The sequence below is a fragment of the Prinia subflava genome, chromosome 16, assembly GCF_021018805.1.
Source record: "Prinia subflava isolate CZ2003 ecotype Zambia chromosome 16, Cam_Psub_1.2, whole genome shotgun sequence".
NCBI classification, from domain to species: domain Eukaryota; kingdom Metazoa; phylum Chordata; class Aves; order Passeriformes; family Cisticolidae; genus Prinia; species Prinia subflava.
In genome coordinates this window covers 4,498,513-5,075,228 of record NC_086262.1, presented here as the reverse complement: position 1 = coordinate 5,075,228, position 576,716 = coordinate 4,498,513, and the positions used below count along the sequence as shown (strand labels likewise).

The 576,716-nt window shown below is 41.0% G+C and overlaps 2 protein-coding genes and 1 long non-coding RNA gene across 3 annotated transcripts; 2 read left to right on the top strand and 1 right to left on the bottom strand.

Annotated features, from left to right (window-relative positions):
* Nucleotides 1-153,090: 153,090 nt before the first annotated feature.
* Nucleotides 153,091-220,072, top strand: LOC134559275 (basic proline-rich protein-like; the record flags this gene model as incomplete). Its single annotated transcript, XM_063413882.1, has 3 exons — nucleotides 153,091-153,822; nucleotides 219,002-219,533; nucleotides 219,921-220,072. Coding segments are annotated over 3 exons (1,416 nt in total), but the record flags the coding sequence as incomplete, so codon positions are not given.
* A 56,596-nt stretch (nucleotides 220,073-276,668) lies between these two features.
* On the top strand, nucleotides 276,669-571,703 carry TENM2 (teneurin transmembrane protein 2). Its single transcript, XM_063413915.1, has 27 exons — nucleotides 276,669-276,748; nucleotides 345,750-345,959; nucleotides 394,494-394,728; nucleotides 406,894-407,132; nucleotides 445,559-445,669; nucleotides 456,785-456,990; nucleotides 464,088-464,283; nucleotides 467,061-467,162; nucleotides 486,204-486,398; nucleotides 491,735-491,935; nucleotides 494,422-494,607; nucleotides 517,708-517,854; nucleotides 529,351-529,561; nucleotides 533,479-533,598; nucleotides 535,532-535,793; nucleotides 536,469-536,736; nucleotides 537,847-537,990; nucleotides 539,483-539,732; nucleotides 546,488-546,720; nucleotides 548,177-548,331; nucleotides 548,825-549,699; nucleotides 555,942-556,117; nucleotides 557,672-557,907; nucleotides 562,888-563,184; nucleotides 564,056-565,670; nucleotides 568,332-568,462; nucleotides 569,805-571,703. Exons 2-27 carry the CDS (start codon nucleotides 345,839-345,841, stop codon nucleotides 570,564-570,566), a joined length of 7,674 nt encoding a protein of 2,557 aa, XP_063269985.1. The 5' UTR covers nucleotides 276,669-276,748; nucleotides 345,750-345,838; the 3' UTR covers nucleotides 570,567-571,703.
* A 90-nt stretch (nucleotides 571,704-571,793) lies between these two features.
* Nucleotides 571,794-574,842, bottom strand: LOC134559289 (uncharacterized). The gene is made up of 3 exons (XR_010082494.1): nucleotides 574,698-574,842; nucleotides 573,896-573,953; nucleotides 571,794-571,874 (listed from the first exon to the last, which is right to left on the bottom strand). It is a non-coding gene; the product is annotated as an uncharacterized LOC134559289 (long non-coding RNA).
* Nucleotides 574,843-576,716: the final 1,874 nt, after the last annotated feature.

The following is a 576,716-nucleotide window of genomic DNA, read 5'->3' as shown; positions in this document are numbered from 1 at the left end:
TGTCTTTTCCTCAGAAGCCTTGGTGCCAAGCTTTGGTCAGGTGCATCCTCAGGACAGATCAGTCCAGAGTAGCCACGCAGGGTGTGGTGTTTGTGAGATCAGTGCTGTGCATTGGGTTTGGGTGTTTTTTCCTGCTGGGGTGAGGTCTGTGACAGGTTGTTCAGGAGGGGGATACACTGTACTGCAAATGGTTTGTGTTGTCTTACACTGGAGCAGTACCACCAGCTGTGAGCCCCTGATCAGGACATCCCTGGGTGTGTCCCCTTCTCTCCCGTGGCAGTACCGAGCCAGAGCCGGGAGCTGATGCAGGAGCTGTGGCAGGAGCAGACCAAGGAGACAGGAGTGTTTGGGTGAGGTGCCCGGCAGCCCCTGAGTACCCCGTGCTGCTGTGCTGGCTCGGAGCAGCCTGGTGGAGCAGGGCTGCCCCTCCAGCCCGGACACAAAGCTGGAGACAGCAGCCTCGAGGAGAGAGGGAACTGCAACTGCTGTGTCCCACCGCTGCCTGCGTGGGGACAGATTTCTGCATTGGCATGGCCAGTAAGTGTGCGCTTGGCCCTTGTTACTGGGTGTGTAAAAATGCTTATCCCTCTGAGCTTACAGACCTGCCCTGCAGCATGCAGAGCGCTGTGTAATGCCACATGCAGGGAAAATTCAGACACTTCTTCCATCCTCTCGAGCCAAGGTCTGAGCCAGTTAAAGCGGAGCAGAGTCCTTTGGGGAACAGTGAGCAGGGAGGGCTGGTGCTGAGCAGCAGCAGGGTGAGTCAGGGAGGCTGCCTGGCCTGGGGCCAGCAGGGTCAAAAATGAGCAGGAAATCGACTTAATGACGCTCTGACTGCTAAATGATCTACTGACAGAAAAAAAAAAAAAAGAAATTAAAATTTAAAAATACTAATAAAACACAATGTAGAGTATGTACCAACCAGGAAAAATTGTCTGTGTTATGTAGATTTTGCCGTTCCCTGGCTTTTAGATGCTTGCAGCTGTGATACTTCATTTCTATCATTACTGTGTGTGTAATCTATAACCTTCATCTAAGAAACACGACTCATTAATTAATCATTACCAAGGGCAAGACATGCAGCAGCATCAAGTGTGCCAAATCCTCTCTCAAAGTTTTTAAGTGTCTGACTGCTCGTAGATAGCATCTTGGCCATCCTGGCAGATTACTCAAAAGGACCAGATCTTGCAGCACGTACTAAATTTATGGGTTTTTATATCAGTTCTTCCAGTGGCACTCCAAGTAATTTTGAACTCTGCCTTCCATGTATTTAACCCTCTTCACACTGCTGCTCTGAGCCCTGCTGCTGTGGTTCCTGGCACTGCTGGGATAGCTGGGATGGGGGTGGCACCAGGGACCTGGGGGTGGCACCAGGGACCCGGGGGTGGCAGTGGTGCAGATGGGCAGCCCTGGAGTTTTTAATGCTCACATGTGCCTCACTGGCATTGGTGTGGAGAGGCATTATGGAGGTGACAAACTCTGCTGCAGTGGGGTGGCCACTGTGACTTCTCTGCTGAGAAACAGTGTACTCCATTTTTATGCTGATTGTGTGGTACTGCCAAATTATTTTTAAATAATCTAGTATTATTCTGAGTTGTCTGAAAGGAACAACTTCATTCCCGTTGGTTTTGCGTCTTTTCTTGCTTGATTTGGTTTGTTTGTAAATACTCATACATGTTTGCAAACACTTCTCCCCTGCTCTCTTACAGAAAGATACTTCAAGGCAAAAAAGTATTAGAACTTGTCAGATTGTATTTTTAGTCTTAGTAACAAGTACTTTATTGACAACTCTGTTATGAAACATGAAACCTGTTTTGGTTTTTATTAATTACTACATGGATTTATTTTCTTTGGCTTGTTTGGGTTGTGGTTTTGTTTGTTGGTGGTTTTGGTTTTATTATTATTATTTTTAATTCTGTTACAGCTAGACAATTTCATCTTTCTTTGGACCTTCCACATGTGAAGAGGACAAAAAAAAACCTGAGAATTGGAATTGTAGCACTGGTAGTGTAGCACTGCACTTTTTCACAGTGTCATGTGCTTTTACATCACCTGTGACTTTGAAAAGCTCGGTACTTACTGTGGCCTGATTTTGAAAGTCATTTTTGCACGGTCTTGTCTCTTCGTTCCGTGTTGCTCCATGAGAAGAGGTGACTGCAGGTGCCCAGTGAGGGCTGGCACGGTGTGGGTGGCAGGCTGGCAGTGCCTGGGCAGGCTGGGCTGGAGCTGGCACGGTGTGGGTGGCAGGCTGGCAGTGCCTGGGCAGGCTGGGCTGGAGCTGGCACGGTGTGGGTGGCAGGCTGGCAGTGCCTGGGCAGGCTGGGCTGGCGCTGTCCCCTCCTGGTGAGCAGGGGCTGTGCCCCAGCGTGGCCTCCAAAGCCAAAAACTTCTCAGCCGTAGCTGCAGAGTGGCCACGTGTCCTCCTGTCACCAGCAGCTCCCCGTGGGCAGCTTGAAAAGCCTGGGTGAGGTGGGCTTTGCTGAGGTGTAAAGATGCTTCCTGATGAGGCAGATTTTAGCTCTCATAAATGACTTTTTCATGGTAGTTTATCAGTGTCTGGATCTCTGTAACCCAACACTGCTCTTATGGATCTTGCTGTTCCAAATCCAGCAGCTCCTGGAATAGTGATACACAAACAGGGAAGGTATAAAAGAATTAACAGTTGTAAGCAAATATTGTAAATGGCACAGAATTACCAACGCAGGAGGTAGGTATTAGAAGTGTAATTTGCACTTAGGCATAGGTTGATAGGATTGCACAAAAGAAAGTAAGCATAATAGTGAAAATAAGGAGATTATGAAAGTAAAGACTGCATCCCAAACCCTAATTAGTGAGGTTATCTGCATTTCAGCTTTTACATTTGCTCATTAAAAGCACTGGGTTTTTTTTTTCACCTTGATTCATAGTCTTAGAAAATCTTATGCCAGGATTCTGGCCATAAGGATTTTTACATGATACCAATCTACAATGTGTATCCAATTCTTTGTGTCCCAGGACACTTATCTAAAAAATTGATGCTTTATGGAAAGCTGTTGACCTGAAATAAATTATGCCTATTCATTTCCAGGGAGATAAACCTCAGCAGCTAAGCAATGCTAGTACATCAAGCTTCTTTTTTAACCAAAAATAAGTACCATTAATTTAAATTCAGTGAAAGCCATGGATAAAGCAGTGTTAAATGCTCTCAGTGTTAAAATAAAGTAGCCTAAAAGTTTCTTGTATAACAGTAAAAAGCATTAACTTGTCTTTATAGGTTTTTGTACATACTTATGATTAAACATTTGGCTCTAATATTGATGTTTAACATGTCTGTTCCTCCCTCCAGCCTGTGAGGATTTTGTATTTTTTTTGAGTGAGCTCCCATCAACTATTTGAATTTCCTTGGCAGAATGACCAATCACTTCTTCACCATTATTTCTTATTGTTCAGTTTCATAATACAAGATGAAACACATGTTTCTTTCAAAGTCATCTTACACATGGTTTTGGCTCTGCCTGGTTCCTTTCATTGAGCAGGTGGAAATTGCTGAGGCTATGGACATATTAGGTAATACTTGTTTTTCCAAAAATACTTTTGTGGATAATAGAAATTCTGAAGAAAATATGGGAATCAACAGGTATTAAAAGGTATTGCATACTGAGAAAGAAAATAATAAATTGACAGAGAAAATAACAAATGGTCTTTGAAGTGGTATCATCTGAGACTGAATTTAAACTTTTTTATAATAAAAATGCCCAGTGGAAAAAGTGTCATGATGCTAAAATTTTGAGAAATGCTGCTTAAGAGCATCCTCTCTTTTTGTTCTTTTGAACCAAGTAGGGAAGATGTAGTCCCTACTTATTTACTAGTTTGGCAGAGTAAAAATTAAATTGCTAAGCAATCTCTGTGCTTGACTGTCTGCATTTGGGACAGGAAGGAGGGAAAATAGGAAGCATGTGGAAAGAGGAATCTAGAGGAATCTAGAAGGTTTATTTCTTACATCTGGTGTGGCTAGATTGTGGGGTCCATTTGGTGGTTAAAAACTGTAATCAAAACATACCAAAACACTGTTATAGCCTTTCTTACAGTTAGAATTTTACAAGTTAGTGGTTTTTTTGTTTGTTTGTTTTTTCTGAAAGTGACACTTCTTTCTTTCTGACAGCTCCATCTCGCTTTTCCCTGCCCACGGCATAAGAATTCCTCTCACCTGATGAGCTAAAGACTCGACCCCCGAGGCCTGTGAGACCGAGCGCTGCCGACCTCCCGGTCAGTGAGTACTCACAGCCTGAGCTCTGCGTGCTGTTTGCTCACAGATGGGTTTATATTGTTGGCCAAAGTGGTTCCATCTATCCCTGAAAAGTGCCTGGGAAGATCTCTGCAGGAAAGTGTTTTTGTAGAGGAAAGCAATTTGTCTCAGCACTTTCCTTTAAAGAATCTACTTCAGTCTTTTCCAGCCCAACTGAATTACTGCAGAAGGCTCCACTAAAAGAAATATGCCTTTTTCCTATCTACCTGCATGTTCATTTGTGGGCATTGCTCGGCCTGACAAATTCAGGATCAAATGATTGGGAATTTATTGCTCCTGGCATCAAAATAATTTTTTCTTCACTCAAATGAGCCTTTTGTTCAGATTCTGAACACAACAAAAATTACTTAGTCTGTATGACTGGCTGCATACAGTTCTATATCTGTGTATGGACAATATATGTCATGCAGAGAAAAGTCAGAGAAGAAACATTTATCTGTTCCTTCATGGTTTCTCTAACTTCTGGTCAGAATGCTCACAAGACACCTTACAATTTAATTACTGTTGTACACATGCTCTGGGAATTCAGGTAATTATATAAAGTACCACACTTATCCCAGTGTGTCCAGCAGTGGAAATGGGCTGTCCTGCATAGGAGTAGCTGAAGAGTAAAGGGAACGTAGCCTTCAGTTGATAGATTCCCATCAGAAAAAAAACCAAAACCAACTTATGTTCAAAAAAAAAAAAAAAAAAAATCTGGTGGGATTGTGGCAGTGTTTTAATTTATTTTTATTATTTTACAAGTCTAAGTTTCATGGCAGTTTTCTGCCAGTTCTGTGTAGTTAGAAATATGAAATGGGATTCCTGAAGTCTGTTTTGACTATTATAAATGTGTCTATCTAGTCTATGGATAAGTTACTTGTATGTGCACACATATACAATGTATGTGTGGCTGTATTTAAAGGATCTTCATAGCCCATCTTTAAGTAAAGAACAGATTGACAAGTACTTCCCACACCAAATTCCAGGAGAACAATCATGAAGTGGTACAAGATACTGGTCCAGAAGCTCATTTCTGCTCTGTATCACAACAGCAGTTTGTCAGGGAGGGGCTGCAGAAGGAGGTCCTTGGTGAAAATTTCAAAACACCTTATAGCTCAATCTCCAAATCCCCTGCTGTAGTCTTGGTTTGTTTGTATATGCTGTCTGTTGTTAAAAGAACACCAAGTGATCCCCCAGGGTCAGACAGCAAGTCAGTAGCAAAGCTGAACGTGAAACCAAATTCATAATATCCTGCAGTAACTGAGGTTGAGAATGTGCCTGCTTAAACTTTGAAAATGGTGGCTGGATCCTGTGCATTACTTACTGTCATTGCTCTGGAAAATAGTGAGGCTAGGAAGGATTTTCAGGGGCTGAAGAAAAACTTTTCTTGTTGGTCTCCATCATATGTCTGGGGCAGTTTGCTGTAGGCTGGGTTTGAGTCGAGACACAGGCTGGGACAAGGAGCTCAGTGGTGTTTGTGAGGAGCAGAGCTTCCCCTCCCTGGCAATGGAATATTTACTGAGAGACGGCTCCTCACAGAGCCCCAGGACAGGGGAAGAACACCAGCACCACCAGATCACACGCAGCAAGGTACATCAGCTGATCTAGGGTTTCATTTTGGGGCTTTAGGGTTTGGGGAGATGTTGTGTCTTTACGTGCCATGGGAGTTTTCCTTAGCTGCAGGTTTGGGGTTGGGAATTTGCCCTGGGTTCTGTCCCAGTGCTGGTGACATCACTTGTTTTCAGCCTGCCGTAGGTTCTGTTGTCAGCTTTGCAGATTTGAGCTGGTACTGTTTGTTCTTTATTTCACTCCTAAACCTGTGTTCCTGTGGATTTCCTGGTGATGAGGAAGTGCTGGTAATTTACCAGTTAATTCCCTTTTGTGTGGTTTGCCCAGCCTTTCAGCACTGCCTGTTTCTGCCTTTTGTTCTCTATGCATCTGTCAAAAAGTCAGTCAGTTCCCAAACAACTGTGGGGACTCATTTCCCTCCATTGTGCCCTTCTCCAGCAGCCTCTGTTCTTCAGAGGCCATGGCTGTGACATCAATATTTCAGCATATTTGTTAGGTTAGCTTTGTTTGAAAATTTGCTTTCTTTTCAAAGGCTGCTATCATCCCATCATGGTGGATCAAAGCCTTTAGAAAGTAGCTACCTCAGAGGGAAAAAGAAGTTTAACTTCTTCAACAAAACCCTTCTGGACTTATCCTCAAGGGAGGACTCAGTTTCTTAGCTTTATGCATCTTGACAGGAAATTTGCGTCTTCTGAGGGAGTTGGAAGAGAACAGCCTCTTCATCACTGCCAACTTCTGTGCTCGTCTTAGTTCCAGGTCTAGAAGATGCAAATTTTTTGGCATTTTTAGTGCTGCCATTCTGAAAAAAAAGAGCGTATTCTGTGTGGTTTGAAACCCTTCTGTAAACTCCCTTTGGTATGAATAGTCAAAACTACTTGAGCAAATTGCTGAAGAAGCCTTCTTTTTACTGCCAGACTTGGATGCCTCCACTGTGTTAGGTTTATTGGTTTGCAAAGATTTTGAAAGGGAACAAAAGTTAACAAATAATGTGTTCTTAAGTATTGTATATTTTATTTCTTAGCCAGCAAACTCCTAATCAGAGCTTGATAAGTTGAATATTAGCATTCAGAAATGGAGCCACAAAACCAATGCAACTTGTGCTATTGAGCTATTGATTTTTCTCCAGAGTAACTCTTTTGGCAGCAAAGGCAGATTACCATCCTGTGTAAGCATCAAACTTACTTAGAGTAAATTACTCTCACTTGTACACTAACCAATAAATCAGCACTGCTACAGTGTTGTCCTCCCGTTCCTCACCCCATACCTGAAGTGTGTATCCCAAATAAAAAAACAATGCATCAGAAAATTTTTATTTTTAAGTAAATACAGAAAAATGGATGCTCTCCTGGAATTACCAGCAATAAGTAAGCCTGAGGAAAGAGCAGGGCCATATATGCAATTAAAATAGGTCATTTAATGAGGTAATTAAAGAAGTAGAATTAAGGTGTTGCCCATGCTTTTGTAAATTATGCCATATCACCAAGTGCCAGGTTTTTTTACATTTTTATCTTTGCTATGAGGTTCAGCAAGATATTAATGGGGCTAACCCCTTTTAGGAGGGATTTAAAATTTATCAGGACATAAGCCCACACATTGGCCTTAGCACTGCAAGCGTATTTGTTGGGAGAGAAATTTATTTGGCAGCATTCTTTAAGACAAAAGATTTGATATGAGGAGATGCAGCACTGCCATTTCTCAATGAGCATGAGCAGATGAGAATTTGAATATTATTTTGGATAAATGCAGGCCTCTGTCCGTTGTATGGAAGATGGGAATAATTCAAGCAGAGCAGTAGGTCTAGGATAATTGAAAAAATAAATTACTGTATCTTAAAACATTTCAGTGGACTCTAGATATGAGTGTTGAGACTGAGAAGGATGTAGTGAGGAAAACCAACTATATAAAAATACCAAATTATCACTAAAGGTCAAGTAAAAATGTACTGGAAAAGATAACTGGATCTTTGAAGTCCTGTTGTTTGGTTTGTTTTTGGGTTGGTGGGGTTTTTTTGTTTGTTTTTGGGTTTTTTGGGTTATTTTTGGTTGGTTGGTTGGTTTTTGTTTGTTTGTTTGTTTGGGTTTTTGGTTTGTTTGTTTGTTTGTTTTGTTTTGTTGGGTTTTTTTTTGACTGACTACTATGTAGCATCCAAAGTTGAGAGTTGATAAATACATGCTGATAATATTTGTTATTTTATGGGAATTCCCTTGGAGCCAGGTACAAATTTTATTAACAATGATCTATATTCTGTGCCATGATGTTGTATAAGTCATATATTCTTCCAGTACTTCAGTGGGATATGAGATTTTGTGTGAAAAAGGACATTGTATAATTTCTATCTTATTCATAAACTTGACTGGGATATGAACCTCTGTGTGAAAAAGGCTTTGTGGAGAAAAATATTTCAGCTTTGACCTTTGATTTTTCTAACTAAGGGTAAGTTTTGCTATATGTCATAGTTTTAAAGAGAAAACTCATCTTTTGCCTTCTGTGGGATTATGGGACGGTGGGTGAAAGGGTGGGGAAAATGGTGCAGATATTCAGGCTGGCCTGGAGTGGCAGCTTGAGGGAATGGAAGGATAAGAAACATTTATATTAGGTATGCATATATATCTGAATGCTTCTGAAAGTGAGACTGAAGGGAACAGGTCTTGCCTAGGAACTCCAGAAATGACATTCTGTGCATTCTGGGGCTGTCCTTGGAGAGCCCAAAGAAAACAGTTCCAGCTCATGGCAGAGTGTTGTCTATGAAACAGTCTGTGTAACCTGCTCCAAGCACTGAATAGGGAAACCTGACGTGAAGGAAAATGTAAAATCCTGTCTGTGCTGCAGTAATCTGCCCTTTAGTTATGGTTTTATCCCTTCCTTCCTGTACTAAAAACTCAGCACTGGCAATTCTAGATTTTTGTGCAGCTGATTCTGAAGGCTTCCTGGAAACTTGGTGGGGTTTCTAAGAAGTTCTGCGTGTTTGAGAATGATGTAGCCCTTCCTGTTTGATGATGAATCCTGGGCTGAACTATTGCAGAGCTGCCTTGTGAAAAGGGAAAGGTTCTCAGTCAGCATCTGCCCTGGAAGAAACCCTCTGTCTGTAATTGCTTCGTGACTGGAGTTTGAGGTGGTGTGACTGTGTAGGTGTTTGATAAATGTTTGGGGTGGAATAGAGCACACATAGGAAGAATGAGTGGATAAAGCTGATTTCAGTTCCATTCATTCCACACCAGGATGGTGCCTTTGCCTCGTGAACAGCTTATTTTTGTGTATTTAGCAAAAAAGAAAGAAAAATCTTTATGTGAAGGGTATATTGGTAAAAGAAAAGGCAAAACCTTTTCTTTCAGGTTTTCCTTTGCTTTTTATTGCAGTTTGTGTTTTTAGAAGTAGCAGGTACAAATAAAAAATATAGTTACAAAATACAGTGTGATTGTGAATCAGCCCGAAATTTAATCACAAATTAACTTCGAGTCAGCAACCTGTATCTGCTTGGATAGGAGCTTCAAAAATCAGATGTGATAGGAAACAAAAGAAGCAGATAAGAACTAAACTGCCCCCATGGTGAGAATGAGAATGTTCAGCGTTCCCAGACATCGCTGTATGGGGAAGCAGCACCCCATCAGCACTGACAGCTGCTTGTGCTGGGGGCTGTGAATCAGGGACAGTGAGCTGGGCTGTGGCTCTGGTGTCACCCTGGAGGTGGCTGCTGTGGCTGCAGAGAGGGGGGACAGGGGAGCAGGACACCTGCCAGAGGAAATCGTAGGGAGGTGCCAAAGGTGCACCAGGGGAACAGGGCTTGGGAGAGCCACAGGGCTGTGCTGCCCTGTGCCATTCCAGGAGCTCTGAGAGCCAGGATCATCCTCAACACAAACAGGTTTTGTTCTGCACTCTTATTCTGCCTTTGAACCTGAAGCTGTGTGCAGGGAGGGTTGTGGGTTGCTACAACCTATTGTTGTCTTCAATAAACAACAACCTATTGTTGTCTTCAATAAACAACAACCTATTGTTGTCCTCAAGCTATTATTTACACTGGACCTTCTGCACATTTGCATTTACATAAATATGTCTCACAATATTGGCACCTTTACTGTGACCTGAAATGAGAAAGCAGCATGATTACTATTGTTTTACGTGGTCTACCATAGAAAACCAAACCATACCTAAGAATGAGTTTCATCAAATTAATTTAGAATTATAAACTCAATATAACTGGGTTTTTATTTGATTTTACCTTGCACCTGCCCACCTGTTTTAGTGGCAGATGGGTCTAACCTTACCTTTCTGAGCATGTACAGCAGAAGCAGCTTTGCTTCGTGCAGATCCTTACTGACCCAGCTTTTTATACCCCCTGGCAATCTGCTGTGTGCTTGTACAACACCAGGTTAATCACAGCCCTGTGAACACGTGCATTAGATGTGAACATGTGCATTAAAACAATCTGCCTACTGGTACAGAGATATTTTGTTCTTTTGCTTTACAAGACTGCATCTTCTTATTTTTAATATTAGCTTTGTCATAACTGTCATGTGGCACATTTCACGGACAGTTGAAGTTTCCCTCACTTTAGCAGAAATCCAGCTTATTATGCAGATACCCAATTTGAGGATGAGCATCTGCAGCTACTCCAGACACAGAGATGCTGGTGAGTGTGTCTAGGCATCTTCATTTGTTGTGCTGCGTTGTCCCTGAATAAATATGCAGAATATCTGGCAGTTGAGCAGCCACAATACAAAAAGAAAAACACACTGGTGTTTTGTTATGTGATAGCTGGCTGTGCCACTGATAATAAAGCATGTAGTTGAACCCAAGTGGAAGGAATTTTTCTTTTTAAAAGAATATTCTAAATATTTGTCTTATCTCTTTTTTTTTTGTAGATCTCCTTAGCAACAGAAACAGATGTTTCTTTTCTCTTAGTCATTACATTCAAAGAAAGTAGCTGCTTCAAAAATAAGGAAAGCAATTTCTATGAATTGGGTAGCTATTAATTATTGCCAAGATGTTTTAGGATGATAATAAGACATGCAACAATTGGCTTTTTTCTTTAATTGAAATATGGCTATCTAGTTAACCTGTGCTGGTTAGGTGAGCTATAATCTATCTGCTCTTATAGTGTGGTTGTGTGATAAAGACAAGAGTGAGCTTGAATATTTCTGGTTTATTGAGGAGATACATAGTATCAGTGTGCACCTAATGTTTTATTAATTTACGACTTCAAAGTAAGTCAGTGAGGAGTTTGCCTTGAAGACAAAAAACTAAATATGCATGGCCTTACAAATATATATTTTTGTATGTCTTTTTTCAATATTAAATGGTATTAACTTTAATTGTGGACTTTGTTTTACAGTGATGCTGTTTTTCAAATTACAAGCATTATCTATTTTTCTCTGGATTTCGATTTTACTATTTGAAGCTCTTACTTCGTTTTCAAAAGGGTTACTGATCTGTGAGCTTTGTCTGTATGGGCACAAGTGCATTCCTGATTCTCAAGAAATTGGCACATGTAGATGAGATTTAGAGAGAAATGAGTTAGGAATTCAGGACATGGACTGGTCTCTGTAAGCCCAGGGGAAGAGTTACCTCTGCAATTTGGAGAGAGGGACTTTGCTGCTCCTCTAATCCTCATTGTCCTTTAAGATAACTGCATGTGCATGGACCCACATATGTGCTTGCAAAGCAGTGCAAAAAATGAACCTTCATTCCTGATAGAGTTCATCTATTTGGTTCATCACATGGAGATTTAGTAGCACTGTTGAGGGGAAAAAACAGTGGTTGAGATGGGTGAAACTGGGAAGCCTTAACCTCAACTGGAGCTAAACTGGCTGCTCTTTTTTTTACAAGCACATTCTCCTGCAGCATGCACATGCCCAGCAAGAAAAAGAAAACAAAGCCTTTGGCATGAATTTACTCCAAGAACCAGCAAAAGTCAGAGAGGGAAAAGCTGAAGATGATTAGTGTTATGCCACAACCTTTATTCACATTTGTGCTCTCCCTGATGCTTTCCCTTTTCTTTGTCTCCCTCCAACCCTGAAAATAATAATTCTGATTGGGACTCCTTTTGCCAAATGTCATTGGCAAAAATGGTTTTGAAAATATTCACCAAAGAACCGTCTGGAGCCTGTGTGAGGGCCAAGAACCCTGAGAAGTTCCTCCATGGCAGAGCTGATGAGCTGGGAGGAGGAGTGAGCAGTAACCCTGCTGTAATCCTTTTAGCTGGCCCTCACCTCAGACAGATGGGCAGGCTGCCCAAATGCTATTTCCTTGGGGGTTCTAGGGAGCAGCCCATACTGCCCCTCAGGTTTTGCTAAAGCAGTTCTGGAATTGTCTGCATTCCAGTTAGATGTGCAGGGTAATCAAAAATACAGATATGAAACCGTCCCCGATTCCTCAGGAGGTGGAGTCTGTGTCTGCTGGATGCTGGACTGATGGGAGTGCTGCAGAAAGCAAAGCAGTGACTGGGGCAGGGCTGAGGCTCAGGGAGGATGGGCACTGCTGTCTGTTCACCCCAGTGGAACTTGTGTGCATGGGGGAGGAGTAAAGGTGTCTTCTGGGAGAACCTCAGAAGGGAAGGCTTTCATTATGGCCAGGGACAGGGTTCCAAAAATGACAGTAATTTTTGTCGCAGGAAAGAGTCCTAGAAAAGAGCAAAACCTTGGTGTGTGGGCAGTGAGCAGCCTGCAGTGGGTGTCTGCTTGCCTGTGGGCAGTCCCTGCCTGGTGCTGGCTGCTGAAGTAAGTTAGGTGTAAACTCAGAGTTACGTTTACTCAGTTTATTGTAGATGGAACAAATACTGGCACTATAAAATAAGAGTAGCTAAATGAAATCTTACTGCCAGTGTCATCTTCTGTAAGTGAAATTCAGACCGGTATATGAACTCTTCAGTCACACAGTCCATGCCAGCCTTTGGTTCACTGGGTTACTGCTGACTCTCTCCTAGCTGAATTCTTGGAGCAGGAGATCTTTTCTGGGGAGCAGGAGATGGTGCAAGTTCCTTCATGATAGCTGCAGATAAGAGGAAGCCCTTTGCCACTTGGAGAAATAATCATCAGTTTGGCTCTGGGCAAGATGCCCTGTTGGTGACTACAACCTGGCAAAGGACTGAGCTGGTTTGTGATAAGAGCAGAAATTTCACTCCCTGGTGTCTCCTTAGCTGACCATCCAGCCATTGGAAATATTTCCCTTGGCACCAGTTGTCTTGGTGTTTCCTGGATTTGGGAAAATCATTGCTTTGAATAAGTGTGGCTCATTCGTACAGGGTATTTTACAGGAAACTGCAGATTTTCTTTTGTCCTCTCGGTCTGTTTCATATGTAAGCTGTCTGTTACTGCCCACAGATTTGCTTACTTGCATAAGAGAGAATTTAGAAGAAAATTACTTATTCTTTCATCACTGAAGTGGACTGAAAAATAGCACTGGCTAAAATAGGAAGTGCTCTCAATGCCTACACAGTTCATGGACACAGCTCCTCAAATGCCCCCATAGCAAATGGAGGCCTTTTTAACCTTCCTGGTAAATCACCCCTTAAGGTAGAATAGCTGATGGTTCTGCAGCTCTGAGTGATGTCTGCCCACAATTATTTTGAAAGACAGACTTGTCATGAAGTCTGACTTCTTTGATATTAAAAGAATGAATTCCACTCAGTTTAATGCTAATGAGAGTGATTCATGTAAAGTCAGTATTTTGAATTATATGTGAGAATATAGGGGTTAAATATACATTTTAACTGGGCTGAATATTCATAATATCTGGAGGTTGTTTTCTGCATGAAAAATATGTGAAGGTACTTTGTTGAATCAATATTCTTGACAGGACTCTTTCATCTGTGGTTCATGTGTGGTTTGTCAGGGGCTGTGAGAGGATTGTTTTGGTTAGTTGTTTGTTCTTAGTCTGATTTTAACAAACAATCTGAATTAATTGCTTTAGGTTGGCTCTGTCACAAAGTTAGAACAGGCTCTTTGTCTGATGGCACTGTATGCAGAGTGGTGATACTACTCCTGGAATAAAAGAAAATATGTCAGGAAGAACAAAGAGTAATTGTCTTCAAACGTTTGGCAACAACCACTTTAAGACTTTGTGGTTACTCTAAGTTGAGGGTAAATTTTCAGTAAAAATATTGCATACATTGGAATCACAGAATCCAAAATTAGACACTGATTTTAATTTTTTAGTTTTCCTGTCAAGATTATTAATTATAGTGACACACCCTAATCATGCATGTCAACACTGAAGACCAGTTTTCATTATATATTCTAGATATACTCATAAAAATATTACTGTTTTAAATAAACTTGTAATATAAACATCTTCATAGAACCTACTGCTGTATGGAATTCATTGTGCTCTCTAGAGAAATGCAGAATGTGTGGAAAAATGCTTTTCATCCACCAAAGCAAATAGGAAATTTGACAACATGCATTTGTCTACAAAATGCGAAGCAATATCTGATGAAATATGCTTTGTCAATAAAATAAATAGCCAAAAAAAATGTAATCCTTCCTCAAAATACGTTTAGCCTACACAGTGAAATAAGCCACTTCCACAAAGTGCGTTTGGTTGCTTGAATTATTTTGATTTGCTGTCTATCAGAATCTGTAGATAGTGTCTTGGCTTTTCTTTTTGTCAGACACTGTGTATCAACCTTTTTTTATTTCTTATAGATAAAATACATTTAATTTGAAGGCAGACATTAGATAGAACAGCTATATGTATGTACATGTATGTACACATACATGTATGGAGTTAGTCATAAATTTAAAGGAAGCTTGGGGTCTGTTAAAAATAAATGTATTTGGCCAAACAGAAATTTATTGCTAAGCTTTTGCATCTCATGGAAACAAAAATGCACAGTGCTACAATTGGAAAAGACATTGCAGGTCTGGCTCCTTCCCCTGAAGTACAAATATTTTCCCAGTTGTGTCAGGAAGAAACATAGATAGAAATGTGTTTATTTGTATCATATGTAACAAAGTAGAAATTACGTTTAAAATGTTTTTTCATATGCAGTGAATTAGCAGCTCTATAAGTGTACAAAGCATGTTTATATAGAAATGGGTGAGGTGGATCTCTGATATCACCTGGACATCGTGCAGTGTTCCAGGAAGTGTTTCCTTCTTCTTCCAACCAGGATAACTTTATTTGAATGGGGTGTGACTGCCTGAATGAAATAATAATGTAGTAATTGTTGAGATATTTTTACATTAATTTAGAGGGTATTATTATTATTATTATTGCTGTCCCTTCGACTCCATGTTTCTGAGCTCGCACAATGATAATTTATTATAAAATCCACACGAGCACGAGACATCAGAAAGATTTGACAGGAAGCTCACTGGGCAAGAGCAGACTAATCTATAGGACATATAGGAGCTGTTTTTCTCTGAACAACTCAATCACTGAAATGAGAGACGAGCCCAAGTACCTGAGGATAACTTGAGTGCTTGGGTAAATGTCAGAGCTGTTGCATTTTCCTCTATTTTAGTGTAAATCAGGATTGCTCACTCTTTCCTCATGTGATTTAACGCAGTAAATCTTCATGGGAGCTCTCTGAAAATTAATGGCTGTCGTAGAAGAAACTACGTAATAGAGCTTTAAATTATGGTTTTGATTTATGTATCATTTAATATTTTATTACATAATTGTATATTGCACAAGTAATGAAATAGCAATTTAAAAAGTGGTAGGTTTTTTTTAAATGTAGCTATTGAACATCAATCGGTTCATTTTGCTTCAGCTCGTTAGTGCACCAGTGATTAAATTACAATTACTCTTCCCCTAATATATTTCACAGTTTAAATACCCTGAATAACATTGTTTTATGAGAGTTTGGGAGACAGGGGTCCTGGCAGAGATTAGGACTGCAAAGTTGGTCTTGAGGCATTTTTAGCTTCTGTGTATGAGATAGCAAGGTGTATGAATTGGCATTTTCTGCATCTCTTCAACCTGGATGTTGAACTTTTCCCCATGTCTGCTGACTTTGATGAAAGGCTAAGAGATCTCAGAGACAGCTAATTCCCTGCAAGATGGCAGAGAATTTTAAATGCTTGTATTATGGGGAAAAGAGATTTCAAAGTGCCTCGGCTCTAGGAAGTGTCCATTGGTGAATGCAGCTGGGAGGGCACCAAAGCCAAACAAGCAAAGATAAACACGTTCTGTATCTGATCAGCAACTGAATTTCATCACTTCCACTGCTCACACCATTAATAGCTTCTGTTGAGAAATTAGCAGTGCATGGGCTCATAACAGAGCGTTTAAAAATATATATAATGTTTTTGTTTCGTGGGGGTTTTTTTGTAGTTTGCGCATCTTGCTTTTTACTAAATTTTCTAACTATATCTCACTTTAAATGACTATTTGGAGTCTTCATGAAAAGTTAATATAAATAGTGGGGAAAATTAAGTGAAAATGTGTATGGACCTGATAAAATTTGGTGAGGTTGTAGTGTAACTATAGATAATTCCATATCCAGTCTCTGAGGTAGTCTCTTGCAGACCCTGCTGTGTATTTGCCCTTGGATGAAGAAATAAAGTATCAAGTTCTTTCCCATTATGTTGAAATTGATTAGAGATAAACAATATTGAGTTTAATTAGTTTTAAGGAAGCCTAATAATTGGATGGCAAAAATGACTGCTATTTCAATCCCAGTGTTCAAAGTGTCTAGGAAATGCTGCAATTTTTTCCAGGTTAACATTGTATTTAAGCATTCTAGTTGTTTCACAGAGAGAAAGGAAATGTGCCTGTTCATTTGGGTTTATTCATAAGGTGGTATTACAGGCAGAAAAATGGATGCACTTCAGGAATAAAATGTCCTGCATAAATTTTTAAAGTACATTTCTAAAATCTTGAAATGTCGAATATTAAAGCAGCTTTATACACACCATGTTAGTGTTTTGCAGCAGCTGGCTAAAGAGATAGCAACCAATATTTTTATACCTAATTTTTCTGGCCCTGTGTCATTGTGTGTTATGTGCTGTCCCAAGGCTTTGAGTGTCACCCGATTCCCTCTTGCTGCAGTTCCTTACACTTAGGTTATGTTCTTTGGAGGAAATGAGTGATTCCTCAGTGATACCCAGTGATATCATCTGTTGATCACTGATAATCTCTGCATGAGCAGCAGCATTTAGAGCTGCTGCAGAGCACAGAAAGGCAGTGAGTGCATGGTGGTGTTCAGCCTTGGCCCCTCCTGTCACCTGCTCTCTTCATCCATCACCAGCACCAAACCAAATAAGTTTGACTTGTAATAATTGTGATAATCATTGTGCTTGAGTTACTGAGAACCCATGTCCCCTCTCGCCAGCAGCAGGATAAGCTGACTTACAGACATTGGTTACCAAGTGAACCAGGGTCTTACTTGCTATTAACAATTCGTAAATTAATGGCTTTGTTTATATTACTATAAAAAGACTAATATTTCTAGAGGGACTTGTATAAAACTCTGCAGGTAACTTACTGAAGACCTGTTCTCAAAGACTTGGATAGGATCCTGCAAGGATTTTGGCATTCCAAGGTACTCTGTGCTTACTTCTGTTGGGTTTTTAGTGCATTTTTTATTATTTGACAAGCCAAAGTTATTTCTGTCAATTTTGGTTTTCAGTGCAGTCTCCCTGTGCTTTATGACACAGCCTAAAGCTGGTAGCCAACTCTTTTAATCCGAGCTTTTGTCAGTGGTGGCTCTGCAGCTTCTTCAGCCGTGAGCTGCTGACATGGACCAGCTGCTTTTGTGGAAAAAGCCTGTGTTTGCTCCTCAGGAGTGAGCAAATTATTGCCTTACATGGAAAGTGCCTTAAACTGTAGTTTTTGGTGGGCACTTGAAATTTTCTTCCTTCCTTCGACTGTGACATTTTTTTGTCACAAAATTTGTCAGGGACCGGTGGTCCCCGATGTGATGAAGCTTTGTGCTTTGGTTTGCTTTGTGTTATCTCTGAACAGTCTCCCATTATCTATTGAGGCTACAGAATGATATCCCATCACACTGGCACAGTGATGACACACACCTTTGGAATTTCTGCCTTTCTGTAGTGTGTGTGCCATGCTGCTGCAGGTTTGGGTTTGGTTTTTTTAATGCTGGGGTGTTCTTTCATGCCTGTGTTTTCAAATTTCCTGGCTGTTTTTAAATTTCCCTTCTGTGTGACTGTGCTGTGTGGAAGGGGGCTCAGGGAGCAGTGCCTCATTGCATTATTCCCCTGACTTCTCTTGTTTCTCAGCATTAATTGTCAGCATTGATTTGGACAGAGTTACCAAAACCAGGAATTACAGACATCACAGTTGAGAGAGTTCATTTTCAATCTTTCCTTTCAGTCATGGGGGCTCTTGCTACACTGCAGTAAAATTTTGTGATAGTTTTCTTAATATAAACCTTACAATGTCTGTTGAAGACAGAATGTTAGAACTAGAATTTTGAGACAATTTGGTTTATTTCTTTTTATATCGATAACATTTATGAAAAATGTTTGCTTAAAAGTTGAGGAAAATGTATAATATTTGTGAAAATCAAATGATTCTTGATAGCACAGGGAAGATTCATTTCTTGGGAACGGTAACTGCAGTCTTAATCCATAACTCAGAAAGATGAATCATTTGGAAAAGAAAGTCATAATAAACGTTCATTTAATTAGTTTTGCAGAGGAAAAATATAGCAAGAAACATTGACATTAAAAGAAGTATAATTTTAAATTAAGCTCTAAATGAGAATTGCTGTATTGACAAGTTCAACAAAAGCAACTGTCTAAGGAGGCTTCAAAAAGCAATGTGTACAATTTATCAGAGTGAAATAGCTTTGTGCAAACATGTATTTTGGCAAATTATTGAAGTGAGCATTATGAATGCTTCTTTGAATGGAGTGATATGCAAGCCTTCAGCTAGGAGTTAATATATCACCTGGAAAAAGGACCAGTTATCTCTGCAGTTTTCAACAGTGTGAGTATAATTGCAGAAAGACCAAAATGCAGCCTTCAAATTAAGGCAGGGAGCTTACAAGAAAAATTAAGCAACCAGAATATAAATGGATTAGCAGAAGAGATGAACTTTAATATATAGGATGGAAAATTACCTCACATGAGGCTGCTTATTAGATGAGTTTTTTATTAATATATTATTATGTACTGATTGGTACATGAATATATTTATTTTTTAAAAAATAAATTTGATCTGAAGCAGTTCCACTGACCTTTTGTACTGAGATGTTGCAGCTTGTATTCTTTTAAATGTGAGATTGTAGGAACAGTACAATGCAAGCCTGCAGCTGAATCCTTGAGAAAGCAATCTGTGAAACTAAGCAAGAATTCTATCTTTTAAATGTTTTATTATCAAAACCTACCAAAGAACATAAATTGTACCAATGCTTCCTGTTCTGATCCATGTTTTAAAGACGTTTGGTTTGTGTAGAGAGAGTCCAGCTGATGCCACATTCAGGTGCAACACCTCAGCTTGAATTCCTCGTTCAAAAAGAAGGATTTCCAACTCAAAATAAAATTCCTTCTAGTGTGGGTGATTGAGTTCATGGGTGTGAATGACAGATGCTCCACCAGACCAAGAGGTTTTGTGTCTGAGCTATTGCCACAGCAAAGGGAAGCACTGGAGGAACATCTGCCCTGTGCCATAGAAGGGAGGGTGGTTTGAAATCTTGAAAGCAGCAGAGATGTGAAATACTTAGTGAAATACTTATTGACGTGAACAGTAATTGATTGATCAGGTAATAACTATCCTAATTGAAACCTGACAAGGAAATGGATAGTTGATGTTGTTAAATATCCTCTAATGAGGCAGAAAGGAGAGGGAAGAAAGGCAGAGTGCTGTGAGTTTGGTGTGAGGGTGGCTGTGATAAACAAATGCAATGTGGAATGACTGGGAAACAATGGCACACGATTAAAGGTACAATTTTCCAGTCGTTTTTTAGACTGTAGGCATTATGTCCAGCATATACAATGGAGGAAAATGAGGGAAATTACTGAAACTAGGAAAACATGGCATTATGCTGTATTTGCAGAGAGTCTGCATGTGCCCTACATTGTTATTACATCCTAATTATTTTAAATGAGCTCTATAAAAGCATTATGTCATTCCTACATTCTTGGTGAGTTTAAGCATCTGGGTTCTGATTTTCTTTGTTTTGTATGTTTTTGTTTGTTTTTTCTCACATCAGATACATAGGATTTGCAACTAATTAATAGATTTACTACTTTAAAAATTAGTGTATAATTTCCACTTCTAGGTAAGTTCTTGCACAGAACTGCGTACATGAAAGAGAGCATAAAAACAACAATCTGAATTCACAGATTATTTCTTTTTGCTTAAATTATTGCTGGTGAACTGTCAAAACACCACAGAAAGGAAGGTAAAAGTTACTGCTTCATTCTGTTGTCCAATATACGCTTGTAATTTGGTAACCTGCTTTCCAGGGTAATTAAAGATGTAATTTATTCCCAGAATTCTGAGGGAAAAGATCAGAAACATTTCACTGAAGGACCAGACTTATGTGAATTAGCCCCTAAGTATAGGGAAATAAGTTTGACTTGTAATAATTGTGATAATCATTGTGCGTGAGTTACTGAGAACCCTTTATTGATCATGTTAATTATTAACAGCTATTGAAGGTGCATTCTAAAAATGTTCACAAAATTAATCTACTGTACCAAGTTTTTATTTTCTAGATTTCTTAATTAATATAATTTAAAGCAATATTCAAGTTCAAATCAAATATAATTTGAATTATTATATAAAAACAGAAGCACTCGATTGCATAACTTTAAGACTAAAGAGCCTGTGCTACATCAGCATTTGTGCATAGATAGCAAAAAGAAGAGGAGTAGCAGTCATAATTAGGATAATCTTGTATCCCATGCGGTTAGAAGATTTTTTTGACCCCAATGTAAATTCTAATTTCTTGAAACTGAAGGTTTGTGTGTTTCTAAAATTAACCAAAGCTAAACTGTGTTTTTCCAAGATAGAGTATTCAACATGTTATCACACTGCATTTTTTGGTAACTATTGCTTTGGAAAAATGAGGATTTTGAGTGGTTTTTATAGGGTGCTCCCTGGGGCTTAATGCAATTAAGAAACATCACTGTGATACAGATCACACTCGATTACAATAGGGGCCATTATGGAGGCAGAGAACGCTAAAAAATGAAGTAGTTAGGCACCAATCTTACATTCACAGTGGAAAGCACAAATACCATAAAGTTAGTAGGTATCAATACTATATTGAAAAATTATTTGATAATCATGGAAATATGCTCTGATGGCGAAGTTACTCAAGATCTTCGTGTGCCACAGAACTTAATAATTTGGACTTCAGGTGTCTTACTATTTTGGGGGAGTTTCAGATAGAAATTTGTGTTCAAGAGGTCTTGGGCTTTCTATTGCTTCTTTAACTGAGTGCAATTGTAGAACAAGGAGTATCAGTGTGAACTTTAATAGAAATCCTCTTGCAAGAGAAAAGAGGATGTTCTAATGAAAATGAACCAACTCAAGTGAGGAGGCACATGCTCAAATACACGTATTATTGGGAATTACATGAAGGAGGACAAAATTACGGTGATATATGAGTTGCTTCCGTCATCTCCTGGTCTGAAATGATTTTCTTTTATCAATGCATTTTTTCCAAGATAATGACATCTCCTGAACCAATCAGTTCCTATTGCCAGTGGCACTTAGCTCCTGTTAGCAGCCTGTGGAACCCTCAGATCAGATGAAGTGAATTAATCTGTGACCTGCCCGCTGAAGGACAGCAGCATTTATCATCTCTGGGCTCATCCCTCCCAGCAGCGCTGCCAGGGCTGCAGTCCCTGCTCAGCAAAGCACTTTTCACCCAGGGAATGATCTTGATGGCCCGTGTCTGCATCCTTCGTTGTCATGTTTGGCTTTTAGAGCATGTGATAATGAGAGCTGCACAGAAGTGGCACAGCAAAACAGACTGGTTTGGTTTTTGCATTTGGAACGTCCTGTTGGAACACAATCTCAGATCTAGAGGTGAGAAAATTCAGGCTGTAAATAAAAAGACATCTTGCAAGATTGCAAGAGCAGGAAGAAAATACAAAACATGTACCCCAACAAACTACAAAATTTTCTGAATATGATTAAAACACCATAAGCAAGTTACTTAAGGGGGCAGACTTGACATGGACTTAAAAAGACCATGACTTTTCCAGTTAGGAGAATGTAATATTTGTTCTGTTAACCTTGTAGCTGGAGCTCTTTTAAGAGCAGAGGGTAAGGGATGTTTATTTAAGGATGCTTGTCCTTGGGTGTTAATGTGTGAAGCTCTTGGTCTATGCTGCTTTTCCTTGCTTCTGCCTCACCCTTCCTCTCCTCACTTCTAAATTTTAGACTGGCTTCCTCTACATTTGATAAAATCCTAAAGACAGATAAAATCTGCCAGTCTTTAGGACAGACACGCTTTAACCTTGAGGGAGGGCTGGCATTATTTTCCCCAGTGGTGCAAAATGGAAAATTTACTGGAAATTGGTGCACATTCTGTGTTTCCTCACGTGACCTTTCTTTGGGTGGCTCTCAGGGCTCCTGTCTGTGGCAGATTCCGGACGTGTGGCAGTGCTGAGCTGGTGATTGAGCATCCTGCAGTGTGCAGGCAGGCACAGCCCCTTCAGGACTCCCTCAAGAGCCTTGCAGACCAGGAGCAAGTCTGAGCTGTTGGAAGTGTGTGTCCCAACAGTTAAAACAAAAACAAAAAAGATCCTTTGACTTAACCACGTCCTATCCGTGCAGTGTGTATTTCTTTTGAATGATTCTGTGGTAGAAAGGCTCCACCCCCCATCTACAGGATCCCTGGAATGAAGCTTGCTTTCCTAAATTATAAGCTCTTTCTTTATTTCATTTTATTTTATTTTTTCTCCTTTTTCTTTTTTTTCTCGTGGCTGAAGCATTTATTAATTTTCCCTAAAGGAAATGCCTGACTTTTCACAACTGGAGAAGAAGAATCAAGTCTAATGTGATTATCATCACAGGAAGATCTCTGATTGTAAAAGTCTTAAGTACCATTTGTCCTTTAATGGTCTGCTTCTCTTAGGGATTTTCTTAAAAAAACCCAAACCAAAACATTAAAAAAAAAAAAAGCCTTCATGAGTGTGCATAAGTGTCAAAGAAATCAAACTATACTTTAATTTGTCTCGTATAGCAGAGAATTCAGCTATAATATAACTAGCTTGTTAAAACTACACTTTTTGATAGAAATTTTAACATTTGAAATACAATGTCAGAAGATAAAAGATGAGAAAAACCTGAGATAAAGTTACTTGGTTTTGAGTGAGCGTTTTTTTGTTTGTTTTGGTTTGGTTTTTTTGTTAAGCTTTTGGCTTGTTCCAGCTGGGCTGTGGAACAGTGAGAGAGAGGATGGATTTCCTCAGTGTCTGTTACACCTTTTATGTGCTTTTTCCTTTTACAGACCTCCTTTAGTGCCAGTATCTGCCTTTGATTGTATATATTTTTTAATCACATGATTTGTTTCAGTCTGGTGGCTAGTTTAGTCTGGATTTAGTCCTTCCTCAGGAGCAGTTTGATTGTCTGTGTGGTTGCTGTGTCTATGAGGGATGGGTGCAGTCTGCAGGGCGCTCTGGTATCTCATTGATTAATGCCCATCTGTGATATAGGTGACTCAGCACTGGCATCTCTCTTGACCACTAATGAGATCTCACGGGGTTGTTTTTGTAGCAATACCTATCTATATAATGATTCAATTATGTTTTTTGTCAGGGTCTGTCTGTCAAGTGATTTGCTGCTGTAATATCAATCATTTGAATACTGGTTCAGTACCTTCTAAATAGATAATGTCAAAGGATCAGACTTGTAATCAAGCTGAATTGAACAAATTATTAAATTATGAAGTAACTCTATCAAGGGGCACGTGCAATTCAGTTGAAAAAACCCTGAATTTTCATGGCATAGCCTTTAAACAATTTACTCAATATGCTTTCTGCGTTTGTGTGTGGTTGTGGGTTTTTAAGACAAATATTCTCTGACATTTTTAAGCTTTTTATCAGGGCTCTTAGCAGGTTGATGATCATGTGGCTTCCCATTTCCAGGGGTACGTTTTCACCCTCAGTTGCCAAGTGCACAGAGATGAGAAATAAAAGAAATGGTTCTTTAATTTGCAGTTATCTCTTGCTATCATATTTCAGTGATCCATGAAACGCTGTGGTCTTTGGCGTAGCTGTAGCCAGAATTTAATACTTGAACTTTAGTATGCAAGAAAGTGCTTCAAAACCTGGTGGAGATGCCTGTATTCTAGAAAACCCTGGAACATGGTCCTAAGCTTGCTTTCTGCAGGATGCTGCTCTGTTCATCAGTTAACTGTTGTTCAGATGCTGAATAGAATTTGATATCAAGACTGGCAGTAATTGTGGTTGTAATGAATGGCTCAATGATTTTCAGTGGGCTGGTGCTGTATGGGAAAATAATAATGCAAACAAATTGAGAAAAAATACTGCCTCAACTTCAACGGAGGCAGTTACTGTCATAGTTAAAAGAACCAAATGGAGCTCATTTATTTTGTGAGAACTTGAGAAAGGACATTCCTGGCAAAGCACTACCTTTCCCTATGCTGGTAATGGCCATTGAAAAACCTTGCATTGAGACACACATCCGAGTCCTTTATTGGCCAAAATACAAACAGGGCAGGTAATTCAGTGAAACCAAAATGAACTTTTCCCTTTTGTTCGTGATTTTCTTACACCTTGATTATAAATAATTATTTCTTCAGTAGTATACACAGCTTGAATTAAGCTCCATGCCATGGTTGAGAGGGATTCATTTTGTGTGTATTGTTTTGCAGTTTGGTAGTAGTTCATGGTCGTGTGCTACAACAAAACAGATAATCTTAAATAGTGTAGATTTGGCTTAAAGTTAAATATCTTTGAGCTTTGATTCATGGCATTAATACTTCCTTAATTTTTCTAAGCCTTCTTGCTGCAGCTAAGCAGACAGAGAATGAAGGCTGCAAATATCAATTCTGTATTCACAGCAGGATTTGCTTGTCCCTAGCACAGGGTTTAAAGAAACCTATATACATCAAAGAATTTGCATGTGTAAAGGCAACTCTCAACTTGTTTAAAAATGTATTTTGCACTGTAAATGATATTCTAGTTCTTAGTTTGACATTTCAACCCTACAATCCGTGTCTTGGGCAATGGCAGAAATCACTCAGTGCAAGCTGAATGGAAGGATGGGGTTGTGCCTGAAGAAGTCTGTGTTCTCCTGTTCACCACACACTGGGTGTTGGTGGGTGGTGGCTCCTGTGATTGTGTGTTCCTCTCTATCCAGTTTGGCATCACTTCTGGGCATGGATGCAGTGCTCAGCCTTTTGCAGACAGATGTTTGCAGTGGTTTTGGTTAAATGTTAAATGTCACCAAGTGTGACACATCCGAGGGGCAGTGTTCAGAACCTGCTGTTGAATCCAGCCACATCATCAATCCTTTCTTTATTAGTACATATGCAAAGTAACAATAAACTGAATTAATTGATGTATTGTCCAATACTGTTGTTTAAATACCGTATTATTGACCTACTTAATAAGTCTTGTGACTATAATTATGTGCTTGATTTTGCTTTGATATGACTGGGTTCATTTGTAGGGCCGTGACATGACACAAACAATGCATAGGTTTGGACATGTGAACCTCAGTCTTTCATATGTGTATTCTCAGAGCTGGTCAGTTGGCTTTTAAGTAGTCCTTGCTTGTCTTCTCCCAGTTAATGAGTAGTAATTTCAAGTTTCCTGGCTCTGTGTATCTTTATGAAAATAAGATCAGCAGAATCCATTGTTTGGATCACCTCTACCATTGCTGAGCTGCTGTAGCCTGTCCTGACACCATTGATTAATCCAGAATTGACTTCTGTCTCCTTTCTGCTACTTGGTGAGTTTGAATTAGAATACGCTCATATAACCTTGTTACGGATTTCTTATTAATGGAGTTCTGCCACAAAGAAGACACCAAGTGCATGGTCAAATGGAAGGAATGATTAAATAAAGGAGAAGGCATTTGGTAGCAGGCCTGAATCAAGTAGGAGCTGCTGATTTTTTTAAAGGGTCTGATCAGTGGAGTCTGATTTTTGATGCATCTTTGTTGAGGAAGTCAAACAAATCCTCGTGCTGCAAGAATCCAGCACTGGTGACATTGAAACTGAAAACGATCTGTAAAACTGACACTCTTGCTATGACGAGAGATTGGTATGTGAGTTAAGTGAGCGAAATCTTCATTATTTCTGTTACATTTTATGAACTGACCAATCCATATATCTTGCTAAACTTAAACAACATGTTGAGACAAATGAACTTGCCCAAAAAGGTTCAAGAAGGAAGTAAAGAAGATACATGAAATAAAATAGCTTCTCTATTTGAGCAGCATATAGAATGAATTCACTCTCATCTTCTTATTTCTGCCATTTACAAATGCAAAATGACTGTGAGAATTGCTAAACAAAATGGAATGAAGTCCTGCATTTGAAATAATATTTCTTTTAAATTTTTCTTATGGAAATATTCTTGTACTTTAGAGGAACATATTAATTTCCTGGTTTCCAGTGCTGGGTGTATGTGGCCATGGACTCCCAGGAACTCAGGAGTGCCAGATTCCTGCTCTGTCCTCTGAAAGCAGAACAGATATTCTGCTCTGCTGTTGTACAGCAGTGGGCACAAAAACCAGACATTCTATTGTGGCCAGGGAAGCACAAAGTCTTCCCTGACCATGTGGCCCTCTGGGGACCCGACTGATCTCCTCTGGATTCTGTACCCTACGCAGTGCTCATCACTCCATAAATTAACCTACCTTTTCTAAAACTCTGCCAACTGTATTTGTTCCGAGATGGGAGAGGAATTCTGATAAGGATGTGTATTTTGTGAGGCCTGCTTCCTTCCACGATTCAGAGCTTGTTGGCACCTCTTTAAAAGAAGGATCAAGTGGAAGCCCTCCGGCACATCCTGCCAACCCTTTGATGCCGGTGTCTGTCACAGTCCGGGAGCACACTGACATCCCTTTAAAGTGGGCCAGGAACAGGATCCCACACCTGCTCCCTCCCGGTGCTAGTCACTCTCACACAGTGACACGCTTCTTCCCTGGCAACAGGGGCTCCTGCTAGCATTAAAAATTTACCTGGGGCAGTTGCTCTGGATGTCTCTGGCTGTTTGAACATGACTTCTGAAGCTCCTTTTGCCTCATGACTCAGGAACTGGAGAGCATTTCTGATATCCTGAGAGGAAGTGAAGGGTGCTTTCTTTGCCTGCTGTTTAGCTTGAGTGTGAAGTTAGTGATTGTATAGGTTCTTCTGCTGGATATTTTTATTAATGAAATCTTGTTGCATCTCTTCCAGTCTTGAAGACTTTTGAGAGATTGACGTTTTGCCAGTTCACTTACCAGCAAACAGAATATTGTTGTAATATTACTTTGAGGGCTACTCTTGCTGTTTTCTGTAATAAAACAGAGTTTAAGAGCCTGGCAATGGCTGGATGGCAAGAGGGACCAAAGTCATTGGGGTTTGCTCAACACAGTGTATTGGTGGCGTCCTTTAGTCTGGATTGGGGGATATCTTGTGCCTCAGTGCCTGTATTGCGGCTCATCTCTCACTTGGATGAAAAAATAAGTTTTTATCGTGTGACTAGATTTCAGAATGGCCTGAATTACTCTGTGCTTTTGAAATATGAAGCTGTACCAAAGCATCCAAACATTATTGGTGATTTAGTCTCTGAGTTGCCAATCCTCCTTTATGACTGTCTTTTTCTTTGCGTTCCCTGACACCGATCGTCACTGTCACATCTGTGAGGTGTTGGTGTCCCAGCTCAGGCACTGCCACCTGGGCTCTGAGCCCCTCCGGGGGCTGCCCAGGCTGTGCTGGGGCAGAGGCAGGACAGCTCTTTGCCCTGCCTGCCCTTCACCAGTACCAAACACTGTCAGCTGTCCTCGGAATCCGCCAGCAGGGATGGCACAGGCTGCTGTGTATGGCAGAGCCAAACTCAAATGAGCACCATTCCTAAAGCACCAGTGACTAGGAGCTCTCTAGAACACTGCTCATGCAGTTGCTGTGTTTAAAACATGTTTTCTCTCTTTACCTTTGCTTCCTTTCATGGGTGAACCCAAAGAGGGTGGAAGTTAAGGTACTGATGATTGCCCATGCTCTGGGGAAATGTTAGATTTGAAAACTAAGGATAGTTCTCTTCCCTAAACTGCCATTGGGATAGATCTGCTTACCTTCACCAAGCACTTTAATGAGATATGCATTGTATTTTATTTTTTGTTAATGCAAGAAATCTCTGTGGCATAATTAGAAACACAGTTACACTTCCTGCTGTGACTTTGGAAGAAGTTGTAAGCATTGCTCACCCAATGGAAATTGGCAGCCCTTTTGTTGCTGTATTTTCAGGCTGTTTTACTTTAAGTCTAACCAAAAATAAAATTGAGGTATTTTCAGGCTGTTTTACTTTGAGTCAAACTGAAAGTAAAATTGAGGTATTTTCCTAAAAACATTTGAACTTTCTACTAATTAAAAGATGAAACTTCTGCTGAATTTCAATGGCCTCACATTTATATGAGTAGGCTTTTTCTTTTAAAAGGAGGGTTAGATCCATTCTTTCTGATAAAAAAATTAGTTAAAAAAAGAAAAAGGAAAAAAACCAAAGCTTGCTTTAAAGAATTGTGTTTCTGGGAGGAGCATAGGCTAACATTATGTATTCAAATACTCATTTTACAAGGGTCATGAGTTTTCTCATTAAAAAATAAATTTATCACCTTTATTTCATCATTCACCACTGTTGTGTCTAAAGCTTTCTCATTTTATTGAAGAAATGTCTGTATGTAAGTGAAGGTTTGTATGCAGAGTTTGCATGTGTAGGTACATCGTTCTGTTAGAAACAACTTCACATGGAAATGTTCCAGAGCAATTTTTTAATTCTTTCTGGAGTGTTGCAATCAAATGTGTTCAAGTTAGCATAGGTGTGTGTGTCATGCATTCTCTCATAACTACAAAGGTTATATCTGCATCTTTTCTTTTTTCTTTTCCCTGAAAACAGATTTTGGGAAGCTAGGTTTTCTTGGTAGACACAATGACCCAATTTGGAGCCTTAATAAAAAATAAATAAATAAATAAACAAAACAAAAAAAAATACAATATATATATATAAATATACTATATATATATATATATATATATATATATATATATATATAAGAAAAGAGTGGGTATCCCTGCAGCCACAACATGAACTAATTTTCAGTCCTGGAAAGTTCCTGTGCATGCTGAATGAAGATGGAGCTGTGTGTCTCTTTAAGGTTATTGTGAGGAGTAAGGGCGTATGAAAATGATTCACCAGGGCTGCCGCTTGTCTCCAGGTTCCTGTAGCAGGGAGATGATCTCAATCTGCCTTCACGCTGTTAAAATGATTCATAAGCCTCCCAGCAATCTCAAATGATGGAGTATTATTGCACCCTCTTACAGTTGGGCACTGAGATAATTTGGCTGATGCTGGAGAAGGAATGCACCATCACCCCTGTGGCTCAACTTTCATTGAATAAATACGGCACGCTGCTGCTCCTGTTCTCCTTGTGTATGGAAGAACAATTAACGTGTCAGAAAAGAGGAATCACAGAATGTTCTGGCTCCTTCCTGGAAAAGTGCAATTCCACACTGAGCTGCATTTTTGAGGTTACTGAGCAAGAGTCAAGGTTTTATCTCTAGAATATCAGAGGAAGTCAGACTTATACTTCATATGGAAAGACATTACTGAAGTTGGAAGAACTTTATCACTGTATTCTTTTAGCACTATCATATGTCTTAACAGGACACGTTTTTATTGCTAGAGGTAAACAGGATCTGCAATATGATTACAGCAGTAGAGTTGTAAAGAAAAAGGGCTTTTGTGTAGATGTAGATAGCTATGACCATGATTGCTTTTTCTTTTTTAGTTAAACAAAAAAATGTACTAACTGTCCACAATAACTCAGGGAGAACTATTTATGAGCTGAAGGCTTCCCTTCTTTTGCTTGTATAAGAGAGATTGAAAACTTGATTACAGATTGGCATACTTCTGGTCTTCTTACATTTATGACCTTAACTGAGATGATACCTTCTTTCTGTGTTTTCTCCTTGTTTGTTTTGTTAACCCCCCCTGCCCTCACTTGTTGAGGGGACTTTGCTGGTGTGTCCTGCAATATAAAAAGGTGATGGTAAAACACAGTTATTTCAAGTTTCTAGCCCATAGTCTGAAATTTGCATGAGAGGAGCTGTGAACAGACTCATTAGGTGTTTCTATTGAAAAACTGTTGCTAATTTTTGAGCAGATGTTTCTGACTGGTGAATACATTTCTAACAGCAATGTGGAAATTTAGATTTGGTGTAACATGAAATCGGTAGAAAGCAACTGTTAAAATTTCTTATGCTCCAAGTGAGAATGAGCAGAGAGGGACTGGTTCTTTTTAGGGTTGTTTGGATTTCATTCTAATGTAGATACAGTTTGCCAAAGTCAAAATAATGATTGGAAGTTAAGTGGTAGTGGGTGAGAAGCAAGAGTAGGTTCATGTTAGTAAATGTTTTGCAAAAGGCAAGTGGATTAGCCTAGTTTTCATAAATGAAATCTATTTGCTAATAAAATGGTTGTGTTACTATTTTGTAAAAAAAAAAACAAAAATGAAAAATCTTAGAATTTGAAAGAAGGCAATCATAGGCCACAGGCTGCAGCTAATAACTCTGAAATATTGAAATAATTGTGCAAAATACTAACAATATCTTACGTAGCAGAGCAGCAGCCTTGTCAGCCAGCATTTCAGGTGGAGTTTGTGGAACTGTGGCATACTCTTATCTTTGATAACACCATTCTCTTGAAGCATACTTTCTGAGCCATCCAGTTCAAAGCCAGTTCTCTTCTGAAATACATTCCAGGATGTCTTTTACCTTCACTTGTGTTTAACCCAGAGGACCCTGAGAATCATAATTCCTATAAATCAGAGCATACATTTCAGCAGTAAGATGATTTCATCTATCTTGAGAAATATTTATTATTTCTTAAGGGCTTCCTTGGTGCAAGTTCAGCTGTAAGTTGCCCCTGTTTGGGGCTGGATGTTGTACCCTGCTCCTGATGCAGCTGAAGTGCTCAGTGCCACGGGGACAGGAGAGGTAGACGTGCCCTTAGTTTATATTGTGCTGTCATTGAAAAAACCGAGATAAATGTTGCCTTTGTACTGATAAGGAGGTGTCCATAGCGTGTACTCAATCTTTTAACTTGACTGCTGGGATGTACCCTGCTTAATAGGTCTAACCCTTCCTCCGGCCTGAGTGCAGTTCTGAAATCCAGTAGTTTTGCCTAAGACAAATCAGGTAATTCCGAACTCCTGTGGCACTACCATACCCTCTGTTTTGTGAGAAATATTGCCTGTTGTACCCTGTTTCAGTCTCAGGAAGAACATAAGATTATACAAACACACTGGATGAAAAATTGCTTCATCTTCTTTCAGTAGCATCCCTTTCTGCATCACGTGCATGGTAAAATGTATGTTCTGGAGCCTTCAAAATACAAAGTGTCTGGAGTCTCTTCACTTCAATCATAGTGACCATGTACTTCTTTTTATCTGATTAGCAGTTTTTGACAGTCCTGTCTTTCTGAAATTTAGCCTGAAAACTCCCAGCCCCAGAACTGTGCCTGAAAATGCCGTGCTTTGAAGGAGTCAAGGTTTTGCCTCTCAATTTCTAGATGAATGTAGTTTCCTAAGAGCTTCCTTTCAAGTCTCATCAGAAATTTCTGCATCACTGGATTTTTGACTTGCGTGTTTCCCACCCTTGATTGCTTGGAGGGCAATTCTTGCAGCTGCTGGCACTGATTGGTTTCTAAATATAGGGAAATCTTGCTGCAGGAAATTTTGAGACAGATATGATGAAAGAAAAGGTGAGAAACTGTGTTATCAGAAAGTGGTGGTTGAAGGTCAATTTTATGTGGGCTTCTGTAATTTATCTAGCTGCTACAACTTGAACGAAAGATTAAATTTACCCATTTCTGGGCAGATCTCAAGTAATCAGTCTTTGGGTGAGGAATTAGACCAGATATGTAGAATTAGTATTTATCTTTTCATTTTGATTAAGGTGGACTGCTAAGTAGCATTGGAATTCCTCTGGATTTCACATGGTGAGTAAAGGCAGGGATGTGGTTTTTCCCTTTCCCCCATAGGACCTTGCAGGGTTGTTTGTCACCTCACACTGAGTGGACCCTGTATCACCTGTTCTCATTCTCCACAGAAATTTAGTAAAATTCAATAATTAAGTAAAATTAAATAATTGTAAACTTTTTCCTCAGAGTGCTTCCCCTCTCTGCCAGTCCAAGTCACTGCCCTTGCAGCAAATGTCTGTGGGGGCTCCAGTGCTGAGCTTTTTAGTTAAATAAAGAATCATTACTTCCAAGTGATAATTTTACAAACTTTAGTGCAGGAGAAAATCATCTGCTCTAGCCCCAGTGGCTATGGCACCTCGTGTGAAACAGTGGCTGCTTCTCCCTCTTCCACAGGTCTTGTTTTGCAGAGGAAGCAGACATCATTTATTATCAAAGAATAGATCAGAATTAAATTGAGATGGTTTATATATAGAAAACCGCAACAGTCAGGAGTTATTTTATCCATGTCACAGCTTGGGAGCTTGATTACAATTACTCTGTACTTAACCATGAAGCATCATCACATTATTTGTCTTGTACCATAGAAATACAAAAATAAATATTTGATTGTCTAAACATAGGAGGACAGAAAAAATGTTCAAGAGTAAGCCTATTGCATGAGGACTAGAACCTTCTCACTCCTGGGCACAGAACTGTGAAAGCAGCATTTTCTTCTGTTCCCTGCTCTGAGGGACTTGGAACAGTTCACATCCGGATTTTCAAACACAGACACTTCGAGTGAGGAGCCTTGAGTCAGCTTCCTGTAGTGGATCAGTGTAATTAACCACTTCTGGAAACATTACATAAAGATCATTTTAAGGGCTTGGAATGTAGTGCAGAGTGGATTGGTGCTCAGGACAATCGTGATAAAAGATTGCCTTAATCAGAAAGGGGTGTCCACCCTCTGGAAGATGACTGGAAACAGAACTAGAAATGAGTATTACCCTAAGCACTGAGTAGCTGCTACTGCTATAAAAGCAAAAAACCCAGGCACAGGGCTGGGTTTGGGTTTGAATGGTAAAGTCTGAAATTTGCTGTCATTTGATTAGAAATGAACTTTAAGAATTTTGATACCTGTGATCTGTTTGTTGCTACTAAGGAAGAGCAAAGCCAGGTTTTATGAAATTATTGCAATGTTTTATGAGACTGTTGTAGTATATTCAAATGTCATCCTTCACTAACTTGTTTGTTTCCTGGCTTTAAATATAATTTTCTCTTTGAAGGATATTGCAGTCTATTTCGCATTGTAACTTAAATGTTAATTCTTTATTTTATAGTTTTCTTTATTGTCAGTTATATGCATTCTTTCAAAAATCTATTTCAGTCCCTAATGCAGTTTCATTTGTTGGACAGTAAGGTACATGCTGTCTTAAAAAAAAAATGTAATATTCTCATAATTAAATTATACTGACTAGAGGAGCAAGATTCATGGAAATGTTGTTCTCCAGCATGTTTTCTGCCCCAAATTTCTGTCTTTGTCAATTCATACTGCTGTCTAGAGCAATAAAAGGGTTCTCACATTTGCAGGGACAGGGATGAAAAAGGTGTGTCAATGTGTCCATAAATACACATGTGTATCTCACTCAGATAAGCTAGTGACAAGCCTTGTGAATAAACTTCTAAGTAAAATCTAAAATCAAACAGCTGTAAGTACTACCATTATTCCCTTTACTTTGCCTTTTATCTTCCTTTTCTCATCATGTGCTAGAAATGTTTCGTATCCAGTACCAGATCTTAATCATTTATTATTAGATAGAACTCTTTAATGTTCTCAGCGTTTCTCGGGACTGCAAAAGGAATGCAACAATCTCTGATTAGTCACAATTTTGGTCAGCTTCCCTTTCTGTAAATTTTTCCTAAAGCACCATGCAGTCCTTTCTGTGTGTTTTTCCACCCCCAGGGCGGTGTTCCCTTTTCTGCTGCAAAGATCAATGCCAGAAGCCTGATGCTCACAAGCAATCCTATTACAGCAAACCAGTATTCACACACACTGCGAGGAAACACTTCAGTAAAGAAACAGATTTAAGTTTAAAGCTTGCAAAGGATTACTGCATACAGCACAGAAAAATCTTTTTTTTTTTTTTTTGAAAATAATTACAAGTATCATAAAATTATCCCTTTAATGTGATTTAAGCACGTCTTTGTGTCTGTAATAAGTATACATTTAATTTTGATGAGCTACTTGCAAATGAATTTACGACTGCTAGAAATGAGGATGCTTTTTTCAGTCACTTGTGTCAATTGCAGGGTAATTGGCTGGTTCTTCAGAGGACTTGTGGGAAAAGCATTGAGTACTGTCAGCATTTGACTATGCTGTTTTATTTCCTTACTGTAAAGTACCCATAATTCAGCACAAGTTGCAGGCTCTAACCACAAAGATTATTTTATGCTAAAGAGCCTCTAAAAGCAAGGTCAAAATGCTGCCATGTGGACTGGGTGGAAATGTCAGCTACAACCTGAGTAAAAGCTGGAGAAGGGAGTGAAATGAAATGCCTGCTAAATAGACCCTGTGAGTGCATGTCGTGTGCTCATGTCGATAGAATGAATGCATTAATCAATGGAATGTACATATGAACTAAAATGGAGCTCTATTTTTGCTGGCTCTTGTGCTGCTGTGTGGAAGTGATGGTTGATACAGCTGAAAAGGCAAAGTTGTGCATCTCATCTTTAACTCCAGATGAGCTGCTTCAGGACAGGCAGCTATGGAAAAGCTTGAGGTGGTCACAGTTTGTGTCCGTGCAGTGCAGCAGGAGCATTTTGGGGGGAGCTGGACAGACACTCCTGTTTTCGTCCAAGCTGTTGTGTTGGTGGAGGCAGGGGACGTGTATGCAGAGCAGTAGAAGACAATAATAAAGTGTCACCATGAATTTTTGTCCCTACTTGTATCTGTTTAGGACAGACCATTAATGCTATTTTAATACAGCGCTCTGTGTTCTGTTACAAATGCAAGTTGAAATATGCTGTGATGCAGCGTGCTCTGGAAGAATAGGAAATGGTTGGATAAATTGGGTACTTGGAAATAATCTTTCTTCTATTCTGATTTTGAGATGAATACTGTTAAATAAGGCTTTCATTAGCTGTGAGTTAATTTGGGGCAAACTACTGCACTTAATATTTAGTAAATGGAAATGAAGGTGTCTCATGCTGATTGATTTTATTTTCTCATATATTTTGGCCATTGCTCAAGCTGTGGCATTTTTGATACCAGCTAATTAGGTTCATTCTGGGTAGATGGACAGCCCAAGTGACTCAGCAGGGCAGAGTTAAATTACTTCTGTCCATCCTGCTAGGCTTGTTAGCAAGTCATGAATATCTTGATTATTTCCCCCTTTTATTATTTGCTATATTTCAGTATTTTCTTCTTGTGAGTAATGGGCTAAAAATTAGCCTACGAGACAGTTTTAGATATGTTGAGGGTGATTATCTTTCTGCTTTGAAATATCCCATAAACTAGCCCTGAAGGTTAGAGGAAAGGTGGGTTAGTGAGCTGAACTACGGCAGCTCTGTGCTGAAAAGTCTTTGCAAAACTTTCCCATGTGAAGACCAGTGATATAATTAATGTGCCTCAGAATAAATTCTGTATTTCATAACTGGTTTAAAAAAAATGAAATGTTAGAGAGTTGTTAACCTTGTGAGATCTTTGAGAATTAGAATCCTTTGGAAGCAGGAAAAGGTGCAAAAGGCAGAGGGTTTCACAGGATGACACTGTGTTGTCTGTGTTAGTCATTGCAGGAGCAGAGCTGCTGTTACTGGGAGCACAGAGAAATAGATGCATCTCAGGGACAAAATGTTTTTCTATTAAACACAGCCACAGTTTACATAGACAAACTGATCTGACAAACCAAACAGTAAAAGCCATGCTCCTAATTTCTTTCTCAGGAGAGGCTTTTATGATTTTGCATTGTATTTTTCTTTAGCATTCATCTGAGGTACTTCCAACACCTGGGGCACTAATTGTTCAATAAGCAGCACCCGTTCCAAGTGAATAGCACTCCAAGAGTATTTGCTTTTATTTACCATTTCTTCCTGGATCTTGATAACTAGCTGGTCACGCTGTTTGCTAAGCAATCTCTGACTCTCCCACGTTAAATATCAGGGTAAGAAAAGCTGCAGGGGTGGCCCAGGGGTTTGCTGAGGTATCTCAGATCTCAGCTTCGTGGTGGGCCATGGTAACAGTGGCAGAGGCTTCTGACTCTGGATTTCCTCTTCACATTAATTAGGCAGAGATGTGAGTTGAGCTGGAGCAAAATGAGTCAGTGCTGGTCCTCAGCACACAGCTCCCTGTGAAAAATCTCATTCTGCTGCTGGGCTCTTAGCATACCAAAGAATTTTTTCTTTTGAGTTGAAATTGTTCTGGTTTTTCAAGTATGACTCAGTAAATTTCCAAAGCAGATGTGCCTGGTACTCACCCATACCGGCCTATCTGTAACCAGCATTTGCATAACGTCTGCACGTTCAAGGCCTGCTTGATGATCTTTTAAGATGATGAAGGATTTTATTTTAAACTAAATATAAAGCCACTTTGAACTATGAGCATAAAATATTTAATCAAACTGAAATGCCTGGTGTGATAGATTCTGCAGGCATAAGACACATTTGCATGGATGCTGGTTTATGTTCACAGGTGGAAATTTATTTAAACTTAATGTTGTTTGCTTGAAAAGATGGCTGGGTTTTTTTTCAGGGAAGTTTTTTTAAAAATGTATTTTTTGACAGTTTCTCTCTGTGAATGTTAACTATTTCCAGATTCCCAACTTTAAGAAATCCTAACTTAAAGAATCTTCAGTGAAAGTACTTTTTAAACATTCCTAGCACACAGGCAGGTACTGTGGGTGCACATCTGCTCTGGACCCCCCTGGTTATATGGAACAATTTCATACAAACTGTTCAACTAATGGATTTAATATTATTAATCCTCCAACCCTACACTTCTTGCATGCTCAGGAGTAGATCTTTCTCCTGTTTTTAAGAAGAGACTGTGAAGAGAGAAAGATATGCAGACCAAATTGCAATGCAAATAAAGATTTGGACAGCATAAATCACAAAACTGAATACAGAAATCAAAATGGCCACTCTGCTACCCACATTGCAGTGGGAATGTTGTCTTTATTATATCTGGAGCAATGTGTTTGGGAAACAATAACAGATAACTGCAATCATTGCTTTATTTTTCTTCAGTTTATTTATCTCAACTAACACTGAATGGGTTGTTATCCCCCACAATTTTCTTTGTTCTAGCAGGATTGATTAATTCTGATGAAATATTACTCAGCCTAATTTCAGTAGTCAGCTTCTGGTAATTGCTTTGGTTACTAAATACCTGACATGAACTTTTTGTTTCCCAAATGGATTAGATTATCTAAGCACTGGATTCCCCGTGGGCATTGAATTTTTCAGCTCATTTCCATCTGGATTTTAATGCTTTTGTAACAATGAAAAAAGTTGCTGGAACTGAAAATGATTGATATGACTAAAAAGATGTCTGAACCTTGGAGGGTTTTTTAGTGTTATTTTTTAATTTTTTTTCCTAACTTCTTACATTACTGTATGAGAAATGCCTTCCAGACTTAATGAAGGAAAAGTGAAGCTCTACTTCTTATCATATTAATACAGTTTGGGGTTTCCCAAGAGAGAATTTCTCATTTGTCTCAAGGTGATTTTTTGTGTTGTACTTAAGTTGTCTGAATGATAAATAGTGCCCTACGAAAGTTGCTGGCTGTACATGTAACAACGAGTAATACTGTATTTGAAAGTTTTCTGATAAAGTGCAATCCAATTTTGCATGGAAAAGCGAAGATGAATTTTAACCACTTTTCGCTGAAATTTCATCAGTCAATCTGGACTTATTAGGAAAGGAGAAATTATTCATTTAAACCTTCAGTGATTAGAGACTGACAAGATTACTTTATCAGAATCACTATTTTCAAGCAAAGGTACAAATTATCTAATTTATTTACCTTATTTTTAAAAAAATCTCTATAAATATCTGTTACATACAGATGCATTTGTATGCATATAGGTACATACACAGCAGTATATATATGGTTTTATACAAAATTCTGCATTGTTTAGCATTGTAAGATCCTGAGATTAATTCTGAATTGCTTGCTAACTAACATTAGTATGCAGTTATTTCTGTCAAAATGTTTTTAGATAATTTTGCTATTTTAATTGGTTCCACTTAAGAAGATGGTGGATAGAATTTTACTGCTCGTGCCACCTGCACTGACTTGGATGGGCAATTTAATAATTTGCTCATAAACAGGGAGTTCTGCATATGAGTAAATGATAAAATATTCTGTAAAGCTCTGAAAGCACGGATAGGAATCATAGGGCAGGTTAAACAGGACAGAACTGTTTCATGTGTGCAATATCAAAATACATTTCCCAGAGCTAAATCCAGGAAGAGAAGGAACACGGTGGCTGTGGCTGTTTTATGCAACACTTAGCCAAAGAGCTGGCATGAAAAATAACTTCTGCTTTGTTTCCCATTGTGTTGCAATGGGGTCTCTGTCCTGAAAATAAGTAAAAGTGATGTATGTATTAAAAATACTGGCTAGGAGCATGAAAAAAACCATCTGAGCCTATTCTTTAGTACCCCATGCAATAATTATATCATTACCATTTTGCAGTATTTTTACATGTAGTTGCACTTAGTTCTCCGGATTACTTCACTCACCAATTGCCCTGAGTAACTAGAAAAGAAATTGTACTAGTAAGACTAAATTCTGAATATGTTGAGGGCACACACACCTGATGATGAAGATGTCTCACAGGATTGTTGAGTGTCAAACAAGGCGTTTGTTTCTTTACCTCACAGAAAGCTTTGCTGATGGCCTGACAGTGGTTGGCAGGAGCTCTGGTGCTTTGGGGAAAGCCTGGGAAAGCCTTCAGTGGGGAACCATTCAGCTCTGTGCCCTGGCTGCTGCACCTGGGCCCTGGAGCAGCTCCTGCTCCTCCAGCCAAGCCCTGCAGGCTGGCTCACAGCCTGGCTGTGCCGAGGGCAGGCTCCTGCAGGCTCTGCACCAGGCAGGGTGGCGGGGCAGGGGGACAGGGATGTGCTCAGACATCCCCCATGCCCAGGAGCAGCGGGGCCCTCGGCCCTCGAGCATTTGAGGAGCTCACCATCTGTTCTGTCTGCAGACAGGAGTGTGTCTGTTCCTCGCCACGGACAGGGGAAAAACCTGAAACCCCTTGCAGCCCCAGAGCCAGCTTCCAGGGTGAAAAACCTGAAACCCATTGCAGCCCCAGAGCCAGCTCCAAGGGTAAAAAACCTGAAACCCATTGCAGCCCCAGAGCCAGCTCCAAGGGTAAAAAACCTGAAACCCACTGCAGCCCCAGAGCCAGCTTCAAGGGTGAAAAACCTGAAACCCACTGCATGCCCAGAGCCAGCTTCAAGGGTAAAAAACCTGAAACCCACTGCATGCCCAGAGCCAGCTTCAAGGGTAAAAAACCTGAAACCCACTGCAGCCCCACGGCCAGCTTCAAGGGTGACCTCAGGGAATTTAGGTGTGCTTGCAGGCAAAATTGGAAAAGGGAAGGGGGACGAGATGCAGATTATGGATTTGGTGATGTGGGAGGAAAGAAGAAGATTCAAAGGGGAAATGACAGCTCTTGTAAGTGGTGAGAGCAGAGATGCAAATTTACAGGATACCTTTCCAACCAAATTGGCTAGTTTTAGGGCCTCTGGAGTTAATTGGTGTTATTTCCATGCCTCCTTTTATGTAAACTGCTTTGGCATTTGTCTGTTTCAGTCTCCAAATGAATCATTTACTTTTTCCACCTGCTGCTATCACCTGTTTAACTCTTCTGCTTCTGATTTCATGCTTACATCACCTCCACTTTTAATTCTTTATTAGCTTGCACCATTTTGGAGAAACTCAAGTTTCTGATTTCAGACCCCAAATAGTCTGTGAGAATATAAAACACACATTGTGTCACTTTTCAAGGACACACTGTACAAGTGGCTTGCTGTAATCTGTTCTAGGATGCTTAAATTTTAAAAGGCACAAGATTTTGATGGCTGATTTTGTTTCTGTGTGTGACTATTTATATTTTTAGCGCATTTGATAAAGTACCATTACACAACCGCCTCTTGGCTCTGGTGTAAGGCTTTGTACCCATGTTTTTTAATGCTTTGCAATGTGATTATGGAGCAATCTCTAGGTGTGCTGAAAGCAGGTTCCCTTTCTACTGTGATAGCTAAGTCATCTCCACCTTTGCATCCTCTACCTGACAGGCCCTTCGTGGTCTCATGTCTGACTCAACTTTAAAACACTTGTCCTAATTTCTGAAACTTTTCTTCTAAACTGTATTTAAAACTTTCTGTTTTTAACATCCTCCTCTTTTCTTCTTTGCTGACTTTGTTCCAGTCTTCATCTTATGTCTGACCCACTTAAGTGCCTGTGACTTTCCCATTCTACTGCCTATAATTGAAGCTGTTTACTTTGCTTTGTGCCCAAAATACCCCTGTCTCTTCAGATCTGTTTTCAGACAGCAAGAACCCTCTTTACTTGTAAGTCAGATTCTCCCACAGAGAACTTGTCATTGCCACAGCCCAGTGGCCGTGCTGAAATCACCCACACGTGATTTCAGCAGCCCAGTTTGTGCTGAATCAGAAATCCTTTCATGTTTTCTGCCTCAAATGACCAAATCTGTCATTTGGTGACAGTTTTTTTTTGTCTTAATAAACAAACCCTGTAATTTAACAGATTGTTTTGTTTTGCTTTATGACATTTACGGCAAGGTAGCAACTGTAGGGCAGGAATAGGAGGGGGATTTTTACAGAGCTCTCCTCGCCTTCTGAGTCCATCCCTGTGTTTTAGCCTATTCTCCCAGTGGGAAAGGGTGAAGTGTAAGTGCAGGCAGCAGAGTTAAGCTGGAGTGTCCTGCAGAGATTCACTATCTCAAAGGGTAATACTGCTTTATCGATCCTTTCCATACCGACTCCCACAGCTGTGCTAAGCCTGTAGCTAGTGCAACCTTTACAAAACAAGATCAAGAGATAGGCCTTACCATTTAAGTTGAATACTGGCTTTAAAATAGGATAAAAGGATGTTTCTTAGGTGTGACATATTGTTGGCATTTTAGTGTATACGTGATAAAAAATCCTCAGAGTGGAAATTTGCATTTATTGGAATAATTCTTTTTATTTGAGCCCTACATCTGTGAATGCAAGTGATAGCGCCAACACAAGTTTATATAAAGTGTAACTTAGAAAAGGAAAACTATTTTTAACTTTGACCAGACAGCTTTCTTAGAGAACTCAAATTCCCATTTCTTCTTGTATTCTGCAATATATCACAGTCATAATTTCGTTACTTATACTCTAGGAATGAAAAAATACTGTCTAAAATTTAACAAAGACCATCACACATTTTTTTTGTAAATATTTTTGTGTAATTGCCTCTTCTCTGCTGTACTCAATTCCATTGCTGCAGCAGTTGCCAAAGATGTTGGTAATATTTTTCACTAGAGCTTGGTTGGAGCTTAGTTCTAACCCCAGGCTTTCAAAAGAGTGCTAGAGGGCTTTCAGTTGTGCAGTGCAGATTCCTGCTTCCAGTGTTAGCCTGTACTTATACAGAAAGATACTCATGTGATAGACCTTAATTTCTATTTTGAGTTTCACCAGTAAAACATGGGGTGCTGTAGATCTGCCTTTACTCTGTGTCTTACTGGACTGCATTTTATCTCCAGGCAGAGCTGGGGCCATTAGAAAAGGCAAATGAAGTAGGGAGGTTGTTGTGTTGAGGCTCTAGGGTGGAGTTTTGCTGTCCCCAGCCCAGGCTGGGTGCCTGTCCCTGGAACCAAAGGCCCTTTGTCCCTGAGGGCAGTGCCCAGAGCTCTGCAGAGCTTTGCAGCTGTGGCAGGAGCTCTTCTACAGCCTGGCCTTGAGGGAAACTCCAGCACCTTCTGCTGAACTTTTCCTCTAAAAGTATTGCAGTGACTGACTTAGAGAGTGCTCTCATCCATCAATACCAACAATAGCAATGTTAAAAAAGAAAACAGGAAAAAAAATCTAAAACATCCTCAACAAAACCAGAAAACCCCAACACCACAACAACAAAACCCTCCCAAACACCAAAACAAAACACCCAAACAAACAAAACCCTCCACAAAAAAAAACCCTCACCAAACCTGGATACCAACACTTTAATTCTTCACTTTCCTCACTACAGTTACATTACCATTTGTGCTCTCTAGCAAGGTGCAAACAGGCAATATGTGACCTGTATGAAAAGAAAGTTGTGGATTTTCTGTATTCATGTTACGGAAGTAAAATTACAAAGGCTGCTGGGAAATTCAAAGGTTGGAATAAGGCTCTGGTGGTCTCAGTCAGTTCTGTCTGTTGTGATTAATACTGCTTCTCACACATAGGATTTATCCAGATGGAGGAACTCAGCAATGAATTAGGAAGAATTTGGAAGCAAACTTCAGTCAGGAATAAGAGCAAATACCTGTCAGGAAACCCTGTCTCACCCCCTCCCACTCCCTCAGCATGGTTCCATCTTAGAACCTTCTGCCTGAAAGTTGTTCTAATGCATACACAAATAAACGTTAAAATTCCTCATATTCAATTTTAGATATAATGAAAATAGTGAGGTGCATTGATTGCAGTGCAGTGATCCTCTGACCACATTGTCTACACAGGTTGCTATTTGTGAAATGAAGCAATAAAATGCAAACAGGTGATTGACTGTCACTGAAGTCAGGCTTAGCACCACACTGTTCCTTTTGTTTCATATGGTACAGATATACTTTTAGAAAAAAAAAATCTAGATTAAATGAGTTGTTAAAAAAATCAATTTTGAGGGCAAAACCCGCAGGTAATAGTATTTGATTCTATTATTTTACTGTGAATAGATTAAAAAAAAATCTGTTATGTACATGCCACATGAATGGAATGCACAGAGCTTAGAAAATACAGTGCTGTGAAGTAACTGATAAATAAGAGCAGAATTCCTTATTTTCTTAAATTATTTTAACATAATCCTGAAGCAATTGAGAGGTGTTGCATTGTTTTAAACCTTTTGATCCGCCAATGCTAATGACACATTAAATCAGTACTGTAGTATCTAATTATCATAATATTGTTGTATACTATGAGTATGATAGCATTAAAATATTTTGTTTCTGCATTTAAGTAAAGGGAAAAGTACACCTTAATAAAGCTCAACCTTTTGTTTATGATCCAGATTGCATGTCTGATAAGTTCCAGCAGAATTAATTAAAGTCTGAGGATGAACTCAGACCTGGAAGGGTGGACTGGAGAGATACTGTCTGAAAATGCAACATGTAGCTGACAGATAAGTTCCTTGTTAATTTAATTAGTTGGAACTTTTTAAAGGGTGGTTGATAGCAAACATCAAACCTGCCTTCAAACAGGCAGCTGTCAAGTATGGGGACTTAGGTGAGAAATGTTCCTGAGAATGTTCTCATTTTTACCAGTGCTTATAAACCATGCATGGCTGTTGTCTCTTTTCAGGTTTGTTTATCTTACTCTGCAGTGTAATCAAGAATATTTCCAGACAGGGGAGAAAAGGGGATAAGATGTTTGGATTGGCAGATTGCAGCCAGGACAGTTGTTGTTGCTACTGTTTCATTAAAAAGTTGTGGGTAAGCCAGTGAAAAGGACTGTGCTGGAAAAGTAAAACTAAATAAATGAAAACCCCCAATGCTGTTCAAAGTTACTAAACTGTATTGAAACTTTGGATAAAAACACATTATGTGGTAATTTCAACAAAAATCATTAAATTGATGCCCCCACATTAAAATCAGTCATTCAGTACGGCATAGTCAAAATATGGTACAATTGCTAAAATACAGGAATTCAGGCTTTAGGAAAAAAATGTGCTGCATTATTATGCCTGCATTTGGTAATGCACAGTAATGTGCAGTACTTTCCTGATCCCCCAGAACCTTTCACCAAGCCATTAGTTTTTCATATTGTTAGAGGAAAGCCACACACGAGCAGTTTTCACAATCCATGGCTGGAAATTATTCCCCCTTCCAGTACTTGGTACATTGTCCATGTGCTGCAGAGTCACATCTTGTGCCCTTGGGCTGCTCTGTGACAGCTGGGGCTAAGGAGGTGACACCGGGAATTTCATCCATCCTATTCCCAGGCACGTTGTGTCCCACACTGTCCCCTCCCAGGTTCGCAAGGGGGATCCTGCAGTGAGCAGTGCCACTGAGTGGGCAGGTGCTGGTGCCAGTGCAGGAGTCTGTACTTCTGACCTTCTTGTCCTGGAAGAAAGCTGTCCAAGCTGAGATGAGAAATTCCAGCAGCCTGGAGGCAACTCGTGTCCTACAGGTTAAACACTTCTGTGGGACAGTGGCTCCAAAGCCACTGACAAGGCTTCAGCTGTGTATTTAAGAAAGGTTGCACTTCCCATGGAACTGTTCAGGGTTTGGTGATTTATTTTAATTAATACTCATTGCATGGAAAAGTATGAATGATTTTCTAATAAATGCAGGGGTGGTAATCACTGGATCAACGGCATACTTGTGTTTCAGGGAAGCCTTCTGAATGATTATTCTATTCTGATATTCTGGTGAATTCAAGCTGGGATTTTTCTGTCTGGATTATTTATAGGTAGCACAAGGCACATCCTTTTGAGACATTCCAGTCTATAGTGTATGTATTCTGCTTTTATGTAGGAGTATAGTAATAATCTTTTAAATTTGAGTAGTAATATTCTAGAGTCACGATACATTGAGGAAATGCTTTGGGTTTTCTGATGTGGCTTTCAGAGAGGTGCCTGCATGTGTTTGCATGTCAAGGATTGCAAAATACAGATAAGGTAAAAGAACAGATTTATGCCTAGACTTAAAGCTTGCCCTGACCCTGAGTCAAATGGCTTTTGAGATTTGGTGAGGGGAAAAAAGTTCCATATTATAATTTTTGCACAGCTTTGCTATTCAGTTCCATTAGGGACTGGAAATGTGGAAATACTATGGAGTAGTGGCTGTCAGTCTGAGGAAAATTGAAATCTCATTAGTGTCTCTATCAGGTGAGATCTAAAGCCAAGGTCCTGGCCACTTGTGGTCATTAAAGAACTTGCTCACTGCTCACAGGAGTAAAGGTGTTAAATACAGTGTCTTGGACAAATTCCAGCTTGTGAAATTAGGTTTGGCCTAAATTCCCTACTGGTTTAGTTCTTTCCTTCTTGTTCTTAACTAAAGTGTAATAATGTTTTGAGTTATTAAATGGATCCTCACATGTGTCCTAAGCGTGTCTGCTTTTCAGTGACAGGAAAACTTTGGTGATACTGTATGTTAGACCTTAACTGAGTAATATAAACCAAAAAGTTACAGCAATCTTTAGTGGAAACCACAGTGTCAAAGCTTTACTATGCACCAGTTTGGTCACATATTGCCAAAAATGTATGTGCTGTGTTAGGGGAATCAAAGTACCTTGATTTCAGCTTCCTTTTTTCTGTAGCTCAGTTGGATCTGTAGGAAAAAAGCAGCAGAAACATGTAATGAAACAGGTTTAAAAGGGGGAGAGCAGAGTGTCTGCAGTCAGGACCACAGCAGGGGTGTAACTGTGCCCCTGATGAGCACAAGGGAAGGGTTCCTCATTTCAGGGATTTAGAGCTGGACCAAACCTGTGTGCCTGAGCATCTCCTGCACCAGGGTACTGCAGAGCAAGTCAGGCTGTTCCACAGTCACCTGCTCTGCCGTGCCTGACTAATCATGTTCTTAGATTAGGTCTTATTTTTTGTAATTTATGGACAAACTACTGTGTATCCTCATGGAATACAAGTAATAGCAAAGTAATATCAGACTTTTGATGCAGCATATTTACATCAGAATTTACTTTCCTTAGTTTGAATGTCCCTTTCAATTAGTTATATGAGATGTTTCTCTTTATTTTTCACCTTTTACTTTTTTTTTCTTTTGAGTAATATCCTGATTTTTCATATGCTGCCTGTTTTCTACATCCATCCAAGTACTTTTTAGTTCAGGCTCTTTTAGCCTTTGAATTATGTATACTCAGCTTGTCAGTCAGGGCAGCTCTTGCAACATTTCTGTAGAAATTACTTCTCTAAGTCTTTTCCTCAAAGACATATTTCTGCTGCATTAGAATCTGCTTTGAAATCCAGTGAGACTATGCTATAGAACCAGACAGCAAACACACAGATAAGTAAAGAAATATATATGAGCAGCTGTTGTTAATAGTAGTCATTTTGTAATGCTCCCAGGAATCCATTGTTCCTCACGTGTTTACAAAATTTCATGCATTTCCTTCAATCTTTCTTTAATGTTGAAATATATGTTTCCAAACATACCTTATGGAGTACATACAGTTTCTTCAATATGTTAGTGTTCTCCCCATCTCTTTTTACATAATACCTTTTAAAGCAAGTGAAAAGTAAGCCAACATTATTGTGAGAGCTGTAAAGATACAGGGTGTCGAGTATTTTATGATTTTTAAGTTGATTTGAAAGTATTCAAATATACAATTATAATTGTTCAATTTACCATTAAATTTAATGTTTGAAAAAGCAGGGGAGACTGAAGTGGTTGGGGGTTTGAAGCACAGGAAGGAGAAAAGTCAGTATCTGCTTTTTTGCTTGGCATGGGTGAACACTGCGTGTCATGACAGGTCCTGAGCTGCTTCTCCAGCAGAAGTGAGAAGTAATTGCTGCTCTTTTATTGTGCAGGCACTTAGGTACTTGGCATGCATCCCAAAGAGACATAACCAGGGAAAGCAGCAGTCAGCTCTCCCTAAATACTGTGAGGATTTCACTTGTTTGAGGGGTGACAGATAAAGCCCTGAACCTCTGCCTCGTTAGGAGCTCATTGGGGTGGATCTCCAGGAGAGCTGCATTCCCCTCTCGCAGGATAAGTTGGACATTATGCCCAAATCTTGATAAATACAAAACTGCTCTTGTTCTAACTGGTTTTAGAAAAAAATATTTTTTTAGTCATTTGCTTTCCTATTTGATAAGAAAAATAGCAAATACAGTGTAAGATTTAGGAAGTTGTGTGATGTGTAAAGCAGCCAAAATGTGTCTTGCTCAGCTTTCTGTTCATTCACAACAGCCATGACAGACTGTGCTGGGCTTCAGTCTGCAGCTCAAAAAGCTTAAATTTTACTAGAGAAGGTTTGGCTCTGTGCCTCCAGGAACTGTTGTGCTGCCATTGATCTAAATCATGGCATCTAAGCCAGGCAAAGGAAAATACAGGTATTTTTTCAGGTACTCCATGAGAAACTAGACCTTTTACACACACACACATGCACACCTATGTGTGTATATATACATATATTAGTGATTAATTGATCAATTTTTAATAACTGTTTTCTGATATATTTTTGCACAGTTCTCTGCTGCAAGAAGAAATCTGTCTTTTCATTTAAAATTCGAAATGATTTCCAGCAATTTCTTTGTTGAGCAAAGCAATATTATTTATGCTACAATCCCGCTAATCTAGCTCTAAGTTGAAATCATATTGCCTTTTCTCATTTTCTCAAATCCTCATAACCTTAAATCCTTCTTTAGACAGATTTTCACATAGGGATGTCCAGCACCTCTAAAAGCAGTGGCTTATGTTGGATGTTTAAAGTAAGGTGGGTATAAAGTGAAAATACCCTCCAGTGTGTTAAATATTTACTCTTTTGTCATCACGTAAACGCATGAAGATAATAAATGGTAGTGTTACAATGTAGGAATAATATTTCCAGTGCATATAGATGTAAATGCATTTTTAAAATTAAATTTTAATAAATTTAATGTCCAGTGTTCAGTAAATAATTTGCCCTATTCTTGAGAGTAGTTAATAGTCCTGCTAGCTAAATTAGGATTATTAACGGATTTAGATTTCAAGAAACAGTTAAATGTGTACATGATGGCACCACTGGTAAAATAATTTGGCAATAAATTGTACACAATGAAGCAAACATTCAATACCTGATGTAGGTATTGGATAACGAAACATATTTCTGAAAATCTAGGACTAAGTCACGAGGAGAAGTGAGAGCAGAGACCAGCCTTCCTGGGGATATTCATATGGGGCAAAGCCAGCAAAAGTGCTGGGCTAGAAAGCAAAATAGAGGAGAAATTTTGTAGGCACGGGGAAAAGTGAGTGCCGTGAAACGAAGCTGTGAAAGTGTTCTGCCTTTGATCCTGGTTGAGTGGCCAGGTACAAGGGGTAGGGTTGGTGTAGGAGTTGTACTGGCTCTGCTGCTCAAGCTTGCTGGTTAAAGATTTGTATTTGGCTGTACGGTTGTGCAGCCTCAAATCTACTGAAATGAGGGCAACTCTTAGCTTTCCGTGGAGAAAAAATCTCCTTGAGGCAGAGATCCCAAAGTTCAAATAACTAAAGTTAACTAGAAAGTTCCTCTAGACACCAACACCCACACTCCACCCTACCCTCAATTTTCTGTGTTTGCATACTGATTGACAAAGGTGTTACTTTATTTCACTCTTAAAAATAGTGGAAGCTGAAGAATAAAGGTTATGTCTTGGTTCAGTTACAACATCTGCTGACTAGGATGCCTCTTTTCCATGGTTAGTCATTGAAATGCCTTGACTGATCTGGGAAATATGGCTCAAAGATTCTGTGAAATAGCTTGTCAGCATCAGAGTAGCAAGTCCCAAGTCTTCATTTCTTGATTGCATGTATTAGACATGGGTGCAGCAGGCTGACAATGATTTTACTGCAGAAGTGGCAATAATGATAGCTTAATTTTAAACACATTTAAGTCATCATTAAAAACTGGAATTTTCATTGTTCTCACAATCAATGTTTTCTCATCAAAATCTGAAAATGGAAGTTACATGAGATAGAGTGGTGGTGTTCTTGATAGCCAGTCTGTAGGAGAGTAGAGATTTGTGGACTGTGAATGGATGGACCAAGAAGGGCTTGAACATGGCTGAGCTGCAAAACCCCAGGCAACTGACATAAAATTTCTAGGAAGTCTTAAATGCAAAGTATGTCTGTTAATATGAGGTCTTCACAATGTGTGTGTTGTCTCTTACAAGGTTTCACAACACACAACTTGCTTTCACTACTGTGGCAATTCAGAAGGAAACAGAGTAAGGATCCAGAGTTCCTGAAAGTTTTGCAGGAGCTACTGGAGTGTCATGATTTCCATCAGATGCAGCATTTATCTTCATCTTGTTTTCATGAGGGATTTTGTTGGTTTGTCCTTCTAGTGTGAATTTGGGTGGGGTTTTTTTGGTGTGTAGAGCTGCTGGTGCATCATTTATATGCCTGTAATACCTGAGTGGTCCATGCTGTTTTATCTTCCTTTCCTGCTAATTTCTACTGACTTACATTTGAACATTGACAAAATTTCCCATATTGCTGGATCAGAGTTTTTGAGATGTATCAGTTATTTTGGGATTAGAAAGTCAGTCATAGCTGGTGCCTTGCTGCCAGCCTGTGGGGCTTTGTGTCTTTTCATTAATATGCTTATGAAATAAAACCAAATGTGTAGAAACTTGCAATTAGTCTTTCTCCTCTATGTTAAATAAGTGTTGCTGTTGCCTTTTAAGGGAGTGCAGTTCATTGTTGCCCTGGGGGCACAGGGGGACGATGGAAGGAGTCAGTACTGGGTCAGGCCAAGGCTGGTGGTCATTGACACCACAGGTCACAGGGAAAGACCTTTGGAGGACTGAGACTGGTGAACTGCTCCAAAAAGGCCTAAAAGTGGCAGACACTGGAAGCTGTAAGCTATGTGCTTACAATGAGGTGCATAAAACATAAAGCAATATTAGTTTGTATTGTCACTGCTTTACAAACTACTCTGTCATAGCCACCCCGAGCTCCAGGAGAGAGCCCGTGGTCCCAGCTGTCTCATTGATCATATGCCACTAGTTGTTGCAGCACACACAATTGAATTGCCTTTCCCTCAGGGAAACAGTGTCTCCAGGTGTGCTAATAATAAAATTAATAGCTTAGAGAAACCGCTTGCCACAGCAGCTGTGGCTTTACAATGAGAGGATCGATTCCAGTGTTTAACTGTCCTAATTCCATAGTGGATACCCGACTCAGCCACCGCTGAGATACGTTCAGGCTCACAGTTAATCAATACATCCCTGATTTAGAACAAAGAGCCAAGATTCAGGATTAGAAGCCTTTCTGAATAAAAAGATGTAGGTTAAAACTGTCAACACCCTTCAACTATTATCTTAACATGAAAGTTGGGAGTGCTTCAGCTAGTGCCTCCACAGGAAGGGGATGTGATTCTACTGGCTATATCCCACTCATTTTGTGAAGCATTAGCTTGTAAATATTAGGATGTAAAATGGCACTTAAATCGTCTTGACCTGCCATTTTGTAGAGCTTCATGAATTCTGATTGTAATTGATAATATTACTTTAGTGTGAATAATGTATGTAGTCATACACCGCAGTTATTACTGTCACAGAGCACTGCTGTCAGTAGCCACAGATTTGACTGCCAGCAGTGTGTCTTGAGGGGCACAAATGCTTTTCATATTGGATTTTGAGAAGATCCTGATTCTGAGTGCTTATAAATGTCAAGGTTTAGCCTGTGTATGAAAGAAAATATGCATTTTTATAAGTTGATAGTGGAAAGTGAAAGAGCATTAAATATTATTGGACGTGGGGCTGAAATTTCAGTGACAGCTTCTTAGTTGCAAGAGAAATGAGAAAGACATTGAAAATCACAGCTTGTTTGCCAAAGTTGGATAGGATTTGTTTGTTTGTATTACTTAACTTGCAATTTGGGCTGTTCATAGCCTTTATTTTCCTTGTCTTGTTCGTGTCCTTCGATGACAACAGTTCCACCACAGCTACCTGCCACAATTTAGCACAGCAAGGGAGGGAGCTCTGAGACATTTCTGTCAGCCATTAAACACTGCAGTTCCCTGCAGAGGCAAAGTAAATTCTCCTTTCCTCTCCCTTGGAGTTCAGTGAAAGGAATCAAAATAACCCCTCCCTATTGCATTCAATACCACCAGAGGAGTGTGGCTTCATTTGATTCTTGCAAATTTAGGAAATCTAAAGTTAACCATAAGAAGAAGTTTGAGAGTGCTGCCCTAATCTAGTGGAGGCTTTGTAGGCAATGGGCAATTGGGGATGGTACCAGACCTAAAAAAAATAAAAATAAAGCTGTTAGAGAAGAAAAGACTTCTAAAGAAATACAAGTGTTAACATGCTATTCATATCCTAGCACAACCAGACCAAAACCAAACCTCTGTGGTTTGTTTCTGAGGCAGATAACTTTAGATGGTTGCTGAGAGATATTGCTAGGAATGGAGGCAGACCTTTGTTTGAATAAATAAGTTTGTTAGGAATGATGTTCTTTGAATTATTTAAATACACTGCTGGACACAGGCTTCCAATGGGGAAGCTCTTAAAGGTGCAAAAATTGGTTAAGCAGCAACTAAGTTTTCCCTAAAAGGGGAGCATGGCCTGTTGAAGAAGGCAGGCAGGCTGAGCCTGTGTGGTGTTTCTCTGAAGCCCCAGCTTTGGGGGGTTGCTCAGAGATATTGGTGTCCTGTGGCATCATCTCCCAAAAGGTCTCACCAGCGCTCTCCAAGTTCAGCTGCAGTCCTTGGCAGTAAGGAGACTTGGCAGGGAAAGGTGACAGGGTGAGAAGACCCAATAAAAAGCACATTTAAAAGGGGCTTCAGCCATCTCCAGATTACACCAGTGGTAAAGCATTGCTTGTATGGATATAGGGAACATCAACACCAAAGAAGTGCTGGTGGGTTTTGCAGGCCTGAGATGTGCACAGTGCTCTTTGTCTCAGACATGTTGCTTTTTGTCTTTATTTGCATTGCTTGTTCTGACAGATGTGGGAGAGGTCTACACTTCTATTTTTATCAAGTGTGTTTGGGTGACTTTGCTTTATAATAAATTGCTTTAATTCTTTCAGCCTCTTAATGAATTAAACAACGTCCAGAAGTTAAATGTCTCAGGATAAATAGTTTCAAGAGACTATCCAGGGCCATGTCTAGATCACTAATTAGTTGTTTTTTCTTTTCTTCTCTGTGTCCCAGTGCCACACACACTTTGTACACAAAGGCTGAGGGCAAGAAATAAAGATAAATGTCAAGCAGCAACCAACTTTTCCCTAAATAGGGAGCGTGGCCTAATTGGGAGGGCGGGCAGGCTGAGAACGAGCCTGTGTGGTGTGTCTGAGGAGGAACTGGAGAAGAGTTCTGGGATATATTGGTGGGAATGAAGGCAGACCCTTGTGGTTTTGATTGTTTGAATAAATAAATTTGTGAGGAAAAATGTGCTTTGAGTTCCTTGGATACGCTGCTGGACACAGGCTTCCAATGGGGAAGCTCTTAAGGGTGCAAATTAGAGTTTGCTCTGTTGCTTCAGTGCGTTTGCAAGTAGTGGGGCTGAGAGTCTGAGAAGCGTTAGGAGATCTGTAGGATTGTGTTCTGGAAGAAATCCAAGAAATTGGTTTCATCTGAAGAACAGAGTTCAGATGGGAGATTAAAGAAATCACGTCTCTACTGCTGCATGAGGCTGTCCATCTGAACGAGAAGCCTGCATGAGGGAGAAGCTTAGAGGACTCACAGAGATTTTTTAATTTTTTTTTCCAGTTGGTGTCATTGCAGGTGAAGTTTTCCACTGATCTGTGGGAAATTTGGACTGCATTTCCAGTCTTTTCTTAACAGCTGCAAGCATTCAGCTCTTTATTTATTAAAAACTTTAATTTTCAAGAGACGAGAGTATGCTGCAGAGAATTTTTTTCTAAAGCTGTTTCAGGTAAAGCATATCCTTCCAACATACAAGTTGCTTCCTCATACCAAGTTATATGTTTTTTTATTGAACAGTAATATTATTGTTAAACCTCTTAAGCTATTATTAAATCTGTTACACCTTTTAATTGTGTGAGAATCAGTTTTGCATAAGAAAATGTGGTAGTGGTGTGTCGGTCACATTGCAGCAGTGCCAATCCATGGCATTGGCCTAACTGGTTGTTGTTCCATTAGCAAATGTCATTGAGTTTTTTTATGGTGCTTTAGAATATATTCGGCTTGAAGAGAACGAGTTTTATAAGCTGCAGAGAAGCATCAGTAACTGACTAATAAAGAGACATAATTTAGTTTTCATTAATATTACACTTACTAGATTAAAACAATGAATTTTTATTAAATAGACTTGTGTAAGAAGTCATTTTGATTCAGACACTCTCTTCATATAATGGATGTTGGTTCTATGCAGAGTAATGGATGAAAATTGCCTCTCAAAAAAAAAAGAAAAGAAAAAAATGTATAGAAAGAGATGAAGGGGAAGGTTTTCCTCTATGGCTTGCCAATACTCACAAACTTGATTTAACAATTCTTTCATCTGCTTTTCATTTTATGGAATTAATAGTTGGCTTATAGTAATGAAGTATATTTAATTTTTAAAAAACTTCTTTAGATGTTTTGCCTTAGACCTAGTAATATTTCTTATTTTTTGAAAAAAAATTTCAGCTAATTGGAGAGTTTTAATGTTATGGTGCAGTCTTGAAGGATGCTAACAATCGGTTTAGAACCACCAAAATATCCTGAGGAGTTTCAGTGGTACATCAGGATTATGTTTGTGGTAAATAAGAACCAATTTGTGGATGTGTTTGTAAGCGGGTTCCAAGGAGAGTGCCCCAAACACAGCTCAGTGTAAGGCACACATTTGTAATAAACCCTGTCAGAGCTCTGTGTGCATCAGACCCGTGGATGTCTGTGTGGCAGAGCTGCTGTGGGGCTGCTGGGGTGGGCTGGGGGGCAGGGGCAGTTCGGGGGTGTCTGCAGGGTGCCCTGGGTGCTGTGTGGAGAGGAGGAGGAGGAGGGACTGCTGCCCCAGCTGCCCCAGCAGCTCCAGCTGCCCCAGCAGCTCCAGCAGCTCCAGCTGCCCCAGCAGCTCCAGCTGCCCCAGCTGCTCCACTCCAGCAGCTCCACTCCAGCTGCCCCAGCAGCTCCAGCTGCCCCAGCAGCTCCAGCAGCTCCAGCTGCCCCAGCTGCCCCAGCAGCTCCAGCAGCTCCAGCTGCCCCAGCAGCTCCAGCAGCTCCAGCTGCCCCAGCTCCTCCAGCTGCCCCAGCAGCTCCAGCTGCCCCAGCTGCCCCAGCTGCCCCAGCTGCCCCAGCTGCCCCAGCAGCCCCAGCAGCCCCAGCAGCTCCAGCAGCTCCAGCTGCCCCAGCTGCCCCAGCAGCTCCAGCTGCCCCAGCTGCCCCAGCAGCCCCAGCAGCTCCAGCAGCTCCAGCTGCCCCAGCAGCTCCAGCTGCCCCAGCTGCTCCACTCCAGCAGCTCCAGCTGCCCCAGCAGCTCCAGCAGCTCCAGCTGCCCCAGCAGCTCCAGCAGCTCCAGCAGCCCCAGCAGCTCCAGCTGCCCCAGCAGCCTCGGCTGCCCTGGCTGCTCCAGCTGCCCCAGCTGCTCCAGCAGCTCCAGCAGCTCCAGCAGCTCCAGCTGCCCCAGCTGCCCCAGCAGCTCCAGCTGCTCCAGCAGCCTCGGCTGCCCTGGCTGCTCCAGCAGCTCCAGCAGCTCCAGCTGCCCCAGCTGCCCCAGCAGCTCCAGCTGCTCCAGCAGCTCCAGCAGCTCCAGCTGCCCCAGCAGCTCCAGCAGCTCCAGCTGCCCCAGCTGCCCCAGCAGCTCCAGCAGCTCCAGCAGCTCCAGCAGCTCCAGCAGCTCCAGCTGCCCCAGCTGCCCCAGCAGCTCCAGCAGCTCCAGCAGCTCCAGCTGCCCCAGCAGCTCCAGCAGCTCCAGCAGCTCCAGCAGCTCCAGCAGCTCCAGCTGCAGGGCTCAGTCTCACACCTGCACTGAGGAGAGGCAGCAGCTCTGCGGGCAGGGCTCTCCTGCTGCTCCTTCTGTGCCTCTCTGCATTCCCGGGCCTGGCCGGGGCAGCGGGGGGACCTGTCTGGAGGAAACTCATTTTAAATGCCATTATTGCATTTTAAGTGCCATTATTGCATTTTAAATGCCATCATTGCTGCTGTGCTGACATCAACGTGCGAGCCCAGGCACACGGCTGCAAGGGGAGGCAGAATCCTGTGCTACAGCCCTGCTGAAACCAAATAAACTCTTGTAAGGGCCTAAGGCATGTTTTCTTTAACCCTTGGGCTATCCTTGAGAAATTTCAAAAAAAACAGAGCTGTTAGTACTTCCTAAGTATCTTGTAAAATAGGGAACTAAGCCTTGAATTAAGTTGTTAAGCTTTGTACAAGTCATCTTATCAATCCCTCCTGTAGCATCCCAATATAACTTCCCAAAATGGAAAGTTTTGGGTTGTGATGGCATTAAGAAGATAGTGCCACACAAGAGCAAATCCCTGTCTTTGATTTTTATTTTGATAATTTATTTAGCAATAACCTTAGTGCTATTTTGGTGTGGAAGAACAACTGTGTTGTTTAAAAGCAGAATATTTTCTTTCATTTATAGGTTTGGGCTCTAGGAAGAAGGTGTTGCCAGGGATTAAGTGTAATCAAATTCCAACTCTCATCTCTTAAAAAGTAATTCAACAAATGAATGAAGGACAGAAAATATTTTCAGTCCTTTCTACAATATGTAGCTTTGTGTTGCATTGAAAATGCCAATAAGCTACAGTTCCAGAACAAAAGCGTGGAAAAGAAATGTAAGTTCACAATAATTCAAAGGCCATGGTCTTTATTATCCTTTTAATGAATAGATGAATTACACTGCAATTTTATAAACCTTCTGTGAATATTTTTTTTTTCTTACACAATGACTGTTTATTCTCACTTGACTTCACTGAAATTATATGAGAGGTAAATGTAATTGTTAGTTACAGTCTGAAACACTTTTTGATCAGTATTGTCACTTTACTTTTCCTGTTGTTCAAACCCATCTTGCCAGAGAATATAAAGCTATAATACTTTTATTGGGTTTTTTACTATTTTTTTCCTATTACATTTTTCATCTTCCACTGGAGAGCCAGAACTTAGAGAAGGAGGATCTTCTCAGATCTTCTCAGATCTTCTCTCCATCCCTGGTTTCTTTGCCAACTGTCTTAGGTATTTTCTGGCACATACAAACCCTATTGCTTGATTGCACATCAGAGCTTTTGTCCATCAGAATTAAAGGATGTGCAATCCTTTCTCTGCTGGGATGCAGGAGAAGCAGCACTGCCAGCACGGATGCTCAAAAGGCAGAGATCAGAACTACCAAGTGTTGCTGCACTAAGGGACTTGGAAGAGCCTTTCTTAGGCAGTTACAGGAAGTCTGTAAAATAATTTTGAAAGAATAGTGTTATTTGTTAGATAATGTACAAAAGATAGGGCTGGCATCTCATTTCATACATGTATTCCCTGGACTCATGTGGGACACGAGCATCTTAGCAAATGAAAACAATTAATGTAGAAGCTTTAGGTCATAAATGTGAAATAAGCCCTCTATCATTAATACCAGGTGATGTCAATCACTTTTCTCTTGCAAATAATCTCTATAAATAGAGCAATTACTACATAAGCAGTCAATTATAAACTATTGCATTGTGAAAAAAAAATCACAGCACGTTGGCTTGCTGTCATTTCCTGAAAGGCTTTAACCTTTTACTAAAAAATAAATAAGTGATTATGATTCAGTGGGAAGGATCTAGAAGAGCTGTTATAAGAGAAGAGGAAAGTGGTGCTGCATAGACTCCATTCCACAGGATTTAGGAACTCCAGTGTTCCTGAGCTGAGTTGTGTTTCTGATGATTTGGATTGAGATGCTGGATGGAAATGCAGAGCCGTGGTCTTTGCAGGGCCACAGGGGCCACAATTCCTGTTTGAGCAGTGAGAGGAAAGGAGGTTTTTGAGAAAAATGTTCAGCTGCAGTCGAGTTGCTCAAGCCTTTGTTCAGCAGGTGGCACAAGACCAGGCATTACAGGACTGACACAGCTCTACAGCAGACGTGGATTGCTTGCAAACCTCGTGGGTGTTCCTGAGTGACTTTCCTCACGAGCCTTGGAAGAATTCAGGCAGTCACCTTACTGAGTGATGGACCACTGTTTCTGAAATGTGCACTCTTGTGTGCAAATGTTTATAAGAAAATAGTAATAAAATAGAACTACCCTCTTATTTAACATTTCTGTAGATGGAATTGTTATTTTGGGTAAGTAGCTCTTCCTTGTTCCAGTGACACGATTGGTTTCTGTGTTGTAGAATTAGGTGCAACCAATGTGTGTATTGGAAACACTCAGACTGGCATTGTTGGGAATTCTGTAGATACAGTTGGACACCACCGTGTCCCTGTTCTGCACTAGAAATGCCCAGAACAAATAGAATGTTTAAATATTAATATGTGGAGTGATGTCTCTGTGACCTGGAAAGAAGCAGCAGTGATACACATCGTAGAACATCAGCTCACCCTCCTAGAAAGGAAGGGTAAGGTCAGTTAGATACAAACACTGGTTCTGAGGGCCCCCACTGATACCAGATGAGTTTGCAGCCAGACTCAAGAAGTTTTGGACAAATTTATTCATTATAGTGAGGGAATAGCCACATGTTCCTACTGTCATGTACAAGTTACTTTGCTGTCATTTTGTGGCTTCCCAATCTAGTGCTCTGCGTTTTTACTGAGTTGGGACTCTGCACATCTCAGGCAGTACTCTGTAATGAATAAATGTGTGTGCACCATGAGTAAAACCTGGGAAGAGAGATCTGGTACCTCTTCATACATCAGCAGTGATTCTTGGGTCCTTAAGTGTCTGTTTCACCGTAAAAAGAAATATGTTGTTCATGTATAAAGTAATTAAAATAAGTAATTGTGTTACAGTGAGATCTCTTCTGCCTCCCTGTTTGGGGATGTGTGTAAATATGAAAGAAACCTCACTGTAGTGTGTACATACACAGTATAATATATAAGTAGTGCTCCCTGTGGAATAAGTTGTCTACAACTGACAAGGTTTGTTCTTGTATTTATTTAGTGATCACTGTGCTGAAACTTTCCCTGCCAGCTCTGTGTCACCGGTGCTTTTGCAGGAGGCTCACTTGCCTCACCTGGGAAAACTTGGAATTGCAGTTCAAGTGACTGTGGGAATCAAACAGGTTTTCCTTCTAGAAATAAACATTGTACAAAGTGAGCCACATTCCCCAAATTCTGCCTAGGAAAATAACTGTAACCTTTGTTTATCTGTGGTAGCTACAAATAATTGTAACTACTCCGTGGTGAACGTGTAGCTTGTTGAAAGCACTAGCGTTTAAAGGGATCAAATGATTAAAGTGAGCTCTTCAGTCAAACACATCTGGAGACTAAAACAGGCTTTGGAAGTACATCCCTCAAACACGAGGTAATTCTGTTTCTGAGATGCAGAGAAAAGCGAGGTCAGAGCCTCCACAGAAGTTAGAAATTGTGCAATACCAGAGCAGGGGGTGTAGTCCTGCATTCTGTCTCCTGTTTTGGGAGCTGTTTCACATAACACTGCTGTGTTAGAACACAGCTTTATGAATAGGAAATTTAATTTGGAGACCTTTTGTGTATAAGGAATGAAGCTCTGAAGAGGTGAAAGTAAAGGGGAAAAGAGATGTGTTTGTTGTTTAAATTATTATTCAAAATGTTGGAGTTGGTTGTTTTGAAAAACGCCTGGAGTGAAGGAGATGCAGAAAGTGGTTGGTGTTTAATTACACAGGACTGCCACCTAGCATCGGCTCCCAGCCCTGAGCAGCGTCACACACAGCAGCAGCACTCCCGGCCTGCCACTGAAATTCCTTTATTCTTTCCAACCTTGTTATTGGAGTATAAATGTCTGTGCTAAAAAAAGACAGCTCTTACATGCTAAGGCTCTGATATTAACATTAAAAGCTTTTTAATTCAGACAAATGGAAACAGGACTAGTAAAAGCTTTTTTGTTAAATAGATATAATTATATTATAGCTAATATTAATGGTTTCCAAGTTGGTCTAGGTAGGTGCCATGTTAATAAATGTTACTATTTCAGCTGCTCTTAAAAAATCAATTTTTGTGTTAGTATTGTTACTGTTCTTTCAAATTCAAGCATGAACTGGAAAATTAAGAGATCTCTTCATGGCATTAGTGTACACACCCCAGATTTAAATATTCCTAAAAGGAGCAATATCTGTGGGATCATGATAAAGAGGGCCACAGTAATCAAGACAAGACTGATTCTGTATGTGGCAGTAATTAGATATTTTAGGTTTGGAAATCTGGGAGATTTGTGAAGACATTTGATGCTGACAGATAAGGGAATGCCAGCTCTCAGTCATAGATCCTCTCAGTCTGAGTTCATATTTCTCTGAAGTGCAGTGTGGAGCCAGGACACCAATCAAAAAGCTGCTTTACCTGAATGATCTGTTAGTGCTTAGTTTTATTTTCTTACATTTTATAGTAAGTAAAAATATATATATAAAAACAAAATCTAAGAAATACCAAAAATATTGCATTTAGATTGATTTAGTATTTAATGAGTCCTTTATAGAATGTAATACCAAGTGTTAATCAATAGACATGCCAGAATAGCTTCCAATACAACCCTGTAGAGTTTTTAAAATTAATTCTTATTAAAATTATTGACTTGTTGTGACTTACTAGGGTTGCAAGTGGAGCAGTTTTTCATCCTAATTAGGAGGTTAGGTTCCACTACTCAAGCTGCAGATAATAGTGTAATGATTGTCATCTGGAAACATAAAAATCAATGTGAGATACTATCAAAATCTGCCGGCTGTCACAAATTATGGAAATTGCTCACGGTTTTAAAAACACTGCTAAACGGTGTTTCCTTTTATTCCCTATAACACATTCAAGCACAGCTACTCAAGAGAGTGTCTATTAACATAAAGCAAGTATCAAGTGGTGCTCACATAGTTAGGGCCACCTCTTAATCTGTGATGTAATATACAAATATTTTAGGAGAGATATGGAATAGTCTTCCTTTTATCATATTAAAAAATCAAATATCTTATTACAAATTGTGTGGCAGGATTGCATTGTAGTTGACACTGCTCTGTTTTCTGGTCAATTATATCTGTTGATGCAGTAAAGAAAGTGGAATGTGAAGATAATGGCCACACACATGGTTGTGCATTTCCCTCATTGGTAATACCAAGAGAATTGGAAAATCTTAGGTCATTCTATAGATATATATTCCATCTTTTCTTTTACAGTCTTCACACTGCAATGTCAAGGGGCAGAAATGAGAAAAAAAGAATGTTAGTTGTCACTGGGGCTGTGCTTCAGTTAGAGGTTATTTATAGTGATTTTGTTTTTAATATTTGATGTACACAGATCTTTCCTTCTCAGTCAGGTGTAACTCTGAAAGCTCCTCTGCTGTAATTGCCTTTGCAGGTCTATGGGAGGTTATAAAAGCATGATACATGCTGTTTGATTAGTCCTTTATAAATGGCTGTATATTTTCCCATTCTGTCTGCCCTGTCTGCAGAATTTATTCTCCCATTTTCTTATGTTTGTAATGGAAAAAATAGTGTTCTTCATTTGGATGTTAGTATATGTCACGTGTTAGGGGGAATGAGGAACAAAACCTTTGCATTCAAATGGAAACTGAGCTGATGCTTGCATGCAAATATTCACCAACCTGCCAGGGTGTCGGTCCTTGTCTCTTTGGAGGTACCTTAAAGCAGCTCATTTCAGGTTGTGTGAGGAAGCTCTACAAGTTCTGGGTCCAAATCTTAGATCTTATTTTGCCTTTCTACTTCATCATATGTGTGCAGATGGAATTGCTGACAATCCTTTATAAAAGTATTTTGAAAGAATGTAGAGATTTAGAGTCAAAAAACCAGAATTTCAAGTACTGAGGGATGGTGGCATTTGTGTTCAGGGACATGGAGATTTTATTATTCACCATTGCTCAGAAATTTAGAATCAACTGATTCGTAATGTGTACTCTGATGAGTTGACTGAAATTTTAAGTGGTGTGTTTAAATTTTAATGCAAACAAATTTTTGACAAAACCAAGACTTTTACCAGTGTGCAGCTTTGTGTTTTCACTGAAAAAGAGCTTTGAAAATCATGATTTTGCCCCTGCTTGGGGCAGAACCTGGCAGAATCCCCAGCTGATGCAAGTCAACATCTCTCCATCAACTCGGTGGAGGTGAAGAGATTTATGGGAACTGCAGAGATAATCATCATTATCTTTCTGTGAAGAAGATAAAACTGCTTCTAAAGATCTACACAGTAGATTATGACATTATTTGAAAAGTGTTTATTAACCTTGCACTGTTCAACAGAAAATAGCTTCTGGTATCTGATAGAAGAGGAGGTAAGATTTAAAACACTTGAGAGGGAAACAATAAACAGCTGTGGCCATGGTGGGCTTGGGAGAACATTCATTTCTGTCCACACCCGGATTCACCCTGCTTGGGTGAATTCATGGTCAGGAACTCTTTGAGTTGCTCGGATGGTGAACCAGAATTTGTTGGAAGAAAATCTCTTCTACAGCAGCAGTGCTATATTTCAAAATGTAAGTCTCATTAAATTCTTTCTGATATAAAACAAAGAAAATTGTAGAGTACAATAATTAGAAGCATGGTAACCAGCACAAGCTGCTTTTCTCCATTAAAGTGTCAAATTCAACCCTCAGTGTGAAAACAAAGCAAAATATAATTTTAGTGAAATGTTTGGGGGGAAAAAAGAGAAATATTTTTGTTTGCAGACTCCTTAGAAGCAATTAAGCATTAGCTCTGTCAAATACTGAATTATAGGTGAATTCAGTTTCAATTATATGAACTATACATTCTTTGAAATTTGCCTAAAAAGAAAGTGACTGCACATGTTTTGAAAGCATTCTAGGAATGCCTAACACCTTCCAAAGCACCTTTCAAGCACTGAAATTCGTATTCAGCACATCTGTGTTCCTACAAGGCTTGCAGTAATAATCAGATTGGTTAACTATACTTCGTTGTTTTTTTTTTTTTAAGATTGATTTTAATGTTTTAATCGATTTGAGGCAGATGAACTCAGTTGTGTGTAAAATCTTATTTATTTGGGAACAAAAGGGAATTGAGTTTTCATAGGAAAAAAAACTACCTTTGAGAGAAGAAAAGTCCTTAGACTCCACATTTTAAGGCATGTTCAGCATAGTTAGAAATTCATCATTTTGGTCAGCATTACTTGTTGGATACAGAATTTACTATATTTTAGTGCATTTTGGATCCGGAATCGCAGTTACAAATGCTGAAAAGTATTGTAGGTACAGGGATAGTGTATTAGTTATTTTTCTTCCATCAATCCAATTCTTCAATTGACTTTTCCTAGCTAGTAATGATTACTTCAAAGAGCTGCATATAAATGCACACAGTAGAAACTCATTAATTTTCAGTAATTTTGGAAATGCACATGAGGAGTAGATGAATTCTAAAAATCTGTGCTATTGTCCCACACTGCATTTGTTTATAAGGAGAATTGTAGGTCCTTGCAAATGCTCTGCACCAAGAATTTGTGAAATCAAGAGAAAAAGGAGAACAGTTTCTAGAAGTGCAGATGGCTTTGGAGAACACTCAAAATTAAGAAGCTATAAAAGCTCAGGCACAAAAATGGGTCTAAATCAAGTAGCTGAACCCCCCAAAAAGTTAATGAAGTTCTGATGAAAAACAGGGAAAAGGAAAGTCTTGTAATCTTGTCAGTTCACTGCTCTGAAATGTGTGCATCATACTCTGACCTTTATTTGTTGTGGATTTTTAAAATCAATTATTTTATTTATTTTAAATCTTTTGGTTTTACCAGCTGCACTACAGATTTTGTATCTATCTGCCCATGGGATCTGTTTTGGGCACCTCCTGTGCCACTGGTTTTGTTACACACACCCTGACCTGGAGCAAAACTCTGCTGCCCCGAATACTTGTCCTTTGTTGTTATTTATTTTTACTGTACCAGGTTCTCCTGCGAATCACAGAGGCTTGGTTTGACTGTGCAGCTTGAGCACAGCCTTTGTAATCTCGTGTGTGTAGGTTTTAGAAGACATTTTAGGAGCTTTCCATGATATGATACTTTTCCTAGTTAAATTCCTGGTGGGAATGATAAGGAAATCTGGTTTTGGTCCCTCTGATAAATGATGTTATTTAGCAAAGTGAGGATTAGCCTGGTTCTACATAGATAAGTAGACTTATCCCTAGACTTATCTAATTTCTGGAATTCTTAGGAAATATGGACAAATCTCTCTATAGAAAGAAATAACTTTTAAAAGCATTCTGATTCTTCATTAAACAAAATCTAATTAACTGATATGTCACAATTTCATGTTGAATTACAATTTTTAAGTCACATGTATTTGAAGCCCTGCTCTTACCATCTGTCTGGTGATGCACTTGCACTGTATCAGAACCAACATTAGAGAGTCTAAATGGAGGCATGGCACTATGGACCAGTTTGTATTTCCTTCTTATCACTCAAAACTCAATTTCCAAATGGGACATTTCCTCATTCTGTAGTCTTGATTATTGGAAAATATTCCAGCAACCTCATGTAAGTTTTTATACTGACTATAAAAAACCATTTCAGATGGATAAATGACTTAAAGCCACATATCTGTGATTTTTCACCTGTGCAAAAGAGAGGAGAAACGTTGCTTGTTCAGGCTAGAATTTCTAAACTGCTTTCAAAATTTAAGCCAGCCCACCTGGAAAACTGAGGATTCGAGATATTATGGAAGTAATAGACTTCCTTGAAAATATTTCTAGGAAGCAAGATATAACTAGTTTATTTTATGCTTAAGAATTTTTTCAGTTAAAGGTTATTCCACTTCCATAAATTCAGTTGCAGATGAGGTTGTTACAGGTCTTTCTCTTCAGGAGCCACCCCCAGCATTGAGATCTGTGTATTGTAGAATCTCTCCTTTGCACATCTTCTAATATAAAATTTTGCCATCAATTCAAAATTGCAGAGGTAACCCCCATCTGCAAGCTGCTCTTAAGAAATTTATTTCTTTTTCCTTTTGTCTTTTTTTTCATTTTACTATTTTAGTTCAGGACTATGCTATCAGGCTACTTAAAAAATAATGAAAATTGAAGCTGAAAGTTGACCAGAAGTTGAAAACTAAATCTAAATAATTCAAAAAATATATATTACATGAACAAGGGTTCATGCAAACTACTTTGTCCTTGACAATATTTTTATAAGAATTACAAAAGGGATCTAATGCCAAACTAAATAAATAGCATATTTATTTATTTAAGAGAATACCCACTGCAGAAGTTCAAGCAAAGGAATTTGCCAGTTATGTATGTGTAATAGATCTTGACTAAGACTTACTTTTCATTTAAAATTGTGAAGCTGGACATTCTTGTTAAATTACTGAAGGTTGATTCCTGTTCCCAGGAGTTAACTCTTTGTGTATTTGCTCAGTCTGGTGGGGGTTTTTTATCTTTTTATCTTTTTTTTTTTTTTTATCTCAAGAAATGGGAATGAAACTGGACAGCTCAGTGATGTAAATGGAAATCCTTTGCTCTTATGGTAGCTGAAATAAAAAATAATGAATCATGTATCTTTCATGCTGTTAGAATTGAAACCAGTATTAGTGGTTTAAACACACACTCACTTTGGTGTTGGTTGTTTCCTTTTGCTTTTTTTCCCACTCTAATTGAGCAAACACTTGTTTTGTTTTTCTGGTTTCTATTCCAGCTGCCTCTCAAAGCACAGAACTCTTGTCTGCAGGAAGCTGTCAGGTTCAGGGAGTGCTTTTTCCTGGAGAAGCAGGAATTCCTGATGGAGGGAGGTTGGCTCCTGCTGCCCGATGCTCTGCACTCCTGGTGATACAAACATCCCCTGTTCCTCTGTGTCAGTGCAGAGGAAAAAAAAATCAGCTGGCATTTTGTCTCAGCTAGGCTGGTGGGTACAGCTGATATTTCCTTTCTGCTGTTTTGAAGTCAAAGCAGGGGTGTGGAGAACATGAGCTACTAGGCCTGGGACTAGAGAGAGAGAGAGAGAGCAGTGGGCCAGCAGAAACTGTGAAGGAAAGAATCCTTCACTGAAATCCAGTATGGGAATTAGTGCTGGTAGTTGTTGAGATGTGCAGAGTCAAGAAAGTGTCCTAATTAACCATCTTGTTTGTAACTTCCCCATTTGTGGCCCTGGTGAGTTCCCATCCCTGCTGGGCTGTCCAGAATTCCACACTGTATTTCCAAGCTCATCAGCTCACCCTCACACACCCCTGGGATGGAATCTCCATGGGAGTGCTGGGAGAGATGCACTTCCAGTGCCTTTGGCTGTGCCACTGACCCAACACCCAAACACACACTTACAGTCCTGCTCTTTTGGGATAGGAGACTCTTTTTGGGCATTTTGAGGGACCAGCTCCCCCTGCCACAGTCTGAGCTCACAGACCCACCCCTCTGGCAGCTGCCAGTCACAGCCTCCCCCACTGTTTGTAGAGCAACATCTGCATGTCAGTGGTAATGGCATCAAGGAAGAGGTTTCTTTTCTCTCCTTCACCTTTTGTTTTTTAATTTTAATAATTCATGGAAGTTTTCATGCAAGTTAGAACTCACTGAGGTAATTTGGGCAACTAAGTAAATTGGTAATGGTATATAGATCATTTTACTCTGGGTCATTGTGTGTCTTGATATTGACCAAAAATTACAATCTGATGGCCCTTAATGTATATGAAAAGCTTTATCAGATCTCTTTTCAATTCTGTCTGCTAGTAAATTAGATTACAACTGTTCATAGTTTATTGATTTCAGTTCAGGATAATAAAGCATTTATAGTATTTGTTTCCAGTTTCCTTCCTGCTCTCAGAGGCACAGACATAGGGGCCTCTTCTTCCACTGCCTGTGTGGGAGAATGACCTATTGCCCCAAGGGAGGCCTCGGACAGCAGGGCTGCTGCACTTTGCTCTCCTCTGCCTCAGTAACTTTTGTGTTAAAATGGGAATTGCAGTGCTTGTCCTGGGGAAGAGAAGCAATCCTTTAAAGGGTGGAGCATTAGTAAAACCACTGGTGGAAGGTGCAGTAGGCTGTTCCTTAGAGCACACTTTGTCCAGGGGACTGTGGGGCAGCTGTCACTGCTGCCAGAGCCAGGGGTGTGTGGCTTGGAAATACCGTGTGGAATTCTGGACAGCCCAGCAGGGATGGGAACTCACCCGGGCCACAAATGGGGAAGTTACAAACAAGATGGTTAATTAGGACACTTTCTTGACTCTGCACATCTCAACAACTACCAACACTAATTCCCATAATGGATTTCAGTGAAGGATTCTTTCCTTCACAGTTTCTGCTGGCCCACTGCTCTCTCTCTCTCTAGTCCCAGGCCTAGTAGCTCATGTTCTCCACACCCCTGCTTTGACTTCAAAACAGCAGGAAGGAAACATTAGCTGTACCCACCAGCCTAGCTGAGACAAAATGCCAGCTGATTTTAGCCTGTATTGGCTAAAATCTGTGAGCATTTTGAAGTTTGGCAGACAAGATTATACAGGAAGAGAAAACACCAGTGACTTCTGTGAGGTTGTGGGTTCACACCTACTGTCTGTGCCATACTCAGCAATGAAAGTAGAAATGGAAGGATTTTGTTGGTAAATCACTATAACAATTTAAGTTTTGATTTATTTTTTTTAAATTCTGTTTTACAACAGTCTTTAGATTTCCAGACAGAATAATGTACCATATGCCTGTGTATCACACACAGATCTCGAGTTGGTCATTGGCCATATAGCCATGGGATAGGCCCAGATGAATGCCATGCTTCCTGGGCTCCAAACAAAAGACAAAATCTTCAGTGAACACAGAATAGGCCTTGTATTGATTTACACGGCAGAGGAATGTGGCTCTGACTGCTGGAGAGGTGAGTGTTAGAGGTTACAATTCCTTCTCATGCGTTGTTTTCTTTAGATTTATGGTAGTGTCATCACAACATATGGCAGAGTTGTTTTCTTTGGGGCTTGTTTTCACATTTTTAAGGGACTGTTTCAAAGTCAACACTGTCAAATGACATGTTTGGAAACGTATGAGCTTGCAGTGGTGTCTTGGGAATTGAGAAAGAGCTTGTGCTTGTTGCTTTTGTTAAATGGTGCTTTTAGTTCCTGTGTGTTTTCTTCGCTCTAGAGCTGCATTCCCTCAGAGGTGAGCACTGTGAAACTGAAGGAGGAGCAGAGCCCATTCTCTTTTCCCTGACACACCACACACGCTCTGGTGTGTCACCTGTGTGTCTGCAGCAGGATCCCACTGCAGTGCTGCCTGCTCCTCTGCAGGCTGCACGTGTGTGCAGCCTCTGCCTTAGTGTGCTCTTCAAGCTCGGAATTCAGCTTTAAACCTGCAAGCTTAGGTGATTTTTTACTTTAAAAACCTCTGACTCTTTAAGCCTGCCTGCTCAGCTTATTGTGTTTTCCTTTACAGGCTTGCTTCCAAAATAAATAGTTCTTTTGATTCTTCCTCCTTTTTAATGGTTATGGAACTTTTCCTAAATTAAGAACATCATAGTCACAGACCACTGAGGCTGGAAAGGGCCTCTGGAGCTCACCTAATCCAGGTGTCAGTGTTGAACTGAGGCTGGGTTGCTACAGGCTTTGTGTAGTTGAGTCTTGAAAATGAGCAAAATTCCCCAGCCCCTGCAGCAACTCTCCAGTGCATGTTTGTCCCCAGAGTGATTTTTACTCACTTCATTTCAGTTCAGAACTCCCTGTACCTCAGTTTGCACTGGTGGTTTCTCATTCCTCTTTGGTTGCCCCCATCTCCCTCTTCCTCATGGCCTCACAGGAGCAGCAAGGCCACTGCTGGCCATTTCTGCAATTAAACAAGTCCAGTTCCTTCCTCTCTCCATGCAGATCCCAGGTTCCAGGCCCTTGAGACACTGGCACCCTTCCCTGGACTTGCTCCAGTTTGTGAACATCTTCCTTCTTTTGTGGGAAGAGAACTCACTGCAGTATTATTGCCATCTGTAAAGCACTGCTAAAAATAATGGTACTAAGAAATCTTTTACCTTGGTAGGTAATACAGAATTGGAACAAAGAGAGCGTTTCTAGGCTTGTTGTTAACTTACAACAAGTTGGTTATGACATAGAGAATTCTGGCTTCACAAGGTAAATTTTGTTAAACTGTGTTATTAATTTTGTTCTCTGTATTTAAAGTCTAATCCTTACAAAAACCAAGCAAGCTTTGGGCCTCTAGTTAATTTTCTGTTTTGAGAAACAAAGCTATAAACTTGTTCAAACTGTCCAATATCTTTGGAGAATAGGCAGTTTTAAAACACTATCAATTTCATATACTGTGGATGGAGATCAGGATGTCTGTAGCTGTACAGATACAATAAATACTTAGTTTAAATCAAGTGTCTTCATTGAAGTGATACATTTTATTCTGCAAGAGTCAATGATACAACTGAATGTGGTAGGTGGAGCAGAATTTGCTTTAAATTGGCTTCAAATGCTTCCTGCCAACTTCCCTTGGGTTTGGTCTCTGTCCTTGTCACAGAGTGCTGGTGCTTTTTCCTGGGAGGTTCAGCCGTGGCCATGGAGGAATGTGGGGATCTCAGTGCTGGATGCACGGCAATCCAGGCAGCAGATGGCAAAATTGTGGGGGCTGGCTTTAATGCAAGGAGCTTAGACTTGTGAAGAAATTAGACATTGCAGCTCGGTTATTGTTCAATCTGTGAAAGGGCAGCGGAAAGAAAGGACCAAATGGATTTTGCAAAGGCTCCATGCACTTCTAAGAGCACTTTTTAACTTGTTTCTCCTTTCTGACTTTTCTTGCTTGGTGAAGCTCTGGCACAGATGGTGACTGGGAGATGGTGCTTGCATTTCCCACGTGAGCCCCCCTGTTCTGGGCTGGTGCAGCCTCAGCCCGTGCTGTCCCCAGCTGCCCCCAGGCACCCCTGAGGGGTGTTGGATGGGATCTCACACAGGGCTGGGGAGCCAGGGTGGGCTCCTCTGCCACAGCTCAGCCCCCTGGGCAGTGGCTGCTGGCAGAGTGACACGGAGGAAACCCCTCATCCACAGCAAATGCCAGGCTTTCCTTGGGGACACCCACAGCTAGGAGACAGCAAACACAGCCATGGTCCTGTGTGAGAAATCTGCAGGAGGAAGCTGCAGTGTGAGAGTGAATATCAGAGCACATGTGCTGTCCTGAATGATTAGGTAGATAACAGAAGATAATGTCTGCTGAGGCATGTGGCCTTTTCTCCAGAGAGATTTTCCTCCAGAGGGACTGGGGCATTTTTCTTCATGATTTGAGATGGAACGGAGGATGTAGTGATGTCTGCACAGTGACTGTACAATATTATGTGGTATTTGCTGCTTTTTGTGATCTTGGATTTGTTGATTTTCTAGAAGTGTTTTTTTCTTGACTGGGATTATTTTAAAAATTCCATTGATCAAGATAGCCCTCAGTGTGCTCTTCTGCTAGGATAATATGTGAGCAAACCTTGCACTGCAGATTGGGATGGAGCAGCTTTCAGGGCAGCAAGGTCTCAGCTCCATCCCTGATGACCCCTTGATGTGTGGGCTCTGGAAATTCACTTCAGACCTGTTGAGTTACAGCTGGTCATTTTTTATAATGGTTGTGTTCACTGTATCCTTCACTGCAAGGTTTAATTAATTTCTATAAGCAATTAATTTTCTTTTATTGAAAGATGGAACAACACTTGTTAGCTGAGAATCTTCCAGTGTAGCTTTCTTACTCCATTATGCAAAGTTTCATTGCTGGCTGAGGTGATCTAGAATTTAAAATGTTTCAGCAAATACTTGTATGGAGGCTGCTGAGATAAAATGCCATCCATTTTGTGCACCTTATCATCATGTTCTGTTGTTTTCCATTCCTATTTCTTTTTTCTTTTAACTTTTTCTTGGCTTACCTTGAACCTTTTAAAACAAAGAATCACTTCAGGAAGCTGTTATTTCTGATAAAATCTGTGTGTTTACAAAGGTGGAGAATTCACAAGGAATAAGGCTACCAGTTTACACAAACAGAAACACTCTCACTTTTTTCCTCTTTTTTTTTTTTCGTTTTTCCTTTCCCTTTGTTTTTTTCTCCCTCTGTTTTTCCCTAATAGAGTGTCAGAGCTTAGCTGAGTGGACTATTCACATGTGTAATTTGGAATAGCTTTATTGAAATGCTACTAAATACTATTAGGCATTTTAAAATATTGTTGATATTTCTTACCATACACGTTTATACAGCCTTAACGGTGGTCTCTAGTAAAGCCTTCTACAAAAAATGTTTTTACAGGCTGACACTGCTAGCAGGGAGAAAGTGTGTTAAAGCCTCCTGTTCATAAGCAAATGAAAATTTTTAGTATCAAATTGAGGCAAGAGAGGTTCTGTGAAAGCTTTAAAGAAAGAAAGGGACTGTTTCTTAGACAGAATGAGAGAAAATTATGTAAGTGTAAAGTGAAAAGCAGGTGGTGTTCTTGACTGAAATGATAAAAAAAAGTACCTAAACCTATAAGTGTTTGCATGATTTCTACATTTGCTGAGTTTTAAGAATATTCTTGTAGAGGTTTGAAAATAGCTAAGAAACCTCTTGAGCAACGTGATCATGTCCCCGTAGGCTGAGGTGTGCACAGGAGCTCTGCTGAGCTCAGGTCCTGGCAGAGTTCCCTGCACAGTGTATTCATCTGTAAACAAGGAAGGAAAGGCACATTCCTGGTGTTTCTCTCTTGCCTCATCTCGTACCCAGTGGTGCAGGCTGTGCTGCTGCCAGCAGGAGCGGAGGAGCCCAGTGGATGTAGAATTACAGAGTATCTTAGCATAAGGAAGTGAAAAATAATTAGGAAGGAACCGTCTTAAAATTCTTGGCTTTGGACCTGCTTGGGTGCAAGAGGAGAACAAGTCCTTGATATTACATTTCTCCCACAGATAGCACAGTCATACATTGGAAATCCAAATCCTTGAGTGTGATACAGCAGCAGCGTGCCCAGGAGCTCCCAGAGACAGCTGATGGGTTAGCGTGGGTGTGAAGGAGAAGGCTTGAGGATATGGACAGCATTCAAATCCACAACACAAACTCTGGGCAGAAAAAAGAAACTTAAAGGAGCCTGACAAGGGGACAGAACACTGGGAAATGCTGGTGAATAATTAAATGAGCTGATGACTGAGTGTTGGTGAAAGCAAAACAGAGGGAGAATGGCTGGAGCACAACTTATGCTCCAACCAGCTTGATGTCTTGGCTCCATTGCTGGTAAGGTTGAAAATCCCATGAAGTTAATTAAAGACAGCATTTTACCTAGGATAGAATGAAAACAGTGCATCACCCGTGCACAATTAAATAAAGCAAGTTGTCACTCCTTGTATGGGCATTTAGATCTGTCTCACTTCTCTAAATGTAGATCAGTTGAATCAAGGACTTAATCAAAAATTATTTAGACAATTACTCCCTGTTTCGAAAGTGTTCTCTAGTGATAGGTAGCTATTATACAGAATCGTTAAAGCATGCTTAACAGCATTGTCTTAATTATACAATGATAAATTATTCTACCTTTCTTCATTAATAGCAGTTTAGCAGTAGATAATATTATTGTTTATTCTTCCTAGACACTAAAAGAGTAACAGTGTTCTTTAGACGATTCCTTCTAGCACACTTTCTAGACTAAAACACTTCTAGTTTTTTGAAGTGGCCGGTTTGTATTTGATCTTTAAATTGTCTTTGTGAACTTGTTCAGCTGTACTAATTTTAAGTCATCATATTAATTGGGACCTTGGCTTTTTGTGCTGTTTTATGGTGCCTTGATTTTATTGATTTATTTAATTATTTTAAATCTGACTGCAAAGAGTGGTGGAAGTATGTAAGTAACAATTATACTGAGAATTATACAGGAAACTGAGCGCTGGAATTTGGGGTTTCAAATGTGCAGCAAATTCACTTTGTGACCTCGGGTGGGATTCTGATCTTCATGGTGTTTAACCTTTGCTTTAAAATAATACAGATTTAGCTCTTGTGGTTGTTCAAAAGCCTAATAAGTATCTGTAAACAGCTTTGAGTTAGGAGTGGAAATCCTTTGGCAAAATATCTTTTTCTGGAATGGGGGATAGTTAAGGCCTCACCCAGAAAAGAAGGAAGAACATTCTCCAGTAGGAAGAACTTCAAAACTGTGCATGGTTTTGCTTCTGTATCTGGGAACAAAATATGTGATTTCAGGCTCCTTTGTATAACTAGCAATGTTCTGCTTAGTCCCACTTTGGGGGATTTATAGACCTTTCACTGAGAATGAGCTTTTCTCACTCTGAGTGGCTGTGGCACGATCTCCTCACGGCTGCTGTAGCTTCTGGGGTGGGAATCGACAGGATAGCTGATGATGTCTCTTGATGATCAGCTACTATAGAATGTGTACTATCCCAGTAATATTTTAGTGAATTTCAAATAATTTCCAAGAAAAATCAACTAAATATTCTCTGTGGGCTATTGAGGCACTAAGTGAATATTGTTTGTGAAGTTTGCTGTTTCTCGTGCTCTCAGAGAGGGAAAAGCACTTGGTTTACAGCAGCTGAACACAAAGACTTGGATGGTTTCTGTGTGCCACACTCTGCCCCAGACCTGGGGCACTGCAGATGCTTTGCTGATAATTTTAGTGAAAAAAAATTTTGCTAATTTTACTGAAAATTTTGCTGAAATTTTACTGGTGTGGTTTCCAAATCCATGGTGTTCCCCAACTTGTGCATAAAGCAGAAGCCACGTTTAAGAACATGTATGACTTCGTATCTGACTTTGTCTAGCAGCTAGATGGGACACTGTTGGAAAACTGTCTTGTAGCTCTGGGCTCTTCACCAGTTCTCAGTGGCATGTTATTTTCCTAATGGAAAATGCTATTTTCATAATAGATTTACCAGTTCTGGGATTTATAAGAAGTTTCTGGAGTACAGAAATCTCTGAAGATAGTATAGAAATAAAAACACGTATATTTAAACAGATAAAAAATACATATATGGGATAACTATTTGTCTCAGTGCTTGACTTTGTTGTTGTGTATACCATTTTGACTACTCTTAGCCTGAAAATACCTCCTAGAGCTTTTCTTTATTGAAAGGAAAAAATAAAACAGGTTTTGTTTGCAGTAAAGCAGCATCGTGTGTCTTACATTACTTAACTTGAATCATTCATCATAACTGTTCTGACATAGCTGTTTAGCATGTCATACTAAATATATCTAATTTTCAACTTAATATATAGTGACTCACTAAATCAAAAATTCACCATTTGGACAGGCAAAAAAGAATTTAAAAAATTCAGAAGAACAATTTATCAATGAAAAATGAGGCTACACCAAACAGACTGTCCAAATATACTTTCATTTTTGGTGCAAATCAAAACCAGCATACTTGTCATCAATATTACTTCATCTAACTGAGTGCACACGTTGTGGTGTACTTAGCTGTAGTGTTTAAATTTTCATTTTCTTTATTGCCTCTTATTTTTTTAATAGACAGAGGGGATCCAGAAGTAGAGGTGTTCTTTTTCACTACTATTAAAATCAGAAATAAGTACACCAGTTAAATAACCATTTTAGGGTTTTTTTGCCTGAAAATTTGTACAGCACGAAAGCTGAATAGTTGCATTTTCTCATTTCAGAAATAGTCTTTGCATAAAATAATGAACAGCATTTGAATCTCTGAATCACAAGCTTATTTCCAATTGCTGTTCCTGAAAAGGAGTCCAGGCTTTTAAGAGACTTTTTTTTTTTTTAATGAACAGATTGGTACATGGTGTGCTGCTTCTTTTAAATAAAAAAAAAAATAAAAAAAGGAAAAAAAAAGCAAAAAGGCCATTTCCAACACTGTCTGCACTCTTGCAGTGATTTGATTTAGTTATGCCAGGTGATTTGGGGGCACAATATAAATGTGAAGTTCTTTGTCTCCCCTGAATTTCCAAGTGATCCCTGGGCCCTGTGTGGTGTGAGTGGCAGTTCTAATGGCCCTGTACACTGTAATCATGTCAGGATCATTACAACATGCAGCAAACAAGCCCGTGACTTGAGTTAGAGAAATGTATGAATCAACTTTACATTTGCAGAGAGTTTTAGCAAAAGCTTTGCTAAGGCATTACAGTTCATTTGGAGCCCTCCCTCCGTGCCCCCTATTGTGCTAACACAAAAAGGAGTGCTCAGATTTTTAAACCCCCAAAACGAAAACTTATTTTTCTTGTCTCTCCTCCTCAGCTTTTTCTTCTTTGGTCCTCTCTTCTTTCCCCCTGGTCTGTGCTGTCCCTGCAGGACGTGCAGTGCTCTGAAGCCCCTGCCCTGCCCACAGCTCCACTCAGGCTCTCAGTCCCTCTGCCAGGGTCCTGTTCTCACCTCCCAGACTGCAGTAAATCCTGTGTTGGGTGAGCAGTGACTCAGAGGTGTGTTACACACACGTGTACCCTGGGGCACACTGTGCACACCAGCAGCAAATACAGCCTGAGCTGTTTATTGCTTTGGATTGACTGCTGTGGGAGGGCCAGATCAGCTGAGGCTGTGTTCCTGTGAAACCTGACCAGCCCTTTAGCAGGACATTATAAATAATAAATATTTTCTGAATAAACACCTTTCTCAGAAAGTTAGACAGAGGTTCTGTGTTTCTGAAATAATTAAAGCAAAACTAGATGAGAAAAGCAGTTGAAGTCACTTGTTAGTGGTTGTACTGCTCTGTAGTGTAAGTGGGTCAGAACGAGCTGTATTAGTTAAATCCTTTGAAACAAAAGAAATTATTAAATCAGTTATGATTTAGGTCAATTACTCAAAATAAACCATTCACAGAGTGCCCTTGAGACAGGCAAGTCAGAGAGTATCGGGAGCTCTGAACTCAAATTGCATCTCCCCCCTCAAATTGCATTATTCTCTAAGCAAAGCTATCTCACCTTCCCTTTCCTGGAGTACAGTACGTAAAGATTTCTCTGTCTAACAGGAAAGGGGTTCAGCCCTGAATCTAATCAGTATTTCATCTGTTTAACATAAGCATGAAAAAAAAAGTGAAACCTTTTCTAGGAGTGTTTCACACCTTAATTCACTGTGTTTTAAACCATGTATGGTGATGTCTAAATTTTGAGAATGGTTTGAGCATGATGCTCTGGAGCTGGTTTTTGCCCAGCTGCTTCAAGTTCAGAGAAATCCCCAAAGCACAGGTGAGGAGGAGAGAAGTGTCTCTGAGAATGTTTTGTTGTGTTCACTTAGATGTGTTTAGTCTCAGATGCTTGGGTTTTGTCCTCAAGTAATGGAAAAATAAAGAAAACAAAAATTAAAACTACCCTAATAAATATGAAAATGACATTGAACAATTATTCCAGTAAAAATGTTATCATTTTATTGATAGCATTTGAAGGGCCTACTAAAATTAGTAAAGTTCAAGAAACTTTTAATAGTGTGGTATCATAAAATTCAAGTTATTCACCAAACTATTCTGATGTCTGATTCTTGTAACAAGATTTTCCTTATGAAAGGTCAAAGTAAAGATCTTGGGGCATTTCTACATTTATTTTCTTGTGTTAGCCAGTTGGAGTTACTGTCGTGCAGACGTTGTGCCTCACGTTCTGCATGTGCAGATGACTCGGGAATATTTCCAGGCATGATCAGGAGTGGAATGCTGCCTTACCATTTCCTTTTATTTTTGTATGTGTAGGGGAATTGCACAAAACCCTACAAAAGAATGGTTATTGAGGGAACAATTTGAAAAACTCTTGTCTGCCTGAGAAGATGCTTTAATAAGTTAATGTCCTGGAAATACTCAGAAGTTTTATCTCAGGCACAGTAAAACCTTCCTTTAACTACAGTAACAAGGAATTAAATGTTCTTTCAGGAACGATAGAAATCAGGCCAGACAGCTTTAAGTTTAGCAGTCATAAAAACAAAAAGCTGTTTGTTTGTCTGAACTGACAGACAATATAGAATTCATATGCAATGACAGGATTTTGTGTTGAATAGCAGCACGAGGACTCCCAGAGAGTAACTGGCAGATTTGCTCAATGCTGTAGTGTCTATGTCTGTTTCTATGTTTATAATTGTGATATATTCATATCTGGATTTGATGAGAGAGTATTAAAATGGGATCAAAGAGCCAGGCATTGTTAATCTAAATGATCATATAGCTCCTGAAACTTCAGAAACTGTTTGTGCCTCCAGTGTTAGTGTGCTTTACAGTTAACGTGCTTTCCAGTTTAATCAATAATACAGTACCGAAGAATTGAACTAAAAAATTCAGATATGGAGGAGTCAGCTTAACTATATGTTCAGAGAGCTGAGAAACAGGAATGTGGATTGACTCTTTCTTCCTCTTTAATCTGAAGTTATAAAATGAACCTTGACGGTTTCAAGTGCCAAATGTCTCTGCTTTTGTTTTGGCTTTTCTGTATGTGTTGTTTTGTGGCTTTTTTCCCCTTCTGAAATGTTAAAAATAAATGAAAAAGAAGAAAAAAAGAAGCATATTTACAGTTCTTATTCTTCACAGATTGCAGAATACCTGTGGGTGGCTTAAAGCAGCTGTTTCATGTGGTTACCTAACTTTCTTCTTTAAAATACAGAAAGAAAAAAAAAAAAAACAAAACCCAAAAACCACAAGAAGGCTAAATGTCAAATCTAAATGAAGGCAAGAAACCTTTTCCCTCGGCCACCAGCTCCTCTGGCCAAGTACATTTATACTCTCTTAGGGCCATAATCTGCTTTAAAAAGCAATGATTTAGCCACTACCTGTGCCAGTGCTGTGACCTCTTCCCCTGCAGGTGCAAACAATACCACAGTGAAGGCTTGGCTGCCTCCTGCATGTCTGATCATCCTCTGCTGCCGTTTGCTCCTTTGGTGCAGAGGTGGCACAAGGAATCTCTGCTGAAATGCTCTGCTGGTTTAAGCAAAGCTCCTGGCCAGGGCACATCCTGCAGGGTGGGCTTGGCAGAGGGACCTGGATGAGGAGGGGACAGGGGCAAGGAAAGCTCTTCCACTGTCCCAGCTAAATTCACCCGAACCGTTCCTCCGCCTCCTTAGCCGTGTAGAGAAAAGCAAGATGTTTTGTTCCAATTTTTGCTTATTAGAAAATCTGAGTATTTTTTATGCGGGAAGATTTAATTTCCAGCCAAAAAAACTTGTCATGAGATTTCTCAGGACTAGCACAGACCTGAGCGTAGTATGCCATGAGAGAAAGACATACATACTAATACCAACCGAAAATAATTAGTACCCCAGTGGGTAGGGTGTTTGTGCTTTTGCTGTATTTCTTCCTTTCTACAGAAGCTTTCATTTTGCTGTTTTTGTATGCTAACGATGCATATATTAAAGTCTATATGCCACAGTAAGGGTGTCCTAATTAAGCACACTGCAAGAAACTCTATGGTTCATTGAACAAGAAGAAATTTAGACAGTTTTCAAGAGCTCCAAGTGCTGAGTTGGATAAACTGGTCATCCTGAGGGGTGGTGAAGTCATCCAGTCGTGTTCTGGGGTGCACAAGAGCAGCCAGTCCCCAAAGCGGACTGACACTCACAGCCATGCAGGAAGGTCAGGGTTGGGATGGACCTCTGGAGAGACCCTGTCCACCTTCAGAGCAGGATTTATGGGTTTATGGATTTATGTTAACCGGGGGCAATAAAATCAGTTGCTGCTGCTTGTGAACACGTGGTTAGAGGATAATGTACAGCTCTGTAAGGCATTGACACTGCATAGGAATAATCTCCTCTTTGGAACTCTCTTGCATGCTTCAGTCTTAATTGCAAGCCATCCTGCAGGAAGAATGGAAATAATTAAAGCTGGTTTGAGTCTACTTTTCTTCTGTTGCATAACAGAAACAAATACTGTTCTGTCAGTTCCGTGTTGTTACCAGAGTTCATTCAAAAATCAAAAGATGGCAGTGTTTTTGTTTTATCATAATTTTTCAACTCTTTGATGGTGGGATAATTTAGATAGAACGCAATTATCTTACAGCATTTAATTTTTTTTTCTCCCCACCCATTCGGGTCAATTATTTCAGTTTCTAGAGGATGCATCATGTGGGCCTTCCCTCTCTTCCCGCTCAGTGCCGCATTGTTCTTCAAGGACGAGTCAGGGAACGCAGAATAACACCAAGCACAGTGGCAGCATTTCTTACTCTTTTGTCCTCCTTTGGTGTTGTCAGGTGACAGTGAGTGCCCGCAGACAGAAGAGTGGCTCCCCTGGAGGCCGCGTGCCTGGAACATGGACATCAAGGACCGGCGGCACCGCTCGCTGACGCGGGGCCGCTGCGGGAAGCAGTGCCGCTACACCAGCTCCTCGCTGGACAGCGACGACTGCAGGGTGCCCACGCAGAAGTCCTACAGCTCCAGCGAGACGCTCAAGGCCTACGACCACGACACCAGGATGCACTACGGGAACAGAGTCTCGGACCTGGTGCACAGGGAGTCGGATGAGTTCCCAAGACAAGGTAGGTTTGGAGCCAGAGCTGGCTTCTTTTGCGGTAATCCTCGGCGGACGGTCTGTTCCTTGTTAGAGCATCTCAGCGCTACAAGGGGTTCTAATGAAAGAGCTCTAGGAGAACGGGTGTTATCTTACCATTATTTCCACTGCTCTGTGCTAAAGCAGAAAGTTCTTTCTTTTCTCAAACTTCTGTTACTTTGGAAATCCACAGTTTGTAAATGAGGCAAGCCGAGATTCACTGATCAAACCATCTGATAGACACAAATGCCATGACCCTCAACCAGAGGATGTCTTCTGCACAGGTCTGGGGGTTAGCCAGTGTGCTAACTTGGTATCCTCTTTCCTAGGTTAATTTTGGAAATGATAACGGCACTTTCACCTAAACGTGTCTCTCTTTAACACAGAATCCATACTGAAAACACAACTAGAACACAGTTATGATAAAAACCCCCATGGCAGCATACACTCATTATTCATCAGGTGCCTTGGAATTCCTTTCCTGTTCTTGAGCGCTGTGTAACTGAAATGTGGGAAGGGGAGTGCTGGTTCCTCTGACTTCATTTTGTCACTGCTCACCCGTATTGCTCCCCCCTGACCTCATAAAAACTGGAAGGAGGAAACCCATCTAATTCCTTTTGTAATTGGCTGTAATTGAGCATTGCAGCCTACAAGTAATACTCGAAATAACCTGCCTGTGTGAACTTGTAAGCTAGGGGAATTAATCTCTTTATTTTTTAAAATGCTCCTTGCTATGTCCAATGGATTAATGAATTAAAAATATAAATGTTTTTACTTGAAAAACCTGTAAATGTGCACTGTACACGTGTAGTTTTATTCTCACCTGGGTATTTGCTTGTGTCAAGGACTTGTAAGCCTCTGTGCTGAAACCATTAGTGAACATTGTTTCATAGGAACTGTGTTTAATCATCTGGTTTACTTGTCCAAATAGCCAGGTTAAATTGGCATTCAGCCAACAATTAGATATGGCATTTGAATTAAAAGCCTTGGTTCAGTGTCAGTTGAAGAATCAAATGTGGTTCATACCAGCTAAGGTGCAGACAGGCTTGATGGATAAATGTACAGGTTTTGTGCCCCTCTCCAGGGAAGGTAAATCATCTGGTACATAATTCAAATGTACCATAATTCAAATGTGAAACTCTTCTCTTTGTAGATGTGCTTGTTTAACAGCCTGTGATAGTTCTCTGCTACACATTTCTAATGTTGTGGCTCAGGGAATGGGAAGTTATCACACTTGTTGTGGAAATCCTTCAGCGGAAGGTCATTTCTTATACCTGATATCATGTTACACATCTTGTTTAAAACATCCTGACAGCAGTCAGTGTCTGTCTTCACCTCTAATTCAAACTAATAATTAGTGTAGTGTCGATTATTAAGCCCTTGTCTAATCCCTTGTTTCTCTCACATTTGTCTCCAGACGCGTGGGAGTGTTTGCTCTGTGCTTGGTCTGTCAAACACCCGGTTCTGTTTCCTGGGGTAATCTCTGTTCTTGGAGGGTCTTTCTTTGCTTAGAGGTGTTTACCTAAGATAAAGCATCACCGTGCACCTCAAACTGAGCTGCTGGAGCCATTTTCTCTGCAGCTTGTTCTACTTTCCTGTACAGGAGTCATCTAAATATTGCTTTTCCCTATCAGGATGATTGATGCTTCAGCTCAAGTGCCTCGTTTTAGTTTGCAGGTCATTATTCAGCATTCCATAATGGTCTTTTTCTCTTGATTACTGATTTGAAAACTGTTCATCCTCCCCCTGCTCTTAATGTGTTCTTCCCTGCCCTCTTTACAAAGGGGAATGCCAGTTGTTGGTAACTGAATTGAAACACTCAGATTTTCTTTTTCTTATTGTTATTTTTTTCCCCCAGTAGTCTATGTTGTTGTGTCTAAACAAATAGGGTTTATTTTAAAAAGTCAAAGTAATTTTTTTGTTAGATAATGAGCAGCAACTCCTTATTTTATTGCTTTTGTTAAGTTTAGAAAGCAATTTTTTTAGAAAATAAGTCTGTATGATGATTCTTTGCATTTGAAAGCTGGATATCTTTCTGATTGAATGGTTTTACTGACATGGAATTTGAGATAATGTGACAGGTAGATGTAGATTAAGATTTGCTAGCCGTTCTCACTTTCTGTATTAACATTAGATAGATAAAAATGTGGTTCATATAGTAGGAAGTTCTGTTCATTACATCTTGAGCGTGCAGTTTCCAGCTGCAGACATCTAGGAATTTATACATTTAAATTTATTCCAACTTTGAGTAGGTGTTATGATGGGATTAAATTCTGTAGGAAAAAAACATGTTTAAAATAAATAGTCTTTGGAGATTTTTTTGTTCTTCTAGTAGAAAACAGCTTGACATTTTTTAAGGAATTGCAGATATTTTCCTCAGTATTTTGTTTCTTGTGTTAAAAAGCTAAATACTTTTGACTTACTGCAAAATATTTGGTTTGACCATGGCACTGGAACTGCTCACAGCTGTTTTGATCTGCTGCCTGTTGTACATTACTGGATTTGCAAGATCTGTTAAGACAAAGTTGCACTCATTCTGGTTTGTTTATCATGGCTTGTCAGTGAAATGCTAATTACAAAAACCATATTCAGAGCTCAGAAGTCTGGAACAGTTCTTGCTGGGTTGCTTTAGTATTTTCCTGAGTGGGATGAAGGTTGTTCTGACTTAGATTTTAGGTTTTAAGTGCTCACAGTGACTGATGAGCTGCTCCTTAGAGGGCACAGCTGCTCTTACAGGTGCTGGGGCTGACCAGACTTTCTCTCCCTGCTCATATTCCCAATAACACCAAGATGAGATCTTTGATCATCTCGTCATCAAACCTGAGTCATCCCCAACTCCTCTGTTAAAATGAACATATCCCTTCCAAATCCAACTGAGTTTTGGCAATTACAGTTTTAATACTTCTCTGCAGGACCTGTGGTCTTTTGAAATGCAATGTTTTGATACATAGATTTGGGTTAAAGACATTAAATAAAACCTTTTTCATGTATTCTGCCTAGAAAGAGAGCACATTCTTAGTTTTCCTTTGTCGTGCAAGGTTCTTGAGTGGCTTTCTGCAATCTATTGGTTTTTCATTGAATCTATGTGGTTACATAATCAAAGGAAATTTGAGGTAGAGGCAAGAGGGCAGTTTGTTTAAGGTGGAATCAGATGTAGGCTTGTGTGGGAAAAGGCCTCAAGGCAAATTTCCTCTTCTAGCCAGTACATATCCACTTCTCCTGAATCAAAGCTTACTTTGGTTTTAATGGTGACCTGAGAGAAACACGATCCCAGTGTAAAACATTTATTAGTGTGAAAGCCTTCAATTTCTCCTGTGTAGAAAGTATGATCTTATTGAGAAATAAAAAATTATCATTTGTGTGGCTTATTTAATAAAGGAATGATGCTGAATAAAACCTCCCTCCCTTACCGTCTCCCTCCTCAGACCATAAAAGATGATAAGGTTTTTATTAAGTGATTTAAAAACATGAAAGCACTTTTCATCTGTGCTTTCATCTGTGTTGAAGTTGTTTATAACGGAGCAATGTAGCAGCATTACTAGACTAGCAAATAAATAAAAGTACAAACCTTTAGAGCAGCCTTCTGTCAGTATGCTTTTAAGGAAGGAAAAGGTAAGAAAGTCAAACCCAAACCTAACATTTCTCCTCTGATTTATACTCTTATATCAGTCAAGTGCCCTTTTGAGCTGTAATAGCAACCTGATCTGATAAACAGGAATTAAACCAAAACTTTGTGTGTGTTAGATCTGAGTCCCAATAAAAAGCAGAAGAAAATATATTTAGAAGTGGATTTTCAGGGAGGCATCATGGGATTGACTTTCAGTCTTTGGAGTACATTCTTTTAAATATGCACAAATTGTTTTCTCTTGGTATTTTGTGGATTTTGTTATTTGTTTTGGTTTGTAATGTTTGGGGGTTTAGTTTTGTTTGCATGTCTTTTAATTTTTTTCCTTCTGAGCAGAAAGCTCTCTGGTAGTTTAAATCAGTTGTGATGATCTCTTCCTTCTCCCTTCCCTTACGTTCCCCTTCCATCCTGTTTTCTTGGCATTTCACCATTTCACGTGGCTGTGGTTGGGTGCTCAGAGCTCCTGGACTGAGAGTCAGACCTGGGCTCATCCTCACCTCCTCTCACCTGTGATGCTCATGAGAACCCCACTGATAATTCATAACACCAGGGCTGCCAAACACAGCACTGCTGTAATATTAATAGGTGTTTGTAGAATAAACAACAGCTAGACAGAACATGAGAATTCTCTTTACACGCTGTTGCTCTCAGAGAACAACTTCTTGTTCTTGGCTGTTTCCCACAAGTGGTCATTATTAAAAATCAGCATTTGTTTACAGTTTAAATTAGACATTCAGAATGCAGGGATTTCTGGTGCAAATATATAAGTATATATAGACTTACGCTCCTTTTTTTCCCCCTTTTTTCCTGCTTTATTTAGCTTTCAAAAAGAGCTTCTATTTTTACTGCTTCTCTACTGGACTCCTCATTAGTTGGGGTTAAGTTAAACTAGGTTCTATTTTTTTAAACCATTTGCAAAGTTACATGCACATTGTGTAAACCACATATAAAAGGGTAACTTTTAAAAACTAGATGTTATCAACACGTAGTAAGCACACACTGAATAAAAGAAAAAAAATTAAAACCTCAGGTCTACCCTAAAATAGGCTTAGGAACCATTTTCATGCAAATACCTTTTCAGAAGGACTTCAAAATTAATAGGAAATATGCTTAGTACTTCATAGTTTCAAATTTCTATCAAGCCAAAAGATCTTGTGCTTCAACGAAAGCTGTGTTTGCTCGTCTTGTAGTGCTGGGGTCTGACTGAGTGTTGAAGAAAACCTTTCCTTTGTGTATTTTTTTCCATTTATCCCTTTACTCTGCTATGTAATAGAATTCTAAGACTTTGGATACTGGAAATAATAATTTTTGATCCTATAAACCCTTCTCCATTTTCTCATACACATGTGAGCACACTTCTAAGAAGTTTGTTTACACACACATCTGTGAATGCTCTTTCTCATCTTAAAATCTACTGTAAAGGGGAATAATGTACTTTATGGAGATGAAATAATAGTTTTATTTTTTAAGAAATATACTTTAGAGGAAAATATTTTTGAGTAATTCAAATAATAAAAATGGCTGACATTGATCAGGTCTTGCAAATTTGTTCCACCTTCTATGTCTTGTTGTCTTCCAAAGGATCTCAGTTCAACTGATATTTTTTAGGATCTGGTTTTCAGTACGAAGTATTTGGGAGGGAGGCTGATTACTTGTGAGTGTTCTCAAACTGATGGAGATACTTAGATTCTTTTCTAATGCACATATTAACACTGAAATGTCAGATTTAAAAAGCTTCTGCATTTGATCTGGATTTCAGTTGGGCATCTCTGTCCCTGCATCCGAGGCGTGTTCCAGAAAATGAGGTTTTTTACATGTAATCCTGAATTTGCTTTAGTGAATATCATTTTGTCTCTGTGAACTTGGGAACCTGTCTAAAGCTTTTTCCTCGTAAAGAGCATTTAGGCCATTTTCCTTCTCCTCCTCTTTTCTCATAATACAGGAAGAATTTAAATAAAGCGGATTTCAGAAAATATTTAAAATACAACAGCATTTATTTTAGATTATACGTTGTTGAACTCTCCAACGCCACATGTTTTAAGGTCTGCATCTTCAGAAAAAATAAGGAAAGGATTAGATATTTGTATTTTAGTGGAGTGTGTGGAAGATGGGTTAAGCACCAGAGGGTATTCACTGCTCCAATGCACGAGTCAGTTTTCAGCTCAAATGCACTGGGACCAGGTTTTAAGTGAGTTTTTGTTTTCTCTGTAATTGTCTTTTCTGCTTTATTTTCTTTCTCCCCTGTTCTTTTGAAAACTCTTACTGCTGTGGACTAAATTCCAGACTCAGAGGACAGCTGGTTGATCCATGGTGATGATTGCTCTGTTTGTATTTCCTCTGTCCTCCCTGTTTGTTCTCCTAATGCCTCCAATGTATTAGGTGATTTCTGGAAGCTTTTAAAATATTGTGGCTGGATCCAAATGCACACACTTCACACAGTAAGAAAAACATGAGGAAAGTTTCAAACAAATAAAAACACCACCCAAAGCTCATTGTCTTCCTTAGAGAACCATGAGGGTTTTGGAGTTGAGTCCAAGTGCTGATGACTAATTCATTTAAAGCCTATAAATCAATAGAAAAAGCAACGATAAGCAGTCTAATTGGGTAAGCAGGGCCCAGCATTTGTTCTGTTTGTTTTATATTTTGTGTCTCTGGATTCGGAGTGCCAGGTGAGAGGATCTGCAGTTACCTTCCTTGGCCTGCTATTGGGTTGCTCATTAACTTCCATCAGATTATTTCTACACTGAGCCCAGGAATCTTTCCTTGAATTAAGCACATTCCCAAGTTCTGGAAACATCAGCAGACAGAAAATCCATGATTTCCACTGATGGGCAGTGACTGTGGGAACTCAGCCTCCCTGTTAAAAGCAGCTTCTCTCTTGGTTTTGGAAACTGGCTTCAGTTTTAGCCACTAGGTCTGGCGATGCTCTTTTCTGTTATTGGAACACCCATAGCACCCAGGGTTTTTCTGTACAGATTTAATTCGATGCTGCAGTTAAGTCAGTTGTCTGTTCTGTGAACTGTCTGTCAATCTAAGCACAGCTCTTCAAGCATCTGCCTGTATAATGTCATCTTCTGTCATGAATTTCCTCTTGGTGATGATTTCTAAACCCTTTCCTACCTTTTAGATTGTCTCTAATGGAAGTGAAATATGCCATGGCAATGCCCTGCATGCCCCAGTGATGTGGATAAAGACAGGTTGAAGAGACTGTGACTTGTATAAACGTGGTTCTTTGACACCATTTCATGTTTGTAAATCCAACTTCAAATTAGCTTTTGCTGGTAGCAGTCAGTTCCTGTTGAGCTGCTGATCCTTTAAGGTTCCAAAATGGTTTCAGAGACTGGATAGCTGATTAGACAAAATAGCATGCAGATATCTTTATATATTGCCTTTTTTTTTTTTTTTTTTCATTTGAGTGCTTAGCTGGAAGTGACTGCAGTGAATGCAGAAGTACATGTCTGTGAATGTAGACCATATTGGAAACAGAGATTTACTGTCCCAAAGTGTAATGCTTACTCAGCCATCTGATGAGATTTGAGCACTAAACAGTTTGAGAGGGATGCATAAAGCTGTTTTATTACAAGATGCTGTTATGAATTGTAGCAGCTTTCCTTATGCTATGCTGCTGTTGCCAAACAAGTTGCATGAATGTAAGCAGTTTTATTTGTAATTACTTCCTTACATTTCCTTAGAATAGTTGGGTTATAGCTGTTTGTGATTCCTGCTCCTCCACTGGTGGCAATCTCTACATCCTGTTTAATTCAGAATGAAAAGGTATCTTTTTAAAACTGTGTTGAGAAAAGCCTCTCTGAGGAATGCTGCTGCTAATATGGGAGGTGGAGTGGGGCTCAGATGTTTGTGTGTGTAAGAACCTTATTAAAATGGATGCAGAAAGCTCAAAAAAACAGTTGCTGTTTGTTCATAAAGCAGTGAAAAGTAGAGATCTCATTTTAGCTGAATTTAAGCAAGTCCAGAAAATGGAGAAATAAATCACTTACCTAAAGATACAGTAGTTAAGACCTATACTTCTTCCTAAACTTTAGTCAAAACCTGGATTTTACAAACTGAATTTAACCTTTGAAACTGTTCTTGACAGAGCAGTGAAGGCAGTTACTGTTTCCTTGCTTACGTGTAGCTACGATTGCTTTTGATGCTGCTGCTGGACTCTGTTTTCCTTAAGACTCTCAAGTGTGCTCTTTATGACAACCACCACTTTCCCAAAGTGAGGCAGTTGTTTGAAGAAGATTGCAAGAGAAGAACAGTTTGATATTAGTGCTGAAATGTCTCTTCAGTGTAGTTTGTCCAGTGTAATTTGGAATGTCGAGTCTTGCTTTGCTCTTCTGTTGATTGCCATGCAAGATTCTTCCACAGCTTAAAAAACCAATTTGCTTGGAAGAACTCAGCAGTATTTATCTGTGTTATTGCTGGCCCTGCTCCTTCTGTCCATGCCATGAGTCCAGGCATGCCTTGCCAATCCCAGTATTGTTAGACATCTTTCAGCTCCCTATCCACCACTCTCACATTCCTTCTTTCCTTACTGCCTCGCTCATCCACCCTGGAGTTTGGAATCCTGGTGGCTGCTGTTTGCCTTGTTTCTTCTCTTGGCAAGTTTTCCAAAGTATTCATGTGTCACCTAAACCTTATAGAGATTTTCTTGTGCAAGGGGATGGCGCTGAGCACTGCAGCTGAGGGGTTTTGTTTTGCAGTTCCACCAACACTTGTAGAATATAAAGAAATGTCTAAAGCTAAGGAAATTTGAGCAGCTGGCTAACATCAAGAGTATTTTTGCACTGTTCCATGTGAAAGCCACAGAATAACCTGTGGTCAGTTTTTACCTAGAAGTGAGCAAGTTGTCTGCTGTCTGTGGAAAGAAGGGGAAATTTTGATTATGAAATTGATATTAATAATCATATTTGATTTTATGAAATGGTAAAGGCTGAGTTGCAGATGACTCAGCTCAGTACAACTTTGTCTTCTCAAATACATTAATCAACTCCATTTGTTTAAATACTGAAGCAAAAATTATCAGTTTTTAGGTTTTGCTACTTAGGCCAGAAGCAATGTTAGTCAGATAACAAAAAAACCAAGAACCATCATGTAGAACAAATTGCATAAATGTAATTCCTTCAAGCAAACAGCCACTCTGTGGTAGCTGGTCTAGAACTGTATATTCACTTTTTAAAATGACTTCCAATGGAGTACTGTGTTTTAAGGATGACAGTTTATAAAGATATATTAAACATTATAAACATAATAATAATTTTTCATATTATATAGTTAGAGTAGTGAAAAAATATTTTATAGATGGTAGTCAATTTGACTTCCTAGCAATATCAGATTTTCTTTTGTAGTTTTTCTGTCCCTGAGATAGGCATTTGAATGACACTGAAGAAAAGCTAAAATGGTATTTAGTCTCTGTGGGGAAAGTGTTACCTTTGACTAAAATTATTTACAATATGCTAAAACTTTACTACACAAAAAGTGATAATCTGGACTTTATTCTTGCTTAAGTAATCCTACCAAAGAGTTAGAGAGCTGGAAAGAGTAGTATTAGTCATAGTTTCTCTTTCTGAGGGGCTGGGGTTTAGTTTCTAGTGTGTCTGCTAAACTTGTTGCAAATATATTTTGACACTAATAATAAAGTCATTACAGCAAATAAAATTTTGTGTATGACTAGACAACTAAGTGTGTGTGCTCCTATTAAGTTTGTTTCTAAATTCTTACAAAAATAAAACTCGTAAGGAATTATTACCAGTATGTGCTTCAAGCACTGAGTTTAAAAAGTAGGTTGTTAATAATCTGAGGAATGATATATCACAGCTGTAATGCCATGTCTTCCAAAGTTAATGAATACTTACAGTTTTCATAATGAAAAATTAAAATAAGGTTAAAGTGGTTTATAAGACTGCCTACAGATCCAGCAGAAGTCTAATTAGAAGAAAGAACATTAAATTTGAGGGACTTGGAAATATATATCACTTAGTTATATATGGACTAAAATCCTGCACTTGTATTTAGGACTGCTCAAATGTGGGCAATTCAACCCGAACACAGCACAGAAAAATGAAATGCTATTTGCTCTCTGAAATCGCTGTGTACACAACAGATTGCGGGTTTAGATGTCTTCAGCACTCCAGCTTCGTGAGCCTCTCCTGTTGACTCAGTGCCGCGGTCTCTCATGGGTGTTTGCCCGTTTCTTCACCATTCCTGCAGAAGATGATCCTCTGTGCTTGTTTTTCCATCACCCCAGCCGATGGAGCCCCGTTACCGCGCCGGCCCTGGGGCGGCTGCACCGCGAACGCGCCGCTGGGTCAGCACGCCAAGGGCTGCCTGGAGAGCCTCTGCCCACAGAGGCTGGAGGGATGGGGCAGCAGCTGGGGCTCGGCTGGGCTTGTGGAATCCACCTCAGAGAAAACCTGGAGCCTCCCAGGGAGGATCAGAGCTCAAGGAGCCGCTGCGCCGTGTCCCTGTGCCAGGCAGCTGGGATGTGTGCAGCACGAGCAAGAGCTGCCTTCTCTTCCCACAGGTGTGAAAACTGAGATGATGCTGCAGTACTGCACTCCCCTGAACTTGTTTTTGTATTTTGTGTAATGCAGAATGACTGTAATTGAGAGTACCACTGGAATAAGTTGCTTTTGTGGTTATCAAATATGTCAGCTTTGCTTTTTACATGTCGGGTTTGTAACTCTTATAAGCTGGTATTGCATGACAGACTCCTCCCTCTTAATTTCAGTCTCTTAAATTCATCTCCTTCCTTCATTTTTTTGACAGCATAGCAGTATTATACCTTGATCCCAGTGTGTTTATCCCACATGGGGTTTTCTGTGTGTTGTTTTTCGTGGCCATCACTACATGAGCAGAACAGTCCTTGTCAACAAAATTCCTCTGAAGTATTGTTTTAGAGTGAATTTTTTGTTGATCTCTCTCTTTTCTCATTATGTCTACAACTTGCAAGAGCATAATGGAATAGAATTTACCTAGTTTTTCTCCTAGTTTTCTCCTGGTATCTCTTTTACTTCTTAGAATCTTAGCATCCAGTTTAAGAAAATGTATCTCAAAAACTATTTCAGAAGTGTGGCAACTTATCCTCCTAACCATACAGGTGTGATATTTATAAAACAGAAACTTTGGCATTTTAAGATGTGATGATGATCTGTAGAATAAGAAGGCAAAGGAAGAATTTGGAATAAATAGAATGACTTGACAGAATAAAGAAACCTGAAATTGTGAGATAATTTTTTACAGATGTAACATTGCATTTTAAAATATAAAAATATATACATTTTTATTGTTTAATAGTACTGATTCACTTACTGAATTTAACGTATTCATCTGCTCAGCTGTGGAGTAGCAGAGAACAGGAATTTAATTTAGATTCAATTTTTCCCTGAAAATTATGATTTTTCTTATTATAGCATGATTTTCAATTCTAATTTAATTTAAATTTAATATAAATTATGTTAATTACCCCAGCATCTTTTTTGTTTATCCTCATTGTGTGGAAAATCAAGGCACAGAGGATTCTCAGAACCTCATGCATGCAGGCCCAAATACTGCAGAGAATACAGGGTTCAACCTGAGACCTTGGAAAAGGCTTCCAAATTTAGAGAGCATTAAGTAAGAATGTAGATTTGTAGCTTAAGCAGAGATATATTAAGCTAGGTAGTAGAAAGTTTAAAGGTTTTAAAGTTAAGCTATAGAAGGAGTTACAAAGGCAATAAGAAGTTTTAAGGCGTAGCAGGTGGTCTTGTGTGTCATGTATGGCTGGATAAATTGTCCGCATTGCGGCAGAACGTGTGACACGGTTTAATGAGCCATTGGTGGGAGAGGTTAAACCATCTGTGTGCCAGTAGAGTATTGGATAATAATAATAATAATAATAATAATAATAATAATAATAATAATAATAATAATAGGCTTCAAACCCCTGTACCCTGCGGTCTGGTGACCACTGGCGATGAACTCCTGGTGCACGCGGTGAGGATGTTCCCACTCCTTGAGGCCGAGGCAATAAATCATGCTTTGAGATGTCTTCCAGTGATCCTGTCTCTCATAATATCCTGAAATCATGGTTTAAGCTATGGTTGGAGCAGGTGAAGGTGATAATCCTTCTCATACAGTGGTTGGGGTTGGAGGGGACATCAAACCATCAAAGCCATCCCGTTCCCAGCCCCCTGCCATGGGCAGGGACGCCTTCCACCAGACCGGGCCACTCAGACTCCATCCAGCCTGGCCTTGGAAATTCCATGGAAGGGAACCACAGCTTCTCTGGGCAACCTTTCCGCTGAGATGGAAAGAGAGGGAGTGACCATTTCAGACAGCAGAGAAAATACAGTTCTTAGTCTGTTTGTCAGGCATGGGGAAGGCTTGTTTACTTGTGTTTGCACCAAGGATCTGCAAACAAATAAATGGGTCAAACTGATAGAGATTTACCTTAGATCCTCCTCAGGTGATGGGAATAATGTGCTGCAAGAGAGGAGTTACAGTCATATAAAAAATGCTGTTACAGAAATGCACAGTAAATTTCCACAAACGATTAAATAAATTAAGCTCCTGGACACGTTTATGGTGCTGTTTTCAAAACAGGAATTAAAATCTATGTCTCTGGAGGTCGTATGACTACTTAGCAAGGAAACAGACTCAAAGTTATTGGTAGCATCAGTGAATAGCAAATATGCTTTTTTTAAAACAAGATGTATTGTACCTCATATGTTTACTACTTTTAGTCCAGCAGCATAATTTACTTAATGCTCTGCAATATTCTGGGGGGCAGGGGGGGAAAGCCAAATTGTTTGGCTTAAATGCATCTTGTTCATATGTAAGAAAATGACTAAAGTACTTCATTTATTGTTTGTCCTTGTAAGAGAATGTCTTGCAGAGATGATGGCTCTCAAAGGCCTTTATCACTTCAGATTTCCAGACAGAGGGTGAAGTTGGGCTAAATCTCTGCACAAGCTTTACCTTTCTGCAGCCTTTTTATTCAAAGGTGTTTTTCTGTTGTCAGCAGCTCCAAGAAAGGAGTTCAGTGGTTTGGTTCTGCACTTGGTCTTTGCACAAACCTCCCTGTGAAAGAACCAAAGAAAATCTTTTAGCAGAGTGAGCAGCTAAAGGACAAAGTAAACCCTGTTGCATAAGAGGGCAAATTGTGATTTCTTATCATTTAACTCCCTCCTGTTCCACTTAAAAACCTTTTCGTACAGACTGTCTTAAATTTCTTATGACTCCAGGTTGTAAATTAACATATGGCATAATCTGAAATGCAGATGAGGGGAGAGAGGGCACTTGTGGAAAGTGGCTTCTTGTCTTACTGTCAAGGAGACTGTTATGCTTGAAGTTTTATATTTCTGCTGAACTGCATAGATATTTTTGGATATGCAGGTGGTAGAGTGTGTCTGACAAATTTTCTATTTTTTTTTTCTCTCAATGAATTCTATGCAAGAATCTTGGGAAAATATTTTGAATGCATTTGTGATTTTTTCCTTTTTTTCTCTGTATTCACTATTCAATTACATCATTTTTTCTGATTTTTTTTATCTCAGTGGTCCTTTCTTAAAGACTTCTAATCTGTGCAGAATGACACTGGTAAATAAAGACTTGTAAAATCAGAGAATAAAAATAAGTCTAGTTAGTTTAATAGAAGTGACAGTCTCTTCCATGTTAAAGTGAATTTTCAGATATGAGGATTGATGTGGAAGAGAGTTACCAAGATGAAGAGAAGATGAACAAGGCTGGTCAGGAGCACTGCAGAAAGAGGGAAAAGAAAATAAAAAGGTGTCAGTGAGGACTTTGGGTGCCAACTCTGGGCAGAAGCAGCAAGAAGAGAAAGCTTTAGCAGAGCCTCTGGAACGAGCTCTTATCCAAATTAACACTGAGATATAAAATAAGGGTACTGAGGTATCTGAATTTACTGTAGGCAGAGTGTGTGGGCTTTGTCCACTGCTCCTCTCAGGCTCAGCTTGCACAGCCCTGGGTGCATTTGGAATTGTGCTTGTGGTGTCATCTTTCCCCACCCACATTTTCTTTTTCCCCACAGTCTGTGTTTGTCATGAGTGTGGCTGAACTCCCAGAGCCTGGAGCGTGAAGTGCTGTGCTGATACAGGTCCCAGTGCCTATTTTAATTGTTTTTCCTTCTAATAATTAACCCTAAATAATTAATTGCCACGGTATAGCTGAGTTCTCAGTATAAAGCTGTCATTTTATTTTTTTGCATTTACATTAAGCCATCATTAATGCTTGATTACAATGATTTGGGGTCTGTTTGGCCACCAGTACTTCCCATGGATTTGAATTCTCACTTTACAGTTGTCCTGTGTTGGGGCTGTGTCACAGCAAATATCATTTTCCTAATGGGAAGAGAAATTCCCCGTCAGCAGCACAAGCATGTGCTGAGCTGAGCTTTATTTCTTCCATAAGAATGTAATATTTTATTCTTCTAGGTAGTGTCATCTATGTACATATCATAGTTTTATGTATATAATTTCATTTTCTATTTATTTTGTATAGACATCGTTCTTACCTTCAGAAAACAAATGTTATTGAAATTTCTGACAAGGAGCATTTATTAACTAAGGAAATAAATTTTCAATTTTCAGTTGGATAGGAAGAAAAGAAAACTGATTATTATGAACTATAAAATTTTTCAGTACTGAATACCAGTAGCTAATCCAGGGCACTTTTTTGTTCCTCTATTTAACAGGCCTGTAAGTGGTAATGAACTTGTCTTGATGTGCATGTTAATTTGTGGTGAAAGGTGGTAAATGAGAAGTTACCCAGGATTTAAAGTCTAAGAAAAACAACTTGAAATGCCTCTATTTCATCTTTTATGTAGCTAAAAATGATATAAAATGGAAGGAGACAGAGGTGAAATGCTTAAGAATGAAAAATGTATGGATTTTAAGTAATTCATAGGGGTTTTTTTTCTGGAGAGAACAAAAGCAAAGATTATATATGTCATTCTGATGTACCAAATCCTATTTAAATAATTGAGATGTTTGGATTTTGTTATTTTTTTGTCTTATTCTAACTCACATATTACGCCAGTGGGATAAATGATTTTGGTTCATTCCCATTTTACAGACAAAGTGCATGAGAAAAAAGATTAAGTGAGTAGCTCAGGGGCATGAATAACATTGTGAGCTGAAAAAGGCAAAAAAATCTTTGCACTTAGATTAGTAATTCATTTTTATTTATATTTGCTAATATTTCCACTGTTGGTTTTTCCCTTCCCTTTCTATTGTCTGTGTAGTACGTATTTTTAACTAATCAGAAATTATTCTGCAAACTTCTCTGATTAGTGAAACTTCAAGCCATGCATCAGAAGGGAGAGCTCCACTTCAGTTAATTCCATGTGTCTTGTTTTCATCTAATTTTTGGTGTTTCTGGAAAATGCATATTGCTTTTATCCATCACAAAAACTGTAATAATAATTTAGAAAAATAAAGATTCGAGTGCTTTATTTGTTGTTACAAAATAGAATTTAAAAATACGAAGGTGAAGTCAGACATGCTTTTACTGGGTTTTATTAATGTAGGAATTACTCCTGTTCAAGCAGCTTTATTAATATAATTTATTTAATAAAGATGTCTGAAACTGGTGGGTTGAGGAGAACAAAAGTCAAAGAAATAGGAAAGGTGGGCATCAAGAGAGGCAATGGGGAGGCTCAGTGAGGGCTGTCCCACCTTAGATACGAGCTGTGAAATAAATGGGAGAAGGGCAGAAGAGGAGAAATGAACAGAATTTGCACAATTTTAGGAGTAAATCATCTAACTCTGAATTTAAATGTGAATAACATCTCAGAAGTCAGTGATAACCACGTCTTTCATTGAGAAACCAGGTTCATTATCTCCCTAGGGTGACTGCTAGAAAAATGTCAGCAGTGTTTGACTGAGCATGTTTGGAGGCTTTGCCTTGTTGGCCAAACCCAGGATTCTCTATGGAGGATCTTTTCCAGAGACAGAGTTTTTTATTGGTCCTTGGAGTGTTTCTCTGAGAACTGACCACAGGCCTCATGGCAGTGGCACTGTCTTACTTGGGGCGTCCTTTGGTGCCAGGAGATCTGATTATAAATCAGTTTTCCATTGGGAAAAGGCCACGGGTGAAGTGCAGCCCCATGGATCTCCTGGTTCCACCAGGAAAGAGAAGAGCCCACGTTCCCCATGGCCTGGGTATGGCTCCCTTTCACTGGGAAGGTCCAGCACAGGGTTTGCAGCCTCTCCTGGCCTGTGGCAGAGGAATTTTTGTTGTAAGAGTCAATGAGTTCCTTCATGGTTCAAGTGCACGAGAAAAATGTGTTTGGAGTGTGCTGTTGTGGTCACTTGATTCTTTTGAAAACTGTTATTGATAACAATTTAGATTGCTTGTACCAGTGTAATTTGCAGTCCCATGAGCAATTTTTATAGTTTCTAGCAAAAAAAAAGAAGTAGCTAAGTCTTCTAGATAGGTTTATTCAGATTATAATATCCTTCTAAGGACCGTAAATCTTTCATTGCATTAATTAAAAAACCTGTAACAAGATCAGTTTCTGGTTTTCTGAAATTCAAGGTACATCTCCCTGTCAAAAATAAACACTCCTTTTAGAAAATTATGGAGCCAGCCTTGATTTGAAGCATAAAGTGAAATTACAGGATTTGAGTTTGTTGTTGTCCTTTGGTCAATAATCTTTCTCTCTTCTGATCTGTAACACAGAGGGGAACAGTAGGAGTCTTTTCTCTGTGTGATACTTCAGTATGTTCACAAAGCATGATTTAGTTTAAAATGGGCTCAATATGCATGTATGGATTCTATGTGTGGTGGCCAGCCTGATCTGTTTGGGGAGAGGAGTTTCCTTATCCATCCATTTATATTGAGAATGCAAGAAAAGATGAGTTCTCCTCAGGTAACTGCAGCACAGGATAGTCTTTAGAATTCATAAAACTTCAGAAAAAATGCATGCAAGAAGTATTTTAAAATCCAGGTAATTTCAAGTGTTCATAGTTAAACTAAATAACCCCATTCATACGTAATCTGATTAATTTAAAAATATGTTTGTGAAAGTTGAAACATTTTATATGGGGACAGTGCTTATAATTGTCAGTGCCACAAAGAAAATTGAAGTATAGGTGTATCTAAATGAAGACACTGAGGGAAAAAACTCATATGGGTTTAAAATAGTAGTTGAACTGCATTAATTCATTCTTATTCATTCTTTTAGTGACCTTACTTCAGTTTCATTAGTTGATTTTTGGAAGTTGTTACATCAAAGTAAAAGCTATAACATTCCTGAAAATCATTACTTGTGTAGGTGTACATAGTAGTTTAATCTTCACTTTTTAGACTTTCTGGGGTTTGTGCAGTTAAATTCTAACCCAGACAGGATAATTCAGGTTACAGAGATCCCAGCTGTGGGGCAGTGACTCCATGCACAAATCCCAGCAGGATCAGGCTCCCGTTAAACAGCCGTGGCTGCAGTGATGGTCAGCCTCAGAGCACTGGGGCCACAGGATGGGGGCAAGAATTTGTTCAGGTGCTTGCAAATAATGATGAAATATCTTCTGAGTAAGTAAATGTCCAATGTATAATCACCTTACTGGCAGTGCTCTATGAAGGGTATATGTTCTGACACATTTCATGTGACATTTGATGATTTTTTTTTTCTATTCAGAACATATGTAACAAACCCAAGAAATCTAACCAACTTCTTTGTCATACCCATTATGTTGTAACTTCTCTCCATTCATTTCTCTTCTAGCCTGGGAAAAAAGCTTGTTACTCATTCAGTTTGGAGGTGCCATTAACAAATTTAGGTCCAGGGGTCGCTGCCTCTTTTCAGTTCTGTACATGAAGCAGAAGGAATCCAGGTACATCTGATGCAGTCCTGCGTCACCCAGGACTGTGTGTGATGCACTTGTAGTTCACAGCAGCCACTGGCTCGTTCTTCCCCAGCCAGGAATCCGTGTCCAGGGAGGGTCAGGCTGTGCTGGGATGGTGCAAAATCAGGTTTATGGTTTAATACTGACCTCCCTCCCTTTTCTATCTTGAACCATCCCCTTCATGATATGTGATATCATATAAGTGCTATGTTGTGGCTCATTTTTTATGTCCTGCTGAACCAAGAGACTGGAATTACACAGCTGCTTTTTTCCAGTATTTCTTTTGTTGGAATTGTGTTTTCCTTGTGTTTCCAGTTTTCTGATGCACAAGGGCTGTTTCAGTCCTGATAAATGTGGTGTAGCTGTTCACAAAGGGACTGTTTCTACACCATGCTGCCTTTAAAACAGAAGCATAATGTGCTGCTGGTTTGGAACTCAGCCTAAACGTGACCTTTGACTAAATGGTTAATCTGAGGAAAAATTAACCTAATGAATATTTTTCATACCAGTGTTTCTTTTAATTTTAAAGAAGGAGGGAAGGTTTGCACAGTGTTGGTAACTTCCTCCCCCACTTGAGAGGATTGCAGGTTCAGTGGGAAGGAAGCCAACTCCCAGTTTCATGTCCTTGCAATTTCAGCTGGACTGTTCCTGTCAGGTTATAGCAGATATTGTCATACGTAAATGGATTCAAATCAAATAGAAATTACTTTAGGGTTTTTTTTGTATGAGTGTAATTCACAAAGCTGAGTCCCTATAAAATCCTATTAAATTGCGAAGTCTTTTTTTTATGTCTACTGATACATAGAGCATTGCAAACCGCTTTTTTTTTTAATATATAATGGGAAAATGTTTGGGGAGATAAAACCATAAGCTGTAACTCATCAAATGCTTGCAGATGAGGATTTTGTTTCCTAGTTGATTCACCTTCCTGTCCTTTTTTAAGCTTGAGAAATCACTTAGAGGTGGCTTGAGAGTAGAATATGGCTCATTGATAGGGAGGATTTCATGGAATTTATGGTGGGAAACTGAAAATGTGCTTCAATGAGTGAGGAAAAACAGGAGGAGTAAGGAGAGGAGGCCGAGGTGTGGGAGCAGATGTGTTTTTACTTGGGTCCATCCAGCCGTTAATAAGCTCAGATTTGAGTCCTACTGGACTTTAATTAATAGCCCTCTGCTGGGAAACACAGACTCATAAACCAGTGGTGAGGAATTCCAAAGAAAAAGAGCTGATCTGACAAGTATGATCTCTACAGGCATACAGAGAAATAAATGCTTTGTTGTAAGAAATACACCGTAACTGATCTGTGACCCTCCTGGCTAAAGCGACAGCCTAGGGAGGTCATTTTTGAGTCTCAAAATGAGTGCTGTACTTCATTGCTGCTTACTGTGCTGCTGCTCACAAGGCTTGGTTCCTAATGTCATTTTACCTATAAAAAAAAATGGATTAAGTTATTCTTGAAGTTAGCTTCATAGAATGAAACAGATACCATGATCTGGAATTTCATAGTGTTACCAGGGGTTACCTATACTGGGAAAAAATCAGAATATTTGGAAATTTCATCTTGATGAAACCTCTGCCACTGAGGCTTGACTAGTAAACACATAATACTTTATTTTTTGTAACTGAAGATGATGTTCTGGTTGCCTGGCTTTACAGCTAAAGCAAGGCAGGGCTCTGGGTAGGCTATATTGACTATTAACTGTGTCATCCAAATGAGCTGACAGAAATTTACCCCTATATGCTTATTCTTTTACAATACCTTTACAATTCTTTTAAGAGGAGCAAAGTTTGAATTTATTCTATTAAGAAATTGCGTGGTGTATTTTCTCTTTGTGCTTTCTTTTTGCAGAATATTTTCCCTGTGCTTTTTTGTATTTAGAACCTGTCTGAGTTGGAAATGGAAGCCTAAAGGTTTTTCTGACAAATTGCTGAGGTCTATTAATTTGTATGGTTCGTTTGTGCTCTCCATAGTCAAGCTGAATTTTCTGGTGCATGCTTTGGTTGTGTAGGAAATGCAGTTCTATTTTAAAATGATATCTAGTCCCTGTAATATTTTTTGCTATCAGTGTCAGTGTATTTGGAAGACTGAGTCCCTGTGAGGTTGAAAAGAGTCACTTCAGGAAATAAAACTAAATTGTATGTGAGGAGTTTGTGAAGAGAAGCTTCAGTGGCTGCTGAAGGCTCTTGCAGGAGCTGTTTAATGCCAGCTCTTCCTGTAGCCTGTCAATTTATTCATGCACTGGACCTTGCAAGCCCAATCCACAGATGCTATTTTCTGCTCCTTACTGAATAAAACTCAGTGCTGGGTCCTGAGTGTAAAGATTAATTAGTCAGTGAGTGTTAAAGGTCTGTTAAAGCCATTATGGCGTGTGTCCACAGAGACAAATAGGGGCTATAAAACACTGTGTTCGAAACCTAATTTTACATGTGTATTTTTCATTAATAATAATGATGGTAGTAATAATTATGGTCTTTTCATTCTGAAAGCTCTCCAAGGACTAAATGCATAGTGCAGTGCATACTGTGTAGGCAGGATCATGCTTTCCATCACTGAAATGCAGGCTGTCACAAGGCAGCTTCCACTGATGGGGAGCTCAGGGTGGAGCTTCTTCTGTCCACAGCTAATTGTTTCCTGAGCTGAGGGTGCTAGAAAAATGTGTGTTACTGTTGAAAATGGCAGTCAAAGAAATATATGTAGTTATCTATGTTTTTCTTGCCTTTTGGTTTTTTTTTTTTTTTACTTCAAAAGCATATCCTTCCATTTGGTTTCCAGCTTTCAAATACGCTTGGATTTACGACATTGTTGAGTGTTTGACTTCTTATCAGGAATTTTTAGCTAAGTTAATAATTTTTAGCAATTGGCATAAATGGGAAGAATTTGTAAATATAAGCATATGCATGAGTTGAAAATGCTCTTGCTCATTTCTTAGGACTAAACTGCAACTTTTCTGTGTGCACTGAAAATGCATGTCAGCATTACCAGCACCTTCAAAAGTGAAACACCCCCTTTGCATATTTTTCAGAGTTCTGTTGGGTTTAGTGGCATTTTTGTGTGTATTTTTGGTATTTGGAACCAAAACTGAAGGGAGCTGAGAAAAGTGCACCAGCAGACAGGGCCTATCTCTTACACTTACAGCTGTTCCTGCATGCAAAGCTAGGATTGATTATAACACTTGTAAAGGGATTCCTTCTTTTCTCAGAATGAGACTCAAGCAAGGAAGGAAGGAAGCCTTTATTCTAAAACAGAGGTTCCCAAATTTGGGGTTGTTTACCCCATCATGTCCAGCTATGGGGTCCTTGTTTGATTAACACGACCCTAATTTACAAAACTGACCATCTATATTTTCTGTTTGGTTACAAATACAGAAAATTGTCAGCGTGATTGGAAGGGAACTTCTGGCTCTAGTTTGGACACTTGCTTTGTACTGTGTTTTCATCACAGTGCCATGTGTGAAAGATTTTAAGATGTAATAGATCAGAAATAGAGAAGAAAAAAAGATGGCATTTTTCATGTAAAAGCAATGCACTGTCAGGTCAGATTCCCATTGTTCTTCTCAGAATGCTTCCAGATTTCTTGTTATACACTGACATTTTAGACAATTTAAAAAATCTGTCGGTTCTGTCCAGCAATGGAGGGGAGAATCCAGCAGTGTGTGCAAAAGTGTTTGGGGGTTTGTTCCTCTCCTCGAGGTTGTCTGACTCCCGCAGTGTTTAAGGGAAGTTGTTCCTTCAGGAGAACAGTGAGCTGCTGTTTCAGCTGTTGTGTTGATGTCAAACCTGAGAAGCACAGAAAAGAAACAGAAGGATGTTAATTTGTTGAACAGGCTTCCAGCACAAAGATGACTGAATAAAAATGGATAGACATGATGATTGGTTTAGTGTCTGTGGTACATGAAACTGTGGTGCAGCAAGAAAAGGTTATTCTTGGAGAAAAGTTGAAGAGGGAGAAAGGAACAGAAACAACTTAGTAGCTCCTGCCAGATTTCTAACTACAAATGATAGATAACAGTTATGTTTTGGAACTTCCATGGATAGTCATTCCAGAGGCTTCAAGAATTTAGCACTCTCCCCAAGAAATGGAATTAATCACCCACTTTGGCACTGTATTTATATTAGCCAGTGCATGAAAGAAGTCAAAGGGCTGATAGATCCAGTGATTCAGCAATTGCAGGTCTCTGAGGAGCTCCTTTGCCAGGTTTGTGTGAGTGACTGGCAGAGCCCACCTGTGCCTGTTCACCTCACCCAATGCCTGCTGCTGCCTGGAGCCCTACCCAAACATCTCACATCTCGTAAGGAAAGCTCACTAACTGTGGTGTCATCTCATAAAGTACAGAAACATGCTTATTCTAAGATAGTTATCAGCAAAAAAAGTATTTTAGCCTGTAATTAATTTTTGAAGTAATTTTATTGGTGTGTGTAATACTGATTGTGTAGGTATTGTGAGGGCTGCAGAAGGTCTTGTGAAGACTGAGTAATTCAGAATATTTTAGATGCCTTATTTGCCTCTCCTTTGGCAATCCATCAACACTACACTGGAATAATACATATGTTAAAATGAATACTTGGGTGTGAAAGTTTTTTCAGATATGTGTCAAGGTACGTGGCCATAATTCCCTAGATCTGTGTATGGTAATGATTCTTCACAAATATTCAAAATAGTTACAAACAGTTGCAATTTGGGCAAAAAAAAAAATTATATTTGCATAAGACAATCCATAATCGAAAATTTCAGAATTGGAGAATGCCTGTTTATAGTCATAAGCTTTAATTTAGTCCTGGGTTTTTTCAAGCACTTGCCCATTTTGCTTGATATTTGTGGCAATTCTTGTTGTTGTATTTTGATGTAAATCTTTAAGGCTTTCCAGTGATTAGAGAAGCCAGTGCAGGCTATTAGGAGGTCTGAGAAGGAAAAGTGCTCGCAATATATCGGGGTCGAAACGTGTTTGCAAACAATAAATACCAACTGCAAAAGTTTTAAACAAGAAATATTTCAGAGGGAAAAACAATGTCTGAGTAATCTCAGTGAGCGAGGACTGAGAAGAGGCAATGATGTTCTTCGTAGATGGAGGGCAACACCACATTGTGGTTTTGTCATCATCTTAAGCTTCTAAATATCCCTTTCACCCTTTTGCTGCAAAATTAGACTTTAATGTTTCATTATTTACATGTACTATGAATTCAGTCCTCTTAATAGTTAGTCTTCTCTCCATTTCATTGTTTTTCTGTGTGCTTTTTGTATATATTAGCCTTTCATTTTTATTGGCAAAATAAAAAAAAAATTGAGTGCATTTTGAGCGCCACAAATTAAACTAATTTTTTACTGTTGCCTTTTAAATCTTAATGATGTATGTATTATTGTATAAATCATGTGAATGGCTCATGTATAACACTAATAATAGCACTGCCACTAACAAAAGAAAGGCAAGTTGAGAGTGGTGGATCTTGTATACTTTCTGTATGATTATTTCATAGGGAGCAGAGACTAACAAAAGCCAGTAACGATGGATCATTTAATGCATGCAGCACGGCTAGCAAATCAAGTGCTAGAAGCTGCATCTTAATTTAGGTAGATATTTTCTGTATTCCATCTAAAAACCTCCTCAAATATTACAAATGCAGGTTGTGAATATAACATTGTAGGGTAGCAATTTATTGCACTATAATTTTGTTTATGGCACTACTGATCAGCGCTTTCACTGTGGTGGCTTAAAACTTGACTTTTATTGGAATAGACATTTTGCGGAATAGCAATGACCAACAATTACATAGTTTTTGTCATTTTCATATGGGTATCATTTATTAACAGCAATATCCAAATTAGCATTTCAGAGATTGTTCAGGCTAGATGGCTTTAACTGCTCCTTCTCACATGAAAGTCTTAATTTCCTTCACAGCACGGACCTGTGAGCTGTAGGAAATGACAGTGGGGGTCTGTACCTGATAAATCTACCTTCTAATGAGGGTCATGGCACTGCTGGGGTGGCAGCGTCCCTGGCAGCCCCCTCTGCTCTGGCCCCAGGCTGTGGCGTGTCCTGAGCTGGCAGGAGGGGCTGTGCCAGCGGGGCAGGAGGTGCAGGAGATGCAGTTCTGCTGTGCCAGTGCCCCAGGGAAGGGCAGGGCTGGCAGGAGGTGCAGTTCTGCTGTGCCCATGCCCCAGGGAAGGGCAGGTGCCAGGCTCGAGGTGGAGCAGCCCAAGGGCTCACCTGTTCTCCAGGAAAGGTGTTCCTGCCTGGGTGGGGATGTAGCTGCGGCTGCCCAGGCTCACAGGGGGGCCCTGGGGGTCAGCACAGGGCAGAGCCCACTCAGCCCCATCCCCTGTGGCTCTGGGAACTCTCCCTTGTGTCCCTGTGTCCCTGTGAGACAGAATGGACATCTCGGATGTGGCCTCCTTGAGCAGGTTGGGTGCTGGGGCTCTGGAGTCAATCTTTGACATGGTTGTTCAGGTATGTATTAATACAAAATAATACATTTGTGTAGTGCTCAACTTTCCTGGAGCTGTCTATCAGGAAGTTCTGAAGTGGATTTCTTTAAAGACTCCCTGTCTCCTGAGGAAAAGGGGATAAGGCAGTGTGTCCCTGGACAGGATCTATGACTCATTATGTCAATCAAGTTCCACTTCAGAGGGGAATAAAGAGATTTGTATCTCAAAGCTGTGCATAACGACTTCTTGGCTTTTCATTTCATATTTATGAGCGGTTTACTTTGAAGTGTTTATCAGGCAATACGCAGAAACATGAGAGAGCATTGCCTGAAACCATGTTCAAGTGTCTAATCTGTTAAATGCTTGCTGAGCAGGCTAGTTCATCAGTGCATGCAATGCAAAAAAGAGAGGAAAAAAATAAACTTTCTGGGGTTTTGAAGCAGAATCTTTATATTAACAATATAAAAAGGATTAATAATGCCAAGCATTTTGAAATAAATGTAATATATGAAACTTACAAAAGTTGGTTATGTTCTGTGTTAAGTAGATAAACAGTTCTTTGCTTGAAAGGAACCTTGACAGTTCTTAATACCAAAACTATGCAGTGCCACAGCTGCTCTTAAGATGGGAGTGTACAGTATCCACAGGATTCTCTCTGCTAATTTTGAAGGCTTGAGGCATTCATAAGAGCAGGCTGGTGTAGGTTTCTTTTTCCCCTCTAAAAAGGGCATTTCCTGATAACAGGAATGTTAAAAGCTGATTAAAAAAAAGCAGTGCATTAGTCTGCAATGGAAACGAATTTAGAGCAGTATTACCCCTTTGCTGTGTGCTGTGCCTGCAGTGGGACTCTGAAGAGGCAAGTATTGTTAAAAAGAATATGAAATATTCATTTCAGAAATGAAAACCCACAATTTTAGGTAAAATGGAAACCAAATGGCAATGTTTTTCTCATTTTCCTTTAGCTCCAGTGGGTTAGTTAGAAAAGCCTCCATGTGCCTCGTGGTGCTTGCTCCAGTTTCCTGTGCACAAGTTTTCTGCTACCCGTGCTCTCAAGTCAGGCTTTACTAATCCTGGCTGGATGTGGCTGGTCCAGGGAAGATGTGAGGTGGAGGCACAGCCTGCAGACCCCCCTGGCAGCTCTGATGTGCAGTGGGCAGGGCAGGGTTCACCTGTGGGAACCTGTGCCCCTGCCTTCTGTGCATGTCATCCTGCATTTAACTGGAGCTTGGAAGTGAAGATGTTTTCCATTTGCAAACATGTTCTTACATATTAGTTATATTAAGAAGGATCAACAGGAATATCACTAGTTCTGTGCTTGATTTTTACCAAACATTCTTTAAACAGAAGAAGTCTCTTTTCCTCCTACAGAGAAGATATTTGAATTTGAATGACTTGATTTGTGCGTTCCTGCTTTGGACTTTTTAAAGTTATCCCTAAAATAATTTAGATGACCACAGCTAATCTCAACTGCACACTTCTGATTATTTTAGCTATGGATTTCTGCTGTGACTTTCCAGGTCAGAAATCATTGGTAACTTTTGGATTGTTCACTTTTTTGGATGGAGGGTTCTCTCCTCAGGTTTTCCTGTTCAATGATGAAATGGTTCTCTCCTTGTTTCTATATCCATGCACATTGTTCACGAAATTCCCAGCTTCAAACAAACAAACCTGTGCAAAATAAGACCCCAAAGCCCTATAAAACTTATTCTGTGCTCAGTTCCCATAACAAAAGTGAGTTGTAGAACTTAAATCCAAGGTAGTTTTGTGACATACATGCCTGCTCTCTGTTCAGAAGTCTTTAAAGAGATAACAAAAACAAAAATAGAACAAGCAAATGCCTTTGAGAACCACAAATCTGCAATTTAAATAGAGGTGCTGGCAAGCTTTAATATGCTCAGATGAATCAGAGTTCATCAGTGTGAAAGTGATGGATAAATGTGAGTACCCAGAGCCTGTCACCATGGCTTGAGCCACCCGAAGGCACCGGCCAGCTCAGCTCGTGTGCCCTGTCACACTGGTAATTAATTTTTTCCAATAGGACAGTGACTGCAAGGCCACAGGCAAGAGATGTGCAAGAGCACCAAACTGCTGCTGTCAGCGTTCACATTGTGGGTGAAGAGTCTGGGAGCAGAATGGACCAGCTCTCGTCCTGGAAGCAGCAGAGGGGAGAGGGTTTTCCCTATGCCTGTCCTCTGGTGCTGCCCTTACACACTCCATACTCCCTTTCATGGATTTTGGGTTCAGAACTGCCTGTGACTCCCATATAACCAAAAGGGAATTATGTGAACCAACCTAAAACGCTTCTTTGTAAAATGTTGGTAGGCTGAAAAGTGTGAACTAGTGGGAGGATTAGTAAATAATCCAATCTAATCTCCCTCTTGCTAAAACCAAAGAGTTCTATAATTGGAGTCTGCAAACTCAAAAATAATAATGATCATGATGATAAATAAAAATAATAATGTAATCGTATGATGCCTAGGCATACTTGACCTTTATCAGTGAGATGTGAATTTATCATTTCACCTGATCTGCAAGGCACTTATGAAGCAAGTAAAGGCACTTAGCAATTGAGATGACGTGTGTGTTAAAAATAGTCAGATAACACAGCCTGCACAGTAACTCTCTTTCAAACCAACTGAATTTTGGTGTGATTTTGTAGTATTTGCTGTATTACCTCTTAAAAGTAATGCTTCAAAAAGATTTTGGGGTCAGGCTGAAAAATTTTTAATGCAGAGTTAAGTGACAGACAAGTGCAGTAGTTTTTTAATTACAACTGGTTCTTGTGTAGAATATTTAATCTAGTGAGGGAAAATCATTCTTTTTAAAGTCAGTTTGTTAAAATCAGGGTCAAAATTTCCCCATACATAAAAGATTATTTGACAAAATTGTTGTTCTAATGGAGATATCTCAATAATTTCTCTTCAGGGGATGGCCACTGTCACCTGTTAAACTCAGTGCAGAGGGATGGTCGGAGCTTGACTCACTCTTTGGAACACTTGCTTGTCCCTCTATTTTTAACCAATAAAGTCAGTGCTGGCAGACCTTCAAATCTGAGACAAAAGTGAGAGGGAGGGGACAACAGAAGTGCAACAACTGGCCCTATTGTTCCAATGGAGTTTTATAGAGCAAAGACATCGTTTCAAACAGCAGAAAGTTTGAATAAACAGAATCTATAACCTGTTTCTTGGCACATAACACAAACCTTCTCTTCATTGAAGAAGGGGAAAGTAGTCTAAATTGAAGCACTGCTACTGAAATTCTAAACCCCTGAACAGAGAGGAGTGTAGATGAAATAGGGAAGCAGTTTACATTAACCAAGGGGAATTGTGGTGCTGAGGTGGGAAGAGAACCTTGGAACAGCTGTCCCTGCCAGCACCACTGCTGAGTGCAGCAGGCTGAAATCTTGGTGTTCAACATGGACCAGGAAAACAGCCTCAAACAGCAGCATGGGAAACACCCCAAGGTAGGGAAGGAGAGGAGGTGCCTGGGAGGAGATGATGTTTCTTCTTACAGGTGCTCAGACGCCCAGCAGGAGCTGTGAGCTCTGGCAGTGGAGCTGGTGGCTCTGCAGGGCTGCTGCTGTGGCCCTGGATGTTCCAGCAGGGCAGATCCTGTGTTTGTGCAGTGGGCAAGCAGCAGGCACTGCTGGGATGACAGAAATCCTGTGGTAGGGGTGTATTGATCTGTAGCAAAGTGCAGGACCAGCAGGCATCTGGTTTTGTGCCAGCTGATCCATTCATAAGACCACAACTGACTGGCCAATGAAAATAACTAATTATTTAGCTACAATAAACAGTGAGAAACTGAGAGCAGTTTATAATTCAGTCAGATAAATACAGATGTTTCCTGATCTTCTCATATAATAAAGGCAATTGGTGAATAAAAGAAAACGTGGTTGTTTGTAGGTAAACTTCTCAAAGAGCTTCATCTGTTTCCCTTGATTCCTGATTATATTTATCTTTTACTCCAAAATTGTAGTGCTCAAATGATTTTAATTTCATTATTCTCCAAATTTGGCATGAAGTTTATGTGGATTTTTGTGTGACTTTTTCAATTGATGCAGTTCTCAGTTTAAAATGTTTTTTTGGGGGGGAACCCCTTCATTTTAGCTGAATTATTTTCTCAGTCCTCATTCATATTGGTTTACTGATGATGCTCCTAGTAGGATTAGAAATGCAGATTTAAAGGCTGGTATCTCTGTCATTCCTAAAACCTGTTAGGAGCAACATCATTCAGAATATAAACACAAGTTCTCAGCCGAATAATGGTTTAAACTTCTTATTCTACCGTGCAGGTTACAATTTACCATTATTTCTAAGTGACATGGTATTTACAGTGAAGAAGCACCTTGTGACTAAAGAGCTGACAGCTGCTAGTGCTCAGAAATCTTTATGTGTGCCTGGGGACCTTCATAAAATATAGAGTATGCGTGTTCCTGGCTTGTGAAGCAAGGTATAGAGAAACAATTAAGGTTTTGTCTGTGTTGACAGCTGATTCAGGTTTTTTGAGAGCTCCCAATTAAACAGTTATGGAAGTATGAAAGCTTATTACCAGTGATTTCTGCTCTTTCTTGAGAGCACAGTTTATTTATCTAGTCATGAACGGCAGTTTTTTTGGGTTTTTTTGTCACTTTTAAAATCTTGATTTAAGAGTATAAAAATAAGAAAAAGGCCTTTCCTTAATTCAGCAAAGGATCAACAGCTCATTTATCCACTGGTTGTTTACTACAGATTTTTGTGGAACTTTTACTAAATAATTGAGCTCAGTTTAGTGTATCAGTGAAGATAATCAGCCATACAGTGATTTTATCAAAAAAGTACCCTATACGTGGATATAGAAGACCTAAATCTTCTGAACCAGACTAGAATGCAAATGACATTTTTTTTACTGATGAAAACTGACTTTAAATTCTGTGGGACCATGGTGTAGTTATTGTACTGCTTAATGCCAAAGGAACCTAAGTGTGCATTGCAAATGTGCAGAGTCAATACAGATAATAAATGGTAACTCTCCTTTGCACTTCATTCTTCCCTTGTATTGTCTTTAACACTGACTACACCTCCAAGTTTGCATTTTCCATGTTGTTATTCCCTCATAGGAAAATGCTTTGCTTGTGTGACAGGAGATAGTATCAGGTGTTGAGCAGGTTGGTTAACATAATAAAGCAAATTGAAAATAATTCTTTCTGTTCTTCATGCTAGCTATCACTTTAGGTACACAGAAATTCCTAATCTTTTCCTGTGTGTCTGTGATGGATTTTATTTAGAAATTCAGTGTCTCTTAAAAGGAAACAGGCATTTAACAATATTATTCCACAATTTGATCCATTTGGGAGCTGGGAATAGAAAATATGCACTCTAACTCTTTTTCATAAAATTCTATGAAAAAACCCCAACCAAACACACAAAAAAACCCACCCAAACACCACCTCCCAAACTCACTATCACTTTGATGGCATCTGGACCAGAGCTGGGGAGTTTACAAGAATTTCATGATTTTCCATGAGGTTTCACATTGTGTTCTTTCTCTGCTGCTTGTAGAGGAAAAAAGTAACTGAATTTTAGTCTCTGAGAATTGGTTTGTCTGGAGACTGGACAGGGAGTATCTGACTGGTTCTAAGATGGATGCTGGAGAAAATCAAATCCCTCATGTTGCCTTCAGTGGTGATTAAATCAAAGTATCTCCATGGTTTGAATGGGAGATTGCAAGTGTGGGAATCTCTCCCCTCTATCTATCAGTGCATCTCTGCAGGAACAGAGCAGATTCACTGGAGGCTGAGGGCAGTGCTGGGAGCTCCAGGTGTGCCCAGGAGCTGCTGCTGCCCGCCAGGTCAGCTCTGAGCAGGGCTTCCCCAGCACTCTGTGCCAGGCACACAATAATAGGGGAGGCTCAGCCTGGGATTTTCTTTCTGCTGGCACTTGATCAGCAAGGAGGAGGAGGAGAAGGGTCCCAGGGAGAGCACAGAAGGGTGAAGCACAGAGGGGAGCAGAGCAATTGCTTACAGAATCGCATACATCTGTCTCCTTCAGGTTTGAGAATGGACAGTCAGTAGGAATAACTCATCCCTTTATAATAAATGAAGCTGTACTCCTTTTACGATTCCTCAGAGCTTGGAAAAGTTGGAAAGATTGGCTAAGAAAGCAAAGTGTTAGCCTGAAGAGCTGCACTTCAATGTGGGCTGTGTGGGGTAGGTAATAAATAGTCATGTTTGCTGCCTAGCTCCATCCTCTTGTCTTCTCAAATCTGATTTTGTCTTTAATCAACACCTGCACTTGAGGACAAAGCCTTAAATGTGTACTTCTCCCTAAGCCAGCATATCAGCACAGTCAGGTTCACCACCACAAGGGGATGCCAGAAATGGAGCTGGTGGGACAGAGCTGACCCTGTAAGAGCAAGAGCTGAACCCTCCCAACCCCACACCAGCTGCAGGGAAGAAAATCAACTCCACCCCAGGCAAAAGGAGCCCAGCATGGGCATCTCAGAGTCAGAAAGGAACAGGGCAGATTATAAAAGACTATTAAAGAATTCTTGTGTCATTGATGGGAGAAGCTAGGAAATGAACTTTACATTCAAACAGTGCTTTGCAGCAGGCACAAACATTTCTGTTTGCTGTTTCTAGTCAGCTCGCTGCAGAAGGGAGCAAAGCAGACTGAATTTATAAAGAATTGAGCAGAATTAAGTGTGCATCAGAGATTTTTAAAAAGAGAGACCTCTTCCACAGATTGGACTTTATTGTGGTACTCCTGCCAGCAAAATCATTATAGCTCTGAACATAAAAAAAACTTGAGAAAGGCTGGAATGTCTTAAATAGATACTGTTTTATTTTTACTTTCTGTAATTGATTGCAGTAGCAAAGACTGTGAGTGATATTTATCCTTTTGATTTTAGACTTAGCCCAGTCTTGAACTTGATGTTGAGTTGAAGGCACATTTATCTTCTCTGTGCATTTCTGGTTTCAGAGATCTTCCTCTGAGGCATCTTGTAGTGATCACAGCTGGATTAGATTAATCTTCAGAAGGGCAATTCATGCAGTTTGTGATCACCCAAATGAGACCTCTGCCTAGGGGTTGGGTGAAAGTAACCTTTGTTTAAATGGTGGTGCTTTCTAGGCTTAGCAGGGATAACGAGTACAGCAGTACATCACTGAATTCAACACAGTTAGTGAGTGTTTATGTCCTAAATAACTGAAACAGTAAATTTCTGTACGAGGAGGTGCACTAAAGAGATAATAGAAGTAATGTCCTCATTTAAGGGAAAACATCTATTCTGTTGAGAGACTATTCACAGCGTGTAGATTATGGGCAATGATGATCAAGTACATAACATTATATTACACTGCTAAACTAGAATACTGCTGGTCTGTTTTGTATGAGAGATGATGTACACTGTAAGGGAGCAGCTGGGTTTAACTGCCTTCCTTTAATGGAAATCATCTAGTGGTTTCTGCAGGAGGGGATGAAGGGACTGAGGGTGGAGACCACTAAGCTCCGTTTCATGTGAAAAAGCAAAAATCTTGTGACTTTCTATTTTTGGTGCTGTGTTCTTCAAGGGAAAGGGGTTTCTTTCTTTTCCACTAACAAGGATCTGATGTTATTTATCTCTTTTCTGCTAGTGTCACCGGCAAGGTAGTAGATGCTACACGAATTGAAAAAAGCTCTCAGTGTGCCAGGAGGGATTGTGCCAGTGCATTTCAGTCCTGCTTTGCAGGTGCCATGCCAGGGAAGGGCAGTGCAGTGCCAGCCCCAGGTGTGAGGGGTGCTGTGTCACCCTGCCTTGCTGCTGGCAGTGCAGTTTGGGCCGTGGCCCAGCAGGAGCTGTGGGCACTCAGCAGGGCAGGCTGGCTGGCCAGGCCATGGCGAGCAGTGGCACCCTGCAAGGTCTTGCTGTGCCTGAGCTCCCAATGCCACTCAGAGCTGTAAGCATGCTACTCCTTGAAGGAGACACTAAACCCTGACCCCAGGCAGGCTGTGCCTGTGTTTCCTCTCTCCAGTGCATAAGGGCAGTGTTTGTGCTGGCACTGGGGCAGGGAGGGCTGGGCTGTTCTTGCTGACCTTCGTCACCAGGATTCCACACGGAGTATTCTGGCAGCCTGAGTGGATATGAAATGACCTGGGTATTTTTCATCTTTTGTGAGACTGTACTTACCTGCAAAGTAACAGCAGGGTGCCCAAAGGAGGGCAGGCAGGATGGGGAAGGGCTTTGAGGGGAACCGTGTGAGGAGCTGCTGAGGCACTTGGTCTGTACAGCTGGAGAAGAGAATGAGGAGAGATTTCATATGGCAGGGTACAGAAGGTTCCCTTTCTGGGGAGGGGAGGAGGAGGGGCACACACTGACCTCTTCTCTATGGTGACCAGTGACAAGACCCAAGGGAATGGCCTGGAGCTGTGTCAGGGGAGGTTTGGGTTGGATATCAGAAAAAGATTCTTCACCCAGAGGATGGTTGGGCACAGGAGCAGGGTCCCCGGGGAAGAGGTCACAGCACGAGGCTGGCAGGGTTCAAGAGGTGTTTGGACAATGCTCCCAGGCACAGGCTGTGATGGTTGGGCTGTCCTGTGCAGGGCCAGGAGCTGGGCTCCATGATCCCCTTCCAGCTCAGGCCTGTTCTGTGAATTACTGGACAAATTATTTCTGTGCATCCAGATTTTATTTATCCTCTATGTGAACATACAAGGGTGGTCTGCTGATGGCATTAGTACCTTCATGTGCTGAATAAATGAGAGAAGGATGTGTTAGTGGAAGCAGTTCACATGTCATTCAGGACATCTGGGCAGTTTCGTTCTGGGAAAACGAGGCACGTAGGAAAGCATGGTCCAGAATGAGAAAAGGTCTAGAGAATACAACTCTAGTATTTCCATCTTCCTTTCCTTGGATTTTACAGTAAATTAAGGGCTATGAAGGTATCAGGAATTACAGAGATATTTTTCTGTATTTCTGGATGTAAAATACATACCTGAGAACCTCTTTTTATATATGTATGTATGTATGTAGATGTGAAAAAAAATGATTATCCAAGGACAAGTTATTCTGCCATTGTATGCTGCCTTGCAGAAAAGTCTCAAATAGTATTTTGCAGAAGCAAATACCAAAAGTTAGTATAAAAAACTAATTTAAAATCTACCAGTGAAGAACATGTCTTTACTAGACAGGGAAATTTCTAGAATATTTCATGTCTACCATTAGGTCATAAGACTGTAAAGGGATTTCTGAGAAGCAGCATAGAAAATCCTTTCCCAGAGGTTCAGGGGCTGATTCCATTTGTGCTCTTGATATGATCCACTTTTCAATTTTTAAAAATTTGGTCAGTCACTGGAAAATGCCAAATTCCCAGATAATCAGACTGAAATGGCTGAATGAGTTTTGTGCATAGTGTATTTCAGTGCCTATGCCATTTTCCTCTGACAAAGTAAAAACAGGATGCTAATCAAAGTGAAATCATCTGGGCTTGTAAGGGCTGTTAAAATCCACAGAATATCATCAAAATGTTTTACTGTGTATGTACAACAGCTTAATTAAGCTAATATAGTCATAATTTATGTGTATTTGTAGACATGCCACCAGCAAACAAGAAAATTTGAAAAACTTCATTTTCATGATGAGCTGAGTAATTTCAATATGTATTTAATGTCAACATGTACTCTACCTGGAGTGGGCTACTATAATTCGGTTCAGTCCAATTTTTTATATTCATTTTAGTTTGATTTTGATCTTTTTTATTAATAAGTCTAGTTTGCTAATATGGCTGAAACAAAACTCTAATCAATCAAAGTGTTTTTGTTAAATGTCTTCTACTGAAATTGCACATGATTAAAGTTTACATTTTCCTTAAAAGTATCTTTATCTGTCATGCTAGAACTTTTCACTTATTACAAAAAAAACCCCACCAAGCAAAAAATCTCTAGGCTGAAGTGCCCTTGAGAAGCTCATTTCTAGACTGTTGAGTTCCCTGCTTTTGACTGAACCACTAAATTTCTGATTACTACATTAAATATTAGAAGGCAGGTAAAATATGCTCCTACCTAGAAGGATTTGGATTAATTTGGTTGTTATGAAAGCTTTTTTAATGTCAGCCTTTAATATTCTTTTTACACACTGCCACTAAGTGCTCCTTTCCTTGAGAGGCGTTGCCTGGTGGGATTTCTTTACCTGGCGCTTGGGCTGTGTGACCTCAGGGTGACAGAGCCACACACGAGCCCGGGTGTTGTGTGCTGAGGACATGGGTCAGGCTGCCAGAGAAACCCATCCCCTTCCTTCAACTGATGAGAATAAATTTAAACTGGGCCCAGATTTCCATTTTACACGTGTGCATGCAGCCCTTATCCAAAAGGGCTTTGGCAGTTAGAGATGAGGCTGGGGAGAGCTGGTCCAGGAAGGGGAACCAGAGAGATTTAAAACCCTGTGAGCTTTCCTGGCTAATCTGAGAAATAATCCTTAAAAAGTAATCTAATTACCTTCTTTATTAATAGAAAACACTTATTTGTGTGCTTTATTTAGTGGATGAACTTCCATTGTTTAACTCTGTTCTGACAAATATATGGAGGAAGAGGAGAAAATATAGATCAATAATATTTGGACAAAATAAAACTACTGTTTTAGAAACACAGACCACAGAGCTGGTTTCCCTGTGAATTAAGAAATTAGTTAAATAATTGGCAGTTATATTGCCAGCAACTTCAGTCTGGTTTTTGTTTTTAGACCAATAAAATGAAGCTCAAATTACTTTGCTTTTCAAAATCTTTGAAAGCCTTAGAGACCAGTGAATATTTCCCTTTATTTTTTTGCTGCCCTGTTCATTACTGTAGGAAACAAGTACATAAGCAGAAATCAGGCAGCAACTCTGGACTTTCTGAGAACCCTGGGGGACTCTGTGTGCTTTAAAAATGTATAAGATTTTGTCCACTGAGTCGTTATTAACTGCTAAGGGTCACGTGTTTTAACATTGTCTCAGAAAGTTTTGCCTTTAAACCAAATGACCTCCTGATTCTGGTATTGATGCATTCTTTCTTCTAAATTTGGAGGGGAAAGAAAACAGTTACAGTGTAAGGTCTGTCTTGGTTTCTTTAGCAGATATTAAATTCCCAGTTGCACCAAACGTAAATAAAATCGGTGACAAACTACCACATTACCTCACTGATGGATCTGCAGTCTTTCACTATCTCTGTGAAAGACTTGTGTATGTGAAAATGAGCTTCATTAAAAAAAAATAAATCTTTTTCTGAGTAATCAGATGCATAAAGCTCATGCTCTGTCCTACAAATACGAGGTTACATACACACTAAAGCAGGTTGTGTCGTTAGCACTTGTCATGAGGTTTATGTTCAGTTAAATCATTAATTAAGTTATTAATTATTTGGGGCCAAAAGAGTAAAATTTTTTGACATTTCCTGCTTTTGCTTTGTATATTTCATCCATTTTAGATACATTCAGTATTTTCAAGGTTGAGTCTTGCTAGACCAGTGAACCAGAGATTTCTGGTTGGTATAGAGCAGAACTGAGCAAAATTACAAAAGGTCTGATATTTTCAAGCTGAAAATAAATCACCCATCTTTTAAAATCCGTTCATTTTTCTATTTTTTCTTGTTCTTCAGGAACGAACTTCACCCTTGCAGAGCTGGGCATCTGCGAGCCGTCCCCGCACCGCAGCGGGTACTGCTCGGACATGGGCATCCTGCACCAGGGCTACTCGCTGAGCGCGGGCTCGGACGGCGACTCGGAGCCCGAGGGGGGCATGAGCCCCGAGCACGCCATCCGCCTCTGGGGCAGGGGCATCAAGTCCCGCCGCAGCTCGGGGCTCTCCAGCCGCGAGAACTCGGCGCTCACGCTCACCGACTCCGACAACGAGAAGCAGTCCGATGACGAGAACGGTAGGGCCTGCTCCTGGGGGTGTTCCCAACTGCGTGTGCCCAAAAACACAAAACACACTGCTGCTCCAGAGCTGCAGCCTGCACTTCTCACCTTGACTGCAGCTGCGTTCTAATGTGCTTTGGGATTTTTTAGCATCGCTATCAGGAAACTATTATGCTTGCCTTATGTGATAGATATTATATTTGATCTTAGAGTTTACTTTTCGTCACAGAGGTTTGTGCTCCGAGTATCTTAAATTAAACTTAATGATGAGGAGCAGAAAGAAATTTCCAAAGAGAAATAGTTTCTGTATGTGATTTTTCTACACAGCTTGAAGTAATATTAATAATCCACAATGTGCTGGTAGCTGTAACAATGATGCTAATTCGTAACAATCAGATTTAATTTTATGTACTTTTTCCACGGTTTTGAAGTTGTAAAAACAATTCTTTTGCTGTTTTATTATTGGTATTGGGGGGCTTTTGTAAAGCATCAGGCTGAGGCAGAACACTTGTGTTTTAGTTGGTTTAAAGTCACAGAAATGGGATTTTAGGCACAGCACGAATCACTTGTGACCAAAGAGCCTGGCAGTGGTGAGTGTGAGTGTCCTGTGTTCAGCACTGTCCTCTCAGGTGGACATACCCAAATTCAGGTACATATGGATCACCCTGAAGTTCTTACTTGGGGAATTTTCTGGGCTTATATAGTTTAAACAGAACTCAAGAGGGAAAATAGTAAAAAAGGATTTGCAGGAGTTTGTCCTCCATCCTATAGGGTATTGAAAGTGTAAACTTAGTTAAAACAGGAATGAAGGGGTTTGGATCTTGTCATTCTGAGGAGGTGGTGAAGAGGAACCTCCCTAACATCATCAACCCTCAGAGCAGCTGATACCAGCTCTCTGCTAAGCATATGGGGATAAAATCCTCTTTGATACCTGTTGGGTGCCTCGCAGAGGAGGATTTTCGTAGGTGTTTATTTTGGGCTCCTCCCTGCACTCACTGCCAGTTGTCTTGGTTTCAGCAAAGCAAGTGTGCCAGGCTCTGGAAACACAAGCAACTGCTTGTCAAAGCAAACAGGGCAAAATTACAGTTTATATGTTGATAGAAAGAAGTTCTACAAAGTGCAATTGATTTTGTTTGTAACAGCAGTCTTTTTTTGTTGATTTAAATTGAATCTTCAAGTAATATATCCTCTCTGTAGGCATAGCAGGAAACATTTCTTCATCAAAACTAAGGAGGGAATGTGCATTTACTAATAATGGTTTGTACAAGGAAGCCCATGTTCTAAAAAGAATCAGTGCCTGGTTAATTGATTTTTCCTTTTAATGATACCGTTCACAGAAAATATGACAACTTCCATTGATTTTAGTACAGTTTTGTTAAGGCTTCTGAGCATAATTTCAAATAAAAACCCTGGCTAATAGAATTCTGGCATTATGGAATGATTGGGCTTCAGTGCAGTAGCAGGAATTCACTCCTGTGCAGGTGGTTGTCTCCATGTCTGTGGCAGCAGTGTGCCACAGCTTTTGTCTAAGTCAGAAGCCACTTTTATACACACAGTCACAGACTGATAAAAGAATGAGTCTGTCCACTTGTTTTTCATTTTCCTCCCCATAATCAGTGAATTATTGTGTGATTGGAAATACAGTGCAGTGAATCCATTCTTCATGTTTCTAGCAATGATATGAATAGGAGAAAGAGCAACACGATCAAACAGCAAGCAAGTAATAAACCAGTATGTGGAATTCATTTTGGGTCTCTGTGAGAAGGGTTTCAGTGTGTTTGGTTGTTTTAAAAAAACATCACGCAAGTGTGAAGCAACTGTTGTGCACACAGAGGTGTTAACTCCAGTAAACTTTTCAGCCTTACTCTCTCACAAATCCTGGTTAGCTCAAAAATCAATGCTTCTTCACATCACTGATTTTATGAAGTTTTGGGATGCATTATCATATAGATTGACAGTTGCCCCACTGGTTCAGCACCACAGTGTGGACACTTACAAAACCATCATTAATTTCTCACACTTGTGCCCAGCAGTGGTTTCCTACATAATAAACACTGTGTCCTTCAGAAGGAGATCAATAACCTGCTAGGTGTTCATCTGGAGAGGAAGTAACAAGAATCTATATTTCAAGAGAAATTTGTACTCTGATACGGTTTCATATTTGCAGGATACCAGCAAAAAGCATTACTTGGTATGAGACTTTACCCTTTTATGCCTAGCAATATTAGAGGGAACTCAGGATGCTTACACCTCTGAATTTATTGAAAGTACTGTTAAAGCTTTTTCCCTGATACAGCTCAAGAGTTATGAAGGAGTAGTTCAACTCTAAAAGATGAATATTGTTTTTTAAATATTGAGATGCTATCACAATTTAAACTTAAAAAAACCCAAACAATCAAACAAACCGTACCTCTCACAATTTTTTTGTATCAATAAATCTATTTTGTCATTTTGTCATCTCCAAGTAGCACAGAGGAAGCTTAATTTCTAAAAATTGCTCCCATTCAAATCCATTCACAAAGCTTGTGACCATTTTCTCTGCTTGAAGATTTAGTATGATTTAATTTTATCATAAACTAGAATGCTGTGAACCTTGAAATGTTAGCAGGCTTGGAATGCTTATAGATAAATTGAAATAATGGAAACTCATTAAGTTCCATGTTGTACTTGGTATACTGAAATTCTTCCTAACAAAACACCTCACTGATATTTTAAAAACACTTCTATTTTCAGGAGTCTGATTAGGCTCTAATTTTTACTGTATCTTGTAGTTTGTGCTGCTGTCTAGATGTGGCCATCTCTTCTTTAGACAGATCAATTCTGAATTTGTAACACAAATCTGTCATCAGATTGTTCCTCAGCGTGACGTACTGGGTGGTGAGATTTAAGTAAATTAATTTTTTTTGATGCATACAAATGTAAAAGGGCAGTTGGAAACAGAGATCACCTCTGATGTCCTGTGCCAGCTTTGGAGAGAGAATCACCTGTGGGGACACAGGGTGTGAGCTCTAGGAGATACAGCACTCTTCCTGAATGCTTCTTTTTGCTTTGATTAAATCTTGTATCTATTTATTCCAAAACATCATGGCAAACTTCCCAAAAGGATTTTGTTTTCATCAGTTGCCATGTTCTTTTCTAAGCCTACAGTATTTCTATTTCCAGAGTAAAGCTTATTCAGGTAGTGACCTTGAAGCAACTACACTTTCAGGGTTGGTTTTGTTTTGGGGTTTTTTTGAGGTTTTTTTGGTTTGTTTGTTGTTTTTTGGTGTTTTTCTTTAAGTTGAACTGAAAATTATGTTCTTCTGTAAAATATAAAACGTTGTAAAATAAGGTAACTTCCAGTTTAAAAATCCATGAAAAGAGAATGATCATAATTAAGGAGCATTTATGTACAGAATCTTTTTGCAACATATTTGCAATTTTCTCTTTTCCTGGCTTCACTTTTCCTGATTGACCAGTTGCAGGCTGTTGGGAAAGCAGTGAAATTCAAGTGATGTAAGGCAGATGAGAGTGAAAAGCTGAACAGACCAATAAGAGAGAAAAGATAATCTGAGGTAGAGGAAAGGAGAATGGAAAAGTGGGATGTAAACTCAGCAAATCTTGGTTTGAGTGCTGAAATGAACTCGTTGGTTCAGAGTGAACCCAGAAGGAGGGAGTCCAGTTTGATGTGGATCTGCATCCTGGTAATTCTCCTGTTGTGAAAGAGAATATTCAGAAATGGTGTTGGTGACTCTTTTTTTTGGTAGAAGGTTATTCCCTTGACACTTTTTCTGCTAGTACCATTATTGCATATAATGGATAGATAATGTCACTGGTAGAATGGAACATAAAATGTTTATCGTGAGATTTCTATTCTGATATTATAATAGCACGCACTTGAGATGTTTCTGGTTTACATTTGTGTGTCAGAAAAGGAAAAAAGAGTGTCTTGAGGGAGGAAGAGAATTTCCAGGACTGAAGCCATGTTATTAAAATAATGTCAGATCAAAAAAAAATATTATCAAAGCATGCTTTTATCTTAGTAGCTGCAATTCTGAAGTGAAAAGCAAGACAGGAATGAATGGGGAGGAATAAAGCAATGCCAAACTTCAGCAGGACAAGGGAGGGTTCAAGGTCGTGCTGTGGTAATCTGGGCACGTTTTAAAGACATGCACCACAAAACACTGCGGTTGTGGCAGCTCCTTGTAGATAATGCCCGTGAGAAACAAATACCTTTGCTCCTAAGAACCATTTCTGTGTTGATAGCCCAGCTTGGGAGGTGTGGGGGAGATGTGCTTTATTGGAGTGAACCTGGGGAGTCCTGGCAGGGAACTTCCTCTCCTCACTTCACCTTTTCTCCCTGGAGAAATTCTTCCTTTCTTCCCTGACGCCAGCCTCAGGTGTGACAATCCCAGTCAGGTGGAAGGGGGCTCTAGGAAGCTGCACTGATATTTTCAGGTTCAATATCCATCAGCATTGCTATTTTAGACATACTGGTGACAGTGATTTTTATTATTCTTTCCATGTTGCTTTGGTGGTGCTTTTTATTGAAGTAATTAAAAGTTGAATATCAGACAGTACCTTGTGTTCATAGTACTTACTAAATGAAAGAGTGCTGTGAATAAAGAAAGTAAAGTCGGAAATTTAAAAGGTAAAATATGAAAAACTGTATTTGTGTTGTACTTCTGGTTGAATCTTATGGAAAAATAAGTAGATGATGTTTTTCTTTCTTTTTTTCCCTGCTATGAAGTTTTCAATGGCGATTTCCTATAGTAACTTCCCAAATACATAAGTAAATCTTAAAATCAAAACATAACCCCACCTCATAATTCAAACTCACCTCATAGTTTATCATTGTTTCAAAATTTTTTGAGCAGTATAATCTAAGCTTTTTCTGGGATGTTGTTAAATAGCAAACTTAGAATTACAGTGGAAAAGAAAAGATGTTATTGCATCAGAGGAGTTTACAAAAAGGCACCAGACAGCTGAAAGCCAAGGAGTTTTTCTTATTTTTACTGTAATTTTGACGTGTTGCTATCAATATTTAATTTTTTAAAATGTTTTTTTCAGCTTTCTATTTCACAGTTCATAATTTGCAGGAAAGATTATCGCAACACTGTGGTTCTGCTCTTGAGACTATTTTGGGTTTGTCATACACATGCTGATGTCTCTGAGTTGTAAGGGAGTAGAAGCTTTTTATGTTGTTGATCCCAGAAGTGTGTTTGGGTTAAACCAGTGGGAGATGAAGCTCACTTCCTAAAGTTCCCCACCAAGAAATGTTCACTTTCACCAACAGGAAATACTCTCCTTGTTAAAAGGGGGTGTTTAAACAGTGGTGATGCAGTTGGAGCAGATCAACTCTGTGTGTGTGGGGGAAATATAATATGCCCTCATCATTTTGGGATAGAATATCGCTATTTTGGGTACAAGGAGCAGCAGGGAGGATGCAGACCTGCTCTGTATGTCACAGTGGAGTGCTGGTTTCTGCAGGGAGAGCTCTCTGTTTCTCTCCCAGGGCGCCCCAGGTAGCTTGGAAACAACAGGAGGAGCCGATGAGAGAGAGGAGAGAGGAAGAGCTGTCACAGTTGTGCGATCTGTTCCTAGCTGAGAAAGTGGCCAGATGGTCCCCAGGAGAGGATGGGATTGAAATGAAATGTCACACACTCAGAAAATGGCACCGCACACGTCACACATCTCCGAGGCTCCTGGAGGAGGAGAGCTGAGGAGGTTAGCTCCTGCACGGGCAGGCTTCAGCTCTTCTCTAGGCAGGCTTGTAAAGTACTTTGTAAATGACAAATTTAGAAAGTCATTAAGCGCAGTATCAAAGCTGGGTTTCTTAAGTGGATCCAATTTTGATGTGCTCTCAAAACCTGAGGGCACTTCTGATAGGAAGTGGTTTCCTAATGAGGGAATTGACTAGCAGGGATGACTTTTAAAGACTTAACTACACATAAACTCAATTTGGTCCAGGTAAATGGCTTATGTATTCAGAGAGAGTCTAGATGATGGGGTTAAGGACAAAAAATGGATGTGTAGTACTGGTAAACTTTAAAGCCTTGTGTAAGACAGGGATATGAAATGACAGTATTAAAAAGCTTAAACATTTGTTGCAATTTTAATATAACCCTGCAAGACTGTAGTGTAGGTTGGCAGGATGATGTGATGAATTACGGCTACACTGTCTGGTATATATTGAAAGAACTCAATAAATACTGTGTGGAACAGAGTGCTTGATGATATTCCAGAGATTAAAGATGGAAATGTGGCAAGACAGCTCTGCTTTGGTGGCCTAAAAGGGTAAACCCAAATTCATCCTGGCATTCAGTTGCTCGTAGCTGACATTCAGCCCTTGGGCAGCTGTTAGATTTTCCCTTCAGGTCGGCGTTGACCTGAGATGTGCATCAGGATCTTGGTTTCATCCTCCCAGGAATACAGGTGTTTCTAACACCCATGATTGTAGGAGGAATGGGTGGAATGCTAGCACAAACAAGCAGAAAACCCAACACCAGCCCGCAAAAACCCCAACCCAAACCAAAAAATCCTCTTGTATATGGCGGGGTGGGGTCTTGCACCATGAGTGTCCGTACTGATCTCCCCCATTCATGACAGGCAGGGCTTCAGCACCTGTAAAAGTCTCCATTGCCTCTGAAGTGACTCCAGTCCCACACTCTGTGCCCTGCTCTGGCACAGCATCGTTGGGCTTTTGTCCATATCCTGTACGAGCCTGCTGAAGCTGTGTCCTGTTTGCAGTCTTTCTCTTTGTGCTGGGTTTTTTTTGGATAATATGAATGGCCCCCTCATAATTGAATGAACTAAGGCAATCAGGAATTGAGACCGAGGAATTGAAGTCCAGTACTTAGCCAGGAAAGTGAGGAAAACAGAAATATGGGCTATCAGGAGAATACTGCAGCAGCTGGGTTCATAAACTGCTGAGGCTAGCTGGGATCTTCCTTTTTCCTGAATTCTAAGGAAAGAGCTTTTGCCTGCAGCTGTATCTACATCACTGTGTGAAGGTCACAACATGGAGAGCTTTTAAAAAAACCCTCTCAAAATAACCACAAGACTTTTCAATTATTATTTAATCATGAGCTTTTCCATCTAGTAGAGAGAAATGATGAAACTATGTTTAACAAGAACTCCATTACAGCACATTATTCAGTTTGTCAATTATTAGTTTCATAAAAGAAAACTTAGATGATATAGGTCACCCAGGTAAGCAAGCAGCAGCGCCTTTGTTCAAACCATAACTGAGTTAGAATAATGCCTTTTTATTCTTTTCTATAAAAGAGATGTGTGTCTGATAAAGTCAATCCAGCTTGGTGCTAATGCATTGTGTGGCTGATGAATGATAAAACCTTTGCAGGAAGGTTTGCAGGTTTGTCCGTACTTGGTGTTTAACTAAATTTATTAATGTGAAACAAAACCTGTGTATTGTACATTTCCCTTGTAAACTGAAGCACAGATCACAGGAACCCTTATGCTGTAATTTATTTTGTCTTGCCTTTCAAAATGAGAAATTTTACCCAAAGCTTCCTCTGAATTCGTCACACCAGAGACTGGTACCTTTCTTCATGTATGTCACCCCATTATTAATAATCTCCCTAATTACAAAGACTTGCATATTTCACTGATTAGTGCATAATTACGTCGAGGTACACACTGCTTTTTCTAGTCAATACTTCATTTATAAAGCTCAGCCTGAGTCTGGCCAACTGGCCCAGGGAATGCCTACAGTAAATGTCACCTGTGTAAAGGGACTCGTAGATGGCTGTTTAGTGTCGTTGCATTTTCTAAATATTTCATGGGCTGTGCTTTGTGTTTATGCTCTGCACTGTTCTTCTCAAGACGATGGATTTGAATTGATTGTTAACAAGATGTTGAACTGTAACGTTCTGCTCGGGTAGGACAGAATTCCTCTTCAGATGGAAAATGGATAGGAAAAGTTGCCTTACCTCTCCTACTGCCAAAGGTTTCACATGTATATATTAGAAGAAACACAGCTTTTTGAAAACTAAATTATCCCAAAACAAATGACTTTCAAAAGAGGTTATCCATTTTTCCTCTCTTTTATTATAAAACTTTTTTAATTTAGTTCTTTAGTAGTAAGTTATAAAAGATGTATCCTAAGTTCTGTTCATTAGGTTAAAAGAGATAAAATCTAATGATTAAGCCTGATTTTGTTGTTATTGGTGCTTGAGGTTTTTTGTTTGGGTGGGTTTTATCCATAAAGGGTTTTTTTGTGACTTTTTGCAGAAGCTCCTGTCAGAATTGAATGGCTTCTGTCACATACTGTAGGAGCAAGCTGAAAATTAACTTTTTTCTTTGCTTTCAATTTCCTTATATTTCACACAGGTTAAAAACAACTTTCTGTTTACTTTAAGCTTTTACAAGTTCTAGGACACTCTTCTTCCTTGGCAGTGATAAGGGAAGTACTTTTATCTATTTGTTCAGCCTCTCTAGCATTTGAAATCGCTGACTCTCTTCTCTGCACTCTTCCTGTGAGACGCTCAGGGGATGATTGGCCATGATTCAGGAAGGCTGAAGCTCTGCCTCTCAAATCAAGTGAGAGATTTCCTAGGAGCAGCTGTTGTCCACTTGCCTGTTTAGTCTTTGGCTTGCAGACCTCTCCTCAAAGTTCTTCAGCACCTGAAAAGCACCGCAGAGACCATGCTGAAATCTTAACCATCTGTAAACAAAACACATTATCTCTGGTAAAAGCAGAGGACCATTTTCTCAATTTATATTTTGTCTCTCTCATGGTTAAAGAACATCAGATTAGGCTAAACCCATAAAAGAAAGATGTGATGATACTGGGGAGATGGAAGTACCTTGAAGAACTTGTCTTTTCCTAAAGTTACCTGCTCTTGAAGGCTTGTTATTGTTCTTAAAGCTGACTCCCTACATTTCTCAGCTTGAAGCAGGAATCCTGTCCATGTAAAAGATTTATGTGAAAAGCAGCTTTAAATGTTTTTCCCAGCCCACATAACTGACCCCATTATGTGCTTTTGTTTGTTACCAGAGGGTGCCATTGCTGTGATCTTCCATGTTCTTGTGCTAAACCAGCTGACTTTTGGAAGAGGCACTGCTTCTGTGTGGTACCACTTTTAGTTATGTAAAGAAATGACAACAAAAGTGGCCTTGTGGAGAAAACTGGCTAAAGAGCTATGTGTAGATTGAAACAGCAGCTGGAACAACCCAGTGCTAAAACAGGGCTCTTTTCCTGGTATCCATTTGGGTTTCTTACATTTCATCAGCACCAGTTCCACTGTAGTGCTGTACAAACTCATTTCTTACTGTGAAAATAACCACAGGTTTCTGGATGATCAGTACTGAGCAGCAGAACAGCACACGTGGCAGAGGAAGAAGCAGTTTTATTTGTGAATGAAGTCCCAGAAGAAGGAGTAGCTACTACAAAATAAGTTGTAGTGTACTCTGTGCTGGCTTCTGGAGGCACCTGCCCTAATATTGAACATGTGTAGGATCCTGAGGCCTGCATATTTGTTCATTAGTCTGTGCTTGCACAGTGGTTGTCCATCTGTGCTCAGGTCTGAAAGAGATTTACACAAGCTGGACTCTGAGAAACAGTTGATTCCTGGAATGTATCACAAGTACAGTTCATCCCCAGAGCATATCAGACTGTATTTAGATGCAATATGAACTCATATTTATCCCTTCTGTCCTTTGATATTTTCTTTGGGCTCCCAAATACATAATGCAGCAATCTGAGTAAAGGAAATAAAGATATGAACTTATCAAGCTTGATTTCCTATAGGCTGAGATGGAAGAAATTGCTTTGGTAGTTTTTAGTTTTAATTTTATTAAGAAGCATGCTAGTATTACTGAGGGCCTTCAAATAGCGTCTCTGCGGGTCAGCTCTTGCAGCTGAGCAGCTATTCAGGGGGAAGGGTGACTTCTGTGGTTTCTGAAGCTGTTATAAATATCTCAGGAATTGCTGACTCTGGAAGTCATTCAGGCTTTTCAGTAGCATGTTGCTGATAGGGAGGAGATCATCACTGAGGGTGAAATTGTGTTTGCCTGAAAGTCCAAGGAGCCCATGGAAACCGAAACTCCTTTGCCATGTTTGCCCTATTGAAAGTGAGATAGCATCTTGTAAAAAGGCATAATATCATTCCATTCCAGCAACATGCCTGTAGGCTAGGCACAATGTGTGAGCATCGTTTGTTTGCTCAGAGCCACGACTGTCATTCAGAAATATTGAAAGGTAGCAGTTGGGTTTTTTCACACAAATGGTTAAGGGACTTTTCTCAACATCAAATTAGCGTTCAAGAGTGAAAATATAACTTCTGTTTCCTCAGATGCTGAGTTGTAAGAATGAGTAATCGTGATTCCTGGGGGAATTTATTTTGTTTTTAACTTGAATGGCACTAGATAAATAGGTTTATCAGTTTTCCACAGAACACTTATATTTAGTAAACTTGAAATGAGATGAATTACAGTGAAGTTGCTCTGCTTTCCAGTTTTCTTTAGGAGGGGAATTATTTTAAGGAGGCGTGTGCTATTTATACCTCCCACATAATACTGTACCCTCAAGCAATATTACACAGTGAGGATATGGACAAAACAAGGGAATGGCTCTAATTGCTTAACTGACTGGAGTTTGTCTTTTGTAGTTCTTTTCTCTTATTTAAACTTCTTTTGCTCACTGAAGCAGGACATCACTGACTCTCATGTTAAAAAGTTTTTTCTGATCTGTTTTGTTCAGTGCACAGAAAGTGTGGGCAGGATGGATCAGGTTTTCAACATGAGAGTCAGTGATGTCCTGTTTCAGTGAGCAAAAGAAGTTTAAATAAGAAAAAAAACGGTCTCTTTATCCTTTTTTTCTTAAAAAAACCCCAAACCCCCACACAATTGTAATCACACTGGACTGTCTTCATCTGTCCTGCTACCTAGAAAAGTAAAATGTAATTAATTAATTCAAACCACACCAAAAAAGTGAAAACATATGAGAAATTCTGCTTTAAATTCATAGAAACCTTCATTTGAAAAGATTAGATGGCACTCTGTCACCCACAAGAGCTGATCCTGGCTCCATTATGTGCAGAGTGTCCTTATTGCTGTGAAAGGAAATCCACAAACAGAGTATTCAGCTTAGGGCTCTGAGCAGAGAGGCAAAGAGGAGTCCAAGGAGGTTCCAGGCTGGGGCAGCCAATGGAACATCACATCTGTGAGGGGAGCAGGAATCTGCCACCCAAACCAGCATCCAAACCACGTGTGCTGGGCGTGCTGCTCTTCAAAAGCAACCCAGAGCAATCCAGAGAATAAATTCTGAAAGTTAAGCTCTGTATAAATGCTGGTGTTCACTTTAAAAACTCTTTTAGTACAGCAAACTTTCCAAGCTGTGTTTCTGAAGCTAATAATATATGGAAATCAGTTCATTTTCTTCTTTCAAAGAGTTCTCTACATTTTCAGTATTAAATAGTGAAATAATAATCCTTATGTGCCCAGGCCTGTCAATATATCCCTGGGCAGCTTCTCAAAGACTCCTTGAGTCTCAATCATCTACATTCATTTGCCAGTTCTAATTTTCTGGATAATTACTGCATATTTCAAGACCACTTCTGTTGTGATACTTAGCCAGATTTAATTCTTTCAGATACTTTATTTCTTAACCTATAATTTGACTTCCCTGAGAGTATTTGAAGATGGATATGCATATTCAGTTTAGTCCCAAATTTTGGGATTGAATCGTGCTCCAAGCATGTCCTCTGTGTCAATCAGGAGTCCCTGTCCTGTCCCCTGAAGATTCTGTTTGTGGACTAAATGTCCTTTCACAGCAATAAGGACACTCTGCACATAATGGAGCCAGGATCAGCTCTTGTGGCTGACAGAGTGCCATCTAATCTTTTCAAATGAAGGTTTCTATGAATTTAAAGCAGAATTTCTCATATGTTTTCACTTTTTGTGTGTGTGGTTTGAATTAATTAATTACATTTTACTTTTCTTGATAGCAGGACAGATCAAGACAGTGAGGGTTTGGGGTTTTTTTTAAGAAAAAAAAGATAAAGAGACCTGTGATAAATGTTAGGAGACTGACCTATAACCATAGCAGACAGCCATTAATAATCAGTGTTTTGTGTGTTATCATCAGTCCAGCTGTTTTGCTAAATATCCTGAGAAAACACTCCAAGTACAGCCAGTGCTGCAGTGCCTCGGCTTGAAGATGGGGCTGAGGGGAGGATTTGGGCAGAATTCTGAGGACTTCACAGTCAGCATCATGAAGATAAACAAATTTACATGGTGAAGAGTAAAGGAGGTAGAGTAGACATCACTCTGCTTTTTCTGGCTTTGGTCAGTTCCCTGATATTTTATATTAAAGGGGTTTTTCTAGCGCTTTTTTTTTTTTTTTTTTTTTTTTTTTTTCTGATACTTTTCACCATCTTTTTCCCCCACCATTTTCAATCCTGGTAAAAATATTATGGCATTTGCCTGTCTTTGTGTGAATGATAATTTATTCCACTTTCTTACATTTTTTTCTAATGTAACATAGTGCCTTGAGCTGAAGACATTAATGTGGTTCCAGATAATCTCCTAGTCTTGTTTGACATGTGATGGCTTAAAAGCACTCTTTATGAAGCAGAATATTACAGTATTAATGTGCAAAGTGAGGGTTATTCTCTTCCTCTGCATCTGATGAATTCTTTGCATGGCTTAAAACAAATGGAGGAGCAGATCATGTTACAGAAATAATGATAATCCTAGAAAAATTATATGAAGAAATCAATATTTCTTTTCCTGAGTTTTGTCCCTCCTTATTTAAGTCTAGTTCGTAAAGTAATGGAATGTTAAAAATGCTTCAGATCACTTCTGTGATGATAAATTTTGACACTCTTTCAAATATTGGTTTCATATATTTCCTTTTTGTTAGTCTTCTCGTGCCATATGTACTGCAATATACTCTCATTTTTTCTTAGCTTGAAAGAAATGTTGCTATTTTTTTCTACAAACAAAATCTTTTCAAGCCATTTTAAATGTGATTTGAAGTATTTCTTGAGTTTCGCTGTTACGTCTCAGAGGAGTAGAACATATGTGGCAAGTTCTCCAGAAAGAACCTCTCAAAAGAACGTATTAAAGATGAAATATAAGGATTTTTAGATCAAAAGGATAATGATTTTTTAAATCTTTACCATGTGATAAATTAATCAGAGGGTATTATAAAGACGTACAAACTTGCACAAGGAGAGAGAAGAGAAGGAAGACAGGGGCTTTGAAATTACAGTAGACACAAACCTAAAGGCACTGTCGGGAGCTGGTTGTGAAGCAGCAGACAGAGCTGTGACGTGTGAAATGTCAGAATTGTGAGCTGTGGCACAGTGGGCACAGAGAGGAGCTGCTGTGAGCCCCCAGCTCTCGTCTCACCAGCTGTTGTGGGGTGTTGGCAGAGGTGCAGGGGTGACCAGAAACCTTTGGTGCCTCTCTGGCGCTGGGGAGGATGGTTCCACCTTCCTGTGATTCCTCTAAAGGGCACAAAATGATGCTTAAAGCTGAAAGTAATCAGCTAACACACACCAGTATGAACCAAAGTTGTGTATTTCTGATGGGAATTCTAACAGACTTGACTCTATAACTGTGAAAAAAAAATGCTGTTTAATAAAAGCCCAACAGATTTTCAGAGCAACAAGACATATGTATCTAAAAGAAATGCTGGACCAAAACACCTCACACTATGATAATTTCTGTTTCAGATTTCATATGTGGGCATGTCATATGACTCATTCATGCTTTTAATGCAGTTGTGAGTGCATTTATCATTTGGTTAGTTAATATTTTTTGCATTAGAATACAAACATAGTGAAACCTGTTTCTAACAGATCAGCTGCAAGAAAAGCCAGCAGCAGGAAAGGAGAGTGTGTTGGAGATTCTGACATCAGATTCGGAGATAAGCCATGCCTATAATCTCAAAACAAAGATACACTGTAATTAAATTTATAGTCTTTGTTATACAGTCTATCTAGCTTTTAAAGATCTATTTTATTTATTTATGAGAGGCTGAATTCCACACTCTGTAAGCTGTTATGATGCTTGTGTTGTAAGCTCAATAGGTTGTAATGAAGTTTAGTAAATCTCAACATTCAAAGAAATTCTTCAAGAATTAGAAACTAAAATCTTGGTTCTGCAAGTCCATGTAAGCTTTAATGAAACAATAGTAATGGCATTTTGAAAAGGATTTTGAAAAGGATTTTGAAAAATATTCAGAGAGCAAGTTCATTATTATTTTTGATCAATAATAACGAAGGAAAGTGCTGGTTTGCCTGCACAGAAACTGAATTCATGGCAATGCTACAAAAACCCGATGGCTGTAGGTCTGGATCCTGGAATAAGGCTCTCTGCACAGCTCTGGCAGTGCTCAGGGTACCAGAGTGAAGTCCATTCTCCATTTATTTGTACCCCATAAGCACTCACCAGTCTGGGAAATGGCTGCAAACCTGATGTAGTTCATTCTGTATCCTGATGGTCTGAAAATACTGACTTATCTTTTAAAGACTTTCAGAAGTCCAAGGCATTAAAATGTCAGAGGGAGTATTTTTTATAGCCTCTTTCTTATCTAATTGAAACATAAAGTCCAGTAAGTGAATTGTGATAATTTTGTACAGGAGCTTCTATGAAAGCTCCATCCCATTAGGTAAATGTGTTTTAGCTGCTGTGGAGGTGCTAATACAGAGCCCAGAGCCCTTGCCAAGCAGCCCTTTTTAGCAATAGCTAAAACAGCTAAATTTACATGAACTTAGCTTAAACAGCTAAATTCATGTATGTTGAACAATTTCTTGATTTCTGCTTCATAATCTGAATAAATCATTTGGAAGAAAAATGATCCCATGGTAATTTTGTTAGCTAAGGCTCACTGGTCACCCGGGTGTGCTCCCACACGGGACTGGAACAGCAGCACCAGCACGACTTGAATCCCACTGAGGTGGGGTCTCAGGAGCCTCTGAGCACTCCTGGGGTCAGAGGGGAGCTGGAACCGCTGCGGAGCCGTCCCTCCCTCTCTGACCCCACTCTTGCTCAGTGTTTTCCTGGTTCTTGTCCTCCTCCCCCAAACGCAAGGATCTCCTCTCCTCCCAGCATAACACATCTTCCTTTTGACCACGTTCCTCTGGACATCCCTGCTGCTTGTTTTGCACCTCTTATCTGTCAGATTTTGGTTCTCACGTTTTGCTGTGTCTGTTTGTCCAGCTGTGTCTCAACTCTGCTTTGGCCCCTGTGGGGTCATATATTATTAATGTACTTAATTGACCTGCCTTACAAAATGCTTCAGCATTATTACTGAGGTTTGTGCTTCTTGGAGAGTTAAATGTGAAAAAGTGTTCCTGTGCTGTTGGCACGTTGTGCTGGTTTATCCAGAGCTCCTCTGGCAGAAGGCAGGCAATGGGCCTGAGGGACACAGCGGCCTCTGCACTGGCTGGGCTGTCCCAGGATAAAAGAAAAAATAGCTTAAAATGCAGATTTTAAAACCATTTATGTTAAATCTTTACAACCTTTATATAACCAGTTTCTGTCTATGGTATCCAGAAAAGGGAGTGTCACAGAGATGGTGGCCAGAGGCACAGGGGACAGTGTCACACAGGGCTGCCACTGTTGGGTTAGGCAGGACTGGATTAGGAGTGAGGGCTGGGTTAGGAAGGACTGGGTTAGGAGTGACTGCTGGGTTAGGAAGGATTGGGTTAGGAGTGAGGGCTGGGTTAGGAAGGATTGGGTTAGGAGTGAGGGCTGGGTTAGGAAGGATTGGGTTAGGAGTGAGGGCTGGGTTAGGAAGGATTGGGTTAGGAGTGAGGGCTGGGTTAGGAAGGATTGGGTTAGGAGTGAGGGCTGGGTTAGGAAGGATTGGGTTAGGAGTGAGGGCTGTCTTAGGAGCCAGGGCTGGGTTAGGAGTCCAGCTCCCTTTCAAAAGGGCTTTGATTAATACTGAGATTGAGGCAGCAGGCAAGTGTTGTAGCAATAAATCATAGGACTTTGGTAATATGCATAGGAATTGGGTGCTGAAAGCTGGCCTGGTGTTTTTGTGGATTTTGTTTTGTTCTTTGTATTTTTACCACTTGTAGATTTCTGCCATGCCCATCACTGTATATCTGGTTTATTTTTAGTCAGCTCTGTTGTAAAGTGTGAACAGAGCCTGCCCCAGAGCCAGGGCTGAGGCTCGCTGTGATTTTGGGGGGCAGTGGTGCTCCCTGTGAGCAGAGCTGGGGCTGGCTGTGGTTTTGGGGGGCAGTGGTGCTCCCTGTGAGCAGAGCTGGGGCTGGCTGTGGTTTTGGGGGGCAGTGGTGCTCCCCTGTGAGCAGAGCTGTGGCTCGCTGTGATTTTGGGGGGCAGTGGTGCTCCCCTGTGAGCAGAGCTGAGGCTGGCTGTGATTTTGGGGGGCAGTGGTGCTCCCTGTGAGCCAGGGCTGAGGCTCGCTGTGATGTTGGGGGGCAGTGATGCTCCCTGTGAGCAGAGCTGAGGCTGGCTGTGATTTTGGGGGGCAGTGGTGCTCCCCTGTGAGCCAGGGCTGAGGCTCGCTGTGATTTTGGGGGGCAGTGGTGCTCCCCTGTGAGCAGAGCTGAGGCTGGCTGTGATTTTGGGGGGCAGTGGTGCTCCCTGTGAGCCAGGGCTGAGGCTCGCTGTGATTTTGGGGGGCAGTGATGCTCCCTGTGAGCAGAGCTGGGCTGGCTGTGATTTTGGGGGGCAGTGGTGCTCCCTGTGAGCCAGGGCTGAGGCTCGCTGTGATTTTGGGGGGCAGTGATGCTCCCTGTGAGCAGAGCTGGGCTGGCTGTGATTTTGGGGGGCAGTGGTGCTCCCCTGTGAGCCAGGGCTGAGGCTGGCTGTGGTTTTGGGGGGCAGTGATGCTCCCTGTGAGCAGAGCTGAGGCTGGCTGTGATTTTGGGGGGCAGTGGTGCTCCCTGTGAGCAGAGCTGGGCTGGCTGTGATTTTGGGGGGCAGTGATGCTCCCTGTGAGCAGAGCTGGGCTGGCTGTGATTTTGGGGGGCAGTGGTGCTCCCTGTGAGCAGGGCTGAGGCTGGCTGTGATTTTGGGGGGCAGTGATGCTCCCTGTGAGCAGGGCTGAGGCTGGCTGTGGTTTTGGGGGGCAGTGATGCTCCCTGTGAGCAGAGCTGAGGCTGGCTGTGGTTTTGGGGGGCAGTGATGCTCCCTGTGAGCAGAGCTGAGGCTGGCTGTGGTTTTGGGGGGCAGTGATGCTCCCTGTGAGCAGAGCTGAGGCTGGCTGTGGTTTTGGGGGGCAGTGATGCTCCCTGTGAGCCAGCCCAGCCCGTGCAGGTCCTGCAGCAGCAATTCTGGGCTATCCCCGGTGCCCAGGCTGAGCAGGGCCATCAGTGCACTGATCGCTGCTCTCCCACCTCACGCCAGGTTTGAAACAGATACTCGGTGATTTAGGAAGGGGATGCACAATCTGGGCATTCATCAGTGGGAATGAAAGGATCGTTTTTGTTCAGGCACAGGTGAGTTAGTGCTTGTGTGGGCTGGAAGGCTACTGCCGAAGAAGATTTCCCTAGAAAATAACCAGACAGGAAAAATGAGCTGGGCTTCTGAGCATCTGAAGTATAAAATATGCAAATTACAAGAATTTGGCATACTGTCAGACTTAGACTTTTTCCCTTGATATACAGAATTTTTGTGACCTGCCCAGTCAAGCATCCTATTTGCAATAGATTTTTACAATGAAATTTACAGTGGCTTCCTTTTTTATTTTCGCTTTTTTCGGTGTGAGCGTTTTCTCACAGAAATTCCAGGTCCGGTTTGGAGCATTATGCTTTAGACATCTGTGTCCTCAAAACTTGAGTGAAAATACAAGATGCCTATTTGAATAACACAGTGTCACCCACGGAGCTGAAAGGGATGTGAGAGGTGACGGTGCTTCCTTATGCTTCTCTCATCACACATCCTGTAGTACATTTGGGCACGTATGTGGGTAGCTCTTTGAAAAAGAATAATAAACAGGTCCAAGATGTGATGTCAGATCTAGTTAATCAGTGTAATAGAAATACATTACCCTAAATCTTGGTTAGGAAAATAGTAATCAAAGTCTTGAGTTTCTTTTCATTTGGAGAGACAGATGGCATATCTGCTTAACGGCAAATATCCAAAAGAATTTTTTTTAAAATCCTATCTTTCAAAACATGGCAATCAGAATCATCTTGGAGAGGAACTATTAAATTTAATAAGCCATATGTTCAGTGAATTTACTTATTTTGTTCAAAGATGTAGACATAGAATTCACCTCTGTGTCCTTTTGTGTAAATTAGCTGCCTCATTCTATGCTACACAATTAAGGTATTTAACAAAGTTCCAAATGTGCAACATATTATTAGCCAAACACAGCTACTAGTTTTCATGTTGCTGAAATAAATGCATTTAGGTGAACAGTCTGCAGTTTACTAGAATTCCCTCTGAGGAGTTCAGTGTGTTTGAAGATCAGATTGACTGGCAGCTTCCTTGGTATACATAAAACAGATCTAAAATTATTTCAAATAGAAATTCTCTGAGGATTCTATCGTCTTTGCCGTTCTGTTGTACTGAAGATGCAGATGTGCCAGACTGTTCTGCAGGATTATAAATGCATTACTGAAACCCTAATACACTCTCTAACAAATATATGCAGTGCAAGAGGTTTTCTTAGCCATCTTGTACCCACTCATTTTATTTATTTCATGTAATTGGCATGTTGTTCTGCTTTTATAGCTTGTTAAAATGAGATGTGAAAATGGCTGTAGCTAATGGCTGCTGGAAATCTTTTCCCATGGTAGGAAGGAGGGAAAAAAAAAGGCACTGCAGATTTTAAAGCACAGAGCTCTCCCAGTGAGAAGCAAAGATTAAAAAAGATGGATATAATGCATTGCTGTGTGTGGTAAAAGTGAGTTTTAATGACCCTGGATACATAAATGAGCATTGTAGACCAATGTCCAAGCCCTGGAGTGGCATCCTGTGGTAGGGGCAGGGGCACTGCCTGGGCAGGGCTGCTCTGGGCTGGGGTGAAGGGGTGAAGGGGATTTTCTTCCCTTCTGCAGAGAAAATGGTAAGAGGACACATGGGATGAGGTGTTCTGAACGTCCTCCTTTGCACAGTGCAGGCTCCAAGAAACTCAGAGAAGGCAAACTGTGGGCAGACATCAGCTCCTCTTCCCTGGGGTCAGGGCACCCCAGCCCAGTGGGTGGGCATAAATTAACATGTTTTTATTCTGATTTAGCAATGAACTGTTGAGGTCTGGCCAGCTAGAAACCCATGTGAATGTCCAGTGTATATATCACGAGTTTTAAAGCTTTCTGGTTTTTCTTCTGGACTTCACTGTCACATTATTTTCTGTTATTTGAATTGCTGCCAGGAGAAGCACACAGTCCATCCTTTGATTCTTAAACATTTAGTTTTTAAACTTTAGTGGCTTTAGAAAAAAATTAAAATTACAGTGCTGCACACCATGATTTTAAATGGTTCTTCCAGTCTTTAGCAGCTCTTGGAACTTGAAGGATTTTAGTTTCTGGGTTGGACCCAAGAAAGTGGAAGACAGCAGAGGAACTTTGGTGCATTAATAATCTTCTCTATCACTAAGGGCATTGCACTGTCACTCTATATTTGATGAAATGTGCAAACTATCTTTATATTTCCACCTGATGTAGGAACCTGTGGTTTGTTCCATGGCAAGACATTAAATTGCAAATAGAAATAAAACCAAATTTTCCTCTTAAAAAAGCATGTCTCGCAGAGCACTTGTTTTCTGGCATCTTATACTTCTTATACAAGAAAAAAATTATTTGGATACTTAAAAAAAAAACCAAGTTAAGAATTTTTTTTCCCACATTAAAACATTTTAGAAGTTGTTGGGAAAGGGCTTGAGTTTTGTCCTGTATATCCATATCCATTTTTTTTAATAAATCATTTCAGTGTAGCATTAGATTTCTATACAACAGCATAGCACCTGCTAGATGTGTTCCAGAGAATGATCAATTGTTGTGTGCCCATTCCCGTGTGAAATATTGGTAAGATGAAGTATATCAAACACATTTATCTGCTGCAAATCAGTTTGTCTCAGAAAAGACTCAGTTAAATTATATGGAGCCTAATTTTTCTACTGATACACCTTCTCAATTTTATCTGATATACTGTATTTTTCTTCCCCAATAGGTCAAATGAATCATCCTTTACTTTCTCTTTTAGAATGGACAGTAAAAGTAAATTCAGCACATTCCATTTGTGTATAACTGGCATGATTTACTGCACGGCTGAATATAAAATCATAAAACTTACAGGACATGGTTAATACATAACCATCAAAATAACAGAGTGCAATTCTAAATTTATGAGGCTGAACTTAACACTGAATATCAAATAAGAACCACATTGATTTCTGTAGCGCATGGCTTAAAAACACATTAGGTGGCATAACTGCAAGACAGTACATTGATTTAAGCGTAAAATGCATAGCACTCAATACTTCACCACCTAACGTTTCCCAGTAATGAAGAAAGCTGTTGTATATTGATGAAAGGAAAATTATTTGTTTTGTTAGATTACGGTGCTCAAGCAGATGCCTTGCTTTTAATCTGGTGGGCACAACTGGAATCACTCTTAGTAACAAATGACGTTGGACACCTGAAGGAGAGGGTACACGGTGAACTCTGCATAATGTGTTTTAAGAAATATGTATTTAGTCTGGACTTAATGTAAGTCTGAATTCAGGCACCCTCGTTTCAGGGAGGGTACTTTGGCAGGTACAGAAGATTAATTGCGTTTTGGAGGCCTCTAATTGCCTTTAAAATGTTAAACATTTGCCTTCCTGAATCGTGGCCAGAGAGTAAGTCTATAAATCTCTATCACCCTTCCTCAATGACTTTTGCCAAAATTAACTCTATTTACATCAGGAAACACACTTTTTGCCATATTTTAGGCCCCAATACACAAACTGCCTCAGCAAGTGAAGAGTTTCATTGACTTTAGTCTAAAGACTCCAAAACATAAATTGAATTGACATTGACATTTCCTCTAGATTTAATCTTAAATAGAAAATTCTGTGAGGGGGCTGAAGCTGGGTCTTCTGAACATGATTTCCTCACAGTGCACCACATCCAGGGCAGCATCCTGATCCTTTTTGATGCTCCAGTGGTGCAAAGGGGCTCGAAGCAGCTCAGGCAGAAGCTTCAGGCGAGTGTGGTCCCTGGGCTGTGCAGTGAGCTCTGCCCTGGTGTGAGAGGGTGCTGCTCCTCAGCCTGTGAGAACAGGGCAGAAAAACACCTTGCCCTAGGAGGATTTATTTGGAACACACAGGTCTGTGTGTTAGCTCCAGTTGTGCACACACACATTTGTGTGTCTCAGATTCCCGTACAAAGCGTGGCTGCTCCCGTGTGCAGCTGTGGCCTCTGGCAGGACGTGCCCTTTGGGTGAGGTGTGCATTTCACTGCTGCAGTGAGCAGGGATCAGCTCCAGATGTGCTTTGCACATTCACAGCCCTCACAGGGTGCTGCCTTGATGGTGAATGTTGTAGAAGACAAATTGCATGCAGTTGTGTTCAAGTCTTGCTTACATTTTGGGTTACTTTTTTTTTATCCTGCAAAGTTTAAGTATTAGTCTTCATGACATGCAAAACGGTCTGAGGTGTTGGAGAATAATGTTTTAATCATCATTGACATTTTCAGAGAAGATTAAAATTTAATAAAATTAATTGTCCGTTTTTGAATGGCTCACTTTGCAGTTAATCACACACCTTGAGCTTCCACTGCAGATGGGTATTTCTCTCCTGCAGTGTTTTTTTACCTTGAAACTCACCTATAATTATGATAATTGATTAAGTTGTTGGTTAGAATTTTTGCTTCAAATTAATGGAATGTAATTTTAAGTTATGCTTAGTGTGAAATAAACTGCTTTTTTAATCTTGTTGAAAGAACCTTTTCTAAATCTGTACAAATATTTTTTCCTTCCCTTTTAAAGGAAAATCTCCAGCGTACTAAAAGAATATAACTTACTGGGGTTATATTTAATAGCAAGTATAGAATACATTGTTTTCACTGCTGTGCATCTCCAGTAATATAATTTGAAGTGCTAGGGCCCTTTGCATCCATTTCTGAATCTATTATTAGTTGATTAAATTAACTGGCTGGATCAGTACAGTGAGAAGAGACACAGTAATGATATTACAGAATTAGTATGCTATGATGAATTGTCAGGAAAAGTAACTGTGACAGCCCTGTGGCCATATGCACTTAGCCATGCAATTTATAGTCATTTGAAAAGCCAAGGACTTTTCAGTTTTGGTTAGGAAATTTGTTCTTGCTTTTGACAGAAGTTGAGGGATATGTGTGTCTCCAACAAGAGGGGGTTTACAGTGCCAACGTGAAAAGAAACCAAAGGCTCTCCTCAACTGCTAGCATTTGGGTAATTTACAAAGAACAAGCTTCAAAAAAGAATGATTTTTATTGTAGCGGTGCCAGTTCTTTTAAATAGATTATAACATGATAGTGCATAGTAGATAATAGTGTGGTTCCTTTACAGTTGTAGAAAATAGTATTGCTTAGGGTAAGGTAAAAGTGAATGCAATCTTGTATCACAATTTCAGTAGTTATGGAGCACCACAAATTTTGGTACAGCAGCAGTAAGGCCTTTTTAGGAGGACGGTAAATACAGCTGGGTTTTATTCTTGCAACTGATTTGAGGCTATTTAAAATGCCTTATTTTGCCTTTATGCAAGTATTTGTAAGTAAAATAAAGATTGCCAAACGCCATCAAAATCACTGGTAGTTACAGTAGGTAATCACCATATGAGAGTTGACTCATGGCCAATGCTCCAGCAGTTCCCACTCTTTTCAGCGTGCCCTGCTTAGCTGCTGGACATTTGGAATTTAAATTTAAAATCTTGCCATTTTCACATTTACCCTATTGTGTGTTGGCTTACTCTGAAATATTCTTAATCATTAAAGTCAATTACACAAATATATTTTCAAAGTAGTAACAGGCAGAGCCTGAATATAAAAGCAAGTGGACTAAGACAAAGGACAGCTGATTGTGTAGTTAACTCATTCATTTTGTGAGCCTAATAAATAATGTTTCAGCAGTACTATGGATCTGTAATCTTTGCTGAACGTCACACTAAAATTGTTGTTGAACTTTATGAAGGGGAGTGTTAAGTCATTTTTCTTAATATTGGTTAGGTCAGTTCAAACTTTTGTAAAGGAAAGGAAAATATGAAATAGGTTTTTAGTAGTTAAATGATGGGATGTAAGAGGAATTCTTAACCTCACAGGAAACCACTGCACAGGTGTTGATCCCTCCTGGGACCTCTTCCTGGTATGTGAGTGCTGGAGATGATTTAAGCTTTGGGAGGAAATACAATTTTTCATTTTCATAAAATAAAAACTTTCTAATTTTAATTAGAGAAACGTTTCTTAGCTGCAGTGTGAGGCTGACCCCTAAAGGTTACTTGGTCCGTGGGTATGATATATCAGTTTATACACATGATCCAATCAATTCCACTCCTCTCTTCCTCTGCTTTGCTTTCTGTGGCAATAAAAAGTTTCTCTTAGTGTTTGAGTCTTTTCTACCATAGTTTTTTTTTAATAAAGAATGGACTTTCCCTTCTGTTTAAAATCTTCTTTCTTAATGTAATTATTAGATTATTTAATTATTAATCTGTAATCTTGTGTTTGAGTGATATTAATTTTTCAGAGTTAATACACTAAGCAAAACATGTAGCATTAATACATGCAGAAAAATAATGGCCTCACCACTGGTTTTGGTAACAAGAACCTGCAACAGTTTTTTTTTATTTTACTGGTAGAAGTCTTACTATTAATAAAGAGTTAAATACTGCTGTTACTGCTGGTGTTAAGTAAGAAAAACATTTCTACAGTTTCTCGGTTTAAGCAAATAGTCCTTTGACTTCAAAGTTAAATATCTCAAAAAATTTTATCTTCAAAGTAAAAAAAGATCTCAAATACTCAAAAATTATAAATGTTAGTAGCTTAAATACTTAATTTTGTAGAGCTAGATGAAAGTATTTTTCAAGTAACAAAATGAGTTGTTAGGTCTCTGTATTTGTATCGACTGACCTGAACAGGATCTTCCTTGAAGTTATACCCTAATACTGACAATGGTGGTTGCTGGGGGTTTGTTTTGTGTTTTGCCTTTACCTTCATCCTAGAGCTATTTAAATCCATAGTCTGGTAAGGTAATATTTTCAGAATTACCACATTTAATTCTGCAGATATTGATCAGCCCATGTTTCAGTGAGATTCTGACTTGGTCTCATGCTTTATTTTTTGCATTTTGTGAGCTCTGTACTGTCACCTGCATGCAGCCTCTGTAATAAACACTGCAGTCACATCATCTAATCTTGCTGATCTATGTATTCATAACAATTAGTACTAAGTTACTCTCATGCTAATTGGCAACGGTAGGCTCTGAGTGCTGGAAACAAACCCTAACCAGCCAACACAAAACCAAACCAAAACAAAAATAAAACCCCTCCCCCCACACCACAGTTTAACAGACAAGGTAGTGTTTCTTTTCAGTTCTTCTTTTTGCCACATTTACAGCATTATTATTTTAAAATACTTTTCTTAGTGTTATTATAGAAGCAGCTTCTGAGAATAGATGATCAAAAGTTGCCCTTGCGGGCTGCTGCTGGTTTCAGTGGGGTGTTAGTGAGTGTAAGGCTGCAGCCAAAATTTAAGCTTAGTAAAACTGAAGAGAGGCCCAAGATGAAAATAATTTCAATTTTTATTTGCCCTGCTTTTTATGGCAGGGAGTTTTTACAGTTAGGGTGTTTTATTTGGGGTCATGTTACACCTGGGTGAACTGAAGGGATGGAACTTTGGTTCTTTGATTCACCCGGTCCAGAGGCAGATGAGCTTTTGGGATCTTGCTCCTGAGTGTGCACACAGAAGTGCTTTTGCAGTGTGTAGTCAGATTTCGGAGTATTGGTGTTTGGCAGTAACTTTTCATAGACAGGGATCACCATCTAGGAAAGAGCAACGCATCATTTTGTGTAAAAAGAAAACAAAAAGAGCTTTGTTACAGAAGCTGTCTGGAATATGGACAGTGCAGATGAGGAAGCTGTGACAGACACCTCTCCCCACTGATGGATATCAGGTGCCACGACCCAGCAAAGAGCCTCTCACAGCAAAGAACCTGCACCGCTGTGCTAAACACTCCTCAGAAATAACAGCCAGTTCAGGATGCTCTGAAAACACATTGCCCAGGATATTTTGTCACCGTGCTCTGTATTTGGAATCTAAAGAGCACTTAAACCTGAGCGGGCTGATGATAGCTGCTCTGGAGAGTCCACTCCTGCTGCCCGTGGAAATGAATGCCTTTGATGTCCGCGCACTGCAGAGAGACGCAGTAAGCAGCTAAATGCCTTAATGCATTCTGCCACCGAGCCATCTAAAAGCTTCCCTGTGCATCGTGGGGCTTGTGCAGGAGGGTTTTCACTGTCAGCAAAGCAAAATGAATGCCTTTAGCTTTAAAGTTTAAATGCCTCGCTCAGCAGGGAGCCCAGAGAGATTTGTTCAACTGAAATGAGCTTATAATAAGGCTTTCATCCTAAGATAAGTAAGGACAACATTCAGTAGCTCTGTACTCCCTCACCAGAAAATACAAATAGCTTTCCCTGTGTGTTATGATGCTGTTATTGTCTTTCATGTGATATGTTGCAATTCATGCTAATAGACGTTTTCCATCGCGGGCTGCAGTAACTACGTTACGTTTAGAAGTTCACAAAAATAAGAGTTGCAGCTTACATATTAATTGTTTTGTTTGTTTTACCCCCCAGAACTGAGCGCTAGGATAATATCTACAGAAGGATTTGCAGTAGCGAGGTATTTCAAACCATTTAATTGTGCTCAAACTTTACAGAGGTTCAAAATGTTTTTAGAGAGATTCATAGCAAAAGCAAATCCATCAGTGGCTATTAGACACGAAACAGCACTCGTGGCTTGGGCAGCCCTGAGCTGCAGATTGCTCGAGGCTGAGAGAGTGGGAGCTTTCCCTGTGCTTGCTGCTGCTGGAGAGGAGGAACTGGGCAGGGTGGGCCATGTCTGACCTGGCCTGGCTGTTTGTGTATTCTCACTCCTGTATCCGCTGATTTTCTAGCCCCACATCGGTCATATTTATTCCTTCTGCAATCAAGAGGAGCTGTTTGATCTGCAGGTTTCAGCTGGGATCATTAAAATAGCACTTATGGCTGGAGCCTCTGTCCACTCTTGTTTTTCCTGTGGTGTTTGTTACAGGGGTTCTGAGTCCCTAATAAGCTGTTAACAAGCTGTCAATTATAGTGCTCATGCAAATTAGAGGACGAGACAGTGAGGGGCTGATGTGTACAGTATGCTATCTCAGAGGAGGTAAACTGAACCCCTCTCATTTTCATCACTGTCCTTGCAAAGCCGTCTCCATAACAGCTAGAAAACATTCATCTTGTCTTTTCCTTTTTATCGTGTTTACAAATTGAATGTAGTAGTTAAATATCAATTATTACAGGTCATATTTTATGTTAAATACCAGGCATCTAAAAATAGAACAATGACATTTAGATCGCAAGGACTTCAATGAATCTGTCTTCACGCTGGTTTAAATGTCTTATTTACAATTTGCTGGGTTTCTGGGTTCTCCAGAATCATCCTGCTTTCATTTCCACCACTGCCTTTGTATTTCCTATTCACTTGTTTTCAATATATCACATTTTTGCTTGAAAATCCATTATTTCTTGGACTCTTTTTAACTCTTCCCCAAGGACTGCAAGGCAGGTATAAGGCTCTGTATACCAGTCATCAAAACTTCTCTGGCTGCTTGCTTTTTTTTTTCCTAAGTAATTCTCAGAAATGAAGTCTCACAGCTCATACTCCTTATCTTGGTCAGGGCTCCCTCAGGAGCATACCATAAACCTAATCTCTTTCAAATTCTCCATCAAAATATCAACATAAATTTATTTGTGTCCCCCTTGGTATCCATTAACTCTTGGAATACTCACCCAATGTCATTTCACACCCTGTGTTACTCCACTTGGCTGTGTAAACACAGATCATTTTGACCTTACTAGTTCCAGTTAAAATTCAAATGCTTCTGGTTTGTGCTTACTACTGCAATTTTTTTTTTCATCTGTTTTGAGGAAGTGGAACAAAGCAGCAATTGGTTGACTTTGCTGTTTGAGCAGCGAAAGTGAAATTACTGAGGGAGTACAAGTACCCAACATCTGACTGTGATGTTTAGCAAGATTTCTATTTAATAAAAAAGACTGGAAGATTTTAAAGGGAGTCACATAGAAAAAACCGTACTTCTCTGGTGAATTTTAAAGCTAAAATGATCATCAAAAGACTCCTCATTTGTGAGTTTCTCTTAAGTACATGTGTAATCACAGCTGAGGAAGGAAAAAGGTAACCTGGGATACAGTTGTGAGTGGAATTAAGTCCATGCCTGATTGTTCTCATCTCAAGTGGAAGTGTAAAAATTTTAGGCTTTTGGCACTTCACAGACTGTTATGTTTTATGGGGGACTGCATAAATAAATCAGATTTCAAAAGGCACAGTTCTACTCTGGGTTTGCAAGGTCCTTTTAAACAGGCAGTTCTGTTTGTGGGCTCATATTGGAGCTATGTAGATCCTTTTATTTAGTTATGCTTCAAAAGACAATTGATGTCCTGGGCTTAAGTCTGTGTTAGGGAACCAGAGAGCATTTTAGTTGGGAGGAAGGGCTGGAGATGGTCTGGAGGTCACTGTCTTCTTCAGAAAGTCCTTTTTTCCCCCTGCCACGTGTCCCCCAGCCCTGGGCAGACTGAGCCTCCAGCAGTGGAAGGGCCTCAGCACCTCAGTGCAGAATGATCTGGTCACCTTGGAGGACAGCTGGAACAGAATGGAGCCGTCTTCCAGCACGCAGTATTTGGCTCTTGAATTTCAAATATTTGAACCCAGTCTTAGGAGTGCATAGGCATTAATTTAACTCGAGTTAAATACTCTTAACTGGGTATTCTGCCGAAATTGAGTGGGTTATGTGCCTGCCGACTTGATTCTGCTGCATTAATATCAAGGACTGTTTTTCTTCTGTGAGCTGAATGGAATCAGGATCAAGAGCTAAGTAAAGTTAAACAGGCATTCATATTCATTCAGGAGCAGTACAAAGTGTGCATTCAACTTGGTGCCATAATTTTCGTGTGATATCTGGTAAGCTTATTACTTAGCAGGAGCTATTAGATGAAGTTAGGCTCACAATTACGAGGAGACCCAATCAGGCTTTTGCTTCACAGAGCATGGATGACTGTAGGAAGCTGATTAGGATATTTGTGGGATATTAGTGGGAGGCTGAGCAGTTGTCATTCCCTTTTCTGAAAAGATGGATTTATTCAAAAAGCTATCTAATTGGATAGATAATTGATTAACTGAGAAATTATATTTTCAACAAAAAGCTGTCACCAGTCTAATAAAAAGCTTGTCCTTTACAGATTTTTTGGAATATAGGGAAAGATGTCTTCCAGTTATCATTTCCCAGCTGGAAGTCTAAGAAACAAAAGAGTTGTAAGAGCATCATACTGTCAGGATGTGTTCAAAATTACTCTTTTTTTTTTTAAATAGTCAACAACAACTGGCTGCAGCATCTGGCATTACTGTAGAGTTTTAGAATTGTTAATTCTACCAACTTTAGGTTAGAATAACATTATAGACAGAAAACAACATAGTTTCTCATTGCTTTTTTTTTTTCTTTTTTTCTTTTTTTTTTTTTTTTTTTTGGAAACTTGTTTTATTTGTTCCAAATGTGCATTTTGTAGTTAAAACAGGAGCCTAGGAGTTTCTGATTAAACCCTTTGGGGCAGCTGAAGGAGCCAGGTATGGTGGAGGCATTGCTTGTGTGGAAATGGGCAGCAGGGGTTGGATGTCTCCTGCGGTCCCTGGTGGCTGCAGGGATCGGTGGCAGCGCTTCACCTTCTCTGGCAGAGCTGCAGGGCTCCTGCTCACATCAGGAGCTCCTTCAGCTCCAGCTGCCTCGGGGCTCTCTGAGCACCTTGAAAGGCTTTCTCCAATTCTCATGACCGTGAGGTTTGGGGTGGGGTGTGTGTTTGGATTTCAGGGTGCTGGCTTCAAAGGTTCCTGACCCTGCCAATGATTAAGATCTGTGTGTAAAGCACAACAGACTGGAATTCAGTCTGTGACTGCGTAGGCCTTCTATACTTCACAAAAAAACCCCAATTAAATATTTTTTGAGGCATTCCACTTCTCTTTTGAGTAATCTGGTCTCCAGTCCTGTTTATGATGAGTCTCTGGGGTCTAGTGCTTCATATTCCTATGTTCTGTGTTATTGTGGTACCTGGCTGCTTTTCATGCATATGCTAATTCCCATTTTACATCCAGCCATCAAATGTGTGTATAGTTCAAGGCACAAATTGAAAGGCCAAATTTGAAAGTTTGGGTTGGTTTTTGGTTTTTTCTTTTTCTCCTGTTAAATCATCAGAGTTAATTTAAAATTTCACACGCAGAGTCTGAATGCCTTGCTGTAAATCAAAAATGGCTGTGTTCAAGTGAGCAAAGTCGTGAACAGAGATTAAGATAATTAATAGAAAACATAAACAATGTTCTGAAAAAATGAATGATATAGAATCTCCCTCTAATTTTGTGCAGAAAAGTACTTGGCTTTTAATATATTAACAAAAAAAAAAATACAAAGGTAACTTGACAACATTGGGGGTTTTACATGTTTTACACTTCTTGAAAATGACTAAATCAGCTGTGGTAAACATACTTATTAGTATTCAATTTATTTCCCAGTGCCTTGAAGGAACCGTGCTAATGTTTGGACTTCTTAGCTTGTTTTGATTTCATAGCAGGAAATTGTGTCCACGTAAGTGAGCATGCACTGAACAGCAATAAATCATTATTTCTCAGATGACCAATATCAGCAGGAATCTCATACACTTCCCTGCTGGAGTTGATTTCTAAATTCATTGAATAATTATTGGTGCTGCTTCTCATATGTGACAAACATTCTTCTCACTGATTCTTTTAAGTTTTACAGTGATGTTCACACACAACCCAACATGCAGGGATTCTTATTTTTGGGATGTGGTAAAAGGAAGAATGAGGAACCTACATACATTTTAAAATAACATCTCATTATATACTGGGAACTTTGTACTATGCAGTTTAAGAAAAAAAAAGAAATCTGACTCAGGTTATTTTAATAACTTTTTAAACGTGGTTTATCAAAATGCAGATATTTTATTGAAATGTTAATATTCATGTAATATCATGAACTATTTCTGTCATAAAAAATAATGTTGTCAATTTTAAATTATCATAACAAAAATGCAGTGGTACAGGGTAAAGTGTCTCTACCGAATGTAAAATTCAGTGAAGCTCTCAAGGTTTTAGCAATAATTATGGAGATGGGAGTGATCAATGGCTGCATGAAACTTTATCTTTTACTGCAGATCTAACACCAATTGTATCAATGAACTTTGGAGAACAGCAATTGTTTTCATAATCCAGATCAGAAAAGCAATCTGAGTTCCAGCTGGGCTGTTCTGTGGGGTTGTGTTCACAGAGCAGGGCTGGGGGCTCTGCCCACATCTCAGGGGTGTCCCTCCACTTCAGCACCACTGATCTGCTACCAGCTAAATTGAGGAAAAGTGATTGGTTCTCAAAATAAAATCAAAAGGATGGTTCTTCACAATTTAAAAATAGATCTGTTATAAATGTTGGTTAAGTCCATAACATCTTTGCCTGTCAGAACAGTACAACAAATTACTGTTTCATTAATCAAAGGGTTAATTGAATTTTTAAATAAAACACTGCAGAAGTTCTCTATGGAAGTGAGACATCAATTCACTAGAGGGGAGAAATCCTTTAATAGCCTGTAATTTAAATAGTTTTCCACCAAAATGAATTTATTGGGTATTGATTGGCTCCCAACTCAGTTTTAATACTGATTAAATATTACAACTTCATTTCAACATATCTGCTAGTTGGTTTTTTTCCCTTCCCTCTTTTTTTTTTTTTTTTTCATTTGAAAACCTGGGTAATTTGGTTCGATGAATTTTTGAAGTCATGTTTAGGATAAGATAGGTTCAGTGAGAAAAGCCAGTCTATTTGCAATGACTTTCCTTTTATTCCTTGTGAAATACTGTTCCTTTCTTAGCCCCTGGCTTATGCCTTCCAACCAGAGAGAGCAATTCTTCAAAGGTTCCCTCTTCTGGAAGCTGCTTCACTGAAAACAATCACGTGTTTTCCCATGTATTCACCATGTTATCTTTTGCTGCTCTCAAAGCCAAATCCCTTGAAAGCAAAGTTTAATTTTCCCAGGGCTCTTAACAGTTGTACATTTCAGGATTTTGAATTGGCTTCCATAAACTGAAATGTTGTGGAGCTGATTTATCATTGGTTAATGTGTTGCCCTCTGGGCGACAGAGGTGGAATGTTCCAGGCTGTGCTGCTCCCTGGGTTTTTTCCCTCTCTCTATGGCCTGTGTTGCTGGCATCACCTGTCTATTTGCAAATAATTCATCAAAAATAGCAGAAATAAATGTTATTTTATTTCTCAGATTATTTAGTGGATTTCCAGATGACTTTTTAGTCACTCTTGTGAATGAAGAGAGAAAAGGGAAGGGACACATATATAGATTATACATCCCCACAGGTGCACACCTGTCAGCCTCAGGGAAGTTGCATCAATTAGAAAACTTGAACCTTGCCTTTGCCCTGGTATCTGCTGCAGCAGCAATGCCTGCAGTGCCCAAAAGGAGGAATTGGGTCCCTCTCTGCACAGGCAGAGAGCACAGGCTGTGCTGGAGAGCTCCTGTGAGTCCAGGCAAGGAGAGCAGTGATGGGGCTGCTCTTAGCAAGATGTGTGAGGAGCGAGGTGGAGGCTGAGGGCTTTGGCCAGGCTGGGAACCATCCTGGGACACAGAGTGTGTGTCTGCTTCCTCAAGCTTCCTTTGTGCTAATGCAGCCTCATTTCAAGCACTGCTTTGGCTATATTGTGATGGAACTGGATTTCTTTTCTTTTGTTTTTTTTTGTAATCATCTGTGGAAGGCATGGAAGTATTTATTAAGAAAAGCTGTAATTATTAAAACATTAATTAAATCGCGGTTAAGAGTGTTTTCATTTGATGGTCTGTTAGGTTAATAATGACTCAGAATGAATGTTGTTGTTTGTTCCTTGAGCATTCAGCATAATGGGATTTTTTTTTTCTTTAGGTGTTCAGATAGGTTTTTTTTCTTTAGGTGTTTAGGTTTTCATGTTGGAGGGTGGTTAAGGCTTGTGGCACAGGTAAAATAATTCCCAAATGGACACTGTGACCGAAGTTTTGTTCCTTTTGCCCACAGATGATTGGCCCCTCAGCCTGGCTCAGTGGTGCATTCCCTGAAATGCTGACAGTGCAGGGAAGGGGGGTCAGTGGCACCCCCAGCACCTCCTGGGCTGCCTGGAAGGTGGCTGAGGCTGCCTAACAAAGCCCAGGCTAAAGTCATGATGGAAAGGTTCAGGTTTAGTGCTGGGCCGTGGTGAGCAGCAGCGTGTGACACCTTTAAGCACTGTGTGACAGTCTCTTCGACAAAATCCTCTTGGGTCTGGATGGTATGTGAAAGTTAAAGCAGCCCTTCTGGTTGTGCTCATAAAGAGGTTTTTAAACATCCATTTTTTAGTACAGTTATGCAGGAAGGTTTTGAAAATGTTGAGATATGTGAAATGTGTATCTGCTTCTGCCCACAGTACATTGGTGACCCCATGCTGTGAGAAACTCCGAGCTGTATAATTTTAATAGATAATATTAAAGTATCAGCAAGTCAAATAACATTAGCATATACAACTTATACCTATGCATTTTTTTATTGCTTTTTGCCTGTGTGACTCTTCATTTCTGTTTTCCATGTGCTATCTTACACCTTTTGATGTGTTAAAAAGAGGTCTGAAATAAAAGGTTACCATAACTTCCAGTACCCTGCAAGTGTCCCTAAGGAGAACCACCCTTCCCAGTCAAGGTCTGCTGCTCCTTATCCCTTTGGCCTCACAGTCATTGATAAAAAGTTGCAGAGGTTTTGTTTCATTTTTATGAGGGAATGAATATTTACATTTTCCTTTCTTAGGTGCAGGCAGATAAACACGCAGAATGGCATTTCTTATCTCCTTTACATAGCGCCGTATTGCAGACACTCACTGTTCCTGGGATGTTCAGGTTTGTGATACTTTTGGAAATAAATTTGGCAGCATTTCTCCGTAGATCTTTCCCAGTAACAGCTGCAGCTTCCTTGCCTGTTGTGTTTTCCTTCTGTGATGAGTTGCAGTCAAGTGTAGTTATGGGAGATGGCTGCTTCCGCTTGTAAGTGTTGAAGCCAAGCAAGTTTTGGCTAAGTTTTTGCTCTTCTTTCTTCTTTCTCTTTTCTTGTCATTCTCTCCTCTCTTGTATCTTGGCAGCGTGCTGTGGGAGCAATAGCTTCAGCAAATTTGCTCCAGCGGAAAAGGCAGAAGCTGCCATTGCTGAGTGTGACACAGTTAATGCTGATGGACTTTTCCTGACATTAAAGAGCATTTCAGGTGTTAAATCTGCTCTGCAGCTTTAGAAATATTTGTGGTTTGCATGGATGCTGAGGGTCTTTTTCCTGCCCTGCTTTCTGAGGGTAGGGCGAGGGGCCATATGGTGGATGCAGAAGGATGGGACCTGTCAGCTCAGTGAGTTTGGCAGGTTCCTTTCCTCGGGGTGCCACATTCCCTGGAAGGAGAGGCAGTCAGGAGCGAGCGGGGCTGTGCTGGGGGGCTGCAGGGGGAGCCCAGCTCCCCTCGGGGGCTGGGGGGAGAGGGGAGCTGAGCCCGGTGCCTGAGCTCAGCGTGGGGAGCAGTGACCTGCAGGAGGGTGCCTGACTACAGGGCAGTGTCAAGGTCAAGGGCAGGCAGGGCTGCAGCTGGTGACTGCAGTCCCTGCTCGAAAGGAGGCTTAACTCAGAGTGTAATATCTGATGCTTTTAGCTCTGGGGGTGTGTTAATCAGCCATGTGTGTAAACCAGGATGGTGACCTTCACAAAAGCCTCAGCCATTAGTTAATTCAAACAAACTAAATGTTTGACCACTCACAAACACCACAGAGGTTGAATAGGTGAAAAGGAAGGAGGTTAGAAGCTTCATGCATATACAGAAATCACCAAGTTTAGAACTGTAATTGTATTCAAATGATTAGTTTACATCCCGATGGAAAGATAGTTCTTTTTTATGCATAAAGTTACTGTGACATAGCAATTTATGCCCGGAGGCACAGGTGGGACAGGTAGCACTAGGTTCATGGGGTTTGTAATTGCTAGGGGTCTGTTGGTTTTGGTTTTGTATTTTTTCACTTAAAATACACACTATCATCATCATCATAACAATAATAATGTCTTTATCAGTTACTAAGGTGTCTTCATTATGCTACATTTTTTCATCAAAGAATTACAAAATCCAGGCAAGTTTTTTCTGTTGTTTATCTAGTACACTTACTATGTATCTATCTATCTATCTATCTATATATATATATATGTATTTAAATGTACTGTACTAGCAGATAAGAAACCAAGCTCACCTTCTGGTTCAGATTTAATGGTTTACGTCAAGGTGAAATCTTCACAGTACTTAAGTGAGATTTTTTACATGCCATCAGATGCAGACAGGAATTTCAGACTCCCACTAAAATTGATCTGTTTCCAGAATGAACATTGCCAAACCATGTAGGTGCTTCAGAGCATTTCACCCTGTTCCTTCCCATGCTTCATTGTTTGTGTGCAGTGACTTGCTTGAATAAATCTGTTTCTGTGGATTCTTCTTTTTTCCAGAAAGATCTCTGGCAGAGTTCTCTCTCTTGTCCTGTACCATTATTCCAGATTGTCTTCTCTCTTCCCTGCATAACCTAAATGGGGAATACCTCCCCAAAACCCCATCCCCAAAGCAGTTTGGCTCTATCCAGGCAGCCCCTCTTCCCTGTGCATCTCTCCCTTCTTTAACCCATCTCTCCAGTGGGGCAAATCCAGCAGTCCCCCTTTTTTCCCCTCTTCACCCAGGGACTCAGCTGCCTCTGTCTGAGCCGTGCAGGCTGAACCGGACCAGAGGTTCTGATCCCTCCCTCCAGGAGCACCCAGGGAGGGCCCTGCCCTGGGCTGGCTTTGTCCCAGGGGAAGAGAGGAGATTCTGCCTGCCAGCCCTTATGGCAAACCTCGTGGGAGGGGGAGCCTGGGAGGAATCAGTGTTCACTCCCAGGCTTTTGAAGCTGTGCAGATGTTACACTGCCCAGGGACAGGGAAAAGGCTGCACACTGCCATTGAGAGTGGTGAAGACAATTTAAAACAGCAGCTTCCATTTACCTGCAATATTTGTGAAGATTTTGGCAATGTAGATGATGTGATTAGGAAATGGCTTGTAGTCATTTTTTTCCTAGGGTAGTGTTAAAAATTTGTCCCTGATGTCCTCTTATTTCTGCCATTTTTATTCAAGTAATTCAATTAATTAAATAAACTGTACTTCTTAAAATAGAATTTTACAGATTAACAATTTTCTGCAACTAAGTTTTAATAAATATTAAATATCTCCTGACTTCACAAAACTAGAAGCCTAATGATAAGCAAGTATCTTGAAAAGCCTCACAGTATTTAGGAGTCCTTACACTTTTAGCAAGCTCTTTCCACTATAATCGGTAAGCTGCATTCTGCCTTTGATTTACTTTCTCTAACTACATTGATTTCCGTAGCCTAATATATATTTAATTTGTAAGGATGTGATTGCAACTAATATTACAGAGCTTTTAAAGGACAATAAATTCCAGACTACGTTTTATAGATTTTTTTATTATTTTTTCTACTCCAAATATTTTAACCACTGAGGAAGGTATAATTTATCTCATTGTTAGATTCCCATGCATTTTTTATTTATTGCAATTTAGGTTACATTGAGCTGGAATGCTGTGCTCACATTTTCCATTCTGGTTTCCAACGTAATTCTCTATTTGTAAACTGTTACCTGATTTATAAACTAATTTTTTAGGGAAATTCAGACAGATACCCAGTTTCTGGAGTTCCTTATCGCGCAGTTGACTCCCAAATATTTGGGGTGTACAGCTGATGTGGCCTTTCCTTGCAGGAAAGGAGAGAAAAAGAAAACCTGAAAAAAATAATTTGTCCTTTAGGTTGTTTGGGATGTAACCTATAATCAACCTTTTGGTTTATTCCCAAATCTAAAGATAGACAGAGAAAGTGGAGGCAAGTGTTGGAAGGACACTGTCCAGGAGAGCTGTGAGTGGTGTGGATACCCAAGGTCATTCCAGCATTCCGTACATGTCCATTGCTTTTGTCCCCACCTCTGTTTTCCTTAGGGCCATAATGACGTTTCCATTACCTCAGTTCTGCCTCGTAATGCTCATTGTCAGTTTTGATGATTTAAGCCTTGGTGGATTTAACAAATGCTGTGAGTACTACAGGACATAATGACGATTTTATGGAATTGTGCTGAAATTTGCATTTTGTGACTCGGATGTCTTAGCAGTAAGATAACATATGCCTTAGACTGTAGATTCCATCTGAATGGCAATTTGTATAGCTGTTTTGATTAACAGGATTGACATAGGCTGTGTCTTTCCCTGAAAAGATAACCAAAAGGAAGTTAAATCTGACAGCGAGAGGGAGCTCCCAACTGGAGGAGCGAGAAGGAAGTTTGAAAGGAGGAGGTTTGTGATTTAGCACGACTAACGATTATTTGAATTTAGGAGAAGAGACGAGGAAGTTACTCTGAGCAGAGGGGCTTCACATGGCAAACATACTAGATCAGTTATTGCCAGGTGTGGGAGAGAAAATGAAGAAAAAAAGAAAAAGTGGCTTAGAAATTTCCACTCTCTGCTTACCAACATGAAACATCTGCTTTGGCAGTGCCAGCTCCCACTGACACGGGGCTGGCAGCACAGCCCTGAGCTGCTCTGAGGGGATTCCTGTGTGTGCCCAGGCGTGTGGCACTGCAGGTTAGACTGCACGGGGCTCCCGTGAACTGGCGTGAGCACCACGAATGGAAATTAGCGTTGGCACTGTTAATTTCTGTTTGTTATCGTCTTAATGTTGCTAAGCTACAGAAGGAAGTGGATCACGCTGAGGAAGTCTACAAGTTGCTGACTGTTTGCACAGAATCTTTTAAATATTACACTAATCTTGTGCTATAGCTTAGCTTTTATTTAATGTAAATAAAGTGGGTACTTTATGAAAAGCCACCATCTTAGTTCTAAAATATTCCTGTCTTTACTTGTTATGAGAATATTGTACCTATAAATAGTGAAACAGCTTTGCTTGGATCAGCTGCTGCATCAGAGGAGTTCTTGGTCAGACATGTACAGGCCTGAATATGATCAACTCCTCTATAGTGCCAAAGAACAATACATTTTTATTTAAGATTTGCACAAGCTTTCATTTATAGCTAAATAAAGAAATTTCACAGACAACACAGCCCAGGTTCAAACCCACAAATAAATACAAGTGAACTATGTCATGTTAATAATATTGCTTCCTAAGATGGAGTGCTTAACTTAACTCCCCCCATGAATTCCCAGGGCAGACATGGATTATTAGAGCTTGAAATACAGAACGTGAGTGCTTATGGTTTCATAGGCCGATGGAACAGCCAAAACAGGAAAGGTGAAATCTTGACCTCAGGATGGAATAGAAGCAGTCTATGAATGCTTCTTTTCCTCTGCATCTCTCTCTCCCTCTCCCATCTCAGCACATCTTTTGGTACTTCAGTAAAACTAAAAAGGGGAGCTTGATTTTATTTTTTTTCTTCATGCATTGACCATAAATTTAGTTGATTTGCATGATGACCCAAGCTCATTTGATGTTGAAGATTGAAAATGTTTTAGGGAGGGAGTAAAGACAGACCTTTGATGTTTCTGTTTTTCCTTAGTCCTCATGTTTTGAACACTTTATGAAAGCATTACAGAGTCTCACTACAGAGAGCAGAATTTTTCAATTGGTAGTAAACAAGTTTCAGTGTTTCAGAGTAGCAGTAAATGCATCAAATGTGGGAAGTACTTTTGTTGTTTATACTTCTGAAAAAAAGTAACATTACAGCCTGGAAGTATAGTACTTGTTCTGAAAACCTCTTGCTGTTCTCCAGCCAAAATTTACAGCTCTCTTGCACTGCAGAGACCTGTGTCTCTTTATTTTTCTGTTGCCTCAGCTTGTTTGGCAGTGCCTGACTTTAGAGGACAAGGAGTATTTTGAACAGAGTTTTCACCTGTGTTTTCTGAATGAGTTTCCTCGTTGTCTTAGAACTGCTACAAAGTCTAATGAAATAGATATGATTGTGTTAAACTCTACAAAAGTGTCATTATCAGGCTTTAATTTTATATGTTGCATCAAATATATGGGTTTCATTCCAGGGCACATTAGAGGAGATACTTAGATGGTATCTCCTCCAGAAGTAATTAAAACTATACTTAGTATTAAAATAGTATATTAATTATTTCTAGGCAAAGTACTTCTTTCTAAAATGCATTCATTCTTTTTAGCAGTGGAAAGCTGGTACTCAGCAAATAAGGGCTTGAAGTAAACTGAGTATTTATCATATAGCAAAGTATTACAAATCAATTATTTAAACCATTTTGTATTTTAATTCTATGAATATAATATCTTCCCAGGTGATTTATTTTGCAGATGCTTAGACATGCCATTCACTGTCCCACAGGAGCTGGACTCGGGAATCAATTTGTGGCTCTTAAATATTAGATAATTTTAATTTCCTAGAAGGAATAAGAACCCATATGTGCTAACAAATACATAGGTGAAGAGTCCTTGATGCTAAGGATGCAAAAAATCAGACCATGGTTAGCACATGAGACAGTTCAGTCAGAGGCAGTAATGAACCCACTACACACATGGAGTGGTTTCAATTACAGCTTTATGTGAGCAGACGGCATGGTGCCAGAAACAAAAGATTGAAACAATTTAAATGCTTCTCTTCATGGTTCAGATACTTGAGCCTCCGGTTTCTGTTCCCTTATTAATGTGCACTTTTATCTGTGCAGAACTCAGGCTTGGAAAATAGGCATTCACTGCTTGAATATGTAGAATGACATCTTGTTAAAGGACGCTGTAGTATGATCTGGTAATATATCACTTAGTTAATTATTTGCTGTGTGATAGTTGCCTTCAAGGTTTATGTGCTCAAGGTCAAGAACTATATCTAGAAATTGCTAATTTGTCCCAGTCAAAATTAGAGAAGTTCTTCTAATAGACAGTTAGCAAAATAAAGGTCGTCGTCCTCTCTCCATATAATTACTTAGCAGTTAAATCACTTACACCTCCAGCAGTGTCATCTCCTCGCCACCTCCACAACCCGAGGGAGGGAGGGAGGAAAGTTCTTGTGTCTGCAGGAACTGCGGTCCCTGTCCCTCCTGTAGGGGTGTCTCAGTGCCCGACGCTCTCCGAGGAGGAGGAGCAGCCACTGCTGGGTGTGAGAGGAGCCGGAGCAGCCCTGGCAGCTGCCCTGCCGGGCCGGGCTCCGCTCCTCGGGCCGGGCTCCCCTCCTCGGGCCCCGCTCCGCTCCTCGGGCCCCGCTCCGCTCCTCGGGCCGGGCTCCGCTCCTCGGGCCGGGCTCCGCTCCTCGGGCCGGGCTCCCCTCCTCGGGCCCCGCTCCCCTCCTCGGGCCGGGCTCCCCTCCTCGGGCCGGGCTCCCCTCCTCGGGCCCCGCTCCGCTCCTCGGGCCCCGCTCCGCTCCTCGGGCCCCGCTCCGCTCCTCGGGCCGGGCTCCGCTCCTCGGGCCGGGCTCCCCTCCTCGGGCCCCGCTCCCCTCCTCGGGCCGGGCTCCCCTCCTCGGGCCGGGCTCCGCTCCTCGGGCCGGGCTCCCCTCCTCGGGCCGGGCTCCGCTCCTCGGGCCCCGCTCCGCTCCTCGGGCCGGGCTCCGCTCCTCGGGCCGGGCTCCCCTCCTCGGGCCCCGCTCCCCTCCTCGGGCCCCGCTCCCCTCCTCGGGCCCCGCTCCCCTCCTCGGGCCGGGCTCCCCTCCTCGGGCCCCGCTCCCCTCCTCGGGCCCCGCTCCCCTCCTCGGGCCCCGCTCCCCTCCTCGGGCCGGGCTCCGCTCCTCGGGCCCCGCTCCCCTCCTCGGGCCCCGCTCCCCTCCTCGGGCCGGGCTCCCCTCCTCGGGCCGGGCTCCCCTCCTCGGGCCGGGCTCCCCTCCTCGGGCCCCGCTCCCCTCCTCGGGCCGGGCTCCGCTCCTCGGGCCGGGCTCCCCTCCTCGGGCCCCGCTCCCCTCCTCGGGCCGGGCTCCGCTCCTCGGGCCGGGCTCCCCTCCTCGGGCCCCGCTCCCCTCCTCGGGCCCCGCTCCCCTCCTCGGGCCCCGCTCCCCTCCTCGGGCCGGGCTCCCCTCCTCGGGCCCCGCTCCCCTCCTCGGGCCCCGCTCCCCTCCTCGGGCCGGGCTCCCCTCCTCGGGCCCCGCTCCCCTCCTCGGGCCGGGCTCCCCTCCTCGGGCCGGGCTCCCCTCCTCGGGCCGGGCTCCGCTCCTCGGGCCGGGCTCCCCTCCTCGGGCCGGGCTCCCCTCCTCGGGCCGGGCTCCCCTCCTCGGGCCCCGCTCCGCTCTTCGGGCCGGGCTCCGCTCCTCGGGCCGGGCTCCGCTCCTCGGGCCCCGCTCCCCTCCTCGGGCCGGGCTCCGCTCTTCGGGCCCCGCTCCCCTCCTCGGGCCCCGCTCCGCTCCTCGGGCACGGCTGCTGCCAGGGCCCGCAATGGGAAGGTCCTGGCAGGGCCTGCAATGGGAAGGTCCTGGCAGGGCCCGCAATGGGAAGGTCCTGGCAGGGCCTGCAATGGGAAGGTCCTGGCAGGGCCCGCAATGGGAAGGTCCTGGCAGGGCCTGCAATGGGAAGGTCCTGGCAGGGCCTGCAATGGGAAGGTCCTGGCAGGGTCCGCAATGGGAAGGTGCTGGCAGGGCCCGCAATGGGAAGGTCCTGGCAGGGCCTGGCCAGACAACTTTGGCTTTTCCCTGGTTGTGACGGGACTCTGAGGCTGCAGAGCAGGCGTTTCTGGGCAAGGCCAAGCACTTTACAGAGGAGGCAGTGCAGGGCCAGCTGTGCTGGGATGCCCAGCGAGGAGGGACATTGGCATTCCCTGTGGTGGCATTCCCTGCGCAGCCCTTCCTGCAGACCTCTGCCACAGCCAATGGCTCAGCAGCGGAAAGAGAATTAATCACTTTATTAAGTGCTCTGAGATGTTTTACAAAGACTTTGAGCACACTTTTAATGGAAGCAAGGCTTTCTACTAGCCTCGATTTACTTTTTTTTTAAATAGGCTGTTTAGGCATAATAGATTTTCAGTTGTAGAGCTTATTAAAATGGAAGAATAATACAGTCAGGTTTCCAATTGCCACTATGCTAAGTTATTATTGTAATGATTAAGCAGAGAAGGAATTGTAGAGTATTTAGTACTTTTCTTCCAATGAAATCATTTAATGTAACTGAAGGTATGTAGCTGTGAGCGGAAGGTTTGCCTTGATGTGTAAGTTAGTAAAGCTTATTTGCTTTGTACAGTTAAAGCAAATAATTTAAAAATATATTGGAAAGGTAACTATCTATTTGTATACCTGTACTAGCATTTTACAACAACAGTTGCTTTATAAAATAAGCTATGTTGATGCTTAGTAAATCCAGTGATATATATTTGCTTTAAAAAGTTAGATTGTATTCCATCCAGCTAATTTTGTCAGTCCCTCAGAGCTGTTTCTGTTTAACTGTCACCATCATCAAGGACTCCTTCAGGGTTTTCTAGGAGTCGCTCCTTTTTGCCATTCCACCATGCATTCTGTTATCATTATTGCACTGGTTTGTCTTCTCATCCAGGAACATTTCCCATCTCACATTGGACATTCTTGAGCCAGCCTGCTTGGCTAGGATGCATCTGAACTCCATCTAAAATGGTTCTTGCTGCCAAGAGATATTTGGGGGTTTTTTTAAATGCTTCCTTCCTCTCCCCCAAAACAGCAGGAAAATGTCATAAATGCCTGGATAAATATGGGTTTGGGGATGCAGTCTTTTGTAAATGCTAATGCTGCCAAAAATAGCATCATCTTTTTAATATCTGATTTCCATTTTATTAACCTTGCAACAGTATGCCCTGTCTTTAATATTGCTGTTCTTTTCTTTTTTCTTTTTTTTTGGAAGACCAGACCATAACCCGACATCTAAATTTTTTCAGTCTTGATTTCTTGTTTTCTAGTTAATCACAATTATTTATTCAAATCATGGTGATTGCTTCCTTGATCTTATTGTCTCTGTTTTCTAAATTGTCATCTATCATTGTTAAGTACTGCAACTTCAATTTGATATGAATTTCCATATCTTGAAATGGAGAATCAGCTTGAGAACTCTGTTTCATCTTTGATAATTTAAACTACATCCAACTACTTTTTTCTTGTTCTGATATGTAAAATACAAAATATAAAATAAGTCATTTAAATATATGGTTCTTTTTTTTCTGTAAAATAGTTTTAACTCCTGGAAAAGGTTGAGAGTGAAAATATAAAAGTGAACTGAATTGTGGAGGTCCTTGTGGAATGTGAAATATGTTTGGAATTAAGGCTTAGACCTTTATATCAAACTTATGTCTAAACTTTCTGCAGAAACCTTCCTTTCACAGTATTTATCACAGGAAAAAAGTTCTGCATAAAACAGGCAATTCTCAGTTTAGCTTTAACTTTAGGGAGAAAAATTACTTTTACTTTATAAAGTAAAACATCAGTCTAATTTTTACTAGAAATATCAAATTAAGATAAAATGGATTCATCTGTACTTCCTAAAACAAGAGAGGGAAATAACAGAGAAACAAGTCTCTTTGTTCTGTGTGAAAGAGAATACTTAATCACACATCAGCACAGAATTAAAAAACATAGCAATACATGAAAGTCTTCTTTTTTTCTTCACTGAACAAATTAATTGCCAGCAATGGAAAAGAACTACAAAGTGCTGTTTAAAAATAAAAAATACATATCTTAAATTTAATAAACAGGAGCTAACACAGTTAAAATGAAGCTCCAAAAATCAACTAGCAACTGGCGGTTGGTTTTGGGTCTCATCAGCTTGAAATACATATCAAACAACTTTCTTATAAAAGAAAATTTGAACGAGTATTTCTACATGCACGATTTTCTGAGACAGACTCTGCGCAAAAGCTGCTGATAAATGTCAGATGGACACTCTTCCAGCTTAATTCATGTCATTGCTGAAATCTGGCCAAACTGCAGGACTTAATTCAGCTAATAATACTCCTAGTAATGTTCCTCACAATACTGTTGTTGTGCTTTTGTAAAATGGGTAGGAATAATCTTTGATATTCATGAGGAAGTAGCATTTGTCTGTTTCTAGATATGCTGACAAGTGGAGAGAGGGGATAAAGGGAAGAAATGATCACCAGGAGGGTGAGAAGGGTGCAGGATAATTACCTCCCTGTCCCCTTCCACTGACCTACAGGACAGCAGTGTGATGCACAAATGTAAGGGATATAAGCTTGTCTTGCAACTGGAGGTGTCTAAGAAATTGCAGCATTTATGCTGTGTAGACATATCCTTCTGCCTTTTTTGAGGGGTTAGAATGACCTTAAACAGGATATTCAAGGAATAAGCACTGAAGTTAATTCTGTCCTGCAGATACATCATCCAAGTCTGCTTGTGAAACAATAGTGGTTTTGTTTTTTAAGATTGCCAGCATAAAATATGAAATGTTTCACAAAATGCAGGACTGTGGACAGAGCTGAAAAAGGTTCTTCAAGAAAAAAAAACCCTTCAAAATTCTTGATGAATGTGTGACTGGTACATGCTTTAACCTCCAAATTCCCAATAATGAGAGGAGAGGTATGGCTGGGGCAGGGCTGGGCTTGGATGAATCAAATGTAAAATAGCCCAAGGGAGAGCAGGGAGGTGACCTGCAACTTATAGAGATGAAAATTAGAGTTGAGTATTGAAACATTTTGGAACTTATCCTGATTTCTGTGTCTTACTGATTATACAGGGACTAAGCTGTCGGTCATATCATCTGGTTGTATTCAAATGTAGAGAACATCTTTCAATAACAATAATGTCTGAGATGCACATAAAAAGAACTTGAGTTTTGCAAATCTTCCCCTAAACACATAAATACAGAAATGTACATTTAATTAGCTTTTTCTCCTTTTTTTCAGCACTTTTTGTGGCTTTAATTCTTATCTCTAGTGTGGTCCTGGTATTTTTAGCAGCATAGTAAGGGGGCTTTTACTCACTGTCACACAACACATGGTTCATCACACTGCAATAGATCAGAATAGACTAGATCTAGCTGCATGACTAAAATTTTGTGCCAGGTTAGCCTGTCTGAGATGGCAGTTTAATTGTCCTGAACCACCTTCATACTTGAAGACAGCAGTTTATTAAATGAAAGAAAAACATGGCAAAATGGAGCTTTGTGTGTTGGATGACTAATGGGGATCCATCTTTCTATTTTAATCTGTTTCTCTTCACTGAGCAACACCCATCAGCTCTCCAAAGTGTGTGGTTTTTGTGGTCTTCAGTCAATACTATTTATAACAAATCAAAATTTCGCTGTGTGGTTTAGTTTCAAGTATTTGTTTTAAGCCAGCAAGTGGGTTGGTTCTGCCTTCCACTAGGCAGGGCTGGTAGCAATTGATGAGAAACAGATTAGATTACTGCTTAATGATGACGTCTTCAAAAGCCCTGGAGTGACTGAGGAAGATCAGTCCCAGGGAAAATCAATGGACTCAGGCTCTGGAGACAGTTAGGTGAGAAGAAAATGTTTCTGTAATGACCTCAATGGTCGCTCTCTCTCATGGTCTCTCAGTTGTAATATACAAGAGAGAATGGGTCTGTGTAAAAATATCCAGCATCTCTGACCACTTTAAGGCTGTTAAAAGTCTGAGTGCTAGATGTTTATCTGATTACTATCTCCTGCTCTTACCTAACTTCAGCAGCGATGGACTAAAGCGTTTCTAAAGTAGAAACTGCAGGGAAAAGAGCAATCAAAAACCAGTCCAAGCCTCCATAACAAAACAAAAAAAAATCCCTTCAATAGAAGTAGTGTCTGTGCAGGTGACAAAGAGTAAAACATGTATTTAAAACCATACATGGTATTATCTAGTTCTTTGGGTTCTTGGTTTTATCATCTTTAAAAGGTTAGGGTTTAGTACAGGTGCTCGTTTTAGACATTTATGCATTTAGTGTTTGTTTACCTCGTTCCAGAAGAATGTGATTTGCTCTTACAATTTGCCAGACATCACAGATTTCTTATTTCTAGGTGGTAGTTTTCAGTTCACTCCCCTTTATCATTTCTGTGGTTCTTAAGTTGGTTTTCTGTGAATCCTTTGAGGAATTCATTGTTATCCTTCCTGACCTATTAAGTATCAAAAATAAATGTTTACTGTTACTGGGCTGATAGCACAGCATTCAGATAATGAGGAGAGGAAGAGAATTCCAGTCCTGATCATATTTTTCAAGAGAGAAATTAAAGTTTTTCCAGAGCTAAATGACCAGTCATGTGTACGATGCTGGACAGTGGCACCAGGGTTATGTACCCTTGATTTTTATCTCTGCCTCATGATGTTCCCTGAGTCACACCCCTGTGTTACAGAAGCTGAACAAATAATGGCTTAGAACCTTATTTTCTGCCTGTTATCATGTGGTACGTCACAGGAACTGTTTCTAGTCTTCCAAGTTCTCCGAATTTATGCCTTTTTCTTGGTTTATATCTTGGTACCATGTGGAGTTCCTGTCACCCATCTATTGGATATTCGAAGTTAGGGGTTTTAAGCCTGTATTTGAACTCATGCTGTGGGGTTTTCTTCCATTGCAATGACCCAGGAAAGCTCTGTGGGCAGATAAAATACAAATTCATGAGTTTCTCCATAGGATCAGAAACAAGAAGATGGAGCCCCAGCTGAGGAAGGAGCTCCACTGGACTGCTGGGATTCGCATAAGAAGAAATGCCAGTACAGGGGGTGGCAGTAACCCCTGTGGCGTGGTGGTTAAACAGCATCCAAAGTGATGAATGAATTTCCTTGCTGCAGGATCACTTGGATCCCTTTAGATGAGCCCTGGTGTTACAGGCTGGAGAGGACGACAGAGGTCCGGGAGATTTGTCCAGGCTGGCAGGGAGTTGGGGAAGGAAGCTGGGAGCTGGTCTGGAATTCCAGCTGAGTGTGCTGCTGCTCAGAGCATCTTCTGTCTTTGCACCAGCTCTGTGACAGGAGGGAAACTTGTACTTTCTGATAGTGTTTTATGTATTGTTGTGCTGAACATTTGGAACTGATGCTTCTAACAACAGGGAGAAGTGTGTGCAGCCTCAGAGATCCAACTGAAGGGCTTGATGCATTAAAGTAAATCTTAATTGCAGCCTGCTTGTAAAGGATGGGTGCTTGAAACAGAATATTCAGTGGCTGTTCAGGTGTCTTCTCTTTTGTCTAGCTTGGTGCATTGCCCTCCTTTTTCCTTTTGTTATGAATTCAAATTCTACCGGGATAGGAATTGAGGAGAACACTGTGACTCATTTCATGATCTTGCCACTAGAAGTCATTCCATGTCATTGCCAAGGGATGAAATCACAATAATTTGTGATTGTAGTCGATGTATCGAGCATCTGGCTACCTGAGTATGATCTATGATAAACTTGCTGTTACCACACTGTTATCTTTCTATAACATCTTAAATGCTGTTGTAGTAAAGGTGAATGCAGTTACAGAAATGGGCACTAAAGTGAAAAACAATTTTGATGATTTTTTTTCCAAAGAAATGCTTAAGACTTTTCTTTCTGTGTTAAAAATAACATTTTTATTTTAAGTTTGAGGGGACAAATTTGTTTTGGTATGATTGTAGTCTACTCTTTTAGGAAAAAACATGACTCCGGAGAAACTTCTGGTAAAAGCAGGGATTCCTCTTACAGGGGGAGTACAAAAGCTAACATTTGTTGAAATGTAATGATTTATTTGAATGACCAATTTTTTTAAGAGTTTTTTGGGTTGGGTTTTTTCTTTCAAAGATCACAAAATGATTAATAGGTTGATCCAGACTGCATTCATATTACAGTCTAATTCTGCATTAGGTATTCTCCAGTGTCAAAGAGCTAAAAGTTCAAATTGGACTCATTTTTATTATCAAGTTAGGGGTGGGGAACTGTAAATTATTCACCTCCAGTGAGGAGACCAGATTGATAAATCTGTTCAAAGGAAAGGGAAGAAAGGTTTCTAACATGTCTAGAAGATACTAATTCATATCAGAATTTCAGTCTGTGGCATTGGCTGCCAATAGCAGTTTCCAGGCTAAGGATAGATATCCATTCACCATTCACATTCTTTTCACTGGTATTAGCAAGAGGCTGATTTCTTTCAAAGTAAATTACCCTAAAATGTCTATTTTTGCTGGAAATATGGACAAACTAGTTAAATTCAATAAGAGAAGCAGTATGGATGCTCTGTGGGTGTGCTGTGATCCTCTGGAATGGTGTTCCCTGTGGTTCTCATATGTCATGGTGATCAGGCACCTTCCTGGGCTTTGTGGTAGGTATAAAAATATCTCTTGGGAAAGGAATAAGAGGATGAGTCGTATTTTGACAGTTCATACATCCTTTTAAAAATACCTGATATGTGTGCGGAACAGGAGAAATGAATTCAAACCACAGTTTGTGTCTGTTTGCCTTCATTTCCCTTGAAACATTTATCCTATTTTGTCATAATTTAAACATGAGTTAAGTGCTCTGCGTTCTTGAAAATCAAGCAAGCGAAGCATGCAAATTTGTTTCTCACCATGTACATTTTCTGACCAACTGTCATCAACACGTTTAAACTGTGCTTCATGTTGGATTGAATTAGAGATTATATTCATGCATAGCACTCAGATCAGTTAGGCTGATCAGTTATTCTGAGCTCAAAATTTCTTAAAGTTTTGGATAATTCTGTTCATTAAATGCAGAAAACGCTGGGGAAAAAATGGTCAGTTTATCTAAGACCACATGTGAGTGTTGTAGAATCATCCAAAGCCATGTAGAAAAGATAATTAACAAAATAATAAGTTCTGAAATAAAAACAAAGCAGAAAATAGCTCACTTTTTCTAAGGTAAAGTGAGCTATGAAATTATTCTTCATTTATTTTAAATGCCTGCCTATTCAGCTTTCTGTGAGTCACTTAACTGTTCTGTTCCAGCTTTGAATATCAATAATGACAAGTTTCCTGACATCTGGGTTAAGGTGAAGCTATTGTATCTGTCAGTTAACCTCTTTTTTGTCAGCCTGCCATGCTGATAATTTTGTATATGTGGCACGGTCATTAAGGTATTCGCTGTCCTCTGGCAGAATGAAAATTTAGATTCCCCATTCAGTATGAAGACATTTTTTATTTTCTATGCAAAATCTGTATGCTAATCTAATTCTAATATATAAACTGTATCCTAAGCTGTCCAGTGGAGGCAGATAAAACATTCTCCCTTCCTCATGAGTGATGTAAATTTTGCAAACTTTATTGGTAAGTACAGCAATAACTAATTATTTAGCAGATATTATCATGCAAATTTCATTTCAGTGACAATATTAATGAGAAAAAGAAGCTGTGAATGTTGTAAGTATATTGTGAGGTATTTCATAAATATATAAAATATTTGTGTCACTTTACACTTGTTTTCAACATATTTTACTTCTTTACAGCTTGCATAATAAATTAGTGACTTTTAAATGTGTTCTCCCATTGCTCGTGGCATCATGTAGGTTATTTGGTTTAAAGTAATTATGCTTCATCACAGATTTATGTTCCAGTCAGAGATTCAAACACAGCTGAGCTCTACAGTGTATGAATGATTGCAGATTTTCAAAAGAGGAGAGTTTTTGAAGGTGTCTGTGTGTTAAGTTAATTTTTGGAATTAATAGGAACATCAAAGCTCCAGCATCTGGGTCAGGGAAGGACCTCCACAGAACCGCTGTTTGAAGCCTTTCATTCTTGACCTCCAGGACTGTAATAAACTTTTAAATCATTTTCAAGGACACTTCAGATGCTCTATCAATTAAACTGCCATGCAAGCCGTTTTCCTGTTGGCCTGTAGCCACCATTTAATACAGTCATTAGAATTTAGTTTTAGGAGATATGGTGTGACACATGAAGTGCTTTCATCAGATGGCTTTCCTACCAAAAAAAAAAAAAAAAAAAAAAAAAAGGTAGTGTAATTATTAAAAAAAAGAACTAAAAAAACCCAACCAAAATTACTGTGATCTTCTAAAGGAGCATTTTAGGAGCATATACTTCTTGGTGATAGTGTGCTTTTGTAATCAACTCATAGGTGGAATATGATGAAATAAACAATGAGCTTAGGAGGACGTGTTATACTAAATGTCCCATCAAACTAAAAATTAAAAATGTAGTAGTGAATTCTCCGGCCATTCTGGAAATCCTCATGTAGAGCATGCAATGCTGTGGACACACTGAAGACTCGGTTGTTTTGAGATATATTTCCAATATTGCAAAGCAGAATATTGTGATGAAACCAGAATTCTTTCTTCTGGAAGAAACTTTGGGAGGTGCTGTGTGCAGCAGGACAGAAGGCAGTGTTGTCTCACTGCTGCTGCAAGAGATGACAATGACCAAAGGAGAAGAGGAGGACTTGAGTTTTGTTCCTTCTTTTGTGACTCTTGTGTGACTTTGGGTATTTTTTTTAGTCTTTTTATTTCTTTTTTCCCCTTGTCTGAGTTACAGGGTGGCAGGACCAGCAGTGATGTCTGCTGTGCACGAGAATGAGTTGGGCTCTAAGACCCTGGTGTGTAAATTAGTTCAGGGCCCTTCAGTGGCCTGTGCATCTGCACCCTGCTGGTGTTGGCCGTGGTTATGATGGCAAGAACAGAGGCAGAGAGAGCTGAAAGAATAAAGTGGGTGTTTATTAAAGGCCTTTAACAGATACACCTTGGGCAGCCAAAAGCCTGGCAGAGGCTACACCCAAGATGAGCGAGGGTCATGAGTGTCTCAGACAGATTTAAATTTGGTCTATTTGCATATCAGAGGTTAATTGTCCAATTAGAGCTTCAGGGAGTGCAGTCACATTCCCCAGATTGTTTCCACCCTGATTCACTTTTGTTTGTGCTTCTCAGGCCTGGTGCCAAGGGTGTCCTTGGTCCTCAGGCCTGGAAGGATTGTCAGAGCTGACTGACACTCGTGTGGAGTTCAGAGTTATGCACCAGTGCAGAGCAGGATCTGAAAAATAGAAAAGCTAAAAATTAAGGCAGCAGTTAAAGGGCCTCAAACACATCTGCCAAGGGGGCTGAAGTGCTGGTTCCTCTCACAGGAGTTCTCTGTGAGGGTGTGACACCTCTTCAGCTCACCTCTGGCACAAGGTAAGAGTGCTTCACCTTCAGTTCCAACATTGGTGTCACTATCCAAATAGAGATGGGGAGACGTCTGATAATGTGCCAGTAAAGCTACCTGTGCTCTGCTTTCAGCAGAAATTGAGTTTTATTGAGGCTCCATGTTGCTTGGGCAGATAGTTTGATTTAAAGAGGGCTAGACATGATACTGTCAGGAAGAGAGGGAGTAGTAGGATGGCACACACAGATGAGAGAATCCTTCAGCAGCTGGTCCTCATGAAGGGAAAAAACCCTAAAACAACAAAACAAACAAACCCCACCAAACCAAACAAACCTCCCATAACACTGTCGTGTTTTCAGTTTGGCCTTTATTTCTGGCCACAGTTGACAGCCTGCATGAAGAGAATTCTTTGAAGCTTGCACTCTGCCTTATGATCTTGATACAGTTCTTCTGTTCAGCTGCCTGTGTGTGTTTATGAAGGCCACAGTTTCTAAACTTCAAAATTGAAATCAATAAAGCTATTTCCTTGGTTCTGAAATAACAGCAGCTGATAGCCCATTCATTTGGGAATGGAAATCTCACTTCCCTTTGGCTTTATGGGAGCTTTAGAGGACTCTGGGGTGGTGAATCCCATCATGCTGATCTCCTCAGATGGCCTGCAGAGCTAAGGCCCCCTGTTTTATTTCCTGTACCTCACACGTACATTTGTTGTGCAGGACAGCAGAGGTTGTGCAGTCAGGTTACCAGGAATTGTGTCAGGTTGTTGTGCACTGATTCCTTCCCTCCTCCTCTGCCCACTGAGGCTCAGATACCTGCATCCTACCCCGTGGAGTAAGTGTAACCTTCTGTCATTTGCTACACGGCAGAAAATCTGCTTTACTCTGCATACTGCAGAATTACTTTTTGTTTTATTTTTTGGTTTGCTGCTCGGTCATTCAATTGGTTGATTTTCAAAGGCAATGTGGAGGAGTGTGGCTTTGTCCATATGTATGTATTTATTATTGCAGGCATTAATCTCTTGCTTTGTGTAGTTTGGTTCACACCAGCCTGCCTCTCCCTGAAGTTATCTTTCCTTAAGTGATCAGGTTCTGCAATCTGCTGCTTATTGCATCCTCAAAAGCGTGATATAAATTCAAGTCAGGGACATTGTACTCTAGTTAAGGGGCTGAGAGGATCGTAAAGAAAAATGAGAGGTATAGCAAATGTGTTTCCAATCTCTGTAGTATATATAATAGAAGGTTTTATTCTGCAATTGTCAGAGAGGATCTCATTAGAGCTCAGACTTTCCTGTTCCTGAAAAAGTTCTCATGTTGGGCACTTTAAAGGGAAGAGTTCACAGAGTTAAGATTTAAGGGCATGGGCTCCCTTCTAATACAGGGAACTGTGATCACAATGGACAGAAAAGTTCATAAGCTGTTTTGAAGGCAGTAGTAATATGTACAGTTTGCTTTATTCAGGAGCTCCTTCATGATGCAAGTGCACCTGCAGAGCTGCAGAAGGAAAGGAATTTTCCATTCCATTGTCATCTGCTGCCTCCAAAGACAGCGGCCTAAAAATAATGGACTGGATCAGCTTTAACTTGATGGGGTTTTGTTGTGTTTTTTAATAAACTTTCCAAGGTGGGCTGAAAGGTTTAGGAGCACAAACCCCTCAATTTGAGCAGCCCAGTGGAGGGGAGTTGTAGCCTTTGAGGTGTCCAGAGCTGTCCCTGTGCTCTGAGTCAGGTGGGGATGTGTGCTCACCCCTGCCCCTGCAGCGGGGCAAGGCATCCACAGCCTGCCTGAGCTCTGCTGCCCTGCTCCATCCTGTGTGCTGCCAGCATTGATAAGGTTGGTGTATATTCTATAAAACCAGCCAAAACTAATAGAGAAAACTGAAAAACCCATGTCTGGATCCGTTGTTCTAAGCCTGGCAACCAGAATAAATCAGTTGTCCCCTAGAATCTGTCTCCCAGCAGTGTTTCAAAGAGAAACAGGTGTCCACAGACAGTACAGGTTTGAGTTCTTAAATAACATGCTGAAATGGAAGTAAATTTAATAATTAGATATATGAACTGAGAAAGGGAAATGATGGTTGGAGTTTATGGCCCAAGTTCAAGAAGGTCTCTAACTTTGAAAATTGCGTTTTTCAATTTTTATCATTTCAGTCTACTATTTTTTCTCGCTTTGCTTTTGTTCCTTGTCTCTTCTATTGACCTGCTGAAATGGTTTAATCATAATATTTTTCCCCTTTTATTGAAAAGCCCAAATGAAAGGGTTTTCATTTTTAAAACCCTTCTACTTTTGAATATATAGAATTATTAAAGCTCCTTGTCCCAAAGCAAAATGTCCTTTCCCAGGTGTTTGCATGTCTGTTTAGAGGGAAGATACTTTATGCTGGTGTTTGCAATGGGTTCACATCATAACACAGTAAAATATTAGAGAGTAAGCTGAGTAGCTGGGCCTTTTCCTTTAGTTTGGCTGTTCTTCCAAAAAATCATTAAAACATCATTTTTCTCCTTTCAATAGGCAACCTGTTATCAGTATGGTGCTTATTTTTCTAAACTAAAAATAGAAAGAAAACCATACTTTTCTGATCTGCGTTTGAACTGTTCTTTCAGGTCTTACACATATTCGTGTTGATGATCTTGTTAAACCTTTTCAACAAATTAACATTATGAAAAAAGAAAAAAAAAAAAAAGAAATCAGAACCCAAACCATGAGATTGGTCAGCTTTGGAGAGGCCCAGCTCGAGCCTGACATAGTGAACACTTACCATATGTTTGATTTTAGGGAACATTTTGATAGTTTTCTATGATAATTTCCTAAAAGTATTTATTTTAAATCACAGATGGGTATCATATTTAGCCAGTGTGAGAATAATCTTTGAAAAATCTGTTGCTTTTTAAAATCAAATTTCTGAACTTGAAATATACTGACAATACATCCAACAGAATCCTGGAAGCTGATCCTGGTAGATTAGGTCACCCTGTTCTCATGGTTTTAAAATAGTTTTAAAATTCCCAATTCAGTGTATTTTGGGATAAAGATTAAATGCTGCTTGGGCTTATAGTGAGGCATCTAATTATTTACGAGGAGATCTCTTCCATGTTCCTCCTAACTGCAGGATGAAGCCATTATTGCAATCATTTCTGAAGTTCTAAAGGACAATTTTCACTGATTTTACTCATTTTAATTCCCATTTTGTGCTGTAATCCCTTCAGAACAAAACAAAATGCATTGTGTTGGAGGAATGAGCTGATCTGAGGTGGTTTATGGCCATAGCTAGGCAGGTGAATTTTTGTGAAAATTAGTATGAAATAATATGAAAAAAATGGTATGAAATAGTATGAAATCAGACAACCTTAGCTCTGGCTGGAAAGCAGATTGGTTCTGTTTTCTGGGTGGCAGCAAAGCAGGAGAGCTGGGCTGGGGCAGATCCCCTGCCCACAGTCCATAAACGTGTGACAGCCCGAGGGGAGAGGTGCCCTGGCACGGGGCAGAGGGGCTGGCTGAGCTGGGCACCTCTGCTGGCAGCTCTCCCCAGGAAATGTCTGCAGAGATCATTTCCTGCACAGACACAGGAGAGAAAGATCTCTCTTGCTCCACTGCATGTACTGAGTGTTGAGTAACTGCATCGTTTTAGCTAAAGAAATGAGGGCTTGGAGTGTTGCTGTAAACCTTGGGTTGGTCAGCAAGTGTCAGACTCATTGGAAATTATTCCAGTGGTATTGGAAAGTACTTCTGTGGGAAATGACCAAAGCCAGGGAGAAGAGCCTGGACAGGGACCAGGATTGACATTGATGATAAAGTAAGACTTTAATAAGCCAGTAACAGGCAGTCTCACAAAATTAAATGAGCAAAGATTGCAAACACAGAGATCAGTTCCTTGGATCTGAAATACAGAAATTGTATTAATCTGTATTGATAAAAATTAATTGCTTATTTTATATGGTGCAGATGTAATTATAGATCAAGATAACATTTGTTAATAAGGCAACATAGCCTTTCAAATTTCAAACCTTGTGAACTGTTGCAGCCATGGCTTTGGGAGAGCTGGAGCACAGTTCCATTCCTTCTTCACTCACTCTGGCTTTCCCCTGCCCTCTCTGCTGTGGTTCCCTTGGCTCTGAGCTTCTGTACTGCTCTGGGGTCACTGTGTTTAGGCCTGAGGTTAAACCCTCTCAGTATCGACGTTTTATGTCACAGTGTTTTGATGGCCATATCAGGCCTCCAGAAACTTCTATTTTCAAATTTAAGTTCAATAAACTGACTTAACTGCAAGACCTGTGCAAGTATGCACAGGTTTATGGTTGGAAATCTGCTCTGCAGAGCCAGGTTTGTTCAGTCCCTTGAAAGACAGCGATACTGGAATCCTTCCCCAGAACAAATCAATGTCACACGGTCTTCAATCAGCAGAAATATGGAAAATAAAGGAGTGAAACTTTTCAAATGGTGTACCATTTCTTGCCTCTTAATTTCTGAAGAGGTCATCTCAGGTCCTTGTAATGTTATTTTATCATAGCATTTTTACTGTGAAATGTACAGGAGGATTGCAGTGTGAGTTGTTAATTAATTTCTAATTAATAATATTGATTATACATAATCAATATAAGTAATAATTTAATCACCAATTAAATTACTGTTTCAAATTATTTTAATAATTAATATAATTATTTAAAATTAGTATACTTGCTATATATAATTATATTAATTATATATTAATTATATTAATTTTTTATTAATGCTTGATAATTTTTTTTCTCACCAAGTCTTCTAATTCAGGTCTTGTTTGCTCTGATTTTGGTTTACCTGGACAATAACTAATGGGATTGCAGGTAAACGTAGTCCTGAAAAAATGAACAGGTCTTAAAAAAAAAAAAAAATCCTGTCCAGAATTTAGGTGTTAATTTATAGCAAACAGGTCTGAGGGAAACAACAAACAGATGCCCTACACAGATCACTGAAGATCCTTTTTCCTCTCTGTTGCTCAGCTTCAATTTTCTGTGAAGTCACTGTTGCACTTCTTTTCTGATTGCCCTGGTATTTTAAGCTTTCTGCCAAAATAGGTGCTAAAGATCTTTTGTAGAACAGAATGTGAAAGAAAATAACACTTCGAGGTACACTAAAGAAGAAAAAAGATCATAGCCAACACTTTCTACCGGGCTTGAGAAAACTCTTTTTTGTGCACATTAACCTCAGCACACCCCACGTGTGAGCTCTTTGGGAAGGCAGGGCTTGTTCAGAAGGCTCTGAAGTATTTCACATGTAACACCTCTGAGTTTGTGTGTTTCCTACATGTGTAAAAGCTACATCTAAAAAACAGGAAGGATATATCTAAAAAACCCACCAAAAGTTACTTTAATTTGGTTTACAACATTTTATTCTAAAATGGATGTAAAAAATGCGTGTTCTTAGTCACACATTTATTTGACAGCTGGAAGACATCTTCTCCCTGAAATAGTACAGGTGTGTCAAGGAAAAAAAGGGATTTTGAAAGATTTTTTTTTTTAATTTGTAGAATTATTGTGTACTTGTTTTCTTCTAAAATCTTCTCAGACCTCTCTGGCTTCATCAAATAAATTGAGGGGAAAAAAAGGAAAAAGAAAAGCTTATGAAAAAAAAGTGATGTGACACATGAGTTTTACTAGTGGGAGGAGAGCAGTTGTAAGTCACCATTTCCACAGAGGCTTTTTGCTGTTTTTCACCCCCTTATGTAACAGAATCACAGAAATGGCTTGGAAGAGACCTTCCAGACCACCGGGTGCAACCCAGCCCCAACACCTCAACTACACCACGGCACCAGTGCCACATACAGGCTTTGTTTAAACACACCCAGGGATGGTGACTCCACCACAAGACCATTCCAGTACTTTATTATTATTTCTGTAAAAACCTTTTCTCTAATATCCAACCTGTATTTCCCTTGGCTCAGCTTGAGACTGTGTCCTCTCCTTCTGTCAGTGCTGCCTGCAGAAAGAGACCAACCCCACCTGACACAGCCACCCTTCAGGGAGTTGTGAGAGACATAAGGTCACTCCTGAGTCTCCTTTTCTCCAGGATAAACACCCCCAGCTCCCTCAGCCCTTCCTCACAGGGTTTGTGTTCCCCTCATCAGCCTCGCTGCCTCCTCTGGATGCGCTCAAGGGTCTCAACATCCTTCTTTAACTGAGGGGCCAGAGCTGGACACAGCCCTCAATGTCCTTCCTAAACTGAGGGGACAAACTGGACACAGCACTCAATGTCCTTCCTAAACTGAGGGGCAGAGCTGGACACAGCACTCAGTGTCCTTCCTGAACTGAGGGGACAAACTGGACACAGCACTCAATGTCCATCCTAAACTGAGGGGCAGAGCTGGACACAGCACTCAATGTCCTTCCTGAACTGAGGGGACAAACTGGACACAGCACTCAATGTCCTTCCTAAACTGAGGGGACACAGCTGGACACAGCACTCAATGTCCATCCTAAACTGAGGGGCAGAGCTGGACACAGCACTCAATGTCCTTCCTGAACTGAGGGGACAAACTGGACACAGCACTCAATGTCCTTCCTAAACTGAGGGGACACAGCTGGACACAGCACTCAAGGTGTGCCCTCACCAGTGCCGAGTCCAGGGGGAGTATGACCTCCCTGCTTCTGCTGGCCACACCATTCCTGATCTTGTGGCCAAAATGGGTTCTTGTGGCCAAAGTGCAGGACTCGGTACTTGGATTTATCAAATGTCACAGCTGTTCCTGTCACTGCTGTAACCAGCAGCCTCTGGCGTGCTAAACCTCATTGGTGACTGGAGGTAGAGGCAATAATCTAATGGCAGGATAGGGACATGTTTTAAATTATGTTCATAATAAACTAATGGCAGGAAGAACACATTTTAATGATGTTAAAAATGAGGAATATATAAAATTGGATACCTCAATGGCTGTGGTCACGAATGCATCTAGTGTTGCTGTTTTCCTTGCTTTCTTTTGTTTTTGTTGAAAACTCAACGTTGTTTCTTCTTGTTAACGTGAGATAACTGGAATAAGTTTCATATCACCATTCACCATTCCCACTTGACATTTTCATAGTTCAGATGAGGCTCTAATAATCTTCCTGAGCTCTGCTGGCTCTAATGATGTCCATTCCATAAATGAGGTTTGAGCACAGCTGCCATGCTAAACATTATACTTGTACATAATTGCAAAAAGAAACCCAAAAACAACTGCCCTGAGAATTAATATTTGGCATTCTAGTCAAAAATAGAATCAAAACTGCATTTTTTTAACAAGTACAGCTGCCTTGATAGATTTTTTTCCCCTTTGAAGCTTTATTATTTTGCTGACATCCCTGTTCGTTCCTTTGTCTTAAGGTGATAGTGATTCAGAAAACTGCTAATGTGAGAACTCAGTTTCCTGTTGACATTACATTTGTCTTTGACAGCATAAGCTGTGGACCTGCAGAAAGAAGTCCCTGAGCACTGCAGAGGTTAAGACTCCTCTGGTCCTATGGAAAAAGAGACTTAAAATTCGTATAGGCAAAATATAAAAAAATGAAAAATACAGTAGTCCTGCACTTTTTTTTTTTAGTAATTTTTACACTTTTATTTAAATTCTTTTTCATGCTCTACTAAATGATATTTTGAGGAAAGACACCAAAAGATATTTTTACTGTACGACTAAATGTGGGAAGAATCTAAGTGGCGGAGAGTGCTCCTGGAGAGAAAATGAGAGAATAGATGCTCCATCTGTGAAGATTTTCTTGTTTGCCACAGCACTCTGTCAGGCCTTTTTATTTCTGATATTCTGTGTTTGTAAACTGGCAACTTAGTGCAGATCATTCAGATGGAGCAAAGAACCCTTCAGCCAATACTTGTTTCCAAACAACGAGAGCTGATGGTGAACATGTTGTGACCTTTGGTGGCTCCTGGAAATGCAGAGACTGAGGGTGCAGTGAGTGGCACAGGCACTTTGGGGTGTGGTGGGAAGGAGTGACAGCATGTGCTCCCTGCAGCTGAGCTGCAGGACACTGCAGTGATGCATTTCCTGCCCCCTGTGTGCTCCCTGCAGCTGAGCTGCAGGACACTGCAGTGATGCATTTCCTGCTCCCTGTGTGTTCCCAGCAGCTGAACTGCAGGACACTGCAGTGATGCATTTCCTGCTCCCTGTGTGTTCCCAGCAGCTGAGCTGCAGGACACTGCAGTGCTGCATTTCCTGCTCCCTGTGTGCTCCCAGCAGCTGAGCTGCAGGACACTGCAGTGATGCATTTCCTGCTCCCTGTGTGCTCCCAGCAGCTGAGCTGCAGGACACTGCAGTGCTGCATTTCCTGCTCCCTGTGTGCTCCCAGCAGCTGAGCTGCAGGACACTGCAGTGCTGCATTTCCTGCTCCCTGTGGTGGTGTTGCAGGGGGGCTGAATGCAGAACTCATCCTTGGAGTGAGCAGGAGGAGCTGAGCTCAGCTCTCACACAGGCTGGGCAGTGGTGTCCCCCTGCCACACTGGTGGGGGATACTGGATGAGCAGCTCTGCAGTGGTTCCTGAACATGTGGTCAGTCCAGCAGATAAATCACATTATTCTCTGGGATACAAGTTTTCCTCTGGTGTAAGACAGTGTGTGTACACACACGCACACACACATGTATGTATGTATGTATGTATGTATATGGTGGGAGTTTATAGAGTATATAGTGAGATTATATAGACTGGCCCTTCAAGCACAAATTCTGTAAAAACTGATTTTCTTCAGATCACAAGATAAGAGAAAACAGAAACTCCAAGTTCAGGAAAATATCCCACTAGAAATCACATTCCCTTTCCAGTACCCAGCCATACTGGTCAATAACAGATTGATAGAAACACCTAGCTGGGTGCAGGTTTCCTCCATAGATTTGGCTGCACATGGATCTTCTGCCTCAGAATGTCTCTGTTTATTCTAGAAGAGGAACTGGATCATATGTGTAACGACAGGAGTAAACAAACTGGATCTTGCTTCAGCAGAATCAATGCCAAAAATTGGCTGGTTTAAACTGGAACTCCAACCTGAGGAAAAGCACCCATGTGGGGAGAACCTGGCAGGGAGGAATGCTGGAATTTTACATTCCCACTGACATGGGAACTGTGGCAGTTGTGAGGGTGAGGAAGAACTTCAAACTGCAGAGCCCACGTGAGGAAATAACGGGTGTGAGTATTGCTTGGGGTAAACCCAACCCTGAGACCCCTTCTGCCTACATCAGCACTCTGAATTTTAGTGTAATTAATGACTTCTGGCTGTGGTTGGGTAAAACTGGGATATCAGTTGGCACCTAACCATTTGAACAGTTCTAAAGATATGGCAATTTTCAGACAGATCTAAGCATGAAATGGTAAGAAATGTATCTTTGTAAAGACAGAGATGGACTCAGAGATAATTTATGTGTTTGTTTAACAGAAAAAAAATAAAGCATCTTAAACAGCTGGTGAATTACTGCCTTGTTTAGAAGCACAATTGGTTTTTACATCCTGTGCCTGGGCATGGCAGCAGCTTCTCCCGATGATATTTATATGTTAATAAAATAGTGAAAGAATAAAACAGAGACAAGGGTGCATTTTTAACTTATATTGCTTGTATTAGATCCTGCTTACAGACAGTTAATGGTTTTTCCCCTCTCCAGCTTTATACATTGAAAAATAGTTTCAAGAATAATAAGAAAGCTTCCTAATTTTTTTTTCAGTAAGTTATGTTCACCTTTTAAAAAAATACTCTGTAATTTGTTAATCTCCTTTCCCTGCCAAACTGGTTGTCTTTTTCAACAATAAATTGAATACAAATCTTCCCCCAGGCAGAGAGACAGAATACCAACCCCTGAAAATCTGGCAGCTTAATTGACATTTGGTGGTAGCCTTAGGCACAAGTTAATTTCTACCCTGTTTATATACACACATATACTTTTCATAAAGCATGCAGGCAGCACTGCAGATAAATTAAGAGTAATTCATATTGTAGTTCCCAGGTACACACTTGTTGAACTGACATGAAGCCATTTCATTTTATGAGTGAAGGAGTTCCTCACAATTAACCAGCTCTGTCAGCCTTGCAGGAGCAGTGTGTTTCCAGGCAGCTGTGGGAGCTGTGCAGAGCACTATTTTTATTCAATTGCCATCAAGTGAATACAGCAATCTTGAGAAATGAAGCTGAGGGTTTCAGACCTTATTCCCAGAAGATGTCCCACCCACCTGAATGCTGCTGTTCATGACTAAGAAATACCAGACAGGCTCTTGGGGCAAGTGTAAACTTTATTCATAAAATAAGTTCTATTTATGCCTAACTCAAGTTAAGTGCTAGGAAAGCCTCCTTAAAAATGCATAATCCATAGTCAGGTAAGAATGGCAATACCAGGGCGCTCAAAAGTAAGTGGAGGATTTATTTAAATTATTTAAACTCTATTTTTATTTGGGTTCTATCTCCTTTACCTGTGTAAACTGAAGTCAGGGAAGGAACTCTCAGGTCCACTAGTAAAGCCCAAGGCTTTGCAAGGCAATTGTTCTGCTGAGTTCCAGCTGGAGTTGGCCCATTTCAATTCCTGTACCAGTCCTTCAGCCTGTTGTGGTGCAAGTTCTGGTTTGTAAGGCTACTCCACTGGAGCAGTTTGATTATACCTACCAGTGCCAGAGGCAGAGAAAATGTTTATGAGACTGCTAATGTAAAGTGCAGTATTGAAACAGATGTCCACAACTACAAAAACGGTATCAGTCTCCCTGAGAGGGTTTGGTTTTTATATTTTCAGTCAGTGAGACTCTCAGTGCTTCTGAGTATGGGGACAATGGCAGGAAAAAAATATTTATTTCAAGTACTTTAGTGTACATACCATTGAAAATCACATTCTTAAGTGAGAAGCAAGCAACAGCTTTGAATTGCTCTCATTCTTTGAGTGAACTTACTTTTTCTTTCACAATACATATTGCCTTATTTTGGAAAAATTCTATGTGAGAAAACTGTTTTGATGATACCAGTCATCAGCTACAGTGAAATTCTTTAGTAAAGGATTCATGGGGCTTGGGCATTTTTGAACTATTCAGGAATGACAAGAGGCAGGTATGGCAGGAACCCCGTAGGAGCAGCACTTTTACTCAGACACAGCCACAAAGCTGGAAATCTGCTTGATGATCAGAGCTGCAAAAGTAGCAAATAATTTCTAGAGACTTGCTGTAGGTGAGTCACAGGGAATGGGGATGTGCTGAAAGCACGTTTGGCAGCAATGGGATGTGAGGGGCTCCTGCTGAGGGCAGTGGGACCAGGCGTTGTTCCCTCACAGCACCGGGACCTCGGGGGTGAAGTGGCACTGCATCCTCCAGCAGCTCAGTGACAGTTCTGCTTTAGTTCTCACCTTCTGTGACACTGCTGCTCTGATGGTGATGGCATTCATCAGCACGCCTTTGGCTAGCCCTGCTAAAGATGCAAAGGAAAGAGTTCTCTGAGGTGGCAGGAGAGGAGAAGCCGGGCGGTTCCCTGGCGCGGGTGTGTCCCCGGCTGTGTCCCAGCCCTCACGGTACCCAGCCCTTTCTCCTTTTCAATACAAGGAGCAGGGTGGCACAGAGAGGTCACTCCTGGGGCTGGAGGTGTCACTGGGGTGGGCTCAGGGTGGCACAGAGAGGTCACTCCTGGGGCTGGAGGTGTCACTGGGGTGGGCTCAGGGTGGCACAGAGAGGTCACTCCTGGGGCTGGAGGTGTCACTGGGGTGGGCTCAGGGGCTCCTCACCGATGCTGTGCCCAGGGGAAGGTGCCAGCAGTGCCTGTGACAGCGCTGGGACACCCGAGAGGTGCCCGCACCAACCACCCAGGTGATCCACACAGCCCTCTCTGCTCTGCTGCTGAAATCAACTTGGGGGATAATTTATTACCTGCTTGTCTCTTGAATAAATTACACATACAAATGAAGACAGAAAAACTATAACAAGTGTTTCTTTTGGCTCTGGCAAACAGGCATGTGTGAATCTCTTATCAAATATCTCACAGACTGTTCTGTTTAGCAACTCCTGGTTGTGAACAAGTGATTCATTCTTGTAGCTCTTGTCTTTTTAGTACAAACATTAAATATTCTTTCACTTTCATGACAATTTAGAAATTATCTATTATATTTGGCATGTCAAAACCAACCCTGATTTATAGAAACGTATCAGAATTTAGTTTCAGTGAAACTGTAGCTGTGGTTAAAAATTCACAGTTATTTTGCTTTCATTTAGTGTATTTTGCAACTTTCCCATGTATCTTTAACATAAAGATCTTACATTATGTTAAATATGCTCTGTATTTACTAAGGTGTTTTCTCCCAGTTTCTGCAGTTTCTTTTCAAAGAGGAATTTTGAGGGTGTTTTTGTGGTGTTTGTCTCGTCTTACAAATACTCCTGTAGATTTCTTAAATGTAAATAATGGCAAAGGAACCAAATTAAATGAACTTTGGAAATTGCCACGGTAATGAATGCCCCATTGATTTTGTATTAAGCTACACATGTACATTTTACAATACTGCATTAGTCAATAGATTTTTTTCCTTAATTTAACTTTTCTAAAATCTTACTTCTCGTAGGTATTCATGTGCTGCCCTTGAGTTTGCTTTAACTCCTTGGTGCTGCACTAGGTCTGTCATCACAAGGATGAGAAACACCATGGGAATGCCTGAAATGCTAAAAGTAGATACAAGATTGGATCCCTTTCTGTGCTGAAAACTTGAGGTGCTTTTGGTTTTGTTTTTGGTTTTTTTGGGTTTTGTTTGTGTTTTGTGGGGTTTTTGGGGGTTTTGTTTGGTTTGGTTTGGTTTGTGTGGGTTTGGGATTTGTTTTGTTTTGTTTTTTGGTTTTTTTGGGGGTTTTTTGGGTGGGGGGGTTTGGTGTTTTGTTGGGGTTTTTTGTTTTGTTTTGTTTTGTTTTGTTTAAGATATTTAAAATTCTTGAAAGACTTTTTTTTTCTTTGAATTTTGGTAGCCAGTTCAGGTGTTGGGGCTCCTTTCCAGGTGTGCAGGCTGCTGCTGTTCCCTGGGCACTGCAGAGCTCTCAGCAAAGCTGCTGCGGCTGCTCCAGGTGCACACTGACCCTCCCACTCATTATCTTGATGCCAAGATGAGTTTTTGCCTTTTTTTAAATATAACTTTTATGTATCCTCAGTAATTCTTAGCATGCATACTCAGAGACCAAACATCCTAAAGGCCTCATACCAGGGGAGCCTGAAAAACCCCACATTGTCTTGGGAAACTGAGGCCCTCTCTAGGACATATCCCATAAACACGAGATTTAGCCCATCCAGGGGAGAATTCCTGGAATGGGAGAGTAACCACACCATTTCTGCAGGCCTCCCGTTGGGGCACCCTTGTTAGCTGTGCTAATTTGTAAGGTTTATAAATTGTATTTGTGATCTGTGTGTGTGTGCATTGCGGCACATCCCGCCTCGGCAAAGTGGTGCACCATAAAGAGCCTTATGAAATACCAAGGTAAAAACCCCTTGTCCCTTAGCTGCATCTGGCTTTCAATTTTTTAAGACCAGGAAAAGGCATCAATTTCAGTCCAAAATGTCAAAAATCACAGGGAGCTTTCAAAAAAAACCCAAAAAAACACCCCTTAAAAATAATGGGCTCCGATTCTTGCTGTGGCAAATACACGAAGTTAATGGTTGGTTTCCACCAGTAATTATACTGTTAATGGAGCAGAGCAAAAACACCTCAGCTTATACAAGAGGAGCAAATTACCTCCGTTTTAACAATGCTGATGCTCCTAAAGCACCTCGTGCCTTTTTTTTTTTTTTGGTTTTCCTTTTTTTTTTAAGTGGGTGGCAGAGAAGTGCATTTTATTTTGAGTTTCTCATTTCAATATACATTTTATAGTATAGCTTGATTCACAATTAGAGGAGGAGTAGATAATACGTGATAAATAATTGCAGTTATTCAAAGTAAATATTTTAGGGAAAAATTGTAATATCTTTAGGAAAATATGTGATATTTCAATCTATGCAGAAAACCTGAAATTAAAACTTTTTATCACAAATCATGCTTAAAAGGGATTTCATGCATTAATTATCTACTGCATCATTTTGTTAGTACCACCTATATTCAAAGGGAAATAATGTAATTACATAGCCAGTACATCATTCTTTTATAACATATTCTCAATTACAGTGGATTTATACCGTTTCTTTTCAGACTTACTAGCAGTTGGTAAAGATTCCCTAATTGGCTACATAGTAAATGTGCTATATAACATCCTTGGTCTATTGGAATTTCAGAAGAGGAAAAAAAAACAAAAGTGAAAAAAAAAGGAAAGGTTTTTATAATGAAGAGGTTTCTATGTGCTCTGCTAGTGGAGTGGGGGAGACTGGCAGGCTAAAAAATCCAATTATGTGTAATTTGTGTTATTGCTAATATAACTGTTATGAGTAGGATTTGAAGCTGAGCCCATGCAGAATGCTACAGTAAAATACAGCTAATATATTTCTGTGAGAAAGGTATTCCAGCAGTTTAAACTGTGCTGCGTTTATAATCATAAAGTTTCTAATAAAAGAGGGTTCAGGGGGATAAAACTTCCTGAGCAGGAGTTTGTATAATATTTAGAAGTAGGGATTTGTCTGCTGAGGAATTTGTGAAGCTTCTTCTACAGTGTGGTTGTACTTCTCAAATTCACAGTAATCCACAAGCGTAGAACCAGCTCGGATTTTAATAAGACACATAATACCAGGATTAAATATCGCTAGATTCCTCAAGCAGTGCATTTTCAAAAACAAATCAAAGGTAACCATCTGGTAAAATTTCCAGTCAGCATAACAATGACTGTGATCTGTCAATCTGAATCTTGGTTCGTTGTTTTTCTTTTCTTTCTTTTTTCATATTGATTTGAAGATTATGTAGATTTAGGTAGCCAATGTTCTCCTTTCTTGTTGTAACAAGGAAGGTTTCTTTTTTAACGTGAGGGGCTGGGGTATTAGTCCTGTTCCTAAAAATTTCCCATCCCCAATCTCAACTGAGTTGTTCTCTGTCTGTAGTGCTGTGTGTGCTGTGTCTTCCTCTGGGATACCCAGCTTTACAAAATACCAGTGCAAAAGCCACCAGAAAATCTGTGCAGTTCTAGGGCTGAGAAATCAAACAGCCAGTGCTGGAGAGATCTGAGCTAACACATCCAGCCTCTCACACAGGCACAGCGAATCTTGTGTACCTGTGTGAGGTGTTTCAAGTGTCAACACTTCAGGTACTTGAAACATTTATTTTGCTCCCTTCTTAATGTTACAGTAAGCCTGAAAACGTTTTAATGTTTGTCTTAACTGCTGGGGCTGGTCAAAGGAGGCACAGCAAGCCAAGTCCTTTGATTTCAGTGTTATGTTTTTGATTTGGAACTGTATAATATCTGGGCCAAGGTTATGCACAGTTTTCATAGAAATATGCTAAGGCAGTTATCCTGAATCATTTTAGGGAATGGTCTGAGTTTCATGCACGTAGCATTTCTGTGAGGCATCATAATGGAGAATGGAAAAGTTTAGGCAAGGAAAAACTAGAAATTATGTCCTTTTTTTCCCCCTAAAATTCTGCTTGCTCACTTTTTCCTCCTAAATAAAGTAAAACCTCCCACTGAGAAATCCTGAGTGCAGAATGCTTTCTCTGTCTCAGGGAGCTCTTCAGGCAGGAGGCACGAGGCCGCAAACATTGGCACGCTCACTCGCTGTACGTAGGTAGCTTTATATAAACCAGATTGAAAATACACTTCTTAAGCATCACAACTTCTGTTCAAGCTCTTGGTAGTCTGTGAACATTAATACCATTTTCTCTTTGGGTTTGGTTGGGGTTTTGTTGAGAATGTTGCCCAAACAGGGCTGGGGAGATCTGTGTCCCTGCAGGGCGGAGCCCTGGGCAGGTCTGTGCTGACCGGGCAGCAGCAGCAGTGGGAGGTTATCTCTGGAGAGCCCTGCTAACCTGAGTGCCCTGCAGCTCTCTTAGCTCAGCTCAGGCAGTGGAAAGGGGAGCCAAAGGAGGATTAAGGACCAACAATAAAATAAATCAGAACCCAAATCAACTGGAAGTATTTCCGTTCTTTTACAGTACTCTTATGTTGATTAATTGTTGTGTACCTGGTGAGATCTTCCCTGTTCTGCCAAATAAATTTGAAGTTGTTCCTTCTCTAGGTGCTTCTCTGTCATCCTGATGAACAAATTTTTTATGTGAAATTGGTGACCTCTGCTTTTCTACTAATCTGTATTTTCTTAGTTCAGATTTTTGTTGTACTTCCTTGGTCTGTACTTTTCTTTTTCTGCTATGCCATTGGGGTTTTTTGAATGATTTTTTTTGCAATTCCTAGTCAAGTGTCTTATTTTACCTTTTAAAAGTCTATTCCATCATACAAAACTAGCAACAATGGGCATTTTGGTCATCAGTGCTGGGGAATCTGTCGACATCCTGAAGTGTCTTTTCTTTCCTTTGACTCTACAAGGTTTCAGAGGCAAAGAAAATAGGTTTGTACAGGACTTAACCCTGTACCCTCCTATTTGAGACAGCTTCATTTCCTTTACTAAGAGAAATCAAAGAAACAAATTTCACAATTGAGGAAGATCCCCCTCCACAAACATCTGGTGAGGGTTTTTTTGATTGCTGGGTTTTCTTTAGTTCTGAGCACACTGATATATTACAGCTGTTGCAGCTATTTCACAAGCTCTCCCAGCCCCTCTGGCCTGTCCAGAAGATGGATTCTTTACTCCCCAGAAGGAATCAAGGTTACCCATCTCCCAGCCATGCCTTTGTACCTAAATGTGGTTTTCTGCCACTCTGGCCCTCCGGGGAGGTGCCAGGGGTGGGCTGGCACTGAGGGGCTCTGGGACAGCTCTGGCAGCTCTCCTGCACCTCTCACCTGCATTCTGCAGTTATTGTTCCCCTTTAATCACCAGCTCTGTGATACTCACACGGTGTGCTGGCTGGTGTTACTTACCACGTCTCAGTGCGAAATGAATCCATTACAAATCACTTAAGTGTATAGACCATGTAATTTGTTTTCTATTCTTGTTATCAGTTCAGGGGGAAAAAAAGGACTCAGGCATAAATGTCACAGAAAATGTGTTGTTGTTAATGGCATTGCTGTCTAGATATAGGAACTGGGAAAATGACTGATCTTGGTGAATTTACTGTGATGTCTTGTGTCCAGGGTTTGAGATGATGTGTGCATGACAGGTGTGTCAGGAATGGAGCATCAGGAACAAGCTCTGGTTTCTAGCATTTGTTCATGAGTTACTCTGTTCTTATGGGTGGTACCTATGAAAAAGCTGAAACATGGACAAGCAGGAGTGGGAAAGGGAGCAAGGAGAAAGTGAAGAACAGAAAGGCAAAGGATTTAGAAGATTGGCAGAGAAAATATCGGTCTGAACAGGCACAGAATAGAGTAGGAGATAAGGCAGAGAAGGAACGTAGTCGTGAAGCTGTTGAAGGAAGGATTTATCTCAGCAAAAGGAATAGTTTGTCAGCCTCTGTATTTGCTAAAGCTCATTCAGTATTCGTGATGATATATGGAAATAATAGTAGAGAGAAGAGGAACACTTAGAGTGTGAGACTTTTCCTTTCAGCTGTGTTTATTTAAATGAATGGGAAACCCTGCCATGTGGTAGACTTCTCAGATGAGCTTCTTACGAATTACTTAGTGCTCCATAACTTAGTACTGATGCAGTAATTCTTTCTCTAAAAGCAATTATTTGTATGTATGAAAGTGTCAGCAGCTTGTGATGCATTACAGGCTGGTGTAGAGTGCTGCTAATAGAAGTTAGTCTGCCAAATTAGCGAGGCTGAGCAGTAGGAGAACTGCTGTGACCTATTTCTGCATTTCTTATGGGAATCCAGAGGAATAGTTGTAAGAGAATCTCAGACCCCAGCATTGCTTTCATAATCAACTCCCAAGCAGTGGGATATATAAGATACCAGCTCACATGGGAAGAGAACAATAAACAGGATTTGTGTGTGTCACTTGTAACTGTAGCTGTCGGGAATATTCTTTCTGATTTCAATTCTGCTGCTCATTTTCATGAGATTAAGTTGTTGTTAATATGTTGACAGCTACTGCTTTATTTATTTTACTCTGGTATTCTACAAATTTCATCTCTCCTTCATTGCCTGTGTTGTCTTGAGTGAAAACAGTATTTTATGGGAGACCTTTTTTTGTGTAATGCATTTCTGTGTGGATTTCAGGCCATGTACTGAAAAAGTATCTGCTTACACAGTCTAATAGAAACTTTCATAGATGGGAACCAAGGTAATAATAAGGGAATAGCTGAATATATTGGTACTGTTGTAGCTTTTTAAGGTGTTGACTTCAGTTGCAAAATGCTAATAAAGTACAACACTACTAGAGGTTTACAGATTTTAAAAAGCAAAGCCAAGCCTATCATCAGGCCAAGCGGAATTGTGCAGCAGGATTGTCTCTTGCTTTTTTTTCTGCAGTTTTTCAAGGACTTTTGTTTTTTCTCCTTTTCTTGTTGCAGGCTTCACAGTAGTGAATACTGTGGGTGGAGGTCTGGTCTTACATCTGTGACAACTTTTGTGTATTTCTGATCTTGACGGGGATAGAGAAATGAATTGGGATAGGGAAAATACTTTGGTATTATTATGGGGTGAAAATACATCTGAAAAACATTTTAAGCATCTCCTAATTAATCAGGAACTCCAAAATAGCTGGAGAAAATGCCTTCCAATCTCCACATGATTAAATAATCCTTAATGAGAAATAGGTCCTTCGTTAGACACTATGTCTGGCTAATTGAAGAAATCATTTCTGAATGCATTCCAGAGCACAGGAATGAGCGAGCGTGGCCTATACATGAAGATGTTTGCCTTTTGCTGGTATTTAGGAGTTGCTAAATGAGTCCTATTTAGCTGGCTGTGCACAGCCAAAATAGTGTTGTGGTAATTGTACTCTATAACTTGAGGGGGCTATTCTGCTTCAATGTAAAATTTTAAAGTTCAATGTATTTTTTGACTTTTTTCCCTGCAGATCATGGTTGCTGTGATTAATTCATCATGGCTACTTAGATATGTAGAATCTAAAAACTACACAACATTGATTTTCCTTTTTGTTATGTTTCCTGGATACAAAGCTTGTCTTAAAGCCATAGGATGAAAACTCACGTGCATTCTGAAGGATAAAATATTTCTTTGCCCTGGCAGTGAGTAGCAGTGACTAAGGGCTCCAACACAGCACAGGATTGTAGAAATCCTGAAGTTAGACAAATCTGGGAAACATCCCCAAGTACAATCTCTGGTTGAAACTGAGATTTTATTTTTCTTCCATGTTGGTGCTTTTGATCAGAAGGAATTTCCTTTCTCCCTTGGTTGTTCTGTTTAACTGAACTCCACTGCCTCATTTCTCCCCACGACTGTGGATTGGAGCACACAGCATGTGCAGGAGTTCCATGGCTGGGTGGGATTTGGTCATTTCTGTGTTCATGGCATTGTGGTTCCCCAGTAACCAAAACCCTGCAGCTGGCAGGGAGACAATGGCTGGCAGCAAATCCTACATCACAAACTGGAGAGAATGTTTTGAACATGAGTGTGTCTCTTTGCCTGGCCTTTGGCCAGTAGTTTCCACTGGGAGAAGTCCTTGATCTGGTCCAAAATGTGAGGCTGGAGAGGAGCAGCAGTCATTTTGCTCAGTGAGGGCTGGGATGATCACTGAGAGTTACAGAGTTACAGAGTACAATCACCAAGACCCCACTGCAGGTACTGGATTCAGAACACCTGCTCTAGTAGTTAATAATAAATTAAGATGTATTGGAAAAACCATCACAGAGGTTAAGAAAAATTCATAACCATCACGGCTGTCTGGTATTTATTTCCCTGTTGGAAAAGAATGCAGGGGTGAGGTTGAGAGTTTAATATCATACAAGCAGAGGTTAAACCAAGATGCTTATTAAAATAGAATATAATTAACGTGTTGCAGCAATGCTAGAATGTAGCCTTACGAAAAGCAAAATACTGTAACACAAAACAACAAGAGAGCAAAACAAAGCCTTGCATATGCAGGGAATGCGGTGCCCGTGTTTGACAGGCAGGGAAAGTGGGCAGCAGAGCTGTTTTATTTCCTTCATGAAATTGGTGATTGGTACCAGAGGTCACATTCCAGAGCTGCGTGTGCAAGGGGAGGAAGAGAGCACCGGGCAGCGTCACCTGCAGGGTGCTGCCCTCCCTTGCCTGGAGGGGAATGAGCTCTTGGTGTTAATTACCTGGTAATGTGCAAAGATTCTTCCTCCAAGGAGGCACTGCCAGGCCAGTGTGACTATTCGTGCTTCCATTTCTCGTGCAGCAAGAGGAAACCCCTTCGGAGCAGCTGCAGAGGCAGCCCGAAGAGCGAGTTTCCATCACTGAAGGGGCGTCGGGGATTCTGGCCGGGCTTTCTCTGCCCTGCAGCCGATTGTCACTTCTGGCTGCCTCCTTTCCTGCCCTCATCACCTTCTACTCTTCCCTCGGCCTGTTAGTGCTGCTGCTTCTCAGGTTTTCCTCCTTTGACTTTTCGGAGCTCTATCCCTCTCGCACAGCTTGTGCTCTTGCTCAGAGCAGCCCAGAGATGCTCGGTGCTGTGCCCTGTTCTCCTCTCGTGTCCCCCCAGCAACTCAGAGATGCTCGGTGCTGTGCCCTGTTCTCCACTCGTGTCCCCCCAGCAGCTCAGCGATGCTCAGCTCTGTGCCCTGCTCTCCTCTCGTGTCTCCAGCAACTCAGAGATGCTCGGTGCTGTGCCCTGTTCTCCTCTCTTGTCCCCCCAGCAGCTCAGGGATGCTTGGTGCCCTGCTCTCCTCTTGTGCCCGGCACGGGCAGGAGCAGCCCAGGACAGACAGGAGCAGCCCGGCACAGGCAGGAGCAGCCCGGCACAGGCAGGAGCAGCCCGGCACAGACAGGAGCAGCCCGGCACAGGCAGGAGCAGCCCGGCACAGGCAGGAGCAGCCCGGCACGGGCAGGAGCAGCCCAGGACAGACAGGAGCAGCCCGGCACAGGCAGGAGCAGCCCGGCACAGGCAGGAGCAGCCCAGGACAGGCAGGAGCAGCCCAGGACAGGCAGGAGCAGCCCGGCACAGGCAGGAGCAGCCCAGGACAGACAGGAGCAGCCCGGCACAGGCAGGAGCAGCCCAGGACAGACAGGAGCAGCCCGGCACAGACAGGAACAGCCCGGCACAGGCAGGAGCAGCCCGGCACAGACAGGAACAGCCCGGCACAGGCAGGAGCAGCCCGGCACAGGCAGGAGCAGCCCGGCACAGACAGGAGCAGCCCAGGACAGACAGGAGCAGCCCGGCACAGACAGGAACAGCCCGGCACAGGCAGGAGCAGCCCAGGACAGACAGGAGCAGCCCGGCACGGGCAGGAGCAGCCCGGCACAGGCAGGAGCAGCCCGGCACAGACAGGAGCAGCCCAGGACAGGCAGGAGCAGCCCGGCACAGACAGGAGCAGCCCGGCACAGACAGGAACAGCCCAGCACAGGCAGGAGCAGCCCGGCACAGGCAGGAGCAGCCCGGCACAGGCAGGAGCAGCCCGGCACAGGCAGGAGCAGCCCGGCACAGACAGGAGCAGCCCGGCACAGACAGGAGCAGCCCGGCACAGGCAGGAGCAGCCCAGGACAGACAGGAGCAGCCCAGGACAGACAGGAGCAGCCCGGCACAGACAGGAGCAGCCCGGCACAGACAGGAGCAGCCCGGCACAGGCAGGAGCAGCCCGGCACAGACAGGAACAGCCCGGCACAGGCAGGAGCAGCCCGGCACAGGCAGGAGCAGCCCAGGACAGACAGGAGCAGCCCGGCACAGACAGGAACAGCCCGGCACAGGCAGGAGCAGCCCGGCACAGGCAGGAGCAGCCCGGCACAGACAGGAGCAGCCCAGGACAGACAGGAGCAGCCCGGCACAGACAGGAACAGCCCGGCACAGGCAGGAGCAGCCCAGGACAGACAGGAGCAGCCCGGCACGGGCAGGAGCAGCCCGGCACAGGCAGGAGCAGCCCGGCACAGACAGGAGCAGCCCAGGACAGGCAGGAGCAGCCCGGCACAGACAGGAGCAGCCCGGCACAGACAGGAACAGCCCAGCACAGGCAGGAGCAGCCCAGGACAGACAGGAGCAGCCCGGCACGGGCAGGAGCAGCCCAGGACAGACAGGAGCAGCCCAGGACAGACAGGAGCAGCCCGGCACAGACAGGAGCAGCCCGGCACAGACAGGAACAGCCCAGCACAGGCAGGAGCAGCCCAGGACAGACAGGAGCAGCCCGGCACAGACAGGAGCAGCCCGGCACAGGCAGGAGCAGCCCGGCACAGGCAGGAGTAGCCCAGGACAGACAGGAGCAGCCCAGGACAGACAGGAGCAGCCCGGCACAGACAGGAGCAGCCCAGGACAGACAGGAGCAGCCCGGCACGGGCAGGAGCAGCCCAGGACAGACAGGAGCAGCCCAGGACAGACAGGAGCAGCCCAGGACAGACAGGAGCAGCCCGGCACAGGCAGGAGCAGCCCGGCACGGGCAGGAGCAGCCCGGCACGGGCAGGAGCAGCCCGGCACAGACAGGTGCAGGTTTGTTTGTTGTGGCTGTGCCGCTCTGTGGTTTCATTGTCTGCACACACAAATGCTGCCTGTTTCTCTCAGGTGAGTCTCCCCCAGCAAAGAAGGGCAGCAGGTGCTTCTGTGCCTCTTCTTTCAAGGAAATATCTCCTTTATACGGTTCTAATGTTGCTTGGTGCTAAGAAAATGCTCTGCTGAACATGCATAGCAATCGAAGGAACCATTAATGTACTAATTATCTGGTATTTTTATTGACATGCAAAGCAGAGCAGTGCCTGTAGCTCCTCTCACCTTCACACCCCAACAGATTTCAGTTCCCATTTTTCCAGTCCAGCTCTCATACACATGGAAGTGTGAAGTACAAGCAGTGCTTTGTGAGAGTGTTGAAAAGGTTTTCCTTCAGGGATCCCAGAATAATAGGGGCAGTCAGTGTTTCTCAGTCCTCATTTGAATGTAGTTTTTTGCAAGTGTTTAATTTTGAAAAGTTCTTGCTGATCCATGGAAATAAACGTGGGTACTCTGTTCAGGTTCTTCTGGCACTGGTTGCTCAGATTACTTCAATGTAAACCTGATATTTTGCATGAACTGGGGATTGTAGGAAGTATGAACCAACCAGCTGTAATTTCATAATAAGGCTGCTTTCTATTCTGAAGTGTTTTGGCAAACACTAATTTAGTTTGAAAAATAAATAAATAAACAAAAAATAATCAAGCAACTGATTTCCTGATATCAAAATTGCTTCCTATAACAAGAGTCAAGGATTCTCCTCAATACAAGGGACTTTAACGATGTCTGGCTTGGTATTAAGATAAGTGTTTATATTCAAATGCAGAAAGAAGAGTTGCTCTTAAAGCTGCCGGTTTAATGGTTTTGTCTAATTGAATTCTTGTTTAATTCTTAGGATGAAGAAGTGATTGGCTTAGGTTAATTCAGAAATCGTGCAAAAGTTACTCTTTGAAACCATTTTAGGATTTTATTTTCACATTGCTAATTAGCATTTTGAACACTATACATGCTCTTGATTCTAAATGAACTAAAAATGAATGCCGAGTTAAATTTGCTTAAATTTGGGCCTGCACCTGTTTAATCATTCAGTCAGATGTGCATTGGTTTTACTGCATTTAAAATCACCACTTAATTATTTATACCATTAAAATGCTGTTAAAACATAGCGAGTTGCTTGAAGCCCTTTCAAAAGGTATTATTGGATATTTAAAAAATGGATTTCAGTAAAGAAGTCAGGATTGCATTCAGCTCACTTCGTTTCGGTGCAGTGAAGCCTGGTACTGGTTTCAGGTGGAAACATCGCTGCCCGTGTGTGAGGAAGTTTCTAATTCCAGAGAAGATCACTGGTGATAAAGTTTCCAGTACAGTACCAAGAGCAAGGAAAGGACAGTAAGATGGTAACTTTAATTATGTGTATAAATTAAACTCTTTGCTAGAGTCCTGTGATTGAAACTCATTACTCAAACTTTATTGTTTGTTGTGAGTGTAAACTACAACCCAATTAAATTAGAAAGGATGCTTTGATAGATGCTCACAGTCTGTGGCTTTTGGAAGGGAAAAAAACCCTGTCAAACAGTTCAAGATGATCTTGTTGGCTGTGCTTTCTAATCTCTAACTCGAAACAAGTTAATGGATTGAACACCGCAGCAGGAAAAAAAAAAGAGTTCTGTGTTGCAGGGGATGGAGTGTACTGAAGCCTTCAAGAAGTACTGTCTCATTTTTTCTGTCTGCATGGAATTCTGCTGTGTGTTTTCTTATGAGTGGGCATGACTTCCTCAAAGTGACACAGAAAATGAGTTGGGATGTCACCACACTGCACAATGGGCACAACGGGCAGCATCAGGGCTTTCTGTGGCATGAGAGCATGAAGCTCTGACATACCCCAGTATCTTCTACCTGGTTGGACTGTCCATGCCATTCTTAGGTTTTCTTTTTATTTTTTTAATTTTTTTTTTTATGTTGTGTTTTAATGTTAACTGCTGCAGAGTGATGCTGGCCTCGCTCTCAGCACGTTCATTACATCATTACTGAACAGGTAATGTTCATTAAAGGTGTGATGGTGTGATGCCACCTGGGTGGCTCCAGGGCCCTGTTACACCTGTGAGGTCCTGTTTGTACCATGGACAGGTATGTCCTGCTCTGTGTTGATGGTGTGTGGGCTCTGTAGGTACAACATGGGGTTTCACACGAGTCATTTCTTTGAAAAGGTGCAAGATGTTGTCAAGGCCTTGTATCAGAAATGTGGGACATGGCCAGAGTGAGCTCCTGCCTTCCTTTTTCTTCCTCAAACCTGTGCTTGTGCTGATGCTGAACTGGTGCCTCACCAGTCTCACTCATTAATGTTGGTGGGAAATCACCTGAAAAAAGTTACCTCATTCCTTCACTAAATCCATTTCTACTCTCCTTCTGCTGGAGACTAATACCAATCTTTATGGTTAAAAAAGGTATTTGAAGTCCAGATTTCCTTCTTGTAAGAGAAAAGCATTTCAAAAAAGTAGCTGCACTCAGTGATCAGTTCATACGGGGCTGCTCTGCAAACAAGGTCCTCCTCAGGATATGGTGATTATATTTTGACCTTGATCCTTGTGTCAACTCAAAATATTCATCAAAAGAAGTTGCAGAAAGCTTCTCTAGTTTTAGCCTGGCAACAATAATTGAAAAATTCCTCACTCTTCTGAATAACTTCAATACACCAACCATGTGTTCTATACATGAGTTTTATTTGTAGTGGTTGGAGTGCTGTATTAATTTGCTTGTGACAGAAATAATTGAGAAACAATGAATTCCAAATACTTCTATAATTGCAAAGTACTGCTGTGGCATAGGCTTATCTCTCTTTGAGGTGCATCTTCTCCAGGTGTCCTTATCCATGGGACCAGAGAGCCCTCAGGGCTGGACCTGCTGCTCCACAGCCACGGATCCTCTGAGATGGACCTGCCCTGTGTCACCATGAGATTTTCCTAGTTTTCTGAGCGTTCATATTAAAGTAGAAGTTTTAACCTTCTCAGGCTCGTTCAAGTAGACAAGGAGATGGTGTTTATAAATATTACCATTGTTTTCACATTCTTCTCCAAGGAGAGGAAAGGTTGTGGGACAGTCCCTTTGACCAATGTGGTTGAGAGGTGGGAATACCACCCTCCAATCCATGGTCACCTTTCAAACAGTATGTAATAGGAAGTAATAAACAAAGGGGGAGATTCTTCTCTGCTGCTGCTGCTCTCCCAAATTCTGACTCTGTGTGTTATTTGAGCATCAGCCCTGCTCTGGGCTTGGCTGTGGCCACATCACTCGAGGGTGCCCCACTCGAGCTGGCCACACTCCTTGGACAGGCTCACAGACGAGCTCCAGGCTGTCCTGCACAGGCACAGCAGCGGTGCCCTGGCCACCTGCAGCCCAGGTGTGTGGCCACTGCTGTTATCAAAACGTTCCCAGGCACAGCAGAGGTGATAAGAGCAGGGCACAGCCGATAACAAGCACTGGACTCCAGCAGCCAGGCAAGAGAGCCCCGTGGCAAGCACGGGAGCCTGCTGATAACAGCCAGGCTGCAAGGACAGCTATCAATTCCACCTGGCTCATTCCTTCGAGCACCACATTGGGCACCAAAAACTGCTGTCACAGTTTAATCCCAATTAAAAACTGAACCTCACACAGCTCCCCACACACCGGTGGGATGGGGGAAAGGATGGGAAGGGGGAAAGAGAGAAAAGTTGTGGTTTGAGATAAAAACAGTTTCATAGCAAAACCTGCGTGAGAGCAAAGCAAAACAAGGAATTCATTCACCACTTCCTATGGGCAGGCAAAGAATTAATTCATCACTGCCCCAGCAGAGGAACAGCAGAGCCCCACAACACACTGGTGCCTTGGGAAGACAAAGACTTTCACTGTAAACGATCCCACTTCCTACTTTGGGGAAGGTTTATCCACTGAGCATGATTCCCCCCAGTGCGGGGTGTCCCTGTGGTCACTCAGGGCCAGCTGTCCCAGCTGTGTCCCCTCCCAGCCCCAGGGCACCCCCAGGCTCCTCATTGCTGGGGTGGGGTGAGGAGCAGGAAAGGCCTTGGCTCTGTGTGAGCCCTGCTCAGCAGGAAGGAAAACGTCCCTGTGCTAGCAAAGCACTTCCAGCACCATCCAAAACACAGCTTGTACCATATTTACAGAAAATGAGCTCTACACCAACCAAAGCTGGCTCAGTCATTTATGAAAAGTGTTGCATTTTATTGCTTCTTTCCAGTCTGTAAACTTTCAAACAACTTCATTTATTTTTCTTCTAATCATGAACATCTCAGCTTCCTCAATAGATTCATTACTCAATCCCATAATGTAAAGTATATCCATTTCAGTAGTCTTTTAAAATATGCATTTATCCCAAGCTTATGGATGGGTTTACAAAGATGATCTTCCTCATCTTCCAAACAGTCTCTGTTACTCACTGCATATTTTAAGGAATTAAATTCTCCTATATGGATTTGTTTATTTTAAGGTACATTTGGATATGTATTCAAAGGAAATGGTTTCTAAAAATGACAACAGAATTTATAGCATCTAGTAAACAGCTGAGTATAGAAATTTTATATCCAAGAAACCTGAGAAATAAACTAATATTTTAAGTGTTGGGCCTGTTTATGGCATTGCAGGAGTGACGGCAATAATTGCAGCTAAATACAATAATAGAGCCTGTCATGGCTGTGAGGCAGCTGCAGCACGAGTGATGGCCCTGAGTGCACGATGATACTTTGGAGACAAAGGCTCATGTTTGTGTTTGGGTGCTGGGGTTTTCTGACTGACGCTAATGCAGGCAAGTGGAGAGGGAAGGGCTGTGACAGACACAGGGAAGGGCTGTGACAGAGGGAAGGGCTGTGACAGACACAGGGAAGGGCTGTGACAGACACAGGGAAGGGCTGTGACAGACAGCAGAGGTGCTTACCCCAAGAGCATCTGCATTCCTCAGCCAGCGCCGAGCCCACGGCGGCACTCAAACACGAGTCTCGTTTGCAGCGGGGTTGCCAGATGCCTTCGTGATCAGGGCCTGAGTCTGGCAGAGCCATCAGCCACACATTTGATTGAACATCTCCCCAGACTCTGCAGGGCCCTGTGCAGGCTGCAGGCTGAGCCCACCGTGCTGCCCACGGGTCCATCTCACTCACTGGGGGTCCCCTGGTCCCAAAGGACTCTCCTGGCACACGTCCCTGAGTGCCTGGCGTGTGTCCTGTGGGGTCTGCACTGCCCACTGCTAGAGCTGAGGAACACCAGCTTTCCTGACAGCTATTAATGGCCACTGGGATAGCATTACCTTGGCAGCTGCCTCCTTGCCTCTTTCTATAGGAAAAGGTTGGGTGTGACCTGTGTGTGGTTTCTGAGCCCACTGTGGAAGAGCTGTACAGTTCTCAGTCTGTTTGTGTGTGTGAGCCATGCAGGATGAGCCGAGCAGCAACTTTAGGTTTGTCCTGCATATTCAGCTGTGCAAATAAGAAGCAGGAAACGCCTGACACTTAGGAGGAATTATGAACCTCTGAAATCCTGCCTTCCGCTGAAAGAAGGCAGGGCTCCTCTTTCTTTAAATAATTTGAAAGCCTTTTAGTATTTACTTAATATGTATCTCTCTGAGTTTGTTCTCCTGTGTTACTTTTCTCAGTTTTCCAGGGCTGAGAAATTGTCCCTTCAGTGGAAGTAGAGTAGAGCACATCAGTACAGGCTTTACAGGCCTTGTGGAGCTTCTGCAACCCAAGTGAGAACTTGAAGTTGTTGCTAAATACACAGCATGCACTAATTAATGTACTGTAAAGTCAGTTACTCTCTCAATTGACAGTTTTCCAGGAGAGAGGGAGGAAGGTAGAGAGGCCTGCTTTTGCTTGGTATGAGCTGTACACGGCTGTCTGTGCTGCTTTGCACCTGCCCTCACAGCCAAGAACTATCTTTACCCAGTGCACTGTTGAATCTCCTTCTTCACATTCTTGCTGTGTAACTTTTATTAGTCTTTTGTGCCCACTTCTTCTTTAGAGAGCTGGAAAATAATGAAGTTGCTCTGATTTCATTGCTGTGTGTGTGAGTGCTCTATCTAATCATGAAGCTGGTTCATCTTAATCTCCATTCTAAAGGGCCTTTTCTTTATAGTAACTACCCAAGGAAGACCTACATTCAATCTCTATTGGCAGCTTTCACATCGTTCCATTGCTTCATGAAGAATTTATTAATTTTATAAAGTATGTCTAAGCAATGCATCAGTAATTTATGAAGGTTTCATCATCATTTTTGCAGACTGAGGGCATGTGGGAAATATCATTTGTGCCACTGGAATGATGCTCAGAAAACAAAAATGAATTCACCCGCCAGGCTGTGTTACAGCTGTTTCCTACTGCCCCATTTTGGCTGCACTTCAAATATGGAAATCCTCTGGATGCTATTTGTTCTTGTGACTGTAATATCTGCACAAGATGAGAGGGGTGGTTTTTACATCTTGTTGTATGTTTTCCTTTATTTAAGGGCAAACTTGGGTGCACCATTTAGTGCAGTAGTACCTGGAAAGGGGAACATTGTATGCCTGCCAGTCTGTTGGCATCCTTACACCAATGCCAATCTGTTTCCTCTGCCTCTTTTCCACGTCACTGAGAGCCACACAAAATGCCCTGCAAGGCCAGGTGAGGCTGTGCTGGGCCTCCCTGTGGTCCAAGGAGGGATTTATTGGATTCCTGTTTCCCAGCTGAGCTGTACAGCTCCCACCTGGACCTCTGAGACACAGCACAGTTATTCTGTGTGGATAAAGGAGAGACAATTCTGATATCAGTTGTAAATTCATCTCCCTGGCCTGGGGCGTGCTGGTTTTTACAAGGTCAGCATCTGATAAATTTGTGTTTGGAAAGGTGTGTGTGCCATTTTCAGTTCTTTTACAGTGAACAAGGGAAGAAAAGCTGAAGATCCCCTTGAGACAATTAAACATTTCTCATTAGTTAATTGCCTGGATTAAGTCTTTGAAGGAATTGATTTATAGACGTGCTCATTCACTGGTATTGCCACGCAATCAACTTGAAAAAAGAAAAGAAAAATGTATATGGTCCTTTTGCTCTGGTTCTTCTTTTATGTGCTGTGGAAGACATTAAGATTATTTCCTTGAAGACCTGAGCATTCTGGACTTAATTGTTAGGGTGTAAACTATTAAACCTCATTAATTTTAAAGGGCCATTGCACTACTATTGTCATTTAAATAGTTCAAAAATGTTGTTTCCAAACCTAAAGGGTTAACTTTCAGTCCCTGATTATTTGGTGTTTACTACACAAAGGCTGTTACTTATGTGCAATAATTAGAAGGTTTATTGTTCTCCAACTGAAAATTTAGGCACTTGCTTTTCATTTACTGACATTTCTTTGGCAACACTGTCAAACTCCTACCTACTCTCTGTAGGCAAGTGATAAATATGCAACGTTTACAATGGAGCTATTTTAAAATGTAACTTAAACGGTACCTATAGCAAACTAACACAAAAACTTCAGTGTTTGCATGCACCCAGCCCAGGCTTCGCTCCTGGAAACTTCTGTTGCTGAAGTCAGTAAGAACATACTCAACATATTTTCCATTAAGCTGGGGAAGGGGTTCCTTTCTTTTACTTCACCTTGACTCTGAAAAACAGAAACTTGGAAGAAGTTGTTGTTAGAGCAGGTTTCATTTGGTTGCAAGACTGAAAAAAAGTCTGCATGAAAGCCATCTGTTGATAATTGAAACAGTAATATCTGTTCTTAACACTTCAGCTGGATTACACTGATAGAGATTCTGAGAGAACAGGCAGGTAGGTGAAACAGGTTTAGAAGCAGGAATATTTATCCAACTAAAGCTTGTAAAATATCGATTTTTATAATTTATTTTTTTAATACATTGAAATACAAATCCTGGTGAAAATAGAGCCCATGTTAGAAAGATATATTTGAAACGTCATTTATTTTCATCAAAATAAGATACAGTTCTAATGGCTCATGTTTTCTGGCTGAGTGTGTGTAAATACATGCCTTGAAAATGTCCGGTATCTGCAGGAATATCTATACAGGAACCAAAATACCCATTCAATCTATTCTTTAATATCTTTTTAAAACATGTGTATTGCACTAGGTTGCAAAGAGCTGTACAAGTATCCACTTGGTATAGAAATCCCTAATTATACCTTAAAAAGCTTAATGAGAGAAAAATCCTGAAAGTACTTGGAGATGATCTTGTGTTCATGGCTGAATGAATATCCTTGGCACCAGTGATCTTCAGTTCACTGAAAGGGGAAATCAGGAGCGCTCAATAATTAGCTGAAGGTGCTCTGCAGGTTATAGATTGAATGCTTGTGATACAGATGTACCCACTGCCTGTGTTCTATTGTTCACCAGCATTGCAAATAAGTCATATAAATCGTACTTTTAGCGCAGAAAGTGTGTGCAGGTCACAGGTTTTCTGCATCATTAATTATTTTGATTGTGATTGGGAGAGGTGGGTGTGTGGAATAATTTAGAGGTATTCATCCCGATGTACTTTGGTTTTTCCAGTTTCTTATGGCTGTGAGCTTTTTTTTCTTCTAAAGAAAGACCAGAGTATATGGCCAAGGAAAATGAAACTCTAGTCACCTTTCCCACCACCTACATGTATGCTTTAAGCTGTAATAATAGAGGCGTTTTCTGTGTGGGCTGCCACTTCTCTGTAAGTCAGGGTAGTTTCATTATATTTGTACTTACTGAGGCGTTGGTGCACACATTTTAGTTTAGATCCTTTCTCTGGTTGTAGGGATGCAAACTGGAATTTCAACACGTTTGCTCTTTCAATTGCTTGTTCCTTTCTTTTAATACAATTTTTGAACTTCTTGTTTTTCTTAATTAGGCTTTGCCAAGTTCCGTCTAACTTTTAAAGTTCTAATAGCAGGGAGAAGACTAAAAATGCACAGGAAAGTTTTTGTAAGCTTATCTAAATATGGAGAAATTTAATTTGACATAATTTTAAAAATGCATAAATCCATCCAGAAGAAATAAAGAACCAAAAAACTCTGACAAAAAATAACATGAAGTGTCCAGTATCAAGGTTAAAGGCTTAATGAAAGGATTAAAATACTCCTAGGGGTATTTTGTAGGCACCTGTCCTGTGTTTATGAGTTCTGCTATTGAGAAATGCACTCCAGGTTTACCCCTGCTAGGGAATATTTTGTGTGAAGCTGATGCTTTCATTTATATATCCACAGGATTTATATTCCCACGTACATACAAATATATCACACACACATTCTTTTACGTATTCACATGTTCACATGAGCATCAGAAGATCACAGTTTCCCCCACAAATAATGTGACTACATTTTATGAGGAACTTCTGACACTTTGGGCTTCAAACCTGGCATTCTGGATTTTTACACTGCCTGGGTCCCTTGAAGGGCAGTGGCACTGTCACTCTGGCTTTCCCAAGGACGCCCCTTATTCAGACTGCCTGGAAGTTCTCACCTGGCCTTTTCATACATTTTCTACATTTCCCTCATTGTTGGGCTGTTTTACCTTCTCTTCTCAGGAAAATAATTAAAACCTTGTCCCTCTCTAGTGAAAATTAGTAGAGCCCACTTGATCAGGCTGTTCTGTATTCTTATTCAGGACTGTGGGTCCTCATTCTGTGTTAGAAACCATGGATCTGGTGGTGTCAGAAGGTGCTGCCTGTTGGTTCTTCAATGGACTTCATGAAAGGAGACTGATGCTCTGTTGTTCTCATTGCTATACCTGATATTTTCAAGGCAGCCCTTGCAGAAAGGAATGGCTCCTTCCCTGTGTTAATGCCCTGACATTTCTCATCAGCTTCCCATGCCAGAAACCCAAGAGGATGTTGCTTCTAAGGCTGAGCTAAAGAAATCCTCTGTGTAGAAGTAATTCTCTATGCTCACTTTTTGGAGTTTAAAAAGTAAACAGCATATGTCCAAAAGTGTGTGGGAGGTGAAAAATGCATGTGCTCAACAATTTGTGTGCTTCACAAAGCATGGACCAGGAGCTGCAGAACACAGTGCTGCTCCTGATGGCATGTGCCTGACAGGAGGAGAATAGCCTTCATAAAGTGTGGCAGTCATTAGCAGTCTAATGGAATTGTATTGAAATAGTTAATTCATATAAAGCAAATGTCATTTTTTTTTTCCAAAACATGTTATTACTGTATATTTTGCACATGGGTTTGTGTCTGATGCTGTCCTCCTACTAAAGATCCGCTCCTGTATTTACATTCAGGCTTGACTTGAAGCTCACAGATATCAAAACAAACGTCACAAAACAGGGTATACATGCAAGTGCTCATTTATACCGGGTATAGAGATGTGATTTGTTTTTCCCCCTCACCCTCTCCTTTAACCATGTGAGGAAAACTGAAGAGCAATTGATGTGGTGTCAGTTTGGGGGACCACTTTCACTCCTTTTCATTGCTCCCCATACCCCTAGATGTTCTGCTTTTAGTGATGCCGGGTTTAATTTTAAGCCAGCAATTTTGTTATCAGTCAGAGAAAACTTTTCTGAGATATGGGACTTGCGAGAATTATTCTCTTTTTTCTTTTTTCAAAATCACTTTATTCCTGAATGCCACTCACGGAATGTCTCTGTTTATTATTATCCTTTGAGACTGCTGGAGGGGCTCTGTGCGAGGCCACGATTTGGGTGCTGTGGTGAGGATGCTTTGAGCTCCTCTTTTGGGAAGGCCTCCGAGCTCACGTCAGCCAAGCCCACACAGAGGCTCGGAGCCATCTGCTGCTCCCAGCGGAGGAGATGGAGGCTGGGGCTGGATCAGGTGCTCAGGGGAGATTTTTCTGCTGTATTTACTGGAATGTCAGGCTGGCCCTCGTCTGTACCTCTGTGAGCCTGGCTGGCTCCTCCAGAGAGGGAACGACAGAGGCCACAGGCAGGCAGGGGCCTCGGAGACCCAGCAAGGAAGGTGTGAGGCTGAGGGAGTGGAGGGTCCAGAACAGGTTTATTCTGAGGGGTCCAACACTCTCAAGAACAGAACAAAGGATTGCAGCAGCTTTTAAAATGGGGTGTCACAGGGTTGGGGATACATTGCACAACCAACCAGGGCATCCAAGGGGTGGAATAGGACAATGCATGACACCACAAGTGACCCACAGGGGAGGGGACAGAAAACCTGTACCAATGGCAAGCAAACACAAGGGAACTTTGCAGAACAAGGGGCTGGATTTGGGCTGATGGACGAGGGGTGGGAGTGGGCAGAAGTGTCTTAGCGGGATAATTGGCATGAGCTCAGAACCATTCCTCAAGGGAAGGTGGGAGCGTGCTGAAAGAGGAGAAGAATGCACTACAGCATCCCTCCACACGGCAGAGCTGATCATTAGGAAATCTGCATGTTCCAGCAAGCAGGGTGATGAATGGCCCTTTGAACCAGCCCAGCCCACCCTGCGGGCCTGGCCGCAGCCTGTGCCGCACACCCGGGGTCAGCCAGCCCCACAAACCCTGCCTTAATGGCTCTCCGCACCGCATTCACTCGCTGGACAGTAATGAGGAGTTTTTAGTTGTGTCCCTGCTTTTTGTCTCTTTTAAGACTACTTTCAGTGTTTTAGCATCATGTTCAAAAGGCTAGTCAGACTCGTGTGCTTGCAGCCTCATTAAAATTCTGTTCTGCACGTCCTCTGACTCACACTTTATAATCTATCAGAACACCTGTTTTCTTTACAATGGCCACAAGGCAGCTCAAAACACTGTGGTATTTAGCATTTAATAATGAGCACAAGATATGTATTTTTGACACTTAAAATTTCCTTTAGAAAAGCGTATGGAAAAAAATTCTGGTCTGAATGAATTATCTGAGTTTTCTCGTCCTCCCTCCCTTCTTCCCCATGTTTCGTTATTTGAATTTTGACAAAACTCAATAATTCCGTGGCAAATGGAGAACTCCTGCATGACATTAGGCAGTGGTCATGAGGAGCTGTGGTGGAATCTAGGGAGCAATCTCTGTCCCTACAATATTAGCAGTTTTTAAATTTCTTAGGGCAGGAAGTGATTGAGATTTGTATCTACATTTAAATAAGAGCCCTTCACAAGCAGTACATTGTAACTCTACCCCATGAGGATGCTTAGACGCTTAAGTATATAAGTTAACATCTGTCTCTTTATCATTCCATTACTTAAATCAATAGTGGGCATTGCAGACAATTTTTCTTTTAGTTACAGGCTTTTAGAATTGTAGTATTTAGCTTAATATTAGCCATTTGATACAGAAGCTGTTTGAGGGCTCAGCATGGGGTGAAAAATATGATCTCAGAGGGCAAAAGCCTGTCACTGTTATGTAAGTGAAGAATCATTTCCCAGTGCATATGAAATTCTCTATTTTAGTGCTCTAATAGGGGACATACTGCAAGTTGATTATTGTAATCCTACAGTGTTATCTCATCAGTGAGTGGATTAAGGGAGTTCTTTCTGCTGAGGGGTCAGAATAAACATTTTCATTTACTCCCTGCTGTGCCACAGACAAATAGAGGTGTTATCTAAGAACATTTTGCCACACATGGTAAACATAAGTACAGTAATGTATCAGTGATTCTTCCTCCAGCTTTCCAGTGTCATATGGAATAGAATGGCTGCTGACAGTGAAGTCAAGAAATGGTCATTAGAAGGGGAAAATACATTATCATGCTTAAGGGAGAAGATTGCATTCCTCTCTAATAAATTACCTTAGTTTGGGTTAATAAAGTTTCAGGTGTGGGATATTGCATGTCATTTTTAGCAGGAAAGTGAGTTCACTGCCTCAGCTGGTCCAAGAATCAAGGGCATTGTAAAGTATTTTAAAGGAGTGAGTTTAAAAGATAAGGGAAATAAATGTGCAGGTGGAGGAGATAATTATCACAGGCAGATTTAACGTCCTGCCTGTTGGAGAACAAAGTTTCCAAGGAATGCTGTGCTTAAGAAAGCATTATGCATAAACTGTTTATCCCATATACTCTTCCAGGGAATTTTCATAAAATACCATAAGGAGTGGTGATTGTTCTTTTCCTGATAAACGTTGTTCTTTTTGGAAACTGCTGCTCCCAGGATGAAACCTCCTTCTCTGAATGAAGCGATCTCAGGGTGCATTTCAGTGGAGGAGCTGTTCCTGGTAAGCCAGCAGCCAAATTGTGTGTGGCAGCAGAGCACTGGGAGGATCAAGGGGGCAGCAAAAGCAAAGGGAGAGCCAGTGTGACAGGAAAGGAAAGGACCTGGAGGTGCCTAATGCAGAGTTTGTAAAGCAGGGCTCAGCTCAGCTCTGCTCTGAATCACTCAGGAGGTACTGCAGGATTTCAGGAATGGAGGAACCCCTCTCTTAGATGGCTATGGAGTTGTTAGCTTCCAGTAATTCTCAGAATGGATTTCTTCCCTATATGGCTGGTATATCTGAAAGATATTTTAAAAATAAATGGGTAATTTTCATGGACAATGCATAGAGAAAAAAAGGCAACAGAACACAAAATTGCTGGGGAGTAGTGCCAAGATTCCATAACCTGCAGAGTGTATACCTTTATTTCTTCAAACAGTGCAGAATAGAGGATGGATGTCTTGATCCATAACCAATAAAGGGTACAAAGGCAACTGACCTCAAAATTGTGTCTCTACAGAGGAAGAACTCTTGTGCAAATTCTCTTCTTTGTGGGAGGTGCAGGATCATGACCTTTCCCTTCCAAGGTGCCTGTTGAAGGCCATCACCTCCCTTCCCTGCCAGCAGAGCCCTGCCCGATGCTCAATTCCAGCAGGGCTGGTGCAAGCCCTCCCTGCTCAGCTCCCTCTTCTCCCTCCCGCCTCCTGTGACAGTTCTGGAGCTGTGCAGGTGAAACTGCACTGGTGGGGTTTCCACATCAGTTCACAAATGATGCTCAGTTTAGGGTTTCTTTGTCTTTGTTTGGTTTGTTTGGGTTTTTGTTGGTTTTTTTGTTTGTTTTTGGGGGGTTTTGTTTGTTTGGTTGTTTTTGGTTGTTTTTTTGTTGTGGGTTTGGTTTTGGGTTTTTTTGGGGTTTTGGTTTGGTTTGGTTTTGTTTTGGTTTTTTTTTTTTTTTTTTGTTTGTGTTTTTTTTTTTTTTTTTGTTTGTTTTTTTTTTTTTTTTTTGGAGGGGGCATTTTGTTTGCCTTTTGTTGGTTTGTTTGGGTTTTTTTCAGGCTGGAGCAGGTGCCCTCAGTCAGCTGCTCAGCCCTGTGTTTGCAGTTGTGTTTGAGCTGGCAGGCCGGGCAGGGATGAGTGGGTGTGAGAGGAGGAGGGCAGGATCTGTTTACACTGGGTTCAGCACTAGCAGAAATTACAGCATGGAACTGCACTCTCAGCAGACAATTTGATTACTGAGGCACTGCTCCAAGCACATGATTTATCCACGTAGCTCAAAACAGATAGGAACAGAGCCAGTGTGCTAATGCAAAGTAAGAGTTTCAAATAGAGCTTAATCAGATGTGACAAAATAGAATGAAATATAGACAGAATTAAACAAAACGTGAGCATTGTATAAAAGAGTGAACTTAAACCACCAAACAGAACAAAAGCTAAAATACTAGTTACACGACACACTAAAACCTGTTTGAATTTGGTTTGCCACATGACAGGTTTCATTATATCATTCATTTGACAAAAACAAAGAAGTTTTCTCCAGAGCCTAAAAGCAGGAGTATGTGCAAGGTCAGTGTGAATTGGATTTGCCAGTGCAGCAGAGCATGGCTGTGCTGCTGGGGCAGCTCTGAGGACATCACACACACTCCTGGGGGAGTGCTCAGCTCCAGCCGCCGCTGGCACAAGTTTGCTTTGGATAACTTCTGGTGCAGGAATCAAAACTTCACCTAAGCTGATCCAGCTGCCAGCTCTTGGTCTTTCCAGTTCCTATCAGAGAAATGCTTATGGAGTACTGTGTTGGCATAAAACAAACCTTGTCAAGATTTCTCCGTGTGAGATTTATGCAGAGTGAAATAAAAGTGTGACATGGACACCTGATGCGTGAGTCTTCTGTATGAAGCATGACACTTGGCAGGAGAGGCAGTGCTGAGCTGTGCAGACCTGCCAACTCGCACTCATTTGGAGTGACTCAGGCATTTTTTCCTGTTGGTTGTGCACAAATATCCAGCTACACAGCTCCTGAAGTTAGAGGGGGGTTTATGCAATGAAAGACTTTCCTGAAGTATTTTTTTTAACAGTGCTTCTTTGGACATATGTTTTCCGTCTGTTCTTTAATCATAGTTAGCCTTTCAAAACAAAATCTATATGGATTTTGAACATGAGTAATTAAAAGAATACATTCTGCTTCTGTCTCCTTGTCTCACAGAAGTACAAGATGATTTGGATCACTGTTTTTTGTTAGAGCTCACTGTTTCACTGGGGAACAGGAGACCTAACCTGAACTCCAAGTTAGCAAGTCTTAGTTATGGGAAAAAGAGAAAGACAGCCAGATGTGAAGTCAGGAATTTATTGTTAATGTAACATAGCAGGCTGATCAAAAAACTACTGTCAGGCCACAGCTGTTACAGAAAAAGGAGGAAAGGGAGAGGGGAGAAAGCCATTACACAAAAAGTCTCAATAAATCAAAAAGTAATGCAAGTAATACATTTAAAGTTGTTGCATACACTACTGAGCCCCTAGCCCTTCCTTCCTCACGTTGTGCTGCACTCCCAGTGCCCCTGGGTCGGAGGCTGTGGATTTCAGCCTGCAGGGAGGTTTGGGTGAGCAGTTCCTGTTGCAGGAGGGGTATGGCACTGCTGGCCAGGGGCCATCGTCCTCTCTGCCTGGGAAAAGCACAATGCTGCTGGTGGGGGTTTTCATCCTCCTCACCTCGGCAATGTTGGGGGCTCCCATAAAGTTTCTGATGTGTTCTTGCACCTTTCTCCTGCTCCACAGATCTGCAGCTCCGTGCAGTGCCTGCATTTGCTGTCTGGGCAGTCTCCCCTGTGTGCCACACACTGTTCACTGCATCCTTCCTTGCCCTTAAGAACCCTTCTGCCCCTCACAGGCCTGGGCCCGTGGCACCTTCACAGCTCTGGTGTCTCCCATGTCACCCTGTGCCCTCTCCCATGTCACCCTGTGCCCTCTCCTGTGTCACCCTGTGCCCTCTCCTGTGTCACCCTGTGCCCTCTCCCGTGTCACCCTGTGCCCTCTCCTGTGTCACCCTGTGCCCTCTCTCTGCAGTCAGACCCACACTGCAGCCTCACCGTAGGGTCAGAAACGTGGAGTTCTGCCCAGACTGACCCCTCACCATTACATTTTCTTTAAAATTTGTGGTTATTTTGTGTGACTGTACAAAGCTGAGGACCAGTAACACCAATTAGACTTAGAATAGCAATTGATTGTTAAACAAAGTCGTCATTAGAGGTAAAAGCAAAGCTGCAGTGAGGCAGGACGAGGCTGGCATGGCCAGAGGCACAGGCTGCTGGGCAGCACAGAGCCTGCCCCACACAAACACTGCCAGAGCCTCTTCTACTCTAACAGGTCAGGAAGAGTTCTGCTGCCTGCTGCCCACAGAACTGTCCAGTGCCTCTGGTTTCCCTGTGTGCTCTTGTTTGTACTGGGAGGGGCTCACACTCATCCACCTGAGCATGGCAGGATGGAACAGCTCCACAGCCCCATGGAATTCAAGATTTTTGAAGATATGGAAAGTGAATGCATACAGTTTCTTAAACTCAAATAATTTCTGAATGGAGACTGACATTAATCCTTTGGGTGCACTGAATGTAAAAACAGTAAAGGAAAAGGAAGTTTGAAATAGCAAAAATGGCATGAAAAATTGCTATTGATCACCAGAGTGACTCTTTCAAAATCTATCCCACTGAAGGTACAAAAGGAAAATCAGTTGTCTTAGGAGAAGCACTATGTCAGTGCAGGTGTGTTTGAGAATCCTGATGCTGCCAGAACTGCTTTGCACCATTGGCAGCAGTATCTACAGCCATGTGGGCACTGCTGCTTTAGGGGCCAATCTTTGTCACACAGCTCATTGCCATGGGAATTTTACTGTTAGGTTGGGAGCACAGTGTGACCAGTCAGGCTTCTCTTTCTCTTAGTCCTATGCCATTGGACTAGGTAACAGGTTTTTTAATATATATATATGTATATATAATATGTAAATTATTAAGGGGAAAAAATGAAGCCTTGGAGAGCTGTTGGTGGCAGTATGAGGATTTACACTGTTTACCATTTTTATTTAGATTAAATTTTAGAAAGGAATTCCTCCCTGTGAGGGTGGGCAGGCCCTGGCACAGGGTGCCAGAGCAGCTGTGGCTGCCCCTGGTCCCTGGCAGTGCCCAAGGCCAGGCTGGACAGGGCTGGGAGCAGCCTGGGACAGTGGGAGGGCCCCTGCCCTTGGCAAGGTGGGACTGGAGGGGCTTTAAGGACCCTTCCAACCCAAGCCGTGCTGGCATTCCATGATGTGACTTTGTGTGACTTTGATCATCTGCCACCACTGACCTCACATGAGTGTGACAGGACAGAGCAGACCCACAGCTCCACTGAGCTAAACTCTGGGAGGTCAGGCTTAGAAACAGCTGCACCATCACAGGGGCACACGTGCTTGTTTAATTCCCTGAGCACAAACTTTCTGATTTTTTAAATTTGTTTTTTGTTGTTGTCGATGTTTGTTTTTAACACATCCTCCATTTGATCCATTAGGAGGAACATTAAAGCAGAATGTTCAGCTCATTAAGTTTCAGTCATGCAAGACTTTCATTCTCAGAATAAAAGCTTATGCAGTTGGAAATATTTGAAAAAAAAAGAGAATGTAGAAACTTGAACAGTTCCAAGGTACAATGGAATTGTGTGAAAGACTAAAATTCATTTGATAAAAAATAGCAGGTTCCATGTGCCAGGAAACATTAGGAGAGCATGCAAATGCAATTGGGTTTTCAGGCTTTTCACCAAGGTGTGGAAAGATCTGTAGCTACGTGAATCCAGGCTATTAAATACTTTTAATACCTGCTGTTATTCTTTGACAGGTGTATAAAATCAGTCTTCTGACAAATTCTTCTCCATTTTATATTTTGATAAAAAGTTCAGTAATTAAACTTTGCCAATGAATGTCAAATTTCAGTTAGTGAGAGAGAAAATGCAGAAACAATCATTTATTACACAATATAATGCCATTTCATTTTCATAGAAAGTGAGTTTCATTATCTTAGAACTAAAGCTATTACTCTTTCTCTAGACATTTAAATGAAGGAATGTTTAGTCATAACAGAAACTGTTTTAAAATTTTGTTTTTATTTTAAGAAGGGAGTTTTTTTTCTCCTCTGATTTTCTCTATGTTCTTTAGGAACAAATTCACTGCTAAATAGATGAAGCATAAGAAGTTTGCCTTTCTAGAGATTCAGTTACTTCAGCAGAAACAGCACAGAAAGTGGTGAGCTGCTGAGTTACCAGACAAACCTTCTCCTGAGCATAGAGATGATGGTTCAGAAAACGACTCTTATGAAAGATTCATTTTAATTAGTGGATTTTTTTTTAAGCCATACAGTGAGGCTGATTAGCCCTACACTCCAATTCCATACATTTGTGCTTTAAGGGTGTCAAGAAAGCAGTTGGAATTAAAAGAATTAGATACTGAATATTAAATATTTTAATATATTATTAAAATATGCTTAACAGGTTGTAAGACCAGTGTAAAGCAGAAGAATACAAAGGTACAAATTATTAGTATGCCACACACGAGTGATGTAGGTTTTCTTTGAAGTTGCCTATTAAAAAAAAGAGGGCTTGTTGCTTGAGCTACCTGTTCTCTGAAAATAGATACATTCCTGCCCTTCCACCACTTCTGTTTTTGCATAAGGAGCTTGAAGGAAAGTCTGATTTGTCCCTTGATCATCCCTGGTAAAAATGTTTATTATGGGCAGCTTTAGGACAGCAGCTGCTCCTACTCCATTGATGATACAGAAGGTACATTTTAGGGGTGGTACATTTTAGGGATGGTACATTTTAGGGGAGGTACATTTTAGGGGAGGTACAATTTAGGGGTGGTACATTTTAGGGATGGTACATTTTAGGGATGGTACATTTTAGGGGAGGTACATTTTAGGGATGGTACATTTTAGGGATGGTACATTTTAGGGGTGGTACATTTTAGGGGAGGTACATTTTAGGGATGGTACATTTTAGGGGTGGTACATTTTAGGGATGGTACATTTTAGGGGTGGTACATTTTAGGGATGGTACATTTTAGGGATGGTACATTTTAGGGGTGGTACATTTTAGGGGAGGTACATTTTAGGGGTGGTACATTTTAAGGTTGGTACATTTTAGGGCGGGTCCATTTTAGGAATGGTACATTTTAGGGGTGGTACATTTTAGGGGAGGTACATTTTAGGGAAGGTACATTTTAGGGATGGTACATTTTAGGGATGGTACATTTTAGGGATGGTACATTTTAGGGGTGGTACATTTTAGGGCGGGTACATTTTAGGGATGGTACATTTTAGGGATGAGATAGGATCAATTCCTTTAGGACCATAATGATTTCTGCAAGAATAGCAACCTGTGCTTCCCCAGCCTGCACATGTGCTTGACGTGACTTCTCACTGAGGCTGCTGCGTGACCGGACTGAGCTCTGCCAGTGCTGGCAAAGCTTTCATCAGAAATATGCTGGCAGGGACATTTTGGGTTATTTTGTACTGCTTCGAAATGCCCAGTGATTCATTTCAGTTTCACAAGTGGTGTGTTTGAACCAGAGTCAGTGTCTGTTTTTTGTTGGAAAGCTCCTCTTTGTGTCCAAAGCAGTGAAAAACTGCATTATACCTGTTCTCAGTATCAGCTGTTCATCCCTGAACACAGCAACTTGTTCAAGTTGAGTGACTCTTGCAGTCTTTTTGTTTCTAACAACTTCTCCATTTGTCCAAGTACCTAAACTTTCTTGCCTTTTTTCTCCCTGGCAGATGCACCATAAATACTGTATTTGTGAGATGTTTGACTCTAACCACTCATCTCTTTTACAGATCAAAGGAACAAATATGTTGTGATTCTTTTTCACTTCACAGTGTCAGCAGAGCATGAATAGATTAATATGTACAGAACTCAGAAATGTAAAGTTTAATTATTTACAGGCATTTTAGCTCATGTTAATTGGCAGCTGAGTGCAAACCCTTTGTTGCCCAGCCAGACAAGCGTTGACTCTACAAGAGCAGTGACTGCACTTATCAGCCAGGGACAGAACTCAGAGCTCTTCACAGTGGAGCTGTTTTTGGTGGCTGCTGTCACCTCTGTCATGGACTGGGAAGGAGAATGATTCTGGGCAAAGCTGGGCAAGGTTTGCCGTGTGTAAGGGAGTGTGAGCAGGAACCCCGGAACTCCTGGTGTACCAAAAACCCCCTGACAAAGGATGTGCTGGATCACGCCATATCCAGCTGTCTTGGTGCTTGCTGCTCTCTGTAATCCCAGATCAGTCACTGTCTGTCCCAGGGTTCTGCCTCTCTGTCTGTCCTCAGGCTTCTCCTCAGACCACTGCATGCAGCTTTAACCAGAACCTGGTATCCTACAGCTGTCACCACGGTGATCTTTAGGGTTGTAAAAGCCAAAAGGTGTCAGTGTGGGCTAGAAGTTAACCCATCGTGTTTGTCAAGGAGGGAACAGTAATTAAAGGTATCGCCATTGTAGCTGATGTTAATATGTTTACATCAGCAAACAAACAAATCTAAATGGAATCAGAATTTGCCCCGAACATCAGTGTGAATCATATTGTGATGCTTTAATTATTTGAAGTTAGATAAAAGTATCAAGCTAATGTGAAGTGTAAATCACTGTCTCAGGATAAATAGATATTGAAGAGCTTATTCTTCTGCTGAATACATGAGAAATGAAAAGCGCAGTGAATTGGTAGAAAAGGCGGTTTCTATTTCAGAAACACCTTTGGGACTGATGAACTGCCTAACTTCAATCTGAAATGAAGAAATTTCATTGAAAAAAGTGAAATGCAAGATTGTAGCTTCACTTGGCACGTATTATCTTGCCTGTGTCTGTTTTATTCTTTTTCTCAGAACTTGCCTTTTATTGTCGTTTTAATCACCTTGATGGGTGTTATTAGAATCGCAAAATGTCAGCCTGGGGAAAGTGATCATCTCGTCATTATTTTGTTTCAATGTCACCTTTGTCAATTCATGCTTAGCTACTGTTTAAAATGTTGGTGTCAATCCTGGGATTAGATGCCAGGTGTGATTGTTGCCAGTGTTTACAGGGGAGCAGTGCTTCAGTATTCCTGTTTGGAATGAGCTTCCTCATTGGGAATTATTCACTTTTTTTCCCTTTGAATTCTTTTTTTTAGATCTTAATATTCTGGTAAATAGTTTTACATCATTAAATGACACAGGTAATTCTCCCTGGCAGTTTGGAACAATTTTCTGTGCATGATCACAGGCAGATATTGTTCAAACATCTCCAATATGAATTTAGAAGTTACTTTTCAAGACATTATACTATTTTAGCTATTCTAGCATTCCAAAACCTTTCTTGGAAATGATCATCACAGACAATAATTTGATGTTCTCAGTATCTGCTTAAGAAGAAAGCTATTTCATCATTTGTATTTTATTTGGGATACATTTGAAATGAGATAAGTTTAGTAAATTATTCAGAAATATAAAGGATTACTCAATAAAGTTTTGCATTCTCGGTTACAGTGCGTTAAAGATAAACTATTAAAAAGAGGGCCCAGTTAACACAGCATAAAGATGATGCATGAAATGTGACATCTCTTTAACATTGAGAGAAAACACTTCCCTCCATTGAGTGCTTTACAGCTAATGCAAAATATTGACACAACCCTATTATACCAAACAATAGACTGCTTTCAGAAAGATAATTTCATAGAAGGGGTGGTATCATGTGATCTTATTAATATTTATGAAATATGATAACAGAAAAAAGGGAATTGGGATAGCACTGCTATCTTTATAGACCCTATCCATTTCAGCTTCAAAATGTTTTTCATTTCACACATCAGACACTAATTAGCAAATATCTAATTAGTGTTAGAAGAGTAATCGCTCATGGGAGTTGTTGAGGCTTTGAGCTTTCATGCATGCAAAAATAGTGCCACTTTAGGTACATTTGTTGAGGTACAGTAACTTTAACTTTTATTTTCCTCTGAACTGTGCAAATTAAAATAAAAAGCAGAATTAAGCTCCAATAATTGGGGGTGGGAAAATGAATGCATTCATAAAGAGCGAGGCAAGATACAGAAAAATTAAAATTTAGGGATTTTGAAACTTCTGCAGATGCTGGTAAATTCACCAGACCAAACAGAATATCATATGAATTTGATTTGATTCCAGTTTCCAGGTGAAAGGATATCTGTAGAGTTCTCTTTACAGAACAGATAACTGTATATACCCCACGAGTGGAACACACAGCACAGCCAAGGAGGGAATAATCAAAATCAGAATTCTGCCTGTTTTGAGTTTTATAGTTCAAGTGTTGCATGGTGATAGGCTTCTTGTTATGAATATTAATTATTAAGTTATGTGGGGTTTATCTTGCATATTCTTTTATGAGAGACATAAATTCTATATGAACAGAATCTACCTTAGCAGTTATTTTGTCACAGGGTGGATAAATACATCTTAGCTAGAAACAGAGTGTTCAGAACAGAGCATTGTGCTTCTGTCAGCATCAAAATTACCAGTGGGAAGCAGGAAATAAAACCAACTATTTTTCACATCTGGTTTTAGCAACACTTCTAAGTTCACTCTAAAATAAAACAGGCAGGAGCCTGATTTTAAAAGTAGACAGACTGTAGGAAATTTATGAAAATAATATTAATGATAAAATATTTAGATACTGTTTAAATATGCAGCAAAATATTGAAAAATGCTGGAGGACTGAAGAATTAGTCTTTTTTGATTCTGCCAGATTTGATAGCACAACCCTTTTTGCTCAACTTCCTGAAAATGAAACATCTGTCTGTTGAATCTGGGTGCATTCTAATTCATATTCATAAACATTTTTCAATAACTCTTTACTATCAGTTTAATTTTAAAGATAATGTGGGTTCAAAACTGTAGCTTGTAGATGGAGAAAAAGCAATTCATCTGTGATCTCCACTAAATTGATTTCCATTTCAGTGGAAATGGCTTGTCCTGAAGTTTCAACTGTCCTCAGCAGAATGTTTCCTCCTAATGATGCAACATTTGCACAGTATCAGATTGTCGTGCTCTCCTGAATCTGGTTCCTAAATATCAGAGAAATGGAATTGTCTATTCTGTTGAAGGAGCCAAATGGAAAACAGATGTAAATAAACAGCATAAAGGCTGGATGTATTTAATTTCTCTCCTGTTCAGGCAGCCAGATCTGCCTGGGGTTAACACCTATAGCCCAAATTTATTAATAAAGCCACCAGCTGGTCAACAATGCAAGAGAAATTACTATCCACTGTTTGATCAATGGTCAGCTTCTGAAAAATCTTACCCCTCATGTTGCTGAGGAAAGTATTTATTCCCCAGACTCAATCCCAGTTGACTTCTTATTACAGGGGTTTTTTACCTTTTGTTGGTTTCTGTCTTAGCTCCTTTCAAAGCCACTGTGAATTCCAGATGAAATTTTTAAACTTATGAATGAAAATGAAGTGTGCCAAACAGTGCTTACATTACTGTGTGAGCACTAAATAGAAATGTTGGGGGGAGAAAAAAAAAAACAACTTTTGAAAGAAACCTCTGGAAAATGAGGGCGAGGGTATCCCTGTGCACTGAATGTGTGAAAATGGAAAAATGAGTGTGTTTTATAGAAGCTCCCATGCGTGGCTTAACAGCATTATTGAAAATGGACTGATTTACACTGGTATGGTCTGCTGATGTTCCTTGGAACTTAAGGGGCATATCAGCCCATTTTTTCCATCATCACAATGCTGTTCAAATGGTTTGCCTAATGGCAGTTTTCCATACGTTGTGACTTTTGTAATTCCAGCCGCTGTTTACGGTGAGGATGCTCAGCCCTGGCACGTGGCTCAGAATTGAAAAGGGTTTTCCTGGGAAAAGTTACTGCCACCAGCCTCACTTACAGATGAGAGCATTAAGGAAGAGGCAGGCAAATTACTTGAAGCTAATTTGACAATACAATCTTCTTTTCCAAGCCCAGCCTGCTCCTCTGTTCACTTGTTCTCGCTACCGTACCAGAAATGAGAGTCTTACTAAAATATTAAAGCAGATACTGCTGGGTTTGGGTAAAAAATAAAATCTTGCTTTAGAGGTTTTTCCTTGTTTGAAGGTTGTAGTTGGTCAAGAATTGCTATAAAACAGAATACATAATGCTTTTAGTATTTTGATTTTTTTTTCAATACACATTAAGTTTAAATTTATTAGGTGCTGGAAAAATTCAACACAGGAAGCTTTTCTTCTGTGAAATAGACATTTTCTTGTTAGGTTGTAGGGTTTATTTTTATGTTTCTTTAAACATGGGAGGAGCCTTTTATTTCTTTTGACTTCCTCACGTTTGTCAGGGCAGGGCAGGTTTTGTCTGGACAAGAATTCTGTCGTGTCACTTTTGGAGAGTGAGTTAAAATTCCACTGAGACACGAACGAAGCAGCAGCTGATGGCAGGAATGCTGCAGGACTCTGGCTTGCTCTTCCCTCAAAGACTGAGCCAATCATCTCTCTGTCAATTTGTGTCCTAATTTATATCTCAACACCTGTAGGCTTTATTCCTGCTCCCCTTCCAGGGAGCTGACACGCCAGGGAAAATGCAGAAGCCCCCCGTGGGTGCCAGGGATACCGAGGCACCGCTGTCACCCTCTCCTCACAGGATCTCTGGGAATGCCTGCAGTGGATCCATCCCTTTGTGCCATCTCCCAGTTTGTGTCAGTCCAGAGCAAGAGGGCCTTATTTCAATTTAAACCCTTTTTTGTTTTCTATTTTTTCAGTCAACATCAGGTGTGCTCCATGTATCCAGACTTATTGGTCTGTATGGACCTTATGTAGCAGAGTAAGAAGCAAAATGAAAATAGTGAAAATTCTGGAATTGTTACATAGGCAAAACAAAAATAATGAGGAAGAATACCTTCACTAATGATGTTTTTCAGCATTTGTGAGATTTCTGTTAAGTCAAGCAGATGGAATCGGGCTTGTAAACATCAATTTATGGAATATTTTGCAGGTGTTTAACATCGGTCTTGAGCAGTTGATGGTATTTCCACACAGCCTAATTAGCAAGGGCAAAAATCAAAGATACATTTATAAAGCAACAGTGACCACATCGTAAATGTGAATCATAAGAGATTCTTGGTATCCCATGATGATTTATTGCTTGTGGAAAAACTAAATCTTAAATTTTATTTAATGTATCTCTTATTGTAAATATATACTAAAAGTGTTCTGTGCTTGATGTAGTGACACAGTTAAGACAATTATAGCAAACCCATTCCTTTGGGGTCTTTATTTATTGTATTTCCAATTTTTAGGTTATGTTGACCTTGTGGGTTTAACCTTTCTCTGTTACAAAAAAATTACCCTGTGGGAGCATTTTCATAAATTTTAAGACATTTATTTAAGTCACTTCAGAGCATGGATTCACCAGAGAAAGAAATTTCATCATTCCTTAACTTTTTGGGTTTGATTCTCGAGAAAGTTGGTTTTGAATAATCTGAATGTACTTACACTTTTTGTACTCTGTGTATGTCGAAGAAAAAAAAATCATCAGTGTAAAATATTTTCTCTTCCAAAATTCATGGAGGAGTCATTAAGGTTATTCAGCTTGTGGAAATTATGTGTTGCAATGTTATGTCTTAGTAAAAAAAAAAAAGGGACATGTTCCAAATTAAGAAAAAACTGGATCTTTTGATCCAACCCAAATGCTTTTTTAAAAAAGAGTTAAAACTGAGTTGGGGTCATGAAATAACAGGTGTCTACTTATTGAAGGTGATAAACTTGCTAAGGAAAGTGGAGCAGATGAATATTGTCACTGCTTGCCCTTTTCAAAAGCACAGATTTTCAGTCTGGAACCACTTGCAGAAATGCCTTGGCTGGCTGTGATATGTAGATCACAACTAGAACAGGTAAATGCAATTTGCATCAGCGTATAAATCTGAGAGTGTGATTTTAAGTACCCTTAAATGAATTAGATCTGTCTCATAATATTCCTATTAAGCAGGTAAATACCACTGATCCTCATTATTTACAGATCAGGTGGCATTAGCAAACACACATTATATTTCAGCAACAGTTTCCAGCTCGTCAGGAAGGATCATTCTGAAATCAGTTGTGAGGAGTTCTCAATCTCCCATGTAATTAAATCTCTTTATTTTCCATTTCCTTTTCTGTAAAGTGAGAACAGTAATACTTTGGGCAAATGTGATACAGAAATTTACAGAACAGTTTTTTGCTGCTTTCGAGATCCCAAATGGATACAGCCAACCGTGTGGGACTGTTCTGAGGACAAATTCTCCCTGTGTAAAACTTCTTGTTTTAAAACTTGTTTTAAAACTTCTAACCCACTGAAGTCATGAAAGCACCTAAATGGGTTTGATGGTGTCTGAATCCCAAAGCTTTCCAGGACTGTAGGTGACTGTGCTAGCTTTAGTTAATCCATAATTATTTCAGTTTCTTCTACAATCAATACAGAACCACAATTAAAGTATAGATGGAGTGACAGTTTAATCAACATACAAAGATTTGTATTTAAGACATTCCTTGGTTCATATTTATCCACAGGATAATTAGATTTGCAGGACTTTTTTTGGGGTTTAGGAGACTACCTTATTTATTTCTCTCATGTAAATGAATTCTTTTAACATACAGCCTCAAACAAAGCCCCCTCATTCCAGACTGAGATGTAATAACAATATATTGGTTTGGTCACCCCTGGATGTGTTTACTTGCTTGATCAAGTACAACCAGGTGGTGCCATCTCCTCACAACAATTTTACTGCCCTTTCAATGAGCGTGGCTCGTTTGAAGTTCGTGAAAGGCATATCCATATGGAATTCATAGGATTTCATGTTGTGATGCAGCAAGGAGACTTGCTAGAAATTGCCTGTTTCAGGCTGATGATGCAAAACTAGACATCTGTTAAATTAACATCTAGCTAGCATTTTTTGCCTTTCAGTCAAATGCACTCAAAAAATTTAAATGTTTTTTAGGTGTCAAAACAATCTGTCACAAGATATTTATTTTTTTTGTATAATGGGTTACTTAAGGAAAGCAGCATATGGTTGAGGAAGCTGCACCTATGCTGCAGCTTCCCCAGCTCTGCACTACCTGTGCACAGGCTGAAATGATTAATTTTTAAAATTGAAATTAAAAAAGCAGAACTTTATACTTCCTAACCTGTTGGATCACTTTATAATTTATGTTTCAAATAAAAGAAAAGACTAATTTAGGTAAAGAAAGCTTGGAAAATGTTGCCCTGCCTTTTTGTCTTGGAGCAGTTCTTAGGATGATAAGTACATCCTGCAATAAATCGCAGTGGGAACAAGCCTGCATTCACCTGCAGGTTTGTTTCTTTCCTTAATTTAAGCTATTCATTACTTCTCATGTAGAGGAGGATATAATAACACATTAGCAATTACAATTATGCATAATTTTAATAAAAACCTGTAATAACAGGTCCTAATAATGACCAGAACCAAGAAGCCTTTAATGCAATACACAGCACTGCATTGTACAAGGTTCTCATTCTCAGACTGTGGCCTGTGTGTGCTGTGACATTCTGGGACTGCTTTCATGTGCCCCCTTCAGTCCTGCAGCCCGTGTGCCCTGCCCTATCCTGCAAGAACAGCCCTGAGATTATTCCAGATTAAATCCACAGTGAAGTCCAGGCCTCAGAAAAGTCAATGGTCTGCTTTCCTCCAAGTCAGTGAAACCAAAACTGACTGCTGGCATTGGTATTTTCTGGTGGATAGGCACACTGGAAATGCAACATTAAAGCTGTTTCAATTACTTCTTTCAGAATTTATTTGTATACGTTTCTTCTGCTCAGGTTTTGATTTGTGTGTGCTTGAAAAATGGGGATTTGTTTTGCTTTTTTCAGTCCCACGGCACATAAAGGACGTGTGAATGTGATATTTTGCTCAGGGAACAGTCGGCAGCTTTGCAGAGGGGTGAGACTGGAAGCTCTGAGGATGTGCTGTGCTTCACCCCTGGGGAGATGGGAAATGTGTCACCCACACCACTGCAGCCCTTCAGGGGCAGCTTGGGTTGCTCATTCATGGTTTAGTTTGGATTTAGCTCCGAGGCAGGAGCAGCATTGTGTAAAAATATTGCACTAAGTCACTGTATTTCAGTAGCTGTTAACACAAAGTGTCCTTTCCCCCAGAGGGGGCTCTGTGGCCTCGGGTGTCACTGTGGTGTTCTCAGAGAGGCAGATTTGAGCGTGGAGAACATATGGGGACAGAGACTGTGGAAATCATTCACTTAAATGTCACTTCTGTCTTAGCTTTGTCATCTGATTTTAATATGCTGAATGCCATGAATCTGTTTGATTGTAATTTGCTTTACAGTGAGCTGTATTTCTTACTACTGACTGCAGTGGAAATACATCCGTGTTATCTAGAATTTAGAGGGATCTTTTAGAACTAGTTATTTTATTTTTTGTTTGACCAACATGCTGTGTCTACTACAGGTGTAGAAACTGTTCCGGGGTTTTCAGGGGAGTTTAGAAACAAGTTTACTCCAGTAAAGACTTGATTACAGTGAGATAAATGGTTCTAGTATCAGAGAAAAATGCAAATTTTCAAGATTGCATTGTAAGCTAGTGTACATTCCTAGAGCCTTGTGGACTTCAGTGGAGCTTACAGCATTTTAGAATTTGTGGGAATGTGGGAATTAAAACCCCCATCCAACCCAGTGATCAGCAATGCCCTCTGTTCCCCCACACCTGCTCAGGGTGACACACACCTGCCCCAGCAGGACACAGGCAGGAATCCTGGGCACACCTGATGGAACAGGAATTCCTGGCTTGTGTCAGAGCCCTTCTGCCTGTAGGGCCCTGCTCTCCACTCACTTCAGGGAGTTTGTAAAACTTACAGGCATTTCAGGGCTTTGAGATTCACACAGGTTTGTGTGCACACAGCTGAGTGAGTGTTTCAAGGACTGACAGAGATTCCCCAGAGACACAGGAGGAATGTACCAATGTTAGTTAATGTTTGACTTCTAGAGCCAGTGATCTAGAAACCAGAACTTTGTTTTTCCTCTTTATTGTTGCTATTCTGTCTGTTCTTTATGAGAATGAGATACTTTGAATATATGATAACTTTAAAGTGTTGATATTTTTAGTCAGACTGACAGTCTAAAGCATGAGCCTTGTGTTTTCTGGGCAGAGGGAGACTGGCAATAATCTTTAGTAAAGGTGACAATAATCATTACAGCCTCAGGGCTGTACTGCAAGGAGTAGGAAGTGCAGGTATTAACAGGTTGGTTTTTCCTACACTGCTTAATAAAATGAAACCTGTGCTTTAGTTTGATATGCTAATAGCAGTCCCTTTTGTTTGGTAGGGAAATCCTTAAATGCTGCAGCTTCCTTGTGGTGTGACATGCCCTAAGGTAATAAATGGCAAATTGACCCTGAATGGCAGTCAGTGCCCTCAGAGTGAAGGGTCACTGCAGCTCCCCCTGCTCTTTCTCCCTGGGCTGCTGCTGCCACCCTGCTTTTCTCTCATCCTCCCCTGGTGAGCATCCTGTGCCTCCCTCTGCCCCTTCCTCCCTCCTCTGCAGGGGTGGCCAAAGACACTCTGGGGTTTTCCAGGAGCTGCTCTGGGAAATGGCTGCTGTGGGGGATTTTTCAGTCTGAAATCCAGAAATCCAGACCATTCCCAGCTGGCAGGACAGGCACTGAGGGGTTTAACCAGCCCAGTAAGAGCCCGAGAGCCTCCAGTGTGACAGGGTGTGCACAATGTACCTCCAGGCTGAGGTACAAAAAAGTTGAAGAGTAAGAAAATGGGTTTTAAGTGCTTTTGCCTTAAAACGTGTTCTTGGCTTTCCCTTTATCTCTCTCTTCTTTTTTCTTTTTCTTAAATGAATACTGTTCTGAAGAAGCAGATTTTGGGAGCATTGTGCCGGGAACAAAAGGATTCTTTCAAAGACTTGTTGCTCAATCTTGTTTACAGGATTTTTCTTTTCCTGAAGCCTTCTAAAGTCTTCTCAATTATTCTCTTCCCTAATGTATTCATATTTGCTGGAATAAAACTTGCTCTATTTTGAGGAGGACTGCACCAAGTGCAGCTGTTCCTGGTGTTTTCTGGGCGAAACGTTAGCTGAGGAAACTGGCAATGATCTTCTCTGTGCCCTCCCATTGTCACCAGGACTCCTGCTGCCTTCTGTCCCCTTCCCCTGTGTCAGGACTGCTGCAGGCACTCCCTGAGCCACTCTGGACCTCCCAGCTCTGCCCAGCCGAGCCAGCCACTCACAGTGAGGTCTGAATGGCTGAGGATGACTCTGAACTTGGGGGTGTGAGCCTGTTTTCCTTCCAACATTTCCTGTTCCAGCATAATTTCCACGTGTTGTGACTTCTGAGGTGCCCTGCCTTTCCTGCCAGGTGCCAGGTGTGCCACACACCCCTCACACCTGGGCGGGCGAGGAACAATTGCACTGGTGGCATTAATAATAATTAAGATGATAATCATCTCTGGGAATATATTAATGTTGTTTTCTTACATATGCATTAGGTTAACACTTAGCTAAATAATCATAATTAGCAATTTGAAAATTTTGTGCGAGTATTAGTTATTAAACCCTTAAATGAGTCCTGTGAGGTATCATTACCACCATTATATAAACTGAAAAAATTGACCACATCAAAGATAATTGTCTTTCCCAAGACCCAGCAATGAATCTCAAACTGAGATGTGATTTGATCTCCAAGGCTGTGTTTCAGCCATGGGTTTTGCATGCTTTAAAACATTGACTCCCAGGAGTTCAATGTAACTTGTCTGAACAATAAAAAAAAATATTGTTTATATTCTATTTGCTAGTCTTCATAGAAGAAATAAGTTGTAAGTACTAGCCCTGTATATTTTTGGGGATCTCTACTGCAAATAAAAAAATATTTCTGGGGGATTTAGGATGGCTTCTGTATAACTCTATTAGTAGTTGTAACCTTAGGTGTTGTTTTCTACTTTGAAATAGAATTACTGAAGCAAGATATTACCTGAAAAATGACAAGCTCTGTTAGAATGCTGTTGAAAGTTAACCCAAATGGCACAGAAATGTCATACATAGCTGATTATAATCATGCTTCTGTGTAGAATGTTATTTTTGTCTATTGCTCTGGTCTGTTTATAACCATTAAGAAGGGAATTATGCACAGTAATGTGTCTAGATTCCAAGGAAGTTATTTGGCCTGTACATTATGATTTTTATTTGTTGCTTGGCTGCAGGACAGCATATGGAGTCATTATCCACTTAATAACTGAAATAGATGCAACCTCCCTTCCCCCCGGTGAGCGTGGGGATGGGAGGAGGCAGCATCTGTCACCTGTGCAGACAGGCTGAGAGGGGCAGGGTCACCCAGGGCTCTCATCTCTGCCTTTTCCAAGAAGGGTTATTTACTTGTGGGTTTTTCTGGGTATTTTTGGCTGTTTTTTTGTTTTTTTCCTACCTGGAATATCAATTTGCTAGGAGGGTGTAGGCACTGCTGTGGGAATGTCTCTGCACTGGCGCAGAGCTCACTCCTTGCTGCCCTTTCTGTGGCCCAGGGACAGTGGGGCACGTTTGGGTTCTGGGAAATTCATGTGCCAAGGTAGGAAAGAGGCAGCTGGGGAGATGAGTTTGGTGTACTTTGAGGCCACAGAGCTGAGTTAAGATTCCAAGCAGGTGATTTGCTTTCAGACTGAAAGAGTCGTATCTTGAGTGTGGTCTTTGTAGCCAGAGCAAAAGTATTTCCATGTTTGCATATTGTTCTTTGGAAAATGTACTGATTCTGCATGTCCCTGTCTCCCTCTGTTGTTCAATTTCCTACTCTTTTTTTGTGTACTTCTTCATGGATTTTTGTGGTCTTGCAGAATTGCAATCAAGTCACTAATGGGGCAAATACATTTTAATAAGGTTTTTTTGATTATAACTTAATTTAAAATGTTCAGCTCAGACTCATGTAAAAGGTGCTTGTTTTTTGGTTTTTTGTTTGTTTGTGGTTTTTTTCATTTAGCAGTGTGTAGCTAAAAATTCACTAGAATCCTGTGCTTAAAATTGTTAATCTAAAGTGAAAATCATAGTTCTTAATTGTTCAGATTCCTAGCAGCTATCAGTTGTGCTCATTTTGGGCTTTATGCATGAGCTAAACCCACAGTTTATACCTGTGTCTGTGAGAAAATAAAGATCTGTTTCTGCAGGCACCCCCAGCATCATCCCCGTCCTGCTGATGACTGTGGCGAGACAGACTGGCCATTAGTGGTGGCCCTTTGGCATCTCCCTTTGGCCGGTGAGCCAGCGGCGCTGCTCAGCTATTCAGTGCACATCGCAGCCGCTGTGGCGGGATCTGCGCTGTGCCTGGCCGGGCTGTGCCTGTGCCCAGCCGCTCTCAGCTCTGCTTTGATCGCTCCTCTCCCCTCTGCCCTTCCCCGGGCAGGCGCTGCCCGCAGCCTCCGCCCGCAGCACCGGCCGGCCCCGGGGCTGGCCCGGGGCGCTCCCGGGCTGGACCGTGCCTCTCCTGGCCTCTCCCCTGCTTCCAGAGAGGGGCCGTGTGCCGCATCCCGGGCGGGGACCCTGGCTGTGCCCCGCCGCGCAGCTCCTTCCCGAGAGCCCCAGTGCGGTTCGTCTGTGCGGGGACAGTGCATCTCCCACCCCACACATCTCCCATCCTGCACATCTCCACCCCGCGCATCTCCGCCCAGCGCATCTCCCGTCCCGCAGATCTCCTCCCCGCGCATCTCCCATCCTGCATATCTCCATCCCGCGCATCTCCATCCCGCGCATCTCCACCCCGCGCATCTCCACCCCGGGCATCTCCACCCCGGGCATCTCCATCCCGCGCATCTCCGCCCCGCGCATCCGCGCCCCGCACATCTCCATCCCGCGCATCTCCACCCCGCGCATCTCCACCCCGCGCATCCGCGCCCCGCGCGGCGCGGCCGCCCCGCTCCCGCCGCTCCGTGTGCCGGGTGCGGGGCCCCGCCCGCTCCCCGGGCCCGTTTCGCTCCGGCCGGGCCGGGCCCCGCTGGCTCTGCCTGGTGCCGGGGGAGATGAGGCGGGAGCGGGGCCGCTCGGGAGCCGGGCTGCTCGGGCAGCAGCTGGGGCCAAGCTCCGGGGAAAAAGAAAAGCGAGGCCAGCAACAAAGCTCCTTCCCTTTCCCCAAAACACCAACAAACAAAAACCAACAAAAAACCTCCTCAGCTGGAATGTGTGCCCCTGCCCACGGCATTGATACCACATGATTTTAAGGTCCCTTCCAACCCAAACTATTTTGTGATTATATGGGGGAAAAAAACCCACAGCCAGAGCAAAACTCGCGATTTCTGTCTTCTCCTCGCTTTTCTCCGCGGCTGCAGCCGGGCAGGGGCAGAGGGAGCACTGTGCTCCTGTGTCCGGTGCACCTCTGAGCGGAGAGAGGCTCGGTCTGCAGAGAGCCCAGCCCCGAGCGAGCGTCCCCGGAGTGAACCCGCGCCTCCATCCCTCGGTGTGCGTGCGCTGTCAGTGTTAAACTCAGTTCTGATGGGCTTGGGGGCCATGCACCGTGTTTGTAGCTGTACAGCTCGAGCAGTGGCATCCTCCTTATTTGCTGCCTCAGTAGATATGGAATGTCATAACAAAGCTTGTAACTGTGTCCCAGGGTCAGGGAGAGGTGCAGCTCAGCTTTGGCAGGCTCGGCCTCCCTGCTGACCCCTGTGGCAGAGGTGGGCACTGGGTACCTCTGAGCAGCAGCTGGGTAAGGAGAGGTTTCTGTGTGACACAGCAGTGTGCGGGTGTCTGGCTTTCTCCACGAGCTGCTTGGGGACCTTCAGAGGTGAAACCCTCCAGTGGAGCTGCAGGAACTGCCCCACAGGTACCACTGTGTGGCTGGGCGGGCTCCGAGGGATGCCCGGGCACTGGGGAAGGGTGGGGACACCCTGCCCAGGTGTCCCTGCTCAGAGCTGATCCTGCCCAGGTGTCCCTGCTCAGAGCTGATCCTGCCCAGGTGTCCCTGCTCAGTGCTGATTGTACTCTCTGGGCCAGCTGAGGGGACACAGCTGAGGGGGGAACAGCTGAGGGGACACAGCTGAGGGGGGAACAGCTGAGGGGACACAGCTGAGGGGGGAACAGCTGAGGGGACACGGCTGAGGGGACACAGCCAGGGGGTACAGCTGAGGGGTACAGCTAATGGGACACAGTTGAGGGGACACAGCTGAGGTGACACAGTTGAGAGGACACAGCTGAGGGGACATGGCTGAGGGGACATGGCTGAGGGGACATGGCTGAGGGGGGCACAGTGAATGGGGCACAGCGAATGGGGCACAGCGAATGGGGCACAGTGAATGGGGCACAGCTGAGGGGACACAGCTGAGGGGACACAGCTGAGGGGACACAGCTGAGGGGACACAGTTGGGGGGGGCACAGTGAATGGGGCACAGTTGAGAGGACACGGCTGAGGGGACACAGTTGAGGGGGGCACAGTGAATGGGGCACAGTTGAGAGGACACGGCTGAGGGGACACGGCTGAGGGGGGCACAGTGAATCGGGCACAGCAAATGGGGCACAGTGAATAGGACACAGTTGAGGGGACACAGTTGAGGGGACACAGCTGAGGGGACACAGCTGAGGGACACAGCGAATGGGACACAGCTAATGGGACACAGCGAATGGGGCACAGGTGTTGGCACTTCCCCGCTGCCACCCCCAAGCTGGGCCTCCCCAGAGCTGCTCGGTACAGCCCAGACGCACCCGGGCCACCAGCACAGCCAGAGTTACACCGGGGCGGCAGGAGGCTCCAGAAATGCAGGGCTGTCTCTGGCTGTGGATGGCATTTCAGTACTGTAAGTAAGAAAAACTCTTGTGTCTTTTGTGTTGGGTGGCTTATCCAGGGCTAAAACTTTCCTCTTACTCTTTTTATGGTACACATTTGTTTTATCTTGTGGACTTTAAGCATCGGCAGTTGTTGAAAGTATTTAAATAACATCCTTTTATTGTTCTTAAAGGACCTCTTGATAACATAAAGAAATATTTCCATTCTGGTGAATACCAGAAGCTGTGTTGAAACTACTTAAGCCTTGGATTAGACATTACTTAAGCTGTTACCATGGGTTTGGCTAATTCTTAACGCACTGAGAAGCATTTTGAAAATTAAATTCACAGTTCTGCGTGCTTCCTCACATTTTGTTTCTTTGTCATGAACATGTATTGGTTGATGACAATTAATAGTCTGTGAATTTGGCTGACAGCAAACCTGTTAGCTGAAACAAAAACGAGGTGCTACAGTAGAGATAAGGGCAACAGAATGCTGATATTATGTTTTATGATTTATGCTTTGTCTGGCTTCACTCATATCCTTTATGCTAAAAACCCCCAAAACAGCAGTGGCATGGTATTGCTTTACATTATTATAGTTACTTTGAAACCTTAATCAGCAGAAAAATCTATAATGAATGAGGTTATATAAAATTTCATCAGGGATCCAAGTGTTTCTCCATTGAGTTCAACAAGCACAGTTTAAATGAAGAAAAAAATGGAGAGGGGAAAAAAAGCTAAACAGAAGGTTCAGGAAAAGAGGAAATGGAAGTTATTAGACAATTTGAACACTATCAGATTGTCTGTCTGCTTTGTTATTTTTGTTTGTTGTTGTGTTTTTTTGATTTTGTTTTTTTTATTGTACCCCTTTTTTATTGTACCCCTTAATTGTTGTGCTAAGATGAGCACTTTCATGGCGACTCTGTCACGATGTATGGTGTAGTTAATATCTATTCCTGGCAGCTTCCAAAGGGATTTTTTTTAGGTATTCAGTACCTGAAGTTGTACCATTTTATCCCAGATTTCATAAGTAAGGATGAGGTAATTGTCAAAGAGCGTTGGCTGGTAAGTGAAGTTTGGAATTGCGTCCATGACTGTCACAGGAGAGAGCACGTCAAAAATGACAATGCCAGTAATAAACTGGCTGGGTGAAAAATAGTAAAAGTAAAAATAGTTCTCTCTTCTTTTTGTGTTAATTACTTTTGCACTTTGTCAGAAACTGTTTGTGGGAAAGCTTTTGCTTTAATGAGTCTGTCTTCATAAAGTTGAAGAACATTTCAAATAACAGCCAGATAGTTCACCCATGCTCTTAGTCAGCTGTATGAAAGATGTGGCACAGTCTCAGTTGAGTTTCCATGGAATCAAAATATGTATATTCTAAATTAAAAAAAATCTAGGGAAAAAAAAGAAGAATGTTATTATTAAATTGGGATCATTCTTAAATGCAGCCTATTACTTATTATTGATAATTTTAAGAGAATGAATATATCTAAAAAGCCATATCTTGCTATTTATAATCTGACCTGCTTGCATTTCTGAACTGTGAAACAGTTATCGTAAAACCAGACCTAAAATGTGCATTTAAATATATTTTTTTTACATTTTAATCATCCGTAGTGTAATGTCATACTCACTTTTTATAGCATTTTAATATGCATATGCTTTTTTGAACATTTCTATCAATTTTTAACAATTTACTTAAAATACTATATGTTAAAGTTCTCAAGAGTCAGTCATGTCAAACTCCTGCTGTTCTCAACATTCCAATCAGCACTTCACATTTACCAGTTTGATTTTCTTTTTATTTTTCTTCAGTGTGCACTTTCCTAGTGGTATGACAGGGATAAAGGCAGCAACAGCTGCTGTGGTTCATACCAAGGTTCACCAAAAACACTGTCCTGTGTGTGATGAGAGCTGAGGAAATGCCAAATTAAGGGTGCTTTTTGTGCCATGTCAACCCTTGGTGCTGGAATTTTCCTCCACGTGCTGTTCTAAAACAGATGGGGGGGAGTAAACCAAACTTTCCTGAGCCTGCCTCCCCTTTTTCTTATCAACTCATTGGCCTGAGTCATAGTCGAGCTGCAGCCTGAAGTGTTTAATAAAAGAAGCTCTTGACTCATGTGGTGAGTAGGACTCGGTGTGTGGGGATCGTGGTTTCCGTGCCCTTTGTTGTGGCACTGCTGCCTCAGCAGCACCTGCAGCTCCCAGCTCACCACAGCTCTGCCATACCTGTGCAGCAGTGGAGCCTTCCAGGTCCTCCAGGGCTCTGTCAGCTGTAAACTCAGAGGGCTTGATGGTTTTGGTTCATAAGATAAGTGGAATTTTAGGTGTTATGTTATGTTAGACAAGTCCTCTTGATCATTACATGAAACAACTTGAAGCAGTTAATGAAATGTCAGGTGTTATTAATAGGGTGCAGATTTAATCCTGTAAGACCTCTGTGCCATAAACGCAGTGGAAAATTGGAGTTCTGCTACAAAAATTGTGGATCAGAGCACATGTAAACAGGAGCAAGTTTTTAAAAAGTAAGATTTTTGTTGCTGTTTTTACTTCCTCTGTGGTGTCCTGTGTTAGAGACAGAGAGCCATTTTTCTGTTTTCAGCTCGTAACTTTACTCTGAAAATAAAAAGTTACTAATTTCCCTGCCTCCATTTTTTGGTCACCTCTTGCAGTTTTTTGGCATCCTTGGCTCATGGCACAGATAAAACTTGGCTCCAGCAAGGCAACAGGTCTTTGGATCCTGACATCAAAGCAAACAATTTTGAAAGGTTGATGGATTTGGTTCTGTGCTTCCACATTATCACAGAAATATGCTTGTGTCAAGATGAGCTCCCAAAAAAAGAAGAGTTTTTTGATTACTCTGGTTGTTAGGCAGTGACAGCAGTGGCCTTTTAATTTGTTGACATCCTTCTGCTTTTTGCCATCTGTATCATAGGTGTAGCAAAGCAGTGTCTGTAGAGGCTGGAATTGAATTCACAGCAGAAATAATCTCAGAATACAAGTCAGCCCGAATATAGGTCAAGTTAGTGCATAGGAAACCAACACATCTTCAAAGCTGTGGCTCAGAGAATGCTCCAGGGTATACTTAAGGCATGAATGTTGCATATTAATTCAGGGGACTGGGCAGTAACACCAGGCTTTGTTCAGTTTCTCATGTGTCGCCCTGTACTCTGCCATAAGCAGTGCACTCAGTGAAGCTGTGTGCTCTGTTCTCTCAGCGCAGATTTGTGTTTCATGTAGAGAACTTAAATTACCTGGTTGTGAAGAAAATGCTCGAGGAGCCTCACAGTGCTCTCCTGGAAGCCAGCCTTTGTCTTTGCCAGCAGAACGTGCCTGCAGAGCGTGGAGGAGCTCTCAGCTCGTGGCAGGGAGAAATCAGGCACATCTCAGCCTTGTAGGTAAATTATTCTTTCCATCCCTGGTGTTAATTGAGGCACGGGAGGTTCAGTGAACCGGCTGCTGTTTAGGCACAGGTGAAAGTAATCGGTTTACTGCTGGTTTCAGAAATGTAAATCCTCTGTGGGAGATACTTCAGGAACTGTTTGAGGGGCTGAGGAGACTTGAAGGCCTTAACATGTCACTGTAACTAGAGAAGAAATTCTAACTGGAAGTGCATGAAGCAGACAACAAGTTGGTGCCACAGAAGTCTGACTCCTGAAATGTCATTTTCTCTATGTGTATTCCTCCATGTTTTACAAGTAAATACAAGGGTGGGGTGGAATTACATGTCCTTTGAAAATTTTGTACCCAAATAATCAAGAACATACTGATTATCTCCTATTTTAGTACTTTAGCAGAATTTATAGAAGTACTGATTTCCATCCATTCATGAAATGATTGGTTTCAAAACATATTAACTCTTATTTTTATGGAATAGAGAAAACTAGAAATTAACTATGTAAATAAAATAATAACTTAGGTATTAGTTATTATCACTTACTGAGCTGACAGTGATAGGAATCAAAGATTATTTTCAGTAGCCATTAGGAAATCTGCATGAGCCATTACAAGCTGCTTTTGCTGGGGTTTTCTTTTTGTTTCCTTTTCTGAACACTTGGCTATTCCTTCCATCGTGTAACACAGGCAGTTGTAGATCAATTTGTTCAACCATGCATATAGTGAGTGAGGTTGTACTGTTTGGACCAAATGGAGGTCATAAACAGTTTTAATTTATAATGATGCTATCACATGTATTCAGTTATGCTCAAAAAGCAGCATTTAAGTGGTTTTATTATTCATACCAGCAATAGCATCACAGTTTTTCTTCACCCTGCCAGCATGTTGTAGTTTAGGCTTATGCAAGGTCTTTATTTTGTGTCTCTCACCAGTAAAATTATGTCTGATCCTGATGCTTCTTTTACCACACCACCTGCATTTCTCATTGTAAATTGGGTGCTGGGAAGTTAAGTATAGGCAATATAAGACACAAGAGATTTTCTTGTATGCTCTGCCTCCCTTCTAGCCCTTGTGCTCCTCCTTTATTCCCCCTGAGCAGTGAACAGATCTATTCTAGGGAATGGAGGCTGGGGAGAGATGAGAGGCCACACCATGCCCTTATAATTTTATAGTGCTTGTGGTGTTAGAGATCCAAAGGTATTATTGAAACAGGCTTTTGGGAGAAGAAGGTGGTATGTTTTATTAAACCAACAGATGTAACTGAAAAAAAAAAATAGATGCTCTCAGAGACAGTCTGTCTTCAGGTCTGAAACAGAAGAAACAAAACCAAAAGGCTGGAAAAATTAAATTTGTGTTTGTGTCACCCAACTAGATAATCAGCAAAGGACGTCTTTGCTGATTGTAAAACACAGAGGGATATTGCTAAGAGAAAGTGGCCATTGGCCCTTCTGCATAACCAGAGCCTTTCCTTCAGCTCCAAAGCTCTTGCAGTCAGTGAGTGTTCCTGGCCAGTAGTCCCTGGGAGGTGTGAGTGCTTTCACAGTTATCTGTCACTTTATTTCCCCATCGTGTGCTGTGTGATGCTCTGTGTTCCCAAAAACCTGTGGGGGTTGTAGGGGATGGGGCTGGGTTCAGCAGCATTGGAACAAGGCAGTGTGGGGAATGTCCTAAAATTGTCCTGTTACTCCAGGAGTGTGAGGCCACTGGGAGGTGTGGGCTAAAACACACAGGAGAACAATCCAGATTTCTGGCAGAGTAGGCAAGTGTGGTATCAAGAGGTTTTCTGTGATTAAACTTAAGCTTGGCTTCCTCGGGTAAGATTGAGGGGAAAGCTCTGGGTTGGTTATTTTCCCTGTAATGAAGGTGTAAGAAAAGGGCTGGAAATCAGCTATTTATATCTCTGCACAAAATGGCATTGCTGGTACGTTTCTGTGTGTAGTTATTTTGTAATGTTCACTGGTGTGGTGCTGGGGTGCTCCTGGAGTGCTGCTTGAGGAAGCTGAAGTGGAGCACATTACCAGCAGTAAAATGCAGTTTTCTCATTCATGTTCATCAAAGCCTCGCCTGTCTTATGGAAATGTGGCTGATTTATGGAGTAACTTCCATAGGAGAATGACTTGCCTTGCTCACTGGAGCTGTGAGGAGTCAAGCAGTTCAGTGTCCAAACACTTTTAGTTCAAATACAAGGTCAGTGCTTGCAGAAAACAATTTATTTTCTTCAATGTATAAGCTCACGCTTGGTTCTAGCCACACAGTCTTATGTCTGTCGTGCAAACAAACAAGCTGCATGCATGTTTTCAAGTGTTTTGTTGACCTTGGATGCAAATGCAGCCATTTGATTCCATTGTGAATTTGTAGATAGGCCTGTGAGAATGAATAAATACTTCTAGAAGTGTGTCTTTGCATTTCCTGAAAGTTGTTGTCATGGATATAATCTAGTACATTGTAAGAGATGTGGAAACTTCTTATCAAGACTTGCATGAGACAAGCAATTTACCAGTAAGGGTGAGAAAATACAAAATGAATGGGAAACAGGAAAGATCTCTCCCCTAATTGTTCCTGTTACTCCTTTTAAGTGTGCACAGGCCGGTGCAGGCAGAGGAGCTTCTTACCGCACTTGGGACTTATTTTTGCTTGTTTTCTTTTCAAAAGAAAAGTGAGGCAGTTCCTTTAGAGTATTTACTAATAATACTTTAGGAAAAAAATTGCAATAACTAAACTCATGGCTCTCTATTTCTCCCTCATCTTTCTGTCCCCATGAAATTTCACGTGGGGTTAATTCCCATAAAACAGGAGGCCTTCAAAACAGAGTAAGGAATCCACTGGACTCCTTACAGCAGCAGAGCCTGAAGGAATTCTTGACCCATCACACAAACTGCTCCTGTGTTGGGTCAGCTAATGGGGCATTGATACACAAACACAGGGATTTAAAAGCCCATTGTTCTCATTAATATTTTTGTCCTTATGGTAACTTTAGGTTCACATGATGAAGGCTGCTTTAGAAGGTCAGTGAGAATCTGATTTTAATGGATCCATATATAAATCAGTGGATTCCCAGTCCCCAGGGGACAAAAAATAAGAGGTGAAACGCTGAAGCAATCACAAATTTATCAATAGGTTGGGGCTTGCAAGTTTAAAGAGTTGTTTTGCAAGTGCTCCTGTACAGATAAGAGAATTGGATTCCATCTGTCCAGAGCTTACTGTGATGGTTTTTGGTGAGATTTTGGAGGCAAACATTAATAGAAAAACATCAATTCTTACAAGTTTTGTGGTATAATAATGATACAAAATTGCCTGAGGTTGAAACTGACCCCTGATTCCCTGAGAATCGTTTGTGAGCTCATCTTTATAACCTCCTCTCTGGAACTGGAAAGCCCTAACAAAAGAGGATACCAAGTTATATCAAGCTGTTGAAATACTCTTTTAGGCTACCTGAGTGTCTTCAGACCCAGATGCCAGAATGCAGCACTGTGTGACTTGCATGAGCTACCACAGCACAATTCTGCAAATTTAGATCCAGATTTCCAGCATCTGAAGTTACTGACCTCATCTTTCCTTTCCCCTAATGCAGTTGAGGTGGCAGGGTCTGATAGCCCAAATAGGGTGCTGCAGCAAAGAAAACATATCTTTTTCAAGGTTTGTTCCTGTTCATGTTGGCTCCAGGTAAATCTGAGTGTGGCTGTGGGTTTGTGTCAGTCCTGCAGACAAGGACCCTGTGTGTTTTGGGCCAGCTGACCAATTGCCAGTTGGCAAAAGCCCATTTGCCTTGACCACGTAAAGGTGGAAGGAATGAACAAAGCAAATCACAAAAGCTGCCCTGATGTTACATGTTGTACTTGGGAAAAAACCCTCCAGCCAACCAAAGATCCAAACAACCCACACCCATCCCACCCCTGTCTTGCACAAAAATGAACCCCATTTATATGAGGACTCAATGTGTGGATCTTTTCTAGATGGGCAGGAATTCAAAATTAAATTTGAAATTTGGGGGTTAGCTTGTAATTGCTTTTTAAAAACATTGGCAATATGAACATATCTCTGATGCATCCCTTTAAAAATGTTAGTTCTGGGTCAGGTTTCTTCTTCTCCTACCACTTAGAGCAACTTTATCTAGAAATTCCAGGCTAAATAAAATAAAGTGTCTGTAATACCTTTTCTTAAAAACAGATTTATCAACGCTAATATGTTTTGTTGCTATGATAACTCAGTTATCAACATTAAACATTTGTTCAGTCATTTGTTTATCAGTGGCAGTTTGTTAGTAGTTATAAGTAGAATTCCATCTGCCAGTTAAACTATATTGCAAATTAATGTAGAAATTAGCAGCTCCTGTTTTTGGGGGGCAGGGGGAGGTGTCTCTCCTAATGAATATGTGGATTTAATGGCTCGTAGCTGCATCTCCAGAGGGCGGTGGGGGCATCTCAGGTGTGCTGCACACAAGTGTGGCAGCCAGGCGCAAACAGGCACACACTGTGATTATCTCAGTTTTCCAACCTGGAAGAGACAAGAATGTGTTGCTAAATGAGAGAGGCAGTATGTCATGCTCACTGAGATAAAAACAGAAGCTGCCAGACACTTTGGCTTTATTCTGTGAATTCTTTGCTTCGAAACTCTCCTCTTCCATTCCGGCTTATTCTGCCTCCCATTCCCATTCTTCCTCCTTCCTCCGGTGCTGTCGCGATCTCTCTCTCATTGTTCTCCGGCTCTTGCCCGTCTTTGATGCACATACGTTGTCACATTTCATTGACTCTCCCCTCTTCTCTGTTCTTACACTCACGCCTAGTGGTGCTTCAGCCAGAGCTCGCAGCCTCTCTGCCGAGTTTTAGTCATGTGTGGAGCTCAGTTTGATCGAGCGCTCCTTTTCTGCCTTTTCACTCTCGCAAAAGATTAAAAGGTGGCGTCACATCGCTCCCCGGCTTTTTCCCGCAGGAGGGACTTAAAAGGGACAACAAAAACTAATCACTTCCAATAAGCGTTTTCGTGCAAAAAAGGGACTTGGCTGTGCAATTCGAGGCCGGAGCTCAGGATTGGGAAGGCTGGAGGATGCTTCATACTGCTAACAAGGGAAGGAAGCCTTCAGCAGAGGCAGGTAAGAAGTGCCTGGATCCGAGTGGTTTATGGAGTGCTTGCTTGGAGCGGGGGATTTTCAGCCTTCTGCAACTGAGGCAGGCAACTGCAGCAAGAGGCGGCAGCGATGTGGTATCAGATTCCTTTTGTTTAAGATGTAAAGTCTGTGCTGTAAATTGAATTAGAGGTGGGATTCTGAGGACGCTGTATTCACAATGACTGCTTGTCTTTTTCCTCTGTGTATCAAAATAAATCCGAGAGCCAGCTTTTGTGAAAGCTGGACCTCACTTAAGGTTAAATTCAGTGCTGAAATCTCAGTGTAAGAAAAGCTTTAGAGTCTTGCAGCCCTCAGGGAGCTTGCATTCTGCAATTTGATTGCAACAGCTCAATTAAAAAAAAAAAATTACTTATTTGCTATTTATTGTGTAAGGTAAAATCTAGCATTGAGTTTAGGTCTAGGTGAATACGGTTTGTTTGCCTGGCATTTTGTCAGATAAATAGCTATACCCTTTTAGACATACTGTAAAACCTGTTTTGTGTTTATGTTTTGTAAATTGAGATTAAGTAGCATCCTGAATGAAATACGTGACTAAAACTCATAAAATGCATCTGTGTTTAGTAAAGCAATCACCAAATTAGAATAATGGATTTATGTCAGTTGTCAAATGCAGTTAACTCTGAAAGTGCTGTCCACAAGTGCACTTGGAATACAATAAAGGGCTTTCTGTTTAACAGTTATTGAGAGGAGCTAATTTATCAGGCAAAACCTATGAACTTAAGTCTTGTGATAATATAAAATTCTATAGCCTAAAGGGTTTGTGATTTTGGGAAATGTGCCCTTTTATTCTCTATAAAAATACATTGAGGTTTGAAAGGGATTCCAAAGGCAAAAATAATTTTAGTAAGTGCTTTTTATTCACAGCTGGAACATTTAGCTATTGGGACACCTGTTTCTGGTTGTCATTGGCTTTGGTGCCTTTTTCTCTCTCCCTGCGTTTTACATTTGCTCTCTGTATCAGCAAACTGACTCAAAATAGGAGGAAGGATTCTGAGCAGCAGTGATATTCTGAATTTCATTGTCACACTGGAGAGTGAGCAAGCAGTCAAGGATAGTCAGAGCATTATTAGGGCTCTGGAAGGAAGCAAATACTGCTGTAGTGATCAGAGTTATTTGTGAAGTGGAGCACTCGCTGGCTGGCCCTGAGCAGGGCTGGGAAAAGCTAACTTGGTGAGCTGTCAGAGAGCAAACATGGTGTGCTGGGCGGACTGTGGTGGTGTCAGCCCCAGCCGGGCAGGGTGGAATGGCTCTGTCTGCTCCACAGCTCCGGTCCTGGAGCGCATTGCCCCGAGCGGGTCCTGCCCGCGGCCAGCCCAGCCCGCCGTGCGGATCCAGCAGTGCTGTGTGTGTGATACACAGATATCTATAGGTTATCTATAGATTATCTATAGATACCTGTACATCCTGCACTGCCAGGGCAGCACAGCTCAGGGCACAGAGCCCCGGCACAGTCCCCCCTCTGGAGGGGCACCCCAAGCCCTGCTCCTTCTTCCCTGCTGGTTAATCATACACACTCATCCTCATACAAAGGGACAGGTTTATTTTTTTCTTTTTTTCTTTTTTTCTTTTCCTGAAGACTTGAAATCAAAACTTGTCAATGTTTCATTGTTTTGCTGTGGGTATTTTTTACTTTTTAACTCTGGTTTTGCTGAACTTGTTTATTTTTTGGCGTTGGAATTGCCACTCCAGCTCTGTTTGACCTTTCAACATGTTTCTATATGTTCTTCCAAGATCTTTTTATGCTTCAGTTCTGTTTAAGCACATGTTGGGTCAAACCGAAATTAGGAGTAACTTCTCTGACAAAAATGGAAGTCCTGGATGTAATGTGGTACTTGAAATGATATTTTGTGACTTCGATAAAGTGTATCTGAGTATAAATGGTAGATGAATTCTGGTGGGAATTAGTCATGAAGACTTTAGTCCTTATGAGATGGCAGAGGAGTGGAAGGTTGAAGCTGAACCACCTTGGAGTGCCTGAGCCCAGAATGCAGGATCTGATTGCAGAGTATTTATCTCTGATTTTGGCATTTGCTAACTCTGCCCTCCTGGATGTTAAATGGGTGATTAATAGAAATAGCAGCATTTTACTGATGTTCCAGTAGATGTTGCTGGAGAGCAAAGTTAAGATTATTTCATCTAGAGAAAGAAATGCAGTGAGATTACAAAAACCAAAGAAAAACCTCAGGGCTGTTGGTAGTTCCATAATATGAGATCAGTAATTTTTACATCGTTGTTGTAGGTGCTATTCCATCTGAAAACCTGAAGGGACACCTGTGCTGAAATGAGGCACATGTAGATACAACTATGCGTCTTTTTTAAAGGTTTTTAGTTTTTACTTACCTCTTCAAATTCTGTCACTATTATTTACATTCTTTGATCTATGTTTTCTTAGAGGAAGGGCTGAAAGAATACCCCTAAAAGTTAGGGGTTTGGGTTTTTGTTTTTAAATAGAGCCACAAAATAGAGATTTTGACTATAAATTAAGAAAATAAATGCATGCCACCTCAAAATTAGAGTTCTAGTGCAGTGAAGTTGCTTTCCTTTGAGAACAGCAAGAGCTTACCAAATCAACACATAAAAGACAAAAAACCCTCTTAATTTGTACGTTATTTTATGTGTACTTATTTTATCTATTAACAGTTGTGAGTTACCAGTTTCCTATGTGATTGAATTCTGAGAGAAGCCCTATGATGAGTCTCAGATCAATAAATTGTAAGCACCTAATGGCAAATGTGTGAATAGAGAACTGTGATGTTCTATGCTAAAACTTCTGGTTTAATTAATCTGATAAAATGATAAAGCAGTCCCAAAGGAGGGGAGGATTTTAGTGTACAGGCACTAACTGATGCAATTTCAGGCAACCACTGACCTCTATCTGTGGGAATATTTATTTTTGGAGATGATCATCAACCGTAACTGATTTCAAATTCAAAACCCCAAAGTGTGTTGTGTTTCTTTAATCCTAGCTTTTCATGTAAAGCAGGATAAACATGCAAAACTTAGGCTAGTAATGCCAAAATACAATCTCTCTGTGTGCAACTGGTTTGTGCCTATTTGTACCTTAAATTAAAAAGACAAACAAAAATTATTTGAAGACCTTTTAGGGAAAATATTTCAGTTTTCAGAATTAAAATCACCATGTTTGACTGAATTTTATAATACATAGGAGCATGCCTTTATTTTGCTTGCTACTTAATGTGTAAGAAAATTTCAACTTCTGCTTATAATTGGGGGAAAATGCAGATAGAAATATGTGTGGCAGATCTCTACAGTCTTCTCTCATGTAATTAGCATTGTAGGCTATTTATTTGTTATGGCTTAGATTTAGTATTTTAATGGGTTTTTGCAGATAGATGTGCCAAAATGTCTTTAATCTGACGAGCTTTAGGTTGGTTGGGAATTTTTATTTGTTGTTTATTTGGTTTGGGGTTTTTTTTCCCCATAAAGTTTTGCTATTGCTGGTAGGGATTTCCTTGATGTTCTGCTTCTTTAATTTATTGCTCAATTTGTGCATGCACACAAGTGTACATGCTAAGGTAATTCCTTAACCTTCAGAAAACTGTTTGTACTTGATATGCAGAGGAAGTGAAATCTTTCTGCATTTCATGAGTACAGTTTAGGAAATGTAATGCTGTATGTATTTATTGAGTGGGCATGTAGTTTTTGTTTTCAATCTTTGTAGTTCCTATTGCTTTAGAGACCACTGAATGTTGTGTGTCTCAGTTGGCCATGGCCACAAGTTCATGAGCACTTCCAGATTTTTAAAATTCTGTCATTCATAAAAATGAGCCGGATTGTTTCCAGTGAGAACATCACCAGAATTATGTTCTCATACCTTCCTCACTCTCAGACTTGTCAATTCAATGAAATGGTACATAATTTAGTTTAAAAGATTGCAGTATGTCACCAGTTTCTAAAGAGAATTCCCCGTTGAAGACACTGGCAAATTCAGTTTAAAGGCTTATGACACAATATAGCCCAGAGGAATAAACTTTTATCGTTGTATTTCTCAGTTCTCAAAGTCATGAAGAGAAAAGCAGGCATACTTGTATTCTGGAATTTTATTTAGGAGAGCACTGCTGAAAGCTCAGAATAGCAGCACAGGGTCAATAATTCTGGCCACAATTGAGTTTAGTGCCATATTTTTCAGTAGCAGCAACAGTGTATTTCTAAGTTTGTCTCTGGATCCTTATTTATGTATAAACAATGACAAACTGAATCCATGTAATTAAATTTAAGCCCATTAGAAATTTAAAAATACTTACCTAGTCTCACATTATTGGAACTGAGGAGGAATCTTTGCCTAGGAGTCTGCAGTAAGTTATTGAACTAGAAAGCTGGGATGTGTACATAGGAAAATGTACTGCAGATAATAGTAATTTAATGACTTATTTGTGAGGCTTGCATCTGTATCAGAGACCGTGATAGTACCATTAAAATAGGTAAACAAAAATGTGAAAAAAAGCAATTTTAAAAACTAGAAATAGGATTTGGCAATGAAGTCGTCTTAAGACTCTTCTGAAGGAGGACATGGTTGTATATATTTTCCTCATTAATGATGCAGTAACTCAAAGTATGGGATGTAAGTTCTTTTAGCTGTACTGTGTAGAATATATTTAGCTAGCACAGTTCTTTCTCTATGCATGCAGTTTTTGAAGATATGGAACTCAGTTGCTATCTATAGCTTATATTGATTTAATAAAATTCAACCTGTAGCTCGTAGCTGATTCCAAATCAAGTAACACTTGTATTCTGTTATCACATGAAATATTATTATAACATAATAAAACACTGCATTAGAGGGCTTCATCCCCTTCCCCTCAAAAAAAATATTTTAAAAAGCAAAAAAACTTTTAGAGAAAGCTTTTTTGAAGTAGGACATTGTTTTCAGATTGTTCTCCTAAACCTACCATTGTTTGTGACATTTCAGGAATAAAATCATGTGAAAGTGTCTTGAATGTGGACATGCTCTATAAAACGTTGGAAGTGTTAGAAAACCCAATATATGTTTTCCAGGAATTTTGTTATGGAACTGAATATTTGAAATGTCCCCTGTTAATTTTGTATATATTTGTGGTAATGCCTCTTGCTCTACTTGACCACACAGTACCACCAAGTAATGGCTCTTAACGATGTCAGTTATTCTAACATTGTTAGGAAAGAACATAGTATCCTCTGTTCCCCTCATTTCTCTTTGTTCCTGGATTAATGTCTACTTTGAATAGATTTTAGTTGACAAATTCAGCTCCTTCAGTCCTTTCTGTTTGGTCTAAATGTCAAACCCAACACAGGCTTTTGTAGAGGTGTTTTTCCCTGGCAGCAGAATGGAGACAAGGAATTGGCTGCAAGATGTTGTTGTTTGGTGGGGGAACAAGCGTTGGACTGAGCTGGAAGGGACTGCTCTCCTCTCCCCACACACAATAATGTCTATTTTTCAGTAACTCAGTGTGTCTGACCTGCAGCACTCCCTCCCCAGCAGATATTAATGCTAAATGAAACCTCTTTATCTCAGGATTTGTATTGAGATTCATAGTCGTAGCCTAATTCTGTACATAACTGATAAGGCATGGAGTGTTTGTGTTGGAAGGAAACAAAGAGAAGAGGGGGGGAAAGCAGCAAGAGATTTCTGCAGGGAAGAAAATGTTTCTGAGAACAGTGTGGGATTAAAGTCAAAACTGTAACATCAGATACTGAATGCAGATTCCTCTTAGTCAACCTATTGTGCCATTGCCCTGGTATGTGTGCATGGGCATAAATAATGTATATGTGCTATACATATATACACGCAGTCTCTAGAGGTCAGTAGAATGTAAGGAATGGACAGATGTTCAGTTCTCTAATATGAGACTTTGAGATGCAGCATATCAGTTGTTGCCACCTAGAAAAGATGAATATGTTTCTGATGAAATTTGGAAGCAAAGTAATTAATCAGAGTTAACAAAGAGCTGAATGGAGGAGAATCGTGTGTGTCGTGTTGCGGAAATGAGTGTAAATTATTTGTTTTGGGCAAATTCCTGATAAAAGCTCATTTGCGTTCTGAGAAACTTGACAGAGATCCAAACCATGATTATTGTATTATAGCTCATTATATTGCATCTCCTTGCTGCCTTTTCTGAGAGGATCTTGTAGAATAACAGAAACAAAATTTAAAATGGTGTTTTGAGACAGCACGTGTCAAATGCAAAGCAAATGAGGGCTCCTGTGTGGGCAAGGTATTTTCTCATCATGTTTACCCTGTTAGCCATGGCCAGCTTTCAGAAATTGTTTCATCCTTGTTCACCACCTTCTGACGTGAAATCTTCTGAACTAACTGATCACTTGTGGTTGAAGCTTCTGTTTTCTTTTTCAATTACAGAATCAATTAGGCTGCAAAAGACCTCTAAGGTCACTGAGTCCAGCCATGACTGATCCCCACCCTGTCAACCAGACAGAGCACCCAGTGCCACACCCAGTTGTTTCCTGAGCACCTCCAGGGGTGGGGACTGCACCACCTCCCTGGGCAGCCCCTTCCAGTGCCTGGCAACTCTTTTGATGGAGAAATTCTTCTTGATGTCCAACCTAAACCTCCCCCAATGCAGCTTGGGACCATTTCTCCCTGCCCTGTTGATGGTTCCCTGAAGCAGAGCCTGGCTGTCCCCTCCTGCCAGGGCGTTGTGCACTGCCAGAGGGTGCCCCTGCCTCTCCTTTCCTCCAGGATGAGCAGCCCCAGCTCCCTCATGAGTCATGGCTGACTCTTCAGAGCCTTCTGCAGCTCCATTTCCTTCTCTGGACGTGCTCCAGCACTAGATTATCCAGACTCAAAAGAAATCCTGGCTCCAGAGCCAGGCTGAGTCACAATGACACATATGAATTGTTGTATTGTAAACAGTGTGGTTAGATTTAAGTGGAGTTAGATGTTAAATTTATAGATTTATATATATAAAGATCCTTAGAAATTAATGCTTTGTATGCTCTCCATTTCTCTCCCTAAAGAGGCTTTTTGGGTGGTATTTGACATCTTTCTTCTGTTCATGTTGTAGTTCTGCTTTGCATTATAAAATATTGATAGGACAATTCCTGTCATGGAATTAGTTAGATCGTCAGTTCCCTTTTTGCTTGCCTTCTGGTTATTTTTGTTAGTTTGCCTGGAAGCTATGCTTCAAAAATCTCTGTGATCTCCCTGGATATTCTGGAAGGCATCTTTCAAAGTAGTTTACAAAACTTGTTTTAATAGTGAGCTAAACAGAGTCAATTACTCTGCAGGAGTAATTGCAGGAATCTCTGGTTTCCTTTTCCCACTGTTCTTTGAGTGCATTGAAAACTTTCTTTAATCGTTAGATGTGACAAAAATGAAGTTGTGGAAGTGGATCTCAAACTTCAGTGTACCTACTTTTGGAGAAACAGGAAAACCACCAGCTCCATTTGTATTGAATTTGTGCTTTTAACTTAACATTGTGGATGTAATAAAGATGTACTTGGATTCATTATTAATACATCATGATAAATAGTGAATATGCATTGACGTTAATGCAGTCTAATAGTTCTCCACATAAACAGCACATGAAACTTTGAAGATCAGCCTGGTTCTGGTGTGTGAAGTTGCAATATCTGATTGTATGAAAACATCACCTCTGTAGATGGTGAAGAACTGGCTTCCTCAATTTGAAATGATGGCAGGCCTTTGGGTTTAGTTGGTTTATGGTGATATATTTTATTTTGCTTTCCTGCTGTTTGTGTGATTAGGCACAAAATAATTATATTATAACAGCAGTGGTCCATATTTTTAAGATACAGTGGCTCTTACCTATCTGAGAACTGTGTTAATGTTTGTGGGGATAAAACTGAGTTTCAGAATTATCATTTCTAAAACACATCTGTTTTCATCAGGATTTTTTCCCCTTTTGCAATGTGTAAGCAAAATAATAGGGAAAAGGTGGGGTTTAGATCCAGCAGCACTAATGGTGGAGGTATATCTTTGGTTTTGGGAAATCTGAGGAGTGGATTGATCTTTGTATCCCCAGTCAGATACATTAGGGAATGGGGAATGACTGGATACAGCAAAAATAGAGAGAAGATGATTATTTTTTAAAAGGACATTTGCCTTTCAAAAATATGTAAACCAGTGTTTTTAAAGAATAATAAACAGCAGGCAGAGTTAGTTTGTATTGTACACCCTGTGTTTCAAGGCATGCTATTAGAAAATGGTGGATTCTTTGGAGTCTGCAGCTTTGTAGGCAATCCAGTTGTAGGTAATAATAATAATTAAGAATTGTCGATGTAATTATCTGTGATTGTGGAGATCTTGACTTCATTACTCAGTTGGTCCCACAGTTCTTTGTTGTGTGTTTTATTTCTTTGTGAGAAGAGATGTGTGCTTAGAGAACAGGACAAAAGTTCTTGGCTTCTACAACAAACACCACAGAACTCGGAATTATGTGCAAACTTGAGTAACCACGAGATCTGGATACAGAGAAATGTGAAATGACAGTAATAACCAGTATCACTGTGAAATTACAAATTATTTCAATTTAAGTGATTTCATTTTTCTGCACACATTTTTAAAGTCTGTCACCATAAGCTGTTGACTTCATCTTGAACGCATTCTGCAGTCTTGACAGTTGAGGATTTGTTAATACTAAAGCAGTAATTGTTGGCTTTGAAGAGGGATCCAGCATCTTCAGCAAGAGCTTATTAAACTGTAAAATATGGATTGCCTTTACCCTAATGGCCCCTGAATCCTATTACCATCCCATTAGAGAGTGTGGGGTTTTAGTAATTCTGTTGTTGTTTTCAGTGGGCAGCAAGTACAATGGGGAAGGGCAGGGGTTAATGCAATTCATCTCCTGTAATAGTGTAACAGTGAGTCCTTTATCATTCCCTGGGAGTCTTTTCCTTCCTGCAGGGAGAGTGTCTGCAACCAGAACTAGTGCCCCACACCCCAAAACCCCCAAACCCCCTTGAGATTTCCTTCATTAGCACCACTCTGTAAACACAACAGAGGTAAGTTGATAAATAAGTGTCAAGCAGGCTATGGTCTAGGAGAGTTTTCAATTGCTATCATTGTGCCAAGAGGTTTATTGAAAAACTTATTCAGACAAGATCATTATATTTTTAATTATTTAATTGCATCAATGCCATAATATTCTGAGTGGTTCCCAAAAATATGAAAGCACCTTATTCCTTCCCCCATAAATTTTGTGTGAAAATTATAAACCAAAATGTAAAGCAAATGAGAAGAAAACAAGTGGTGTAAGGAGTAAGAGTGAAACTTCTGTACATGACATGATGGTTGCTTATTTTGATCTGTGTAAGCTGCCTCCAATGATAGTAAGTCTTACTAGAGGAATAATTTCTTTAAAGTTTACACTAGGAAGGAATGTGAAGCATTAGCAGTTATTAAGAGGGAGTAGAAGAAGTCAGGTACAGGGGGTTTGTCTGCCTTCAGTTGTGCACGAGGCCAATATGGAACTTTTTCAGCACCAGGTATGATTTTTTTCCCTCCAGGTGTTCTATTGAGATTGATTTGACAGCTAAATTCCAAATGCTAGAGGCAACTTGCTTCTGACTTAAGAACAGGATCAAAAAGGGGAAGATTTCAAACAGATATTGCAGAATGAGCTGAGAGGGACTTGTCAGGGTAACTTTCAGATAAATGATATCTGATACACTGATATGCATACCCTATTGGGTTGGGGTTAGTTTGATTCATGAGATGCTTCTAGCTAATAATTTTCTTCTCAAATAGAGATAAAATGGATTGTTGGTCAGGGCAGTTAGTTTACATTATTTATTTATTTAAGAAATTAGAAGATGTTTGTATGGATCTGAGACTTCATAACTCATTTTCCTTTGTTTTCTTCATGGTTTGTATTTAGTTCAACTGTAATGTTGCCTATAAATACAACACCTGGCTTTATTTTGAATAATCATGATCTTGTGTGCAAGCAGTGAGACAGAGAGCAGAATCTGATAGAAGAGAGAGATGGGCAACTACTGCTTAAAGCATAAAGAGTAAAGGTCATGTGAGCAGCTTTTTATGTCCTGCCTGTATTTATTTATGCCTTTTGCATGTTTGGCAAGAGAGCCAAGAAAGCAAAAGACAGACATCTTTATAGAGCAAGAACTTTGGGATGAGTGCTCTATTAAAACTGATCAGTTCCTCTTTGCAGCCTTACCTCGTTCAGTTTGCAGTTGTTGCACACACACTCACGTGTGGACAGATTTGTTTTCTGACACTGCTGATGCTGGGTCTGGGGGAGAATGGCTTGGTCACCTCCTGGTCTTTCTGCATTCCTTCCTTCCCGAAATGGAGCATCACAGCTGCTCCCCCTTCCCACGAGTGCTGGGAAGAGAGAGCCTGAATTCATCTGCTGTGGGAGCTGCACACAGATAATCCGCTCTCCTAAACTATAAAATCAGGGACCAGTAACCCAGTTTCTTTCCTGTGGAACAGATAGGTTCTCTTTTACAGGCAGTGAAATTTAAATGCCTTGCAGTACGCTGTACAAGTAGGTCAGTGTTATAGCTGGAACCAAGTCAACTGATTTGTCAGAAAGCTATTTTCCCTCCTGAAAGCACCCTCGTCCTGACCCTGCGTTGGGTAGAGTCCATGTAGGTCAGTCTAGTTCTGTTCATGCTGAACAAGTCTGTGGGAAGGTAGGATCTGCTTCCTTGAGTTAATAATCCAATTATAGCCTACTTACAGAGCTCTGGAGCATCTAAATATTTTAAGGGTTTTCTTCTTGCTTATGACCAAACTTAAACAAGATTTTACTGGAAGAAATGTGCTTACTTGAGAAAACAGCTTTGTTCTACAAAATCTCAGAATGCATCTTTGTTCTAATCAGTGGGACCTAGGTGATAACAACAAAATGAGGAAGGATATATAGCCCTTTTTTTAAATTTAGGTTTTGTTTAGGCTAAAGTCTTTCAGAACACAGTAAATCAAAAACATCACATAGTTGTACTGGTATGAATCCTAATTAATTTGCAGACTGATGTATAAAATGATGGACATCAATAAACAAGGTTTGACAATAAATATGTTCTAAACTTGGTAAGAGTATAGTTAGTAGTAGGCTTTTTTTACAGAAGGCTTCTCATTCCAACTTTTGTTTCAAACCTATACTGTTATATTTTGTTAGAAGTTTTTTAAGTGCTGGCTTAGAATACATTGCATACTGGGAAGTGCTGGCATGGATTTATGGGTTTTGGAGGTTGTTTTTCAAGTACAAGTTTTATTTTTGTTTAAGTATGTTGTGATTAAACTATATAAAGAAACTCAAACTTTAAAACAATTAAATGTATTTTAGTTTGCTTTTTGCATCTGAAAGCTGAGCTTTCAGCTCTGTAAGTACTAAAATTAATCTGCCATCAAAATCATATTGTTTAAACATTTGACATATGCCAGAGAGGTGGAGAGGGGAAACAACAAGCAAATAAAACATTTGTGCCAAGGAGCTGCATTTTAAATTAGCAAACATTGGTGTCTCATCCCAAATAAGTGAGCAGAATCTAATAAAGGATGCAGTGTTTTCATTTTAATCTGTGAAATAAAAACGGGGAAACACTCAGCAAAGGTGGAAGTAGCCAAACAGAGAGGTTAAGAATGGCTTTGTCAGGAATGAAATAAATTTGCTGCAGGTTCAGTGGTCAGTTGTTAAACCCTGGATTAATAATTTAAGTGAAAGGTTGCAATCTAGTTTCTGTAATGTAACGAAAGAGTGTACCTGACTATTGAAGATGATTGAGCTAATTAGTGTTTGTTCTTTTGCACTGAAATTTGTTTCTCTCTGGGCTCAGTAACATTTTATTGTACTTTAAATTGGCTCAAAAGGAAGACTGAAATCTAAACAAGTAGGCTAGTCCTTTCAAACCCCCTGGAAAAATCGGATTGCTGCAAGGGCCTTTCTGCAGCTGGCGTGATTTTTCTGTGTACTTCTGTTACTAAACAGTTCCTTATTTCAGTGACAAAAGAAAAAAAAAGCCCTTCCAGATCTGGTTTCAGTTTCCTGGGTCTGAATGAAGGATGGAGGACCCTGGGCTGTGACCTGCTGCCTGCAGTGACATTTCAGGACTGGACTCTGCTCCTCTCTCTGTGTTTGGCTGAGTCACTTTGTCTGCAGTGTAAGCCAAGAAAGGTGACCTGGTTTTGACTGGATCACAGGCTGGCTCTTGGTCAGGTTGGAAATAATTTCCTTACAAGAACTAATCTGGGAAGGATAGAGCCTTGTTATGCAATGGAAGGTAACACGAAAGGTTGAGCTTATTATCTAAGAAACCCCCTGTAAATTAATTCTTGCTTTCAGTTTTTTTTATCCTGGCATACCACATGGGGGAAAAGCCAATAAGATAATTGAGTCAGGATTATCTTTGTTCTAGCTGTAAACCAGCAGAAATTTCTGTTATTTTTCTGAAAGGGTCTGCTGGGGTAACACCAGGGAGGCCCAGGATTGAAAGGTGTCATCCTGCCCCTGCCTCCCACCCCCACTGGCCAAACTGGGACTGCAGTCCCACACTGATCCCTTGAAAAGTCCAACCTGAAAAGTCTGAGAGATCCTTTCCCAGGGATGTTGATTTGAAATTCATGTTTTGAGGGCAGAAAAATCACCTGCCAACTTACAATTCTATTATTAAATAAGAAATGGTGATTAATTCTTGAGATTTTTTTTGTGTGTTGGTGACCAGTTAACAATCTTTTCACCAAAATGTGCAAATTGGAGTCCTTCTGAGCTCGAGTAACTGACCAGTGTGATTGGATCTTTCAGGTATTTTGGCAAAGAACAACAGTCTCTGTTCATGTTTTTCCATGTCAGACTCCAGTGATTTTACACGGGATATCCCTTTTCAGATTATGGGAGCTTTAGCCCTGTTTACCAGCCATACTTATCCCAAGTTTGATTTCTTGCTTAAAATTTCTCATGAGCTTTTGTAAGCAGGGAGCCTTTCTGGCCTCAGAGTGGAATTTCCATTATTTTTATATCATTCACGACACTCTGAATTCATTCTGGTTTGTGCAATGCAATATCCTTTTTGCAAAGTAGAAGTGCTTCCTGTGCAGTCTCAGCATTGTGTTGCAAGCCCATGCTCGGCTGCAGGTTTTGTACAATGTGCTTGCAATACCTGTATATTAAACTAGAGCTCTCCAGATATCAATAATTCTGTGTGGTGGAACATGTAGGATGTTTTAATATTTATTCCTTCGCTGCCTTCTGATGGAAAAAAACCCTTTCAACTGCATTAACAAAAAGCCTGCCTGCATGAGGAGTTCTGCTTTTTTAATAAAAACATCGAGTTGAATTTGTATTCTGGTAACTCTGGTGTTTGAGAGACAAAAGTGACACTGACTGAAGCAAAGCATCTGATTCAGAGAGAAGGTTTGACTGTTCCAGACACTCCTGAGTCTGAAAGGCAGACATTGCACAGATTTTATACAGTGCCAACGTTCTGACCATCAGAAAGGGCAAGAGTCACTGCTGGCTTCCCCACTAAAAACTCTCTACCCACTCCCTCAAAGTGTATCTTCAGTACAAATACTGCTGTTCCTAGTACATAATTGTAAAGCAGTGTTCTAATATGATCTTTTAACTTCCTTAACAAAATTGTTAGCATAAGTTATATTAACCACTTAAAAAGTCCCTCTGTATGTACATGGAGCAAGTGGTAATACAAATTAGAAACCAGATTTATAAAATGAGAAATGGGGGAACTGGCAATTCCTTTTCAGTCTGAAGCCTGCTAATTCAGAGTGATTATTCTGATCAGCCCTACATGGAGTTAAATCCCTCTCTGGATGTTTGCATTTTCATTCTTCACTGCAATTTTGAATGCACCTTTCAACTAGTGAAGAACGAATTTGTTCTTTTCTCTGTGTGTGTGCATTGGAATGATATATAGTCTTATTTTCCCACTGTCCCATTTGCTGACTGCAAAAGCACAGAGTGTGCCAGTGGCTGGTTTGATACCACAAAAAGGAAAAGCTGCAGCTCTACTGGCACTGCAGTGAGCTGGAAGGGAAGGTGCTCTTTGTGAGCAGAGGGGTGTCCTGGTGCCTGTTGGCACTGCTGGCTGTGGGGGACGTGGCCTGCAGGAAATGTTCAGTGCTGGGCTGGCCTTTCCCCCAAGCCCAGGGTAAGAGCTGGGAGCAGTGGTGAAGTCACTGCAGAGCATTTGCACTGCTGCCAGTGTTTGTGATGTGCTGTGTGTTAGCTTACAGACACAATCCTGGTAAAAGATCTGTCCCTTGTCTCTGTGACTCAGTTTAGGGAGAAAGGAAAGAAACAGGGAAAAGCAAACAAACTCCAAACACGGGCATTGTGCTGTGCAGCAGAACTGTGGGTTTTGGCATGTTGTGGTTGAAGGGAAAATCTTCATCTCATGCCTGAAACTAAGATCTAAAGGGATCTTTTTGCTCAGACTTTGTTTTCTTGTGGGTTGTTTTTCATACTCCAATCCATTGACAACACTTTCCCATGCATCCAGCAAACTGTAGGACCTTGCTTTTTTGTGTGAGTAAAGTGGATTTCACCTTGAAATAATAAACACATAAGGAATCGTTTGTCTGTTTAGGAAACTGTATGCTTCTAAGGTTTGGGGAGTTTTGTTCAAGGTCTTTAACATCAAATTAGCAAAAATAAAAGGTATATTAATATCATTAGAGAGAGTGAATTCCTGCTTTTATGTGATCTCAATTTTCTCCTGTGCTAAGTCTCCTGAGATCTGTAGACAGTCGGTGCCAAGATAACATTGGCACCATTTTCTTATTGCCATGGTGATCTTCAGCTCTGCTGAATACTCAAGGGAGACCATGGTATTTTAAAGCAAGTAGAATTTTGGTAATTAAAAAGGCTGGAAGGAAGGATCTTTCTAAATTTTGCCAGCCTGGGTAAATAAGGATAATGAATTATGTCTGAATAGAGAAGTTATTAGTCTGCTTTACTTGATTTGTACTTAGAGTCTTAGTCAAGCCAAAGGGGTCGGAGTGGGGCGGGTGGGGTCTCGGTGTCAGGGTTGGGTGTCGGAGCGGAGCTCTGGAGCGGCCGTGACTGCACGGGGACAGTGCTGCCCTGCTCCTCCTGCCTCTCCCTGCAGGGAACTGAGGGTGCAGCACATTCCTGAGGATTTCCAGATCAAGGCTCCTGCCTGAAGTCAGTCTCCTCCTTTGTACGCTCCTTCATTCCGTGCCAGTTTACGCTTTACTGCTGGCAGGGGATTTTTCGGGCTCTCCGTCGTTTTTCCTTCACAGCCCAGTTTTCATTTCTCTCTGGCTACAGCATGAGTCAGCATCTGGGATTGTTTTATGGTTATTTATTACTCTGATATTCCCTCCACTTCTTTTTTTTCCCCTTTCTCTTTTATGACCCTTTCATGCTCACCAGTCAGTGCGCAGAGGCAGTGTCGAGCGTGCACGCAGGAAGGATGGTGAGACACACCTGTTACACTGATATGTTGGGCTCAAAAAAAAGTTACAAAATCTTTGTACTGGCACAATTTCACCCTTTATTTCAGGTGAAATTCAGCCCTTTAGCCACAGTTGCTGTCTTTGCAAGCTGTGCATTGTCTTGAACGCTTTTGCAAAATATACTTTTGGCAAGCAAATAAGCTTTTAAAATGAAACCTAAATTTTTCTGTGATCAGTTTGGATAGTTTGTCAGAGATACAAGTTATTGTATCAATTCTTTGTAACTCGCTCCATCCATATGCTTTTACCCATCGCTCTCTCTTAATACTGCTTGTGATTTGGGGCATTCTTAAGTACTTTTTTCATAATATACTTTATTTAAGTTTGTAAAGTTGCAGAGTACAAAAAGCAAGCTGGATTCTCTTTCAGTGTACAGTTTAGTTGTGGCACACCTAAAAGCTGCCCATTATTCTTATTAAGTGTTAAAAGAAATTTCAGTCCATTTTATATGTTAAAACCCAAGTTCCTTACCAAGCCAGATTTTAAAGCTTGCTGAAGCAAGCTGCCCTGGTGACTTTAGAAATGTATAAATGTGGTTTTTGCAAAACACAATCAGTGTGCAGTTCCATATTGGTACTGTGAGATTGTGAAGAAAACTCATTTAAAGATTTGGGATTGAACAGGAAATTTATATTTGGTGTCCAAAGCGCACATGCATATTTACTCTTTCTCTTATTTGGATGTGTCCTCAAAAATATCTGTATCCAGGGGACAGCCCCTTGGTTCCTTCGGTGGTCTCTGGGCTGGAGCTCTGGAGCAGCACTGCTGCTGTGGAAGGAAAGCTGAAGTAAAGCTTTGGCAGGTTTGCACAGGCAGCTAATGAAAAAAAAAACCCAGCCCCTGGTGTCATTCTGGGGCAGCAGGAGCAGTGCTGTGTGTTGTGCATGTGCACACACCCGCCCCAGCTCCTCTGGAACCCCCAGACCCTCAGTGCACGCTGCTGTGCCAGGCTGAGGAACACCACAGCCCCCTGCTGAAGGGTGGGTGGGCTTGGACAGCTCCGTGTCGGCTCCTGAGGACACAGAGTCGCCTTCCCCAAATGGTTCAGTCTCTAATTAGTGGGCACAGAGCCCTGCCAAGAAATGTATTTCTGGCACAGCTCCACTTCACTGAGTGGGTCAGGATTTGGCTGGTTTTTATGCTGTCCTCTATATGTGATTGATTTTGTTCCACTGAGTGTAATCCCCTGCTCTGTTTGTTCTGTCGTATCAGCATACATAAACTTCATCTTTGATGGGGTAATCTTTACAGGCGTTTTTTGATGGGATTTCAGTTTTCAGTATTTTCAAATATTTTAATGGAAGCATTCATTTAGGTAAATTAGAAACTTACCAGCTTTTTTACTTATTTGCACTGAGTTTATTATTTAAAGACCATAGTCTAACTATGCTCTAAATTTACCTTCTTTTAAAAAGGATAAACCCATTACTTCCCTGGCTCTGAGCAAGGATTACAGGAAATAAACAAGCCCAAGTCTCTATCTAGTTATTTTTAGCTTAACTATACTACTTTTCTTCTTCTTTCAGTTCAAGATGAGATGAGAACTGCAAATAGCCTAAATTAGTCTGTAGCATTTATATCTTGTTAGGTTTCCTGCTTTGGAAAATATGCAGGAAAATGATTATACGTGGTGTTCATCTAGAGGCTGATGAGTTTGTTATAATTATGAAGGTAGATGTAATGAGATGAAAACATCTTTCTTTAGGCTCTCTGAGGAATTCCTTCTCTCCATACTGCTGTTGGGTTAACTGTTTTCTAACCAAAGTGTTCCTCAGCATTCACTTCTCATATTTTGGGGTTTCCTCAGTGCCTGCTTAGGAGATTGATTGATTGGCAGCTCTGCCATTAGCATTTATAGGTGATAACTAATTAATTCTACATGCACATGAGTGGATAATAAAGACCCCTTCGCATCTCATTTATTAACACAAATCTCCAGTGTAATTATCATTTTACCATTATTTAGCATGCTTAATAACCCTTTGTTGAGTAATTTTCTAGTTCCTTCTAAAAGACACTGAGATACAACTTTATCTAAAATCTTCATCTTGTACAAAGTTATAATAATTTGGGGTTTGGTTTATGCTTCCTTTTATCTTTTGGAAAAAGATCTTTAGGTTTTTTCAGCTCTAAGTTTCTCAAATAACAGGGAATAGTCAGCAAGGAACTAATGAGAATGGGACTATGAATATTTACTATTTCATGAGTGCTGAGTTTGCTTGATATCACTGTCAGAGCAGATTAGAAATTGCTCTTTTTATTTTGTTTGTTTTGATGATGATGATTTTTGTTTGTGTGGTGGCAATATTTCTTTTTCAAGGCTGTGTCCAAAGTCCTCCTCTTCCCAAAGGATTTTATCTGTATGTTTTTTCCATATGCTTTTATTTATGTGTTAGTAACATGTATGTGTATATTTACATGCAATTGTCCAAATATCATCTGTGCAAGTGCTTATGTTTGAGAACTGGTTATGATACCCTTATTTTCATGTGAAGAGAGCGCTGGACAAATTAACCTGAGATTGGCAAAAATTTTCCTTCATTGATTGATTAACTTGTAGCATTTTTATTATATGAGTTGTCTGTGTATATATATTTCTAGAAATGCCTGCTGTTACTGTAAATTGACAAAGTTTTAGTTGACTTTTATATGGCAATACCAATTTCTGAGGCATTCAGGGGCTGGAGGTATCTTTCTGTTATTCTGTTGTTCATTTGTTCTGTACCTGTAGAAGTGGTAGTTTTTGGAGAGTCATACACTGAATATTTTGTGTGAACTTTTATGACAGCAGAAGTTTCACTCAGGATTGCAGTTTAACTCTCTTGTAATGTGGAGGTATTCAAGATTTCAACATAAGAAATAGCACCAGTTCTTCCTTGACAAGAAGCTGTCTTTTCCCTCAACTCTAATCCCAGACTATGCTGTCACAGTTTTCTAAAGCTTCACATAAATTTGACCTAGAACAGATTTTTTTTCACAAGCTTAATTGTGTAGCTATTTAGTCATTATTCATTTTTTATGCATCTAGTAATGCCAAGCCATGTTCTGCAGCCAAACCCAGGCCTTCTGGCACAGGGGTGATGTTTACATGTTTGACAGCACATTGAGATCACCACCTGATCCAAATGTTTATTAAAGAAATTGTCAGAGGGAAAGCAGATCTTTGAAGAGAGTTGAATGTCCTGGTGGGATTTTAACATGCTCTGTATGAGGCAGCCTTTGTAGGGCTAGACCAATTTCTAACTGAAGGTCAATTAAAATCTTCTGGTGCCCAATTTAAACACAAGGGCTCACAGTTTACCTGAGGTTAGAAATTGATCTAACTAAAGATATAAACAGTGCCTACCTTTTCTGGTTTCTTGACTTTCCAACATCCCTTCTCTGTAATCCTTGATCTCTCTTGATGTGGTGTGATGACACGCTGTAGAGAAATGGAGAGGGCAGTTTTTCTGTGGTGGCTAAAGCAGTAAATGTGTATTTGCTTTCCAGTCACAGAGTGCATGTCCACTCAGGCTAGGACAGTGCATTTACAGTGGGTGAAGGCTTTGTCAAACAGCTCGGAGCTCTCTGTGTTTAGGATGTGACTCTGCAGCAGTGGAGCTTTCTCAGCTGTTGTCACTTCTTACAGAGCTCTGGGGACATGCACAGCAAAAGAGCCACGTAGCATCAACATTTGAAAACTTTTTATCTCGCTTTCATCTTTGCAGTCCTTGAAAACAGAAGCAATTGCCAGTAGGATTGGGGTGGATGCAGTGTGAGAGTGACTTGGGGCAGGGCTGCCCACCTCCCTCAGGTTGCTGTAGTAGGCAGAAGATGAGTGTGGCTTGATTTCTCTCATTTCAGCTATTGCAGCTGCTCTCTGCCTGGGTATCTTTGGGGATAATATGTATCCCATCTTTTATTTTGAATGGTATTCTCTCACAGGCTTTGGCTTTTGGCAGCAAATACTCAGGATCTAGGAGGGGGATGTGGGCAAGTGTGCGTGTGCTGATTTGTATTCTGCCTCGTGGACTAACTCATGTTTCTTTAAGTGAAGGAGTGACTTACATATTGCATTCTGCCGTGGTCCTGTTCTTCAGGAAGCTGTTATTTGTTACCTCACAAATGCCTTTGGTATAACCTTCCTCTCCCACAGTGCGTGAAACTCCTCAGCTAGTTTCTTTGAATTCCTTAGTCACTGAAGACTGTGCATTTTGATAAGTGACTGAACATAGAGAACTTATTTTCAAAGTGTGTAAGCATCTAAATCTTGCTGGTATGATCACATTTTGAGTATTGGTGCAAAAAAAAAAAAAAAAAAAAAAAAAAAAATAATAAAAAAATAATTTGAGGCTGTTAAAGCTCCTATACTGCAAAACAAACAAACAAACAAGTTTTTAATATGCTTTTAGATGCAATTAGTGCAGAAAAAATTATTCATTTTCTACATTTTAAATGGTAGAGAGTAAGGGTCCTACTTTTCTCTGGTTTTCTTTATGTTTTGGTTTTGGAAGCTCTAGTTTATTCAGAATTTCATGATGATACACAGGTATATCTTGTAGATATGTCACTTTGGTCTTTTAATCATTTGTTCAGTTTTGCTCTGTCTATATATTTTAAGGTGTTCTGTTGACAAAAGTCCTTGGAATGTTAAATAATTCTTAAGTATGTCTGGTGAGAACCTGACGGAGTCTACAGTACACCTGCATCTCTGAAACTCCCAATTTGTGTTGATAGCCAGCTGCACAACTTCTGCTTTCGCGTGCTTTTACTTTCATCTTTTAATTCAGCGTTCAGTAACGCGGACGTTGCGCAGGAACTTTTAAGGGCTGCTGGAAATAACCAAATGCCTTGCACTGCGGGCCATCCACACCGCCAGTGGGGATGAGAATTCCGCTGTGGAGCTCTGCCCTGGCTGCCAGAGTGACCTTGGAGGGCGGGAGGATGACGGAGCGCCGTGCCTGACGGCAGCGCGATAGCGCACGCCTGACAAATGGCGCACATTAAATCGGGGGCACTGTGGGCAGCGCCGGCGTCCCATCCATCAGTCCTGATCACCACACAAACGTCAGCCCCGCCACGGAGCACATTTGTCAGGGGCAGGAAAAGGCAGTGGTTAGCAGGAGCTCTCCCTGTCACCGTAATGGACTCGTGGAACCAGCGCGTCTGCCAATGGCCTGAGCAGGGCTGGCACAAAACACTGCATTTACACTGTAAATAAAAGGGGGATAATTAAACAGGCAGGATTAGAAACTTTACATGGGGATGGTTGAGAAGTTTCTTGAGTGCTCGAGGCTACCTGAAGAGTATCCGAAAGGCTGTGTTCGATGGAATGATTAATGCAGCAGGGAATCAAAATGCATTCTGTAGAAATTCTTTGAAATATGTAATTCACATGAGTTGAGCTTTGGTTTTTCTTAATGCTAGTGAAGAAGCTGTACAATAGGAATTCAGTCAGAAATAGAAGTAATTGCAGAATTGGATATGGATTGATATTTTCAGTCATAGCTACTTATTTGTGCACCTTTCATAGAGGCTGTATATGTGTATAACTGAGGAATTCTACAAAAAGATCATCATCTAGAGTAAAAGAAATCACTGCAAATAGTGGTCTGCATATGGAACAGCTGATTTGATTTTTATTGAAGGGAGTAGGGTTACCCCATAAAGAAACAGCATTACTCTAGTGTGACTTCTGTATTGCAAAACTGATATTCCTAACAGCTTGTTAGAAACAAAATTGTTCTTGTTTTTGCTCACTGATTAGTCAGTATTGAGTGGATAATAGATTTAAAAAAACCTTCAGATAATTATTCCAGAAATAATGAGTCATTTAAGTTCAAATGTGTTTACATTTGATTTGTTTTGGGGTTTTTTTGGTGGTTTTGTTTGGTTGGTTGGTTGGTTTGGTTTGGTTTTGTGTTTTTTGAGGGAATCAGTACATTTGTTAATGCCAATACTGTTTTCAACACAGCTTTTCTGTAGAAGAATTTTTAATTTATATCAGATCTTTTGTCTCAGTTTGAAAAAGAATGCAAAATATAGGATATACAATACCTCACAGTGAATGAATAAAATGCTGTTGCAACTGAGAGAACTTAAAAGCCATCAATTGCTCCTTTTTTGCCTATGTGGAGTTTTTGTGATCTGGTTTTTTTTCAGAAGTTTCACCTCACAGTTTTCCTACCCTAATTAATACCAATTTTAAAAGCAAAGCCTTTTGCCAAACACTGAAATGCTGAAAAGATGGCCCAGGGCAAGGCTGCATTTGGTTTTTCAGTTGCACTTAGGTACATTTTAGTTATTATTTTACTTTTTAGGTGATAAATAAACTTAGATACATCAAAAAAAAAGAAAAGGAAAAAGTTCATCTGAAGTGCAAGAAATATGAATATTTCTTTGGCTCTGAGATACTTGTGACTTTGTGTTGTGGGTTAGAGTTTAGTATGCAAAAGTCAGTATGTTCCTCTTTCAATGTTTTGAGTTAAACCTCTCTTCTGCTAGACAGAAATTATGAGTTTCTTACACTTCTTTAAAAAACTGGGAGTTCTCTTGTCCCTCCTCCAGCACTTTTAAGTTACATTTACATTACATTTTAGATCATTTGATTGAATGCAGCATTTACTTCCAAGCTGAACAATGGGGAGATGGGTTTGAAACATGGGTGTTCTTCTTTGGGATCTCTGATCACCTCCTGCAATGTCAATAAATGTCTCAGGTATGTTACCCAGGCACCTCATTGCTTCATTTCTTTACATTTTTGGTGCCTTGGGACGTATTAGTATGTGTATTCTCACTGTCTAAATGAAATTAGGAATGGATTAGTAGGATCAAATCTTTCCTTAAAAGGGTTCTGTAGTGTGTTTCAAAATGTAGCCCTGTGTTCTTGGATTTTGGGATTTCATTCAAACACTGTTGTGAGCCTTTCTTACTTCTGCTGATGTGTGGCAGCAATTCCATTCTGAACCTCCAAACATTTTTGTGTGAGTTTCTAGAAACATCCCATGCAAATCAAATTTTGGTTAAAATTGGTTACGGAAGATTATTTTTAACCTGAGGAATTAAATGAAAGATTATATAGATATATTGCTGTGCATGAAAATATTGATTTCTGTTCTTTTGTGTTGATAAAACAGAGGCTTGAGGTGATGAACATTCCTTCCATCATTGTGGCTTTCCTGCTTTGCCATTCCCCTCTTTTTCCCTGCTACATAATCAGTTGTGTCTGTATTTGCATGGAGAGCTGTAGGCCATGCGTGGTTCACCAAGCTTGCTAAAGACTGCCTCTACCTGTTATTTATTACTGGAATTTGCACACAGCTGAGAACATCCAACATAAAGTGTTCACAGAGTTAATCCAAATCTCCTGTCAGCTCTTCAAATTTGATCTTCCAAAGCAGACTGAAAAGTCAGGTTGTTGTTAAGTTTTCTGGAAAATGGAAATTCCTGTTACCTTCTCTTCCCAAATCAGACGAGTTTGGGTAAGAAATGGAATCCCCAACGCTTTCATGATTTGTCAGCACGACCCCTGAGCAGTCCAGCAGGTTTTCAGGGGAGCCAGAGCCTCAGGAGGGTGGGTAGAGTTTGCAGCCTGTGGGCATTGTCTGAGCTTTTGTTCTGTTAAGGCTCTGATGGAATCTGTTGGGAATCATGAGCTGGGACAGCCACCTCTTGGGTTTTCCAGCCACCTCTGATCCCCTCCAGTGCAGTCCCAAATGATATTTTTACTGCATTCCAGGCAGATTGGAATACAGTGGATCTGTGAGGAATGGCCAGCTTAATGATTGTCCTGTGCACTGTTCAGGAGGGCCTGGGGTTTATAGATCACAGCATCGTTATGGCTCAGCAGTTAATGAGAGAGGGGAGTGATCAATAGAGCTGTGCAGGGCTGTGGGGGTGAATTCAGTCGTGCAGCACAGGACAGGGTGTCCGTGTGCACCGTGGATTTGGGGCATGGCCATTCCTGCTTTGGCAGAGCCACATGAAGCTGGAATGATCCCAAAATAAGGGACACTCAGAACCTTTCTGCTACAGAAGTGGGAGGGCTCTTCACCTGTTTACCCCAAAATACTCTCAAACACCCACAAATAAATTAAATTTCTTAAAACTGAAATCAACAAAAGTGAATTAACTTTTACCCCGGCAAGACAATTTATAATTTCATCCTTGCTCCTGCAAAAAATAGCTCAATGAAAGCATAAAAATACCCATTAAAGAATAGAAAATCTCCCTAAACATTTGAAAAAGTAGTGATAAAGAAAAAAATAACTGATACTGTACAATCTATACAAACAAACATTAAACCTATTATAAAAACAACCCTGACACAAACAAGAAAATTATATTAGAAGTAACAAAACCAAGAAATCTCCCAGGAAATAGATTTTTTGCTGGAGTGCCACACCAAGAAAAATACAAATATGTACTAGTTGATGCCTTAAGTAATTAGCCTGAAACTTACCTCGTCACACCAACACAACAAAAAAAGTAATGAAAACTTTCCTCAAGCATATAATTCCAAGATTTAAAGTTCCCTTGAGCATATCATCAAATAAGAAACCACATTTTGTTGTGACATTAATCAGGGAAATTAGCAAAGTTCCAGCACTTACCTGGGACCTGCATACACAATACAGGCCCCATGCAAGTGGCAAAATCAAACATATGAACAGAAATTAATAAAATCTGTCAAAAAACTTCCATGAGTTCAAACCTTGCCTATGGCCTTACTAAGTCCACATACAACCAAGGCCAAGAAACAACACAAGTCCCTAAAAATATTATATGGCAGAACTTTGCTGCTGCAGCAATGGGAGGGATCTTCACCTACAATCCTTTGTCTCAATGAAGTTGCACTTTGTCTTATTAATGATTATTTTATTTATATGTAGTTATTGTTGCTTGCATACTCCATCCACTTTGCATGTGCTTGATGTATTTGCATACTCATCACAGAATGCAAATAGGATCATCCATTTGCACCTGGTTTATGGATAAATGTTTTCATTAAATTATCTCTCAGGTACAACCAGCAATAGTGTGCAAAATAGTGAGAGACTGCCTTTATTCAAATATCAAAAATGGGAGTTTAGGCTCACCTGATCTTTCTTACTCTCAGTCTGTGTGTGTGTCTGCTTTTTCAGGCTTTCCTATTTATATTAAAATTGCAAGGAGACAGGGAAATACTGAATGTGTCAGAGTTCACTGCTCAAAATCAATATGTTGTAGGGAACAAGCCCTTTTTTCAATATACTCTATTTTGAACAAATACTAGTAGAATCATAAAAATTTACACACTCATGTTTGTACATAACTTTGTTGTTTATTTGAAAGGAACGTCCCTTTCTTGCAGGTCTCATTTTCTTGTTTGGAAAATTCACTGGCCCTCCACCTTGCCAGTGCATTTCTCTCTTTGTAGAGGCTCCCAGAAAGAAGTGAAACAATGGAGACTCTCCAAGTTCAAGTCCTCTTTAGGTTTTGGTGAGAAATACTGCTTGCACCTCTTCAGAATTTCATTCTGTGCTCAAAATATTCCACAAAGAGCTATTAAACCAGGCAGAGAGAAAATTCATGAGATGTTCCAACCATCAAGAATATTCTCTAAACCATTTGCATGCTTATCCTTAGTCACACTGTATTATTTTGCCATTTCTCTCAGCAGTGTAAGTTTATACTTTATGAACATGGTGAATTAAGGAAATTGATAATGCTTGCTTTTCCTTGTACAGGTTGACCTCTCTGATCAAATAATAATTTATTCAAGGAGATAAAGAAATAAACAGTTTATTTATCTGTATTTTAAAATGTATGTGTATGAAAGAATCCTCTCAATAAATCTAAAGCTGAGTGACAATTTTGCTCCATACCATTCTAGTTCAACCTTTGTAGAGTATTTTGTTAAAAAAACAGCCAGAGGAGGCAAAGAGATCTTCAGACATGACAATTGCTTGAAGTGGTGTTTGCAGTGATGGAAAAGACAGCAGTTCCCCTAGGAAGGAAAAACAACCTTACAGTTATTTTATTTTCTGTATGTACACATCTGAACAGCTGTAGAGGAGCTTGAGTTGGGAATCATCACTTCTGTTGATGTTTGTTTTGTCTTTTATTTAGCTCTCTGTGTCTTCCAAAACTGCTGCTAACTTGCGAGTATCTTTGGGTTTTGTTTGTTTATTTTATTGAGATAGTATGGAACTTTTTTATTTTTTTTTCCCCGTGAAATAAAACAGAATATTCTGGAGAAAGTGAAATTAAATATTGCTTGATTACTGACTTGTTAAGTGTTTTACTCATCATTCCTCTGCTGTGGAATCGTGGAACAGCCATGTCCCTGAGCCAGCAGCGTGTCCCTGAGCCAAGGACACCGTCCTGGACAGAGCAGTGCCAGCAGCCCAGGGACGTCACCCTGCCCCTCTCACCTGCAATATTTTGTCCAGCTTCAGGCTCCCCACACATGGAGCTCCTGGAGCAGTCCAGCAGGGATTCCAGAGATGATTGATGGAGTTGTGAAGGGCGGCTGAGAGAGTTGGGGATGTTCTCAGCCAGGAGAGGAGGGGAGCCAGAGGGGACCTCACCCCTGCTCTCAGTGCACACAGGGGGTTAAAGGAGTGATTTTTATCTGTGTGAGAAAACCATGACCAAAGAGGACTTAGGCTAGATGCCTCTTTGGTGTTTTTAATTTCACAAATTTACATCTAAGAAATGACAGATGTTTCAAATGTGAAAGTGAGAGGGTTGTTTGGCTTTGGTTTTGTTTGACATTTGATACACTAAGGAGATATAAAGAATAATAAATAAGAGTTCAGCACAGGCCTCTCTCTGCATGAGCATTAACAGCACAGGGTGATGGAAGTTTTTGCAGATGTGGTGTATTTTACCGGGTTTCCAAACATCTAGGTAAGCATATAAAAAACCCCCAGTTTTTCTGAACTGTCAAAAACCTCAATAGCTAAGTTAAATATTAATTAGCTAATACACTGGTTAAGAATGGAGAGCTTTGATACTAAAATCCTTTGATACCCAGTTTAAACATAAGGGTTCCCAGTTTGGTAAGAGCTGAGTCTGAGGTGACCTCCCTGAGAGACCAGAGTGGAGCAGGAGGATTTTAGCTTGACTCCTGTGGCCCTGGGGATTCTGGAATGACACTCAGTCCCCGTGGACAGGATACCTGACAGTGCAGTTCACATATTCCCTCCTGGTAATCCAAAAAGCAGCCGTGGCATTGGCTCCGGAGGGAGCTGCCTGGCAGCTTTCCCTGTGAGTGTGTGAGAGAGAGAGAGAGGTGCTGCAATTAGAGACAATAGGATGTGGAGCAGGAACACAGAGGAAAGGCTGAATTTTATTAAATTGAATGTTTTCATCAATAGCTAAGCAACAACTGCCGTGTAACACTGTGAATTAATTGTGGAGAATATTTGTTGTTCTGCCACCTGCTCGCTGTGTAAATGCTGCTACCAGCAGCACAGGCAGCTCTGTGTTGTGGTTAACATTGCTGTGAAATGCAGGTGTGTGAAAAGGGCACTGTAAAATTTCTCCTCCTTTTATTTCTCTCCTTGATATTTTTTTTTTCCTCTTTGAAGAAGAGAAAATAAGCTTGAGGCTCCTTGCTTTTCAAACAAGTGCACCACACATAGTTGTTCCATGTATCAATTCTCTATGTTTTCAAGGGTTTGTGGGTTTTTGTTTGATTGCTTTGGGGTTTGTTTTGGTTTGGATTTTGGGGGGATGGGTTGTTTTTACTTTAGGTGTGCTAAATTGTACAAAGGTGTTTGGTTCCCCTGACAGAAGTCCTAAAAATACATGGACTTCATACATACATGATTTATGATAAATACAGCATGATTCATGATAAAAACTGGAAATTATTTTCATGGTAGGAAAAGAGAAATGACTTACTAGCTAATTTAGTATTAAAATATAATTGAGATTGGAGGGCTGTTAAAGCTGTGATAGGGACATCACTCCATGCTAAAATATTGTTTGGTTTTTGTGGCTTTGGGGTTTTTTTCTGATTTTTAAATACCAAGTTCATTTTCTAAAGTAGCATCTGCAGGGCAGGCCATGTGTTTTTACGATGCTTATTTCAGTTCTCAGGCTTTATAACGCTACCCAAAGGCATGCTGTGCTAACCTAGAAATTCACTTTTTATGTCTGGTTGTGTCTGAATGACACTATCTGGTTGTGTCTCGATGAACCAATAATAGCCTGAAAGTACATCCAAGGTAAACTTGGGGTTAGCAAGGTAATGCTGCTTTTGTATTTTACTTGAAGAATTTTGATTTGTGAAGTAAGCAGGTAAATAGCAGCTGGGATGTTTTATAGCAGGAGTTGTGTGAGCTTGGAATGGGCAGGCTGGGTGTACAGCACAGTAGGAGCTTTACATCTGCTGCTGTCTTCACAGTGCAGTAAGAAACGGGGCTCATCTTTCAGAGGAAGTGTCAGGTCTTAAACTTGGAAAGTAGCTCTCAAATTAGGCTTCTCTAGTGAAAAATAAATATAATTGAGTGCCTGATCCTGTGTGTGCGTGTTCTGCAGGCAGAGAGCGTTATTTGCACAGTGCTAGGTGCAAATGGAGACTGGCAGGTTTTTTCTGTGTCCAGATGAAGTTAAGCAGGAGCCCAGCTGGAATATGTGGCAAACAGCACTGAGAGTTTGGAGCCTGCACTTGGGATAACATGGTTTGCATTATGTCTCTTATTTGTACATTAAGAATTGACTTCACTTTTCAGTCAGTCCCTTTGTTGCTGCCTGAGGAAGCGGAGAAGGTCGAGCATGGGAAGTGTTGGGGGAATTGTCTCGGCTCCCTTCCACTCCTGAAGTTCAGTTTATGGGGTTTCTCATCCAGCCCCAGGTCACTGTCTGACCATCACAAGGACTTCCTAAATTTGTGGCAAACACTATAATGCAAAATGAGAATCCCTTAATACTGCTCTCTAAATATCACTGCAGGAGTGGAAGGAAGATGGGTAATGTTCCTGGAACGACGCAGTCTATGGCTTTTGGAAGGATTCATTCCTCTTCACTTGCTCTGTTTGCAAACAATTTAAAAATGTGTTACATCATCTATTTTCCTGTCACTTCAAAACAAGTTAGAGAGGTGTAGGGGATCAGGGATTGCTTCCCTTTTTATCACATGTATTTATTAAGACTGTGGCTTCTCTAGCAAGTCTCATTTTTCTTCATGTTTTTCTGAAACACTTTTTTATGCTTTTCAGCTGGAAATCTCCACTGTAAGAACTGTCATAAATAATATTTATATCATAATCTAGTATTGATAGAGTATTTTTTAAAATATAGTGTGGTTTTGTGATTTAAATGAGTGAAACATACAGCTGAATTTTATCCCCTTTGAGTTAGGTCAGATGTTTACTTGTTGATTTACTGAGTGATTTCTGAAAGACTTAGTGACACTTCTTAAAAACCTACAAAATAAACCTGCATAGCAGTGTCTCTTAGGATAACTAGCTCTCAGTTTATGGTCCTGAGGGATAAAAACCCTCTGCAGTACCTTTCAAGAGCGACTTGTTAGTCCTCCATCAGGCCAGGCGTCTTTCCATTGTCTTTTCATGGTGAAGATTAAATTGCTGTAAAACATTTCCTCTGGTGCTGAAATCCTTTCCAAGAGTGTCAAATCCCTTTTAGCTAAAGAAACAGATTTGAATTTGTTCTTAATTCGCTCATTACAAATTTATGTTGACTGTTCCTTATCTTCATTTCTTATCTTCACAAAACTCATGTTTGGCAATCGGTTCCGTGTCCTTTGATGTCAGAGTTAAGCTGACAGGTCTATTAATTTCTTTTTCCTCCCCTTCTCCTCACTTTGCAAGGCAGGTATTGCTTCATCTTCCTGTGCTTCATCCTCTCCAGATATTCTGAGATGATCACAAATTGGTTAGAGATTTTGTTGTTGTTTTTTTCTCAAATATTTTCTCAAAATCTGTAGGCTCAACTTTTGGTATTACTGATGTGAAGATACCTGTGATGCCTAAATATTCTTTACTCATTGATTTTAAAAAATTGTACACAGTTTTTCTTTTAATTATAAGTTCTAGTTATAATACGGTGCCTTTTTGAAGATAAAAGCAAAATCTCTGTTAAGAATTCATCCAGTTTTAGCACAACTTTGCTTTTTTCCTCCCTTATACTTAAGGGGGTTTTTTTTATTTTTCCTCTTCCTTACAGTTTCTGACTCATGTTGTGCTTTACATTTCTAATGATCAGGAATAAAAGTACAGTGTATAATCTTATTCTGTTATTAACAGAATTAGCATAAAAAACCCCACAAAGAAATCACAAAAAAATTAATGTAGATGTTGTCAAGATGGAAACGGAAAGCGTTTCTAACAATTAGAGTTCATAACACACAGCATGAACGTAGCAATTGTTCTGTTATGGCAGCTGACTCCATTTGATATATATACAATTAAAACCCTCAAGAACTAATTTTTAAACATTCTTCACATATGTGAAATACTTTGCTATCCACAGTGCTTTTGTTTGGACTTGCTGAAAAGCTCTCATGTATAGTAAAAGAACTTTAATGGAAAGAAATAAAATGCAGAAAATTGTAATTTTTTTTTTTTTTTTAGCCAAGTGAGGAACATGTGCATTTAATCCCCTTGTGATTAAAACACTTAAAGGTGCACTTACCTTCCTGTGTGAGTATTGCCATTCTCTGAAATGAGGCTGCTCGTGCTTAAAGCCTTTAGCAAGGCCGTATGAAAGAACAGGATTTGTGCATTGTTAACTAAATAGTACTGATGACTCCATTAAAATGAACATGCATACAGAATCTTTGAATTTATGCCCTTATTGCTCCCATGTTTCAAATTTGAAATATTGAAAGGAAGGTAAAGCTGTCTGCAGCCTTTAGAGTACAGCAGAAGAAAAGAGAAGCCTCTCATCATAAATATCATTACTTCAATTGCTTTTTTGCACCCAGCTGGGTAATTCTGAAACTCTAACTCACGCAAAGGAGAGGAGTGAAGAAAGAAATCACACTTGGTCTGTTGTGCCAGCCATCCCACAGTAGTTTTAAGGTTGTATTTTATCCACATCTACTCGCTGTTTTTTAAACTTACGTTTGTAATAAGGTTTTCATTCAGCTTCAGTGAAGTGTTGCAAGGCTCGGTTACCTGCCATAGTAGCTGTTAGGAGTGGAAGGTTTTCATCCTTCTTTAGCTTTTTTTGTAAATGTATTGCCACTGTATACTTGTTGAGTTCCAGATAGGCTTGGAGACAGTATTTTTGTGATGTGCTGAATAATATCAGAATAATATGTAGTATTGATTTAATACATAATCTTCCAGAATTATGTATAGAATCAATACACGTATTATTATGTACAAGGGAAATGTAAATAACCTCTACTTGGTATCGGTGACATGGCAAGACTTTTTTAAAATCTGTGCACTGAGTTCTTGATATGTCTTGTGAGATCTGTCACTTGTTAGTAATTATTGTGTAATTATAGCAGACCAAGCCAAAGCTTATAAATCCAGTCTCTACACTTGCACTCTCATGCAATAACTTTACACAAATGAATATGTTGGTAATTTCCATGTGATTTTTCCCTTATTTATTATTTTGAGTTAATCATGATTGAAATATTTAGTGTAAGTCTTAAAGTATGGCAAGAGAAGGCTCTGAGGCAATTATACCAGCATTTTATCATATGGTTATGAACACTGGAATGTTCTGTCCTTATCTTATTCTTCTTTTTATTATGTGTTCGAAAGTTTTGCCCCAGCCAAGCCAACAATGCTCTCTGATGCCACACTGTGAGCTAAAGGACTGAGCTGGAGAGGGCTTTGGCTGTTTGCTAAAATCAAGTAATTTCTAGTAAATTGTGGCTTTATATTAGCCAGTGAATTATATGTATGGATTACAGATCACAGCATTAGCTTGGAAATGTTAATGTCATTCTAAAAAGTTGCTTCATGACTATTCTTTTTAAGGAAGACAAACCCTGATGTTTAAATATGCAACAAAGGTGCATAGACAGTAAAACTGGTCATGTTGGTGCTTACTTTCCTAATGCTCCACTTGGAAATCTTTTGGGTCTTTTTCTTGTTCTGCAATCTGAATTGTAGAAACATGTCCTTATGTAGGTATTCCGATGTCCAGCAGCTTGTGGTTAATAGCTTTATGCCATGTTCTTATCCAAAGCCTTAAACGTTTTCCATCACAGTTTTGCTTAGGGCATGGAAGTGGATGATCTTTGAGTCCAAACCATTCTGTAGCTGGTTGTGTGAGAAGAGAATCTTTCACTTTTGGATCCTGATCTTGTTTCTGTGAACAAAGCACGTAGGACTGCCAGGAAAGTGCAAGGCAAGGAAAAAGAGCTTCACTCTCTTGAAACAGGCTTGCTCCCTTCTTGTCTGGTGTCAGCAACCAGAAATTCTTGCACGCCTAACAAGAATCAACCGGGTGGAATAAAAGCACCTTCATCCCTAGATGAAGAGGGATTTTCATCCCAAGATGATAATACCCTGAACAGGATACAGAAGCACAGAAATGACCACAAAGTTGTATGCACATCTGTAAATCCCATTCCTCTTCTGAGCCTACATCAGGTATTCAGTGGGGAAGTAACTTGGCACGCCTAGCGAATTTTAGAATCATTGTGCCATTTGGAAGAGCTCAAATGCCACTGAGGAAATAAACAGGAAGAGGTACTACAGAGAAGCAATACCGAATGGAAATGGGCTAAGAGGGTATAAATGTAATTAGCAAAACACATTTTCATGACTAGTAAAATTAGCACCCATTTATACATGTTACACACTTGAACCCTTGTTGACACCTGAGGCTGGGAAAATATATCTGCTAATCAAAACATGTAATTATAGCCTATGAAGCTGAAGTAACGCTCCGAATCCTTGCTCTTCATGGTGTTAATGATTTGTGAAACTCATTTACCTGATCACCTCAGTTTGTCCTTTCTTGCTGTATTTCTGTTCCCCAAAATAGTGAGGTCAGGGACATTATAAAGCAATTAAATATTAGATCTATGGAAGAGTGAACATTGCGTAAATTGGTAGATGGTATTGATATTAGGTGCTCTCAGTAGTGGGGAAGAATTCTGTGGTTATAAAATAAGCATAGCAAGATAAGTTATTAACTTGCTGGAGAACTAAAATTCCTGTGGAGCTGTAATGTAGTGGGGTGGTTGTTAACTTGTAATTTCCCACTGTCATGACCTTACTTGGCTGTCTTCAGAGCCCATATCCACATCTAATTGAAGAACATTATGGTCTGACACAAACATAAAGGGGAAAAAAGTACAAATGATGGGGTTTTGTAGTGGTTTGGGCCTATACAGAGTACTGAGGAAAAATGGGCTGTAAAAAATGTTTACGAAGTTTCATGATATGACAACAGAAGAATTTATTTTGGTTTGCAGCCCAACTGTAAAGTAGCATTGTGCAGATGTGAGAGAGGAATCAACCTGATGTAGAAGAAAAATTCATTTGTTCTGGCAATGGTGGTGTTCAGTGAGAGGGGTGCTGCCATAGCCAGGGACATCTTGCACCTTTTGGTTTATGTGGGTAGGTAGCAAAAGTAGAATTGGGAAGGAGGGAAGGGGGCAAGAAGGGTTTAGACAGAGCTTTTTGTTGATGAAAAGTACAACCAGAAAATAACTTATTCACAATAGCATTAAAATCATCTTTCGTTCTTGCAGTTCAACAAAATCTTCAGGCTAGTTAAATTATAAAGATGATTGTAAAAGAGGGAAATGCTCCTGCTGTAGCACAGATGTTATCCATCTTGATTAAGCAGCTCTGGCAGGTATTTTTAAATAACCAGTCCTAAATACTCTTTTTAACCACTTGATGTTTCTATATCTGGCTGTCTTAGGTGAACCAAACAAGAAGAAAAAGAAGAAGAGTTTTTATAACAATGCTACTTTACCATTCTTCACTTGCACCAGTTTTACTGACATTCAATGGGAAGGTTTACTTTCTGTGAAAGCCAAGATAATTAAAATTTAAAACTGAATAAACATAGTATCCATAATGTTTATTAATCATGAGGTTCTGTGAAGAACAGTGTAGTATAAAAGTGCATTAACTAGTACAGATACATTAGCATATTTAGTATTAAGAGATTTCTTAGAAAACTGGAAATGAGCAGAAAATTTACTGCTTCTAATATTTGAAGGTAAATTAATTCAATGTATCATAGTTCTGTTGATATCTTCCTTTGCACCCTAATTTCATGTAAGAGAAACTGTGCCGATATTTGCATGTTGTATTTGCTGTAAGCCATGTAGTTACTGTCCTGAATTTCCCACTTAGATGCGTTGATCTCATAGTTTAAGGTGAAGACTTATGGAATACCATAGATGTTTTGAAAAAAATTTAAGTTAACAAAATTTATTTTAAAAATCTTGCTGTGCCTACCTTGAGATAAGATTGGAGAGTCTAAATAAGTTATCCAATAAATAGAACTGGTATGGTAATAGATAATTCTGCGCTGAATCTGTACATAAGAGATCTAATGCAGCAGTGTTCTGTTAATTACTATTGTGCACCTGCTGGAATTGCTGTAGGTGTTCTTTCAGTGTGTTCTATTTGTGATGGGACATCTGGCAAATCCTCTTAAGTTGTAACATTTACATAGAAGTTATTTTAATATTGAGACAATTGTAGTTCTCCATTTAAAGTCCTTAGCTATGATTTTGGGGTATGAATTAAAAACCTTCTGTCCCTGTATACCTTGCTTCCCTCAAACCAGTGGTGGGCGAGGGAATCTGAATCCCTGTGCAGGGAGGGGACTGCTTGGACATTCAGAATCCAGAACAGCACCAGGGCAATTGGGTGAAAAGCAGAGGAAGCTCAGTCACAGGCTCTGAGTTCAGGGTGAATTCTTGTCTGGGCTGCACTACTCACACCTTAACACAGCAAGGGTTGTTCATGCTTAGTGACATTTAAATTTTACATTTTTCCTTGCCTTATCAATTTATATTACCCAGTCATGCAAGAACTTCTTTTTTTAGGGAGGTTGTTTTTGCACTCTGTTCTGAAGATTAAAAGAGCAAAGTGTCCAACTCACAGCTTTAATCCCCTCAATTCTGCACCCATGTTGTGCTTAATGAAGGCATTTTGCAACTGGAGTGCTTGATTTTCCTCCTGGAGTCAGGAGAGAGGGGGAGATGCTTTTAGGTGTTTTCCAGAGGAAGACCATTGTGAATGAGGGAATTCTGAATGAATTCTTTCAGTTGAGTTAGGTGGACAAGACCTCCCTCTGAACACATCTCTGGAGTGCTTAGCTCTCTCCCCTGACTGCAGAGAACAGGTTTTGCTTCTCTGTAAGGAATCTGTAAGGAATGACCATGGTCTAAGTGCCCAAATTAGGTAGAGAAGATCCCACCCTTATGGGTTTTTAATGCATGCTGGACACATTGACCAGTAAGCAACAGCTTAACAGGGTTTTATCAGTGTTAGATGGTGAAAGGAAAGGTCATAAAGGTGAACTTTGAGATAGGTGTTTGTGCAAGGTGCTTCAGCTGTGGCATTGCTCACTTGAACCTTCCAGAAGTGAAGTTTCACCTTGTAGTTTTCCCTTTCTGTGAAGTATTGCTGTGATATAATACTGTGAAGTATTGCTATGGTGTGATTTGGGTGATGATATCTGGGGTTTGTCATGACTGACAAATAGGATTTGATAGGTGGAAATTTAAATAGTTCCAAATGCTTGTGATGGAGTAGGAGCACCAGGTAGTTGGGAGGGACCAGTTAAGATGTCAGAGTGCCCTTGGTTGCTTCATCAATGTTTGTATGAATCATATCATGGTACCCTTTTGGTGAAATCCTTACATCCCGAGGTGAATTAGTGAATTTGCAACTTCCTCTGTGAAACAGAGGTTCTGCTTTGTCATAATTCCAAGCTCAGTTTGCTGCCTCGTTCAGAGGAGTGCTGGTTTTACAGCTCGGTGCTTCTCTGTGCTGGAACGGGGTCAGCAGCTGTATGGATTTTGTCAGTGATAAACATAACTGCATCCAGGAAAGATGTGGGTTTAAATTCTATTTTCTAAAACACGCCTTTGCTCCCAGATGATTGAATACAGCTCTTGGCCACGGGTGACTGGTGGCATGTTTAATGTCCTGAGTTAATGACCCAACCTGCATCAGAGAGGTTGTGATAAAAGCAACAACAATTGGTGGATCACTGCTGGGCTGAGGCACAGCCTGTCCACTTTGAGAAAACAGGTTTCTAGTGACCCTTCACTTGGCTCACCTCCTCCTGCCTCTGTGTCATCTTCTCCTATTGGCAGATATTACACAAATTGAAAGCAGAAAGTTATTTTTTCTGACTGTTGTAAATTTGTCCTATGGCTAGTGCTAAAAAAGAAAGTCTAAAAAAATATTAGTGGCATGTGAAAATTCTTAATATGTTCTGAAGTTTGTCTCTTGTCACATTTTTACATCAGCTGGCAAAGCAGAAGCTGTGTGCAGTATTTTATACGTGAGCATGCTCTCCTTCCATCCTAATGCACTCTTTGGATCTGCTGAACCACAGGGACGTGTTCAGATTTTGTGCCTTGCACAAAGAGGAGGTGGGAGTTTGTACAGAGCCTGCCGTGCCAGCAGTGCAAGGAAAGGAAACACAGCCTGTGGACAGGGCAGCCCCCTCCCCTCCCACGTTCCAAACAGAGCCTTGGTGTTTGGGCAACACCTGATCCTTGATCTGAAAGGATGTGTGATGTGCCCGGTTTGTTTTTACCTTGGAGGGATAAAATGCCTAACTGCATCTATTACAGTCTTAATGTATTTTTTCAGGACAGTCCTCTCATTCTTGGTCCTTGGAGCTTTTGAGTTGGTTTTTTCCCAGGTCTAACAGAGTTGTAACCAGTTCTGTTTGTTCTCTCACCTTCCTGGCTGTCTTTTCACGTCTTTTACTCCCCCTTTTCCTGAAGGTTTTGTACTTTGTTGCTCCATTATATGCAAGTATAGAGAGTGCAGTGGAAAACTAACTGAACACGAGGTAGTTTTTGTAGGAACATCTAAACTTCAGACTTGGATTTCTGTTTACACCTAAGGTTATTCTTGTGTTATTTGTATTTTTTGTGTCTGACTCCTTCCTGTGCTCCTGCTCTTGCCTCCAGCTCTGCTTCTCACCTCTCATGCTGGGATTGCAGTGGGACACTGTGCTAAGGCAGTTTCATGGCTTCTGTTCATAGCCTAATGATTTTTCTCTTAGTTTTTGAGATCACTCTGACCCATTTATTGCTTTGTTCTTCTTAATGTGACATTTATGGACAATGATGGACACTTAAAAAATGGACAACAATTGAAAATTCTCAAATGTCAGCCTGTTTCAAATACTATTTAACACTCTTAAAGTTCAAGTCACTAGTTGGCCTTTTCTTGCTTCCTCTTTAATGAAGACTGAAACTTCTTCATTCTGCTCCCAAAAGAAGCAGCATTTGATGTAGATTAACACTGACTCTACTTTTCAGACACCCTTCATCCCACAGCAGACCATGGACGGGATCAAATGGCATCATTTTGATCAGCTGAAATATTTGGAGATAAGCTGTCTGTGAACTGTCTCATGCTTTTGGCATTTCCATGGTAATAGATGTGGAGGAGGAGAAATCTGACTTATACATGTTTTCCCAGTCATGATTTGTCATTTTAAGTGAAGATTCTTTTAGGTAATGTAGTCAACACAATTAAAGCTAAAAGCCAAGTTTGGCATAATCCCAGTTTTAGCCTTTTGGAAATATCGTTTATACAGAGTGAGATTACACAAAGTTCTTAATTGCCAGGATTTATAAGAAAATAATTCAATATGCACTGATATTTCACTATATACACAAATAGCTGTGTATGATGCCATAATTTTGGTGTGTGTGTGTAACAGAGGGCAGAGTGTTTTTCTGGATTTTTTGTGGGAAGTCTGGAGATTCTGTGCAGTAGCACTGTCTTGTGCCATGGTTTAGATGGCTTTTATCTATCCACTAGAAGCTATTTCAGGATAAATTGACAACCTGCGCTGTGTCTTTTCACTCAATCACCTCTGTGTGCAGAGTGCCAGCAGTGTTTTCAGAACAGCACTTATGATAAGGAAAAAGCAGGCATGAATGGGCTGCTGAGGATTTATTGGGAGTCCTCTTCTGTTGATCAGGAGCTCTGGCAGCACAGTGACTCCAGTGCCTGTGGAGTGAACAGGTAGAGCCTTTTCTAGCCAGAGTGTTTCTCCTGCTCAGAGATAAAAGGGTGGGATGAACAGGCGCTGAGACAGCTTGTCACTGCTGAATCTTGTCCTGACAGCTGCCTCAGCAGAATGCATTTGATAAACTGTGATTGACAAAATACTTGAAAACTGCGGCTTAAAACTGAATTTCTGGAGAGTGTGAAAGTAGACAGGATAAAGTAAGAATAGTCTTGTGAGCACACAGAGCTGTCATCATGCACATAACTCTCTTTAAATTTGAAAAATAGAGAGCTGTAGGGAAACCTAGACTGTCCTAATATAATTATCAAGATCATTACTGAAATGGAGCCTTCATCTGAAGTTAGGTCCTTATGCAGTATTTTGTGCTTATTTACTACTCAAAATCTAATGTTGTAATTTAATGCAGTGGTAGACAAGGGGCAAAACAAGCACAAAGAAAATCAGCTATGGATTGCTGTGAACCTTTGGAGTCCATACATAAATTTTGAAGTTTTATGGTCCATCTGAAGAAAGAATTGGCAACAGTGGACCTGATTTCCTTGACTTTACATCTGTGGTCTGAGAAAATTAGTTTCCACTTACTGCAAATTAAGCCCATCATTTCCCAAAAAGAAGCCCTTTTAATGCATCTTCTCCGTGACTGGAAGCACTCAGAGGGCTCTTTTCTTAGGTGGGTTGTCTGCTCTGTTTCAAATCTATGTAATCTCCTTAATAATCTATATAAAATATGACACGTCATTCTCCAAAACTCTGAAAATTACTTACATCACTCCTGTATAAATACTGGGCTGATTTTCCAAGTACTTCTGTGCATATTCAGTTGCAGACAGAGGAAGGGGTCACTGGCAGTGCTGCTGACTGCAGGGTGGCAGCGAGCAGAGCACAGCCTCTGTTGGTTGTAGGCATTAAACTGCACTACCACTTGATGCATTTGTTGGTGTTTGTTCTATTTTTCATTTGCATTTAAATTCCTGTGAAGGAAAGATAAGATAGAGGTAAACAAATGATGCTTATTTGCTCTTCAGTTGAGCTCTTACTAGACGTGTGACTTAGAGAGAGAAAACATTGGGGAAAAATGCCTCAGCATCCTCTGCAAAGCATCACACCTCCATTCATTCTCCAGCAGACTTCAAAAGACACATCCCTCAGGTTTTAATGAAAACATAAATCAACAGGGAGTAACTAAAAATACACTTAAAGTTAACAGGAAACTAGGTCAATCACCACATGACTCAGTATTTGTAGCTTGGATAAAATACATTGCAGTGTTTTTCACGTCGTAAATATCCTTCTGGTACAGGAGGCAGCGTTGTCTGTGTTTATTTCCCATCCCTTTTGAGTCAGGAGTTAATGCTTTCTCTGTGACTCTGCACAGCATGAAGCTGGGATGGGTTTGGGGTGTCTGTCCTGTCCAGGGCAGTTTTTGTGGTTTTTGTACAGACTGGGCACTGAGGAGTGTGTCTGCTGTCAGCCCATGGTGTGTGCAGAGAGAAGCACATCCTGTGTCAGGTAACACATGCTGCTACAGAAAAGAGCTGATTCTATCTGGGTTTTCTCTGAGTGTTACAGCCTCTTCCTGCCCTTTGTTCTGTTCATGGAGAAAACTTAATTTCGGTGGTTTTAGAATGAGCTGGAGAAACAGAAACATACTGAAGTGATTGATTTCTGTATGGCAGTGTAGAAATTTCCTGAATTATCTCACAGTGTGAATGGTAGGTGTGAACAGTATGTGAAATGGATAAAGGTTGAGGAATTATGATAGGCTTTGAATTGTCTGTGAAGATTCAGGACAGCCATGATAGCACAGCAGTGGACAATCCTGTGAAAGGATATCTATGCAATATTACAATAATGCAAACAAACCTCTTCTTATAACAAAACAAGGAAGCAATGAGTTTATTTAAAGAAGAAACCAGAAAATATTGTCACTGCCACTGTAAAAAGGTGTGGAAGGTCCATAAACATTGAACAGTGTGTTGAATTCTCATTCTTTCATTTAAAGAATTATAGTTTTTTCATGAACTAAAGAATTTTGCAGTTGAACTGCAAAAGGTGGGAGCCAGTGAGATGAGTTACCCAAAGCATGGCATAGTTTCCTTTTGAAGTATAACTTTAATATTCTTTAGTGTAAAAACAACTGGTGACATGGCTGGAGCCTCTGCTGCAGTGATTGATATAAAAAATGTGAAAAAGGAATGATTGCTCACTGCCTTTTACCTGGATGGAAACTCTACAGCATGAAATTAGCAAATGGCAGAACTAAAATAAGCAAAATCCACCTCATATACATTCAGGACTTCTGGTCCCTGGACTTTGTAAATACTAACATTTTTAAACAATGGAACTGATGGAAGCAAAACCAACCAGAGCTGTTGAATAAAATTGTCAGGAAATTGGAGAGGCAAGCTCCTGGAGTTACAGAGGATATGCTCAAGTATTACTTTCATGTATTTATTCTAGTTTTATACTTTTCCCTGGGCTAGAGAAGTGATAAAATATCTTTGATAGATTCGCTACAGGTTGTACTTACATTCTTTATCAAAGAGTCCTGAGAATAGTTTTGTTTCAAAGCTATAGGTGATCTCATTATAGAGCCTGAACAGATATTTGGTAAAGTTAGAGATAGAAATCTTGTTCTTCATATCTTTTTCCCCAGCAAAAACCACAGTGAAGCAGCAAGCTTGTCTCCTTGTGAGTTGTGTGTCAGTTCTTAGTTCTTCAAAATTGTTTACAGGCACAGATGACAAATAGGATCTTACCAGCTAAATTACTTGAAAACTGTAATTTGATTTTTTTTTCCACTAGTAGAACTTGCTGTAGAAAGACAAGAGAGATCAGTAAGTAAAAGTAGGTTTAAAGGTGGTTGAGGCTCATCAATTAATTAACTTGCCATAGCAATTTAAAAACAAACAATAACTCTTAAAGTGAAGAGCATAAATGAATAATGAGGAAAGCAGATGCTGAAGTTATTACTTCGAGAGCTTTGCTTTGTTCTGTGAGTCACTGCTATTGCTAGAACACTGATCTCAATCACTTTCTTTGTGTTTTTAGAGGCTTCCTTGGTTTTAAATGAGCAATGAGCTACAGTGTTCAAGGCAGACAGGATGTTGTAGAGTCTGTGGAATATTCAGGTTGTTGGAAAAAATCAAGAGCAGCTACCTTTAGTTTTCCCTTAATTCTACAAAAGGAGCAGGAAATTAATATGGTCAGAAAACTGATTGACTTTTCTTTTCTTTACACGTTCAAGCTGAAAAATACATATCCCACAATAAGGAGATTTTTCTTTTGTTCTTTTTTATGGAATTATTTATGGAATTTAAACTGGTTTTAGTCTTCTCCATAAAATTTTTATTCATGCAGTTTTGTGTGGTGCCAAAAGTGAGGAGAAAAAGCAGAGGGTGCCTTAATTGGAGTGTTGACTGGTTTTAGAACAGTGCTTGTGGTCTGCTTTAAACTTTACACCTGACAACTTCTGTTGTGAAATTTCATTCATGTGAATTTGTCACCATATTTATGTAAGGATAACTGGTTTAGAGATTTAATTTTGTTTTTAACAGTAGAGTTACTGGTCTTTCCAGGTGTTAAGTTTTTGATCTAAAAACATAGTTAATGGCACAGAGTAAAGTGCTATTTGTGAGAGGCTTGCATGGAAAAGGTATTAAAGAAAGAGAAAGCAACTCTAGAGAATCTTCAGTTGCTGCTTGGAGCTTTTCTTGTTTTTTAAGAAATTATTCCCATGAGAATTATGACTTATATCTCCATAACTATTGAATCACATCTCGTAGCTGAGTCTGTATGGGGCTACTGAGCCTTTCCCAACAGCAGGAAGTGCTGGTTGTGGAACTGACCTTTACTTCAAAAGGTAAAGTAAAACTGGGAGGGGAAAATATTGGCAAGTTCCAACTAGAATTTCACTTTTTGTGTGAGTCAATGACCATGTTGAATTAAGAGGCAGTTATGAATATTTTGGATGTTAGGGCTTGGCTGCTCAGGGGAATTTGAGAAGATTTATCAAAATTACCAGATTTGTAGTGGCTTGATCTTAATGTGATATTGTGAAATTGATTGACACTCCTATGTAGACATCATCATTTGGACTTAATAGAGCTGGTTTAATTCTTTTGGGAGATAAGACTAATAGAAATCATTTAATTTGACTTAAATAAATCTACTTGAAATTTAGGTTCAGTTAACTTTGACTTCATAGTTACAACAGACTTCTACACAAAAAAATAGGCACATCTCTGCACTCTAAGTGCTGATCTGAATTATGCATGTCCCTGTGATTCTTCTGGTAGAAGACATCCCAATGCTTTTAGTATCCATAGGAAATGAAAAAAAAAAGTGTAAATATTCTTCATTTTAATTTCTGTGTTGTGTAGAAAAATACCTGCTTTATTTTCTGTGAGAGGCATGGATGGTGCTCTTGGAAAACCCAGCTCCTGGTGGAATAGATCATACTGGTGACACTTAGGAAGCTTTAAATTGCAAGTCAAAACTTCTCCTGACTCCCATTTTCTAACCTTACCTTCAGGCTGAGGAGATGGAAAATGGTGTATTTGCTGTGGAGTTCACTGAAATAAAATATACTTTCAGATGTCCTTGAACTGCATTAGAGCATTTTCCTTTGTAGTGTTTGTCAATTCCACAGGAATGTTGGGTGGTGTGTTAGCATATTATTTGTGGAAGTGTACTCTGAAATATGTCTTGTGGGTGTTTTGCATTGGAGAATAATTGTGCTTGAGAGCTGCCAGTACACTCTGAAGGTAAAGCTTTTTAAGCCTAATTGAGCTGTTGAATGCTCTTCGGAGGAGAGAAAACCGAACACAACTTTCACAAAAGATCAAACAAAACATTGGATGTAAAATGTGCACTAGAACATAATAGAGTAATACAGCAGAGAGTAATTCTGTCAAGACAATATGGGAAAAGGAGAATTGTGTGGCCTTTTTGTTGCAGAACAGTTCTTATTCCCATACCTTTGTGCATGACTTTTGTATTACTGGGGTTTTTGTAACTGGAGGTGATGTGTAGAGGTTGAGTACTGCACTTGTTACATCTGCCCACCAGGCATGGTCTGAAGGGTTGGGGTAGAATGTGATGGGGAAAAATCCCTGTTTTTTGAGGGCAGAATAGAGCACTGAACTGTCTGGTACTGAGAGAATCTTCTGTCACTTGCTGTGGAGTTTGTCCTATTCCTCACTAAAAATAATGAGCAATAATCACTGAGCGAATACAATGAAAATATACTGAGGTACCAAGAGAGGAAAAACTGTGCTCACAGTAAGGGGTCAGTAAAGAGGAATCCAGAGACATTTGGGACAGCTCTCAGGCACACAGGTGTGACAGGAAAGGAGCAAGGGTTTATTACTGGATGTTTTTGCGTAAATGTAGGGAGGGAGGGAAAACAGCTTGAGAAATTCAGGCTATTTATTTGTAAGGCTTTTTTCCAAGCTTTCTGAAGTGCTACTTTATAAAAATAAACCAGCTTTTTATTGCATATTACTAGTAAAAATTGGGTTATGCCACTTTGATAAATAGAAGAGGAAAAATGAGAACAGAGCTTAGGAGGATATTTAGGTTCTGGCCATATTTAATGTTCCACAGTTATTTTCTAGATCAATGTTGACTGAAAGACATAAGACTTATGGCTGGAGGAAGCAACTCTTATAAAATGTAAGGAAGTTTTCCTATGTACAAGGACCCCCAAACAACCCAACCATCAACAATGTGCTATCATCTTAAAGGGTGGAGCACATCTTACATGATTGGTTGTCAAATTTTAGTGATGCCAATTGGAAAAGGCTAAAGAGCAAAATACCAGAACACTGTGAATGAATAAGAGAATTTATGGTGCATAGCAGGGAGCATCTATTTAAACTATGAAGGGGAGAATTTCAAAGGAAGAAAACAACTGGGGATGAAGGAAGAGAGGAGGAGAGAGGAGTGATGCCTTTCCTGGATTGCTGGTGGCTGTGAGTAGTTGGTAGGAGAGCTCAGAAGAGGGACTAGAGCTAAGAACAAGAGGATATCTGGTGGACAGGCTCTTTCCCAGGACACAGCCGTGTCCTGTGGGGCCCAGGCCTGCTCTGCACTGGCATCCTGAGGATCCTGAGGCTGCTGATGTCCAGAGGTGTCCCCCAGCTGTGGAATGGATCTCCTCAGAGTGGCAGTTCCCTGGGAGGGAGTGCAGAGAAATATTCCAGAGGTGCAGAAGGCAAGGAGCTGGTCCGAACTCCGTGTTCCTCAAGGGAGAGCAGGTCAGGAATTGCAGTGCCTGTTGTCAGAAGGTGCTGCCAGCATTTGCACTGGTATCCAAAATCACCTCTGTCAGCACTGGCTTTTGGCTTAAACTGGGGCTTGAGACAGGAACCAAAACCTGCTGCTCGCTCATCTTTGAAAGGCAAGGACAAAAAGCAGGTTCCTTTCTCCCTGCCAGTCACTGTGGGAGGGGCTGTATTTCAAGGGAATGTATGGGAGGAGCACAGGAAACTCACACAGGTTTTACCTTTCCAGATAGAACTGTGGTGTCTGATAGGGACTAAAATTAACTTAAAGTTCTAAAGATTTACTTACAAAAGATTTTCTTTTCTTAATTTTTGGTACAGCCAAAGATTGTAGGTCATAGTCTGCTCTTTCCTGTCTGATAATTGCAAAATCCATTACTATCTCTTCAAGATGTTTTTTTATAAAAGGCTGTACTAAATCTGAATAAAAGCCTAATAAGTAGATTAGTTAGAATAGTCCTCCTGAGGATGGTTGATTCCAAGAGTAGCTGCTAGAGATAACCCTAAATGCAATTAGGTTTAACTCCCTGTGAGTGTCAAAGGAAGGCAATACCCACAGAGACTTCCCTTCAGATGACAATATTTTAAAGTGTCTTAACATTTAAATATTCTTTCCTTTGGGCATTGGTGAAAATGTTCTTTTCTTTTTTTTTTTTTTTTTTTTAATTGTTGGAGAGACAGTGCTTTGGCAGCTTGAGCTTAAGCCATTAGTTTTGGGTGCTTCCTATCATAAAAAGAGGGATGGTTCAGCTTCCTTGGGTGAACATTTTGTTGTCCTCATCTGTGTCCTCTATAAGGATTAAATATCCCAAGGTGGCCACAGACAGGTGAAAGAGAAAATAGCAGATTCAGTAACACACACAAGCTTAAAGGGTAATGTGATAAAATGTCAATAGATGAATTGTTGATGAATGAATTCTGGTTCTCCCCATAAAAGAGAAATGAAAGCCAAAGTATTAGAACAGAAGCAGAGACATTAAAGATTTCAAAACTTTGCATATTATAGGGTGGGATATAACAGAAATAGTATCACTGCAAACTGCTGGAATGGTTTAATTCAGCTGTAAGTACTGCAGAAGATTTGCACTGTATGTGAGTTTGGTTCCATTTTTGCATAGAAAAAGAAAAGGGAAAAAGCTTAAAAAAAATCCCATGACTTCTCTTTGAAATATTCCTGCATATGAATAGTTATATTTAATTTCTCCAATTTTTAAAATATGAAAATAATATCAACTTTTAGTATTTTGTTTCAGGGAAAAATTGCTGGTAATACCAAAACAAGAAATTTGCAATAATTTTTTATTTACCAACATTTTTACATTGATATCCTCAGTGCTCTGCCCTTCACATTTCTTTGCCTCACTTGCGTGCTGCTCTTTGAATCACCTTGGTTTGTTTCCTTTCATGTTTTTAAATCGAAAGTCTGTACCACCAAAATAAAGATGAACTAATTAGATGCGGGCCAAAGTACCCAAAAAACTCTTACAGTTGTACCTTATCAAAATTCAGCTTCATGTGTGGCAGAGAGACGCTGAGCCACTTCAGTAAAATCTACCTGATTTTTATTGTTTGTAACTTGTCCCTTGAAATTCTTTTTCCCCCAAAGCCAGAGCTGTCATTCTTTCACATTATTCCAGCAAATTATTTTTGCTCCTAACAAATAGCTAATTTGTTGTCTAGCATGCAAAGTGATTTATTTTCTATTGTCTTGGTCAGCCTTTTTTTATTTGTGTCAATGTGTTGCCGTTTTTCTTTGCATATAATAAATTGCTGTGTTTACAGAACACGTTTTCACTGTTGATTTGTCTGAGTGTTGGGTGAAAGATTAAATTATTATCTTATAAATATTATGAAGGATTTGAATGTGAGATGCACCATGTAAAATTATTTCCCAGTTAAAACTTACAGACAGTGAAAACAAGAATTAGTGACCATGCATTAATTATTTGGTTTCTTGTCTTGCTGGTTTTTGCAAGGAAAATCATATAAATAAATAAAAATAGGTTTCATGTTTCCTGTTTATTACATCTGAAAATTTTCCTGATGTTATTATGAAATTTAATAATCACTTTCAATTGACTTCGAGCTTTTCAAATGTAAGAGGACTCCCTGATTATGTCATGTTTTCAAAATCCAGGATTACTCCAGTTGTTTTCTTTTTAGTCTAAGAGAAAGTAGATTCAAAAGTAAAGGAGTTTTTTGTATGTATGTATTAAAAATCTGTTTTCTTAAAGCTGGAGAGTTTTTGAGAGAAAAAAAGAAAAAAAAATCTCCTTGCAACAGCAGAGTTTCACTGGTTCCTAGCTGAGATGCAGCAGATTATGATTATGTTGAGAGTCAATGTAAAAGTCATAATGCTGCTGCAATAATCTTATAAGAAATTATTTATTACAGCTGAAAGTGTCCATTTTCCAAATGTATCTTAGGAATCTGTTTCTAGGGAACAAAATTATCTTTTAGAAGGATGTAATTATGTATCTGACTATAGGAGTAATTGATAATACTGAAAATAAGTTTGTGTGAATTTAGGCACTCCTGTGCAGCCTGTATGGAAACTCTGCTGGCCTTTGGGTTAAGTTCTGCCCAAAGAGAGATTTGAGAGAGATTTTTATGCACTGAGGCCTTTTTGTGGTTAATGATGCTGACAGTGGGTATATGGACTGCCAGCAAAGCAAGAGTGACCAAACTACTGCTACCCAATCTGCCTTTTTATGTCATTGATAACAAGAGAAAATAATTCTTTTTCTCTAGATAATATCGAGTCATGTGTTTTACTCACCACTGAGGAATGCTTTGGGGGGAGGAGGTGAAACATTCTAGTGGCTGTATTGCACCAAAGGTGAATGGAATGGAAGAAAAGAAGGAGAACCATCTCTAAAATGTTATTTGTTTTATTTCATTTAGATTTTCACACACACCTTTCTGAGAAATTGAAAGACAGACAGACAAGCTGGCAGCAGCTGGCTGAGACAAAGAACTCTCTAATACGTAAGGTTTTTTATTTTGCTTAAACTGTATTCTTTGTAAACTCAGAACCTAGTTTAGAACTTGTGTGTTGTGCAGTGCTTAATCTTGTTCTGTGTATGTTCTGCTTATTGTGTGTTGTGGAATTTTGGTTGTTTGTTTGTTTTTCTTTCTGGGTATTTATATTCAGCAGAATAAACCCCATCTCTGCTGCTGATTTCTATCTCATTGTTGAGTATTACCTTCCTGGTTGGATTGAACAATTTTGGGGTTTTCCTCCGGGAGACATGGCTGGGTGGTGAAGGAGCTGTTCCCCCTGAGCTGATCTTGCTTCAGGGTGTGGGGCTGGTTCCATGAGAGGAGGACAGCTGAGACACGGAGGAGATGCCAGATCTGGATGGTCACAGGCTTATATATAATAATTTTTAAACAAAATGGTACCTGCACCTGTATTCTCACAAAGGCAATTGCACATGTTGTATTCCACTGGTAAGGGTTAGCATGGGACACAAGTTTCTTCAGAGATTCTTCCACCAGACTTTTGAGTGAAAGATTTATTGATGACTCTGTTCATCTTCAGTCTTGATTTGAATTTTTTGATCTAAGACTCTGAGATTCAGACAGTCACACCTGGTGTGCCCCTGAAGTTTGGTATCTTAGGGGCTGTGCAAAACAATCAGGGAGTTGTGCTGGGTTTTGTAGGGAATTATGCAATGCAAGACAGGGGTTTTTGAAGTACCACTGCTCCCCACACACACTCACACTTGTGCTTCCCTGAGAGTAAAACTCCTCTGGGAGGAAGAGGATGTTTGGGAAAAAAGCCTGCAATGCACTTTTTTAGCAAAAGAAAAAATTGCCAGGCTGTAGCAGCATACCTCAAAAGACATCTCAAGGAATTTTAGTACAACCAGAATTATTCAGTGCAATCTTCCTACTGATATTTCTTGAATTCAGAAATTATTTTCATTCATTGTATATGTACACTTACTCCAACTATAGTGTCAGCATGTGCCCTTGCTAAATTAGCAAGGGCTCTTTTTGATAAAGACTTTTGTCTTTGACTTGGCAAATTTCACCTTGTATTAGATTGCCTAGTGAGATGAAAGATGGATTTTGTTATCTTTTTCCATTGCACCTCTGACCCAGTACATACTTGAAAGATACCTTTCTGTTTGGGCTTTTTTTAAGCACTTAAGTAAATGCTTTGCAAGATGAGGGCCCTAACCAGGAATAATACTCTGCTTGCTTAGTATTCAAATGAGACTGAGGTTTTCTCATCACCCTCATTTTCTGATATACTTCTTTCCATAATCACTTGATTTTTGGTAAAAACTAGTAAATGGCATTATTCTTTGAATCTCAGACAGTCTGGGCAAATACTGGAACGGTTTCTTAAATGAAATTGTGGAAAGTGCTGAGCATCTGTGACCATTTCCTGGTTAATGCAGCCCGTGAGTGTTCAGTGTGTTTCAAACTGGAGATAAGGGCTCTTTGTTGTGTTTCCATGCTTCTTAGAGGAGTGGCAGCCAGAGCTTTTGGTGGAGTAATTAAATTTCCATGGTGCTGGTGCACAATGCTAAGAACTGCCCCAGGTGGTGTGTGTATGGTTGGTAATAAAGATGAAATTAATAAAGAATGGAAGTGATCCTGTACATATCTCTGCATTTCTGAAGCATTCATGATTATTGGTGTTGCAGGAGGATTTTGGGACAGGTGAAATGAATGGGTTATGCTATTTAGGCTGTACTAAATCTCAAAGAATAACGCTTGAATGCATTTTCCAGGATCACAGAAAGGTTTTGCCTAACAAATTGCATCCAGCTGAACAATACCTTTCCTCATTTGAAGTTTTGAGGCTTTTATAGCAACAAAATATTGTTTCTCTTTGGTTTACTCCTTTTTCCTTGCAACCCAATACTCTTCCCGGTGCAAGCAAATTTCATTGATATATTGCTTTTAAATTTTGGTAGTGTGTTTGTTTGAGGCTCTAGAAATGAGGAAGAATGTGAGAATGTATTAATAACTATGTCACAACTCAAAAATACTTGAGAGCATTAATGCTTGCTACTGGCTTGATTTAAGAAAATAATGCATTTAAGAAAAGAATTGAACTGAGACAAGCAGCACAAAAACTTAGTAGCTTTTATGACTTTTATGAGTCTAATTTCTTGGCCATGCTAAATCTGATCTGAGCAGTGAAATAGTTTATTGAACGCTCCAAATGTGGTGAGAAAGGTGCAGGGAGGTTGTTGACCCAGATGTGCTGCCTGGGGATATCAGCCAAATCTTTGATGTTAATAACTCCAGGGACCTGACCAAAAGCAAGCTTCATCTCTGCTCCTTTTAAACAGTGCCACAGGATTTTTTTACATCAATCTGGACGCTGCCAAAACCAGACAGATGGCACAAACCTCGGTTTAAAGCCTCAGCTGGCTGAGGATGCATCCAAACAGCGTTGCAAAGCTTGTGGTGTGCATGTTGTGTCAGCAGAGCCCTCAGACTTTGCATTTCAAAGGCACCCAGTTCTCCTGTGTGCTCACCTGGAGCACACATTGCTTTGCAGTGCTCTAAGAAAATGATGGATTTCTTCATCTGCTCTGCCTTTGCTTTGTTGAGGTCACGCTGGTGCAGCCACAAAAAGGAGGTGGAGTGCTGAATGTGACAATGGCCAGTGATTCAGAAACACAGGCAGGATTGTCACATCCGTGTTCTGACTCTGGAAAGAAGGACAATAAAAATGTCTTACAGAAAAAATATCTCCCCTCACCAGTATTTGGAGTAGTCCTAAATCTCACCATTCCTGAGCACTCCCTTTCTGGAAGAAGAATTTTTTGTACCCACCCCAACTCCCCCCACAAAATCTCAAATCTATGTCAAAATAAGAATTTGGAATTAAAAACAAAATCCAACAAACAAAATAACCAGACCAGCCCTGGTTTCTTTACAGAGCTGTAAAATAATGTAACGAAATTCCAGTGATTTATCAAAATAATGTTTTTTAAGCATTCCAGAAGTATGATATATAAAAATATGTATATTGAATATATTGAATATATATATTCAATATGTATATATAAATGTAAAGGTGTGCTGCTTAGGGTATGATATGAACAGGACACTGGGAGTCCTCATGAAATGACAAAGGCAGAGGGGTCAGCTCCTCCTTTAGTGTGTGCAAGCCAACCTGCACTGGGGTGCAGTAGAGGACTTGACAGGGAGAGAGGAAGGGTTGAGTCAATCAAAGCACCTTGCAGTGCATTAACAGGGGATTTGTAGGTTCCAGTTCTAGTGGATGTTCTTTCAGAAGCAAGGCCTGGGTTTATCATTGGATTTCAGCAGTGATTTCTTTAGGCAGCCACGTCTGGGTTGTGCAGTTCCTCTTCGTGCAACTGTTTTGTTAAGGAACTGTCAGCCAGAGATAGAAACCACACAGCCAAAATGGGTGATAAAATAAAATAGCAAAGCTGGGGGCAATCCTGAGGGAGAAGTAAAACTCTCTTGCATAGAGGTCCTAGAAGCAAACAAGCTGAGAGTTCTACCAGGTGCCTCTTCTAGGAGCAATGTTACAGAATTTGTCTGAGCAGCACCAGTATTGGAAATAAAGGATTTCAAATTTTCCTAAGAAACAAAAGAGGTTTTGTGACGAAAGGCTGAGCTGCTGGCAAAATACTCAATCACTTCAGATTTATACAAATCGATCTCCTGTGTAATGCACCATGTCCTAAACACTGGCAGCTACAAACAGAGGACATTTTATTTTAAGGAGTTCTGTGACAGCTTATAAAAAATAGCTTTTCTACTTTTTGCATGAAGCTTCTACCTTAAAGATACTGATGAAATAGGTGGCGGGTTTTAACACAAGCAGTGACAAAATAAACACCATCTGCTAGTGTTGGCTTATTCCATAGTCTTCTCATGCTGGGTGATTTTATTTCACCTTTTTTTCAGAAATAGTTAATGACACATCTGCTGTGTGGTGGAGGTGCATTTTCAGTGATTAAATGTGGACATAGGATCAGAGAAAACAGTAACAAAACTTTCTCAGATAACTGAAGAAATTATTAGTGCCATAAGGAGCCAACAAACTAACTGTGTTAATAGCTTTAATTTTTTTTTTTAATTTTAATTGACTTGGTTTATTGTTGGATCAAAAAATTCAAATTATATTTGTTCTTTCAAAATTCATATTTATCATGGAAAACTTCCCATTTGGCCTTTATTTTACCAAAGCAAAAACCCTGCCACTCTGGCATTCACTGTCTTCCAAGCAAGCCTGGTTTTGTAGCACATCTGTGAGTCTGGGCCTGTGGAGTCAGAGCAGGTTTGGGTGTCCTGGGGATCAGGGTCAGATTTGTTTACACAGGGGAATATATTTAAGAGGGCATAATGTCCAGTGGGACCTGGAGGACAAAATATTGAGGTTTATCTCAAGGTCCAGTTGAATTCTGGACAATTGGAAATTGTTCATACATGCAGAGTTGTTTGCTTGTAGAGTATGAATATGAATCCATCTTATCTTGGGTATCTTACCCTGTATGAATCCATCTTTTATCTTGGGTATCTCAGCCTGTATGAATCCATCTTTTATCTTGGGTATCTTACCCTGTATGAATCCATCTTTTATCTTGGGTATCTCAGCCTGTATGAATCCATCTTATCTTGGGTATCTTACCCTGTATGAATCCATCTTATCTTGGGTATCTTACCCTGTATGAATCCATCTTATCTTGGGTATCTTACCCTGTATGAATCCATCTTATCTTGGGTATCTCGTCCTGTATGAATCCATCTTCCTCCCAAGCACCCTTGTGCAAGGTGTCATTGTCTCAGGCAGACTGAGCTGTAATTCCTGATGTTGTGTCAGGCTTTGCAGTCTTCCCTTTGGCAGAGCTGGGTGGTCCTGGGGGTTTGGAAATCCCTTTGGTGTGTCCCTGAAGAGCAATTTCTTCCCGTCCCCCCAGGATGTGCCAGTTCTCCCTTTCCAGTCAGCAAGGAGAATTCTTTGTGATGGGAATTCCGATTTAGCACTTTGCTGCAGAGGCATTAGCATAATGATCCGCAAAAAATCCAAGCAATTAGGCTGTTAAACCTGTGTTTACCGTGCCAAATCGGACCTCCCTGTGCTGTTATCAGTATGAGTGGATTTTAATAAATCCAAAAAACTAAACGTCTGCATCTCCATGTGGATGGGTGGCTATTTAATTTTAATTTTTTATTTAATGTATAATTTTAAGATTGAGATAGAAATTAAAGCTATGGAAACTAGAGGGAAAAAAAACACATTTGGTTATGTTGTTCTCTGGTAGGTGAAAAACCAGGGTGGACTGCAGGAGACATGGATTCTGTCTCTGTCTAAAAGTTTCAAGGGAAAACAAATTCATGGTCTTTCCTTCTGGCCACCAAGTTCTATTAAATGGTTTGAAATCCTTGTCCTCATTTTATGGTTTCATAAAGCCACAAAAACTAAGTTATGTAAGTAAAGCTATTTACAGTCAGAGAGGAAAATTACATCTGGAAAAAGCCCAACATGCTATAAATATTTTTAAAAGGAATTGCCTGGGATTTTTGTTGTTGTTTTGGGGTTTGTTTTGTTTTGTTGAGCCTTGCTTTAGCTCCTGATGAACACTGGCTAAGCAAACATTGATAGAAATATACATAAGGGTAAACATCTGTACCTGTAGGTATTGTTATACTTCTGTTCAAACTTCATTCAATTCATTATTTTATAATGAATATGTAGAAGTGCCTGTGAAGTAATGTGTCATTAATGTTAATTGTTCTGATAAAAGAAAAAAAGAGCAATCTGACTCTTGATTTTTTATCTTTACAGACTGCATAGTAATTAAAAATTGGAATGAGAATTCGTGCAAGTTGCTCTAAATGTGTACTGAGTACATTCAATAGTGAATATTTGAAGTCATCCCATGTTCCTCAGCAGTGATGAACAGATTTACATCCGTTAAAGACTTCTCTTGCAAACCTTTTGGCTTGACCTCATCTGTGTAAACATTTCATTTATGAATTATCAAACCTCTTTGAAAGACAGCCTTATGTACGTGTATTATCATTTATGTTAATCAGAAACATTTTTCAAGCTGCTGTGCATGAAGCAAGGGTGAAAAATCCCTTGCTTATTCATACCCATATGTATGCTGTGAAACTTGAATAAGGAGGGAGACAAAAAGGACTGATTTAAAATATAAATTATATACATATTTTTTATGCTCATGCCATATTTCCATGGTTTAGATTACTTAAATCCAGTGTTAAAGGTAAAATTGGCAAGTCAGAGCAGAGCTTTTTTCATCAATATCTGTAGCTTGCTTTTCTAAAAACTTTTGTTTAGATTAGGAACTGGAAGTGAAGGTGCTTTACTCCAAACTGGGTTTGCATCTGTGGCAGAACTTTTATAGTCTCTAACAGATTATATGTTATATTACAGGGTATTTTGAATAGGAGAAGCAATGAGGAAACGATGACTGTACACGATTTTAGAGTAAGATACTTGCAATCCTTCTGTTTATTACAGAATTTTACTTTGACAATGCAAGACTGCTCTCAGAAGTTGCCAGTGGAAGGCCAAGCATTTTGATAGAAATGTAGTGCATGGTCTGAAGATTGAAATCTGTCTGGGATAATAAGCAGAGGTGAAAAGCTGGCTCGCACAGGCCATCTCTTGAAATCCATTTGCTGACTGGGATAAGTGAGCTCAGTATTTGCAACCAAGTTCAAAGCATTTCTGCTGTTGTTAGGACTTACAGACACAGCTGATAAAAGGTTTTCATGCTTTTCAGGATGTATGTCCTTAAGCAGCATTGTTAGGAGTTAGTGTATGATCCTGTCTGTGATTTTGAGTGATGGTTCAGCAGCATGAATGTGCTTCAGAAACGGGGTTTTCTGTAGTGCTTGTGCTCAGAATCTGCCCAGGCTTGATTGTACTTGGTTCCTTTTTTATTTAGAATGAAAGCTTTGCTTTCTCAGTCTGGGGTAGGGAAATACTGTGCCTCAAATCCCACATGGCCTGAACTACCCGGTCCCAATTAATGAAAATATTGAATGTGGTGTTAATGCCAGGAGGGCCCTGAAAGGACTTACTGAAAATTACTGACATAATCCTTTTCTAAAATAAAGCATGATTTTGATATGATTAAATAGCATGTGGAAGTGGGAAATTGAGTGCATTTTGGAAAAGTAAACAATCTATAATGAGGGGGAAAAAAAATCATTACAAACCAGAAATCTTCATCTCTATCCAGCCTGCAAAATCTTCAGCCTTTGGGCATTGTAGAATATTCATTTTTAGAGCAAAACTGTACCACTGCCCTCCCTTCCCTTTCCACTCAAAGGATAGCTGGTCATTCTTAGGATTAGTTGGAGATGTTGCCTCTGAGTTTGGGTTCTGAATCTGACTTTGCTTATCCTGTGATCACCATTTAGGTGAACACCTATTGGTTCTTTTTTCAGTAGTAAAAACAGCTTGTGCACCCTCCCTGAGAGCTCCTCACACAGCACAGGCTGAACAGCCACATGCTGAGATTGAGCAAGTGCCTGCTTTAGTCTCTAGAATTGACATTTTCAGAGTAATAAAAGGCATCTCTTCTTTTAGTCACCGTCACTCCTCATTCTCACAGAAAGCCTTATCAAAATAACAGCACTGCACTTGAGTCAAACCTCTTGTCTTGTGCTCATGGATTGAGGATTGAATTCTTCCCTTTCAGATCTGGCTCAGATCTGGCTTCACTCTAGGTTGATTTCTGAACCTCGTCTGATTTAAATTTTGTATAAAAGCTCGGGAGCTCCGTGCCTTACAGGCTGATATCAGCATTTCTGCAGCTTCAGGTTAGGGTGTGTATCAACAGTCTCTTGAACACAGGAGGAAATTGAGATTAAACCAGGAAATCAGGGCTGCAGGTGCCAGGGCTGTACAGTACTGCTACATGCAATAAAGGATCCAAAATGCAAATTCTGCAGAGGTAGGATTGAGATAAACATGTTTTGGGTAGACTTAGGAATAAGATAAGGATAGATTTAGGTAAGGAAGATAGATAGGACTGACAGGTTTGTATAGATTTCTTCATTTTCTGAGTCACTTGTGTGATGTGCATTATTGGCATTCCATTTCAGGTGACTCAGAGTTTGCAGTGTTAGGATGCAATGTCATGTCAGGCGTGTGCACTTCTCAGAGTGGTTAATACAATGTTTCTGCTTAGGTAATGGAGCAGAAATAATGTGAGAAGCACTGCAGATGTTAACAATTACAAAAAATAGAAATTATATTTGCCTTCCTTTACTGTGCTATTTCAGATCTGTCCTTCCAAATCTGTGGTGATAGAAGAAATCAAATTGTCTCAAAATTAAATGTGAAGTAAGGAGAAGGGATAGAAATATCTCTTAGGCGTGGGTACAGATACACAAATACTTATGGAGATCTGTGTAGACAATATTTGAAATCACTAAAAATGTAAGCACCTGAGCTGCTTCATATGAATTAAGAAATGTTCTATAAAAACAGCAGCTGCTGTTACACAGTCTTTGTAGCTCTGTTTTCTCATCAAATTAATACAGAAAAACGTGGTTTTGTATGCTGAATATGTGCATGTAGTGGAATTCCTTGTTCAGCTTTTAATTAATTTAAATAAATTTCTAAATTTGGTTCCCTGTCCAGGTTTATGCTTGTGACCATTGTTTTACATGACAATCAAATTAGCATTTAGAATTCCTTTTCCTTCATTGTTCTCAATATAGAAATACCTGCTTTAATTCTTCTTTAGTCCTTGCTTCTTTCCAACCTGAGCCTGGTGTTCAGCTGTGCCCTGTGAGCCTGTGCTGAGAGAAGCCCTGCTTGCTTCACGTGCTTAGAGCAGAGAAACACAGGCACTGCCCTTGGGGTGGTTTCACTCAATAGTGACAGAGGAACACTTATTTCAGTTGGAGGGCAATGTCTAACACAATTTCAGTTTTGTTTTTCAGATAGATATGCAAAGAGTTCTTTTCTTGTGTTATTTCTGACAGAAAAACGTACAGAATGCAACTTTCTGAATTCCCAGAAAGACCTAAACTTTTGAACCTGATCTCTGTCAGCTTTTCTCTTTACTCCACAGTAACTGCATGTCTCCTTTTCCTCTGTATCTTGTATGTGGCAATTATTACTGTCAGAGACAAAAGGCTGGATTTCATATTGGGGGATATAGGCTACAATGAATAAACAATCTGATTTCATGATTGGCCCCTTGTTAAGCTCCAGCTACCCAAACTCAGGGTTATTTTTTTGCATTTCACCTTGCGTTTTTCAACTCCCCGGTGCCATCTGCCCGCTGGGAGCCCAGTGGCAGAGCTCAGCTGCTGCTGGTGTGCAGGCAGCGTGTCCCAGCACGGCTCTGGGGGTGCCAGCACGGCTCTGGGGGTGTCAGCACGGCTCTGGGGTGCCAGCACAGGTCTGGGGGTGTCAGCACGGCTCTGGGGTGCCAGCACAGGTCTGGGGGTGTCAGCACAGCCCTGGGGGTGCCAGCACGGCTCTGGGGGTGTCAGCACAGGTTTAGGGGTGCCAGCACAGCCCTGGGGGTGCCAGCACAGGTCTGAGGGTGTCAGCACGGCTCTGGGGGTGTCAGCATGGGTCTGGGGGTGCCAGCACAGCCCTGGGGGTGTCAGCACAGGTTTAGGGGTGCCAGCACGGCTCTGGGGTGTCAGCATGGGTCTGGGGGTGCCAGCACTGCTCTGGGGGTGCCAGCACAGCCCTGGGGGTGTCAGCACAGGTTTAGGGGTGCCAGCACGGCTCTGGGGTGTCAGCATGGGTCTGGGGGTGCCAGCACTGCTCTGGGGGTGCCAGCACACCGTGGTTCAGTGTCCCAGCTCAGGTGTGGGGGTGTCAGTACAGGTGTTAGTACGGGTCTGGGGTGCCAGCACGGGTCTGGGGGTGTCAGCACACGCCTGCCACAGTTCAGTGTCCCAGCACTGGGGGTGTCAGCACAGGTTTAGGGGTGCCAGCACAGGTTTAGGGGTGCCAGCACAGGTTTAGGGGTGCCAGCACGGCTCTGGGGGTGTCAGCACACTCCTGCCATGGTTCAGTGTCCCAGCACTGGGGGCGTCAGCACAGGTTTAGGGTTGTCAGCACAGGTTTAGGGGTGTCAGCACAGGTTTAGGGGTGCCAGCACAGGTTTAGGGGTGTCAGCACAGGTTTAGGGGTGTCAGCACAGGTTTAGGGGTGCCAGCACAGCCCTGGGGGTGTCAGCACAGCCCTGGGGGTCCCAGCACGGCTCTGGGGGTGCCAGCACAGGTTTAGGGGTACCAGCACAGGTTTAGGGGTGCCAGCACACTCCTGCCATGGTTCAGTGTCCCAGCACTGGGGGTGTCAGCACAGGTTTAGGGGTGCCAGCACAGGTTTAGGGGTGCCAGCACAGGTTTAGGGGTGTCAGCACAGGTTTAGGGGTGCCAGCACAGGTTTAGGGGTGTCAGCACAGGTTTAGGGGTGCCAGCACAGGTTTAGGGGTGCCAGCACACGCCTGCCGCGGTTCAGTGCGCGGGTAATTCTCACTAATTTGTGGAAGCACCGTTTGAACCCATCAGCCTCAACGTAAATCACTGCTCAGGCGTGAGGCACCAGAAGGTGCAATTAGAGAGGCAGTAAAAGGAGATTGGGTTGAAACTGTTGCTTTTTCGTAACTGGAGGGTGCAAACACAAAGTTTTTGTTCCATTATGGGAAAAGGTTGCATGCCCAGAAATACACTGAAGTGTATAATGCTGAGTGTGTTTCCTAAAGAGAGCAAGGTAGTTGAGAATGATAGTTTTTTCAAGCTCTTAACATTTCTGGTATGTTCTTTCAGTTCTTTGATGAATATTATGAAAATGTAGAATTCAAATCTCTTAGGCTCTTTTACAGGTACTTTGTTGAATTTTGAATAGGAATAAACTCTCTGGCACTTCTTTGCCAGCTGAAAACTGGCATCAATGTGGTGTCCAAAGGGCTGCAAGCACCCTGACATGAAAAACAAATTCCATTTTAAAAAGCTCAGTTACGATTTTAGTGAATCTGTGTTGTTAAATATGAGATGTCCTGTATGAATTGTTGATGCCCACCTCACAAAATCCCCACCTTTGCAGTGCTTTTCATTGCTCAGGGTGGTTCATCCCACCAAAGGCTGGTGCAGGGTGAGGTTTGTGTTCCCAAATTCCCATGGAGGGGCAGGCAAAGGGCCCTGAATCTGCTCTGCAGAGCAAGTCCTGCCCTGTGAGTGACCATGCAGAGAGCACAGTGGAAATAATCTATGATAAACGTACACAAGATATACACTGAGTGCCAAATGTGCCCCAGCAGCTGTGCCAGTGTAATTCCTTCTTCAGTAAACTGAGGAATTTGCTGAGAAGGAGTGCAGCATACACCTTGTGTTGGATTCTAATCAGCCAGTTAAGGCACTCAACAATTAATACTCTAGAGCTGAAAATTAATCAGAAGTGAACAGAACTGTGTTGAAAGAAAAGAGTTTATATATTGATGGAAAGAGTACTGAGGAGTTGTGGGTTTTGGAGGGGGTTTGGTTTGGGTTTTGTTGTTGTTGTTGTTTTGAGTTTTTTTCCCCTGGGAATGTCACAGATATTTTTCTTTTAGTTTAGTGCACAAGCAAAGCACATAAATCATTCTCCTGGATGCTTTTAAGGACAGCATCAGCCCTTCCTGGCTAAGGCTGCCTAAAGTAGCTTTATCTACACTGGGTTTTTTGGTGCTCCAGAAGCCCTGGAAGCAGAGAATATTTGATCTACATGAGTCTTAACTATCTGCCAGATTTGAGTTAATTCAAGATGGTTTATTGCTGCTGCTAGGTCAGGATATGTTGCTTGAGTTGGCTTTTGACAGCTTAATGAGTTTTGTAGAACTGTAACTTTAATTCTCATTCTTCCAAATTTGTCTCTACTTGAACATCTGTAACCCTGGAGTTCCATGGCTTGGTGAGGTTGTTCAATCTCACTTTTAATTTTCATCTTGATGTATTATAAATTTTACCTGGCAAGTAATAGTAGGAGGGAGAACTTCAGACACAGTGCACCTGGTGATCTCTGTTGTTGTAAGCAGCACAGATTTCAGTCAAGTCATGTGACAAATTACTATTGCCTCATTTCTTTCTAAAGAAAAAAAGATATGACCTCAGAGAAATGTCAGTATTACAATTTACAGCTCTTTGTAAATGGAATAGTTCATTTTGAAAAAATGCAGGTATTGCATTTAGTTACCAATAGGAAATTGAGGACAGAATATTAGTTAGTGTACAAGAGTTGCTAAAAATATGATAAATTGAGAAGGCAGATCCTTATTTTTAAGTCACACTTTTCAAAGATATTTTATTATGTGAAAATGGCAACTATTATTTTTATATATGCTCATTTTCATGTATGCTTACATTTCCCTTCCTTCCCCTGCACATCACACACCGATTGGGAGAGTCAGGATTGCTGGCTGATTTCTTGTTAGTGATAAGTGGTGACACTTCCTTTATGTTCATTAAAGGCTTTCTTCTGATGGAGATAAACAGATAAATGACATGCTTGGGGTTACCAGGAAGCTGTGATTTCATCATTCAGTAAACAAGCTTTAGACAGTGTTCCTGATGCACGAGTAAGTTATAATCAGCTCTGGCAAAGAGAAACATTTACTCCAGTGCCTGAAGCTCTGAGGCTGGAGTCACTTGGACATTGTGCCTTGCTGTCAGCTACTTCGGATAGATTTTGGTAAATAACGAATTTCTGAGTTCTAGGAATAACCTCCATTTTCCACATAAAAGCACATTGTGTAATTTGAACTTAGAAATGTAATGTACATGGGGTAGAAGCTGATTATTGCTGAGGTGTGCCTGTGGCAGCAGAGTGTACACCCCTTATGGCATCAGTGCCAAAGGTGGGGGCTCTCAGCTCACCCCTTCCTCTTTCTGCTCCTCTTGGAGGCATTGAAAGTAGGTATCTGAAGCTGCAAAATGTGGGTATTCAGGAGTGAACTGAGTGAGGAGTTCACCTTGTGTAACTTCAAGATTGGCTTTCGAGGTCAGACCATCGTACTGGATGACCTCAAGAGGTCCCTTTCAAACTTAATTGTTCTACAAGTCTGTGTTAATAATCGCCCCGTGGCATGGAAAGGAGATAATTAATTTGTGTGAGACCTGTAATTTGTTTCCTGAGATCCTAATAATCTTGACCTAAGTATAGGCACTTCTGTTACTGAGATTTTGACATCATTTTTGGGACTTCTCATCTATTCAGAACCCAGACCATTGCTTGGTCCATTGTATCTGCTGCAGGCTATTCCAGCAGTGGGAGCAGCAAAGAGGGACAGACCCACCATTCTGAAATAAACCCCAAATTTAGAGCATTTCTCAGCACTGATCTTTAAAATATCATCAAAAAATCCCATCTGATCATTAAGTGCTGTGTTACACATGAGACAGCAGTACTGCAACTTCTGTATTAGTCAAACATTAAACTGTGTGAGGATGCCAGATGATAAAATGCTGGTTTTTCCCAGATCCACAGGCTTTAGAGGCAGCACCATTACGGAGCCTGTTGCTATTTGTAACAAAAAGTTCACTGCCTCAGAAAGTGATGCCAGCTCCATACATAAACAGGATTAAAAATACTAGAAATGGCTCTGTAAGTAAGTAATTAACGAGCTGTAAATGTTCCCGTCCCTCCCACGCTGTACCGGGCAGGATCAGCTGATGTTTGTGTGCGTGGCACATCCTCAGTACACGTGCAAGGTGCGGGGAGGGTCAGCAGTGATAATTGCTTTACACACTGGCAGCCTGCCAGCGCTGGATCAGAATTTTAGCCTCAAATGCTGTGTGAATTTGCAAGGGAGAGTTTGGTGTCACAAGACACTAACACAGTTTCCTTCATTCTCTTTACGTTCTGTGCCAGAGATGTTACTTTACAAAGCTGATGTAAGAGGATTATGGCAAAGATTGCTAATTTCTTGTTATTTCTCAGACAGTAACAGTACCCAGCTGGTGATTCTCCTGTTGGTGTCCCATCCACCACCCACATGGTTTGTGGGAAACCAAAATGTTTTGCCTACCTTCTTTTCCCTTGCATTAGGAAGGTTTTCCTGGCTTTCAGGATTTGGTGTGGCTCTTCAGAACATATTTGATGGTTTCATTGTTATTCATAGCAATTTCTTTCCATTGAAATGAGTAGCTATGGTTACTGGATGGCCACTGCAGCCCCGTGCAGGGAGGCTGGAGAGGGGTTAATTGTTGTATCATGTGTGTTTTCAAACTGGAGCAAGAATTCTCCACCGTCTAGTCTGAGCCTCTACTTCTTGGGAAAATAAAATTTGATCACATAGGTTCCATAAGCCTGCCTGAAACACAGGAATTTGGTAAAAGATGATGTTTTCATAATGATAAGCCCTTTGTGAAGAAGCATTTATCCTCTTTCCATATTCCATTCCCTTGGCAAAAGGAAGTTGTTTTAGTCAACACTGTCCCAGTTACCATGAGAAATTGAAAACTTGCTCAAAATAAATGCAGTAGGTCAGACTACAGTGGGGCGAGAGTGTTTGGGAGAATTCAGATTTGTCTGATGGGGAAAGGACTTGAGACGAAACTGAATTAACAGTGCCCAGAAGACATTTCTCTCTGCTTTTAAGCTTAAAAGATAAAACTGAATTTAAATTGTTAGGCCCATGTTCACCATAATCTAAAGCAAAGCAGCTGTTCTGCATCCCGTACGCAAAGGGTTTGGAACCAATCCTGTGAGCTCCTCTGTTCTGTCTTACATTTTGCCTACAGAGCCAGGAGATCGATTTAAAAAGAAAATCAGGAACATTATGTAAACCACTAGGGCTCCTCTGCATTCCTTTGTGAGCAGAGCGGCAACAAACATCAGCATGCACAGGGGGTGCCGGATAAGAGCGGCTGTTTCCAGGATTTATCGTGTCCTGCCGTGGCAGCGCAGGGCTGCAGCTCTGTGGCTCCTGCTGCAAGGTGGCACGGCATGGGAACAGGGTGGATCACAGCCCTGGCAGGGGCACGGGCTTGTCTGGCTGCCAGAGCACCTTGTTGGAGCTGCAGGAGCCTACACTTAAATCAAGGAAGTCATTAAGCTATTGCACATTAGATCAGCAAATAATTCCAGTGAATTTTGTATTTTTATAGTGTGCGTGTACACTTAGACAAAACTCACAATTATCTGGTTGCTTTTATATTGTTTTTATACATATCTCTGGTTTTTATTGGAAAAAATCCTCAGTACTTAGCATACATAATTATTCTTGTTCATTGATTACTAGCTATGAAACAGCAAAAGTAAACAATGAGATTTCTCCTAATGACTATCTGTTGATTTATTGGTAATCAGCAAAGCAAATATTTAAAAGTTTAATTGTTGATAAATAACCTATATTAAAGTTTTAATGCATCAATTGATGTGTAGTGTTTTGCAGCAGGCTGCCTGATCAATGCCTTCACTGTACATTTAGTTTTTCAAACACATAGAGGATGATAAGGTAAGAAATTGAGGAAAGGAGGTACACATATGCTGAAGGGACATAAATAAACTTGAGTTCAAGGGAGGGATGGCAATTCAGAAGCAGAACATATTGGGTGTGGGCCATTTTGTCAAAGGTAACAGCTACAGCAGTTACTGAACACAGAGCTGCCTGGGACAAATAATAGAAGAGTTTTTATGGTGTTAGAAAAATCTTCCCATTAACTGAACACAATATGCAGGAGCAAACATATGGATTGGTCTCATTAAGAACAAAGACATTTGTTTGAGATAAGCTTCAGAGGGAAGGAGAGAAGTGGCATTTCACTTTGGGAAAGACAAAAGAATAATGAGGTTAAATTAGAGCAACATCACATTATCACACTGGTGGAGTTCGGACAAAGACAGAGTACAATAGCCTCACTCTGTGTGGAAAAAAAAAAAGGATTGAGTGTTATGGGCACAATAAAGTTTTGGTTGGTTGGTTTTCAGTGTTAGAAAGCTTTTTCCAGATTGTTTGGTGTATTCTGTGCAGTTTGGGCACTCCTGGTTCCGCAGTCAAGGCTGTCTCACACAATCTCCAGGAATCCTGGGCATTGAGTGTGATGTTTCTCTTGCTCCTCTCTGGAGTTTGCTTTTCTTTCCCTTTTTCAAACGTGTTGGTTGTCAAAGCCTTTATGCAGTCTTTGCTCCTGATTCTCAGAGCTGACTGCCGGCCTTTCCTTTGGGAGCTGAGGATGATTTTCCTTGCTCTGTTTTTTAGTTGCAGTCACTTGGGGCTGTTGGTGACCCGTGTGTCCTGTGTGTCCTGTGTGGCTGTACTCCTGTTTCTGGGGCTGTTGGTAACCCGTGTGTCCTGTGTGGCTGCACTCCTGTTTCTGGGGCTGTTGGTGACCTGTGTGTCCTGTGTGGCTGCACTCCTGTTTCTGGGGCTGTTGGTAACCTGTGTGTCCTGTGTGGCTGCAGTCCTGTTTCTGGGGCTGTTGGTAACCCGTGTGTCCTGTGTGCCCTGTGTGGTTGTACTCCTGTTTCTGGGGCTGTTGGTGACCTGTGTGTCCTGTGTGGCTGCACTCCTGTTTCTGGGGCTGTTGGTAACCCGTGTGTCCTGTGTGTCCTGTGTGCCCTGTGTGGCTGTACTCCTGTTTCTGACCTGGCTGAGGGCAGTCCCTGCAGGGTTCACACACTGCCTGGGGAATGTCAATGCCTGGAGCAGCCTTTAAGTGACACCTTGTACATAGAGCACAAAAAAAGCATTTGCATGTTACCAGCTCAATTTCCACTGGTGCTGACTCTGTGTGACTTGGTTATCATGATGTTAGTGAAGAAAACAGGGAACAAAAGCAATAAAATGAAAATATAAAGGAAGTCCCTGTGTTGGCATTGTCTCCCTGCATTCACCAGGTCTGTGAGTGCTGTTAGATATTCTGTGGGCACAGCAAGGCAGCTTTGCTGTGTCTGATGTTAGACAGAATTCCTCAGCCAGGTAGGCTTGTGCTTTTCAATTGATCCCTGAGTCAAGCAGACAGGTGTTTTTGTCATCCTCTGGTTAAAACAAATAAATTGCTCTCAGCTTTTCCTTCGCTGTGTTTTTTAGCTCCCTTGTCAACAAGTCTGGGTGTCTCATGTGCTGTGTTCCTTTCTTTTTCTGAACTCTGCAGTTCACTTCTTTCTCTCCCTCTCCCCCACAGTTGTATTCCCCTGCATCTTAAATAGTTCATTTAAGAAGTAGCAGACTTACAGAGGAATTTTAATATGATCTCCCATTATGGAGATTTCAATCTGTTCCAGAATCACGATTCAATCTGTTAGCTAGATAAGAGTTTAAGAAATTTTTTAGGCTTTGAGAACTTTGTAACAAAATGAAGCAGTTCAATATGCAGTTAGCAATAAAGTGTAATATTTACAGTAATGTAATGCCAAGGGAAGATATTGCTCAGATTGAGATAATAATTTAAAGGAATCAAAGACATAACTTGAAATTAAAAACACATCAGTTATATTTAAGCCTTATAAGAAATATATGCCTTTAATAGAAAAAAGAGGGGAATGGAGGAAGAGAAATGAATTATTTTAGTTCCTGAGAGTCCTGTGATGTGCAGAATCCCTTTCCTCTACCTGGGATACATGATGTAATATTATATTATTTATATATATATATATATATATAAAAAAAGATATAATATTATAATGCAAAGTGCTGCAATACCATGCTGCATGCAGAGAACTGGAGTGCAAAATAAGACAAAAAGGACTCCTGTGCAGCAGTGTGGTGCTGCTGTGGGATCCTGGCCTGAGTCTGTGGCCATTAGGAATGATAAAACAGATTGTATTTATTAACTTATTTACAGAGGACAGTAAGATGTTTTTGGGGATGTAGTAAGCACAGGAGGAGACTAATGAAGTCAAAATTTATCAGAAAAAGTCTCTTTAAAACAAAAAGTCTCAAACTTCACTTTTTATCTTCTGCAATTATAGGATGCAGTTCACATATGAGAGTGTTTGAACATCCTAAGTATGTGTGAAGAGGTGAACATTTGATCATTTGGTAGCTTCAGAATTAGTTGAATGCATGTTTACACTGTCTCCAGAACACAAACACATTGGCAAGACAGATCAGATAAATAAACTTTATTAACCTCCTCTCAGTGTTAGGGTATTCACAGACAGTCCTAGAAGTGACAGGGAGCATGGAATCAGTCAGTTATGAAAAAATATTGTTAAAAATTAAAACTTTTCGTAAACTTCTAAAACAGGTAAATCCAGAAGGTATTTCTGAGGACAGAAAGCAGGAATAAAAAATATCCACAATGAGGGCTAAGTCTGGGTCTCTGTAGCCAGGAACAGAGGCTGAGTCTGGCTGGTGAGTCAGTGTGGGCACTGCAGAGCAGGGTACCAAACACTGCATCCTGAGAGGAGAAAAAAGGGATTCAGAAGGAGTCAGCTCTTGCAGATCATGCCTTCAGTGTGAGGCTGAGGCCAGCCTGAAGTCACTCTGTCCTCTCTCATGTTTGCTTTTCTTCCAAGGGCATTGAGCTGGGTTATCTTCTGATTAGTGGAATTATAAACTTCATTCCTTTTATTGATTCATGAGCAATATTTTGAAATATTGTGATTTCAGTTCCAGCAAGAAATGTTTTGATGACGGTGTTTGCCATCCTCCTCTTGACTCTGTCAGTGCCTATTGTGAGCTACAGGGAAAAATGAGTAGTTGTGGCTGGGTCAGATAGCAGGAATTTACAGAGAACTCGCTGTTCTGTGCTGCATCCAGCAAGGTGTCTGTCTTCCTTTGAAACAGGGATGACCTCTCTGACTGAGTACCAAGGAAGTTCAAAACCCTCTAATTTTCCTTGAAATCTATTTTTATCATGATCAGGGACAGGTAAAGTTAAAAAGTACCAGACTGACAGTTCAGACAGGAAAAAATGTCTTTACTGAATCGTTCAGGTATTCTGTAGCAGAGTAGAAAATTCTTCTGGTTCTCTGGGCTTTGTCACTTTTATTTTGTTCAGCAGGTTTCCAAGGATTCTTTATTTATTCAATTGAATGACTAAAAGAAATTATAGTAATTAATGAAACCCACTGCAAAATCATAAAATTTCATTAGCATCAGTGACTGTTTCTGTCATTCTCAATATCATAACTATTGGGAGAAAAATATATATTTAACGTGGAGAAATTATTTCAAACTTGAATTCAAAAGCATATATAAGGCATATGTGTAAATGTGTGTAGATATATGTATGCATATTAGAATTATTTGACCTGAAGCCAGGTACAGAACCAGGGGCTCTCTGGGTGCCTTAGATGAAATCCCTTTGCATGATTCCCATTTTGAAGCCGAGCACTGACCTATTCTCCAGAAGCACTTTAGAAGTTCTGAGAAAAATTAATACAATGTCCACTGTGTGTAATGCCCAAGGACTTGTGGAAGGTGTGCACAAAATCCGTTCAGCAGGTGTTAGTGCTGCACTATTGCAAATGCTGTCTGCTGCTCTTGAGAAAATTGTGGTGACTCAGCTACAGCAGTGGATGCACCAGTTCTGTGTCTCTGCCAGATCCCCCCTCGTTTTTGGAAGTTCCCAGCTGGGAATTCATACTGGCATGGGCAAAAAAAGATAGAAGTAGGGAAGAAATATCTTTTTAACATTTGAAAGTTTTGCTGATTTTCCCAAGGTCTCCTACTGCAAAGAATAACAACATTAAAGAAGGTAGGGTGTTAAAATATCTTCAGTGCTGCCCATGTGTCAGTCATGTTGAGTCTTCCCAGTTTTTCACAGTTCTGTTTGTTTGAAGAAGATCAAATTTGCACTTTTTATACCATCCGTCAACTGAAACGTACCCATTGATTCCAAAAAGGTGTTTGACCCTGAAAAGCCAATTACTGCTACTCAAATCAAAAGACAAATGTGGAGATGTTTCCATGAGTAAAATAGCATGTTAAAACATTATAAAGTGGAGATAGGAAGGTAACAAAATAAACACTTTTTAAAAGACATATATTTTTAAGCACTTGTCAGAAACATGAACCTGGTGAGATGTGGAAATGTCAGACACATTACATGTGCAGGACGTGCATTTGGCATTTTGCTGTCAGCAGGGGAGTTCTTCTACAACTAATTCCTCAGGAACCACACGCTGAGTCTGTCTGCAGGGAGGAAGGAGGGCTAGGGGTAGAAGCATATATTGTTTATTTTGTGGAGGTGTACTAACAGGATTTTTTTCTCTTTAAGAGAAGACCATGAGTTATGTCAGTCACGCTGTATGATAATTTTCTGGAGTTGGAATAAATTCCATATTTTATGCAAAACATGAGTCAAGCTGTGGAGCTCACTAGTACAGGTACAAATGGGCACTTCCTAGTACATCACATGTAAAAATTGATTAAAAAACCTACTTTGAAATTCACATGTGCTTAATAAATGTTATCTGCTGGTGAGCTCCTGGCCTTAGCAGAGGAGCCTGTCTGGCAGTGTTTTACTGGGACACAAGGAAGGGGTGCAGGGACTGTTCTCTGTTTACCCTTTCAGTTCCTTTCCCTCCTCTCCCCTGCTCTCAGTTCTGCTGGACAAGGAGCCCTGAGCAGTGCCCGTGGCCCAGAGCAGGCTCTGTCCCAGCAGGGCTGCTGCTGCTGCTGCCACTGTTCATTCCAGCTGTGCATGTTTGGTTTGACCCAGATGTTACAGCACAGAGCACGGGGAGGGGATTTAAGTGTCACCCAAACCCAAATATCCTGCAGGACAGGATCACACGAAACCAATATGTTAATGAATACACAGAATATAGGGGTAGTTACAGTTTGTTTATACACTGTTTCCCATGGAAACCTTCATAAACACACCCAAAATGCAAACAGTTACGTTTTTTATCCTCTTTTAGGCTGTAAACTCCAAATGATGGAATCAATATTGTCCAAATTCAGCAGCAGTATTAAATAGAGAAGCAACAGTGAATGGAAATTCAGATTCATATCAAACAGTTTCCTTTCTTTATTGCTTTTTTTCCCAAATGTTAATATTTATTATGGTTTTTTCATATTGTTGCGGTTGCCACTGATAGGCAGGTTTTTTGTAACATGGTTAGAATGCAGTAAAAAAAAGACCTAGTTCATAGTTAGAAAAAATTGATATGGCATTTTAAATATTCCTTTGATTCAGGTACATGTGATTCTGAAGCTTAACCTGCATGAGCAAAAACTATATAGATGTGAAAGTTGAAAAAAAAAAGTCTTTTTCAAGTTAGCGAGATGTTCTGGTGCTAATTTTGCTCTCATTAAGACAGTGTTTTTCTTATGTGAATAAAATACAGTAATTGAATGCATCTTCTTATAATTAATCCAGACAAAGCAGAAACAGAAAGGAAAAAGTTCCCTTTTTGGTTTTATTTTTGGGGTGGGGGGGAGGGATTAGGCCAAAAATTCTGATTACTGTGCATTACAGCATCAAATAGATGCAAATACTGAACCACAGTTACTCCAGCAGTAATCATTATTTGACTTCTCATGTTCTGCAACAGTATTTAGCTGGTTTTGCTGTACTTAGCTATAGCTAACTACATAGGGAAAATACAAGTAGGAGACAGTGAAATTTTTTAATCTTGCAAAATAGTTCATTAGCAGATGAAGGAAAAATTCTTTATTGCAGAAGTTTTTTAAGCCTCTTTAAGCAGATGCTTAAAGAATGTAACTTACTGGACTGCACATCATTGCCAAAGGAGCATGTAAAAGCTGAATTATCCCCGTGCTTCATTTGAGACAGCATCACTGGCCCAGTGGATTAGTAAAAATGTTTGACATTCTTTGTATTGTCAAGCACTGGTGTTCTGTTCAGTGCTCTTGGTCCCTGTACACCCTCATCACTCCTGATCCCAGCTCTGCTGCAGTGTATATAGACAATAGCAGGGATTGGGGTGGGTTATTGATCCCTGTACACCCTGATCATTCCTGATCCCAGCTCTGCTGCTGTGCTTGTGGACAGTAGCAGGGTCTGGGGTGGGTTATTGATCCCTCTACACCCTGATCATTCCTGATCCCAGCTCTGCTGCAGTGCTTGTGGACAATAGGAGGGATTGGGGTGGGTTATTGATCCCTGTACACCCTGATCATTCCTGATCCCAGCTCTGCTGCAGTGTATATAGACAATAGCAGGGATTGGGGTGGGTTATTGATCCCTGTACACCCTGATCACTCCTGATCCCAGCTCTGCTGCAGTGCTTGTGGACAATAGGAGGGATTGGGATGGGTTATTGATCCCTGTACACCCTGATCATTCCTGATCCCAGCTCTGCTGCAGTGCTTGTGGACAATAGGAGGGTTTGGGGTGGGTTTTTGGTCCCTGTCACTTTGTGCAGCAAGGGCTGCAGGGGGGCTGTGCCTTCCCCAGCAGAGCTGACTCAAATATGAAGATATATTTCATTTTTATCCAGGGTGTTTCAGTCGTAGATCTCCCAACACCTGAGCAAGGACAAGTGCAGGGTGGTGAAGCAGACCACACACTCTGTGTAATGCAGTAATTATTTGCAGCCTTACGCTGGAGCAGAATTGGATTAATATTCTTGGGATTAGTCTTAAGTTTTCTTAAATGGAAAACAGTAACAATTATGAATACTTTTCATTTTTATGTCATGTGAGGATGTAAAATATAAAGCAAATGATTCTGCCCAAACTTTGATGCTGCCTCTGAGCAGAGAAGGACATGCAATGACACATAAGAGAAAGTGGGGAAAAGATTTAGTAAAAATTGTATTTTATATATGAAATTGTCATTTCAGGGAAACAGATTTTAATTTTTTGTTTTTAATTGTAAGCTGCATAATTTTGGTTTGGTTTATAGTCTTTCTCAAATGAAACCTAAGCACAACTGTAAGTAGTGCACTTATCCAGGAAAAAACTCACCAGCTGTGGTGCAAGCAGTGTGCTTGGGGCTAGCCTGAGGACCTGACTGCTCCTTTGAACCACACTTTGATTCCCACTCTGTCTGTTGGGTTCAGAAATGAAAGCAATTTTGACCATTTAAACTTCTGGGTAGAGAAAAGTCTTTATTCTTTGGTGTCATAAAAGGAGAAACAGAACTTGATCATTTTGTGATGCTTCTGATAATTTCAGTGACACCTCCAGATCCTCACAACTTTTCTGTCTGGGTGGTGAAATTTTTCATTGGAATCTTAATATTTGTTCCAATGTGCAAATATGCTTAGAGTAATATTGAGAAATAAATGGTCGTGAGTGGGGCTGGATTTTTTCAGTAGTTGGTTCTAAGTTTTTTTTGGTTTCTTATTTTTGAGAAAAACATCTAGTACTGCAATACTGATAAATCAGCACAGAAATGCACCTGCAGCTATGTGCTGGTAACAGACACTGAGCACCAGTGAAGAGAAGGAATAAATGGAAAAGTGTTTTGAATCCTTTAATTTTTAAAAGTAGTGTCATTTTCATGAAGCTTTCTGTAACTTTTCTGAATGATGGTCTGAGTCAGCGTTAATGGGATTTGAAGATGCGATTTCATGGTGCTCTAATTATTTCAATCCTCATTTTCAGACAATGTTTTATTAATGGAATTGTGTTAAAAGCCTGATAAGTTACTCTTAAGTGTTGCAGGAAGAGGGGCCTAATTAAAAAAGAAAGAGAGAAATATTATTCGTACTGAGGATTTCATGGGGGGTTGTTTTTCTTAGTGGGAAGCATTACCATTTAAGACATTTGGTGTAAGAAAAAGAACTTGAGTGAGCACAACTTAGCCCTAGTGCTTGATCCTTCACTTGCTCATGCTTGTCTCAAGTTTAGAGTGCTGGAATGGCTGCTTTGTTCCTCCAGCCTCGTGGTGCTGATATTTGGTTTTTTCCTTCCTTAGTTTTGTCTTTCTGCAACCTAGAATTTGCAGTGTTGAGCTTACCAGATGATCAGTAAATGTCAAACAAACCAAAGTGTTGCTGCCAGCAGAGCTATTGAAGTGCTGTGTTCTGAATGTGACTGTTTTCAATTGATTCCTGAGAGGTCAAAATAGAAAGTGCCAATGCAGGAGCATCAGGGACTCATGGAAACAGGCCCCAGCAGTCCAGCCTTTGTTCTCCATGTCCTTATCACTTCTCCTTACCTTGAGCAGATGTGAGCACCTGCTTATACACAAACATATAACCACCCTAGAAAGGCCTAATGTTGTAATATGGTTTTGATTGTGCAGGGAATTACCTTATCTCAACTCTGGGAAGACATTTTGGGAGAACATTTCCTAAAACTGAGAGGGGAAGACATTTAGCTGAGTAGCACCCATCCCTCAGAAGCAGCAGGGCCGTGCTGCAGGCTCAGAGCCACCAGCAGAAGGTGTCAGGGGTGTTCCTGCTCCTCCCTCTCCTGCATTCCGCCTTCATCTCAGCCGTGGCAGCTTCCTCTTGGCTCATCTGCCGGATGAGAAGGGCTGCATGTGCCACATGGGCCATGCTTGCTTCCCCTTGCCAATCTGGAAGTGTTTTTTTGGCAGGCCAGCTGTCAGCAGAGCGCCCTGGGCTGTGGTGATGGGATTGGTGTGTGCCAGCCCCTGGGTGCCAGCTGCAGTCCCAGCAGTGCTGCCCAGCCAGGAGATGTGTCCTGTGAGTCAGCCCACGCCCTTCTGCAAAATGTGGTGTAATTATGGCTCGGCAGAGAAACAGGGCAAGAGGAGGGTGGTGTTTACTATGCTTTAAAATAGTGTCCTTTGAACTGGTGGTAAATGGCTTCTGTGTTGTTTTTTTCCTAGTCCTTCCCAGAGTTAACTCCTCTGTTGGCTCTCTCTATTATTTTTGCTCTTTTAAACTAGGCATGTAATTTTGCTTTTTCCAAGATTACAAAAATATTGGTCCTAGGAAGTTTCAATTTAAAAAGAAGAATTTTTGATTCTCCGTGCAAAATACGGTTTTCATGTTTTGCATCTCCACTTTGTAACCTGCCTGTAGACAGCAGATAACCACACAGTTCATCACAGCTTCCTCACTGCAAAAAATGGTCGAATCAATTTAAGCTAAAATACAACTTTTTGTATTTTGATGCTACTTCCCACTCTGATTTATCAGAATAGTTACATTTGCATGTCAGATGCAGAAAGATGATGATCCCAAAAATCAGGCTTACTCATCTGTGTAATCATTTTTGAGCATTTTCTAATCAGAGATGCCTTCTGCATTAGCATTGGTGATTTTCAGTTGCACTGATACGTTTGTTCTGTATTTGTGATTAATAAGCTGCTTGGAGTATTTTTCCACTTGGCTGTGTGAGTTTTCACCTGTACAAGAAAAGACATTGTTACAGAGGCTCCAGAGTATGTCCTGTGTGTGTTTGTTCTTAGTGATTTCATATTCCTGAGAAATACTTAGAAACTGTGAGTTTCTGAGGCTCTGTCTCACTACTCTTTGCTCTCCTGGCCTCCTCTTGCATACTGGCAGGGAATAATACATATTTATGATTGCTGGATAAACGTTCATGCTCGGTGTGTCAATGGAGAGCTCTACCAATCCTGGGCTATTTTTTCCACAACTGACTGAAATGTGCATGCAAATAGGTATGTAGATGAATTCTTCAGCTCCACAGTAAACATCCACAGAGAGTTTTATCTGCTACAGGCACAGAATGATAAAGCTGTGGCAGAGGAGGTTCACCCACAGCCTGAGATCACCCCCTTGGCACTGGTGCAGTGGCTCTGTGTGCCCAAATTCCAGAGCTGGTGGTGGAGGGAGCTGGGTTTGTGTTTGCTGGGACAGCAGAGCAGCCCTTTGTGCACAGAGTGTGGCAAGTGGTGGAACTGTGCCTGTTAGAGCACAGGAAAACAATGGAGTGAGGGAATGGCCTAAAAATACCCACACAGTCACTGATATCCTCTGATGCTGCCAGGGAGCTTACTGGGGAGAAGAAACCCTCATGTTTCAATGTATAATACTAGTAAGCATGCAAATTAGATGTTGGTGTTTTGTCTAGATGATTCTGTGGCTGTCATATTTCTTTCCATCAACAAGGTTAAAATATATGTACAGTTAAATAACAGATCTAAAAATAAGAAGAATTTTGAAGGGCAGGTTATGGACTAAGTCTGACAATATCAATGAGCTTATTTTCTATAAATGGATTATTTTTAGAGGCCTTTTAATTTTACATCCTTAGGCTACACCCGCATCCTTTTTTAAAAAGCATTTCTGTGGAGTTTGGGGGATTGTAACGCTGAGGCTTTCAAATAATCAGCCCCTTCTAGGAGTGGGAGCTTGAAGCAAAAGACCAAATAAGGGGGTTAGTCATACTAACAGCACAGAACATATGTGACTCAGTAGATGTAAATAGCACCAGATTCAACAGGGTAATAAAGACTGGCATATGCTGATATATTAGAGATTAAAGGAGGTGGCACAAGTGACATGCTAAGGCAAATTACATTGTTCTGCCATTCTATAGTCTCCAAATAACCTCTGGCCTGAGGGCTCAAGATTCTTATTACTTGAAAATAAGGAAATAAAGATAGAATTAATCTTGTCTTAATTTGCGCTAATATAAACGATATGCTATTAATCAAAGTTAATCATCAGTAAAATAAGACAAGCACTTAACAGAGTGATCCATCCTGCATGCCTCATCTGGGGATGGCATGGGAGAAATGCCCCTGCTCTGGTGTGCATCTCTGTCCATTAACTGCAGAGGTTACCACTGCATTAGTTATGATTGGGGAACTATTTTTAAATTACTTGAATCAGTAGAATTAGTTGAAGCTCATCCTAAACACCTGAGCTAGGATAGAAAAGTGTGTTTCATGTGGAATTCTCTCACAAGTTAATTGCTCTGCTCTGTCCTTTGGCATCAGTTGTCTTCCTGTCACCTTGCTGCTCCATGGAGGGCACTGGCAGAGCAGAGGTGCTAATTTCTCACTGCTGGCACTTGAAGGCTCTCTGGATTCCTAGCCTAAATTTGGATATTCCCAAGACTTGTCTCACTTATGCAGATATTCTCAGGACACTGGATAAGAAGGAGTAGCCCTACATGTAATCTTCTTTTGACTTAGCTGTTATGGTAAATAAGTTTAACATTTGCAAACAAACAATTTTCAAAGTGACAGCATTGCTAACCTAGAAATGGATTTCTTAAAGTGAAGAATTAAAATACTTTTGGACAACAGCATTGATTGTGGTTGTCATGTAGAGATTTTTTGAAACAAATCTTGACCACAGGAGCAGTATCTTGGTAGAACTTCAAGAAGTCCTTGCTGGGGCACAGTCTCCAGTTGTGCATCTCAAAAGAGCATTCAGGCTAATGCAGGAGAGTTCTTATGAAAAAATCTTTTGAGGCTTGAAGACAACATAGACATGTACAACCATTCTTGAGTTTATCTGACAGTCTGTCCCCTGAAGTTTAGCTGAGAATTCTTTGAAGAAATGATTTCAGTGCTTTAGGGCTGCCTTGTCTTTGAGGTATTTTCATATGGGGACTCAAATTGTAGTTCTGGACTCACAGTGGCTGCAGAGGCTCAGGTCACAGCACAGAGCTCTCAGGATTTCATGGAGCTAAAGAAGGTGGGCTTTAGTAGGGCTGCCACTCAGCTCTTCCCCTGCCAGGCTGTGACTTCTCCCAGCTGAGGGTCACCTTATCCATTCCTTTTTTCAGCTATCCTGGCAAACCCCATGCAGTGCTGTGCACCGTCCCTGCCTCCCTGTGTGCTCCTGGGCAGCCCCTCCGTGGCTCTGCCCCAGGACATGCTGTGCAGCAATTCCCTGACTGTGCCAAAGCCCACACCTAGGGGTCCCAAAGCTCTGCCACGTGCCTTCCCAGCCTTTCTCAGAGTCCCAGACTTGGTCATTTCAGGACCTCTTCAAACTGGTACTTTGTGCAGTCAAGTGGTATTCCCTCCCTTTTGCTCTTTCTCTGTAAATCTGTGGCCTTTTTTTCCAGTCATGCACATCCTTCTGATCATGGTCATGTCACAGATTACTGAATTAACTGGAATTTCTTCCTGATTGTTGCCCAAACTCTGCACAGTAGTACACAGACCCCTGAGGAAGTGTCTGAAGACCCTCCCTTAAGAACAGGAATGTGCAAAGTGCCTCTTATTTTCCCTTGTACGCCTCCTCCACTTGCAGCTCCTCCTCCTTTACATTTGTTTAGTCTGTGTTGAGTGCTTGTACCCCCGGGGCTATGTTAATATATTTACTGGCAGCTGTGGTAAAAATCGAGTTTTACAGATGTGCATGAGCACATATGACATTATACTGTATTACTTCAGTTTTTCATTTTCAGCCTTGTATTATCTATAAACAAACACACAGCTCATGCTTAGTTGCTTGACAAATTTTAGTTGCAATTATAAAGCGTAAATGTAATTGTCACATAGTCTTGGCTATGAATTTTTAAGGCAGGTGTCAGGCACTGCTATTTTGCATTCCTTCCCTCCCCCCAAACCAGCCATAGCTCTTGGGTTGGAAATGTGTGTCAGAAACAGTGGCAGCATTTCCCAATGCTTCCATGAAGTCTTCTAGAACCTAGAGAAGTTTTATCACTGGAAATTAAGCTTTGAGAGGAGAAACTGTATTTTATTTGAAAGTCGTTTAGTGCATTTAAGAGTCTGGAATAATTTTTCTCTGTTCAATAAAAATGAAATATCTGCTTTATAAACCTACTTCAGGGGTTTTTTTGTTTGTGGGTTGTTTTTTTCCCTCCCCAACATTCCCTTTGAAGCTTACCACTTGATAGATTAGCCCAGCGCTAAATAAAATGCCCCTTTTTTTATGTGTGGAAGCTTGGTAATTATTGCCAAAAGATTCCTAGTGGCTCGTAATATACATATAATCAGATTAGTCCTGAATTGTGTCTCAGCTGAGGCTGTAGGAATAATCCAATTGGTGCCTGTTTACCTCTGCCTTTCCTGCTGCCTCCGAGGCTGGGAGGGCAGCAGGGGCTGGGCTGTGCCCTGGAGTGGCTCCCTGGAACAGAGGCCAGAGAGAGCTGAAAGAATAAAGTGGGTGTTTATTAAAGGCCTTTAACAGATACACCTTGGGCAGCCAAAAGCCTGGCAGAGGCCACACCCAAGATGAGCGAGGGTCATGAGTGTCTCAGACAGATTTAAATTTGGTCTATTTGCATATCAGAAGTTAATTGTCCAATTAGAGCTTCAGGGAGTGCAGTCACATGCCCCAGTTTGTTTCCACCCTGATTCACTTTTGTTTGTGCTTCTCAGGCCTGGTGCCAAGGGTGTCCTTGGTCCTCAGGCCTGGAAGGATTGTCAGAGCTGACTGACACTCGTGTGGAGTTCAGAGCTATGCACCAGCACAGAGCAGGATCTGAAAAATAGAAAAGCTAAAAACTGAGGCAGCAGGGGGCCTGACCCTCTAGGGGAATGTGAGACCAACCCCAGGGAATTTGGTGTCTGTCTCAGAACTCCCAGGCCTGGCTGGGCAGCTCAGCTCCTGAGTCTCAGTTACAGTGGGAAACCCTTCCCAAGCTGGGAGTGTGTGTCTGTCTCTGATCCCACCAGTCCATCAGTGGGACTTACAAATGCTGCTTTTCAAGGGAGCAATGGTCAAACGTGTGGGTTTCAAACACGCCCCAGCAGAGATTAAACTGCTGCAGGTTTTGGACACTCTGTGTGTAACATGGAAGCTTGAGTAAAGACCAAACCCATGGCATCTTTGGGTTTTTCAATAACACTTGTACTGCTTTCCTGGGATTTATGCCTTTATGGTAATAATTAGAAGATGGAGGGGAACTCAAAGGTCAGCTATAGCTTTTAAAGTATTCCATTTTCTTCTCCTTCAAAGGAGTCCTAGACTTCATTGTATTTAAAAGAATTTAACAATTCTTTTAGTAATTCTCTCACATCTTGCCCAGGCTTCATATTTTGTTATAGTCTCAGCTTCATCTATTGTAGCACAATGTTGATTGCTTCAGGTGCTGATCTTTTAATTAAATGAAATTAGGGTTACAGCAGTAGACAGGCAGACAGGAAATAGCCATTTTGTTATGCTAGCATGTGCATATAATAGATTTAAATGAAATTCAAACTGTAAATATCCAGTCCTCATTAACCATTCAGTCTGCCTTCAGTAATAATCAAATGTACATGTATTTATTAAATGTAATGTGTGTGAAATCCCTGTGCATCAGTACATGAACAGTGATGTTCAATGCCTTTTGAAACTTAACATATTGGGCATCTGTTCCCATTACCTCGGGATTACATCTGAAGGAATGTATTTGTAAACTTGGTGTATTTTTTATAAATTTCCATTCTTTCTTAGTTTCTATGAAATTTTTGGTAAAAGAAGAGCTCTGGCTCTCAGAGTTTAACTGAGGTGTGATAATGTGATTGGGACGGGTTACCCAGCCCCCAAGGCCAGTACAGGTGCTCATCCTGGAAAAGGATGCAATAGAGGATCTATAAATATTTTTGAAAAGCAAAAATCTTCACATACCTATTTGTTAGAGTGCCTTAAACTAAAATATGAAAGCTTTTAATTTTTCTTGAACAATGAGTTTTAAAACATGTCAAATTTTAGCTGCTGCCAAGCATTTGGCAGAGTAGAAACTAAAATCACAAAATGCAAAATGAAAATGTCACGGTAAATATCTGCTTCATTGTGTTTTGTGTTCATTAAGAGATAAAATAACTCTTGTTCATATGGATAAAGGGAGTCGTTGTTTCAGTTTACTTGCTCAGCAGATATCTGAAGCATTCTTTACACTTGAAGAGGAATGTGTGTTTTTTGTAGTAGAATTTGGGGTTTCAAACTTGGTTAGGCTTCTTGCATAATTTGAAGTTACTTAAATTGGATTTTAAAAAATACAGAAATTTATATTCTGCCTGTATGGACTATATTTTAAAGATACCAGCACTTCAAAGGAAATTACTGCAAGGTACCAACCTGTACCCAGCCTAGCAAAATTACTTCAAGATATCCTGGGGTAATGCTAAATGAAAATGGTATTTGTGGTATCAGAGCTCACAAAAAATGGTTACTAATGTGTTCTTTCTTTTAGGAAAGATGTAAAGGTATTTCCCTTTAGGTAGGAAGATAACAAACAGTGTAACTCAACAGATGTTTGATGGAGATACTCGGTGTAAGATCCTGGCTGAAGATGTGCTGATTTTCAGTCTGCTGGAACTGCTGTGTTTGACACAAGGGGTCTCTTTTAGCCATCCAAAATCTCATTCCCTACTGCAGGACGAGTTGGTTCTCCAAAACAGGGATGTGTGCACGAGTTGTGGATGTGGGAGGCATTTTGAAGGTAGGGTGAGGGGTAAGGTTCTGTGGGATTTTTTGTAATGAAGCCAGAGAGATGGAGAGATCTGCTTGATAATAAAGCTTAACTTCAGTGCCAGCTCCATGCTGTTACAGCATATTACTACACAGCAAGAAATGTGGCACAGATGTTGTGGCAGCCATATTTTACACCCTCCAAAAGGTCATGTCGCTTGTTATTACATTCAGAATCAATATTAAGTGAGCGTTCCAAATTTCAGCTGTCAGTTGAATTTATTGCTGCAAACCAAGGCTGAAAGGTTTTCAACTGTGATTCCAGCAAGCTAACAAATTAATAATACAGAAGTATGCGTGGTGGAGCAGGTGATCCGTGTTCCAGCAGAAAAGGAAGTTTAATTGAAAATCACAGGACTCAGCACTGAGATGTTTAGCCCATTCCATAGCTGTACCACGGGGGACGTGTGGAGTCTGTGAGGACACGTCTGAGTCCCCTGGCAGGGAGGGTTTGCAAACAGAGCCCCCTGTGTGCTGCACAGTGAGGCAGTGCACACACTGCCTGTGTGTGTGGCACCTTCGCCTCTCTATCTTGGAGAATGTTTTCCTCTCTGACACATGGAGGCGTTTTTGCACGTTCCTGTGTTCTGTGTTACAATTCTGCCTTTCTGCCACTGCTCTGGTAACAGCAAAAGGGAGCAGGTCTGGGTGGGGAAGGGGGTTGGTGATCCAGGAGAGCTGCAGCTTGGAAGGCGGAGGTTGTACCTGTGTCTTCACTTTCTCCAGGGGAAAGATAAATTCCAACACTATTTGGAACAGAAGCCTTCCTGTCTGTGCTGGTTTGAAAGCAAAACCAGTGAGACTCCAAGTCAGAAATACAATTTAATAGAGAGAGAACAAACAACAAGAAAGGTAAAAATAAAATAAAATAAATGCAGTAGTACAAAGGAGCACTGACAGAGTCAGAATGCAAACCTGACACCCTGTTGGGCAGGGTGTTGGAAGCAGCCCGCAGTGAGTCCTCCCAGAGTGACAGATATGGCTCTGTTGGAGTAGAGATGATCCACAAGAAAGGATCCAGTCATACTCTGGGAATCCAGTGGGAACGGCTCCCTTGGTGTCTGGGATTGCTGGTTTTATCCCTGTGGAAAGGCTTTGGCTCCTCCCTTGGGTGGAGCATCTCCCAATGGGATGAGGTGATGTTCTCAGTCCTGTGAGAGCCTTCAATGGCCCATTCACAGGGGATGTCCCTGGGAGGAGGATGGGTGCAGGAAGAGATAAGGAGGCCCTGCCTTATCTGCTGTTATCAGGTGTCCATTAACAGAAGGCATCGCCCTCTTCCCCCCCTAGAGTTACAAGAGATAAGGAACAATATCTCTGAACCGGTTTCAACAGATTAAAATAGAATACACATTTTTGGTTACATTTTTCAACCCAGGACACTGTCATTCAGTGGGGATTGGCATCTGGGATGGGTTTCTCACGCGCTTTAGTGGCCACAATGCTCACAAAACCTCTCTAGTTTGGTAGCACGATAGGATTTTTTAAAGCTTCCAGATGTTCTGTATTTCTGGTGCTGCTTTCAGTATCAGATGCTGAGAGATGAGAAGGAGGAAAACCCCTTGCAGCCTGGAATGTCTCACTTGTTTCAGGAGGTGTTGAAGTGACCTTAGCTGGATGAACAGCACGATTTTTATCTGATCTTTCTCACTTTGCTCTTTCTTCCCTGTATTCAGATAGTTTCATTCTGCCAGTTTGCATTTGCTTAAAGACTTTTCTACAATATGTGCAGTACCTCTGTGGCTTTGTTGCTTTTCCTCCTTCTGTTCCAGAAATAGTGGATTTTGCTTCACAGATTGTGAAGGATTTTCCTCCATTTTAGAATACAACTGATCAAAATTACAGCTGATCTGCAGCAATTCTCTTACATTTGCATAAATTTGATATTATTCCTGCTACTTAATGTAAATTCTTCAGATAGAAGTTTATGGTTCTTGAAGCTAAACATGTGAAAACAAGGAAAAATTGTATAGGAACTGTGAAGTTGAAATGAGACCAATAGGAGAGACAACATGCCTTCACATCTGCCTTTTGTGTACTTTTGCCCCCCTCAAATTCATCTTTAAATTTTAAACTACCTTCTTGTCATTTGTGCTACTGCCAAGATGAAAGCAACAATGCAAAAGTGTCACTACTGTTGTACATTTCTGGCTTTAGGGACATGAATAATCTTTTTTCTTAATAATAATAAAGAGACATAGGGAAAGCTTATTATCAGTTTATTCAGTACAGACTTTTGAGAAATAAGGGGTTAATATGAAGGAGATCAAAGACTGAAGGGGGGAGCAGTGGGGCAGATGTATTCATATGCCAAAGGTGTTTTGCTGCACTACTGTGCACTACTTTGGACAAAGCATAAATCATGGTTATTTAAAATTGACTGTGAGGTTCAGAGAGCTGATTGAAGTTACCCTCAGTGTTACTATTGCAAAACAGAGCTGGTTCCAGCCTTCCTGCTGCAGGGAAGATAATTTCTGTCAGTGCCACTGCCATTCTTATCCTTCTCATTGTTTCTGTTTCCTCAGTAACAACTATAGCTATTTGCATTTGCAATGGTCTTTTGAGACTACAGGCCCTGAAAGGATCAGGCGTTTGTATGTACCTTCAGTGTTAGTGAAATGGCGTTTTCAAACCTTTGTACAAATCCACATTCTTGCTTTCTTCTAAAATGCAGAAAGAAAGCTATGGAGACATCAAGAGACAAACAGGGTTTGGGTTTTTTCGTCAGGACATCCTTATATAGATGAGAAATTTACTTCAGTGCTTCAGTTTAAATGGTGAAACTGTAGCATAAACTGAATTTATCTAGTGCTGTCACTTAAATCTAGATAAAAACTTCTTATGTCCTTTTTTCCTTCTGTGTACCTCAGTGAAGTAAATACTTTAGGTTGCATGGCAGCCAAAATCTGGTAGATTAAAATTTACAGATGGTAAAAGGCATGTCTTTTCATCTGCCAATGTGTGATTCAGATAGCACAAGCAGACTTCCATCCACTTGACCGCAGTGGAGTTGGCACTGCCTTCCTTCTCTCCCTTCCCAGGCCTGTTTGGGAAAGCAAAAGCAGTGATGCTTCTGTGAGGAGTATAGCTTGTAGATCTCGGGTCATTAAAAATACTCAAGAAGTATTTATAGAAAGATTAAATTTTTTGCGTGTTTTGAATTCCGTGTTTGCCAGGAGAATGCATCGTGACTTGTTTGAATCACTTTCTTACAAGATAATACCATCTTCTAAGTAATTGACATGTCAGAATCTGAGGTCAGGTACACATTAAAGTAGATAGAACATCTTAATTCCACTAAATTAAGTCAAAATTGTAGAGCTAAAACTATAACAATATAAAATAATTTCATTTGTGTTTCAGTTTACAGAATGCATGTTAACCCTATTAGAGTAAGCAGAGACAGTAGTGACATTCAATTATGAAGCTACAAAAATAAAAGTTTGGTTGGTTTGGGTTTTTTTTAATTTGTTTCATAGCCTAAGAAATTGATAAAAGAATTTGTGGGAAACTTTTTTGCCCTGTGGGGTTTTTGTATGTTTAGGAAAAATGTGTTCCTAAGCACTGGAGGGTAAGCACATGGTTTGTTACAGTTCCAAAGGACTCTGCACACCATAATGCCTTCTTAGAGCCCCGAAGTTCTTTTCACAAAGGTCAGTTGTTCATCCAGCAGTACACATCAGTCTCTGTGGTCTGATTTGTGTAAGGAATTGAGATTTCTAAGATGTAGACTTTTATTTGATGGAGCCCAATGGGGTGCTCGTATCACGTCGAGCAGCCCTTATCAAGATTTAACAATCAGCATGCCACATGGAAAATTCAGAAGCACTTATTATACCACCTGTAAGATTTTGATTAGTTTAATTATAAATCCCTCTTCTTCTGATTTTTACTTACTTGCACACAGGCTGATTGCAGCTCACCACTAGTGTATGTAATACAGTGATATATTGTACTCCAAATTCTGATAACCACTTTTGCAAAAAGACCTGTCTGCCTCCTTTGGACAATTACATATGTTGGTAATCTGCTCTTTCTGGTTTTCTTTTTGTTACTTAAATAGCTCTGTGATAACAATGCATTTTTATTAATCAGAGGGGTACCTAAGTGATGGTAGGACCATGAGCAGGAAATCTTGAGAAAATGAGACTAAATTGAATTTAAAAGGCAAAGAGCTAGGGGCCTGTAGCATCTGCAGTCGTGATCATGTTGAATTTAGGAGTGGGAGTCAGAATTCTGAGTGCTCTCTCTGTTCTTAGAGTTCTCAGAGGCAAAAGTGTTCTCCTTCCTCCTGCCAACCAGCTCTGCCCTCCTGCCTCTCCTCCCGTGTAGGAGCTCTTTGGTTAATCTTTGCCCTCACACCTCCCCAGGAAAACTCTCATTTCCACCTGTTTTCACACAGCCTCAAGGCAGTAATTCTGCCCTTTGTGGCAAAGTTTGGAGAGGTCAGTCAGTCCTTTACAGAAACCATTTGGCCTGAAGGTGGAATAAACACTGGTAACTCTGAATTGTCATTCCAGGGAATGCTGGACTGGAGTCAGGAATTGTGCATCAGCGTTGGGTTTTTTCTGTTCTTATCTTCTAAACTTTCTCTGCAGAGGATCCAGGTGCTATTTCCCACCCACCTCATGCTGGAAGCAGTTTGGTTTTATGGATTTCTCTGCGAGTTAAGGCTGTAACAGCCCAGACACCCATTGTTCACAGCAGCACAGACTGCTCCACCATAGCTTTTCTTCAGGAATTCTGTGATTAAAGATTATCAATTCTTTAGGAAGACTTGCTGACTATGGTCCTTATAAGTATGCTCAGATTTGCACTGGGCTTTCAAAGAGGGACCTACACAGCTTTCAGAAAAACTGTGTCATTTACTGCACACCCACAGGTTACATCCCCAAAATCGTGACAAAGCAGATTAAAAACCCCACTCTTTTTCAGTAAATGCAATCACTTGTGATTCCTTTTTAATTAGAAATTTTCATCTCTTTTGTGCTGGCAAGTTTGAGTGTTTAGGCTGATCTGCTCTGAAACTTGTCTCTTGAACCCTGTTCTCCTGCCATTGACTGGCATCGTTATTACAGCATAAGGGAAATTTATGGAAAATTGTGAATTTCTGGGTTACCCTGTAGCTAATACATACAAATGATTGAAGGGAAAAGTTTTAACTGCACGATGTCAATGTGGTTTCCTGGAAGTTCCTGTGTTACTATATTTCCATGCTAATTTTGAATATTCGGGGGGAGAGGTTTCAATATTATCAGTTTTTTTATTTTGTTTTGTGTTTTCCCAAATTCACTCAATGTTTTCTCAACTAAATTACACAAACATTCTGCTTTTGACAGTTCAGCACTAGATATTCACCTCATTTCTTGAGGTGTTTGTAGGCAGCACTCCATGCCAAGCTTCTAGCAGCCTGTGTTGTGGCAGTAGTAGTTCTGTTGCCAAAAAATTCACCACTGTCAGCCTGTCGAGAGCAAGATGAGATTGCTCATGGTTCCCTGTCTGTAGGAAAGTCAAAGATCATTGGGAGGATTTGGAAGGAGAAAGGAAAGCAAATGCCTTTTTTTTTCAATGATAATTTCACAGAAAAAGAGTGTGAAGCAAGAAACTAGAAACAAATAATTAATTGAAAATGCAGTTGTCTCTTCATGGGGGTGTAGCAATCTAGTGGTAGCTGTGACACTGCAGAGAATGGTTAGTGACCATTGGTTGCAATTAAATAGAAAATGCAATAATGTGGTAGTAAAAATGTATACATATATGATGTACAGGGAGAGGGAAGGAAATTATCGAAACCTCTAAGAAATGTCTGGGGAATAAAAAGGAAAAGAAATTAGGCTTGCTGCCAGTAATGTTATTATTCAGAGACAGTCCAAAATTCTTTCTGTCCCCAGATTGCATTAAAGGACTCATAAAAGCAATTAACATGTAGACTATTTTTCTAAGTCACTGGAATTTTCAGCATCTAATTACCCATTATGTAATAGCTGGAAGCCAGCAGATAATCTCAAATTGTTGATGCCCTAGGATAATTTAAAGTACTTTTGTAGTAGTTGGATTTAAAAAAAGAAACAGAAACACAAACAAAAAAACAACCAAAAGTTATTTTGTATTTTTTTTCCAAATGTATGGATATTCATTTAATGTGAACATGTTCATTTGAAATCATTTAGTCTCAGGCTGAACATGAAATGATTCTGCTTACATTGACGTTATTGGCTTTTGAGTTTGTTCTTGTGAATTAGAACTGATGCCTTGTTGAAATGGACTGTGCCCAGGAAAAGGGAAAACCAGAGCTTGTTGAAATGATATCAGAAATGACAGAAGGCAGCTGGGCAAAAATTATTCTGTACTGTTTAGTACCTGAAACAAGGTAAGAGATTTCAGTGGGTCGTTCTTGCAGTAAGTTTTAGCTTAGTTGCATCATCATTATATGGTAAGCCTTGAGTCTCTGATGATTTAAAAGAGAAGGAAATGATCTAATGACAAACTCTGTAAGTCAAAAAGGTAATTGAAATTATAAAACTATTTTTTTGGTTTTTTTCAATACTCATGGTCCCATTTTCCAGCTTTCCATAGTGTATTTTTTTATGAAGCTGCTTCTCTCCAGCCTCAAGAAAATATCAATCTTGGTTTCATTCTAAACAGCAGTTTTTATCTCAGTGCTTAAGAAAAGTATTTGTGAAATCACCTGTAGTTTTTCATATTTTGGTTAGTGCTGCTATTGCCCTCATTCACTGAACTATTTAAATATATTACAAATACATTCCAAAAGTTTAATAAGTGCTTACATACTTGCTGAATATGACTGAAAGCTACACTTGCTTGTTAATTTATTACTTAAAAAAACCCTGATCCTGAATTTTCAAGAACTGTTTCTTGGCCTTGATTGTTTATATTGTGTTTTGGGGTGTTTTTTTGTGCAATATTATAAGTTTATAAGTCCCTTTTTTCCCCTTTCATTAGAAGTAAAGCTTTGAAAGTAACAAAGATGAACAAGCCTGATAGTGGCCATTTCTTTTCTATTTAAATCCTTTGTTTTCTTATTAGATTTCTGTCTAACAGAGGACAGTGAAGAGGTTATGATGCCCAAAGATAACGATGCTTGTCTGGGAGTCTAAGGACATTTTCTGCCCATCTGTAAGGATCACCAATGGTGATGTCTCAGGGTTGCTGTTCCCTGGGATTCTCCTCAGGGTTGCTGTTCCCTGAGGTTTGTAGGGTTTTTGAGCTTCTCTTGCCCTAAAGGTCCCACGGCAGAGCCAGAGAAGACAAACAGAACCTGCCAGTCCGTGTTTCCAGGGTTGTTTATTCTTTCATCATCTCTCAGTTCTTTCCCAGCTCTGCAGGGCGTCCCCAGCAGAGCAGGACACGCGGCAGGACTGGGCGGGTCAGAGGGTCCCGGGGTTTATGTACCCTGACCCAACCACCATCCACAATGAACTTTTTATTTACAGAATCTTACCCATTCTTACTACCTATGTTAACATGTCATTTCTACTCTAAACCAATCCTGGTGATACAACTCAGCAGAAAATGGGGGATGAGAACAAGAACAAGGAGGACAGGACCACTCCCCAATTCCTCCATCTCGCCTCTTCAAGCCCATATACTAAAAATCCTAAATTCTACATTCACACTCTGTGATAAACTAACTACTGCTTATTTTGAATTCTCTCAGCTTGTGATTCTTCATACACTGTGGGCATTCACTGCCATGGCAGGGATCAGAGGCAGTGTCCTCCTGGGCTCTGTGTGAGGCTCTGACCCCCTGTACAGACCCCAGAGCCCCTGTCCGGTCTCCAAAGCCTCCAGGGTGGCCAGAGGGATGTCCTGGACTCCGACAGTGATGCACATGGAGTGTTCCAGCACAGCCAGGGCTGTGGGAACCAGCAGTGGGGCTCAGTGCTCCTGAAGGGTCCCTTCAGTTCAGCATATTCTGATTCTGTGAGGTGCTGCCCTGCCACCTGTGTTCTCAGGAGTGAGAATAGTTAGCTTTCAAATCCATGATAAACATTCTTTTTATCAGGTCTACAAGTGAAAAATTGGAGACTTTTGAAGTAGTGGCTGATGATTAATATTTATTGTAACACTTAGTCACTCTATTTTAAAGCTTTGGCTTAGTTTGGATACTGAAGGTCAGTTCATGAAATCAGCTCTTTCCTTGCTTCTTATTTTTCTTGCATCCTCACACAACTGGACTCCCAAATGTCAGAATGCCAAAGGAAACTTCCTGCAGCACGTGTCACCCTGCCTGTGCGATGGCACATGCAGAGGAGGCCCAGAGGAGCACCTGAGCCTCCCTAAACCAAGGATGTGTGAGCAGTGCAGTGCTTTATTGCTGACCCAGGGCAGTGCCACTGCCTGTTGTGAGGGGCAGCATCGCCCTTTGTGTGGAGAAATACTGAGAGGACAGCTGCTTAAAGGAAGGAGATGTAAGAATAAGATGTATTTATGAAGTATCTCACAAAGGCCTAAGTGAATCATGGAACTATTACAACTTTTCATTCAAGATAAGGGATAAGAATTACTGTAAATATTGATTTAGTATTTGTTTTTAAACCACTACTCCTGAAAGGTGTAGTGCTCACACAGCTTCCGTCTTGATTTGCTGTTTTTTCATCACTTCATGAAGGTAACTCAGATAGAAGCTCCTGTGAATGTTCCTCTGCTGTATCTCGTTTTCACCTCATGACCTTGAGAGTTGTTGTATTTTTTATTCATCCTGTATACAGTACTAAGAGCTTTTCAGTGGCTGATCACTGCCCTGGTGGGATCGTGGGCAACATCAGACACAGGAACAGCAAGGAAGAGCTTCCCAGACTGCCTAGGAACATCTATAATTGACTTTCACTTTCATAGCAGAAGTTTCGAGTTGATTTATTTGATTCTCCATCTCTTTGATTTTGATGGCTGTGTTTTGTAAACAGTTGTGAAAAGACAAAGGACAGGATTATTTAAAAATAACCCCACAGCCGTTGTGGTAAATGATTAAGAACCAGTGGAAAAAATGGCTATTCCCTTTTCTGCCAGAATGTGAGTTGCTTTCTATGAAGCAGAATAATACAATTTTTTAAAAATATAAACTGCAGTTACAATATTGACAAAGAACATGGACTCATGTTCCTCATTTGAAACATTCTTATGAATATTACAGTAGTTCTAACACTTTTAATATTAAATTTCTTGAGCTGGATTGATTCGAGGTTGTCATAATGGTCTATGTTGTCAGGGTTTTGAGAGAAGCAGGTGGATTTAGCTTAGCATTTGCTACTGTTTGTAAGTTCCAACGATTTTATTAGTTCTAAAAGAAAATCCTAGTGATTCATTTTAAGCCTAGAACAGCAAACTTTCATATAATTAACAGTTAATTCAGAAATGAAATTAATTTCCATATTTAAAACATGGGACTATATCCAAATGCAAGCATGACAGTAATTGTTCTGTGCCTTGCTGGGGCTGCAGGGTACTGGCAGAGGTTAATTTATCTTATCACACACGTTCACACTGACTGTGATGTTGTTATCAAGGTGTACACTGAGCTCTGACCTGTTTAGGGGAGGCAGTGCTGCTCCCACTGAGAAGTAAAAAATCATGATTAAAGCAGGAAACTTGTGCTTGAGCTGGAAGTTCGTAGTGCATACGGCACCAAATATGTAAGGAGAATGTCGAGATTAAATTTTGAGTTGGTAGAGGGAGGTTGCATTATGGAGGCAGTAAACATTCTGAGACGTAGACTGAGAAAGATGCAAAAAAAGAGACTAAATCCCTGGAAGCAAAATAAAATGAAGATTTGAGAAGGTTGGGAATTTCTGCATTATCCAAGTGCCACATTTACGAGTTGCTCTCCATCTGCGAGCAGTGGATGTGGGATGCAGGTCAGATCCCTGGCAGACAGCAGCTCTCAGGAACCAGCAATCCTCTCTGTCACTCTTTTCTAAATGCTATTGTTCATCTAAACTAAAATGGTGCTAAACTACAGCCTGCCGGCATCTCAAATATAAAGATTATCAAAAGATCTTCACTAAAGATGGGGGAAGATTGACAAGTGCAAAAGCACACATCATTCAGGATTCGTTCCTCCAGGCGTTCACTCATAAACTATTTTCTATTAAAAGAATGAAACATAAGCTGACAACATGAAGACAGGAAATGGCACGGGTAAGCACAACAAATGAAGCCAGAGTTACAAAGGTACATACACATCAATAATGAGATCGAGAAGAGGTGTGGCAGTATTTCTGTATCACCTCAGAGGCCTCCAGTGAGAATATTTAGAACATTTATCAGCCCCTCTGTAAACAGATACAGAAGCTGGCTTTTCTGAGTTTCAGGTCATGATGGGGCTGTGACAGCCAGGAGGTTCTTCTGCTCCTTATCACGGTTTCACCTTGAGGGAGGTGCAGAAATGTTATATTTATCTGTGCAAATCTCCTGCAATGTCAGCGAACAGCAGGGTCAGTCAAATGCAAGTTTTGAGCAGAAAACAAGTAGTGTGCTAGTAGACAGAGTGAGGCCTGAATAGAACTTATTCCTTGAGTAAGAGGAGGTCAGGGGTAACAGGTGTCACATGAAGGGAGGAGCAGCTCTGTAAAGCTCTGTAAGGCAAAGCCAGGGACTGTGACTGGGTCTGGTTTGGGTCGTGGTATCTTTGTGACTTGAAATTCCTTGCTCAGGTCCCGAGCACATGGGGTGAGGGCTGGACTTGTGCCATCTGACCAGGAGCAGGACTGCCTGCTGAATGTCAGGATGAGAGACTTGTGCAGGTGAAAAGCACTGTAATGATGGGCTGTAATATGCCCTGCAGGCTAAGTCCCAAATGATACAAATCCCTGGCATTTGTAGATGCCCCAGATTACTGCTGCTTGGAATCCACTGAAGCTTTTGGTTTAGCTTTGGGTTGTCTTTGAACCGCTTCAAGATTGGGAAGCTTTTGGTAATGGTGACTGTGCCTTGCTTAAGCTGTCCTTATTCCAGCATGGTTTTACATGTGCCCAGAATGCTTCAACGCTTCACACAGGTTTAAGGGTCTTAGTTTGGAAAATCATTTGCTGATTGATGGGGAAAGGGGAGGCAAAGAAAGGGTTACCAGCAGAGGTTGGGCAGGGAGGGCACGGGCTGGATGATTTGTGATGCCAGCTGTAGTCCACTTTTCTATCACTGCTCCATGAGCTAAAGGAATTGGAACTGAAGAACTCAAGGTGATACCTTCTAAGGGCAGCAAATCTTTTATATTTCCACACAGCTGTGCTGGCAGCACCACTGCAGAAATTGGCTGACTGTGAGCACCTCTGTGGAGGTGAGCAGGTAAAATATGTGCATATTTCTCCAGATCACATTGCAGTGTAAAGTCTTCTAGAGAAAAGTATGCCCTGTGGATTTTTTAGGACATTATGCCAGGGTCTTTGAAGAAATGAGTAGCTCTGCTTTCTGCTTCCTTCCTGTCTTTCTACTCGAAATGTCTCTATGTAGTGCAGGCTTCAGTTGACAAAGCAGGGCTTCTCAAACAGCTCATTGTCAAAGGTTGAACTTTGATGATTAAAATCGTCTAATCAAAATCCAAAGCTGTTTGCTTCTCCTAGAATGCACAGGGTGAAACAAAATAAACAAACAAAATAGGGTTTTTTTCCTAGTTGTGACACTACTAAAATTTTGTCATTAATACTTCTCCGAATGAAAGTATTAGATTTAATGTTTACAAAGGGAACTTCCTCCTGGAGGAGCCTTTCCATTGTCAATTCATATACTTTTTATTATTCTTCTAACAAATCCCTGCCATGTAATAGACCTGAGATTAAAATCAAGTAGTCTCACCTCTTGTGCTACTCCTTAATTTGGGAAAAGGCAGTAGAACTCAGAGCAGATCCAGTGAAGTACCTAGTGCTCCATGTTGCCTTCTCAGTGCAAGCTTTGTGCTGCTGGGCCCATGTATTTCCCTAGTTTACAGCTTTGAACATATTTAATAATACATCTGGCCAGCTGAGAGTCCCCTTTTGAGTGTAAGACATTCTCAATGTGAGTTTTTGCTCAATTATGTGACGAAATCAAATAGCATGGCTGCAGAAATCATGATATTATGTGCATCCTTTGAAAATTTGATGTACCAAGGTAAGTTATTTGCTGTCAGTTGCTACTGTTGCAGGAAGTCACATTTCTTCCAGGATATTGTTCAGCTATTTTTCTTTTTAGTCTGAGGACATGTATGTGTGTGTATATATATATTTATGAAGTAAAAATTGTCTTTATGCAATAGTGTGATATTAGTGTCAAACCATTATTAGGTGAAATTATGAAGTTAATAAGCAGCACAGCAGTAAAAGGAGTGGTCAGATCTCTTTGTTCTGCCATGGGGTGGCTTTGCATCCTTGACCTAATCTTTTTTCTTTTTTATACAAAAAAGGTAGCAAAGTATACGTACTAGAGAGGTACAGAAATAGCAGCACTCAAAAGACTTTTTAAGGCAGAAACAGCCTCAGTACCTTTTAAACTAAAGTACCATTCCACTGTAAATCTTCAACTGAAGAGAGGAAAAACAGTTTTGTTTTTTAAATGGGAGAAGAAGAACAATTTTCCTTCCTGGGCAGAGTTGGTTGGAAAGCTATGAAACCTCATCAGTTGGATGAACTTTATGCTTTTGGGTAATACTGTACAATTTCTTTCTTCCTGTGCGTTTGCAAGAGCTGCGACTAAAGGGCAAAATCAATACTTCTATCTAGCATTAATTTGTTAATAATTGCGTGGAAATACAAATTAAAGCCAGCCTAAATAGCTTATTTTTCATTTTGCACACATCTATCCCTTGGTGGTTTTTTTTAAGGCTTGTGGTGCAGAGCGTGAGCGAGTTCTGTGTGTGTCAGCAGAGCAGCGACCTCGTCACTGGTGTGAAACTGAGTAATTGTTGCTTTGTTTATAGAACGTGTTTCTGCTTGCAGCTTTTCTGGCAGATACATATTGGCCTTGTTATGCTTTGACCATAAAACCCCAGATAATTGTTTGGTAATGAGGAAACTACAGATCAGATGAACCCTGCAACACAGCCACACACAGAAAGCAGCTGTTGTCCTGTGGATCTGTGAGTGCTGCCGTGTCGTGTCCTTGGCCCACAGAAAACTGTGGGTCTGATGAAAACATCAGTCTGATGTCTTTGACATTGGATTGACTCGTGGCTTTCATCATCCAACCAATAGTTGGATACTGGATACCTGTCACAGTGGACACGGGAAGAACCACACGAGGACATGCTGGTGAGTGAAGCAGGAAAAAGGGATGAGTTTATTTACAAAACTCAGTTTTATACATTTCCTATGGGGCCCGTGGATTGGAGGATGAAATTCCACCTCTCAATCCACATTGGTCAAGCCAACTGTCAATCACTTTTCTCCTCCCACCTAGAAATATGTAAACAATGAAAGAGCAAAACATGGCCAGTGTTTATAGTAGAAAGTGTGATAAGGTGAAATTTCTGACTCCAATATGAAGAGCATTACAGAAGGCTTAGAAAAGGCTTCAAAACCAGGGTGACAGATACCCCTTTCAGATATTCCTGATTTCATTTGCGTTACTTTGAGCTTTCTGATTTAGGGAGAAGGAGTGGGATGGGGAGCTGGGATGTGGAGAGGGACCCATGCAGCTGGTGTTGGGGGAGTTTTCCTGTGAGAGATCACAAAGGCAGTGCTACCCAACTAAAATCACAAGTTGTGCCATAAACTTGCAGCTCACTGACGAGCCACGTTCGTTGCAGTTCGTTTTGGAAGCATCTTCCTACACCTAGGCTCTTTAACATTCCTGCATGGCAGAACATGCTGTATTTTACAGAAAAGCTTCATGTGGTATCCTTTAGCAGAAACTTATTGTAAAGGAGAATTCCAGGTTACTGAGATGAGCAAACCAGGTGACACCAAAGACAGACAGCAAACGGATCTGGTATGTGCAGATCTCCTTCCCAGTCATGCCAGCTTTCATTTTGACCAGCAAGACTCTAGGTTATGCAAACAGTGTAGCAATTAGTTTAAAAGTCATAAAAACAATGAAAAATCAGCAATTTCCTTCTTGAAAATCAGGTTTGAGACATTCATTACAAGAATGGGAGTGTTACATTTATTCAGTGGTGGTTTGGAGAGGCATCTGGAGGAACACCACATTCCTCCTTACAAGTTTCAGAGGATTTTGTGTGAGCAAAGCACTCTCAAGGTATAACTTTAATTTACTTCAGTCGGCTTTACAGATACACAATGAGATATCTGAGTCTCAGGGGTGGTACATATCTGCAGAAATGTGGCAAAGATAATTTATTGTTGTATCTTAATTAAAACTATAATTAACAAATAAACATTTTGCTAATAACATGCTAACAAATTTTCTGAAAGGTAATATAATCACAGGCTTGATTCCTATTTTTCCTTTACAGTCGTGTGTTTCCATTGGCATAGATTAACAGACTTGTAGGTCTGGGTTTTGGTTTTTCACTTAATATTATCATAGTTAGAGTCTGGACCAGAATTTCTAATCAAAGATCTGAAAATTTCCTGGACCTGGAGGAACTAAAGGCTTTTTTGCTCTCCAGTGTGTGTTTTAAATGAGTAGTGGGTGTTCTGTCTGCAGCCTAAAGTCAGAATGCAGCCTTTTAACATACTTTGAACAGAAATAGAAGGAATGGGTATCTGTTCTGCACCACAGTAATGGTAGGCAGTATAAAAATAAAATATTTCAAAGTGGCTCATTCAACTGACAATTGGAAATTAGCTATCCTTTATAAAAGTGGAAGGAAGTGTATTCTAAGATATTTTTACATAAATTATATTTTGAAACAGTGGAAGACTTGGATGAAATTGTGCATTTGTACACTGTCTGCAAAAACAAGTTGGTAAATCAGATTTTTTCATAGTACAGTATTATCTGATTTTCATAGATTATTCCATTTTCAAAATACAATTGTTCAATTAAGCCACTTAAACTGTTTATTTTGAAAATCTTTTACATGTGTAAATGGCTTTGTGATTCTAAGCAAATTAGAGCTCTGGGAATGTAATGCATATTTATTAAATGTTTTGGCCTGTAGAAAATGTTTTCAAAGGCCTTGTTCTCCCACAACATTCTGAAAGTACACGCCAATAAAAAGAGCGTCAGCCTCTGCCTGTGTGAAGCTAGGAAAAGAAGTGACCTGGAGGAATTACAAGAGGTGATAGAAGGACATATTTTGGCTGGCAAAGTCAGGGCTTCATGTTTAATTTAGGAAAACATTAAACTTTTCATGTTTAATTGAAAGGAGCAGTAGAATGTTGGGATTTATAATCCCAGTGATGCCATGTCAGAGCTGCTCGATGGTGGCACGGCTGCTGTTGGGGCTGCAGATGTATAGAAACATTTTACTAAAAATGCCTTTTTTGTTGTTTCTGAGGGGAAAAAAAAGGCAAAACAGCTAAGGCAGCAACAACAAAAACAACACATTAGGCATGCACTACTAGTCTAGCTAATTCTAGCAGTGCTATTAGCAGACATTTAGGCAAATCTATTAACATTTAGCATCAGCACAAATGCATTCCGACTTTTTCTGGCAAAATATGCATGGCTGTTCAAGGGAGAAAAAGGACATTGGAGCTGTTTGTAAGGTAGCACAGCCTCAGTGGGGAAAGAGGGTTTGGGAAATTGTGGTTTTGAAAAAGAAACTTGGCTCTGTTACTTCCAAAGGAGGTGAGATGTCCTAAAGAATAATGCTGATCAGGTGTTTGGTTGGCGTGTTCCGTGCATCTCCACTGGTTTTAATTTTTAAACAGGTCTTCAGCTTTCAACTTTCCTGTCTAAGTCTTCACTTTTTTTTTCTACTTGGAATTTGGGAATACCTTTTCCAGCTGTATACAAAGTAGTCTTTTTAAACTGCATCCATTGTGCAGTTCAAGTTAAAAATATTTCTTGAAAACTTTTTAAGATATACCAGACAACCATACAGCACGACAGGCTGAATTGGTAGCTGTAGTAATTGTCTTATTTTTGACAGTGACAAAGGGCAAATGCTTTATTATAAGTCATTAAAAAATCTATAAAGCACACATATTATAATGTGATGCTGTAAACTGGAAAACTCTTCCTAATGCAAGCTGAGGTGTTTTGTGGGTTGACTGACATCAAAAATTATATGAGAGAAAATGCCTCAAACTTTGCAATTAAAGGGAAAATATTTTGAAAAAAAGTTGTCATGAATTCTAAGTATTACAATTATTTTTTTAAGGGCTGAAGTGTGTATCTTTTAGTCAAGGACTCAACATTGTTTTATATGGCTGGCTGTGAAGCCCTTATAAATTTATCATAACTGATATTACGTCTCCCGTTTAAAAAAGAAAACAAGCAAATCATCATTATTCAACTGCTGCTACTTTTAATAATTTCACTTTGAATTTTGTTGATCTTGTTCTCTGAGCTACCCAAACAGCCTCTTGACATCAGGAAGGAGAATTTGTGAGCCAAAACAGAAGAGTCCCTGTGTGTACTGAGTTATTACAGACACTGCTGTTTCCTGCTCTCCCTGCTGTAACTGGGGCTAATTCAGTGTCACCTCTTGGTCTTTTGCAGACCCCAGAGCTCCCAGGGACATTCATAAATCCTGGTGCCTGCTCAAACCCTTTTGTTTTTTCCAGCTGTGTAAAGCTTTAATTTGTAGAGAAAAGATTTCTGACCAAGTGCAGCACCCATTTTTCCTGTAGTGAGAGTGCTCTGTATTAACTTCTGCTGTTTTTCTCTCCCTCCTGCTCCAGTATGTGGGCAGGCCTGCTTTTCCTCTTCGTTGGAGTTCTCTATATTAAGTCTAATCAGTGAAGGTACAGTAAATGAAATACCAGGTCTTGTCTGGGTTTTTGTTTTAGGAGCAGGTGGTGTTGTAGGACTGTGCTTAGAATGTCTGGGGTCTGCTATAGCAGGAACTCATGGACTTTGACTGATTTTACAACTCCACACTTTTGTTTTCTCCTTTTCCCCTTTACCACTGTGGTTTGGAAGTCTTTCCCACACCCCTTGGCATCCCTCAGCCCCAAGGGAGGTTTTGTGCTTTGGGGTAACCCAGGTGTCAGGGCTGTCACCTGCAGGGCCCTGGCCAGGACAGGGGGTCCCTCTGGGGCTCTGTCACCCTGTCCCCACCAAGCCTTGGCTGCCTGCTCCTCTCCCACCCTCCAGGGTCAGGCTGGGACCCCTGGGGAAAGGGAGCAGAGGCTCAGGGCTGTGCTGTGAGCCCGTGGGGGTCTGGAATTCCCTGCAGGCACTGAGGGGTTCAGGGTCGTTCCCAGCTGGAAGGGGAGGAGCTGCAGAGTGTCTGAGCCCAGGGAGGGCTGCACCCCCTGCACCTCCCACCCCCGAGTGCTCTCCAGGTGAGACCTTTGCTCACGTCCTTACTCACCTTTTCAAACTTCCATTACTAAAATTCTCTCTGACTCGTGGGTATAAGATGCTGTAGCCATTCTAATATTTTTCAGTAAATATGCTGCTTTTCTTTCTTAGCTATTCAATTCCTCAAGCCATTGCTTTGTTTTATAATTTTTAATAGTTTCTTCTCTTTCAGTGAGGAAGGCAAGAATCACATTCATATGAACCAGATACTTTGTTATGCTAACACATATTTTGTACTTAACAAGTACAGATTTAAGTGATTATTTATATAAAACGTGTGAGAATAAATTCTTTCTCTGCTTGTCTCTTGAGATTGAAATTCACAATTCTGAATTTTTCTACATCTAGCAGCTAATGATTTAATTTTTATTGGTGGCAGTTTAAATCCTGTCACTGCTCAAATGGCATTGACTGCTGTTACAAAAATACACAACCATCAAATTATCCCAGATTGTTGTTTTTTAAAAAAAGTAAAGATTCAAATACTTTATTTCTCAATTAGATATTAATCTTGTAAAGTGAACTGTTTAAATGTAAAAGATGAGTGAATAAACTATTCTTCTACAGAATCCTTCAATATCTCTCAAAAGTCAAATTTGTTCTGCATTGCTAATGTTATGTTTCTGGGTTTCAGAGGATTTGGGGCCTTTTAAGCTGTCTTAAATTTTCTCTGCTCCTTTTTGACACATTTTGGAAGAGCATAATGAACTTCTGTTGAAGGCAGAAGAATTTGAGCGTTCAGCAGTGTCAAGCATGGTGCCAGAAAGAGTGCAAAGTCTTTTAAGTGATCATAACAAAAGTTGATGTAGAAGTCCCCCCAAAGTTTTCTGATTTTTTTTTTTGACACATATTTCACATAGGAGCTGATTTTCTTCCAGCCCATCGTAATGAATGTCAGGGATTGTGATGACACCATCACAGAGACCCCAGAAATTGAAGCCCACCTTAGAGCATGGAATGAAGTTATTGTTGGCTTTAAAACATTTGAAGAAGAGATGATTTGGGGGCAAAGTCCTTATTCTAGAGAGAAAGCCGTGCCTGCAGTCCTCCCCATGCCATGAATCCCTCTGCATGTGGGGTGATGGTGTACAGATCCAGCAGCAGCTGATTTACCACACCATCTCAATGACTTTCAGCTGCTCATCTGAACCTGCTTGTTGTCTACAGGCAAAAAAAACAAAACAAAACAAAACAAAACAAAACAAAAAACAAAACAAAAAAAAAAAAAAAAAAAAAAAAAAAAAAAAAAAAAACAAAAAAAAAAAAACCAACCAGTAATTTTCCTCTGTAAGATCTCAATGTATAAACTTCCAACCACGTGGAAAGTTTGAAACTCCCACTTGATTCCGTGGCTCCGCTCCGTCGGGACAGAGCAGACACAGAAGGGAGGAGTTACTCTGGGCTGTTCCTGTTCTCTTCAGGGTGCCCAGGCCCTAAGGAGATGTTCCTGGGGATGTTCCTGGGGATGTTCCTGGAGATGTTACTCAGGAGCACCGTCCTGGAGAGGCCCAGGCCTGGCAGTGCCACCAGCAAGGGCTGTGACTGTCACCCGCAGTCCCCCGGGCAGCTGGCCCAGGTGAGCACTGAGGTCCTTCCCTTGGAATGGCCCAGTCCATCAGAGTGTTCCTTCTTTTGGGTCACCGTGCTCACAGGGACAGGGCAGTGTCTCACCTGTGCCACATCCTGGCTTCCGCTGCTGCCCACAAGCAACAGCACCGAGCAGGTTAATGCAGAAAGGCATCCTTGGTTGTCCTTGGGTACTGGGGACAAGCTGTGAATGGGCTTGTTCCAGGAAAAGGTGGTGAATGTTCACCTTTGTTTGTGTAGATATTGAAACTGGAATGCTGCTCTCTTAGAGGTAGTTTGGATATTTAAACTGGAATGCTGCTCTTAGAGGTAGTTTAGATATTGAAACTGGAATGCTGCTCTTAGAGGTAGTTTAGATATTGAAACTGGAATGCTGCTCTTAGAGGTAGTTTAGATATTGAAACTGGAATGCTGCTCTCTTAGAGGTAGTTTGGATATTGAAACTGGAATGCTGCTCTCTTAGAGGTAGTTTGGATATTGAAACTGGAATGCTGCTCTCTTAGAGGTAGTTTGGATATTGAAACTGGAATGCTGCTCTCTTAGAGGTAGTTTGGATATTGAAACTGGAATGCTGCTCTCTTAGAGGTAGTTTAGATATTGAAACTGGAATACTGCTCTCTTAGAGGTAGTTTGGATATTGAAACTGGAATGCTGCTCTGTTAGAGGTAGTTTAGATATTTAAACTGGAATTCTGTAAGAGGCAGTTGAGGCTGATGGAACACACTGAGCTTTGACTTACATGAGAGGCCAACTCTGGCTGATTGTTACCAATCCAAATATCAGAACAATTCTGCAACCACAGCTGTCAGCTCTTCCTCAGTGATGTACCTGTACTGTTAAATATCATTTCATTGTAATAATAAAGCCTCTTTTCTGCCTGCTGTCTCTGAGCTGGCTGCTGTTCTGGCCTGTGGTGGTGGCAGAAGTTAAATATGCTTGGCTAAGTTTTAATAATACTGGGCAAGGAATGAGCTGGATGCTATAAACATTTTCCGTCCTAATGATTTCTGTAGATAGGAAGGCCACAGCTATTGATGTAGTTGTTAATTACTTTGGGGTTTTTAAACTCATATCAGGGGTATAGTTACTTTAACAAATCTTAATCAAGTCTTTCAGTGGCAATATTGAATTTTAAAAGTAGTAGTTACTGGCTGCAGCATGACTTCGTTAGTATACAGGAAAATCATTCCTTGGTGATTAACATCTATTCACATCTTGGAATGCATTATGGGGTCTAAATTATCATAGAAATTAATGCAATCTTCTTAAAAGGGTTTAAAATATGGTAATAGATACAGCATACCAGCACCTGCAGCTCAAGGTTCCAAAGTTATTTAAGTTGGATATAATTATATTTATTTTGCAAGCATCTAAATGAGGGGAGAATGAGACACAGAGTTTAATAAAAATTGAAAATATAGGCACTCAATTAGAGGTCAAGACTTTTAAAAATTCTCTTTTATTTAACCAAAATATTGTTATTCGTGATGCATATGAAACACTGTGCATCTTAAAGTTTGAAACCTGTGGCAGACTTGTGACATTTCTTGTACTGACTTCATACTAGTGAATTCAGTCAATTGGATTTCTTGTGATTTTCACCATTAAATCAAGGAGGAAAATTTATTACACAAGTTTAATTTTTCAGGGCTGCTGCTTTCACCTTTGCACTGTGCTCATATTTTTTTTTTAAGGTTCATTTGCAGATTAATTTTCCAGCATTCTAAAAGAACAGGAAATAGAAAAAAAGGGCAGTTGCTTGACATTCAGCTTCTGGTTTCTCCTGTTGGAGTAGCAGGGAGCAAACAGTGGTACCTGAAAAGGAGCAGGTTCAATTTCCCTGGGGCTGATGTCCTGTAGAGATGTGGTAGATGGATGCACAAGTAACTTGATATAAACTTGACTTCAGCTCCCATTCTGCAATTAAATTAACAGATCTAGCCAAGAAATAACAGCGAGGTTTTATTGCAAAAGACTATGATTATTTCCCTGGTGTAAAAGAAAAAAAAATATATATGTGTGTGTATATGTGTGTGTGTTTCTGTTCAATATCTGTGGCATAATAAATAAATATCTCGTTACTCTGTATCTTCTACTCTCTAGATGTTTCCTTGAGTGAATCCCTGCCTGTCTTTGAGATAACAAGAAGACATGCTGACATTTGATGGCAGTGTTCATTGTGCATAGAGTGGAGCTTGTACAGCACATTAAGTGCAGAGCTGGAATGCCAGAAGAGATTTACAGATAACAGAAATTAGCAGAAAATGCTTCTTATTACCAGTGGAGAAAAGCTGTGTTTTAAATGACAGCCAGATGCTTGTTTACTGTGATTGTAATGTAATGGTAATATTCTGAATATTCTGGTCTGTGGGCATGGCAGCCACTGAGGGCGTGGGGAATTTGGGGACACTTCAACCTCAGCCTTTTTTCTTTTATTTTTACTTTTTCTGAAGTGAAATGATGCACTCCTGCTCACAGTGCCAACCAGTAAGAAGTAACACAAAAATGGTAGCTGTTTAATGGCAGGCTTTGGCTTTTGGTGGGGGGAGTGTTGTGTTTTGCTAGATGTAGCAGAAAAAAGTAAAAGCTTTGCAGTATCATTAGATTATCATTCATAAGTACTTCTGCTTCAATTTTCTCAACATTTCCTTCAGCACTAGAGGCTTTTAAGCATCTGTTGATATTGTATGATGATCCTAATGAAATAGAAAAACAAGTGTTTTCTGCATAGGAATGAGTTCAGAATATTTTTGTCCCATTTGGAATGAAGTTTGAATTTCAATATAGTCCTTATGTAGATATCTTTGTCCAGCTGTAACACTTGAGATTTACTTTAGCTGTAAGTTTGAGACTGAAAGTAAAAGAATTAAAAGAGAAAAGGGAATAAAAATGAAGGGATTAAAAATACCAACACACCACATCCTACAACAGAACAAAAAACAAAGAAGGTCAATAAAGAGCCTAATTACTAATTCATTCAGAAATTGAAGTAACTTTTTTTAAAGTGAAGTGGCTAAAACCAATAACTAACAGTTCATTAGGGCAATTTTACTAGTATTTGTATCTCCTTTAATTGGTTTTAACCTTTCCCTTTGTGTGGAGCTATTAAAAAAACTTAGGGAGAGAATATTTAGAGAGACAGATTTATGTTAGCTCATGGTTTGCACCATTTTAATGAGGCCACAGCAATAAAGACTCTCCACAGATCCTGAGGTCTGGATGATGAATGGCTCTCTTCCACTGGTGAATCACAGTGTCATGCTTCAATCTTTGAGCTGCTGTTTAAATATGAAAATATGAATTTCTGCAGTTGGGAACTATTCTCGAATGATTTACTCTTTCTCAGGAATATGTGTGCAAATGTATTTGAATAAAAATCAAAGAAGCTTTTCTTCTTGGCAGGAGGAAGGTTGAAGTGGCTGGATTAGAGAAAATGTTTATAAGGTGTTATTGATTTGGAAATAATAAATAAAACATATGCACACGTGTGTTCAAATACTCAGGTAGTTCAGGCATGTCTCCAGAAAATGAATCATTAATCATATGTAGTAAAGTTACAACGAGAACTTAGCAGTTTGCAGCTGTGCTATTTCCCCAATGCAAGGTTAAAGATGTGGTGGATAAGTGAGTGCCAGTTTTAGTGAACAGTGTATAGTAATTATCACCAATTGATCTTTCCTTAATGGCTTCGTTTGTTATTTGTTTTACTTGATAGAAATCTATTGTGAACCAAGCTCATAATTGAAAGATGATGCTTAAGATTTACCATTTCGTGATCCTCAAGATTTCTTACCTTAGGCCTTAATTTTTCCATTTTGGTCCGTTTTATTGCCTTGAGAAATATGTGAAATAGCAATCTGAAAGTGGGCAAGCAATGACACCTCTGATTCACATCCACATATGCATTAAAGTTTCTATAGTGAGCTGCAGGATCTAAAAATAGAATTGGTAAAGACATGTATGATTGCTGAGTGTATTCCTAAGGGAGGCTGAAGCAGCTCAAGACAGAAATATCACTTCTCTTCCACTTAGGAGCACTGAGAGAAACAAATCCCATGTAGTTACCTTCCCTTCACTCACATATCATTCACAAGGGAAAAACCACCATCAGAATAAAATAACATTACTTTCTGTGACACACAGCTACATTGCTGGTCTGAAAGTTTTATTAACAACTCCCATTTATATATTTTTATGGTACTTTTAAAATAGTGAATTATGAACGATTGAAAATACCCTCCAGCTTAATTGAGAACCATTATGTCTAGTAATTGCCAGTGATTTCAGAAACAGCCGTTGTTCTCTGGCCTATTAACATAATTTGAATTTTTTATTGCACTTCATAATTATCTGTTGGAGTTAAAAAACAGGCCCATTTACTGAAGTGTTTAAGAACAAAAGCCCCGAATGGGCTGGATTGTGATGTGTTATTTCTATTAACCAACCTTGCTGGAACCGTTTTGTGCATCAGTTTTTGATGGGGTCATGACTTCTGATGGAAGAGGAGGGTGGGTTCTCTAGTTTTCATTTCACTAAGTGTAGGTAAAATGGCATCTTTTAAAATTGTCTTTGACTCTTTCTTACACATCTACTCCATTTAGTCCTCAATCCCACTTTTGTATGATCTCCAGGATAGCTGAGAGAAGCATTATTTCAGCCTTACACACTTAACAAATTTCATCTGTTCAAGTTAGCAAGGACAGAAGAAACTTGGCCCCTTCTTGCTTCATAATAGTTTTAGATCAGGACTTTATTTCAGGTCGGTGATTTGTAGTGCAAACAAGCTCCATATCTATCACCCTTCTATGAACTGCAATAAAATAAATCATTGAGTCCTGCTGTGTTATCACTGGTTTTCCCAACACATGATAACATCCAGCATGCTCTCATTTGTGATTGTAAAAACCTGCACTGGCAGGAAGATCTCCTTAGTTGTTCCTATTTCTGTCAGCATTCTTTGTAGAAATGGTTTTAAGCAGGTTTTTCTTTCTTGAGCCATTAGACCTCAAGCCTTCAGGTAATCTTCTCAATTAGTCCCTGGGGCTGTAAAGAGACAGGAAAGTGAAGTTCTCTTAGCAGCTCAAATTGCAAGTTCGTGTTAAAATTGAGGTTTTAAGCAATCTGGTATTGGAGGAGAAAAAAAAGAGGGTAGGAACAGATAAAAGTCCTGGACTTTTTTCTAATGGTAAGAATAGTGAAATATGTGATCACCTTTTCAGAGAGAATGGTAACTAACTCTGTAACCCTCTGGCAGGGAACACTGTTGCTCAATATTGAGCCTCTCTGTCTTACTGACTCCATCTGCATTCCCCTAACATCCATCAAGCCTTGTGTCCAGCCTCTGTAGGGCCCCAGTGGAAAGTCTGAGAAGATTTGGAGGATAGAGGACAAAGGCAGAGAGGGGACAGGCTGTGAATTGCTCTGACCTGAGCCAGTTGCTTATTTAGGGCATTCAGTTAATAAATAACTCCATCCATCACCTATTGCTTCCTTCTGTGGCAAAAACATCCTGCATTGCCTTTTATATTCATAGTCAGAAAGCATCTACCAGAAAATTGGTACAACTTGTTGGGGAAAAATCCCACTGATGAAAAGACAGGCTTTGCTGTGAGCCAAGAGAAACACTTCCTAAGCAGATGTAGGGGGTTGTTTGCTGTGTTTGAGTTTATTTTGGAGGAAATGCTTTCTCAATAATTTGACTGAGCCCAGCTGTAAACCTGAATTCCAGACGTGAGCTTTTTGCAAACTCTGAGTAGCATCCATGTAGCTGAGAGGACTGTAAAAATCTCAATCATGCCTTGGCCTGTGGCAAAATTTAGATTTCAAGAAGATTTCAGAAGATTTTTTTTTTCTAGGTATGTTTTAGATAGGTGCAGTGGAATGAAAGGGAAATTTTGTGATATGTAAGTGATCTCCTATCAGTGAAAATTCTAAAATAAATGTTATATAAGTGTGGTTCTTCGTGCTTTAGTGTAGGAGGCATCTTTTGGAAGACAGCAGGAAAATCACCCTTAATTAAAACTGGGAATCTGGAATTGTTACATTACTTTTATGATAGTTTGTACTCTGGGCTCATGGCTGTTGTTACTGAATCAGATCTTAGATCATATTGGTATTAATCAGGCTAACTGGTTCTGCCTTGCAGGACTTACTTTTTAATACCTCCAACTTGCTGGTTTGTTTTGGTATGGGTTTTTTTTTGTTCCTTTGGTTGTTTTTTGTTTGTTTGTTTGCTTGTTTTAGTGATACCAATGTGAAGTAAAACATATAACTTCTTTTTCAAGAGCAATGAGAATTTTTCCTGACAATAGCTCAAAGATCAACTCTTGGTAGTGCTGGGAGCCCAGATATCCCAGTGTGCCTGCACACATACTTGTGTGTGTGTATTCCTATATTTACATGTGTTTATAGAACATTCAGATAGGTGGTATACCCCTAACTCTTATAACCCCTAAATTAACCACATTTGGGGATTTTTTTTCATCTATTACTTGGAGCAGATTAAAAGAAGATCCTGAACTGGGACCTGCCTGAGAAGGGTTAGCTACAGTAGCCCCTTGGGCAGGATAAACAGGAGAGATTTTTCCTTCCTAAGGGACTAGTACTCTAAACCATTTAACATTTATTATTTTATAATTAATCTGGAGATCTGGGGCATTCTGAACCCAAAAGATAGTGAAAAAATCCCATTTGGGTTGTGGCATTTGTTATGCTGGCATAACGTGAGGATTTTTTAAATTCAGTGCTCGGGATGGGACTGGTGATGGTATGTGCCTTGTAATACATTTGTTTTATTTTTCACTCAGTCTCTGACTCTGTTTCAGGCACTTTATTTCCTTCTGTGTGCTGTAGATCAAGAAGATATTAGCTCTCATAAGAAAGTACAAGCAAATGACCATGGATCTTCTTGTCATTAAATTATTCAAGGTAGTAATTACAGACAATTTTGGGAGCTGTTGCAAATTTGTAAGTTGTTGACCAGGGAAGAAACTGTGGAATTTTTTTCTCTTTTAATGGTTTTTCATTTTCTTACATACAGACAAGGATGTATTTACTCTCTTATGTGTACATATATAATATCTGTAAATAATATATATGTATGCTAACTTATGTATATGTGATTGAACTTGAGAGGTTTTGAATGTTTGGCACTTTTGTATCTTTTAGAATTAAGGGCAGGAGTGGATGATCTTACTAATAACAGTAACATAATCTTTTCTCTTTGTTGTTAAAGGATCTTGTCCTGTTTTACCATAAGACATTACTGCTTTAGGAATCTTAGGGCTTGGTCTGACTTGCATTTTCTTTTGTTGCTCTTGCACACCATTGGATTTAGCATATGTAATAAATAACGGTGTTAAACTTTATAAACCAATGCCAGTCCCTGTAGCTGTGGCACCCAGCAGGTGTTCAGGGGCTGTTCTAGCTCAGAAGGCAGTAGCTGTGTGTGCCACTGGTGTGAATTGTTGTGGGGTTAATTCTGCAGCCCATGGTCAACCTGAGAACTGAACCAGCACTGAGCACAGGAGAAAGATTTTGTGGGTGCTGATGGAAAACCAAGTTACTGTGCGGAAGCAAATTCAAAGTTTTAAAAATTTCAAGTGTTGCATACTGTAAGTGCACATTGTTTCAGTTGTACACCTGTAAAATGGTGTGGGGCAAAGGATGCTCTTTGTGCCCTATTCCTCTGCCTCACTGCTCACAGGTGATGCCAAGGTAGTGCCAAAATCCCATGAGATGTGACCTGGGATTGTTCTGTGGTTGTTTCATCTGGATGTGAGAGGGTGTTTAACATGGGAAAAAAAAAAAGCTGTCAGTGTGTCTAACATGGGACCGAGTTCTAAGTTGGGAGAATTGATTTTCTTCATGTATTTATTTGCAACCTGCAGCTATAAACACAGTAGTTGAGCTCCCTCTTACCTTAAAATACCAGCATAAATGAGTATTGAAATATTTATGCAGAGTTAATAAATTCAGACAAGTTGTTCTTCTGGTGTGGAGACCTGACCTCAAGCAAAGGCTAAAAAAGAAACAATCCCAGATTATTTAAGTTCTTTTTAGTGTTCTCTGCCTCCATTGATAGCCTGAATTTTTGACAGCAAAGCATATACAGACCTATGCAGTTCATCTTCCTTGACTGATTTCTCCATAAGCCTTCGGCTGAGTTTAGTTATGACTTATAGCTTGAGCATGGCATTTGGGAAAAACAGAAAAAGTAGTATAAATGTAAATGTGAAGAGCTACAGCTCATTCTGTTTTTGAAATTGTTGGTGTGAAAAGAACTCAACAGTGTTTTATTTAAACAAGGTCTGCTTCAACCTTGATTGACTTGCAGTAAATTGCCTGGTACGAGAGGCAAAAGGAAGTGGATAGAAAAATGGCAATCAACACCAAATGTTTCACATATTGATTGACAAGCACCAGAGATGTGCTAGAGTAAGATAAATTGGCTAACAGAGCCCATCTTGACAGCTCCTGAGATGGGAAAATTGTTCCTGTTAATTTGCTGCTGGGACCTTGTCATTTATGGGGATATATATTTGAGTGCCTTCTAATGGTGTAAACAAACTTTGGATTCCTAAGTAGCATATTTCAGCTTCAGTTGCTTTAATTTCTCTCTGTCCATGTATTTCTGGGATGTAGTTTAAAGTGCTTTAAGACTGAAAAGATGAGAGAAACTGTCATTATTTTAAAGATCCAGTTTGTGCTGAAATACAGAATGGTACATTCAAGCTATTCTGTAGCCTGTTTGATTTTCAGTGGGGTTTTGCTTTACCAAAAAGCGTGGAACAGAGCCCATTTGTTGCAAGGGAAGAACGTGTATCTTTATTCCTTCATTCTGGCAACTCTAACTCTAACTATAATGAAAAGGTTTCTTACTTTTTTAACACGTCTAGTTTTGTGCTTCCAAATGCCTTTTAATCAGTTTACAGGTTATTTTAGTGCTGCAGAATCAAGATCCATTTTTCATATAGTGGCCTTTCATGTCTGCAATTTCTTTTCATTAAAAGGAAATTTTAATTTCCTGTATTGGTCTCACAGAGTGCCATTAATTATGGCGATACACAGCAGTGGTAAAATAATTAATGGTCTGATCACTGTTGTGTTGCAGCCTGCCACTCATGTTTTATTTTGGCTAAATCTTTTCACATAAAGGGAAATTTGACATAAACCTTCTCACTTAAGAATAAATATTTTTCAGTTTTCATGTAAGCAAAGTGAGCAGATTCCAGCGTTCAGCTGAGGTGTGGCCTGCAAACTGTAGTTTATATGCTGCTTCTTTATTTCAGTCTACTTGCCAAACTCTGAGCTAGAAATCACCTTTACAAAGACAGAAATATTCCAAATCTTTTTCAATACTAGATGAGAAAAAATTTATCTGCTTATTTGTAAGTGATTTGGTAGGTTGTGGATAATCCTCTGCTGGGGTACTTTGTGTATTCCTTACCATCTTCAGGGTGTAGCTAGCTCTACCAGAAGACATCAGAGAGATTTTAAAGGGTCAGTCAGGCCTAGCTCATCATAAGTGATGGTATTTCACTGCCCCTTAGATTTTAAACTGCAGTTTGGGTCCAGGCTGTATTGCTATGATGCCTTAAGTTTTATTTTTCATATTTTCAGGCTCTGTGCTGCCCAGGGTGCAGCTCTGAGCTCACAGTCAGGGTCACTCAGCTCTGCACACAGCAGGGACACAAAACAAATCCTTGTCCTGCTGCACACCAAGGACAACTTTCAGCCCCAAAGCACAAACAAGGGTGGCTGGAGGGAGGAACGAGAAGGATGGGACCTCCCAGCCTGGAGCTGGAATTGGATAATTAAACTCCAGTATGCAAATGGACCAAAACTTTAAAATCTGGTGACCTGTCATCCATTTTGTGACCATTTTGGGTCCACCTTGGGTGCAGCCCTGGCCAGGCCCTGTCCTGCCCAAGGTGTGCCCTAAAGGCCTCTCAATAAATCCCTGCTTTATTCTCTGTCTGTGCCAGTCTCTGTTCCAGGCCAGCCCCCCAAGGCATCACCCAGACCTGGGCACAGAGCATTATCCTGCATGGAATGAACACAGAGCATTATCCTGCATGGAATGAACACAGCCTGGTATTCCAGGCAGGAAAACATTGGGGCTGGGGAAGTTTCTCCCTGCTCAGCAGCTTCTCAGGACTTGAGAAAACTGCAGAAACCTTGGCTGTGCTGAGGGCAGAAATGCAGTTTGCACTGACTGTGCTGGAGGTTTCCCTGTGCTCTGCTGCTGAGTGCTGGGGTGGTTGTTCAGTGTGGAAGGAGGATGGGTTACAGGCGTGGTAACTTCTGCAGGGGCACACACAGTTTACACCTCAGTGTAAAATGTCACAACAGTCTTGAACTTCTGCAGCACCTGCTAAATGTTTAAGGAAAAAGGATAGCCTACTTACCTTAGCAGTAAGGCAGAGGGAAGTTGAATTCTGATACGCTTTTGTGCTTTGGAAAATGCCACCAGCGACAGAGAGGACAGAAAAGTGAAACTTTCAGTTCGCTTGTGCACCCAAAACTCCTGCTAAGCCAATACTGGGGTGTAAAAATACAAGACTGGATAATGAGAGAAAAATGATGGAGCAAGGAAAATACAAATCTCAAGATTACGTCGTTTAAGTATCAAGAATAATTCCCATCATCCTGATGCTGTTCTGACTGCACCTCCCTCTCTCCCAGCACTAAAATACAAACATCTCCAGAGTGTGTCACAGCAGTGGGATAGCACAAATTCAGAAGTGAGCTCACCACACATTTAGAAAGCAAATAGCAACACCATATTTTAAGTGTAGGTGGAACTAAGAAAAGAAGATTTTAATAGCCTGAAGCAGAATTAGCCAGAATATAGCACTGGCACATGATAGAGCAAATTTTAAGCATGTTATTTAAATTATTTGGCCATTTACATAATGTGGATCATGTGAAGCCTTGTTTTCATCTCTCATTTTTCCTCTAGAAAATGGAGCTGCTTTTTTAGTAAGCTGCAAAGAGTTAACACAAATCCCATAATGATTATCCAACTCCCACCAATTAGTTCTAACTATATACCACTTTCCAGAGTTTGTTAAATAATTACAGGTTGGAGTTTTTTCATGTTTGTTCAAGATAGTGTTATTTATCCCACCTATTAGTGATTCCAGGCACTTGAATCGCTAAGTGTTGCAATTTTCCTGGAAATAAATTTCTCTAATAGACACAAAGCCAGCGTTCAGGGGGATGTGCAGTGGGGATGGTGTGAGTGGTTGTTTAACAGTACTCAGCATTTCACTAAAATAAGGTGAGGGTAAACAGAAGGTGTTTGGATAGTGGAAACAAGTTTGTAGCCCAGGTAAGTCTGAACTCTGAATAAAGATCAAATCAAGTACTTCTAGATTGATCTAAGAGGGAAGATTTCACAGGATGTGTGTTAATTACCTACCCAGGGCCTAATTACAACCCCTTTGTTAGTGGAATTCCCTGACATGAACGTTTAGCTGATAGGATTGATAAACAGGGAATTTTCTTTCTTCCCCATTTTTCAAAGCTGCACATATTAAGTTACCATAAAGTTCATTCACATATGGTTGTGGATCTTCCAATAAGTTTCTTCTAAATACATTCCTCATCTTAGAATGTTATTTTTGTCCCACAAGGCAGCTGATAAACTGTTACAATTTAATGTTAGTTACAGTTAGTTATAGTTAGTTCAGCAGAACCTTTTTTTAGGGAAGTTAAATTAATTTTGCCTGGTGTGAATTTTCCTCCCATGGATTTGTTTCTGTTTTTCCTGGCTGAATCAGAGGTAAGGTGATATTAGAGGAGACATTTTGACTTTATGAGTGATGGGAAAAAATCATTGAAACAAATTACTGTTTTCCAGCTATGAAGGTATCAAACATATGCCAAGTAATCAACTTGTGAGTGTAATAGGTTCATGAAGGAAAAGGGTTTTCTAATCTTATTCACTGCTGTTTTTCCCGAGACAGCAACAGCTTTTATAAAATGAGGCTTGTAACTTCTCATTACAGAATCTAATCTGCCCAGAAGACATTGAACAGCTGCAGAACCCTAACATCTTCTAGCTGTAAATTGCTTTTATTATTTATCTTTGTTTAACTAAAAAAGAAAGGGGCATCAGATGATTTAACAAGACAAGAATTAAGTGACATTAGCTTTTGACAGCAGCAAATTATTCCTTTACATACTGAATTGGTTTAGATAATTCTGAAGTCATGACTGTCTCCTTATTTTTAATATCCAAATTTCATACAACTGATACATTTTGTAGATGGATTGCTTAGAAAAATTAATTTAACTTCAGCACTGGAAGTCAGAAGTGATTGATTTCCAAGTTAGTCTCATCCTCCTGCAGAGTTTTTGCAATGATAATATCTTGCATTGGCACAGTGATTTCCATATTCAAAGATTACACATGTGCAGTGCTGCAGAAAATATTAATCACATGCAGAGGTCAAATGGTTTAAGGAAGATAACAAAGCTTAAACGAGCTTCTGGAATGGATCTGTAATAAAAAAACAGAGATCAGGACTTGCTGGTGGTTCTTCATCTTTCCTTTTTCTATTATCTACGGTTCTCAGACTGTATTCCTGGTTGTGCAGTAAATGGTTTTACTTCAGAGGAGAGGGAGAAGAAATATATTAAATATGAATATATTTCAATGGTTTGTTGTTTTGTTTTTTGTAAAATAAATAATTTAAAAATTTTCATAAAAAGTGTTGAGAAAACTAAGCAAGATGTAAGGAGTTACTGATTTTGTTAAGTGGCAAAAACACATTCTGCAGTACTGAATTGCCCTTGCTGATTCACTGTTGTATAAATCACAGGTGATGACTTTCTGTGTTTAAATTTCTCTTTTGCCATTCACTTTTAATTGTCTCAGCCATTCTCTCTTTCCCTGGTATGATGTGCTGGGATCAGCCCCATCCTGAGTGTCCCTTACTGTCTCTTGTGATGCAGAAAAATACCCAAACACATCAGAAAACAGGGCTGGGCTTTCAGAAAGGCCTTGTTTTCTCCCGTGACTTTTGTGGAACAGACTCTGAAAATCTTTTTCTTAGCTTGGCTGGGTTTGTGCCTGTTTGCTCTCAGAGATAGGGGCTTCAGGAGGACTGGAAGAACCTTTCTTCAGTGATAGCATTGTCATCCAAATCCTGATTTATATCTTTATTTTTGCTCCTTTGAATCCTGTTTGCCTTAGAGATGAAGCGCAGCAGTTTAGGCAAGAGGAAACACCTCGGCTCTGAAGAAAATGACCACAGACTGTTGGATGCCTTTTCCCCCTCTCTGGCACACTTCATTTGGGACTTTTGTTTTGCCTGTGCCCCTCGAAGTGTGGAAGGGCAGAGTCTGCTGAATGTGCTGTACCTCAGGACAGTTCCACCTTCATCACCTGCCTGCTCAGTTTATAGTGCTCTGCACTGCTAAAACGTGCATCTTACTTACCTAATCGCTTCCTGACACTTTTACCAGCTTTTCTCACTCTTTAAAGTGAGCTTAGCAATGCTGACAGTGTAGGTGCTCCAGTCTGGGCTGGTTTGAAAGGCAGTGTGAATGTGTTCAGTGGAGCTGGGAGCTGTAACAGGGTCCTGCCTGTGCTCCTTGTTCTGGTTCTGTCCAGCTTTCCTGAGGGGAAAGCTTTTCTAGCTCCTGAAGGGAGCAAAGGAGGCTGAGATCTGATCCTTGGTTCACCACCTCTAGTTAATATCCCCCAATTCCATTGCTAGATGGCCTTCTGTGTATAATTCTGGTATAAACGAGCAATGCAGCAACTGCAGTTAATGATCCTGTCCATCATGTAAGTCACTAACATAATTTTATGGGATTTCTTTGCACAGGGTCCTATACTTTGTATTGGTGTAACATTAATACCAGCAGCTTCAATCAGTAAATGTCCAAATATTAATTGCCAATTAAGTGTTTTGCACAGTGTTTCTGATGCCATCAGTTATGGAGAAACAACTCTTCTGCTTTCACTCTCTGCTTCCTGAGCCTCCTTGAACGTTATATGAATGTTCCTTCCTTATCATTAATGCTTGAACGCTGCTACGTCTTCCAAAGAGCTGTTTTTAAAAACAAAGTTATCTTAAAGTTTCCCTTCTTTCTGCAATCCAGCCTGCCAGGGATTGTACAGAGAGACTCTGGCTTGTGTGTATCCTTTCTGTCTGAGCCCTGCTCCTTCTGACCAGAGCTGTGGAACAAAGGGGCTTTATTGATAGCAGTATATGTGACTAATTTAGCTGTTACAGGTCATTTATGTTTACTGCCTGCTTGGCTGGCAGATATCCCTAGAGAAGAACAGAACAGTTACATCATAACCCCTTGATTGTGAAGATTGACAGTTGTTTAAAGCTTTGAAAGCTGATCTTGCTTATAAAAGCCTCCACATGTAGGCAGATTTTCTGTCATAAATGTAAGTTATCAATGAAGATATGCTGCTTAGGTGTGTGACATTCATGCTGAAAATGCACAGGGTTGAACAGTCTGCACAGATGTTTGCTGCACGTGTCTAATCTTGGAAGAGAAGTTCTGCTGATGGGAAAAGCTTGAGAATTCCATTACAGATACAATAAGCTTTGAGACCAGTATTTACCACCCCTGGGACTCGAGTATTTCCTAATGACAGGACTTAGTGAAATTAGTAACTTATGTGTGAAATGGCAACACACAGGTTGCAATCTTCTCTCCTGTCCAAATTAATGGCAAAATAGCTATTTAAGGGGTCTGGATTCATCTTTAGACCTGTTAAAATAATGTATGTTTTATGACTATTATGCATGTCTATCTAGAGTTGTGTGGGTATATGTACTTCAGTATATAAATAAGTATATAAATACACACACACATTTTAGAATGCGTATTTCCATGATTACTGCTCAAAATTGTTAAATTCCAGGGGGTTTTTTGGTTCCCTGTTTCCTGTCATGCACCATGGTTTAATATAGAGACCAGGGTTTATTTATCCACAAAGCCCTACAGGTCCTTTAAAGGAGGAAGAAGAACAGAGAGTATGAGAAGTGTATCTCAAATATCCTTCAGTCACTGATGAGCAGCTTGCATCTCTTCTTTGATTGTGTCTCTTGTTTATGTATATTCATGCTGGGAGTGATTGCAGGCAGTCTTTTTTGCTCTGTATTTTTTTGTCCTTCTGGTGATGGTGTGGTCTTTCAGGCTAATAGCAGCTCAAGTATCTCTTTTCCCAACGTGTTCCTGTGATTGAGGGGAACAGGACTCTTCTTCCCTGTCTGGGCTCGAGCCATTACCAGCTGTGAGCATGGCCTGATTTCTGAATGTAGGTGTTCTACAGCAGGTTTTAAGCCTTAAGGACTTAAAGTGCAGCAGTAATTGAGGAATGGTTTCATAAAAATTCCTGGGCTGGTGAAGAAACATGAGACTGATTTAAAAGGAAAATGGAATATAAGTGATAGGAAGGGGAAAGAAGGCCCTGCAGACTGAGGTGCTGTGTGGTGAGGAAGACCAAAGCAAGCCCAAATCTGAATGAAGAGTTACCACGTTTCTCCCTTCACTCTAAAAAGGAAGATAAGATAAATGGCAGGAGAAAGGGGTGGGAGGAGAGGAAATTTGTTTTTTTCTTCTTGGCTGCTTGCTTTTTGAAAAATGCCTTACAAATGCTGTATTCAGTATCTGTACAAATCTTTGTCATGCGTGAGTATGAGCAGCATGAACGTGCATATGAACAGATATTGGGGAAAGGACTGATACAATTCCCTTTGGAAAATGTAATATATCAGCTTTAAGCCCGGTTCCCTTTCTAGCATTTGTATCTATGTTTATGTTGCTTTGACTGTGTTACACAATTACATTATTGCTGTCACTGGAAGTATCCATTTCACAGGATTCTTTCAATGCTCACCTAGATAAAAACTTATTCAGAGAAGCCTTAATATATTGCTATATGAAGGCAAATTGTAGGAACTTCTATTATGATATAACTTTTGAAAACAGCAGTGTAATAAAATATGATGTTATCATATGTCACAGCCTTTTTATAGACTGTAGGGTATTGCAAATCCCATTGAGAAGCAGTGGAAATTTAGAATATTTTAAAGAGCTGGGAAGTTTCAAAATATGACTGTTGGGATTTTGGTAGGCACATGAATGGGTCTGACAAGGAGCTCAGGTTTATAGAACCTGCAAGGCTTAGTCTGTTCTTTTAAATGTTACATTGAACTTATTTGACCAAGATATCCATGTAAGTATGAATCAAACCCCTTATTTCTCACTTGAGAGTGTATGGTAACAAATAAATTACATGTATCATGCTCTTTATAGCCTAACTGCATCCCCACGCTTTGGGGCTTTCACAAGCCATTCTCTTAACCGTGGTATTACAGATAGTTAACCCTTAGATTAATTCCCTAAGGCAAAAAAGCTTAATGGTGCCTTAGTCTTCCTGTTCAGTAATTTTTCAATTCATTTCCCACCAAATTTTACAAAAGGCTGGGTGTCCTAAGAGATCCTGTGTGTTTCAGGGGCTGGGAGTGGAGAGAGAGGTGTTTGTTAGGAGTCCCTCAAAGAGGGTGAGGCTGTACTGGGAGTTTAATGTTCAGTAGATGCAAAAAAATCAACCTGATAGACCAAGAATGTTCCAACCACAAGAAAAATGTGAGTTAAATTTGGCTGTTTATTAGGCAGTGTAACCAGAGGATGGATTGGCAGAAGGTTCTGTGCCTCACAGATATCTCTGTTTTGCCATTTGTGATCGTGGGCAGATCTTCCTCAGGAGCCAACTTCCCTCCAAAGTGACTTTAACAGCTTCATGCCTTCTGTGTCCTCTCACCTACAAACAGAGCTGTAGTAATTAGACATTTTGCCTTTTCTTCAGGGATTTGGGCTGTATTATTTCATGATGGTAACAATGTCATTAGCATTCCCAACAAAAGAATTCTTAAGGTTTGGGTTGTTTTGTTTTTTTTTTTTCATTTCTCAATGTATTCTGCAAAAATCTACCTAAATTGCACTAAAATACCATATGTAGTTTCCACAAAAGGATTTTTTTTTCCTTCATCTCATACCCTCACACATCCAACAGTTTTATAGTATAGTAATATATTTCCATATGATACATGCAGTCATTGCAGATTTAGAATTTATAAAGCTGCTTCTTTCAACTTCACAGTGTTGAGGCAGAGCCAGAATATGTGAAAATTAAATGCACACAGTGGGCACGAGTGTCACGTTCCTGTCAGAGGTGTGTCAAACCTCAGCCTCTCTGCTTCTTTGCAACACATTGCAAAGAAATAATTAGAAGCTGGTCTTGCTCAATCACTTCCCTGGGATGTTTAGGATATTCAGGGTAGTATTTCATAAGAACAGCATAATCATGAATAATAACAGTAATTATTCCTATCATCAATATTAGAATTATTTCCTCACAAATGCAAGTCCACAATTAAAATATTCAATGCATATTGAGTTTTCTGTAGCATAAAAGATTGCAGATGGGAGTTACTATGGAGTAGCTTATATCCATTTCTGTTATACAATAACTTGGTCGTTCAGTCTTATCAATTCATCCAGTGTTAAAAATATAATAACAAATAATCATAAAAGTCACTTGCCTGTGTTCTGGTATTTATTTTATTTCAAAAGTTTTTGAAGGGAAGAGAGTTCTTCATGCTATTTGCTGGTAGCAGGCAGTGCAAAGTTGGTGGTTTTCAGTACCTATGTGTGTCTTTGGTTGATTGCTGCACCCCAAATATAATTTATAGGTGGGAGCTGTAACTTTTTCATTGTCTTGCTTTTTTCCCCCCCTCATTTGGAATTTCATGTGTGATTCCATATATTTGCCTAATGGTACAAACTTTAGGGTAATTCTTGTAAAGTGAGGGGTCCTTCATTCAAAAAGTGAAGGGATAACTAGTGAGAAAATCAGTGTATATCCTCTGCTACCATTTCTTTAAGAATGATGGAAATAAAGAGACACCATTTTGTGTAGTTTTGCTGTGTTTTAACATTTGTAGCAGATCTCTGCCTTACAGACTTTGGCAGCATCACAAAGGTCATATTTTCTTACATTTAAATTATTCATGAAGAATTTCTTCAATGCACTAGATAAACTTGCAATGCAAAAAAAAAAAAAAAAAAAAGAAGAAACAACAGAACCTCAAAACCTGTCTTCATCTGTGTGCATTTGATGGAATGGATTATTGTAAATTAATATAAATCTATAGGAGTTCACAAAAGAATAGAAGAATAGGATGCATAAGTATGAACATTTTTGTTGTTGACTTGATGTCACTGCTGTAGGTGACCAAGACCATGTTGTTGTTTTGGGCTGAGGTATTTCATGCCCATTGAGGATTGGGCTCCAGGGCTGGAGTTAACCTGGCTGGGGAGGAAATTTTGTTCCTACAGCTCCAGTGAAGGAAGCAATGGGAGAGGAAGGACAGCAGAGCTGAGAGCTGCCAGCCCAGATTCCAGCTTTAGCCCATCTCTGAAGTGCAATAATTGCCTTTCAGTCCTGCTGTCCCCTCCTGGGACATCTCAGTGAGCTCTGGAAGAGCCACAGCCTTTTAGGAAGAACCTTAGCTTGAGGAAAGCCTTTGTGTGATTGTTTCATGCCTCTGAGAGATTCCTGTGCTGAATCAATTTTCCTGGTTAAAAAAAAAAAAGAAGAAAACCAAAAGCAATCAGCCCAGTACTATAATTTTAAGAGATTTCCAGATGTGCTGTAATTTCAGGAGATGTGATCCAAAGGGCCAGGCTGGCAGCAGTGGGGAGGCAGCAGTGGAGCCTAACCACGCACGGTTACCGCGCAATCACGTGGCTGCTGGGGTTTTCGTGACACTCATTGCTGATCTTTGCTCCCTGTGTCCTCTCTCCCAGGTCGTCCCATTCCACCCACATCCTCGTCCAGCCTTCTCCCCTCTGCTCAGCTGCCCAGCTCTCATAACCCTCCTCCCGTTAGCTGCCAGATGCCATTGCTAGACAGCAACACGTCCCATCAAATCATGGACACCAACCCTGACGAGGAGTTCTCTCCCAATTCCTATCTGCTGAGAGCGTGTTCAGGGCCACAGCAGGCTTCCAGCAGTGGTAAGAAAATTGCAAACGTATGGAGTTTGTTTGTGACGTGTTTGTGCCAGTTTTGTGCGTTCTTTTTTAATGTGCAAATGTGTTCTTGCATCAGCAGAAAATTGAGAGCATCTATGGAAGTGGGGCAAAGAGAATCTTACTGGTTTATTTAATGGAAAATTCCTGGAAACACAATCCATCATATGTGGTGTTCCTTCATTTTGCTATAGAGAGAGTTTTAGTTTGAAGTATGGTAGAAGCTGTGTAAAAAATATTATTGAATTTTTGTCATCAGAGGGATTTATTTTTCAAAGTAGATTTCCTGCTCCTTGTTGCATCTGGTGGGAGAGAAATGTACACACAAGGGTTCTTTGTTCTGCATGGGCTAATCTAATCCATCATTTGGTGATGAGGTTTTGTATATAAAAATGCACGTTGCCTCTGCCAGTCTGTGTCTGCTCTTGTTTCTGAGTCTGTCTAGTTCTATACTTACAATGTCACATCTAACTAAGATCTGCTATTTTTCAGCAAATTAATTCTTGTATTTCAGGCCACTGTTTTAAAACATTTGCAGCTCTATCAGTCATGGAATCTGTAGTACCTAGGGTTTTCTTTCTTCTTCTTCTTTTCCTCTTTTCATTTCTTTTCTTTTAATTTTTATTAGTAGGTGCTGACTTTTCCTTTTGACAGCCAAAAACTGAGGGGAGAAGATGCAATCCCTTTTTAGAAATACAGACAAATCAAAAGAAGCTATTCTAGCACCTTCTCTTCTTTTATTTTAGATATATGTTGTGCGTTATTGACCTGAACACAATAGGTTTAGAGCTTCTAGGCAGTTTCTGGTGTGCCCAAGGGGTGTCTCTGCTGTAGAAGGCAGCCCTGAGCAGCACTGGGGGTTCTGCTGGGGTCACACAGCACACCCGAACAGCCCCTCTGTAACAGGGGCTTCAGCAGGAGCAGAGGGTGAAACAGAACCTTCAGAGAGGGTATTAGGGATACATTTTGTAAAAAAAATCATAAAAAGCATTGGGTTAGAGCAGGTGGCCCTGGGAGCCTGGCCAGCCTCTGTCCTCGGAGCTTTCTGAGAACACACTGGCTGAAATCCTGAGCTGCTTGCTCTGCCCTCAGAGCTGCCCTGGCTTGGCAGGACACTGCCCTGGGCACCTCCTGGGGCTCCTGCCATCCTGAATGCTCCTTTAACCCTGTTCAGGTGTGTTTAAATACAGGTTCACAAATAAATTATAATTCAGGAATGGAGTGTGCTCCCTTGCTCCTCGAGTGTACTGTTATGGCAAATATGATGCCACTTTTGAGGGGTTTTAAGAGATTTGTGGTGATCTGGGAGCTGCAGGCCTCCAAATCTGTCATGGGCAGCTCTGTAGAAGCGTGGAAATGGGGAGGGGGTCAGGAATTGGGAGTGATTTATCTGTGAGTCACTGTGGAAACATTCAAGAGGCCTTTGCAGGGCTCAGGATTTCTGCACAAGGGTGATCCAGCTGATTGAAGGCTCTCTGTGTTTTCAGAAGGGTCTCAGCAAAATCTGCCACTCAGTGCTCTCGAGGAAGAGTTCACCAGCTCAGGGTGAGAGGGAAGGCTCCTGTGTGGTGAGCAGTTTGGAATACAGTGGGCAGAAGCTGGAGCAGTGAATTTTCACAGGACATTTAAATACTCAGAGAAGATGGAGGGGCAGGAGAGTAGATGATGGCACAGTGCTAAGAACGAGATCAGTTTGTGGAGAACAGCAAAAGCACCCGTGAGCCCAAGTAACAGGGAATAAAATGACAGGGGACCTTAGGGCAGAGAAATGTAAAGGGATATTCATGGAAAAGCAGCTCTGGTTCCTGGGTTGGTGAGGGATCATTAGCTGTGTGCAGGGAGGAATGCTGGCCTCACCTCAGAGCTCAGGAACGGGGAGTGTCCACAGCTGAAGAAAGGAATAAAGGGTGAGAGAACTTCACCTAAAGGGTGGTGGACCAAGCAGTTGATGAGATTTTAAAAGGGAATGGGAAAAGTAAATGGGAGAGGCATGAAATAAAGAGAAGAAAATCAAGGTCAGGGAATGTGAGCTAACAAAACCTGACTTGGTGGATACTTGAGTACTTGGTAATTACAGCCACTGCTGGGGCTGAGGGAGCCAGCATGGCTTTTCTTAGGAAGCCAGGTGAGGGAAGTGGCAGTAAAACAGCATCAGGAAATTTGATGGAAGAGCTCTTTATGCTTCATTTTAAATCATAATCACAGTTTCTTTGTACTCTTAAAAGCTTTGTGTTTGATAGTTGTTACTGTGGGCTGACCCAAGGAACCTTTTTGGCATCCTCTGATTGGCTTTGCTTTGTTCATTCTACATTTTAACACTTTTTCCCCCACATATCCCATTTATTTCTTTAATAAACAGTCATGTAATGACTTTCAGTTTTCAGGGTATAAGATGCAGGTGTACTTTTTAAATATTTTTTTACCTTACACACATGCATAATTACTTGATCACCGTGGAGTGTTCTGTAGCATGAACTCCTCTGGACTTAATGCATCCTCCAGAAAATAATGAGCATTTCCTAGTGGTGTCACTTCTCTTCTTTAGTTCTCAAAAGGTTTCTTTATAGAGTTTATAAGAAAAGACGACAGATTATGACTTATGCATTAAATTGGAGAAAGTTACTACTTTTTGTGACTTATCATTATCCTTGAAAGATTTTCAGAGTGGCTTTGACATGACAAGAAAAGGTTGATTATGCTCATATATATATATTTAGTTCCTTTGGAATCTTAGCAACATAGATCCAGAAATTTGAGAGACAGTAATTAAATGTAAATATTTTGCTTAAATTTGGGCTTGGGTTAAAAAAGGGAAGGTTTGTAGATGTTTGTATGTAAGGCTTAGATCCCAGATCATCTCCAATCATTCAGAAATTTTTGCTAGCATTTTCCAGCTCCTTCTTTAAATATTTCTATCCTAGTCTTCAAAGTACGTGCTGAATATGAAATATTTGCCAATGTCTTCTGCTAATTACACTGTAGAGGTTTCCTCTTGTTTGTCTGATTGAATACTTCCCTTGCTTCAAGCTCTGTAATTAGAGGGTGCCTCCTCAACAGGTTTAAGATGAAACTTTCTGGATGTGAGGAGTCACTCGTCCACGTGTGTTGCCCTGTGCCCTTCACAAGAGCCATGGTTAATATATATGGAAAAAACCATTTGCCTGCAAAAATTACCTAATCAAATATTCTATCAAATGAGCAATCTATTGTTGATATTATGAAGGTCTTTAATCTACAATAAATCTTTGTTAGAACTCATCAGAACTCCCAGTTTGAGAGAAATGTGATTATAGCACTGTTAAAATGACATTACATCATCGGGGTGATTGGTTTATCATTTGGAGAAGCCACATCAATCATAACCAGCATAACCACACAGCAAATGAATTCAACCTTTCTGCTGCAGAACAATGACACAATAATTGCTCAAAATCAGACTTGAAATGAAATCAGAAAATGCACTTTCTTTAAATATGATGTTAACCTAATGGAATATATTATTAAAAATCATGTTTGAGGAAGTTCTATGTAATTAAAAATATGTGAAAATGTATTCCTTTTTTCTCTCATTAGAACCTGTTTCAGTTGCAGAATCATTTTCTATGCAACAAGATATTATGCTGGTTTTAATTGAACTCCCATCACTTACATTCCTCTGCTTGTATTTCTTAATATAATATGCAGCACAATTTTATGTGATGAAGGACAAGAGGTTTTTGAAATCTGGTGCACCTGCTGATAGTACTTTGAAAAACACAAACACTGTAGAAGGAAACGAGACCTTTTACCCATGAAAAGTTTGTGGGTTTTTTTTTCCTTTTAAAAGAAGGCCAGTTCCTGCCATACCAATTCCTGAGATAGTTTCTTACAGCTAACAGTAGGAATAGGTTCATTTCTACTTCTTGTATGTGTTTTGGGGTTTTTTTGTTGGTGGGGTTTTTTTGTTTGGTTGGTTGGTTTTTGTTTTTGTAGCATAAGATGACTCAGCTTGTTGAAATGCCATTTGAATGGCTTCATTTACTGGTATAGTGAAAATACAATATAAGATGCTGGTTTTCAGCTTTATGTGGAAGAAAGAGAAAGGTTTTTGTTGTTTGTACTTTTGCCTTTGCTAGAGAGGATTTATTGCTATTAAACCAAATTTTGAACTCACAACACAAAGACTGTTTGTTCAGTTTTCAGTCTGAGTAAAAGACATGGGGCAGACCTACTCACACATAAGGTTTTCATAAATGGATCCATAATTGGACATATTCATCATCTTCAACTACTCTGACAATGGGAAAGCAGAGGCAGAATGATCTCTGGAGTATTTTGATTTGGGGGAAAATTCCAAACTGCTTTAGATATTGTCATGATTCCTAAGAACTTGCTGAAGTTTCACTGGAAGGGGGATGGGACCCATTTTTGGGGTGTTAATGTGTCTTTTTGGCTCAGGAACAAAGCATTTGGCTCAGTGTAACCGTGTCTGCCCACGGAGCAGTTTGGACTCTGCTTAGAAGACAGGGTTTGCTTTGATTTTTTCACAAGCAGTTTTTGGCAGCAAGGAGAGAAGAAAAGAGAAACAGGTTGGCTTGAAGGAAATAATTGTTGTTCTTTAATGTTGTCAGTTAGTTAGAGCTGAAATAAGGAATCAGACTCCTTTTTTTTATGAGCCTATTGTGTGGAAATATCATGTAAAATATCAATATTCATTATATTCAGTATAAATATCTAAATGGATCTCCTGTGTTCCACAGATACTCCCTGTCTATAGAATTTCATTATTATTATTAATGTGTAATTACCACCACCTCCATGCAGTTTAATCTAGTTTGTGAAAATCTTTCCTGAAAGAAGCCAGAACTTTCATTAATGTGCTGTAGCTGGAGGACTTATTTGAGATGCTCTGCTGGGAGTGCTTGGAAGCATTTGTGTTATAGCCCTCTTACAGTCTGGTATCAAATAAAGAAGTACTTCCAGTTCCTACTCTATAATGGAAACCAAAATGCAGAAGTATTGTCATCTTTAAGAAATAAATGAATCCTATAGAAATAAATGAATCCTATAGAAAAATTATTACATCCCTTCAGGTGATGCAGCATCACCCCCTACTGAATGGGGACCTCAATTTTCTGTACCTGTCAACCTACAGGACAGAAAATACATTGGCAGCCACAAAAATCGAGAATCCAAAACTCAGTTTGGTGGTTTTTTTTTTTTTAATCCTCATGATTGCCTTTGGTTTGCTTAAGAGACTAAATAAAAGAGTTTGGATAGCTCAGTAGGAAATGAGGGAAGGGCAGCAACAAGGGAAAAAAGGAGTTAAAATCTTCCTCCCCTTACCAATAGTGCAGCAGAGAGGGTGTTGTTTTACCCTGCTGCTTGTTGTTTGTTCCTGTGTTTTTTTACTCTTGGGTTTGTTTTGTTTGATCTTTGGGCATCACTTCTGAGATCAGGGAGGGAGGAACAGTAATCAGAAAGGAAATTTCGGCCTCCTCCACCATCACTTTCCTGTCCCAACTGCTGTACAGGATCAAGATTTCAGCATCTCTTTCAGAATAGTACATTGTAGAATTTGTCAATTTATGGCTAAAGCAGCAACAGTTAAAATCAGTTAAGGTTCCAGGTTTGGGGTTTCTAAATTATTTCCTGTTCTTTCCTGTGGCTGTCTCCAAAAGGCAGCCCTGCATTTCAGCTGTGAATGCAATTCTCCTGAGAAAGATTGCCTCTTACTCAACATATTCACAAGGAAAAGCCATAAACAACTTTCTTCTGATGCTGTTTCACAGCAATGCAGGAAAAGGGTGGTAGATTGATCATTTTAATTTCTGTTTCCAAATTAAAAGTAAATTATGTGTTTGTTTCTGCTGTGGAGTCTGGCCTAGCTTTGAGGCTGTAAGGAGGAGTGTCTCTGTTCATGTATTGTTTAAAGTGTGTGGACGTAGCAGCAAGGCCTTTAAACAATCTTTTTCCAAATTTGTTTCTAATACTCAAATTCTCTAAATCCTTAATGACCAGTTACATTCTCATTCTGTTGCATCTCTTGAGCACTAATTTTAGAGTTTAAAAGTGGAGCTAGAAATGGAGGGAACAGCATGAACAATGTTTTCCCACTGAAACAGAAGGGGCTGCTTTTCCTGAGGTATCAGCTCCATGTTGCTGCAACTATTACTGATATTATTGCTGCTGCTAATCTCTGTACCCTGTGTTGATGATGCCTGCAGATGTCTGAATTTCAGCCAGAAGACGTGATTCTCGATATTAAGATATTGCAGAAACATTCTATTTATTAATTTATGAATTCATAATAACAATCAAATCTCAAACAGAAGGTTCTATGGTAATAAAAATGATAATGAATTACTAAAAGCTATAGAATTGAGAACAGACTTGAATTCTGTTTTTTTTAAGCTCACCATGGTTTTGAGAGTTGGAGATTTTTTTTTTTTTTTTAGCTGTTTTTGATTGGTTAAGGTTTGTAAATTTGGGAACCCCTGTAGCAATGAAAGCCCCCCAGCAAAGCAGCTGCAGCACAGACTCCCCAAGTTTCCATCTCTCTGTGTGTTGCTGTTTTCTGGCAGCTTCCCTGGTGGCTGGGACACAGCTCAGTGGCTGTGACCACTCAGGCCTTTTTTCATTACCAAAGCCTGCTCTGTCTCGTGGCAGCTACTTAGAGATCACCAAGAACTGGGAAATTTTGGAAAGCCTTTGAAGCTTTTGCAACTTAAAGGCTCAGTGTTGTTGCTTTGTGTCATTGCACCAAGAAAATCAGTGCCTAGACTTGGTACCCCATTTGAAAACTGAGGATACTGCAATTACAAGCAGAAAATATTGAGGTTTTTTCCTCTTTCTTTCCTGTGCTGAGTCCAGTTGCTGCCTGTGAGTTTTTCCTTTGTGTGTAGAAAGGACTAAAACTATTTTTGCTAATGGCCTCTGCTGCAAGTTGTGCTGTGTGGGAAGGACTTTCCAGGCTTTCTAATAATTTTGTCTTTTGATACAGATTTTTTTTATCTTCTGAACTGCATCTCCCTTTCATTGGCAGTGGCACAGTCCTGGCAGCTTCCATGGTGGATAGTGCTGCTGTTTATGTGGAAAGGCAACATTTAGGAAACGTTTCATGTTTCTAGCTGCCCACCAACACAGTTTGATAGCTGATTGAAAGTGAAGAGTTGAGCATATGCAAACTGTTTGCACTTCATGGGCTACAAAGTAGAGAACCTAAAATTTAGGGTATCATTTTTTCAAAATATTTTGCAATATTTGTATACAGAAGGTTCTGTGGGTGGAGTGGTTGGTTGGTTCTGTAATAGCAGAAAGTTAAATAAATTCCTTCTTTCTCCCTATAAATCCAAATAAGTGCCACTACAAACACTAGGAAAGCAAGGAGATGCTTTTCATCTGAGTCAATATCTTGTCTTATGGATTTTCTGATTTTGATATGCCACACACTTCTGGTTTATTTCAATGATAAATTGTCCATTTACCTAGTGCTTAATTATTACTCCTGGTTATAAAATTACATTAATGGATTTACAGTTTTGATACCTGTTTCTAATATGATTATAAATACTAGCACCTTATCAGGCAAACTGTAAATATATGTCAGCTATTTATCACATTAATATCTCTAGAAACTGAGTTTGTCCTCATATAAAGCGTGATGAAATCAATCAAAATTAGGACTTTTTTTCCTTCAGAAGATACTCAGTCTTATTTTAAAAAGTACAGGAGATGGGAAACTTCAGCACATGACTGGACAAATTGATCAGTGGTTGCTAATCATTCTCAGTGCCATCTTTTTCTTGCCCTATTGGTGCCTGACTCTTTGCCTGGCAGTCCTCCCATGCATGTCTGCAACCTCCCTTCAGCATAAACAGAAAGGAATCTGGACTCTGTCATTTAACTCTGAATATTTTTCCCTTTGTGTTTCCCTGCCACAGCCCTGTTGCCCCTTGGGAGCACGTGCCCTACAAGGGTTTGCACACAGCTTTATTGAAACCTCTGCTGGAAACAGAGCTCAGCCAAGCAAAATATCCTTTCCTGTTGCTTCCTAAGCCAGCTCTTCAAATGCATAAGCCACATTGTAAGGACTCCTGTGCCTGCATCACTGCATCTTCTGCTGCTGAAGGCTTTTGCAGTCCAGGATTTTGTCTTTCTTACAGTCTCAGCTTCGGCTGCCTTGTGCAGACGCTGCTGCAGTGGGAATGGAATAAAAAGCTGTGGTTCCCCTAGTGAACAGCTGTTTTATTTTGGTGCAGGGTAACACAGATTTCTCCTGGGAGAAGCAGCAGAGGCTGAGGGGGGCTGCCTGGGAGCTGAGGGGGGTGTTTGGGGGGCTCTGATGCTCTGTGCTCACCTGGCTCTGCCCTGCTGTGGCTGGGCACAGCCGGCACTGCAAGGGGGCAGGAGCTCCAGGGCAGGTCCTGAACTGACCCAGCTCCCGTGCAGATTGTACCTCCCACAATGTCTGAAATTACTATGGACTAAAACTACAGATGAGGGGTTATTTTTTATGGAAGCAAATCAACCAAACATTACCTTTTTTTATTACATTGCAAATATGCATAATTTATGTTTTTGACATATTGTTACACAGAAAGCGCAGGACTTTGAATGTTCATACAAGTTAATTACTGGCCTTAATTTTCAGATCAATTCACATCAAGGCATGGAGGGAATCCTGTTCCATTTTGTCAGCTCCCAAAATGATCCCACAGCTTGGTGTGTCACATTCACACGTGAAGGAAACTTTGTCTCTTGCTCTGTTCCATCTGTTTGGATTCTGTGTTTTCCCCCAGTCTGTGGCAATGCTTCCCTTGCTCCCAGTTCCCCAGGTTGCTTTTATTGCAGTGACCTTTTCCATCCATGTGGGATGCTGTTTGTCATTCCCCTCTCCCTGGATCCCTGCCTCTCCCCACCGAGGCATTGTCTCACACATTTTTCCTGTACAATGGTTCTTTTCTGTCTAATGCACTTGTGCTGGGGTCACGGGGCTGGAACAGTGGGACCTCCAGAAACTGAGCTTTTCTCTCCTTTTGTTCGTGTCAGGGGTAATGGTTGGTGAAATAAATAACTAAATGCACACCTACAAGCAGGACCTCAGCAGCATCCCTATAATTGTAGGGATAGCTGGTGCTTGTCTTGCACGGTTTGGATCTGAAAAAAACACCCTAGTAAATCAAAAGGAAGGAAAATTGGCAACTCTGCATGGAAATTGGATTGCTTTGAGAAGACTACCTGATGCTCTGCTAATTTAGGAGCAATAGCTAAAACACTGTCGAAAATGAGAATGACTTTTTATAAATTGTAAAATATAATGTGTGGGCATAGAAACCTATATACCCCAAACCCCTAAAAGTTGGGACTCTTATTGTACTGATAGATCTTTCAAAATCTGCAAAAGAGGAATTGATTAGCTGTGAACTGCCATGCCCCAAAAACTCCATTTGTAATAACAGAGAAGTTCAGTATTGCCGGAATAATCCCTAAAAAAAGATTTCTGATCTTGTTATTTTGAAAGGTCCCTGTTGGTTTTCAGACCTGCAGAACAGTTGTCAGTATGGAATGAAATGGGAACTCCCAACTGCAAATCCACGTGATTTGGGAAGAACCCAGAAATCTGAACTTTAATATTGTGTAGTGAATTAATTAAATCTGTAATGTATATGACATGGTAATTATTTTGGGTTATACAAATAGCTTATTCTACAGGAATCAGCAGGAATTCTGTGCACTGAGCACCAGGCTAGCTCCTCAGTTAAGTAATGAGGTGTGAAATGTTCTGCCTAACAAAGCAGTGTTGAGTGTGTTTGTTAATACTTTCTCCTGCAGCAGGTGGATAATTGTTTCACTTGACAGAAACCTGTCAATTATAGGGACTAGCAAATATGGAAAGGTGTAAAATCTTTGTTAGCTTGTGAGCTTCAGGTTTCTGAAAACATAATTTTAAAAAGTTAAATAATGATAATTTATAAAAGTTGAAAGGAGGGAGTTTGGTGAGTTGGAGCTCAAGTGGCAGAGGAGGGCTCTGAGTGATTCTCTCAGGGGCTGAGGAGGGGCTGGGCAAATAAAACCTTTGTGACCCTGCCATGAAGGTTTCATCAGCTCCTGGCACCTGCATTTCCAGCTTGCCTGAAAAAACTTGCTGCAGAACCATAAAGGAGTGACATGGAGGCCAAACAAATAAAAATGCCATTTCCTCCCCTCTTAGGAGGGCTGAAAGAAGAAATTTGGACTTTTCCAATCAGCAAATTGGTTAGGAAGAGCAATATGGGACACTTCAATCTACAGGAGAATGTGGGTTGTGTTTTTTCTCACTCTTAAGTTTTCACCTTTGTGTTTTACTTTTCGGTGTGGGTAAATAAAGGAAAAACACTTAAATGGTCAAAATGAAAGGTGAAAATATTTGCTTAGAAGTGTTTGAAATGAAATGCTTCTGGATTTCAAAAACTAAATCTTTATTGTTTCTTCACTTTCCAAGTCTGTCTCTTCATTTTCTATCTTTTTTTCAGCTAAAAATGTAGCAAAATTCAATTAGTTTATAATTTTATAACTAAATTAATCCCATATATTGTATATATTATTATATATTGTATATTTTAGATGTATTATATAAAATATAGGCAATATATAATATAGGTAATATATAATATAGGTAATATATATAATACGTATAATATATAATATATATAATTTAATTAGTGAATAGTTTTCTCCCTGTGTTCTGAAGCAGGCACTAGGCAGAAACCAGTTAGAAAACAGCTATTTATTCTAAAACCCATTAACTTAGTGAACATGTTAAGGCCAGTCAGTTATACCTGTGAGTGCTGTCTGCAGCTGGAGAAGATGGTAAGAGAAAAACAGGGTGCTTTGAAGAAACGGAGGAATTTTTAAGACTTGAATTTCCAGTTTGAGACTGACTTGAAATCATGCTAAGTGTATGAACGGGCTGAGCTCTGGTGGTTCTGGTGCTGCAGAAGGGCTGGTGGGGGAGTGTCCTTACAGAACTATCCCAGGAGCAGACTGGAGGCTGGCTGGGATTCACCCTGCCCCAGTGCCCTGCCAGGAGCTGAGGGCCAGCCCAGCTCCAGGTGGCACAGCCAGACTCCAAGTGATTGTCAGGAGAAAGGGACACAGCACAAATCACGGGCAGTTGCCATCCAGGTGTACATAGATGGCCACAAAACTTCTTCCTTTGCTGTCCAACTACAGGCCAGTTCTAAATATCTTTTTCCTTCTCTTTATTTTCTGTTGTTGATGGCTGGAAGGATTCCACAGCTCTGATTCCTCAGTTCCTCTGAGACCATGCCAGAAACACAAATGCATTAGAGACTCTTGTTTCAATTTCTTTTTTTGGAACAATTTCCATTAATATCCCGCTGTCACAAAGCAACTGGTGCTGTTCCACAGCTCTTTATCAAGGCAGTTTTATTCTGGGGAGCTCCAGCAATTGCTCATTGAGAGCAGGAGCCCCCAGTGCAGATGACACTCCTGGGGGGCACGCAGCAGCCATGTGGGTTCAGCTGATGCCAAATGCTTCATTTTTAACATTTACATGTCTTTGAGCAAATTGGTTCTGGTGGATCCTGCTGGATCAACAGCCTCTGCATCCAGTGGTTTCTTCACAGCATAGTATAAATTGGTTTATAGAGTGGTATTTTCTTTATACAACAGGCAGATTCAGTTCAAATTTCCAAATTCCTAAGGGATATAGAGGCACAAATTCAAAATCCAGATGGCTGGTTTGGTGTTGGCTTGGTTTGGGGATACCTGGGATTGTGTTGGGTTCTGGGGATGTTTGGATACCCACCTTAAAGATGTCTTTTTTTCTGAGAATCTTAAATTTTGAACTGCTTTATAATAACCAATCTGTTAGATTCATAGGATTAACAAAAAAGTGGTTATTAACAAAAAAGTCTGTCATTACAGGCTTATATTGAGAGGATCTACAAAAATATGACTGTTGGGTTTAAAGCTGTGTAAAAATTTTGCTGTTGAATTACTTCTAATTTCCACAAAATACTCTCAGGTGCGTTTATGAGAAAGCACCTCAAAAGTTTGAGAAAACTGTACTGAAATTGTATTATTTCAGATTTCAATGGTTTCAGCTTTCAAGTGGTTTCAATGTAGTATTATCAAAAACAGAAAAATAATAAGTAAAGAAAATATAAAAGGAGGACTTTTCCCCTGTAGTTTTTCTAACCCCATCATGTGTTTTCTAAACAAAATTTTCTGTATCTCCCCCTGTCAGTCTCCAGTCTGAGCCACTCTTAGATTTGTGTTCCTTTTGCCAGACCTAAGTTTTTGTTTTCTCACTGCAAGACAAACACACAGCAAATGTCCTGGTGATGCCTTAATTTTTAGCTTTTATACTTTTCAGATCCTGCTCTGCACTGGTGCATAACTCTGAACTCCACACGAGTGTCAGTCAGCTCTGACAATCCTTCCAGGCCTGAGGACCAAGGACACCCTTGGCACCAGGCCTGAGAAGCACAAACAAAAGTGAATCAGGGTGGAAACAAACTGGGGGATGTGACTGCACTCCCTGAAGCTGGAATTGGACAATTAACCTCTGATATGCAAATAGACCAAATTTAAATCTGTCTGAGAAACTCATGACCCTTGTTCACCTTGGGTGTAGCCTCTGCCAGGCTTTTGGCTGCCCAAGGTGTATCTGTTAAAGGCCTTTAATAAACACCCACTTTATTCTTTCAGCTCTCTCTGCCTCTGTTCCAGGGAGCCACTCCAAGGCATCACTGGGTGGGAGCAGCAGGAGCTTCCCAGCCATGAGTGGCTCTCCTGTAGAAACTGCCCACTTCATATTCTCATAAGATTTAGTGCTTTCTTCCACCTCTGATTTGCACTTTGGGATCCTTGTTAAAGGTGTGACACATGGTTAATTTAGCAGTGTTACAGCAGGATGTGAATGTTGCTGAAATCCCCGTGGGTGAAGCTCAGAGAATGCTCAGAGCAGAGCCAGAGCGAGGGGCTCAGGTGGGGAAGGAGCTGTGGCTGGGCTCTGCCTGCCCTGACAGCTCCAGGAAATGGGAGAGAACTGATTTTCTTAGCTGCTTTTATTAATCTTTGTTATTAGATGATGGTTAAAGGCTCTCTGATTTGTTGTTTGCACCCTATTCATCAAAATTCACATAACAAAGCTGCTTGCCTGCTTTTATTTGTTCTTAAATCTTGTCTGAGCCTCTCACTTGGTGCCTAGTGCTACTTTTGGCACTTTTTCCTGTGGCAGTCTCTGTTTCATAATTACAAAATGTAAAGCAATGAAAGGATTCTCCATAGCTGAATTCTCACTGCTAAAAAAGGTGATATAAATGTGTTAAACCCACTCGTATTTATAGGTGATGCATATCAGAATATGGATAGCTTTTGTGTTGTCTTAGGTGCAATCCTAAACTTTTTTTTTTGAGAAATTTTTATGCCAGTTTTTTTAGCTGAAAGTGTTAAAAGCTTATTACAAGGTCTAAAATGAATAGATAAGGAAGCTTCAAATAGCAGATTTACTGACTGGTCCACTGAAAACATTATATATTAGTCAAGACAGAGACAGTATTTTAAATTTTTGAATTTAGAAACAAACTTCAGGTTCCTGCACTTCTATTGAGCTTGGTTGAATCCTTTTCATGAGGCATTAGAGATTCAGTAATGATGAATATTAAATCACATGGGAAAAAAAGAATGTTGAGTTTTCTTAAAAATGAGACAAAAAAATATAATGCCTTTTTTTTAATGACAGCAAAGTTAGGTCCCTTTTTGAATATTGGAAGAGCTCCAAAAAAGCCATTGCCACTTACTCTGGGAAAACTGAAATATCAGTGGCTCAGAGCAACACAGAGTTCTGCTGTGTCATTATAGAGGATTGTTATGCCTCACACAGGCATTACTGTACTAATCAATTAAGCAAGAATTTGCATATAATTTAAGCTGCATTCTAAAGTTTTCTGGAAATAAAATTGTGTCTCCACTTATAAACACAACACATATGAGAGATAAAAAATTTGTGTAATGAAGCAAATTAAAATAGCAGTGGATTTCTAACTGAACTTGGAATATCCATGTTTCTTCTAGAAAAGTAATGGAATTTCCCAAGTGAAATTTACTGGCGTTTTTTGGGTGACCATCAAACATGACATTACCCAGCATGTCATATGATGAAATCTACCTTTTCTATCCTCTGGAGGTATTAATGGAATATTCTGATAGCTGTCAGTAAAGCAAACATTGTTGTCCAATAAAAAAGGATGATCCTTAGGAAGAACAAAGTAATTAACCCCTGTGCTTGCATCTTTCACTGCTCCAGAAAATGGGTCCTGCAGAGATGAAGTGCAGGTTAATAGGTGCACATCAGTATTGGTTTGCATTCATAGATCTTCAAAATCTTGAAACCATTACTCCTTAAAACTTTTATCTGTAATGTGATAGAAAATTTTGAAAGAATTGGGCAGAATTACACCATAGAAAACAAACAGACAAAACCAAGAAAAACAAATAAACAAAAAGGAAACAAAACAAAAACTGTTCTGTAGAATTGTTATTTTACTAAAGTGGTTGATTTTGATTTTTTATGAGGAGTCTTTCAAGATGAGTTGATTTTCAAATATGATAAATTTTAGAGCACTGGTCTTATATATAGCCAATAGCTTAGGGAAGGAAAAAAGAGCCATATATTTATTTATTTTGAATACTTTTCTTCTCATGAGCAAAAGAAGCCAATCCCTCTTTTTACACCATTAATGACTACTTTTAACCCCTTTGTTGAACTATTTCAAGGCTATTATAACATTTGTTGTCAATAATATTTCATCAGATATTATTAAATGGATATTTCCATTACTAGATGTGTTTGGTTATTTTCTGTATAGTTCCTAGGTGATTTTCATGTAGAGCATGTATATATACAAATATACATAAACCTAATCCCTGTGGTCATGCTCTCCTTCCCACCCATACAGGTGCATAAATTCTGTTACCCAGAGTAAGAGAAACACGTCCCACTGCCCAGTTCATTTATCCTGTATTTTGTCAGTGCCCAGCAGATGGTGGAGGCTCTGTGCCTCGAGTTAATGGAAACAAAAATTGCATGAAAAATACTATGTCCAGAGAAATAAGTCACGTAAACTTAAGGAAAAAAAATCTATTAATATGAGCCAAGAAATGATGGAAAGGTGGGTGATGACAGACATTAGTGATGGCAGGACTTTGAGGCATTCTTAAAAATTATATTCTGTGCCAGATTTCTCATGACTTGCAGCTGTCATTTAATCACTCAAATCAGCTTTTAGAGTTTCAGAGGGTCAGAGGAGAGAGAGTTATAATTCATTTTGAAAATGTGCTCATTGTTCAGGCAACTGCTCTTAAAAAAACCTTACTCCACAGTATTGAATAAGCTGAGATTTGCAATTTTCAGATTTCTGCCTGAAATCATCTTCGGAGGAGTTTTACTAAAGTCTTATGTTGCTCCTTATTGAAGGGAATAAGGAGGCACGTAAAGTTGTTCCCAGCCCTTTTCATGTCAGAAATGATGTGAAAGCATTTTATACACACTTTATTTCCACTGTCTGATGTTGGCCAGAAATTCTATCTTACACTTGGTAACATAACCTTGAAATTCATTAGTCTGGTAGCTGGGAGATGTACAGATGGCAGGGTTTGGCAAGCCAGGGAATTTGGTGAGGGTCTTCTCTGTTTGAAGTCAGTGATTTGATCGTTGATTTATTTATCACTGCTTTAGTGTAATTTAAATGAAAACTTAATTAAACGAGCTCTGATTAAAATTCCATATGAAGAATGTAAACGGTAAATGATAATTAATCTCAGAATTGCTAAAGTATTGAAAATAACAGAATGTTTCCCATTACCTGTCTGGCTGCTTTTTGTTAGTAGTACCTCCCCAGCTCCTCTGCTATGTTTTTTCAGAAAGTAATTTTATGTAATAGTGGTTTGTGCTTCCAAATTATAGCCTGGTTTAATGACAAGCACCTCTTCAAAGCCCCAGAGTGAACCTCAAATTTACACAATTATATATATTACTTCTTAGGCATTTCTGCAGTTGTCATTTATCAGGGGCTTGAGCTCATTCAGTACCAATAAACAGAACCCAGTCTGTAAGTGGGGGAGTTTGAGATTTGGGTTTAATGATGGAAATGTGGGCAAGAGGCTCAAGGGCAGAGAGCCAGAGCCCTTGAGCTTGTCAGAGAGGGAGGGTGAGCAGAAATGAGGCAGTGTTCTCTGGGGCAGTGAGGGGCTGAAGCAGAAATGGTGCAGAGCCCATTTGTGATGCGTTTGACGTTTCCTCCAAGGCTCAATCACCGAGTGAAACCTTTGCTCAGAGTGAGCACTTAGTGGCACTTACATTTATAGCTGCACTTGACTGAGCCTCTACCAACTGCAAATTACCTCTGTGGATGTGCTGATTTGCCTGTCCACATCTGTCCATGCTCACAGGTTATAAATACATAATGTACAGAATATATCTACATACTACAGACACATATATATATATTAAAATGTGTGTGAGAAAAATGAAGGTGGAGAAATAAGTTTGTTGGGCTTTTTTTTTTTAAATTAGGAAAAGTCTGGGTATTTGGGAAATTGTTCTGGACAAAGCAAGGAAAAGGGCATTATCTGTAATTAGAAATAATAATCTATAATTGGTTCATTTGCCATATTTCTGCAGTTCTGATTTAGTTGAACAATGTGATCATTATGCCACCAGTTTTCAATAGAGGTGTCACAATGAAAAATAATTGCAATATTCCACAATATTAACTGTACCCTAATTGCAAAAGTTTTGAAATATAATTACCATGAAAGCTAATGCGACAGGGAACATTAAGCATAATTAGTGTATTTTAAAAAAGGGGAAAACTGTTAGAAGCTTGTTATTGTCTCATAAGGTAGCTTCAAATTAGCTGGATGCAGAGCACTTTCATCTAGGTTTTCTATAATTTTGGTTATTAGCACAGACTGCAATAAATTTGTTTGACATAGCCCACACCTGCTAACCCTGCAGGAAGGAATCTCTAATGTGCACAGAGCCAGGTTTCTCATAGGACCTGTCACAATTCCCTGGGACAGCAGAGAGCACTAAGCTTTAGGGGGGGTGTTGGCTGTGGGGGTGTTTGTTGTCAGGTTTGTTTTTTTCATATGCACAGTCACTGCTCATATACATTGCTCAAATTTCACTGTGTTTTAAGAAATTTTCTGCAAAAGACTCATAAAAATGCTGTTACGAAGCACTTAAAACAAAACACTCATTACAGATCAAAAACGTGTTCTGAAAAGATATATCACTTATTACTTATCTGTTTTCTCTACAGAACAGCTACATGTTTTACATAGAGCATGAATGTTCACCCGTATAATTAGGATTTATTTTTTGAAGTAAAGAAAAACAATATATCACAGCACTTGTGTAGAAATGTTTTTGTGCCCAAATAGCAGAGGAGAAGATCCAAGCCATATAAATCAGTGCTGGCTTTCTGTAAGGTGAAATTTTCTCTAAGAAACATCTCAGAGATTTTCCTGTGTTTTTTGGTAACATTTTGCAAGTAGAAACTCAGGGTTTTTCTGGTTTTGCTGTGTTTCAAATTTACTGAAGCTGGTTTGGGAGTAAGCTAGATACAAACAGAAATATACAGAAGAACACCATCACTTTTAGTGGACACTGTTTTAAGAAACATTTCTATTATTTGTTCTTAAATTACTGTTAAGCATTTATTTACTTTTCATCATCTCTATTTGTGGTTATTGCAGATATGTAACAGATTTCTTATTAGAAGGAAATTATGTCATAGATTATATAAAGTTTTCGATTGGATACTGCAAATAACTTTTGCCTACAATCTTCTCAATTAGCATCTGATGCTCATTTTTGGAAGTGTAATTTATGCAAAAGTTTTGTTTTCAGTTTAACTCAAGTGACTTTTAATCTCTTCAGTGTCTATCAACAGCAAATGCTCTAACATTGTTTCTAGAGCATTTAAGGTCTTATGAGAACTTGTAAGAAAGGTTCTTGAGTTGTTTGTTGGGTTTTTTTTTCCCCACTCAAAAGTAATTCTTATTTAATTTAAGCCTTGGACAGAGGTTGTGGAAGTAATGGAAAGTTTAAGACTGAGAAAAGGTGTAGAAATCCAAGTGATGCCTGTAGAGAGTATTATGGAAGTCAGACAACAGAAAGCAAGTAGGGAGAATAGAAACCTGGGGTTTTTTTAGAAGTTAAACTGATCCATTTATTCAGCCTAACCCCATTTTCTATCATTTTCTCTTCTGCAAGGATGAGGGGTTTTTTAAGTTCTGTGTAAACTGTGGGCATGGAAGTCTGCAGATATTTCTGAGTATCCATCTGGTATATGTGTTAGGAGGTCAGAGAGTCTGACTGGAGTTCTGCAGGGTTCTCAGAGCCGGGGCCAGGGAGTGTGTGCTGTAACACCAGAGCTGACAGCCAGCCACAGAACAATCCACTCAGGTACATTAGGAGGCATGCTGTGTTCTCACCTACATCAATTAAATGTACTTTAATGGAGCAGATTACAGACTGGGCAGTGCTGTGCTTAAAGAAAGTTAGTCAAAGTTTGTAACTTACAATAAAAGACAGCAAAACCTAACCTACAGAAGAGTGAGCTTGTATTTTCTAGAGGGAAAAACATGGGCTGTAATGTGTAGGGCTGGAATACCTTTATCCCTTCATTTAACTGGATATAATCTCGGGGGTTTTTTGTTTCTTTTCTTGCTGTAACCTTTCCACTATTCCCCTCAGCAGAAATACAGCCCCAGTTCAGAAGCTGCTCCCCACCCTGCTGAGCCCCTGCTCACTCCTGCCCAGGGGCTGGGGTACAGCACAGAGCTGTACTCGGGTTAATCAGTGGGGCTGCCAAGCAGCAAGCCTCAGATCCAGGCTTTTCCAAAGGGCCTCCTTTTCCAAGTGTCCCAGTAGTGATGCCTGCATTGAGAGGTTTTCTCTTTGGATTATTCACCAGAGCTGAGACTTATGGACAAAACCTTGCCTTCATTTGGCTGCACAAATCAGCCCTGCCTTAGCCCAAACTGAGCTCACTGAGCACAGCTGAACCACCCTGTCCCTCCCAAAAAGGAGCTGGCTGGTGGCACTGCCACAGAACACTGACAGCTCTGACTTCAAATGCATTAATGCTTATAAAGCACCTCGTTCTCATCAAAGTCATACACAGCTTTGTGGGGTTATACCTGTAAGTGCAGCCTGTGCCTGTCACCTGCCAAAACGCAGCACAGATTTAGCCAAAAATGATGGTTGGTAAAGAGAGTCTTTGTGATTACCCAGAGAGTGCTGTAGGCAGCAGTGAAAGAGTTCATTCGTGTACCAAGGCTGTCACAGTCTTGGTTTGTGTCTGATTTCCATCACTGGTTGCCATCAGCCCAACTCCAAGCTGCCTCCCCTGCCCCTGGCTCCACACTGCTGCTGCTGCTGCTGCTCTCCTCCCTCCCTCTGTGGCAGCTCCAGAAGCTCTGTGTTTCTGGATCACCAAAGCTCCTGCCTGGCAGCTGGGCCAGCCCGGGGACAAGGTTTTGTCCCCTGGGTTGGCAGGCTGGTGTCACACAGAGCACACTGCTGTGTCACCTGCACCAGCAGGGAAGGGCTGGGGCAGAGGGCAGAGCTGCCTCTTTTGGCAGCGCTCTGGACTTGGTCACAAACAGCTGGAACGCTGCACTCTTTGAGATATTTGTGCAAGGATGAGGTTCTAAGTAGCTCTGCTTGGGATCCACAGCCAGCCCCTCCTTTGGAGAATGTCCTGCTGTGCTCAGAGGGGCTGCTCCTTCCTCACCCCTTCATGTGTGGGTCTGAACCCATCCTCCTTGCTGACCTCTCTGGAGCACATGCCACATCTGCCTCTTGCTGGTCCTTTCTCTGATGAGGAACTCTGGACTTAGCTCCATCTCTTCCACATTCTGTGCTGGTTTTGTTTTTTACTTTCTTTTTTTTTTTAATTTTTTTATTACTATTATTATTATTCAGAATTTATTATTCTTCCTTCTCCCAGTTACCAGTGAATGGTTCAGTCCTTACTGCAGCCATGGCAGAATCACAGGGCCTTCTGCCAGCAGGTGCAGAATAGGAGAGATCACCCTTCCCAAGTACCTTAGGGCTCTGCTTCCCTTTTAAAGATCAAATGTGATTTATTTCTTTTGCAAACAACATTAAGCTATGTGCCAGACTTGCATTGATTCATTATTTAGTGCTTACTGTTAACTCTTTGGCTTAATTCCCCTGTTATTTATTATATAAAACATTATTTCATTAACTAGATTTAAACAGATGAGAGTGGAGAACAGAGCTCTGTCAGACAAATTTAAATGAGTATTCAATATCTAAAATCAAGCTTTAGATTTTCATGAATTAATCTTCATTTAAGCTCCTTCTTTTTGCCTTCACTCTTAAACATGTATGCAACTGTTCATGCATACAAAGAAACATGTGAATACTGAAAAGTGCAGAATTTTTCTTTTTAAATAGAGCATTTTTAAGTAAAAAAGCTTTTAATAGAAAAAGAACCTCATGACCACCACAACAAACATTTGTTCTTACTACTGCTCAGCATATCCAGATATGAGATGCACCTTCTTGCCTGTTGAAATTGTCTCTGAAAGTGAACATTCTGAACAGTTGTGCTGAGAGTTTGTATTTTTGGAAGGATTGTTTTGGTGGGAGCCTCAGCCCAGGGAGCTGCTGTGCCTGTAGGAACACTCACAGCACTCCTGAATGTTCCTGCAATCCCTATTGGAGCATTTCTGGATAAAGTGAGAAAATTTTGTTCTCAGGATACTTGGCATCGATGGCTTGTAGATCTTTAACTCACAATACTCCAGCTTTCTCAATGGTTTGGAACAAAAGAAAACAGACTGATGGAAAGAAAAAAACACATTAGGTCTGTGACCTGGGCACCTACAGCTTCTGTTCCCCACAAAATGTTTGCCACTGGGTCACTGGGGAGGTTCTTCAGTTCCTTCAGAGCTCACAATGTGTCCCTGCTCTTTGGAGCAAAAGAAAAAGTAGGCATTTAAATCTCCCTCAATCTTCCCTTTCTCCCTTTCCAGCCTAGTTCACACTGAGTGCATGAAGATGCCAGACCCAGCTTGCTTCGCTCTCATCGCTGAGCAGGGGATTGTCTTTGTTAATTCTCATGAGAATTAGTTGAGTTATTGCCCTCAGCTCCTAAAACAACAGGTCCAAGGGATTATCAAGAACTAATTTGTGTTCTGTGCTTCACAGAAGAGAAATGTTTGGAATGTGGGATGTGGGGAGCAGAGTGAGGCTGTGGTGCCCAGTGACACGGGGTGGCAGGAGGCATTTCACAGTGCTCACTGCACCTCCACAGCCTGGGCTGTGCTGCTCAGACAGAACATTCCTAACATCAGAACATTCCTGCTGCCTGCCTGCCAGGAAAAGCCCTCTGGAAAAACACTTCCCAAAGCACGGCTAGGCCAGTTTTTGTAGCATGATGGCCAGGTTGTTAGGGGTGTTCTACGAAAGAAAAACAGAGTATTCAAGTAGGCAACGCAGAAAAGATTAATAAATGTCCTCTTCTCCTTAAGATTTTCCACTTATTTTTCATGAAGGTTTCAGGACATTTCCTGTTGGGATTTTCAGCCATAAATAGCTGTCCATATTTGATTCCCACCAGCTGTGCATTTGAGGAGCAGGCAGCAAAATTTATGAATTACTTCTCCCTGACAGATCCCAAGAACCACAATATTCTGCCACATAGCCAACAGCAGCAAGTGAATGATATTAGCTCTTAACTCTGCAGAAAACTCTGTTCAGTAATTAAACATTAAGCCTCTGATGCCTACCATCATTCACTGCCAAGACCCTTTACAGTCCAGGTTTGCTATGTTCAGGTAATGATATTAGAGATGATCATTTATTCTGGAAATGTAGCTATCTGAGAAGAATGAATTTGCTGAAATCAGAATTTCATTTATGAGCTGGCTTTTCAGGACTTTTCTCCTAATGCTGACAGTCACCACACACACATATTTATTTAGTTAAAAAGTACTCTGAACGTAGGATAATTGACAAAGAGTGATGAAAAGAACAATATTTAAAGCCGTGGCACCACTAGCAGTGTGTAATATAATGCAGAAATCTGCCTTCATTCAATAAGGACAAATGATCCAACAGCCCTTCAAGCTTTGAGCATCATTTCCAAGTTAATCTGCTCTGCTTTGGTGTCAACAAAAAATTGAGATCAACTCTCTAGCTAACAAAGCAGCTCTGGAAACTTCAAATAAAAATTCAAACTTGTAACACATACAGCGCTCTTGACAGAAACTGTGAAGTCTGTTTTCCATCAGTGTATGTACATAGCTCATTTAAAGTTATTGTGATGAGAAATAATAAGAATAACCCTCAAATAAATTAATAGCTGTGTGTTGTTTGGTAGCGGCCACAGCTCCTGCTCGCCAGCTGAAGCTGTCACTCTCTGTTCACTGGGAGTAATTTTCTATTTTAGAACAAAGCGGCCCAAGAAAATAAAACACACAGAACTTTAAAAGATCTGAAGCCTAAGCTGAAGGCTCAAGCCTGGAGAAGCCTCTGATTTTGAAGTCGGGCTGGCTGTGCCCAGGCTGTTCCTCTGCACTGTGCCAGAAGCTGCGCCCTGCTCTGCCCCAGCCCCAGCAGCTTCCTGGGCAGCCTGGGAGGAGCCCTGGGCACCCTCCCACCACTGTCCTGCTCTCCTTTTCCAGCTCTGCTGCTCATTCTGTGCATGTCCTGCTTGTCTGTCTAATCCCAATGTCACAATTAGACACGAAATAAAGATGCCTGACTCCAGCAGGCAGAAGAACATCAGAAGGCTTTATTACAATTCCTTTCAGCCTTTTTATAACATGCTGTGCTAAAAGGCACATTAGTGGTCCATAGGATGGACACCTCTCTGTATTGGTTAACAAACACAAACAACACCTGGGAGAGAGGTTGTCATGGGAAAGGAATATTGTTTGCCCAGAAATGTTATGGGAAGAAAAGTTATTTACACAAAGCTGCCTGGGAAGGGAGAAACTGCTGAAAACTTTCTCTTGGGAAAAGCCAGGAACTCTCAGGCTTCAGAAAATCAGGCCCACATCCTAATCCTCATTTCCCTTGCTCATCTTCTAGTGATTCTTACAGTGACTTCCACCCTTTAATTTGTCTGGCTGCATGTCAGGATTTTTCTGTTTTGGTTTTTGTCTCACCTTTCTCAATAGCTTTTAGTCCTTCTTTCTTCTACTGAGAGCTCCAAATGTCTCTTTTCTCCCTTCTGTCAGGTCTACCCTTCTGTCCTGTTCCTCTCAGGCCCTTGATGTGTCCCCTCGTTTGGTCCATCCCCCTGAGTGACAGATTTCCATTTCCCAGCTCCTCATCCTGCCTCAGTCTGTTGTAGCTCTCAGTCCTTGGCTTCCTCCTTTCATGACTAATAAACACCAGCCTCAGCCAGCCCCAGTAGGCAACACAGAAAAGATTAATAAATGGTGGGATTTGTAGTGTATGGGGTTTATGTACAGATGGAAAATGGTAAAAAAAAAGGTAGAATGTAAATTAACATATTCTTTTGTCATTCAAATTATTTTATCAGTTTTATTAATCTTTAGAAAAATGGCAGAGGAGCAGCTACGTTGAAATTAATCTTTATTTACATCTTCAAAAATAAGACAATATTTAAAAATCCCTATGCAGAAACTAATAGACTGCTTACAAAATAAATATACATTTCTGCTTGGAATGATGATGAACAGATGCAGTATTTCAAACAGCTCTATTGCATATTTAAATCTCCTTTTAATATATTTTGAGGATAGAAGCAAAAATTAAAATATTGAAAATACAAAGAATCTGTGTTGTTTGTTTGTAAATAAAAATGAGGTTGACGTTGCTAGAATAAAGAATAGTTGTGAATGGAAACCTTAGATTATAAGGCAGATTTGGCAGCTCATGTTTCCAAAAAGAATACTTGAAAGGAAAATATTATGTCTTTCATAAAATGAGATTAACACAGCTAATTCTTAATGCCCAAAAGTGAGATTGCCTTGCAAGATGTTAGATGTCAGGCAGTATAATTGCCTCATAACAGAGTTTTGAGCAGTAACTTCTCCTAGTTATAGAGAGCCTCCTGAAGGACTCCAACGCTGCAGCAGTAATGCCATATTTTATTAATCTAAAATTATTCACCTAATGTTTGGGGACTGTATTTCAAAGAGGAATTGCATTTCAGACTTGGAGGAATAAAATGTACCCTCTCATTTCCCCCCACCTTCTCTCCCCTCTAAATGTTTGAAGGCAAGAGTTTGAAATGCTAAAGCAGGGAGAGAGTTGAGCTGGCAGGGAGCTGTGCTGATGGCCACTGTTATCATCTATTATTGCAGGCTGGAGCGTGACTCTACCTGCAGGCACCTGCAGTGGATCATTATTGAAATGCACAACGTGACACAGCATCACTTGTGGCCCAGCTGCGTGGAGCTCTGGACATGCACGTTTTTTGGTTAATTTGGTTTTGTTGTGGTTTTCGCTTCCCATCAACAAATTGGTTTGTTGACAGGTGGGTGGGACAACCCCAGACAGAGGTCAAAATCTTAAATGGGCTCTCTCCCGGTTTAGTGGCACTGTGAAAATCTTTCTGTGTACAGTGCTGTGTTTACAAAATCATTTTACATGTAGCTCTTCATAATTTCCTTCGTATTTGTGACCTTTTTTCATTAAGTTAAATTGAAACTTCTTCCCATAACAAATTAAATGTTTGGTTCATCCAACAGTATCAGCCAGTCCGTGGTAAGTCAATCTTTGGTCTGTGTGACTATTATTAGGTCACAGTTTGGATGTTTGGGGTTTTTTCACCAGGGCTAGAATAGGAGGAAGATTATTTAAATGAGCTTTGAAACCCAATAGTTCATCTGGCAAACTGCTGCAGGGGACTAGAAAACGTGAAGGGAAAAGCCAGAGGAAATTGTGAGAGCAATTAGAGAACCCTTTTGACAGTTCTTTCAGCAGATAAAAAGCCAGCTTCTTCTGAGAAAGGAAAGTATCTCCTGGCATTGGTCTGTGTCTTACGGACAGTTGTCTCATTAATATGCAAACGAAGAATGTAAAGGAAAGCATGTGTTGAGACATTTGCAGATTATTCAAAATTAAAATTACCAGGAGTATAAATAAGATTTTGTTTTTCTTTCAAATCTAGCAGTCAAACTTTTTAAAAATGATTCAGTATTTCACTTTAAAATCTAGCTACTCGAGCCATCAATCCAGTGATCTGAATTTTTCCATATGCATATTCATGCCTGTGTTTACATATTTGTTTGTTTATCGCATCTGGTCCTTGGGTGATGTGTAATTTCTATTTCTCCCTTTTGTCTGGGGGCCTCTCATATTGCATTTAGATTGTCTCCTCGATCATTCCAAATTGACGTTTATGCTTTTAGTGCTATTGTTTGCCTGGCTGCTCTGGGCTGGGGATGAGCGATCCGTCCCAGTCTGTGTCGCCTCCGTTCTCCCGCCCGCGGGGATGGGGTCGGGCTGGGGCTGCCCCCGCCCCAAATCCCCCCAAAATCTCCCCCAAATCTCCCCCAAATCCCAGCCCTGTTCACTGCTTTTCCACAGATAACAGCGTGTGCGAGCTCAGCTTTGACAAAAGTAATGGTATGCCAGTGCCTGTGAATAAATAAATGCCATTTACATAGAGGGATGCTGTGGCAACAGAAGGGAAGTGGCAGAGTGAAAGCTAATGATGGTTTAAAAATGTTATTCCTCATTCTTAGCAGGGAACCCGGGGAAGTCCAGGGAGCTGCAGAGCATGGGCTGCTCTACAGGTGCTCTCTTAGTTTTTGTTTTCATTTTCTCAGTCTACTGCCTTGAAAACTTTGCGGTATAAATGGGAATTAAACAAGAAATGTTTAAATTTCCAGCGGCCTCAGGAAGCTGTTATGCTTCCTGTGGATCCTTTGCTTTCTAATAATCATTTTAACAGTTTGTGTTCCGTTCCTTCCCTCTATTCCTTGCCCTGCTCAGTTGAAAGCTGTGTTGTCAAACAGTTTAGGAGGGAAGAAATAGTGGCATCATCTGTGTGTGGTGACAGATCTGGAGCTATAAGCAAAGGGCTGGAGCGAGTCGGTTTTATGCATCAAGTAATGAATCTCTCTCTGCTGGGAAGAGGAATAATGAGAGCAATCAGAGCAGGCTGGCAGAGAGCAGGCGTGGAAACAGGCTCTGCAGCTCTCCACAGATCAGTTTGGGTGTGCAGGCTGATAGTGGGAACCCAATAAAATAACCAGAGGTGAGCAGGGGTAGAACTGAGCTGCTGGGGCACCTGCCTGCTCTCTTTGGCTGCCTCCAGAGCCTCCCTGCCCCTCCTGCTCCGCTTCCATGCAAAGTTCACCATTTGTCACAAACTCTGGTGGTGGCACCCTCTGCCTTCTCGGGAGGGGAACAGGCTGCACCTTGCAGAAGAGCTTGGTGTGGGAGGGAAAAGCTGTTTGCATTCCTGTGTATCCCAGGATAAATGCCAACTGATTGGAAGGTGGCAGTCACCAGCTTGGGAGGAAACAGTCCTGATGGATGTGTTTAGGAAGGAAGAAATCTGTGTCAAAATTTGAAGGGGTAATTGGAGAAATGTCATAAGGAAGTGCTGTGTGCATTTAAACTGTTTATTGAGTTACTGATGATGGCAGTTATATGCATATATATATATACACATGTGTGTATATATATATATATATATATATATATATATATATATATATATATATATATAAAGACGAACAAAGATTATAATCACCTGCCTTGTTCAGGTCCAGAAGCTCTACCAGTGTGAAACATCAAAGCAAGTGAATACATTTTCTGTGTTTCTTTCAGCAGTGTGTCTCAGTGGCAGCCTTTCCCACTTCCATCTCCTTCCCTTATTTTTTTTTCTTTTCTCATGTAACCATTATTGTTGGTTTTACTTCAAGAAAATAAATACAGTTTGGGGGAGTACACGAGGTTTAGAAAGAATCTCAGAAAGGAAATAGATTGTCTTTTTTCAAGGTGTCCTGCTCTGTGGGGTGGGAGCGAAGGCAGCCCAGCAGTGTGCCTGTGCAGGCCTGGCAGCAGACAGATAACTCAGGGACCACAAATAAATGAAAAGCTATTTCTAGCTCTTACAAATCGTGAGATTCTTTTTTCTTTCCCACATCCCCCATAAAAACTGAGGCAGACAGCATGCCTATCTCTTCCAGCCTTCTCAAATGTGAATAAACAATGCCTGTAACACTGTAGCTCTTTAATTTTTGATTTTGAGAAGCTTTTTTCTGTTTCTACTATGCTATCTCCTTCACCAGCAGCTTTGCTTGCAGTGCACTGGGCTTGTAATTGCTAGGAGTTAAAAAAATCATATGTGTAAACTAATAATATCTGAAGAACAAACGTGTTCTAATTGTTTGTGAACTGGCTAGGAGCGTTGTGAATTACCAAGAAATGAGAATATAAGAGTATTGTCTCTTTCACTGAAAATTTATGAACTGTTGGAAAATTGAAGACAATGTATTATTGTTTATCATTTATGACAGAAATATCAGTACTTAGGCTGGGCCTAAGTGATGCCTTGGTTATTATTTTGCTCTGATGATGCTGCAGTTCATTTGAGCAATATCCAGCAATAACTGGCTTGACTCACAAGTGAAAGGAATGATTTATATCAAGCACAGTAGCTGGGTTGAAGAGGAAGCTGCACCTTCTTTCAGTGCAGCTGATGTCCAGCTATAAACTGTGCTTAGACCCCCACTTGGGGATGGAGATCCCTCATTCCCTGGGACAACTTGGGGATCCTTTGGGGTGAACAAGAGGGAAACTGAGCCCCCGGGTGCCTGCAGAGCTCAGAGCAGCCCAGGCTCTGCCCTCTCCCCTGGGCTCCCCTGGATCCTGACCACAGTGCCCACACGGGAAAGGCCACAGGGTGGGAGGTGCTGGCAGACACAGCTTCCAGAAAATGTGTCCCAGACAGCTGGAAAGGATCCGGGCAGGAATCTGACCCTGCCCAGTGAGTGTGCACACAGCTCCTCACACTTAGGAAATTACACAGTGGGCTTGATCAACTGGTTATTGGAACCTGCTGTTTGGATTTCCCACACAGCTGTGGACAGATGCCAGCAGAGGAGTGTGTTTCTGTGTTTTGGCAGCATTGGTGATCTCCCAAGGGAGATGCTGGGCCGTGACTGCTGAAGAGCAGCTGTCCTGAGCAGGAGCAGTGCCAGGTCTGACACCACTGATTGTATTGTGGCTGTGTCTGGGGAGTCACTCACAACCCCCCTTTTGGCTGCCTGAACCTTTGGGCAGGTTTCTTTTCTTTATTAGTCCAAGGCATATCAAAATGTGGCCAATTTCTGTGCTTGTCATCTCATGCTGACATTTCAGTAAGTGCCTGCTCCCTGCTGCCTTAGTCAGATATGCACGTGTATCTTCCTGAAACACCAGGGAAAGAATTCACTGAAGAGATTATTGACTGATTTTGAAACACTCAGCTGAGATTTGAGCAACAAATATGTGTGTCTGCACACCTTGTAGTTTTTTCAGTTCTTAGTTTACTAACAGAGTAAGATTTCTGATCTGAGTCCACACTGAGACAGAGGGCAAACTTTTCAGGGGTATAGTGATTATAGAAATACTGGGATTGTGTTCTGTAAGGCCCAGTTGCACATGCAGAGCTCTCAGAGTTCTGGGGAACACATTTGTTCCTGTGTCCCTGGATCCCAGCAGGCTGTGTGACCCAGCAGGGTCTCAGAAATTCTGTGTTTCCTCTGCTGCAGAGAGCCCAGCTCAGCTCTGTCTGCAGGGGGGACACGGGCAGCTCCCCAGGCTGGATGCCAATGTGGGTTTTCAGCCCACAGTTGTGTTAAACAGACATTTTTCTGCTTGTTCCTCAAGGCTGAGCAGGACTGAGGCAGGCTGGGTGTGGGATGACAGAGCTCACTTCCAGCCAGGGCAGGGAACAACGCTGTGTTTTTCAGCCTGGCTCATCTCTGATGTTTGCACAAGGCATGCTGCCAGTGAGCCCCTGCTTGTCTCTCTCTCCTGTAACAGCACACAGCACTGCATGTCACAGCATAGCAGATACAGTACATTTTTATTTTCCTCCATTGTTATGCATTTAGAATATTATCCTGGAGCATTCACTGCATTACGCTTTCTTCCTTGGTCTGCTCACAAAAATTCATCCTTCCACACCTTTTTATTCTTGGTGTTGATTTCAGTAATCAGCATTTAGGAGAAGAATTTTAAGTTGCTTTTGCATTTGTCAGCACTGAATTCCATCTTCTGTCCCCCCACCGGTTACTAAGCTCTGCTTCCCTTTGAAGGACTGCCTAGTGCATTGTATTTTAATTATTTTTTTGAAAATGTGGTTGCTTTTAGACTTAGCAAGATTTGTTTCTTCTATATCTTCTCAGTGTTCAAGACCTTTTGTTAAGTATTCTCTACTAGGCTTTTTCCATTCCTTAGGTGTTTTCCATATAAAAATGTTGAATTCCCTGCCTAGTTATTACCTCTTCCTTGAAGGCTATCTGCTCCTGTTGTAAATTCCTGATCTACACGTTTGAATCTAATTTTGTTTGGCATTACAACTCGTGTATCAATACAGCAGAGCTCCTTGATCTCCAAAATACCTACTTTTTCATTTTTTATATGCTAATACATGTAATATAGCTCTGCCCTGTGATACTGTAGTGGTTTTTAATTAAGCAATCCTTAATTCTTATTCTTTGAGCAGCTTAGCCATCTTGTTCTCAAACTTGCTCAATATTCCTGGTTTTTACATTGTGTAGGCCTTTGACATCCATCTCAAATTGGCAGTGCTCTACCTGCTGTGTTCTCTGCTCTAGCTTGGTTTTTGATGTCTCTTGAATTTGGCTTTATTTCTGCTACTATGAAAAAAAAAAAAAAAAAAAAAAAAGGTGGATTTCTGAGTATTAGGGTTTAGGAATTCAATTAGTATGATACCTATTATTTTCTGAAGGTTTAGCATCTGGTGGCTTTCCTTTTTCCCTGTGTCTCTGCTAAGGCAGAAGAACCATTTGAACAAGTCACTGAAGTTAGTGATTGCAGTTGTCACATTACTTGATCGTGGTATTGTTTCCTTATGATTGAATTCATTGGCCTGCTCATGCCTGTCAAATATATGAATTTACAAACCCTGTAGTTCTTGGTCTTCTGATACAAAACCTGATTTGGAACCTGGAGTCCCTACTGGATGTATTTTTCACAATATTTAACCTGATTTATTTGTGATGTGGAACAATCTCGTGCTGTTCCTTGCATGTTTGACCTGTCATTTACTGCTGCATCCCCAGCACAAACAAAACCTGATATTAGCTCTTAGACCATGAAATATTTCTGTTGTTCCAATCTGCAATTTCTCCTCATAATGAAGCAATGGCAGTAACAAACCAGAGAAGAGATTGCATTCTCAGTTTGACACCAGCAGCTGTTTCAGACGCTTTGCTTAAGTTTGCATTTTCTTTAACCAGTGAAACCATACCTTGAAATACAGTTAGGTAAATTTAATTATTTTTGCCTGCTTCCTGTAATATTTCAAGATATGTGAAAATGAATCACAATGGGGGATATCATCTGCTATCCTAAAATCTGTAAAGTTTATAATGGGTAGATATTGCTTTATTGCATTACACAATTTATTATCCTTCCTCCACACTGGAATTCCTTTTATTTCTTTCATTTTAACTTGAAAAGCTCTGCCTAGCTTGAATTATTTTATTTCAACCTTACATTTTTGCCTTCATCAGAGTTATCATCATTTCTTTGTTCCCATTAAGGAGTTTGGATTGTTAACAGCTTGATTGACACCACCTATTTTGGGGTGACAGAGGGACTTGTGCAAACAAACCCCCATCCTGGGAATCCTGTTTGGGATTGGACACAGCTGAGAAAGCTCAAAAAGCAGGAAAGCTGAGGGGGCACCAGGCACTGAGGGCTGCAGGGAGCAGGATGGAAGTCCCAAACACCCCTTACAGCTGCCATGAACTTAATAGGAAATAATGTTCCAGTTTCTTGAAGGAAAAATAGGAGATCCGTATGGGCAGCCTCTATAGGAAGGTAACCTCAGGAGAGAAGAAATGCATTTTTACCATAGGGAATCTTTTATGTAGAATGCCACACAAAAACCCTGCAAGGAATCTTGCAGCCTACGGGGTGGAATTCCCTTTGGTGGGAGCACAGACCCTGGAATGGGGAACACAGATTGCACACAGGGAGAGGAGGAAACCAAGCAAATATTGCCAATCCTCATCAGAAACATGCAGTCATGATCAAGTAAAACACTGAAGGCACATGTGCTGTTCATAGTTTGCCCCATCGATGCAGTTCTTGCATTCAATTCTCAAGAAAATTTCTTTTACTGCCCAATTAGTTTTTATTTTATTTCCAGTGAAGATTTGTAATATTAATTACCAACATAAAAACAGAGATGCAGTGCACTGAAACAAACGGATGCTTTTTTATGCTTAGATTAAAAAATTACTTGTAATTGTTTACAGTGAAATCTCCTTACTGTCACACCGCTCTTAACAGGGTTATAAACTTTTAAGTTCTTAGAAAGAAATACAAAAGTATATTATCTTCTAGCTGTGGTGTAATCCACCATTAGTTACCCAAATATTGCTGCATTTATACTGTATCATGTACTTATCAAACATCTACATGACTCCTTAACTATTTCCAAAACAAAAGAGTCATTATTTACCCACTGTGAAAATAGCCTTGTGTTAGTGGCATTAGAAATCATTAGCTCTATTAAGTCCCTTATCAGCTCTGCTAGCAGCTGGAAATATCCTGCAGCTCAGGGGGGCTCCAAAATGTTCCCCACTCATTATATTCTAGATCACTTTGTTTTCTTGTACGCTGGAAACAGATTATAATCACATTCAGCCACAGGCAAAAATAGAAGCTGACAACAGTGGTAGAGAAAAAAAAAAAAGATTTATGAAACTTTTCGTTGCTTGGGGCAGTATTTTGAACACGATAGCAGTGTTGTCCCTTAGATAGTGAACAGTTCAGCTATGTCTTTCTATCATCTTGGTGTTCTGTGCCTCAAAATGACAATTATCACACCACAGACACAGCCCAAAGCATTACAGATGTCTATAAGCAGAATCCATATTAATTGTTAATGCAGAAAAAAGAGATGGCTCCGTTTGTTAGCTTAGGAAATAACAGTCTGGGTTTTTATGAGTATAGAATAACATATAGAAATATTCATTTTGTCTTTTCATTGGTTGCTTTGAATAGGATTGACTCAAAAAAATGGTATCTTGAAGTGTTTGGAGTTTAAAGAATTCCTTTATTAGTCTTTGCTCCTTTGGGTGAGGCTGTCCCTCCAAACAGAATATGTGAAGTAACAGAATGTAAATAATTTCTTTAACATGGCTTAAGATTGTGGGTTTAAGATTTTTCCCTTAACAGAAACATTATTTGCAAAAACTGTTCCTTCTTGTGAAAGAAAAAGAATTTACTTTTGCAAAAGCTGTAGCGGTGAAAGAATAAGGATGTCTCCATGAAAATATCTTTTTAATTTGCTGGTTTATGGTACATGGCTGTGGACTCCCTGTTTTCTAAACCCTCTGAACTGGTACTGGGGTTTAAGGAGGATCTGTCCTAGGAGCTTGCAGTCATGTCTCTGAACTAGGAAACAAGATGGTATTGCTGGACTGAGGGGAAGCCTTACCTGACACAAACTGCTCACATGTGTAGCACTAATCCAAAAGGGAAGGATTTGTGTCTGTGAGTAAGTACAGATACAGATATGTTCATACATTTGAGCTGGCTCTGTGGAACAGCTCCCCAGGTGTGCCTGAAGTGGGAAGCAGAGCTCACCCTGCTGAATATTGCGCTCCTCCTGCCCATGCCCTTCCCTTGGCCCATCCTTTTGGCTAAAGAAAAGTGCAACTGTCTTGGAGCTCTGCCCCATTTTATTTCCTTTTTTCCAGCTCTCCTGGTGTGCCCTCATGGTTGTGTCCCTTTGTTGCTCTCTCTCACTGAGGAAGGTGCAGCCAGTGATTCCTGCTCTGCCTTGGCCACCCCACTCCTCTCCCCAGCCACATTCCTGCTTACTCCTCTTCCTCCCTGTGCTGGCTCTGGGCTGAAAGGGCTGTGCCAGCTCCAACAGCCCAGCCTGGCCCCACCAGAGCCCCAGGCAGGATTATTTGCTTCCCCTGCTCATCATTTGTTTCATTTTTGTACATCAGAGTGTTGCCCTGTGCGTGGCTGCACACCCAGTACTGTGAATGTCCAGGTACCTCTGTGTACCTCATCCATTGCAGTGTGATATGTATAGATCCCATCTCTTCAGAAATTCCATTTTAGCTATGCTCTCCTTTTTATTGATCATCTGGGGTAAATTAGTGCAGGTCCAAATCAAACTGGATCTGTAACTCTCCCTGCTGTTCATGTGAAGAGCTGAAATCTGCATTACTTGAGTTTCTGTCTGAGCATCATCTGAAGTATTTATAACCAAGGCTCTAAAAATGTTACAAAGATAGTAGCATGCCATTTCTCTTTATGCAAAACCCACTTTGGTATGACATATCTGGAGCAGAGAAAAGGCTAACATGCTTATTTTGCCAGCTAACCTAAGTGAACAAATAGGTACAGAAAGATTGGAGTGGGAATTGTTATATTTTATGTGATCAATCAGGTTTTGAAGCAGGCTGAGAGTAATTTGGTGTTGTGCAGGGATGTCAGAATTCCTGCCAGTTTTGCAAGATGTTTGAATCTTTGCAAGACTTGGAGCAACAATTTGAAGCAGGATTATTTGATTAGGAAACAACCTGTTGTGTCTTTCTGCTTTCAGCTGTAAAGGTATTTCACACACATGGGGAAATACAGGAAAGAGGATGGTGTTAAGAGAGGAAAACTCCTACCAATTTTTAATCCAGATAGGAAGTACATTTGTCCAAAATTAAGATGGAGCATCTGATTTTGAGTTTCTGTGTCATAAAAAAAAATATGGACCTTGATGGTTTTTGAAAAAATTTCTCAAACATCTAGAGCAAGGCATGCCAGTGAATGGGGATTTCATATTTCAGCAGATGCTAAAGAAATGTTTTGGGTTTTTTTGCTGTAGACATATTTCAGGTATGCTATCTTTAAAGAGCACAGGTCATACCAGTCACTGTGTATTTCAGCAATGGAATCATAAGAGCTCCTTTGCGTTTCTGTGGCTGAGAGCTGGGTTATCAGTGGGGTATTGAGTGTTTAAGGTGGGTGATCCTGGAGGATGGATTGTAAGGTGAGGAGTCAAGGGGTAAATCTCCTGAACTACTGATGGCAGGACAGGCAAAGAATTAAAAAACACAAAGGGAATGTATGAGAAAACCCACAAGCTTAAAAAACCTCACAATCCTAAAAACAGTAGGTGTGAGTAGTTGAGGGATGAGAAGGAAAGGAGCAATGGTATTTCATGAAGAGTTTTTCAGACCCCCTCACAGCTCCAGCCTGCTGGAGCAAGGTCAACTTTCTCTGCATGTGCTGCTTCAACTTCAGAAAAAACATTGCGCCAAAGTTCTGTCTCTCCCTTCCCTTTCCATTCCCTTTCCTTCTCCACCTCAGAAAGGCTTTCTGTGTCTGTAACATCACAGAGTTCCTTTTTTAGCTCCTGCACCATCACAGCCTCAGAGGTGGAATATCCCTGCCTGCCCAGGGGTGGTTGTTGCCCACTGTGCAGATGGACAGTGCTCATGTTCAGCACGTCCTGCACACGACCTGCTCCTGCTGGGGAAACTTCCCAGGAATTACTGAGCCAGTTCCCTTCGGGGTCTGCAGCTTTGCTGGTTGATGGAAGGGATCTGAGGCAGGAGCACAGCGTGACCCAATGACCCTGACACCATCCTCACACTGGACTCTGCTCAGCTGGTGGCTTATTTGCTACAAATAACAGCTTTCCTTGAGTTTTAAGTCCATTTCTTTGCAGTCTGGTGCATCAGCACGAAGGGGCTGGGGCAGTTTCCATGCCACGATGTAGCTCCAAAGCACAGCAAAGTCCCCTCACCTCTGGCAGGAGCAGGGTGTGCAGCTCCCACCAGGCACACAGCTCTGCCAGAGTGCACCTCCTTCACTCCTTCACCTCCTCACTTCAGCCTGTCTCTGTCACTTGCTCCTAAATTTGACTCTGAGGCTGCTTTAGCAGCAGGTTCCCCCTGTTCAGAGGGTATTTTGCTGCCAAAACACACTTTTAATGAGAAGACCAGCTGTTCTCCCTCAGGACCAAGCTTCCACTTGCTCCTTAGTTTGCTTCTTAATTGTCTTATCACTGATGAATAATTTAATAATTCTTCTTCAGTATTTCATAAATTTAGAGTTTTGTGGAGTCTCAGTTAATAAAAATATAATGTACAGCCACAGAGAGCTGGTTCTCTTCCCTTCCATTCGTGGCACAGCTTGTCATATTTCCCTGAGCAGTGTCAAACAATATGCAGCTAAATTGAAACAGGGAAACTGGATCAAGATGTCTGTCAGCATCCTACACTGATGTGCAGTTTGGGTTTTATTCCAGACTATTTTATGATGCAGAAAATCTGCATAGATCAGTCTTCAGGCTTTAAGGATGACTGCTTTCCATGCCCTGTAGAGGATAGTTTTTGCTCTTTTATTCCTCTTAAAATATACTAATTGGACATTAGCTTAAAAATCTAAACCACCACAATGGGCGGGACTTGTGTTATTTATCATTGGAAAAATCTGTAATCAGCTGTGTGGGGTTTGTTTGGGGGTTTATGTTGTTTTTTAACAGCTGTAAGAGGTCTGGTAGAACAATGCTGCATTTCTGGATCTCCATCCTGTGTAGAAGTTTCCTCATTTGTTTCTGCTTCCTGAGGGGTTTTATTGAAATATTCCGTTTTAAACAAACAAACAAACACCCAAATCAAACCTTGTTGTTTGAAACAACAGTTAAACACGGGACACTTTCTCTTAGCACCCACTGGAATTCATTTTCACGTTTTAGTTTGCTGTGACTGGAGGAACGTGTGAACCCTGATTTTTAAGACTTGTGTTAAAAAATGATAGTTATCCCTGATTCAGGTGCCATGTGCATGTACCCACCTTCTGATAACCTTCTGAAAGTGCAGCCTGATTTTTTGTTATCAGAATAAATTCCTCCATTAGTGAAATTGTCCGAGTTGATAGATGAGTGTAAATTAAAACCTTTCACACATAACAGACACAAGAAAATTACTAAAAATGAATGGATATCTTTTTTTTTAAATTTGTAAGGTAACTGTTGTTGGTGTGGACAGTCACAGCTATTCAAGCAATAATTTAATCAGATAACTTTATTTTTCAACGTAATTTGATTTTTGTTCATTCCATAATAAGGATGGACACCTAGTAAGTATCCCACTACCTAAAACTATGCATATCTCTAATTTACTGGTAACAATATAACAAAATAACTTTCACTTTAAGTGCTACACGTGTTTAGGGGAAAAAAATCCTCTTTGCTTTGGAAATTCTTAAGCTTGTCCACACATCTGTTCCTGAATGTTCCTCTGAAAATGTGGTTCGTGGAAGGTCTGTGAAGAAAAGTCTTGATGTACTGAGCGTGTCTCTATGGAAGACTTAACACAGATATTTCTTGCATATTAATTTAGAAATAGGAATTGTGTGCTGTCATTCTGTATCCTAGCTGTGATATCAAAATAATCTTATTGGATTTTTCAAATACAGAATTTCAACTTAATAGCTGCTGTATTAGAAGTGTTGACAAATAAATGCAAATGGGCTCGTTCTTCTAGTGGGCTCATGAGTGGTGGGAACAAGGATGGGTCCCTGAGACTGCTTCAAAACCTGGAGGGGGAGACTCTTGATCCAGGTGTATCAGAATAAATCTGCTCCAAATTTACTGTCCAAGCATTATGTGGTTCAGAGCAGGGTATCACTGAGCTCTGCTCTCATCTGCTGTTAATTCCTTGCTTTCCTGCTTGTGGCCTGCACAGGTATCACAGGATTGCCAAAAGCTTCACTTCTCTGTGGAAGAAGCTTCTGTAAGAGCGCTTGGGGCACATTTACTTTGTGTCTTCTTCCCTTCTCTTCTGCTGACTCTTTCCTTGCCCCATGTCTCAAAGAAGTTGAATTTCTGATTGCAGAAAGGTCATCTTTTCTCCTCTGCTGTGATTTCACAAGCCAACTTCAGTGTCAAAAACTTTTCTTCCTTGGTCTGTGAGTTTGCTGAAGTTGATCTATCATATTATGGTTTTACCTGCCCTGAACCTTTTCTGTCCAAGGCATTCCAGCATTCCACACTCAGGGTAAAGCAGAGATGTCAGACAGAGGTTTTGATTACAAAAAGCTGCCAGCATTTTTAGCACTATGAAAGAGGTTTTACCCCAATCCCAATCTTGTTATTTAACTACTCTCTAGCCTCCTATGTCTTTAGTTGGATAAAATATTGTGGTCACCCTCTTTTCCCATTTTCAATTCTTCTTTAGTATTGTCACTGATTATCAATACAGCATGGCCCTTGAGAGGTGGGGGTATTTTCACTTTCTTTTCACAGTATTAAACACCACTTAGTTCTGTGGCAGCCTCAGACATTCTGAAGGAATAAACAGTATATAGTGCAATGATGATAGCTGGTTTTTGTACCTTAAGTAGGAAATGGAATCTCTTCCCTACTATCTCAATTAATACCATATTTCTGTGGCTTTTACTTTGCGTTGCTGGGCTCAGAAAAATAAAACCATGGCGTTGAGATGAGGCAGGGCTGCCAGGCTGGTGCTGGTGTGAGGCTGTGCTTTCAGAAATGCACTCTGTGCAGGGGATGGAGGCTGTGCTGCTCCCTCTCCCCTTGACATGGGAGCAAGCAGCACTGCTGAAGGGCATTCCAGTTCCCTTCTGTTTGTCTGCTAATGTGGGACCACTCCAGTGCTCGGTACGTGCCAGGATGATTACACAGCCTCTCCAGGCTGGAATTGGATGGCCTTCCCCGTGCTGGCCAGGGAGGAGCAGGGCAGGTTTGCAGTGGCAGCCAGAGCTGCTGTGTGAGGGGGCTGTGGGAGCTGGGCAGAGGGTGGCAGGCAGGCAGCACAGCCCCAGGAGGGGAGTGGTGATGCTGCCTCCTCTTTCACTAATTGTAAGCAGTTAAACTGGTGTAGTCCATTAAAAAAATACATGGAAAAGATCCATAGCCTTGTTCTGAGTCTCTTCAAGCTCATGTAATAGAGAATTGCTCAGAGGTTTAATGTCTTGCTAAGGATTAAGTCTCTGCAAGATGTTAGTAATGCTATTTGGAGAAGACAATGCTTGATCTTTTCCACCTAGATAAAGTTTTCAGTGGGCTGTTTCCTTTCTTCTATGCTACAGAGTGAGTGTCTAGCTCAGGAGACTTTTCCATGGTGAATGCAGTAGTGGTGAAGTGTTTGCAGTGCCACTGACAGAATTGCTGGCCAGCACAAGCTCCATGGGTGCCTCGTCGTGCTGGTGTTGCTCTCAGTCAATTTTCCAGTCTCCAGGCAGACTGGGAGCCAGCTGCAGGCAGGGCTCTGAGGGCTGGAGCTGCTCCTGAGGAGCACCAAAGCTCCCAGAGCAGCTCTGCCCTGCCCTGAGCCCTTCACCCCGGCAGGACTGAGAGCGTCCCTGGGGCTGGGCTGAGAGCATCCCTGGGGCTGGGCTGAGAGCATCCCTGGGGCTGGGCTGAGAGCATCCCTGGGGCTGGACTGAGAGCATCCCTGGGGCTGGACTGAGAGCATCCCTGGGGCTGGGCTGAGAGCATCCCTGGGGCTGGGCTGAGAGCATCCCTCGGGCTGGGCTGAGAGCATCCCTGGGGCAGGGCTCAGAGCATCCCTGGGGCAGGGCTCAGAGCATCCCTGGGGCAGGGCTCAGAGCATCCCTGGGGCTGGGCTGAGAGCATCCCTGGGGCAGGGCTCAGAGCATCCCTGGGGCAGGGCTCAGAGCATCCCTGGGGCTGGGCTGAGAGCATCCCTGGGGCTGGGCTGAGAGCATCCCTGGGGCTGGGCTGAGAGCATCCCTGGGGCTGGGCTGAGAGCATCCCTGGGGCTGGGCTGAGAGCATCCCTGGGGCTGGGCTGAGAGCATCCCTGGGGCTGGGCTGGGCTGAGCAGGGCTGGCACTGAGGCTGTGGGACCCTGGTCAGCCCTGCAGAGTCACGTCAGGACTGCACTTTGAGAAGTTCCCAGTGAGAGAGGCACATCATCCTCACAGCTGAAATCATCTTGTATTCATTCTTCTGTTTTACCATGTGTGACTGGGGGTTGCAGTTGGGTTTTAGTTGTTTGTCATCTTTTTTTTTCTACCCTTCACACACAAAAAAACTTTATTTGAAGAATTGTTTAAGGTTTGCTGGGCTAGTGTTGGCTGATATGCTGAGTGATAAACTGTGTGAGGGCTTTCATACAGCACTTTACAATAATCTGTTTTATTTATTAACAATTTCACCTGAGTAACAGAATCTTTTACTTGTAGTGGCTGAAGGTGACATCTCTGGCACCTTGAAAAGTCAGGAAACTTAAACAGGGCTTCTTATCTGAATGGTTTGTGACTTTCCTTTTTTTAGTCCAGTAACAACCAATAAAGAATTCAAATGAAATCTCACTGCCTGTGAAAGAAATGCCAGTCATGTAGTATTGCAGCTTGCAGTACCCTGGAGGCAGACAAACCCATGTTCCTGTCTTGTACTTCCTTGTGTCTTGCCTGCTTTTGAAAAGAGAAATAACCCATTGAAAATCCTGATCCAGTGCCACATGTACACTGCATTATATTTCCTTTTCTTTACTCTAGAATTATGCAACATTCCTCTTACTTTTTCCATATATTCCACACAAATTATTTTTACCTGTTGTACACGTTGGGAAACAGATGGTCCAGGTAGTAAATAACTGGCTTCCCAGGAGCTACGAAATTGAATTCTCCCAGGTAGCTCCTCCAGGAACCTTGTATTTGCAGATATATGTCAGTGAGCCTTCATGTTAATGATGCTTATATATCAGTGTTTATTTCCATCACTTGATTATCAGTTGGTTCAGCCTAAAAGTAAAACTGTTTTTAATTATTATTTTCATGGTTTTTGAGGGCCAAAGGGGTTACATTGTAAATATTTTGGGAAAAAAAAAAGTCAAACCCTGAAACCCCATTGAAGAACATTGTAGTAAGATAGAACTTTTTTTTTATTATTTTAGACAAGAAAAATATTATACTTTTGTTGATCCTGCTGTTGAACTGAAAAAAAAAATCTAGATTGGTGTGCACTGTGCATTACGGTGAGTTGTTCTAAGGCAGTAGTATAAGACAAAATAAGGAAAAAATTCAGAAATTGAAAAAATTGGTGTTGCTGGGAAAAGATGATGATAACACTGCCTCAGAAATAGAGAAATTATGTGATGCTGAAAGCCTCGTTCAGTATATTCAGTTTCATTCATAGTTCAGCTGCCAAACTTCTCACTGGTGCAACTTGACCCTACAGACTCTTCAAACAACAGAAATATTCCAAAGCATTACTCTGCTGATAGACCATTCCTGCTCCTAAAGGTCTGCAGCAGCTGGAAGGCTGATTTATTAAAAAGCTCAGTTTCCTATTAGATCTTCTTTCTGATGTAATTATTTTAGAAATTTATTTTGAGAGACTCTGGTATAAATTTTTTAGGAGGTTGGGTTTAACCAAACAGGAGTGTTTTGGACAATGTGTAATAGATTCTGAGACACTTCTGAAATCAAGGGAGTGCATTGCATTAAACCCCCTATGGCTGGCATTTCTTTGGCCCCTTGGAAACCAGATGTGTTCACTGGGTGATGCAAGATCTGAAGTGCTGCTGTAACAGCCCCAGGGATGACTTTCTGTTGTACCTGACTGCAGACTCACAATGAATTGGCAATTATGGCACAGTTACTCTTATGTCGTCGTGACAGTCTCAGGGTCCCCTGTAGACCAGCCAGTGTCATTGTAGAGACAGCCACACACTCAGAGTGCCTCAGTAAAACATCAGAAGGCTTCAAGCATCAGCACCTTGTTACAGAGAAGTCTTCCACACCTTTTCTCTGTCTCCAAGGCAGCTCCACACAGCTCTGGCTCTTTCTCTCCTTCCTTTCCTTCTGCAGTTCTGGCTCACTCCTCCCTGTCCCTGGTGTGCCCACCTAACCCTGTCTGTCCCACACACAGCATCTCACCCTGTCTGTCCCCAGTGTGCCCACCTAACCCTGTCTGTCCCACACACAGCATCTCACCCTTCCTGTCCCTGCTGTGCCCACCTAACCCTGTCTGTCCCACACACAGCATCTCACCCTGTCTGTCCCACACACAGCCTCTCACCCTGCCTGTCCCTGCTGTGCCCACCTAACCCTGCCTGTCCCACACACAGCATCTCACCCTGCCTGTCCCCAGTGTGCCCACCTAACCCTGCCTGTCCCACACACAGCCTCTCACCCTGTCTGTCCCACACACAGCATCTCACCCTGTCTGTCCCACACACAGCATCTCACCGTTCCCATCCCTGCTGTGTCCACCTAACCCTGTCTGTCCCACACACAGCATCTCACCTTCCCTGTCCCTTGCACACTCTCCTGTCCCTCCCTCCTCACACCACGCCCAGCAGACTCCAGCTGAGCCCCCTCCCAGCTAACTCACCCTTTATCACCCCCATAGCTGGGAGGGCAAGGCTGTTCCCACCCTTGGATAATTAACAGAGCTCCAATAGATCAGGGGCAGGATTGCCTTCAGCATGTCTCCATCTGTCTCCCCACAAGCCAGAGAAGCAGCAGTTTTCAGGCCATAATCCTATCAGGAAAATGTCATCAGGTTCCACTGCTGGCCTAAATATTTCTGCTCAGAAATTTCTGTCTGTTGGTCAGAATAATCTGTGCCTTCATTTTCACTTTGGTGTGATTCCCAGTGCTTCAAATTGTGTGAGATCAGGCAAGAATTCGTCTGAGTCTTCATGGGTCCAGCTCTTTCCCATTCTGCCAGGTCTAGAGGACAATATTTACCTTTCTGCACTAAAATGTTCCACAGTAATGATGACAGTAATATTGAACTTCATTGCTTAGAAATATAAATGCCTGCTTTTCTTTTTAGTTCTTCTTACCTCAGTGTCTTCTTCAAACAGTAGTGTGAATAATGCTCATGTACCTGAGCTAAAGAAGATAAATACATCCTTAAACTCTCTGAAATATGTTTTATATTTATATCAGTATTGGGAAACGAAATTAAAAGGTTGATTGCAAAAGATGAGATATGATTGTTTTTCAGTTATAAAGAAGAAAACCCCAACTTCTCTGTGACTCATTTTTACAATGGGTAAAACTTGAATTAGTGTGCCTACCTTTTCAAATATGTGTAACACACATATATATACATATATATATATATATATAGTACCACAGGTGACTGTCTGTGTAAAGCATTATTATTGAAGTGATGTGATTTGCCAATGACCAGACATTATTTCATGCAGCCCGTGCACCTCATGCAGTGCAATAATGAATATTTAAGTGATGTATTTCAACAAACATAATTAGTACACGGTGTCTCAGATAATACTGTTCTGTAGGGCAGTGAGTTTTAACCTTTTTGCAGGTGACCCTCACTTGAGAGAAGTGGTTATATGACTTTAATCCCTTGGGTTTGGCTCCTGGTGGAGGGTCCAGTTTTGCTTTGGTTCCTATGACTGTGCACCCTGGATATTGTGGGCAAGAATGGGGTATTTTTACTTTGGGTTTTCGGTTTGGGTTTGGTTTGTTTGTTTGTGTTTATTTTTTGTCAGAGCAGCATTTAATTTTCTACTGTAATATTGTGCTGGGGACATGGCTGCAGTGCACTGGCAGACACTGATAAGTGACTTACTATTTCATATCACACATTTAGTGAATTTTCAGTTTGAAATGTACAGTCTGGGATGACAGCCAGTCATTCAACCTATTCCTGCCTCAAAGAGTGTGAAAAACAGGCAGACAAAAGAAGGAACACCTGGCAAATGTCTTGGGCTTAAAACAACAAGAGAGAGAGCTCATGGTATCCATGGTTAGGAGTGAGATAACTTTCTTCTTTACAGCATGTGTTGAAAACATTTTCAGAACACTGAGCTGCCATTTAGCCACGGCCTTGGACAAAATCATGTAGAGAATTCAGCAAACAAACAGGAGAGCTGAGGCAGGGACAGCACAAAGGCCAGGGTGTGCTGCTGGGCAGGAGCCCTGGGCCCTCCCTGCCAAGCTGAGCACGGGCTGGGCTGGAGCAGCAGCTCTGGGCACGGGCACACCCTGGGCACGGGCACACCCTGGGCACGGGCACATCCCTGGGCACGGGCACATCCCTGGGCACGGGCACATCCCTGGGCACGGGCACATCCCTGGGCACAGCAGCTCTTGCTGGTCTGCCTGACTCAGAGGGATGGCAGCTGTCCTGGAGGATGAATTCAGCTTGGAGGGTGGCCCTGTGGCTCTGTGGAACACCATTACTCATTGGGATGGCAGATGATGGGGGTTCCTTGGGAAAACAGAGTGGCAGGGGGACTTGAGTGAAGGAGCAGGAGAGCTCCTGCTCTCCTGATGAGGAGAAACCAGATGAGGTTTCCAATGCTGGCTGACAAGGGCTGTCTGTGGGCTTTTTAATTATTTTCTTTTCATTCATCAGCTTCGGTTTTGGGAGGTTTTTTTGTTCAGTATTTGCTTTGTTTAAAGCATAAGGAAATAGTTGGGTCGTTGTTCATTTCAGAACAATAATACATGTTTGGGTTTTTTGTTTTAGTTCTTTTGTGAAAAGGAATGATGAGGAGGTGTAAATGTCTGTTTAGCATTTAATAATGTCACAGAGGATAATTCAGCACAACTGAAATACAATCTCCATTACTGTTTTGAGGTAGTATTGACAAAGAACTGGGATGCAGGGAAGCAATTTGCTTAGATTAGGGATTCTGCCTTTTGTGCTTTGCATTTATCTCTGAGGTGGAAGATCAGCCTGTTCTCCTCGGATCTTTGTGTTGCTTGGATTTAGTGCATGAGTTAAGTGAGTGTACCAAAGCCTGGGAAGAGCTACGAAAAACATTTGACCATGTTAAAGCAGATCTGGATTTTCTTTTGTATTTTAGTCAACATTTGAACTGTGAAGAAGCCGAGCAGTGATGTTTGGGAGGTGTGCTCAGGAGCCATCCCTGACGTTCCTGTAGCTCTGTGCCACAGGAGCTCTGTTATGATGCACAGGAGGATGTGCTCTGTGCTTGCCTGGTTTCTTTAAATGTTTCACCAGATAAAAGAATGAACCGAGCAAAATATTTCTTTTTCTTTTTTAGTATTTTGGTTCTGGTTAAACCCAAATAAGTCAATTGGATAGCTTATGATTGCTTCAAAGCTACACAGATCAGAATTTGTACTCTCAGATTACTTAATTACAACACAATTTACCCTCACTCAGCTTCTAATTTGAAACGAGTGCTGCTGATATTCTTGACTGCAGTAAGATCTCTTGAAGAATCACATGTTGATTATGTGGACACCGGGCCTTGATTTTTTGAAAATGCTCAGCACAATCAATGCCTACTAAAATTGATTGGAATTAGATATGTTGTCTGTTTGTGAATTTCAATAAGAAATTAAAAAAAATTAAAAAGCCAAAGTGTAGAGAGTATCAGTATTTCAGATTTCCAGGTCTCTGATTTTCACTATGTTTTAAAAGACTTTTCCTTAAATCCAAAATGTTGGAACTTGTATCCTGGTGAAATGACTAATTCAGCTAATGACTGAGAAAAGGGATCATTTCCTCAGTATTCTCCCCCAGACCAATACTGGCTACTGCTATATCAAAAAATAAGATCTGTTTCCTGGTGTAAAAAGCCAGATGTACTCCATCAAGACACTCGTTGTGTTTAAGCTTCCAAATCAAAGGCAATTTCCAGGGGGCCGGAGCGTGTGGTGCCGTGGGATCCCTTCGGATCCTTTATTAGGGACAAGTGATTTACTCCTCTGAACTTCAGAGCTCAGCAAATTTGCAGGTACTGCTGGTGAAATTTTAATTTAGGCAAAGATGCTCGTAAAGAAGTGCTCAGATGTTCAGATGTGAATCCAATTTTATATCCCTGGCAGGTTCAATAGTGTTCGGCTCCTGCTTTTGATTTGTTTGAGCAGGTTTATGAAGAAGCTTTTATCTCTCTCATATATACATGAGTGTGTGCACGCTCCCTAGTTAGTCCTTTATATATATAAGCTTTTATACATTTTAATAGAAACTATATAATATCTGTATGATGTTAATACTGGTATTTGTTTATTTTTCTAGATTAAATGGGACATTTGCCTTGCACCAGATTTCAGAGTTTTTGCAGCTGTGTTCAGTTACCTCTGCACAGCTCAAGTTGCCAAGTACCTTACATTCGCTGTGTGGGAACTGAATCTTGAGGCAGATTAAATAATTTGTGGTAATTTGATTTCAGCTCTTGCTTCGTTAATCTTACAGCAATGCTGCTCATTCTTATTGATGTGCTCTTGGCTCACTTTTAAGAGCAGCCTCCACAATATTGTGGTGACAAGATTCAGAGTCTTTATTTAACTGGTGCCACTGTGGCTCTCAGAGCAAAACTGGTTTGTTTACATGGGTATGACTTTTTATCCTTGAGAAGGAAAAGCTGCATCTAAAGTAAGCTGAGAAAACATGAAGCACAGGAATCTTTTGAAGTAACTATTAACACAAGGGCATATATTTGTATTTTATCACTCATAAATATTCACTTACTGAAATCCAAGCATGCTTTGTTTAAAGCCAGAACACAGACTAGGAGAGTAATTCCAGTTAAGCTTCTGTGCACGTGGATATTGTCCAAACACATTTCCTTCCTGCTGTGTCTTACTTTGCATGCTGTTGTGGAATGGCACAGGACCTAGTGTAGATTAGAGATTTGATGTGCTTGGAGGTCCAAATGGGGGTTTTAAACATCAAACTTGATTGGCTAAACAGTCTCTTTTATGCTTAGATAAGACACAGCCAAGGATAGTGAGGAGAGCTGCACATATAATGGCCTTAAAATTTAGGATGTGTTCATGAAAGGTGACTTTGTATTTAAAGCAGTTGACATTCCCACAGGGTGCACGTTGGGGCAACAGCCATTCAAAAAAGATAAAGAAACTGCTGTGTAGGTTTAAGGCAACATGTGCAGGATGCAGAATTTATTATAATGCATTTCTTAAAGTTTCCTGTCAGAGGACAAGTTGTACTTGCCTTCTGTAAGTCCCACCAAACCTGGCTCTGTCCCTCACCAGCCTGTGCCTCCCCAAGCCGTCAGAAAGGCTGAGAAAATGAACAGCCCCTCCCCAAAATGCTGCTCCCTCTCTGTGTTGGAGTCCAGCACATCCCTCTGGCCACCCTGGAGGGTTTGGAGACCGGACAGGGGCTCTGGGATCTGTACAGGGGGTCAGAGCCTCACACAGAGCCCAGGAGGACACTGCCTCTGATCCCTGCCATGGCAGTGAATGCCCACATTGTGTGAAGAATTTGAAGCCAAGAGAATTCAAAATAAGCAGTAGTTAGTTTATCACAGAGTGAAAATGTAGAATTTAGGATTTTTAGTATATGGGCTTGAAGAGGCAAGATGGAGGAATTGGGGAGTGGTCCTGTCCTCCTTGTTCTTGTTCTCATCCCCCATTTTCTGCTGAGTTGTATCACAAGGATTGGTTTAGAGTAGAAATGACATGTTAACATAGGCAGTAAGTATGGGTAAGATTCTGTAAATAAAAAGTTCATTGTGGATGGTGGTTGGGTCAGGGTACATAAACCCCGGGACCCTCTGATCTGCCCCAGTCCTGCCGCGTGTCCTGCTCTGCTGGGGACGCCCTGCAGAGCTGGGAAAGAACTGAGAGATGATGGAGAATAAACAACCTTGGAAACACGGACTGGCAGGTTCTGTTTGTCTGCTCTGGCTCTGCCGTGGGACCTTTCGGGCAAGAGAAGCTCGAAAACCCTAAAAAAAGAAAAGCTCAGGGAACAGCAGCCCTGAGGAGAATCCCAGGGAACAGCAGCCCTGAGATCCCTGTCCCCTGGCTGTGCTGCTGTTGGGAAGAGGCTCTTCCACGCTTCTCCCTGGGGCTGCAGTGTGCAGAGCAGTGCCAGGAGAGAGCTGCCCCTGGGGGGCTGCACTGAACCAGAGTCAGGCAGGAAAAGCCTTTGGGAGGCTCAGGTGTGACCTTAACCCAGCCCTGCAGGTCCCCACTCACGTCCCTGACTGCTGCTGCAGCTCAGGGTGCCATGCCAGGGAAAAATCCACCTGCTGCTCTGGGGTTTGGGTTCAGGGGGTTATTCTGTGTCTTGGATTTTTTGTTTTGTTTTGTTTATTTTGGGATTTTTATAAATATTGGCCTTAATTAACTTGCAGTAATTATTCAGTTCAGCAGCTTTTCTAGACGTCTTTGTTTCATATGACAAAGATCAGTCTTGCTGCAAATGATGTCTTGTGATGTTTTCTTTTTATTATTTGATTCATTAAGTACAGAATTTGCTTCAGTTTCTAAAAACAAATATGCATCATTAGAATTATCATTTCTCTAATATTACTGATTAATGTTCACTAGAAAACAACTTGATACAATGTCTAAAGCATGCAGTTCATAAGAATGTTTGTTTTCTTTATTCTCTTTTACTGTTTTTGTTAGACATAAATTACTGCAATGTGTGGAATTGCACATGAACTTATTTACTAGTCTGCCTTTATGTTTAGAAAAGTGACAATGTTAGAATGACACCTGCTTATCAGATTTTCTTTTCATGTGCTGTTATTTTAATCCATTTGCCTTAATGATTAGAAAAAAATATCTTTCATTATCGATGCAAACATGTCAGTACTCAAAGAATGAGAAAAGTTTATATCCTTCTTTATCACCAGAAGATATCATCTGTCATTTTTCAATGAAAAAGACTGAAAGAGTTGCATAATTTCCAGATCTTGCTGTGTGTTTGTGGCATCACTAAATAGAAAAATACAGGCCAAATCCTGATGGCATGGAATAACATGAAAGATACCATCACTGCCTTGTTGCTCTCTTTTCATATTTGGAGTTTAATCTTCTTGTGCTGGCACAAATCCTGTTCATTTGAAGCTGATTGGTAAAATACAGTGAATGAAAGAAGATTGATTTCTCTGATTAGGTTTTATAGGGGCCTAAAGACCATATTCTCAAAAGCTATTTTTAATCCATTAAGGTTCATCTGCTCAAAGTCCCTGATAGAAACGGGAGGGTGAATTTCTTCTTGGTAGATGTAGGGAATGGTCAGGCTGGGCTGCTGTCCTGGCTGCTCCACTGAGGAGACTTTCTCCAGCGAGACTCCATAAAGTATTTTAAAATTTAAATACCATCTTTGTCGGCCTGCCAGCTGTGCAGGCTGGAAGCACCGTTTGGTGTTGCTGATCTCCACCAGTCTCTGATGTGATTTGCCCACGCTTTGATGCCCGCAGTCCAAGAGTCACGGTCTCCTTTCCCAGCCAGTGGCCCCTCGAAAGCGCCAAGGAGAGCGGCGCCGCCACATTTGTGATTTGTTTTTCTCTTCTGTTCCAGGCCCTTCAAACCATCACAGCCAGTCGACGCTGAGGCCGCCTCTCCCTCCTCCTCACAACCACTCCCTGTCCCACCACCATTCCTCCGCCAACTCCCTCAACAGGAACTCGCTCACCAACCGGCGCAACCAGATCCACGCGCCCGCGCCCGCGCCCAACGACCTGGCCACCACCCCCGAGTCTGTGCAGCTCCAGGACAGCTGGGTGCTCAACAGCAACGTCCCCCTGGAGACCAGGTGGGTGCAGGAGGGACCCCGGGGTGCCACCGATGGGCCCCCAAGGCGCAGGGAAATCCCTCGGTGTGCTGGGAGATGGGCTTGGTGTCCTTTTTTTGGGGCGGTTTTCCAGCACAGCGTGGGGGGTGAGTGGCACCAGAGCACCCAGCAGCCCCAGTCTGCCTTGCACTGGGAGGTGCACAGCGAGCTACGCTGCTCACATCCCACTTTAAAGCTTTTTATTTGCTTTAAAATTTTTATTGGACCTTCCTTGCACGCACGATTCATGCGATTAGCACAGCGCATTTATATCACAACTTACTTAGAATTCATATTGACTGTGCTGCTGAAAATTACACATTTTGCCTTTCCTGAAGCAACAGACAGAGGCTCGCTTGACATTATGCATTTTGGGAGACTCTGAGAAACAATCCGAGATTCATGACTGACAGTACTATAATTTTAATTTATACCTCATCCAGCATGCAAGTTCATTTTAATCTCTTCTGTACATGTTAACAGCTTGATGCCTGTGGGGCAAACAGCAGCATATAAATGAAAAGGTGCAGCACTTAGGCCTGACAGAGAAATAAATAAATAAATGCCTGACATGCCGCTGGTCTAAATATTCTGGTTTGTTGTCATTTGGGGTATGGAATGTCAAACATATTTAACTTGCACTTTAAATAGCAGATTTGGCAGAGCTGATCTCTCAGAATTTAAAATTAGCCATTGTGGTTCTGAATAAAGTGCTTGGAATAGCAGGGTGGTGTTGCTTGCCCAGAGAGCGATAAACACAGCGAGCAGGTGGAGGAGCTGGGCTGCTGCGAGCACGGGCTCTGCCAGGCTTTCAGCTGCTTGCTTGCCACAGCTTCTGGGATGTTCTGTTTGCTTTGCAGCCTCCCAGGACTTTAGTGCAGCTCTGCTGGATCTTTGTGGCCACGTTTGGGGAAGTTAGAGCCCCCTGCAGCCTCTCCCAGCCCCTCCAATGTTTGGTTAAAGATTGCTGGGCTGGTTTGGAGCTCTGGGCCAGAGCTGACAGCACCGAGGCTGCTGCTGCTCCCTGGTTAATCAGCAGTGGGTTACAGCTCCGTGGGGAGAAAATGAGCCTGGAAAGGGCAGGGAGTCTGTGCTGGGCTGGGAGGGGCACAGGGGCTGCCCTCACTTTGTCCTTCCCTGCTGGAATGGGAATGTGGCTGCTGTGAAGAAGTGGAAAGCAAATGCAGGTTATCCAAAGCTGGCATGGCCAAAAAAGGAAAGGGATTCTTGCTTACTGAAGGTTTGGAGCTAACTTTGGCCAAAAAAAAAAGTTCAGTTCTGAACTGCTGTTTCTGTGAGAACCTCTTCTATTTTATAGAACTTAATTTGGACATCCTGAGTTTGTTCCTTACTGCTAAGAATCACCAGATAATAATGTTGGTCCTGTTCAGCCCAGACTGGTTCTTGCTGTGTGGTTCATTGCCCAGGATTAGTACCTACTTTTAATTCTGGTGTAGAGTGGCCACCTGCTATGCCTGATCTGCCTCTTCCCTTATGAAATTGTTCTTGGGTGCAGTAATACCTGAAATTTGTCATTTCTGAAGGCTCAAGATTGTCTCAATTTACCAATCACTTTACCTGGAGGGAATTCCTTGAGATATTCACAAAAGGAGGTTTTGCCATCATACTGGCATCCCTGAGCCACAGCAGTGGGCATTTGTCTGGCTGGGTTTTTTACTGTCTGATTTTGTACCTATCCCCAGCCAGAGGTGACTCTGAATGCCATTACTGACTTTGGTTCTTCTCTTTTTTTCTTATCCTGCAGCCTCTGGGGGTGGATATGTACAAGTTGATGACAAAGGTTACTTGGTGAATACTGTTATTTTTGGAGGTTGCAGGGTGCCCGACAGTTAATTGGAGCTTTTTGGAAGACAGGTTGGTCACAGGCAAGCATTAAACTATTAGAAAATGTCCTGGCAGAATTTCTGTGTTCCAAGACTATTCCAGAGCTGCTTCAGGATCGATTTTAGTTCTCTTCTGAAATTACACACCTGACAGAGCTTGATGACAAGTTTCATCACAAGAATATTAACTCAGAAGATGACTGAAATTGATGCTTGTGAAATCATTGAGACTTTCAGAATTAGCCTGTAATTCTTTCACTTTAAAACTGGAGTTTCATCTACATTCATACCAATAGCCACAAGAAAAAAAAAAAGGGCTTATTTTTACTTCAGCCTTTACTTTAAAGCTTTAGCTTGTGGCAAAACATTGACCCCTCTCATGCTGCCTCTTCACAGTGCACTACTCTAATTTTTTATCTTGTTATCTGTTTATTAATCTCAGTAGAGGAGTGCTCAGGAGGCAAAGGCAGCACTGGCAGCATCTGCTTTATCAAGAGAGGGTTTCATAACTCTTAGTTTTCATCTTTCAGTTACCTTCAGTAGATTCTGCTCTCAACTGAAAATGATGTGCAAGTGGTCATGTTACTGATTATGAAACAAAAAGTGGCACCTGAGCTGTCTGAAGGGAATGCTTTGTGTCAGCACTACAAAATTCAGATCACAATTTAGATTCCAGATGTCTCTTTATCTAACAGTACCAAGTGCTGAAATCATTGAATAATACAACACACGTCTGCATGTTGCCTTTTTTTTTTTTTTCCTGGTAAGAATATTTTAACCTTCCCTTTGTTCCTCTGCTGTCTTAGGCAGTTTGGGCTAAATTCAGACTGTTTGGAGACATTGTTTTTTCCAAATACATCCTTTCTCTGTCTCTTGTTTCAATATTGATTGGGGGTTGTTAATCACTTTTGGTTTATTTACTTTGTGATGTAAAGGAAGCTTTTGCTGCTTGCCCATGCTTTCATTTGGCCTTTTCAGGCAACTTAGCCCAAGTCTTTGTGTACCCTTCGTGGTGCTGTGTTTGTTACATCATTATGTTTAGCTGTACTGCAGCAGCTCGCTGCTTCCAGTGGAGTTACAGGTTTGCAACAGGTCTCTGCAGAGTTCTTAATTGTACTTATTTATAGTCATAGAATGGCTGGGGCTGGAAAGAGCTTAAGCATCTTTACTGGACACCTCCCAGTAGATCAGGTTGCTCAAATCCCTGGCTAACCTGGCCTGGAACACTTCCAGTGAGGTGTGCTTGATTTTAGTGTGCTTGTTCCTGCCTCAGGTAAACCAGTGGGCTGTGCCTTCCCTGCTCTGCTGCTGCTCTGTGGCTGCACCAGGCTCCCAGGCCAGCTACAGAATCTTTGAAATAAGGGTCTCTAATGGAAGGGTTGAAATATCTCTAAGTAAGGACACAGTGATGCATGGCTGTAGCATTTTTATGGTGCTATTTCTACGGTTCATTTCTGCAGTATTTAGCTGCTTTACCTTTAGGCTCGGAGCTGCTGTTTAATGCTCTTTAACTTTTATTGTCCTCTTGCAGTCCCTTTCAAAGCATCTCCTCCTCCTCCTAACAAAGTGCCGTCTCCAGTTGAGAGGTGCTCTTTTATTGCTGCTTTAATCACGGCTTTCCGAGGGGGTGTGTGATGAAATTCCTGCCTTTGAACGTCCCAGGGTGGGCCTCTCTCCTTCCTGAGAGGCAGAGGCAGCGCTGGGCTTTGAGCTGGGAGTGCTTTGAGGGCACAGGAAGGAAGGAAAGGCTTTGCAGGGGAGGCTCCCGTGGCTCCACACTGCAGGAACCCTCTGGGATGAGAGCCCCACACGGGCACTGGGATGAGTGAGGGAGGAGAACAGAGGAGCTGCCACGGATGGATGTTTCACTGACATTGCCTGATTTACTAATGCCTCTTTCAGTGCTTTATATTGATGTAAAATTAATTGTTACCATTATAACTAATAATACTTAATTCGGGAGGAAAAAAGGCTAAAATTAAATAGAAATTACTCTTATTCTTCAGTTCTCATAATTAGTCTTCGTAATTTGAAATATTTTCAGTCCAAATCTTTCAGTTGCAAGGATAATTTTGTATCTATGTCTGTAATTTCTTTGTGCTTGCTCATGAGGATGTGATGCTAGGCTTTGAGGAAGACTGTACCATCCTAATGTTTCTTCTGTTTCAGGAGAAAGGATGATGATCACCCTTCTGGTGATTATGAAAAAGGTTTCTTTAGATCTTGTGGGCTGTAGTATAACACCAGTGGTCCAAATCTGAGGTCATTTGTGCAAAGTTCAGTTTTAAAGTGAGAAATCTGAAAATTTAGCCTGAAAAGAATTCCTGTGAACCTTAAAAGAACTCTTCAAAATATTTGCCTTTTCCTGGGGTTCAAGCTGCATTTGTTACTGTGCCAGTCTGATCCCAGCACAGTCACTCTGGGTGAGCCTGAGGACAGCAGTGGGAGCTGAAAGGATGGAGCAGCACCTTGAGCTGTGTCCCAGTGTGCATCATTCAATGCTTCCCCTCAAAATCGTGGGGTATCACAGCTGGGAAACACCTGCACACAGTGCACTGAGCCTCTGCACAGGCCAAGGCATTGAGGCAAAAAAGCCAAGAGTAGGGCACATGAGGAGATTTAACAGTGGGGGAAAACAATATTATTTTTTTTTAAGAAAAAAATTAAATATCTGAAATGTTGTTAATACTGCGTTCATATTTTTTACCACGTCTGGGTGCCAAGATCAGCTGCAGAACTTCTGAACTGAATGCATAAACTTGAAGTTTCTGAACGTGTTGAAGTTCCAAGCTACAGCTGCTCTCTGCAATTGTCTGCCTATTTTCAATGATGTCTCAATATTTTGATATCTCTGTACATGATGCAAAACGTTCTGGAACAGAACAGTGAAACAAAATTTCCTTTCCTTTTGTTAATGCAATTTCCTAGGATATATTGGGCATAACAAACAACTACTTGGAACAGTGAAATGAGTCCTCACTCTAATTTTGCTTTGTCTTTTGTGCCTTTCTCTTACCAGTTACTTGCAGCCGCAGGTACACGTGCTAGAGCAAATGTTATTCCTCTGAGACTGAAGGCTGGGGCAAGAACTGAGTCCCTCATTCTCTTGTTCCATCCTGCATGCAAAGGTTGCAGAAATGTTGTGGGGACTTTCTAAGTAATTGGCATCTGCATAGATAGATTCTGGACCTGTCTAAAAATCCAAAGCATTTTAAAGAGTCCAGGAAGGCACAGTCAAAATCATCCCCAAGGACTTTAAACACATTTGGGCCATGTACTTGGAGGAATTCCAAAAGCACTGTAGAAAGGTCATTTTTAGCAGGCTGCTGGAGTATCATTTTCATAACAAATATAGGCACGACCAGGAGAGAGAAAAGGGTGAAGGGAAACACTACAAAAGCAGGATACATAATGGTGATTCAGAAAATCGATCTAGATGTACTCCCACTCACGTACACATGAGCTCAAAGAAGTTTTTACTGATTGCAGATAATTGCATGTTTTCATGATCTTGTTCATTTGCATTTTTAACTTCTGGGTTGTGCAGAGTGAACAGGCAGTGTGAGTGACTGCACAGGAAGAGACAGGCACGTTTAGGGTCTTTATAAAAAAGTCTAGAATTGTGTGATTTTGGTTCCTCTTTATTTAAGTTTACATGCCAACTGATAAATTTCTCCGAGTTCTGAGCTTTATTATTCTGTTCTATGACTTACAGACTTGAAATAGCACTGTTAGTACTTCTTTTTTTTCTTTTTAAGTGAGTAGTTGAATTAAGAGATAGTGCAGAGCTTACATGTATGCCTTTTAAAATAGAAGTGTTTTGAAATTATGTTCATTAATTGATGTAGAAAGTTAAAACTGCATGGACCCATTGAAATGCAAAACACTGTTATCATAATCCCACCACTGGAATAACAAAGGGAGGCATTATTGCACTTCATCACTTGGCACTAGGCAACAGCTACTCAGAAACCTATGGCAAAAAAAGACACAAGGTTTTCTGCTTTGGAAGAGAAAGTTCCTGTAGTTGAGTTGATTCAGAGCTGCCCAAATGTTCCTGGATCTGCTGATTGATCCTGCTACACTTTCATGTAAGTGCACGTGCAAAGCCCCTGATTGTGTCTGTAGCTTATTTAGATTATTTAGATGTTGTAGCTGTGCCTGCTGCTCTTCACCAGGCATTAACCAGCAGTTTGACTGCTCTGTTCCTGGGGAACAAACACTAGTGCAAGAAGGAGATTGGTAAATTCAAAGAGCAGAGCTGGCTATTGACTGGCTAACTCCACAAAAGCGAACCAGGATTCAAGCAGGCAGTGAGTGAGGGGCTCACAGCTCTTGCAGGGTACCTGGACTCTTGTTGACCACAGAGCCACCGGTCAGGAAGGTGCTGGGTGGCCCCTGGAGCTCCCTGGAGCTACTGAGCTGCCATGTGCATGTTCCCTTCTAGATTTTAGAAATCACCTCTCCAAGCTGGTGTTCTCCATCTCAAACTCTCGAGCTGCTCCTGACCCCAGTTCAGCAGCCCTTCCCTGTCTGTATCTCCACCTTGCCCCTCTCCAGCCGCTCTCCCAGCTCTGCAGTGTCACAGCTCTGCAGTGTCACAGCTCTGCAGTGTCACAGCTCTGCAGTGTCACAGCTCTGCAGTGTCACAGCTCTGCAGTGTCACAGCTCTGCAGTGTCACAGCTCAGCAGTGGCAGCCGGGGATGGGGCAGCGCTATGGGGACAAGCCAGAGCAGGTGACAGCCCCAGAGAAGGCTCAGGGGTCAGCTCACAGTGGCATTAGGCAGGGAGAGGGTTACAGAGTGTACCCAGGAGGGTCTCAGTGCTGCAGATGAAGAGCAGAGGTCCTGTGGAGAGGTGCCCAGCACAGAGCCGTCGCTGCCGCTCCCACACAGTGCAGGTGTTTTGCCTTTGTGGCTTTGTGAGCGGTGCCTGCTTGGTTTAGTTCAATAATGTGACAGATCAAGGTGCCCAGAGGTTGGCACCTGCCTTTCCGTGCAGCTCCCTGCCCTGCTGTCAGGCACTGTTCAATTACTGAGCTCCACACGCCCAGCTGTGGCTCTGTCAGGGGGTGGCGGTGGCGGTGACAAGGCAGCCTGGTGCTGGCAGCAGCTCTGTGACACTGCTTTACACAGCAGCTTTCAGAGCTCTCTGCCTGGGGATGAGAAGACACAGCCTGCCAGGAATCCTCAGCCTTCCAGGAGCTGAGGGGCTGGAGCTGGAGCTGCCCTGGGTGCTGGGGGATCAGGAGGTCGCAGTGGGTACAGGCGTGGCTGTGGTACCCACTGTCCATCCTGAGTGCTCCCATGCCCAACAGAGTGACCTCAGTCCCTGCACCAGTGTCTGCAGCAGCCTGGAAATCACTGGAACAGTGTCCTGAGCACTGTCCTCTGTTTCCACAAGAGTTTGGGTGTGAGGGTGCACAACAGGTGTGTGAAATGGCCAGTGGGTTTATGTACATGTGTGTTTGAAATAGCTTCCCTCTGAAAAATCTGTCTTAAAATCTGAGTTTAGGCTTTGTATTTAACACAATTGAGACAATTTCTTGTAGCTATACAATTTAAACACAAATAGCCAACACTTGTTAAGCTTTATTGCTGCCTTAGAGTTCTAGGCACTCCAAAGAGTAGAAACTTCTGTGCAGTTTTACCACATCAGAGAGCCCCAGCTGTGGAAATGTGGCTGACAGTCCCATGTTTGCTGCAAGAACCTGAGAGAACATGCAATTAAATCTCATTTGGGGGAGACTGAGACCCAGGTAACTCTGAGGTACCACTCAGAGTTCATTTTTTCATAACAGGCATATGAACAGCTCACGGTTTTCTCCAGACTTGGTTTCTTTTTGTTTGGAAGTTAGAAATCTCCCATAAAACTTCACTGTCTGAATTTGGCAGCCACTTTGAGGCTTCCACTGACATGAAATGACTCATGGCTACTTTTTTGGAAGACTTTGATAGCTGCAGAAGGGTTTTTTTTTATCACAGTGAAAGCCAGCATATTATGCTCTATATTCCATTGTTTTCTGCTAAGAATAAATGTCCAATAAAATTATAGACAGATGTGATTTTTACCACAGCTTGAAGATATTTTTAAGTCCTGGAACAACTACATTGAGCTGTTACTATTCTCTTGGCATGTAGCTTTTCTCTTTATTAATTACTGTTTAAAACCCTATAAAATATAAAAAAGACAATTTAAGCATTACAGTTCTCTATATGCCTTTTCCTTTTTTTTCATGCAGAATAAGTTTAGGACAGTATGAGGAGGGAAAGAGGCAATTTATGTTAGAAAATGTCTTTTTCTTCCTTCCTATTACAGTTTTTGATCGCCAAACCATTTTTTTTTCCTCCACTCATTCTTGCAGTGTGCTGTCATGACAATCTGTCCAGAAAGGAGGGGGGAAAAGCTGATTGTTCTCTCAAAGAATATGGGAGTTAATTCTGCCTCTGTCAGACCACTGCTCCCTGAACACCAGAGCTCCTTTTGACCTGTGGGAAAGCACATGCTAGGGAGAGCTCTGAATTAATGAAGAAAGAAAATGTAGCTTTTCCCATTTGCCATCAGTGCACAGAGCAGTGGTCAAACGTCCCCTCGCCAGCCCAGCTTGCACAGATGTCACCTCTGGGGCGGTGCCAGCGCTGGGGTGTGACCCCACACAGCAGCAGTGCAGAACACAGAGGGGAGAACCCCAAATCCTGCAGGCACAGCCTGGGAGAGGGGCAGGAGAGCACAGAGAGCTGTGGGTTAACTCCTGTTCTCTGGGCAGCACCCCAGCTCCTTCCACAGCTTCCCAAGGACGCTGAAATTACACGATCATCACAGGCTGGCAACCAGATTTGGTGAATTTTTCAGGATGGAATTGTCTTATTGATCCACCAAAAATAGGGAGATTGGGCTGAGACTTAGCAAATTTATTCCCATTTTTTTCAAAATAGAAAATTAGTCCCAGTCTAATTCAAATTGCTAATGCTTAATTGTAAGGTAGAAAATCTGGTTTTCTTAATCATGTTTGATAGGTGAGCAGGTAAGACAGAGAATACAATTTTTTAATTCTTATATGGAGTGTATTTGAAATTAAGTGAACTGGTACAAATCAGATCATTTATTTTCATAAGCAGGCATTGTACAATGCTCCCAGCCTTACCACTGTGAGGCTGTAATTAATGTTGATAAATGCTCATGTTCTCCCTGTGCAGCTTCAGCCCACAGACAATTGGTTGTACCAGAGCATGTCAAATCTCACATAAAAATATGGCTATAGATCATTGGGTTTAGGGATAGAGTTGAGACAAGTCAATTTATTTCCATTAGTAGCTGAATCTAGATTTAAAACTCAGGGGGTCCAAGTGTTTTGTCCATTGTGTTCCCAGCCTTCCTGGTGTGCTTTGCTGTGATTTAAGGTCCCTCTGCTAATCTGGCCCCCAGCTTTGGAATGCAGTGTCAGTTTTCCAAAGGGTCTGGGGGGGATATTGAACTCATCTTTAGTTAAATGTCTTTTTTAACTTTTGAAGGCAGAACTTGTGTACTTTGAGGTGATGTAATGTCTTCTGATAGCTGCCACTTTGTCAGGGGTCCTCATACTGAGACAATGAACTTTGAGCTGTTGAAATGCATGGGTAGGACAAATGTGACAAAATTCAGGGTTTATCCAATGACAATCTTTCCTTTTGGCTTTGAGAATGACATCTTCTCACATATCCTTTTCAGCTGGCTTTTTTGCTTCCACCAAGTTCTGATTAGTTTTAACAATATCACAGAGATCCTGTTTGCATGGATAAGTGTTTTGGTTTTCTTTATATACTTTGTGTATCTCAAAGTGGATCACAGTGGAGCTACTTTTTTGTTCTACTTTTTTTTGTCTTCTCACATGCAACAGGATATGATTGACATGTTCTATTAAAGCATATCTAGATATTCATTAATTCAATTTTAATGGGAGCAGAGTTTCATTATATATCTGAGTTTACTTTAACAATGCTTTATATTAAAATTTCTGTTGGTGCTGTAGCTGCCTTCTCAGCTTAAGAGGACATAAAATTCCTGGATTTAAAGGCGTTTCAGATAAAGACAGTTCCAAGGACTGTAATTTCCACTTTGGTTTTGAAAGGTCTTCTTTTGGGCAGGGAAAGAGTGAGAACTGTCTGTTGTAGACCCTTGTGTCCAAACTTAGAGGGTCATTCCTGCCATGAGGATTCAGGGGGAGAAGGGCTCCTGGGCTGAGGCAGATGCAGAATTAGGCTGGATGTGAGAGGAGCTTTCCTGCCTGCCTTTGTCCCACTGGGTCTCTCCTCCTTTGGCTTTCCTTGTCCCTCGTGCTCCCTGTCACTTCAGTCCCCAGATCCAATCCTGGAAGTGGTCGTGTGCTCCCAGCACTGGAGAGCAGCTAGAGAGGACTAAACCTGCCTCTGCTGACAAATAAATCAGGTTCTACCCAGACAGAAGGAGCAGAAGAGTCAGTAGGTCTGGGTGACACAGGCAGCCCCATGACATCATTTTCCCATCAGTTACTTTGACTGAGCAGTTGCAAAGTAAAGAAACATTTAAAATCATAATCAAGACATCAGACTTTGATTATTTGTTGCTTTCTTTTAGCTTCAAGATGTTTTTCATAATTTAAAAGGCTGGTAACTTTTAGGGGAAGTCTTTTAGCATTTGCCTTTATTGCTTTTTCTCATAGATCACCTATGATGTGCAAAAAAGAACCTCTAATGTCCTTCGCTGATAAAGAAGGTCTTTATTTGTTAAAAAAACCCCAATGTTTCTATTAAGTAACTGGTTAGAATTCATCTGTCTGAGTTTGATTGTGTATCTGAAGTCTCCAAAGCACAAAGAAAAAGTTGTAACAGTGGATGTTCCCAGTCTTTGTCTATTTTCTACAACAAACTAGATTTTGGTCACTGTTGAAAGGGATGTACAATGCCTCTTGGAGTTTAAAATTCAATGACAAAGGCAATGTCAAAGTGATTTTTCATGTTAATTAATAGAGTTTATGATTGTTTCATTAAGAAAAAACAGTATATTTTCAGAGGCTGTCTTTAAATGGAAATGTTTAATCAGAAATCTGGGAAGCCTAGTCAGCTTTCCTTTTATTGCCTTTCACCTGTATGCAAGTTCTGTGCAATCTCTTTGAGTTTTATTTCAAAACAAATGTTTTTAAAATGCCTTTAAAGTCACTTCTATAGAATAGATATAGCCAAATCTATGCTCAGCAGTAGTGACAGTCATGATGGTGGGCTGGGAAACACTTGGGAAACACAACTCAGCCTCCAACTCCCAAATTGTTGTTGTTGTCAAGTGAGTGACATGGATTTTAAAGCTCTAACAGGTGGTTTGAGAGTGACATACTGGATTGTATCTGAATAAAAATGTTAACCATATTTTACATTGGAAGGAAGGCCTGGGTTATTTTAAGCTGTGATTTTGGAGATTACTGAGTGTCTTCGTTGTGTTTGATTCCAAGAAGATTAGTTTTTCAGAGCTGGGAAGGGAGAGGCTATGGAGCAAAGTCTTCAGAGCTCTCTGTCTTAAACCCAGTGACTTTCTGGAAGACCACAGCCTTTATTCTGTGCTGCTCTTTGTGTTGTTTACTGGGAACATGTTTGTAGTCAGTTCTTCCTGACTGTGAGAAGTTAATCTAAAGAAACCAGTCTTCCAGTTTGCTTTCTCCATTTGCTCTGTCTGGAATGTGTTGACAACATTTTCTGAGATTCATTACAGTGTATTCTGTATCTTATTTTTTTCCAAACAAATGCATGGGCAGCTGAGATCCTGGTTTTATCTGCTGAGTCATGTGCTGTTGGTAATTGTCTTTGCTGTTCAAACCAAACCTGTCTATTGTTAAATCACAAAATCGTGGTTAATTCTAATTCTGGCAAGACTTTTCCCAACAGAATGATGGGTTTTGCTCAGTATGTTCTTAGTGGTTTTGCTGGGAGCTTTTGCCAAGAGTGTAAATGAGACTCAGAGCGTGGTTTTCTTAGAACATTTTTGAGTGGTGGATTCCACCAGGAACTCCCAAACACTTCATGGGTCATGCTGGTGTTTTAGTGTGTGGTCAATTGCATCTAATTAGAGAAAAAATTAAGAGAGATATCCTGACAGTGTATTTTAGTGCCAGTTGTGAAGATCTGGTAGCAAAAAAAGAGGAGAATTTTCCTTTCCCTATTTCTTCCTACAAAATCCTTTTTCTTTTTGGATGGATTTACCAGGCTGTGGCAGCTGGAATGGTATAGGAGTAGGAGATTTTCTGTCTTAACTACAGGACCTGCCGTTTCCAACTCTGTTCCATTTTCTGTTTTTCAGGCATTTCTTGTTTAAGACATCCTCTGGAACCACTCCGCTGTTCAGCAGCTCTTCCCCCGGTTACCCGCTGACCTCAGGAACGGTGTACACGCCACCCCCCAGGCTCTTACCCAGAAATACATTCTCCAGGAATGCATTCAAGCTGAAAAAGCCCTCCAAGTACTGCAGCTGGAAATGTGCTGCCTTATCTGCAATCGCTGCTGCAGTCCTGCTTGCCATCTTGCTAGCGTATTTCATAGGTAAGGCTGTGTTCTCTCTCTCAAATCACGTGGCTGTGTCAGAAAATGGAAGTTCAGCAGATGAAAGGGTGGCCAGTGTGTTTCACAAACGTGTGTTCTTAGTGAGCAAAGAATATTATTATTCCTTACGCTGATTAATGAGGAAAAATAAAATGTTCAAATCACGTTCACTGTCGTAAGGGCAGTGGAAGCAAGAAATTGATTCAGGGTTCTTAATGTGCAGTGTTAACTTTAGGTGTCACATATGCACATCTCCTAGATGGTCCAAACAGAGGGATTTAATGACTTTTTGATGTAGTGCCATATGTTTAAAAAGTATTTAGAAAAAAAATGTGATAGGTGGTGAATTCACATAAGCAACAGAAGCCAGTGGCATTTGAATTCAAGTATTACCATCACATGCTGCCTTTAGATAAAAACCACCAAAATAATTTTGATTACTAGATTTCACTCTGTGTTGGTCTGTGTACCTAAATCCTGGTGGTGTTAAATCTGAATCATTAGATGGTTCCATTTTGCATGCAGTTATTTTCTATATTCCACTCATCCTTAGCATTTTGTAAGGAAAAATATAGAAGCTCTGAATGTTGTGTTTATTTCCCAGGATTCATGTGTTAATAGTGACCACACTGTGTTCTAATCCTTTCTGTGGGGATTTTGAGATGGTTTTAACATGCTGCTGAGATTTTATCTTTCTTAATTTAATTAATTTAATTAATTTCTGACTTCTTCCCCCTTCTCTGGTCCCCTCTCATTCTCTGTTGTTGTAGAGGTTTTTTTAGGTGTCTGCACAAACTACCAGTGTATTTTGTACCTTTTACAGTGCCTCTAACAATATGCTGATGACAGTGAAGTGCTGCACACTCTTCAGGTTCTCTGAGTAAATGGCAAAATTAGGGTAGCTTGACAATATTTTCTGTTAATACTTTCCAGACCTGTTCTTTGTGGGATTTATTTCCTCTCTGAAACTATTCTCACATATAGCACTCAAAAGATCTATAAAGATGTGCTGAATTTTCTCTTTTTTTTTTTTTCCCTTTTTGATCCTATATAACCTGACTCTTCAGGATAGACACCATTCTCTAAGAAAAGCCCATTTTTCATACTAATGAGCTTCCATATGTGATTAATATATACAGCAGTAGGAAGATCTGGCTGACTGTTCCTGCTGTCTGTTTAGTCCAGACCTACATCCCAGAGTACTCCAGATCCAACCATCTTTCTGTATTTCCCCTGTAGAAAGCCTCAGAAGAATAACAAGCTTAGTTTGGTGTATAAATGAAAAGATTGGAAAGCACATAACTCATTGAAGTTGACAGTTATCATACAGCAGCTCCCTGTTAGAGTGATTATGCACATGGGAAATGATATACTGCCAGTTGAACATTTTAATCATGTGCATAACTTTGAAGTGATGGATTATGAAATGTGGGGGTTTTTTCCTTGGTATTTAGGTTACTGTAATCTTAAGCAAAGCTTTGCAACGTGGTTATTGCTTTTTACACTTTCATATGTAAGATGAGAGAATGTAAGGCAATGTATTGGGTCAATAATTGATGAGTGATCTATCATTTCAGCTAACGACACCACTGATCGATTTTGACAGAAGGTTTTGAGGTCTTCTTTCCTGTGGAAAGAATGATGAGCACAGTAGAGTTGGTAGTGAACACAACAAGGCAGGGTTTAGGAGAGAGTGTTAGCTCAAGGTTTAAATAATGAGAAGTTGCCTGACAAGCTTCGTGCCATACACAGGAAAGAATAAGTGCGTGTCAAAACCAGAAAATAGCTGAAATTAATCCTATGAATACATTTGATAGATCCACCGTGATCATAATTTAGAGTGATGGAAGTGAGAGCAAAGAAAAAACAAAAAGCAGTGGTTTAGCCTTATATGCCTGAGAACAACAGAAAGGTAAGAGTGAAGCGCTTTAGGTAGAGCATTTATTAAATTAATTCCTTCACTCTCAGCAAAAGTCATACAATTCATTGCACATGACAAAGAGTAGGTGTAAGACCATCAGCTATAACTAACCCTTGCTGTCCTCCAACAGTGTGACTTAAGGTGCTAAATCATCTCCTGATTTGAAAAAAGGAAAGGCTTTGAAGGTGCTGCTATTGTATTTCTGCCTTACACGTCCACAAAGAAAATTTCTTGCTCTCTACCATAGCAGAGGTTCCATCACTGGGGTTACATTAGCTAAAAGTAGGAGTTATGGAAAATGTCATCAAAATTTGCAGCAAATGGTTCTGCTCTTTAGGTTTGTCAGTGTAATCTGGGCTGTGAGGGATTGTATCAGTGCTGATCAAGACTCTTGCAGGACCAAATGCAAAAGGCAGTGATGGCAAATATGAGGTAAATTACATTGAGAGAGTGCCTTGCATACTCTTCAGGGTTTCTAAATGAATTGTCCTGTCATAAAAGAGATGGGAGAATTGATGTGGATGGATCATTGGAAACATGATGTCTACAGGTTTAAACATGGGACATTGAGAGTGCAAAAGATTTATGGCTCACATGAAAAAAAATATAATGAGGGTGATTTAAAAAGAGAAGCAAAAAGCATATCATAAGTGATAGAAAAGAAAAAAGATTTTAAAAATTATTAGGCATTCCTTGCCTTTCCTCCAAAACACAACTAAAAATACAATGAATGAAATGAAATGAAAAGGCAATATGTTTAACGCTTTAAAAATAAATTCATAGTGCATAAATAACCTTTGGAACTTTTTGCCACACTTCATAATTGATGTTAAATAAAGATACTACTGAGATTTTAAGCTAAACATTTGTCAAAGTAATGGCAATATGCCTTGTTAGAAGGTAACTTTGGGGTTTATTTTCTTTTTTAAGATCCATATAGATTGATGGTTTATATAATAATATGTCATCAAAGTCTGGCTATTTAGATAGACTCTTCTTTTATAGGCCAGTCAGTACCACTGTTTTCTGAAATTTTCTAAATCTTCCTCTGCAAGCTGCCCTGACTGATGTCTGGGAAAATATCCTGCAGGTCTTTGTTGCCCTGTGTGCTGGGGCAGCTGCTTGTGCAGAACGGGCTCGGTTCTGTGTGCAGACATTTCCCCTCTCAGACATTCTGTGCCTGAATTCCTTACACTGGAAGGGTTTCTGCAAAAACCTTAACACAGATAAATTCACCAGGCTGAAAATGCATCAGGTGACTTTTGGTGTTCTTGTTAAAGGATTAGACAGAGGGAAAAAGTGCAGGTGGTGTGCATGAAAGAGCACTTTAAGATGTTTCTATGGCCTGTGGTTATACTATTTTTAATAGTAGAGAATAGGGAAAAGTCACTTCAATTGACTTTTCCATTACATGGTGTACACAAGGCTGTCTGCACATTTAAAGCCAGGTCTGTCACTTCTCCCTGGTTCCTCAGGAGCCAGATGTGAACAAAATGCAGAGCATGAGTTGCTAGTGCTGCACAATTGGTGAATTCCAGCACGCAGGATGGAAATAAAATGTTTCCACAGTCCTTTCTGAGACTTGTGCCATTTCACAAAGCCCAGGAGTTATTCCTATTATCCAGGGGTGACACATGAGGAATGTAGAACCAGCCATTCAAATTAGGACATCCTGAAGATATTGGGCTGGTGGTGAAACCCAGTTACAAGAAAGTAATTTATAAAGTGTCAAAAGGAAAGCATATAGCACACATATTGTCTTTGTCAGAGTGTTCATTTCAGAGGTTAAGGGAGTGATGAAAGCATTTGTCATGTTAAATTAGTTTTTAGCTCTTTTGATTCATGCCAAACTTGGGGGAGAAAAATATAAAAAAGAAGAAAGAAGGAGCGTAAAAAGAGTCACCTTGTATTTTTCACAAAATAATTGCTGCCAAACATAAATACCATGGTTTTGTAAGCCCCTATGCTGCTCTGATTTCTGCCAATCTATCTTTGAGCATCAAAGAACATCTGACCATCAACATGTCAGTATATTAAAAATATGGTAATTTAAATATTTAGACTTTCCTATGGGAAAAAAAACCCTCAAACTGTTATTTCCTGTGGAAATTAAAAAATGTGATGGGTTTAAAGAGGCTTCACTTGAAAATAGTATCTTAATACTCACACTAAAATTTTAGATAATAATGCTATTTTATCTATTATCATATGCAAGAAGATACAAGAAAAATTAAAGAAAAATGACACAGACTATGTGAGCAGCATGCTTGCACCACACCTTTAGTGCCTATATTGCACATGAAAGTATTATTAGTCATTTATTCCTCAGTGTGATTCGACCTTAAAGACACAGGAGGTTTAAGATAAATTTCAGGCTTCTGCATAAACTTGAAATAATATATTCACTTCAGTGCTGCAGAAAGGACTGAATTGCCAAAGGATCTGGTAGTTAATTAGGCAAATGAAAACGTCTTTCTGTTAAAATTTGAAATTAGAACCTGAAAAATAGCTATTCACAGAACATAAGACATAGGGAAATAAATGGTTAATTTATGTTGTTTTTTCTCTTGTACCACAGAAGTATTCCTTTGTTTGTGTGAGAGTCAGACAAAAAAATCTATAAGGGTTTCTGACTTGGAAGTAGAATTCTCATCTTTACTCTGCATCAAATATCTGTACATGGTACAGTTTGCACAGAATTTTATCCTTCAGATGTTGGTACCAACTAATTTTCTTCCCACAAATGGGTCACATTTTTCTAATGTAAGCGTTTGGATGAAGTTTGTTGTTCACTCATGTTTTTAAGTTCTTCCACTCCTGAGTCAAGTTGTCTTTTTGACTCTTGATCAGGATTCATCAGAATAGGTTGCTGAAGTGCCTGTGTTGTGTACACATTGATTTTTTCCTCTCTCTCTGAGCAGTACTTTACTAACAGGAACTTCCATTTCATTTGATTTTTCTTATGTTGCATTTGCTTATTACTTGTGGAGTCAGAAAACCACAGCCTTTGTCTTGTCCGGACTTCACTGAAATCAAATATGCTAGACATTTTGGAAAGCAAGACTGGAAAAGGGAAAATCCTGCAAAGCTGGAACCTGTGAGAGGCAGAGGGCATCTGGCTGCCAATCACTGCGATCAGATTCACTTGAAATCAATGCAGACCCAGGGAACGCTGCATCTTGCCAGATTAGCTGCTGACAGAAGGTTCTGTTCTTAAATTTGCATTGAAAATAGGTGTCAGTTAGGGGCAATAATTAAATTTTAGAATATGCCTGTCATATTTTAAATGTCACACATTCAGTGATTCTTATTGACTGCTATCAGTCAATCTGAGTGAGAAAAGCGTGGCAGTCGCTCACTGAGCTTGTTCTGATGCTACCTCTGAGAAGTTTTAGGGAAAAGCTCCTGGCTTCATTCCATAAAAAACAAGGTGCTAGTGTTGGGAATTTTGGTGCCTGAGTCCAGGAAATTCAGATGTGGCTTTTTAGCCTAGCAAGGGACCCTTCCTTATTCCACAGTGCAAAGGTGGGAGAGAGTCATGTTACCCAGACAGTTCTCCTGGAGCAGGCTGCTCCAGCTGCACTGTGTGCTTGGTGCCACAAGGAACAGGAGCACTTTGACATGAAATTACTGGGGTATAGTTTTCCTGGGCTTTTCCTGAGTCAGAAGCAAAAACTTGATGTGCAGATTTGTTCCAAGAAAAGCCAGTGTACTGTTGTTTTGCCTAGCAGGCTCAAGGGAGGAGGAGAGGAGGAGGATTTCAGTGTGGAGGGGTTTCAGTCTCACAGCCTGGGCAGTTCTGTGTCTGTGGGACATTTTCATACCATGAAACTCAGCACTTGAAACTGGAGTGACACCAGTGTTCCCACAACTCTCAAAGTGCTGCCATAGCTCTTGCAATTGAAAAACCTGCTGAAGGTACTCTGGAGCCTTGGCAGGAGACAGAGAGGACCACAGAATGTTTTCCTTCGTGTGTCACTGGAGTTGTGTTTTCAGGCCGTGTTTTGGGTTGTTAATGCAAATTGCACTGCACAGTCTAGGATGGGTCTGAGGAAACATTTTTCACACATGCTGGTAGTGCTCCCCAGGAGCTGTTAAAATATATTGCATTGAAATTGAGTAAAGAAACAACTGCCTGGCCAGTGCTCGCTGTCCTGGCTGTGGCTGCACTGCTCAAAACATCTGCCAGGCCAAGGTTAGTGCCACAGAAATGAGCAGTGTGATGTGACAGGACAGAAATGGGCACCCCAGATATTACAGAGAGATGCTGTTTACAATTAGTCATTTATTAGTACAGTCATTATTTAGATAACAGAAACTTTGGGGGTTTTTACTCATAGCTGCAAGAATGGCTTCCTCAGAGGTGCTTTCTCTTTTTTCTCTCAGTTGTGAAGTACAGGTTGTACTTCACATGCCCTTGCCATCCTCCCAGGCACAAACTAGAAAATATGCTGGATTTCATGATGGCTGTGACAGAGCCTATTCTCACTTTCATCAGTGCAAATGCCTAATATTATGAATTTTTTAGTGGTCTAGGATTTAATCTCAGAATCACAGCTATGAAGTCTTGTCAGGGCAAAGAGGTAGCGAAACTAAGTAGATGCAAAATGAGACTTGCAGGGGGGAAAATGATGAAAAAGCGTTGAGATATTTTAGTGAGACATGCTTTATATCCCAGCCCAACAAACTGAGATCAGGCCATTTTTCAGGGGAAGGGTAAGCATAAGGGATATTGAAGATTAAATTTTGCTAACATAATGCCAAGTCAGAGATACCTATCAAATAAACCTGTGGTCATTCTCTCCAAAAAGTCAATGTCCAATATCAGTGTAGAATGTCTCATTTCTTCCTAGGGAAGCATTGCTCTTTTAGCAGTTATTTAGATTGAGATCACCAGTTGATCATTTATAGATTCATTTATATTGATTATTTGTTGCTGTGTTTCTTTGTTGACTCACTGTGTTGTCTTGCACTTAGTGTGCTTATGGATTTTATTTATTTAAGTACAGCAGAACATATTTGCCTTTAGGAATAGCATTATTGCTCCGTGGGTTCATAGAGCAATATTGAAAGATTTGACATGGATTTTGTAAGTGAGGCTAATGTAGCTCTTAAAGCAGCATTATGAATGCCACCAAAAAAAACCACAAATAAAAATACTTAAGTGTACTACAGAGACAAGGGAATATTCAAGGAAGTTAAAGAAAGACAAAGTAAAATATTGGAATTAAATTCAATTTGTGAAAATAATAAGACAGGATAACAGAGAAGGGAACTTACGGAGCAGAAGACGTTGAACAAATTGGAGGAAAAATTATATATTACAGAAAACTTTGCTCACCATCAAATATAATGGGATGGATTTATCTTAGTGATTTAAAAGCTGTTTAAGATACTATTTTCAGATTTATTTCCTCTTTTGCTTATTCAGGGTTTAATTTTATGTAGTCTTGCTGCATCACACTTTGACCTGCCTTCTCCTGTCACTGCTCAGATCCCAGCCATCATATATATTCTGTATGTCCAGTAATCAAGTCATTGCCTTGCCAAGGTCAGAGAGTTTGAACACCAAATTTGTGTGATGTTGTGCCTTGTTATTAATTCCTTACAAGATAGCCTTGTAGCTATAAACAGGAAAAATGACATCTTCCGTGACAACCTGTCTGACCCTTGGGACGAATTTTGCACTCCAGATTTGGATTTGCAAGGTTTTAGGATGATTTGTGTTGGAAGGGACCTCTGGGTGTCTCTTCTGCTCCACATGGGTCATCTCTTATGTCCACTGTGCTCTTGAAGACACTAAGGACAGAGATGACGTGTGGCTTTATCTTCTTCATGACCCGTGGGCTCCAACAGGCTGCTTTCAATGGAGAGGGGCAGGCCAAAGATTGTTTTATTTATTGGAGCAATGTGGAAGGAGAGGCTCCTTTAGGGACTGGTGCATGTATATCTCATAGTCAGCACACTCTTAATTTCTCATAATCTTTTCTAACATCAGAAGTTTGGATTACAATGCCAAAATGAAGAATGCAGTTGGTTAGAAAAATCATGTTTTGACTTGTATGTTGAGCAGATTTGATAATGAGAGAATCAGTATTGAACCCCACAGTGTGATTATGAAACACTCTTAATGTCTTTATCTTGGCTATTACTAAATAATTACTAGGAAAGGCAAGCATTTGTATTAATGCAATTCCTGAATGGAAAAGGAATTTCATTCTCTAAAGATGATCTTCCAGAACCTTACCTAAAGCTGTAAATATGCTCCAGGTTTAGTTTGTTTTCTTCTCTGGGGTGTCCAGATTTATCCCTCTGTGTCATATTTAATTTTTAAAAAGTATTATACATAATGCATAAGAGTGCTGCAGTTAATTGAATTTCAAGCTTTATTTTAATTTGCTGGTTGGTTGATCAGCTGATTTCCTCCAACATTTTTCTTACTAAGTACTCTCTGAGAAAAGCCAGAGAGCAGAAGATGTGTTCACATCCTGCCCTGCAGCGTGGCAGAGCATCCCCCGTGCTGGATGACAAAGTGTCCCCGTGTCTGTGGCACCTCACTCGCCTTGCAGGAGCCAGCCCGGAGCAGACAGGGCTCCTGGAAAGGTCACACAGTCTGTTCCATGTGTGCTGCTCATCCCTGCAAGTTAACAGTGGTTTTGCTTAAATTTGGGTGCAGTGCAGTGTTCCTGCAGTTCTCTTTTGTATTTTATGTGTATTTGCATCTTCTTCTTTTAATTCACTTATTTCTCCTGCAAGAGGCTTCCTCTGTTCTGTGAGGTGGCTGCAAATTGTAAATGTAGGGGTCAGAGGGTGAGGAATGAGCTGGGGGTGCAGGAGCTGTCAGAGGGCCCCATCCCTGACTGCAGCCAGGGCTCCACTGCTGGTGATCAGGATCTCAACTTCACATAAACTGGCTTAAGGGCAGTTGTACTCACAGTGAGTCCAAAACCATCAAGAGATGAAATCAAGAAATTTCATTTTTCAATTAGGATCTTTTTTTTTTGCTGCAGCTTTGCCTCCTAAGTGTGGAAGCCATGAAACCCTTCTGTAATTCCAGGGGAGCTAGCTCATTCCAAGGCAGGTGGGTTCTCATCAAAGTCAGGTTTTGCTCCTGACAGTTGGAATTGAAGTCGTGAGGGTAATATTTTCTTTTGCAGAAGGAACATACTCTTTCTGTCAGACTGTACTATCACTAGAGGATTTCTGCTTTCAGCCTTTATTAAAGGCTTTAAAAGAGAGGTAAATAGTGCTTGATATGCTGAGAAAATTAATGAAGGCTAGAAAAATGTCAGGAGTACATAGCAAGTATCCCAAGGTAATATAAGAGTAGATATGAACTTGTGACATCTTTGCTGGTCTGTGGCAAATGCAGAAGAACCTCAGACTGAAAGAGAGGTGAGGCAATTTCACAGCAGTCACAGTAACAATTACCAGAGCTGGGAAATGCAGCAGCAGAGCCCCACATACCTCATGGTGAGGGTTTCTGAGCCTTTGCATCCCTGCCTTTTCCAGGGAGAGAGCTGGGCACGTTGGTAAGAGCATGGTGCAGAGCTGGGAGCTGAAAATAGAGAACCCTGCTCAAACTGGCCACAAGGTAGCAGGGAGCAGCAAGAGAAAAGAGATGCAATTTGGGCTCATATGATTTATTGAGCCAAAAATTTATTTTACCTATTGTTTCTTTCTTTATATATGGCCCCCTTTTCCATCTTGAGACTCCATTATTCACTGAAATGCAAAACTCCAACCACATGAGAAGAGTGCTTCCATAATGGAGTCTGCTCATTAAGAAAAGCTCAGGGATCTGATTAGTCTTACTCTTGCAGGGGGACTTTGACCTTTTTAAAAAACATTTTTATGTAATTTTATCTCTTATCATGTTGTCTTCATGGCCAGAATCTGAACCTTATAAACATCAAAGTTCTTATACGAGCATTTAGGGATTTGGTGCTTGGTTCATGGAACAGTATCAGAGCCTTTCCCAACCAGAAGAATTTTTCTGCACCTCTGGAGGCTTCCTGAAAATCCTAAAACAAATAATAGAAAAATAGTGATTTAAAACCTAATTTCTAATACAAACCAGCTCTGGCTGTCTAGATGAAGAATAAGCTTCAATAAATGGGAGACAGATGCAGTCTCTTCAGTATGAAGAGTAGCGAGGATGCAGAAATAGAAATAGGTTTTTCATTACTTGAGGGATTATGCTTGGGCCAGAAATGCCAAATATTCTGTGGACCGCAGCTGCACTTTCAGTCTGCTGTTGTATTAGCTGGTAATAGTAAAACAATGATGTGGTGGTAGAGACAGCTATTTGTTCTCAGAAATACAGAAAAGTTGTTTTCCCTTTCTTTGCTTGGATTGCCATCTCGTCCTCCATGGCATGCCTTAAACTTCTGTCCCATTGCAGTAAATGGGCTACAAATTAAAATCTACATTCTCCTTGAGCACCACCTGAGGATGCTGCTCCAGCTGCTGCTGTCAGCCGATTTTTTTTCTGTCCTTGTGACACCCCTTAGTCAATTCAGGGGTTTTTATTTCCTTGCACAGCTGGGTCAGGGCAATTGAGCTGTGGGCAGCACCATCCATTAGACCTGCAGCAAGGAGGGAAGGAGTTGCTGTCCCTGGGAGCAGGGAATTCAGGGGTGCTCAGGAAAACAGCAGGATGCATCCTACTCCTTGATTGTTTTTCTGTCACTTGCTCAGCACTGCCCACTCTCATATTAACAGAGAGACTGGAAATAGTTTTATTTTCAGGATGTAGCTCGTGGAGGGTTTCACTCAATCTCATCGGAGAATATTTGTAAAGGGGAATTACTTAAGTTTAAAAGCTGTGGTTTTCATCTCTTTAGATTTTTTCTTTTAGATCTCTGACAGAATGAGTTTTATCTTTTGCTTTAGGCCAAATAAAGGTTTAACAACATTCAACATCACCCTCTTCATCTTTAAATTTTTTCCCTGTCAAAAAAATCTATGATTTTTCTTTCTATAAACATCACCATGAAAGTGTTCTGTTTAACTCCATTTCCTCATGCTGTGAAGCATTGTTTTAATATGTTGTTTGACTTTTTACAGTGAGCATTTATAAATCATTCATCTTTTCTCCCATATTTACCATTAGAAAACCACAAACAGCTAGAACAGAAAAAGGCTTTTAAACACAGTGCAATTTGCTTAACAGTGCTGTGGCATTCCTGGAGTACCAAACATACAGCACGTACCTTAGGAGTAAGGGTAAGAGTAAGAGTAAGAGTAAGAGTAAGAGTAAGAGTAAGAGTAAGAGTAAGAGTAAGAGTAAGAGTTTTCTCTGCTTTGGCTGTATGTGCATTTTAAAACGTAGTTTTCCTGTTGCCCATGATTTGAGAAATAATATTTAGTACCGAATTCAGTGTATTTGGAATTCCTGGGTACCATTTCAAAGCTATCAGCTACCAGCCTGCATTTCAACTCGGGTCTGAAGGAGGAGACCTTTCAGTAGCTGCTGTTAGCAGAGCAGTGGAATTTGAGGGGAGCAGTTCCCAGGGCAGTGCAGCTGAGGGGTTCAGGTCTGCAGCCTTCTAGAACAATCCATGCAGTCCCTAGGTTCATTCTGGCACTCTTTTTCCTGAGAGTCACAGGAAAAGCTGAACTGCAGGGTGTGGAGGGTGCTGCAAATCCTGCTCTGGCAGTCCTTGTGTTTCCAGTTTGCACAGGGGGTGCCTTTGCCTGGGACCTGAGACCAGCGTGGCTCCCTGCTGATGAATCATTTCCCAGGGATGGGGCCTTCATAAAATCCCTCTTATTTGTTACCTTTTGAGTATGGAGCCTTATTGTGAGCACAGATCTTTGCTTTTGCTAATAAAAAGGTCCAAACCAAAGCTCAAAGCCCAAAGCTTAGGAATTCCAATTCTCTTAACATATTTCCATTCTTCAGCTGTAAGCTATCCTTTACATACTTTCAGCAGATTTTGTTTTAAATGCTCTCCATTAAGGGTTTCTGCTGAGTGCTACAACTTGCATACTCTGACAATCCCAGAGCAGTTTGCAAAAGAGGTAATGGCTGCATGTACTGCACACCTTGCTTTTTCTTGAGTATAGTGGTGACTCTGGAACTGTCAATATTTTTTATAGCTGTAAAAAGCAGTTTCCTGAGTTCAGTGTTCAGGGGTTTGACACGTGGGTAAATTACTGAATACAGTAGGGCACCAGTAAGCATCTGTGTGAATGCTGTTAGCCAAAATTTGGGATTTTTTTTTAATTCAGTTTTACTCTGTGACCCTAAATCTTTCTGTTTTCAGAAACAAAACATCTTTATAATTTCTTGCAAGGCAAAGCAGGCCTCATACACTAAATGTTAAGATTTGGGGGTTTGGAGGTGGCAGAAATTCAGTCTTTCGCTTTGCTTGGTAACATTGCTCCTGAAACTCTTCTGATGGAAAGGTTTCTCATCAGAGGACAGGAGAATGGCTTTGGCAGCAGTTTGGTTCTTTCCAGCCCTCCCTCCTCAGCTGGTCCCAGTCCCAGTGCTCAGGCACACGGTACTGGCAGGTAATGGGGGAGGTTTTCAATCATGTGGAAGGTGACAGTGAATCTTTGCTTCCTTTGGCCAGAAATTTAAAACCAGCCGTGTCCTTTCTTGGCCAAAGGAAAATCACCAATCCTAGATGCTTCCTCCTCACCTGCAGGGTCTGTAGGGCTGTGGGGCTGTTTCCTGCTCTGCTGGGTGTCCTGTGGGAGATGTGAGTTGTGTCCGTGTGTGCTGTGCAGCGTGCGCTGGGTCTTTAGGGAGCCACTCCTAAATCAGTGCCAGCTCTGGGCTGGGGGAGACCTCTGGAACCCTGCTGTATTTCTCTGGGAGATGGTTTGTTCCTCCCCAGAGTCTCCTGTAACCTTGTAGTTTAACCCTTCCTCCCCTTTCTGACCTTATTGGCTGAGTTCCAACTATCTCTCCTTGGCAGGAGCCTAGATAAGGCCCTGTTCTTCCTCGTTCTGTCTCTTTCCCCCCTGGAAACCGTCTGGAATAAATGTCTTGGACTACATCTGGGGTTAGAGCCTCTTTTGGAATCCTTTGCCCTGTCCCTGAAATATTCCCCCAGAGCCTTCTAGGCTCTGAGCTAGCACAGGAACTTTGGGGGCTGCAGGGGAGATGTTTCAGAACCGTGTGTGTCACCTCCATGGAGATGTCCCCTTTGTCAGCTCGAGAATCCTGCAGTCATTAATCCCTGCTCTTCAGCAGGATAAATGCCCCACGTGCCATTTACCAGTGGACACATTATTGCTGAGCATGAAATGCCATTTCAGCTTGAACTCTCTGACCAGCCTGCTAAGATAAAGATAACGTTATTCCATGGTAGTTTTACCTTTCAAAGCTTTTTCTAAATATAAGCAGTTTTTCCCTAAAGCCTTTTTGTGGAAGTCAAAGGTCTGGATTGAAATGGCAAGATCATAACAGAGTTTGGGCTGCAGATTATGAAAAGGCCCAATTTGTAGTAGACAGAATTATATTTTACATGTCTCCAGCTTGCTTGTTTTGTTTGTTTATTGATATGTACAAATTGAACTGATTTCTCTATAGATTTTACTGATTTCTTTTGCCTGCTTTTTGTTGTGTGCTACTAGATGCTCTTAAGTCATATGCAGATAATACTTTGTGATGTACTAAAAATAAATAATATTACAATGAGCTGACAGAAATTATGAAAACATTTCCCCTACTTTTAACTCACTTATTTCATATTTTATATTTTTTCAGAGTTTTACCCCAGGCCCATTCTTGAAAACTGTCCATGTGTACTGTTCTGCAGTTTGTTAGAAATGCACATGTCAGTAAAGTCAGGAATGGGAAAATTTATCATCATTTGTCTGAACTTTTCTGCAGCAGGGGAGAAGTTTACAAAAATAGCTGTGACAGTAACTGGAAATAGTCTTATTTTCTTTTGTGAAATTCACAGTATCTCAAAGCATTCAGTATTTTGGAGGAATCTTGTACACATTGCCACCAATACTTGTAATGAATAATAGAGTTGTACTGTTTTATGAGGAGGGATGTTCCTCAGGCCCTTTGGGTAAGTCTGAGTGTGGCTTGAGGGTCCCTGAACACCAAATCCAGGCTGTCCCAACAGATGTGCACATCAGCTGGGTGTGCACAAAGCCACCCCTCCCTGGGCAGGCTGCTGTGAAAGAGGGCACCAGGGAGGGTCTTTAGGCACAGGATATTTAGGACACAGCAGTTTGTCCCTCTGACTCTCACCTTGACAGAATGGGTTCAAAACCAGCCCGTGGCTGGGCAAAACTCCAGCCCAAAGTGTTCCTGGACACCTCTGGAGCTCTGAAGGCAGGTTTGCTCTGTGTTCTGAGTGTCAGGTCAGCCTCCCGTGAGCAGGGGTGGGGGAAGGCAGGAGGCAGGGCAGGTTTTCCCTTGCTCCTCCCTTAGTGCAGGATCCCCTGGCTGTGACCATCCCCTCCTGCTCTGCAGCATCTCCCTGGCACCATCAATCTGCTCCCCGGGCTGGGGAAACAAACAGCCCTGCTGTCCCAGCCAAGGGTAACAGACAGGGCCATTCTGCTGTACTCTCACAAAATCTAGCCAGAAAATTGATAATCAGCTCTTCTGACTTAAACTGGAGTTAGCCAGTCCCAGATCTACAAAAGGAATTCTGTGTACCACTCCATAGCACTTGCCTTAAGGTTGATAGATTTCTTTCAATCATATTTTTTTTTCTTTCCTCTACCTCCAGATTGTATTTCCTTATGGGTTTTTAATTTTTAACAGTCTGGACATCTTGATGACCCAGCTATTGCTGTTTCTTTTAAGAAAATGCAGTTTTATTTATAGCCTTTGATTTTATTGAGCGAAAGCCCACGTTCTGTGGTGCTCTCATAATTATACAAAAGTTTGTGTAGAAGCCAGTATTGTAAATTTTATATTCCTTAAGAAAAAAAAAATAGCATCTGATTTAAGAGCAGTAAAAATTTTTGTAAGTTTTATTTATTTGTAAAGCGATAGCTGCTGTGATTGAAATTAAACATGGTATCATGCTGCTTCTGATTAATTCTAGCACAGAGGAGCCAAAAAATAACTTGATTTTTCTGTAAATAGGCTAAATTAGCATCTGGTAAATAATGGTAGTTGGAGGAATTGAAAAGAAAGACAAAAGTTTTATTTTCTGCTCAATGAAATTACTTAGTCATTTTTTAAAAAAATAACGCTTGAAGTTAGGGTTATGATTCACTGCTATGCAGAATTGAGATGAATAATACTTAATGCTAATTTAGCTTAGAAGCATCTTACTGTGGGGAAAGTAAATGTTATTATTCCTGCACTCCAGATGGCTAAACTGAGTTTCAGTAATGTATGTATTTTACATTACCGTAAAAAATGGATCTGAGGTCTGCTGGTTTTGAGCGTCTTCTGAGTAGTATCAGCCTCTATATTCTGGTATTTAAAAGTATCATAAGAACTGAGTGTAAGGAGGAGCATGGGGTTTCAGAAAGAAATCCCAGCACAAGGTGGTAAAATGTGGTAGACAATTCGTGCCTATTGAGAGAGCAAAGCACAACAGGCAAGTCCTGCCTGTTCCAGGCAGCTCAGGAGGAGAGATCTGAGTTTGTGTGGGTACTGAGGAGACTCTTTCACAAGGGCTGGGATAATGTGAGCTGCACTACTCACTTTCCAAAGAATCCTACACATTCACATCACATTTGGGGAAATGTGTTCACTTACAGTGAGACGTTAGAAAAGAGTGTTTTCCCTTAGAGCAGGCAAAGCCATTAGTGCTGGCTAACATCTCTACACCTTTACTTGTGAATAGTTAACGTTTTGGAGTTATTTTATTGAAGAGCATCAGTAGATACTTTGTGAATTCTGATATTCCATTAAAACTTAAGATGAGGGTCAGGAGAAATTTGGGGATCTGTGTGTCAGAGTTCTTTTCCCCTGTCCTGCTCTGCCTAATGTTGTTCCCAGCTGTTTGATTTTCCCAGGTAACTGTGGAAGGAGAGGGCCTTGGGTGTTACCAAATCAATTAAAATCTCCCTCTGGTCTCTCAGGAAGCAGGACTTGCTCTCCAAGCACAACCTCATCAATCCAGTTTTATTTCAGGCCCCCAAGTTACTGTCCTGTGGGGCAAGGTGTTGCTCTTCAGGAGGTTTTCTGGGAAATCCTGCTTCTTGTGGAAGCTGTTAGTGCATCGTTTTCCTTCTGTAAGCTGAGCAGAGGGGATGGAGGTCAGCACTGCCCAGCTCTCAGCTGGCTGTGCTGAGGGGAACAAAGCCTGTGGCTTTCAGTGAATTCTTGTTGCCACCAGAATCTCAGGTGTGACACCCTTGGCCCACACTCAGTGTTAAGTCGCTTTTTACTATTGTTTTAGCTAAGATATATCCTTTACAAGTATAAAGGAGAAATTTCTTCAGAATAGAAGTGAAGGTGAGCCACTTGAGGAACCTTCCAGTAATATTCCTATTCTGAGAATAAATGGCAAATATCAGGTTCTGGGGCCATCAGTCCCATGTCTTGTATTTGCAGAAAGATCAAGTTAAAAAAATAAAAGGAGTTAAAGTGCAATCTAATATGGCAGAAGCTGTAAAAATAATACAATATTTTACATTTATGCTCCAATCTCAAAGGAGGAAGACAAGCTTTATTCTGTTTTCCATACAACAAAAGAACTTGTAGAACAAGGACAGAGAAAGCTGTATTATTTCTGTTCTCTGGTTTTCTTTGGAGGCAACAGATCCCAACCCCCTGGTAAAGCTTTCAAAATTACTCTGCTTGAACAGTAATCTGCTTTTTCCCACCTTTGGTTTACTCATCCATCTTCTAATGCTGATGCTCCACACTCCTCCTTTCAGTGCTGTCAGGTGTAGGAGTAGTTGTGCTTTGTGTTTGTGTTTCTGCTAGTGTTGATAACGTGTTTTCTCATTTGAGAATCTGCAGGAATCTTCATTCTGATTCCAAGGAAAGTAATTTGTACGTTACTACTGGAAAAAAAATAATATCAGGCCTTGAAAAAGAAAGATAAAATACAATGAGATGTGTTAACAGTACGTCTTTGAGTGTGATGTCGACAACTCTGTCAACATTCCCAAATTGCTTTTAAAAATTTTAATCATTGTTTTGTGGAGAAGACAGTGAATATTTTGATCTTGACAATACGATTGTGATTTCCTCCAAACCTGATACAGGTTTAAGTGGAGAGACATTGCAAAGGTGCTTTAAATCACTCGTGTTTCCATGATAGAGATTAACTAGATTTATTTTTCTTGATCACTAGTGTTTGTAGAATTTTTTTTCCAGGTTTTTTGGGGCTTTGTTTGGTTGTTTTTTTCTTTGTGGTTTTTTTGGTTTGGTTTGGTTTGGTTTTGTTTGTTTGGTTTGGTTTTTTGGGGGTTTTTTTGGTTTTTCTGTTTGTGGGTTTTTTTGTTGTTGTTGTTGTTGTTTTTTGTTTTTTGGGTTTTCTTTTGTGTTTTGTTTTTTGTTTTTTGTTTTGTTTTTTGATAGCTTTTTACTATTTGATTTCTCTGTGGAATTAGTGTAAAAATTACATGTTTCCTTGTTGATGTATATGAATGGAAAACACAGCTGGGTATGTCTTATTTTAGGGCTTTGAAGATTGCTCTTTAAGTGCTCGTGTTCTGGTGCCACAGCAAAGTTATGCAGTTATTGTACTACTGAAAAATTCAATAGCTTCAATCCACAGCGTTTGTGTGCCTCTGCCTGAGCCTTTCTGCCCATAGGTCGCATGTGCAAAGACAGTCAGGATCCTCCTCCTTCCTCTCTCTCCTCATCCTCTCCCCAGGTTCCATAGATTCTGTCAGCTGTCGCCACAGCAGGTGTCTTATGGCAGATATAGTCCCAAAAAATGTGAAGGAAATAGCACATAATTTAATGATTGATTTACAAAGCGGGCACTGAAGGGAAAAACGCTTCTCCCTCTGATACCAGCGGGCAACCACTAAATCATCAGCCCACACAACAGTGGAGTACAGCCATCCACAAGGAAAATTCGAGGCAGACTGAGGTAAGCAGCACGCTGTGGCTTGAGCTGGGGGCTGGCACAGGAGCAGAGGCAGGAGGCAGCAGTTTCTGTGCCTGAGCCAGCCCAGGCCTGGGGGCAGGACCAGCCATCCCCACCCTCCCCTGCATGCTGGGTTTGCACCTCTGCCACAGCCACCGTCCTTCCTGTGTCAAGAAAACTTCTTACCAATGGCAAATTCAGATTTTCCTTCTAGAAAAACAGGGTTTTCGTGCTTCACTCTATAGCTTTCTGCCACCTCAGTCTCCAGGGTGCCCCTGCACCTGGGCAGTGCTGCTGGGGCTGTGAGGACTGTTCAGATTTGTGGCTGCAGCATTTGTCAGTGCTTCTGATGAACCCAACACGAGGACATTTAAAGAGGAGCCATTGCTAAAATCAGGTTTTGCACATCTGCATTTGCTGAGCGTTTGCACTCCTTCCCAAGTTTATTTTCCAGGTTTTGGTTGCATTTCTGGAGTGGCAGGGCCCACGTGTCCCCCGTTGTTCTTGGGGAATAAGCAGCCTTTGAGAGGGCTTCAGGCAGTGCAGAGAATCCCACAGTGCCAGTGCCCTGCCAGGCAGGGGCTGAGCAGCAGGGGAGGAATGTTGAGTCCCAGCCGCAGGGGTTAACCCCGGATTTCTTCCCTCACACAGCCCTGGTGGCTCTGGGCTCTCCTTGTGTCCCACAGCTGGCAGTGGCTGTGCCCTCCTGGGCAGGGCTGAGCTGCTGCTGGGCTCTCTGCTTAGTGTAGAGCAGCTCTCCTACAATATTAAGGATTGATTGCCATCTATCTCACACATGGCTAGGGCTGGTGCAGACCAGCTCCTGCGGTTTTCTTACAGTCCCTTTGCATTTTTCCACGGGGATTTGAGTTTCCTTTCCCTACCCTGCAGTGCAGCACCGTTCTTGGCTCACACAATGGCAGCATCATTAAGGCTGGAAAAGGTCCCTAAAATCATTGAGTGCAGCCTCTAGCCCAGCCTTGTCCCCTCTAAACCAAGTCTATGTCCCCATGGAACCCCACTGCCATGTCCCCACTGAACCCCACTGCCATGTCCCCACTGAACCAAGTCCATGTCCCCACTGAACCCCACTGCCATGTCCCCACTGAACCAAGTCCATGTCCCCACTGAACCCCACTGCCATGTCCCCATTGAGCCAGGTCCATGTCCCCACATAACCCCACTGAGCCAAGTCCCCCAGTGTCACAGCCACACTTCTTTTGTCCCCAGGGTGGGATGGTCTGGTATTAGGGCGTGGTGTGTGTGCAGGGCTCTGTTGGGCAGGGCTGCTCCCAGAGCTGTGAGGGGAGGGGACAGTGTCCCAGGGCACGTCCCTTCCTGCAGCTCACTTCACTGAAACCACTGCAGACAGGTGGCCATGGAACACCTCAGCTACTGAGGGATACTTTTCCTTTGGTGTCTCCTGTAATGAAACCTTAATATCCTTGCCATTGAATTTACATGACAGATCTAGCAAATAGCCTGGAAAATGCTACCATTAATAAAGGAATCCCGTAAGGACTGGGTGCAGATACAGGAAAATGTGCATTATGGCACCACTCAGCAAAATTTATTCTTGCAATTATGGCCCTCAGTGCTGGCACACCTATTCTTAAAAGTCAAGTCTGCATTTGCAGACTTCAGAGGCTTGTTTCCAGTATTCTCAAATTGTAAGGGTTGCTAAGTTGCTAAGATACAGGCAGAAAGGTAAGTTTATTTAATACATTTTGTTGAATAAATTTTATAAAATATGACTGTGATCTGTGGTTCACTAGGTTATATCTGAGGCTTTGCTCAAGTGGAATTGTCATGAAAAATAGTATGGACTTGATTCATGATTGCATTATTCCTCTTCCACACTGATATAGCTACATTGAAAATAATTGACTTAAACCAATGGGGCATGAAAAAGATGCAGGGATGAATTTGGCTCTGTTTCTCGAAATGAAATATGTGCCATTTTCTGTTCAGCATTTGCTGCACCTTAAGAAAAATCATAAGGCAAATTACATCAAATCACACTATTAAAGGAAGCATTTTCTTGTTCTGTGCAGTAGGACAGACCTGAAACATTTATGTGTTCAGAATTTTCTCAGAAGCACACTTTTTATCCTTGCCCTGTATTTAAAAATTGATAACCAAGGGGAAAAGCTGTTGAGTTATAAAAACAGGGGTTTCTTTCATTGTAATTGTGTCATCTTCTGCTAAAACATAATTGAACTCAAGGTTTGCATTTGCAAATGACCTTGACTAAAGTTTTGCAATTCAGAGAATTCATGTAACGACTTGGACTGTCTGGAATTTCAGAATCCCTTTATGGGGCAAAACCTGTGTAGCTCCTAGCGAGGACCCTGTATTTGAGAAAGTGACTCTTTCTGCCTCTCACAGGATGATTTCAGACTCTGTTTACAGAGAAAATCAGTACAGGAGAGCAGTTGAGAGAGAGGCTGAATGCTCTTAGGAGTCTTGTTCTCACCCATGGCTCGAAGGACCAGCTCATAAACCCTCTGGGGGTACCTGGCTCAGCAATATTCTGGAACCAGTAACCCTTCGCTGGCCACAGCCTTGGGAATAACCTTCACTCCACTGCTTTCTGCATGTGGAGACTGGTTTATGTCACGAGGATGACATTGTTTGTGGGTGCTGCATCTTCCAAACCCTGACCAGTCCCTACAAGGGCAGAGATGGCTGGAGCACGTGTGCTTGGGCACAGAATTCCCTGGCTCACACAACAGCGCTGTTGTTGGAAAGAATAAATAATGTATTTCTGCCTGTCAGTCCCCTTTGCTCCCTCCTGTCTTCTTTCTCCCTGAAGGGAGGCTGCAGGCTTAGATTTTCTCCTTGATTCAAGTTTTTAAACTTTATTGGATATTTCTGAATGCAAGAAGAGGGAAAAGAATGACAGAATGATTACATACCTTTAAGAGCCTGAAGATGACAATCCTCAGTCCTAATTTCTCACCTTTAAGCCTCTATTCATTTGCTTCTTGAGTCAATATTTTCCCAGAAGCATTAGTGACAAAAGCAGCTGCATGTGTGGATGTCCCCTTCTGTTCCTTGGGTCTCCCCAGATGTGGATCACACACAGCCTCGGGAGAGGGGCTGTTCACTGCACATCTGAAGCACAATCACAAGTTGATTGGAATCTATGTTGTTCTTTCCAGCCAGTTCTTTGTAGTTTCTTCTTTAGGGATCTTTTTAAAGGCACCATTCATTGCCTTTTGATTGCTGTTCACAGTAAGCTGCCTGGCTGTGTCTGACAGTGCCCTTCCCCTGATTCCCCTTTTCTGTCTCAGCTCCCTCACCAAGCTGTATGTTCCTGTGAGTGTGCTCAGGTAGGACAACAGAATGAGCAGAAGATGACAAAAACGATCTCTTTAAAAATACTGATCCCCAAGTAGGGTAGTTCCTTGTAGAAACAACATGGGTGCTGTTAAAACCCAGGGGCAGGAGAAGCAGGCACTGGTTATCTGCTCTGTCCCTGCTCCAGGCAGGGCTGTCTCTGCAGACACAGGACAAGGACAGAAGGACCACAACCACCTCCACAGAGTTCTTGTTTTTGGAGGGCTTTGGCTGTCAGGCTCTGCTTCCTCTGCCTGAGGCTGGCTCCTGGTGTCACACCCAGCCAGGTGTTTGTCCCTGTCATTTTTCAGCTTGTACCTGTCCATCAGGCATATTTAGATGGCCCATGGCTGTGGAAAACTGCTGGATAGGGAATTTTCTCTTTTGCCTCTGCTTGCTGGAAGAAGAATTGGATGGCATTAAGAGGCTTCAACCTGCTAGAGGTTTGTTTCTGGGTTTCCTAATACACTGCTTATTAATGAGTTCATGTTCATCAAAGTCTGCTTTTTATATCTACTCCTATAGATGCTTGAAAATAAATGAAACTCAGTGATCAAATAAATGCTTCATTTTAACCTGAAAATAAATACATTATTTAAAAAATAATTTTACATGGAGCTTTCCATTATTCCCAGTGCTATTGTGAGAATTGGGCTGAAAGCCATACAGCTCCTTCCTTGCCAAAATGGGCCATAACCAAGTTTGTTTAGCAGGCTCTTCATGAGTCAGTCCTTACACTGAAAGCTCCTATCCTGTCACCTGCTTTTAAATGTTTCAAATGTAGGAAGGCTGCTGCAGGTGGTATCAGTAGTTTTACTGATCTGAGGCCTTGGGCAAATTCATTTGAATTGCTTTGAAACAGCATATTCAAAATTCAATAAAATAAGAGGGTGTGATGGTGCAGCTGCAGCATATCCCCTCCAGCTGGGTTAGCTGAGATGTTTCAAGGCCCTGGACTAGCAAAGCCTGGGTGTGATGTACAGATTATACAGAGAGCTGCCAGGGAAGAGGTTTTGGCAGGCTGGCTACAGCAATAGCCCCTGCCAGAAGACTTGGGAGTGAGTAACAGTGGCTTTCGTGCTACGTGGCATCTCTTGCTGGCTTTCCTAGACAGAAATTTGTTGGTGCAATAGTGGCAGCAGGCCAGGGGGAGGGGATTGCCTCAAGGGTAAAGGGATGGAATGTAGGAAAAACAATAAACCCGAAAAGCTCCAGTTGTTTTGAAAGCAACTGGCTATCCTGGATGCCTTGGTCTGGCTCCAAAAGGAACTGTTCTGTGGGCGGGCTTTGTTAAATTGCATTCAGAAATCATATTTGCCCTTGGGCAGATACCCTTGCTTTTATGCACACTAGGCAAGTCACATGCACTAAAATGGAATTCACATGGTGCTTTAGTCAAAAAGCTAATGTCACTCATCCTACCTTTTATGCATATCCAGTCCCCTGGTTCTTTATGCCCATTTAAATATGCAGAAGTGCTTTTTATTATTACACTGCCTGTAAAGGAGGGAGATATAGATATATAGGCCATGTAATTTATTGCAGTGTAGACTCTTCTCTGCATACGTTTTCATCTCATAAATTAAAATCCTGGGCATAAAGCTTTTTGGTCGGTGGGTTCCCATTTCCTCAGATTTCTGCTGTTAGACAGTGGAAGTAATTCCTTTATGTGCCGTGCATCCACGCTTTCCCAATGACTCCTCCAGCAGCAGTACAGGGCTTATCTTTGTGGCATTGTGATGCTGGTACCCCTGTGAGCATCACAGCGCTGGCACAACCAGCACAGTGCCCAGAGGTGAGATAATCAGAGGATGCACGCGGGGACGTTATTGGAGCGCCGTATCGTTGGACTGCACAGCGTGTCCCCCACGACTGAAAGGGCTACCATGAAATTTAATTTAGGGTTTTACAGACACATTTTGAATTGGAAATCTCTGTAATAACTTTCCCTTTGCTCAGCCTTTTAACTGTGAAATTCAGTCGGGGAGTTTTGAAGCAGCAGGTAGTGTCTCAGCACTCTAGAGGGATTTCGCCAGGATTCAGCTAAAGTGCTTGCAAGTGTCATTTCCATATTTAACTAATTTCAGTTTTTAATTAGCTCCATGTGAAAAATGAGAGTTCACGCTGAGCTAAGCTGTCAGCACAGAGGCTTGTTTCCTTTCTAGCCTCTCAGGACAATTACTGCAGCATCCCCTGGTTTTTTCAATGAGTGCTCAGCCCCTGCACGCTCCATCCCTCCATTGTTCCCTGCCAGGAGCTGGGGAGTGTGTTGTGTCTAGCTTGCTAAAACGGAGCAGAGAACTTCTGACAGTGTTTCAAATGCAGAATTGGCTCAGCACAGGTTCAGAGGACTGCAGAGGTGTGTCTGTGAAGCACAGGGCGCTCAGAGCTGGCTGGCACTGTGCAGGCAGTGCCCCTGTGCAGTGCCCGGAGCTTCCATCCATCCATCCATCCATCCATCCATCCATGCATCCATCCATCCATCCATCCCTCCATCCCTCCATCCATCCCTCCATCCCTCCATCCATCCCTCCATCCATCCATCCATCCATCCATCCATCCATCCATCCATCCATCCATCCATCCATCCATCCATCCATCCATCCCTCCATCCATCCATCCATCCCTCCATCCATCCATCCATCCATCCATCCATCCATCCATCCATCCATCATCCATCCATCCATCCATCCATCCATCCATCCATCCATCCATCCATCCATCCATCCTCCATCCATCCATCCCTCCATCCATCCCTCCATCCATCCATCCATCCATCCATCCCTGCTGGGCACTGCTCCTTCCAGCACCGTGCCACAGCAGCTCCTGCTTTGCCCTGGGGCTTCTGCAGCCCACTGAGAGCAGTGCACAGTCCCAAAGGCCTGGGGCCTCCTGGAGAAAAGAGCTGCCTTTGTGGAAAATCCACCATTTGGGATAGGATGGAAACTTGGAAATCCTGCACCTCAGCTCACGACTTACCTGTAAGGACCTGACCACAAATGTTAAAGCAGTTCTGGAGAGCAAAGTGAGAGGGGCAGTTCATGTAAACTCTGCAAAGACACAGGATGTGAACATATTCCTGAAATAATTTTATGAACTGATACCAATCCTGAGTTACATTTACATGCCAGTCATATTGTTATTATTTTTATTGTTATTTCTGAAAAAGTGCAGCCATTAAAATTTTTAAATCACATTTAAATGGGAAAATTGGTGTAGATGTTACCTCAGGGTTGGTTTTAAGTTGTTTGTGTTTTTTTAAACCTGTCCTGTAAGGTGAGATTTTTAAAGATTTATGAATAGGTTTGGTAGTATCTTCACTTCCATTTTGGTTTATATCCTAGCAAAACAGAGGTTGTGTGTATTTTATTCTTCACTAATTAGTATGGACAGCCACTTCCAGTAGGCAGAAACAGATTTTCTCTAGTAGACCATAAAATCAAATGCATCTTTTTCAAATCAGGATGGATGAGGGGAAAAAAATCTCAGCCGTGGTACTTTTTGTGTTCTTAATGTTCATAGTGAAAGAAGAAGGTAAATACATTGCAGAAACCTGTCAGATACAGTGACACTGAGGAGTTCCTAGTAATTTTTCTTTTAAGATGCTGAGGATCTGCTTTGATACCTGCTTTCAAGCTGAAGCAAATTCTTGAAGGGAAAAAAAAGGAAAATAAATATCATAGTGAAGAGTGAAGCTGAAATACTAGATAGATTTTCAATATAGTTTAGGTTTTGGGGTTTCTTTAAAATATAGTATTTACTGTTTCATCCATCAAGGAAAAAAATATATATAATCTTGGTTTGATTGCCAGCCAACTGGGTGTAACAGACATGAAGAAGTAGAGCTTGAGCGTTAGCAATGAAGTACCAGTGTGTCGTTCTAGCCACCATATATATATATATTATTTTTTTCCCCTTGTAGTTATCTTCTCTTTGAAGGATAATTCCTAGTTATTTTATTTGTATTACTAAGTGAAGTTGTTACATAAATTATGATTGTATTAATCATTTGACTTAACTCAGTTATGCCTTACGAAGGGCATGTGATTGAAGGCAAAGGTTTCTGAGGGTGTGTAATCTAGCTTGTATTTTATCTATGATGCTTTAATTAGTTGTATACAGTGATGAATGTGCTAATGCATTACAGCTCATGTCCAATTCACCCTGCAGTTTAAGCCATTGAGCTTTTGATGGGTTGTGTTGCTGTTGCCTGTAGAAAACACTGTTTTTTCAGGCACTGGTGTGATACTCACAGTCTCAAATACTTTCAGTGGAGTTCTGAAGTGAAGCTCTCTCCACTGAAGTCAGTGACAGTTTTGACCTTGGTTACAATGGGATTTTAACCAGCTCTAAATGAGGAGCATTCTGCATTGCTGACCTCAGACAGTGCAGAGGCTCCTGCAGCCCTTGGTATGCAAGACAGAAAGCTTCATTAAAGTGATCAGGTATCAGATGCTCCTACATTAAACTGGCATCATTTTTCTGTTGTGGACAGCAGCTCCATCTGTACAGTGATTTCTGCAATCTCTGCAGTGATTAGTTTTGGTATAACAACAAGATCAAATTGAGCTGGTCATAAAACCCCATCTTCTAAAAGGCAATTTGAGACATAAGAGATAAAGAAAATTAATAAAAATATTAATATTTAAGTGTATATTATGATGTTCCTTAGATTAATCAGGATGTAGGTGTCTAAATGAATAAAAATGTTTTCCATTATTGATGGTGCATGGTGCTTGGAGTGGACTTAGACCCTGGTGTGCTGTCGTGGTGTCTCTTGGGACCTGAGATGCACAGGCAAGCTCATGTTCCTGTACTGGCTGATGAAATTGTGAAACAGATGCTTTGGTGATGCAACTCATACTCATATATGAACACACACACACACAGGAATTCCTTGGGAAACGTCTACTGCTGCAGTCTGAGAACTTGCAACTCTGGCACTTCAAAGAGGGAGTGATCTGAAATGAAAATCCTGGCACCATGCAAAGCCCTTCACTGATTTCTCACGTGCTTCCATGTTGGTGTGATCACACAGAAATCCTGTCTTCACCTGCAGCTTGTATTCCCTTACCAGCTCTACACTTCTAGAGAAGGCACAGATGCCACAGGGCCAGATTTTAGTCTCTGAAAGCTATAAAATTTCGCTATAAAACTTGGTTTTCCTTTGAAGGCAACATGAGGAAGCTTCAGAATAAGACAGGTAAAAGATGGAAATAGTTATTGTAAACCCATTATGGGAAATCCTGTAAGGACAATGGAAAAAAATTCTCAAAAAAGGTAACTAAAATCCAATTCAATAATTGCTTATTTCTTCCCGAATTACCACTAAAACACAACCCACTCAAAGGAATATGAGTTGCAAGGCTGTAACTGATTGACTGTGTAAGATACTTATCAAATCTGTACATTTGATTTTCATAGGTTTCTATTCTGGCTCAGCAGGACGTCTAAATCACAATACATTTATAATGTCAGCCTTTCAAGAAAGTCTCAGTCTGCATAGATGTTAAATATAATCTGTACCTTCATGTCACTATCAAGATATGATTTAGGCTAGGTTTATATACACACCTTTTGAAGCACATTGTGAAAGAAATAAAAACAGCTTATAGTGTTGAAAATGAATTAGAGGCTTTGGGAGAAGAAATCATGTTTTCTTTTCATCTTTGGATTTATTTCCTCTTTGTAATGAACTTTTAACTCCAATAATTACTTTGCGTAGAGAGTAAAACCTTAAACTTTATCAGTCACACAGTGTTTTAAATTGTGATTTTATCAGGCGATTAAATTAAGCTATTCTGTATCATTTCTATTAAGAATATGCTTTATGATTAGAAATCCCACCTTTTTTGTTCTGTGGACAGAAATTTGGCCATTCGTAATAATGCAATTTGACTTCATTCAGTGTATGCAAAGGCGTAATAAAGGTAAAAGCTATTCTCTTAGCAGTGTGGCTAACTGCAACAGGTGGAGTCAAGGTCTGAATGGTTTGGAACAGTGAGATTATGAAAAATCTTGTTCAACATGTTTGTAGAAATTAGGGCAGTTGCAGTTTCAGAAGATGAACATAGTTGAATAAATGTTTGACATGATATCCCTTAGGTTTATGATCAGCGTTAAAAGCAAAGCAGTTATTTTAATTCCTGTAAGTTCAGGCCTCAGTGATTTTCAAGAGTATATTTGTGTCTATATTCCTTGAAACACCAGTCTCAAGTCTCATCTAGGTCCTTCCTCCTCTTGGAAACAGAATAAAGACAAGCTGGGTACTTTGTTCATGATAATGGTGTCTTTTAGGTGTGAAATTAAAATTGGATTCAATTTGCTTTGTATTAACATTGAATGCTCACAATTGCTTAAAAATAGAGCAAAATTGAGTTAAGAGCATCTCCTGCTCTTCTAAGCCTGTTTCAAAAGTGGCAGTATTTTGGCAAGGCTGGTAAAGTGGATATTGCATAATGTGATCTGGGACCCTCCAGGCTGAAAGATGCTGTATTGGGCAAATAAAAATAATATAGACACTTTTCTTATTAGTTACAGTCATCTAGTTCAGATGCAAGACCAAAAAGATTGCAGCCTTGACTCCTGAAATTGCCATGAGAAGTGAGTTCACGTTCCACAGTCTCAGGAACTGATTAATCGTGTGCCAGTTCTCTACGCTCTGCACAATCTAAGGCCTGTCATGAGAATAAATGAGCAGTGCATGCTATTCTGCTTCTCTTTTAAGGTCTTTGTCATGAGATTCCAGATTCTGAAGGCAGCACGCAGTGCTGTTACCCTTCTCGTGACAAAAAGATTGCTCAAAGTGGCACAAAATCAAAACATTTCAGCGAGGAGGACTGAGAGGAGCAAAGTCGAGGCCTGAGCCAGGGATCCTTTCTGTCCCACCACGGTGGGGACTGGAACAAACACCCAGCCAAGGTACAGCTCGTGTGCCTGGGCTGGAACTCTGCTGGCCTGGCTTTATCCTGGGAATTGGGTGCCAGATCTTCACATCCTCTGCTTCTCACCACCCCCAAAGGAGCTGCAAGTGTGTGTAAGCTTTTCTACTATTTTTGGAAGTAGAAAAACTGAAGATGGAATTGGAGGAATGAACTTTCAAAGCATTGCATGGCAGATAAAGCACACAAATCACATTACTCCTAATGGGATTTGTGGGTATATCTTTCATGCTGTGCTTTGAAAATCCATTCCATTCAGTTTATTGACGTGCACAGGGAAATAAATCAGTCAGCTTGGAGGGGGGTGATCAATTTGAAAAAAAAAAAAAACAAACTTTTTTTGGGTCCCTCTATTTCTTCTGTGTGAACACAGTGACAATGAAGCATCCTATAGCCCTTCTTCCATCTCCTTTTCAATCTTTAATAACATTTATTCAAAAGAAAGCAATTAATTCCTAGCAGAAGTTTTTCTGCTGCTGACAACAATACACTCACTCATAGATCCTTTCTGGTATTTCTATAAAACACTTCTTGGGCTGGATGCTTTAAAGCAAACATCTTGTTCCAAACAGTTTATTGTCTAAAAGAGTTTACATGCTGAGGGTGAAATTATGCCTAAGGATTTCTTTCTTGTGTTTAATACAGTGTGAAGTCAGCTCTCCTTTGCATTGTGTTTTCCAATGGCTCCTGCATTTCCCTGGGGAGCAGAAGGAGCACGGCAGGCGCTGAGCTCATCCCTCCTCTACAGCAAAAACTGTCCAAAGCTCAGGGTCTGCCTCCTCTCCCTTGCTTCATGTCCCAGAAATTTAGGTGCTGGAATTCACATTTCCTGTGTCGGTGTCCATAGGAATGCTGTGGGTTCAGAGAAGCCCAGAGCTGGGTCCTCTCTGCAGCAGTGAGGAGGACAGTGGTCTCGGGTTCTTGTGCCTGAGATTCAGTGCAAAGTGTCCTTTGCCCTTTGAAACATCTCGTGCCAGAAGCAGAAGAAGAGTCAGGAGTCACCATCTCAGGTTTTCCAAGGTTGTTTATTCTCTTTTATCTCACAGTTCTGTCTGTGCTCTGCCAAGGTTCCTGCTGCAGCAGAGAACTCGTGGTGACTCCCCCCTGGTTGGGAGGTCTCAATCCTTTTGTAACCATTCTTCTGACCCAACCATTGTCCACAACATATTCTCTATTTACAATTATTACAATTAATTGCCAATACCTATCACCTATCCTAACCATGCTAACCATGTCACCTCTACTCTAAACCAGTCTCTTGTGACCCAGCACTGCAGAAGATGAAGGGCAAGGACATGACGGAAGAACAGGTCCACGCCCTGATTCCCCCATCTTGGCTCTTCAGCCTCCATTCCAAAAAACCCCAAATTCTACTTTTTCACCCTGTGATAAACTAACTACTACTCATTTCACACTCTTGAGACTTGTAACTCCTCCTGGGCTCTGTGCCAAGGTTTCAAACTCCCCCTGTTCAGACTCCAGCCCCCACTGTAGAGGTTCCAAACCTCCTTCTCAGGTCCCAGACCCCTCTGCCGGGTCCCAGACCCTCCAGGGTGATCCAAAAGATGCCCTGGACTCCAACACAGCAGGAATGGCAGCCTGAGATTCCTTACACTGATTTTTTATAAGCAGTCCTCAGGGCTTTCCCCCTGAAGCCAGAAAATACACTTTCTGTTTCAAAAGTTACAAAATGTTGCCGTTGTTGTTATTATTTTAAGTATAAAACTATTCCAGATGTCAGGCACAATTAACAAGAGTATAAACCTGTGGCTGGGTAACATATAGAAGCTTGTATGTGGGTAACAATATGAGCTTAATTCAATTGATAGAGAAGTGGGAAAAAAACCATGCAGCAAGATATAAAAATACGCAGCAGTGCCATTATAGTTAATGGAATTTTCCATTTTCAGCATTGTAAACTGCAAAAAATGACTCTGAGAAGTGAGAGGTCTTGTTCAATGTTATGGGCAGGATAAATAAGACAGCAAAATGTTTTTTTATTTTGCTCTCTGGGTGTAATACAGGCAAGCCTATTGTTTTCTTGAAAATAGTGGTATCTGTAAATTCTTGAAGTTGTGGATTTTGATAATGCTTTATATGGAGTTCTCAAATGAACTTTTAATTTAAATTTATTACAGAAATGTTGTGCATAGCAAATAGCATACTGATGATTAAGATGAATTACTGAGAATGAATGACCTTGAAAGTAAGCCATGTATTTGTTGTTGAGTTTCAATGGTCACAGTCAATAAGCAGGAGATTTTGCATATATTTCACAAAAGAAGTGCTAAATTTACATCAAATGATCTACTTTTGAATTGCTACTTTAACCTTGCCTACAAACAATTGAATGGCCACAAGTAGAAGAGGAAATATAATCAGGAATATATCCAAATGTTTTATCGGAGCTCTTTAAGATTCTAGGTCCTTAATATTAAAACACAAGTCTTTAATATTAAAACACAATACCAGTACTTAGGGTATTTATTTACTTAAATACCCTAAGTACTGGTAGTCCAGACAATGATGCATTTTTAGCTGATCCTTGATCTCTGCTATCAACCCTGTAAAAGTTAAATCCTTATCTGCTGTGTCCCTGAAATCTCCCACAAAATATTTTGAAAATGCATCCCTCATAATCACAACTGACTCTGCTGTGCTATTAATTACAGTATTTACCATTGTACTGATAAACAACTACACTGGGTTAAGACACCTGCACAAAAGTTGTGGCGTGTCAGCAATTGCCATTTATGTACTGCATTCTCTGCCTAAAATCCTGCTGCTTCTAGGAAATGCTTTATGGCATGAAAATCCCAGGGGTTTGCCTGTGACAGTGGAACCAAACATTCCCTGGATTGCCAGGTGGACAGGCAGGGCCATGCTGCAGCAGCTTGTATCAAACACTTCAGGAAACACTGGCACTGGTGGACACACTCCTGATGCTGTGTATGTGTGGCTGCAGCTGTGTTGGGTGAGACACAATCCAAGTTATCCTTTCATTTGTCTCCAGCACCCAAAAATGGTTGTTTGTAAGAAGGACAAATCCTGCATGTACTTTGCCCTACTCATTCTCCAACCTCTAGGTCCTTTCTGAGAGGAGGGGTGGTAGCATAACAATATTCCTTGCTTTATTTACTCTTCCCATAATGATTCAATGTTTGACTTGAGATTATCATCTAACCCAAAATTTTCCTTCTGTTTGATATTCGTCAGCCCAGAAGTCATTATTTTATACATGCAGTTAAGATTACTCCTCTCCAGCATGTTTTATTTTACAGGTTTGAACTTCATCTGCCAGTTTCTGGCCCAGTTGCTCAGTTATTTTATGTCCTTGTGCAGTTCTCGGTCAGGCCTCTTCTTGAATAATGCATTATCAGCAGCAGACTGTGCCCCCTTCCCTGCATGGCCTGTTTTCTATGATAGAATTTGGACTTTTTAAACAAGTGCTTTAGACTTTCCTGCAGATAATATATCAAAAGTGGCAGATGTCCACCCAGCAAGCCATGTGGCTTTTGTTTTGTTTTAGAAAAAGGCGTGGGAATGTGATCAATTTCTGTGACATCTCTTGGATACCCTCAGGAGAACTCTGGCATCCTTGTCACAGTCACACGAGGTATTCAGGGAAGAATAGAAAGTTCTGACACTTCTGAATTTTAGGAGAGACGTCATTGTTTCTCTAGCAAGGAAAGGTGCTACTTGCTCACAATTGTTTATTTTAAGACTGCTCCTTTTAAGTAGCAAGACTCACATTCTTTGATTGTGATATTTGAAGCACATGTTTAATGGGTGGATTGCAGGTTATAGCTCCTGGAGACACGGTCCCTTTCTGCCAATAGCAGAATATGAAAGGGCAGGGATATAATTGTGAGCTTTCTTTGACACACCTTCCTCAGCCCTTGTCCAGGACTCCTGTGCCATCCCAGCTTCATCCTGACAGGGTTGTACTGCTCCTGCTGCAAACCTGGCTGAAGGCTGGCCAACAAAATTATCGAGCAGAGGACAGTGCCAGCCTCTGTAAATCATCTGTGATTTATTGAAATCCTTCTCTGGCATATGTGTTGCCAGGGCCAGTTTTTGTGGGAGAGGACTTTTACAGATTGTGCCCAGTGCTGACACACCTTGTACATGAAGGGACACGTGCAGGGCTGCCCATCCAACAAAGCCTCCCTGCCCTCTCTGCAGAGCCTGTGAATTGTAAGGCACATTAGCAAAGTATGGATCTCAACTGAGATTTAGTTCAGCAAATTCTGATCATTTGTGCATTTGTGAACTGTCTTTCAACCTCTTCAGATATGAGAGGAGCTGGGAAAGGCTTCTTTACTTCCCTTGTTACAGCAACCAAGAGTCCACACTCCCCACAGGGCCCTGAAAGCGCTGCTTAGAGTGAACTGGAGTGTTTGCAGCACTGTGCAAGTCCTTCCCATGCAGTTCCCCCATTGCTCTTTCCTGACTTTCAGCCCCCTGCTATTCCTGTCTCCGGCATCTCTTGAGGAGAGGTTGTCAGCTGTGATGGATTGTGCATTCCTTCTGTAATGGGGGCAAGTAACCACTGGGGAATAGGCCTGATGCACTCATTCCACTTGTGACTTGGGTTGAACTTGAACCTCTTCCTCCAGAGGAATCATAAAACTTTAAATTACTATGTTTCTGATCTTTTAAGTAACTATTATTTTATGAATAATAATTGAGATCAGTAAGATCAATTTCTGGTATTCCTCAAGTTCTGCTGCACAATCAAGAAGCAGTATCTAATAAAGGACCATGAGTCTCAGCTTAGTAAGATTTAATATAAGTAAGCATGCAATAATGTTTAATTATTTTTAAATTTTAGGGGAATACATTTATTCTTTTCAGATTGTTTGGATACCCGTCTATAGGCACCTAGAAGTGCAAAACACCAATTATCTTTTGTTTCATACAAACATTGTGGTGTGTTAAAACAATGTTCAGAGCATATGAAATAAAAAATAGATGTGTAGATAGGTCTTTGAATATAGATACTATGAAATTAATATTATGCTAAGATTTATTAGGTACTTTTTGTTTTATCATGTCTGTGATTCATTAGACCTGGCTTGGAAATTAATTTGATGTTGCTGAAAACTGCATAACAAATAGCAAGAGTTGCATCATCATTCACCTCATGAGTGGATGGAAGGGAAACTTTGAACATTTCTGCTTCTATATCACAATGGCCTTCAAACAGCAAATGTGCTTCCAGTGTACGTTTGTTCATGTTGTTGGTGATACAATGGAGTGATTTCTTGTTCATATGAAAAGAGGTTGTCCTGCCCCAGACAAACACTGGCTGTATCCTGACAAAGTGAAGTCGTGGTGTGATCGGTTCATTGTGGATGGCGTTAATTCAGGGGTCAATAGGCATGACTAGTTGGAAATTAAGCTATGGAAACATTGTTAATTCTGTTCAATGGTATGATCTTCCCATCTTTTGGAGCTGCTTAGGGAATACTGAATTTCCCAACACGCAAGCAGTGTGTATTTTACAGACCCTAACTGGGAAGCTGCAGTAGGAATGGGGGAAATGATGGCTCATAAGTCTGCATATTTCTCCCTTTAAGAAAGAATATCATCAAGTGAAGGGATAAGGGAAAATCCTCTGCTCTGCCTATTGGCAGACACTGAGCTGTACTGCTGGGAGATCTCCAGCTCACAAAGACACCAGAGATTTCTCCTTTTAAAAGTACAAGGTCAAGAGTGACAAGAGCACAAAGACAAGACAGAGGGCTTCCTGAGCTTGGAAATCATTGTCCTTTAAAGAAAACTCTAACTGGGGTGGGCAGTGGGCTCATGGCCAGAATGAGAGAAAACCAATGGAAGAGGAATGTGGGGACACTGCTGAGTTTAGAGAATCTCAAGATAGTTTGCATTAAGTTTCATCAATCTCCTGTGGATTTGTGTACCTTTTGGGACTTCTTAAAATAATACATGATTCACTCTAGCAACCTCTGTCTTATGTAAGACTTAGACTGATCCTTGGCAGCTCTGCCACCTGGAGTGATGAACCAGGTCTCTGCTTTTGTTCTTGCTGGGCATGCAGGTTTAGCTTCCAGGTGCTTTTGCTAGAGTGGGAGTGAGAGGCTGATTATTATTTTTGACCTAAATCTCAAAGGGTTTTCTTCAAAATTTATTATTTCTGAATTCTCATGGTTTAGAGAATATAAATACACTATTCTGAATTACTAGATGTTAGTGTTAAATGAACCCTATAAATTCTGACAAGCTCAGTGAAAATCAAGTATCAGAGAGAACTTTGAAAATATGCTTAAATGTTGAGGGGGGGAAGAAAACACACAAAAATAATATCTGTAAGTGCTCTGCAAAATATAACTTGTGGATACACAAATAATTGTTGGGAAAAAACCCACAAAGTTTCAAACTAGAAAAGAAAAGCAGAAAAACCAGCAAACAGGCACAAACTGACTAGCCCAAATTTCTCCTCTGAGACGCACTCAACTTCTGCGTGGATCCCCACATTTCTAATTAAACGGGCTTCTACTTATTCCTTTGCTGGAGGCATTTTGTTTGATTAACAGAACGAGAGGTTAATCATATAAATTTGCCATCTCACAGCGTTGTGAAGCAGCAGAGAGGAGGAATCTCCTTGTTCCCCTGCTCAGCCCTGCTCGGTGCACGCAGGCACGGAGCTTTCCCCTCCGGCCCCCCTGACACACTTTCCTGCACTCATTCCTGTGCAAGGGGAGCGTTCTGGTGTTGGTGGCTGCAGCTGCCCTAGTGGAAGTTTTTGGATCACCTCGTGGGGGTGTGAGCTGTGCAGGGGATTCTCAGTGTCCAGGAGGGATGGAGCAGACGTGCAAATCCCTGTTCTAATTGCTCCTACCTAACATGCATCCGTGATTAAAACACAGTTATTAATGAAACCATGGTGTGCTTGGAAGCAGATGGATCACAGGGGTTTTTTAATACCATGTTAATAAGATCTTTTATAATTCCTTGTCTGAATTTACCTGGTAATTATAAGGTAGCAACTATAATTTTCCTGGACAGACTATTAGTTATGATTTCTTTATCTCTTTGTTGTAAGGACTGGTTCACACTTGAAGCAGCAGGCTTTCATCTCTGCAAGTGACCTACATTTATGGTTACGCTCACAATAAAATAAAATACAACTGGCAACCTTGAATAGACACATGACAGTATAAAAACCAGAAGTCTAATTCTCCTCTGTGACTTGTTTGCATTGTGGGGCTTTGAAATTCTCTGAATCTTGATCCACTCTTGGCTTTTGGGGCTGGTGCAGCTGAATCAGGTGCCTGTGTAGGGTGTGGGCATTGCTGACAGCACAAACATGCCCCGGGCTGCTCCTCTGCTGTCCCAGCCCTGGCACAGCTGTCTGTGCCCACTGGAGCAGCTGGGATAAGCTGCACTTTGCTGGGGTCTGACCTTTGTGAATGATTTCTCAGTTTCATTTGCCATACCTAAAATAAATAAACAAACAAACAAATAAATAAATAAAATTGGTCGCTTGAGATTAGACTGAAAAAACCTTTTAAAATGTTTGTTTTGGCAAGACAAATAAGTTGTAATTGAATAAATCATTTGATCGTTCATAAATTTCTTGTGTTTTCCAAGGATTTGTAAACATTCTGGAGAAATAAATTTTGAGTAGTTTCTTTGCAAAAATGTCCTTTTCAGGTTCATGTCTGGTATTTAACATACCAGAGGCTTTAAGACATATTTTTGTTTGTTTTTGTGAGGTATTTTGATATAATAGAACCAAAATTTACAAATTCAGCATGACTATGAAATCTGGCAACTGCCTTCTTCACAGAAAATGTGTCCTGATTTTAGCTTCTATTCTTAGACATCTGCTTAGTCCATAGGATGTCCAGGGGAAGATGATGTAAGGAAAGATGTCTTGGTCCCCTGCTGCTTTTGTCAAAAATACACAGGTTAAACTCTGCATAGATTGTGCTGAGAGGTTTCCAGGGCTTGGGATAGATGGATTCTGGGGGTGGGGGGTGCTTTTTGTTTTCTTGGGGCTCAGGAATGCACATATGAATCAGTCACACCTGAAGGGATTCCCTGCATCCTGAGATCATCTGAGTGGTGATCATCCAGCACTGTAAATGGCACTTTCTGTGAGAAGTGTTTTGCCTCTCCTATCCCTAACATTTACTCTTTGAACACTTAGTGTGTGGCCACTGCTGGGCCGTTTGTGACCACTGTAACCACTTTGAATTGGATGCAAAATATCTGATAATCCTGAGTGGATCTGACACTGCAGAAGAGAGCAGTTCTAAGGGTGCCCATAACCAATTTTTTTTTTCCTGCCCACAAATTGGCAGTGAATACTCTCAAACACCTTCTGACATAACTGGAAATGCTGTTCTGTGTGGTATATAGGTTTACATACATCCTGTGTAAGCAGAAAGATGCAAAGAAAGGGGAAGAAGCAGCTTGCTGGGCTTTATCCCTCACCACTTTCTGTACTGAGAGTGCCATGGGGATAATGTGATGAGAGTGTGCAGGTAGCTGTGTTTATACAAGGTGAAGATGCACATAAATCCACTGGCTGAGTGATTCAGACCTGTCAAGCCTCATGCATTATGCACAGGACTTATTCAATTAGCCCTGCCACAGTGCCTATAACTCAGGCCTTGCGTGGGGCGTGCTTGGCCCTGCTCCCTGCTCAGCCCCGGCTCCAGGAGCAGCTGCACAGCCCCGACACAGCCACAGGGCCCTGGCCATCCCATCTCCTGGGGGATGGCTGGAGAGCATGGCTGGGAGCGGGCAAACCTGCCCTGCCCGGGGAGGGGCTTGGGGTCAAAAAGCTGTGAGCTGAAAGGATTGGCACAGCCCTGGGTTGGGGTAAAAAGCTGTGAGCTGAAAGGATTGGCACAGCCCTGGCTTGGGGTAAAAAGCTGTGAGCTGAAAGGATTGGCACAGCCCTGGGTTGAGGTAAAAAGCTGTGAGCTGAAAGGATTGGCACAGCCCTGGGTTGAGGTAAAAAGCTGTGAGCTGAAAGGATTGGCACAGCCCTGGGTTGGGGTAAAAAGCTGTGAGCTGAAAGGATTGGCACAGCCCTGGGTTGGGGTAAAAAGCTGTGAGCTGAAAGGATTGGCACAGCCCTGGCTTGGGGTAAAAAGCTGTGAGCTGAAAGGATTGGCACAGCCCTGGGTTGGGGTAAAAAGCTGTGAGCTGAAAGGATTGGCACAGCCCTGGCTTGGGGTAAAAAGCTGTGAGCTGAAAGGATTGGCACAGCCCTGGGTTGGGGTAAAAAGCTGTGAGCTGAAAGGATTGGCACAGCCCTGGGTTGGGGTAAAAAGCTGTGAGCTGAAAGGATTGGCACAGCCCTGGGTTGGGGTAAAAAGCTGTGAGCTGAAAGGGTTGGCACAGCCCTGGGTTGGGGTAAAAAGCTGTGAGCTGAAAGGATTGGCACAGCCCTGGGTTGGGGTAAAAAGCTGTGAGCTGAAAGGGTTGGCACAGCCCTGGGTTGGGGTAAAAAGCTGTGAGCTGAAAGGGTTGGCACAGCCCTGGGTGGGGCAGGGAGGCTCAATCCACAAAAGGAAGATGGAGGCTCTAGAACGGCTTCACAGCAATAGAGAGCAGGGGTAGGTTGGGTGCTGGGAAGAAATTCATCCCTGTGAGAGTGGTGAGGCCCTGGCACGGGCTGCCCAGTTCATCTGGGGATGCCCCAGCCCTGGAAGTGTTCAAGGTGAGGTTGGACACGGCTTGGAGCAGCCCGATGTAGTGGGAGGTGTCCCTGCCCATGGCAGGGGATTGGATCTGGATGATCTTTCAGTTTGCTTTCAGCCCAAACCATTCTGTGCTTCTATTACTCTAATTTAAATAAGTTGTACTAAACACAAAATAATTGCATTACCAAGTCACTACTTCACATAGGGCTAAAGCCAATTTTATAATCAACATATAAATTACCACCTATAATTTAAACCCGGCGCTGGTACTCGCAGCAAGTGCTTTGTCTCCCGAGATGTGTCCCCCGCACTGAGTCGGGAAAGCGGCTGGTGGTGCCCGGGTGTGCCCAGGGTCGTGAGCATCCTGCCTTTTGTATTTGGGTGCCAGACAGACGCGTGTGCATCACCGGGCTCGCTGTTGTTTATCCGGCGTTTCGCGGGGCCGGGCGGGGGGAGCGGGGCGGTTCGGTGCCGCTGTTGCCGGTTCTCTCGGCATCCCTGGCGGGGCGGTGTGTCCGGGCTGACGCTGTGTGTGTCCCTGTGTCCGCAGCCATGCATCTCCTGGGGCTCAACTGGCAGCTGCAGCCGGCCGAGGCTCCGACCTTCAACAACGGGCTGCGCCCGCCCGAGGACGGCCCGCCCGCGCCGCCTGCCGGCAGAGGTGGGTCCGCGCCGCGCCCCCACCGGCCCGGCCCGAGGCCGCGGGCCGCCACAGCGCCCCGAAACGCCCCAAAACGCCCCAAAATGCCATCAAACCGCCCCAAAACACCCCAAAAATGCCTCCTGAACCGCCCCAAAACGCCCCAAAATGCCTCCTGAGCCGCCCCAAAACGCCACATGAACCCCACCTGAACCGCCACAAAACGCCACATGAACCGCCACAGGCCGCCCCAAATGCCCCAAAATGCCCCAAAATGCCTCCTGAGCCGCCCCAAAGCCCCCAAAAACGCCACCTGAAGCACCACAGACCACCCCAAACGCCCCAAAATGCCTCCTGAACCACCCCAAAACACCACGTGAACCACCCAAACCCGCCACCTGAACCACCACAGACCACCCCAAAACGCCACCTGAACCGCCAAAAATTGCCCCAAAACGCCACCTGAACCGCCCCAAAACGCCACTTGAACTGACAAAAATTGCCCAAAAACACTACCTAAAAAGCCCCAAAATGTTACCTGAGCCGCCCCAAACAGCCACATAAACTGCCCCAAAATGCCACCAAATGCCTACAAATGGCCGTAAAACACTGCCAAACGCCCCCAAATGCCCCAAACTGCCCCAAAACACCACCAAACGCCCACAAACCGCCCCAAAATGCTGCTGAACACCCCAAGGTGCTGCCCAGGGTGTCCCTGACCGCCGGTCCCAGCCCCGGCTGGCCGCGTGCCCGGTGCTGGTGTCACACCGTGCGGTTCTGGTGCATCGCTGATGGAGCCGTGCTCCCGCAGACCCTGGGGAAGCACCACAGAGGGGTACTGGGTCTGCTGGCCTCGTGTCCTTCCTCTGGGTATAGCTTAGAGAGCTCAGAGCAAGAGGAGACTGAGGGAGTTCAGCTTGGAGAGGTGGCTGAGAGGGGAGCTCGTTGATTGTGTGAATATCTGCAGGGGGCTCAGGGCATGGACCGGGCTGTTCACCATCCAGCCAGCAGAGCAGGGGGCAGCGGGCACGAGCTGATGCCCAGGAAGCTCCACTGAGCGTGAGGCAGAGCTCCTGTGCAGTGACCAAGCACTGCATCATAGTGTCCCAGTCTCCTCACTGGGGGTGTTCCAGAACTTTCAGGACACAATCCTGTGCCCTGGGATGAGCCTGCTGGAGCAGGGGGCTTGGACCCCGTGACCCGCTGTGATCCTTTCCAGCCTGACCCGCTCTGGGGTTCTGTGAAAAGCTTTGTTTAGTACAAGTGCCTTGTAGTGCCTGAGAGAAGTGAAGAACTGGCCTGCAGCCAGAACCACATCCCTGGTTCTTCTCTCAGGTGAATTCTAATAGCAGACACCAAGGACAGCAGAATTTGACCCATGGTAAACAGTCTGTCCTGTGATATTAACGTGAAAAATTAGACAACAAATGGTTTTCTTTTTCTCTTAGAGAAAAACTGCGTTCCAGAGTAGGATGACAAAGACATGGCAGTGGAAAGAAAAAAATAAGTAAACCCTAGAACCAGAAATACTTCCTTAAGCTGGGAAAACACGTGTTAAAAACACAGAGAAGTTACATGTCACAGAAAGGATTTTAATCATTTAAATGGAATGCTTTTTACTAGTGAGGCTCAGGGGTTTTCTTTGCTGCATCCCAGTAAGGTTTTCTCTGGTTATTATAAGAATTGTGGGGAGAAGGCAGAACAGAATGATACAATTAAACAAAGCACCTCCCATTCTTTACTGTGCTGGGATGGTGGATGGCATGACTGGAACAGGAGTCTGAGCACTTGATTTTTGCCAGGTGAAGAGTTCTGTTCAGAGCACTGTCCTGCACTCAGGACCTGTGGTTCACGTTAAACTTGGTGATTCCCAAAGCAAATGTTAGAGGCAAATGCTGACACAGGATACTTGTATTGGGAAAACAGTTGAAATAGAGCTGGGAAAGGAAACTGAGTTGTTCTTTTATGAGCTTGATCATTTTATGGATTTGCTTCTGTTTTCAGTCGATGGTGCTGCTGCTGCACCTCAGCTTCTCCATGTTTTCCATGGAGGGTCTAGTTTTGACTTCCTCCTTGTCATGAAATCCTACATCCTGATGGTGCCAAAACCCTGCAAATTTTTAGACAAGTGTTCATTGCTTCGGCTTTCATCTCTGACTGGCTGTAGGTCAGAGGGCATGGGCAGCACATCCCTAAGTGCAAGGCAGGATGTTTGCGTTGCTGCTGAGCTGCCTCCAGGTTGTGCACAGGTGAGAGACCCTGTGGTTTTGGGCAGGAACCTAGCGAGCTCAGGTCGGCAATTATGGTCATTTAGCAGACAACTGCAGAGCTTTAACACCTCTCCCAATTCCCTCCCTGCAGCTTCTTGTTGCCATCTCTGTGCAAATATAGGGCAGCAGGACTGCAGAATTGGAATGTGCTCATGTGCCTGGGGCACTTCGGAGCAAATTCTGGCAGTTTATCCCAGCCCCACTCTAATTAGCTTTGCACATTTGAAGAGGCTGAGATGCTGTTTTGGGAGTGGTAACCTCCTGTAGGGGAGACAAGGAGACAGAACTGCTGGTTGTGTCTTAAATTGCTGCAGTTAGCTTTCCTCAGAGCATGCTGGAAAAGTTTGCTTGTTCTTCTGACATTTTGTAGAAGGTTGCTGAAATGCTGCTAATGTGGGGGAAGGAGGAAGAACAATATTTAAGCAAGAAATCTTCCACAGTGGAATAAAATGAATGACAGGTTTGGATGAACACAAGAGATATCGAAAAGACAAATTCTTAGAGCTGGGAAGGGTGAAAAGTTTTTCTACCTCACCTTTCTTTTTATTATGTCAAAGTTAATATTGCTATCCCAGCAGTTTTTAGGAAAGCTTCTGACAGCTTTTAACACAACAACCATTTCAGGGCTCTGGCTGTGGAGAGTGACCTTTCTATAATTGACATAACTCAGGATGAAGCCATTCTTTTCAAAACATGGGTCTCCCAAAGAAACCTTTAACCCCTAGTCTGAGAAGGGCCACTTAAACACAAGCTGTGCCTACTCAGCAAGCAAAGCATTTTAAAGTAGAGCAATTTAAAAGGAGGAAAAAAAAAAAAAAGAAGTCAGGTATTCAATTTGATCTGCCTGTTCCTTATTAAGAGACTAAATTCTGGTAGGAAATAATAAAACTGCAATTTAAGAGGCATGTAAATTACTTTATTACTGCATTTTTCCTATCTGAATGAAAACAAAATTCACTATTAAGATAACACAGTTTCAGGTTTTTTGTAATTACACACTACATCTCACTAATAGTGGGTATGTCTGAAAGGAGGAGGAAAGTGCAATGGGCAGAAAAATCCTCAGGGCTGCCTTAAAACTGCAAGTGAAGTCCACCGTGCTGGGAAAGTTGTGTTCAACTAGGGATTTAAATTAGGAGACAAAAGTTCCTTTCTTAAAACAGATCATAAGGCAGTATCCCTTCATAGAGCATAAAACCCTAAAAATTGATACTGCCTTGGAATTTCTACTGGGATCAGATAGATTGTAATGACATTTAAAAAGCTTTCTGAGAGAAGCACATTCCTCTCTTATGTATGTTGCATAAGGATAATGTTAGAATTTGGGTGTAATAAATCTCAATTAAGGGAAAAAGTGGGGGGAAAAGAAAAGAGGCATGCTTGGGAATAATTGCTTTTTCAAAAAGAAACAAAATAGATGACCTTATGGGGTTTATCTGTTAAATTCTGTTAATCTATGCCAAAAGTTTTCTGCATTTAAAATTATGTGGTGGGCTAGACACACATTTCCATAAAATCTGTGACTATATGCTGTTTCCTTTCTAATTGACAGAATATACCATAAATCCAATTTTAACCATTTCAGAGGACATCTAAGATAACCTACAATATATGTGGAAATATCCAAACTAACCCCCGCTGAAAACCCATATAAAGAATGCTTTGGTGTCAATTTTTTTGTTTAGGACATTTTGTCTTTGATGTGCTCACAAATTTAGCAAATTTTCTAGTAATTCAAAATTGACTTAGGTTTTTTTTCTTGATTGTTTGCTACAGTAATGTTCTAGAAAGCTGCAAAACACTGGAAGAGATTGTGATCCCTGATTCTAGAACCTCCCATTTTAGAAGACACCAAAAGTAATTGTGGACAGTTGTGGAAAGATCACTTTAGGTACAATAAATAGACTGACTAACCTGCAAAAGTTGATATGAATTTGTGTTTTGACACTCAATCCTGGATCTGCTTCTCTTTGGATGAACCAACCTGATCCAAGTTCATGCTCAGTTTGAGGTCTTTCACAAAGTCTGCTGCAGTGTCTGTGGATTTCAGAAAGACGTTTTCAAAAATATTACAGTTATTAAATGTTAAAGTACTGATATCTGATAGCTCCAGATAAATAATAGTATAATAAATAAATATATTATATGTATTTTATTATGATAAATAAGTACTGATAGTTCCAGATATCAAATTCAAAATTGCAAATATCATGTCAATAACAAAACGAAGAACGTTTTAATTAGCTGTTAAATTCGGCACGGTCTCACTGGAGATGAGAGAGAGGAGGAACAGATTTCTCCTGATGTAGCAGAAGCTGTCCTTGGGTGGCTGTGGAAGGCTGAGCTCAGCAGTACCGTGGAGCTGCACAGGTCTCCAGCTCTCTCCGAGTGATGCCGAGAGCTCTGCCAGATGCTGCAGCTGGAGTCACGTTTTGGTTTGCACAGATTGCTCGCTCCTAGGTAGGGTGTTTTATTAGCAATGCAGCACACAGGCAGTGCTGAGGAGTGAATCCTGGAGCGGGAGGCTGTGCCGTGCTGGCAGAGGGATGAGCTGGGTTAGGGTGCAAACAGCAGCTCCCTCCCCGCTGCCCGAGGCAGCCGAGCCACCCCCGGCTGCTGCTGAACACGGCCGGGCTCGGGGCAAGGACTCGGCAGCACTGCAGGGAACTCCTTGTGGTCTTGTAAGAGATCAGCTCATCCCTCATTAACAATGTAAACAACACGAATCTCTCGGTTTCTGCTATTTCCTGTCAGATGCTCTGAAACCGACGATCAAAATGTAGTAACAGTCAATGTGTTTTAAATGTCACTTCTGTTGCCTTCACTCAGCTTAATCAAGACAAGCCATCATTTTCCAGGTGGATTAATCTTATTGAGTGGTTACGTGGCTAATGTAGCTCTTAATTAGCATGTTAGCAAGCAGAACTATTAAGATGGAGGCTATGAAGGTTTGCACATGTGGTCTGAAAACACACCAGACTCAAGGGCTGTCTCAGAAAAGCAAAGGATTTGGCTAAATTCAGCAGAAGAGGGGTTTTAGATTTGTGGGTGTGTTAATGGTGATAGGATGAGTTGCTCTGTTCAAAGTTAGGTGGTGAAGTTTGGTATATGCCATCAGAGATGTTTGTTGTCCTGATTTAGAAATCCATACTAGTATGTATTTGCTCTTTGTGAAATGCAGTGAACCAATAGATCTTAATTTTATTTCAGTTATAATTTGCTTTCGATTCTGAAAGCAGTGACTCCTGTGAAGCCGTGCTCACATGAATGTGAAGACGTGGCTAAATTTTCAGGTGTATTACATGTGTCATATTTTACTAAAAGCAAACGGCTTCATTTCACTGCCACATTTGTTGGCTGCAGCTGAGCCAGAGCTGGGATCTTATGCAGTCACTCCCTTTGAATATTTTCTTTCCTCTTGCCACGATAGAAATTTAGGATGCTGAGCAGACAACCTGAGGTTTTGGTTTTGTACCAGAAGCTCTTTTCCTGGGCTTCTGAAAGCTCATACACTCAGAAGCTTCCTTCCTTCTTAATTCCCCAAACAGAGCTCACTGGTAGCTCAGCATCTGCAGCAGAGCTGAAGTTCAAATGTGCCACAGCAGCTCCTCCAGACAAACTCTCATTGCCTGCCTTTTTAGCTCATTGCAGCTGAGGGAATTTGTTTTGCAGTAGCAGTCAATCTATTGTACACATTCCAGAAATAATCTGTTCTCACCTGAGTCCTAGGGCACTTAGGTGAGAGGAGATAATTTGAAGTGTAAGTTCATATAGGGAGTTGTCAGTTTGGTAACAGTGCATAGCACTGATTTTTCCACTGAAGAGATTTGTATAGAAAAGACATTTTCTACTTTATTTTATTTGCCTTTCTGGAACAATAAGACATGTCTGGTCATATAAGTAGCAAATTTACCTAAGGAAAAAAAGTTAAACTATCGTGGAGAACCATAGTAATTCTCACACGGTCTTTTTTGGCAAAAAGTCAGTGGAGTCTATTTTTATATTGAATGGTTTCCTTTACACAGATGTACCATAAATTTCTTCAGAATTCCAACCCATCTGTGAAAATCCCTGGCTATATAAAAAGAATAACAGAAAAATAAGCTAGATAAAAAGGTAAGGTAAACTATGTCTGTAGCAGTGATTTATAAGAAATATAGAATTACAGGAAAAGAAGGTAAAGAGAATTTAACCAACCCTGCTGGGATTTATTCCTTGTATTTAATTTGAGGTTCTCCACATTGGTAGTTCATTTCTGATCCATTGGAATGGTTATGAAGCTAGATATTTTTCAAGAGTGCTATCAAGATGCAATTTTCAGTCATCCCCACGACAGAGGCACACAGTCACAGGACTGGAGTTAATTGCTGTTTAAATGTGATGTCTGTGGTGTGACACTGCTGGTAGCCAGAATTCATTTTTATTTTTAATTTTAGCTACAGTGTAGGATACTGTAGTTATAAATAATCAAGTGTATCTGGTTTCAGTGTAAATACAGCTCTGCCTCCACAGCTGACACTGCTTGACATCAGTTAAATTAAAGGCTGACTGGGCATGTCCCATCCACTGCCACCTTGAATCTGACCTCCAGCTCACAGATGAGACCTGCTGACAACTTAGCAGGGGGAGTTTGCATTGCTGTTGTCATGGATTGCCTGTCTGATAGCTTCAAAGGCAAATACACTTGAATGCTAAAACAGTCTTTTCAAATGTATATGCCAAAATAGTAATTCAGCTGGGTAAATAAAACAGCGGTTTAAATGAATAAGTGTTATTTAGTTGATGAATATATGTTTGACTGAGTGATTGAAATGGCTCCCCTGGGTAAGATGAAGAAGTATGCTTTTAAAACTCTTTTGTAGATGTTTATAGAGAGAAAATGACAGGGAAAAAAAATCAAGTATCTATGGGGTTATGAGATAAACATGGAACTTTACAACACTTTACAACAGTCACCCACAACAGAGAGAATGATCTTGGGATTCATTTGTTCACAGCAGTATGAGTGGTTTGGGTTAGTCTTTCTTCACAGATTTGTCAGTTTGTCACATCTGTAACTTCACTTAAATGCAGTTGATGCTGTCTGAATGTGATCTGCAGTGGTCCATCAAAGAGAAAAGCTTCTAAAAATAGCTGGAGGGGAGTGAGTCAGGTGGCAAGATACATTCTCTGCATTAGGAGGTGAGGACTGAAGGGAGCTATAAAAAAGTTTGAGTCTCTAGTGACAGGGTTTGCCAGTGGAGCTGTCAGTGCAGAAAAAGGCATTGCAAAGACCAAAGCTAGGATGATGGTCTGCTTTTCAGGTTAAAATAAAAATAAACTTTAGCCTATTAACTAAGGTAGATTCAGTGGTCATACCTACTTTGCATTTCCTCTCTGTATTTATATCCTGGGGAGGAAGGAACATGAAGAGGCCAGTGCTGAGACACCTCCTGTAATATTTATATTTACTGCTCTGCCTTCCTCATCTTCAAGGTGAGAATTGTTAATAATTCTGTCACTGTTAATAATTCTGTTTTACAAACAGGCATCTGAGAGCAGCAAGATCATGACCAGCCCATGTGCACTGGCAGTGTCAGGGCAAGGAGCAGAACCAAGATACTGTCACTGGTTTTGTGTCTCACACAAGCAAGGGTAACTTGGGAGGAATTTATGAGAGCATGATTCAATAATGCAGAATCTTTAGAATTTATTGATATCTTGTTGGACTGCAGACTTTATAAGTTGTTAGCTAAGCTTGCAAATATGGAGCCTAGATTTTAGTATAACTTCATGCATTTCTAAATGTTGTTATTACAGCATAGTAATGTAGCTCTGTAAAAACAGGATGTCATGAATTAAACTCTTAAAAGCAAAAGGAAAGGATCCTTTCAGCATGCCAGAGGTGAGGCAGCAGCTGTTCCTTGCAGATGTGGCACAGGCTGGGTGTAGAGCATGCTGCACTACAGAAATACAGACTGAAAAGAGTCACCCTTCTGCCCCATTCTTTGCTGCAGATTAAATATATCTCAAACACTTGTGAGAGCTGATCATCTAACCTGCTCTTAGAATCCTCTGCTGTGGTGAACCCCTGTCACAGTTCCCTTCCCAGGGAGATTTTCTAAGATGTTCCAGGAGGAGTGGTTTGGAGAGATAGAAACCAGGTCATTGGTGCTGTAGAGCAAAAGCACATCTGTGGGGGATGCTTCCAGGGTTAATATCAAACTGAACAGAATCTTTTCAGTGTTAGGAACCTGAACCATGTCTCTAGACTCAGTAATAACTACAAATTCAATTGTCTTATCTGCAGTTTCCACCCATTTTTATTTCACCATGATAACTTCAACATTTTGATGAGAAATACAAATGAGTGGTCTTCTTCTAGTGATCTTTTTGGGGAAAGTCTGACATCCAACATAGTTTTGTACCTTTGCATGCTGAAGTAGGATGAAGGTAACTCTGGTTCTCCTGATGGCTGGAATTTTATCATTTTAGCTTAATAGATGTATTTGAGGATCCTTGAGTCCTGAAAAATGCCCTTTCCCAGAGAGAAAGACAAAGCAGAATTTTGGATATCCAAAGGAAGCTGAGGTTTAATTTATCCAGAAATACTAAAACTTGATCCTCCACTAGATTTAAATGTATTTACAAAGTTACAACTCTAGAGAATATGTACAAAATTAGCAAACACCATTGAAAGTTCTGGAGTTGCTTTAATAGCCAGTGAAACTGTAACTGCCAGCAGAGACCATTGTGGCCTTACCATTCACATGCTCCATACATTTTCTGCGCTGGATAAAAATAATTCCTGGAAACAGCTTTTTCTTTGACTGGTTGGGTGTGGATATATTGCTCTGAAGAACAATGTTCTTTAGAGTCAAGGAGGTTTTTGCAGGTTAGATACAGTTGATATTCATTAAAGAATGCTCAGTCTATTTCAAAAGAAATGATTTACAGCATGCTTTTTAAGAGTATTGAAAAAATATTCATCCTTTATTACCATGTGTTGGAATTGTGAAGTAAATGTAATGTTCTCAAAGGAGGGGAAGGTGCCTGCAGTCTTTTGCTGACTTCCCAGCTCTGCCACTGATTCCAGCATAACCTGCCACAGGTGATTTTTGGTGTGTTCTCTGCCCCTCGTTTTCCTCTCCACATGGATGGGCAAGAACTAATTTAAATTCTAGTGAGATGGTGCCTGCCTTCATTGAGATAGGAACCCTGAGAGATCCTCTGCTGCAGCAATCCATTAGAAATGCAATCTGTAGTTTCCATGAAGCAGGACGTGTTTGGATCTGGTTGCTCTCTGTGCTTCTGGTGGCTCTAAGGGCACATTGCTTGACACTCTCAGCCATTTCCCTTTCTTTGTAGCCTCTGATTGCAGCTTCTTCTGCTTTCTCTTTCTTTGTTAGTGCTGTGATGTTATTGTAGACCGATTAACATAGAAAATGAAAAAAACAAACAAGTTGCCAAAAACTGTGTAGCAGTTGGTATTCAAAGCATTCTTTTACCATTTCAAAACACTGCCAACATGGTATCTGTTTCATTATGTACAAGTGTAAGTGCTGCTAACATAGATAATTTAGAATCTATAATTGAAACCGTGCTTTTGCAGCTCTCTCAATTAAAGATAGTCAAGACAGAAAAGCTGTTATGTACTTACCTGCTGGAATTATATGTTGTTCTGTGCCATCCCATTGCATTCATACAGTGCTGGAATATATTTCAAAAGTAACTTGCCATTTATTGAAAATAGCATTTCACCAGGGCAGAAAAACCCCCATGAAGTAAACACTGAGCTTTGTGCAAATGCTCTCAGGTTGTATCAGAGGTATCACTACCTATCACTATTACCTCACTGTGGTAATAGTGGTATTAGTGATGCCTTTAAATTTCTGTGATTGTTAACAGATATTCTCTGTGGTTTTCTGGTTTATTATAGTGTCTGTTGTAAGAATTTTTAAATGGATTTCTCACCATGTTGTTTGGGAATACAGAACACAGAATCAAACGTTGCTGCATATTGTAGCTTGAAAACACTGCTAACTCCATGTTCTGCACTCCATGTTTAAAATATGTGTAGCCTCAGAACCTGTTCAGTTGAGAACAGAAGGGATTTGCACCTTATTTTAAGAGTTGACTATTTCGTGGGCTGAAAGCCAGAGCACTCAACCAGAAAGGTCTTGTATCTTGTCTTCAATAATGCATGCTGAAAAACCAACAAATGATGGATTTTAACTAACCACAGCATGAGGGAAAAAACTTGTGGATAGACCCTGCTTCAGGCAGAGAGAACTTCAAAGGCACTGCACTGAGTTGTGCTAACTCTGTTTCAAGGAGAAGATGCGCGTTAGAGAACAGAAATTGTCCTCTAAACCCTTTTGTGTGCATTTCATTTCTTCTGTCAACTCTCTTGTCTGTGACCTAAAGTCTATTGGACTACTTTAGTGAAGAAAACAGTGGTAATAAAAATTTGTAATCAGTTCATTTAGATTGAAGTTACCCTTCAGTTCACCTTTCTGGCAATTTTTTATCCCCTGGTTGTGTACAAGATGCTACTGAAAGGAGCACAGGGAGAGTCTCGTGCTTAATTGACTCTCTGCTGTTGCTGTTTGATCAGTGAGGAGCAATCACAGAATTAAAGGGTTTGAGGGACGAGAAGATTGCTGATGCTCCACAGAAAAAAAGGTTTGCAGAATCCTTGCTTCAAATACAAGGGCCAAATTCTTTCATACTGATTAAAACAGCAGGCAGATTGCATCAGAATAAGAAAGTTACAGTTTGATTTTAGAATCAATGTCACTGCCACAGATGTTCATCTTGAAAGAATGAAACTACCTGTATTAAAATCAGTTATCTCATTTGATTTATATTTGCTTTTGTTTTCTAGGACCATGGGTCACTAGGAATAGCAGCATAGATAGTGGAGAAACAGAAGTTGGCCACAGGGTCACCCAGGAGGTGCCCCCCGGAGTTTTTTGGAGGTCTCAGATCCATATCAGCCAGCCACAGTTCCTGAAGTTCAACATATCCTTAGGGAAGGATGCTCTTTTTGGTGTTTATATAAGAAGAGGACTCCCACCATCACATGCCCAGGTACTTTATCAATGTGTTTATTGGCTTTGAATGTCAGAGTGCAAAATCTGGGTAGCTTTGTTAGGTTTATGTTAGAGTTTACAGAATTCAAGGTTAGGGATTTCCTAATTTCCTTCATTTGTGATATTTGACTGAACACCCTCACCACCCTCACCACCCTCATCTTAACGTTCTTAGGTTTTCACATACTTCAACAATACATTTATAAAAGAAGTAATTACGTCCTTGCCATTCAAACAAGGTTTTATATCTCTGATATAATCTCGGCATGAATTGGGATAAAACTATCCAGTTATCTATGAGACACAAATGATGAGCTGAGGACTAAAATCTTTGATTAGACTTGGGAATAAAGGAGTGAGGAGGTTGACATGGGTTTATTACCTCTGCTGCCAAGAAGTTGTGCAGAAGGAGCTTTGGCTGTGCAAAATTCATTACTGTGGTAAGCTGTTTTCCAATGTTGTGTGAGTTACTGAATGGGTGTGTTTGACTGGTAAGAAACCAGGATCAGCCCAAGGAGGGGAGGACACGTGGCCAGTTTTCCATGTAAGCATACGGTGTCCTGAAATTTGATACAAAGACTAAAAAAATTGGGAAATTGCAGAGGGTTGGTGACTGATTTTTAGTCATTTCCAGCCGTACAGGCAACACAAAACATATATCTTCAGAGAATATGTTCCAGGGTGGGAGCCTTTCTTAAGAATGTTTTGATTTTGGCTGGAAGGCTTCATTCAATGTGCTGTCTTGAGGGTGAAATTATGTCTGTGGATCTTCAGCTGTTCCAGTGAGGTAATGGCATAATTCATTGTGTCTCATTTAATTCAGAATTTTAGTGCTCACTTTCTCTATTCTATCATGAATAAAATGGCAATTTAGTTGAGGAAAACAAACAAAAGTATAAATCATTAAATGAAAATTACTTAGGGCAACCAAAGCTCCAAAGCAATCATCAAAGTTTGCTATAAATACAGGTTAATTTTAATTTTTTGACTAAGACATGAGGGAGGTATGCCTGTATCTTTTACAAGAAATCCAATTGGAAGTAGCTCATAGTACATTTTTTTAATTCAGGATGAACTTTATATTGCAGTATGATCGGATGTATTTGTTCTAGGTTTCATTATGATGTTCTCATCTGAGAAGGCTGTGAGCAGGCAGAGTTTTTTTCTTTCACTCCACCTCACGTGGATAGAATAGAAATTTTGTGACCTTTCTGTTAAATTAAATAATGAGAAACATCATCTGTGTTTCCTCTTGAGCTGGATTCCTCCTCAGGGGATGTGTTTTCCAGTCTTCAGAGGAAGCAGTTCTAAACCTCTTCATAAGTGGGGTTAATGAAATCCCTTGTATATAAACTAGCATAGATCTGGTCTGAATCTGCAATATAAACCAGCATAAACCCTCCCACGTCCAGGCAGGGTCCTGGTGCTTGGTAACAGGCTCATACAGCTGGAGATTCCATGGCGTTTTTGCCCAGCAATCAAAATGCAGCCAAGCTGCTACCAAGAGAAATTGTTTTAGAAAAAGAAAGGCAGGCTGTTAGAGACCTGAGTTAGTGAGAAGAAGCCTTGTTCTGACAGAAAGGAGCACAATACTTTTGTATGAATGAAAACAGTCTGAAGTTGACACCAGGCGATATTTTAAAATTGAAATTTAAAATCCTTGTTTCTGTAGGTTAGGGACATGAGCTCTAAAGCAGTGAACAGCTTGACAGTTCATCACTGATCAGTGCTCGTATGTCAAGCTGAGTAAAATCCTTTGTGGGAACAAGTCAATAATCAGCAAATTAGGTACATGATTAACCTGAGACAACAAGATGCAGTTCCTGTCTGAGAGCCCTGCTGAGATTTAACCTTCTCAGTATTACTGTTTAGCAAATATTCCAAATGCCTGGTTTAGTCAGTCAAACTGATGTGGCTGTGAAGTTGTCTGGATTCAGCCTGTGTGCCACGTGCATGGGGAGTGGAGCTCTGGAGGAGAGGCAAAAATGCAGCTTTGAGTGGCAAGCAGAGTACAAACAGGAATGCAAAATCCCTCCAGCCTGTGTAGTGCCATGCCCGAATAACAAAATGTACACTGCAGACCTGAATGATCAATAGGAATTTAGCAGAAGAGAGTCATATTAATAGGATTGATAATGTATAGAAAACAAACTGTAAATGTCAAATAATGCATGAAGTGACTCTGCAGAGCTTACAGCAATTATGGTGTTGCTACATGCTGGTAGCATGTTCCAAATGATGCATGAAATGAGGGAACCTGAGAGGAACTTCACTGGAATGCCTGGAGAAGGCAATGCATGGAGCTGTATTGTTTGCATTTCCAGCAGCGTGGCTTATACTTACAAATTTCTCATGTCAAAATGAAAACTGTTTTCATGCAGAACAGGAAATGGCTTTATTTGAAAAAAAACTTGGAGAGCAGGGGAGCATCAGTGTTCCCTTGGTTTTAGCAGGTGCTCAAACACTTTTTAGGTGCTCTGAGCACCTCAGAGTTGCTACGGGGCTGGCCTGAAGTGGCTGGCTTGTGGCACATCCCAATGTGGGAACAAACCGGTTGGTTGGCTGCCACCAAGGGTGTCAGATGTTTCGTGCCTGTGTTTTAATGAATAATTACCAACTGGATTTTATGAAGAACTAATTTTAGAGCACTTTGCAAACAAGTTTCCCTGCCATATGTTTTTCTGGCTGCTTCGATCCTACAGGGCTTTGGCATAAAGGCAAATGCTCGCCGCCACGCCAAGCGTGCTCCCCTTCTCCTGTTGAATATGCATCCCTTCTTGAGATAAGAGCTCTGAGAGAGCTTTCTCTTCAGTTCCTAATCTCAGAAACTCCTAGGCATTTTGCAGAGGCATGCAAATTGTTTCAAATCTGAGAAAACCCCTGAAGATTATGGCGGCCCTCTGCATTTCTGTTACGTTGCGTTGCCACACGGAGCAAGATGTTTCCATTGAAGGAAAAGGATTTAAGTCACACCCTTGACTTTAAGGAATAAGCACCAGAACTTTCTGTTCTTCTCTCATCATAATTGGCCCAGTGCCAGGCACCTGTTGGTCTCTGTAGCTGTTTTTCAGAATTGTAGCTGGTTTGCATTGGGCAGCAAGTCAAAAAAACCCTCCTCAAACATTAAGTAGATAAGAAAGAGCAAAGAGGTGCTGGAGGCTTTTTTGGGGTGTCTTAGCCAGGTGTAAGGGGCTTTCCTCCACCTGTGCACGGCTTCTGTTTTGGTTTTGTATCATTTGTTATTTTCTCTTTAATTAAAACCTTTCTCTTTTCAAAGCACACCTGATCAGCCATCTCGCAAATTATTTTAAAGCCATTTCTGGGGGATTGCAGGTCAGCTCTCCGAGCCTGATTCATCTTTGTGGGGCTCACAACGCTCTGGCCACTCTCAGAATATCCAGCCTGTCTCACATCTCCACTGCTGAGCCCTGGGAGCTCCCTGTGCTTGGCAGTGGTCACGAGTGGCTCCCTTCTCTGTGTGTGGCTGTGCCCGCTGGCTCTGTGCAGTGCTGCAGCCACAGCCCGAGGTGGAAACCTCCCAAACTGTTCTGCTGACTCCCCACGGTCACTGGGAAAAGGGAAGCCTTTATTAGCCTGTGAATAAAATGCATCAGAGGGTAGAAAGCCCTGAACGGAGAAATTATAAAAACAAATTGCCCAGAAAGAACTTAGCATGAGATTTTAGGTTTGTAAATAAAAGTAAGCAGTAGGATTTCAGTGTGCTGGGTAGTAAAAATAAACAAACTCACCGAGAGAGTGAATTTGGAATTTGTTTAGCGGTGTAGGCTGGCGAGTCACTTGCTTATATTGAGCTTTAATCATAGTAAGTACTCCCTGCTGCAAAATTGAACTCTGATGATGTAGTCATTTGGGATTTCTGCTGCATGTTGTTCCTGAGCTGTTTTAGCCATTTTTATGTGGTTTTTCAGTATGAAGCTATGAAATATGAAGGATCATAAAAAAAGAAAACAGAAAAGCCAAAAGTCAGTGAAACTTCCAAATTACTTCAGAGATTTAATTTGGTTTGACATGTCCATTCCCTAATTCACGTGATTTAGTGGCCTCTTCCTCAGCAGCTGTGTGTGTGTGTTTTAGATTAAGAATTCCACAGCTGCTTTTTAATGATCATGAAATTACTTGCCTCCTTTTCCTAGATGGGTCTTCTAATCTATTCATATATGCCAATAAGTAGCTTTAAAGCAAGAGTGATATCTTCAGCACAACATTATGTAGAAGTAATTAATCATGCAAGGGTGGTAAATCAGAAAATCAACCGGGCCATGAAAAGCAAAATGATGGTTCAGCCAAGCATGAGAAGAAATCTTATCTGCTTATGAGTTCACAGTGCCATCTTGGTGACCCTTCAGTCAGGGATTTTCGATTTTGGGGCACATATACCTAGTCCTTACTGGCATATTAAGATTAATACACCCAGGGAACCACCAGCAGATGCATTAGCTGCCTTCTTTTTTTTTCCCCTCAATCCTGAGAAACCCAAAGAGGGATAAAAATGTATTATTGTTTGCTGTATCACTTTGCACTGATACTTCAGCATGCACAGAGTTGTCCAGATTTGGTCATCTTGCTTTTGCCTGGGCATTAAATTATTTGTCATAGTTTGATTAAAGAGGGGCAATACCAGTCTTAACTGTACCAAAGCTAAAATGGTTGTGCCAAGGGCCCTGCTCTCACTAGGTCACACACCATCATCGTGAAAAGAGATTCTGCAGCTAAAGCCACTTCAAGCAGCTTCGGGCTGAAAACTCTTCCCCTTCGATCTGGCCAACTGCTGAGCCTTCTCTGCTATATGAGGTAGAATCAGCATCAAACAGAGGGAGGCAGAGGAACCTGCCAGCACAAGCAGAGAGGAACAGCATGTTGCCAGTGAGAAATGTCAGCTTTTATTGCTGCTTCCTCAGTTGACCCTTTGTGAACAATTGCTCTGAAGAGCACAATTTCTTTTTCCCAAGATGTTGCCCAAGTAATAACATTTCCCAAGGAGGTGATGAGTCTGTCCTTAACCTCTGACTGCTAGACAATGAGCTTTAGCAATCTTTCCAAATGCCATTGATTTCAGAGATGGATATATGTGTGTTTGGCACTCCACATATGCCGAAAGTTACTGGCATGCCAGAATTCTCTGCATCTTTGGCATGCTTTGCCTGAATTTTGCTACTTCGTCTGATTTACCTTTCCCTGTAAAAATCATGTGTGGAAAAAGGCTCAAGTGGATGGCAGTCTGATATTGAGTGGAACTTTTTATTCCACTTCTCTTACTTTGTCCCTCATTTAAAAGCACAGAATAATAGATAGAGTGGATAATGCACTTACTGTGATGATAGCTCTCAATATCAGTAGATTGGGGCTCAAACTCCTCCCTGCCATGGATTTCCTTCGTGGAAGGGCTGCGGGTCAGTGTCAGTTCCATAGGTTTACTAGGAAGGCAGCAGTTCTTCCAGACATCTCCCTTTGTTGTAAGGCTGAGCACACCGGGGCTCTGCAATGCTGGTACATAAGAGGCTTTCAGCTAGAAAGGTGAGGTTCTACACCCCAGTTCTGGAGAGATGTGATGGCACTAGAGTGTAAAACTTGTCTGTCTCATCCACTGGAAGGGAGAATCTTCATTATTTTATTGCATATCGTGAATAATTTACTAGGGCTCAGTTAATGAGTGGAATACAGTGTGCAGGACAGCCTTCCCTGGATGTTTATTCTGTTTAGGAGGGAAGGTTACAGTTTCCTGTTTAAACTGAAGGCAAGGGGAGGTTGATGTTTTCTCATGGCTGTTGTGGGCACAGCCTGGAAGTGTTAGAGATAACAGAGGGAAATGTAATGAAGCTACTGGCAAGCAAGCCCCTACTATTACTGTATTTTATTGAACACATACATCTTTCTTTAGACATGTCTATCTATCTCCATCTACTCCTACACAGATAAATGTGTCTAAAACAAGATGTGTTTTCATAGGGGACTTGTTATACAGCTATCAAAAGATTAGATATATTGTTTTTGGTGTTTCTTAAGGGCTTCCCTTAGATAGGGACTATGAGATCTACTCAGCTGAGCTTGAGAGCTCCAGAATCACAGACATTAAAGGCAGAAAAAAAGTCTATTAGGACAGCTAGCTCAGGTGCTTTGTTATGCAGAGTTATTCCCTGTTGTAGACTAACCAATATTTCTTCCAGTCCTATTTAATTGTGGCATCTCCATTGGGAGGCTATTTACTGAGCTTAATAGATGGGAAGCTTATCTGACATTCATCTTAAATTTCTTCCTTTCTTTTTTTAGTTTCTTGCCATTAATGGTGCCATCGCTCTTATGCTCTAAATAATCACTTGCTCTGTTTGATCCCTTTTCCAAAGATTAATGCAATGTTCTACCTTATTTGGAAGCCATCCAGACAGAAATTCTCAGTTTTCCTTAATATAAGATCAATTCCCTTATTTGTGTTATTCCTTTCCATGCTCCCGCTGGTTTTTGCATCACACTTGCCCTGATTGTTCCTCATACAACCTCAGGTAAGCAGCTTTTACTCTGTGCTGTAGAACTTGTGCAGTGTGTTTTTATCTGGTGATGAGTTCCATTAGACAAACACATTTTCTGTCTGTGCTATTCCTGTTTCACATTCCAGGGGCTTCCATTCAGTATGTCTGGAGTTACACCTCAAATGTCAGTTCTTGTGGCAAAAAGAATTTATTGCAGTTGATTGCTTAGAAAATGGTGTGGGTCTCCTGGGTCTCTAAAAGCTGTGTAGGAACTTGAAATTAATAGGTCAAATAATAGATCTCAAATTGTTTCTCAAAAACCATCCTGTCAATTTGTGCATTCTATGATCACCTATGCAGAGGAAAGATGCATAGTTCTAGGTCACTCTTTAAGAATGAAAGTCACAGAATCCCTTTGTGTTCCATGGTCAGCTAGTAAATGTTAGTATCACAATTTCTCCAGAAATACCATTTTCTAACAAGGTAGGGGAGAAAATAGTGTCAGATTTTGAGCTGAAACATTCTGTATTCAGGTCTGTTTGTCTGGAGTTTTGTTTGTTTGTGTTCTCTTTTTTTTTTCCCTTGTTTTTTGGTTTCTTTCCCCCTGCAGTATGACTTCATGGAGCGTTTGGATGGCAAGGAGAAGTGGAGCGTGGTGGAGTCGCCGCGGGAGCGCCGCAGCATCCAGACCCTGGTGCAGAACGAGGCCGTGTTCGTGCAGTACCTGGACGTGGGGCTGTGGCACCTGGCCTTCTACAACGACGGCAAGGACAAGGAGGTGGTCTCCTTCAGCACAGTCATTTTGGGTGGGTATTTCCACAAACTGGGCATTTTTCCTCTCTGTTTATATCCTTCCTTACCCAAAGTTGTAATATTTTCCTGCAGTCCTCAGTATTTGGCCTGTTTGTCCTTCTGTTATGCTGTGCATTTTTTTTTCTCGACACTACTCGGGCAAAGAGTCACTAGTGGGGTGTGCTGACTTTAATCCACTCATTTCTCTCTTAATATTTTAGCATTCCCATAGATCTCGAGTGCAGTTTGGAGAAACAAGGCTCAGAACAGCTCAGTGTGGTTTGCAGCATTCCCCAGCTAATATCCCTCTCCCTTATCTCTGTCATTTTGATACTTTTTATTTGCTTCTCTGAAGAAGCTTCTTTACACTCAGGTGGAATAGTATCCAACAGGAGAGCTGTTTAATCTTAGTGGAAGGACAGCTCAAGAAACAGATACCTGCAAATGAGATTATTGTTTGCAGCCACCCTAGAGATCAATTGAGGCAGTTAATTAGCTGTATGTTGTTTTACAGCTTATGACTCACCTAATAGTGAATCATCTCCTCAACGTGGTGGAAGAACATCCAGCTGCAGTTTTGTTAGAGTAGGATTACATTCAGTTGAAAATCAAACTGAGTCTAAATTCTCCAAGCTTTATTAGATTTGTTGACCTTTGAAGCTCTTAATGAACTTTCTAACTATCTTTTCACAGTGGTATAACAAATTCTGAGGTATCGTTTGTGATATTCTCTCCTGGCTGGTGAAGTCTTAAATGGCATTGTGTTGTATAAATCTGCAGTTCCTCTTAGTTTAGGGCAACTGTAAAAAGTAAAAATGAGGTTTCAGATTTGATGAAAAATAGTCAGAGGTGTTTTCTAGTCTTGCCTTATTAATATTGTGTTGGGGTGGTTTTTTTTTTCCTTTTACATTAGTATAACATTATGTTTGTTGGCCTAAGTCCCACAGGGTGTAGGCAGATAATCAATACTGTCATTAAGTGTAAACATAATTGTTTCTGTTACCCCGAATTAAGATCAAAAAAACCCCACTTTTCTATGAATGTTGAAAATATATATATATATATGTATTTTTTTTTTAGGGGGGGTTTTGCATATTTTCCCATGGAAGGCTTTTTCCACTTCTCTAAAAACAAGAACATCTGTGATTCTATCTTGTTATGTCCCTGTTGTGCTTAGAAAACCTTAGGATATTATAAGCTGCCCTTTAAAGAGTTGCCTGGTCAAGGCTATAGCTTTCAAAAGCATCAAAGGTGTAATAGCCAGGTAGGCTGCTTGATAGAGCAATGATAGTAATTGAAATGAAATCTGGAGAAAAATACAGTGTTTTATCTGGTTCTGCGCACACCTTGTATCAGATGCTTCATAATGAAAGGCTCTGAGACAGCTGAACATCTCTCTGGTGTGGAAGAGGAGGAAGAATAACAAAAATTATGTTAACTCCCAGACAATACTAAATTTACCATGATTTTGAATGCATAGAAATGGCTTTTGTGTGCCATGAAGCTAAATAATGAATAAGTCTATAAGCAAGCTTCTTCATTAGACAAATTGATATCTTTGATTATTACATTTCAATTTTTCTTTTCATTGTTTACATGAATCATTACAAGAGGCCAAGCTAATGACATCTCTTTGAAAATTTGCTTTCGACGTTTTGTATTTGGTGTCCTGCAAATGTGAAATTAGATTGAAAGATCTACTTAAATCCTTTTCTTCTTTACAGTCTAATTTAGCAAATAAAAATACTCTCTATAGTTCTGTTAGTTCCAAATCCAAATTTTCTTTTCTGTGTTGTACAGCAGCTTGGTTTGGTGCCTTGGGCTGACAGAACCCTTTAGTTTGGAACCACAGATCCCACAGCAACAGGGAGTGAAATAGTGAAGAGTAATATTCCAATTGGATTTTTGTTCCAATATTTCACTGCTGAAAATATATTCCAACAGCTTTCAAATTAAAATCATTTTAAGAATTGACTTCAAAAAATGGAATTTTATTTTTAGGTTGTTATTATGCAAAGTGGTGTATGTTTTATCCAAATCGTAACAGAAATTGTGGAAAATAAGTGTTTTGGCACAGCTGAAAGGTTATCAGGCTGATGTGTCTACTCTACTCATATTATTGAAGTCATCAACATTTCAGTCAGTCACTCAGACTCTGATATTAAACTTTGTCCTCTGTTTTTGCAGAGCTCTTCTTCATCCTCTTGCACAGCCACTTGCACCTTTTAAATTCTATATTTTTAAGGATCGAGTAGATTTGCCAGAGCAAAAGAGCTCCTCTTTGTCATGTTCAGCAGATATTTTTGTCAGCTTAATTAATGAGACTTTAAATGCCTGTAGAAGGAAAAGAAGACAAAGTCCTTGAGATAATCAGTTTCCCATGGGGGAGTGGGTGAGCAAGAACAGTCTCATTGCAAAAGGGAGAATGTTGATTTTTCCAGAGGAAGCATTGTGTTTGCTACACAATAAAAACTCAGACATGGCTGTAGAGGTCTTAAGAGGTCCTGGCTATTTTTGGAACACTGGGATTTGAGCACTATCAGAACACTTTGGGTTCTAATAAAGTCCAGAACTTCCTTTGTGACTTTAGCATGTCACTGGATCTCTACATGTACTCATGTTGTCATGAAACTGGTGCATTCTGCTGCACCTGAACCTTGTGGTGTTAATACTGCCAGGGGCTGTGCTTCTAAATATTGAGGACAAAATAAAACAGAGAAAATTTAAACAAAAAATCTGTAGCCTAAGTAGGAACCAACCAATTAATGTGCCTGTGATGCTTTAATTTCAGACTCAGTGCAAGACTGCCCACGTCACTGCCATGGGAATGGCGAGTGTGTGTCAGGTGTCTGCCACTGTTTCCCAGGATTTCATGGAGCAGATTGTGCTAAAGGTATCATTTTCCTTATATTTACAAATACCCACAGCCTGTGTCAGTGATCTACAGCACCTGCTGGCTAGCTTGTGTCTGAGCTAGATTGAAGTAGAACAATTTGCTTCTTTTATTCTTAGAACTCAAGTTAAATATGATCAAGAGTTTGCATAGTTACAGCCATTTTTTGTGGCAAAGGTAGTAGGCAGAAATGGCAGAAAATATTTAATTTCTGGAAAAGTGGATGAACTATCAATGCTTTCTGATAATCATTAGCTGGTCTGCAAGACAAGACTGATTGTCTTCATTGATAGAGTGTAGTACATATTCTGGCTTACCTGAGCCTTACTTCTAGTAAAAGCAACTTTCTTGCATATAAAATAACTCTTTGGCCAAAGGAACTTTGCCTTTTGTAGAAAAATAGTTAGGACCTGATAAAATCTTAAATTTTATCAGAATCTTAAAATTTTATCAGAATTACAATCAGAAAATAAAACATTTTCTGTAATAGCAGTTGTAAATTTTAACAACTAAAACTGGGAAATACATTGCTATCAAGGATTAAGTAGAAATCTAAATGACATCTACAGATTGACAGTATGTGTTTATGAAGTTTTTCTGAGAGTTTTGGATGGCAGTCTTAGGGAAAGGATTTGTAAAAGAGGACTTCTTTAGTTTGTACAGCCAGTAGCAGATATGCTAATAATTCTAAATTCAGTGCCTCTGAATTTAGCAGTGCCTCTGCTCCTGAGCACACAGAACATTTTACAGTTTGCTTCCTTCTTAGTTTGTGTGAGATTTAGGCACACTAGCAATATCATGCTTACAGTTATTTTCCACGGGGCTGTGAGTGTTCCAAAGGGGAAAACCTGGTGTTTGAAAGCTTTATGAAATAACTTGAAGGGTCTTAGAAATTTGCTAATTTCTTGTTAGACCCCAATGCAGTCGTGAGGAGAATTCATTGTGCCCCATCCCTGTCACTGTTGTAGCATGTCCGTGTCTGAAATACTCCTTGAGTAGCTGCTGTAGTTGTACTGGAGTGAGTAATTCCTATGTTTTGTCTCCACATTTGGCTCTTTTTTGAAGGTGCCCCAGTACAAAAGAAAAAAAAATATAGAGACCCCAAGGGCCTGGAAAGCTGAGGCTGATATTTCAGCGCTCACCCTGCTCATTTTACAGAACACTTCAAATAGTTGTTTGATTACCTGAGAAATTAAGACAGCTGGCAAATCTAGAGAGGAGATAGCTGTATTGCACAAAGTAAATGGTGTGATAATGTGAGCTATAAATACAGACTGACAGCTCTGTGGTGTTAACCTGTGAGAGTTTGCATGCAGTGACTGTGTGCCTCACTGCCACCCTTCACACACACATGGCCATTATATCCACTCATTTGCATTTTGAGCTGTGCAGCAACCCTGCATTGCCTACTGAACCTCTGTGTAGCACTGTGTGCTGTGTTAGTGCTGGAAAATACTCGTTCAGGCTGTGACAGACACATAGTTTTCTGTAGGGTGCTTGTCAAACTGTATTTGTCAGTCTTCTCCTGCCCCTCAGTGCATTCCCTCTGCTTCCTGCTTTGTCCTTTCCGTCTTGTCTCTTTCCCCTCAGCAGCAGAAATGGTTTCATGGAAGCTTCCTTCAACTCTTGTACTGTTTTCTTGTCAGACATGATGGTATTTGTAAAGAACAAAGAATCTTGAAAAGCTACACGAGATGGGAACATGGGTGTGTTGGCAGAACTCGTTTCTGTGCAGGAGCAGCTGCACGGTGTCACCCCCAGAGCTGGGTGTGAGGGCTCCTGGCCTCACCTGTCCCATGCCTGTTCTCACAGCCACAGGTTTTCCTGCTCACTTGAATGCTCTTCATCCGTGAGAGCAGTTTCAGGACACAGAAATCAAAACTGGGATTCTGTGCAGGCTAAAGCACAGTAAAATGAGATGGAGAGTTACATCTTTTACATCATATTACATGTATGGACACATGTTTAATCTACCAAAATATTACATTTCTGTTTGAACTGTCACAAGCATGGAAGGATAATGGTTTTGTTCCATTTGATTTTTTTTCAATTATTATTTCCCTAGCAATGCATCTTTCAATATCTCATTTCTCCACTATAAAATAACTTAAGGCAAGATTCAAATAGAGAAATGTGTGAACAGGCTCCTCAGATGGCTTTTAGAGCTGGCTCCATGCAGTAAGAGCAGTCTGAGAGGTTCCCTTTGGGTGAAGCCCAAGCCTGACAGGAAACACAATCCCTTCTCCCACCAGTCCCCTGTTCCAGGGCTGACCCTGAGGGCAGTGAGACATCAGGGGAGTCACTCAAACCATTTGCAGGCAGTGCACAGGGACCCCTCCATCCACATGCTTCTAAAAAATAGAAATGAAGGAAAGCTGTGAGAGACAGGACAGATTTTACTTCAATCCTATAGCTTCAAGAAAATACTGTGGAAATTACTGGAATGAGATGAACTTTTGGCCCAACCCACAGGCTGTAAAACACTTTCATACCCTGATTGAAATGGAACAAACTTCACCCTCTCAAACACTCCTGCCAAACACTGTGTGGGGTATCTCTCACTCTCATTCTGTGGAAATAGCTTATTATCAGGTATTCAGTATCAGCAGATTTACTCCATTCTTGCTTAGGCAAGATTCCCTTTGGAGTTTAACCTTATTAAGGTTAAAGAATTTCATCTGACATACAAAAAAGGTAATGATACATTTTGATCTCGTGGGGATAAGATATGGCATACAAAGAAAAAGAAAATCTGATAATCAAAGGATAATTCCATGCAGAGTTGTGTCCTGATAAAGCAAGTGTGTACAGTTAAAGCCAGTGGAAGATTTGCTGTGAATTGAACTGCACTGTGAGTAACCTCTTGTCCACAGTTACATCTAGGAGTTACTGGTGAAAAGTGATGCTCTGGCCAAGGATCAGTTAAAGAATCAGACATGCAGCTGGGATTATCTTATTTTTTGGTGTGTTGTCACCTTTTTCTGTTCATCTCTATTTTTCTGTGACCTCTGTGATATAACCACTGAAGTATATCAAGAAGTCCTTCTTGCTTAGAATTCTCGCTGTTTATGTCTGATTGTAGTTTGGATTTTCAAGGTCTGTGGTGAATCTGCAGGCAGCCATCCTTTGTCAAGTCCTGCCTTTCACCACCTGGGAATGTTGAGAGTTAAAATGAGTTGAGTTCCTAGAAGTGACTCAGACTTGGCTGTAATTTCATTTCATCTCATAAGATATTTGAAGGGCAGGCAACTCTTCCACTCCTTTAACAAAACCACTTCCAAAGACACTGCCAAATGCTGTTCTGCAGCTGGGAGCAGAGCATCCTTTAATTTTGCATTTTAAAATACTTGGATTTGCATCATGAGCATCTTCAGGTAATCTGAAAAGGTGAAGGATGCACCATCACAGTGGATTTCCACATTGATGTGATGAGCATGGCCTGCTAAGAGATGGACAAAAGAAGGACAAAAATGGAGTCAAGCAGCTTTTGTCAACTGCCATGAAGTTGCCATTTAGCAGATACTTCTAGTTGATTATACAATGTAATAAGAAACATGTTTAATATTTTAATCTAAATGAAATGAAGGCTTTGGGATTTGTTTAAAACCAGGAATTTGTGCAGTGTTTGATCAGTTGAATTTTTAATCTAATTTTAAGAACTCTAATTATTCAGATTTATGTTATTCGCAATTTCTTTTCCTGTTCTCTTTGTGCGGGTTTTTCATTATTTTATTTTCATTCTGTTTGTTTTTGGCTTACTGGCAAAGGACGGCGCCACTTTAATAAGTATAAAAAGAAGGGTAGGTTTTTTTAAATTTCTTTTTATTTCTTTTGCAACACCTATTTAGTTTGAAATAGTTACAAAGCTGTAAAGTGTAGTCTCTCTCTCTTTAAATTTATTCTAATGGATTTGCTGTTTGCACCACAGTAAGAGTTCCTACCATTGCCATTTCCTTTGTTATGTGTGGGCTACTAATCTCTGTATAAAAAAATGTAAAAAGCTGTCAATTATTAGGTAAGTAAGGTATAACTGTTAGAAGTAGCAACTCTTGCATTTTTTCAGTTGTTATCTAATTTCAGTTGTTTGAGACTCATCTTGCTCTGAGGCTTTTCAGAGGCATCCTGCTTGGACAAGAGTGCATAAAGTAATGTTTTTTTGAATACACTGCTTGAAACTGCTCCCTTTGTGCCACCTCCAGAATGCTCCCAGTGGCGTGCAATGTTCTGGGAGTGATTGTAATGGGAACATGAAATTTTGGGGTGCATCCTGCAGAATAACTCGTTTATTGCTGTAGATCTCATAGCCCACAGGAATGAATGATGTCCAGCACACGTGGTGATGTACAGGAATGTGTATTTCCTCTCTCTGTGAATCGGGGAAACACAATTTGTCATCATAACTTGGCTCAAAATTTTAGAAACTGGAAATAGCTTAAGCAGGACAGAGGCTCCCCGGACTCTGAAGGAAAAGGGGAGGGGACACTGAATCCCCTTTTTCTTTGCCTGTCCTGCCCAGGGCCGTGGTCTCACAGAGGAGAGGGGAGCTGAGGTGAGGCAGCACTTTGGGCTCAGCCAGACTGGGAAATGAGCCTTGAACTACTCAAGTGACTCCCTGCAGCTGCAGTAGCAGCTGTGGGTCAGACAGAGGAGGGAGGGCAATGCCATCACCAGGTGGGTTTGCACAGCAAAGAGCTGGAGAGGAACAGCAGTGGAGGAAAAAAGCCACGTTTGTGCCATTATTAGGATATTGTCCTGAGCAACAATGTAAGTTAAAAGTGACCTGTTGTGGTTAAGCCTTTACATGCAAAGCAAATAAATCAAAGCAGCACCTGACTCCAGGGGTGTACCACCTCAATACAAGATTAAAGGGAATAAATGGGAACCAATTGACAGATATGAAGATGCAAGGAAAAATGGTGATAATGCAGTGTAATAAACACCCCAGCAGTGTGACTGTTGTCAGCTGGGGGAACCCTGTGGTAAAGGCAGTTTTATGGAAGAGTGATGGGGCAGATAATGTCTTGTGAATAATGGAGGGCAAATGGGGCCTTCAGAGGGCACACTGGGCATAGGAAACAGCTAAAAAAAAAAAAAAAAGCAGCTCTAAAATTTGGCTTTCAGAAGCATCCTATCCTAAATCCCAGAAAGGCAGAAGTGAGAATTCAAGCAGTGAGCAGTGCAGGGTGAAGGGGATCTGTAAATGAAGTTAGAGCATGAAGCTCATCTTCCATAAGATAAAAGACCTAAAACAAGACTGGGAAAGAAGAGCCACACAGCTGAAGGTTAGATTAATAAATTAACAATATGATTATTGAAGCAGTGTTGCACATAAACATGACTGAAGAAGACTGAATTTATCAATGTGGAGAAAAATGTGTTTATTTAATGTACATTTTATGTACTGGAAACCAGGGCAGAATTCTGACCTAGAGATGCAAATGCAGAAAAAAAGTCTGTAAAAACTTTGTCAAAGCCTGAATGTGAGCCAAGAAAATGAGACAAAATAAAATAAAATAAAATAAAAAATCCAGACTATAAAACTTAATGAAGGTAGAATGATGGTATTTTCCACTTTGATAGAGAAAGAATGCAGGGTAGGACTGAGAAGAAGTGAGATAGAGAAAAAAAGATAAATCAAAGAAGAAATAACTATTGGTAAGCATTTTAGATGTTCATAATCATACCACGTATCATCTTACACTGTGCTGTTGAGGGAAGAAGAAAAAGTGTGCTTTTCTCTGGAAATGCCACATTCCTGACTTGTCACCCACACATATCTCACATCCTTTCTTGCAGTTGACAGAACTCAGCGTGTTCAGCTTCTCTCTTTGTGTCTCTTTCTGGGTGGGTTTGTTTTTGGGTTCTGTGTGTTTATGTGTGTGTGTGTGCCAACTCCTGTGCGTGCTGCAGCGGCAGCGCAGCCCTGGCTTGTCACTCAAAGCTCCTCTCACAGTGGGTGGAAGCGTCATTTTGATACTTGAACAGACAAGGCTGTCTTTGGCAGTGTTCCCCTCCAGCAGTTCCCACCTCTCTGACTCAGTACCTTAAAATGCCTTTGTTATAAATTTTCTTCTCGTTTTCCCGGTCTCGTGTTTTATTAGCGGGCTATTTTCATTTCTTGCAAACTGGTCATGTCCTCAGCTGCCTTCCAGTGATTTTTATGTACAGGGCAGTGATTGCCTGCCTGCCCTTGTTTTTCTTAGTTTTACAGAACTGCATTACACTCTAAAAAGGGGCTTGTGCCATTAACTCTGCCTAAAATTAATTACAGAATAAATAAATAGACGCGTAACCTATTTTGACAATGACTGACAGCCCTTGCTGTCTATCAGCTGCCAGCTTGCCTGCATGAAATGAGATAGGAGCTTTGATCCAGTGTCAGGTACACAAGGAGAGCCAACACAGAACCCATCACTGCAACTCTTTCTAATTGGCAATTTAAGCAGGAGCCAAGGGCTGCAGGGGTCACAGGCTGGATTCTTTTGGATTGTTAGTGGCCGTGGCTCCACCAGGGGCTGGGGCACACAGGAGCCACCGTGTCTGCTCTGCAGCTTCCCTCATCAATCCTCATGGATCCTCCTGGAGATCAGATGTAAGAACAGGGGGCTGGAGGGTCTGGGCTCTGGAATTCTGCAACAGACACCTTGTTAAATTTGTGTTACAACCCGAGGCTTTTAACATGGTAACACTTTACCTGCTGCTTAGGAATGTGTACCTGTCCCTCTGATACGGTGTAGGTTGAACAGCAGGATGGGCAGCACTCAGATTGCTCCCTTTTCTGCACCAGGCTGGAATTGGTGCTCATACCCTCTGCATTCCTTGTAAGAGAATATTTGCAAAGTTGAAACAGAGCCCAGGAGCTGCTTGGGAATACAAGAGAAATCAGACTTTAGGAATATAGGTTTCAACATGGCAAATATTAACTTTACATTGTTCTTAAAGTTTCTATGGCTTCTGCTGATTCCAGCATTGAATTTAGGCTTATAAAGAATTTATCTGCAAAAGATCTTGTCCTGCATCATTTGAAGTGGGGATTCTCCAGTTATTTAGAAGCACATCCCTTTTTCTTGTTATTATGGTTGGGCCTCTACAGGGCAACAAAAATGCTTTGAATTTTTTTAAGAAACGTATTTAATGCTGTTAAATACACCTAACAGTTGCATCTCATGTAGCAATGTCTTAGCATGTTTTCTGTATTAAACCACCAGAAAACATAAAGGCAAATTTGTGCATGTGAATCACGTTGTCCTTTCTTATGTTTCTGAATTCATGCTGCAGCCTGTGAACTTGAAATTATGTATGATTCCTTTTCCCAAAGAGCTTGTAGGATAGTGGTGCAGCTAAGAAGGCAGATTTATCCTGCAGGAGAAAATTTCAGACAAAGCTAAAAGGATTAAGGAGAAAAAAAAAAAAAAAAAAAAGGAAAAAAAAAGGAGAATACTGAGGAATTCAGGAATGAAGGAAGAAAAAAATAATTGACAGAAGTCACTGATGCCAGTGATGGACAAAACATGATAGGTAAAAAGTGGACATGAAAGTCTCTGATTGCAGCAAACACTTGGGTGTTTTTATGTGATCATTCACCACCCCACCTGCAGAAACTTAGAGACCAAAGAGAGCCACAGGCAGTAAGCACTGTAGCTGAGCTGGAATCAAATTTTATTGGCTTAGTATTATAAGAAAGTTTGCTTTGCTTGTGTCCAAGATGGAGAGCACATGGAAACACAGTAAAATCTTGTTAATGGATTTTTCTTCAGCAGCATTTTGTAATATTTTCATACTTAATATAAATTCGGTGCATTCCTTTGACTTCTCACAGCTGCCTTTGAAGAGTGCTGTATTATCAGTTTCTTCTCTTTCTTCCCTTCTTATACATGTGCAGCACAAACACATCTATTTGCACAAATATTTTCTGTTTCAATGGAGTTCCAATAAGTAGAATATTTCAAAAGGTTCCAAGGGCAGCAAGGAAATGGACATCCATATAAATACATGTAGGACAAAAATCACTGTTCTAGAAAAGCCAAAAAGCTTTTCTCCTTCATAATACTTCCATTGGTGGCCAAGAATTTCCCTGCTCCCACTCTGCTCTGCTGAGCTGAATTGTGTTCACCGTGCTGTATGCCTTCTAATTTGTTTTTGTGCTTAATTGGCGAGCTTATCTAATTGTGTTGCAATCTACATTTTGGTTTTACTTTGCTTTGTCTCCCTGGAATTGTACTGGTGTTTGTTTATTTCATTAAGTTCTAAGTGTTGGGGTTTGGCAGTTGTGTTGGGATCGTGTTGGAGTCCTTGTGATGGTGGTAAATGTCACGGAAGTGACTCTGATTAAGTAGTATTGTAAATCACATTCCAGAAATACAGCTGTTGTCAGACATCCTTAGACATTTGCCATCCCTGAGTAACAGAAACAGCCCTGAATCATAGCTTCATATTTCAGCATGCATGACTTTTTTCACACCTACACTAGATCTGGATTTTAAACTGTAATTTAGATATTTTTCTATATTTAGTCCTTACTTCAGTAAGATTAAACTCAGTTAACTGTCATCCCTCTTCACTTTCTCAAACAAACAAAAAAAATCTCTAATTCAAATGTAGAAAAATGTTTAAATATCTGCAGCTAGTGTGGAACTGTGCAGTTAAACATGTTATGATTTAACTTTTCTGGTAAATTTAACAAGGCAAATAATAGTAACTAAAATGACTCCAAACCAGCCTGCATTATAAATACCCTGAATGCTGCAGCTTGTGGGTGCAGTCCTGCCTCAGCTGCACTGCTGTTTAGCCAGAGCTGAGCCACCACCAAGGAGCAAAAGTTTTTACAGCATTCACTGGGAAGGTGTAAAATTTTGAAGAAATTTTTGAAGAAAATATTTGAAGAAATATTTCAAATTTTTTGTTCCTTCTAGAAGCATAAGTGATTTTGTTAGTGCTTTGCTGTTATGGATCACAACACTTATGTTTGGAAGGGAATTTCTGGTATTTGATGTTTGTCCGTACTGCTGCTTTTTGTGAGCTTGAAGCATCATCTCTTTGATTCCTCAGTGACTCTTCTCACTGAGATAGCAACTGAAACCTCTGAAATAGTTTAGTTTTGCCTTCCTCTGCAGTTTTCCCCGTGATGAAGTTATCAAAACACAGGACTGAATATCTACATGCTTGTCTGTGACAGTAGCTGATTTCAACATCTGTTGGTTTCCATCTATTGGTAGGAACTTAAACTTGTTTCTCTGCCTGGTCTTGTGTTGAGTTCACTGCTTGTATCTAAAGCAGGAATTTCACAGCTCTGATTTGTGTTACTCACAGAGAAAGGGTTGGTTTGGTTGCTTTGGGTTTTTTTCCTTCCTTTTCAAAGGCATAAAATAAGTGGCAAGGTGATCAGTCTCATTCTTCTGTGGTAAGTCAGAACCAGAGCATGGGAACTTCCATTTCCTTGAGTGCATTGATGCACATGAAAAAGAGGTTGAACTGTGCTGCTCTTTCAGGATGTAGCAGAGAGGGAGGACCTGATCTGGATTAGCCAAATCCCATTCCTGTGCTGTATGGGGAACTGCAGCCTTCCCCTGGCACAGGCAGTGACAGTGGCAGAGCTTCTGCCATGGAGAAAAACAACCAGGCTGACCAGGAGTTGAACCCAGAATGTACTGACAGGACCAAGTCCTCAAGACGTTTGACTCCTGGCACAGCTAGCTGATTTATCAAGTGTCAGTGCACTCAAACATCCTCTTTTGTCTCCATCTCCAATTTGTAGTTTGTTTTATGCCACTTGGAATTCTTTTCTTTGTGTGCAGCTGTGACTTCTCCAGTGAGACAGAAGAGTGGGCTCTTTCCCTCCACCTGAAGCACTCCAGTATCTTCATCTAAGATCTTTGCTGGTGGTTAGTGAGATTGAGATAAAGAGCTCATCTTCACAAAAGAAATAATGGGGCTTTAGTCCTCTCAATCCACCATTAAAATAGTTCTGAGCTATTTGATATTGGCTTCGTTCTGATTTCCTTATTCTTATGGACTGCATTGTTATTGTTACTGAAAATATTATAGGGGTTAAATAATCAAGCAAAATTTACTTATAGCAGCTGAGCAACCTCAAAGAGATAATTTTAAAAAATTGTTGTGTTTCTGGAAATTGGTGCTAGTATGGGAAGACACATTTGTATTTCTTAAATAGCTTGTTGTAACAGTTGTTAAGCAAAGCAATTATCTAATGGAAATAGATACTTTGTACAATGGTAGAGGAGGGAACAGCAAACGTTTTCTTTTTGACGGAAAGGCTCACACTGAAGGCGTGAGACAAAATATGACCTTGGTGATAAATTTGGGCCAAAGCAAAAGTTTGCTGAGTGTTCAGAAGAATGTAAATATTAATTGTGCAGTTAATGCTGTCCAGTCACTTCTATAAAAATCATGCCATTTTTTTTGTAGAACAGCTTAAGTACTTATCGATTGAGAACTTCTATAACTCCCAAAATGGAGGCATCCCCATATCTCTACAGGTATTCTAAATGAATTGAATTAATCATAGGCTTAAAAGTCTCTAGTGATCTTTGTTAAGTTTCCTGGGTTTAATTAAAACATCTGTGCAGTTTTAATTTATCGATTCATCCAACTCATATGTCATGTTTTTAACACACCCCAGCATGCTCTGCATCATTTTTAACCCGATTTCCACTTAACTAAAGCAATTAAATTCACCCCGGATTAATTAAAGCGTCCATACTTTAGTGCTTAAGTCAGCGTGTGCTGCTTTCCCCAAATGGTTTCTGAATGTCAGAGATTTGACACACCTGATGGGTTTTTTGTCCTTCTGGAAATTCTTCTGTGGGTTTCTCCTCCCCTGCTAATGTGCAGTTTGGCAGAGCTTGGGGGTTTGTTAGGGCTGGGTTTGGGCAGCTGGAGGAGGGAGAGCAGAGCATGATGCTGTGAGGGACATTCCTCTGGATGGTGACCTGGTGCCTGCAGGGCAGGGCTGCACTCGTGTTAAACCATTTAAATGAGTTCTGTGTTCTCTGCTCAAAGCAGTTTCATGAAATATGAAATGACCAGTGAACCCCCTCATGGCAGTGACAGTTCTCCATAGTTGTTCACTCTCCTGCTCCTGGGTGAATTTCTAGAAGATCACTCCAGCTTGGAAGAGCACGAGCTCCTAGAGCAACCTAAAAGATGTTGTAGATCTTTCTAATTGTCACTGCTCTTAAGAATGTTTCAGCCTGATAGGAGTTAGTGGATTTAGTGATCTCTGAAGAGCTGCCAGACTGGTCAAACACCATTCTTCCTGACTGTGCAAATAGGAGGTTTGTGAGGCACAAGGAGCAGGTGAGAGAAAGCTCTCTTGGATTCATTCAGTCTCCCATTCAGAATGATTTTCCTGGGCCTGATTTTCCTAGGAATGGAGCAGCTCCTCACAAGGAAAGTAGTATAAAGTTAGTGTAAACTAGTAAAAAATAACCAAAAAAAACCACAAAGTGGTCTTAGAAGTTATTTCAGATTTTCATATCCACAAATGAACTTCAGTAAAAACTAATGGGTCTGCAGACAAATAGTGAAATGTGCAGCCAACTGATTAAGATAGGTTTAAACAGAAAATATGAAGAGAAGTGTCAAACAAAACCATTGTATTTTCAGACTACAACTAAGCAGATGATTTATATGTCTTCTGAATTTTTAGAAATTTCTGTGGGCAAATACTTGATGTAACAAGGGATATGATAATTACAGGCAAATATTTGGTGTAATACAGGATGTAGAACAAAACAAGGGATGTCTCAGTCCTTTTTTGTTTATAATATTAATGTCAAGTCTAGAGCCAACATTTTGAATCAAGTTGACAGCAATTAATTTTTTTAATAACTGGGCTTATTTTCTAAAATGCAAATGCTTCCAATTGCTTTGGGTATAGTGATTTTGTTGATTTTAAGGCATTTAAATTAAGATTGTTCATAGAAAAAATAGGTATGACTTCATTTTAAGAGAACGGGAACTTGATTGTAACTTTTGCAATGAATCTAAAATTATTTGGGGCTTTGGTAGACAGTTGTAGGATTCAACTCTTGCCTCAGTGAAACACATCTTCACCTGCTTACTTATTAATCTGATTTGTCACTTGAAGAGAAATTAATATGTGTAGTTTAAATGCTGCATATGCATCACCAACATAAAGAACAAAAAGGGAAAAATGCCAGTGCAGTGCGACTCTGCTCTCATCTATCAGGTTAGGAACCAGGCAGTTGTACACAACATTTGTCTTGGCTCTTTTCTGCTCCAGCTTGGGGCTGACCTGGAGTGCATTTTTAGGCTTCAGATTAGACTGTCAAAACCTGGAATCCATCTTCTTTATGTGTTGGCAAAATTGTGCATAATCTCTCAGCAGTAGCAGCCTAATCTCTGCTAAAAGGAAGTCCAAGTGTGAGGCATTACAGAGTCTGAATTAATTATCCCCCAGAGGAACTGCACCCAGAAGGGTCGCTGGCCGGGCTCAATGCTAAGAAGTTTGACCTACATCTGTCTTCAATTCCTGGTGGTCAGTGAAAAAAAACCAACAACTTCAGTTTCATTATGCAAGTGTGGCTTTCACTCCTTTATATAACAAGGAATTTGTGCAATTCCATGTCCAAAGAGCATAGCAAGACTGCCCAAATCAGTTCAGTGAATTTTTGTGACTGAAATGTACTTCCTCCTCCTAAACAGGAGCACCCACAGATAAAAATAAATATTTTTCTTAGGTGTGGCAAAATTCTGTACAGTTCAACGAGGGCTGAACATGTCTTGATAGGAGTTTAAATAGTGTCTCTTCAGAATTTTTTTTCTGAATGTGTTTATTTGTTTAGAAGGAAGTAAAGCTGTAATGCCCAAAACCAAAATTCCTTTCACCCAGGATTTCAGCTACGATGGTGACATACAGCAGACAGCTGAGAGAGAGTAAAAATTTTATTTGTCTTTGTTCCTTCTCTATTAAATTCTTCTGGTTGCAGAGATAGTGTATTAGGGCTTCCTACAATAGATGAAGCCTCTTTGTGTTCTGTAGCCTTTGCAGATTTTCATTCCATGGATTTGTCGAAATTCTATGATCGATCACAGAATGTTCTTCCGTGAGTTTTACCTTGTCAATTAGTCTTGTTAAAATTGTTTGATGGAAGAGTCAGCAGTACTCAGGCACTGTAGATGATTTCCAAGTGCTCTTTTAGTTCAGTCTTAAGCTCACATTTGAACACTAAGTCCTGGTTTTCTGTACTATTTACATGGTGAACAAACAGTCAAGCTCATCTCTTTTGCACACCAGTGCTTGTGGTAAGAAGAATGTGGTTTCTTTGCAAGACTGGGGCGTGCAAGCATTATGGACATGACCATTCTGGCCCTTACCCAAATACCACCCTTTGGTGCAGTTTTGTCATGGGCAACTCACCACAAAATTCTGTGGTACACACATTAAAAAATTTGATGGGACCAAAAATTATATTCTTTCTCTGCCATGTTTGAAAATTTACATCTGAATGTAAAGCTGATCTGCTTGCAAAATAAGAATATAAGAGTGTTGCTTTTGACCTGGTCCAGGACAGGGAAGCATTGTAGGTGCAAATTGAAAAACCTTTCCAGTCTGCATGTATTTGTGTCCAGAGATCACATAACTTGAAGAGAAATATACCAGTTTGTCTGTTTTATGAGGAGGAATTGCAAAAAGTCTGTAGTAGAGGACTGACAGCCTAGATCCTAGTGGTGCAGGGCTGCACCAGGAAATGTTTGCTCTGCAGCAAGAGAACCCAAGCCAGAACTCTGCCTTCACATCCTGTTTGGAGCTTCAAGTAGCAGGGGAAGGCCTGTCCACCCAGCAGTGTGTAACTAATCCAAGTTCTTCAACAGCCTCCAAGAGTTTGTCTCCCCAGATATCCTTTGTGGCTTCTTGCCATGCTCTAGAAGAGCTGCTGTGGTGAGTGTGTGAGCCCTGGCAGTCAGTGTGTACACAGACTGCAGCTGGGACACCCGTGGGTGGTCACTGGACAGAAGGGTGGCTTTTGATGCCAGACCCTTTGGGCATTTCCATCTCCTCTACTCGTCCGTGTGTAATAGGCTGTTACCAAATCACCTTTCCTCATGCATCATAACATGAACATAACTCCAAAATATCCTTTAGAGAGAGAATTTGTAGAGGGATGTTTGGCTTGTCTTTCCTGCTGGATTGATGTTCTCAGATGCGTGCAGCCCACAGGACTGAGAGGTCTGTAGTGTTTGTTCATCAGCTGAGCCCCACGTCAAAAACTTAGTCTGATTTTGTTCAAATACCAGTAAAGGGCATAATCCCATATCCAAGGAAAGTTTGGGGTTAATTGTGCTGATCTAGACCTCACTCAGGATGTGCACCCTTGGGCCTCAGCTGACTGTGTTGCCATAACTGCTCCTGGAGACCTCTGTCCACTGTTTGCCAGTGCTGGCGTGAGATGTGCAATTGATCCCTCCACAGAAGCGAGATGGAACTGGGTTGTTCCATTACATAAACCACCTTCCTTCACATTGCTTCAACAGACTTTGAGCAGTCAGTTCTGTCCTGGACCTCTGATGCCTTGGGAGGGCTGCCCTGAAATAGAGACTGGACAGAGCTAGGGAATAAAGCAGGGAATAATTTGTTAAAAGGCCTCCAGGATCCACCTTGGGCAGGACAGGAGCCTGACCGTGGCTGCACCCAGGGTCACAAAAAGTGAATGGCCACAAAATGGACAAACGGTCACTTACATTTTTCTAAGTTTTGGTCTATTTGCATATTGTGGTTTAATTGTCCAATTACAGCTCCAGACTGTGAGGTCCCATCCTTCTTGTTCCTCCTTTCAGTCCCCCCTTCTTTGTGCTTTTGGACCTGAAAGTTATCCTTGGTTCTCATCAGGAAAAGGATTTGTTTTGTGTCCCTTTTCTGTGAAGAGCTGAGTGACACTGACTGTGAGGCTCAGAACCACACCTAAGCAGCACAGAATCTGAAATACATGAAAGCCAAAATTCAAGGCATCACTGGGGCCTGTCCACTTCACGTGAGGACACACAAGCAGTCCTGGATAACAAGAACTCCAAAATATTCTTGAGGAGTTTGCACATCAGCTGAAGCTGCCAGGTTGTAAAATGAGGGTGGACTGGTTTGGGTCTCATCCTGCAGCAATATGATCTAGGAAACAGGCACAGCAGAATTCTTTTTAGGCTACTTGCACCTATAGAAAAGCAGCTTGATTCTCTCTCTTCCTCACACAGGACAGACTATAAACCCATAGAAAAAAAATTTAAAAAAAAAAAAAAAAAAAAGCACTTATTATAGTAGTGGCAAGGCAAGCCAGCTTCTTATAATAACCCAGACCTTCCTGCATTCTTGCTTACATGTTTCTTCTGCAGTCTTAGTGACACGGCAGTCTTGGAAATGCTGGGACATTTGTCCCAGAATCTCTGTTCTTTTTCTTATTTTTAAAGTGATATTCCTATAGTTTGCAGAATAACTCCAGCAGAGGGTTGTAGATCAAACTGTGGCTTTAGGTTGCAAGTGTCTTAATCTTAACTGCACCCACTTCATCCCTAAGGTTAAGTGACAGATTCTCTTGTTTACCCAGAGTCAGTTGTGGTGTCACTGGCACCGTGACCACCCTGGCAAACCACTGAAAGCAGATTGCTGTTCAACTTAGAGACAAGCTTCCCAAGGACTGAATAGATCCATGAACCACAGCAAGACCTCTGACCTGACAGAAACATGAAGAGGGGAATGAAAAGCTTGACATGGCTTTCAGCTTTTCTCAAATTCCTGAAGCACCACAGCAGAGTCAGGGAGCACTACAAAACTGCTGTGGGAGCTCTTTAGCCAGGACCAGCATCATCCAATAACCTTTTCTTCCAGGCCAGGCTCTGGTATCCCAGAAGCTGAACCCTGCAAATCCAGGTCAAAAGCAGGAGCTAAGAATGACTTACCCACAGCTAAGTTCCAAACAGCAGATACACATCACCTTCAGCTGGACTGCAGTTACCCATTGCTTAGTGAGACTTAGGGGCAAAGCAAGCAGAGAAGTGATCTTACAGCAGGTGTCTGGCACAGAATTAGAGGTCCAGATCACTCTAGCTAGGTCTAGACTGGTCACACTTAAGTGGCTTGGATGTTTTTGTTGGTTTTGTTTTCTCTTTTTATTTATTTTTTAAAATGGTTTATTTCTGCTCAATTCCTCTTTCAAGGGAGTGTGCTGTTTAAATTGAGTTATTGTCTTTATTTGAGTTTTCATGCCAGAGGAGAGGTTTGCAGAACAGAAATCCTTGCAGGAGTTGAGTCACATGTTGATCTGTAAAACAACAAAATAAAAAGAGCTGTCCCTCACTTGTATCCATCTTGTGACTCAGCTTTAAGTTTTTGTCCTTATAACTACTTGAACAAATGTGGTTTGTCCAGAGAAACTGCCACGGATTCATTTATCCTTCCTGGGACCTGTTCTTTCCATGCAGCTTTGTCACAGTGTGGTGAGGAGCTGGGTGGGCAGAAGCAAGGGTGTGCTGGTGCAGCTGGGGAATCCACAGTGAGAAACCATCAGTAATGACAGCTCTGGGTCTCAACGTGCAGAGGATTTGCATCCAGCAATATTTACTTCCTTCTGTGGTGGACTTGACCAAAGGGACTTGACCACCACATAAAGGAACTCAGAGATTTTTTGTGTTAAAGTGAGTTCCAAATAAAAAGCCAGGGTCTGTACAATATTTCAGGGTGTGCAAGATGACACCAAGAATTTTCCACTCATGATCACTCCAGGTCTTAGGGACAGGCTGCCTTCTGATCACCTGCCCAAAATCCTCTACACCGTGCAAAGACAGCAGGGCAGAAATGATCATCTTTCTTACACTGCTTTGAGAAAATGCACCGGTGTCAGCCCCAAACAAGCCTTTAAATTGCAGAGAAATTAAGAGTTATGGACAAAGGAACTGTGCCCCCAGGTCTTCCAATCCAAGAAGGGCGAGTGGTGCCAGGCTGACCCCTTTTTTCTGTCTCACCTGGTGACTCACAGGAGCTGTGGCTGCACACCTGGGCAGGGAGGGGCCGTGCTGGGGGCTGATTCAGGCTCCTCAGTGCAGGCAGAGGGAACAGGCACACAGCTCCCGAGCTGCTGGGAGTCCAGTGTGTGCTGCATCGTGCAAACGTGTTCGATGCTGAGCTGCAGAAAGGTGGAAGGTGCAGAAAGATGTCCTGGAGTGCAGTGTGGCAACAGTTTGTCTGTGTGGTATTTCAATACAGCTGGCTCAGTAAAGTTAGCTCTGAAACCAGCTGCTGATAGCAAAACCAGTAGAAACTTAGCATAAATTGTTTCACCGAACTCAGTAAAGCACATGTGAACATATATCACATCTGAAATTAAATTGTGTCTGATGGAAATTATATTTTATTCAAATTTCTGTTCATTTTTTGCAGTGACTAAGAAAGCACCTGGACAAAACTTGTAGTAAGAGAGAAAACCAGGAATGTAGTAGAATGATGTCCTCTTGCTACCAAAGGATGAATATTATGGATCTAAGACATAGGAGCAGTAACAACCCCCAAACTTCAGCATACTGACTTTGATATTGTTCTACAGTAGAAGAAAAATAGGCCAAAAATATTATACATATTCTATGACATGCAGCCTATGTGTCTTAATTGAAATAATTCTTGGCACTCTAAATTTTAGCTAACATTTCAGGTTAGAAATCTGAATTTTATTTTTTCTGATCAATTTTTTCCCATATCAAATAAGAAAATTCATAAAAAGATCTATCCTGAAATGTGTTTTTGCAGCAGATCAATGGGACAGTTGAGATTAATAAGGATTGCAGGACTGAGCAGTGGAGAAGTTGAATAACTGGACCATTGCACATTGCTTTGTAGGAAATCAATTACCTGGGTTCTTCTTGATCATTCGGGTTAAGGGGATAACAGAAGCCAAGAAGACATTAGGACCTTTTAATGATTAATAGTAACTTTTGAGTATATTTTTGGCACTGTAAAACCGGGGGTTCATTTCTAATTACTTTGAAAAGGGAAAAGACAGCGAAATACTTTTCTGTCTTTGTCAAACGGCATCAGAGAGAAGAACACAAAAGTTCTCCAAGCTTTTCTCAAAGACTCAGTTCATTACTGGCATTTTTTGTTATTTCTCTGTTATTATTTCCATTTCTCTGGCTGGTGACCACACATCCAGTCTTTGACAGGCACAGAGGTTGCCACGTTGCCAAGGGAGACATGAGCCCATAGGAGTGAATATGACTTAGTCAAACATTTATATGCACCTGGGTTTTTTAATCAATCATTGTTTCTCTCCATTGCTCTTGCATATGTACAACATCTGATTCCTGGCACCCAAGACCTACTGGCTACTTTTATTATTCACAGGCTTCACTTCTTTTGCATAAATGAATATTTGCTCAGAATGTCTTGGCCCCTTGAATAATGCAGTGGTGAGGGGTAAGGGTTAATGGTGCTTTCTTGCCAATACACACAGGTAAAAGCTGGTCCTGGCATTCAGGGAAACAAGGTTTAGCAGGGGTAGTGGTGACAAGGTGCATTTGTAGTAGCTGAAAGCTTGTGTCACTCTTGTGTTCAAGATTGTTATACTGAAAACCAAAGGCTCTAAAAAAGTTTGGGGACATCACATCAAAGGAGTGTTATGGTAGAAGAAAGATGCCATTTGATAAGCTGTTGTGGGGACTGAATGTTTTGTGTTCTATCTGTGAAAATCGGATGTTACCTAGAGAAACAAAGCAGGGTAATGTCAAACTCAAATCTGTTCACATTACCTCATTAGTTATCCCAAACATTACCAGTATTCTTCAAAGAACAGGAGCTGTATTCTCAGAATGCCCAACACATATATGCTTTATTAAATAGCAATCAAATTATTTACTTGGGAAATGAAGAACTGAACCACTACAGATTATCTCAGATGTTGTTTTTTTCCCCCAGTAAATGAAAATATTTGAGTTTAAGTGTTTGACAGTGGATTTTTAGTGCACGTTTACACGGCTGCATGCATGACCCTGTGTGTTGCTTGTGTTTCACCCCGTTTCCAGCTGCCTGCCCAGTTCTGTGCAGTGGCAATGGTCAGTACTCCAAAGGCACCTGCCTGTGCTACAGCGGCTGGAAAGGCCCCGAGTGTGACGTGCCCAGCAGCCAGTGCATTGACCCCTCGTGTGGAGGGCACGGCTCCTGCATCGAGGGCAACTGCGTCTGCTCCGTGGGCTACAAAGGAGAAAACTGTGAGGAAGGTAGGATATTTGTTTGCTCTGTTGTTAGTTTGGTTTTGGGGTTTGGGAGTTGTTTAATGGCTAGGAAAAAAAGGAAAGAATAGAATAAAAATGTAGCCATAAAACTGCTATAGCAGGTAAAAGAGGGTAAAAACATAGTCTGTCACAATTTTACTGATCTATCAGAGTTCAGTCAAAACTTCAGGCCTTCTGTATACATTGTTTTGCAGTATTAAGTGTGTCTGCCACAAGTAAACCTGAATAATTCCTTTGATGAAGAGCAAAGAAAAATCTTTTCTTAAGGATTATGTTTGCTGAACAATTTAGATGTGAAATTCAGATGAGAAAGGAGCAGTGGTAGACAAGCTTCAGCTTCACACAAAGCACATATCAATCACTATTGAGACAGAAACTGATGAAAAATATTTGAAAAACTTGGATATCCATGTTACTCACAGACTTAATATGTAATAAATTACTCCTGTTGGCCATATCATATGGGATTAAGGGAAGGTAGATGGCACACAAGAACAATAACTGTCCTTTAAATGCAGTAAAGCTTTTCAGGTTCAAAGTGCCCAATTCCTTGAGTGTGTAAAATGAACAAATTTTTAAAAATAACCCATCCAAAATGTGGCCACAGATTAAGCTCAATACTGGTTGTATTCACAGAGTTTTCTGGTAGAATACACAATGTAAATTGGACTCCTTTTCTTTTTAAAATATATTACTGTGCTCCAGAGTTTATTAATCCTCCAAACAGTGAAGCATCTTGAGTACTGAAGTGATGGGGCTGGGATGTCGAGCTGTTAGGACTGAGGAGTCTCTCTGGATTATTCTGAATGGTTGCAGAGCTGTATTGATACTGTGTGTATCGATTTTTATCTTATTTATAGTAAACAGCTGTCTCTCCCATCAGAAAACAAAGGGAAGAAAACTGTGGATAAACAAACCATTAAGGGTTTTATTCTCAGGACTGCAGACATCACCTTTAGGAAAAGATCTTCCATTAGTCTGAGTGAACTTGTGGTAAAAGGAAAACAAAACAAACAAACAAACAAACAAAAAACAAACAAACAAACAAAAAAACCCACCAAGGATCCTTACTGGTGGGATTGCAAATGTTTGTTCAGTTTGTTCCTGTCACCTTCTTCCACTAAATCCTCTCAACACTGGTTATTAAAGCTTTTCTCCAGAATTCAGTCGAAGCCAAGAGGTTTTGCATTGTTTTTAATGGATTACATTTTAAACTATATCCAGAAAATGCTGTAATGTCTTTTTTTCCCCTTAGAACTGATAGTTCTCAGTCATACCTGAGTGTGTGATTCTAGGAGATATTCAAAAATTGTCTGAAATGCCCTTCTTTAACTATCATTCTCATCAAAATCAAAGATGGAACAGATTCTTTAACATGCTCTACAGCACCCAATCTATTCCCAAGGAATGCAGAACCTCTCTTTCTGGTACTGACTGCAATTGTTTGCTTGGTCTCCTGAATTTTATACATTTCATCGTATTTTCTGTTGCTGTATAAATGCTTGTGTTATTAGAGAGATTATGGGAGATATCCTAAAACGATCTTTGTTTCATTTAATTCAGGAAATTTCACCTCCAATCCATTCCCCCCTCACTTTGATTGTAATTTCCTTGATTGTACTTGCATGGAATTCTCTCTCTGCTTTCAGTTCTCTAGAATGGCTGTGGGCCATGGATCCCCATGGATCTATCCACCTTGGATCCCCAAACTCCTGTGAGAGAAATAGGCTCCTGTAGTGCTTAATCCACTTTATCCTCAGGTGAATGTTGGTCATGGGGAAGCAAAAACAGCAGCAGCTCCAGAGGAGTTTATAGAAAAAGCCAGGGCAGGCCTTTTTGCAAAGGTGGTAACTCCAGCCAAAATGGGGAGCACGACAAAACCTCAGTCAGCAGAGCTTTTTGGGAGGTGAAGGGCTAGGAGAGATGAAAGGATATACATTATTTAATCAACAGTGTGCTTGGAAGGATACGTTTCCTCCTAAAAAGACAAATGTGTTGCAAAGGCAAGAGGTATCGATTGCAGACTTGGAAGGGGCCAATAACATGACAAGAAAGGTTAAAGTAACCTTTTGCATATATGATTGGGAAATAAATAAGTCAATGAATTAATCTGCAAATAAATAAAAATCAACCACCATGTTTCTATTCAAAAATTCCATTTCTTTTGTACATATTTCTCACATTAATTTGAGTACTGTGGGAGAAAGGGTACACTATGAAGTGGTGTCTCTCTAATTAATCACTTAGGCTTAGTTAAAGTTTTTGCACAAATAAAAATTTTACACTTTTAATGGTAGAATGATAGAAATAATATTTCTGTATTTATATATAATACATGAAATCTCCTCTATTGATTTGAACTTCCAAAAGGAATGGCAAAGGTTGATTCATTTGCCATTTTCCAACTGGGATATTGAATTAAAATAAGTGGGTCAGCAATTTTTTTTCTTCCCAATAGCTTTTTTCTTTCTAATATTCATCATGGTTATATTGTTCAAACAATTTACCTGAAATGAAAGTGACACCGAAATCAATATTTTTGATGCACAATTTTTGCAGCACAAACACTGTTTTTCTATTAACAAATTTGCACAGAAGATGAAGTGGGGTATTTGTCAGGCTTCATTCAGGCTGCTTTGGGGGGGACACAAGTGAAATTGCCAAATTAGGTTAAGTTAAGGGTGGTTTTCTTGTCACTTTTCTGGTGGAGTCATTTTTCAATGACATTTAACTTCGTAAGTGTAATTCATGGCTCTTTGGGGACTTCATGGTACATATTGTTCAGAAAACTCCTTGACCTCCTTTTTTGTCCTCAAGGATATAAATTGCTTTCAGTACCTTTTTTTGTCAAATCTGCAGAGGGCCCTGTACTAAATGAGCTCTAATGATCTGAGCTGCCAGGGGGCTGTGAGCTCCAAGCCTGAGGTACTTGCTAAGGCGCATTCTCCTTTGTTTAAGCACCAAAGACGGCCCGTTCCTAAATCCTGGTTAAATACCACTGTAAATACCCTGCTACACCCCAGGGCCAGACCCTCTGCACCAGCAGCCAGTGCAGTTCTATTGCAGGTAATCACATTATGCTAATTCCAACACGAGGAGCTGCCCCCAGATGATAACTCTGAGCATGGATTAAAATAGAACCAGAGTGGAGCTCAGAGTGGAAACTCTCCCCAGTTCAAACTTTGAAAGCTGCTGCTTACCCAGATGATAGAACAAAACAGTGTAAAGCACATTTGTCTAGAACAAAGGACAGAGGTGTTTAGTGTGTTATCCTGTAAAAGAATGAAGATTGGGGGCTTAGGGGCATTGATAGGCTCATTCTGAGGAAATAAATCAAAGCTGCATGAGCACTGTAATTCGGGATAGAGGGAAGACAGTTAATTTATGGAGCAGAAGGTGGTGTTTTTCATATGCTCCACATTCCTTTCATTAGTGCTTTCATTTGAGAAGGAAGATGATACATTCCTGACAAGGAGGGTACATTATGACTTATCATTATCTCCTAAAGTTAGCTGTCCTATAACAATGTTACACACATATTACCCTTCTACATTTTCTGTTAAAATATATATTCTAAAAAAAAAACCAGAATATACCAAATGTAGGGGTGAAGTAACCTTCATCCTTAAGTAGATTGACCTAAGATTTTGTGTACTTTATATCTTTATTCAATCAGAATGTTTTATCACATCTCTGTGTCCATTGAGTTAAACAGAAATTGTATAAAAGATGCAGTGTGAATTTCAGACAGTTTATAATTTGGCTAAGCATAAAGAAGGCGTAACAATACAGGACAAGCACTCTGTGTAATTTAAAACAATTTATGAATTTACCAACTTTGAGGTGAAGCCCAAACCAATCTCAGTTTACCTATAAATACAAAATTGCATTATAATATTTTCATGTCCAATTAACACAGCTTTGAATCTTTAAGAAAATAAGAAAAAGCAAACCCAAAATGATAACCAATGTCATCATTAAAATGAAAGTCTTGTAAGAAATTTTACAGTAATTTATTCCTGTACTACTCTATTCTGACTTCTATACTACTGTATTCTGATAAATCATTTTATTGCATCTCTAAATGGGCCTATGTCGATCCTCTGCCTGTATCTAATCTATATCTAATCTTGCTTTAAATGTTCTGTAACTAAATAAAATAATTTGACAAGGCTCTATGTTTATAGGAAAGTTGAGATTTGAAAGATCAAGCATTGTTCACATCAGGTGGAGTGAAAATGTCTCTGCCTTAATTTAGAAGGATCAGTTTGGAAAAGATGAGAGAGAAATCACTTTCATTATAAACTCAGATCTTCCTGGAGCAGTGAGAGAGAATGCAAATCATTCTTGGTTCTGCTGTTGTGAGCTCATATATACCAGTCATGAGATGAATTCAGGTTATTTGAGACATGAATTTGACCTTGGCCTTCAGTTCCACAGCAAAAGGCACTTGGTAAAGCCTCCATGTGGGAATTGGCAGTAAAGCATACTATTGTTATTACAGATTCATGATGTAAGATAAAAATTTGGAAACTCATGATGTTACTGATAAAGTTTATTTAAAAGACGGTTTGTAACATTCCTTGTGAGACTGAAATAGCGACTGAAATCTCATTGCATCATTTTCCATCATAACTATTTTCACTTTGTTGTTTCTGGGTTGAAATCCCTATCTGTATCTGGTTTTACCTCTTTAGGAGAAACAATCTGCTGGTTTAGAATATGAGTTAAAGAAACCAGGGCTCTCAGTTTCACAGCTCAGCTGCTAATGAACCATGGATTCAGAAGTGCCTGAATGATTAGGAGTCTAAATGAAGCTAAATGAAGCTGACATTTTGACTTCTGTGTACTTGAAGTGGCTGTCCTAATGTTCAAACAATGCTCTAAAACTTCAATAGTAATAATAGCAGTTTTTATAAAAGTACTCCAAATAAAAAACCATTTAAAACTGCAAATGATTAACTTACTTTGTAATTGAAATACAGCACATGAGTCATTGTAACTTCAATGTATTTCAGAAGAAATGTCTCCAGGTTTATGTGTGGAACTCTGACTATAGGTATATTTAAGTGCTATTTTTAAATCTTCGTGCTTCTCCACCACAGCATTCCTGGGGTAAACTGTCACTGCACAGTCAAACCCTGCTTGATTTATTTAATGTAAAATGCAAATGACTTCCCTTTCCCCTTCTCAGACCAGCTATTAATGTGACTTGGAGAACTCCCTCGCTTTGCTTTGTTTCTCACCGCGGTACAGACTTTCCCAAACAGCCCCCGGTGTGAAGTGACCCCTGTGTCCACGGCTTTTGTCCCCTGCTGCAGTGGACTGCGTGGACCCGACGTGCTCCAGCCACGGGGTGTGTGTGAGCGGGGAGTGCCTGTGCAGCCCGGGCTGGGCCGGGGGGAGCTGCGAGCTGCCCCGCGCCCAGTGCCCCGAGCAGTGCAGCGGCCACGGCTCCTACCTGGCCGACACGGGGCTCTGCACCTGCGACCCCAACTGGATGGGCCCCGACTGCTCCGTCGGTAAGAACCTGCTCTTCCTCATCTGGCAATCGCATTGCTTAAGTATTTTCTGAAAATGTTTTCTTAAAATTCGACTGCCTGAGATGCAGTAAGAATTGGGAAAGTTGTCTTTGTTACGTGTAATGAACGCCGATCGCTTGTTTTAGAGGTTTGTAAAAGTTTAATAAAAAATAAAATGGTTATAAAAATAATAATACAAATATAGTAATAAAGGTTAAACAATTAGAGTTGGCACAATTAATGAGACAATAACAGCAAAGAGTTACAGCCCGGGCTGGGTACCTCTTCCTGGACAAAAGTGAGCCAGGAAAAGGACCCCATTAAAAGAGAATTTACTCTTTAAGAGGAGTAACCTATTGCATATACAAAACACTTCATGATTATGCATATATTTTATTTAAAACAAGAAATTCGTCTGGTACTTGTCAAAAATTTTCTGTTAATCCCCAGGTGCCTCTGAGTCTAAGTCAGGCTTGAAGAGGTTCATTTCTGTTGATAAGGAAAGCCATAAATTCCTCTTCTCTGGAAAATTTAGGGGTTTCTGTAATTATCTCTGTGCGAAGAATTTCTTGATTATCTCCTTTTCTTGAGCTAATAAAAAGAATACCTCACACACCTAGTTTCTATTTTAACTACTAAAGCTTAATTTTAGTTACAAAACTACATTTACTGTATTATTAAAATGTTAATACAGCATACTTTCCAACCTAGCATAATATATATAATAAATATCTGCATAGAGCCGTATAATATGCATTTTTCACATTACGCGACTGGGTGTAAGAACATCACACAGAAGGAAAACACGAGGGCAAGAGGTCTGCAGTGAAAAGCTGCTCTCCAGAAAGAGCACGAGCCTGTTTATATCTTTAACTTTTATACATTTGTGGGTCTGGTTGTGGATTGCCTTCTGGGGTTACTACCCCTTCACCCCACCGGCCAGACCAGCTGTCAAGCAACATTATTTCAGGCTAGAAATGTGTCAGCAAAAGGCAGTGAACAAAGCCACGAAGGTTTGTTAATGTTGCAAAGCATGAGAAACTGAAAAACTGACCCTTAATATTGTACAGAAACTAAGAAATTCACTCCATCTTATGAACAAGTAGAAGGCTTTAAAAAAACTCAGAAAAACAACTGGGCTCGTTTAATTTTGTTGGGAAGAAGTGTGTGTATACCTCTATGTGTATTTTCATGATGTTCTTAATTTGGGGCTGTGAGATGTGTGCAGGTTAGGAGTTTGTGTTTTGTTCTAACTTTGATTCTCTTTTAGACTGAAAAAGTTACATAAGTCTACTTCTGTTTCCCCACTGTGAATGAAAATGTCCATCATTTATGGGAAAAAAGTACAGGGAATTTTGCTTTTATGTTGTCAGCTGAACCTGGTGCTGTAGGTCAAAGCCAGGTCTCTCAAAACAAAATTTACATTTTTAACAGTTACTCAGTTATTTCCTAAGGTTAATCATCTGGAATACCCCACCATTGACATGAATATCAAGATGTGTTTCTGCTTTATGGATAAGCAGTCAGAAAAATTCAAGAATGAGAGTTTCACTGCCACTTTCTTTAGTGGAGCATGAGGCAAAAACCCTTCTGCTTATCTGCAACTTTAGCTGGCAGGGAGCAGTAGAATTTCTGGAGTGAGACACTGGATAACTGACCATGTTAGTAATAGGAATCCAAAATCTCTCCTTGCAAAGTGACTTTTACCCATCATTCTAAATGACCCTGAATTGCTGCCATTCTCTGCCAAATGAGTTTTAGGTGAGTTTCAGTCTCAATTCTTAGCAAATCAATATCTGTCAAAATCACCCAAGGTCCAGGTTTCAGTAAAGCAGAGCCACCTGCTCCCCTCCTTTGCTGTTGGGGACAGCACCCGTGGCACCTGTTTGTGTCTGCATGGAGGATGCAGCTCTGTCCACCCTGCAGTAGCAGATTTTTTAAACTGATGCCTTGGAGTGGCCACCTAGAACAGAGGCTGGACGAGGTTAAGAGAATAAAAGCAGATATTATTAAAGCCTTCTATAGATACACCTTGGGCAGTCAAAAGCCTCTCAGAGACAACACCAAAGATGGACGATGGTCATGAGTTTTTCAAACAATTTTAAGTTTGGTCCATCTACCCCAAATCAGGGGTTTATCCTCCAATTACAGCTTCAGGTAATGAGCTCATTTACCCCCAGTTTGCTCCTCCCCAATTCACTGTTGTTTATACTTTTGAGGCCTGAGGCAGTAGGGTGTCATTGAATTTCAGGCCTAAAGGAATTCTTTAATTGTAGACACTAGCTAACACTTTATATGGAATTTAGAGTTACGTGCTAATGCAGCACAAGGCTTGAAAAACATAAAGGCTAAAATCTCGAGGCGAATTTTGATTTCCTTTGCTTTTAAGCAAAAACCAAGTGCCGGTTTCCATCCGAGGGCGATCAGCCAGCTGTTAGAGGCTGCAGGGTGGCTGTGGCTGGCCGTGACTGCTGTTCTCTCCCCAGAAGTGTGCTCCGTGGACTGCGGCACGCACGGCGTGTGCATCGGCGGCGCCTGCCGCTGCGAGGAGGGCTGGACCGGAGCGGGCTGCGACCAGCGCGTCTGCCACCCCCGCTGCACGGAGCACGGGACTTGTAAAGATGGGAAGTGTGAATGCAGAGAGGGCTGGAATGGGGAGCACTGCACCATTGGTAGGCAAACGACAGGCACCGAAACAGGCACATATTGCTTTCTTTTCATAAATCGTAGAGACATAGTTGCTGTCGTGGACTGTAATGGGCTGTTCCCTTAAGGACCCAAGTGCCTCTCAGGTATTAACCCAGGCTCAAAACGTGTTGGGGGAAATGCAGATGGGCTCTTGGAATCATTTCAAATCGGCAACAAGCCGGTTTATAGAGAAGGATAAAAGAAAACAAAACAGCCAAACAAAAACAACACAACAAATTCCACATCAGTAAGTAAAGATGTAACAAATGTGTGATACCAACAAATACAACACGTGGCACTATGGATGGTATCTCAGTATCATCCGAGCCTGAATGATTTTCAGACTTAACTAAGCATTCCTTTGTGTGAACGGCCTCCTTTTTAATTTCCCTGTCTGATGCATCAGTGCTCTGCTGCTGTTGTACATCACAGGTGAAACACAGCCCCACCAGCAGCACCCAGAGCAGGGCTTCAGTGCTGGGGGATTGTGTGTTCCTGCTGGTGCAGGAGCAGCTCCCTGGCATCCCCCGTGCTGGGCTGGGACAGTGGCCCTGCATGGGAGGGCCCCTGGGCTGCTGTGAGCCCCTGCCCTGAGAGCCTGCAGCTCACTGCAGCATCAGCATCACAAGCTCAGCTGGGCTCTGTCAGCCTGGGAAGTTCAGAAAGGTCATCCTTACACAAAGCAATGATGTTCTATCCTCTCAGTTATCGTGCTTGAAGATTTACTCTGAAGAGGAATTAATTGCTCCTAAGTGAAGTTCTTTATTTTGTCTCTACAAGCAGCCAGGCAGTCTATTTGGATTGTTTTGAAAAGTTACTTAAACCAAAGGAGAGAACTGTTATTTTCTCTGAGCTATGATCAAAAATGGGAAATTCTCAGTGATTCCATCCCTTCAGAGAATCCTGAGCAGATTTATCTGAAACAAGAGTATCCCATCTACTGAGCTGTGAGGTTCAGGCAAGTGTGCTTTCCTCCAGAGAATTTTTGGAGAACTGTGAAGTATGCCTTAGAAGAAATCTGGTGAGTCCAAACTCAAAGTCATGTTGTTCTCATTATCTTAAGGTGATGAATTTAAGAAAGAAAAAAGTAGGTCACTTGAGATTTTCATGGCAATCAGGGACCCTAATGGGACAGTCCTATTACAAGTGAATTGTTATTTCTTTACTTAAACGTGTGGTGAGATTCTTGCATCCCTCAAGCTGTTTTTCTTTTTCATTCCCCTCTGATTTCTCTTTGGATATACAAATCATTTCCGATACACACATGAGATGGAAACTAAAAGTATACTCCTATTGGAGAGATTAAAAAAAAAAAAGATACATATTTTCAGGGCATATCCTTTGATGTTGTGGTGCTGCATGCTTCTGCCACACTGTGCTAATATGATTTAAATCAAAGCTTTTATGACTGAACACTTTGTGACCAGCACAGATGCAGAGTGTTTTTTTCATAATTGCTTTCAGACTTCCATCATATCAACATACCTCTGCTAGATTAATTCAGGCATTTTGTTTTCAAAGCTCTTCCCAGATCTTTTACAAAATGCCTAGTATATAATTTTTTCATTAAATTCTGTAATAATTGCTTATTTCAGAAGTTGCTGCTTCGCCCAAAATTTGTTTTGCTTTATAATCTCGTAGTAATGTGCCGATGTTTAGAAGTAATTAGTGTATGTAAAATCTTCATTACTGTGCAGACAAAAAGATGCCTTTTACCAAGATCTCAAAATGCAAGCTGAACTAGTGAACTCTGAAGTGAGATTTCAAGCCTAATTTTCAGAGCTTTGAACTAGATATCTTCCCTATCGTTGATGTATATAATCAATTCTTTCCAGAGGAAGGGTGATACTTCTAAAGTGATTAAAATATTTAATCACTTCTAAAGTGATTAAAAGTGTAAGATTTTTTTTTTGTTTGGTATGTATTACACAGATTTCCTTGAAATGTAATGTGGTCCTGCCTGTGGCAAAGATAAGACTAGTGCAAAAAAAATTCAGGTATGCCCTTCTAGTTCTCATGGATGAATTTGTGCAGTCACAAGTTGTCTGTTGCATGCAGACAGATATTCTTGTGGCAGGCCTGTATTAGTGTGAATTTTCACGTGTCCTGAGGCCATTTACAAAAGCACAAAGGCTGATGCCAGGAACGGGATTGAGTTCAGAGGGACAACTCAGTGTGACCCCACTGGTTCGTGTTACCTGGAGCTGAGACACAGAGTTCAGAGGAAAAGGATGGTAAGAGTGATTGTCGGTATTGGTATAAAATTTCTAGAAGTTACCACTGGAAAATTTGTGCTTAGAGTGAATTGATACTTTGGTACAACGATGAGTTGCTCAGGATATTTTAAACATTGGTGTGAAGAACTCAAGTGCACTTGAGTTTTACAGAAACTCACTGTCGTGCAGAGTACTGCCTTTACAGTTTCATTTTCAGCTGAAAGTTTGACACAACATTTAATGTCAGAATTACTGAGGAGTGTCCACCTAAAAAGATGCCACAAATCAGTCCTTTCTGGAAGGTTCCTGACAAACTGCACAGTCTGTTTGTCCTGAGGCAGAAAATGCAGATCCTGTAGCAGAGGGTATTTACTCTGAATTTGTTTTTGCTATACCTAGTCTGAAACGAAGTAGCAGAAAAACTTGCTTTGATTCCAGTGACTTTAGAACACTCAGAACAAATTGATCTTTGAGGAAGAAAAGGAGATTTCTATATACAAAGCATTTCCTTTTGTTTGTGTTTCTTTACCAGTTTCTCTGTGCTATATTTACATGACAGTGGAAAAAAAATCATCATAGCAACCTGCAGGTATCCAAGTTCATTCAGGATATTTTATTCTATTTAATATCAAATTAGGTTTTAATAGATGCTTGACAGAATGTACAATCCTTGTCATTTAATTGTTGAGTACCTAAGCTCAAAAGTTTTCATAGAGCTGCATTTTTTCTCTCTGAATTACTGGTTTAAGAAAAGCACTCAGAAAATCCTCCCAGAACAGCAGTGTGAGCTCAGTGTTAGCAGAGTGTTTGTGCAAAGCAGCTTCTGCCTGTGTGCAGTAGAATTACGTGTAAGAATCAATGCAAATAAAAATGCATGCTGTTCCAAGTTACACAGATTTGGATAAATCTATATCCAAATAATATAAAAGTGAGAGGAGTGGGTGTCTGCTCTTGCTCAGCTGCTGCTTGAAGCAGAGCAGAACTTCAGTTCACTTTGCTACTTCAGGTAAGAAAAGAAATTGCTTACTGGAGTGGTGATAAAGAAAATTAATCTTTTCCCAGTGCAAAAATAGACCTGTCAGGATATGTTTATTAAGTGATTACTATTCATTGATTGCAATTATGGAGGAAGTTATAACTAAATAATAGAGGGTAATCTAGATGAAAAAAATATTGGAAAACTAATAACAAAGTGAAAGGAAGGCATAGAAGTTGTTAATCTTGAACCCATTTCATGACAGAAATTTCAGATGGAGGATTTAGCTTTTCCTTGAATTATCTGAATGTTGTTAAGGCATGCTGTTATAAAACAGATCTGTTACTTTCACTGAAAATAATATCTGGATGTTTAAAACTGTTGTTTTTAAATGCTTGCAGAGGATGTTCTGCATATAAGCTGTCAAGATGGTATTCCAAGGACAGTGTGATATATATGGAGATCTTATGAAACAGTCAGAAATACCATTTTAAAAGTGTAAATCCATCTGTAATTCATATCCTTGGAGCATGGACTCTAAATAAGTTACTGGTAAAAATCTCACTGGGAGACCAGTGAAAGCAGCATTTAATCCTAAATATTTACAAGCAAAATTTAATGTCTGCAAGTGGATGTTTAAGGTGAGCTCTGACCAGAAGGTGATATATGAGGGCTTCTTTGTGGCTGCCTGTCATATTCCCAAGCCTTGCTCTTGTCTGCTCATGTCCTCCATTAGATGTAGATTAAGCACTCCTTTTCAGACAGAGAGTGGGGAAAAAAAATTGTACTCAAGGTTATTTGGTAATACGAATACTCTGCTGCAGATTTTGATCCAGACAGTTCTTATATTTTATGTTCTTTTTTTTATTATTTTTTGTTGCAAATGAGCCATACCCCTGGTACAGACATTGAAGCTGAACCTGCACCTGCCTGGTGCCTGGCAAAACACCAACAGCTGATGAGGAGTCCATCTCTTTGGGCTCTGCTTGCGTTCATTTAGCTTAGAAAAGACCCTTAAAAGCATCAAGTCCAGCCATAAACCTCACACTGTCCTGGCCTTGGTACTGCTCTGAAATCTAACTCCAGAGCTGGGGATCAGCAGCTTTCCCCCACTGAGTCCTTGGCCTTTGTGCTAAAAGTGTCAAAACTGTAGAACAAGTTCCTTAGTGAAGGGCTTTGGAAATCTGTGCTAGCTCTGTATCTTATCTTCTATGTTTTCAAGGCCTTGAATAAAGGAGAAAGAGCTGAAAAAAGCTAGGATTCAGTCACTTATGTGGTGGAAAATAACCTAATATTTTCAGATGCATAAAAATGTGCAGGAAAAAGAAAGAATTCCATGTCCAGGATGAATAAGAAGTTTAAGTTAGAGTAGAAGATATTTGTCTTAGGAAAAATGAATGTTACCAGTAAATGAAAAACTGAAGGAGGTTGTCCCAGCAAGTTGTGAATTCCTCATCAATGGAGTTTTTAGCCAACATTTAGAAAACATTTGTCAGTAGTAATAGGGGTAATTCACCCTGCCCTGGGGCAGCAGGATCACCAGAAATCATTGAACTCTATGAGCTCTCTTCCAGCCTCCTTTTAAATGAGCTTAAGAGGAAGCATTCCTTCTAAGGACTTCATTTTTAATGGCCTACCTTGAGAGTTGGACTGTCATTCCCTCTGAGAATCCAATGCCACTGTTGGAAGTAGAATTGGGAATTTATCCAACCAGGGAGACTTAACTATGTGTTCTGTATTTGCAGAACAATGGGCTGTCAGTGTGGATATTGAGCCACTCTGAAACACCCAAACAAACTCACACCCAATAGGTAAATATTTTAAATACTCTGCCTTTAAAGATGAACACTGTGTGGACCATATTCCACCTCTGGTTTCAATTAAAAAAATGTTTACTAAAGTCTTTTCCCCCCTGAGTGCTTTGGGATGACCTTTCCAGCTTTTAGACATGTTTATATTTTCTATCAGCTGGATGGAATACCTCAAGTAAAGTGTAAAGATTTGGTTCTTTACCTTATCATGGACTCAATAATCAATAATAATGTGGCATTGCATTATCTTTGGATATAGCAAGATATTTTTGTCCCATGATAATGCTCTTTGTGTCATTTTTTTTCTTCTTCTACTACTGATTTCTCTTGTTGTAATTACAATGGTAATGATTCAAAGATGAGGCAATTTTCAGGAGAGATGGAAATTGTGTGGGAGGAGGCAGTGGAAAGCCATCGTATCTGACAAAGAGCAATTTAGAAGGAGCTAGATGTATTAGACTTCTCCAGTGGATTTCTAACTTAAAATTAATCTGTAAGAGTTTATAACCTATCAAGGCATAAAAAACCCTCTAACCACAATGACAGGAATTTAGATTGCACACTCTGAGGAGGGAGGAACACATTTTTTTCATTTTATTTGGAAAATGCATAGAATATTTAGGTCATGACCACTTTTCATTACTGCTGATATAGAAATATGTTGGTAATATATATATAATGACGTGACCAAAAGTGTTTGAGGTGTTGGCTGTTCGTGAATGTGCAGATCCCAGCTCATCCCCTGTATCACACAGTTATCCCTGTTCTTACACCTGGGAGCAGATTTCTCGTGATGCAGCCTTTGAGCATGTGGTGCCAAGCATTCACTGGAGTTTGAGCTGTTCCCCCTGTGCCTCCCAGCAAAGCAGAGGAGCAGCAGGAATCTCATGAGGCAGCCTGAGAGATTCTCAGTTATTTCCGTCACTCACTGCACATCATTCACATTTTGACTTCCATCATTCAAACACAGGGAGGCTCAGAAGGTAGAAATCCTCCTTACAGGCTGGCATTTTGGAAATATGTGTTGTGTCATGTTACATTTCATAACCAAAGCCAAGGAAATGTACTCGTGTACTCGTCACTTAGATAAATAAATACTCATCTAGACCAACAGCTGTGCTTCAGCAAAGGTGTAAGCTCCTGGTAAATAAATGTCTGGTAAATAAATTTCTTCCTGGAAATCTGATGCTTCTTATCTATCCCAGCTACATTTGCTATTGAGGTGCTTTTTTGGTTGCCTCATCTTTGTCATCTTTTATTTCTAAATAAAAGAATTCTGAATTCTAAACTAAAACTTCTGAATAAAATCTCTTGGCTGTGGAGTCCCCAGATTCCACACTATGTACATGGCTCTTGCTTGGGATCTGGTTCTGGTTTGTAACTTTGCAAATTCCTATGACAAAAACTTAAATATAGTAGCTGTTTTTGTGGATCAGGGATGAGTAGACTTCCTGAATAATTTCTGTAGCACTAAGGAACCCAGAACTACAATAAGCATCCACTTAATTGTATCATATAAATTTATCATTTGCCGAGCAAGGTGGCTGATTATGAATACTTGGAAGGAAGCATTCAGTGTGGAGTTTTATGTATAGTCAGAGTGGTTTGTCTCTCAAGGAGTTTAGAAACAGAATTCCTTTTTATTTGCAGAATTTACAGGGGGCAACTGGGGATCTTTTTTGGCTGAAAGGCAAGCTTATTCATGAGGGAGAACTTTCCTGTTTGCATTCTGTGCTGAGGGCTTCCTGTAAATGATTGAAATATGTCACAGCTCTGTGTCAGAACACTTGAGCAGCTTTTTTCTTTCTCTTTTTACAGGATATTTGCGGAACATGACCTTATTTCTTTCCTTTCTAGCCTAAAAAATTTAATGAGTATGTTTTCAGCTAAACTTCCTGCATTTTGTCTGGTACTTCAAAGGTGCACCCAGAAGATACTAGTGAATAGTTTCCCAAACTAAAACCACATTTCTTTTTTCTCCTTTTGGAGGGGCTTTTACATGAGTTATATTGATTTTTCTGGCCAATTCTTGAACTCTTAAAAGACCACAAAAAGGGAGGGAGGGCAATCAATCAGGGAGCTGATCTAACTTTTGAAAGGACAGAGCCGATTGTGCTGTACATAGCAGCATTCCCAGAGTCAGACAATCTTCTCTTCTCCTGCAGATAATATTTTCTGTATTATTTTGTACCCCGTGGTGTCAAGCAGAGCTTCAGCAAGTGAGTGAATTACACGGTGGTGCTGGAAACAAAACAACAAAGCCACGGGAATGCTTGTGAGAGGTCAGTGGCATGGATTGTGTAGAGATAGAAAGGTGGAACTGCATCTTGAGAAATAGACATGTATATACTTATATATAATATTTATACTTACTAAGAAAGAAATACAAAAGAGAACAATAGCTGTCCATCCTTTAGAGACCTGCTGTTCATATTCCTGTTAAAGATACCTTTTTCTTGATTGCTTGCATTCTTGCTTATACATTCTCAAGGTATTATTCTTGCATCTTCAGTATCAGTTTCACATAATCTTTCATGCTTGAAGATGCAAATAAAGTTAAATGTGTTTTGCCTGACTGCTGAAAACTCTGTGGAATAATATTTCAGATGCAAGGCTTTTTTTTCCAGCTTCTTGCCAATTTAGTATCAAATTAACAGTAGGATGCATTAGAAGTTAGAGTCTTGCCTTCCTAAGATATTTAATGCTTTTGAAATTCTCTACTCAATGTTTTCTTAGTTTAATGTTGTATTAAAAATATTAATGTCAGAAATAAAAAGAAAAAAATGGTCTCTGTAGCACCTCTGAGGTGTCAGTTCAGGATTTTGCTGTGTGATCTATTTAGGGCTTCGGGGGAAAATGAAACTATTGAAAGCCTTCTCTTTAAGCTGTCAGTTCTCTCTTGTGCAGTAACTACTCACTGAGGATGAATACACGCTGATGCTGAATATTGATACATCCTTCTTTCACTAAAAGCCCTGACTTAGACAGTTTTTTAACAGATCTTAAGGAATGAATGTGAGGACTTGTTCAGAGCACAAGTTACGAGGTATCATGAGCCATTTTTATTGAAGAAAGTTTTTACAAAATTTATGTTATCCAGCTCTTTTCTCTTGTTCCTTCTTTCTTTCCATCCCTGTTCTGACCTGCTTGTGAAATGCTCAATAGGATAATGATGCTTCTGGAGATTATTCCTTTGTGTAGCCTCAGCCTATTTCATTTTACATATGGCTTTTCTATACATATAAAAAGAAGCAAAGTTTGCTGTCCAACAGAAATCATCATATATCTCATTTGCCTGAAGAACTTACAAACATAATTTTAGCTATTGAAATATAAGAGCTGAAATCAAACATGAGTGTTCTTAAAGGCTTTTGGGTCTGATGTTTTAGTCCATGTTCATCTCTTCATGTTGAAAGTGAAAATAATTGGAATAATCCTGAGGCTGCTGTTACCTGCTTTATAGCTTCCAAGAAATTGTGACCAACTGAGTAGATTTCTACATTTCCAGCACATTCTGCTGTCGTGTTTTCAGTGATGGAGTGTTGATTGACACATTACTGTCCCTCTCAGGCTGTCAGGTGTCTTCAAAACACATCCATGCTGGGATAGATGGAGACAAAGCAGTGCTGGTGTCTCATTAATCAGCAGTCCAGAGCCATGCTGCTGAAAGCCAAAGCAAAAGCAGGACATGATATATGAAGGTTGCTGTGTCTGTTGTCATCCCCTCTCCATTTGCTAACGGGATTAGAGCAGAAGGATTCATGGCCCAGCTGTTCCCTGAGGATTTTCAACTCTCAGAGCTGACCCTGAGCACTGCACACTTAAATATCTCACTCAAAAAAGGGACCTCTCTTAAACAGTTAAGCAGTTTTCATGGGAGAGTAGCAAGTTTGCTTTCACAAAGGCTTTGCTGTGACACGGATCAGAACATGATCCTTAATGAAAATTTAGGCAGGGGAGACGTGGCTGTCTGCTTATCCACATAAAGATTTTCTCCCTTTCGCTCTACTGCACTTAAAAGATATTTTTACTCCTGCCTTTCTGTGCTCAGCCAGCTGTGTGGGCCACGAGTGGTGCCTGACATCTGGGATGGATTTTCTTGTGGTGGCTCTCTGGTTTTTGGGAGCAGGGCAAAGAGTCCCAGATGTTGAAGTGTCGGGCAGGCTCAGGGTTCTCTCAGACGTGGTTTGCACAGCACCCCCAGGTCCTGCCCCCCTCGCTTGCACCTCCTCTCTTCCACAGTGCCTCTTCAAAGTCCTGCATTCTGGAACTCAGGAGCCAGAATTCTGACTGCCAACCATCTAAGTTTAATGCTTTTTTCCTAATATCACTGTATTTTTAGTTTCTATTTGCAGTTTTTAACAGGTTGGTCAAACTCAGCATCAATAGTCTGTGGTCTGCTTTTAAAATGCTATAAAACAAGATGCCATCAAAATAGCTGCAAGAAAAGGTTTAGATATTTCTTTTTAAATGTTCTGGCTTGATTGGGGTAGATTGAACTACATGAGCTAATAGTTAATTGTTCATATATTTGAAAAGTATAAACACTTCTAATATATCAGTATATTTTTACATGAACCCGTATAAAGATGAATTTCTTTTCTGTTTAATTATAAAATTTCAGATGAGTATTTTTTAGATATGTTGGAAGACTAAAGTTATTGAAGAGTTTGAAAAGTAAGTAATATTCATAATTCATCTATACCATATATGTTTTAATTTTCCTTCAAATAGTTTTTCATAGCACTGAACAACTGAGCTAAAGAACCACAGTGCATCAAGGTGCAGTCCCTGTTCTGAAGAGAATTAGTAGGAATAATAATAACTTTGGTATCTAAGAAGTGAATGTAATGGTGTAATTGTGATTAAAACCATTCTTTTTAATTAAAAACTAAATCAGTTTGTAGTGGAAAATATTATTAGGTTGGTAGGTTGTGATTTTAAGTTAGGACAATTATCCAAAAGCACAAATTACCAAAAAAAACAACCTGTTTGGGAATAGCATTTTTGGGCTGGATCATGATGGTTTATTGATTTTGAAAGTGGTGCTGCTTCAAATACTGTGATTTTCCAATTGTTAGGAATCAAAAGACATTGCTGAGTTTCTTGTGGAAGGAGCTCCTCAAGAATAGCACTGAAGCTATTTTTGTAAATTCAGCATGTACAAACTCCTGCATGTCCCAGAAGATGCTGATTCTCCTAAAAACAGGCACACATTAGTACAGATGAGAGAACTGACTTTTTGTTTTAACCACTGGGAATTCCCGAGAGCAGAACTCAGTCCCTAATGTAGCATGTTGCCATCCACCTTTGAGCACAGTTTAAATATAAACTGATCTGACTGCTTTCCATTTCAGAAAGCAAGGCCAGATGTGTGGATGCTGGGTTACAGATCACTTAGCTCCCAAAATAAGAGGAATTAGCATTATAACATTCAGTCCTACACTGGAAGACAGCGTGCTCAGAATTAAGTTGTTCTATAAAAAAGGGTGTTTCTCTTCCCCTTCCGTATTTTATTTTAAATTGTAGAATCCCTTGCATTTGGACCATAAAGGTATTACTGTAAGCAGGCAGCCATGAGTCATATTTGTTGTTGAAAACTGAATGAATTTGTCAAAATGTTTGCAGTTTCTGATTAGTCCTTACTTTTTTTTTTTTAAGAGTAGTTTTGTAACAGTACAGGAAAAGCAGTAGCAATGTGCCTTTTTTTGTTTCAAAAATAATTGAAAAGATGTTTTAGATTTAAGGCAGAAAATCACTGCACAGGAGTTTGTTAGGATTCTAAAATGAAGGTTAACACTGCTGCCAGGTGTCATTGCTAATAGCTGAATCAGGGTGGGGGGAGCAGAGTGACAATTTTTAGATCCAATTCATCTTTTTATTGGCTTTGGAGTAGGGGTAAAACTGCTTTTTTGTTACTGTCTCCCTTGGATCATTTTTAATTGATTCTTTATCATGAAACCAATCCATATATATCTTCATTCTGTCCTGTGAATGTTTGAAACTTTTTTTTCCTCTAAAATAAGTTCAGAAATATTGATTTAGAATGGAGAAAGCCTGCCACATTTAGAGGACAGGGTATCAAAGTCAAGGTCACCCTGTGTGGGGAGGCTGAATGGACATTGGCTGATTTTTCATTGGAATCTTGTTGTATATTCCAAAACAATTTTAATTGCTTCTATGCTGAGTTAAAAAGTGAATTAAAATTGCTCAGCCCCACCCTTAATTACAAACAGTAGTTCATATACTTAATCAAAAGGCTTAATTAACAATGAAATATCACTCAGCAGACTTTTTGTATACACTGAAATGTCTCCTAAAATTGTTAATATTTCCATTCCACATGAAAGGGTTTTTTTAATACAATTAAGACAATGCTTATTACAATCTAATTATATCCCCATTCCTTTTAGCCTTTCAATCTTCCATACACAAAGAATGTGCTAAGTAAAATCTTTGACCAGTATTTGTGTTTCTAGTTACCATGAAATTCCTAAGATCCTCATTAACTAATTTAAAAGCATCTACTGCATGGAAATTTTAAAGTATGAGATGCTTTGTAAAGGGAAATATTTATTCAGCAGAACTGGGGGCATTTAATATGTGTGCCTTCCATTGAAGGCTGCATCTATTTACTCAATTTTTATAGATACAGTTTTCCCTATTATTATTAAGGATTTTTGTCAGAATTTCTGAGATTAAACACTGCCATTCTAAAAATTCCTGGCAAGTTTTATATAATGTTTCTGATTTCTGAAGTGAGAATTCCTATTGATACCAAATGGGAGATTTAATACAATTATTTGCAGAATATGCCCTCAGATCTTAATTATTTATTTTCTGTATTTTAATGCTTGAGATGAAAACGTAATGAAATGTGAGTAGGGATGTCACTCAAAAGGGAACAAATGGCAGTGAAGTGAAAAGGAAAATGTCAGTTCTCATCAGTATTGCTTCTGAATTTTTGTCCTGTGACCAAACATTATAGTTTTATTAAAGATGAACTTCCACAGGGCTACTGCTACTGATCCCTTACTTGAACTGGGTAACTTCAGCCCAGCCTAGGAAATAATTACAATTAATAAGTGGTTTCCTTCAGAGTGAGGAGCAGGTGAGCATGCTGGAGAACCCACAGAAAAGTCTTGTGTTGACAGAATTGCACCTTGAGGAGCAAGGCTGTGTCACTGAACTGCAGGAGAGCTTTTCCAGTGAGTGGCACCGTTAAAAGGGATTTTTGCAGAAACTTCCTGAGTGCTTACAGCAGTTATTAGAGTAAATTGGATCTGCACTGTGCCTGATTAAGCATATTCCCACAGACGTGTTTACCATGAAAGGCAGAGCTGTCCCCAAGTTCACTTTGCTGATTGTGATCCGTGAGATCCCACAGAGTCAGGCTGCATCCAAGCTCAGGGAATGTTCTGGTGCTGCAGGACGTGCCCCTGGCAGCTGCTGGGACACTCCAGGGGAACCTGCTGGGAATCCTCTGCAGCTCCAGTCCAGGCAGGGTTGTCTTGGTGCTGGGCAATGGAAAAGGGCTGCACACTGCTCAGGTTCACAGCTCTGAACAAATGGGCAGTAGCTAAAGGAAAGCCTAATTAATACATTTCTGAGATGCTCCTTGAAACGTGGTGGCAGCTGAGCTGTAAGCAGTGGACAATAGCACCATACCCCATTGAAGTTATGGGAAACAGGCAGAGTGGGGTAACATAAATTATGATTTTATTTGAACACTGAGGATCAATAATGCTGGCCTTCTGGGCAGTCTCATATTCTGGTACCTTTCCCCTGGAAGTTTTCTAAGAAAAGTAATTACATGGATAGAAAAGGAAAATTTCCTTGACATCTGTTTGTTATGTTTAGAGATACTACGAGATACTCACATTGTATTTTCAGCATTAAGAAAGAGTTAATTACATAAAGCTGTAGCAAGTTGTCTTTTAGATGACCTTGCATAGACCATAGATTTTCTTTATTATTATTATTTGGAAGTTCCTGTTAACCAATCTTTGCTTCTGCTTTTCCTTGTTCTGTTGGGTTTTTTAAAACAAAGCAAATATCCTGACAATACACAGCTTTGTACTTTTCTGCTTGACATGGATCAGTGAATGAAATTTATTAATTCAATAATAAATTCATCCTGGTCACACAATCCTATTGCAGCTGAGGCAGAGTGGTCTCCAGACTTCTTGCCTGCATCTTCACTCCCTTACCTTGTGTTTCTCTTCCTAAGTGCTTCTGGAAAACAGTCCCAGTGTACGAAGTGACAACTTGCCTGCCCCAGGATGGCTTAAAAACTGTCAAATATAGATGCAAGGCAATCAAGTTAAAAGTCTCATTGGTTCTTCTGATGGCTTCTACAGAGAAATGGAAAATAAATGCTCTGCCCAGCAGCAGAAAGACTTAAGTATTCGTTCCAGAGAATTAAGGACACTTCTAGTGAGGCGAGGGGAGGAGCAGAGCCGTCAGTTGCCTGGTAGTAAATATGTTTAATGTAAAGCAAGCAGAGCTTAAAGAGCTCATTTCTCTTCCAAATTTCTTCCAAGTGCAGATTAAATACTCTTGGCTTTCTTGGGGGTGAGATGGAGATGATGATCTCCCTTGTAGATCAAAATCACTTTCACAGATTTATTTAGTATACAAATATCAAAGCAACTGGCTATATCTGAAGGATTATGAGGTTTCTTCCTTCACCACATAGGCAGATAAAAAAAGGAACAAAAAGAGAACTGTTTTATGCATGCAGGATTTAAACCATTTGTGAACACTACATTTTCATTTCTGTAGCTTTTATTAGTTATTTGTGCAGTTGGTAGATAGAAAATTTGGAAAATGGTATGATATTTGTGAGGCTTATGGATATTGACAAGGGATGCAGAACAGTGCCTTCCACTTTAGAATTAAAGAGATGTGTATAAAGTATATTTTACGTGCTGAAATATTAATCCTTATCCTATATCTGCCAAACAACTCAGCATACACAAACACTCACATAACTCAGAATACATTGCTTATCTATTTTAATTTGTTTTGCATCCTTTGCCCATGTGGTGGAATACTGCTCCTAGGTCATGAGCATTATTTCATACTTTATGCTTGTGTATACTCAAACTCCAAAAATTCTAGCCTTAACAAACATGTGAGATATATTTATTTTAATATTCAAATATCTGTTATTTTTGGTCACTTGTAATCATATTTTAATGTCATGAAGATTTAGGATTGCTGCAAGCCAGAAGGCATATGAGAAGCATTTAGTGCATTGCTACTATTTTTCATTCCAAACTAATCAACAAGACTTCATAAAAACTTCTGGTTTTTTTCTCTGGCACTTCTTTGGGTTTTCCTTTTGGACAATTGGAACTCTGAAGTCCAACCCATGCAGTGTGCAGCCATTTCGTGGAATCGATGTGATTAATACTTTAAGAAGATCAGCTGCAAATATAATGCACATCTAAATAGTGCTTTTCATCCTGAAGGGATTCCAAAGTTCTGTACTAAATTTGAGGGACAGAATGTACTAATCTGCCACACAGTAATAGAGGAAACTGCCTGCTTCTGCTCAGGCTCATATTTATTCTTCTGTTGGAGATAACCTGCACACTTACACGGGATCAGCATTTGCATACCTGAAAGTTAATTGCCAAATTATAAATTCTATGCAGGCATTAATAACTAATGAATAGCAAGCAATTCTGTTTTAATAATGCCTGAGAAAACTGGGATTCCCTGCCCTAAAATTATGAAATATAAAGCTCTAAAACCAAAGGGACCATAGGTAATTCAGTTGAGAAGGGATGTCAGCAGGTCAGTTGGTCCAACCTCTCCTTCAGAGAAGGGTGGTTTTGAGGTCAGACACCAGACTCGGGCCCATAGATTTTAGGGCAGACTCCCTACAACCCCACGCAGGCTGTTGCCTCTCAGTGCCCTTGCTGTGCATCCTCTGCAGTGTATTGAGCTGCTTAAGCAGTTTATAACATCTGCTTGTTCCCTCTGCAGCTCCCTACTTGTGTATTCCTCTGTGTGTGCTCAAATCCCATTCCCTCACATTAATGAATTCGAAATACTGATGAAAACTACTATTAAGTAGCACTGGCAGAAGGGGAGCAGTTCTGTTTGGCCACTCTAAATGCTAAGTTGGCTTACTAGGCATTTTGGTTGACTTAAACTCCTCGATTTGGTAAAGGTTTTTGTATGTTAAAGGAGTTATGGTCAAAGAAATGCAATTAGCATTTGGAGAAAAAGTGTGTAACGTGTTTTTTATCTTATGTGAAGTTCTGATCTAAGGAGGAAGGGAATTCATTATTCCTCTATGCAATATGTGGAGGATTTGTGAAGTGGAAAAGGTACTTTTAAGCTAATTACTGAACTGAGAATGTCTTCCTACAAAAATCCCAAATTTCATTATGTCTAGATTACATTGTAATTAGGTTAGATATTCTTCCAAACATGAATTCAACGTTTTGCTTGTTGCCCTTCAATTGACTGAATTTACACATCCTGTCTGAATGGTCACTTTATCCTTACACTGCCACAAAACTATTTAAATAGATGTTATTTAAGAGATAAATTCAGCTTGAGAAAGCTTCTTTCTCAGAAAGGATATTACATATTACAAAGGATGATGCCAGTGCTCGTATGTGATATCAGAAACATTAATACAATAAAAGATTATGGTTGTGGTAGTAGTTTTATGAATGCAATTTCACCTGGAATTATATTCTAAATGGATTTTGTTACAGTAAGATTAATTTGAAAGACCCAGCTATCTTAAATACAAATTTTACTGGATCTTTTATGTATCTTTTTATTGGGTATATGAATGGGAGTTGGATATGAGTCTTGTTTGAAAAGAATACACTGCGTAACTCAAATATGCTGGTAGGGTGAAATTTAGCTCCTGCTCAGAATTTCAGCAAACACCCTGCTTGGCCTGTGGAAGGAACTGTGTGGCTCTGCTGCAGCTTTTGGGCTGCAGCAGTTTCTTAACTAGTATTTCACATAACTTCTTTTCGCATGCTGGTGCTCAACTGAAACTCATCACCTGATCATGGATGCAGTGTTGGGTTCTGTGCAGGAGGAGAGGTGTCTTTGTGCTCACACCAACAGTTTTGGGGTGCAGGGAGAACCCTGCCTGGCTGGCACTGAGCACCTGGACCTCAGCACTGCAGAGGCTTCTCAGTCTGATGACTGACCTTCCCATAGGGCAGTCTCCCTTCCTTCTGGAAACTGTCTTATCTGTGTATAAGGAGCCCAAATTCTGGGCTCATCTGAAGCTCTGTGTGCATACTCAATATTCATGGACATTTGATTATCAATCTGTGTGGTTTCCTCAGGTCTCAAGGACAGCATACACAAACTGTCCCCCTCTTTTCCTTGCCCAGCTGCTGCAGCTTGGAGGGGGTCACACCAAAAGCTGGTGACAGAGAACCCTGTTGGTTGGGCACAAGAGTGAGACCTCAAGGGTGTCTCCCCACCCAAAGTCACAGAAGTGCCTTTGCCTGAGTCACTTAACATGAAGTTGGATAACATGGAATGTTCTGGGAGCAATCCCTTGTTAACAAGGCATGAAGCTCTTGCACCCCTGGGGTTTTTTTCAATCTCAAGTTTTTGTGACCTGTATTGCAACATGAGCTTCCCTCTCTTTTTGTTAGTGTCTGTGTGTCTCTGTGGGCTTTTTTCCCCTCAGAAAAATGCAAGTTACTTTACTTGAGTCTTAATTTTCCATAGCAGCCATTCTCTTTTGCATGATCTTTACTTCTCTTCTAAATAATCACACATTTTTCTCCTATTTCTCTGTTTTGTTTGGAGAGTTGAATGCTCCCCAAGTTCCTGCTCTTATGTGTAAAAGACTGGAATTGCAGAACTAGATAGCAGACAGAATTTAGGAAGAAATTCTGTTATCACAGAATCACTAGGTTAGAAGAGACCTTCAAGATCATCAAGTCCAACCTATGCTCTAACATCTCAACTGAACAATGGCATGTATTCCAACATACATATGCCAGGCAATTTAAGAAATCTAACTTAAAATTCCTAATTGTTTGTTATTGCAGCAGCCCCCTTGTTAGGGAGTAAAAATGAGCCAAGGCATAGACTTCTCAGTAAACACAGCATAAAAAGGGTCCTGGTTTATTCCTCTTCACAGCTCAGTCATCTTAACTCCAGCTATTCCCTGACTCTGGCTGCAGCAGGCTCCTACTGGAGGTTTCCCTTGCAGCCTCTGACTGCAGGAATCAGTGTGCAGGCACTGACTGCAGCTTTTACCCAGCCAGACTGTGACTGCAGCTTTTACCCAGCCAGACTGTGACTGCAGGGATTGGTGTGCAGACTGTGACTGCAGCTTTTACCCAGCCAGACTGTGACTGCAGGGATTGGTGTGCAGGCTGTGACTGCAGCTTTTACCCAGCCAGACTGTGACTGCGGGGATCAGTGTGCAGGCTCTGACTGCAGCTTTTACCCAGCCAGACTGTGACTGCAGCTTTTACCCAGCCAGACTGTGACTGCAGGGATTGGTGTGCAGACTGTGACTGCAGCTTTTACCCAGCCAGACTGTGACTGCGGGGATCAGTGTGCAGGCTCTGACTGCAGCTTTTACCCAGCCAGACTGTGACTGCAGCTTTTACCCAGCCAGACTGTGACTGCAGGGATTGGTGTGCAGACTGTGACTGCAGCTTTTACCCAGCCAGACTGTGACTGCAGGTTCCAACAACAGGCTCTGGATACAGAACCAGACTGACCTCACAGCAGGGATTCTCTTTCCCCAGGATCCTTCTCTGTGATTCTCTCCTTCATGCCCCTGAAGGTTCCTCCTCCATACTGATCTTTCTCTTCCCAGCTCACCCCCTCTTTTCTCTCACTCATCCTTATTGGATACAGCTGTGACTCATCAGGGGCAAGGCTGTATTGGGTAATTAACACAGCTGTTAATTATCACGAGTGAGGTCACCTGCATTCCCTTCTCTTACAGTTTGTCTGCATAGTATTGGAGTGGAGGATTTCAGGGCTCTTTAAACATACTTTTTGGTCTTCCTTTTTTTTTTTTTTTTTTTTAGCCTGTCAATAAATACAAATGTAGCTGGGCCAGTCTCTAGTTCTAACTCATGTATTCATCTGCACAGCACATCTGCAAGCAGATATTTATCCTTTACCTCTTTGTTTGATGCGTAGCTTAAAGAAATGTTTGGGGCGTTGAGTAGTTTTTAACAAAATGTTCTCCCTAAAAAGAAAAAAAGAAGCAAGGCAACCAGTCAGAGCATGCTGGTGACAAATACTTGAGTGTCACAGAGAAGCTCCTGCTCTCTCTGAGCCCTCTCTCGAAAGCAGCAGCTCTGCTGTGGTACACGAGCAGTGACCCTGGGCTTTGTGCTGCACCCAGAGCCTGGGTTCATTCTCAGCAATTTGTCAATCAGTGTCACTACCCTGCTTCAGAGCCCTGGGCTGGAGCCCTGCATGGCTCCAGCCTGTTCTGGAACTGTCGAAACTCACTCACAGGGGCCTCACCTCTCACTCAACCAACCCTCTATTTCACTGACGTGTGTTTTGTTCTGTGTTTGGGGTTTATTTCAGTTGAGGTATTGCTCTGTAGAAAATGACTTGTGCACGTGCCTGCCATAGCACTGTGTCATTTTTATTTGTATGCCCTTTCTTTGGCTTTAACTAAGCCCTGCAGGCTTTGGAATTGAAGGATTAAAAAATAACAATAGCAAATAAAAAGCATAATTTTATTTTCGATGTTGCTAGGTACCTCGTTCTATGTACCTCATTTATTATTTGCTAGATAGCTGTAGGCATACCAAGCAGCTCACCGAAGGAATGAACAGAAAATATGAAAACAGTGATTATCCTCTAAAATCCAAATTAAACAGGCTATTGTCACTACTGCTTTTATGTCATTTCTCTGAATTCTTTAGGTACCATCATATCCCAGACTACTTTTATTTGCTGCAGTTCTGTAATTAACAGCTGTAATGAGAAGCGGAGGATTGAAATGTAATTTAAATATTCCCCTTGAAACTCGTGTGAGTGAGGAAACACTGTGCTGTAGAACTTCACTGCAGGGCTTCTTCACCCACAGGACCACCTGGTCCAGCCTCAGCTGAAAAGGCTCCAGTGGCTGCCAGCTTTGGGTCAGAATGTGTGAAATGAGGTCATGTGGAAAGATAAACACGAGATATCACATTGCAGACTGGAGCTGTGCACATGTGCACTAAACAGGGAGAGCTGCTGGGAACCCACTGCTGGAAGATGCCCTTTGGAGAAATGGCTGATGGCACAGGATCAGAAGGGCTTGAAAGACACGAGCTCTTGATTTAGTTCTATTTTTCCATGTACAAACTGAGCACAGGCTAAAAGCATAATGCTTTTTTCTAAGTGGCTCTGAGATACCAGTTAGATTTTTTTTCCCCCTTCATTTCTCCTATTTTCTTTTTTTCTTTTAATTATACTAAGAGGCTACCTCTTCCATCAGAGTTTGGAAACTTTAAAAAGAGCAAGATTTCTCTAACTCTTCTTTCCCTGGCTGCCCTTTCCCTTCCTTTTTTTTTTTTTTTTTTTTTTCTTTTTTTTTTTTTTCTTTTTTTTTTTTTTTCTTTTTTTTCAGAAAGATTTGCCCCACCATAAATGGGAGTTCTGACGATTCTGACTGAAACCACAAATTTGTTGGGCAGATTTTATGTTTCAGTTTACAAATTTTTTTTGTTTTGGAGTTTAAAGTAGTTTATGCAATGGAAATCTCTATATGTGTGAGAAGCTGGACATGTGTACACCCAAAGTTTGGAAATACCAGAGTAAAAAAGAACTCTGCGCAGAATTTATCCAAAATTGCATTAGAATTCTCGATGTACTGCCTAGATACTGGAAATTAATTTGCCAAGTTCAAAAATGAACTAATCCCCTTACAATTTAATCTCAGAATAATTTCACTGTAGATGAAACCTGGAAGTATTCTCTTGTAAATATATCCAGCACCCTCTATTTTTGAACCAAGAACAGTCCATATTATGGTTTTTGCTTTCATAGTGATTCTGACTCTGATATATCTCATATGCTTATTACAGATTCCTGATGCAATGCTGGAAAATATTCTGAATTCTTTCTTACTGTTTTAATTGTGAATTCATATGTACCTGTAAAGCTCCCAACTTCCAATTCCACAGACAAGCTGGAGATAGAGAGGAGGGAGGCTGCACTAGTGTTTCACCTTTAGCAGCAGCTAGAAAAGTGTGAGACACTCGAACTGCTGTTGCCTGTACTCTGCCTGTTCTGTGAATAAATAGGTTGTCAATCTAGCACTTTAAGCAAGCACTTTCTTCTTTTTTAACCTTGCTTCTTGACATTTTCCATTAAAGCATACTGTAATGGAAAAGATGAGAGTTTCTCTGAACACCAGGAATAGCAACCTGTCTGCTTAGCACGAAGGGCCCTTTCCTGTGTGGCGACTGAGAGCTCCATCCCACACTGGATTGCTTCTTGAGATGAGATGCTGATAGCCCTTCCCTGTGTGGCTCTGGGAGAACTCCCCAGGCAGCCAGGAGGCAGCACAGTGCTGAGTGTGTGTGCAGAGAGAAGGCAGGCTCTGCCAGAGCACCGAGCACTGGCTCTGCTTCCTGCAGAGCCTGTCCAGGAAAGGCTGTCTGGCCAGCATAGGCTGTCTGGCCAGCAAAGGCTGTCTGTCCAGAAAAGGCTGTCTGTCCAGGAAAGGCTGTCTGTCCAGGAAAGGCTGTCTGTCCAGCTGTGCCACTGAGCCTGTCCAGGAAAGACTGTCTGTCCAGGAAAGGCTTCTGTCCAGCAAAGGCTGTCTGTCCAGAAAAGGCTGTCTGTCCAGCTGTGCCACTGAGCCTGTCCAGCAAAGGCTGTCTGTCCAGCTGTGCCACTGAGCCTGGGCTCTGAAGGCTCCTCAAGCAGGCACTTGGTCACCTTGTTCACTCTCCAAACCCCTTGATGGCCACCAAGCCCATGAGATACGTGGAAATCCTGTGTGTGCAGATGTTCATCAGTAATAATCACTGCTCACATGCACCAGTAGAAGATTTAAATAGAGATAGTCAGTGCAATTCCTAAATATAAGCTTTTTTTAGAAGAAAACTGTTATTACTACATCATAATAAAGCTGTGTTTTCTGGTTGGTCTGAGAGACTAGAATGCTATATAGATACTTGTTTGAAGAAAGGCAAAACCAGAAATCCATATATGCACATAGGCATGTATGGAGATAAAATCATGCAAAATACCTAGTTAGTTGTCCATTGCTTAAAGCTGTTTCAAAGCTAATTCATCATTAACTTAATAGATCTTTTAAGAAAAAGAAAGACATTATTGCCCAAGCACTCGGATCTTACTGTAGCGTACTGCTGTTCATTCCCTTCTTTCTGATATTTATGCTATTCAAACACCAGGTCTGCCTTTGGAAGGCTGCTGTTAAATGAGCTCTGTGGAGGTAGCATCGTGTTTCCTAGCAACACCATGTCTGTGGCAGGGATGCTGCCTTCCCTCTCTTCTCTAAACGCAAAGTCATGTCCATTAATCCCCAGCTGCACTTAAAACTTTCCAGGGATTTTGCTGGCTCCCTACTGTTCATGTTTTCATCTTGCTCATACGCTGCAAGGCAAACTGCTTCAGTGATTTAATTCTCGTTGGTGCCTCGGTATAAAACCAACCGCATGGGTATATTCACAATTACTATTTGTTTTCCATTTAAAACAAATAATTTGTCCTACACTGTGATGCCTCCCTTCAGACATTATCATTTTGGTCAAACAACCTGACAAATGAAAGAGATAAACTAAATGTCTTGAAAATCTATTACCTGTGCAGCAAAAGTGATTTTTTTTAAGCAAAGATATGTAGTGGTAAAATAACCCTAAGTTTAAGTGGAAGGGGTATTTTTTTTAATACATAACAACATTGAAATAAAACTTGTAGGGCTTATTTCTATCTGCTGACAGCTTTCTGTGTAATGTGAACTGAATGGTCTTTGACCTGTTGTGATACCAGCCGTGTGAGTTCCAGGGATAGCACTTTGTTGTATGAGAAACTCCTGCAGCATTGTGATAATGAGTCTGGGGTCAGAGAATCTGCTCTCTGACTTCCCCTCCACCTTCAGCTACAGCCAAGGCAGCTGGGAGGAGCAGGAAGAGACAAACTCAGAGCTGTGGCTTTCTGAACTGGTTTATAAAAGCACAAACCTATTGTCAACCAACACAGCCTTCTCCTCCTGCTCAGACTCGTGAAGAGGTGCTGTGAGGTTGGCTGCAGGCCTCAAATCTTCTGTCACCCCACAGAGAAATACTCATGCTTGTGTGGATTTGGGGTTGATGGATTTGGTTGTATATAGCAAGGCTGCAGTTTGGTTTTCTTACCTTTTTTCATAATGAATATTCAATAAGATACAGTAGTGTCTCCTGAGACTCATTTACTTCCAGGAAAAATGAGTTGAGGTATTCTATCACCTATGGACATTTGTTAGAACATGTAAGCAGCTTAGCCAATTAATATTTTTGTTCCTAATTTGGCTCTTGCTATACAATAAGTCATGTCATAATCATAGTCAATTCCAACCATACATCATTGGGGGGATACCTCTTCTAACATGTTTTTCAGAAAGTGAAAGATGTGACACCAAAATATAAGAAAACTCAGTGTTAAATAAGTAGGTATTCTGAAATTACTGTCAGTGAAGGAAAATATTTTTAAAAGTATTTATTTAATTTTTGTGTTTGGACACGTTCTGGAGAATGATGCAACACTCAGTACAAAAAGTCCTCTGAGCAATGACGAGCTTGTTGAAGAAGGTGTTCTCCCTCATGTGTACACACATACAGTGGGGAAAATAAGAGTAAGCTCTTCTGTCAGCAGGCTGTCATTTCTATCAGCTCAAGGTCTGGACCTTTAGAGGGTTGTTAAAACGTGTGTTCCCGCAGGTAGGGCTCCTCTCCCTTCGGCCTGAGCCAGGTCCCGGTTTCCCCGGGGTGTCCCCTTCCTCTGCCGAGCGTTCCTGCCGTGCAGGGCCGAGCCTTTTTGTCTGCACAGTGGTCTGTGGGCGCGGCGGGCGGGCGGCGGCTCACGGTGTCCGTGTTCTCGCAGATGGCTGCCCGGACCTGTGCAGCGGCAACGGGAGGTGCACGCTGGGCCAGAACAGCTGGCAGTGCGTGTGCCAGAGCGGCTGGAGGGGCGCGGGCTGCAGCGTCGCCATGGAGACCGCCTGCGCCGACGGCAAGGACAACGAGGGAGGTGAGCCGGGCCCCGAGGGGCAGCGCCGCGGGTCACTGTCCTGCGCTGCTGGCAGCTGTCGCTGTCCCTCCGGCAAAGGACGGGGAGCGGGGACACGCAGGGGCCCCGGCGGGAGGCGCTGCCAGCGCAGGAGCTGCCTCTGCTCCGGGGCCGTGTGGGCCTCGGAGCGCCTGGGACAGCACCGTGCTGGCTTGGCCCGTCCGTGCGGGGCCGGGGCCGGGGCCAGGGCCGTGCTATCCTGTGCACAGCCTGCCGGGCGCTCCGTGATGTCCCACAGCCCTGCCAGGGTGTCCTTTGGTGTCACACAGCCCTGCCAGGCTGTCCCTTGCTGTCCCACAGCCCCTGTCAAGCTGTCCCTTGCTGTCCCATAGACCTGCCCGGCTGTCCCTTGCTGTCCCACAACCCTTGCCCAGCTGTCCCTTGCTGTCCCATAGACCTGCCCGGCTGTCCCTTGCTGTCCCACAGCCCTGCCCAGCTGTCCCTTGCTGTCCCATAGACCTGCCCGGCTGTCCCTTGCTGTCCCACAGCCCTGCCCAGCTGTCCCTTGCTGTCCCATAGACCTGCCAGGCTGTCCCTTGCTGTCCCACAGCCCTGCCCAGCTGTCCCTTGCTGTCCCATAGACCTGCCCGGCTGTCCCTTGCTGTCCCACAGCCCCTGCCAGGCTGTCCCTTGCTGTCCCATATATCTGCCAGGCTGTCCCTTGCTGTCACACAGCCCTGCCCAGCTGTCCCTTGCTGTCCCACAGCCCCTGCCAGGCTGTCCCTTGCTGTCCCATAGACCTGCCAGGCTGTCCCTTGCTGTCCCATAGATCTGCCCGGCTGTCCCTTGCTGTCCCACAGCCCTGCCAGGCTGTCCCTTGCTGTCCCACAGCCCTGCCCGGCTGTCCCTTGCTGTCACACAGCCCTGCCCGGCTGTCCCTTGCTGTCCCACAACCCTTGCCCAGCTGTCCCTTGCTGTCCCACAGCCCTGCCAGGCTGTCCCTTGCTGTCCCACAGCCCTGCCAGGCTGTCCCTTGCTGTCCCACAGCCCTGCCCGGCTGTCCCTTGCTGTCCCATAGACCTGCCAGGCTGTCCCTTGCTGTCCCATAGCCCTGCCCGGCTGTCCCTTGCTGTCCCACAGCCCTGCCAGGCTGTCCCTTGCTGTCCCACAGCCCTGCCAGGCTGTCCCTTGCTGTCACACTGCACAGTTCACATGCCAGGCTCTGCAGGCTGGCTGAGCTGTGCTCACTGCGCATGTAGGGTAAGGGGTGACATCCCTGCTCTAGTTTCCCTGCCCTTTATCAGGCAAGTCCCTATTAAATATAGGATGTGACCTCTGTTTCCCTTCAAGGATGTTTTGCTGGGTTTGTAGAGCCTTCCATGGTGGCCTGAAAGCAGTTCTGAGATGTTGTGCTTTCTAAACAAGATTGGTTAATTTACTTCTTCAGTTAAAGGAACTTTCTTACTCCTTTCAATACAATGTCTTTAGTAAGTCACATAGATTCTTTTTCATGTGCTGCTGCTTTCTGCTATAAACCAAGCACCAGACACAGCTTTTTGAGACTCCTTCCCTTTTCTTTGGCCAATAATAAATCTAAAGAAAACATCCACTGTTTGCTGATTAATAAATATTTTATAAATTTATTTCCTAAAACTGCAAAGCGACATTGGGCTTCATCAAGGGTAAAATTATCATTAGGCTGAGTACTTTAATTTTACATAAGATTTCAGGATTTCAGATTTCTTAAGTCCCAAACTGAGAAACAGGTGTATTTGGTTTTGATTACATGATATTAACTATACCTGAATATCATCAACTAGTTTTAATTTGTAAATTCTGTGTTAGTTGCTTGGTTTCACAAACTCAGTGCTTATAAAAGTATTTTAGACGTTCTAAAGCTAATTCAGTTTCAGAGAACTAGAACTTGTTTTATAACAGTTACTGAATTGTAAAGAACAGAATCTAACTGCCAGAGTACATTAATTGGCGTTTAAGCATACAACAAAACCCACAAAACTCGTGTTAATATTCAGTGTAAGAAACTAAAAGGTGAAATGCTTAGGTTTGCAGTTTTTACATGCTTTGAAGATTATAAATGGAAAGTTGAAAACGGTTGTCTTACTAGAGTTTCCTCAAAGAAAGGAAAAAATAGAAATGTTATTAGAAAAACTAGAATAGGAGATTTATTTATCTATCCAGGACACTATTTTGCACTTGTAAAACAGAGAAGCAAGCAGGGGAAAAAATGACCACTGACATTATTCAGCTCCTCATCCTAATGAAAAACTGTAGAATTATAAAACTTATTCAAGGAAGGCAAACAGCAGCTCATCAGAGGCAAAGAATACAGAGAGAATTGCCATACATAGATACATAATATTATGAATTAATAATTAATGCAGAATCGTATATTTCATTATCATGCAAGTTGCATGGATTTTGGTTTACCATCATAAAGCACCTGAAAGAAAATTAGTTGCTCTAGCTGAAGGCTGGAGAGGTTTAGGGGAGAACTCTTCAGATGTTCTCGGTGTTTGCATTTTAAGTAATTTTTTTCTAGAGACTAGAGAGGTTAGTGGTACTTAGTTCTTGTGAGTGTAAATAGTTTGAAAATCCAAGCTTGATGCAAGATCCAAACAACCTGAGAAGTCCCTTTGACCCCACGTTTTCACACGGGGTTTTTTTCATAAAAGCGGAAATTAATCTCTTGTCTTCTGACCCTTTGCTCAGCACTTAATTCAATGAACATTCCTGCTCTTAATAGTCTCATCCTTATTAATTCCCAAAGAATGTTTGTACAAGGGAGCTCGGGTGCTGTTCAGCACCTGTTCAGCTGCTGTTTCCCCACAAGCTTTCCTGAAAAAGCAGGGACACTGTGAGCCACGCTGTGTTTCCCACACAGCTCCCCGCAGGCTGTGCCGCTGCAGCGCTCCCAGGCTCTCTCCTGCCCTGCTGATCTGTGCTGCTGCAGTTTGCTCAGTTATATTTGGGGGTTCAGATTTCCCTGAGATGTCACAGGGTCCTGTCCCATGTGTGCTGTGAGCACAGAGGCATTGTCCTGACCACCGGTTTGTCAAATTCACAAGAACTACAACAAAACTCAGAAATGAATATAATGTTATTCACTTCATGATTAATATCTCACAGTGCAGTCCTGCCTTTGCCTAAGGTGTGCTGCTCTGTGTCCCTACACACCTGCCCAGGAATCTGTCCTCTGACCTCTGTGTTTATAGGGGAGTTGGCAGGAATGGAGAGGCTGGAAGGGATGTGTGTTCTGTGCTTCAAGCTGAACCTTCATGTAATTGTGACTCTGTATATAAAGGAACAGATAAAATTAAATTTTCTCATTAGACAAAGCTAAAAAGTGTACTATGGGAATCAATATTAAAGATCCAACTAGTTACCAGAACCCCAAGTTTCACATAAAATGCAAGTTCATTGGAAGTTAAAGAAATTGCCTCTCCTCCCAGTCACTTGTTTCATTTGAAACTCAGCTGAGTTTATTTGTAGCAAAGTGCTGAGCTCATTTGCTGCTCCATTACCAACATAGCTCTGTTAACATAAGCAAGTAGTTCTGGGGTAGTACAGAACACACAAGCTGTTCTTTTGGAAGGCAGTAGGGTAGCTAAAAAAACTTCTTTATTTTTTTGCCTAAATGAAGTCTTCTCTGGACAGTTGAGCCTCCTTCCTTTTGTCTATCTCTGCATGTTGTTAAAATACAATTCCTTCAGCATGTCACTGAAAGGGAACTATCATTTCCTGTCTTCTGTGGCAGCAGATTTAACATATTTTGGAGCTTTTTCCCTGTTCAGCCATTCTTATTGCAATTGTATCTCACAATCAGATTCAAAGGCCTTGGGCCAAGTCTTCATTTTATGGATGTCAAGGAGAGCATTGCCACTGACTCCAGAGGGCTTCCCATTTGTCCTGCTTTGTCTTATTATCTGCCACAATGCAAACTCCATACCATAGTTCAAACAGAGAAAAATGAAAGATTATACTTAATATTTTCTTTCCATTTTAGATTAATGTCCTTTAGTTGGTTTATTCCTAGAAGAGGGAGATGAGTCCCCCTCTCTTTTAGACTTACAAATCTTCATTTTAAATGAGATGTCAGTGTGGATTACTGGCATAAATAAAATGTGATTGCAGAGCAGTGAGAGGAGAGAGTCTCCAAAGCTGCTTTCTCCTCTTAGGGCTGTTCAGGGTGAGTGATCTGAGGTAACCCTGGGAAATTCACCTGCCTTTGTCCTTACCATCACATGTCAAATCAAGATATGGGCTTAAATAGCCCTTTATCCTGGCAGTGTCCAAGGCCAGGCTGGGAGGGCTTGGAGCACCCAGGGACAGTGGGAGGTGTCCCTGCCCATGGCAGGGGGTGGCACTGGATGGGCTTTAAGGTCCCTCCCAGCCCAAACCAGCCTGTGGTTCTGTGATTCAGAATGAACATGTTTAGGCTTCTTTGCTGAAAAAACTTGGAAATCCCTTATTTATCTTTTTGGGGGGTTTTTGTTGGGTTTTTTTTTTCTCGGTGAGGACAAAGCCTAACTGAAAAGTAAGGGGATTTTGGCATTGACTCACTTTTAAGATCTCTCTAAATTGGAAAGTGCTTCTGTTTTCCAAACCATGCTTGGATTACATAATTTGCACACTGTGGCTGCTTCTAAAGCTAATATCTTCCCTTAATCAGTCCCTCAGTAATCTAATCATTATTAAGCATCTTTTGGAGGGATTAGAAATAGCTTTATTTTAAGACTTGTAATTGTGATTACAATATAAAATCCCCCTAATAGACACGTATAACCCATTTAATTCACTGTGGCTTTATTTTAGGAAATTAAGGCATTACTGATGGTATTTTGAGGAATGGGAGAGGATATGCTACTTTTTACATTCCTATTTTTTTTGCCATATTGCATAAGGAAATCACTACCGTGGCTGTTTATACCCATCATTTTGAAATAACAGCTTTATAATAATTGGCTTGTTCCTAAATAGAAAAATGTTTTTAGTATCTCAAAGCAGTCTCCTTAAATTATGTATGTTTAACTAAATTTTACCTCAGACTTTGCAGCACCTCCAGCTGCGTGAGACAATGGGATACACAGCAAAATTCAGATGTCTCTCCTAAAGTATAGTTTCATTAAATGCTAGATGCAGTTAATATCCATCACATTTGAGGAATCTTTGTCCTAAGTGCCTTGGGATAATTTGGGAGAGAGATTTAGGAATCCTTTCCTCTGCAGAGGCAGCCTTGGCACGAGCCCATATTGCCTCCTAGGGTTGCTCTTTCTAGGATTTTTCTTTTCCTTCTTTCTCTTGTCTCCCGCCTTTTACATGTGTTCAAACTGACTCATTTTTATTGCCTTTATTGGTGAGGTAGTTAAATTTTGTCATCTCAGAGAATGAAAAAGAGGAAATAAGCAAAAATTTGCTAAATTTGTTTTGTATTTGATCAGGATGGAGAGGACAGGTGCAGGCAGGTTAAAAAAAAAATTAAAGAAAAAGAACTTAAATGCGATCATTGCTTCTGTCACTTCCCAGATCACATTTCTTCTCACAATGTAATTATCTGGACTAAAATTGGTAGGAGAAGGAAAGGAAGCAACCCATAGCAGTATAGAATACTAAGCCAGATAGAAATGAGGAATTTCTTATTTGTTATGCAAAGTGGCACATTCTTTTTAAAATACATTATAATTTCTTTTCCACTTGGCTTTCCAAAGAGAGATGTGCATCTTTCAGAAGGCAAATTTTGCCCTTCAGTTTGTTACTCTATATCTTTAACCCCACCAGGAAGTACAGTTGGTGGTAATTCTGTTTGGCACAATACATTAAAGATAATGAATTAGAGAAAGCCAACTATCTGCTCCAGTAGGAAATCTCTTCAATTCACAAGAAAAATGCATTTCTAGTGAAGTTCACTGTCAGGACAGTACACTTGACTGATTGAAAGGCTGTTTATTTGAGTTGTCTTAGAAAACTCATCTCTGAAATTAGACAGAAGGAAAATAGAAAGAAAAAAGAAGTGTCTTCCTGCAATAAACATTTAGAAAAAAATTGCTTTTAGAAAATTACAAATCCTGTGACTTGATACAGCATCAGGCTCGTGACATTTAAGATAATACAAGTATTTCACAGCACAAAAGCAAATCATGTAATTTAGCTTGCCTCAACAAGCATTGCCTCAGCGGGGGTCTGTAATTCAGCACAGACAAAAGATTTTATGAAGTTCTCAATATAAATACCCAGAATACTCTTGGCACAGAAAATACCTTCCCCGAGCCTGTACAATAGTCAGTTGTGGAACATTAAATGCAATCAGGAGCTGAAATCTGTAGTGGATGGGGGCAGAGTGTGTCACGTGGGCTCAGGTATGAAATCTGTATCAAAAGTAGGCACTCAAAGTTTGACAAGAGCTAATGAATGTGATTGTATGTGATTGTGTTACAGCTTCATGGCAGCCTCTAATCGCCTTTACACGCATGAGCCAGCTTATCCCTCCCGTCCCTCATGGGATGTGGTGCTGCAGTACCTCACTCACAACTGGGAAGAAGCTCAGAGCCTGCAGATCCCGTGGTTTGAAAAGGCACAGCATCCCTGCAGGTGTCTGTGTGCACTGGAGCTGGGCACACGCTGTTTTTCACAGTTGTTCTCACCTTGCAGCCCTTTGGGTCAGCCTGGCTCTGAGCAAGGAGTGGTTTGGAGTTGCAGATCAATTATCCAGAGGTTCTGAGGGGCCCCCAAGCTGGAGCTGCCCTGCAGTAGTTCCTGCAGTGGTGCTCTCAGGAGTGAGGCACAGGGATGCTGAGCGGGCCAGGGAAGTGGGGCTGGTGCTTCCCCACTCTCATCTTCCAGGGTACTTCAAAACCTCACTGGGGAGGGTTTTGGGTATTGGGAGGCACAACCAATCTCCAGGTTCCTTCTACTTTACCACAACTTGGGATTTACAATCCAGCTTGTCCTGAAAGGCGGTTTGGGTTACAAAAATACTCTGTTGTTCTCTCAGTTAGATAGAAAAGGCAGCCTTGTAATGAATGTCCAGATAGTTTACTGGGAGTCTTCACAGGGCTGGAGCAGGAATAGAAGAATTTTCTTTCCTGTTACACCAGAAACTTCTGAGGAATTATTTTGAATGATACATGCCAATATAGATAACAGTAATTAGATCAAGCTACAAAAGTGTGAAAATTTGGGTTAAATATTAGATAAACTTCCTGGTAATAAGATATACTGGGCTGTGGCATAGCCTGCCTGTGGAAGCAGTTTTGCATGCAGTTTTAGAGCTCAATTAATATATTTCTGTGTTGGCAGAGAAGGTCTACTCTTTTGATAATCTGATAGAGCATCTCTAATTCTTTCACCTTGGGTATATTAATACTGCACATAATTAAAATCGGTTCATGATAAATTAACTAATTTGCCCTTAGAGTGATCAAAGACCCTTTTGCCCTCAGGGTTCGTCATAGCTGCTGTTCCCCCCCCTCCCCACCTCCATTTTAATCATCAGTGTGAAATGTTTATTGGAGAAAGAAAAATTTCCAGGAATTAGGCTCTGAAAGTCCCCAGCTCCTGCAGCTAGTGAAGTGTAAGGATGCCCTCTGCTGAGCGTGGGCTCAGGAGTTTTGGGCTGGAAACAGAATCGTGCCTTGCTGGGTGTGGGAAGCATTGGCCCAGCAAGTTGGATGTCAGGTCAAAGTTCACTCATTCTGATGTGCATCGTGAACTGAACCTGAAGCACAACCTGCAGGTGTTTGAAGAAGTGTGGAAACTGTAGATAAATTACTCACTGAGATTTAAAAACCCCAATAGCTCAAGCATCAACTTTCTGCAGAAAGGTGAAGCACCTTTCTCATTCTGCTATCCAGTAACCTGGACATGGTGAGAAATATATTCAGTGGCACTGGAACACTTGTGCTGAGAGGTTCTAAATACATTAGAACAGTAATGTGGTAAAATATATCACTATTCTTCCTGAGAGCTTTTTTAGTCCTGCTAATGATGGTCAAGAGGAACACAATCAGAAGGCAGTCATAAATATGGCATGCATGAGTAGGTGAATCTACTTTCAAGTATTTCTTTGAAGTTTTCTCCATGCCGCGTAGTGAAGTCTGCCAAAAAAGCTTGTGGAACAAGCTTTCAAGTTCACAGAAAGTTGAGAAATGTGTGGATCCATTAGCCAAGTGAACTCTTCAAGAGGGATACCATGTTGCTTGCTTCATTTTGAAAAGATTTGGGAATTCAGAAAAACCAGAACAGCGATGGAGAGCTAATCCTGTGCTGCCAGTTTAAATCAGATCAAAATTTTCTGTTACTTTCATCTCAGTTGAGGCCAAGTCAGGACTTGTGTTGGTCTCAAATTGTTGGAGGAGGTTCAGCACCATCTTGGCTCCCTCTCCAGTCTCCTCCCTTTAGCATGCAGAGTATCACAGAGGTCACTGCCCACGTGAAACTCAGCTGTGTGCGCAATGAAAAGCAGCAATATTTTGGTGAGGCAAGTGGTGAGGGTTTGTCATTGAATTAGCCATATAAATAATTCAGAATACCTGAGGAAATTTGGAGAATGACAGGCACTGAAATATATATTAAAACCCAAAGTACTGAATTCTAATTAAAATTTATGCTAATAGCAGAATTTTCTTTTACAGAAGGTACTTTTTTTAACTCTGCCTTTAATCAACTGAGTCTAGTGCAAATAAATGATTCTGTAACAATTTACTCCAAATGTAATAGTACAATATGGCTGGGGAAATGGGCTGAGAGAAACCTCATGAAGTGCAAGGTCCTGCACCTGAGGAGGAATAACCCCGGGCAGAAATGTGTGCTGGACACTTCTTTGTCCAGTGACTGAGCCCTGGAGCAGGGTGCCCAGTGAGGCTGTGGAGTTTCCATCCTTGCAGACCTTTCAAAAGCTGTGTGGGCAACCTGGGCAACCAGCATCTGGTAGCCTTGCTTGAGCAGGGGGCTGGACATGATCACCTCCAGGGGTCCTTGCCAATCTCAGCCAGTCTGTGATAATAGCCCAGATAGCACGTTAGGCAAACGAGAGCTAAAAACAGAGATATTCTGACAGTAACCGCTACTCTTTCATGCATGGAGTCAGAGATTCAGAGCAGCAAAGTCAATGAGAGCAGCAGCTGTGGATGTGAGCAGCACAGTGGTGTCTGAGCCTTTGATACCGAGCAGCAGTGCCCAGGGCCTGGCTGTGTGTGCTGAACAGACCCAGACCTCCCTGCTGCTGTTGCAACAAGCTGGATCAGCCAGTTCACTTAAGGTGAAAATATCCTAAATCCTGAATCCTGCCACCTGAGAATAGACTACTGCAGGGGAATATAGCCATAAAAGTAATAATGTTCTAAAAAGTACATTCTGTTATGCTCTCTGCCTGTCTTTTCTAAATACTGTTGTGAGCATCTGAAAGCATCTGAGTCTGACTTCACAGCACTGCAGCAAAACCTTCTTCCATGGAAGGAATCACAGGCAGGTTTTTCCCTGCTGTTGAATGGAGAGCTTTCCATCCTCCCAGGTCCTGAACTGGCAATTCAGAGCAGTTTGATTGCCTGCTTGATTGTTTGTGAGATAACGGTGAGATTGGCAGTGGCAGGGTAATTTACTGAAGATTGCGATGTCAGACAATATCCAAGGGGGCTCGTGAGCATAAAGATGTGATTCGCATGACTGACAGGAGCCTGAGGGATTGATATGCCCATTCCAAGTTCATGGTGTCATCACAAGTGCTTGGCTGCAGCATCCCATAATCGGCTGCATGATGAGGTCATCGTAGGCAGAACTTCTGCTCTCCCCTAATGACAGGTATAGCCAAAATACGATGAAGCTGGAATGGGTAAATGTAAATTTGTCAGAGGGAGTCATTTATGTCCTGTGATTTCCCTCTGCTATTTCTAGTGTGTTGAGAGGATTTCCTTGCCTGGTGGTCATCTGAGAACTGAGAGGACTAAACAGTGGGCAAAGCTCAGTTTGTAGTTGTGGAGGTCTCACAGACTGGCAAGGAAGCTGAGAAATTCTCAGAGCTTAACAGAAAAACTGCCTTGAGTTATACCCTGAAGCTAATGATGTCCTCAGAACGATTATATAAAGGGGAGAGAAAATGAACTGTAGCAAAACAGAAAGTTCCTGCAGCCTCGTTGGAGAGGGTTTCAAGACGAATGGAGCTCTTAATGTGAAAAGGCGAGTGACCTTAAAGCAACATATAGCTCTCACAACAAGGTAGTTTGTCTCACTTAAATCTCCTTGGAGGCCTGAATGAAACATTGTCAGCATGCCTTGGCAATTTTGTTTTTAAATCAGGTCAGGCACAGTCATTTCAGGCAGACACAGTGGGTTGGAAATACAAGGCTAATTGTAAAATAAGAAAGTTTTTTATAGTTTTAGATTTTTTTTTCTTTAGGTTGTTTCTCCAGTTATCACTGTGCAGGTCTGTTGTGCACTTGAAGATCCTGAAAATGCATGAGTCATGATCTTAACCTAAGGTACTTTTGTCTGCTTCCCCACTGGAATGCTCTCTCCTGTGTATGATTTTCAGTGTGTGCTCAGGCCATATTTGTATTCAAAAATCAGATTGATAAACCTTGGGAAGTTTTACAGATATAAGTAGATTGCAGATTGAACTCCTGATTCTTGCCAGAGTAGATGAACAAATGTTTCTAAATTGTTAGAGATGATAATATTTTAAAGCAAATAGTTGTTAATTTCTAAATCATAGTAGAACTCCATTGAGAGAACATATTTCAGTTAAATAATTATACCAAATGAAGAGATGATGATAGAGTCGTTACTGTACGTGCTAAAATTGTTTATTATCCAAGTATACAGATTGATATCCCTCTTGGTTCCCTTTTAATTTCTGGTGTTAAAATTCTGGGTTTTTTTCTTAAAAATGCATCTTAAGAAATATTTTTGATGGACAACCAAATCTGCAATATGATGACTGAACCCACCAACTTTGTGATTGATCCTTCCTCACTCAAGCATGCACACAAGTTTTGAGCCAGGTATCCACAGGAGGTGGGAGTTCCAGCAGCCCTTCCCTGGGAACTGCCAAAACAGCTACAGTGTAATTTTTATTTTACTTTGGTAATGAGAACTTTCTGATCCTCAGCTCCTCTCAGCTCCTCAAACAGAGCAAACGAAATCAAACAGCATCGTTCTCAAGACAAAACCAAAACAAAACAAACAAAAAAACCCAGCCAAACAAGTGAATAACCTAAACAAATATCCTTTATAACTTCCATTTCCTTTTGCCTGATTTCAGCCCTTGATAGATTTCTTCTCTGGGATTTATTCTCATCTAACCCTGGTTTACATAAATCACTGTGGTTTTTAAGCAGTGTGCTCAAAAGCATCCTCCTCATGGCCCTCTTGACTGAATTACCAGGTTTAGGGCAGGGGGATGGGGTGAAGAGTGAACTTCAGCAGTTTTTCCCGGAGCCTCAAGCTTTCCATGGGCACTACTTCTCCCCAGCCCTGTGCTGGATCTCAGTGCCTGTTGCCTTGCAGATGGCCTGGTGGACTGCCTGGACCCCGACTGCTGCCTGCAGGCCACCTGCCAGAACAGCCTGCTGTGCCGGGGCTCGCGCGACCCGCTGGACATCATCCAGCAGAGCCACGCCGGCGCGCCCGCCGTGCGCTCCTTCTACGACCGCATCAAGCTGCTCGTGGGCAAGGACAGCACCCACATCATCCCCGGGGAAAACCCCTTCAACAGCAGGTGAGAAAAACCCTCCAAGGGTAGGTGAGAAAACCCCTCCAGCTGCAGGTGGCAGCTGGGAACGTGACACCGGCTCGGTGTGGTTGCTGTAGGGGAAAATTTCTGCCGGCGATTTTATTTGTGTTTTAACGAGGTGCTGCTTTCAGTTGCTTCATCTCAGGCACTGATCACACTGAGGCCGCGCTGTTGCAGTTTATGATGTGGCCTCTAGTTTATAACATTGAGTTTTATTAGTATTTTGACATTCTGGCAACACCCAGAAGGTTTCTTCCACTGAGTAGGAACTTCTCAGGTTTACATTTTATGAAGACTGCAGTCTAGAGAAAGGGAAAACACAAACTAGTTTCCAGTTAATTTTTAATGTAGTGCCATTAACACAAATTTCAACAGTGGAATAGTATTTCAAATAAAGATCCATTGATTTATGGAGTTTTATTATTTATTCCTTCCATAAAACCATTTTACTTGTCAAATTGATCCACCTGACTAGGTTTTCTTTTTCTTCTTGTTTTTTTCCTTTTTCTGTGCTTGTTTTCTAAGATTATTAATTATATATTTGCAATGAATCTAAAAGCCGGCACATCATTAATTGATATTTGATGCCACTGTATGCTTACAAGAAGATTGGTATTTATCAATATTATATAAATAGGTCTCCATGGAAAGATGCTAAGAAATTGATGAGTATATTGATTGTGTTCATATCACCAAAGTTAAAACTGAAGAAAGAGCTTCATTTGACATAACACCCAAAAGATTGCACTTCATCACAGGAAACTGTTTTCTCAGTCAGGATCCCATTCCAGGCTTAGTGGGTGATGTAGAGCATGTCTCTAAATATTTGTCTGTGAAAAGAGGATCATAACATTTCTGGATACACCAGGCAGGTCCCCATTGCATTCACCCCTATGCTGCACACAATCATTTCCATATTCCATCAGGAAACCCCTGTTGGATCTACTCTATGTAATACAGATTTTATGCTATTCTATAAAATACTCCATGCATACACACATGGAGTCTTTAAAAAAAAAAAATTTAAAACTTTTCTGTTTTCACCTAAATTTGTGGTAATTTTTCTTTTTTAAACCTGGAAGTGTTTAAGGCTGGTTTGGACGGGATTGGAGCAGCCTGATCTAGTGGAAAATGACCCTGCTCATAGCAGAGGGTTGGAACAAAATGATCTTTAAGGTCCTTTCAGACCCATTCTATGATTCTATGAATTAGTGCTCCAGACTAAACAGGAGCAGAGCGTTTCAATCCTGAGGCTCCTTTAAAACAAAATCTCACTGGAAAATTTAGATTTTTTTTTTTACTGCTCCTCATGGTAGGAGTTCTGCTTTATTCATCTGAGCTACACCGCAGATTTTAACATATCTTTGCAAATGACCTATTAATGATGTTAAAATTGGCCTTTACCTCTAAGTTTTGAAGGTACTTCTGATAATTCTATGGTTCAGCTGTTATTTTTGGTACCAATCTTAGACAAATCTAAAGCATAGTGTCAAATTGTAAGTTTGAGAACTAATGAGTCTCTCTTTTAAAAGTGCCACAAAGTTCAGCTCTCAACTTTTCTATATACTGAAGTTGTCACAGTCTCAAAAAGTAGTTACCATGTTTGTAAGCTCTTTGCTTAGCTCAGTCTGTCATTCTGTTGAAAGACATGAAAAAGTGGGACAAAATAATGGTTTGGGTTTTTTTTTCCAGTCTTAATATGAGAAAAAAAAAGTTATTTCCTACTCTGCTATAGCAATAAATAACAAAATTTATGATTGCAAAAATAGGTAAATCTCAAATTTTTTTTCTGTGCAGAAACAAGGTGAAATGACATTTTCATGAGGGAAAAAAAGCTATGTTTTTACACATTTAAATTCCTTGGTAAAAAACCAAAAAAGTCTTTTATCAGTTCAATTAGTCTGTTACACTTTTAAAAGATTACTAAAGAATGTGATTTTATATGTGACTATTAGTCAAAACATTGCTTCTTATAAATCCATATCTTAGCTACATTTTACCTTATTCTAATATCTATTGTGTTCCTTATTTATAATTTTAGAAATACAAAGGAATATTATTGACCAAAATATTTTATTAGAATTATTTCCTGAAATGTTAAAATTGAAGGTAGAAAAAATTAAGTCATTGGCATTATTAGTTTTCTTCTGCCATCTGACAATTTCTTTCTAAATCTACTTTCTGCACAGTTTCCCTAGAGAAGCTTGACTGACTTTTCTTCCTGCAACTATTTCTGTGTGTTTGTCACATAAAATAATTCAAGCAAAATGAATAATGCCAAGACAATTATCTTGGTCCAATGTGTTCCCAAGCAGATTTTTCTCAACAGGTTTCAATTTCTATTAAATTCCATATTCAGTTACAAAATGTTGGGTTTGCAAATTAAAAATTGACCTGAAGGGTCAAGAAGCACTTGAAAGAAAGAAAACTTAAAGAAGCACTTAAAAGAAAAGTAACAGAAACGACTCATTTTTATTAATTAGATTTTTTTAATGTAATATTGAAGAAAATGTTACACCCTGTTTGGAATAAAAATATGAGGAAATAGTTGTTAAATAGCCAATAAAATACAGTTAGAAATGTACATCACAGCCCCTGGACATCGCAGAGCAGGCAGAAAAGAGCTGCAGACAATCCCTGGTGTGAGTGATGAAAGGAGCTGTTCTCTGCCAGGGGCCCTCCCAGAGCCCAGCCTGATGTGTCAGTGTCCAGCAAAGCTCCGCCCAGCTTAATCCTCCTGTCCGGCTCAGCCTGGGGCCAGGCATTCCCAGTTTAGGCTGCTGTGCCTGGAGCCTGCTGAGCTTCGGGAGCAGCCCCAGTCCTGTGGGAAGGGGCTCTTCATTCCCTGCCTGTCAGCTGAGCAGAGTTGGTGGCTCGTGCTGGAAGCACAGACTGATGAATATATCAATCTTTTCACCCATGACTGCAGCAGAGTGCAATTTTACAGTCCCTGAGATTATGGGTTAAGAAGACTTCACTCTCTCCCTGTTTTCACCTTCTCCGGTTTTCCCATTTCCAGTGTAGCACTGGAAGCCATCTACAAAGAGCTTTTCCTTTTCCATTGCCTTTTTACCAAACAGCCTCCCCCCTCCCCAGATCTGCTTCTCTCAGGGTACAGGGAAGATGGAAGGGAAAGGAGCCAGGGGCTGGAAACTCCTCACCAGCTGGGAGCATCAGCACTTTGTGCCCGCTGTGCACTTAGCAGCAGCAAAGCTCTTGCCAAAGAGAAAAAACCGACTGTGCCTCTTAGAGGAATAGCTCATCTTCATCTCCCTTAGGTTAAACAAAGCTGCTTATCCTGCTGGCTAAAGAAACGCTTTGTCTTGCCTGTGTGTAAAGCTTGGACTTTAAACCAAATCCTCCTCTTGGCAAAGTGCAAGCAAGTGTTCCAAATCAGGCCGGAATGCAGTGTACAAACATCAGTCGTTCCCTAAGATGAGGGAATTTGAACCTGGACGTGAAGAATTGGTCATATAAAACAGAGATGTGGCATTGCACCGTATTTGTCAAGTGTGTTAGACACCCACATGCGTGGTGTTGGACACTGTAGGGAGGTTTTGGAGTCTCAGTGTGGCTGCAGGGGCACAGCTTTGGCCTGGATGAATGTGAGGGAGCTTTGTGCTCTGCAGAGCCTCGTTAGACAATGAGGCAAACCCTTGTTAGGCAAGAACAGCACTGACTGCCATTCTGTGTACACTTCTCACTGCATACACAAGCACTTCCTTGATTTAGGTGTATAGAGGGAGCTGGGTAATATTGTGGTCCCTCAGTATTCCAAAAACGCTTGGAGTAAACTGTCTTTAGAGTAAATGAGGTACAACTGTTCCATTACTTCACTTATAAACAACATAACTTCCCTTTTGTAATTAGCTTTAATACCTTTAATTCTCTTTCTTTTTCAGTCTGGTGTCTCTCATAAGAGGCCAAGTGGTGACTACAGATGGGACTCCTCTAGTTGGGGTCAACGTGTCGTTTGTCAAGTATCCAAAGTACGGCTACACCATCACTCGTCAGGATGGCACGTGAGTGTCCCTGCTTCACTGAGCCCCTGTTTGCTGCCGTGGCTTTGCTGATTAACAGATGGTGTGATCTAATGGAACCATGTGGTACCAGGCATTGCCTTCCTCCCAGGGCAAGGAGCTATTAAGTAAACACAAAAGTAATTTTTCACACGGCATTTTGAATACTAACTGCATGTAAATACGAACGGGCTGACTTCTGATAATGACGTGTTAGCAGGCAGACTCCTTTCAAGTAAATTGTTCTGTATCTATGAAAACATTTGTGGGCTACAGCAATATCCAACTGAGACAAGAAATATTTTATTTTAAAATGCAGAGCAGGCTAACACTTCTAGGAAAAAAGAAAGCATCATTATAGAATAGTATATTTTGTTAAAATTTCCCTTCTGCTTCTCTTTGTTTTTGAAGATACACTCTCTTTTGAGTTTCTTCAGGGTAGAATGTAATCAAAAGATTCTAATTGAATATATTTAAACAATTTCCTGCTGTGCAAAAAAGTGCTTTTCCCCCCTTGTACCAGCTTATTTGAAATGCGCACAAATTCAGATAAACAAAAGTCAGTGTGTCATGGTTTATCTGGTTTACTGGCTGTGGTAACTAAAACAGTCTATCTGATGCAGGCATTGTAAAACATTTGCCATTTTATCTTGATCTTGCATAAAAACGATGGAATTGATATAATTAATAGGAGTGAACTGAACTATAGGAAGTATTTAAGTCCCATATTTTCCAGAATATGAATCTGTTATAATAAAAGTATGATCCTGATTTCAGTAGTTTAAAATTGCAGTAAATGGTAAGATGAAGTGTATTTAAACCTGCATAGATTATTGACCTCATTGAGTAATTTATTACATTGTCAGCATTTACATAGAACAGCTGATACCTGCTTCTGTTGTCAGAACAACCTGGAAGCATTTCTCACTTAAGCCGGGTTTCAAATGCCTGTGCAGCTCCACATTACTGCTGTGATTTTGTAGGGTGTTGGGAGTAAACACCTAATTTCTCTGAAAGATGATAGATCAGTTATTTTGGGGACAGGAATTCTTACTTGTAGAACACTTCTCATTACTGTTCTCTTACTGCCATGAGTCCCATTCTATGCTTGAGGGACAGGATCTTTTAGGAAAAGGGGAATTCAGTGCCCAGCTCAGAATGCACTTGGCTTCTCTGCAGTTTCTATATAAAGGCGACTTGAAATAGTAAATGTGGTGGCTTGTTTGTTGGGTACTTTTAAAATTATTTAATGTAGAATTTATAATATTATCAGAATGAGCTTGTCCAGGTAACTTCAGATCATTGCTTGACTTTGCTGGTTTTCAGCTTAGTTTAGTGGCCAGAGGTTCACATCCCATTATTGATCATGGGAGTCATTACATTTAAAACATAATCATGGTCTGCTCACTCCCCCTGCCTCTGGTGGTGTGGGGAGAGAATCACAAGCGTAAAAGTAAGAAAAATCTTGCACTGAGATAAAAGCAGTTTAATAACTGGAATAATAATTGTAACAACTATAGTGAAAAGGAAAATAACAGAAAGATAAATTAATGCCCAGCCAGATTCTGAGCAGCTTTCCCCCTAGTTTGTATAATGAGAATGGCACTGTACGATTTGGGATATCCCTTGGTGCCAGCTGTGTCCCCTCCCAGCCCCATTCTGCTCCCTGGCGGGATGGGGTGAGGAGGAGGAAAGGCCCTTACTCTGTGTAAGCACTGCTCTGCTGTAATAAAAGCATCCCTGTGTTATCAACATTATTCTCATCCTGAATCCAAAACTCAGCACTCAGCTACTAGGAAGAAAATGAACTCTATCCCAGCCAAAACCTGACAAATACCCATCACTGTTGGCATGCCTCTACAGCTGTCTCATTAGCCAGGAATGTTATTACTGGAGTTACTCAGTCTTGTCACTTCTAAAGGCCACACTTTTCTAGGTTTGACTTGGTTGCAAATGGTGGAGCGTCCCTGACACTGCACTTTGAACGGGCCCCGTTTATGAGCCAGGAGAGGACAGTGTGGCTGCCGTGGAACAGCTTCTATGCCATGGACACCCTCGTGATGAAGACAGAGGAGAACTCCATTCCCAGCTGTGATCTCAGTGGCTTTGTCCGTCCCGATCCGGTCATCATCTCATCACCGCTTTCAACTTTCTTCAGTGACGCTCCCAGCCGCAATCCCATCGTGCCAGAAACCCAGGTGAGAGCAGTGTGAGTGGAAAGGTACAGAAATCAGGTGACAGTTCTGAGCACAGGGCCACCACGTGTCCCCTGCAATTGCTACTGCTCCTGTTTCTGCAGAGCTGCATTTGTTCTGACAGGTACCAGGTTTTCTAATGAGGGCTGCAGGAGATATCCCAGGTTTATGTCACCCAGGCACATTTATCTTTGATTACCTTGTACCCTCCCGTTATCATACAACATATCAAGAATATCTGGGTGTTTCAGTTGCCAGCTTAGGTATGTATGAGAATTTTGCAAAGGCTTGGCATGTGGTGCTGACCACAGACTGTTTCCTTATTTCTTATTTAGGACAAAGGCAAACTCTATTGGTGCTGTTTTTTACGTCTGTATTCAGTTAAGCTTTATACTCTTAGTGGAAGTTGTAGGTTCCTATGATATTTCTCATGCTTCCTTTGCATATATCTTGCAGTAAGACTGCTTGAGATTATTTGCCCTTTTGCCAATAGTGGGCTCTTCAAAAGATGTGTACACAGACAGCAAATAATTATTTGTCAGAAATGTCAGCTGATCTGTGTTGGTTTGAGGACATTCACTGCCAGTAAGAGAAAGACATAAGTTTGTAAGAATACACAAAGTGATGAATTTAAAAAGAAATCATGAATGTAAAGTGTTTGATCTCTTTCCTACCCAGGTTCTTCATGAAGAAATTGAGATCCCTGGCTCTAGTATAAAGCTCAGCTACCTGAGCTCCCGCACTGCTGGATACAAATCCTTACTCAAGATCATCATGACTCAGACACTTGTGCCACTGAATCTGATCAAAGTTCATTTGATGGTGGCAGTAGAAGGGCATTTGTTCCAAAAATCATTCCAGGCATCTCCCAACTTGGCATATACATTTATCTGGGACAAAACAGATGCCTATGGTCAGAAGGTTTATGGGTTGTCAGATGCTGTAGGTAAGTCTGCATTTACAAGCTCCAAAACTTTCCAAGTAACACCTATAATTCTAAATAAGAAAACTGCAAACTTCCTTATGGAGGAGCAAATGTAGGCTGAACAGTTCTTTTACACATTAAAGATCATATTCAGAGGATCTCAGCTCCATCAGCATGTCTGGGTTTCCTGCCCAGTTCCTGACTTCTAAGGTTTAGACCAGGCAATAGGAAAAACTGGCCACAGGAACTTGGGTGAAACCTAATCCATCATGACAATTTTATTTCCTTTAGTTATAAAATGATTCTCGTGCTGGACTGGCTGGCAGTCTGCAGTGCATTTGGGTTTTCACACATGCCCTTATTGTAGTCTCTTGTGGTATAACACATTTGAAATGAAAATGCTGTTCCTCTAATGCTGTTCAGTCTTGTAGTTCTACAGCTATTTTTAGTTAGCTTGGTTCTAGTGGGTGGGAAGAAGAGTGATCATTATAATATTTTTCAGTTTTCATTGACTGAATAATTTTGATACAACAGGGTTAAAAATGAGCATCAGACAGGCTGTGGAAAGAGCAGCTTTTTTATTTTTATATCTTAATTATTTTCTATATATTCTAAATTCTTCTTTGCTATGGCTTTTCTTTCTTATGTTGCTGCATGGGATATTGCTTTCCTGTGTGATGCTTACAGTGCAATTGGGCTTAAATACACACAAAGTTTTCACTACCCTTTGGTATGTGGTATATAAAATGGATACACTAAATAAATGCTGTGAACATCTGGCAAATTAAGAATTTATCTTGTCCTGCTATCTGATATTTTTAATTATTTAATATAATTTTACTATATTTTAAAAATTTTATTTCCCACTCTCCTCTCAGCAAACCCATCACTTCCCAGTGTGAGCTATTAAAACAGAAGTGATCAGATCCCTGCAGAGTACATGTGAATGAAGTTTCAAATTTGTGTCTAGTCAAAGATCTGAATATAATATTGTAGAATAAAAGTGAAGAATATAATCACTCCATCTTCTTGAGGGGGCTGGGGGACTGGAATACTTGATGACTTGAATGTGCTCTGGACATTTAATTCAGTGTTTGTTCAGCAAGTATATTAGATTTTATTTTATTTCAGTGTCTGTGGGTTTTGAATATGAGACTTGCCCCAGTCTCATTTTATGGGAGAAGAGGACAGCACTGCTGCAAGGATTTGAACTGGATCCTTCAAACTTGGGAGGATGGTCTCTGGATAAACATCATGTACTTAATGTCAAGAGTGGTGAGTTAGTTCATTCCATGTGTTTGCTGTCCTATATGGAGTTTTATTTGCTTTATACTTACTCTTCCAAAAATGTGATTTCTCCACTCTTTGTTTCATCTTTAGCTCAGTAAGGTATGAGGCATATTTCAGTTGTCAGAATTTTTTTGTAGAATTTCAACACATTTTTTCTTGTTCATCACAGCCTGAATTTCTCAAGTCCTAATCTTTATCCTTTATTCTATTTTTTGTTTATTCTCCTATCATATCTTTCAATCTTCCCTGTATTCCTCATGTTAACCACATCTGTTCCTGGCTCCTTTGCCTTGACCTCCTTTTCCCCCTGACCTGAGATGGAGCTTACAAGGAGTACGAATCTGTGACAAGATACTGAGTCTCCCTTGTCTTTCTCATTAGTCACCTCTTTGTTTTTTCCTCACTTTTTTTTTTTGTCTTTCCATATCCTAAGCTGAATCTTCGTGATCCTTGTATTTTACCAACAATTCTTTGGGAGCTGAATGCTCAGCATACATTTTATTGTTCCCTGCAAAGTGTTGTTTGCAGCCCTCCTGCTGACCATTACCAAATACCAAAGTGTATTTCTGCTTAACAAATCTCAAGTATTGTTCAGAATTGGCAAGGTCAGGCTATTTGAACTCACTTCCAGTGCTGGGCAGTGGATCCACATTTGGGCAGTAGATGCCAACAGAGAGTGTTGCCACCAGTGGGGAGCCAGAGAAAGGGTCATACAACTTCATTCCCACAAGAACATGAGGCTGAAAGTTTCCAGCCAGATTTCCACAGTTTTTGATGACACAGAATATGGTCACACTGTCAGAAAATCCATTCCCTTCTTGGAGCAGGGGCCTGCTCTTTGAACAAATATTTTGAGGATAAATCCTATCTTGAAGGTATTTTCTTGAAGTCTAATAGAGATCTGTACCACCAGCTTCCCTCTTGCCTTTTATCATTGATCCTTAGCAGCCCTTCTGGGAGCTTCATCTTTCTCCCATCTTTTCATTTTCTGAGCTATCATCTTCTCTGGTGCCTCCATTTCTCATTTTCCATTTTCCATTAAAAAAAGTGTGAAAGACTGAGAGGCGGAAAGAGAACAGTAAGGTTGGCACTGAATTCCAAGCAAAACATGGTACAGGAAACCGGAGTGAGACACAAATAAGGAACAGCTCTTCTCCACCCACTCAGAAACCATCTAAACCACAGCCCCAGGCCAGAGCTGTGTGGCAGGGTTTTCTTTCATAACAAATGCCAAAGGACTCTGAGTGTTGGTTTGGTTCTGTGGGTGTGTATGTGTGGGGGTTTTAGCACTGAATCTTCATTACACCTTTATTTTTACTGCCGCGAAATCCTTGTGCTCTTTTTGCACCATTGAAAAACCAAATGCCGGAGTCATTTCAATGTACAGTTCTTAAAAGGAGCTGTTGAAAAGAAAACAGCCTCAAGTCCCCTGCAATGTACAGTGGTAATAACCACTTCTTCTGCTCTCTGTCCTTAGGTATATTGCACAAAGGCAACGGAGAGAATCAGTTTCTCACCCAGCAGCCAGCTGTGATAACCAGCATTATGGGGAACGGGCGCCGCAGAAGCATCTCCTGTCCGAGCTGCAATGGGCTGGCAGAAGGGAATAAGCTCTTGGCCCCTGTAGCACTGGCAGTGGGTATTGATGGAAGTCTCTTTGTTGGGGATTTTAACTACATTCGGCGTATCTTCCCCTCCAGGAATGTCACGAGCATACTGGAGCTGAGGTAAGGCTTAACCTCAGCACTTCACTTCTGGAGCCTGTGCTCAAATCAGCCTTTACCATTACTTTTTATAATTTTGAAAAACATTGTCACTTTTCAACCTATTTAAATTCCAGTGGAGAAATGGGGCACAGAAATGCATAGTTCAAAGTCTGTAACTTACCAGAGCAGTGACTAAATTGAAGGACTGAAGAGTACAAATTAACTTGTACAGCAAGTACAAACCATCTCTTTCCGTCTGGTTAGTGATCACTGATTCAGTCCTCCCTCAGTGCATCTTTCAGTTTTGTTTGAAAAGTCTGGAACTGACTGCCCTTAGGTACTGAGCCACAGGGACAGGCAAAGGTGTAACAGTCTGGTGAGGTCAGAGGGAAGGTTCTCCTGCCAGTGGTTTTGAGATCCACTTTCACATTTCTTCCCCGTGCTTGTGAGTCTTATTTCTGTAGGTTGACAAGTGCAGTTCAGGTTGACATACAGAGTCATTTTGCATCATCAGAACTCTTTTCTAAGATTGTAACTCTTTCCCCCTGTCCTGTGCCCACCTCCAACCTTAAGATATGATCACTTAATAGGGAAGGCATGAGTGTAGAATGTACCACTTCACCCATTTCTGTTCCATCTCCTTTTTTCATTCTTCTAGGAGAGGCAAGAGCTATTGCTTCAAATCCTAACCCCTGTAACTGGACCTTATACTCACAGCACTACTGAGGTATTTGCAGAAAAATGAGGAAAAATAGCGTGCCCTGGCTGTCTGCTGCCCCTCCTGGAGTCACTCAGGCAGTAGCACTGGTGCTCCTGCAAATTGGACATAGCTGCAAAGTACATTGACTGAATTTAGGTCACAAGTCTTTTTTTAATGATATGACCAATATCCAAGCCCTCTGCTTCCACATTTAGTTTTTAATTAGTGGGAAAAAGTGCAAAATGATTGGACTGTTAAAGAATAGGAGGCCTAGCTCTATTTTACACCTCTCTCCCATTCATGTCATTCCGTTGATGTCACTATTGTGAATTCTGATTCTATAGAAAAGAAAAGAGATCTGATTCAGGCCAATTCAACTCTGAAATCACTCTCTGACACCTACCTCATACACCATCAGGCTGCCTCATTATATTTTTTTTAAAAAAAAGTCATGGATCATCCAGTGCTTTCTGCTAGCAGCTCAGTTTAAACCACAGAAGGTAGCTGGCATGGAAGTGTGACCTGCTATAAATATTTATATCAATATGCACTAAAACTCTGCATTATATAGAATATGCTAATTATTTTTTCTAAGTTGTTTAGATCTTTTTAGTAAATAGGACTACAGCTTTATAGATGAAGAGAAACATTTTCAGATTAGGATAGTTCTTATAATGCATTTTTATGCACCTCACCAATATCAGCCAGTGACAGTTTCCTAGCCCACCTTATGTTTGAAAATGTTGCCTCAAAGTTTACAACTGTATTAGTGTGAGTACTTTGCTTTCTCTCTCTGTGAGAAAGATTGAGAGGAAACTTGGGTTTTCATCATATGAGGGAAAATTGAAAAGAACATCAGTAAAGAAATAGAAGATGGATTTTTATCTGCTGTTGTCCACTTCCTCCTTATCAGTCTATTTTCCATTGAATATTTTCTTTTGCTTCTGTTATAAATAGAAGCAATTAACAATGAAGGTGATGCATTGTGAGTGCTGTGGGGCAGCTGCAAAGGACTTGACATACAGATTTTTAGGATTTACAGACTTTAGGATCACAGTATGGTGTCTTTTACCCCCCGTTCCTCTAAAGGGAATTAAGGTCCATTCCAGCACACATAATCTATAGCAGTAATTGTGATTCATTGCTCATCTTGAAATCTGCATGAGTTACACGGGTAAGAGTTTGAAGATTTGAGCCATTTAAGTGTGAATGAGAGCAGAGTCTTCAGCTCATGTCAAGTAGTTTGGATTACATTGCAACCAGAACATCCACCACTATTACAAACCAAATACATCACCTTGTTTAGATTTCACGGCTGATGTAATTTTGGTTTCACATAAGCCCCTATAAATCTTGAGTGCCTTTATATGTCAGAATATCCCAGTGTGCATATTTCTTTTGCACTGTCCTTTTTGAAGGTGCCTGGTTGGAATGGCCAGCTGGAATTTGGACTCCAGCATTGGATGTGGGGCTTTACTCTGGGGCTGCAAGTTGGGGGCTGTGCCTGGAGTGCTGCAGCTCAGGAGTCACAAACCTCTGTGCTCTGTTCAGTGCATATTCCTAAATGGAAATTACATCAACACAGTGAAATGCTGTGTGAGTGGGGAATGTGTTCACTTTCTTGTGGGAAGTAGAGAGCACTTTTCCTTTGGCTTCGTGTCTGGGCAGTAAGCTGTGGATCAGTTAATGCTGCTTATCTCCCATTGTTATTGCTCTCTTAGAAGGGGCTTTTTACCCCAACATTGCCTTTGATAGGCTTAAACAGATACCAAGGAGCATCTAAACGTGCTTTAAGCAATTATTTTAGAGACTGGGAGGAGAGAAAAACAAACTACATAGTAAAAATTTGTCTAGTAATAGCCTGGTTAAAGAGGTTGTCTCCAACTGGCAGACAATAGCCAAAACCAGTGCTTCCCCCTGCCCCGTTCTGTATTCAGAGAACTGCCAGTTTCTCTCACTCCTAGCCCCCAAGCTACATATATTTCCATGTGAAAATTCTTTCAGTGGTTCAAAAAGTTTCCTAAATATGAGGGGAGGGGGGTGGGGGCAGGGGTATCCTATAGGGAATTAACTTGCAGCTCTATCCCTCCCAGTCACTCTTCATCTGTAAACTAAGCTAAGGCTAGTGCTGAAAAGAGATATCTTCTCCTGTGTCCTTTTGTAAAATAAAACAAATACTATGTTTGCTTTACCATCTATTCTTCAGCTAACTGTTTGTTCTTTTTTCTTCTGTTCCCTTTCTATAAAGAAATAAAGAGTTTAAACATAGGTAAGACATGAGCTCTTTCCCATATAATTTGATATGGTTTGTTTGCTTCATTGTGTTTGCTTTTTGTGTTGTGCTTCTTGTGTAATGTTATGTTCTTCATGTACCATATATAGAAACATTTTTATGTGCTAATTGTGTGTTATGAATATGATAAGCATTAGCAATTACAAAATGCAGTCAAAAAGCAGCCAATAAGTTCTGACAGTAATTAGAAATTTCTAGTAAAATGCAAGTATAATGAACCCCAAGCTAACTTCTAGGTAAAAACCTCTCCCTGCTGTCTATAATTGGTCAAAATGGTCAAGGTAAACTACAACAGCATTTTCACAAATGCCAGAAAGGTTTACAAAGGCACTAATGATTGCATATAGGTCAAAAACCCGTTTTCTGGTCATTAATGATTTTCTGAACCTGCTGTCCTTTGCCATAATTTAGTTTATATTTCTTTGTCAAGCACATTTAATAGCCAGCCTGTGGGGCTGGCTGTGTGCAAGCACTAGAAGCAGTCACTGTGAGGTTCAGGAGGGAGGCACAACCCTCCTGGATGTGAGGAGGGGAGCACTAGGTCTTCTGCATGGCTGCAGCATAGGAAACACTTGTGCCTCCTTTCATGCCATACCTGGGACAGGGAGGATGTTCACCCTGGAGAAAATCAAGGGCAACAACAAGAAGAGCTCTGGTAAACTGTTTCATAGTGTCCTGTGCATTAAAACCATATTTTCCATTTCTGTAATACAAGTTGATGCAATATATGGTCTGGACTAAACAGGATCATTTCCCCTTAACAATTTATTTTGGCATAATAACACCCCTAAGTATTGTTCTCTGGGTGAATTAATTCACAATTTGCTAATGATTATTGGTGATGCTGGAGGTTCCTCATTTGCTTCAACTAAGCCTAGTTCATTTTTCATCTGCTTAGAGATTTGCTCTGGACAGCTTCTCTTTTGGTTAAACTTAAAGAAAAGCTGCTGTTGAAAAATAATTTGATGAGAAGAACAGGGTGAGTGAGCTGCACTTGCTGCCAGGCCCCAGGGCCCCTCCGAGAGCAGAGTGAGGCTGCAGGTGGTGGTGACCACACGTTCACTGGGGGGGCTGGAGGCACAGACATCATTGGCAGAGGCCTCTGAGCAACACTGAATGCCATGGAAAATCTTTTAAAACAAGGTACAATCCTTGGCCTCCTATAATTCAAGTGAAAGATTGCAACAGTGTGGAGAAAAGAGAGGCAGAGGTCTTTTAATTGCTCAGATGCCAGTTTGAGAAATATTGAGTACTCATTTATAAAACAAATCCTTGTTTGAGGTAATAGACTCATCGATTCTTTGGGAACACAGTGAGTGCATGTTACCTTCCAGCAGGCATTTTCTGCCAAACTCCCTCAAAAGTTTGCTTGGAGTCTTTCACATTGTGTTCCCTTACCTAGTTCAGGAAAGAAGGAAGGGGCATGGAACAGATCTGCAGCTCCAGTGAGCTGCTCTCTGACCTGGAACAGAAGCTTGTGACTGACTCCTGGCACAGCTGCCCTGGGGGAGACTCCAGAGGAGGAAGGCAGGGTGAGCTCCAGCAGGAGAGGAGAGGGAAATATCCCATGTTCTGCCATTGCTCTTTACCCTGACTCATGTCTTATCCCATCCTGGTAGCAGCAGGGCACACCTAGGGCTGGCTGAGGGCAGAGGGGAGGCAGGGATGGGCACAGGCTGGCAAAATCATGTGTGACAACAAGAGAGACCCTCCCATTCCTGCAGGGTGGCTGCTGCTCCCCTGGGCACTGTGTGAGCAGCTCTCACTGCTGAGTCCAGCAGGACCCTCACTTCCAGGTGCAGGCAGCAGTGTCTGTGCCCAGCTCCAGTCTGTGCCTGCCTCAGGTCCCCGTTTGGCCAGGGTGGGGGCTGTGCCTTGTTTCAGAAGGGCCATGCAAAAGGCCCCAGCTGCAGGGCAGCCCCGAGCTGAGTTTGGGTGTATTTGTGAAGTACAGCACAATGCCAGGGCCACAGCAGAATGTTCTTCAGTGTAAGGGGAAAGCGTGGTGGGAGAGCAGAGCAGAGTTTCAAAGTAATGACAAACGTGCAGGTGTTTGTATGGCTCAGATACCTGAGAGACTGGAGGAGACTAAAGTGGAAAGAACTATTTTTCTATGTTGCACAGAAGACTGAGCATTATTTTGGAGGGGTGAGAAGGAATGTGATAAGGGCATAGGGAAGAGGTGCAGTCTGCTGCTGAAGATAAGGAGAGGAACTTGGGGAATAATGAGATTGTGTTCTAATCTCAAGCATGTCACTAGTTTCCCTACATAACTTTGTCTACACCACTTAACCTCTCTGTGCCTCAGTTTCCTCCTCTGTAAAATGGGTGCTACACCCATCTTTTTCAAGTACTCTGAGATCCATGCATGAAATAAACCTGCCAAGTATTTTTTTGTTTATTGTATTTCTTCATCTCTAATTTCTACACTCCTAGACTTCAGCAGATGGTATTGCCTCTGCCTACTGAATTGAGATCCAACCAATCTCCTTCCTACTTTCTACAATCTTAGAACAAACCATTATTGACCTAAACCCGTGGCATGTCAAAGACTGGCATAGAGGAAAATAACTGTAGAAAGTGACATTTTGGGGCCTCCTCATTCCTCCAAATCTGGTCATGACCACATGGCCACAGTTATCTTGGCGTGCCAATGGATCCATCTGCCGAAAGTGGCTTTATTATATTTGCAGCAATTCTGATCAAGAAATGGTTTATGTCCATCATAACTACCTCTGTATCCTCACTCTTGGAGATGGGCACTTTGGCCACATGAAACTAGGAGTGTGGATATTTGGAGGCAAATATCTCTGGTTACTGGTAAGTAACCTTCATTTTTTTCTTCCTGTCTTCATTTGTCTTCTATGCTTTGAAACCACCATTGACCTTATTTACGCTCACCCATAGGCTCCAAAGGCTGGAAAATTCACATCATGCTTAAAATCCAAATAAACTGAGCAAAACTAGCCAGGCAAGATTTTGAAAATATTTCTGCACTGCAGTTCTGTGTGTGTGAATGTATATATATTGTGAAGATTGACATTTCTCAATTTGCAGATGATTTGCTAAAGTAGTTCTAAAATGTGACAAGCTGTCAAAAAACATATATTTCAGAAGAGAAGTAGCTTTCCATATGAGCGCCCATTCCAATCACAAACTGAGGACCAGTTTTTCAATAACAGAAGGTTTGGAGTTAAAGTCAGACACTTGAGGTCTCTGGTTTGAGTTATATAACCAACTTCATCTGCTGCAAATGAGATTCTTGATAAGAATGAATGAGAACAAATTTGCTTTAGAAATAAATTTGTTATGCCTCTGCCTCCTATTTATACAAGACCTCACAAATCTTGTGGCGTAATCTAAGTAACTCAGGAGCTGATTCTTTGATCTTACTCCTATGACTTCTGCTTCCAAAGGAAGTTAAACAAGGTAGTGTGGAGGGGGAAACAGATAAGCTGAAGAGAATTGACCTGGAGCAGATCTAAAGGGCTAAAGAGATCAAGAGGAAAGACTGCTGTGCAGCTCTGGCTTATTGGGCTCTGCTGTGCAAGGTTCAGGGTAGGAGGATGAGCGAGATTTAAAATTACAATCCCCCTGAACGCTGGCCAGGCCCTAATCAAGTCAGGTCCTCAGGTGATGGTCCTTCAGACCTCCCCTCTGTACAAAGGTGTCAGACTTTCTTTCCAGATCTTTCTGTGCCTGATGAGTATCCAAGCTCTGAAAGCCTCTGAAGTTTCTAGACTGCTCAGCTGTTTCTGTTTTATGCTTTCTTTTTCTCTAAAGCAACAATCCCGCTCATAAATACTATCTGGCCGTGGACCCTGTTTCAGGCTCCCTCTACGTGTCGGACACCAATAGCCGACGGATATACAGAGTCAAGTCCCTCACGGGCACGAAGGACCTTGCTGCTAACTCTGAAGTGGTGGCAGGGACGGGAGAGCAGTGCCTGCCCTTTGACGAAGCCAGATGTGGGGATGGAGGGAAGGCAGTGGACGCAACCCTCATGAGCCCTCGAGGTAAAGGAGGAAAAGAAGCCAGAGAAAATGACTGCGTGCAGCTAGGCTGGATGTGGAAATAATTATCTGGCAATTAAATCACGCCTTGCTCGGTGATTTTTATTCTGGGCTTTAATTACAGTGGATTGGCAAGTGTTCGTGCTTTGTTTAGTTAAAGCAAACTTTATTACCCCAGCACTGAGTGCTGCAAAAGGAGAACAGAACACAAATTAGCAGGGTACTGCTCACTCCAAGAAGCAAGCATGTAAACTGGGAAAATGATTACTGTTTGAGATGCACTCTTTGGGGAGAGGAATTGCTTTCTGTGACTTTTCTCTGAGGTTTTCCTCCATGTATCTCCTGTTTCTTCAGAGTCAGAGAAAAAATTATAAGGATTTTTGCCCTTTCCACTTTATAGTTTTTGACAAAAAGTTTTCAAGATGACATAAAGATTTGGGGATGTGTTTCTTTTAAGACTTTTTCTTTCCCTCTGTTGTTTCATCTTAATTATAAGGATGAATTAGGTGTGTTGCCATGTGTTCCAAACATCTTTGGGTTTTTTCAGTGGCTGAAAATAACTAGATGCTCATAAAGGTACACAAAAATGGAAAGTCCCATTTCTTTGTATAGGAAGTAGTTTCAGTTAACATGTAGAAATTAAAAAGATGAAGCTGTATTCTGTGTTCTCTCACTGCCCAGTGGGGTGAGCACTGCAACCATTTGAGGACAGAATTTTTTAGATCAATATTTTATTTTCAGCCTGAGAAATGGACAAGGCAGTGCACCAAATCAAAGCAGGGAAGGCGAGTGGGAAAAAGGCTGCCCTCCTTCCCAGTGGCAGCAGCATCCCTGTGCTCCTCCGAGGGAGTGCCCTTCCAATCTGTGCCTTTCCTCTCTAAGGACTCACAGTGTGACAGGCATCGAACCTTCCCTTTTCTTTAGGCTGGCAACCCCTGTGTCTTCATCTGGAAACACCAGATGTTCTTTCTGCATTTGTACTGCAACAGGTCAAAGAATTTTAAAACCATCCAGAAATAATACAACAACCTCCTGTTTTCAAAAAATTTTAAAGGTATTTTAAAAGATTTCTAAAAATTCTTCATTCTCATTAGATTCTTCAGGTGAAGAAAGCAGTGCCTCAAATTTCTGAGTAAAATTAGGAGACAATTTGTCAATTGGGTTTATGTAATATATCAGAGAGTCTGAATCTAGAAATAAGCTGATGCATTCTCCTGGATCTTTGGCATGTTTGGGGGTTTCTGTGGTTTTCTTTAAAGCCCTGAAGGATAAACCTGCTTGATGCCTTTTCTTTGGCAGAACTGTGGGTTATTGGAGGGTTCCAGGACCTGTGCTCAGGTTGGGAGGGAGGAAGGAACAGGGGAACTGAACAAATTTCACCATCTTGCAAACAAGACAAAGCCTGCCTTGAAGCCAGGAGCCTCACTGCTGCACTGATGCCTGGGCTTTATTTTTGCAGGCATTGCAGTGGATAAGTATGGACTCATGTATTTTGTTGATGCCACTATGATTAGAAAAGTGGATCAGAACGGAATTATATCAACCCTGCTGGGCTCCAATGACCTAACTGCTGTTCGACCTCTCAGCTGTGATTCCAGCATGGATGTCACCCAGGTAGATTCTTACTGCACTTATTTTCCTCTCTGCCTTAGAAGAGATGGGCATCTATTTTGGATGACTGCCTGGCCACTAAGAAATACATTATGCAGCACAAGATGATAACGTATTTGATTTGTTACTGAAGTGGGTGAACCATCCTTTTTACTGTGGCTAACACAGTTTATTTATGCAACTGTAGAGAAATAAGGTTGAGATAATGGGAGTTATTGCCTTAATTGCCTGTTTTTCTGTAATTATTGTAAAGCTTCCACAATGTAGCATCCATTCTTGCACAGAAACACAATTAGCCAAAGTTACAACTGCACGTAGCTTTAATATTTCCGAAAAACAAAATCATTGTTTGAAATAGTTGCCGTTCATGACTTGGTTTCATGATTTACGCTGATAAACCCCTCACTGATTTGCTGTTGTTACACGTGGAATTTTAAGCACTAGGAGTGTACTTTTCAGTTTCGAGTTTTACAGTAATAATTTGTGCAACTCATAGGTACGGCTGGAGTGGCCTACTGATCTCGCTGTCAATCCCATGGACAACTCCCTTTATGTCCTAGAGAACAATGTTATTTTACGGATCACAGAAAACCATCAAGTTAGCATTATTGCTGGACGCCCCATGCACTGCCAGGTTCCTGGTATAGACTACTCTCTTAGCAAACTGGCTATTCATTCTGCACTTGAATCAGCCAGTGCCATTGCCATCTCACACACAGGAGTTCTTTACATCAGTGAGACAGATGAAAAAAAAATTAATCGGCTACGCCAGGTAACTACCAATGGAGAAATATGCCTTCTTGCAGGGGCAGCTTCAGACTGTGATTGCAAAAATGATGTCAACTGTAATTGCTATGCTGGGGATGATGGGTATGCCACTGATGCCATCTTAAATTCACCATCTTCCTTAGCTGTGGCCCCAGATGGTACCATCTACATAGCTGATCTTGGAAATATCCGCATTAGGGCTGTCAGTAAAAACAGGCCCATTCTTAATTCCTTTAACCAATATGAAGCTGCATCTCCAGGAGAACAGGAGCTGTATGTCTTCAATGCTGATGGGATTCACCAGTACACTCTGAGCCTCGTTACCGGGGAATACTTGTACAATTTCACCTATAGCAGCGATAACGATGTCACGGAGGTGATGGACAACAACGGCAACTCCCTGAAGGTGCGCCGGGACGCCAGCGGGATGCCCCGCCATTTACTGATGCCGGATAATCAGATTGTCACGCTGGCTGTTGGCACTAATGGTGGACTCAAGCTGGTCTCAACACAGACCCTGGAGCTCGGATTAATGACATATAATGGAAACAGTGGTCTCTTAGCAACGAAGAGTGATGAAACAGGATGGACAACATTTTATGAGTAAGAATGTTTTTGGATATATTAAGCATACATTTATTTTTCAAGTGGTAGTGAGTAGGCCCTAGACTGGCCCTGCTGCAGTTTGTTGTAGGTTTTTCACTGATACTGATGAGGCCGTTGCCCCTCAGTCCAGGGCGATGCTGGAAATGGTTAAGTGGCTTTGTGATGGCGTCAGTGGTGCTGGGTCCTTTGGGTGGATGCTGATCCCCCTAAATCCCTGCCTGGGGTTTGAGTTTGGGGCAGCTCATCCCTGCCCAGCACAAAGGACAGTGTGCCATGGCCAGAACCCTGGCTCTGTTAAGCTGCTGTTTGTGGTCAGAGCCCACAGGCAGAGCAGCCCAGCACTGCCCCTGCGGCTCCCACAGAGCCTCTCTCTAGGAACCCTCCTGCTGCACCTTCTTCTGGAACTCAAATTATCTCTCTTTCTGTTCAGCCTCATCTATTACTCATGGTTGTTAAAATGTTGATTAACTTCAATGATTGTTCGTTCCTGAGACAAGTGAGGGAATTAGATCCCCAGCTATCTGTCAGACCCCTGGTGTAACTTCCATAATTTGTAGATAACCTAAAAGCACACTGGTGTTCATGAGGATATAGATTAAACAGCCAGAACTTCCTCTTTAAATGAAATTTCATCTGAAGAGATGAGGTTCAAAAGTATGCTAAAAATCTAGAAAAACTAGTCCCATTTTTATTAGTATTTCTGCTATTCTTAGTAGTCTTATTGCCATTTTTTGATCAAAACAATTTTAAAAAGAGAAGCTAAATGACATATTGGAAAAATATATTTAAGTATGGCAAGTCTGATGCCATATATGTTGTCTGAATTGGTTCATGATTAAAAAATATTCCCCAAATCAGTGAGTAGAAGAGGAATAAGAGTTTATATTTTATTTTAAATGGCAGGCTTATTTTCAAGGTAGCAGACCAGCAATGGCGCACACCTCTTAGTTTATTGATGCATTCAGCCTGGCCCCCTGTTTTCTCCGTGTGGAGGAAAGGTGGGGAGGGCAGCGTGCAGGAGGCGGTTCCGTGCCTGGCAGTGCCGCCCTGCGCGGCGCTCCCGTCGGAAGGAGAGCGGTGCCCTCTGCTGGGCCCTGCGTGCCCGGCGCTCCCTGCTCCCCTCCCTGCCCGTTCATTCCTGCCGCTCCTTTGTCCTTCATGCTTTGCAAACATTATTTCTTTGCCACAGACTCGTTACACGAATAGCTCAATTAGCTGATCGCACGAAGGTGTTACCTGCTGATCATGAGCTCAGGTAAAAGCCCGCTGGACTAGACAGAATAAAATTTCATAATATTGCTGATGAGATGTGGATGCCCTTCTAGGAAGGATTTTTGTTGCTCCTCGATTTTTTTTTTCTCAATAGGTAGCTCAAGATGCAGTCATATAAATCAGTTATTTCTAAAAACACCAGAAATGAATTATAGAAAACTAAATAGCAAAGTAATTTTAAACTCTACCTGAAAATCCATAAAACATTAAAAATGTCTTCAGAAAGTTACCAGTTACAAAACTGATACAACTGGTGTCTGAGAGTCACACCAACTGCTAAGTTAACATGGAATATTAGAAAAAAATTATTATGATTCCTAGGGAAATACAGAAGGTAGGGGCTTTGATGTCTTACTGAGATCAGCTGAAAATATCATTTAATGTGTACACAGTGCTGCAGATTTTTTTCCAAGATTTTTTTTTCAAATAAGAAAAGATGCACAACCTTTGCCTCAGCTCAGTGGAAGTTAAATACCATATTTAAATCTAAATATTACAGCCTGAGGTACTGTCTTAGATAATTAATGACTTTGATGAGGCAGCAGAAATAACTTCTCTCTCCCAGATTTGTATATACATTCTCATAAGCGTAGAGCCCATAGATGAAAGAACCACAAAGACATTATTTAATCAAGTATACAAACCTAAACAATCATAGTCCACAGTCAGTACTGGTTTCTGGATTCTGTTTGTACTTTGAAACAGCTCCTAAGAGAAAATTCTGTATTCATCATTCTGCAATTTTTGGGGTAGCTGTAACTTAATATCAATTGAAGCTGAAAGAAGCAGTCAGCCAATGAGAGTTTGTAAGGACAACAAAACAGTTTTCTGAGCAGTTACATTCATGCATTCATACACACATAATCAGCACTCAAAATTGTTAATATGGCAGCAGAACTGGAAAAGAACAGAGGTCTTTTAAGTGGTAAAGTACTATATGAGCTGAAGTTCTTATGAAAAATTTATGTCAGTGCATTTATATCAACCAGACACTGAAGTGGCATGTTATCTTATTGGGTATATTCCTCTCATTTATCTGAAACTTTACCCTGAAAGTGCTCTCAGAATGAAATCTGTACAGTTAATCTAGGTGTAGCTGTGCATATGCAGAGAGCTGCAGACACAAGCTGGTGTGTGTGTGCACACTCCATACTGAATTCTATAGATAGCATCTGTGCACGTGCATGCAGCTCGTTTGCAGCAGGAACAGCCAAGGCTCTTCAATAATAGAACAGCTACCAGCAGGCTCACATGGGGTAATTTAAGCTTGGCTTGGGCATGAAGCACAGATCTTTGAAGCAGTTCCCAGTGGTATTCCTCTTGGTCTAGGGAGCATCCTGAGAGAATGCTGCAGGTTTTTTTCTTGAATCAGTTTTAAAAGGGAGAAAAAGCAGGGCTGTATGTAAATGTGTGTGGATCTGTGCCTTGCCCAGCCCTGTGTTGAGTCAGGAGCTGCTGTTCCTCCTCTCTGCAGTGCTGGATGTGGCTCTGTCCTCCTGCTCCACCCACGAGCTGTCAGGAGCACGACTCAAACCTGACACTGGGATGCTGGACATAAAAACTGCCTGAGGAACAGAATAGAGGTGCCACGGTGGTGGCCAAGGGACAGCAGCCCTCAGGGCACTGTCACAAGCCCACTGAAGGCATGCACAGGTGCCTGTAGTTACCTGAGGAGGTGCCAAGTGCTCAGCTGTGTCCCAGGGACTGAGCTGCAGGTGTGGCCATGGGCAGCTCAGAGCCACCAGGCAGGCAGAGACAGCCACCAGCTTTGTGCCTGGTGTCACCCAGAGCTGTCCTTGGCCTGCTGGCAGGGGGCTCTTGGTCACAGCTGGCAAAGAGATGGTGAGCTAGCAGTGGGGAGACGCTGGTTTTTGTTGGTTTTTAAGATGCTGAGATGAGGAAAGTTTGTTTGCCCTTGTAATTTTATTAGTAGAAAAACTTGGGATGAAGCCTTGCTGTAACTGAAGTCAGTAACAAAAGCTCAGGAATTTCAGTGTGCCCAGAGCCCACCTCATTTGGAAATGTAAAGGTTGCCTTGTCAGACCCGATTCATCCAGGCTGATGCTGTGTCACAGACTGCAATAGCTAGAGACTGCTTCTGAACAAGACACCAGGTCAATTAATATATTTTTGATTGTAAATTTTGATTTTTTACTTCATTAGGTTCATGACATGAAGCAGAGACGTATATAATCATTTAATTCATATATAGTTTATTCTTATTATTCTGATAAATGTCTGGGTGTTACATTCTACTGAGCATTTGCCCTCACATAAGACATAAATTTTTAAAAAAACCCTCCGGAATATGTCACTTAAATTTTGTGGTACATAAAAGGTTTTTGTTATATTAATTTTAATTTTTTACCTTTAAGGTATTTTTTTAAATAAGATTTCATTTTGATACAATGGACAATGTAGAAATGCCTTCTTTATATATTGGTATCATTGTGTGCATATATCATTTAAGCAGTGAATATTTTATACATCCAATTCGTAATCTAAATAGTCTGCAGATCTTCAAGGAGAGACTTTTGTGTGTATTTTGTTAAGTGTATCCATCACTTGCTTATAAACTCTTCTGATCTCCACTGTTGCTGCTTTCAAAGCTGTGAGCAGCGCTGGGGCACACACCCCATGGCAGGGGTAAAACAATCACTTCTTGAAGTAACGCAGAAATATTTTCATTTTTCTGCCTCAATCTCTGTACATCCACATCCATATTTACTTTTTAGACTGCACTTACACTTTGAATAGAGATTTCCAGTGAGTAGCCCACAGCAATCCCCAGGAATTTTTTGTAGGTTAATTAAAAACCCAGCAATGTGAATGAAGAGTTTAAATTAATGTCTCATTTGCATTGCCTAAAATATATTTGCTGAGGGGGAATTTCACCAGCCATTTTTCTGGAAGTTCACCGAGTGCTGCAGAGTCACACTGGAGACACTCATAGTTTTTTCTACTTTGTCCTAAATAACATTGTGCTGTAAGATTTGACATCCAAGTTTTCTCCTCATCACTCTGCTCATGCTGAAACACACCACATACAGACTCTTAAGGGGCCTTATTAACCTTTAAGATTTTTGAAACTGTCCATTTTTTGTACTTTTTCTTTTCCCCTGCAACACATATGCTTGGCTGGATCAAGTTCTTCCTTTAGCTATTCTTTTGGAGTGCTGTTTAATATTTTTTGTGAAGACCTTTTTCAAGACTTAACTAAACCCACTTTCATAGATTATCTCAACATATTATCTTTTTTCAGTATTTTGCTGATATGATAATGTATCTATATGTAAATATATATGTATCTGTGGAGAGAAACTTGTGACTATATTGAGAAAAATCATGCTGCTTAATCTTTCTTTGATCCTGAACTACTTAAATGAACACCATGTATTATTGGTCCCTTTTAGGTCGCATGATGCTTTGTTTAATTGATTTCCTTCTTTGCCTAATACTTCCATTGGTTCTGGTAAGGCTTGTTGCTCCACAGGTGATTTTTTTCTTTTCTCCCCAATCTTCAGTTGAATGGGTGCAACCATTTGCAATGGATTTGAAAGTCATCTATTTTGTATAACTAAGGAGCCAATCTGTGTCTTAATTTTTTAGATATGCTGTACAGTTCAAGTGGCCTAGTCTGAGGTTTCTGAGTGTTTTAATTGTAAAGGCATGTTGAAAGCTCTGATTGTTTTTTCGTCTTTACAGCTAACCACAGCCTACAATGAACTGAGCTAGCTCCGTGATACTAAATGTGCTCCTCTTCTCTTCTGTTACTCTCAGGCAGTGCAGTGGATTTATGGATTTACCAGTTCTCTTCCAGGCTTCCTGCTCCCTGCATCTCCACATTCCAAGGATGGCCAGTTGGTTTCAATCTCTACCTAAACTTTTCCCTTTATCTACACAGGACATTTTTTCTTGCCTTTCTGCTCTCTAGAAGCTTCGGTAGCGGCTGGGTGAGAGACTCTTGCACGAGCAGAGAATTGCAGCAGGCAGAGTGTCAGACTGGAATGCTGATTTTGTTTCAGGTCCCCCTTTTCCACCCCTAAGATCCAAGAGATTGCTTCTTTAGCAAACGTATGCACGCAATCAGAGCATACTGCAGAAAGTGGGGGAATGGGTATGATTTGATTTCCAGCAGCATTCCTTCTTTCCCCCCACCTCAGGCTTTATACCTCTAAAGAAATTTAACTCAATGAAATCATGGAAAGCCTTTTTTTTCCCTTTTTCTTCTTTTTCTTCTTTTTCTTCTTTTTCTTCTTTTTTTTTTTTTTTCTTTTTTTTTTCTTTTTTTTTTTTTAATCTTTATGCCTCTGGAGCATTTAACTTGTTTTCTAAGGTCTATTCTGAGTGCTGACTGCTACCCTTTGTACAACTCCAACCTCTATCCTGTGCTTTTCATCTTTCATCTTTATGAGCCAAAATACTGACCCCAAAATGCAGTTCAATACCACAGATAAGATCTAAATGAACTTATTATGTTGTCAAGCTGATGTCTTTTTTAATACTTTATGGCAAGTTTATTCCTTGATATGTCACTCAAGACCTTACTTAGTTTCCACTAAGTAGTCAAAAGCAAATGTGCAGTTTATGCAATTGTTCATTGCAGTGTCCATCAGAAGTCCACGTCCTTAGAGTGCAATGCAACTATTAAAATGCAGACTAATTTGCTATTTATAATTGTTTGAGCCAAATATCACTCCATATATTCATAGTAATTTAACTAATTTAATAATTTAAAATATGCTAGCCTGCATTTGCACCCATATAGTTGAGATCAGTATCTAAAAAATATTATTTCATCATTATAGACTCTTTCAAGAACAGAGAAATAGATATGGCCAGGGTGTTCTTGAAAATCTGTTTCAGTCTGGGTTTTTTTGCACAAATGTGGTGCATTATTAATACATTGGGTATTGAAATGAACATATATCCTCATGCTCTTTTGCTCTCACTAACTTTTCTATTAGCTATGATCATGAAGGGCGTCTGACCAATGTAACACGTCCCACTGGAGTGGTAACTAGCCTTCATCGAGAAATGGAAAAGTCTATTACCATCGACATTGAGAATTCTAATCGGGATGACGATGTCACGGTCATCACAAATCTCTCCTCTGTGGAGGCTTCCTATACAGTTGTTCAAGGTACCAAAGCACACTTCTCAGCACACCTCCTAACCACACACACAGCCTGAGAGGGCAGTTCGCTAACGATTCACTAACAATTCCTGTCATTAGTACACTTATGAGCAGGGGAAAACCCTATAAGGTTTGCAAGAACTACTCCCCTAAAGCTTATTCCTAAAATGACAGGTCTTCAGGACAGGTAAGAGCCATTTCGCAGCCCTGCTTTGTGTCAAGTACAAATGCTCACTGTCTGCTGGGGAAAGTTAGTCCTGCCGCTGCCTCCTGGCTCAGGGTCACTTCATCCACTTGCATATTTCTCTGTACTTCCCTGCAAAATTGGTTCTGACTGCTGTGCCACAGAGATGCAGCCTGACTGCTGGATATGGCTGCTGGGGGAGATCCTTCTGGAGAGGCTCAGGAAGCTTTCTAGTAGAAGAAATCTTCTAAATTTATACACTGCCATTAATTTACAGTGTAGAACAATCAGGGCAGTGCATGGTGTGGTGCCAGAGATGGCCCTTCCAAGAACAGTGGTGCAGGCCCAGTGTGGCAGGAGGCAGCAGCAACACAGGTTGAGAGTTTGTGTAGAGCATTCCAGCCCCACCCAGGCATTGTGTCTGATGGGGTGAAGTCAGTTATCAAAGGCAGACTGAAGGGGATTTGGTGAGTGATGGGGCTTTTGAAATTAAGATATAATGTCACTGGAATGAGAATATCATCATCAAACAATAGTCTCCTCCTGACATAAATGTCAACATTTATAGACTATTGTACCATGACAGGTCTGGTTACAAAGACTTAATTTCTCTTATACCAGATGATTAATTACGTAGATGCTGTCCTTCTGTCAGGCAAATATTGATGTGTTGCTGACAGCTGCACACTCTGGCACTCCATCCTGGCTGAGAGGGGCCTTGGCTGGAGAACTGCATGGCCAGAGAAGCACGGGACTGTTTCTGTGACTGTGACAGGCTGGGTGTGCACATCAGGCCAGTGTGGTTCTGGTGGGGAGGCAGGGAGGCAGGAGAGGGAACCACTGTGGCTGCCAGCTTGCACTGCTGGAGCCTCACACCTTGAGGATTTAAAGCCACGCTGTAATTCTGTATGAGGCCTCTGCTTGGAGAGTTTTTAAACAGAGGAAAACAAAAAAGAAGAGGCACTTACTTCTTCCTACTTATAAAGAGTCCAGCAATCATCTTCTTTTTCTTTTTGTCCTGGAGTTTAATGCTTTGTTGTTTATCCAGCAGTTCAGTTTTCAGGAGTTTTTGTTCATATCAGAAATAAATTACGTGGTTCAACACATATCACTGTGCATTTTGATTCACAATTAAGACTGAAGGGAAAACATAATGAAATAAACATAGTATCTCTCTGCAGGCTCACTGTTACACTACTGTTCTTTACATGAATCAGTAACATCTGTAATTTCCACCATAGTACCACGTAAATGGTAATTGCAGGCTGACTTCATTTAACATCAACAGGAGTGCAATAAAAAACCAATCAAATTAAGCTATATGTTTTCTTTATGACTGGAGTAGCTAAATTATTTTCTTTTCATTATTGCTGTAGATCAAGTGAGGAACAGCTACCAGCTCTGTAATAATGGTACTTTGAGAGTGATGTATGCCAATGGCATGAGCATTAGCTTTCACAGCGAACCTCATGTCCTGGCTGGGACTGTGACTCCCACCATAGGACGATGTAATATTTCTCTACCCATGGAAAATGGTTTAAACTCAATTGAATGGCGCCTGAGGAAGGAGCAGATTAAAGGCAAAGTGACGGTGTTTGGAAGAAAGCTCAGGGTAAGTAGAACCTGTTGTTACAATAACCACCTTTTCCTCTTTGGGCAGAAAAGTCATTTTTTATTGTGAGGACATCACTTGTTAAAAATGTACAGCTCTGGGATTGTCTTTGGTGTGACACTGTTCAAGAGCTCAGCTGGCTGCATGGGATTGTCTGCTGCGGCTTTAGACCTTTGTTACTAAAAGTATTCCAAAAGAGATTGGTAAAAATACCTAGAGTATTACAGAATCACAGAATCATCAATGTTCAAAGAGACCTTCAGGATTATTTAATTCAGTCATTACCCCAGCCCCACTGTAACTGCCCCAAACCATATCTCCAAATTCCTTGTCCCAACGCCTCTTGGACACATGCAGAGATGGTGACTCCACCACCTTCCTGGGCAACCTACTCCAAAGCATGAACACTCTTTCCATGAAAAAAGTTTTTCAAATATCTAATCTGGATCTCCCCTGGTGCACCTTCAGGCCATTTCCTCTTGTCCTTTAGTTTGAGGTATGGCAGAAGAGACCGACCCCCAGCTTGCTAACTCCTTTCAGGGACTTGTAGAGAGCAATTAGATCCCCCCAAACCAATTTTTCTGCAGATTAAACACCCCCAGCTCCCTCAGCCATTCCTCAAAAGATTTATTCTAGGGCCTCCCCCAGCTTCATTGCCCTGTTGCTGCAAAATACGCTGTCTCTCAAGGGGGTGGGAATCTGAGTACTCGCCACTTGTAAAACTGCCAGGACAGACTTACCCCAGCTAATGCTGGGGAGAAAACATAACAAATACAACTGCAGCATCCTGCTGCTGTCAAATCCCCCTGCAGACTCACTGAGACAGGCAGGTCGTGTTCATTCCCTTTCCCAAATGGCACGATTGGAAAATAATTGCCATAATTACAAAATCGTAGGCACAGGATAAGGAAGACAGTCAGGTCATGTAATCCATCCCCTGCCAAATTAAAGATCTGCTGCAGCTGGATTAATCCCATTCTGTGCTTTGCTGGCCTGATTTTCACTGATTTTTTTGACTGGGCTTCTTCAGTATGTGCAGTTTTGGAAGAGATTTGAGATACTGGGCAGAATGCAAATGTAGTGCTGATCAAGTCCTCATCCTTTTAGCAATTCTTTCAACATCACTGAACACAAGATACAGTTCAGAGTGTGCAAGATCACATAGTAAATGCAATATATGTAAGCAATTATGTAGTGATTTACAAAAAACCAATGATGACTTGGATGTTAATTTTTTATATTTTCCTATTGCTTAGCATCTAATTCCCAGTGTTGAGTTAACATGTCTTTCCTTATTCTCACAAATACTCAGAGTGTACTTATTGGGGAGAGGGGGAAGGCTAGACAAAAAAATTGAGTGAGATTAGCAGCTAATCCTTAATGACTAAATTTCATGGCTGTGTAATTGATTTTTGATGTGTTGACCTGCAGCAGTTGATTGGAAGTGGAAAATAGATCAGCTCTGCATTTTGACTAGGTGTTGTTCAAAATAAAAATAAATAGGATGCTGGAATGAAATTGCAGTAATCCTAACTCTCAATGCTAAAAATTTAATAGAGGTACTTGTAGTAATTAGCTGAAGTTAAACACATCTTAGTGCTGAAACCTTGCCTGAGATAGCTTTTCTTGCATCATGTTTATGCAAATCAAAACAATGCTTTATCTAGCAACACCTCAACATTTAATTGTCTGGTGTTAGTTCCTGTAACAATAATCACATATCCATTTAGCTCTTTTAAATGAAAATCACTATGAGATTATCACAGGTTGAGTGGACTGAAAATGAAATTTGAAAACGAGGGAGAAAGCATAGAATTTATTTGCATCTCATTTATTCTAATTCATCTTTATAAATTGTTCAGTGAACGAAGCAGAGGAATGTGTTGGAATGCTGTGGGGAGCAGGTGGCAGGCAGGGGCAGCTGTGGCACACAGTGACACAGAGCAGGGCACTGCTGCAGAGCTGCCAGAGCACCAGGGCCACCTCCTGGAGCCCAGTGCAGTCAGTGTGACTGGAGGGGTGGCATTCCTTGCCATTCACCTCTTAGCTGAGCGCTTCACCTCACAGTACTCTGAGGAATATTTGCTACAGCCCATGCCCCTGTGCTTCAGTAGTGAAAGGGGGCTTATTAAAAAATGGAGACAGACTTTTTTTGGGGAGTTTGTTGTGATAGGACAAGGTGTGGCAGCTTTATCCAAAGGAGGGTAGATTAAAGTATTTTTACAGAAGCTTTTCATGGAGATGTGGTGATGCCCTGGCACAGGTTGCCCAGGGCAGTGGTAGATGCCCCATTCCTGGAAGCATTGAAGGTGAGGTTGGCAGGGCTCTGCCAGCCTGTTCCAGCTGGAGCTGTCCCTGCTCAGTGTAGAGGGGTCGTACTGGGTGATTCACAGGTCCCTAACAACCCAAAGAATTGGCTGATTGTATGAGCCCTTACAAAGCAATGCTGCCTGAGCCCAGGCTCTGCCCATCCCTGCTTTGGGCACACCCCAGGCACACACGCTGGAATCTGCACACCTGCCTGGGCGCATCTCATGAACCTGAGAAAGGAACTGCACTTCACCTTTACCTTATCCCACTCACAGTCTGCTGCTGTCTGACGCACCACACCTTCAGTGTCTTGCTGTAGTTTCAGATAAAGTCCTGATAAGATTCCTGTCTGAAGAGTTTTTATTGTGGTGCAGCATCATGTAAGTGATTTCTGTGGCCAGACCTTTCCAAGGCACAAAGGGCTCATCCCTACGGCCACTTCAGGAGCAGCCCAGGGAAAACCAGATGTGCACGAGGGTAATGAACAAAAGAGAAAGGGCTTGTCGGGTAATCTGCAGTCGTGATACTTGTGACTGCTCTTAGTGTTCCCAGGAAGGGTGGGAATTAGTCAGCCTGTTTGGGTTTCTATATAATTAATATGATACTGCAATTGCAGTCTCTGGTTTTACTTCTTTTACAAATGCAAATGAAGGTACTGAGTTATCCAAGCAGGTGATGTTCATGTGTGTTCATCTCCAAATGATGTTTGCGTGTGTGCACAGCTCTTGAGTGTGTCATCATTTTTAAAACCCTACTAATTTTGTTTTCTATTGCAAAACCAAATAACTTCACAATGTTTTTGAGAAAAGAGAGGAGTCTGAGTCTGACCTGGAGTCAGACTTTCTTTCATGCAGATTACTATTGCAGTTACTATAATGGAGGGAACAAAAGCCAAAAATCCTGGCTGATTTATGAAGCTTCAGAAGTTACAAAAAAACAAGACAAACAAACCCTCCAAAGCTATAAATTCATTTCATAATCTTTCTGAAAGACTTTTTTTTTTTTTTTTTAGCAAATCTGCTCACCTTTAAGAAATTTGGCTATTTCAGTCATACACTAACCCTTTAATTCTACAGCTAAATGTTTCTGAGAGGTCAAAGCTCTCTTCTGCTGATGAAAAGGGTTTTTTTATGTCTCTGCCGTCAGGGTTGATCCTACAAAACAAGAGTAACCAGTTGAGAAACTACTAATGTTGAGTTTGGCTTCTCTGGCTTTATTTTCATTGCAATGGGAGAACAGAATATTACTTTCTTTGCCCCAAGGTGTTTTAAGAAAAATACTCTGTCTTCTCTGTGAATCACAGGGCAAGTTGTTGCTGGGTTAACCTTTGGGAAAACCTACAGAAAAGAGCTTTTTTTTCCCCAGTAATTGCCCACTGAGGAAATGCAAACTGTTAAAGAGATTAATTTCATTAATGGAAAAAATTAGGATAATGAGCGATAATTTGAAATAATTATTTCTTTACAAACACAAAACTGTATTAATTTTAAATGTGTCTGTATAACTGAATTTCTACTGAGTTGGTTGGGGTGGGAATTGGGTTTACCCCTGCCAGTGACTATATCTCAGAATAACTTTTATGTCCTCAAGAAAGGCTCAGGGTTAATTTACATATTGTTTGATGTACAGTTTAATTTTGCATAAGAGGAAATGTTGCATTATCAAAGCCACTGTAAAATATAAGCTTAAGAACAAATTCCCAGAAATTGATGAATACTTTTAAAGTAGTGATTGCTCTGAAATTATATCTAATTTAAAAACTTCTACTTTATTAATGATACATCTACAATTAAATTACTTAAGAAGCTTTATCAGATTACAGCATTAGCCTGAACTAGATGGCCTACCCCCCAGTGAATATATTTAGGTATCTCTCATATAGCACTCTCACTAGAAGCCTCCCCAGCTGGCATTCTTATTCTCCCCAGCCTCTGTTTTGCTTGTTTATTTAAAATAAATAAATTTGGCATTGAAAAACTTCATGCTGTACTTTGAATGAAAATTGTAACAAAAAAAGGGGAGGAGGGAATGAGGAAGGAAAATATTTAACCTAATTATTTAGCACCTTTGCTTTCAACAGTAGAAGTCCATCTTTCCCAGCCTGTATGATAAGGATTTTAAGATCCCAAGTGAAGGATCTATTGAATATTTGGAAAGTAAATGAAGAAAACAGTAAATGAATGAATTCTAAGCAGGGTGTTGAAATTATGGAAGCCAAGTGGCTAAACCTCAATAAAGACACAAAAATTTCTTCTGTTGTTCTTAGAGTGATTGTAGGGGAAAAGGCAAAAAGTATTGATGGTGGAAGTACAAAAATGAAAGAAAAATAGTAGAAAGTAGAAAAAGAGAATAAGTAGGAAAATATTCCATGCAAAATAATTTGTTTCTCTGCACTTTAAGACCTAGGTGTGCAGAATGTCTGTGTGTTCTGACCGTAATGGAAGCTTTTTACTGTAGGATATCAACTCTCATATTGCAGTGAGATGGGAAATACCCCAGTAAGACTCAAAATTATTTGAATATACTACCAAGTAGAAAGCAAAAGCCAGTTACCAGGAACACTACACTTTTCCCAAAGGATTTCCCTTTGGGCATCCTGTTTCCCCGCTGTGAACGCAGAGGGACGGCGTGCCCAGCGCGCTCTGAGCGCAGCCTCCTTCCCTCCCGCAGGTGCACGGCAGGAACCTGCTGTCCATCGACTACGACCGCAACATCCGCACCGAGAAGATCTACGACGACCACCGCAAGTTCACGCTGCGCATCATCTACGACCAGCTGGGCCGGCCCTTCCTGTGGCTGCCCAGCAGCGGCCTGGCCGCCGTCAACGTGTCCTATTTCCTCAACGGGCGCCTGGCAGGGCTGCAGCGCGGGGCCATGAGCGAGAGGACCGACATCGATAAGCAGGGCAGGATCGTGTCACGCATGTTCGCCGACGGCAAAGTGTGGAGCTACACCTACCTGGAAAACGTAGGTGGTGTCGTGTCGCGGCTCCTGGCACCAGCTGCAAGGACACCAAGTTGTGTTTGGCTTCGTGACACAGAAATCACACACACGAGCCAGCTAAGATTTGATGTATCCCAGCTGGTAACCATCCCTGGTCTCAAAGTTCCTTATTTTTCAATTAGTCAACTGAATATGACTAATTCGTAATGGGAAATATTTTGTTCGTGGTTTCTGTCTTTTGATATTTTCCTGCCATAGAATGGCAATAAATTAACACAATGCATTTTGCTTCATTAAGCCTAAAAACGCATGACAAAACCTGACAAAAGGTTCATGTAGAAACAGGTAATTCTTCTCTAATTGTTACTTATTAAATGAAAGTATGGTACTGCATTTTTACTTAGCCTAATTAACACATTTCAGTCATAAAAGTGTCTTAAATACTGCAAAGCTACATATTGTTTTCTCTTTCTCTTTTTGTTCTAAGTAAACCAGAGCTGATGTTCTCTGCTTAGTTTCTCACATATTTCACAGTAACAGTTGTAAATTACAACTGCTGGCAGGAAGATAAATCAAGTCATTTATCTAACTCCTCTGCATCCCCCAGGAAGAAAAAAAGGAAAAATAAAAAGAAAGTCTTCCTACAGGGAGGACAGCTCACAGGGGACAGCTAACCTACACTTTCTCTGGAGCATTAGCGTATTGATTTCCAAGGAGCAGATCCTCTCATCTGGCAACCTGACACTATTCCTGAGCAGCTCTGTGCCCCTGACTAATACATCTGATTCTCTTTGTACTCATTTAACATTAGTGCCTCTCCAGTAAAGTTCCCTTCAGTCCCCTCTCTCAGGCACACGCTGATAGCCAGTAACCGTTTGTTGTTGTTTCCCTGCAGTCGATGGTGCTGCTGCTGCAGAGTCAGCGGCAGTACATCTTCGAGTACGACTCCTCGGACCGCCTGCACGCCGTCACCATGCCCAGCGTGGCTCGGCACAGCATGTCCACCCACACCTCCGTGGGCTACATCAGGAACATCTACAACCCCCCCGAGAGCAACGCCTCCGTCATTTTTGATTACAGCGATGACGGGAGGATTCTGAAAACATCGTTTTTAGGTACTGGCCGACAAGTCTTCTACAAGTATGGAAAGCTGTCCAAGCTGTCTGAGATTGTTTATGACAGCACGGCAGTTACTTTTGGATATGACGAAACTACAGGAGTCCTAAAAATGGTGAATTTGCAAAGCGGAGGATTTTCTTGTACGATTCGCTATCGGAAGATCGGTCCTCTTGTTGACAAACAAATCTACAGGTTCTCTGAAGAAGGAATGGTCAATGCAAGGTTTGATTATACATATCATGACAACAGCTTCCGAATCGCAAGCATCAAACCCATCATAAGTGAGACACCTCTTCCAGTTGACCTTTACCGTTATGATGAGATTTCCGGCAAAGTAGAGCATTTTGGCAAATTTGGGGTTATTTATTATGATATAAACCAAATTATCACCACGGCAGTTATGACGCTGAGCAAGCACTTTGACACCCACGGGCGCATTAAGGAAGTGCAGTACGAAATGTTCCGGTCCCTGATGTACTGGATGACCGTGCAGTACGACAGCATGGGGAGGGTGACCAAAAGAGAGCTCAAACTCGGTCCCTACGCCAACACGACCAAGTACACCTATGACTACGATGGAGATGGGCAGCTGCAGAGCGTGGCAGTCAACGACAGGCCCACCTGGCGCTACAGCTACGACCTGAATGGGAACCTCCACCTCCTGAACCCTGGGAACAGCGTCCGGCTGATGCCGCTGCGCTACGACCTCCGGGACAGGATCACACGCCTGGGGGACATCCCGTACAAGATCGATGACGATGGGTTCCTGTGGCAGCGGGGTGCTGATGTGTTTGAGTACAACTCCAAAGGGCTCCTGACAAGAGCTTACAACAAAGCAAACGGGTGGAGTGTTCAGTACCGCTACGATGGGCTGGGCCGAAGGGCTTCCTGCAAGACCAACCTGGGGCATCATCTACAGTACTTCTACGCTGATCTTCACAATCCAACAAGGGTAACTCATGTCTACAACCATTCCAACTCCGAAATTACCTCTTTGTACTACGATCTGCAAGGCCACCTCTTTGCAATGGAGAGCAGCAGTGGGGAAGAGTATTACGTGGCCTCTGATAACACAGGCACTCCATTGGCCGTGTTCAGCATCAATGGGCTCATGATCAAGCAGCTCCAGTACACGGCCTATGGAGAGATCTATTATGACTCTAACCCAGATTTCCAGCTGGTCATTGGGTTCCATGGAGGGCTGTATGATCCTTTAACCAAACTTGTGCATTTTACCCAAAGGGACTACGATGTCCTGGCTGGGCGCTGGACATCTCCTGATTACACCATGTGGAAAAAAATCAGCAAAGAACCCGCTCCTTTCAATCTGTACATGTTCAAGAGTAACAACCCTCTCAGCAATGAACTAGATCTAAAGAATTATGTAACAGGTGAGACTTCTTCACATTTATAATATATAAAACTACAGCTTGGAAGCTGATTTGGGAAAGAAATCCAGCTTCCCCTTACGAGCCCTTTGCTCAAGCCTCACAGCAAGTTTGGGCCATCTTCCTCTTTCAACTATGAAAAGAACTGGATATTTCTGATTCCTTGGTACTGCTCTTCCCTGAATGAAGGGCTCTAAGGGAGAAGCCATGATGAATTATGGAGGGGAAAAAAATAAATATAAGTTTGCCTGAATATAAAATTTCAGCACAGCCATAGTGCTCTTCCTGTTGAACTAGTGCTGTATAAAGAAGTGTTCATTCTAATTCTGTATCAAGAAAAGTGAAGTCATGTATAGGAATCACTGGCAGGTTGGTTCAGAATCACAAACCAGAACTGCTCAGATCTCTTTCTTTCAGGGCTGCTTTCAAAATTAACTACTGGCTGAGCCCATGGGCACAGTATGAATTAGCACCAAGAATGGATTTAATTAGACCTCTTTTTCCTATTTAACTTTTAATATGCAAACAGTCTTTAGTCTTTAAAATTAAATCCTTGATGTTTTTTAAGATTATTTCATCCTGAAAGACTAATAAATGTTATGGATTGTGCAGAGCAAAGAAACAAAAGTAGTTTTGATCACATATGTTAGAATTGGGTAAAACTTGTAACCCTTTCTAAATTAGGAATAATTTTTCACTTAGTAACATCACACAGTACTTGAACTAGCTGCTGGCAGTTTCTAAAAGGAAAGGTAATTAATATGTCTTCAGGAAAAGCTTTTTTTCAGAATTGAATATGCAATATACAATAATTAGAGTAGTGATACCATTTTGAAAAAGGAACAATCTTAATTTTAACAATAATTTGAATTTCAAGAAAAGTGTGCATTTCCTTCAAAGAAAATCATAGCACATTTCATTAGTATATTGCAATCTAACAGTAGGTGTAACACACCACAGGTTCTAGTGGAGCAACTTTGCAATTAGGAGATAATGGGATTTGTATCTGATAGTGTGAAAATACTGAAAATACTGGTGACTAAAATTACCTCGTTGTTCTATATTCAACAAAAGTCCTATTTTCATCCACCACCCCTTGATTTGATTTTCAACATCATCTTCTTGTGTTTTGCTACATTCTGAAATCGTATTTATTTAATTTATCCATCCACTGGATGAAATCTAATAAGATCAATTGCATTTGGGGACAACACCGACCTTGTAGTCTGTAAAAATACTTAATTGGTGATTCAGAGATTTGTTGCTGTAGGACTGAACAGATAACCTTTGGCAAGAAGTGATTATGGTGGCACCTTTGTTGTCATAGTAAAACAAACAAACAAACAAACAAACAAAAAACCCACACAACAAAACCCCTCCCCCCCCAGTCCATTGGTACTGTTAACCCCTGACACTGCTTTATTCACAGGTTTTGCTGAAAACAAATTCTTGTAGCAAGTGCAGTGCTGCAAAGCACATTAGCTCAGCAAAATAGTAACTGTTTTGTATATAGGTCCTCCTCTTGTTTCTGTGGAATTAGAGCTGAAGTGAATGGTTCAGGAGATACCATTTTACCCTAAAATAAAATGGAAACCTTATAAGGACCAGTAACCTGTGCTGTCCCAAGGTTCAGGAAAAATCAGGAAAAAAGCAGGCACTGTGTGATGGGAGATGGATACAGATACCTCGTAGAGGCAGAGTATTTTACTACTTATTTTAGAGTCAGGATTGCCAAGAAAAAAAGGCTTTTGGGGAAAATGGGCTTTGCAACCGCTCAGCTCACAGAAGTGGCAGGAGCCAGTGTGGGCCAGTGTGGAGACATGGCCACTGGGAAAGACAGGAGAGATTTTTAAGCAAAAGTTATCATAAATTCAGGAAGCAGAAAATATTAAATGGAATCATGGACTCTTTTTTGATAAAAGAGTTATCATTTGGATAACTAAAATACAACATTAGTTCTTAATACCTGCTGAGTGAGAATTACTGTTATTAACTGATTTACTTACTCTACTTTTACAGCTAGATCTGAGGACAGAGTTTTCGTGGTTGAACCCACATCTGGAACTTGCTGAGGCTCACCTCAGAGCTGAGCTGTAATCCTCCCACACAGCTCCTACTTTCCCTGGAGGGATGGGGAGGATATTCTAAATTTAGACATCTGATTTACAAATCTAGCTTCTCACTGCTTTTAATGGAGCCTCCTGAGACCTGATGACAGCTGATAGAAGTAGGACATGGAAGAGAAGCCATGTCTTTCCCCGAAGGACTTTGCAGATGTTTTTAGAGTGTTAACCTAATAAAATATCATTATACAACACAGTTTATAGGTTGCATATAGTAGCCACCTCAGAAGGTGTCAGAGATGGAACAAGTACTGCATACGGTAAAATGTTTGGATAATTCATGTGCTCTAATGGAAAAGAATGAAAGTGCTGGTATATCCCTGATTAACTATTTAGTGTAAATTTAATGTAGTGTTTCCTGTGCCTGTTCATGGTGGATTGCTACAGTTCTGTAAAGTTTCACACTTTAATATTAATTGTGACTTCAATTGCTACTCAAAATTAAGGATGTCAGAGATGTATTTCCTAATTTTTTTTTTTTATTTCCTCTATTTGTTAATGACATGTGTTTCTCACTTAGCTGCTTTCTTTTGATTTTTAGATGTCAAGAGCTGGTTGGTGATGTTTGGATTTCAGCTTAGCAACATCATTCCTGGTTTCCCTAGAGCAAAAATGTACTTTGTGTCACCACCATACGAGCTGTCTGAGAGTCAAGCTTGTGAAAATGGACAGGTAGGCAGAAAGATTAAATTACTTTCCTGGATAAATCTGCCCCACTCTATGGATAGAATCACTGGCTCTTCTGTTGTTACAGCAGAAGGCCAAGCACTTAATTCCATGTAAAGTGAAGTGAGTATAGCTACATTTTATACTAATGAACATATGCCTTTCTTGCCAGCCTTCGTTGTTATCACAATTACAGTGTCATTAGTTTGTCTTTTATTGAGTTATTCCTTGATTAACAAGTTGTAACTCGATTAACTTGATTAGCAGTGACAAAGGGAGGCTTTGTCAGGGTAATTTATCATCTGTTGTACCTTTGGTAAAACCATCCTAATAATGTGTTGCAATAAACTTGGGTTGGTATTTGTTTTACTAGTAAAAAGGGCTCTGCTTCTCACCCTGTTAGAGGATTTCTTACCCCGATTTGTCATTTTTCTAGTTAGAGGTTTTGATTTGCTGCTCCATTTAACTTCAGTTACAGCGTTTGTACTTACTTGTCAGGTTAAGGGTGGGCAACAGTATATGGGTTTAACATTTATAATGAATTTCAACCCATTTAATAAACTTCAAAAGAGTACTAGGCCAATTCCAAGCCTACTCTTTGCTAGGCTTACTTCATCTTTCTGGTAATACAATAGAAATACTGATGTAAATCTAAACATACCCCTTTCTCGGACTTCTAAGTCATTTGAGAGTCTAAAACCCCTCTTCAGGAATTGCATTGGTGCTTTTGGGCACAAATTTCATCTATTTTCAAAAAAGCTTATATTCGTAAGCATTTTAGTTATATATACTGGTTGAAATCTCTGGGAAGACATGTCCACAAGTTAAATGTCACCTTTAATACATTGATTCTGTTTGCTTTCAGCTCTGATTAAAAATGTGCTAGACTTGGGCCTTTCTTATTCTACTGGGCATTATATGATTGGCCAAAATTGCAGTGTGTGGTGCATATGTGCTAGAGAGGGTGATGAGAACTATTTTATTTGGTCTTGCAGATGGCAAAATAATTTGGTGAATGAGTATTTACCTGATTCTGAACAAGATATGGATGGATGGATGGATGGATGGATGGATGGATGGATGGATGGATGGATGGAGGGATGGATGGAGGGATGGATGGAGGGATGGAATGATGGGAGGGTGGATGGATGGATGGACAGATGGATGGATGAGTGGGTGGATGGATGGATGGATGGATAACTATGGGTGGTCTTTTGTAGTGCAGAATTTTTCTCTGCACATCTTTCCTTTCAAAAAGCAAAGCAAAAATCAGTATTGTTCTCTGATATAGATATGTTCAGATCTGCATCTTCTTTGGTGTTTTTTTGTTTTGTTTTGCTTTCCCTAGCTAATTACAGGAGTGCAGCAGACGACAGAACGACACAACCAGGCTTTCATGGCTCTGGAGGGACAGGTCATATCTAAAAGATTACATGCCAAAATCAGAGAAAAAGCAGGCCACTGGTTTGCCACAAGCACTCCCATCGTGGGGAAAGGAATCATGTTTGCCGTGAAGGAAGGCCGCGTCACCACTGGCGTTTCCAGCATCGCCACAGACGACAGCAGGAAGATCGCCTCGGTCCTGAACGGCGCTCACTACCTGGAGAAGATGCACTACAGCATCGAGGGCAAGGACACGCACTACTTCGTGAAGGTGGGCTCGGCCGACAGCGACCTGGTCACCCTGGCCATGACCAGCGGCAGGAAGGTGCTGGACAGCGGCATCAACGTCACCGTGTCGCAGCCCACGCTCCTGGTGAGCGGCAGGACTCGCAGGTTTACGAACGTTGAGTTCCAGTGCTCCACGCTGCTGATGAACATCCGCTACGGGCTGACGGCCGAGGCGCTGGACGAGGAGAAGGCCAGGGTGCTGGAGCAGGCGCGGCAGCGCGCGCTGGCCGCCGCCTGGGCCAAGGAGCAGCAGAAGGCGCGGGACGGACGCGAGGGCAGCCGCGTATGGACAGACGGAGAGAGGCAGCAGCTCCTCAACACGGGAAGGGTTCAAGGTTACGAGGGATACTATGTCCTGCCCGTGGAGCAGTACCCTGAGCTAGCAGACAGTAGCAGCAACATCCAGTTTTTAAGACAGAATGAAATGGGAAAGAGGTAACAAATTAACCTGCTGTCATCCTTTGGTGGATGAATCAGTAGTCGTAACTGTTATCTCCTCTCCTAAGGAGATGAAGACCTAAATGGGGGCACTAGGCTGAGCTACTCTGGGATAGTAAGTGGCAAAAAAGCTCATATTTTTTGAGTTAAATGCTACTGTTCAAGTGATTAAAAACCACATCCTGAAGTGGACTAAAGCCAGACTGAAAACTCTTAACCGTACAAATTAAAAAGTACCCCTGAAATATTACCCACTTGTTCTGGGTCTAAAGAAAAACAAAAAGAAGGCCTCGTATTGTATTACCTCACTCCATTCACACGTGAGCAAACTAAGAAATCCAAGTGGGCCACTTTCACTAACCAGCTGATGAAACACAGATGATTCAGACTGCTTGTTTGATAAATATCCAAGAGGTTTTCATTCAAAGCAAAATACAGATGCATTTAAAACATGACTTTGGGGTGATTTGTGTGTAGCAACTGGAGGACAAATGAAATGCAAGTGAGAGCGCACTGGAAATAGGAAAGGAAAATATATTTAAAAGTAACAAAACCACACTTGCACTCTGACCCTCCACTTGTCTGGCCTGAAGCTTAACTTATTCAAAGAGGGCAGAGTGTAAAGTTACATTCAAAATGGTGGCTATAAATCACTACAGATAAATTTCATACTCTGTTTGTCTTTGAAGATTTCCATTGTGGACAGTATAACACAGTTACAGGGTGTAGTCTGTTTAGATTCAGTAGTTTGTTGGTATCAGTTCCAGTAGAGCTGTGGGCATTGTGTTACACTATTGCAAATGGGCACCACGTCAGATCACCCTGTACATACATCAGCCAGAAGGCACAATCACTGTTTCAGATTTAAAAATTATTAGTGTGTTTGTTTGGTCGAGAAACTGAGACAATCACATTACGGTCACCACAGAAAAAAAAAAAAGAAAAAAAAGAAAAAAAAAAGTCTAATAAGAACTTTGGTACAAGAACTTTTTTGTAATATACATGTATGAATTGTTCATTGAGTTTTTATATTAATTTTAATTTGCTGCTAAGCAAAGACTAGAGACAGGCAAAGATAATTTATGGCAAAGTGTTTAAATTGTTTATACATAAATAAAGTCTCTAAAACTCCTGTGAATTAGTTGTCTTCCATTGCAAAATCTTGTAAAAGTGATTCTTGTCTGGCTGTTTCTAATGCATAGAGCATTTTGTATGTGGAAATGACTTCCTGTGGTTCCATGGATCCTGCAGGGGGCCGGTCCTTTGATCTCTGGGCAAGCGAAGTCCTTCACACACATCACCCAAAAATCTGCTTAGGACACAGGAGAAAATTGGTAAATGCTTTAGAAATGTCCTCTCTGCACCTCGTGAGTAGCAGCCCTCAAACTGCTGTGTTTCAACTCTGGAATTAGTTTAATTGCACCCAAGTAACCTCTAAACAGTTTGAAAATGTAGTAACATAATATTAAATGGAACATGCAAGGCTGTGCTGTGAGCCAGGAAGTCTCCATGAAATCTGTCTTCTTTGGGAGATTGCTTATTTCTACCACATTTAAAAATGGGAGGTAAGATCAAAGACCCTCTCCTAAGCAAACAGTCACTCCTGGTGATGATAAAAGGGAGCCATCCATCACCCAGAGCCCTGCCGCTTTTATCTCATTTAAGTATGTAGCTGGGGAGCTCTACTTAATTTTGAGAACAGTTTTGCTTTTGGGATTGCAAATGAGGTTTTTAATGATTCATGATAGCAACAGAGATGCTTGAATTGATTATGGGCATAAATTCACTCCAGGGCATTTTTAGAGCTGAACAGTTCAGTGCCTGTGTGGTGCAACACCTGGAGCACTCAGAAAGCACATCTAATTTTTCTGTGCAAACGAGAGACACCCTGCTCTGCCTGGGAGTTCCACCTCGTGTGCACCCCATGGGCACCCCCAGCCCTCCCACTCATCCTCTGAAGAGGAAGTCTGGCTGCATTTTCAAATGAAGTCTTGATTGTCCATCACTGCAAGTGTTTTTCTTTGCTGAAGGACTCGAAGGAGTGCTGTTACATTATTATTTTGTTCTTTACAAGTGAAATCTGTTAAGGAAGTGGTTTTTTTAAAGGGGGAATAAAACATGAAATCACAAAGTGGAGACACTTTGCATTATTGCAGTTTGTCTGGATTACCTGGCCCTGTCCTGGTAAGCTGCTTAGCTCATTTTTTGGGATAGAATTTTTCTTGCAGTTTGAGAGGATTGAAATGAGAACCTGGTGCACAGTCCCCAGTGTCCTTCATTCTGATACTGTTCTCCTAAAGCTGAAACTCTTCAGAACTCGAGGTTCTGCTACTTCAAAAGGGAACTCAGTTAAGCTAAAAGGGAAGCATCCTTTGAATATTAATGACTATCAGAGGAGATGTAAAAAATTTCAGGGGATGTGCTCTCTACTCATCTCCTTTGCAACTAACATACACCATCAGCATGTTCTTAAACAGAGTTTTGGGAGATGGTGCTAAATTCTCACCAGAGATCATTGATCCAGGGCTGGCTGCAGTTTCTAAAGCCAGCGTGCAGCTCAGTCCAGGCCGTGTGGAAAGCCCCAGCAATACACTTGAGCTCTTAGGCCCAGCTTAGCATCGTGCAGGACCTGACCAAGGTCATTCCCAGCTCTGCCACTTTCCGTGTTCCCATCCAGACCCCCAGCCTCACTCCCATCTATGTGGACTACCCAGCCTGTCCTTTGGGCAAGTAAACTGCACTGTGTCTTAGAGAACCTCGTGTGGTGGGCCAAAGAGATTGGAAGAATTGCTGTATTTTTTGTAATTATGTCAAAAGAGCTAAATTCTCTCTCTTTTTCTGTCTGAAAAAAACAGCTGACTGGTAAAGCCGATTCTAAAGAGTTTTCACTTAACAAGTGAGGGAGGTAACTGGACTGGTGTGGCCATGGCCAGCTCTCTTGTGGTCCCATCTGGGTTTCCCATTTCTTGAAGCATCTGTTTCTCCCTTTTTCCTTCCACAACTTTCCCTTTCCTCACCTCAGACTGATATCTCCTGTTCCTCTCAAAGCTCTTGCTTTTCCTCTCTTTTTCTTGCTACATTTTTCCATGTGGAATAGATGCTTAACCTAAATCACTGCCAAGGAGACATGAACTGGATTCTTTTTATGAGGGAGTGGTGGCTTTAACAGTGACATTGTGTCTGTGTCCCCAATAGCACTGTGACCAGGACAGAGCAAGGGCACCCATCAAAGGCCCTGGCCTGGAAAGCACTCCTGGCTCTGGGAAGGAACAAAACACGAGCTCAGGCCAGCCTAAGTGCCATGAACATGGGTTTGCCCTCCCAACTCACCTGAGTGCAAGCTGTTTGCAGAGAGAGCAGGAATCCAAGAACAGGCTTCTGTTTGATGCTAAAAACAGATGGAAAATCAGCATTGAGTACATTTCCTTTTTTTCCTATCAGATTGCTGTAACTGAAAGAATTTAGTATTTACAACTTTGCATTTCAGCTTGGGAAAAAAAACCCTGTTGTGTTTCCTGACTTATCCCAAAGATGGGCTGGCTGTGGGTGTAGCATGTGTCTCAGCACACCCTCTCCTCACCACCACGGGTGTTTGCCTCTCCAGGTGGCACCCGTGGCACTTTGGCCACACGATGGCAGTTCTGCCCACGAGACACCCACAGGTGCCAGCCTTTGCCTCCTGGCACTGCCTTGCCCACGCCAGTCCCCAGCTGTCCCTTCAGCCTTCCTTAGGGGTTGGCATCTCTCGGATTAAGGCACACACAGACCTTCCTCCTCAAGGTAGGCCACACCAGTAGACCCACACTACTCTCATGGGAATAAATAAAGGGAAGGAACCACTTAGTTGGTTTTTTCTTTTTTTTTTTTCTTTTTTTCTGCCTGTAGTGCAGTGGCTGACACAAGAGCACACTGGGCTCTGAGAGTGCACAGAGCCAGACTGAAACCTGCATGGAAGCCTGGCTCTGGCACTTGCAGTTTTCACCTCCCATCCCTTGGGAAATGCAGCCTCTCAGAAATTTCCTGATAGAAGGACTGTGCCAACACCATTGTGCCTCTGTAAGCCAAGTCCCTGATCTCCATGTAGCCCAGGTTCATCACTGCTGTAAGAACAGAAGAGCCAGACATCTCTCACCTGCCCTGAACACGATCACAGCACTGCCTTCCAGGGCTCCTCATGCTGGTTGGTCATTTCCTATTTAAGAGTCCAAGAAAACCACATCAGGATTGAATGCAATTGAATAATTTGCATTAACTGCTTTGTGCTGTAATTTCTGTAAGGTTCCCCCCTTTGAAAACAGACTCACAACAGTTCTCAAATAAGCACTCAAAAAGATCAAACGGGAATATGTTCAATACACAGCCTTGAGGGTACAGCCCCAAGAAATTCCAAAGGTAAAGTTTCAGTCTCTGGATTTTACTGTCCTGTGTTCATCTGGTGATCTTGCATGAGAACCTCACGTGAAGGTCAGTCATAAACTCAGGTGACTTTGAACTGTGACTCAGTTCAAAGGGGGGATTTTACCTTACAAATTACAGCAGGTGTGATGAAGAGGTACCAGGACCTCTCTGCCTCTGAGCTGCCTCTGAACTTTTCTGCCAACAATAGAAGTTCCTTTCCAGCCTCTTCCAGTACAGTCTGCAGCATAAAAGTTCCTTATTTACAAGGATTACTTAGTTTAAACTGTACTCACTGCATCTGAAACCTGTCACTCCTCTGGAAGCAAACTCACTTCACCTCTGTGGCACCAAGGTGTTTTACTCTGCACATCTCTGGACTGGCAGCAAGATCTCAGAGCCTTAGAGCCACTTTCAGCCCACAGGAAACAGTGAAGGAGCACGGGCAGGTGGCTCCACTGGGCAGGGTCTGTCTCTGAAGGCTCTGCTGCTGCTTGTGCCAATATATTGTATGCTGTGACTGCATGGTTAGGTCAACAATATCAGAACAACTCTGTCTCCCTCCCCCTGTACGTCTGTCATCTCCCCAAAGAGCACAGTTATATGCAATGTTTGAGCATGACTAAGAGCTCTAGGAAGGCAAATAGCACTGCCAGTGTCAAAGCACCAGCTCCCCTGTGTTAATAAAGCCTTTTCTGCTTCTGCCTAGCCCAGCACAGCAGTGCTGGGCACAGCTGGAGCTGTGGTCATGAGCTGTGTGTGTCTGCAGCAGCAGCCCCTGGCAGGAGGTTACCTGAGCTGCTGGGAAGAGCAAGTGGCATTTAGCAAGCAGCCGAGACTGGGTCACACAAAAGCCACCACAGAACACTTTGCAGCCCCCTCACAGCGGGGCCCACCATGCTCAGGGGTTATGTTGGCAATTTTAATCTCAGCTGACTGACAGCTCACTGTGTCAGCTCAGCCTCCCCACCACAGTCACCCAAACTAAGCAAAAACACAAGGGTGGAGGCAGCCGTGTGATGTGCTCAGGTACCCAAGCCAGGCATGCAGCCAGATCACCAGCAAGGAAACAGCTTGGCAGGGCAGGAGGGACTGCAGCCTGCCATCCTCTCCCACACAGTTTGGGGTCAGCACCCTGCAGCCTGCCCAGCCTTCTGCACCCCCCAGCAGCCTCTCCTAACCTGCTGAGAGTGGGGTCTGCACCCAGAGCAAGAGCCAGGGCCCAGCAGACGCCTGCACCCACCCATGCACTCCACCTGGAGCTCAGCAAGTGCCACCAGCCCTGCCCAGGCTGCCCCACACCTCCTGCAGCAGGAATGGGGTGTTGCTCTTCAAAGCACACATCTGATGCCACAAGTTAGTCTTCCTCTCATTTCCTTGTTTGTTAAATACTTGTGTAGCATCTTAGGAGGATTTAATGGTTACAGTCAGGCTACTTCTGAGCCAAGGAGGGGGACAAAAAAAGCAAGTAATAAAGTAAAATGTGGTAAAAACACCACGGGAGAGAGCTGTGTGCCAACTTTCAGACAAGCAAATGAATGCAGCCAATTTATAAATCCTTTACAAATGGGATTTACAATGGAAGTGGCAGTTAAGCCATCATGAGTACAGAAGGTGGCAGGCAGTGCTCTGTAATGCTGTCCGTGCTCTGCTGCAGCAGCTCAGCAGCATTGCTATTGGAGAAATTGTATTTACAGAAGCTTTTCATCTGTAGATGACAGCTTTTGGCAGGCTTTAGTCTAATTTGGTGGCTGCA

Bases quoted from the DNA above. Each gene is read 5' to 3' on its own strand.
- TENM2 (XM_063413915.1), top strand. From the start codon at position 345,839: ATGCCATTGCTAGACAGCAACACGTCCCATCAAATCATGGACACCAAC. The intron at 529,562-533,478 runs GTGAGAAAAACC...TTTCTTTTTCAG, and splicing joins GAAAACCCCTTCAACAGCAG to TCTGGTGTCTCTCATAAGAG. The intron at 556,118-557,671 runs GTACCAAAGCAC...TTATTGCTGTAG, and splicing joins TTCCTATACAGTTGTTCAAG to ATCAAGTGAGGAACAGCTAC.